Consider the following 571,347-nt stretch of genomic DNA (forward strand, 5'->3'; position numbering starts at 1 on the left):
CTTCATTCTGTTCTCCACTTAGCTGCCAAAGTAAGCTTTCCAAAACTTCGAATCTGTCATCATCTTTCCCCCACCCACCCACCCAAATAAACTCCAGTAGTTGTTTATTACCTCTCAGATAAAATACAAAATGATCTCTTTGGCTTTTAAGTCTTTTGTGACTTGCTCCCTTACCGCCTTTCTGGTATTATTATACCTGACTTCCCTCCATGTCCTTTTCTGTCTGGTGACACTGGTCTTCTAGCTGTTTCTCACCCAAGTAAAGCCATCTTCCTCACTCTATCCATTTTCACTGGGTGACTCTGATGCTAATTTGCTCAAGAGTCTTACTTGTACGGAGTTGTTTATATATTGTCACCCCAAGTAGAATGCAAGCTCCTGGAAGGTAATGACCTGGTTTTTGCCTTTCTTTGTATTCTCAGCATTTAATACAGTGGCCAGCACATGAGTAGACCACACTTTCATTCTCTGTAAAAAAGAGGTAGAACTAAATGGTCTTCAAGATTTTTTTCTAACTCAAAATCCCATGATTCAACATGCTGAAAAAGACAGTAATGTCTACTGAGTTTGCCTGTACTTGTATCCACTTTTTTGAATGCTTTAATTCTATAAACAATGATTAAGAACCTACACCCATCTGTAAGTGCTAGGAGAGTGAGGATGTAAAACAACGCCATCCATGAGTTAGCTCCCACTTACCTTTTGATCAATATTTCCTACTATTTCCTTTTGTGCATTTGTGGACATAACATCTAAACTTGACAATTTTTTATTTCTAAAAATGTACACTCCATCATATGTCTCCAAGCATTTCTATGAACTGTGGATTCCTAGACCAGGCTTTTTAAACTTTTTCCACTCTCAACTCCTTTTCACCTGAGAAATTTTACTTGACCTTTGGTATGTAGGTATATAAAATAGATATACAAATCAAAGATATACAAATCAAACATTTACTGATAATAAATCATAAAGAAATTTATTAAATTTATTTTTAAATAGCTTTTTTTATACAAAATATATGCAGAGATAGTTTTCAACATTCACCCTTGCAAAACTTTGCATTCCAAATTTTTCTCCCTCTCCTTCCCCCTTCTCTAGACCACAGATAATCCAATATAGATTAAACATATGCAATTCTTCTAAACATATTTCATATTTCTCATGTTGTGCAAGAAAAATCAGATCAAAAGAAAAAAAGAAAATATAAGTAAATATCATCAATAACAAAGGTGAAAATACTATGTAGTGATTCACAAATTTATTTTAAAACAATTCTTTGTATTGTATATATGTGTGTGTGCATAAATATAAATACTTTTACTATTTATTAAAAATGAAAGCAAATTTACACACTAATGAGTTGGATGTGCTTGTTTATTTTTACATAGTTAATCTTGGCAGAATAGTTGATACCTTTTACTATTGCCAAATTTTTTGAGAACCTCACATTCACTTACTCAGGTCACAATCCACAGTTTAGGAAACTTTGGCCAGGCCTAGACTATAATTCTTTACCTCCACCTCAGAATCCTTGTTTTCTTTCAAGGTTCATCTCAGGTATGGAGTCATTTCCTCCATAACATCTGTCTTCCCTGGTATCCACTTGCCCTTGCCTCCCATTATCAGTGCTCACTTCTTCCTGCCTTTTCCCTTTCTGTAATGTACATGCTGTTATCTTTCCAATAGAATATGGTCTCCTGGAAGGTAGGAACTGCTTTTTGTTTTTATCCTTGCATAGCAGGCCTAGCATGGTGCATTTAATAGGTGCTTAATAGGTATTCATTGGATTGTCAGATTCGTTGCAGAGCTTGTCAGCCAGTCTTGTAGATGTCAAATGTTTTGAGTTTCTTTAAAAAAAAAAAAGACTCGTTGAAGAGATTCAGCAAAATGTTGTTTGTATCGAGACCAGACCGATTAAATGAAATCCTCAAATAAAAACATTTGAGAATGCTAAGTTAGAACAAGTTGGAGAATTTGGTCTGCAATTCTCAAATGACCCCAATTTTGTTTCATTGATTGAAGTTCCTTGTTTCCTCTAGGGTGGGGATTGTGTAGGTGTGGTTTGTACGTGTATACATACATATGTATGTTAGAACAAAGTTCTTTTGTCCCATTTCCTGGAACATGGCTATTTCTCATTTTCCTCACCCAGGATTAGGGTCTTCTCTGGTCATTATCTTCCATGCTGTGGGTTTGAAGGTTGAGCCTTTGGGCCTGTTTTTGCCATTCTTTTACCCTATTTTCCCATTGGATAATAATAAAATGGGCATTGGAATTGGAATCCAAGGGTCTTGGTTGGAATGCTGACTCTTCTAGTTGCATTTCATTTTTCTTGGTCTCAGTTTTTTTAAATTAAATTTTATTTGAAAAAAAATTACCAGAGTTCACTTTCTCCATTTCCCCATCCCCTTCTCCTTATTTGAAAAAATAAAACAAAGCCTTTGTAACATGTATGATGAAGTAAAAACAAATTTCTTCATTGACCCTATCCAGAAAAAAAATGTATTCCCCAACTTGTACTCTTGAGTTTTTTTGACCTGTAAAACAATGTTATGATAATAAATGTTATGGTAATAGATGATATCTGTTGATTCTATAATCTTGTGACTAAAATTGACTGGCCATTGGTCTCTGATCATTCTGTGGCCTAGCGAAAATATTGGGTGGGCTTGGCTGGCATGGGCTTCCCATAGGCTCTCCCTTTTTTGGGCTCAATTACTATTGATTGGACTTGTCTCCCCCTAACCCCACTGTAGCTTTCAACATTGCCCTGGTAAACATTGCAATGTACAAATGACATTCTTTCTCATGTCTTGTGTTGTGATGGCTCGTGGAACTGATGATATGGTTTGAAATCATTAGAGAGTGCTCCCATATGATTTTGATTATATGATTTATATTTTAAATCAACCATTTAAAAATAAGCACAGGACTCCAAGAAATCAGGTCAGGTCTAATGAGAAATTTCTCATGTCCTAACTTAGGTTTTTTCAGATTTTTTCAGAGGATTGAGCTAGATTTTAAAGGGCCCTTCTATCTGTCCAATGTCCCATGACCTAATGGATTTAACATTTATTAAACACCTATTATAAATATAATATGGTGCTAAGGGCACAAAGGTAAAAAAGTCAAACAGTTTTTGCTTTTCAAGTACCTTATAATCTACTACTTTAAACAATATTATTGAATAGCATTATAGTACAACAAAAGAATCAGGATAGTTGTTTGGATTTGTACCTAGGGATTTGGTTTGCCAATCCCAGAATCTTAGTATCTTAGTAACTTCTTTAGAGTTTATCTAGCCTTATTTGTACCTTAACAGGAATCCCCTCTGTAGCATCCTTGATAAGTAATCATCCAACCTCTGTTAGAAGATCTCCAACAATTAAGAGCTCAATACCTCAGAAAAGCCATTCAGTTTGTAGACTGTTCTGATTTTTAGGACAGTTCTCTTTAGAAAATGAGATAATATTTGTAAAGTGCTTTACAAGCCTCAAAGTGTTACATAAACTGCTAGTTATCATCATCATTGTTATTAAGCTGAAATATGCCTTTTGTTCTTTACAGGTTAGAGACTATCATCCCCCAGCTCAGAGTCTTTCTGTGGTTCCCTATTGGATTCGGCGCTCATTTATTAGATGTCTGCTATGTGCCAGCCTTCCTGCTAGGTGCTGGGGATGCCAAAACAAACTCCAAACAGTACCTGCCTTTAAAGAGCTTGTGTTCTAATCTGGAGGATACATCACATATACAAGTTAGTAAAGAGGAAGTACGTTAAAAGTAACATAAAGTAATTTTTTAGTGGGGCAGGGGTTGGGAACATGGTATGTAGGGATAGAGGAAGTGCTATCTGAGCTGTGCTTTAGAGGAAACTGGAGATTCTGGGAGGTGGACGAGTACCACTTGTGCAAGGACATGGAGTTAGGGAATGGAAATTATTGTGGGGACATGAAGGGTCTAAGATGAAATAAAATTGGAAAGATAGGTAGAAGTCAGATTGTGACTGTGTGATAAAACATAAAACTACTAGTCTGTTCTATCTAAGGTAAACTCTATTTCTTAGTTTAAAACTTCAGGCCTTTTTACAGTTGGGTACCTGGTAGTCTCCTTTTGTTTTCACCCCTAGTATGTAATAGCATTGTGCTTTGTACACAGTAGGTGGTCAATAAATGCTTGTCACAGATGAAGCAAAGGACTCTAATCCCTTTTCCACATTTTTTCTGAATATTTTGAAGACAGCCATCATGTTTTCAGGTTAAACATTTCCAATACTTTAGGTGATGGTATGGTTTTCCGTTTCCTCATTTCCCTTCAAGGTTCCCTTAGATGTTATCTCCTACAGGAAGCATTTCTTTATTTTCCTTCCCCTTCTTAGAATGCTCCACTCAATCAAATAATTTTATATTAATTTAATTTTTGCATGTTGAGTCTCTCAGTAGTTCACGATAGGCACTTAATGTAATACTTATTGAAATTAATTGTGTTCAGATTGGGTGATATAGCATTTAGGCAAGGCTGTGGACAAACTGTCAGGTTTCCAGAAAATAAATAAATAAATAAATCTCTCTCTCTCTCTCTCTCTCTCTCTCCCTCCCTCCCTCCCTTCCTTCTTTCCATAAATAATACTTTTCCAAGGGTTTCCTTCTGGAAGCCTTAAAAATTTTTTTGAATACATTCTCATTTAGAAGCAACAGAGAAGGTGAAGGGGGGGAATGGGCTGAATGATTTTAAATCATTTATTTCAAGCCATGAGGCAAGGCATCTGACTTTGTCTTTGTCGTTAACCTCTTCTGGCCTCATTTTCCCTACTTAAAAGGAGGTGTGGGACATGATCTCCACAGTTCCATCTCATATTCCATGTTCTGTGACTTCTCACTTCTATAGCTAAAGGAAAATTTGGCTTGGTCTGTTTTCTAACCTTTGATTCTCAACACCAGAACAACATTGGCAGCAGAAATCCTGGGCTGGGCAGTCTAGACTTCTGGGGATTAGTCTCAGCTTTATCACTGACTCATTATGTGACCTTGAAAAAGTTACTCTCTTTGCCTCTCAGTTTCCTTCTCTGTAAAATGAGAGGAATTGATTTGAATGATCTTTGTGCTTTCCAATTCTGACATTCCTGTAACTAAGGTCACTTTCAGCGCTACATTCTGAGGCTGCAAGTCCTAGAAAAAAAAAAGGGATAAGTACAACTAGCTGTGATATTTTATATGGGTTATCCTAGCCACCAGGTCCTGCTTTTTTCTTGGTCTCCTATGGGTGTTAGATGTGATAGTCTGTGAGGCCCCTGAAATTCTGTTATTTTTTTCAATAGTAGCCTCCTATCATTTATTCCTCTTTTAATCCATCCTTACCACCCCCAAGTGAATTTCCCTTCTGCATAGATCTATCCATTCTCCTTAGAATGCTCCCTAGAACTTACCACATTAAGGGCACTCCTTTGGCATTCACAATCTGGTGCTATCCTAACGTTCCAATTTTTCATGGTTTCCTCATGTTCCTGAGCTCTCTAGCCTCCGTTCATTTGTTCATGCTGTTTTCCCCTGTGCTTGGAATGCTCTCCTCTAATTATCTGCTGAACTCCTATCCACTTTTTGGAGCAGTTTTAATACTGCCTCTTTCATGAAGTATTTCCTGATCCTCTCTTTTTCTAATCTTTCTCCATCTTTCCCTTCAGATAGCATCTTATTCTTTACAACATACTTTTAGAGCTAGAAGGAAATTTGGAGATCATTTAGTTCCAACTTCTCATTTTGCAGATGGGGAAACTAAGGCTAAGATCATACAATAGAGATGGTATATATTACTGTGCAGCTAGGTGGGTATAGTACATAGAGTATCTAGCCTGGAGCCAGGAAGACTTGAGTTCAGATGTGGTCTTCGACACTAACTATTTGTGTGTCCGTGGGCAAGTCCCTTAAAATCTGCTTTGCCTCGCCTCAGTTTCCTTATTTATTTTTTTATTTTTTGCTTTTTGTTGAGAAATTGGGGTTAAGTGACTTGCCCAGGGTCATACAGCTAGAAAATGTTAAGTGTCTGAGATCAGTTGAATCCAGGTCCTCCTGACTTCAGGGCTGGTGCTCTATCTACTACCCCACTCAGATGTCCCAGTTTCCTTATGTGTAAAATTTTCCAGGATTGTTGTATCAAATGAAAAAATTGTGAAGTACTCAGCACCACGTAACATGTGCCATCACCATCACCATTATTGTTATATTTGGCTAAGAGTAAATGTCTCTTATTTGTCTCATCTCCCCTTTTGCTGAAAAAACAAAACAAAACAGGCCGTATCTATATTGCTATCTTTCCTGGCATTGAATATACAGCAAGTACTTACTAAATGTTTGTTGAATGGAATTGAATTCTCTTCTTGCTGCCAGGGGAGAGCCCATGGAGAGGCATCCCAGGATGCAGGATATTTCAGGGGCCCTCCCGTGAGAATCCAGCAGCCCGGCCAGCTGAGAAGGCATTTTCTGAGGGTATCAGGTTCCCTGTGAGCTAAGAAAGCAGCTTTAGTATTTCCACCTGGAAAAATGAGCCTCCCAGATGGTTTGCTGCTATTATGTGGGTTGCTCCAGGGAACTGAATCTGTTGGTGCTGCTTTTATGGGATTTCTGTTTTGTGGCTGGAGCCAGACGGCAGGCAGACTGCCCACCGTGTTTCTGAGGCATGTTTTTCAGGTTCTAAGGAAGTGTGAATCTGTTCTCCTTGGTTTCCCCTCTCTCAGAGTCGGCAGCACGGGATTTTGCTGCAGTATTCCCTGCATGGGCTCTGCATCGCTGCAGAGGCTTTCAGTGCCTATCTCTAGGATAAAAAGGGCTTATTAACCCTGCCCCTCCTCCAAGCTAAGTCTGCATCTGCAGAGATGAGGTTTTTTTTTTTTTTTTAAATTTTCCTCTCCATTTTCCTCTCTTTTCTTTGTTCAGTTCTCTCTTCTCCTCTCCTCCCTTCTTTTCTTTCCTCCTTTCTTTCCTTCTCTCCTCTACTCAATCTTCTCTCCTTTCTTATCCTCCTCTCTTCTTCTCCTTCCAAAATAATTTTGGAGAGGAGTGTGGATCTACATCCAGAGATAGCTTTGATATCCAAGGTCATGAAGGGATCCAAGGACATATAGGGAATGAGCATCTGAACCCCAATCCTGGCTCTGCTGCTGCACATTTCATAAATGATTTCCTCACCACACTCTGTCAGCTTGCTGGTGAGGGTGCTATTATCCTGCTTTTCACAGGTGAGGAAACTGAGGCTCACAGAAATAAAGAGAAAGCCACAACCAGAAGGAGGCAATTAACAAATAATTATTTAAATGTCCATTTTTAAGGTGAGAAAGAATAAAATGTCATCTCTGTCTTTAGGGAAGAGATGATGACATATGTAAATAAGTACAATAATACAAGACAAGAAGTGATTGGGGCATACATCATTTAGCATGTAGTAGGTGAGATGCCTTTGTTACAAATTGGTATAAATCTTGATGCTTGCCTTTGAGCTTACAGTCAGTCAGAATGCATTTAATCAGCACTTACTGGGTGCCGGTGCCAGACACTGTTCACGATCCACTTGAGGAATTGGGTCTACAGGGAAGTTAAATAGTTATACAAGTTGTTGTGTGATAACTGCCCAATAAGAATTATGTTTACTATGTGGTTTAGTGGTGGGAGAGATCAATATGGACTGGGTGGTTTAAAAAGAGTTCTCAGAAAAGCTGAGGTTTGAGCTGGGACTTGAAACATGGATAAGAGGAGAAGAAAGGATATTCCAGGGGTACATGGGGATGGAGGATGAAAGAAGCAAGGCCGCATCATTGAGGTTTCATGGGGTGTAGGGGACTTGTCCGTCTTCACATGTGATGCAGAATTTGAATGCAGGTTTCTGATGGTAGTCCAACCCTTTTCTTAGTCTTACTTAATATTCAACATATATTAAGGCTTTTGGCTTATCTTTCTGGACTCCATGGCATTTCTGTAGTAATGACTACACTATCTCCCCTTCCCTCTACTTTCTTGCTCCCCTTTTCATATTGTCTGTCTTCCTTATTATAATGTAAGCTCCTTGGGCAGGGGCTGCCTTTTATGCTTAGCACAGAACTTAGCAAATTAAGAATTTAATAAATGCTCCCTTTCTTTGTCCCTCCACTCTTTTTTTCATCCATCCATCCATTCATCCATCTATCTGTCATCTTTGGCCATCTCTTCCTTCATCTGTTTCACTGTCTGTGTCTTTATCTCTCCTTTTCTTTCTGCCTCTCTCTGTTTCTCTGAGCCTCAGCAATTTCATCTGTAGATACAAGAATCCAGGAAGGATCAGTAATTTCTAGTTTGGGAATTCTCTCCCAAAATGTGCATAATTACCTGCCTTTGTTTTAGTATTCTTAAAACATGAGTTTTTGTATTTATATTGACCATAAGCTACTGGAAACCGACAAGGTTGTATCTTTGGATCCTCAGTACCCATGGTGCCTTGTACAGTTTTTGTCCAGCCTATGATTTAGGTGGCTCAGTGGATAAAATGCTAACTCAAGCCACAAAGAATTGAATTATTCAGTAAATTATCTTTGTAACTCTGGGTAAGTCATATAACCTCTCTGGGCTTCAATTTCCTTATTTGTAAAAATGAAGGGTTGGATTGAATGGCCTCTAAGTTCCCTCCACCTCTGTATCTAGAATCTTACAATTTAATCTGGTTGTGAATTCTTGAAGTAGAAACTCTCTACTGATAAAAACTGGCAACTTGACTGTAATGTGGAGCTTTAGAGAGCTGGATTTGTTTTACACACAGTAAGTGCTTAATAAATAAAAGTGTGTGTGTGTGGGCAGCTTGATGATGCAGTAGATAGAACACTACTCTCAAATCAGAAGGACTTGAGTTCAAATCTGCCTTGACACCTAATATTTACTAGCTGTGTGATCTTGAGCAAGTCACTTAACCCCAGTTGCCTCACCAAATAAACAAATAAAAAATAAATGTGTGTTGAATTGATTTGGTGTCATTTGAAAATGATTGCTTTCTCATCCTTGCTGGGTTGCCAGTAAAAAGTACTGGATGAAGATGATAGGTTCTCTTGCTTTATATAATGCCCATAGAGCACAGTACCTTTCTAAGTGCCTTAAAGCCCAAGCTGCTCAGTGCTATTAGAACCCTTGGTGAAACATGTCTGGGCATTTAATAGACTCAGCCTGCAAATTTGAGCCTGCAGAACTGCAAAGAGATCAAGGTTCAGTTTTCCATCATGGTATCAGCTCTCACCACGTCTGGTGCTCCTTGCTTCTTGTATTCCTATAGACTCGGGCAGCTTTAGACTTGGAAAGTGCCCTTCCAGGTCACATGGCTCATCTTCTTGCCTGATGCATAAATCCACAAGTGGTCATCCCCCCATAGGATGAAGTCCTCCAGGAATAGGGAAATGCACACTCTTATTTCATATTTGAACATTGTTCGTTGTTAGGAAGTTGTTATATTGAAAGGAACTGTCCCTCCCCCTGACTTCCATGCCCTCTGTAGTTGTGCAGGACAGACACAATTCTTCCTTCATGATGGAGCCCTTTACCTGTTCACTTACTTTCTTCTTCTCCAGTTTGTAGTCTGTTTGATGTGTGGTCAGTGTTCTTAAATTTGTGTCTTCTCTACTGAGAGAATCTTCTAAGAGTTATAGGTTAAATTAGCTTCAGACGTTGAAAAATAACAACATTTATTCACAGTATAACCAAACTCACTTAGGCAAAATTGCTGTTGGACAGCAATGATATATGGGAAGCTGACAAAGTAACATTAATGGGAAGAAGACTTTAGTGCTTGTTTTTGTTTTTGGTGCAGCAGTTGGGGTTAAGTGACTTGCCCAGGGTCACACAGCTAATAAGTGTTTTGGGTCTAAGATTGGATTTGAACTCTGACATCAGAGCCAGTGCTCTATCTACTGTGCTACCTAGGTGCTCCTTTAGTGCTTATTTTTCAAAAAATGTTTTTATTTAATAATCAGTTTTTTATATCATCATAATTATTCCAAGTATCCAACCTCTTCTCTTTCCAAAGTATCATATGACAAATAGTATTTTTTTTAGAGAGAAAAAAGTAGCCACAAATACTTGATACATTGAAAAAGTCTGAAAACATTTGCAACAACTCATGTAAACTCCCGTCTCCGGGAGATATCTTCTCCTGTCTTTCTATTCAAGTCCTCCTTGATCTTTATAATTTTGTAACATCTGTTCTTCCCATTCCCATTGTTGTAGTCATTTTCTTGGCTCTGCTTACTCCACTCCCCATCTATTCATATTTATCTTCCTAGGCTTCTCTGGAGTCCTTACATACTTCATTTCTCACGGCACAGTGATATTTCACTTCATTCATGGGTTACATTTTGTTTGGCCATTCTTCAATTGGTGGGCTTCTACTTTGTTTCACAAAAAGTGCCCTTATTAAGTATTTTGGTGTATATAAGGGCTTTCTTTATATCAGTGATATTCTATGTACATGCCCTTTATGCTTACAAAGCATTTTACATTTATCATCTCATTTGATCCCCATACCAGTCCCCAAAATTGGTAGTACAGAAACTCATACTACACCTGGTAGTAACTAACTCATAGGGATGTTATCAGGGACAAATGAGATAATGTATGTAATGTATACATACATACATAATGTATGTATTAATAATAATTGCATGTATGGATTATGGGAACAATGGATATGTAAAGTATGTAGAGTGATCTTGTTTTTTATTATCCTCCCATATTTTACATTGGAGAAAACTGAGGCCCAGGGAGTGACTTTCCACAAGTCACAATTAGTTTGTGGTTGAGCCAGGGTTCAAACCCAGATCTTCTGGATCCAAGGTCAGTGTTATGCCCACTGTACTGTCCTGCCCCCTCATTTCTTTGGATTCCATACTCCTCCTCATAAAAACTTAATGATGGCATATATTTGATACTCAGATTGGTGCCATGGTAGCAACAAAAAACAACAACAAAAACTCTTGAATTGTTTCCATTCTGTCAGTAAAAGGAGATGGGCTCATGGAATTGGCAGGTGGCGGGGGAAGGGGAGAGGAGAGTATAGTTTTTTCCTACCCGCAATCATTCAGTTTGGATATTTCAGGAATTAAAGGGCAGTTTAAAAAAAGAAAATGGAGGGAAGAAGTAACCAAATGACTTTGTTGGATGAGGAAAATGCCATTCATTCATTCATTCATTTATCCAGTGAGTATTCATGTGCATACCCCATCAAAAAGCATTTATTAAATGCTTGCTGTGTGTCAGAGACAGTGCTAGGCACCAGTCTATATAAACAAGAGACAAAAATGAAATTGTCTCTCTTCTCAAATAGCTGAGTCTATTTTGTAAAAATGAGAGCTCACATTAAGTCTCAGAAAGTTTAACATCTGTTTTGCTAGAGTTCCCATCCCAAGAGTTCTTAAATATGACTTTGTAGATCATTGGTGAATTGAAACAAAACAATGCACATACATAATTACAGTATTTTTTTTTTTTTTGTGTGTGTGTGTGTGTGTGTGTATATTACATATATGTGTATGTGTGTGTGTATACAAAGCATAGTGAAGGAATTTCACCCTGAGGCACTGGGAGCTGAGGGAATCATGGAGGGGAGGTAAAGCTTGGGTGCTGAGGTTGCATTTCAGATCTGTGAGACAATCAGTGCAAAGAGATGGGAGACAGAATGGTGTATATGAAGCACAGAAAGAAGGCTAATTTTATTAGATTCTAGATTGACTGATGGGGAGTAAAAAGCCTGGTGGAAAGGCAAAGTTGGAGTCAGGTAGTAAGAAGCCCTCAGACTCATTTACCTGAGTTCAAATCCAGCCTCAGATGCTAACTAGCTGTGTGACCCTGGCAGTCATTTCATTTTGTCTGTCTCAGTTTCCCATCTTTAAAAGGAGCTAGAGAAGGAAATGATCAACCACTTCAACATTGTCAAGAAAACCTCAAAGGGGATCAGGGAGAATTGGACACGATTCAACAACAAGAGCTTCTTGAACAGGGGACCTATGTTTAGGAATGTCACTTTGCTTGCTGTTTGAAAGATGGATCTGGTGAGAGGAGACACTCCTTAATGGGAGCCTGGGGCACCCATTAAGAAACTATATTGTTAGGTACTGTGAGGGATGCAAAAAAGCCTGATGCTTAAAAAGTTTGAAGTAATAGGACTCCATGACCTGGTTCAGTTTTTAGTCAGGAGAAAACCTTTTCTTTCCCTCTTAGTTGTTAAGATAGGAAGAACACAGTAGTCCTGGCCCTTGTTTTAAAAGGCCAAGAAGTTTAGTGTAAAGGATTCTGGACTTGCAATCAAGATAACTGGGAGCAAATCTCAGTTCTGACTCCTGGAGAGCTGTGTGACATTGAACAAGTTACTTTACAGAATCATAGCATTTCACTTGCACGGAGCTGAGAGGCCATCTAGAACAGCCTCTCCAGGAGGGCAGGAAAAGAAAGGAGTCGGTTCTCCTGCCTGCCAGGCCAGTGCTCGCCTCTTCTCTAAGCCTGTAAAAAAAGGGATGCTGAAGCTTGTCCAGCCAGTGTCCACAGCTTTTATGAGCACTGAGGAATATGAGTTATTTATTACTGTTAATAATAAATATCATTCACATTTCTAGAGTGAAATGTGACCAAGGAGATTTGTTGAATGGGGAAAAAGCTATCATTCAATATTCATTCTTTCATCATCTGTTAAGTACTTTACTTAGCAGCAGCTGCTTGCATGCTGGGGTCATATGCCCACTTTGTCCTTATGTAATAATAATAGATTTATTCTTAAGGAGAAGTAGTAATAGCTTATATATCTGTGGCTGTTTACCTGTAATAAGTTGAATAGGAGGCATTAAATTAATGCTCACTAAATTATCAGGAATACTTAATGCTTTTCCTTTTCCCTTAAGGAATGTACTTGCTTGGTTGGAGGAAAAGCCTATATAGATAAATATATACAAAACACACAACATTTATGCACAAAGTGATTCCCAGGGTCTGGAAATGCTATTCACTGAGGCATGTCTGACTCTCCATGACCCCTTTTTGGAGTTTTCTCGGCTGAGAAACTAGAGTGCTTTGCCATTTCCTTCACCAGTTCATTTAACAGATGGAGAAATTGAGGCAAACAGGGTGAAGTGACATAGCTATACATGACTTGGATTTGACTCCAGGCCTGGCGCTCTATCCACTGTACGGTCTAGCTGCCCCACTGAGGCGAGCCTGGATAGGAGCCTGAGAGTGTCAGAGGAAACCTCCCTCATACCTGAAAGGAGGCGGGTCTTGAGCTGAGCAATGAGTTAAGGTAAGAAGCAGGGCTTCCCGGAGTCTGAGCTGGGAGGGGGTGGGGCATTTCATTTGTGGGAGGAAAGCCAGAATGGAATGAATGAGAAATGACATGAATGAGCAATGGCAAGTGGGGCTGTGGTCAATAGGCAATAAGTGTGCATGTATTAAGTGCCTACTGTGTACTGGAGTTGCTGAGTGCTGGAGATTAAGACTGCCCCACAGGAGCTTATAAACCAGTGGGGAAGATAACATTCCAAAAGAATCCAAGATGGGGAGAAGAAGGGGGAAGATAACTGTTTGAGACCTGAGTGGGGAAAGTAGAGAGAAATGAGGAGACAAGGGACTGAACTCCTTCCTGAAAAGGAGAGTTGGAATTCATGGTCCCACCCTCCCCTTGGGAGAGGCAGAAGATATTGATATTTTCCTGCCTTTGCTAGGTGTCAATGCTAGGTCTCCTGGTGGAGAAGTCACTCTGAGAAGTCCCAAAGTAGTGCAGCCAGTCTAGTGATTGGAAAGTTACCGAAGCAATAGCTGATCCTCAGAGAATGAGAGTGACCTTCCTAAGACCATACAGCTAGAAAATAATGGAGGAAGTAGAGGCAATTCTAGGGTCTGAAATGGGAGTTCTAAGAGGTCGGCTCTCAGGGTTCTTAACCTTTTTTGGGTGTCTGAAACCTATTTGGCACTGCCTGGTGTAGCCTAGGGATTCGTTTTCTAGGTTTTTAAATACATAAAATAAAATACAAAGAATTACAAAGAAAGTCAAATACAGTTATCAAAATATTTCAAGGAACAAAACCAAACCCAAATTCCCAGACCTCAGGTTAAGAATCTCTGATCTAAATTAACTCTTTCAAAATTACCCAGTCTAGCCCTTACCTCCAGGCAGTTAAGTTTTTATTCCCATTTTACAGATAAGACTGCCAAGGCCCTGGATGTTAAGCAAAAGCTTGGAAATTCCATTTCTGAACATAAAAATCTCAAGGTTGTTTTTTGGAGGGATGGGCGTGAGAGGGGCAAATTCTTGTTAAGCTGTCAAATGAAGAGAAACATCTATTGTGTTACTTTATATCTAAGGCATTGTGAAGGAAGCACTATACCTTCTCCCCTTCTCTTTCCCAGTTCAAGAAGTATAAAAATTAGTTGGAGAAAGAAAACTAAGGAGGTATATACCATATCCTTTCTTCCTGAGGATAAGCTGGTTGCCAAGTTGAGAGTAGAAGTTCAGGAGTTTGAGAAGACTAACACCTGCCTTATAGGTGTGGGCTTTGTATCAGCCTCTTAGTCTCTGTAGTTGATGTGTCTGGGACATGATTTAACTTGCTCCATATCCAAATCCCTGTAATAAGGAACTGCATTATTTATAACGGGTCTCTCCATGCTGGTGAATGCAGGGTTTACTTGGCTCCATAGAGAGTTGCTGTTTTTTCTTTCCCTTACTTTTGGTCCGTCCCCCCACCTCAGATTGGTTTTTTTTTTTTTAATAACTTTTTATAGACAGATCGCCTCAGATTGTTTTTTTTTTTTTTTTTGAGGACACTAAAAACAGATCATCTTTATTTTATTTATTTTTTTTTTATTTAATAGCCTTTTATTTACAAGTTATATGTATGGGTAACTTTACAGCATTAACAATTGCCAAACCTCTTGTTCCAATTTTTCACCTCTTACCCCCTACCCCCTCCCCCAGGGCAGGATGACCAGTAGATGTTAAAATATATTAAAATATAAATTAGATACACAATAAGTATACATGACCAAACCGTTATTTTGCTGTACAAAAAGAATCAGACTCTGAAATATTATACAATTAGCTTGTGAAGGAAATCAAAACTGCAGGTGGGCATAAATATAGGGACTGGGAATTCAATGTAATGGTTTTTAGTCATCTCCCAGAGTTCTTTCTCTGGGCGTAGCAGGTTCAGTTCATTACTGGTCCATTGGAAATGATTTGGTTGATCTCCTTGCTGAGGATGGCCAGGTCCATCATAACTGGTCATCATATATAGTATTGTTGTTGAAGTATATAATGATCTCCTGGTCCTGCTCATTTCACTCAGCATCAGTTCGTGTAAGTCTCTCCAGGCCTTTCTGAAATCATCCTGTTGGTCATTTCTTACAGAACAATAATATTCCATAATATTCATATACTACAATTTATTCAGCCATTCTCCAACTGATGGACATCCATTCAGTTTCCAGTTTCTATCCACTACAAAGAGGGCTGCCACAAACATTCGTGCACATACAGGTCCCTTTCCCTTCTTTTTGATCTCTCATATTGTTGATAGGAAAGCATGGCACCAGGTCCCAAGGCTTTTTCTGGGGAGAGCCGGGCAGTGTAACTGCAGAAGTTTAGCATCACGCAGCTTGTAAGAAGTGGTTGGGATGGAGCCGTTCCCTTTGGGTTTGTACTGAAATGGCATTTGCCTTCTCTCCGCCAGGGTCATTCATTCTTGGTTCTCCGTAAGTCATTTGGTGTGTCTAGCCTTCAGACTTTGTCTCAGGCTCCTCAGCGGAGAGAATTCGCATTGTTCTGTGGTGACAAATGCCATCATTGGCACAGGATGCCATTTGGGGCTGGTTGCCTTTGGCACTTTCATGATTCTTGCTACTTAGTTGCAGTTTGCTTTCAATTAGAGTCAGACATCCAGTATTGAAAGTCCAGGGAACAGAGAAAGGAAGAGGAAGAGGGGGTAAGGGTTCATGGACTTCCATGCTATTTTCTTTTCAGGTTGAGGATCTTGTTTTGATGTGAGGAAAGGGAATTGAGACAGAATTAAACAGTTGAACAGTGAAATGGAGTTTTAAAATTATGACCCATGTTTTTCTAGGTTATGAGGAGAGTTGCTGAGGGGACTGTTTGACTCTAAATGCTAATTCTTTATGGTTGGTGACATAATTTTATTGTATATATATTAGCATGCCTTTCTGTTTCCCAAAATTCTTTCTGTGGCTCCCCAGTACTTATCTTAGAGAGGTGACTACAGTGTTAAACTAAAGTGTTACAAAGACCTGGGTTCAAATCCCAAATCTGGCACTCATTGTGTGGTCACAGTCTAGTCTCACTTCTGAGCCTCATCTTACTCCTTCATGAAAAATGATGGCAAAATACCTATAGTACCTACCTCACAGCCATGCTTTGAGGATCAAATAAAACATTAATTAAACATTATATAAATGTCAACTGTTATTATTCCAAATAAAGTATACATCCTGGCAATCAGGCGCTCTACAATCTGGCCTGTCCCTACCTTCCAGCTTTTCCTTGTGCTACTTCCCATCTATTCATCAGCCATCCTGGGCTCTTTGCCATTCCCCAGTTTCTTCCTGCTTCTTTGTTCACACTGTCCCTCCTGCATTCCTTGAATTGATTCCCTGCCTGTTGAAATCCAGCTCAGATGCCACCTTTCCCTGCCCTCTCCAGCTGGAAGGGATCCTTTTCTTCTTAAAATTTTCAACAAGGGTGAGAAGTGACTTGTCAGTCTTCCAGTTGGCTGGAATGGGGTGGGGGTGAATGGGTGGGCACAGTGAAAATGAGGTTCAGTGAAGGTCACAATCTGGTGCCCTCCATTATACACAGTGCCTTAACATTTAAGTCATGGTGTGTGTTTAGAGGTGAGAGGCTTGGGATAATGGGGCTTTTTCTCATAAATCCTGATGGTTTAGAGCAGCTAGGACTTGGCCCATTTTTTCCCAGAGAAAGAACTCAAGATTCATGCTTTTCTTTTCACCGTAAGAGCTTGAGAGAGCAGTCGCATTTCTTTGGGTATTGATTTAATCTTTGGCTTTAATCTCTGTTTCAGTGTATCTGCATCAATATTTGTTGATGAAACAGCAGAAAACTGATCCCTGTTCTCTTTTCTCCATTGTCTGGGGTCAGCATCACAAATCTTGGGAGGAGGCACTTGGAGAATGATAAAACTGCATTTTGTGTGGAGTATTCTAACCATTAAAGAAAAAAGCCCTATAAGTAATGATGACACATCTGTTCTGTATTCTGTAATGTGAAACTTGACTAATAGAAAAGTCTTTGATAGTGAATGGTACATTCTGATTACAGGATTTCTGGAATATTACTGTTGAGGGCACTACCATGTCTTCCTACTATTCCTCAATGACCTGTTCTTTTCAAGACGCCCTCTCCCAAACCCCCTGTATCCTGATTTTACTTTCACAAAACATTTCTCATGCATTTCATTCTTTCTACTCATATACCCACCACTCTGATGCTGGCCCTCATGGTCTCCCTGCTTTAGGTCAGTCAGTCTGTCCTCCATTACTCAGGCTTTCTGTTAGTTTTCTTAAGCATAGACATGACCATGTCTTCCCCCTCACCTCCCAATTCAGTAAACTCCACTTGTTCCCTGCCAGAGTCAAATATAAATTTGCTTACCTTTAAAGCCCTTCATAACTCCCTCCCTCCTGCTTTTCTAGTCTTTTTATACTTCATCCCCCATGTATATTCCATGATCCAGTAACACTGGCCTCCTGTGGTGTGCTGGGTGATTGAACACCGAGGGGAGAATGGAATTGAGAATATGGAATATGGGAGAATCACTCAGGGCAGTGACTAACATGTGGTAGGTGCTCTATACATTTTTCTATTTGAACTGAAGGGGAAGAGCCCCAGTCTAGGCAAGTTCTGTTCAGTTTGTCCAAGCCATTGGGGCAATGAGTGAAGGAAATCTAGGTGGTACCCCAGTAACTAATGACTTCATTAGCTCCCCTTTGTCCTCAGTTTCCTTGTTATATCTGGTATTCATTGTCAGCATCTGGGCCTGGTAATTTCTTAGAGACGGGTTTCTCTCAGCCTCTCTGTTCACCTGTAACTCAGGGCCATACTCAAATGTTAATATCTTGCCTTCTGGGAACTGTCACTGATGTTCCCTTCTCCCAGGGGACTATTTCTTGAATATAGAGAAAGAATTCTGGCTTAGGTATGATGAAACCTGAGCTGTAGTCCTAGCTTGATGACTTTGGATAACTGTTCATTTTCCTTGTCTATCAAATGATATTGGACTTAGATGATCTCTAAGATCTCTACCAGCTCCAAAATCATATTGATCTATGTTTTGACAGAATTGTAGAGCTAGACTACTGTACCTCTTTCAAAGGTGAGGAAACTGAAGCACAAGATGTAGGAAATGCTTTATCTAAATTTTCAGTTAGAAATGCAGTAATTAGTCATGTTAATGGAGACTGAAGTTTTATAGTTCTGCTTTTTTTTGGGGGGGGGGCACCTTTTAAAAAAGAAAAAATAGTTTATTTTTTGGGATGAGCCAAGTGTATCCCTGCCTGAAAGCAGGAGGATGGAATACTGGATCGAAGGATTATGTGTTGGGAACTAAGGTGTATTAAAAAAATTGGGAAGGCAGGAGGGAGCTGTGAAGGGCTTTGATTGCCAACAGCATTTTGTATTTGGTGAGAGTGTGTGTTTTGATCAGACCTATACTTTATAGGAAAATCATTTTGGTGACTGAATGGAAGATTGATTGGAGTGGGAAGGTACTTGAGTCAGGTAGATCCACTTAGCACGTTACTGTGATTAGCAGGTAGTGGTATTGTGAAGTCATGAGGATCTGCAGGGGGTGGGAGAGTCAGAGGAGAAAAGGTGTAATTAAGAGATGCTGCAAAGGTGAAATCCACATTCCATAGCCACAGTTTGGAAATGAGGGATGAGAGGTAGTGAGGATCCAGGATGATTCCTAACTAAGTGGTGAGCCTGAGGGATGAGAAGATCCTCTACATTAATAGGGAAGGTAGAGGATGGGGAAGAATTGCGGGAAAGATAATGAGTTTGGATTTGGATGTATTGAGTTTAGTATGTCTGCTAGACATCTATCTTCAGAGTCTGAAAAGCATTTGGAGATGGGAGATTGAAATTGCAGTGAAGTTGGGGCAGATTGGAGAATCATCAGCAAATCCAAAGAGCTATCAAACTGTGCCATATCCTTTGATCCAGTAGTGCTACTCCTGGGTTTGTATTCCAAAGAGATCACAAATATTGGGAAAGGACTACTCACATGTGCAAAAATGTGTTTTTGTGGTGACAGGGAACTGGAAATTTGAAGGGATGCCCATCGACTGGGGAATGGTTGAATAAGTTGTGGTATTTGAATGTAATGGAATACTATTGTTTTATAAGAAATTATGAGCAGGCAGATTTCAGAAAAAGCTGGGAAGACCTGATGCTAAGTGAAGTGAGTAAAACCAGGAGAATGTACATAATAACAGCAATATTGTGCGTGATCAACTACCATAGACTTGGTTCTTCACAACAATGCAGTGCAATGGAAAACAATATCCTTATCCAGAGAGAGAACTATGGAGAGTGAATGCAGAGTGAATAAATACTATTTTCACTTCTTTTTTGTTTTTTTCTTTCTTGAATTTTCCCTTTAGTTCTGATTTTTCTTTCACAACATGACTAATAAGAAGATATGTTTAAAATGATTGTGCATGTATAATTTATTTTCTTGATATCTTGGGAATGGAAGAGGTAAGAGAAAGATGGAAAAAATTGGGAACTGAAAATCTTACAAAAATGAATGTTGAAAATTATCTTTACATGTCATTGGAGGAAAAAAGTTAGATGGTAATTAAATCCACAGGACCTGATGAGATCATCAAGTAAAGTAATATATAGGGAAAAGAAAAGAGGAACCAGGATAGACTCATGAGGAATACCTGTGGTTAGAGGCTGTGATCTGGAAAAGAATTCAGGAAAAAAAAGTGGAGAAGAAGTTGATGGGGAGGGTGAAAACCAGAAGAGAAGAGAGTATCAAAGAGAAGAGGGTGATCCACAGTGTTAAAAGCTGCAGAAGTGTCGAGGAGATTGAAGATTGAGAAAAGATCATTGGCTTCAGCTCCTAAGAGATCACTAGTAACTTTGGAGAGAGCAATTTCAGAACGAGAAGGTTGGAAGCCCAATCGATTATTAGAGGTTAAAAAGAGTGAGAAAAGAGAAGTGGATGTCTGTTGTAAATGGCCTTTTCAAGCATGTTAGCCAAAAAGAGATATAGGACAATAGGGAATGGGGATGGAAGGATCAAGTGAAGATTCTTTCAGGATGGGAGAGACAGACACGGGCAGGTAGAGAAAGTATGAGTCTCTAGAGAGAGAGAAATTGAAAATAAGTGATAAATTGAGGATATGGGTGGGATACTGATGGAGGTGGTTTGGAATGGGATTGCTTCAGCAGGTAGAGAGATTAGCCTCCATAAGGAGTAGGGCCACCATGTCATGTGAGATGGGAAGTGAAGGAGGAGATAATGGTAGAAAGTATCTGACTGATAAGAGATGGGGAGAAGAGGAAGCTCATAGCAAATGTCCTAAATTTTTTGGCAAAATTTTGAGGGAAGATTCTCAGCTGAAAGGGTTTGGGGAGTCAGAGCTATGAGAGATTTGAGAAGAGCTGAAAAGGTTTGGGAGACTCTCTGTGGAGAGGGGAGTGGATGAAAGGGATATAGTGAATGGATAAGGGAGGTATTGTGATATTGTCTAGCAGTCAATTGATATTGTGTAACATAAATTTATGATGGACCCAGTCTGTGATTTTCTCCATTTTTGTTCAGTAGCGTGTCATGCATATGGAAGCAAAGGTGGTGAATTGTGGGAGTGATCCAAGGCTGAGAGTTGGCAGGGTATAATCAGTGATGAGAGAGGGCTAGGGAATCAACAGGAGAACAGTGGAGGGTTGAATCGACTCATCAAAGAATCAAGATGGGGAGAAAAGGAGAGTGGCTAGTGCAGGGGATCGATCCAGTAGAGCTTGTGTTGGTTCCAGACCTGGATTTTGCCTCTTTATTACTTAGCTTCAAGAGTCAAAATATACCTTGGGTGGTCTCGGGTACAATTTTTGTGGATGAATGTTTCTATGAATGCTCATTTGATAGATGCCAGTTGTGGTTTTTTTTTTAGGGGGTAAGGGTGTGAATCAGGAGAGAGGGCAGATCACTAGAGGTAAAAATGACCTTCTACTCTGTTCTGTGGGAACACATTTTCCTGCATGCTCCAGGTACCCACTGCAGGCCTGACAGCTGTATTGTCTGGAGCTGGTGTGGGTGGAGGCCACACTGCAGCTATCTTTGAGAGGTGTTGCCAAGAATGAGGGGCTATAAGGAAGTCCACAGTTCATCATTAATTTTCTGTATTTGGAAGCCAAGCTGGCTCACCGGGTGTGTGTACAGGGGAGGGATGGTGGAAGCCTGGGAGTGTTTTGGTTTGGTTTCGACTTGTAGGAAGGGCCGTCCCATTCTTTACTTTCTGTGAGTATATGATTTGAGGAGGCTTTTTGAAAAAAACAATTGAGGGATTGGTGTACATTAAGTTTTTACAGGACAATATCAAGGGAGTCTAGCAGGAAAAATCATTGTCTTTGGGATCACAAGGGGACACTCGGAGCTTGTCTCTGCATTGCCCCCCACACAGCCACACTAGCCGTGAGCTGGGGCAAGTCAGGAAAGGTCTGTGTCCCCATCTGCTCTGTGAGGCTGGACCAGAAGGACAGTCCCTAGGTTATTGTATAGAGCAAATAACCTGATTTCTGCTACTGGCATGTGGTGTTAGGGAGTTCAGAAGTCTTCCCATCTGACTCACCTCATGTTACACATGAGGAAATTAGGAGTGAGGAAGATTAAATGATTTGTCCACCATCACTTAGGTGGTGTCTCTGGCTCCAGAAGGGGAAGGGAAGGGAATAAGCTTTTATCTAATGGCTACTATGTGCTAAGCATTAATACACAATAGTAGGGCAGCAAAGAGGTGCAGTGGATATAGGGCAGTGTCTAGAGTTGGGCAAAATCATCTTCATGAATTAAAATCCAGCGTCAGACACTTAAGTAGCCGTGATCCTGGACAAGTCACTTTATCTTGTCTGCCTCACTTTCCTTATCTGTAAAATGAACTGGAAAAGGAAATGGCCAAACCATTTCAATATCTTTGCCAAGAAAGATGTTACTTAAGTGTTAAGATGTTAAGTGTCTGAGGCCATATTTAAACTTGGGCCCTCCTTACTTCAGGGCTAGTGTGCTATCTACTGTGCCATCTAGCTGGTCCTGTACTATTTTTCTAAGGACATTCAGAGCCAGAATTTGAATGAAGCTTATGTGACTCTTAGCTTATTTTTATTTTTATTTTTTTTTAGTTTTGTTCTTTCTATCTGCCAGCACACAGTAGATGCTTAATATATATATACTTGTAGTTTGATTTCCATTGCTCTGTGCTGGGAGTTGAGGATGGTTCTGGGGAGGAAAGAAAACATAGGTCAGTGAGTAGCACTGAATGGAAATGACCTACTTCATATCTTGGCTTGGACCCATGAGGAGCCATCTTCCATGAGGACTGCAGGCCATCCCCTCCTCCTTCCCACCTAGGCCAGTTCTCCTTTTCCCTCAACTCTTTCCAGGTTTTTCTCTTAGCATTTAGTGTTTCTCTCTCATGCTGATTTTATTCTTTCATTCTCAGCCAGGATCTGCTGAATTGCTGGGGCACAGTAAGTGCTCAGCTGGGATCTCTTGAATTGTTGGGGTGCAGTAGGTGCTCAGCTGGGATAACTTTAATTATTGGGGTGCAGTAGATGCTCAGCCGGGATCTGTTGAATTGCTGGAGAAATGGGACAATCTTGGCTCCAAGTCCCAGGCTGGCTCTGTCCTGTGACGGCTGGAATTGGAGACCATTTTCTCCTGTGTTTTCTGAATCTCCGGCTGGCCTGGTGGGTGGGGCCCCTTCCATTCCTGTGTGAACCCTAGGCAGTTTCCTGACTTCCTGATCGTGCCTCGTCATGCCCAGGATTTTTGCCTCCCCGAAGCCCGGCCCTCCTTCCTGCCAGGGCCCTGCTTGAGGCCTGGCCCCAGCTCACCGCACTGTACGTTTGGTGCTTGGAACGAAACCGAAGCCGCCTGCTTTAGCGAGAGTGGGACTTGCCGGGCATGTGCCGTGGTCCTCGGCCTTGGGATGGCGGGAAGTGGGCCTCCAAGGAGCTGCAGAGGCAGGATTTGGGGAGATGGAACCTCGGGGAGCTGACAGTGCAGAAACATGTGTGGAATGTGCCTGTTTTGATAAATGGGCTATTTTTAGGTTATAGAAAAGGAGTGGTTTCGTCCGTATAGTGGAATCTTGCAGTGGTGTTTGTAACCTAAACTAATCAGCTTAGGTTCTGCCAGAAAAGTATCAGGTGGCTTGTTCATTTCCTCCTAACCTTTGGTACCAGCCAGTTAACCCCTTCAGCCCAGGTGCTGTGGAGGCTGGGCCTTTGGCTGATTGCCCTAGGAGATTCACACAGAAGGATTTTTGTGAGCCAAGTGGTACCCCAAGGATGGAGTGAAAACTTTGCCTTTTGCATGAGCAGGGCCATTGAAGGAAATCTGGGGTCGTTGGAAGTAGCACCAGATTTAGATAGAGTTGGGAGACCTGGGTCTGCTTATGTGGTCTTTTAGCATATCTGCCCTCAGTTTCCACCTCTGTAACATGAAGGAGTTGGATACACTACTTGATACTTTGTATCTTTGGCACTTCACAAGTGTGATACATGGTTGATGACTGATAGATTGATGTGTTCTAAGGTCTCAGCTCTATATCCTCCAGTGGTGTAATTTCCATCACCTAGGTGCTAGAGGCTCTGACTGAGGTAATTTTCTGCTTGTGTGGTCTTTTACCACATATGGCCTCAGTTTCCACCTCTGTAACACGAAGTGAAGGAGTTGGATACACTACTTGATACTTTGTATCTCTGGCACTTCACAAGTGTGATACATGGTTGGTAACTGATTGATTATTTCTAAGGTCTCAGCTCTATATCCTCCAGTGGTGTGACTTCCATCACCTAAGTGCTGGAGATTTGTCATGTACCTTCCTAGCTGCCATTCCCCTCTTGGTTTTTGCCCCTCCCTCAGTACTCAGTAGGAGTCTTGTCCAATCTTCCAGTTTGCTTCTTAAAATCCCGTCCGTTAATTTTTTTTGCTGAGGCAATTGGGGTTAAGTGACTGGCCCAGGGTTATACACCCAGGAAGTGTTAAGTGTCTGAGTTCAAATTTGAACTCAGGTCCTCCTGATTTAGTCACTTAATTCTGAATTGCTGCTCACTGTTCACCCTTCTAGCACCTTATGGGAGAAATAAGGGAATCGGGAGGATGTAGAGATTAGAATGGAATGAGAGGCAGGAGATACTTCAAAACCAAACAAAACCAAAGCCTGAAGAAGAAACAAACAAGTGGAAACCAATATGTCCCGCACATAACTCCCTCCCTGAGTTTGCAGAAGCTGTGTGGTCATTTGTGTTTATAGCTTCCTGCTGGGGCAGGTCTGTCTCTTAAATATTTCTGTAATGCTTCTTCCCACACAGTGGTGATGTGCTCTTAGCAGGCAGCTTGTGGGGGTGTGGCAATTTGCAGCCCCAGGGGTCCTTCTCTCGAGGGTGGCCCTGTGTAGTGTCCAAGACTGAGTCTGAAAGACCCATTCTTAGTGATTTCTTGAGCAAATTGAAAGAGTCCAACAATGGCCAAGCAGCCCATAGGTAGTAGTGGCTGATGGAACTTGCCCAGCTCTGTGGGAAATGAGGATGAGAGGTTGCATAGGGGAGGAATTCCTGTTCTCTCTCTCCTGAGGATTACAGATAGAGGTCCCCACTTTCAGGTTATTTTTGCTGGCCTTCTTTCATTGGTTTCCTTGATAAATTTGCAAGTCAGCCCCTGGTAGACAGGGACCTATTTTGGAGTTATTTATATCTTTGGATTTTCAGCAGCTAGCCCAGTGCCTGAAACACAGGTAGGGGACATGAACATGGCCTGGGATTTTATCAATTTAAAGAATAGAATTTCTGAATGAGAAAGCTATCCTTGCAGGTCAGTCAGAGCCTTTTCTACAATGTATATTCTTAAAGGCTTGCTTAGAACACAGAGAGGAGCTTGTCTAGGGCCACACAACCTGTATGTGACCCAGATGGAACTTCCACCCAAGTCTACCTGGCTCCGAAGCCTGTTCTCACCTGCAATGCAGTGCTGGCTGGTGCATATGGAGCTTTTCATAAATGCTTATTAACTGAATGAAGGAAGATTGTGTGGATATTTGTATGGCAATGCACAAACATTTTCTGGAGCTTCCATTCTATTCACAATCTGAAGTACTGTTGAAGACAAAAAAGGCATGAGGCATTTATTGGCCCCTCCTAGAAACTTAACAATCTAATTAGGGAGACAAAATGTGTCACTTTGGTCTGACTCAGGGTTCTATCAGGCCTTGGTTTACCTGAACTATATTTTCCCTAACCCCAAGTACATTGCTGTGAATACAGGAGATGCTTTAGTGAATGTTATTATTGGATAGAGGTTACAGCTTTTCTCCAAACAAGTTCGCCAAAAACTTGAGAGTAGTTATAATGGATATTATTTTTTGGTGTGTGACTTATGCTGTTTTTCTCTCAAAAAGATTTCAGTTGAAGGGGCTTAGACTATAGTGATCATTCTTTCATATGCATTTAGGTATTTATTTGTACCTCTTGAAATTATGTCCTTTTAGTATATTATTCTGATGTGTTTGAGGTTCAGTATAAAATGATGAGATTGAGGAGAGCGATTGGCATGAAATGTTGGGGTTTAGTCAAAATGGCCATTCTCTTTGGCAAAAGGTAGGTTTATGAGAAAAGGTTTATTTATAAGAGGAAGTTACAGACAGAATGATAAATATGCAATAAATTTGGGAAAGCAATAGGGTTACTAAGGAAAGGAGTTTGGAAGAAACCATTAAAGGGATATATCTTGAGGTGCAAGTACTCCACTGATTGGCAGGCTAAATTCAGAGGGATGTAGTACCCTAAAAGAGTTAGTTAGCTATATGAAGGAAAAAGACAACATGAGACAGCACACTAGGCTGACCCAAGAGGAATTCAGCAAGGAGGGTTTGGCCCGTGGACAGACAGATTTATAGGAGACATTTAACTTTAGGGGTTTGACGTAATTTGGATTTCTGACTCCACACTGCAAGGTAGAGCTACCCAGGACTTCAACAGGAGGTGGGAATGTAAGGTTGAGCTGATCCCCATCAGTGCCCTTCCCTGCTTGCCTCAGGGAGTAATCTTAACAGTACTTCAGGTTTTCTTTGCCAACCTCACTCAATGATCCAGGACTTCATCAGTTCAACAGCCATTTTTTAAATGATCCTTGATTGTCCATCGCCTTTCCCCACTTCCCTACACCAGCTTCTCAAAGCCAGAGTGATTCCCCCCCCCCCCTTTGAACTTTGATGTCATTTATTTAAACTCAATGTTCATTTAAGCACTACTTAAACACTTACTGTATGCTAGCTCTAGGTCCTACTTAGGATCTATGGATAAAAAAAATGAATTGAAAACATGTCTGTGTCTTCAGAAGTTTATATTCTTTTAAAAATTTTTAATAGTATTTATTTTTCCAACTATATGTAAAGGTAGTTTTCAATATTCATTTTTGTAAGATTTTGAGTTAGAAATTTTTTTCCCTCTCTCCCTTACCTACTTCCCCCCTCCCCCCTCCCCATGACAGCAAGTAATCTATATATAGGTTATACATGTACAGTCATTTAAACACATTTCCATATTAATTATGTTGTGAAAGAAAAATCAGAATAAAAGGGGAAAACTACAAGAAAGAAAAAGCAATTAAAAACAGATTAAAATAGTGTGCTTCAATCGACATTCAGTTTCCATAATTCTCTCTTTGCAGTCAGTTGGCATTTTCCATTCCAAATTAATTAGAATTGTCTTGGATCAATGTATTGTTGAGAAGAACTCATCACAGTTGATCATTACGTGATCTTGTTGTTACTGTATACCATATTCTCCTGGTTCTGCTAACTCTACTCCGCATCAGTTCATCTAAGTCTTTCCAGGATTTTCTGAAATAGCCTGAAGAGCTTCTATTCTAATGGAAGTTACAACAGATATAAAAATAACTGATTTGGAATGAGATCAATGCAAATGTTTTGGAAGCAGACCATGCAGACCAACCTCTCTCTTTTGGCAGATAAAAAACTGAAGTATAGGGAGCTTAAATGATTCTTCCACGGTCACAAACTTAATAAGAAAGTGTTAAGAGAAATTTGAAGTTAAAATAACTTTCTTTAAGAGCTAGTTCTAGAGAGGAAGGAATCAAAGAAAGCTTTTAATGGAAGAGGAAGCCCTAGAGTTGTAGAGACAAAAAGAGATATGGCCTAGATTGTGTTATAATAGGCAATCAAAGAGGACAAATACATAATTATTAAATGCTAAGGATCACACAGGCAAAATGCTATGAGGAATATGAAAAAGGGATAGGGCTCAGAGAAGACTTCACTGAGCAAGTAGCAACTGAATTGGGTCTAGATGGTGAGAAGGGTGTCAACAGCTGGAGAGGATATTAGAGAGAATAGTCCAGTCAGACAAGGAGTTGGCTTTGAACAAAGGCTTGGGCAGCAAAAGTTTGATTGGGATGTAGATGAGAGGATGTAAGGAGGAGTGTGAGTTTAGGACTAGACAAATAGGTTTGAGCCTGATTGTGGAGGGCTTTTTGAATGCCATGATCAGGAGGTTGCTGCTTGATTTGGTAGGGGACGCAAGGAGATTCAATGGTATGTCCGATCAAAAGCAAATATAGTTTGGGTAGAATAGAGTAAAGGTACCTAATGTATAATAAGCTTAGAAGGACAAATTTTTCTTCTCATTTCAGGAGGATATATATGACTAAAAGAAGTTTTGTGTTTTGTACAAAAGTATTAGCCACTGATTAGCCAAGGGAATGATATGGTTACATATGAACTTTAGGAATGTTGATGTTAATTCTTGCTCTACCACTCCTGAGTTCATTGTCTGAACACAGAAGTCACTTCTCCCTGTAACATCCAGTTCCAAAGGACTGGGTAAGATGGTGGTACCATGAAAGAAAAAAAATCATAGGATCTTAAAACATGAACTTGGAGGTGACCTTTGGCTTCTTTTAAGTGCCTGACCCCTTAGTATGTTGTTTTTTTTTGCTCAGGCAATTGGGATTAAGTGACTTGCCCAGGGTCATGCAGCTAGGAAGTATTAAGTAAGTCTGAGACCAGAAATGAACTCAGGTCCTCCTGACTTCAGGGCTGGTGCTCTATCTACTGCATCACCTAGCTTGGCCCTCCTTCCCCTCTTAGTTTGTTTTAAAGAATTGTTTGTTAATTGATTAATTGTAAATCTTTTACTTCTTGTCCAATCCACCTCATTTTACAGATCAAGAAACTCAGGGCCCAGAAAGATGAGTTGACTTGACCAGGCAGTGTAGAGCAGAGCCAGGATTTGAATTCAGTCTCACTGCTGTTTGCATTAGGGCATGTTGAAGAATCTGGAAGAATTTCCAGGAGGAGTCTCAGAAAGTTCAATAAAGGGTGATAAAAACAGCTCAAAGCTATGGGCCCTCACATTCCTATATCCATTTTACAAATGGGCCACAAGAAAGGTTAAGTGTCTTTTCCTAGGATTTCATCAGTAAGTTTCAATAAACTAGGATTTTACTATAAGTGTGAGAGCTGAGCAGGAATAGTTGAAGGGCCTACAAGTTTTTAGGCAATCTGTTTCCTCTTCCTGACCCCAACTGAACACTTAACCTCAGGGTCAATGAGAAGACCCCTGATACCTTTGGTCCTTCTACTCTCTTCCTTCCCGGTGGTCTTGCACCCATCTGAGCTATTACTTATTTTTCACAGGATATCATGGATCTAGAGTCAGAAGGGATCTTAAAGGTCATATAGTCCAATGCCCTTATTTGACAGATGAGGAAAATCAGGTCCAGAGAAGTGAAAGGTTGCACATATTCAGTGGCAGAGCACAGAATTGAAACGCAGAGCTAGTCGCCTTTCTGGACTTAGTGGCCAGTTCTGGGCTATTTTAGAGAGAGATGGTGCTGAAGAAATAGGAAGGATCTTTGGATCTGTGCAGAATCAGTATTCAAACCGTAAATTCCACATGCCCTTTTTATTAAAGTTACCTGCTCTATCATGATTACAGAGTCAAGAGGTAACAAAGTCATGACCTAAATTCAGCAACTCTGACTCTAGGTCCAACGGCTCTTAATCCTTTGTTGACTTACTGATGGGAAGGAAAGAGAGTGGTAAGGATAGTATCCCCTTCTCCTTGTCTCTTTCCCATTTGGAATGCTCCAGGGAAGATCCAGGCACAGATAACTCCTCTTTGAATTCTGTCAGTATACTCAGTCCAGATTCCACAATACCCGTTAGGAGACTTTCCTTAACCTGGAGTTAGATTATACAAGATGACTAATTAACCAGAGGCTCAAGGGATCTGATCAAGAGAGACAGATTAGGACTTTTTTCCCTGATAGAGAAGTTCTTCATTGATCAGAAGAAGCTATTCATTATGAGATTCTCCAGTTCAGCAAAGCTGGAAATTAGAAAACAGATCATAGCCCTTCAGCAGCTTTATACTTCATGAGAAAAAACTATAAAGGGATTAAGAAATGAAATCGTGTGGTGTAGAAGGAGGAAATGTTAAAATCCTTCTGTAGGCAGGAAGCTAACGAGTACTTGGTCACAGCCTATAATTAAAAGTAGAACTAGATTGGTTTCCCATGAGGAAGAAGACAGAGGGCCCTGGGTTGATTGTTTTAAGAGAATACTGGGGTTCTTCTAATAACCTTCATGCTCTTCCTACCTGGTGATAGGTTGAACTCATGGCCTTGTCAGTCATGTGAAAGTAAGTTTCCAGTACCCAATAGAGTTTTTTATCAGTGTAGACGGATGGTTTGATGCCCATTGGAGTGGACTGAGGTGGGGACAATCTGCACTTTTCATAGAGGACTGAACATTTAGGGTTTGTGGGTAGGAACTTGAATAGATCTGACTGAGGGTGGGAACAGAACTAGAAAATAGAAGAGCTGGATGGGAACTGATAACCTTGTGTGTTATAAAACAGAATGTCATACCTAGCAGGAACTTCCAGAGTGGAATATAAGTGCAGCAAGGGACCTTAATGATTCCCTGAGTCCAGAGAGCCTTATCTGAGAAATATATCGCCAAGCTCAGAGAAGACAGGTGGTGGTTGAAGTTGACGGAACGAGGTGATGGCAGCAGCAGTTTTAGCACCCTAGTATCCTGACTCACAGGCTGTTGTTCTTTTGGGATACTGTGTTGTCTCTAATATAAAGAGCCCAGATCATCCTGCATTTGTTCTTCCCCTATATGAGGATGATAGTTCCGTGGTTCAGCTGTCGCCTTCTCTGCCCAATCTGCTTAGTAATTAATCAGTTCTCTTTAAGCATCAGAGGCTCCCCATCCCTTCTATGCTCAAGTACAGACTTCTCGGTTTGGCATAGAAAGTCCCTCCCAATCAAATTCCAACCCTACTTTTCCATTCTTACGACATATTTCTTCATACATAGCCTAGCCACGCTGGCTGTCTTGTGTTCCTCACATGGAGTTTCTGTTTCTTGCCTTGCATGGGTTACATGCCTGGAATGTTTTCCTTCCTAACTCCCTCTTTCACAGAATCCTTAGCTTCCTTCAATCTTTACCAACTCTTTGTGATCCATTGTGGTTTTCTTGGCAGAGATACTAGAGTACTTTGCCATCCCCTTCTCCGTTCATTTGACATATGAGGAAACTGAGGCAAACTGGGTTAAGTGACTTGCTCAAGTTCACACACTTAGAGTCTGAGACTGAGTTTTTCTGAAAATGAGTTTTTCTGACTCCTGACTGAAAAATCTAGCCCTTGCTTCCTTCTTAGCCTAACACAAAAATTATATGAGGTCCCTCTAGTTGCCAGTGCTTTCCCTTCTCCAAATTACCTTGTAATATGCTTGTAATATGTAGTAATATACTACATTTGGTACAAAATACAATGAGTGTGTTACATTGTTGTACATTTTGTGAATACTTGAATATACACATACATACTGTTTCCCCAATAGAGTATAACCCTACTGAGGGCAGGGACTTTTTTTTTGTTTGTTTGTTTCTATATCTCCAGTACTTAGCTATTTGGGGCAGCAAGGCCGTGCAATGGATAGAGCACTGGGCCTGATGTCAGAAAGATCTGAATTTATATCCAGCCTCATACACACGTAGTAGTTGGACACAAATCACGTAAACCCCGTTTGCCTCAGTTCCTTATCTGTAAAACTGGAATGTACCAAAGAAGACAAACGGCAGATCCCTCCAGGATTTTTGCCAACAAAGAGCTGAACAAGACTGAATGACTCAGCTATCTGACACAGTTCCTGTCACATAGTAGGCACTTAAAAAATGCTTATTGATTGAAGACTCTTATTTTTTTGTTAACCAGTGCTGGTTAAGAGTTAATTATTAAAAGGTGGATAACTTTGATCTTACTAAGAGAGGTGACCTAGTGTCAATAAATGCAATTCAATCCTATCTGGGAAGCATTTTAAAAGCATCTACTGTGTGTAGGCCATGTAGGCCACTATACTATGAACTGGAGGTTTACAAAGAAAAAACTAAAGGTATTTCTTCTTCCTCTCTGCCCCTCCAACTGAATTGAATGACTGGTAGATTCTTTTTTTTTTCCTGAGGCAATTTGGGGTTAAGTGACTTGCCCAAGGTCACACAGCTAGGAAGAAAGAAGATTGTTTAACTAACCTTGAAGGTCTCCTCTGTCCCTAGAAATATGAAATACATTTTATGATTCAATTAAGGAATTAAGCCATTCGCAAATTAAAAAAAAAAGGCATGAGATAAGATTAAATAACAAATTGCATGACATAGATAATTAGCATAATGATAGATAATAAGAGACTAATTTTTCAGTGACATGCAGCTTGGTATAGTGGATATTGGGTAGAATTTAGAGATGGAAAGCTCTGGGTTCAAATTCTGCCTCTGATATCATAGTAACAGTGTGACCCTGGGCTCCAGGCAGCTTTCTAAGGCAAGAGGTTTTGAGCCTTTTTGTGTCTAATAAAGTCCATTGAATCCCCTCTCAGAATAATGCATTTAAATGCATAAAATAAAATGCACCAAACTACAAAGGAAACCAATTATGTTGTAACTTGCTTATCAAAAAAGTTCATAAGGTTAAAGTTAAGAACCTCTGTGAGTTTCTCCACTGAGAATTCCTGCACTGGTAAAGTCTAAGGTTCAGCCTTCCCTCATAGTTGTACATTCCAGATAGGAAGGACAAAAGGAGTGAGAGGGGGAGATCATTATGTTAGATGGTCAGAAGAAAAGGTTTGTGGGAGGTGGGATAAGAGAGCATCTGAGCCAGGAAAAATTGGGTAAAGTATGTATTGGCAAAGAGGAGGGGGAGAGTCCATCATTCCAGGCCCTTCTGTCCTCCACTATCTCTTGAAGTCTGTTCAAGATCATGCTTGTTGTTTCCACGATACCCATCTCTTCCTCTTCTGTTCCCTTTTCCTTTTGCCTTCAATCTTTCCCAACATCAGGGTTTTTTCCAGTGACTCTTGTCATCTTATTATGTGGCTAAAAAATTTAAACTTAAGCTTTACTATTTGACATTCCAGTGAATAACTTGAATTACTTTCTTTCAGTTTTGACTGGTTTGTCTCCTTTTTGTTGCTTCCATTACTTTTATTTGTCAGGAAGTGTTGGGACTGGTGTTTTTGATGTTAATCTTCAAACTAGCTTTATGCTCCTCAACATGAGGCTTCTTGATTCTTCACTTTCTGCCATCAGAGTGGTATCATCTCCATATCTGTGACTGTTAATATTTCTCCTGGCAACTCTAAAATCTGGTTTTTGATTCTTCCAGCCTGGTATTTTGCCTGAAGTACCCTGCATATAAACTGATTATATAAGATGACAATATATAGCCTTGTTGTATTTCTTTTCCAATCTTAAACCAGTCATTTGTTCCATGTTCAGGTCTAATTGTTGCTTCTTGATGAGTTAGAACCAAACACTACCAACCTGGTCAGGTTATAAAAATCCACATCTCTAGCAAAGTAGGTTTCTCATATCTAAGACATGGGCTTGAGATGTGTAATCCTACTAACCCCTCAACAAGAGAGAGAGAGAGAGAGAGAGAGAGAGAGAGAGAGAGAGAGAGAATGAGAATATATGAGTGTTATTGTCCACCAAAACTGTTTATAAAGAATTGATGAGATGACCAGAGGAAGAAGGAACCCCAAGCCTTAGGTCAGCACAAGAAGACAGATACTTCATTCAGTTCTTCCCAGAGCCTCCCTTTAAAGTAGGGGCTGAATCTCAGCCATATTTTCATTTCTGACCAACAGCTCTGCTTGATTTTAACTTTACTATCCTGCCCCCTGCACTGGGTATACTCTGACAGCCATCTTATATACTCCTATATATCCTTCCAAATTTTCTTTTGTATATTATCTCCCCCTCCTAGATTGTAAGCCTTTTTGGGGTAGGGATTGTCCTTCTTTTCTGTATCTCCAGTGCTTAGTACTCTTTGTGCTACAAAGCAGGCTATCATCAGGTCAGAAGAAGCTGTACAAAGACACTCTCAAAGTCTCTCTGAAGAAATTCGTATCATTTGTGATGGGTGGGATCTACTGGCACAGTTCTGCCCAGACTCTCTGCTCCACGAATTATGGGATGCACAAAACTAGAGCCAGCTCTGTCCAGATGTTCAAATTGTGCCTGACCTATGGGCAGATTTAAAGACAATTCAGCCATAGCCGTACACACTGTACCTTGGCCCCAATGTTGTGATATTATTGGTTCTCTTTTAAGTCTTAAGGATGCACAACAACAGCTATTAAAAAGTGTTTATTGTTGTTTTGCTGTTGTCCTTGGTACTTGTTCTAGGAAAGGCTAAGTCCTATCAGCTCCACCCTCTGTCTAGCTCACCCTTTCTATTCCTCATCACTCCTGATCATTCTGAATTATAATTTCATCCCAGAAAGGGTCTTCAAGACCTTGTCTGACTCCCTCATTTGATAAATGGAAAATGGAGAACCCCAAAAGAGCTACCTGTTCAAAGTCATTGAGCTTGTCAGCAGCACAGTGGGGATTTTAATTCAGATTCTTTAACTCAGATATCAGCAAATATTTATGAAGTACCTACAATGTGCTTATAGAACTTATTCAAAGTATAGTGGGGAGGATGTGGGAGGATGACAGAATGTATTGGAGCCAAAGATAATAATCACTGTTCCTGTTTTCTCCTCTATGGATTTCTGTCTCATTTACCTCTAAAGGTTTTTATGATCATAAAATGAGGTGATGTCTTGAGAATTGACATAACAAATTTCTTTTCCCAGCTAGTTTAAAGGAAGACTTGAACTGAATATTAGTTTGAGAAAAAAGGACGAGTTTTAATACATATTCTTATTTTAGTTCTTTCCAGTTGTTCATTTGAATGTTAACCAAAGGTCTCTCTGCTTCTTTGGTTTATTTCTATGGCAGTGGTACAGTGAGTGTACATTCCCATACCCCTCACATTTCTGTATCCCTATAGATACACTATATAGCACAAAACTGCTTTTCCTCCTAACAAGTGGTTATGATCCCCATGGTTCAGATCGGGAAATTGAAGTCCAAAGGAGTTACAATGACTTGCCATCAACAGGAGATGTTGGAACTCTTACTTGGACCGAGGGGTCCTGACTCTGAGCCCGCTGTGCTCCAGATTTGCTACCGGTCTCAGGTTTTAGAGCTGAAAGGGACCTTGCAATCTGAACCAAGGTAATCTCCAAAGAGACAGAGGAGGAAAAGTATTAGCAGAGAAATGATGCCTCATAATCACACTGGGGGCAGAACCCAGTGAGTTCTCCAGCCTGCCTGTTCAGGGTACTTCCTGTTTAGACTTGAGCTGATGTTCTGCTTCTCTGTTTAGCTGGTCCTGTAACACTGGGGCATGTCTCCATTTCTCTACTCTATGTCCCCTTCTCCCCATATTCTTTGTACTTCACTGGGACAGAATGACCTGCCTTTGAGAGTCTTTCTCTTTGCCTTTGGATGACAAGGCACTGCAGGCTCTCTGCAGGCAAGGGGTAGCTTCTGGGAGAGAAAACAGAGCCAGCTTTATCCTGGGGCCCAGGAGAGCTGCTGTGAACTTCCTAAGGCATTTGCCACTAGGTTTCCTTCAGCTCCAAACCCTGTGTAGGAACCAGCCCCACCCATCCTGTCATTCAGCCTGACTCTCCAGCCTGGTTCTTTGGAACCACTGCTTAAGAGTAGACAAACCAGTATACTCCTTTTGCTATTCCATCTGGCCTTAAAAATTATGGAGGAGAGACTATTCTCCATTCCTCCCTCTTCATTCCTTCTACCATCAGAGGATACTTTTGGGGACATCCCTGATTCTGCTGTGATTCCTGTTCAATCATCCTTTCCCCTCTTCTGCAAAATTATAGAAATCTTGAGCAGAAAATAAAATATCAGGGCTGGAAGAGATCTTAGAACATAGAAAGGCAGAGCTGGGAAGGGGGACAGAAAAGGCTTCTAGTCTAACTCCTTCACGGGGAAATTAAGGGCAGCATTTACGAGGCTTTCCATTATTTTCTGCGAAATTTCTTCTCCACAGAAGACTGGCATCTGTGGTTTATTTGAGGGGACTCATTTTTGTAGACCTGGAAAAAAGCAAGTGGGTCAAGTAAGGCTCTGGGGCATCTGAATTGCTCGGTGCTTGTCCCAGTGTGACAACACTATTTCAATCTCCTTCCTTGTATAGTTTCACTTCCTTAACAACAGATTCCTCTCTGGAGTCAAGAGAACAAGTCATTAAGCAATTGGGTGGAGGATCTGAAGGGAATGGCCTGTATGACTCAAGATGTACAGTTTTGACCTTTTTCTGAGGTCCGAAGTAGTCTGTACAACTGGGATTTAGGATAGAACCCAGTCTTGGGTAGGTGTATTTGTGGGAATGCTGCCTTATTATAGTTATATCATTCATGAGTAGATTCAGTACTGAAATCTAGTATACAGTAGGTGATTTCTAAATGCAGATAATGGAAGTCTATATAGAGTAGACATTTTCACTGAATGACTTCCTTTTTCTTTCTTTCTTTTCTTTTCTTTTCTTTTTTTTTAAAAGGAACATCACATTTAAGAATGTACTTGCTTCTCTCCATTAAATTATAAACTTCTTAAGGGCAGATCCTGTTTCACTCTTGCTTTTGTATCCCTCACACACATATAGTAAGTAGTTGGCACACCTGATACATATTTAACCAATGCTTGTTGATGGCTTGACTCAAGAGATTTGAGTTCTAATCCTGTGTCTGCTTTTTGTTGTGTAATCTTGGGAAGTCACTTCCCTTCTTAGCATTTCAATTTTTCTTCCCTAAAATGAGGAGAACCTAGATTAGATTATTTCTAAAGATCCTTTCAGTTCAAATATTTGATAATTTCTGTGAAACTAAAACCAGTGGCTTGTCTGAATAGTTTCATTTAGTCATTGGACTAAAAATTAGTCCAATTTGAAGTCCCTCTGGGACCAAATTCTGACACAGACCCCAAGAATTAAGCTCGAACCCCTCCTGGCTAATAATGTTGTCTTGGGAGGTAAATGATTAGGCTATTAGTTTTGTGGGGCTTTTTGGGAGAAAATCTAGGATGGATTATTTATCATGCTTTTTAGTGGGGAAAGTGCTATCTCCCAAGTTTTCCCCTTTATAAAGCATAATAAATAATACTCCCATACCTCAAAGAGTAGCCTCAGAAGGAAATGTGTGAAAAATGATTTGAAGTCTCTCTCTGAAAACTGTATGAGGATTAATAGGATCGTAACTTTACAGAAAAGCCTTCAAAAATGCTTACCCCTACTAGAAGCCCAGACTAGGATGAGTGACTTGCCCAAGTTCATTGAGTCAGTAAGCATTAGAGGTGGGTAGGATTCAAATTCAGATCCTCTGTCTTGAGAGTGCTAGGGAATGATGTTTGGGAAATGGTTGCGGTGATGAGGAAATTACCAAGGACATGATCAGAAACTTCTACTGGTTAGTGCTGAGGACTGTTTGGTGCTAAGCCAACAGCTTACTGGTAAAATCTCTAAATAGTCAGTTACCTTTGCCCAGAGGAAACTTTTCTTTCTTTGGCTACAGATTCTAGTCCCAGCTTTTTGCCAGTCTTCCCACAAAATCACTTCCCCTTTTTAGGCCCCAGTTTCCTCAGTTCTGAGATGGAAGGGTTGGAATAGAGATTCCTTCCAGCTCTAAAAATTATATCCTGTGATAAAATTATATCTTGTATGTATAAAAATTATTCTGTAATTCTAAGCCATCTGCAAGCGAAGATTGTAGATTGTTATTATGGCCCATCTCCACTGCTAAAGCCTGCTCTGAGCTTGCCTTATTAACTGGGTGCTGAAACAACCAGAACCAGGTCTCCCATCTCCAATCCAGGAGAGCTGGGAGTGAAGAGGCCTGTCCCAGGCATTCAGCGAGAAGGTAAAAGCTTTAGAGGTCATTAATTGCAGTTATCAAGGACCATAAAGAAGGGTGAGGAACAGCAGAACAAGTACAGCTTGTTATCAGAAGGATAGAAAAATGAGCTTATTACGGTTACATAACCAGCTTTTCCTGAGAAAACCTAAAAGCTTTCTGTATTCTACCTCATCCTATGAAAATTATAGTTTTGATCTGAAGGAATAAATTTATTTTTATAATATGAAGATGATCTCTTTTTGACTAGGAAATACAATTTGTGAAACACAAGGACCTTCAGTTACTTTTACATTTATAGCTGTTAACTTTTTACAAAATGCTTTTTGGCTGTTTTGTTTTGTGTTAAGGCTACCCCTAGGTCATGAGAGGCAGCCTAATGAATTGGAAAGTGAAACTATTGTGATTTGAGGTTTGGTTTCCATACTTAAATTTCCTAGCTGTGGGGTTTTGGACAAGTCATTTAACTTCTGGGCCTCAGTTTCCCTGTTGATAAAATGGGAGAGTGCTCATATCATCTACCTAAGACCATTGCTATGAGAATCTTTCCTAACCATATTTAAAGACCTATAGAAACATTGGCTGTTTTTATTACACATTTCTTACGTTTCCAACCAATTATTTTGGGGAAAAGTCTTAATTTCTTGATTTTTCATAGGCAAGTCATAGTAAACTAAACTGATCTCCATATTTTTATGGGGTTAGTAGACTAGTGGGTTAGGAGAATGCTGGAGATATTATTTTATCTCCTTTTTAATAAGGAGGTATTACCTTACCTTTGATAAGGTTACTTTTGTTCTTATGGAAAAGGTTGGATGATGGTATAAATAGGTGGATGTGGAATCGGTTGAATAGCTGGATTCCCAAAAATGATCCATTAATGGTTCAAAGACAATCCAGAAAGGAGGCTCTCTAGAAGAGGGTCTCAAGAATTTGGACTATTTTAATATTTTTCATCAATTACTTTGATAATGACATAGATAGCCTGCTTAGCTGCTTATCCAGTCTTGTCATTTGCCTTATTGATCTTCTGTTAATGCTCTGTCTTGGAAAGCTCATCAGCCTCCATGTTTTCAATTATTTGTACATCCAGGTCTCATTCTCCATCTCTGTCTCTGTCTCTCTTATGTCCCTCTTTTTTTTCTCTCTATGTGTCTGTCCCTCTGAGTTTGTCTATCTGTTTCTATTCCTCTCTGTCTCTGTCTCCATTCTTCCCATTCTCTCTATTCACATGACCATCACCCTAGTTCAAACCTTCATCCTCTCTGACCTGGACTGTTTTGCAACAGTCTCCTAATTGATTTCCCTGCCTTCAGTCTCTTCATTCTCCAATCAGTCCTTTACATAGCTGCTAAACAGATATTTCTAAAGGCCAAGTTTGCTGCTCCCCTATTCAAGAAACTTCAGTGTCCTCATAGTGTCTTAAGGATCACATACAAATTCTTCTATTTGACAAAACCCTTCCCAGTCTATCCATGAAGATTATATATTATTCCCTGTCACACAATCCATGTTTCAACCCTTTATATCACATTCTGTCAGGGCTGTCCTTCTCACCTCTGCTTTTAGGGGCCCTTAGATAACTTCAAAACTTATTACAAATGCCACCCATTATATTCCTTTTCTAAATGACTTTGTACTTTCTAAATTATTTTGCTTATATCTGTGAACATATTGCACCCCTCAGTAGAATATAAGCTCCTTGAGGGCAGGGGCTATTTGTCTTTGTATCCCCAATGCTTAGCATAGTTCTTTGCATACAGTAAGCATCTACTAAATGCTTACATACTTCATAACAGTCATGACACACACACACAAAAGAATTTGACAGATAAAATATTGGATCTTATCTAATAAGATGAAAAGTTAATAAGGATGGAATGAACTAAGGCTCAAAAATCAACTTCGCAAGTACGAGATAAGGAAGGATTTTTTCCCTATCAGTTGGGGTTAAGTGACTTGCCCAGGGTCACACTGCTAGGAAGTGTTAAGTGCCGAAGGCTAGATTTGATCTCGGTCCTCCTGACTTCAGGGCTGGGGCTCTAACCCTTGCACCATCTAGCTGCCCCTGGGGAAGGTATTGTTAAGACCTCAATTATCTGGAAAAGATGTGGGGGTGGGGTGAGTGTGCTGAATCCTTAATGAATCAGCAGTTTCAGGTGGCAGTCAAAAAATAGTCAGTACAGACTTTAGGTGATAGGTCCATAGTCCTCTGCTCTAGTCAAACCTCATATGAAGTATTATTTAGTTCCAGCACCGCAGCTTAGGAAGGACCTTGAAAAGCTGGAGAGCTTCCAAATCAAGATGGTGGAGAGGTATAAGGTCATCTCCTGTGATGACTAAAGAAAGCAGGAATCCTTATCCTAGATTAGGGAAGATTTGAAGAACATGGGAGCCATTTTCCTATATTTGGGGGCTGTCACCTACAAGAGGGAATGACTTTTTTTTCTGGGTCTCAGGAGTGTTGAACAGAAGTTGTCAATACACAAAATTTAGGTTCAATGTAAGGGCAATATGCATGTCCATTAAAATTATCTGAGAGTGGAAAGATCTGCCAGGAAAGTGATGCTTTCTTCTTGGGAGGTCATCGCATGGACACAAAGGGATCCTGTTAGGGAAATGTTTTAGTGGGTTCTCCTTTTCAGGTGTGCATTTGATCTCTGGCCGAAGTTCTTCCAGCTCTGAAATTTTGTTATCCTGTGGATGTCTCTGACAAGGAGTGCATTATCTTTCCTAAATTCCTCCTTATAAATGGGATTTTACCAGAATGTACAAATATTCTGTTAAATAAAAATGATAAAATATAAGAGTATTATTTGATATCCACCTCTTTGTGATCCACCCATTGTGATTTGTTTTGTACTTAAGGGTATCATCTTTCTTCTACTTGAATGACTTTTATATCCTGGAAGGCAACTACTAGGTCCCTCTGAAATGCTTTGCTGTCTTCTCTAAATTGCACATCTCACTTTCTTTGTTCATTCATTGGATTACATGGTCTGCATCCTCACCATTAGCCTGGTGGCTCTCCGTAGGACACAATTCAACCTCCCCAAAACTGATCACTTAGAACTGAATTCAGTATTTTATATGTTGTCTGACCAGGACAGAATGAAATTGGCAAATTTCTCCTTTGTCCCTTCCCCTTCTCTTCCTCCTCTATTCTCCTCTTCTTTCTTCTACCTCTCCCCGACTCTTCCTTCCTTCTTCCCTCTCTCCCTCTCTTCTTCCTTCCCTCCTTTTCCCTGAGTTTCACACTTGTATTACCAATTGTCTGCTCGAAATTTCAAATTGGATATCTTAGAGACATCTTTAAATCAACATTTCTAAAACTGAGCTCCTCACCTATTCCCCCCAAACCTTACCCTCTTCCAAACTCTCTTTTTTCTATTGAAGGCACACCAATGTTTTAGGCTTATAATCTCAGCATTACTCCTAGCCCGTGTATCCAGGCAGTTGCCAAATCTTGCTGTTTCTGTATTCATAACATCTCTCGTGTCCAACTCTCTCTCTCCACTCACACGGCCACCACCTTAGTTCAAGCCTTCATCACCTCTTGCCTAGATTATTGCAACAACCTCCTAATTGGATTCTCTAACTCGAGTCTCTCAACACTCCAATCCACCCCACACATCCCTGCCAAAGCAATTTTCCTTAACCACACATCTGACCATACGACTCCTACTCAACCAAGTCCAGAGGCTTCTAGAGTGAAACACATACCCTGCTGTGTTCAGCTTTTAAAACCCTACACAATCTGAGCCCAACCTATCTCCACTCTGTGATGCAACCAAAGGACCTTTGTCTCTTCTCTGCTCCTCATGTACAATGTTCCTTTCTCTTTCTTTGCTTTATTACTGGCCATCCACCATACATGGAATCATACTCTCTTTACCTCTTCCACCTTAGTGTCTGTCTGTCTGTCTGTCTCTCTCTCTCTCTAGCTCTCTGTCTCTCTGTCTCTCTCTTGCTCTCTGTCTCTCTTTCTCTGTTTCCCAACATCAACTGTGACTGCCCTCCCTCCCAAATGACCTTGTTTCAAACTGTCTGGTATGTATTTGTATTCATTAACTTTATATTTATGTGATATATTTATACATGTACTTGTCTTCTCCATTATAGTATAAGCCTTTTGGGAGTAGAGATCATTTCATTCTTGATACTTGTCTTCCCAGTGCCTATATGATCATTCCTAGATTAAAGTGGAATAGTATGGTATTAGTTACTGAAGAAACTGCAAAAGATACCCGAGAAGAGGGTGAGATGGGGCTGTGTGAGGGTAAGACTAGGGGAGAAAAGGAGAAGATTTGGATCTGAGGGTATGGAAGGATACACCTTGTTTGGAGGGGTCAGAAGGTGCTTCAGGGAAACAAGAGGAAGGTAACGTTTAACTCAAAGTTAATTCAAGCCTGTATCAAGCACCATGTTTGAACAAGATCCTGGTGATGCTGGGAGATTGGGGGGTAAATAGTGGAGCATTAAAGCCTATTAATTAATGCATCAGATGGCATGTACTGTCTAGTTGGGGAGGAATCGCTTGCAGCTCCTACCGAGCCTGGAGGATTTGATAGCTCTGTGGGGCTCCCTCTTACAAGTCCGGAAGGAGAGCTGAGAGCTTCAAAACAAACTGGGACTTCTGTAGTTCCTGTTTGCTTGCTTGTTGGCAGTGCATCCCTTCCTGTTTTGAAGGGAAAAGACCCCTAGGCCATGTTTGGTCCTTGGCTGAGCAGCATGCCAGTACTTTAGGGAGATGGGATGGGGGATGGTCAGAGTCTGGGTGTACCTTTCTGGAAAACCAGATAAAGACCCTAGCCCATGGGAGCCATGGGAGGCCACAGAGACAGATAATACTCCTGCAGTTGAACTGTTCTGTGCACATGAATTGGCTTCTCCTGGTATCCCAGTGAATTGGGGTCTTATCATAGGATTTAGAATTTCAGAACATCTTTGGGGAGGGGGGTTGTCCATCTAGTTCAGCCCCATCATTTTAAATTTGAGAAAACCAGTTCCAAGAGAGTAGAAACTTTCCCCTAAGACCACACAGATTGTAAATAATTGAGCTGGGATTCATTCTTGAATGAAATGGGTCCTGGTAGGTTGGATAATATCACAACTTTCACAATGCTGGAATTGGAAGGTACATCGGGAACCATGTACCCAGTGCCTGAAGAAGAGAATTTCTACCCGCATCCCCAGCAAGGCTCATCCTTTCTTTGCCTGATGACCTTCACTACGAAGGCACTCACTACCTCCTGAGTCAGACAATTTAATTTTAGAATGCTCCATTTCTTAGGATGTTTTTCCTTATATCAAAACCCTAGCTATAGCCATCCCATCACTTCTCATTTTGTTCATCAATCAATTCAAAAGTATTTAATTTCTTACTAGGAACCAGATACTGGAGTATAAGTAGAAAGAATGAAATCATCCTTGTTCTTATATTCCAATAGGGGAGACAAGCATAAATATGTAGCATAAATAAATACAAATTATATATATATAGCAGTTAAAAAATAAAGTAGTTTGGCACTAGCGGTTGGAATTAGGAAAGGGTTCATGTAGGGAGGTTGTTGTACAGGATTCATCTAGGAGGAAGAGAGATTCTCTTGTAAGGAGGGCACACATTCTATGGCAAGGGAGTATTGTACATGAGGAGCAGAGAGAATGAGGGGGTCACAGATTACAGGAGGACAAGTAATATTCAATGAGGCTGGAAAGATATTTGAGGGCAGGCTGTGTAGGGCTTTCAAAGCTGAACACAGAAGTGACTGTTTTATTCTAGGAGCAATAGGAGGCCCCTAGACTTGGTTGAGTAGAGGAGTGATATGGTTGGATCTCTGGGTAAGGAAAATTACTTTGGCAGGAGTGTGTGCAACTGGAGTGTTGAGAGGCTTGACTTGAAGAATCCAATAAGGAGGTTGTTGCAATAATCTAGGCAAGAGGTGATCTGAACCTAGGTGGTAGCCGTGTGAATGGAGAGTTGGACATGAGGGATGTTGTGAATAAAAAAACAGCAAGATGTGGCAACTGACTGGGTCTGGGGGGTAAGAGAACAGAGTCAAAAATAATGCTGAGATTAGGAGCCTGAGAGACTTTGAAGGAAGTCTGGAAGAGGGCAGGTAGGGGAGCCATAGTGTATAAAGAACTCTGGGCCTGGATTCAGGAAGACTCAATCTTCATGAGTTAAAATATGACCTCCAACACTTACTAAATGTGTCCCTTATCCCTATTTGCATCAGTTTCCTTATCTGTCAAACTGGAGAAGGAAATGGCAAACTACTCTTGTATCTCTGCCAAGAAAACCCCAAAAGGAGTCACAGAGAGTCAGTTACAACTCAAAATGATTAAAATGGAAGAGGGTAGGATTTGGGGTGAAAGGTGGGGAAGATGAACAATTTAGTTTTAGATATGTTGAATTTAAGACAGGGCTTCTTTTGTGTGTGGATAGGAGCAGAAGGGAGCCTAAGAACACCTTAGAACACCTACAGTTAAGGGATGTGAGAGATAATGAACCAGCAAAGGAGACTCTAAGCAGAACATTTCTATTCCTTTTTCCACATGATAGCCCTTTAAAATTAGGTGAGACCCAGAGATAAACCAAGTATTTCACCTGTTGAGGTCTCAGTTTCCTTTATCTATAAAGTTGGGATGATAATAATCACTCTACTCACCTCAGTGATCATTATGAGTAGCAAATTTAATAACATGTGAAGCACTTTGTGGACCATAAAAACGCTATATAAATGTCAGCTATTATTATTGGTTTTGGCTCCAGGCCTAAGGCCTTTGCTTCACCATTTGTCAATTTTTATTTATTTTTTTAAAAATCCTGTCCCTTTATCTTACATTATAAAGCAATCTTAAGAGCCAGCCCTAGAGGTGCTGGTTGAGTGACTCCCCTTCATTCCAGACATTTGTAAACAGCTGAAACCAGGTCAAAGTTTCTTCATGGCAACCTTAAAGGAATAAAGTCTCAGAAGGGTAGCCTAAGGGACTTGCAGAGTTTGAAAGACTGGGCGCTTCCTTAATTGCAGAGGAGTCCCTTGTGGGTTTGGAAGCTGGTTATCAATATGAATCTGTAGGCTTTCAGCACCAGCTCCTATACAGTGGTGCCATAATTCCACTTGGGCCCAGGCCTCCCGGTCCCTACTCCCAAGTGTGATCTGTGGATATTTCTCAGTAGTACATTCCTAGCTCTAGCCACCCCTCTATAGGACTTACCTTCCTGCCTGATCCATTGAGTTTCACTTACAACCTAGGGAGTCTTTTCTGGCAATAGCAGGAACTATTGGAGGGCCTAGTGGAAGGCCTTTCTGAGCCAGTGCGGTTCCTGACATTGCGTGACCTTGGCCCTCTTCTTGCCAAGACCAGAGGCCAGACTTGCAGACAAGAAAAGACTTGTTCCTCACCTTGATTGTTCTGAGCAAGGGGATCTCTCCAAGGCCACAGGTATTTAACTCATAGCTATAATCCACATTTTTAAAATGCTTCAAATTTAAAAAGCACTACCGCCCCAGTGTCTCTGCAGGGATGAAAATGTCTCTTTTATGAGTGAGAAAACAGGGAATTGGAGTGAGTTGTACCTGGTTCCATAGCTGGTTAAGTGTCTGAATGGGGATTTAAATTTAAGCCTCCAGTGTCCTTTCCTGTAGATTGTGTAACTTCTTCCTCTGGGTCAGGAGCAAAATTACTGGAGTCCTTCCATCTCGGCCACCAGATAATTATATGACTTCTCTCTCCGGATCTCAGTGTCCCATCTGTAAAATGTGGGGAATGGACTAGAAAGTTCATAATCTCCCTTCCAGCTCTGGTATAATAATGATGTGGATAGAGGAAGCCTTATATTTGAAGAGTACTCTGTACTTTATAGAATATTTAACATACATCACCCCATTTGGTCTTCACCACAATTTTATGAGGCAAGGGTGAGGGGAAATATTAGCCTCATTTTCCATATGTGGAAATTGGGATACTTTTTTTTTTAAAAAGTCATTTATTTTTAATACACATTACTTTATGAATCATGTTGGGAGAGAAACATTACAGCAAAAGGGAAAAACCATAGGGGAAGGGGGGAAAAAAAAAACCCAGAAACAAGAAGGGACCATAGCATGTGTTGATTTACATTCAATCTCATAGTTCTTTTTCTGGAGGCAGATGGCATTTTCTGTCCAAAGTCTAATTGGGATACTTTTGAATCTTGCTTAGGGTATTAAATATATATATATATATCTCCAGTATATTTTTAATTATTTTGTTAAATATTTCTCAGTTACATATAAAACAACTTAACAGTCATTTAAAAAAACTTTTAGAGTTCCAAATTCTTTTTTCCCCTCCTCCCCTCTCCTTGAAAAGGCCAGCAATTTGATACAGATTATACGTTTATGGTCATTTCTCGATTAGTCATGTTGTAAAAGAAAACAGACCAAAAAGAAAAGAAAAAAGCATGCTTCCATTTGCATTATGTATCAGTTTTTTTTCTGGAGGTGGCTAGCATTTTTCAGCTTAAGTTTTTCCAAGTTGTCTTGGATCAGAATAGCTAAGTCATTCACAGTTGATTATTGTATGATATTGTTCCTGTGTACAGTGTTCTCCCGGTTCTGCTGACTTCACTTTGTATCAGTTTATATGTAGGTTTTTCAGAAATCATCTTGCTCATCATTTCTTATAAGACAATAATATTCCATCATAATTATATACCAATACTCGTTTAGCGCTTCCCCAATGGAAATCCTTTAATTTCCACTTCTTTGCCACTATAAAACAAACTGCTTTAAATATTTTTGTATGTATATGTACACACACACACACACACACAACGTCCTTTTCCTTTGTTTTTGTTCTGGTTGATATAGACCTAGTAATGATATTGTATGGGCAGGTATAGTGCAGTGGATAAAGCAACAGGCCTAGATTTAGAAAGACCTGAATTCAAAACTAGCCCTGGACACAGTCTTCTCATCTATGAAATGAACTAGAGAAGGAAATGGCAAACTATTCTAGTATCTTTGTCAAGAAAATCCCTAATGGGGCCATACGGAGTTGTACACGACTGAACAATATCAATAGTGCTGGATCAAAGGGTGTGCATACCTTTATAGCCTTTTGGACATAATTCCACATTATTCTCCAGAATGGTTAGATCAGTTTACAAGTCCACCAACAGTACCTTAGTGTCCCAGATTTTCCACATCTCCACATTTGTCATTTTCCTTCTGTTATATTAACCAATCTGATAGGTGTGAGGTGGCACAGAATTGTTTTAATATGTATTTCTTTAATTAACAATGATTTAGAGCATTTTTTCCCCTGACTGTAGATAACTTTGATTTCTTCTGAAAACTGTCTCTTCAAATCTTTTGACTATTGTGGAATTGTGGAATGATTTGTATTTTTATAAATTTGACTCAGCTCTCTACATATTTAAGAAGTGAAGCCTTTATTAGAGAAATCTGCTGTAAATTTTTCCCTCTTCCCCCTTTTCTACTTTCCTTTTTAATCTTGCTTCATTGGTTTTGCTGTGAAAGTATTTTTTAATTTAATGTAATCAAAATTATCCATCTTGCATTCCATAATGATCTCTATCTCTTGTTTGGTCATAAATTCTTCCCTTATCTATAGATCTGACATGTAATTTTTCCTCATGCTTCTCTAATTTGTTTATGGTATCACCCTTTATGTCCCAATTATATACCTTTTGACCTTATCTTGGCATATGGTGGGAGATATTGTTCTAAATCTAGATTCTGCCAAATTGCTTTCCCTATTTCTCAGCTGTTTTTCCTCAAATAGTGAGTTCTAAACTAGGGGGATTTTTAGGAAAGAGCATGGGAGTATCCATCTGTAATCCCAGGATCTGACTCTAGATTATGGGACAACCAGGTAGCACAGTGGATATAGTATCTGAAGTCAGAAAAATTGTATCCTAATCTGGTCCAGACACTTACTCACTGTATGATCCTGCACAAGTCACTTCTGTTTCCCTCAGTTTCTCTCTGTCATAAAATAAAGCTAATAACAGCATTTATCTCGAAGGGTTTTTGTGAGGCTCAAATGAAATAATATTTGTAAAGTACTTAGCACAGTGCCTGGCACACAGTAGGTGCTGTATAATGTGAGCTGTGATGATGTTAGGTAAATCATTTAACCCAGGTTTCCTCTTTGTAAAGTGAAGGAGTTGAAGTGCATGGTCCTTAATGTGACTTTAGAGAGGTTTCTTCCAGCTTGCAATTCTATGATCATTGGAAAAGCACCAGGCTTTGGAGCCCAAGGAGCTAAGTTCAAGTTAAAAATAATGCTTCTCATACTTCTTTTTACTACTTGAGTCATTTGATGGTATCATAGTATTATAGGTTCAGAGCTAGAAGAGAGCTTAGAGGTCAGCCCGTCCTTTCCTTTCATTTTATAGGTAAAGAACTTCAGAAGCAGATGGTGAGCTTGCCCAGCGTTTCACAGGGTGTTGGTAGCGAATCAGAATTGAAATTCGGATCCTTTTGACCCCAAACCCACTGCTTTTTTCACTGGGTCATAATGCCTCTCTGATTTCTTCATCCATCAAATGAAAGTATTAAATTAGATTATTTCCAAGATAGATTCCCTTCCAAGTCACATGATCTTATTGCTTACTAATGGCATATCCCCTTCTAGGGAGATCAGGATAATTTGGGTTCAAATCTCACTTCCTTTAGATATTAAATGTGTAACCTGATTAAATGTAAAAACTGAGGTGCTTAGAACCCAGTGGCTTCTAATGGCTTTTCCAGTTTGAAATCTATGGAACTTTGACTGCTGTTTATCCTAAAGTCTTCTTGGAACTTAGCTAAGTTCTTCCAGTGTTAGGATGGTTATAACTTGGTCTGTTCACTCTTTGGGGATTATTCCCTTGAGTCCCTGGAGGACTTTCTTTGTCAGGTTGCCATTTGGAGCAGTCCACACGAGTCTGATGCCTTCTGCTCACTGTGGCTCTCCCCTCTCTTTCCCACCCTCCCCTCTCCCCCATTTTTTGTGGCTCTTTTCAGGTCAAGATTCAGTCATCCTTGGAAGTAAGGATTAAGCTTGCCCAAAGTAGCTGCCAAGAGCAGGCAGAGGAACCTTCTGTGTCTGCAGAGCTCCAGGGAAATTAGATGACCTAGATGGTAAGTGTGCACAGCGTGATGAGACCTGGACAAACCGGTAGAATGAAGGTGGCTTCTCATAGTGCTCCTTTTCTCCGGCTGCTGAGTGCCTTTCTGTTGAGCCAGCCCTGAGCACATTAGTTTGTGGAGGTTTTGTTTTGTTTTTTAAGTACATTTGACAAGTCATAGCTAGTCCTTCTGACCAGCCTCCTGTGGGAGACAGCCTTACATAGCAGAGTCCCGCAGAGTAATGGTTGGGTACGGCCAAGGAAACAGAAGAGAGAGAGGAATTGGAACCGCCATTGTTCCTTCCAGCTTTTTGCCCTTGTCAGTGGCTGGCACGCTGGCGGGCATTGGTATGCAGTGGAGGGATCGCTTGCACCTGTGTTTGAGGGCTGATTCTGCCACTTGCTATTTGTGCCCAACCTGTGGGAGAGCCTTCCGGGCTCCTATTGTCTGATCAGACACACTGTAAGCCTGTATTTGGACCCCAGCATCATCATGTCATTGGTCCTCTTGGAGAACAAAGGACAACAACCAAACGACTCATGCCCCTCTCTCTTAGGAAAAGGTTGGACTAGATGCCCCCTCTGGCTGTGTACCCTACAATTTTACAATCAGTTGGATTTTTATAGTAATTTCTGAGATCCCTTCTGATTCTAATTTTGTTTTGAGGTTCCTTCTAGCCTGGACATTCTGTGATTTTGATTCTGCATCCATTGGCACAGTCAAAGCAGTGCTATGTCTAGTACGTAGTAGGTGCTTGATAAATTTTGGTTGATTGGAGGCAGGAATCAGGGAAGATCTTGGGAAAAAACAGAGAAAGTGTCTTTCTTTGGGAGATAGTTTCCTCCAAGGAGTGGTTGATCAGAAGGGATTCATTGCATGAGACTACCTATCCCCTGACTCCTCTCTCTAGCCTTTGTGCTTCCTAGCAGTCATATTGCATTTAGGATCTTTGCATCAGAACCATAGATGAACTCCAAGGGACTGTGTTGGAGAAGAGCAGAGAACATCCTAAAAGCTGTAGTTCTGGCTTTTCCTTCCCCTCCCTTCCTTCCTCTTTCCCTCTCTCCCTTTCCCCTTTCCTTTCTTCCTTCCCTCTCTCCCTTTTTTAAGACTGCTCTTCCTAGCTGTGTGACCCTGGGCAGGTCACTTAACCCCAATTCCCTCAGGGGGAAAAAAACGAATAAGGACTGTTACTTTGAAAACCTTTTTATTCCTCGCTTATAATGCAGAGGCACGTGCACAATAGGCATCAAATTATCATTTGTTGAAATGATAGCCCTAGTAGAATGAATGTCTTTGTCATGGTATCTCTTGATTTTGGTTAGCCTTTGAATAATATCTGGGGACATGATGCGTTGACCTGGAGGGGACATCTCTGGTGGTGTCATTCCCTAGGGAATTTCCCTCTTTTATTCCACACCTTGAACTGAGATTTAATTGAAAGTAGTTTAAATTTCAAGAAGTGAAACTGAAGACAAGAAATTGAAGACAAGATTGGGAGGCAATAATGTGACATTTGATAGATTTAATAAATTGATAGAAATAAATAAAGTTCCATTTTTAGATTAAAAAAAAAATAACAACACAAAACAGCCCAAGAGACAAGGTGGGGAAGATACAGAATAAGAGCAATTTACATGAAAAATTCTGAGAGATTTTACTTGAATTTAAAAACACATCCCTAATAGTCTGCTGACCTCCAACCACTGCAAACCTTAGACTTCCTTTTCTGTGTTGTCTTCTTTTACTAGAATACAAGCTCCTTGAGGGCCGGGACAATCCTGTTTGTATTTGTACTCCTTGTTGCTGTTGTTTGTCCTTCCTTTTTGTAGAGGACTGAGCCATCTGGGAAGTGCTACCTTGAAAGGCAAGTGTGTTGGATTTAAGTGAGGGAGGGTTGTGCAAAGTTGCCATCCTCACTTTCTCCTCCACTGCCATCTAGATCTAGTGACGATGTCATTAGCCTTTTTAAGGTGGGGTCTTCATTAGGTCTCAATTTGAGAAGTATCTAGAGATGAGGTCCTGAGTAAGAGAAAGACTGAAGAACTGATAAAATTACTCCTGAGGCAAGCAGGGAAGGGGATCAGTTCATCCTCTGTGGAGATCATGGGTAGCCCCACCTTGCTGTGTCTAGCCAGAAATCCTAGTTGTGTCAGACCCTCGAGACTCCCATCTCATGCCATATTCCTTTGAAGGATTCTTCCAAACTCCTTAGTAACCCTAATACTCTCCCCAAATCTGTCATGGTCACCATTCCTGATGTCTTCATGTAATCTCTTCTCCTAAACAAACCTGCCTATTACCAAAGAGAATGACTGTTGGGAATTCTTCACATGACTGAATCCTAATATCTACTTGAACAGCAGCCTCAGTATTTGGTGCTGAACCCCAAACACATTATTTGGTGCTTGAAACCCTCTGGCCTTCTCCTCGACAAAAGCTAAGAAATGTGCACCCTGATATTTTTTTCCTACTCAGTAAGGCTTGTTGACTGACTGCTTGAAACAGAACCTTCCAAAATAGTTTCAGTAATTACTGCTCTATTTACCTGTCCCTGGAGATGGAGGAAGCGATGGAGGAAGCATGTTCAGCATGGGTCTATTATTGATCTTTGTGTGTGAGATCTGGCTCTTGTTCTCCACCTCTGCCATTATGTGTATTGCTCTCCTGCTTCTGATTTCCTCACTCTGCCTTAGTCCATTCAGATCTTCCTGTATTTTTCAGTACAGTCCTTGTTCATGATAGCACAGCAATATTCCATTCTCTTCATGGGCCCTGATGAGCTCAGTGTCTCTCTAACTGATGGACACCTAATTTGTTTGCAGTTTTCAGCTGCTACAAAAAATGCTGCTATAACCCTTTTGGTATCTAAGAGACACCCAAGTTTTGGCTGACTAGAAGGCAGTTTAAATTGATGTGCCAGCCAAAAAATGATGCAATGTGAATCTTCGTTATTATAAAGGTAGCATGATTGCCTAATTGCACTTAATCCTGGCCAGACCCCACCTGGACTTCTGTGCTCAGTTCTGGGGCTGCAGTTTTGGGGTGACGTTGGCAAGTGTGTGCAGAGGAGGCCGGCCAGGATCTGCAGATGTTTTAGAATAATGGCTAGCATTTATATAGCATTTATTCTGTGCCAGGCACTGTGCTAAACACTTTATGATGATTATCTCATTTGCTCTTCACAGTAGCCCTGGGAGGCTGCTATTAGCCCCATTTTATAGATGAGGAAATTAAGTTAAACAAACTAATTGACTTGTCCAGAATCACACGATAAGTATCTGAGGCTGGATTTGAACTCAGGATTTTGATCAAACTGGGAATGTTTAGCCTAAAAAAGACTTGCCACAGATAAGAAAGGATATCTTCTAATATTTGAAGGATGGTTATTAGACCTATTCTTTGTAGTTATAGATAATAGACTAATTCATGTGGTTGGAAACCAGGAAATTTGATTTTGGTTCATTGGCTGAAAAAACTTGCTAACAGAGCTGTCCAGTGGTGAAAAGGTAGGTACTAATTCTGAGACTCTCTGTCCTAGATTTCCTGGGATGACCCAGATTTCAAGGAAAATAAGTTTTATTTTCAATGAGAGTTCGTAAAAGGAAAATCCTTTGTTAGATGATGTGTCCCAATTTTTATCTTGAATAATGTGGTCCCCGTTGATAGTGAGTGACCTTCACCAAGGATAGGGGCAAAGATGAGCTCTGAGCAGGAGGGTTTGTATTAATGACTGCTCAAGACCCATTCCAGCTCTGTGATGCTTTCCAATTCAAATACCAATTGCCATGGGAGGTCCATAGAAATAGAGGCTCACAGGTTCTCCTTTGGAAAGGAAGGACTTTGTAGGTAATTTCGGCTACAGCTTTCTTCAGTAAATGGCTGCTGTTCGTCCTTTGTTCTCTAAGAGGATCATGATATCAGAAAGATGATATCTTCACTTGCAAGTGAATTGGATTTAAGGGAAGGAGGGTTCCAGCCTCACTTTCCCCTCCAGAGCCCTTCAGCTCTGTGGCCCAAAATGGATCAGAATGGCTGGAGATGGCTCTGGATGCAATGGGAGGCCTTGACCTTTTTAAGCTTATGGCCTCTTCCCTACTTAAAAAACCCATATATTGAGCAATCTGGGAAGAAAAGAACCCTTAGGGTTTAGGACCTAATAGAACCAATTGCTATTTTTGTTCTGAGCCATCTAAACCCAAAGGGTGACCCAGTGGGACTTGGGCTGGGATCTATTGTTAGCCAATCAGTGACAGCCAGGTGATCTGGTTTAAGGCCTGCTCAGGTAGCTTTCTTTGAATCCCGATGGTCTTTATCAAAGCCTGTTTTTTAAATGCTATATTTTATGCATATATTGAGCCATCCCTCCCAAGACAGCCCATTGCACTTCTGGACATGGCTTAGGAAGGCTTTTCCTTATATGGAGCTGAAATCTGCCTCTCCATAATTTTCACTCATGAAGTCAGGGTGAAAGGAATGACACATTTTCTTCACCCCAGAGACAAAATGGGAAAATCCCAGAAGGTGGTCAGTGCAGAGCAAGCTCAGGGCAAAATTTTGGAGCGAGAAGGCGGCCAAAGGCATTAAAGCTTATCACCAGGATGATACTGCTGAGAAGAGAATCAAAAAAGACTTCCCCCTTTTTCTTTGTCTCATAGCTGGAAACAGGACATGAATCATGGGAGTTTTACTGGGACAGAAGGGCATAGTCTACAGTCTGGTCTATTCTAGACATTCCTAGGCATCAACCACAGGAAGGAGGTCCAGCCTAATAATGTAGACGGGGTGGGCTGAGCCAACTGGGACTGGGGCAACTACTCGGGAAGAGAAAGATCTCTAAATGAGAGACTCACACTCTAGGGGGTTCTTAGAGGCCAGTTCCAGGTGAGGTGAGTGCCCTTTAAATTCTTCTTCTTTTTTTTTTTTTAAATGAAAGTGGTGGGGATGGAGATTTTGGATACCTGGGCAATGACTCAATGAGGCAGCTGGGGAAAGAAGTTTGGCTCCTCCCTCTGGTGGTAAGTGGGGGTGAAGGCACATAGAACACATTAAGAGCTCTAGTCTCCAGGGCTGGAAAGAGTGTAAAAGGGCTTTCTTCCCACCTTCCTGTGAGGGAGTAGTGGGGTGTTAATGGTATTATGAAGAAACCGAGACTAAGCTCAGCTAGTAAAAGAGCCTTGATTGGCCATGGTTACACAGACGGGATTCAGACATGGTTGGAGAAGGTCAATAGAAAGAACATTATAAGCAAATTCTCACTAGTAAGGGATGGTATGAAATAAATGGATTACCAGTTTTGTAGAGCACCAAAAAATAAGTATCATAAATAACTCGTACGGCAAAATTAGAACTATTAGAAAAGAAATTAGTTTTCCCTCCCAGGATGCTAGCCATGATTCTCCCCTGCCATGGAGAATGCCTGTCCAGCCCCTCACCGTCTCACTGTTGTCTTGTCTCACCCTTGGCTGGCTTCTTTCCTTCACAGGGCTCCTGGGTGCTCATTGTAGCCGTATTTCTTAAATATTTGTAGAATCACTGAATTTGAGAGATGGAAGGGCCCACAGTCATTATTTGGGTTTCTTAATCTTTTTTGGTGTCATATGCTCCTCTGACAATTTGGCAAAATCTAGGAATTCCTTGCGTTCTTAAATGGATAAAATGAGAAGCATTGGGTTATCATAGAAAAAACCTATTATTAAAATTATGGTTAAACAATTTAAAAACAAGTTCATGGAGAGCTCCTCCTAGTCCAAGGTTAAGGATCCCTGTTTTAGTCCAAGCACTTTTGGGAGGGCCAGTTCTTAGAATCTAGTATCCGGCAATCTGTTTCTCACCTTACTAATCATGTTGTCTTGAGCAAGTCATTTAATATGTTTGCCTCAGTTTCCTCCTTGGTAAAATGAAGACAATAATAATAATATCCTCTACCTTCCGGGGTTGTTGTGAGGATGAAATGAGATAATAATTGTGAAGTGTTTTAGCCCAGTACCAGACACGTAGCATTTTTGACTTGTTCCCTCCTCCCTAGGTAAGAGTGAAGGGAGATGTATTTGTGTGAGTATAGGTGTGGAAGTGAGGACATTTAGGCTAGCAAGTTGTTGGAGCTTTTGTGGATCTGGTTATGTAGTGATCCTGGGCATCTCCAAAAGTATGGGGAGATGGCCGGAGTTGCTCACGTGTCTCACCGGTGCTTAATGAGCACTCTTCTCCTGAGCACCACCTGCACACACTTACTGGAGTCTTCGTCCTCCCGTCCTCCTCACACACTTGTGGAATTTCAGAGCTGGAAATACTGTTTCACTATAGCATGTTCCCCAGCTTGAATGAAATGACATTTAATAGGAATGACATTTAATTATTAATTATATTAAATGACATTTAATAAGGGCTTAAAAATGATTCCATAAATGCAAGATGAGGCGGAAGTACGGTTGGATTGCAGTTTGTCTGAAAGTGAACTGCAGGTTTTGAGGTTGGAAGCTTAACATGAATCATCATTAATGGTACCGCCATCTTGGGGTGCATTAGGGGAAGGATTGCTTGCAGGATGGCAGAAAGTTGTAGCGGCTAAAGGGCTTAAGTCCTGCCTGGGGAGCTACAATGTGGGATCAAGGGGCAAGGCAGAGCTCGATTTAGAGATGAGTCAGCCGGCTATATCACCCAGAGGGAATACGGGATTATAGTAAATTATTTTTACTTTTGCGAATGATTTGAATGATATTTTGCTTTATTGATTGATTTCTCTGCTTGTCAGAAGCAAAGTTTCCTTCTGTATTGCCATGAAAGATTTAGCCTGGATTTATCTTTCAATTTATTTAAGCAAATATTAACTGTTTGCTGGATTCAAGGTACGATGGGCACTCACTCCCCTTTCTTCCCTCCTGAATCAGGAGAATCCTAAAAGAGGCAGATTCTGTTTGACAACCCCTGCAATCTGAAAAAAATCAACATAAATTTTTTTGACCCTCCTAGTCTTTCCTCTCCTCTCCTCTCCTCTCCTCTTCTCTCCTCTCCTCTCCTCAGGCAATTGGGGTTAAGTGACTTGCCCAGAGTCACACAGCCAGGAAGTGTTAAGTGTCTGAAGCCAGATTTGACCTCAGGTCCTCCTAACTTCAGGGCTGGTGGTCTATCCACTGCCCCACCTAACTGCTCCCCTCTCTATTCTCTTTATCCTAGAGAAGATAAAATATGCATTTCTGAGTTTCTAAACTTTTTCAGTGTCATCTGCTAGCCTTTGGGTGATGTCTGCAGCTTCTAAAAAACTCCTCCCCACCCCCAATTCCCATTTCATTTCTTATGTGACCAGCAACATATTGAAACTGTACAGGGGAAAGTCGAATGTGGAAGGGACAGTTGTATTCTGCTGGACTGCAAGCAGTAGCCCAACATTTTTTGCAGCGTCTTGTAATAGGCAAAGAGCTGTTTGAGGTCCACGGCATTATAGTGACCTCCGTCCCGAGGAGAGGAAGTAGTGTTAGTCTCTAACCCTGACTACTGCTGGAGTGGATTATGTTCCATTCTGGGTACTTAGGAAGGTCAGACTAACTAGAGAACCTCTGGGGGTGGGAGGTGGGCCAGAACTGGGAAGGGACAGGAAGGAGATCCTCCCATAAAAAGGGAGGGCTAGCCTGGGAAAGGGAAGACTTGGGTGAGAAAGTGTGAGATTTGTCTCCTAATATTTGTCCGGCTTTCATATGGAAGTGGGATTAAATTTGTTCTGTTTGGCTCAGAGTGGAGCTGAAGAGAGGAAGGTGGAAGGACTAGCTAAGAGCTAGAATATTCCAAATGGATGAATAAATTGCCTTAAGAGTAAGTTCTTGTCTTTGAAGGTCTTGTAGTGGAAGGCAGGTGACTACTGGGGGGATCCTGGAGAATGAATTCCTATTCAACATGGATTTGAACAAAAGATTTATGAGTTGATTCCCCATAATTTAGTGCCTTTTGTTGATTATCTACAATTTATCCTACTTGGAGCTTGCTTGTATCTAATTATTGCATTTTGCCTCTTCTATTAGACTTTACATCAGGGACTGTCTTTTGCCTTTCTCTGTATCTCCAGTGCTTAGCAAAAAATGATTAAAAGAAAATATGGCAGAAAAAAAGGTAGTTCAATAAAACAAAACATCACCATCAACTGAATCTTACTGTATATGCAGTGTTCCACAACCATAGCCCCTCACCTCTGCAAAGAAGAGGAAAATTGCATTTTCTTCTGTGATTTTTTTTGGGGGGGAGGGTTGGGGTAGAGGGGCAGTCTCTTAATGGGTCTAGAGAAGGACGGTGGCTTGCCAGCATTGTATTAAGTTAGTAGAAGGAGCAGATATTATGATCCCAAAGAATTCCTGCCCTTTTTTCCCACTATGACATAGTTGCTTCCAAGTGGGATTGATTTTTCAGGAGAAAGGGGGCTAGAAGGAATAAGAGGGGGGCTGCTAAGTTTGAGGGGATGGGGTACAGCAAGCTGAGAGGACAGCTTTGAATGGCATCATGGGACTTCCGAGTCCTTCTTTAATTGACTCCGCAGCCAGACCGTAGGACTGTCTCAGGTCTTTTCCAAACTTTGCATGTTCCTCAGCACCCAGCCCATGGCTGTGCACACTGTAGACTTTTATTAAAAGTTTGAATGAATTTTAGGGGGCGGATGTGCTGAAGGGAGGGTCAACTGCGCTCATCTGCTCTGCGCCCTGATGAGTTCATTTAAGGGGAAAGTGGCTTCTCACAGACACACCCTTCCCACACCCCCACCCTTCCCTGCAGCTGCTGGAACTGGACCTTGTCTTCTGCGTTGGCCGGCCTTCCAGCCCCGCTGCCCCAGCCCAGTGCCTTTCCTCCAGGAGCCCGGGCTCCCTCTGGTGATCATGGGCGCAAGGTGCAGCCCCTTAGCCAGGGTGCTGGGCCTAGGAAGGGCTGTGGCTTGATGTTTGATGCTGATTTCAGCATTTTCTGCTTGTTGGATCCATAAAAGCCATCTTTCCATATTAGGATTCCCCTACTTTGCAAAGGGGGGGGGGGCGGGGGACGGAGCCAGGGAAGTCCATCCCCGGCTTCTAGTACCTAACCTCCCCAATCGCTTCCCTTTTCCTAATTTGCATTTCTTATGTGCTCATCCTGGACATGTCTATAGAGCATGGATGTATTAGGCCATGAGCTTCTTCAAGCAAGTTTGATTCATTCTTTGTCTAGGCTCCCAGAACCTAGCTCAGTGCTTCGCACTTAATAGTGATTTCTAATTGATTGATTGGTTCAGTCCTGAAAGAGATCACATAGTCCAAGCCTCTCATTGAAAGATGAGACCCAGAGGTCTCATCCCACCCTTTGAGAGCAGAGTGTTCTCTGATTATAAATTCAGGGTTCTTTCTATTAGAGGGATTAAGATGAAAACGAATATGTTTTGTCTAAGGGTGGCAATTTGCTTCTCACTGTCTGTAGGCTCAGATCCAAAAATTGTATCTTGTGTCGGGCACTGAGCTAAATTCTGGAGCTTCAGAAGTAAAGCAACATTGTCCCTTTCTTCGGAGGTTAGATCCCAATGAAGCAGCGTGTGCTTATTTAAGTAGGCAAAAATATGTTCAAAATAAATGCAGGGTAGTTTGAGGAGGGAGAGAAGGTGCTCGGGGATGGGTGGATCAGGAAAAGCTTCTTGTAGAAGGAGATGCTTGAGTTGAGTCTTGAGAGACCAGGGATTCAAAAAAAATTGGGGTGAGAAAAGTATATTTTGTCATTGAGAAGCAGCTTGTGCTTAGGCCTGGAAATAGAGAATTTCTTTTGGGACAGGTTTTAGAACATGGAATGTTAAGAGATAGAAAGACCCTTAGAACCCAGGATGTCAGAGCCGGGAGGGGCCTTAGAACCCAGGATGTTGGAGCTGGGAGGGCCCTGAGAACAGAGGATATGAGAGTTGGGAGGAGTCTCCGAAGAATGATTATCAAAGAAGAACAGAATCTTAGAACAGATCTCGGAGATAATTTTGTTCTACCCTTTAATTTCCTACACTAGGAGACTGATGCCCAGAGTGAGGATTTGTTAGCTATGTGTAAATTTATAAGTCAAGTTTGAGAAGTACTGGTACTTGACCAAGAACTAAGACTCTTTCCTAGAAGGAAAAAGATCTGTCCCCTCCTCTTTTGGCTGGCCAGCCCCAAAGATCACAGGGGAGCAGCTCGGGCTTTGGGGTGGCAGCCGACACCTCCCAGACTTTGGCCATTTTGGCTCGGGAAGCCCGTGCTGCCTTCTGCTTGGCCATAGAAATGGATGGTTGGGCCATGTGAGCGTCAGGCTCCCGGCTCCTCCCCTCTGCCCAGCAGCCAAGGTCCAAGAGGAGCCCTAGCATCTGTTCCTGCTGGGCGGGAGGAATTGCCTTCCTCTGCCCACAAACTTCCTGCCGGAAGCCTGGGGTGCTTGGGATCCAGCAGAGCCTTGGAACACACACTCTCTATGACAGCTGCCTCCGCCTCTGCCTCCCTAGAGTTGCAGCCAATGTCTAAAAGGAACCACTCCCAGAACATGCTTGGTGGAGTGAGGCAAGAAGGGGTGCCACATAGGGCTTGGGGGTTCCTGGGTAAGAGCCGAGGCGAGGAGTTTTAGCTTAGCTGCCTCCTTGGCTGCCATTGTGGTGCTTCCTTAACTTCTCCATCTGTAAAATGGGAACTACAGTGTCCATCCTCTTTCCCTCATAGGGCTATTGTGAAAGTCAAATGACATAAGAGATAGATACATTGGAAAATAAAAAACTTAGTTTTCATCAATTGACTTCAAGGTACCGTCACACAAACATACCATTAATGAGCCTGTCTCCGGACGCCTTTGCAGTTTGATGTAAGACCTGCCAGAATGTTTGTTCTCCTGCTGTAGCCTTTGTGAACCCAGGGTAGCTTGGGCACCATGAGGAGTTAATGATGGCAAAAAAGGGCAGCATTTATGGAGCACTTTCCGATGTCTTTTCTCCCCAGAGCCTTTTGGGAAGTGCTCTGTCTGGTTTCCACCCATCTTTCCAGTTTTCTTCCATAGAATGCCTTTCACATAAGTTTTATGCCAAACCCTACTACCAAGTGGTTCAAAATCGGCATCCCAGCTCTTGCCGTCATGCTTTTGCCCAGATGTGCCTTTTCTCTGAAATGTGCTTCCTCCTCTTATCTTCCTTCAGAGAAAGGAGCTTCCTTCCCCCTGGCTTCCTTCAAGCTGAAGTGAATCATCTTATTGCCTTTCCCCTGAGTACTCGAATTTATCCTTCATCTTATTTGTATGTCAGTTTGCACATGACCCCTTTAAACTAATCTCCTTGAACAGGGACTGAGGGTTTTGCTTTGTTTGGGTTTTTGTCCTTTTCTCTCACACCCAGAAAACACTTACTAAATGCTATTTGACTTGATCTTATTGCAGCTACATTTTAGAACTGATAAGCATGGGAGAAAATGGAAAGTTAGGGCTTGAAGGAACTATAGAACGTGCAATGGCAAAGAGGGAAGAAACTGGAGAACTTGGACTTTTAGAACCTAAGTTGTCAGAGCTGGAAGTGACCTTGGAAATCCATTCTCTTTCCAACTGCTTATCTTGACAGATGAGGACACTGAGGTCCAGAGAAAATAAGTGATTTGGCCAGAGTCACACAGCAAGCAGTGGTGGGAGTGGAAACGGGAATCCACGTCTCCCAAATCCAAGGCCATTCCTATTGCTGCTATATTGCCAGACCAGGTGAGTTTGATGAATCCTTTTGGTTTCCAAGGGAAGAGTTAGGATTCTTTGGCCCTCATCGAGTTCTTATTCTAGAAGGACTGGCTCTATCCACAAATACAAACTCAGATGTCAGAATTTTTACACTTTTTGTGCCTTTCTAGAATGTAGCTTGGTCTTATTATACATACTAGCCAATAATAACGGCTTGTATCTAACAATATCTCCTAGGTAAGTAACAGTAACAGAAAACTCCTGGGAATCGCTACCTTTGGCTGGGGAGGGCATTGACTCCTGGAGAGGGACACAGCTACAGTGCAGGGGATATCACACCTGGGCTTGTGTGTGTTCCATGGTGCTTGGGGGTATGTATTCCTATGACACCTATTGAAATGAATGATTTTCTGTATGATATCAGGTGGAAGAATTTATTTTTTTGGTTTTGTTTTTAATTTAAAAAGTTATTTTTCCCAATTATATGTAGAAACAACATTTTTTTTTTGGGGGGGTTATGCATGTACATTTTTTTCCCCTTACATATTTCCTTATGTTGGGAGAGAAAAATCAGAAAAGGGAAATACTATAAGAGAAAAAGAAGAAAAAAGTGAATATAGAAGGTGTTGAATTTACATTCAGTTTCCCTAATTTTTTCTGTATTTGAATGACATTTTCCATCCATTTAATGGAATTGCCTTGGATCACTGAACCTTTAAGAAGCTAGTTCGTCATAGTTGATCATCACACAATCTTGCTGTTGCTATGTAGAATGATTTTGGCTCTGCTTATTTCACTCAGCATTTGTTCATGTGAATTTTTCCAGGCCATTCTAAAATTAGCCTGTTCATTATTTTTTATAGAACAATAATATTCCATTACTTTATTATACCATAACTTATTCAGCCCCAGTTGATGGGCATCTGCTCATTTTCCAATTCTTTGCCATCACAAAAAGAGCTTCCACAAACGTTTTTGTACATATGGGTCCTTTCTCTTCCTTTATAATTTCTTTGGCTTACAGACCCAGTAATGGCACTGCTGGATCAGAGGGACTGGCAATTTTATAGCCCTTTGAATATAGTTCCAAATTGTGCTCCAGAATGGTTGGATCATTTCACAACTCCATCAGGTGGAAGAATTTAAGCAGGTTTCAGTCTGGGGCAGACTTCCCAGTGCTAGATGAACATGTGATTGGGAACTATTTAATGAAATAAATTTTTTAAAAATAACTTTTTACTGACAGAACCCATGCCAGGGTAATTTTTTACAACATTATTCCTTGCACTCACTTCTGTTCCGATTTTTCCCCTCCCTCCTTCCACCCCCTCCCCTAGATGGTAAACAGTCCTATACATGTTAAATAGGTTACAGTAGATCTTAGATACAATATATGTGTGCAGAACCGAACAGTTCTCTTGTTGCTCAGGGAGAATTGGATTTAGAAGGTATAAATAACCCGGGAAGAAGAACAAAAATGCAAGCAGTCCACATTCATTTCCTAGTGTTCTTTCTTTGGGTGTAGCTGCTTCTGTCCATCCTTGATCAATTGAAACTGAGCTAGATCTTCTCTTTGTCGAAGAAATCCACTTCCATCACAATACATCCTCATACAGTATCGTTGTGGAGGAATATAATGATCTCCTTCTGCTCATTTCACTCAGCATCAGTTCATGTAAGTCTCGCCAATCCTCTCTGTATTCATCCTGCTGGTCGTTTCTTACAGAACAATAATATTCCATAACATTCATATACCACAATTTATTCAACCATTCTCCAATTGAAGGCATCCATTCATTTTCAGCTTCACCACTACAAACAGGGCTGCCACAAACATTTTGGCACATACAGGTCCCTTTCCCTTCTTTAGTATCTCTTTGGGGTATAAGCCCAGTAGTAACACTGTTGGATCAAAGGATATGCACAGTTTGATAACTTTTTGAACATAGTTCCAAATCACTCTCCAGAATGGCTGGATGTGTTCACAATTCCATCAATAATGTATCAGTGTCCCAGTTTTCCCACATCCCCTCCAACATTCCGCGTTATCTTTCCCTGTCATTCTGGCCAATCTGACAGGTGTGTAGTGGTATCTCAGAGTTGTCTTAATTTGCATTTCTCTGATCAATAGTGATTTGGAGCACTCTTTCATATGAGTGGAAATAGTTTCAATTTTATTATCTGAAAATTGTTCATATCCTTTGACCATTTATCAATTGGAGAATGGCTTGATTTCTTATAAATTAGAGTCAATTCTCTATATATTTTGGAAATGAGGCCTTTATCAGAACCTTTGACTGTAAAAATGTTTCCCCAGCTAATCTTGCCTGCATTAGTTTTGTTTGTACAAAAACTTTTCAATTTGATATAATCAAAATTTTCTGTTTTGTAGTCAATAGTGATCTCTAGTTCTTCTTTGGTCATAAATTCCTTCCTCTTCCACAGGTCTGAGAGGTAAACTATCCTATGCTCTTCCAATTTATTTATAATCTCATTCTTTCTGCCTAGATCATGAACCCATTTTGACCTTATCTTGGTGTACGAGAATACAGATAATGTTAAAATGTATTTTTTACATCAATATACAGAGAATTTCAGGACTAGAAGGGACTTCAAAGCCCAATTAGTTCAAATGGCACCTGAAAAAAAGTCTTTCCTACTACCTTCCTAGTAGATAATCATCTAGTCTTTGCTTCTAAATCTCTACCAAGGTGGCCCTTTCAACTTTTGTATAACTCAGATTGTTAGAAAACCTTTCCTGACCTCGGGTCTAAATCAGCCATTTGTACCTTTTACCCTCTACTCCTTGTTTGTCTCTAGGGCCCTCTTTCTTTTGATAGCTCTTCAAATGCTTGAAGACAGCTATTACAGGTTCCCCTGAGTTTTCTCTAACCTAAATAACCCTATTTCCTCCAACTTTTTGTCATGTAACATGAATTCCAGAATCTTCACTGTCCTGGTCGGTTTTTTTGGATCTCTCAAGTTTATCTTTTTTTTTTTTTTTAAGAAATGGGCAAAAATGCATTTATAAGCATTTGTTGCATGCAAACTACTGTGATAAGCACTAAAGATAAAAACAGAAAAGCAGAGAATCATTGCTTTCAAGGAAATCTTGTAATATGAGAGGTAACACATATAGAGTTTTTACTCCTTTAATTCTTCTAATTTCTTCCTTTGGCCATGATACTTAGAACTAAACATGAGATTCCAAGTATGATTTGACTTGGGTGGAGTGGAAGTATTGATCCTTTTAATATAGACCAAATTGCATCACCCATTTTAGATTCCATAGGAAATAATTAATATTGACGGCTATTAGGCTTGTGCTCCACCAAAACCCCCAGATCCTTTTCTGGTAGATTATTGTCCAACTGTGGTTCCCCTAACTTTCATTTGATTAGAATGACAGCTCCTTGGGGATAAGGGTTTTTTTATTTTCTTTGTTATCTCCAGCACATATCATAGAGCCTGGAACATAGTAGGTGCTTAATAAATCCTAATTTAATCAATTGATCCTGTGTTACGAAGTTTTTCTTTTAATCCAACTATAAAATTATATTTGTTCCTACTAAGTTTCATTTTAATTCAGTTCAGCTCGGTGTTCAGGATTTTGGGTTTGTTATTTAGCCTTCCATCCTTGTGTTACCTGTGAGGACGGAATGATGGGCCACTCTCAGGCTCTGACTTCTGACCATTGCTGTGTAACCTTACCTCCAAAAGGTAACTCAGGGATGCTTCTGTGATTTAGGAGGGTGCTGCCACCAGGTGGTGGTGACCAGTTCTTCACCCAAACGGAAAATTGAGCAAGTTCTCACTTTGTTTAAAGATAACAGGCAGCCACTGATCCAAATTCCCTGCATGTCCTGGGCTTAAGTCCAACAGTGGAGATGCTGAACTGAGGCGATGTGTTGGGAGATCATTTCCTATTCTGGTGGAATCACAAGCCCCGTACTTTGCCCTAATCCTTGTGCTCAGAGAACATGCTTCAGGTTCCAGGTTCAATTAGATATTTATCTCCTGCCCTGGATCATTTTAAACTTGTCCTGTTTGCTTTTGCATGGACATTTGGATCACCAGCAGAAGGGGTGGCAAACAGTTTGCTCCCATTGTGCTCCCTCCGGACCCCCCCCCCCCCCCCCCACCTCCCCTCAGCAGTTCCTGATCTCTCTGACTTATTTGATCCAAACTCACATTTTTTTTTGCCCTCTGCAGCTGCTCTGATTTTTTTCCCTCTTACCTGCAGCCCCCTATGCGAGTTCCATTCAATCAGTCAGCCAGCATTTATTAAGCAATCACTAAGTGCTAGGCTTTGTGCTAAACTTCTTTTCTCCCATTTTCTGGAGAAAAACAAGGCCGTTGGCCAACTTCGCTCTATGCCGTGAGAAGAGCTGATGTTCTTTTCCACAAATGCTGATGTTGGAAGCATTTTCTTTTCTAATTTCTCTGTTTCTGTCTCACCTCCTCCACTCTGCTCATCTCCTCAGCTCAGCTCACCTCAGCTTTCAAGCTGTTCACTGGTCTTTCCTTTCATTAGCAAGTTCTTAGAAAATCATTTCTCTCTTATGTTGGTATATGTGCTCATCATCTGCTTGTTCCTCAGTGCCACCAGTGTACTATGAGGGAATTCTTGAAGGCGACCAGTCTTATTTGCCAGGTGTGATGTTGTTGTTGTTGTGGTGGTGGTGGTGTTCTGTTTTCCTTGACCTTTCTACAGCATTTTGCATTTCCCTCAGTTTCTTTGACACTGTTACCTCCTGCCTCCCCTGCATCTTTATATTCTCCATTTATTCTACTTAGTTGGTTCGTCCTCATCTCCCCTCTCCCTAAATATGGGAGCCTCCCAACTAATTGCCTCAGTCCCTCTTCTCTTCTATATTCCCTTCCTCAGTGACTTTTTTCCATTCCCATGGATATAATTATTGGCTCTATGCATTCAGACAGCTCCTGAATCCATGTTATCTGGCCCTGCTTTCTTGTATGTCTCTAGCTGTTAGCTGGACAGCTCCACTCGGCTTCTCCATCTCAGCAGGTCTAAAACTAAGCTCATCATCCACTCCCTAAAACTGACCTTCCTCTCTGTTTCCCTGTTTTCTTGATGGCACCTTTGTCCTTGCAGCCACTCAGGCTTGAAACCTGACTCATCTTCGATTCTATTTGTGTGCTGATGGCTTTCCTATTTGTACCTGTCTTCTAAACATATCTTGTACTGGCACTCATGCTGCCATTTTCCACTGTGCTCTCTGGAATGGCTGCTGCACAGTTAATAAACTTTCTTTTATCTTAACCTTTTCCTTTCCCATTCCATTTTCTTGTCTTTAAATTAAAACTTTTTGATTTTCAAAACATATGCATAAATACTTTTTCAACATTAACTCTTGCAAAACCTTGTGTTCCAATTTCCCTCCCCTACATGGCAAATAATCCAATATATGTTAAACATGGTAAAAACATGTTAATTCCAATATAGGCATACATATTTACACAATAATCTTGCTGCACAAGAAAGATCAAATCAAAAAGGAAAAAAAAATAGAAAGAAAATAAAATGCAAGCAAACAATAATAAAAAGAGTGAGAATGCTATGTTGTGACCCATACTCAGCCCCCATAGTTCTCTCTTTGGGTCTGGGTGCAGATGGCTCTCTCCATCACAAGACTATTGGAACTGATCTGAATCATCTCATTGTTGAAAAGAGCCACGTCCATCAGAATTGATCATTGGATAATCTTGTTGCTCTATGCAATGATCTCCTGTTCTGCTCATTTCACTCAGCATCAGTTCATGTCTCTCCAGGCCTTTCTGAAATATTTCTGCTGATTATTTCTTACAGAACAATAATATTCCATGACTTTCATATACCATAACTTATTCAGCCATTTCTCAACTGATGGGCATTCACTCAGTCTCCAGCCCTTTGCCTCTACAAAAAGGGCTGCCACAAACCCATGATGCACTCCATTTTCTGAGCCTCACTGAGAACCAGCTTACCCTTTCTAGTACTTGCACTGTTATTCTAGTAGTTGCATTTTTATTCATACCCCTCAACTCACCGTTTGTGGTTAGGGATTTGAATGCTTTTGGCTCTACATTGCTACTTTCATTATTACTTCCTTTATCACAGTCACTCCTCTTTCGAAGTTCATTCAATCCAAATTTGTCACCTAGTCTAATATTCTTTCCTCAGTGTGTTCATTGCCTGACTCACAGTTTTTCCTCCCCACCTCCTGCCCTAATACTAGTTGATTTCAACATCCATATTTATATTCCCTCAAGTATCCTAACTGCCCAGTCCATCAATCTACTTAATTTCCTACCTCATGCTATAGACAGAGAGGGCCATATCCTTGATCTTGTCATCAACAATAAATATCCTGCTTTCCTGCTCATGAACTCTGAAATTCTCTTATCTGACTAACATCTTTTATCATTTTTTATATTTTATCATTCTGTCTTTCCCTCTTACAGCCCCTAACTCATTCTCACCATTACTTCTTCTCCTCAGTTCTTTTCCCATCACTCCTGCATCAACCTTCCTTAAATCAAGCTCCTGATGAATCATTTTGACCCCTCACTGTTCTCCATACTTTGTCCTCTTGTCTTATTACCAATCAGACCTTGCCAAGCCCCAACCTTGGATTATTCTCTTGCCTTCGCCTGATCTCCATGTATTTTCTCTTAATTTATCATTGTTCTTCTCAGTTTCCCCAGCTCTAAAATAGTACCTGCCTCTCAGAGTTGTGGTGAGGATCAAATGAAAAAATCATTAAAAAGGGCTTAGCCGAGTGCCTAGTTGGCCCATGATAGGAGTTAATTAAGTGTGAACTATTATCGCCAGCACAAACTCCCTTTCAGGGGCCATTTGGCCTTGATGTGTTCTGAGCCACCCTTCTATTGTAATATTCTTTGGATTCAGGTAGAGGAGTCACTTCCAAAGTAGGTACAAAACAGGGGTCTTTACCATTGGCCCAGGAGAGTGGAACTGGAGGTGCCAGGGTTTTGGAAGAGGAAATTCTGGGGGTTTGCTTTCTGACACGTGCCCTTATCATTTTCTTCCTTCAGACTGATGAGGGTCCCGGGCTGCCAGAAAGACCTGTGGATACAAGGAGAGAGTTGACTATTTCAAATTTTCTGGAGCTACATTAAAGAGAAACCTCATCATGGCCGAATATTCAGGGTATAAGGAGGTTGCCTCCAGTCGTCACCTGCGGTTTAAGCTGCAGAGTCTCGGCCGTCGCCTGGATGAGTTGGAGGAAGCCACCAAAAGCCTCCAGAAGGCCGAGGATGAGCTCCTGGATCTCCAGGACAAGGTGATCCAGGCCGAGGGCAGCAACTCGAGCATGCTGGTCGAGGTGGAGGCGCTGCGGAAACGAGTGTTGAAGATTGAGGGGAAGGATGAGGAGATCAAGAGGGCAGAAGACTTGTGTCAGCTGATGAAGGAGAAACTGGAGGAGGAGGAAAGCTTGACCCGGGAGCTGAAAGCGGAGATCGAGCGGCTCCAGAAACGGATGGCCGAGCTGGAGAAGCTGGAGGAGGCCTTTGGCCGGAGTAAGAACGACTGCACCCAGCTTTGCCTGAGTCTGAATGAGGAGCGGAATCTGACCAAGAAGATCTCCTCCGAGCTCGAGACCCTCAGGGTCAAAGTGAAGGAACTGGAAACTTCGGGAGACAGGCTGGAGAAAACGGAGCAGAGTTTGGTGTCTGAGGTTGAGAAGCTAAAGTCCCTAACTTTGAGTTTTGCGAGCGAGAGGAAATACTTAAATGACAGGGACAGAGAAAATGAGAAATTAATCAAAGAACTGACCCAGAAACTGGAGCAGAACAACAAGGTCAACCTCGCGGACCATACCCGGAACGCCTCCACCTTCCTGGACAGAAACGACCTGCGCATTGAGGATGGCATCTCCTCCACGCTGCCCTCCAAAGAAGCGCGGAGGAAGGGCGTGCTGGATTATCGCAAGCAGGGGGAGAACGAAACAAGTCGGAACAAGTCGGAGAATGAAAAGAACCGGAACCAAGAAGATAACAAAGTTAAAGACCTCAACCAAGAAATCGAGAAACTCAAAACCCAAATCAAACACTACGAGTCTCTGGAGGAGGAGCTGAAGAAGATGCGGGCCCAGAACAGCGACCTGAAGGACAGTTACCTGAGCGAGCAGAATAAGAACAAGCTCCTGGCCAGCCAGCTGGAGGAGGTCCGGTCGCAGCTGAAGAATCAGAGGGACCTGGAGAACGGGGAGGTGGAGTGTGAAGAGTCTTTTCTGGTTGGCAAGGGCCGGCAGCACGAGAGACCCAAGTACCGAGGGCTTCTCAATGAGTCCCCCGGCTCCAAGTACAAGTCGCGGGAGCTCTCCCCTCAGCACAAAAGGGGGGAACGGCTTCGGAACAAGGACCACCCTCTCAGCAACGACAACGCTGCTCAGAACAGCAGGCAAGGCGGAGGCTCCGGCTCCAGCTCTGCGAGCCGCAGGGCTGCCAAGGCTCCCAGCACCGTGCCGGGGACGGACAACGTCGCCCAGGATGCCGGCTTCGCGGCTGGCTCTTCTCTGAGCGACAGCAAGAGAACCAGGGAGCAGCCCTCAGTGCTGAGCCGCTACCCCCCGGCGGCCCAGGAGCACCGCGCCCTGAAGGGAGCCTCCAAGCCAGGACATGAAAACGGACTGAAGGGGAAGGTGGAAAAGGCGTCCAGAGTGTTTAACGACGCTGGCCACGGCCGCGGGTCCGAGGATAAGCCCAGCAGGACAGAGGGCACCGCGGTCCCGGCGGGGAACAAAGCGTCGAGGGTGAATCGTGTGGCGGCTTTGGAGGCCTCCTTGGAAGCCACGCCGGCCAAGAAGCTCCTCAACCCCTCCAGTGGGAATCAGGCACCTTCAGGCTCAGCCGCAGACCTGGGCCCCTCCAAGGCCACCGATCCTTCGGCTTCGTCCCGGAGGTTGTCCTCCGAAGGGCTGTCAAAAGGCAAAAGGCCCCTGAATGGCCTGGAAGCTGAGAGCAGCCCTCCAAGCATGAAGCCCCCGATTCTATCCAAGCCTTCCTACGGTTCCCGAAGTCAGGAGGACATCCTTCAGGGCTCTGTAGCTCTGAGCAAGGAGGACCTCGACCAGCCCGTGTCTGTGGTGACGGAGGACAGTGGTCAGCATGAAGCCTTGAGGTGCAGAGTCATCAGGGCCGGCGGTAGAGAGAGACTGGACCTGGAAGATGACCCAGACCCAGACTCCCTTGTCACTGCCAAACTGGTCAACACGACCATCACTCCCGAGCCAGAGTCCAGGAGGCAGCCCCGCTCCCGAGCCGCCCTCAGAGCTCCCCTGTTCGACGGCGACAGAGATGCCGGCGCGGAGCCGGACCCCACCAAGCCCGGGAGAAGTGCCACAGCAGAGTTCCAGGACGCCAGCGGCTCGGGAGGGAGAAGCCGGAGGCCCTTCAGCCCCAGGGAGGCCCTGCGGTCCAAGGCGGTCATCAAGCCGGTCATCATCGACAAGGACGTGAAAGAGGTCATGGGGGGAGTGGGAGCTGAGCCTGCCTCAGAGAAACCGAAGCCCGCCTCGCGGTCGGGGACAAACAAAGTGATGAGCTGCATAACCATTTACCCCATGGAGGTGAGCAGCCCCCGGGGGGCGTCGGGGGAAGCCCCGAGGGAGAGACACACGGCCACCAGCAACATCCAGGTGGTCCCCGGCGAGGTGTCCTCGGTCACCAACCACATCAGCCTGCCTTTTGAGATCTCCATCAATAAGAACGATATCACACGGCAGATCACGGAGGCTGACCACGCTGGGGACCCGCCCCCACGGAGCCGGCCAGAAACGGTGGTCTCCAGGAGCAGTATTACCATCAAGCCATCGGACCCCGCGGAGAGAAACAGCCACGAGCCCCCCTCAGAGACCCTCAGGTGGAAAAGCCACCGACCCTCTTTGGAAACGGAGCCATCCGACAGCAAGCATGTCACCATGCGCAGCGCCTGGAGGACCAGGCGGGACTTGAATTCCCTGGAAGACCCCCCGGCCCAAGGAGGCAAAAATGTGGATCCCCCTAATGCATATACGCAGAGATCTTCCACAGATTTCTCAGAACTGGAGCGGCCCAGGCCCTCTCCCTTTGAGCAGGGCGCCCGAAGGGGGCCGGGGACCACCGGGGATGCCCTTGAGCTGAACTCCCGAAGAACCCAAAGCAGCCTTACGGTGTCGGAAGTTCTCACGAGGCGTGGCCGGGCTGGGGACTCTGTCACCGCTGCCGCCTCGAGCCGCCCAGCGGGCCGGGTAAGCTCCCTTCCCTTCCCCTTCCCTGTGCGGGCAACCGCGCTTTATCTCCCTTCCCAGGAGCTTTTTAGAATTCTTCCTTGTGAGCAGTCTGCCATTTGGGGACTGTTGAAACTCAGATGGTTGAGTTAGAGACATTTGGGTGAGTAGGTGGAGGATGGGTGAGGAGAGGAGCAGAAGAGGCAGAATTAGACTTGATATTAAAAAATAAAACAAAATCCAAAACATTCTTAATTAACCATAAGAGCTGACCAAAGTGGAATAGGTTTTAATGAGAAGTAATGGGTTTCCCATCACTACAGATGTTTTTAATGAAAGCTAATCCCTGTCTGTCAGGGGTGTTAAAGATAGTAGGAAGTTTGGCCAATAATTGTCCACATAAAAATTGAGCTTCATTCACTAAGTAACCTTTCTTCTCTGTAATTTTGGGACTCTAGTGTTAGTTGCCTTCCTACAGGGTACCCAGACTCCGGTTCATGGAGCATCCAAGTTGCCTGCTGTTCTGAGCAGCGTTATCATTGCTGAGAGAGAGAGTGGTCATGTTGGATTTTCCATTCCATTATTGGGAAATTTCCATTATTTCCAATTATTTATTCCATTATATGGACATTATATTCCTATAGAAATAGAAATTTCCAATAGAAAAGGAATTTATGGGGGTGATAAATAGGGAGCATTTCAAAATCCCTTTCCCTCTTCCCCTCTCTTCCCCTCCAACTCCCTCCTCCATATATACCCAAGGGATACAATTGCTGTTGGGAAGACCTTAGCATTCACTTTGTTTCACTGAGGGCCTCATGAATTCTGTCCACTCCCCAAACACCAAAAAGCATGAGCTAGAGGCAAGGGCGGGGGGAGGAGATAAGCTAGGGATGGACTAGAGCTGTGCTTTCACTGGATGGGAAAGGAAACCCCCTTGTACAACTTCTTAGAAAATTGCCCCAAGGTCACCGATCAGCACGGGCTGGCCATCTGTGCTACATCCCGTTAGCCCGTTAGCCAGCCCCTTGCCAGCCACCTCCAGAGTTTACGCCATTGGCCTGTGAGGGGCTTGTGGGGCTCAGACCCCGTCCCAAGGAAGGGGATTCATTGGTTCTCCTGGGCTCGGTCCCTCATGTTTGCAGAATGTCCATCCCTGGCCCATTTCCTCATAAGCTGTAGTCAGTGTGAGCTGATTTCCTTCCCTTTCCGAACAAGGTTTGGCTGCCTCTTTGGTGGTAACTTTTGTCCTCATTGACTTGGGGAGGATCTTGGAGGAAGGGAGATGGTTTAGGGTGAAATGAAGTGTCTGGAGGTGGGGGGGGGCACTAGAAAGGGGTGTGTTAGGTCTGGGGGAAGAGAAGAATGGGCAAGGGCGGGCATTAGCAAAGTGGCGCCTTTCTTCCTAGGGCAGTAACGTGGGGGGCTTCTCACTGGGAGGGAGAAGTCTGATGGCGCTGAGTCTTATTTACAGGGAGAATTAGGGTCAGGTTTCATTTTCTCTCTAGCACCCCCTCTACCCATGAACTTTGATGGCCCTTGGCATTCCTTGTGCCCGTGACAACAGCAGCTTGCCAAGGATGTGCCCTCTCCCTCCTGTCCTGGGGAGGCGAGTGCTTCCCTATCACCCGTAATGGCCCAGCCACCTTCCTCAGCACATCCTCTCTGAGTTGTGAAACTGCAGCGGGTTCTGTCCCAGCTCGCTCAGGGACTGATTCCTACTGAGCAGCCCTCCGAGGCTTCTGGGGATCGAGCCCGGGACAGCGCAGGTTCTCTGGGGAGTCCGGACGGGCGGGTTAGTTTGGGGAAGGGCTTTTCTCCCTCCCAACATCTCCCTTCCCTGGATCTCCCTGGTGCAGGAGGAAGCTGAAGGCAGCAATCCCAGCTCCTTTCAGTGGCAGCACAATTGCCTGGAAAGGCCGGAGCTGCCAGCCAAGCGGCCTCCGGAGCTCCTGCGGGTTCGAGCTGAAGAACGGGTACGTCGGGCCAAGCACTCCGAAGACAATTGATCTGACGGGGGTGAGACACACTTTTCTGCACCTTGTCCGGCAGAGCAGCTTGCTACCAGAACCCCCGGCACTTGGCTGGCTGTGGGGCCCTTTGCTCCTCTTCCACAGCAACCCCCTCCCCTCAGGGCTGAGGTTACTTCCTGCTTTTCCCTTTGGGGGCTTCACAAGGCCAGGATTTGTGTTAGTGGGGGAGGGGGCAGTAATCCAGAATGGGACCCTTGGAGCAAATTGCCCCAGAATGACCCTGGGCAGGGTTGGCGAAGAAGCTTTTTGGGCCTTAACAAAACCGAACATTTTGGGCGTTAAAAGCACGGCGCTCTTCCTCGGCCCTCCCCTGCTCGCGGGCAGTGCAGCCTGGTCTGCTCTGTGTAGCCGTGGGCCAGGCCTGGGATGCAGGGGCCCTCGCAGGCCACCCCGAGCCCGGACAGACAGACAAGAGCCCTTCCCGGTGCCCTGGACGGACAGACGGGCGGGCGAGCGCCCCTCCCAGTGCCCTGGCGGGTCAGGAGAGCTCCCCTCCCGATGCCCCGGCGGGATTCCTACCCCTCCTCACCCCTGCTCCTTTTTGTCTTGCAGGTGGTCCCCGCTCTGCTGGGTTGATTCCCAAGATTCTGACTCTCCTCCCAGCAGAGGCCTCGCCCGTGGCCCGCCCCGTGGGACGCCCTGCGACCACCCACCCTTCAGCCACCAGCTGCAAAGCCATCTCCCATTCTTCTGTCCCTCTGAGCATCCTTGCCTTGGAGGTTTTCCCAGCAGACCAAGGACAGCGGTGTCTGGCTGGAGCTTGCTCGGGGTCGCTGAGCCCGTGCCCCGGGGCGGCAGCCTGGCCATCCGGGTCTGGGCCGGCGGTGGGCCGAAGGGTCCCCAGCAGGGACGCATCCTAGCCAGACGCCCCCTAAGAGACGCAGAAGGCCCCGCACCCCTCCACATCCCCTTCCCCAAGCACTGGAGGCTTGGCTGGCTCGAGTTTGCCTGCAGGATCCCGTGGCTGCGAGCCTCGGCTCGGCTTCTCAGCAGGCTGTCCTTCCCTCCCGTCGGAGGAGGGCTCGGGCTTCCCCTGGCACTCTCCCCTTCCCCACGCCCCTGGTCAGGATGAGCCTGCCCCCTTTGCCACCCCCTGGAGCAACAGGTCCAAGGAGAGGCCATTAGTGAGCTGCCCCTCCCTGTTCCCCCAGAGAACCGCACTTTACTGAGTCAATGCAATCCTGGAAGGTTGGCTGGGAAGGGGATTTCTGTGGATTGTAGTTTCCTGTTGCCTCCATCAGCAAAATGAGAGGGGAACATCATGGAGTCGGGGGGAGGCTGGGAGGGGAAGGATGCAGCATTTTGTTTCCAAATTCCAGATTTTTTTTATTGAAAACTTTAGCCATCGGTAGCTTTGTTCGGATGCCAAATTTAGGAGTAGTAGCCACTGACTCCACTGGGTTTAACTTGCTCCTGCTCAGGAGCCCACGGCTGGGCGCGCCATGTTGGAAAGGGAGCGGTTGGGTCCAGCTGGCTCCTAACCCCCTTGCCCCAGAACGCCGAATGACCGGGGACCAGCTAATGCAGGCGCCCCCCTTCAGGGAGGTGGAAGATGAGGGCCATAGTCCCCAAGGCCACGGCTCGGCCATCTCGCCCATCTCGCCCAACATTCTCTCATCCTTGCTGGGGTTTGGGGTGGGGGGTCCCTTAATGCCCCTTTCATCCTCTTTTGTAAGAACTTTGCTGGTTTATGTTAAGGTTCTGTCTGGGACGCACTTGGCCAGGCTGTGCCTGGGCGATCAGGTCCTGGCGCCCTGCAGGAGCCGCTTTCATACCTCCACCTCCATGTTTGCCAAATTGGGCTTGTATTCCTTGGGCTGTCCCTGCTCCCCCCCGGTTGCCATAGGGCCCGTCTGATGTGCACAACCCACTCCCTGTCTCCTCACTGGCCCAGAAGGCGGAAGCTTCCGGCCTCACCACCCAGCAAGCTGCTCGTCCCAAAGCACTCTGGGCAAAGCCCGCCCAGGCTGATCCTCCTCCACCGGCTGGGAGCTCCGGGAGACCCGTCAGCCCTGGACCCTCTCAGGTGATAGCTGCTCAAAGCGGGGGAACGGGGGCTCCCCGGTCACCCCCAGTCACGGGGCTGGAGGCAGGTGGCCAGGGCTGCAGAATGAGTCTCGAAGGCTTTCCCCGCGTCCCCAGATCCGGAGCTCGGCCGGACTCCCGTGTCTCGGACGGTGCCAACGGTGACGCCCCCGAGCTTAAGGCGCTGTCGCCGTGGAATCAAGGTGCCACGGGGGAGAGGGACAGCCACGATGCCCTCAGCGGGACCACCGCCTTGAAACCTGAGTGCAATAGGGTTTGATTGTAACTAAAATTTCAGGATAAGTATTTCACCTCCCCAGCCCCCAACTTGCACAGTTCCCAGGACCCCTGATAGATTTATTTTTAAAATTGTTGGTGTTGCAGAAAATACCGGGTATAATCGTACAGCTGAGAGTCCGAGGCCAGGCTCCGTGGGGCTCGGCAGTGATAAGGACCCCTCGGGGGTCAGCGAATCCCAAAATTCTGATGCTACACACTTCATGCTCAGAGCACCTTCCCAAGTAGCCTGAGGGCCACGGCCCGCCCCCAACGCCTTCTCTGGGACAAAATGCCTGCGCTCCGAGGGGCAGAGATCCGTGGGCTGGCAGTGGAAAGGGACTTTGGCTTGGCGGAGAAGCTGGCCTGCCCAGGCCCAGTCCCCTAGACCGAGATGACTGCTTTTGTTAAGTGTTTGAGGAGGAGAGTGGAATGGAGCGTGGCGGGAAGCCCGGGGCATCCCAGAGTCCACACTAGGGAAACGACGACTGAATCTGGCTGGGGAGTCTGGGTGAGGAGCCAGGCTTCCTCCGGTGCCTTCCCTCTGCCCGTGCCCACACCTTTGGTCTCCGAGATCTATGAAGCCGGCTACAGAGAGTGGCAGAGGCGAGGGTCCTGAAGTGGACTTGGGCTCCGAGTCCTCAGGGGTCCCAGGATGTAGAGAAGGATTTGGGTGACAAGGACTTGGGGGTCACTGGACAGAGAAGCCCCTCGGCCTCCAGGATAGATTGCACACACCGCCCTGGTCAGGCAGGCTGGGGCTGACACTGTTCTGGGCCTGAGTCGGGAGCGAAGGGATCGATTCAGTGGCCTCTGGAGGGAATATCCTAGTGTCTCTTTGGGGGGTGGGGTGCTGGTGGTGGGCTTCCTGGGGCTGCCACTGCCATCTCATAATGTCAGGTGAGGGTCCAGGCCACCATGGCCACTAGGAGGTTTCCAAAGACTGCTTCGGAACTGGTGCTTCCCAGCCTCCGGTGGTCCTTGAGACCCCCTGGGGGAACTCTGTAGCCCCAGCGGGCAGAGGGCCAGCGTGGCTGTCCATCCTGCAATAGGAGAGGTGCTGCATTCTCCCGCTGCTGCTTAGCAGTTCAGAACACGTATGAGTGGAATGTATTTTTAAAAGAATAAAATATATTTTTTGTATTTTAAAAGTTGGGTGGGGTAGGGAAGTAGTCCTATAAAGTTGTTACAGGCAGAAACTAGCCCTTGTTGCTGTGTGTCCAGTCTCTCCAAGTCCACCCAGTCCAGCTAACTCGGTCCAGCGCCTCGCTCCAGGAAAGGCCTCCGCCGCTCCTGGTCCTTCTGCTCCACCACTCTTGCTCTAAGCATGTGAGATAGGAGGGGGCCCGGCCGGCTGTTGCCCGGGGCCCCCACCCCAGGGAGGACGGAGCAGCAGCCCCGGGCCCCTCAGGTGCATGTTTAGTTGAAGCCCGTTTGTCTGCATGTACCCTCTGGCTCTGAAGCTGTCTCTCAGCCCTACAGCACGATATGTAATCAATAAAGCTCTCCAATTTCTATGTGCCGTTTGTGTCTGCGCTCAGTGCTGGGGCAGCCTGGTGACAAAGTACCAGGAGGGGGTCGGCAATTAACCATCCGCCCAAAATGCTATTTGGGGATAGGGGGAGCTGAAACATAGTTTAGTCCAAGGCCCCTGGTTTTGCAGATGGGCAAGTGAAGCTAAGGAGCCCGAGACCCCAGAGCCCTGGATCTGGATACCCGGGGCATTCCTGGAAGTCCCTCCTTCCCCATTTTGCCCAGTCAGAGTGGTGGGCTTTGAGCACTGGAGCCCTCGGATTTGTAAACTAGTCCCATCTGCCACCAGACTATTACACAATGCTCTGAAAGACTTGTAGGAGATCAGTTATTTATCTTAAAAGATGGAGGGACTGGCCAAGGAAAACCCAGAGTCCTTTCTAACTTCCAACCCAGATCCCCCCTAAAATCTGTTGGGGGGGGGGGGGGAAGGGGGGACTGACACGCCACAGGGTGGCCCATGTTTAATCCCTACTGAGCACTGAGTCTGATGTCCACAGGCAGCCCCATCAAGTGAAGCGTTTTCTGAGGCTCTAAAGTGTGACTCGGTTTACCTCCCACACTCACCTCAGGGCAGTTCACACACATTCTGGACACTGCCCCACACTCGGGGTACCCGTTTACTTCAGCCCCCATGTCATGGTTTTGATGCTACTGAGCCTAGTCCTACCATAAAACTCCCTTGACACGTCCTCTTTCCCCTAGATCAGGATCCTAAGGTTTTCCAAATAGCAGTTTGTGACCTATGCTCCTGTCGGGAATGTCGAATTTTGGTGGAAGTTCCTCATCCAGGTTCTGCCTCAAATACCCTGAGGCCCATTTAGTGCACAAGAAGCCACTGAAGTGGCAGACGGGCTCCCTTGTGTCCCCCTTGTAAGCATGGGTGTCTCCTCGTGCCTTTCATCCAGCAGGAACACTTGCTAACCCCTTTAGGAGGCTGCACACCCACAGCTTGCCTCCAAAAACTGGCCATGCACAAGGAGAAAAGGTGTTCGTGGCCTTCTGAAGGGTCCTCGGAGACCCACGGTGCTCGGGGAGCGGGCACCACAAGGCCAAGGGCAGACAAGAAGGAGGGAAAACCAAGAGGAGGCTTTTTCGTAGGAACTTTTATTCTAAAAAAAATAAACAAAATACCCAAGCCAAACCAGAGTGTCGGTCACTCTTTCAGCTGTATTCTGACAGCTGTGCTTTAGTCCTCAAGCAGAGTGAAAGTAAACCTGTCGCGTGCTCTTTACAGCCAACCCAAAGGCGCTCTCTGCACCGTTGGCCCATGGCTCTGAGCCTCATGGACAGACTCCAGGAAGTCTTTCCTAGTGAGATCTACTATTGCTAGAAGAGTTTTGCTTTGCTGAAGCAAATGGAAATCCCATCTAAGGAGAGGCAGTCCCTTCACCCCAGATTCATGTAAGCGTCACTTCAGCCTCACATGCTAGGGGGCTGGGGGGCAGGGACCCCGGGGGTCGCCTGGCGAGGGAGCGTGTACATAGCACCTAGAAACTGGTCTGCAATCCGTCCGGCCTCCCTCAGCCCACTCAGCAAAGCGCCGTGGACAGTTGCTGGGTAGTTACGGATAGTGTGTTCACCTGCAAAGAACAATCGGGGGATAGGCTGGGAAAGAGAAAAGAGAAAAAAAGAGTCAGTTGGCTCTGGCTCCCAGGCCTGCTGGATCAAGGCTAGTCCCATCTGGGTTCCAGGCCTGTGCCGGGTCAGAGGCAGGCCAGGCCAGACCCCACCTCAGCGCTCACTTTAGGGCATTAAGGCAAGAGAGAAATGTGGAGACATAGGAAGGACCCTCAGATGACATCTCATTTAATCCACACCCAAAGACTGGCCCATTCTCAAATACTTCCCAAAAGCTTTATTTCAAACTCAGTTTGAAGACTTCCAGGGAAGGGAAATAAGACTGCCACGTCCTGTCAATTCTAAAGAGTTTTTGTTTTTTTTAAATAGCTTTCTATTTATAAGATACATGCATGGGTAATTTCTCAGCATTGACAATTGCCAAATCTTTTGTTCCAATTTTTCCCCTCTTTTCCCCCACCCCCTCCCCCAGATGGCAAGTTGACCAATACATGTTAAATATTAATTCTAAAGAGTTTTAAAGGTTAGGAAGTTTCCAAAAATCTGTCCCTAGGCCCCCTGGTCCTACTTTGGCAGTTTGTGGCTGGAGAACAAGGAGTCTTGTCCATGGAAGTTCTTCAAACACTTGAGAACTGTTATCCTGTAACCTCCCACCAGGTCCTTTCCCCAATTGGTCCTAGTCAGTAAACCAGAACATGATACCAGTGCTGTACCCAACCCCACTGCGGTAGTAACCGCTCTCCTCACTAGCACCAGGGAAATAATTCCTGCAGTAGCTTCCTGTTAGAGAAGAAACCCACGTTCAGAATTATACCTGTGATTAAACCTTTTGTGTAAATAAACCCACCACTTGGCTTTTCTTTCCCCTCGGGCCTTGCTGGCCCCCTGGGATACTGGCTGACACATGACAGACACCTCGCTCCTGGGGTGGAGAGGGGTAATTCTAAGCTAAACAAAAATGATGAATTTCTGAGCCAGTGGCTTAAAACAAGTTCTTGTGTGCTTAGCACACTTTATCTTCTCTGGGACTAACAGACACAGCCCCTAGGACCATTCATTCAGAATCTGAATCCTGGACCAAGTGAAGGAACCCCTGAGATTATTCCTGACAGATGGGCTCTGTGTGGCTTCTCACCTGAGGGGCACCAGGAATAGCAGGTCCTGGAGTAATTGGCTGAGCCATCAAGTCGTAATCGTTGCCAGATGATCCTGCTGCTACATAGGAGTAAGAGCCTCGAGCCCAGGGATCAGCACGCCATCGCGACACCACTGTCTCTTTAGGCTAGGGAGGAAAAGAAAGACTCAGGATCTGATTATTAATGAAAAGAACAAATCAGTCAACTTTAAATTCAGTAGGAGGTGGAAGGGAAATGCCTCAAATGCCCTGGGAGGGAAGGGTAAACAGAGTCTCTCAGAGCCTATATGAGAACAGGGAGTGATGAAAATTGCTTTGGCAAAGTAATAGGGCCTTCTCCAGACCTGAGAATCTCATTCTGTGACTTGTCTATGAATTCTCAAGTCCTCATGGGAACTAGACACCATCTGTAAGCAATGGTTTGGCTGTATTTATGAAGGGGAGGGGCAGTGCCGTGAGGCTGACAGAAAACTGATCTTGGAGGAGCTCTGTTTATGTCCCACCCGTCATACTGGCTGTGTGACTCCCAAGAAGACATTTAACACTCTTAGGACACCAGGCGACTTTCTGGGACTATGAATTGCATATTGCATATATATTGCTTCAATATATATGATGAGACCTCACAGAAAACTGCCCATTCTCATGCAATCACAGACCTGCTCACCCCTCCCCAGAGAGCCTTCAGAAACGCCTATTGTTTGAAAAGGGGACATCCTTGACCTCCTCTGGAGCACTCCAAGGTTTTCACATCTCCATGAAGTGACAGGCCAGGGACACATGCTACACTTCTGGGGGAAGGCGTGGCACTTGCCCATATGCACCCAACATGGGCCATGGGCTTTAGAAGAGATCATTGATTCAAAGACTCGCCTCTAGCCTACAGACCAGTTGTTTCTGGGATTTCTTTCCTAATCAGTAATGAGCACTCCTCGGCAGACAGCATACCTGAGGGACGGCGCTACTTCCAAAGATGCCTTTGAGGATGGCCAGACAGCGGCCGACTATCACGTCATCACTGATGTTTTCCATGATCCCAGCTGCTTCTCCTGCCACAAGGGCCAAAAGGATCGGAGCTGTGGAGGGAAGAAAAGATGATTCAGGTCCTTGCCATAAACTTCCCCTGGAATCATCTTCCCTGCAATTCTTGGTCTTCTCAAACTCAAGGGCTGCATTCTTGGGGCCCATCCATTCACTCCTCAGTAAGACAAGGATGGCTGGCAATAAGCTCAGAGCAGAACTACCAAGGCCCTAACAGGACTGGAGGCCAGGCTACACAAAGATGAGGGAAAAGAAGTGGGGAGGTTCAGATGAAGATGATCTCTTTTTTTCCTTATTTATTTACTATTTATAATTATTATTTTTTTTTGGGGGGGGGAGAAGCAGGAGTGAAGATGCAAGGACACAACACTGACTTTAAATATCTGAAGGTGTCATGAATTAAAGGGATAAAGCTGTAGGACAGAGACGGGAGCAATGTATACAGATGCTGTAGAGAAGCCAGGAGGTTAATGAAAGAAGAAGTGGACACACAATCCAAAAGCAAAGGGGCTGTCCACAGATCTTGGTGAGCTTCAATGGGTTGTGGGCTGGAAGAAAGGATCTCCTCTGTCTCTGTGGTTGTGCTAGAGCTCGGGAGGACGGCACAGGGATTGTACTACACGGACCTCAGGAACAAGCCAGACCTCCCATCCAATGGCAATGTGATGCAGAATGTGGTTTTTACTGAAAAATGAATCATCAGCACTCCAACATTTATGCCCTTGTATAGTAAAGCAGCCTTAGCGATGACATTTCTGTTATCTGCCTGATCTTTAGAGCTTTCCTACATTTTGCAATAAAACTTAAACTACTGCACTATCACAACTTCCTAAAGATCCAGTCCACATCCTGGTTCTTTTTAGTCTCATAACATAGTACGCCCTCCTTAGTTGTTCCTTTCCACCTTTGAGTCTGTAAGTCCCGTGGGTACAATCTGTCCTAGGGAAGAGCTTAAATGAAGTTTCACCCCAAGGACATACATCTCCCAGGATGCAATAAAAAAGAGTCAGTGGATGAAAGCCGGAGCTTTGGGTTCTTTCACTAACTTACTGTGTGGCCACTTAGTAGCTGCTTTGTGACTTAAGATGGATGGGGATCTAAGTGACAATGAAATACAACAGCTTCAACTAATGTCATCTTATTCTCACTCTAAAGATGAGGATACTGAAGTGCAGAACTTGCTTGTAGTCTCACGGCTATTTAGCGGATGACATCTGAGCCGGTGCCTCAGTCTGACACACAGCCGCCAGCTCCTGCTTTTCCTACAGTTGCTAATTCCATGTATTTATAGCATATTTAGAGGGTGAGACTCAGGCCCTGTCTCCAATGGATCCTTGAATCCTTGACTCCCTCGGCACCTCCTGCTTCTTACCAAAGTGATCAACATCCTTTCCATCTTCTGGCAGATGCTCCCACTCTTACCAAGAGGCCAGTCATAAATAATGAGGCCTTCCTTATATATTGTTATGAAAAGCACTAATGAATTTGTCAGTCAACTGTCAGTAAACAATTGGTTATCCAAATGCACAATATATGGCAGCCACTGTGCTAAGTCCTGGGAGTACAAAGAGTTCTTAAGGAGCTGACAATCTAACAGGGCAGACTGCTTGCAGAGAAGTCTATACAAAGCAGGCTATCTGTGGGATAAATGAAAGATAATGGAGGAAGGAGCTAGAAGTAAAAAGAGTTGGAGAAAGGCTTCCCTGAGAAGGTGAGATTTTGTTTGGGGCAGAGGTGGGAGAGTACTCCGGGACGGGGTATGGCCAAGAGGCCAATGTCACTGGATCAAAGAGCACATGTTGGGAAGTAAGAAGGCTGGAATGGTAAGAGGGAATCAGGTTAGGAAATGTCAAACAGGGGGTTTTGTATTCGCTCCTGGAGGCATCAGTGGGGGTTGCTGAGTAGGGAAGGGACATGATGAGATCTGGACTTTGAGAAAATCATTTTGGTGGCTGGATGGAGGAAGGACTGGAGTAGGCAGAGTCCAGATTATGCAGACCCCCAGAGGTGAGGTGATTGGGGGCACCTCCTAGAAATGCTGTGAAAGGGTCATGGAGAAGCCTTGGGGACAGCTTGGATTTGGGGAATAGGAAAGAATCCAGGGCAGCTTTTAGGTTGTGAGCTTGAAGGACTGGGAAGATCGTGTTGTCCCCTACAGTAAAAGGGAAGGTCGGAAAGGAAAGCTACCGAGTCCTCTTTTAGACACATTGAGTTTACTGAGCATCTATTCTGAGATGTGTGAAAGGCAGGCGGAGATGTGGGACTGGAGGTCAGCAGAAGGTCAGTGCAGGAGAGGACAAGCAGCATAAAGGGAGAAAAGAGGTCCTAGAAAAGGTAATGGAGAAGGAGAAGTCAGACAGAAAAGAGCAGCCCTGGGAGAGAGCAGTGTCCCAAAAACCTGGAGGGAGGAGAGTTTCGAGGAGAGAGGGACACAGTCCCAGGGGCTGCCGAGGGCTCAGACCAAGGATGGAGAAAAGGCCGTGCCATCTGGCTGCTGGTAACTAGAGAGAGCTGTGTCAGTGTGATGCCTGATGGTGAAGGAGAGCCAGAGGAGGCTTTTTTTTTTGAGGATTTTCAATAAAAAAAGCCAGAAGAGACAATGTATCACACTTAGTGGGGATGGAAGTGGGGAAGACTTCAGAGTGAAAAGAGACCTCTGGAAGAAATGTTCAAGAGAGAAAATGACCTGGCGAGTGAACCCAGGTCCTGATTCCAAGACCAGAATCTTTGCTCCACATTGCTGCTCTGAAATGAGAAGGATGCTTATAGGTAAAACATTGATATAAATGTCCACAAATGGGCCAGGAGTCCAGAATCATTTCAAACCTCCTACTTTTCTCTTCCAACGAGAATTGTCTGGAATGACAGACATGGGAGCTAGGAAGGCCAAGCATGGTTGGGAGCATCTGACTTCATTTCAAAACCAAGTGATGAGACTGCTGAATTTGAAATTGGAAACGGTTGGTCCAAGGACCCCCCAACTCCACTCAGCAGTTCCTGATCTCTCTGAGTTCCAGCCTTCCATTTCTAAGGCCCACAGAATGAACAGGCTCAGGACACTTAGAGGACAAGGTAAACGTGAAGTCTCCTGTCATCACAGAGAAAGCCAGGCATTTGGAGCGCATGTGGTTTTCTACACTTTATCAACCTGAATTACCAGGCATTTATTTCGAGGAAAATAGCTAGGATACTTCCCATTTAAGCCAAGTCATTTAAATTACAAACTAATAAAATGTGACTAAGCAGCACCTTTTCTTCAATGGTGTCTAGTTCTATGTAGGGCAGGTAGATCCAGAAGTAGGAGACAGCAGAGAGGTGGAGTCTACATCTCTAACAATCAGAGCTGGGTAAGCACAATGTGCCACCTCCATGAGAGGCCAGGGGCACCCTTTCCATGAAGGCTCCTCAGTGAAGCCTGTCATGAGAGGGGTTTCTCCCCCAACAGGGCTTGGACTGGATGAGCTGGCAGAATCTCCCCAATTTCCCCAGTTCCAGTGAGGAACAGATCCCCAGTAAGACATGAACCAAGCTCGGCTCCAAGGGTTGTGTGGATTCTTCAGCAGAGGCAGCTGGGTAAGTGCCTTCCAAGGAGGCAGCAGAGGCATGTGAAACAAAGCAGAACTGTTTGTGCCAGCCCTGCAGAAAATATTATCTCGATGAACAAAATGTGAAAGAAATTACCTTTGTAGAGGTTCCAGAAGAGGAAAAGCTCCCCCCTGCTGGCAGTGGTGCTGCCCACGTGACCGAACAAATTGACACTTGGGTCCCAGAACACACGGTCAAAACACAAAACCACCTAGGATGACAAGAACAGGACACAAGGGTTGGTCATAGGCTGCCCTCCCTCACACAGGGCTGCAGCCGGTCTGTTAGAAGAGAATGCTGGTGCCCTCGCTTCTGCCCACTCTCCTGCACTCTGGCAGGGCAGAGCTCTGGGTACAGGGCAAAGGACCTTGGGCTCTGAGAATCACCACCTCGCTGAGTTTTCCTATCTGTGTAACGGGGATGCTGCTACATGCTTTACCTCTTTACAGGGTTACTGTGAGGGAAACATTCTGTAAAACTAAAATAATCCAAAATGATTATGGCCTAATCCTGGATATTTGTGTGTGTGCTAAGTTCCAGAAGATCAGGGATTAAATATTAGTTACCTTCAGAACAGAAAGAAGATAAGACTGTAATTACTCCCCCTACCCCCCAGCTCTGAACACTGAGCTCTGCATTCAGTAGCTGAGTTACAAATGAATGGAAAATCGGAAGGAAGGGGGGAGTCAGTCTAGTGCCACGCGTGTGAGACAGTTACCTTGTTAAGGTTCCCAAATCCCATTCTTTGGACCGCAGATGTTTTCCACTCAGGAAGAGGTGGCACAAACTGAACAGCAGGGGGCTGTTGTTTCAGTACACCCAAAGGGAGAGTACAGAGAACAGCATCACATTTATAAATAAAGGTCTGGCTGGTGGAGCGAGTATTCACAGCTATCACTTCACATCCTGTAAAGATTTACGGAGAAAAAAAAATAAACAAAAGGTGGAGGTGCTCAACATGTAGTGCAAACTGAGTCCAAGCAGATACCTGAGTTTAAGAAATAAAAATACTGTCCCCATTTAACCTAGAGCATCAAATATGCTTGACACTGATTGGTTCCTTTTGTTCTGGATAAACAATAAGGGGTTACAAATTAAGTCCAAGGAAAGGTTCTGAGATCAGTGATTTGCAAATTTTGTGATGATGGCTGAAGGAATACATGTTAAAAATTCTTTAATGGGCAACAAACAGGGATTAAGCTCAGGGGATGGAGTCAGGAAGACCCAAGTTCAATTCAGCCTCAGACACTTAGCATTGTGGCTTTAGACAAGTCAGTCATTTCTGCTTCAGTTTCCTCAACAATAAAATGGAGATCTTAATAGTGCCTAGCTAAAAGAACTGTCACGAAGATAAGATGAAGTAACATTTGTGAAGCACTTAGCATTATGTCTGGCACCTAGCAGGACCTTAATGACAAGAATGACAACAGTAACAGGGATGTATATGGCTCTCAGTGCATGTCAATTATTGTGCTAATTGCTTGTTTCCTTGATGCCCCTTTAATAGTGTCTTAAGCATAAATAATCTTGTAACAAATATATTTTTCCTCTGTGACAACAAGCACGTACCATGTTTAAAGCATTAAACACTTGTTTTTGTAGTGGTTCAAACCCTCAAGAATACCCACACAATGATTTTGGTGTGACAGTAACAGTCATCAAACTGCCATTCTTTTTAATTCTTATAGAATGTTGCACATAAAAAATTTGTAATTATTTTATGGCTTTATTAATTTTACATTTATAATTATATAATATAAATTTTAATTTGGAGCCTTGGGGGACAAAAGTTATCATAATTACTGCAAGAACTTAATGAATAAATCTTAAAAAATATTACAAGTGGCATATTAAATTATCATAGGGTTTATACCTTTTGTTGTTGTTGATTGTTATTGAACTTATGTTGGGAATCACTGCACCAAGTTACCTAAAGTCAATTAGCCCAAACCTGCAGGCCTTATCAATGTTGAGACCAAATACTGAAATATCACTTTATATATAAACACCTTCAATGCTGACAAGATCAAAGTAAATAAGAATGTGGGGGAACATGACTACTGGAAAGACATAAAAGAACATAAAGAACAAAAAGAAAGCCAGTTTGGCTGGATTGCCGATTTCAGGAGGAAGAAATGGTCAATAAGGCTGAAAAAAATATACATGAGAGGCGCCAGGGAGACAGTGGGGCTGACTAAACAGGGGAATGGCATGGTTAGGTCTGTGTTTAAAGAAAATCCTTTTGCCGTCAGTGTTTGGATGGCCTAGGCTAGGAGACCAATTAGCAGGTTTTTGAAATAATTTAGACAAGCGGTAATGAGGGTATAACCTAAGGTGGTAACTGTTAGAAAAGAAAAGGGGTTGTTGGATGTGCGAGATGTTGTACAACTAAAAATGGCAAGATCTGGTAACAGTGTGGATAGGTGGCAGGAAGAAAAATAAGGCATCTTGGATAAAGTTAAGGTGATGAACCTGAGAGTGGAAGGATGATGGTAACCTCAATAGAATTAGGGACATAGGAATAAAGCTCAGGGAAGAGAATGGATTTTTATTTCTATACACACAGAGATGATAATTAATCTGATGAAGCAGGTAAGGTTTATCAGGAGAATAGACACAGAAAAAGGAAGAGGACAGGATGAAACTCAACCCAAACTTAGGAAGCAGAATATGAAGGATGAATTAGCAAAGGAAGTAGAAGAGTGGTCAGACAGGTAAGAGAAGAACTAAGAAAGAGAGGGGAAAAAGACTATTTTGTGAGGAGGTAGTCTGCTATTTAAAAAAAAAAAAAAAAGATTATCATTTGGTAGTCAGAATTCTGCAACAAACTTCTCTGAAAATAAAAGAGCTACAGTGATCCTGGGTGAAAGAAACCACAGCCCCTAGATATGTCCCTATGCCTTTCCCCTTGGTGAGACCTATCAGATCTCTCATTCAGATAGCATCATTTTTAAGTGCCAAAGTCCCTCTTCCCCCACAGGATGAAGCAGAGACCTAGACACCTGCATAAAGTAAAGGGAAATATTTTCTCCATTCACTAATAAGTACTAAAGCATATAAAACAGTATCAAGAAGGAAACCCCTTATACCATGACTGAAGGGGACTTACCAGAAGCTGTGTAGCGCACCTGTCGAACTGCTGTATTCAATTTAATGTCCAGCCCTTCTGCCAGGGCCACTGGTACACATGAGTAACCATTCCTCACAGTCAAGTGACTTCCAGTAAACTCAAAATCATCATCCTAAAGTGAAGGGGAGAAGTGATATCTTAAGACTTCCACAAAGGAGAAAATGTCCATTTTTCCAGAGAATAGCCACTTAATTGTACCACACTCTGCCAATTCTAAAATAACTACAAGTCTGTTAACTCTAATGGGAGAATTTGCCAGTGTCATTGAAACAGTAATGATGTTACTGGAGAGGAAGTGAAGAATAGTCAGGCACCTTAATGGCCCCAGTTGGCAGACAAACTGAAGGCAATAAGAGAGATCTGTCCCCTCTCAGCTAGTGAGTGACACACATTTGTTACTGGGATACAGCTTCTGAACCTCCTCCTAATAAAGATGGTGCTCTCTCATACAGAGACATCCCATGCATGAGGAGGAGTTACAGGCCAGATAACCTGCAATACTATGTCACCTATAGTTTCAGTCTTTTTGGCTTTGGAGCATCTTTGAAATTCAGGTGAGGGGAGCTTCTTGTCCAAAATACAAGTTGACTAAAGTGGGAACAAAATCAGTTCCATTCCTGAAGCATACTGACTCCCCAGACAAAGGCGGCACATGGATAGGAAGACACAGCCTAAAACACTTCTCTAACACAGATGGTATCCAAGAACCCCAGTTTATATAATTAGCAGAACAACATAATGGTTATGGATTGGTTTTATTCTTAACTGACCTTGGTCTTTTGAGGATGCCCTTTTATAGTTTACTAAAGAACTTAATTGTTAATAAAAAACATACTGAAAATAGTTCTTACTTGCTTCAGTGTCTCTGAGTATACAAAATTCCTGTTAGGAGAATGTACTCTATCCTTATTTAAATTCACTGATGGAATCTGAAAAAGCCTACAAGTATCGTTTATATAAATTATATATAGATATTCATTATTTATATAAATAAGGAGAACCTTCAGATAATAATCTGCCATAAGGTAAAAGCTGAGAACATTTAGGTATGATGCCAATAAATAACAATTCAAAACCTACTTACAGGGGAAAACGATGAGAAAAAATGAGAAGAAAAGCCAACATTTTCCTAGAACATTAAGGAAGAGTCCATGCTTCAGGGTGGCCACAGGAAGGTTCTTTCTCCAGATGTAATACAAGGGAGTCCTTTTTTGGCTGGTTTGTCTAAACGGCTATAATCTTTAAAGCAACATATAACACAGGTGATGAATTACCTGGTCCCAATGTTTAAGGGAGAGGGTAGACAGAGGTGTAGCATTAGCAAATTCGAGATTTGCAAAATGCCAGTCAAGGATCTGCCTGTCTCTTGAGGACAAATACACATCACTGCAAAACAAGAATAAAAAGAGGCAATGGTTGGAGCAATTCTCAGGTAACTGCCTGATCTTGGTGCTTGGGGCTGCCCCTTCAGGAGAATGTCTATTGTTCCTGTCCATCTGATCAAACAGACAAAAATGCAGCCTCGGACAGAGAATAAGAGTCCAAAGAGAGGACTCTTCACCTCTCCAGCTCTCCAGTTTCTCACCAGTTGCCTGCTTCTCTCACATGGGTATTTTCGTCCCTAGCACCTGCTGCCTGGCAAAGTGCCACTTCAAATATTAACTAGTGAGGGGATGGAGATCCAGGCAAGATGGAAGACCTGAGACTGAAAATAGTTGGGTGACCATGGGGTAGGTGGAACCTTCAGCCTTGAAAGGAGAACAGGGATTATCATACCACCTCCCACCCAGAGCTGATGTGAAGAGAAAAGGAGATAGACGTAAAGCATTTAGCAAACTTGAAAGGGCTCTATAAATGCTGTTATTACTTTTATTCTTACTTATTACTTGAGCTACCTAATTCACAGAAGATATCATGAAGGGCATACTACACTACAAACCTTAACTTTGCAAATAACTAGAAACTACAGTGTTATTTTCTTTTATAATAAGCCACTTGTTATACACTTCATGCATACTTCAACATAAATGTATGTAATAAATATCATTCAGTCAACTAAGTTGGGGATTAAATAAATGCTAATCAAGGGACATCACATTTTTTTATCTTCTATTTTCATAACAAAATAAAAACCCCATATTCTATCATTTCCTTTAAAAATCTACCTGAGAGTGAAAAAAAGTTAAGGCCACAAGTCCAAGCATTAATGTATACACAAATAAATACAAATGAGCATTGGCCTTGGAGTAAGAAGTGACTGGATCTGAGGGATGCTGCCTCCTTTACAGAATCGGGTCCAACGCTCTGAAAACTGCTGTTCTGCTTATAGCTTCTCGGTCTATAAAACACCAGGATGCTGGCACTTTGGCCATATGGTGCGGCACTTTGTGAACATGGATCCTTACCTTGGAGGGTTGGCTTCCAGTTCTTGTAGCTTCTCTTCTAGTTTTACTTGTGTTTCTGCCAGTTCATCATATTCCTAACCAAATCAAATGTAAGCACAGTTTATCACTATATTCTCAAGATTGTCATTTCACAGACACTGCCTTTCAGGAATGCCGTGTCTGAGCAATCCAACCCTGAGTTAACCAGTCATCCTTGCAGGGCTGAGCCATTTGGCACTGGGCAAGGCTGCTCCCCAATAATAGTCCTTGGGTAGAACTTCTCAGTGATCAGCACAGAAGATGCTGAATGAATGCTTACTGACTTGATTTGAGAGCCTGAGCTCTGCTGGCACTTCCTTTGAGAACTCATAGTTAAAGTTGTACCATGGAAAGGTTTTTACAAAAACTACAGTAAAATTATCAATTAGTTAGTGGCTTCCAGTAAACTTACACAGAATATAACAACAATATGAGCTAGCTATAGTCTAGTTAGTCAGAAGAGGTAAAAGTCCTTGGTAAAGATACTGTGCTGACTGCTATGATTATGTGAAGTCAACATTAATCTCATTACTGGGCTTATGATTAATTTACAAAAGTTACTTGGTTGTTTGAGAGAGAAAGTCTTGCCTTCTAATTTAATCAGAAACGGGTTGGAACTAATGAGGGAGATAAGATCAAGCAAAAGATAAGATGAAATTGGTATAAATTTAGAAGAGAAGCTGCTATTGGATGAGAATAATAAAAAGAGTAACCATATAAGCCTGGGTAAGTCATTTCCCTGCTCTATATTTCTTACAAATATAACACAGGTCTCTGTTTCCAGTTTGATAAGGCTATAAATTGGAGTAGACCTAAGGTCAAGGAAGGGACAGACTGAGCTATTAGGGGTTGAGGGAGCTAAGGATGGGACAAAAGGGGTCTCATCGCCGTGAAATACTCCCAAGTTTTCCCTAATTAAGCTCAGGGGGTCGGTTATGTACCTTGCACAGTGCTGTGAGATCCCGGTGTTTACTTTTCACAAGGAATTCTGCGGTAATATCTCGAGGTGGCTTTACTTCAGATGCTTCTTTATATTGCTGATGCAGCTCTTTAATCTTTTCTTTTAAATTCACCATCTATGAAATAAAATTGTTGCAGAGTGAACTGCTACATCCTGAGGTCATATAACTAATGGTGAAATCAGGAATTTTTTCAGGTTGGCAAGTGGAGACTGGGCAACCTTTGGTTGGGTATGTCAGAGTGGGGGCTCTTTTTACGATCTGGATCAAGAGGCTACTAAGGTTCCTTCCAAATCTGAGTTTACATACTGTAGGTCATGACAATTTCAAATAAATCATGAGAAAGAACCTCACCTTATTAAGAAGTTCTTTCAATTCTTCCTGAGTCTTTACTATCTTCTTCCAATGTTCGATCTGCTCATCTTTCACATGCTTCTCCTGTAACCTAAAGAAGAGATCATGAAACTTAAGTACCCAGAACAGTATTCAACTCAGCATGGGGCTCAATGCAGTTTAACATTCAATTCAATTAAATCCCTACTACATGAAAGGCATTATACTACTTGCTTGGGAAACACAAATAGGGCAGGATATATATATTTTTTATACAGTGAAAGCCCACCCACATTCTCTTAGGTTCAATAAAGACACATAACCTCAATTTGTACAATGGACCATTCTCAAAGATTTTATAAAAATAAGAAAAAGTTGGCAGGTGGTTTCATGTTTGTTGTATCTCCTCAATTACCTTTTATTGAGTTGTAAAAAAAAAAATATTTTGCATAGTCTCTTCTGTTCTTTCACAATATTCCCTCCTTTATTTTGAAAAAGGACGGTCTCCCCATTAAAACTGGAATGGCAGGTGCTTTGACTTAAATCCAGCCTTCTTTCCACTATATTTATTATAGCTGCTGCTTCTGAATGTAAGAAAGAAATTTCATATATGTTTGAAGCATTTCTTCTATTATTTTTCTGGTAGTAAGCTGTAGAGGGCTAGAACTCTGAAAAGGTATACTTAAATCTAAGACAGCAGAGTACTTAAGGCTAAGTACCTACTCAATGTGAGATAATGGTTTTATAAACATATACTTAGATGATATGGTGATGTGATAGCTCTCCTCCTAATTGGCACCTGCTGAATGTGTTGTGGTGAGGTCATCGTAGGGAAGGATTGGAGGGCTGAGGGAGAAGACCAGAGTCTCTCTGCCGCAGCACAAACAGCAGGGAAGACTTCAGGCTCCAGACTCCAGAGTCCAGGATCCATCTTTGACGAGCCAAGTGGCAGCTTGCCTGCCTCCTTTACTTCTCCTCCTAAAGACCAAGGACTTTGATCCTGACTCTGACTGATCCTAAAGCCCTCCAGAGAGCTAGCCTGGTCATTATAGTAAACTAACAAGTTAAGTTAATATTCTATTCAATCATTTAATCATCTGAACCACAATGATTACTGTCATTTATTAAGGGCTTCCTATTGAGAGAACTGTGGGAATTGAGTGAACCAAACTGACTCCATCTTGTAAAAACGACTATTTTGAAACCTAGACTGAATTTTCCTGAAATTTCTACCTATTTGCTAATTATGGGAATTGAATGAGTCTGTTTCCCATCCAGAAAAATCTATCTGCTCACCCTTCCCCCTTTCTAACTCCTAATTTTCACCTTCCAAGGAATGAGTTTCCCTTAATCTTTCTTTCAATTGGAAATCAGATTACCTAATACTGTATCCTAGTTAATGTCTTGTTAATTATTTTCTTTTACTGAATAAAAATCTGTCTCCCCTTATATTCAAGGATCCAATGCCACAGTGAGGGGTCCGTGTCCTGATTTGTTGTGCAACTGGCATGTATTAAGCTAAGCTTGGAAGTTTAAAACTTTTGATTCTTCAGCTATTTCTTATTTCATTCATTACAATTTTAGGCAAAGCCATTTAGGTTGAGGATGCCTGACATAGGCTTTCAGAAACTTTGTGGAAAGTTGCTCCCAGAAGTAAGATCTAAGCCCCCATATCACTGGGATACGTATTTGCCAGGATGGTTTACTCCTACCTTGCTTTTAAGGAACTGATGGGTTCTGGCAATAGTAAAAGATTGGAGGATTCCTCTAATCTTGGAAAAATTTCTTTTGACACAAGACCAAGGGAACAGAGCATAGTTAAAAGATACCCCTTAGGAAAATTCTTAATGACCTGGAAAACAGTAGTGGAGGAAGTGTCTAAAAGACAGAGCTCTCAAATTATGCTAAGATATATTTAAAAATCCAAAAATGCCTAAAGTTTGGTCCAAAGAAGACATTTTCAACTGCTGTTTTGGAAAATTGTGTGCCCTCACTTTTTCTATCTTATCATTTTATCTGTTTTTATATCTTTGTAAAATGCTCAGCAAAATCTTTGTCTTGTGTCTTATTTAGTATTGTTGGTAGATTCTATTACCCTGAAATATTTCTAAGAAAAAAATGCAGCCAGCCAAAAAGATCACTTAAAATTTCAGCCAAAGAGTTAGAATGCTGGAGATAATTAATAAAGTTTTAGTTTCATACTTGAGACAATGATATTAAACTCTCTGTCCCAATAAATAGAGACTACTTAGGTTTATAGAGGGAGATTAGGTTAAAAAGAAAAACAAACAAACAAAAGACCCCTGGAAAATACTTTCTGTCATTTTAGTCCTGGCCAAGTGGGTTTTACAGAGATAGTCAGGTAATGAAACAAAGAAAAACTTTTTTTTTCCTGGTTTGTAGAAATTTGAGGTGATATAAATGAATTAGAGATTCCAAATTATGGTAACTGTTAAAAAACATCTTAGTAGATTTTGAAGGTTTGTAGATAAAAGAGATTGAAAATTAATCAGTAATGAAGACTAACCATTTTAATATTATAGGAAAGAATTCCTGAGACTTTTGGGTAATTCCAGGAACTCTCTTCCCTTTTCTTTTTCCTGATAAGACACTTAGGAGAAATTTAATATATGCTAAAATATTTTAGCGAGTTTTGGGGTACCACTCTGAAGGATTTCTTTTAAGGAAAAATAAAAATTAAAATCTGTAAAAGTTTCAGGAAAAAATAGCACTTAGGTCACTTTCCTCCTTAAGATCGATAGAGCTATTGTTCTTTTGTGATGAAGGATAAGTGCAGTTTGAAAGTAATCCCAGAGAGAATAAAAAAACTGATTATGTGGTTTGGAATTTAAATTTTATCTGAAACTCAATTAGCTGCCTCTTGCTCAAAAAAGGCAAGAAAAGAGGGCTCTTGTCTTTTTCTTGACCATGAAAAGAAAAAAAGCTTGCTTAGATCAGGAAGCAATTCAAAGATGAGTAAAATTTAATTAAAGAATAAAAAGGGGGATTTAAACAGAAAAGGGGCTTGAGGATACCCCTGGGTCCATACCATTCTCACTATTGCCTGAGTCCAGAATCTTGTTCTGGATAACAGGGATAGATATTCACAATAATGAGGTGGGTGGGAGTGAGAGGTGACCAAGAACTAGGAATGTCTTTTGGGAAGGCTGATGTAGAACTTTCAAAGCTTTATCTAACAAAATTAATTGTTTAGGTAAAAGAAAAACAAGGTCATCAAACAAAATGAGAAAGAAACCATGCATTTATAAGCTCTTAGGAACCAAGAAAGATAGCAGTATTGCAATTTATCAGGGTTGTGTAAAATTTTGTGTTAAACTGCAAAGGAGAAATTCTATGGAATAAGATTAGTTATTTAGATAGTTTGGGATATGATTAGGAATACAATATTCTGCCTCTGAAAGACCATTCTTGGGATGTATTTTCCAGTCTCTGGAACCTTGCAAGCTCCAAAACAAGGGGATCGGAATGAGAGGCTGCTACCTAGAGTCTGAGGATGCCTATCTTTTGCCTGGGTTAACATTTAAAAGCCTCAAGGAAAGAGAGAGTGGAGATATGTTATTAACACAAAAGGAAATGAGGTGGCTCTTTGGCTTATTTTTGAGAGAAAATAAAAAATTTATGGAAAGGTGAAGGTATTACTATGAACCTTGAAAAGTGAACTAAATGTTAACTCTGGGCTCTACTTTTTAAAGCACATTTAATAATTTACCTTATATAATAATAAAATAAAAATAATTATAAATAATAATTTAATAATTCTGGAAAACTGATATTTAATTTTGTGGTTGTAATTTATATTTGACTTGGCTGAGATTGTCCTATAACTAAATTATGACATGGTGATATGCATTTTCCCATTAACAGTGGCATCAAAAGGCAAGAAAGTATAGAAAAGGTCTGAATTACATTCTAGTCTCAGAAATTTATTAGACATGTGATCTTAAATAAGCTATCTTACCCTTGTTTACTTCAGTTTCCTGATCTGTAAAGAAAAAAATAACAGTACCCCCTTCTCAGGATTGTTGTGAAGATCAAAATGATTTAATGATTGTGCCATTATAAAACTGTTAAACAGTTATTATTTCTTTGATTATACAATGAGATGACTCTATACCCACTTAAATTTAGATGTGATTAGTATAATATCCCAAAAGTGATAAAATGCACAATTTGTGGAAATGCTATTGGTTGAACTGACCTCATCTTGATTAACAAGTTGTTTCATGTTTTAAAAACAAAATTTTGTATATGACATTGCTATGTTTCAAAATTATCTTATTTTGTGAAATTTAAGAAACCTTTTCAGAATGTTGTTAGACAAATAACTTCTCTTATAATCTGGATGCTGTTAGATTATGAATTGGTGCATTTTGCAAAATCTAAAATTCTGAAATTTGAGAAGTTAGAATCAAGAAAACAGGATCTCCTCTCCCATATATCCCCTCTCCCAGAGGAGATATTACTTATAAAAATTATGAAAATAAAGTGGTTTAAAAATGGAATTTCAACACATTGATATGAAACTAACCAATATTTGCTCTATATCTGAAACCACAAAATGTGATTAGTTTTCATTTTATAAAGGATAGTGAAATATAAATATTAGGGAACCATGAGAAAATTAATATTCAAGCAAAACTTTGTTATTTGAGGTAAAATTGTTTTGAGTTTTGATTACAGGATTGGTTGTCTGAATTGTCACGAAGCCAAGAGTATAAAATGGTATGTGCTGAAGCCTAAGAACTCCTACAGGTTGTCTGTCTTTGGGAGAAGTTGAGAAGATGACTTTGGAGTAGCCTAAGGCAGGAGCCTCTTGACTCTGTTTCCCCATTATGTTATTTTCTTTATGAAAAGAAAAATTTCCCACCTGTTAAAATCTGAATATCCTGTGAATAATATGGAGTTTTATCATCTGAAGAGCTGTTATAACTCATGCCTGGAATCAGAACTAAGGGAGTTTTTCCTCCATGTCATTATGTGCCCTTGAGGAGAAATGTCTTAAAACTGTTATAACTATATCCTTCCTTTTCCTTTCATAAAAAAAATTTCTATAATCAGGGAAAATGAAGTATAGAAATTATGTAAATACAATACAATATCTACTAATTAATAGACTGATACTGGAATAGCTTTGAGTTGCTAAAAGATGAAGTATGAAAAACTTACAATTTTAATTTGTATTTGTGGTCAAATTATATTATAGGGATGATATCCTGGGGGGAAGGAAGAACTAGACAAAATAATATGACAAAGACTAATATGATTACATTGTTTGCTCTAAGAACTATTTACATATGTATATGTTGACTTCCAAATATACCTAAATTGGAAATTCTGGCTTTGATTATGTTCTAATAACAAATTCTCAAAATTAGATTAAGGATTGTGCCACTAAAATAGCACCAATAATTGAAAAAAATGAAATTATTTTCTTATTATCTAATAATTTTAAAAGACAGAGAGTTTCATTTCTTAAATTATGACCTTAGGCATTTTTTTTTAAAGTTTCTTATAACAGGTACCACATTTAAGTCAAGATAGAAACAATAAGGGACTAAGATTCTCTGAAAATTCAGGTGAACTGTGGGTTCCTAATTTGATATTCTTCTCATAGCTCTGTTATTAATAGGTTCAAAATCATGATAGTTTTAACTACATGAATTAGCATTTAGAAACCAAATTTAAAAGACTACAAAATTGTATTAAGTTCTGTTACCAGCAGATTTTAGCAGAATTACCCAGGAATCTTTGGAACTGGAGCCTTCAATGCTGTTCTGAGAATGAGGCCTGTTCCTGAATGTACAAAAAAAGCTATTTCCAAGGACGAGACAACTACCTGGGACATTTGGGATTCAAGATGAAGTGATTAAATAGTTATTGGGAGTGGGTTACAAGGGCACAAAGAGACTTGATGTTATTTAAAATATTGATCATTATTTGCTTTGGTCTTTTGTTTCGTAGTATTTGTTTGATGAGATTTTTTTTTTTTTGAGTCTTCCTCAAAATTAGTCCATTGTGAATATTCTAAGAAACTTGATTTATGAAGATGATTTAAACCTATAACGTCTACTTAATACAGTTTGTAGTATTCATTTTTATTGTACTTAGACTGTGTTAGCTGTTGTACTAAGCTATGCAAGAAGATGCTTCCCAGTGGTCTTTTCTTTGTATGTAATGTTGATTGTGAGCACAAGCACATTAAAAACCTCATAAATTTGGCTTTTAGGTAAGCGATCCATGGGGGAAAGGGCCTGAGTCAAAGGAGAAGGGGGAGGAAAAAGGGAATTGAGAGAACTTTGGGAATTGTATGACCCAAACTGATTGTAGCTTCGTGAAACAGATTCCATTTTGAGACCTAAGTTTATAGGAATTGAGTGACATCCTGTTTCACGTCCAGAAAAGTCTACTCAGCTTGCTCCTCTTCCCAACTCTTGAAACTCACTCATCTCCCTCCCAGCTCAGCCCCTAATCTTTCTCCAGTTAGAAACCAAATTTCACCTGCCATACTAAGAGCTATGCTAAGCCCTGGGATTACAAAAAAACATAAGAACAAAAGTAATTACAGTTCTTGTCCTCAAAGAGCTCATACCGTAAAGTGTAGCTCGGTACTAAACACAGAGAAATTGCTATAGAAATCTTGGTTTTAATGATGGTTATTATAATAGGTGAGATGTGTAAACAACATGTAAGTACATACAAAATATATACAAAGCACATGGAAGGTAATAATGGAAGGTACTAGGACCTTAGGGAAATGGGCATAAGCCTCTTGCAAAGGTGAGTCGGACAAATCAGGCCGTAGACACAAGGGGCTGGCACATTCTAGGTATGTTGGAGCAAAGGCACAGAAAGAGGAACAATTCTATATGCAAGCAATAGCAAGGAGGACAGTGTGAAGAGAGGAATAAAATGTATGAAAACTGGAAAGACAGAAAGTGGTCAGATCATAGAGAACTTAAATGTCAAAAATGCTTCTATTTTATCTGAAAGGCAATAGGCAGCCACTGGGGCTCACTGAACAGCAAGGTGACATGGTTAAGGCCTACAGATTCCAATGGGAACATTATTGTCATTGACCTTAAAAACGAAGCCCAAGCTTATTGTATTTTCATTTCATATAGGACACATACAAAAACTAGTCTGGTTGAAATAATGAGCTTAGGATATTGTCTACCCTATGTAGATTTAATTTTTCAAAACATAAAATATTGTAGTATTGTAGTATTATGTTAAAATGAAAATGTACAATAGCTTAAAAAAATAACAAATAACTATGTTAGTACCAGCTCTGGACACAGAGCTCTGCCCTCAGCACAAATAGTGCTTGGGGCCTCCTCGCCCGGAACATCCCCCAACTACACCAGCCCCTTCTCTCACTGGTGAGCTCCTCTGGGAGCCTCCAGGTGGAGCAGGGAGTCTTATAAGCCATCTTTCATTTCCCTTCCCGGTTTTGCTTTTGACCTCAACACTACATGTCAGCCTTCCCAAGGCAGGTACTTCTTCCCACGCTTTGGCCCCATTTAGTTCCTTTGGATGTGCTGCCTTCTCCCAATGGGGTATAATCTCCTTGAGGGAAAAGGACCGTCTTTTCCCCTTGTCTTTGTATCCCCAGTGCCAGGTACAGGGCCTGGCACACACTAGACAAGCACTTACTGCTTGCTGCATGCCCAACAGTTTCGTTTTTCTCAAAACCTCTATGAAGTAGGCGGTAGGAATAAAAATTTCCCCTCATTTTATAGAGGAATAAGCTGACCTGCTCAAGATGACCCAGGTAAGTGAGGGAAGCAGGATTCTAAGTCTGAGCACTTCTTATCCAGTACCCCATACTACTTCTCTAGGTACTTACTGGATAACGACCTCCAGGGCTTGACCAAGTGACACAGGCTTATTATTGAGGACATTGAAGTCTAGCTGATGACTGAGGTAGGAGGTGGCTTCCAACAGTCGATTAAATTCTTGTTCTACCATTTCATCTTTTTCTTTTGGAACCTGAAAATCCAAATAATGGGGTTTGTCTTCATGATGGAGAAACCATAAACAAACACAGAACTGTTCATAAAACATCACAAAATCAGGAAAGGTTAAAATGCATAATCTGGAAGGGGTAAATCTGCTTCAAGTTTACTTTCTTCTATCATTCCATTAAATTAGATTATGAAAATGTACTGTCTGTCTCTGACATCCCCCTTCCAGAGATGGGACTCTACCCAGAATGAGGGCAGGTCAAAAGATTTCACGTGCTAAAGGGACTGTTACATGAAGCAAGACTTGCACTGGAGCTGTCATGCACTGGGCTGAGCTGGCATGCAGAACAACACACAGGGAAAGCCCCAGAAAGCAAAGGATGTAAAACCAAGGCCTTGGAATGTTTCAAAAACGTCAGGTTCTTGCAAAGGAAAAAAAAAAGGTAGGGCATTTGGAGAAAAGCTCCAAGAATTTTGGAAGCCCTAGCCTGCTTCCTCACAGGATTTCAGCTGAGCTGAGGAGGATGAAGAGGGTGAACAATGGCTGTTGACGGTGGAAGAACAAGGGTCTTGGAGTTAGGACAGATGGGTCTCAATTCCCATCCCTGCTCCTTGCTTGGGAGCAAGTCACAGAGGGAACACCTCGACTTGCATTGCCTACCTCACAAAGTCATTGGGAAAAGAGTGTCTTTGTAAACTGAGAAGCACTTTCTAAGTGTGAGATGTTCGTTAAAGGGTGTATCGACATTTTCCTTGTTTTTTTCCTTTCTGACATCAAGAAATGTGCACTGGAGCCAACTTGTCCCAAGGTCTTTGTGAGTACTTAAGAAAACGATGACTGAAGAACCAGGAGGACGGGCCCGGGTGGCACAGAGGCAGAAGGAGGGACCACTCCCCCTCACCTCACCCCATCCCGGGACAACATCCTGTTACCCCCTCTTGTACCTCATGGCACTCATAGGGCTGATGTTTGCCCTTATACTGAGCTGACAGTAGCTGTAGCTACGGCAGTTAGTAAATAACAGCCACAAGGGGAAGTGGGGTTATGTTTGGAACCAGCACTTTTGTCTATACAACCTGAAACCCCCTCCTGTTGGAAATGGGGTGTCACTAGGGTTCAAGTTTAGAGTTCTCCTTTGCTGAAGACTTGGCTGGTGTTTCAGGGCGAGTGCAGCCTTCCTTTTTAAGTACAAAGACTAAAACGAGCTTCTGTAGTTGTTGGAAAGGATATGTGAATGTGAACGGTACAATCAGCTTTAAACAATAAAGAACCATGAAATGGGGTCACCAATACTCCCTAGTTCAGGAACAATTTCTTTATTCTTCTCTTAAAAATCTTTTTTTTCTCTTCTAAATGGACCTGGCCGTTTCAGAAAATTGGGATTTGTTCCCTTACCAATTCACTAAGCAATTCTGGATCAATTTTTATGGTGCTATAATGAAAGCTGAGCACCAAAGGAAAGACAAAGAGCTAGAATTCTGTTTCTGGACACTTAAAACATGGCTGATTCTGCAGCAGGCTTAAAGAGAGTTGGCTGAGCAGCATCAAATCCTGAAAACAGGGGCAACAGTGCTACTCCTAAAGGCCCTTCCAGGACAGCCTGAGAAATGAAGCAGGGCAGGGTTTAAATGTGGACATCCACTTATTCAACTGTATTACAACTGGTTCCCCACTACTCCATCAAGCTTTTTGAGAAGGGAACTCCTTATGAATAGAACAGATTACTCTAAAATTCCCCTCAGGGATTCTATATTAAGATCTACCTAAATTTTACATTTTAAAGCTACTGCCAGCTCTGACACTATGTTCTGATTTTCTATGATTTTGTTATTTATACACCATAATTTGGTGGACCTAATATTATAATTTACTCAATCTAGAATCATGGAAAGAAAATAGTTGCTTTTTGTCATTATCATAGTGGTTTTTGAATATAAGAAATAATTGAAATCAAGAATTGTCTAGAGAAGCATTATTAAGGTGATTTTTGACTTGAATTATCCATATCCTATTCTATTATCATGGTATTAAGTAAGTGGAGCACAGCCTCATACTAACACTGAAATAACTTCCTGCTTCAGTTCCTATAGAGATCCTGCAAAGTGCCACCCGATATTTCCGTGCATGCTAGCTAAGCTTGTGAAAACTTTTCAAGGAGAAATCTCCTTAGGCAGAGAGTTTGTCCCCAAGGTGTTTCAATGGAATCACTCAGCATCATGAAAAAGCTAACATTCCAGGACCTTGCATCAGGAATTGTGGTTTTCAAAGACCAAGTGGTACCTGAGTGGTCAAGTTTCCATGGCTTGTTATTGCTTCCTCTTAAAGAAGGAAACCTCATTCACTTGTAACATTTTTGCTGGGAATGTGAAATCCTTATCAAAAAGATGATGTGGTGACAGAAACAGAAAGGCTACATCCTCAAATGCCTCAAAAAATGAGGCATTTTCAATACAAAGATATGCAAACAGTAGCGATTAAAGCTCTTCCAGTACAAACTGGATGAAATGTTGCTTTAGACAAGCTTTAATCTTTGCAGTTGGGATGGCAGTCACATGGGACAAGTGATACTGAAAAAGTCTTGCAGCACTCAGGATCAATAACTGGGCTCGAGGGTTTGTGGTTGAGAAATATTTAAAGGGACACTGTCAAGGTTAATGGGACCAAATTTACCCTCTTTTTTTTTTTTTCTCCCCTTCAAGTGATTGCTAAGTTTGTGTAATTCATTATACTTTCTCCTTATGTCTCCCCACCATCAAAAAAAAAGTTGACGCTTACATGCGCTCAATAACAAAAACTCAAATAGTACTAGCCCGACACTCAGGAGCAGCCCTACAACAACAAACCAGCGTGAATGTGGGATGAGGAGGAACTCTGGGAGGGAAACAGATTGAAATTTCAAGCTTCTAATGGGTTATTATAAACAGTGAGGAAAATGATTTGAAAAAAATTATGAAAAAAAATACCTTGACAGTGTCCTTTTAACCATTGCAGCAGAGAGAGAAATAAACTGTAAATAACAGCCCAACAGCCACGTCAAGTTTAGTTTTGTACATCAGCAGTAAAATTAACAAGTTTAAAAAACACACAGCAAGACAGAAGCAGTCTGTTAGCCGCAAAAGCTGTGAACAACCACCAGGGAAATAAGGTGTACATTATATATATATATAAATATATGTATATACACTAAAAAGAAAAAAAGAAAATGGAAAAGAAAAACAAAAAAGGAAAAAGGAGGGAGGGGAGAAGTCAAGACAAAGAAATGGCCAAAAAGGAAGGCAGTCTTAAAATTAAGGAAGGAAAGGTAAGGGTGGGAGGCAAGAAGCACTAAAGAGTAAGAACAATGCAGGACTAAATAAAACAATATATTAAGGAATAATGGGGGGAAAAAAAAGCAGATGACAGACCAAAAAGATTGCTGCCCCATTGGAATAAACACTATAGGATGACATGTCTGCATCTCTAATATACCAATATAAACATGTGGTTTATTAAAGCTTTGAGAAAATGGCACAAACAATATCATTCACGAAATCAGGACCCACTAATCTCTGCCACATCCAGCAATCTAAAGGAATAAAAGGGAAATGGATGGGAAAAGGTATCCTCAAAAAGGCTTTAAGTGCTAAATTAAATTTTAAGGAAGATTTAAATAATAAATAAAAGAACTGGTTCTATTGAGAACATAATTTTGAAAGAACATTAAATGGACAGATGGTATCTTGGATAGTGTTTTCTTTTAGGACATGTAGATTCCTATTTCTCCCATCTTAGATCAATTTCTAAGGTAGGAGAACATCTATTTAGGAATGAGCTGACAGTGAAAAGAACTTCAGAGACTACTAACCCCAGACTAAACAATTACTCTTTAACTAAATCTCTCCAAAGGTCCATTCCCTCTCTAGGACTAGAACTCAAGGAGTCAATACAGAATAATTTATTCCTTTTCCCTCAATAACTTGTGAGAACTTGTATCATTTTTATAATTTCACATGAAATGTTCATTGTAAATAGGCAATCTTCAAAAGTAGAAACGTTTGACACAGTAAAATTCTTAGCAAATGCTTGATTAAAGCAAAACCTACATGATCTTCATTTTTAAGGACAATTCCTGATTTTCAAACTATTATCTTAAAAAAGGTATCACAACATAAATGACACTTAGAGATTCTCAAAGTAACATTTCAAAAATAGTTTAAAAATGAAGTTCTGGCTACAACACTTACCAGAGGCTAATTAAATGATCTTGAAGATTAAGTATGAGAATTCATTTAAGCAACAGCTCTAACACCGTAAATTTTCCTATCTACTTGATTGAACCATAGTACCATATTTAACACTGTGGACAATGAATAGAGGAGTAAGATCAAATCTTACTGACAACTTGCTCTACCATGAAATTAGCAACAAGGATAGTATATAGATACTTTATTGGCTCATCATCATGTTGATTGAATAAAATACTATTGAGACAGGTCCATTGGAAGAATGAAAAACACAATGAGCCACTAAGTAACCAACCATCACACATACATTCTCTTTCTTTCTACTTCTCCTTGTGTCTCTTTGTTTTGTCTGTTTCTGTCTCATTCTCTCTTTTTCTTTATTTTTTCTCTATATCCTCTCTTCTCCTTCCTTTCTCCCATCTATCTTGTCTTTTCCCTCTATTTCTCTCTCAGACATATACTTTCCTTAATAAGATCCCATTTTGTGGCCTGAAGAATGTTACAGTTAATGAATTCTAAAGACATATTAATCTCACAATTATATATGTCTTGATACTTTGCTTAAGAACTAAGTATAAGTTAACTGTCAGGTCCAGTCCACAAGCCTGAGAAAGCCTTGCTCTTATTATAGATTAGGTTAAAATGATGGAAAAACCGAGGAAAAGGAATCTATTTTATTTGCCTTTTTACCTCTGAAAAGGTCATTCTATAGAATTATACTTAAGATAGCACACAATTCTTTCCCAGATTGGAAAACCCCCAGTTAAGAAGCACTTTCAGTGCTACATATAATAGTGATAATAGAATCTACCTTGCAGAGAGGTTGTAAGGATCAAATGAGATAAGATATGTAAAGTGTTTTGCAAAACTTAAAAGCACTATATAAATGCTAATTATTAATATTATACTTATTATTGCACACATTAGCTTATTAAATGAAATCTGTTAGTAAAGTTGAATGAGTGTTGGAATTCACCACATTGCACTCTAGACAAAATGATAAAAAATTAACAAAAAGAAGAAGATTCAGAGGGAGCTTCTGACAGGCCAGCATAGCTATAAGGTCTACTAGTACTAAAATGGAAAGCAGCTATCATGTCCAGTGCTAGCAAGGATGAAGGGAAGGCAATTTCCATGCACCAAGATGAGACTATGCCCACTGGGCACAGGTGAACAGAAGAGGAGCAGCAATGGGTTGCCATCTGCAGGCAATCTTCAAACATGTGCTAACAGCCCACTATGCACCAAATCTGGTGGGCCCCAATTTCCCACTGACTATGCTGCTTCTAGATTTCTCTGGGCCTATCCATCATGCTTTCTTTCATGCAGCAAACTCATTACTGGGAAATTTCATTATGCTGCAAGACTGAATCTGCCTGATTCTCACATCTCATTAGGATCTCTCTCTTCTGATTGTAGGGCAGGAACATGGATTCCAAAGCTTCTATTTAAAGAAGTCTTCTTCCTATTTCCCCACCAACTACAGTGTTTTTGGAGGTCTTTATCATGGTCCGGTCTCAGGTACCTTTGCCCCCTGAGTTCCCTTTCCTGTCTTACATTTCACAGCTTCTTTTTATACACTGTCTTCTTCCTTAAACTATAATGAGGGCAGGGATGGTTTTTATTATTATGTGTATCCCTAGATCTTAGCATAGTGCCTGGCACATATGGGCACTTAATAAATACCCTTGAAGAGATGACATTCCATTGATGAAAGGTAGGGAAGAAGGCAGAGATGGTGGGGAAAATAAAATGGTCACATAGGCTACTATATCTATATGAATTTATTTGTATGGGATCACCAAAATCAACAAGGAAAAAACAACAGATTTTGAGGGGAAAATCCTGGATGTGAATACTGACTCTGTTACTTAGCAATAGTGTGATTGATCAGGTCATCTATAACTTCTCTAAGCTTCAATTTTCTCATCAGTACAATGAGGAAGCTGGACTAGACAGACTCCAAGATTTCTTCTGACTCTGCTTATGAAATGAAGGAATTAAGAAAGGTCTTAGAGGAGTAGCAGTTGAGCTGGAACCTTTCAGGAAATTCGGGGTTCCACAAAGTAGAAAAGTGAGAGCCTATGTTAAGCCTAGTATGGTAGAGGAAATGTCTGCTATGGCCCCAGTCTGTCTGAAGCACACTGTGAATGAGGAAGAATCATATATAAGCAGTCTCAGAAGGCAAGCTGGAACCACACTTAAGGGAGTTCAATATGTGATTCTAGAGGCACCGGGAACTACTGAGATCCCCTACTGAAGCAGGGAATGGAATGACCTCATTAATTCTGTGTTTCACAAATATCTGTTTATGGAGAAGAGAAAGACTAGAGGCAGACAAACCAATGCTATTATAATATCCCAGCACCCAAGATATGATGAAAACTTGAACCAGGTAGTTGTAGATGACTGAAGAGGTAGGTGGGAATGTAGAAATAAGCAAGACTGAGATTGTGAACCTAAGTAATTATAAGATGGTGGTGTTCCCACCAAAAAAAAAAAACAAAGTTAAGAAGAGCAGGTTTAGATGGTAAAACAATTGGTACATTTGGGATATACAGAATCTGAGTTACTTATGGCACAGCCATTTAGGGATGTAGAACCAGAACGAGATAAAAAGTATATATTGAATCACTTGTACAGAGATGACAGTTGAATATATAGAAGCCAATGAAATCACAAGAGAGAATAATGTGGGATAAAAGAAGAGGGTCCAAGGTGGTACCTTGGAATAAAGCTATAGACAGAAGACAGAAAATGGTTTATTATCCTATAATGGAGACTGAGAAAGAAGGGAAGAAAAGAACCAAGAACACAACAATGAGCATTAATTTCTGACATATATACAAATAAGCACTGACAAACTGGACTAGATCATAAAGGAAATTAGGCTTGAAAGAATGCTATGAGCAAATGAAAACGATAAGACAGCACTTGTCATTTATTTTTAGGCAACCAGTACACATTTACATTAGACAAATACTACAGTTAAGACTGAGGTCTCAATAAATATTTAGTGGGCTTGAGATAGGCAAGTATTGCTTTGTAAATCTACCTACATGCATTACTTGGCTCCTATTCCATCCAAAATATAATTATGAATCCCAAAATATAGTCATAAGAAAAAGAGGCTGAGAAGTATACTAGGAGGCCTCCGAGGGGGGAGGGGGAGAGGAAGAAAGGAAGTGGCAGAGCCCTAAGACTTGGGGGGTTACAGTTGTGAAACACTATTAAGTACCCGAGATTCAGGATATTATACCATAACCACATGTGTGTGTATGTCTATGTGTATAAGATATACCCAAACATATTTCTATTATGATATAACCTAAATAAGAAGTCTATCATATCCCAGAAAATGGGAATAAGATACTTCTTTATACTTCATGTTTTTTTTTTTTGAAAAGTAAAAAAGTTCCACCACCAATAATATTTCCTTGAATAATTTTCCAATGGAATGAAAGTCATTCTGAAAAGTTCTGTTTGTTCTTGACTTACAGCTTGTCCATTGGCTTCATAAAGTGGGCATTTTTGCTTGATCTTGGCCAGTTCCATATTTACTTGTTTGCTGACCACAGCCATTGGATTCCCTCCTGGAAAAGAACTTCACCAGTTAAGTCTGGCACATCCACAGAAAGAACAGTAAAAGAGATTCCTCATCCACTACACCAGGCCTGATTACAATTAAATACAGTGTCTGACAATAAGTAAAAGCATCTAATAAGAACACAAGATCAACTACAAAGATCCAGAGCACAAGATGACAAAATGCAAAAACAAAACAAAACAAACAAAAAAAAAAAAACACCACAACCCACTCCCCCCCCCAAACACAAACTAATAAAAAACCAACAACAAAAACCCAACCCAAAATAAAACAAACACTCCCCCAAAACCAACCAAACAAAAAAATCCAATCAACCAAACAACACCCCCCTCCCCAACTTTTTTACAAGCTGGAACCATGGAACAAAGCTAATAATATGAAATCTAAGAAAGAGGTAATAAATGTCAAATGTCTTGCACTTACATTAAAAAATAATTATCTTAGTACATGGTCTGGTAAGTGTGGCTAAGGGAAGAGCTGATTACAAGTCAGACATGAGTCCAAAGCATGATGAGGAGACCAAAAAGTTAGTGCAACATTAAAATGTATTATTGGCAGCATGATTGGACTGCATTATTAGCAACCCAGTGGCTCTAGCAAGTGAGGTAATAATCCTAAAATTCTCTACTGAATAAACACTCAGCACTAAAAAGGGATACTGTCAAACTTGAAATAGCATGTGCAGAAAGGAGATCAGGATGGTGAGGGGCTGATAAATTATGTCATAGGACTTGAGTTGATGGAACTGGGGGTGTTTATTCTGAAGAAAAGAAGACTAAGAAACCATAATTGTCTTCACGCATCTGAGAATCTAATATATACAAGATGGATTAGGCCTTTCACAGTTCTAGGCAACAGAATCTGAATTGGTGTATTCCAATTTTAGGATTGCAGATTTTTGTCCTGACATAACAAAGTCTTTTCTAAAATGGGAGTGGATCCCTAAAGAAGTCCTGAGTTTCCTAGTGCCAGATGTTCTCCAGCTATCTTCCTGCTATCTGAAAAGCTACAGAACAGGAGTTCTTCACTTTTGTTTTGTCATGGTCCCCTTTGTCTGACGAAGCCTAAAGGCCATTTTTCAGAATTATGTTTTTAAATGCAAAAACAAAATACACAGAATCACAAAGGAAAACACCTATATTGAAATATAGTTACGAATCCCAGGTTAAAAATTCCTGTTTACAAGGAAAATCCCAGAATAACTTAAAGGCTGGATTAGATAACCCCAGTTTCTTCCAGCTTTCAATGCTTTATATTAAAGAGGGGCAAAAATAAATTTCAGAATTATCAGTAGATTCCATGTGATACTTTCATGTTGATGTGAATGTGGAGAAAATGTTTAAATGCTTTAAAACATAAAAAGGAGAAAAATAAGCCATGTTTCATCAGTTCTCTTTATACATTTATAAGCATTTACTCTGTAAGTGAAAACATGAAAACTAATTGTATATATAGATGTTTCAAATTTATCTCATTATATTTAGCAAAACAAATTATACTGAATACAATTTAAAAAGACTTACTCACCAAGACCTGTTACCACCATGGCTCCAAGATCAGCTACATAATTTCCTTTGCGAAAGGTAGCTACTCTTCCACCCACACGATCCTGGTTTTCAAGAATTAAATCACAAAATAAGCAATGGAAATGTGTACTTTTGTACTCTTGCTCTCTCCTTTACTTCCCCATCATATTAGATCCCCATCTCTATGATACTGAATAAGATGTATTGTTAGTAATCTTTATGAAATAAAATAAAAGGGCACTAAATACAAAAATTAATTAGTTAAATTTCATCAGGCCTTAGTTTCTATTTTGTTTGCAAGCAAGGTGTAATATAAGAGGCTATCTTCTTACGGGATTTTATAAAGCAGCCAGAAAAAAATTAATTTAAATATCATGAAGCCACAGGTTAACACACAATTTAGCAGTTTCTCTATTGATGAAGTGAAGGGCTTGAAATAACAGTCTGGAGAGCAAAAGAAATTAGGATCACAACCAATAATCACCTATCCAGTAAACTAGGGGATAATCCTTCAGGGGAAAAAATTTAATGAAACAGAGGCTTTCTAAGCACTCCTGATGAAAAGACTAGTGCTGAATAAAAATAAAAAAAATCTGACTTTCAAATACAAGATGGAAGAGAAGCATAAAAAGATAAACAGGAAAGTGAAATCAAAAGGGATTCAATCAGGTTAAACTGTTTACATTCTTACATGGAAAGATTTACCTGTAACTCCTAACAATTTTATGAGTATCAGGATAGTTAGAAGGAGTATACATAGACATAGGCCATGAGTATAAATTGACTATGGAATAATATAAAAAAATTAAATTAAGGAATAGAGGGATAATATAAAATAAGAGGGATGCACTAGAAAGGAAAGGCAGAATGAGATAAATTATCTCACATAAAAGTATGAAAGAATTTATACAATGGAGGGAGAATGACAGCAGGATGGGTATGGTAGACACCACTTAAACCTTACTCCCATCAGAATTGGCTCAAAGACAGAATAAGAGGATAAAGAAATCTATGTTAACTATAGGGAAGTAGGGCAGGGAAGGATAAAAGACACAAGGTGGACAGGGTAGATTTGAGAAGGTAGTAGTGAGAAGAAAAACATTTTTGAGTAGGGCCAGGTTGGGATGAGGAAAGGAAGAAAAAGAGAGAAGAGGGAGAGGGAGAGGGGGAGGAGAGAAAGAGAGAAATCATAAGTGAAAAGATTTTCATGGCAAGTTTCTCCTTTTAAGGCCTCATTTCTCAAACACAGAGAGAACCAAGTCAAATTTATAAAAAATACACATCATTCCCCAGTTGATAAATGATCAAAAGCGATGAAACCAGTCAGTTTTCAAAAGAAATCAAAGTTATCTACAATCTTATGAAACAATGCTCTAAATCACTACTGATTACAGAAGTACATATTAAAATTCTAAGGAACCACCCCACACTTACCAAATTAGCTAATAGGACAGAAAAGGAGAATGATAAATGCTGAAGGGGATATGGAAAACTGGGACACTGCAGCACTGTTGGTGATATTGTGAATTAATCTAACCATTTTAGAAAGTAACATAAAAAGAACTATGTCTTGAAAGTTATAATATTGTGCATACACTCTTAGTACCATTGCTGTGTATCCCAAAAAGATTAAAAAAAAAAAAAAAAAAGATTTATATGTACAAAAATATTTTAGCAGCTCTTTTAGTGGTGGCAAGAAATGAAAATTAAGAGGATGCTAATTGTGGAATGGTTAAACCCATTTTCATATATGACTGTGACAGAATACTACTGTGCTATGAGAAATGATGAGCAGGCAGATTTCAGAAAAACCTGCAAAGATTTATATTAATGGATGCAAAATAAAGTGAGCAGAGCCTGGAGAGCACTATACACAGCAAAAGCAATACCGTACAATGAACAACTGTGAATGATTTAACTTTCTCAACAATACAATGATCTGAGACAGTTTGGAAAGGCTTCAAAAATGCTACTCACTTCCTGAGAAATAACTGATGGAATTAATATAGATCGAAGCACTTTTTTTTACTTTATTTTTCTTGTTTGTTATTTTCTTTCACAAGATGACTAATACAGAAATACTTCTTAATTGAGAAGAGAAAGGAGGGAGAGAATTTGAAATTCAAAATTTTAAAAAATGTTAGAGATTTTTACAATTGAAAAAAAAATTTAATGATAATACCCAGTTTCCTATTGGTTATGAATCAAACCAAAATTCTTACTCGGGCTTCCAGAAGTGTGACATCCATTCCAAAACTCTGTAATTGGCGAGCTGCTGCCAAGCCTGAGACTCCTGAACCAATAATAATAACTTTTCCCGTTTTTTTAGCTATAAAGAAAAACATTAAATGAAAATTAGAACAAATGTTACTTTTCTAAGTTTAAAAATGTCACATCAAATGAAGTTTCTTTTATTGTTATAATCTATAAGAGCTTAAAATGCCACATTAAGAGGGATACAAAGAGAATCAGAATTGTAGCCATAGGTCTGGGTGTTTAAGCCTGGCTCACCCACTTGCCATATGTGACAAAGTCTCATATCCTCTTTGGGGCCATTTCCTTATAAAATAAAGGGGATCCAAATCAATGATTTCTGAAGTCTCTTCCAACACTAAAACTATCAACTGTTAAAAAACAACTATTTTCAAAATACTCAGTGAATGCTTTAAATATACCAAAAAGCAGCTGCAGTTACTTGGAACTTATAAACCCACAAAATCTTTAATTCTGGTGTTGAGATTCACATTAACCGATTATTGACCTTGTCAGGGTGTTTTTTTTCCCCCAGTTCTCCTCATCTGATAATAGTGTTCTCAAGCTTGTTAAAAGTTCAAATAGATGTCCCTAAAACATTAATTCTAACAGAGTCTAACAGGGAACAGAGTCTGAGACAAAGTATGCTAGAACTGGAGAAGGGAGAGATGTATTTTGCTGGAAATCAATTCAGGTTAAATCCCTTTGATCTCCCATGGGGCAGTCCATTAAATTATTGCTTCAAATATAAAATAATGCACAACTGTGCCTATTTTGTGACAAATGTTGCTAATATTATATCATAGAATCTTAAGCCTGGAAGGGAGCCCTAGGGCTTTGCCTCAGATTTGATAAGTAATGCCCTGAGAGGAGCAAACAGCAGCAGGGCTCCGGCCATGCCAGAGCTGGAATCCCATTTCCCTCAGCTGTTGAGGTTTTTATACTCTCTCAATGGAAATGGTGGCTTTAGCTTGAGGGAACTTCCAAAAAGGTATTGTACTCTTATTATTTTAATTAACAGAAGAGACAAACAAAGTCAATAGGAAAACAGGATTAGCCACATGTAAAACATTTTTTCCCATCATCCAGTCACAAAGACAGGAAAGATTTCTGGTAAAGTGCTCATGTATATATCATTGTTTTAGACAATTTTGTGAGTTTTAAATCAACCACAAGGCAACTGTGAAATTTGGGGAGTTCACAGTCAAAAAATGAAACAAAATGATAGTTGTTATTATTGTTGGATCATTCTTTTAAAAAACAAAAACTATATTAGGCACGTTAACATTGATAAAGCTTTAATATACGAGATGAAAAACTTCAGAAATAGGTTTCAATACTAAGGAGATGGGAAGAAATTACATTTGGAAATGAGAATGATATGAAAAGAAATGACATCAATAAAATCTTTTTTTTTTTTAAATCCTTTAGAAGAGACAACACATACACACACAAAGCATATATTTATATACATGCTTTATAGGTAACTCTTCATATAGTTTACATGTACTTAAGCATTTTTCCTATTGGCCTTTATAACTTTAGTTCATGGGTGCATGCACACACACGTGCCGCGCACACACACACACACACACACACACACGTGTACTTTGGATGAAACTTTCCCTCTGTACATACTACAAAGGAGAGGCTCAAAATGAACTCCAAAGTATTATAATGAATGCAAAATATCACAATGATTAAAAAAAAAAATTCACTCCCCAGAGGCTGGAACCATTGAAGTAAATGGTGCTGCCTCATATTATACATAGTTCTACTTCTAACTATGTTTATCTTTCTGAAAATTTCTATTAAACTATCTTTAATTCCTATATCTATCTTTGGCTCCCCAAAGTCAGAAACATTTGTTGTCTCTAATAAAATAAAAAAGCCGTGAATCTCTCTTCTAAAGGGTTAAAAAAATTACTGACATTTTATTTTTATGTTATAGTCATTTCCATTTTAAGATTTCTTTCCTTCCCTTCCCTTCCCTTTAGTAGTGAACCTCCACTATGAAGGAGTTTTTCTTGTACTATACTGTTTAATAATATTATTGATATTAGAATACCTAAGATCCTTTTTAAGTTCTTTGGCACCTGTTTCTTTAAAAGGATGGTGTATTACTTTCATAAATGATCCAACAGTAATAGCAGCTGTCGTGTTTCTTTTCTTGACTCTGGAATTTTTAGAGCCTAACACAAAGTTTTAGAAATATGTTTTCCTACAATAATGTAATTGGGATGAGTAAATGGTTCACAGATCTACAGTGCTTTACAATTTAAAGCACTTTCCAAACTCTAACCTGTGAGGTGGGTAGCTTCTCACGTCCTTTCACAGATAAAGAAACTAAAGCTCAGAGAGGTAAGAGGAGCCTTGCCCAGGAAAACTGAGATGTGAGGCCAAGTCTGACCTCAGAAGCCAGAGGTTTTCACTTCATACTACAGCCACTAACTGGCTTTGACAGCATTTCATCACATGAGAAAATGGATGTGAAAATACTGTGTAATATACAATGCATTACATATGAATTTCCATGTGGCATTTCCTTTCATCTTGGTGTGCATAACCAAGAAATCATGTGGTTTGCTTTTCATCAAGCACTTCCATGGACACTGAATACATCATTTCTACCCTCAAAAATCTTTAGCTGTTGGTCTCTGACAAATATTGTAAAAACTGTATAAATTAGAAAGGGTCAGGAAAAAGGACAAGAGTTTACTAGCCACAAAATCTGAAACAAATACTTTACACTGATTTCCATCTAAAACTTCTGAATTTAACTTGATTTCCCTATGTTTGGGAAAATATTATCATCATGACATATATCAAACTGGAAACTTGGACAGCAAGGATTTAAAATTCATGCAAGGGCAAAAAAGCCTTAGATGTACAAAGATAATTTATGTGCTTTTAATCAAAATAAATTGAGAATTTCCCCAATGTTTTTCACAAAATTAAAAGATAAGTAGGGGAAAGGTTGGCCTTTTTCAACAATGAGGTGATTCATGCCAATTTGAATAGACTTGTGACAGAGAGAACCATTGCATCCAGAAAGAGAACTATGGGGAATGAATATGGATCACAATGTAGTATTTTAACCTTTTTGTTGCTGTTGGCTTGCTTAGTGTTTTTTCTCATTTTTTCTTTTTGTTCTATTTTTCTTGTGTAGAATGTGGAAATATGTAAACAAAAATTGCACATGTTTAACATATATTGGATTACTTATTGTCTAGAAGAGGATGGGGGTAAGGGAGGGAGAAAAATATGTAACCACAAGGTGTTACGAGAATGAATGCTGAAAACTATCTTTGCATATATTTTGAAAATAAAAAGCAATTATTAAAAAATTAGTGTGTAAACAAAATAGTCTAAACAACTAATAATTCAAATTCATTGCAATTTGCTGGTTTCTTACCTGGTAGGGGTTTTACTCTCTTGTAGATGCCGAAGTTGATAAGACCATGACGTTCTAAATAACTGTGAACTCTATGAACAAGAACAGTATCACCTAAAGAAAGAATAAGTTAAAAATAAAATTTACATGCCTTCCCTGATTCAAAAATTACAAAACCTTAACTCGAAGGGATCTCAGAGGCACAGCAAAGTCCAACTTATATTTGAACAAGAATACCCTCAACAACACACCAACTTTTGTTTGAAGATTTCCCACAAGGGAAGTCTATTATCTCCCACTTGAGGCAGTCCATTCCACTTTTGGATAGTTTTAATTACTGGGAAGTTCCCCATCCCCCTTTTTTAAAAGCAAATTTTTATTGATGTCTTTTTTTTATATCAGTATAATTTACCCCAGTATCTTTTCCTTCCCTGAAAGTCATCTCATATACTAACTAGTATTTTATAAAATCTTCCACCAAACAAGTTAGGAGAAAAAATTAGCACAATTGATCAATACACTGAAAATGTCTGAAAATATGTGTAATATGTAATATTTCTGAACCTCCCACCTCTGCAAAGGGGTAGAGGTATCCTTTCATATCTCTTTTTTCAAACCATGCTTGTTCTTAATAATTCTGCAACATTCCTTTTTTATTTTGTGGCTCTTCTTTCCATTTATACTGTTGTAATTAATATGTACATTGTTTTCTTGACTCTGATTATTTTATAGCCAGTAAAGTAGATCTTCCCATTGTTCTCCCGACTGATCACAGGGTGAATTTCTTACAGCAAAGTAATAATCTATTATGTTTACACGTCACATTTTGTTTCCAAAATCATATCATTTGCTAAAATCTAAGAAAATTCGACAAAAGTGTTCTCCAAGTACATTTGGAGAATAGAAAGACAGAAATAAGGGCTCTCTGGTATGACCTGTTTGTTGCTGTTCACCATGAAGGTATATTGATTCTTGGGGGAGGGGGAGTGGTCACTTTTTTCCTAGGAATCAAACTCAAAGCTTAATTAAGGCCTCTAATTGGTAAGACTTACTCTTTTTTCTCTTCTGAAAAGTGAGAATATGCCTTTCTCTTAAAAATCCTATGATACCTTTCATTCTCCAGCCTTTCAAAGATCACTATCAAAAGCTAACTCAACCTATCAGTTTTTTTCACTGCTCTGGAATGTACTTCATCTGAACCCGATTAACTGAATTCTTCAAAGGCAGCTCTCTGATTTGTTTATTTATCTTGGGTATAAATTTTCTATTTACTCATTGTTTTTCTGTCCTTTACAGGCCAAAGATGGATGATTCTTGGCAATAATGATGTTAATGACACTGATAAAGCACTTTAAAGTTTGCAAAGTGATTTACCTATAGTATTTCATCTGGTTTAAAAAAAAAGAGAGAGAGAGAGAGAAGCAAAGTTGGAAATGAGCAGTCCCTTCCTTTTTATCATGAGTTTTAGTTACATTGTCTCTTTCACCTTGAGCAGTAGTCTTATCACTTCTCTGATTGTCCTCTTTACAATATAACTTCAAAAACCTTTTTTGGTTACCCTTCCCATTTCCTTGCTAGTCTTGCCTCATTCAGGGTGACTGTGCCAAGCCTTGATCTGCTTCCTTTGTTCTCTGTCTTTGTTTCTTCTTAAAACCCCAGTTACTGACTTTTCTGTTCATCCATATCAATCTCTTTCTTTTCTTCTACAATATTAATGTTTTTCTGGCTTTTCAGGATTTTCTTCTTATAAACTTGAAATCCTTCCTCAGTTGACTTTCCATGGAAAATTCTGGTCCATAGGATGCTAAATTATCTTTTCATGTCTGCTCTCTCTCATGTCAGAAAATATGTCTGGAGTTCTTTATCATAAATTCTATACTGAAGTGGTCCCTGCCCCTCAAGTTTCCTACCATGGCTATCTCAATAACTAGTTTCTCTATGTCAGTGAGGAGATCCAGAATAAAGTTTTTTCCTTTTTTGTTCGTCTACCTTTTGAGGAATAAATTTATCATTAAAGGAAATCAAGAAAATATTAGCTATTCTGTCCTGGGGTGGGTGGATAAAGTAAAGAGAAAGACAAGGGGAAAAAAGGAGGAGGAGAGAGGGAAGATGATGGAGGGTGGAAAGTAAGGGAGGGAAAAGGCAGGAGAGAGAATGAGAGAGCACTGAGAATATGTTTGGATAACTGAAATCCCCATGATTACCATATCATACCTTTGCTCTTAGCTCATGATCTATTTGCTATGTTACCGATTTCCTCTTTATATTCATGTTTCTTCTGTTGCTACCTTCCTGGATTTTTACTCAGAAGTTCTCCACCCTGTTTTCTCATTATTCCCAGATTTCCCTATATAAAAATTACACAATGCTATTTCTCTTTTTCCTTCAATGGATCATGTATGGATATTTTAAAATATTCATGATACTATCCCACTGAACAGTCATCTAGATTTGGAATCAGAAAATCTAGATTCAAATCCTTACTCTGATATTTACAACCCTGTATAATCTTGGATCATTCATGGAACCTCTCTAGGCCTAAATTTAATTGTAAAAATTAAACTTTAAGAAGAATATCATTTACATAGAAATCTGCCTATTTCCTTCTCAGACGTTCATCAAGAATTCTTTCACTATCTGCACATATAATCCACCAGTTGTTAGAGATCAGAATTCATGTGTGTTATATGGCGGTGCTAATTCTCCTATTATCTTCTGGATACATACTTGCTCTGGTCTGAATGCTTTTCTCAACTTCATTTTCTTTATTATTATTTTAATTTCTTCATGAGACTCTTCCAAGAGTGGTTGTACTATAATTTATGGTTTAAAATGTTTTTTTTTTTTACATTGAATTTGATACAATTGTTACAGATCTTTTTCATTTCCCTCCTTTCTTGTCTTCTTTCAAGTTTCATTTTAAACGCCCTTGGAATGATTCTCCCTAATTAGGGCTCTCATAAAATTTCCCACAAACTCATCTCTTCCCTCTACTTCTCAGGCTATTTCATGAGGTGATGTTGATAAACCTCACCTATTCCTCTCTTTTCTGTATAGTTCAGATTATAGTCTAAATAAGTGTTGCTCTTGGCTGCCATCTTTACTTACTCTGTAGATAAGTTTGTCAAAGTAATCAAATGTTTTTCTGGCTGATGTTATTTCTAGGCTCCTTTAATATCTTTGGTGTAGTGATCAATTTACATTAAATTTTCTTAGGACAAGGTAATAGTCTTTGTCAATATGTGTTTTTTGAATTATCTGCCATTTTTTGGCATCATCAGCATGTAAAAAGGGGTCCTATGTTGAAGTTGCCTCAATTATCCAATGTATCTTTTCATTTTTATTCTTTCTTCTATTTTGATACTGATATTAATCTTTGCTCTAACAAGTTGAGGCAATCAATTTTTCCCTCTCAGATTACTTGGAGATTGGCATGTCTACCAACAGCGCTACTAATGTCTATCACCTATCACCTTTTTTTTTTTAAAAATCAATATATTCCTAATATCCAGGTATTCTCTTTATATATATGGCCTATCTTTTTTTTTTTTTTTTACACTTAATGTATTCTACCATATCTTTTGCCATTCTTTGCTATGCCTATCTTTGTACTGAAGTCACAAAATATTAAAATATACATTAGTTTGGAGAATTTTACTGAATTCTTCATAGAACTTTCCCACCTCTTTTTCCCAAAAAGCACAAGCTATCCATGCTCACTTTTTCTCCAAATGCCACTCCTGACTCAAGAATTTTCAACACTGAATCACACCGATACCCGTTTCAAGATGTCTTCAAACACATAAACTAAATGCTGACTTCATGTTAAAAAAATTCCTGGGTCCTTTGTTATACAGCACAAAGAACATCAATATTAAACAGAAGCAGAAAAACATAAACAAAATAGCAAAGATAAAAATGTTTGGAATTTTCTTGATATTCTTAAACTGAGAGTCTTCTTAAGGAGAATCAAAAAGAATTTTTTTTCCTAAGAGGGTCCTAAAAGATTTCAATTACAGAGAGTCACTACAACTTCTTTCTTGTGATCAAATGGAGATTTGAAAATGGAGATTCGCTTTGAAAAGAAAACAAAACAAAACATTAAAAAATGTATAAAAAAAAAAGTTGTCTAAGGCCATATTGATGGATAACTATCTCCTAAAAAAAAAAAAAAATGTATATCTGATACACAGTCATTCTTATGGTCAAACAGTGGCTTTCAACAGAACCCAACAAGTTCAACAATAATACATATTTATGTCAATTAGGTTACTTACTGTTATAAGGTGCTTCTAATTGCTGGAGAGTAGACTCAAACGTCAATTGAACTTTTGGATTATCCAACCACAACTGCAACTGCATTTAAAATAATACAATACAATTTTCACAACAGCAATATGTACAAAACAAACACATAAATTTTAAATCCTTTAAATTTTGTTTATTTAATTATTATCTTAATTGTTTTAGTTGTAATACTACATGATGACCAGTTCTGATGGACCTGGCCATCCTCAGCAACGAGATCAACCAAATCATTTCCAATGGAGCAGTAATGAACTGAACCAGCTACGCCCAGAGAAAGAACTCTGGGAGATGACTAAAAACCATTACATTAAATTCCCAATCCCTATATTTATGCCCACCTGCATTTTTGATTTCCTTCACAAGCTAATTGTACAATATTTCAGAGTCTGATTCTTTTTATACAGCAAAATAATGTTTTGGTCATGTATACTTATTGTGTATCTAATTTATATTTTAATGTATTTAACATCTACTGGTCATCCTGCCATCTAGGGGAGGGGGTGGGGGGTAAGAGGTGAAAATGTGGAACAAGAGGTTTGGCAATTGTTAATGCTGTAAAGTTACCCATGCATATAACCTATAAATAAAAGGCTATTAAATAAAAAAATAAAAATAAAAATAAAAATAAATAAATTCAAATTATGACTTCAAAAAAAAAAATGTTTTAGTTGTGGAAGCCCTTCTGTTACCTATGTAAGCAGATCATGGCTATCACCCAACAAAAAGGCCTCTGTACTTCTAATAAATGGCCTATCATGCCAAGATTTTGGGCAGTAATATATCCTGAATTCCCAGAGAAAACCTGTGTAAACAGGTTTATCTTCTCTCAAAGTTTTATAGGGGTGACTAAAGTCTAAAAATAATCACCTCATATATTACTCTTAACACTTTAAAATATCTAAATAACAATAACACTAGCTCACATTTCTTTGTCATTTTCTATATAAATGCTTTACAAAGTAGGTAGTATCATTAATCCACATCTTATGGATATGGAAACTGAAGGTTAAAAGTAAAGTAACTTGCTCTAATATTCATTTTTTCACTTAAGCCCCTCTGAAACTTGCAAATTTTAAAGTTACACAAAATAATTTGAGTCTGAACAACTAAGTGAAGGCAGAATCAGATAGGGCTGAAGCACCTATATAGAACGGGAACAAAGTAAACCGAAAAGATAGGCCAGAAGGTCAGTGGTAGGTAGAATGGACTAAGTTTTAGATCAAGGGAAGTGGTTCAAAATGAGCTGCTGGAACTGAAGCATCTGACATTGTGTTATGTAATCTTATCAGAGGTTACACCCTAAATTCTGTTCAATTGAACTTATACAAAAATTTCACAACTACCAACTGCACAGAAGTTTATCAGTAAAATTTTGTTTTAAAAAAAATTACAAGTCTAGGAAATAAATTTCAAAAAGAAAATCTGTAATTAATAGTCAGAGTGAGCTGTCTAAACCTCACTGAGGTTATGTAATTCCCTGATCATATAGTTATTTAAATGTCAAGAAAGGACATCTGAAACTAGGTTGTCTTACCTCCTATTTCAACACTATTCATAATGCCAGATTCTCTTTTCAAGTTTGTAGAAACAAGTTATGATTGATTTATGGTTAAAGTCCCACTAAATACCTATAGTATTTTAAGTATATGTGATACCCATTTATAACATTCTTTTCATTTTCAATTTAAAATACAAAGAACATTTTCCCCAAATATGTTATCAAATGTGGAGAATTCCATGCTTCCTATAGTTAGTGTAGAAGATTTAGGGAAAAGGAAGAAAGTAAAGAAGTAATTCACTCACATGCCAACTACTTTCTGTTCTCATTTAGGCCACAAAGAGATATTGAGTTTGTATACTTAATAGTCAAAGTAGGGGTTAAAGGTAATCTCTTTGCTGACATAGGTCACTTAAAAAACTCTAAATTGGCATACTCACCAAATAGATGAAGCTACAACATGATTATTCTGCAACTCACCACCAAACTGCAGTTTCAGAATGACTGCCTGTAATAGTGGATTCTGAACATTGATAAAGGCCTATTAGAAATACTATCCCAGAAGATTCTGAGGGAGTCACTCTGAATCTAAGTTTTCTCATCTATACAAATAAGTGTTCTTTAGTTTCTCCCAGGAGTAAACACTAGGATTCTAAGAGATTAAATACTAAATTCTAAGATATTAACTGTGTGACCACAAACGACAATACTTGAGACTAATTTTAAACCAATACCAAGTCAGGGAAGGTTCTAAATGTCACTTCTCTTCCCCTGAACCTGGATATCAAAGAAATATATATGTATGAGATGCCTTCTACCCTTTTCTAATTAAACATTTCAGAACTTACTGTGCGATTCCTGATGAACAGAAAAACCTTCTGAGTTTGCTGTGGCCCACTAATAATATCGGGGAAACAGGCAGCTTCTTGTGATGTCATCCGATCATGAGGGAGTCTGCTCTGGAAAGCTGCACCCTCCACACCTAGCAAACAGAGCAAGAGAGTTCTAGAAAACAGGTAAAGGTGGACAATTGCAAGAAGACAATGATTGCTTCTCAAGCCCTTTCTCTTGGTAAAGAATTCAATAAAGCTCTCTGATGCAGTCTACATGGCTTTGTTTAATTTTTAAAATCTAACTTGCTAACTTTAGAATTTAAAATTTTCTTATTAATATAGCACTGTTTTAAGATTTATTTACATATAATTGAGATTACACAAATATTTAGATATACTCTCTTGACTAATACTTGATAAACTATAAAAAGGTGGGACAAAAGTATAATAGTTATCTCTAAAGGAGGAAAAAAAGCAAGGTCCATGGATTTTAAGCCAAATTTCTAACATTCAAATAAATTTCTTCATGATGTCAGTAAAAAGCAAACTCCAAAGAGAAAGGACCAGAAAAAAGGGAAAGTAGACTAACTTAGAAGGAGAGAACAGGTAAAGAATCTGTAGTGAAAATATAAGCAGCTATAATATTACATGCCTTCTGATCAGTTAGTTTCTAATGTGGAACACAAAGAGCATTCTAGGTTTCTATCATTCTAGGAGCCATCCATCAGCTCCCATCTAAGTCAATCCAGGCAATGAGTGAGAAGCTTAGCAGAGTATTACAACAGAGAGAGCAGAAGAAAAAACAAACAAGGAATTTACTATTTTCAGCCAAAATACTAATTCTCCTCTACTACAGACTGTAAGCCAGAGATCCAAGGAAAACATTTATTTCATGAAGATGCTTGAATAATTTAAGCAAGCTGAAAGTGTAATTTGACATAAAAGTTAAGAATGATTTCAAAGCTTTTAAAAATGAAATTTTTAGAAAATGTACTTAATCTTAGCCAAAAGGCAAAGTGATATTAAAGTAATTATGTACAGGTGACAAAACAGGACACTGAAACAAAAGGCTCAGAGGTGAAACAAGACTTATTTCAATTGTTCAAAGCAACACAAGTTGATATGCAAACATCAAGGAGCCGAAGCAATAGTTTCAAAAGGAGCAAGCAAGTTTAGGGGGGGAAGAATAACAGATTTAGCTAGGACACATGCTGATAAAATACCTTGGGATATGGGGGAAGAGGGTGAGGATCCAACAGAGACATTCAATGGCAACAATAAAGGTACAAAGAGGCCAAGCAAGCCCAATTATGCAATGTGAGGACTAAGATGCAAGCGAGAGCAAAGATGCACAATCAGAAACACCCCATTTTGGAGCCAAGGAAACAAGACCTCTCTTCACAGCACTGAACAGACCACTAACTATTAGTTCATATGTGGGTGTCATATTATGAAAATGGACATCCCCAATAGTCCAACCAGCCTAAATGATTAAGAACCATAGAGAGTCATTCCTTAAGGTAAGAATGGAAATACAAATCTAAAAGAATAGTAGAGATAGCTGTGCAAATCATAGAGATAAGTTGGAGAATTAAGGGGAAATTAAAGAAAAAGAAAAGCTGAATACAGCAAAGGGGAAATACTTTACTAAAAGCAAAATTCTTTAGAAAATGAAAATTATGGAGCTTTAGTACTATAAGGTAATGAAAGAAAGCATTCCAAGAACATCCCAGAAAAGTGGACCAGATAGAATCTAATAGTTCTCTTAATTGCCAATATATCTGTGAAATACACCATATAATTGAGGCGAACATCAGAAAGTAAACTTTTGAAAGGTACAGACTGGGTTTTGCCTTTCTTTGTACCCGTGGTGCTTCTTATTAACACAATACCTCATATAGTAAGGGCTTAATAAATGCTTATGACTGGCTGAATAATAGAAAAACAAATGGTGGTCCCTTAAAAAACAAAACACACCATTTACCTTACAATTAATACCTGGTTATAAATTACTTTCAAAATATCTTTAATAAAAAACATTTATTAAAGATAGCCTGAAGAAGTTACAAATCAGTTGTGGCAAAATTTGTCTCTATTTTTATCATTCTGCACAGCACTAAATGAGCACATACTAATGCTTTGCAAATGAACTGTCATCAATTAAACAATGCAATACTGATTTTCAAAATGCAAAATTACCTTAACAAACCACTGCTCAGTCATTCCTTTCCTGTAATTTGGTTTGTAGAAAAGCAAACAGTAATTAGAGAATAAGAATGTAATCCAGAAACCCAGATCAAGTGACTGGACATCTAGACATCTAGCCTATGCTTCTGCAGGATGTCTTGAAAGTGAGGTAATATATACCATTTCAGACAACCTAACTCATTTGTACTTTATTAAAGACTTCCTGGGATGTATGTAAGTCTTTAAGATGATGATAATCATAAATATATAACTAGTGTTTAATAGCACCTTAAGATTTGAAAAGAGTCATATATGGTGTCTCATTTAATCCTCATGAGAACTCTGTGAGGAAACTGAGGTTGAGAGAGGTCAATGACTTGTAGCTAAATGTCTGAGACTGGACTTAACCTCAGGTCTTCCTGATCTTCATCCACTATGCCTCCTAGCCACTTATCAAATTATCCTTAGTAAAAAAAAGCAGATTGGACTTGATGTCCCCTCCAGCTCTAATATCTTATCACAAGGAAGCAGTGGCAAAGATCTTTGTAAAGTAATATCACCTGGCTTTTTTTTTTTTTTTTACTTACATTGTAACATAGAATCTGGCATTCTGGGAATTTAAAGCAAAAGGATGATGCCTAACAAAACCACGAAGTCTAACAATTGCTCTATGCTCTTCCCAATCCCAGCTCTCTGAGATTCAGCTCATGAAAATGAAGCCCCTTTCATTGTCCAGTTCTTACCTACTCCAACTAGGAAAAGTAATTAAATAGTGAGAGGAATAATTATGGCTTTTGCAGGTAGCTGAACCAAAAAAGTGGGAATAAAGAAATGAGTTCTATTACTCCCTCAAATCTCCTGTCCTTCTAGATTCTGATAAGATGCAAGTAGCATCTTCAATAAATAAGCAGTAAGAAAAAACAAGCAATGTAGTCTTGTCTTTCTTGGGTGAAAACATAAAGAACTGATTCAGATTATTTTAAATTCAGATTATCCATAAAAGACTGTAGGCAGATAAGCTCATCAGTGGCATTAAAAATTTGAATGCAACTATTTTAACCATTCAAGAACTGAAGGACATTTACTTAAATATACCTATAACCAGACCACACTAGCCCTCAGAATGGCCACCACCCCTCCAAAAAAACCCCACTATTCATATGTATTAGAATCTTTCCTATTTAGACTAAGCATGATTTCTACTTTTCACTAATCTACAAGAAGGTCTGCATTAGAAGACAGAAGATTTGGAACCCAGCTAACATGATTATTAGTTGTGTGATCCTCTCTCTAAACCTCAGTTGCCTCAACTGGAAATGAGGGTGTTACTAACTTGCCTAATAACAAGGGGTTATATCAAAAATCTTCAGTTTTCCTTGCCCTAAATCAGCGATTCTGTATTTTATATCACTTGATGCTCATTTACAAGTGCCATTTTGAACAATATTCTGGACCACTTAGTGAGCTCAACTGGCTAAGATCAGGGTACTAATGAGATGGTCTGGGCTTCTGGGGTCCTCTCAAGAACTAGTTAGCTTCACGTAGAAGACAACTCATGGCTACTGGCAGCAATGCCTTCCACAATGGGGAGCCACTGCACACAGGCATGCCTTTGAACACAAGGGAGACCAAAGAAGAAAAGTGGATGACTCAAAGCAACCACTTCCATTAAAGCAAAACCCTGAAAACTCATATTTTCATGCTAGTGGAACGGTAGCATCAAATTCCTTAGTTTTCCTAAGTTATGTTATGGTTTGTCTGACTTTATAAATTGTGTATATTCATGAATATATTCATGAATGGAGTAACATTAATTTTCTTTTCAAGATAGTGACTCAAAGGACCATTACTGATTCCCAACATCACAAAGAAGATTTCATTTAGAACCTTTTCAATACTAACGATTCTGGTGGATCTACTTGCCATCAATGCAGACTTTATGAAAGGTATTTTAACTTCTACAAGATAAAATCAAGAAGTTGGATGACTATCAACCTTCAGAGCTTTGGGACATAGTCTATGAAGAAGTTGAAGGTCAAGTCAACATTTTAGAGCTGGCATGTGCTAATTGTCTTGCTAAAAGAGCCTTTTTCTCTACTCTCCATCATAAAGTCCTCCTCTGATGCCTCATCATAGCATGGAGGTATCCTGTGGTTTTCAGAGCCTAAGGCAGCAGATAAGTTTTAGTAAGTCCTATTATCCTAGAAAAGCTGCGAGTATTGGCAGGATGACAGATGGTATGCTTGATGTCCAAGGACCAGCCCAACTAAGTTTGGAGAGGCGCATCACCAGGCTGGCTACAAGGTGATGAATTTTTCCAGTAAAGTTAATTCTTGAAGACCACCTACTGAGCTGTAGATAGCTGTCATCTGTGCCAGTGGAGGGAGTACCCACACCAACAAAATCATAGATCCCTCAAGTGTACTTATCTTCGATTCAAGAGAGCAAAACATGAACTCCCACCAATCATTTAAATGAAATAACATTTAATAAATAACCTGAAAGCAGAGTGAATAGCTAGCAAATGATGAGCTCTGAAATTTTAAATACCCTAAATTCTGTAGAAGTATCCATATGAACAGGATCTGGAATAAATAAAATGCCTCAGGAAGGAAAGGACAAATTTTAGAGATGCTATCTTGAACAGGTCAATGCAGCAAAGGTTAATTGTTCCAGGTTGTAGACTCATGGATCTGGCACCTTGGGAAAACATTTTAATTAAAGCCTCTACTTTCCCCTGGTAGTAGGGCTCTCATACTGCTTTGGTCTGAAAGGAAGAGGAGAATTACTGGTTGAGTTTTTTGGAAGCCATTTTTGAGCAAGCGAAAAGCAAATGTTTAGACAATGCAAGTATTTGTCATGTGATACTTATTTAGTATGGGTACCTAATGCCATGAAATGAACATCCAATTCCAGAGGGATGTCATTAGTCTACACTTCATAGTTATACCTCCAACTAAAAACTGGACTATCTCTCTCCTAAGTTAAGGATTTTCAAACCTGCAATTTTTCCTGTTTATGGAATTTTTGTTCTTATTGTTGTTTTTAAAGGTCCCAGGACTCCTAAACATGTCAGTTTGATGCATTGCTTAGTACTACTGGAAAGGTTCTGGGGAAGAAGGATCAACAATCTCCTCAAAACAATGAAGAATAGTGGAGGGTTGAGAGATCGGCCTGCGGATTTCTTGTCTTAGCTACTCTATCTTTTTTCCTGTAATTCTATGTGACCCCCATCCTGCTCTGTAGGTCAGTATGTTTCTCTTGTAGCTCTTGCTAAGATCTGAATACTCAAAGGCATACACACTTGCAAGCATCAATCCCTGACTTGGCGGCTCTTGCTACAAAGTGGCAAGCATCAAATGCCACCCTCACCTGATGCTTGGCCGTCTCCATACCCTCCAGAATTGTCGTCTTGAAGTCCTCCTGCTTGCCCTGTGGAAGGAAAGAGGAGAACTCAGGGACCTTACTCCATAAATTAAATTCATATCTGGACATAAAGGCCTAGTAGCTGGTGATTCAGGAGTTCATCACCAACTAGTAAACCCATATTCAGCAAGTTCCTTCTTCTGGAATCATGGTCCAGGGCATCACATTGTAGTCTTCCAGATTCTGGTCCATGTAATGGCAACTTTACACATTTGGTTCTTGTTGGAAAGGCAGGAGTACAAAAGTACACAGTATTTCTAATGCCAAATATTTGTAAATCAGTCTTACTTAACAGAGAGGGGATTTGGGGGCAGGAGAGGATGTTAATTGTCTTTAAAGACGCCAGTAATAAGACTAAAAGAATGGGTATTATCTGAGCTCTAGGGACCTACGTTGCAAACCAAAGCAATCAACTCAAGAATCCATGAAAACTAGCTAAAAAGAATCAGTATAAAATAGTCTGCAAAAGACTGAAAGATTCTCCCCTTCTCTTCAAAATGACTCAAAGCGGAGGCCATGGGGCATAAAACGTTCAGATCAAAAAACTTGATGCTATAAGTGTGTCAGTATCACCTTGCCATGCTTTAGAACACACCCAGTAGAATTATGTGCCAGAAAATTAAAGCTAGAAGTTTAATCTCATTCATTATGGGGATAAGTGCTAGAATCCTGTGGAAACATGCACCAGTTTATGAAAACAAGTCTTGATGAGAATTTGGCCTGATGACTAAGCAGAACAAGTAACTTCAAGAGATGGGGTCAAGCATACCAAAAGGATCAAATGAAAAGTTAAGGTAGATTATTTAATTAATACCAGAATCTATTCCCCCTCCCCCCAAAAAAGAGATGTTTTAAAGCTTTTATCTTAAACTTCTGTCCCTCTGGATAACACTGAAAGAATCAAGTTTAATGTTTGAAAAACATTGAAGTGCCACTCAAGTGATCCAAATTTTGGTTGTTTTATTTGATATGTGTTATTGGAAAAGAAATGTTCCAAGTTGGAAATAGAATTGATTATTCAATATTAAATAGAACCTCCTTCACATCAAGTAGATTTCAAAAATCTTCATCCTTAGGTAAAAGAAAGGATTTTTAGAGAGGATGATGACTAGCTGTTATCCCTTCAGTGATGATAAAATAAAAAGTAATGGGCTTAATCTGCAACAATAAAGACCTTAAATTAGATATAAGAATTTCATGACAGTGCCATTAAAATAGGATGAGAGGGAAAAAAAATAGTATAAGTCTCTAAAAATGAGAGATTTTACTTATTAAATGATTTGTGCACATTTTTGCCCTAAAGACTTCCAAGTTCTTTGACTGTATAATTCCTAACACAACTTTGCCCATGGCAATGAAATGCACCAAAAATCTATTTCAAAGTCATTGTGGCACTTGAAAAGAGCATGAAGTTAAGTTATTTAGTAACCGAAAACACCTCACGCAGATAAAGCTATAAGTTCATCTTTAAAATATAGTGCCTATATAACACATCTGATTTAAATATTAAGTAAAATTAATTCACAGGAAACTTATTCTTAAAGATTTATTTTTGCTGAGTTAGTTCTTTTTAGTCCCTGTTAGAGACCAATTAAAACAAAAAAAATTTAAGATTTGATGTACTTTTGTACGGACATTCCACATACAGCTCCCAAACTCTTGAAATGAGACAACATTTGTATCTCAGAAAACCAAGGCTGGGCAGCTCCTACAGGTCCAAAAATTTTTGGATAATTTCCCAAATTTCCCAAGATCTTTCTTAGAATATCCAGCAGATGAGTTTCTCCCTATCTTTTTGCCTTTTCTTTTCCTATATCTCTATGCTTTCCCCTTCCCCTTTTCTTTAACTAACTAAAGGGAAAATTAAGTCTATTTTCTGGTCAGCCATAATATTTTAAAGTTTTATGATCCCTATTAACTTAAAAAGTAGATGAGTGAAATTTTATATCATTTTCCTAAGTACCTATCCCAAATGTATTGAAGCTTCTTTTTAGTTTGCTGGGTCTGTGATCTGTCCTTTACCAATTATTTTTTTCCACCATGGGTCAGTGGTGCTTAAGAGTAATAGGAATATTTTACTCTTGATTTAGTTGTTATGAACAGAAAATGAACAAGTAAAAGTTTGAAGGAAAAGAAAAAAAAGGAAAGATGTTTCAATTCTGGTTCTGAAGATAACAAAATCATAAATTTAAAAGGCAGTAAGGAATCCTGTCTTCTGATTAAAGAATAACAGTAATGCCACGATCATTAAAATAACATGTAAGTCTTCTGAAAAGATAAAAGTAAATAGAATTGGAACACCACAAATTTCTTTAAATAAAGATAAGAAGTAAAAGAGAATACATGATATAACATGAGAATTGTGAAAAATAAAATGAGAGAACACAAGCAGATTTATTATTGTGTGTATCTTTGTATTTCCATCCAATTTAATTCAACAGGGAATTTATATTAATACTATGTGTAAGGCATTGTGCTAGGCTCAAGGAATAGAAAGCCAAAAAATTAGTTTTTCCCGTCAAAGAATCAAAATACACAAGTTAGTAGTAAATACAAAGTAATTTCAGGAAAAAGTACAAATAACTGGACATCGGCAAAGACTGGGCTATACTTTTAAAGACACTAGGGATTTTATTAGATAGAAATGAGGAAGAAGCCCAGTCCAGATAAGAAGGGATTATTTATACAAGGGAAAAGAAGAAGATGAAGGGTTATATACGGTGAACAGCTAGTGGGTCAATTTAACTAGAATACAAAGTACATGAAGGAGAGGAATATAAAAATAAGTCAGAAAAGTCAAGCTAAAGGCGGACTGTGATGGATTTTTAAATGTCATGCTAAGGGTTTTGTATTCTGTCCTGGAAGGAAAAGAGAACCACTGAATATTTTTAAGGCCTATGACCGATTAGATTAGTATTTTAGGAATATCAATTTAACAGCTGGTCTACCTCCATTCATTATTTTATCTTGTTTTTGTTGAATATATAGTGCTTTAAAAACATATACATAAATATTTCCATTCACTTATTAATTATGCTAAGAATATAGATTATGACACATCTATCTGACTTATAGTCCAACTAGCCTAGTGTTTTCTGATAAAGACATGAAACAATGTATTGTAGGCACAAATGGTTGTCCATCCATGAAATCAAACAGCAAAGCTTAAAGGGGGAGTGCTACTGAAATTTCTAGCTTTCCTTTAGTAAGCTATTAGAGTCATCATTCATGAATACGAGTAAAAGCATAGGGAATCTATTTACACGTTCACTCTGATATATTATTATGTGCTGTGCCCTTTTGTCATAAAATCCTCTTGAGCTTCAAGTGAGTTACCAATTCTATTAAATTACAATTGTAAATACTCTGTGTTCACCCAAATATACCCCCATCATTAGGGATTTCAATCATGTCCCTTCTGTTTTCCTTGTTCCAGAAATAAGTCTTTTTGGTCTTTCTTCAGTTTTTGTGTTTATTTTAGGTGTCCTGTTCTAGACTTATAGATAGATCTAGTATTTTAAAATAATGCTTTCACCAGAAAGAAGAACGAAAGAGTTCTAACACTAGGGTTATGTTAAGGTTATGTTAAGGGTGATGTTATCTGCTTGTTGCTCCCATTGTTTTCCCTGAGAAGGAACATCTTGGACATCTTCCTTTGGGAGCAACATGGATCAATATCTCTCCGAGTTATGGATTTCTTAGACTCGCTTCAACTTAGCAAGTAAGAAAGAGAATAGAAGGTGCAGAGGAATGCTTTATGTTTATAGAGGGAGTATTCATATCAAATCAATTAATCAATCAGCCTTTATTAAGTGCTTGTTTGCAAGCACTGTCCTAAGTGCTATAGACACAGATTTAAAAATGTAACAATCTCTGACCTCAAAGGGCTTACAGTCTTTGAATAAATCATCAAAATACTACAGTAGGCATGAAATTAAGACTTACTGGTCTATAGCTCCCCATGTCTAATTTGGAACCTTAATCACATTGGAAATTTGCTTAGTGCGCATTTAAAAAATTAAATTCAAATTTAATTTGTTAATTTAATTTAATTTGCCAATTCAAACCACAAAGTTTCTTCAAAGTTATTGGTTCTATAAAAGGTATTTTCAGTACTTTGCATAAAATACATACAGGACACTTGGAGATCAGAGGTCAAATCCTCTAAAGGAGGATAGATAATGTCAAGTTTATCTGTAGACTTACCATTTTAGCCTTTAGATAGAAATGTTGGATTATTCTCAAAACTTTAACAAAGATTTTCAAGATTTTTGCAAAATATCTTACAGAGGCTGCATGCATAGTTATTAGAGAGTTGCAGGCCCTGCCTCTGACACAATACTGGCTATATGAATCTGATTAGGTCATTTAACCATGAGGGGCTTTATTCTTAAGGAATAAGCAAACTGGAGGCTGTGGATCAAATCCAGCCTGACATCTGTTTTTGTGCTTGACCAAACTTAGAACAGTTTTTACATTTTAAAATGAAGTTTTTATTATACTTTAAAATGCAAAAATTATCCTGAGCTCATATGGTGGGGGAAAAAACCAAAAACAAAACCAAACAGGCAGCCAGAGTTTGTCAACCACTGCTCTAAACAATTCTGAAAGACTTAAGTTTCTGAGAAAGTGAGGATCTGCATCAGGAGAGGAAATTTTCCTTTTCTAGGAAATTCTCTATACCGATAAAATCACAGGTCCAGTCTCTATCAGCACCCTTCCTTAAGATTTCAATACAGCAAAATTTTTCTTTGCACAAAATGAAAAAGAAACAAGTTCCCATATTTTCAAATTTGACTGATGGCTTGGCAAGAGGTTAAAAATTTTAATATATTGCTAACAGTTCTAACAGCTAACAAAAACTGCTTACAGCAGGCATTTGGAATAGGTGCTCAAGACAAATTTATTGAATTACAATTTATATTTGTGTTCTGTACAGGGTAAATGAAAATAAATGAAGCAATGCTAGAGGACCTTGGTTCAAATAATGGTTCTGCCCCTATCTATGGGACCCTGAGTAAATGCCCTCAATTCTCTGGGCCTTAAGCTTCTTCATCTATAAAATGAGAAGACTGCATTAGATAATTCCATGGGTTTATTTTAGTTCTAAATCCACAATTCTATAAAAGTAGTACTTAAAAAAGATGAAGTGACTATACTCTGCAGAGAACAGACTTTATAGTAGATAGGAATAATCATGAGTTTTGAGTTCAAATCTCACCTCTCAGTCTGTGTAACAAAGAGCAAGTTATTTTACTTCTTTAAATCTCAGTTTCTTCCTCTTCAAAATGGTGACCATATCATCTGTACTGCCTACTTCTCAGAGCTGCAGTGGGGAAATCAAATGAATGTAAAATGTAAATGTTGAAGCACTATGTGGATATCACCTATTACTTTAGGAGGAAAGAAAGACTAGAAGAAGGTGAGTATTCAAAAGCCACTGGAATAATCTAGACTCAAGGTATGAGAGCCTAGGATAAAATGGTAATAATGGAAATGGAGCTGGTAGTACTCAGGAAAGTGAAAACAAAGAATGAACAAGAAGCCTTGGTGTCAGAATGAATCTAGATGATGAAAGGAAAAGAGGGAAAAAAAATTTTAATTTCAACACTGGGAAATTTTTGATGCCAGCCAAAAAAAAAAAGGGGGGGGGGGAAGGAGCTTACAAATAAGCAGAGACTTTTGGGGATGAGGGATAAGGTGATAATAAATTCAGTTTTGTAAATGCTGAGTTTGAGATGATCATCAGTAAATTCAATTAAAAAGAGTCTTGCAGGCAGTCAGAAATACCATATGAGAATTAACATAAAAGGAAAAGGGTATAGTTACAGATTTTAGCGTTATCAGCTCTGAGGAGGTAGCTGAAAGTGAGAGAATTCCCAAAGAAAAAAGCTCTTTAAAGGTGCCCAAGCTTTCAATAAAGTCTACTTATTACTCTCAGCATCACCAAGAGCCATGCATGTCAGGGCTATAAGCTTGCAAAGTTCCAAATACAAACTGGCCATCCTAAGTGCAGAGAGACCTGAGACCACAATACTCCCCAACAACCAATCTTCGGGGGCTTTGACTGCCTCTAGTCTAAACTCAATTACTGAAAGTTTCCAGCCAATTTAGACTCATTTCCCATATTCTACATTTCAGCCAAATTGGTCTCTTTTCAGTCTGAATTAATTTTATCTCTCACCTTCTTGCCTTCATTTATCACAATGAATCTGAAATGCCCTTCTTCCACACCAAGCTTTCTTAGAATCCCTGGCTCTGTTTGAGGCTCATCACAGATGCCACCTTCCTGATCCTCTTCTATTTGTGAGTAATCTTTCTCTCCTCCAAACCTCGTCTTTATACCATGAGCAAGCAAACCATCATAATCACTGTTCCTCAAAGTACTCAGATGTAGGAGAAAATGACATTCAAAAGGGGTCAGAACTCCAAAACAAAATAATAACAAGAACAGAACAATCTAAGTATCAAGCATGAACTACTAATCAGGGGAAGCTCTGATCACAGGACCCAAGAGTTGGAGTTGGAAGGAATCTCACTTAAAGAGTTCACTTATTCTAATCATTATTCTAGAATGAGGGAAACTAAGGCCCAGAGAGGGGAAGTGATTTTTACCCACAGATCTACAGGTAATGGCAGAGGAGGTATCTGAATATTAGCTTTCTGACTCCAAACCCAGAACACTCCCTCTCTCCCTCCTTTTCTTTCTGCTCTCACTCACTCTCTGCCTCCCCCTAAACTGTACCATGTTTCATGAAGAAGATGGTATTGAGTTGGGATAAAAGAATAAATAGGATTTCAACAAAGGAGATAAGGAGAAGGGAAAGAAGTAGCGAAGAGTATACTCTAGGGTCTAGGCACAAGGGATAGCATGAACAAAAAACCCCCAGGACTGACTTTTGGTATAAAATTCCTGCTTTACTTTATTCTTGCCTTTTATCTATGGCAGGTTTTGTTGTTTTTTTTTTTTTTTGATTAATAACTACTTTGTTTTGGTCAGTTTCATCTTTTTGAAGCATTTTCACATGTTCACAATTATTTCACTTGTTCCTCACAACTCTGTGAGGCAGAAATGAGTAGTCTCATTTTAAAGATGAAAAAACACAAAGAGATCCATCTCATAGATAGTTTATAAGGCAAGTCCCCAAACCCAGTCTTGTCTCTTAAATCCAATGTTCCTTCCACTGCAGCATGCAAAAAAGAACGTTGACATCCCGGGATACTATATTTACTAAAAATATTAGCTCATTTTAAAATCTTGTATTTTAATTTAAAAAATGAAATAGCCAAATTAAATCAAACCAAATAAACCAACTTCACTAAGCTAGATAGCATTCTCCCTCCCCCCCAAAAAAAGGCTTTAGCACATAAAGCATACATTTATTAAATATTCATACTGATTTCACCTTTAATAAAAATTTTCAGAATTTCATGGAAATCAAGGTGAGATATCACAAAAAAATATCATTAAAAGTAATTTATTTGCAAACTACATACAAAAAGGGCTTCAGTGAATTCAGATGAATTCTCTTTTGGATTCACTGGTGCATGCCTCTTTATACTTACACCAGCTAACTACACTAGCAACACAGACAAAATCTAATGGACTACATTAAAAAGTTCTGATAAAACTTCTTATTAGTTGTTTGCTGTATATGGGATGTTTTATTATAATCCCCCCGTAAGGACAGAGTGAACAAATTTCTCTTCAAATATATTTTAATTGCTTTTGCTTCATTGCCCAGAGAACCATAATTTACAATCAAGAAAAGAGTTCAGCAAAACCAGTAAATATATTTTTAAAAAAAATAGTGAGAATCGACATTTATAAGGTTCTACTGCCATGGAGTTCCCTCCCAATTTCTACAGAGGAACAGTAGAAAGGGCCTTCTTATTTCTTTGGATTCAAGGTAGATCATTATAATTTTGCATCATTCAATTTTCATTGTTTTGTTGTTGTTCTATTAAAATTGTTATAGTCACTGTGCATACTGTTTCCTTGGTTTTTCTTTCTTTATTTTTCACTGGTTCAAATAAGTCTTACCATACTTGTCTATATTTAATATGTTTATTTCTTACCATCTAGCAATACTGTTACATTAATGTAACAAAATTTGTTTAATCATTTCCCAGTCAATGCACATTTGCTTGTTTTCAATTCCTTGCAATCACAAGAGGTGCACAGTCAATATCTTCTTTTTTTCCCCCTTTTTTGCTGAGGCAATTGAGGTTAAGTGACTTGCCCAGAGTCACACACCAGGAAGTGTTAAGTGTCTGAGGCCAGATTTGAACTCAGGTCCTCCTGACTTCAGGGCTGGTGCTTTATCCACTGTACCACTTAGCAGCCCCTCAGTCAATATCTTGATGCCTATGCTCATTTTTGGTCCCTAACAAGAGGATCTCTTGTCAAAAATCAAAGAATATATGACCATAAAATACTTTTGTTCTTAGTCTCAGGACTAGAGGGCAAGAGAAGATGGGGAAAGAAGGTTTTACAGAGGAAAACACTAGAATATAAGGTAAAAGCCAAACCAAACCCAAAAAACGAAACAAAGAAACAACACAGTAAGGTTCCAAAACTAACATTCATGTGAAATATTAAGTAGTTAATTCCATTATGAGAACAAATCTGTACCCACAGGATGACTTAATCCCTTCTGATTTTAATAGTGTAAGGCAAGAGAAATAAATTAGGGTATTTATTGTTTGCAATTCTCTCCCTGGAGAAATAGAGACGTTAAAAAGCAATCTGAGACTTTGGTGTAGGGGTGACTGACTTGCACAGGAAAACTTCAGCCTCTCTTGTACAAACGCCTGCTTAAACTCCTGCAGGAAAAAAACAAAGAGCGGCATACTTTTAAAACCTGAATATTTCTTTGCCTTCTAAACTATAGAAATACTTTTAAGTTTTTTTTTTTTTGTTTGTTTTAAAATATAGTTGAACCTAAAAAACTGGAATTAGAGACATTATTGAACAAAAGTCTCTATGTACTTAAAATTCAATTCAATAAATATTGTCTCCAATGTTGTTTTTATTGTTGTTGTTCAACTGTTTCTACTATCTGATTCTTTGAGACTCCTTTGGTGGTTTTCTTGGCAAAGATACTGAAGAGGTTGGATAATTCTTCTTCCAGCTCATTTTATAGATGAGGAAACTGAGGCAAGGTGGGTAATGTGACTTGCCCAGGGTCACACAGCTAGTACATGCCTGAGGCCAGATTTAAATTAAGATGAGTTTTTCTGACTTCAGGCTCAGGGTTCTATCCACTGCAACACCTAACTACCCAGCCTATTATATGCCAGGTACTATATTAGGTGCTTGGGATATAAAGACAAAAATGAAACAAAATCTATCTTAAAGGAATTTAAATTTCATAAGGAGAAAACGTAAGACAGAAAATTAAATATAAGCTCTATAAATATAAGTAGGGAGAAGACACTACTCACTGGGGGAGAGCCAGAACTGGCCTTCCATAAGGGGCACTAGAATAGAGCCTAAAGGTAGCAAGGAACTCTAGCAGACAGGTGCGGGGATAAGGGAAATGAAGTACATTTCAAGTCATACTAGAATGTGTGGGCCAGAGTAAGCAAATGGGAATTGGGTCACATACAAGGTGCAGCAGGCAGACCAGTTTGGCTAGGGATGGGGATGAAATCCTGCCTCAGGCACTTCCTAGGTGTGATTTATGCAAAGTCTGTGCTGTAGTTTCCTGATCAGTAAAATGATTAGACTCCATGGCCTCTAAGATCACTTCCAGATCTAGATCTATAATCCTACAAATCTGCCTTTCATCCCAGAGGGAAGGAGCCATTGGAGTTTCTTGAGTGGGGGTCAGACCTACACTTTAGAAAACCAATCTGGCAGCTGCAAGGAAGATAAATTGAGGAGGAGAGAGTAGGAGGGAACCAAAACAGGAAGCTACTCTAACAGTCCAGGTAAAAGAAATCTCCTTTGGGGGGATACAGGGACACAGTTGCAAGATATTGTGGAAGCAGAACTTCAGTCTGAGGATCTGATCAATTGTAGATAGCCAAACAGTAGCAAATGGCAAGATGATAGTGAAATTCAGGAGAAATAGGAGCTTAATATGTAGATTCAAGTGATAAAGCATAAAACCAATAATTGAGCTCTTGAGACCTGATGAGATCAAGAAAAAGCATAGAGAAGAGGATTCAGGACTAGAATCCTTTGGTTTATTTCATAAATAAGGATGGGATAAGGAAAATGAAGAATGATAAGAGGAATAACAGAAATGAATAGTTTCTCTTCCTGCCCTTCCAAACTCTCCCCCCCCACCCCCAACACAGAGAGTTGCCTAGAAAGAAGAGGTAGTTAATAGAGTCAAATGATAAAAAGAAGTCAGGAAGAAGGACTGAAAAAGGCTTTTGGATTATTTTAAAATCTTATTTTATTTTCAGTCCCAAATTCTCTTCTTCCCCCACCCCTTGAGAAGACAAGAAATATAAAATACATGACAAATATGAAGTCATGCAAAATATACAACTCCATTAGACATCTCCTCTCTCTCCTCCTGTCCCCAAGCAAGATAAAGAAGGAGAAAAAATATTATTATTCTTTCAGCACTGAGTCCATCCATCTTTCTCTTTCTCTCTCTGGAGGTAGACAGTAAATTTTGTCTCGAGTCCTCTCTATAGTGGGTCATTGTATTGATCAATACAATGACCTGTTAGTTGTTAAATCGTTCATACGATAATAGCTTTTGAAACATCATTCCAAATTATTCTCCAGAATGGCTGGACTAGTTCACAGTTCTACCAACAATGCATTAGTGTACCCACTTTCTCACAATCTCACCAGAATTTGTCATTTTCCTCTTCTATAATCTTGGCTAATCTGACAGGTGAGATGGTATCTCTGGTGCTGTTTTTATTTTTCTAATTATTAATTTTAGAGAATTCTTTAAAATGTGATTACATTTTAACAGCAAAAGGCCATTTGATTTAGCAATTAAGAGACTACTTGTAACCTTAGTGAGAACATTTTCAGCTAAGAAGCTATACTGCAAGGGATTGAAAAGTGTGAGGTAAGAAAATAAGCCACAACAATTAGACATGTTCCCCTCCCCCTGAATTTGGTTATGAAAGAAATAAGACATAGGATGGTAGCTTAAGGATATGATATGATCAAGTAAAGATTTATCTTAAGGATGGAAGTGAACTCGATATCATTTTAAGTAGGGAAAGGAATACAGAAAAGACTGAAGAAATCCAGGGAAAAGTTATAATTAACTAATCAATTAACGGTTAAAGGAAAAGGGGAAGGGAATAAGCATTTATATAGCTCTCACTTGGTATCAGGCATTGTGTAAAGCATTTTACAATATTTCACGTAAAATGCTTAGCACATTTTACAATATTATTTCATTCAATTCTCAGAACAACCCTTCAAAGTAGATGTTGTTATATTAACCTCATTTTACAGTTGAGGGAACTGAGGCAGACAATTAAATGTCTGAAGTCTTATTTGCTCTATTCTCTGCACCACAGAGAATTGTATTGAATGTTTTCCTGTTTCAAGAGGAGATGGGATCTAGGGTAGAAATAGAGGCTATCGCAAGATGGTCATTTCTTTATTCTAACACTGATACAAAGGAGGAGCTCAAGGGATGATACTGAATGATTGAGAAGAGGAAGTTAGTGAAGAATGGAAAAAAAATATGAATCAAAAGATTTCCAATCCTTGGTGGTGATTTCCAAACCTTTAGAGGCTACCTAACTTTTTAAACCTTTCATCATCTTTGTTGTGAAGAATCTTGACTGTAGAAAGCACTCAAATATATTGGTTGAATACAAATATTTTAATAAGGATATTGCGATGAAAAAAGTCTATCCATTTTAAAAACAAGCTACAGTTCAGTATTTTTCTAATTCATACTAGACTTATCGCTAAAAATAAATCCAGATTACTGATATTTTTATTTATAAATAGTCCTAGTCTATTACATGGGGAAGTAATAAAGAAAATAGATTATATAGGATGTGTTTCTGGAAATTTGAAATAACCAGATCAGTATAATCCATCCATGAAATAACAGCGCAAAAAGCAAATTCACTCAACAAACAGACTAAGTGACTACTATGTACAAATAACAAACAGTGCTAGATTCCAAAAGGAGATTTTAAAAAATGACAGATTAATAGATGAAAGAGCTGGAAAGGGATCTTAAAAAGCTAAACCTCTCATTTTACAGACAAGGAAACTGAGACCCAAAAAGGTGAAATCACTACAAATGTCTGAATGAAGCCAATGATTTCTTTTAAAATGCTGTATTATCTATGCATTTATTGTCTCTAACTGACCTGAGATGGAGATGGTAACTCCTGTCTCATCTGGTGTAAACTGCAAAGAGCCTCTGGCTTTTTAAGATTCCCTAATATAATTTTCCTAACAAGGACTGGATACTCTCTCACTTCTATTTTATGTATAGTAATTTGCTGATCATTGAGAGGCATTAGCTTGTGAATTACATAGGCGCTGTGTGAAGACCATCTTAAATTCTATTACTATGAAATGAAGGAACTGACCAACTCTTCATAATTTAGTTTCCTGCCAGTAAGACAAGTATTGTTATCTCTATTTTATACAGGAGGAAACTGAGGCTCAAAAGTATGTAAATGAATAGCTCACAATCACAGTTGGCTTCAACTTAGATCAGATCAGATCAGATCATTCTCCTCCAAGTCTGATCGGCTAAGTACCACAGTGGATAACCACCTACCTTTTCTTGTTTATTTGGATTCTTTGTTCCAAGATCTAAAGGAAAAGACGAGGAAGGGGAAGGTTCTTGAGCGTATAAATGAAAACAGTTAAATAAACCAACCATAAAGTAGAACAAAATACATAGGCCACTCAAGTTCAGAAACCCTCACTCAAATTTCTACATAAACCTTATGCCCTCACACATTCAGGTTTCACTAGAAATACAAGGAAAAAGAGTTTTCATGATAAGAGGCCTTCATGAAAGCATCTGTTCCTCGCCCCCCCACACCTTAATTCAAACTAAAATCCAGGACCCACTAAACAGCAAATTTCCACAGCCAGGAAGATGTACAAGAAGAAAGAAGCAATATTTATGAAAAACGAGATCAATTCAAGCAGCTTTTGTATAAAAATCAAACTTATAGGCATCCATTTGAACTTGGTTACTATAGTATACTATAGAACCTCACGTATCTGGACTAACTGAAAGATAAGTCTGAGTTTGAGAAAACTCTTCAAGAAATCCAATTTTTAAGTACTTTTAAGTGTAAATCAACAAAAATAGACTCTTTGAAGAAAATATAAATAATAAAGTCCCTGCTGGAAATCAGTACATACACATCATTAGCATATCAGAACACTAGTAGGCAGTATAGGTCTCTGCTCACACAGTAACTATCATTGGGTTTTTTGACCCTATCTGGTGATTTCATCATAGTAACATGTACAGAAAAGTATATTCACGATAATGATGTAAAATTTGGTATCCATGATGGAGTTGTTTAGCAAATACTTTACAGCTTGTACAATAATCATTTATTTGAGGTAAGAATTTTTCCAAATAGTTGCAAGACTGAAAAAAGTGGAAGATTAATGAGGTTTTACTACACTCTGAAGTATTCACCGATACTCAAATCCAAAGGCAACTTAAGACTTTGAGACCAGAATTCAAAAACACTTTCATCAACAAAGAATGAGGAAGAGAATAACCTTTTGAAAAATCACTTAGACATAGTATTAACAGAAAACTCAGTCCAAAGTACCAAAATTAAAAACAAAAATATTTTAGAAATAGTGAAACTACTTTTGTATAAAAGTAGCAATTTTAAGTACTAATATCATAACATCCATAAAAACTACAATTTTACAAGAAGGCTACATGCAAATACACAGCCAAAGTTAGTAAACCTTGAAAATTTTAAAACAAAAGATTCATCTTTTCATTGAAGACTTAAAATAGTCATATCAAAAACATGCATGCAGAATGACAGCAAAGATTCTTCTGAAGCCTAAATCAGCACAAATGTTTTCATATTTTATGAACAGTCTCTTCAATATCTCTACCTGGATCATCTGCTGATGTTTAAATTCAATATATTTGGCCTTAAATATGGTCTCTCTCAAAGCATTTCATCCTTCTGGCTTCTCTGCTAATGACACCACTATTTTGTCTCCAGTACACTACATGATGATTTGATTCCCTCCCTCTATTTCTCATTCAATATCATATAATTGTTTACACCTCCCAAATCTAATCCCTTTGCTCTGAAAAGGGAATGAATCTGTCTACATAAGAGATTTTATTACATAAACTACTAAAGAAGGTTTCCGGACTTTTAGAAGATTTTTCTTCAGTCTCCTTTTCAGTTTACCTGCATACTGACACAGTTAGTACCATCCTAAAACAACACAAGGAGCATGTCACTTGTGGCTATCAGATGGTGACATGGATAGAGCACAGGTCTTGGAGGCAAGATTCAAATTTACATCCTGCCTCAGATATTTATGAGCTGTATCACTCTGGACAAGTCACCTTACTTCCATCTGCCTCATCTGTAAAATGGAGGTGATATTAAATTGTTGTGAGCATGATCAAATGAGATAACATCTGCAAAGTGTCTTGGAGACCTTAAAATACTATAGAAATGCTAATTGTCATCATCATCACCGCCCTCCCCTCCGCCCCCCCATTTTTCTACTGCTTAAAAAAACCTTCAACAGATTCCCCACTGTTAATCAGATAAAGTCTAAACTCTTGTCATTAAGAATACCCCAAAATAACAGTAATTTGGGAAGAGGACTGAATTAGAAATCAGGAGGCATGTGTTCTAGCCCCAGCTATGTGTGATCTTGGGCAAACCCCTTTAAATCTTCTGGGCCTTAGTGTCTATATCTGTAAAAAAAGGAAAGGCACACTAAAATCCCTTCCAGTTCTAAAAAGCTTACCAACTCTATCCCTATACAAATCTGCTTCAATCAAACTAGTTATCTACTCACAGTCCCTTAATATATTTTGTGTTTTCTAACTTAGTTTATACCATTCTTCCTGTCTTCTACTACTTCCTTATTCTAACCTGTTCAAATTCTACCCAACTTTCAAGGCAGTGCTATATTTAAGATCTGTCTATTTGAGCAAAACTCTGTACTTCACATAATCTTTGTTTCTTTGTCTATAAATTGAGGGGGTGGATTCCAATAAGATGTTCTCTACAATCTCTTCCATCTTTGAAGTGTGGTGGTTCAAATCCGAAGCCTTATCTAACAGTTACACTGGAAGTATTTACTCCTTCAATTGGTACAGGACTACAAATCTACTCATCATCTGGGAAATAATATTAGCAATTATTTTTTAATATGCTATATCTTAACTTCTCAACTAGAAGATAAACTAAGAGATATGTTCCTTACTTCTCTGTATACTACTCTACTTGTGTATTAGGTAATGGGTGTTGATATGCTAATAATAAGTGCTAAAAAACAGGAAGAACACATTTATTGGTGAATTCTTCATTTACTGATATCTAAATCTTTTCAACAATTCAATATTATAATGAATATTAAATGAAATCTGATTTGATATACATACATTAACTAATTCTTTTAAAAAAAAAATCCTTAGTGCAGTGCCAAATATAGTAGGTTCCTCAATTGATACTAGCTAATCCACTGAGATACACCTCTACTGGGAGAGCTTATACAGACCTTAAAGAAGCTGCATGTGAATAAAACTAAGGATATAGTTGAACTCAGCTCTGGATGGCCTTGGGAAAATGAGCAAAATTAGGATCAAAGGAGGCTTAGGTCCAGGGTACTTCAGAGCAGATGGCTCAGAGAACACTCTTTTCTTGAAATAATCAGTTATCTCTTTACTGCCCAAGCCTATGGAAAAGGTTGTGGGCCTGGCACAGGTAATCTTCAAATGTAAAGTCAATTTTCCTTTTTTTTTTTTTTGCTCCTAAATTATCTACTTCATTAAGCACATCCAGTAAAAGTGTAAGATCCATGTAGTTCTCAGAACCTCACTCAATCACTGCATGCTTTTTGTATGTTCAGGGAATGTAGATCAATTTGATTATCAGGCTAGGCAAAATAACAAGATCATTTGCTACAAATCATAATTTAAATGGACATTATTTTGTATTTTCATTGTTCTCCTTTATCAGTACAGATTATCTATGATTGGTGGAATTTGGAAAGTTAAAAACTGAAAAAGAACGAGAATAATCGAAAGCAATCAAATGTTATTAGTCCACTCTTCTTAGACAGACGAAAGAGACCCCCCTCACTTAATATATGTAGCTTCATTTTTCATTAACAGACAAAAACCTAGATAAGGACTAGTAACTGTTCCAGCTCTAAATCCATGAGAATGCTTATATTTTTATACTTCTTAACTACTAAACAGGGTAAAATAAAATTTCAAGTATAATCCTGACAGTCCTCTGGGCTATCAAAGAGGCTCTTTATAACTTTTTCCAATAATTATATTTCATTTCAAAGCTTTGACTGACAGCGCCTAAGAGCTAACTTACTAGGTCCACAGGCCTCTCTCAAGTCATTTATCTCCAACAATTGATTTTTGTGGAAGCTGGTTGGATATATATATCTAGGGGTTCAGAAAAAGAAACAAATTGTACTACTACCATTTGAAAGTCTCTTTTACTGAGATGACACTTGAGACTGCACTGAAAACTAAGCATTATTTCTGTTTTTCTTCCCAGGTTATTTTTACCTTTCTAAATCCGATTTTTCTTGTGCAACAAGAGGACTTTATAAATATGTTCACATATATGGTATTTAACATATACTTTTAACATGTTTAACATGTATGGGACTGCCTGCCATCTAGGGGAGGAGGTGGAGGGAAGGAGGGAAAAAGTTGGAACAGAAGTGTTTGCAAGGGTCATTGTTGAAAAATTACCATGCATATGTTTTGTCGATAAAAAGCTACAATAATAATTTTTAAAAAAACTGAGCTTAAAAAAAAAAAAGAAAGAAAACAATGCATTGATTTTAATTATATGTATGGTATCTCATTCAACACTAATAATGAATGTTAGCTCATCAATTCTTTGGTATCAGGACAACTATTAGAAAGAACACAAATCTTTTTAAAAAATCTAATTGAAATATTATTGAGTCTAAAATATGTTAATAAAGTCATATTTTTAAAAGAAACATTCAAGTTAAGTCATTTATTCTCTAAAATAATTAAACAATTTAATTTCACTGTCAAAATAATAGTGTTCTTTGACAAAGAAATAGTTTTTTCCTTACAGATGGGATAAACGAGGCATAAAGGTGAAATGACTAGGCGTAAGGCACATTCTGAACAAGTAAGCCAGGACTTATATCCAGTTCTCTGAACTCCAAATCCAGTTTCCTTTCCATGCTGCCAATTAACTTAAAGGCTTCTCATGCCCAAGAGCTCTTTTAAGAGAGAGTATAAGAATAACCAATCTTCTCAGAACCCAACACTTTTCACAGCTGAAAATGAACCTGGAAATCTATGGAAACAAAGGCTTTCTTAGGGTTGGGAGTCTAGTCAGATGACATGCTTGATATTTAAGTACCAAAAGTCAGTCTAACATATGACTAGATTGATAACTCTCAATTGAGTAATAAAAAATAATATCTGAACGACTAGAAAACATAGAATGTTTTTACTTAACAGAGGAGAAAAACCTAAACAAGAAATAAACTCAGTTTTAAAAAAAACTAAGAATCTCTGGAAACAATCTGCCACTATTCAAAAAGTAGCCACTATGTCAGTGGTATAGGAATGACAGACTGCATGATGAGAAGTGGGTTTGGCTACCCTGGCAATTTAGGGAGGCTTCCAATAATCTTCCAAATGCCAAAAGAGGCTGGGAATGAGAAATGAAAAGGCTAATCTTTGATAAAAGAGACTAAAAATCAGTGGTGTGCTGGTCCTGGGGCTACTGTGAATATAAGGAAATTCAAGAAAGGCCTTTGCAATCAATAATTATTCTGAGTGTCAGCAGTACTATAAAGATGCTTTTAGGGTGGAAAAAGCCACCACATTGAAAAGGATTTTTAAAAATTGTTTTAACTTTTCCAGAGAACATCTTAAGCTAAAAGAATTCTGCTAAAAGCAGAATTTTCTATAGTTGCCAGGGTTCATATATGTAAGGATTATAATGTAAGGGTTCCCTTAGATTCTCCAATACTTTGTATGTGACTAAGATTCACTGAACCAATGCAAGGTCTAGACACTGGAATGTGCAACAGGGTCTTATTTTGACACTGAATATAAGGCATGCCTTCCAGGATATTTCCCACTGAATGCTAGTCACCCTAGGCTACATCATAAATGTCTAGTGAGGTACAGAGCTTAACTAGAACAATATTAGAATCATTACTGTCACCTAAATTTATTCTGTATCAGATAGCTACCACCTATTTTGTCCTTCAGATTTGGCTGGGAAAAAAAGCCCTATGTTTTTTGAAAAAACCTCAAATACAAAATATTTTTATCTTCTACCCTCCCTTGTATCTCCCCCAACTCTCACCTACAATAAAACAATTATCAGACTATTCCAGGCAACAGCAAAACTGGCTATGATGACTCTAATGGATAGGTCAAGAGGGGTGCTTAATTACATGTGAACTTAGGTAAATACCCTTTAATACGCTTTAGGCACCACCCCCACCTGCAAAAAAAATGAGATAAAAATCAGTAATGGCTATTACCTTGCTTTCTCTATAAGCTTAAGACATTTATGAGGCCTTGATTCCAATACAATCTTTCAAACTCTATGAATCCGTGGCGATATTGTTTATTTTCATTGTAAACTCATCCCCTTCAAGTTCTTTATTTTTTTCTACCATTTTTAGACTTCCTGTTCTCACCGTAGTCTACCCTTTCCCCAATGCATAGACACATCATACCAAAACCAATGCTTTATGGACACAGAGTCATAAAGACAACACACGACAAGAATCTCACAGAATAAGTCAGAAATCAAAGACGGGGACCTAAACAAGGCCAGTCATCACATTACTCCACTAATTTAAGTACAGACGAAATTTGCTTCTGCAACTCACCAGATGGCTCTTCAGGCTCACTTTCATTCTCCTCCTCTGGAGGGGCTTGAGGAGGAGGTGGAGGAAGCTTCTTTTCCTTCTCTGCTTTAGCATTTCTTTCCTCTTCAGAATAATACTCATCTTCAGAGAGGTTAGCCAAGCTCTCATCCATTTCTCTGTACTCTACCTATATGAAGACCATGTCAGGGAAAACAAGGTAAAACAGTACCTCAATTAATGCACTCAAATTTTAAGTACAACAAAATAGAAACCAGGCTTCTATCTATTAACAAAAAAAAAAAAAAAAAAAAAAAAAAAAAGAACCTCCAATTAGTGCATTATACAGCACAACACTATCATAAATTCATTCTCATAAATTCATTTATTCAACCAATTACATTTACTGTGTCTGCTATAGAGAAGGCTCAATGTTAGATGCTATGAGACACCAGCCACCGTCCTCTTTTCTACATTTCCACTGAAGGACTCCCGTGCAAATACCTACTGCTCAAAGACTTCTCATGAGTGTCTCCTCCCCTTCTGCTTAGAGACCCAAGACAGCATTTTCCAATCACTGCAGGACCCTTCTTTGCAGCCCAGAGAATCAAGACACTCCTGACCTTACCTGACTAGCTTAGACCTAAGGTTCCATTTAGCTCCCAACAAGCCCCAGGGTTATTTTGGTTCTTGTGATGAGGACACTTGAGGGATACAAGAATGACTCAGTGGCTGGGAAGGAGAGGGAAAGGTAGAAGGCTTTCTCTTGAGAGTTCCCATATCACTGCCAGAAAACTTGTCTTTAAAAGAGGTCACATCATTGGAAACGTAGAGTGTAAGTACCATAATGTTTGTTTACCCCAGATTATAGAGTTCTGTATCTATTGTTCTTTCCTCTTTTCCCATGCTCTTTATGTTATAGCTCTTAATGTTGAGTTAAAAGCAGGACCTAGAAACTACAATAAAAGTAGATGTGGAATCACTTCATATTTGTCAGGGTTATATTTCTTTGCTTGTCACAGAGTTGGTCTTCAAGTGATAGAGGTTTTTATCTACTGTAACTCATAAGACAGTTTACTAAGACATAGGATATAAGTGGTGTCATGGACACTGTCTACAGAGATAAAATAAACAGATCTTTTAAAAGTATTAAGGAAAAAAAGTCCTTTTCTGATCCTGTGAGTGGTAGGGCAGGGAAACTGGTCTAGGAGGATTGGGTTTGTTGCTCCCCATTTCCTTGTTCCTGGCTGTATTTGAAAGCCATTGGCACTCAGTGCTCCTTTCCAAACTTAATAGCAAATTGAAAGGATTGTGGTTTTAGAGGCCAGAGAGCCAAGCCTTTCTCCTGCAAGACACTTTTCATTTCTATAAAAACAAGGTAGTACTTACACTATCCCTCCAAAAGAATTTGTGAAAACTAAGTGTAATGTAAATGTGAACTCTTATTGGTGCCTCTGCCATGAACAAAGCAAATGGGCTGTTACCTGCCAGTTCTTAAAAAAAAAAAAAAAAATGGTATGATGAGAAAATAAGATTCTACAGAGGTTAGCTCTGTCTTAGGGCTACCCAACACTACTTAGGCTTTCTCATCCCTATTCTGATACTTAACTATCTCTGTGATCCTGGGCAAGACATTGAACTTTGGTTGCCTCATTTGTAAAACAGACATAATATGGCAACTATGTTCCTTAGAATAAAGTACTTTACATTTTTTAATATTAATTTCTAATACTTTTTCAATAGTACTTTATTTTCCCAATACATGTAAGGATAGTTTTCAAAATTCATTTTTGTAAGATTTTTGTGTTCCAGATTTTTCTCTTTCTATATTTCTTAAAGTGCCATAAAAATGGACACTTTTTTTAATCTGAGAAGACTTGTTGAGGAATTGGGAGACAGGAAAGGGTGCTTTGCAGTTAGGGTATTTCCCCTTAAGTTATAATTTATATAGAAAAAAATAATATATTAGAGGGGCAGTCTTGGATTGATATTGAGGGAGGATGGATGGTGTGATTTAAGATAGCTTGAATACTCCTTATGCTGGACCAGATGAAAGCATGGTTGAGGGAAGACTGCATTTGATCTCTTAGGGGTTATTGATCAAGAGAGTTCCTGAACTATATGAAGCCTAATTAATGGGCCATAGGTTGTTGGAGGCATTTGAACCCTCAATCAGGGAACACAGGAAATTCAACATGATTGAATTCAAATGATATTCAGGGAGGCAAGATTCACATTAGAAGAGCAGTGGTATAATACAATATGACAATTATTGAGCTACATATTTATGTACTAGGCACTGTGCTAAGAGCAAGGGACACAAATTAAAAATTAAAAAAAGATTGTCCCTTCCCTCAAGACGCTTACAATCTAATAGGGAAAATCAATATACACAAAAGAAAGCTGAAAAGTTAGGGAAGGAGGGAGCCAAAAAGATAACGATGAGGAGTCAAACCAAACAAAGCAGAGAAACCAATTTCACAATTTATGGAAAATAGAAACAGCACAAATAAGTGCCCATCATTCCACGTTAGAGGGGAGTTCATGGACAATGTTTGAGAAACCCAAACATCTAGATGGAGAATAGGAAAGAATTCTGAATTCTCTAGGCAGCACAATTTTGGGTTCTAGACTTTTAGATAGAGAACAGAGAATTTCAGAGCAGTACCAACCCAAATATGTGAGTTCCCAAGTTCAATAGTTTGGAAATGGGACCTCCTACAAAGAAAAGAATGTGAACATTCACTGAAAAAGCATTTATCAAATACCCATTACTATGTGCAAAGTACTCCCTAGGTGCTAAGCATACAAATCAATCAACAAAAAAATGTATTAAACACTTACTAATTGCTAAGCACTAGGGGAGTGCTGGGGGAGGCAAAAACAATGTCCTGTCCTCAAAGACCTAAGGTTCTAATAGGAAATGAATACCTATGTACTTATGTACAAGGGACTTAAGTACAAAGTGAATGGAAAGTAACCAAGAGAAGTAAAATCTAGAGGCTCCAGATCTGGAAAGAAATCCAGGGATTAACTAGAGGCACAGCTGAGTAGGAAGACTTTTCCAGACATGATAGAAAACAAGGGCAAAGTCAGAGAGCCAGGAGATGGATGGAATATCCTATTGCAAGGATAGCAAGACAGCCAGATTATGAAAGGTTTTAAATGTCAGAGGACTTTATATTAGGTTTTGGAAGTAAAAGGGTTACAAGAGATGAACAGTTCCTTCTTTCAAGGCACTTGTAATCTTCTGAGGGAGAAGGTAAGGCAACATGTATTAAAGTCAAATAGAATAATTTCAGGCTAGAGTATACGGAAAGAGCTGGTTGTAGAGAGAATTAGGGATTCTGAGAGTTTAAAATGTAGTTTCAGGGTATACCAGGCTTTGTGAAGGCATGAAAATATGACATGGGATGTCATGGATAGAGAACATCAGGTAATAGACAAAACTGAGAACTCAAAGGAAAGAAAAGAAAGGAAGTGTATCTCTTGAACATTATTCTTCCAGTCTTTCTTACCTTTAATTTCTGACACTGATAAAGGCTCTTATTCCTGGGGAAGATCAAACCATCTGACTATAGTCTTCAACCTATCCCCTCCTACTTTCTCCAGATTACAACCTTATCCCCAGCTTTCTCTTAATCTTTCAGCCTCTCCTTTCTTTCCATACTATCTTAAAACATGAGCAAATCTCCATCCTTTCAAAAAACTTCTCCTAGTGGATGCTCATTAATTGGGAAAGGGATGGACAAATTAAAATATAATAACAAATAATATATAATAATGCATATTACATTATATTACATTAACAGAATATAACTATGCCTTAAAAAATGACTAACGAGACAGTTTCAGATAAACCTAAGAAGCACCGGATGAAGTGAGCAGAACAAAGAAAACAATTTATAGAATAACAACAACAATGTAAAGACAACATCTCTGAAAGACCTGCTAATTTTGATCAAGATACAGTGAAAACTACCAGGTCTGAAATCATGAAGAGCAGAGTTCAACTGTGACCCTAGACACTTACTAGTTATATGACACTGAGCAAACCACTTCCTCTTGTTTGCCTCAGTTTCCTCATCTGTAAAAATGAGCTGGAGAAGGAAATGGCAAACCACTGTAGTTACCTTGGTCAAGAAAACCCCAAAAGGGTACCAAAAAATAAGCCACCACTGAACAACAACAACAAAAAATTTGACCAGTGCTATGACCCAATAATTCCAGAGGACCAATGATGAAGCTACTCACACTGTACTTAAGATAACGAATAAAACATTTTTGGCTTTGGCCAATCTAGAAATATGTAGTGTTTGCCTATACGCATCTGTTATTAGGATTTTGTTGGGATTTTTTTTTTCCAAATGAAAGAGGAGGGAGAAAATAGTACATGCTAATTGAAAAGTTAAAACAACTACAACTAGATCTTACCATCCTCTCAAACCGTTCTTTCTTCTCAGACAAACCCCTTAGAAAAAGCTAACCACACTCAACTGCCTGCAGCTCCTTTCCTCTTACTTTTCAACTCTTGAAGATATGGTTTCTGATCTCACCACTCATCTTAAACTCCTTTTTCCAAAGTTATCAGTGATCTCTTAATTGAGAGATGTTATAGTCTTTTTTCAGTCCTCATTCTTCTCCACTTCTTTGCGGTATGTGACACTGCTGATCACTCTTTCTCCTCCTAACTCTTTTTTCTTCTCTGGCCTTTTACAACATCACTTAGTGTCTAACAGGTCTCCTCCTTGCAAATCTCCTTTGCTGGCTCATCATTCATACCATGCCTCCTAATCTTCCCTAAGATTCTATCCTAGGTACCCAAATCTTCTCTCCCTGACCGGGCTCTCTGGGTGACCCCATCAGTTGCAATGGCTTTAATTATGTAGATGCAGGCAACTCACAGATCCACATACCTCGTCCATGTCTCTTCTGAGCTTCAATTCTACATCCCAATTTGCCTCCGGGACATTCCAAACCCAGTATGTCCAAAAGAAAGCTCACCAGCTTTTCACTCTGCTTCCAGTCCAAGATCCCTTAGGCATCCACATTTCTGCTGCCTTTGTTCAGCCCCCATGACTCCCCCTGCCTGCCTGGAGCTCCTCTCCACCACAGTCCCTTCTCCAAAGGGAGGTCTCTGAAGCCCGGAGCTGCTCCCTGCTCCCCAGAGACCTCCAGGAATGCCCTCGGCCCGCAGACAGAAGGGAGCCTCCCCTCGCCAGCTGCCCCGGCCCTTCTCCCCAGGCTCACTCGGCACCATGGAGCACCCTCTGGCTTCGCTTGCCTTTGTCCTCAGCACCGGCCCCGGCCCCCGCCCCCGCCTCCTCCCTCCTCCCTCACAGTCGCCCTCTTGCTTCTAGGCCCAGGCCAAGCACTCCCTTCTCGGCCTTTTCTGCGGCAAACACCTTTGCCGCACGCCCCCGACTGAATGACTCGGTAGCTGCTCCCTGTCCCTTTCTCTCCCGCCCCGGTGCCCAGAGCCCGGCCCTGGCCCGCTGTTGGCTTTGTGCTCTGAGAGGAAAGCGGGTCCCCTGATGGAGAGGAGTGGCCTGGTGGGGAGTCACTTCAGCCTTTATGCTGGAATGGTCCGGGTCGGAGGAGGGGAACTGTGGGGGAGGGGAACTGTGGGGGAGGGGAACTGTGGGGGAGGGGGACGGGCCAGAGGGGTTTTCCTGAGTCTCCCAGGCAGAGAGGGGCTGGTGGTGGATTTCCACGGAGGAAGGGAGGGGGAGGAAGTCATCCCGGCTCCCATGGGGGAAGGGACATCTCCCACGACCCCCAGAAGGGCTGGAGTTTCCGGGGGGAAGAGGGAAATCTTTCTGAGAGCCTCCCTAGGGGGAGGGGAGTTCTCCACCCGGGATAGGGTCTCCGTGGAGAGGTGCTCTTAGGGGGGGCCTTCTCGGAGGAAGGAATCTCCCCTCAGTGGGGAGACCTTTTCGAGGGGACCTCCACGAGGAGGAAAGGAGACTCCCACGAGATCCAGAGGATCTCTCAATGGGGGGGAAAGGAGGGGGCTTCGCTGACTGAGCCTCCCTGGGTCTCCGTAGGGAGGGAAGTCCCCGAGAACTGGAATCTCCGTGGGGAGGGTCTCTCAGTGGGGAGGGTCTCTCAGTGGGGAGGGTCTCTCAGTGGGGAGGGTCTCTCAGTGGGGAGCGTCTCTCAGTGGGGGGTCGCTCAGTGGGGGGTCGCTCAGTGGGGCTCTCGAAGGAATCCAGGGAGGAGGGAGCAATCTCCGGAGAGAGCCAGCCCGGGGCTCACGGGGGGTTGGCCCCAGTGCCAACGTGCCAGCGCCTCCTCCACCTTGGCCCGCTTACGCCGGCTGGTCCGGCGGCCCTCGGGGGTCTCCGAGATGCCCGTCTCCATGGGCGTCCCGGCAGCTCCCGGCGCTCCGGCCGGGCCGGGTTGCGGCGCTCCGGCGGGGCCTGTCGGCTCGGCCAGGCCCCCGGGAGGCGAGGCCCGCAGCGGTTCCTTCTTGCGGGGCGTGCGTTCCCCGCCGGGCCCCGGCCCGCTCCCAGCTCCGGCCCCGGCCCCAGGCCCCGCCTCGGCCGAGCCCGCCAGACCGGTGGCCGGGGGCGCCGCGGTTACCGCCGCCGCCGCCACGGCCGCCGCCGCCTCGGAGCCGTTCTCCGCGCCGCCCGCAGCCCCAGGCCCGCCCTCGGCCCCGAATCCGCCGCCGCCGCCGCTGCCGCCGCCGCCGCTGCCGCCGCCGCCGCCGCCGCCGCCGCCAGGCCCTTCCCGTCGCTGTCCCGCCCTCACGGACCCCCAGGCAGCCAGCCTCCCCCCGGCCACCAAAACGCCTCGGGCCCAGGCCCTGCGCGCTCCCGCCCCGCGCAGGACAAAGCGTCCCACACCTGGCGGCGGCGGCCCCGCCGCTCCACACGCCGTCAAAAACCGGCGGCCGCTAAACGGCCGCACCACGGAAACGTGGGGGCCCGTCCTGGCGTCCCCTGGCGGGGGTCCCCCAGGACGCCACCAAATTTGCTCCCAGGCCTCCTGGATTCTGAAATCGCGTTTGGAGAAACTCGCCCTGCGCGGGCTTGCCCCACGCCTACAGGCGGGGCAGTCCGGGCGTCTTAATTCCAGGGCGGGACTCCGGGATATCCGCTCCACTATCCAATTAACTGAGAGCGTGACTGCGCAATCTCGGAGGCTCTGGTCCCACCTGTACTGAGGAGGAGGAGCGCCCGCCGCCCCCCGGCGGTTTCCAGCCCTCACAGACCCCCCAGCAAGGGGTCGCGCCCTTCTCCCCTCCCTTCACTGTCCGAGACTCGCGTCCGTCCCGGAAGAGGCTTATTTACCCCTGGACGCGGAAGGCCGCGAGCGCGTGGATCACACGCGCGCCGTGTATGTAGGTGTTATAACAGAAGGGGAGTGCGCCGACCTCGGAGTATAGAATGTGCCGGCGGTCCTCTAGGCGGCCGCGAGGACGGTTATCCCCCTCCCCCGGGGCTGAGAAGCTTCTTTATTTAAAGGCATTTAAAAGCAAAGTGTTTGTTTTTACATAGCCCCGCCCTCCGACAGCCTGAGGGACAGCGACCTGGCGCCTGAGATGTCCGAACTGTAGGGGCGTGGCAGAGAGTACAAAGAATATCCAGGACCTAGATAAAGGAGGCCTCAGCACAGCCAATGCGGGCATATAAAACAGCGGCGCTGAGGGCTTTCCGGGATGTATAGGACGTTTAGAATATCAGCGCTGGAAGGAGCCTTCTTACCCTGACTAATATTGAGCCCTCCTTTGGGGTCTGCAGCTAGATTTCAATTCATGAATTTGAACAGGAAAAAACCGGTTCATTTTAATTTTCACTGATCTTTAACTGAAGGGAACATTGCCTTCGGTTATTGGGAAAAAGTTCCATGGGCTTCATGGGGGAAGGTGGAATCCATGACACAAAAACAGTCAAGAAATCTCTTTCAGGTAGACCAGCATTCTGTGTTCTAATCTTGGAGTTCTTTATATATATATATATATATATAACTTTTTATTTATATATATATAACTTTTTATTTATATATATATAACTTTTTATTTATATATATATAACTTTTTATTTATATATATATAACTTTTTATTTATATATATATAACTTTTTTTATATATATATAACTTTTTTTATATATATATAACTTTTTATTTATATATATATAACTTTTTATTTATATATATATAACTTTTTATTTATATATATAACTTTTATTTATATATATATATAACTTTTTATTTATATATATATAACTTTTTATTTATATATATATATATATAACTTTTTATTTATATATATATAACTTTTTATTTATATATATATAACTTTTTATTTATATATATATAACTTTTTATTTATATATATATAACTTTTTATTTATATATATATATAACTTTTTATTTATATATATATAACTTTTTATTTATATATATATAACTTTTTATTTATATATATAACTTTATTTATATATATATAACTTTTTATTTATATATATAACTTTTTATTTATATATATATATATATAACTTTTTATTTATATATATATATATACATATATATATATGTATATATATATATATATATAACTTTTTATTGACAGATAATCTGGGAGTTCTCAGCCCTTCTTGTTTCATGGACCCCTTTGGTAGCCTGGAAAAGAAGTATGGCTCCTCTTTTCAAAATCATATTTTTAGATAAGGCAAAGGAATTCTAAATTTCAGCGAGGTAACTGAAAATAAAGATTAATTTTTTCCATTCACAAACATTCACAAACAACTTGAAATTTATCCTCGGAGTCCTGCCTTACAGCACAGAACATCAGATCTAGAAGAAACCTTAGGACAATGTTCAGTTCAGTCTGCCTAATTTGAGGAAACTGAATAGAAAGAAAGAAAATGAGAACTTAGGGGATGGAGTAGACTAAGAGTTGCTGTTGAGTCACTGGGGTTTTCTTGGCAAAGATACGGGAATGGTTTGTTATTTCTTTTTTTAGCTCATTTTACTGATGAGGAAATTGAGGCAGACAAGATTAAGTGACTTGCCCAAGACCACAGAGCTAGTGAGTGTCTGAGGCTGGATTTGAATTTAGGATGATGAGTCTCCCTGACTCCAGGACTAGCACTCTATACACTGCCTAGAATTGGAGGAGGGGAAAGTGACTGGAGCCTCGAACAAAGGAAAGAACCAAAAGCAAGTTTGTTTTTCTTTTGTTTACTTGCCCATAAATTGGATTTAAGGAAGGTAAGAGTTGCACTGTCTCTTCCAGAGTCATCAAAGTTCAGTGGCAGGATAAAAGTCAAGATGACTGGCCATGGCTCGGATGGCAGTGGATAACCTTGGCATTTTTGATGTAGGACTAAGCTTTAAGCTCCCAGCAGGACCTGCTTCAGCTATCTTCAAGGCTCAAACTGTTCTCATTTGCCCATTCCACTGGTTCCTCATTCCTCATACATGGGGTAGATACCCCCCTAATTCACCAGCAGGTTTGAGGCCTGTTGGTTATCCTCAATCTAGTTTAGCCCATCTGTTGAGACAGTTTTACCAGGCTATGGCCACTGTGCATGCTAGAGCTTCTTGTTTGGAAAAAGAAGAAAATTGATCTAATATGTAAGTAATAAGTAGTAAGATCTAGTATGAAAATGGGCTCCCACAGGATGTTTCTGTTTTGTTTTTTTGTTTTTTACCAATAATGGAAGAAAATTAGAAATTCTAATTTCTAGAAATTAAGAAATAATAAAAGAAATTATTAATTATTTAATAATAATTATTATAATTATATATTATATATAAAAGAAAATAAGAATTTAAAGAATTAAGAAAATAAAATTTTAAAAATACTGTTCATGGTCCAGTCATTCTGGAGAACAGTTTGGAACTATGCCCAAAGAACTATCAAACTATACATATCCTTTGATCCAACAGTGTCTCTACTGAGTTAGTATAGCAAAGAGATCATAAAAGAGGGGAAAGGACCCACATGGGCAAGAATGTTTGTGGAAGCAAGTGGCAAGGAACTAGAAACTGAGTGGATGCCCCTCAGTTGGGGAACGGCTGAATAAGTTATGGAATATTATTGTTCTATAAGAAGTGACAGTCTGACTTCAGAAAAGCCTGAAAAGTCTTACATGAACAGATGCTGAGTGAAGTGAGCAGAACCAAGAGAATATTATCCACTTCAACAACAAGATTATGTGGTGATCAACTGTGATAGACGTGGCTCTTCTCAACAATGAAGTGATTCGAGGCAATTCCAATAGACTTGTCATGGAAAGTGTCATCTGCATTCAGAAAGAGAATTGTGGAGATTGAATGTAAATCAAAGATAGTATTTTAAACTTTGTTGTTTGTTTGCTTTTTTTTTTTTTTCTTTTTTGCTTTTTTTTTTCCTTTTTGATCTGATTTTTTTTTTTTTTTTTTTTTTTTTTTTGCTCAGCATGACAAATGTGGAGATATGTTTAGAAGAACTGCACACAGATTGTTGTCTTGGGGAGATGAGAGGAGTTGAGAGGGAGAAAAATTTGGAACACAATCTTTTTGAAAGGTGAATGTTGAAAACTATCTGTATGTTTTTGGAAAAATAGAATGCCACTATAATCATGCTACATTAAAAAAAAAAAAGATTATGTGATGAGCAACTGCGATGAAGCCATCATTACCATGGGACATCTACCCTTTGTTGTTTTTGAAGGGAATAAACTAAAAGGGAAAGGGGTAAATAGTTTCATTTCTGAAAAATAAATGGAGAACATACAAAACCACAATCAGAATAGATAAATCTTTGTTTTTCTTGCTTTTTTGCAACATGGATAATATGGAAATATGTTTTTCATGATATCACATATTTGATTAATATCACATTTCTTGTCTTCTTAATGGATGGGGGAAAGTGGGAGGGAGAATGATTTTTACTTTCCAGCATAAATTATGCAATTTTTTAGCATTGATTTTCCTGATGGTACTGTCAGTGTGTGATCTTTGTCTAACAACTAATAAACTGACATATTATTGAAGTAACTGGAACATATGTAGGTTGATATTTACTCTATAGTTTTTGTTTTTTTTGCTGAGGCAACTGGGGTTAAGTGACTTGCCCAGGGTCACACAGCTAGTACGTGTTAAGTGTCTGAGGTCAGATTTGAACTCAGGTCCTCCTGACTTCAGGGCTGGCTGGTGCTCTATCCACTGCTCCACCTAACTGTCCCTATTCTATAATTTTTTAAAAAAGAAAATATATTATCCTGAATCCAACCAGGTATACACAAAAAAACAGAATAGAGGGTTCACAGTAATGCTGGGGTGCAGCGTGGTGGTAAAGATCTTTGGATTATGCATTGGAATTTGTAAGAAATTACTTCAACCCCTTTAGAAGGAGAAAACATGAAAACTTAAGACGTAGACATAGTGAATTCCCACAGAGATAATAGGTAGCAGAGTTGGATTTTGAACTGAGTCTTTGATGCCAAAGCCAATGCTGTTCTCTACATCAAAGCTTCTTAAACTGTGAATCATGAAATTGTCAGGAAATGATTGATTTGTATACTTACTTTACATACCTATATACTGGGGATTGCATAAAAATTTCTCAGGCAAAAAAGGGGTTAAAAGTAGAAAAAGTTTAAATTCTGGTCACCAGAAAATATGATGAAGGATGATGGAAAGGTCTGGAGGAATGCAGCCTGGTTATGAAATGAAGAGATGGTTGGCCTGGGTGCCCTCAAATGGAACACATTATAATGAATTGAACGTAGTGCTATAATGTTGGATAACCTAAAGGACATTGAATGAAGCTTACTCCAAGGAATTGCTAGGGAGAAAATTAGAAATTAGGTTTAGACAAATATGTCACACTATCACAATAAATTCCAAATGGATAGATAATCTAGATATAAAATATCACAACACAGACAAAGCAGAGAAGATTGGAAGATGATAGCTTTCAAAACCGTGGAGAGAATATCTGACTATACAAAGAAGAGATGATCATAAAAGAAAAAATGGACAATACTGACTCAAAGTTTTCAGTACTGCTTTATTTTTCCCAATTACATATGAAGATATTTTTTAAACATTAATTGAAAAAATGGGGGGTTCTAAATTTTCTTCCTCACTGCCTCACCCACTCAATAAATAATTTTGTATAGATTATGTATGTGCAATCATATAAAATTTATTTTCACATTAGTCTTGTTGTAAAAGAAGAAACATTCCAAAAGAAAAAAAAAAGTGGAAAATAGTATTCTTTGATCTGCATTCAGATTCCGTCAGTTCTTTCTCTTGACATAGATAACATTTTTTCATCATGATTGACTCAGGAAGTTGCGAAAGTTTTATACAAACAAATTCAGTGTGGTTAGAATTAGAAAAGAAAGTCCTTTGGGGTTGGGGGAGGGATGGGAAACCTTTGAAGCAAATCCATTCTTTAATAAACATCTGAAGATATACAAAGAATTAAATATCTAAGAACAAAATCCACTTCCTAATAGATAAATGGTCAAAGGATATCCAACCTACTAACAGCCACATTTTTTAAAAAGTGTTCCAAATTATTAATAATAAAAAAATGGACATTAAAAGTACTCTGAAGGTATATCTCCTATCCATCGGATTGGGGAAAATGCCAAAAAAGAACAGTAGAAATTGTTGGAGTGGTTTTGGGAAGACATGTAGTTATCTGCAATTGATAGATCTGGGAATTGGTCCAATCATTTTTCTGTTTTCTTTTTCTTTTGTTCTATTTATTTTCCATTATGAACTTCACAAAACCCACCAACATAAATATTTTCATATACAAAGAAGAGCAGAAAAAGATATTGTATATGAAACTGTATATCTATTAGGTTTAAAATACATTTAATATAGTAGTAGAAACACTGATGATTATATTTGAAACTATATCTATTATGTTTAAAATACATTTAAGATAGTAGTAGAAACACTATTTTCTTTGTCTTTGTCCTTTCTGGACTTCTTCCACTCTCTTGTGTGAGTCTGTGTATCTTTATGTTTCACTAAAACTCTTTTTTGGGGGGAGGTGAGGAATCACTAACTCCAGTTTTCCACTCTTCCTCATAATCTTTTCCCTTTCCCCTAAGAAAAGTTCTCCCCCAAAACAAATAAATATAGTCAAGCAAAACAAATTCATATATTGGCTATTTCTGAAAAAAAAAATATATATTTCATTCTGAATCATTCTCTTTGCCAAGAGATGGGGGGCACATTTCATCATCAGTCTTCTGTAGTAGAGATTGATCCTTGAATTAATCAGAGTTCTTAAGTCTTTCAAAGTTTTTCTTGACAAAATTTTAGTCTTTATACAAATTGTTCTTTTGACTTTACTTAATTCACTCTACATTAATTCATACGAGTCTTCCTAGATTTCTCTGACTCCCATTAGGAATTTCTCACAGCACAATAATATTCTATTACATTCATATTTAATAATCATTTGTTTAGGTATTTCCCCAATTGATAGCTTCCTAATTTGTTTGGATTTCTTTGCCACCACCACAAAAATTACTGCCAAGATTTTTGTAAAAGTATTTTTTACATATTTATTTGAGAGATGTACCTGCCAGTAATATCACTGTGCCGAACAGTATGCAGTTTAGTTACTTTTGTATATGTTAGAGTTAGGTTTAATCAATTTGTAAAAGTAATTATCACATTTTCAATATGATTATTCACATCTTTGCAATGCAATGTTATAAATCAGGACTAAATTTATTGTTTTGTTGATTGTCTAGACTTTAGAAAGTGTTAACAAAAAAAATCAAACTTAAAAGAAATATATGTGCATATATTTCCCCTTTACCCTGTTAAACATTTATCAGTATTCCCCTGCATTGATCTAGAAATAGTGCTTATGCACCACAAGGATACAATAGAAGGCTCAGGAAATGAACTTATCACCAGACTGGAGACCTGATGAATGTAAACTACAATTACCATCACCACAACAACTCCTTCTCCTCATCCTCCCACCACCACCACCACCACTATTACTTACTAAATAATTGCAATAATAATTGGCATTTACATAGCATATTAAGCTTTGCAAAATGCTTTATATTCATTATCTCATTTGATCCTCATAATATCCCTAAGTATAGATCTGCACTACCTTTCAGAATGGTTGGCCTTTTGTATGCATTCTTTCCTTCCCCATCCCCTAGTACAGTAACATTCTGTTACATTCATCTATCACAATCAAAATAGAATTACCAAATAAGAGATAGAAAACATCATAGAATGTAAAATGAATCACTCTGATTATATCAAGTTAAAAAGGTTCTGCACAAACCAAAGTAACCTCTTTAGGACAGCAGGAAATTGGGGAAAAAATTTACAACAAGTATCTCTGATAAAGGCCTAATATTTTTAAATATATAGAGAACTAAGTTAAATTTAGTTTAAAAAATATTTATCATTCCCCACTTGATAAATAGTTAAGGGATATGAACAGTTTTCAGAAAAAAAAAATCAAAGCTATCTATAGTCATATGAAAAAATGCTTTAAGTCACCATTGACTGGAGAAATTCAAATTAAAGCAATTCTGAGTTACTACTCCACACCCATTAGATTGGCTAATATGATGGGAAAAAAGAATGATAAATGTTGGAGGGGGATATAGGAAAATCGAGACACTATTGCACCATTGGTAGAGTCGTTGGAACTATGCCTAAATATATATAGCAGCTCTTTTTGGTAGGAAAGAATTGGAATTTTAGGCGATGCTCATCAATTGGAGAATGACTAAACAATTTGTCATATATGATTGTGATGGAATGCTATTGTGATATAACAAATGTTGAGCTTGATGCTCTCAGAAAAACCTGGAGATACTTGCATGAATTGATACAAAATGAAATGAGTAGAATAAGAAGAAAATTCTACACCATAACAGCAACATTATGAGATGATCAACTGTGAATAACTTAGTTATTCTAAGCAATATAATGATCCAAAGGATTTATCATGAGAAAGGCTATCTCAGAGAAAGAATTGATGGAATCTGAATACAGATCTAAGCATACTTTTTAAACTTTATTTATTTGTTTATTTATTTACTTATTCATTCATTCATTTATTTATAAATCTTACTATAGGTACATATGCTATTATGTAGTAAGATTTATAACATTCTTTTTATTGTTGTTATTATAGCTTTTTATTGACAAAACATATGCATGGATAATTTTTCAACATTGACCCTTGCAAATACTGTTGTTCCAACTTTTCCCCTCCTTCCCTCCACCCCCTCCCCCAGATGGCAGGCAGTCCAACTTTAATTATGTTCTTGAATTTTTATTTTGGCCTTTGTTTTCTTTTGGAACATGACTAATGTGGAAATATGTTTTGCATGATTATACATGTATAATTTATATCAAATTGCTTGTTTTCTCAATGAGAGTGGATAAGGAGGGAGGAAGAGAATTTAGAACTTAGTTTTAAAAATGTATGTTGAAAAGGACTTGTGATTTAAAAAAAAAAACTATGTAAATTACCTCCAGAGAAAGAACTGAAAAAAGTCTGAATTTTGATCAAAGCATATTTTTTTTCCTTTTTTAAAAATTCTATTTCTTCCTTTGGTCTTCATTTTCTTTTGCAATATGGTTAATATGGAAATGTTTTGCATGATTGCACATGTACAATCTATATCAAAATGTTTGCCTTCTCAAGGGAAGGGAAAGAGGGAGAGAATTTAGAATTCAAAAATTTTTAAATGAATGTTAAAAATTTTTATTTTTTTCATTGAGAAAAAAATTAAATGTTAAAAAAAATGAATACATAGAGGGAGAAGTTTTAAGAAGATTCACTTAGGGTTAAATGCCAGTGCTGATAATGATTTCTTCATTTAGTAATCCTAAAAATTTTAAGTGAAACCATGTTCTATTTTTTTTTATCTTACTCTGAAATTTCTTTTGTTTCAAAATTGTTATGAAATAATTATGAAGCAGTTGAAAACTGTGGAGGGGAGAGCGTTCTTTTTTGAGTTGGTAAGAGAAGGCTTGCTACTCAGAAATTTCTGGATTTATCAATAAAAAACAATTTTGACTACATTTGATTAAAATGATTTTTTTTTTCTTTCATGATATTTAATGGGTAATAATTGCATTAGAATTGTCAATGGCTGTCTTATCCTTCCTGGAGCTAAGCTACATGAGAGCAAGGATTGGGTCTTGATTAAACCTTATAATTTTGCATCCCCTCCCCTAAGTGCCAAGCACAGGGCTGCATACAATTAGCAAATATTTAATGAATGCTAGAAGAAAATCCTACAAAAGGAAATAGGGGAGGAGAATTCAGTTATTCAACAAAACATTTGCTTTGTGTAAAACACGCAAATGTACCTCTAACAAAGGGATTTATAATCTAATCTAATCTAATCAAGTGGGTCAGAAACGAAACACCTACCATGTACCAGGCACTGTACTAAGTGCTGGAGGTGCAAAGGAAGACAAGGACAGTCCCTGATTTTAAGAAGCTTACAGTTTAAAGGGGGAGTAATATGGAATCCACTATATGTACAAACAAACTACATATAGGATAAGTAGGAAATAATCTGCAGAAGAAAACACTAGAATTAGGGAGGTTGAGGAAAGGCTTCCTGTAGAAGGTGAGATTTCAGCAGCACCTGAAGGAAGTCAGGAAGCAGAAATGGGGAGGGGTGCTGTGTATGATCTAGGAGAGGGTGTGGCCCAGCCCAGCCCATGTCACAAAAGCACTTTGTTAGGGATAGGGGGGAGTGAAGAATCAGGAAGTGGAGATGGGCAGCCACAGAGCCTTCCTGCAAAGCATGCTTCCCTCATCTGTCAGGAAGCCTATAGGCAATGATGGATTTATCAGACTCCATATGGACTATTATCATTTGGCTGCTCAACTACAAGCCAATCTTGCTCCTGGTCCTGATCGTATTGCTGTCGTTTAGCAACTGGTTGGTCAAACAAGAAGTCTGGTCAAATAGGATGAAGCATGAGACGGTGAGGGGAAGCTCAGTTGGGGAAGATGTTGGGGATGCTTGAAAAGCAGGGAACGCAGCCAGCTAAGGGAATATTGAGAGGGGATATATCTCAAGGGTATGGATACATACACTTAAGGGAAAAAAAAATGCCAGGAACAGAGGGACTAGAGCCATAACTAGTAACAGGACAACAGCAAGAAATTCACCCTCAAAGCAACCTTGTTCTTGGAGAGGTGAAAATAATTAATACATAAAATTTAGACAAATTTAATTGATCACAAGGGGAAGAGGATTAGTTGCGATTGTAAAAATTCTAGGCCTTCTGGGGCTCATTTTCTTCCTCTGTCAAATGAGAGGTTGAACTAGATGCCTCTGAGATCACTTCTGGCTTTGAAATTCTACAATCTTACACTAAATTTCTAGTGTCCCATGACAAAGCCCCAGTCACCACATTTACCACATTCTAGTTATGGCTTTAGTATGGACATAGTCATATTGAGCACAACAATGAACATATCTATTAAGAGAATTTGGAAAGTATTGGATATGGTTGGGAGCTGGAAATAAGCACTTAGAGCTAAGAGGGAACTGAAGATTATCTAATTCAACAGAGGAGGAAATGATGTCTCAGAGAGAGAAAGTTATTTGCCAAATGTCAGTGCTAAGAGCCAGGAATCAAACCCACAGTCTCTGACTCCACATCTGTGTTCTTTTCAATACACACTAGTACCTCCTCTCTGCAAACTCTTGTGCCTCGTACCCTGAGTGGTGTAGTGCGTCTTGACAAGATAGATTGCTCATTGTTGGTAGTCCTTCTGCTAAGAGATTTTTTTTATTGACTTTAAAAAATATATATTTTTTTATTTTATGAAAAGCAAAAGGCTATCTTTCAACTCCTAAGTAAATACTTTGTCTGGCAATTTTGGAAGAGATTATGCCTCTAAGGATGGAAGGTCTCCTACCTGGCAGGTTACTGAAAGGATGGTGAAATGTAAGGAAGAAACACCAACAAATACATGTTACTAGTGGGAAAGGGCTTATAGGAAACTAGTCATGGTCATAGAGTCTACAGTCACTCTGTTATCCACTCTCAGCAGAAGAACAAAGGAGATCCCTTCAGACACTCAAGTACAAAACCCTAATTTCATCTTGACTTTACTCTCTCCCTCATCCCCTTCCTGTATCCCAGATTGTTGCCTAGTCTTGGTCCTACCTCCTCCACATCTTTCAAATCCATGGCTCCCTTTCCACTAATCCAAAAACCCTAATCCATCCTCTTATCACTTCTCACATCTAGAATACAACTGGAAGCCTCCCTGCTGTCCAGTGCCTTTCATCTCTAATTCATCTTCCTTTCAGCTACTAAATTGAGATCCCTATAGCCCAGGTCTGACCATGTCACTCTCCTGCTCCAGTTTGGTATTTAAGATCTTTTGCAATCTGGTTCCAAATTATCCTTACAAAATGATTTCATATCGCTCCTTTTGGCATATATTCTATTTCAGCAAAATCGTCTTACTTGCTATTCCCTAAACATGGAATTCTATTTTCTACCTCTTTTCATATGTATATATCCTTCCAGGTCAGGGGTAAGCAATTAAAATAAGTTCTCATAGACCACTCTTGACAACTTCAGGAGAACCGAATGTCACTTTTCTTATTGTATGAAATGGCTATGAGTAAAGTTGTACTTTTTGCTTTATTCCATCATTAAAATAAAAGCAATTCTTGCATTAAAAAAGCAACATAGATCTTGACATTATAAAAGACTTAGTCTTATTTGTGGACATTTTGTTTAGCTTTCATCGGCGAGGTGTGGGATCATATAGTCTCTATTACTAGAGAACTGTTAGCCTGTCTTGATGAAGGGAGAGGTGTTCAAGTCACTACAGTCTAACAGGCAGGAGAAAGCTGGTGGGGCATCTTGAAGAGATGAAGTCCAGAAGCTGGTGTCAGGGGTAATATCTAACAGTAAATAGAAGACCATCAGAGTGAGAAAAGTCCAAGAGAAAAATGAATAGTCACAGAGATGCAAGACCCAGTGGGGAGCAGAAGAGACACAATATGACAGCCTAGTGTGTCCTCAGCCTTGAAAAGAGTATAACCTACAGGGAACAAGCCCAAAGAGAAGAGCATCATAATAACACCGACCTTGCAGTATCAGAGATACATGGGGCCTTTCCATACAGGTGCCCTGGTCATAGTGTTCTTTACATGTGGGTCCCTAAGTGTAATCCCATGATAATGTCTATTTGTGAGAAAATATATGTCGAGTTTATATAATGGGGAATGTTCTATCTCCACATTTCTTGCTGGACTTTTTCATTAATTTTTTCCCTGTGGTCTCACTGTGTCTTCTGACTGACTAATAAGAAAGAACAATTACATCTGTGGAGGGTTGTGATGCAGACCCACAGAGTACCTATGGAGCCCCACATAGAAGCATGGGTGCTATGGTTGTTGAATTGTGGAGAATCATTTAGGAGAGTCATTTCAGATGTTCTAGCCCTTCCTGCAAGAATCCTTTGGAAAACATATATTTTTTTTTTATTGGATAACAATTAGAAAACAGGGTTTTCCAACAAAAATATCATAGTTTCAGAGCATTACATTTTCAAAGCTTAAGCAATATCCTAAGCAGATCCAGTAACTGCCCAAATTTCTCTGCCCTGGGTGCTGTGCTACATATGTATCACACCTGTGACATTCTCCAGCCAAGACATAAAGGATTTATTCTTTTGTGATTCTAAAGGAAAGCTCCCTCCAGAAGCACCATAAAGTTTCATACTAAATCCCCTGTAGTAGGGGTGATAGGCAAAGGCCTGCACTCCTTTACGCCATCCCTGTATCATGATCTGCTGATAATGCTCTGGGCTCTCTTCTGATCTTGGTCATTCCTTTGGCTGGGAATTTTCTTATTCATTCTTGATCGTTGTTATCATCATCATCATCATCATCATCATCATCACTACTACCTTCAGGGGATCTAAATATAGCAGGGTATTGAACTTTTGTCACATGGAAATGAAGCTGGGTCTGGGGACTCCACCAGAAAATGGTGAAAAACTTTATCCTCTTTGCCTCAGTTTTCTCTGGATGTCTGGTAGCAGTTGGATGAATATATAATGAAGGGCTCAAGGAAGTGATATAAGCCCAGAAGAGAGAGAATGAATCCTTAAGCTCAAGTTTGACTCCTTAGATGAAATTTGCTGCTGATACTGGTGGAAGTTGGTGCTATAGGATGGAGTGACCTTCCTGGGACAAAACTGATCCCACATACAGCATCCTAGAGGACTGGGGATGGTCCAGCTCACTTTGATTTATGACCATGATAGCACTATGTTATAAATTTGGACAAGGAAAAAGTCAAGAAAGAATATTTAATTTGTGAGAAGTAGATTTTAATGGTCCCAAATTGTTATACACACAAACCACATGCAAAAACACTTCCTGCCCTTAAGAATCTTACAATCTAATGGGGAAACAACATGCAAATAAATATACAATGTGTGGAAAATTGGGAATAATGAACAAAGGAAAAATATTAGAATTATTAAGGATTTGGGAAGGCTTCCAAAAAAAGATGGGATTTTAGGTGAGGCTCAGAAAAAACAGGAAAGTCAGTAGGTAGAATTGAGGAGAGAGAGAATTTCAGATATGAAGGACAACCAGGAAAAAACACACGTAGAGTGGAGAGATGGAGTGTCTTATTTGTGGAACATCTGGGAAGCAGGGTCACTGGTTCAAAGAACATAAGATCTCAGGAAGTAAGGTGTAAGAAGACTGGAAAGGGAGAAGGAGACTAGGTTATGTAGAACTTTTAATGTCAAATAGTGCTTTTCTTCGTTTGATCACAGAGGCAGTAGGGAGCTACTGGAGTTTATTGAGGAAGAAGAGTGACTTGATTAGACCTGTGCTTTATGAAAATCACTGTAGGAGCTGAATAGAGGGAAAAATGAAAGGGAATTTGTTGTTTATGGAAGGCATCCCAGAGGGCACAGTAGAAGGTCTGGGTAGAGTTAAGATGAAATTGTGGTGTAGGAGGATTGAGGGGGATGATAATGAAGAGTCAAATGATGGAGAGTAGAGGGGAATGGGATTTGGATGATGTCTCACACGGAGTTCAGAGTCACTGGAACGTAAAGGTAAATGATAAAATGTGAGGATGTTTATCACTTAGTGTAGATTGCCACTCTTTTTTTCTACAGAGGCTGAAAATCAGGCAGGAAGCCAGTACAATATGAGATATATGCCTCAGTTTCCTCATTTAAAAAATCTTTTTATTTTCAAAACATATACATAGATAATTTTCAACATTTACTTTTTTCTTTTGCTGAGGCAATTGGGATTAAGTGACTTGCCTAAGGTCACACAGCTAGGAAGTGTTAAATGTCTGAGGCCAGAACATTCATTCTTGCAAAACCTTGTGTTCCAAATTGTTTTCTTCCTTCCTTTCCCTCATCCCCTCCCCTAGACAACAAGTAATTCAATATATATTAAACATGTTCAATTCTTCTATACACATTTCCACAATTATTATGCTGCACAAGTAAAATTAGATCAAAAAGGGAAAAAATGAGAAAGAAAACAAAAAGAAGCAAACCAAAAAGTGAAAATACTATGTTGTGATCCACATGTAGTCCTCATAGTTTTCTCTCTGGATGCAGATGGTTCTCTCCATCACAAGTCCATTGAAATTGGCCTGAATCACTTCATTATTGAAAAGAGCCAAGTCCATCAGAACTGTTCATCATATAATCTTGTTATTATTATGGACAATGGTCTCTTGATTTTGCTCACTTCACTTAGCATTAGTTCATGTAAGACTCTCCAGTCCTCTCTGAAATCATCCTATTGATCGTTTCTTACAGAACAATAATATTCCATAACATTCATATACCATAACTTATTCAGCCATTCCCCGACTGATGGTCATCCATTCAGTTTCCAGTTCCTTGCCACTACAAAAAGGGCTGCCACAAACATTTTTGCACATGTAGCTTCCTCATTTGTAAAATGAGTATATAATAGTACTTAAAATGAGATATTTATGAAAGATTTTGCAAATCTTAAAGTGCTATATAAATACTATTATTATTGTCTTTTATTTGGTAAGATATTATAAGACAAGCATTTTTCTGTATGTGGATTCCATACCAGAATCCAATCTGACCATGGGATGGATTTTGAAAACAGGTAGCTTAAAGAGATTTTAGCCTTGTCAGGAATCAAATCTAGAATTATATCCTATCATCCTCAGGGAGACCCAGAACAAAGCATACTGAATACTGTATACACTGTATATAGTGCTGCCAAGAATGATGTTACAGAATTTATACTCCATAACTCTCAATGTCTAGACAAAGACTAAATTTGCTTAATGACTTTTGAAGTCAAAATAGATGGGAAAAATAGGGAAACTCACAGTCACTCTATCTCTGCACTGAAAAATTGGTTGAAAGAGCCCAGCCAGCTATGATTTTAGTCTGGAAGAGCACAGGGAATGGTACGTCACTTGAGTTTACTGTCAACATCTTCACTGAGAAGATGGATTTCTACTAAAACCCTAGCATGTATAGTACACGCAGTAAGGTGATCAAGAAGCTTTTATTAAGTACTTATGGTATGCCAGGTATTATAAGAGTTACTCCTGGGATACAAAAAAGAATAAACAGAAACATTCATTGTCCTTAAGAGTTTACATTCTACCTAATAGATGCAAGATGACAGACTGATGAGAAACCATTTCATCTGAAAAATTTGAAAAATTAAGCAATTTGTCAATCTTTTTAGTGGGGCAACAGCCCTCATCGTAAAAATGAGGGGATTGGTCTCCATGCACCATGAATTTCCTTTCAGCTATGGTCCTAAAGGTAGCCCCAGAGAACAGCTGGAAGCCTGCAAACACAATCTCTCACATTCATCCATTTCCTGTTGAGGAGTTTGTCAGACTTCCTTCTGAATAGAAGGAAAGGCAAGATGGAGAGGTAACCAAGCGGCCTTGGGGGAGAAGATCCTGATTACCAGTTGTGGAGAGACTGTCAGAGCTTGATAACAGCTCAGAATGTGATGACTCATAAGAGGAAGAAACTGGATGTTGCAATCCACCAGAGTTAGGGAACTCAGATTCTCCCAGCCCCAAGAGGACCTTTCCTCATACAAGGGGGAGGGCTGAACCTAGGAACAGCCCCTTTCTTTGCTAATGCTCTATTCATGGAGGCTTTAAATAAAGAGAGAGGATACACACAACATCTAAAGAGAGTGACATCCTTACCCATTCATCTGCTCAGCAGGTGATCTCCTGGCCAAGGCTGCCAGGTAGCCTGGGCCAGCCACAGGCTTAGGCTGAGATCCCGGTGTGAGTCTAGTCAGCCAAGCCAAGGAATATAACTTTAGAAGCAATCAGACAAGTGGGTCTTCACTCAAAATGTGTTTTGTGGTTTATCAAAAGAGTATATCTATGCTTATTTATATATATATATACATAAATGAAAGTTAATATTGCATTATGACTTTATGTGTTTGCTGTGCAATATGCTTTTATAAAAATAAATGTATATGAATATTTTTTCCACATCATCTAAATTTCTTCTTATATTCTTTCTCTGCCCACTCTCAGAAAATCATCCTTCATAACAAAGAATTTTCTTTAACAAGTAAAAAAAGAAAGAGAAAAAAATCAACAAAATTGATTAATACATTAAAAAATTTCACAATATATGCAGTATTAGACATCCAGAAACATCTCCACCCCTCCTCCCAACAACCCCCATCCAGCTCTGCGAAGGAATGGGAACATGCACTTTCTCAATTTTCTTCTTTGGGCCTGAACTTATTCTTTGCAGTTTTATGTAATATATGTTCACAGCTTCTTTGTTCTCTGTATTAGCCAGGGGTATGCTAGAGCCAAGTTCTAAAGAGTTGGTTGTTAAATTTTCATTTTGAGTATTTTTACCATGGAAATTGACAAACCCTACCCATTAGGACTTGATTTATTATATTGTTGATTGCCTAGACTGAAGAAAACGATGGAGAAATGTTAATTATGCATAGTAAACTAAATAGTGTGTCATAGATACATTTTTTTTGGTGGAAGGCTGGTTGTTAAACATTGATTGACACACTCCAATATGTTGGAGTTAGTATGCAATGTTGTGTGTGCTCTCCTGACATATATATGTAATATATTTCTATAATTAATCTCTGAATTTCATCAGTAGCCCTCTATACATTGCTCTGTTTTATACCACATGGAGATTTGTATCTTTGGTTTGATACAGGACTTGGGTACAGTGAATAGAGAGCTGGGCTTGGAGTCAGGAAGATCCGAGTTCAAATCTGACCTTAGACAATTATTAGCTGTGTGTGACCCTGGGCAAGTCACTTAACCCTGTTTGTCTCAGTTTCCCCATCTGTAAAATGAACTGGAGAAGGAAATGGCAAATCACTCCTGTATCATTGCCAGGCATATCCCAAATGGGATCACAACGAGTAGAACATTACTGAAAAACAACTGAACAATCACAAAATTATGTTCATCACATGAACCAAAGCTAGAGTCATTCAGTTCTAGATTGAATACCATGTGTTAAGTAGTTTCATAACATGGTATTACTTGGAAAGAGTGCTGGATTTGAAGTCAGAGTACTTGGGTTTTAATTCTCATCCCACCACCTGTGTGATTAGGGAAGTCACAGCTCCTCAAGCTCTCATTTTCCTCATTTATCAAATTAGGGAAGTTGAGGCAGAAAGTCTCCAAGATAGTTCTTGCAGCTTTAAATTTATGATATTACGATTCCCTATCACCACTAATTATTTTTCAGTATATGTTGCTTATTATGTAGGTTTCCAGATATTTGAATGGATACCATGTAATTTTTCAGGGCTGCAATTTTTCTCCTCTTCAGGGGAGAATGTTGGGAAACTGGATTGTTTTGCTTTCCAAAATACACTAATAAACCCATATAGTTTTCTGCTGACAGAAGTATATAATAAAAGCAGGAGCAAGGGGTAGGTAGTTAGAAAATAAGGACTTTGTTGCCTTAACTTTTGCTCGAATTCAAACTAATTTTCATACCAGGTCAGAACGGATCTTGAGAAATTCTAACCCGAAGTCAGGCATAGGACAGAGATACAAAGGTTAAAAGACTTAATCTTATCCTGAAATCACCCTGTCTGTTTTTTGTTAGCAGGTGGTTTATGGTTAAAAGACTTAATCTTATCTTGAAATCACCAGGTCTGGTTTTTGTTATCAGGTGGTTTATGGTTTCTGACTATAACTAAAAAGCTATCAGTCTGCCCTGCTGAGAGAAAGGATTTTTTAGTAACACAATCTTAGCTGACTGAGTTAAGTGGTAGATGTCCCTAAAGAGATGAAGTCCAGAAGCTGGTGGTGGGGAACAATACTTAGCAGCCCCTAGGAGAGCAGCAGAATGGCCAGAGGGACAAAGACAGAGAGAGAGACAGGAAGAGAGAGACACAGAGACAGAGAGAGATGGGGGTCTTGGAGAAGAGCAGCAGAGACATTAACCGTGTAATGCTCAGGAGCGGGCTCAGCATAGAGCAGTGCCCTGCAGAGAGCAAGCCCAGAGAGAAAAGAATTGTGACATCCCGAGAAGATGCCAGCGACCCTGCTACACTGGAAATGTGAGGTGACCCTCTATGTCTTTTCTCAATTGTATGTGTTCTATGTAAACTCCTAAATGAAAGCACCAACCACACATATAACTTGGCTTTGTGTCCCGACGCCCTTCTTCCCATTGCTGGGGCATGTAATTGTGGGAGACATTGCCTCTGATTTATGGTGGGGGAGACTCTGTTTCAGTTTTTGTTACTATGCTATTTCATTTGGAAATACTTGTGCCCTCGGAGTGACAAGTAAAGGTAGACACGGATGGAGGAGTTTAAAAGCTATGGCTTTCAGTGGGTGTGGGTCTCTTTTGGGGAGTCCCTTATATAAGGAGGCTACACATATATAGTATATATTATAGTATTCAAATGTCATTAGCATTGAATAGCATTCAAATGTCACCATGGATAGAGCCTGGGCTTTAACTCAAAAAGACTTGAGTTAAAACTACTAGCTGTGTAACACTGGACAAGTTACTTACCCCCTGCCTCAGTTTCCCCAATTGTAAAATGGAGGATTGTTGTAAGGATCATGTAAAATAATAATAAAAAAGCATTTAGTATATAGTAGGTATCTGATAAATGCACAGTCTCTGTTAGGGAGGAGTTCCACTCCCTCACCTTTTGTATCTCTTTGAATGCTTGTTGTTTTCCCTGGGTAAAATGTAAACAACTTGAGAGCAGGGCTTATTTTTTGTCTTTCTGATCTTTGTCTGGTCTACCCTTGATTTGATACAGTGCCTGATACAGTAGGGACTTAATAAATGCCCACTTGAATTAAGAAAATGAAGTTTTTCTAGAGGGCCAAGTTAAATCCCCCATTTGGTACTTCCTGAATGCGGGATTTTCAACCTTCTCAAGCCTCAGTTTCCTCAATTACAAAATGGAGATAAACATACGTGCACTCCTTATCTTACAGGAAAGCTCCCTGTGAATTCTAAACTGACAATGAAAATGGATATTTTTTAGGGATCCCATTGACATCAAAGATTTCAGGAGTGGATTTCTTCTAGAATAGAGCTTCTTAAACTTTTTCTACTCAAATCTCCTTTTTGCTAGAGAAATTTTTATGTGACGCTGGGTATATAGGCACATAAAATACAAATGAAATATTTGATGACATCATAAAAAGATTTATTTTAAAATAATTCTTTGGAACACATATAATTTTGCCATTTTTTAAAGGTAAAAGCCAACTTGTGTGCTATGAGATACAAATGTGCTTGTTTATTTTTACATACAAAATTAAATCTTGGCTCAATGTCAAATATTTGACATTGTAGGATGTAGAGTATTTTACTGTTGTCAATTTTTTGCGACAATCAGTTATGTAATCCTAGAATTCAAAACTCTAAACCCATAACCCTAAATGAGCAACCCTAAAACTTTAAGAAGTTTTTTTCTAGACCATTTCTCTTTTCCCCCAATTATATTTTATCATTTCTATTCTAGGGAAATCCCTCTAGATAGAGGGATAGAGAAAATAGTAGCGAGTATTAGGAAATGACATTATCGGCCTGCCATTTTTATTATCCCAAGGTGAGGAGGTCAGAGCCCCTAAAGGGAACAGCCCTCTGGGGAATGGATCCAAATCTTGTGGAGCTCTAGGAGAGTTATATGTCCATCTTCCCTGCCACATCAAAGACCCTATACCTTCTTCCCTCTAGTTACTGTGGTTAGGCCTTTCCCAGGGCCCAACTTTTTTCACCATCCTACTTTCTTCATCAAAATGAATTCCTAGTTATCCATCTCATGGAGGGGGCCAACTATCAATATTTTTTTCTCCCAGTTTCAAAAACATTATGTCCAGGTCCAGGACTCTATGGTGCCTGAAATTCTTAAAATGAGAATCATTAAATATAACATTAATAATATGAATACTTTAATTAATAATTTAAATAGAACAAAATAAAATAGTACTGGTAATATTTGAATAGGATAAAAATAATATTCTAGTTATAATTAATAGAATACTAACAGCTAGTTTTTATTTAATTATGCTTTGACATTTGAAAAGTGCTTTCAATACATTGTGGCTATAAAACTGGCCTGGAAGGCTAAAAGAATCTGGGTTCAAGTCCCTACTTTAACACATACAGGCCTGGTCAATTTAACCGCTCAATGCCCCAGGCTACTATTTAGAATTATAAGCTGCAAAAGAGGTGCTAAATATGAAAGGAGTTTCCTCACCTGGAAGTTCCCTACACAAAAGATGCTATCCTCACTCCTAATAATAATAGTTAAGTAGATGCCATAGTTTAAAAATTTAAAAATAATATACTAGTAATAATTAAATGGAATAATATGTATATAACACTGCATTCATGCATCAAAAAAGTACAAAATCACTTTATATGAATTATATATAGCTATATGAGTCATCACTTTTTCTGCAACATCTTAATTTAGGCAAGTTACAATTTTCAGTTGTTAAGTCACTTCAGGTGTGCCCAACTCTGTGGCCCCCATTTAAGTTTGGTTTTTTTGGCAAAGATACCACAGGGGTTTGCCATTTTTTTCTCAATTACAAATGAGGAAACTGAGGCAAACAGAGTTAAGTGATTGGCTAGGGTCACACAGCTAGCAAGTGTCTGAGGTTAGATTTGAATTCAGGAAGAAGATGAGTCTTCTTGACTTCAGGCCCAGAGCTCTATGCATTATGGCATCACTTAACTGCCTCTGTTGGGCTGACAAAGTGCTTTCTTCACAATATTCTTGGCCCATCTGCAGCCCATTTCCCTTCATTTTATTCTTGAGGAAACAGTGGTTCAGAGGATGCTGGTGGGCCCAGGGGAAAGTGGAGCATCTCTTGCCAATGTGCTTGTACAGTCAGCCTGGGCAAACAAAATTACAACTTATTTTCAAGTCACGGGAGGTAGCAAAAAAGATGGAAGCCTGTAGCATCTTTGGCAGAGAAGGAGCAGAATGTTGTGTTGTTATTGCTGTTGAGTCATGTCTGGCTCCTTGTGACCTTGTTTGGGATTTTCTTGGCAAGCATATTGGAATGGTTTGCTGTTTCCTTGTCCAGTTCATTTTACAGATGAGGAAACTGAGGCAGACAAGGTGAAGTGACTTGCCCAGAATCATGCAGCTAGGGCACTCTATTCCCTGCACCATCTGGCTAATTAGGAGTTGGAGGAAACCACTCAAATTCTAGCTTTGGTAGGATTATGTCCTCTTGCCCTTTCTAAGTCTTTGTCTTCATCTATAAAATGAGGCATTTTGTGTAGATCAGGGACTTTTAACCTGGAATTCATGAATTTTAAAAATAAATATTTTGAAAACTGAATTTTACATAATTTCCCCCCTTTTATAGTCCTATTAATTTTATTATACACCTTCTTCTGAGAAGGAATACAAAGGCTCCACCAGAGTGTCAAAGGGTTGTTCCATACATTAGGAAGGTTAAGGATCTCTGGAATCTAGAAGATTACTGAGGCAGAAAAGGTCTAACACATATGTGTACCTGTCCCAACCTATATTGTATATAGTATATATATATAAAATATATATTTGAATATAGCATATATTCAGTACATTGATATATATCACATATATATACTTAGTATATACATATACACATACATACACATATAAATGTAAATATATGTGTACATATTTATACTTATAGTCATATTTATATTTGTATTTATTTATATATGTGTATATAAGTGCATATATGTATATATGCATATAATATATATTTATATCTCAGAGGTGTCAAACTCACTGCCTCTCCTATTACAAAACTCTCTGGGGCAGGCTGAACAAGATTAAAATGTAATTGGGAAATTGTAATAAAATAAATAAAAATACAACACAGCATCAATAATGTTAATTTGTGATTTTCTATCTCCCCCTCCCCCCCAGTCGGATGTAAGCTCTTGGAGGTCAGATTCTGTTTTCCCTTTGAAACCTTAGTGCTTAGCACAATGGCCCCAGCATATAGTGAGCGATTAAATACCTGCTGATTGAGAGATTGGTTGATTTTATGTTTTCAGGTCTTGAAGATGACCGTAACATCAGGGAGGGGATGCCATAACATGCAAGTGAGCTGGATTGAAGTGAGGCTGTGCAAGGTCACCTGCCTCACTTTCCCCTCCAGAGCCATCTGGATCCAGATATTGATCATGGAGATGGCCCTGGATGCAGTGGGAAACCTTGGCCTTTTTAAGTTAAAGTTTTTTCCAGTTTCAGGTTGACTGAGGCAACTGTGGGACTGTGACACTATATAAGAAGTGCTGATAAAAGAGCTAAGCCAGAATTGACAATTTATCATGCTTAAGTAGCCTTTGCAAAGTACTTTTTCATATCTATATTCCCATCTGATGTTCTCAATTGTCCTATGAAAGAGACAGGGAAATTAATATTAACATCATGTCATGAAATTGTAATTTGAAACCACACTAGTCAAAGGAGATAATTGTAAAAGCATTTGGCTCAGTGTGCGGCACCCAGCAGGTGCTTAATAAATGCTTGTTCATCCCCATCCTGACTCCAAGCCTTTTCTTCATTCTACAAATGGGAAATCTGAGGCTCAGAGAGGACTAATACTTTGCTTGAGATCACATGGGTAGGATGTGGCTGAATTGGGTTTTGTACCTGGAACCTGGAAGCTAAGAGGGGAGAGGTGGGTAGTATATCTTTTTTTATATTTTTATTTTTTGCAGACAATTGAGATTAAGTGACTTGTCCAGGGTCACCCAGCTAGTAAGTGTCAAGCTGCTAAAGCTGGATTTGAACTCAGGTCCTCCTGAGGGTTGCTGCTCTATTCACTGTGCCACCTAGCTGGGTATCTTTTGGACTGTCTGTTTGCTGTCCCAGAAAGCTGGGTTACTTGCCTGTCCTCTCACCCTTTGCCTTTTCCCATTTCTGGAGAACACACTCTCTTTTTTTCTTTGCTTCTTATACTTCCCAGTGTACTTTAAAGCTCAGTCCCAACCCCTACCCTCCATGAGGTCTTCCCTTAACCCTTTTCCTAGCTGCTAGTAGACCCCATACTGCTGACGCTGGCAAAACTATTTTCTGTAAAAATTTGGAACTCAAACTCTTATAAAAATGAACATTGAAAATTACATGTAATTGGAAAAATAAAAACTATTGAAATCGTTTTTTTTTTTTTTAAACCAACTATCTTCTATTTATTGGAACATTTTTTTGGTATTTATTCCTATGCCATGTTATTTGCCCCAGGAAAGTACAAACTCTTTGAAGCTTCTCTATCCCCAGCACCTAGCACAGTGCTTGACACATAGTAGGTGGGCATTTAATAAATGCTGGCTGAATGAAGGATGGACGAGTTAGATTCAGAAAAGTTAGATTATCTAGCCGATTCCCTTCCTTTTACAGATAAGGTAGAAAGACATTTGTTGATTTATTTAACTTTCTTCCAATGTCCTTCCTTATCACTATATTTCCCAACCTATGATCTCATTGATTGTTCAACAGCTGCTGGTCTTGGCTGACCAGAGCCACAATAGGGGCTGGGTTTGGGGAAGGACGTTTGCTTTTCTGCCCCATGACAGTTTCTTATGAGACTTCCCTCAGCTGTCATCTCAGAATCCAAGACCCTCTCTTCCCACATGACATCCTTCCCTTCGTGCAGCCCTTCCCATAGCAATGAGAGTTAATCTCTTCCAAGAGATTCGCATGTTGTTCCATCTCCACCTGCTGCCCTTCTGGGCCTGGGAATCTCCACAACACGCCTTTCACAGGGACCCCCAGGGTTAAAGGTGACGATATTGGAAGGTGGTGATGGAGGGGGGATTCTGAATCTCTCCCTCCTCTTCCTCCTCCCCACTGAATTTTCCCTGGGTGCCAGAATTCCTTGTTGTGGCTCTGGCTACTTCTCTGTTTATGCCTGTAAACTAAGCTTTCATCTTTCTGGGGGGCTGGGGCATCTTAGGAGTATGTAGAAAATCCCAAGGTGTCTGAGTGTTCCAACGGCAGCGCCATTCTCACCGCTAAGGAAGTCGACAAGATGCACGCCTGCTTTGCTGTCCAAGACAAGCTCATGGAGCGGCTTATGTTCAACGAGATGAAGCTGAAAGTGTTAGAGAATCAGATGTTCATTGTTTGGAATAAAATGAACTTCAGGAAGAGGTGCCAGAGCCGGGTTCATTCCCCAGCCAAGTTCCTCTCCAGGCGAAATGCCTTCTCCTCTGCGTCTGGCTTCAGCTCCAATTCCCATGGGCCTTGCTGACTTCCCCCCCTCATTTTCTCCTTTCCCCCAAGTGATTAGTAAAACTTAATGAGAGATGTTCGCCTTCTTTTGAGTAAACGTAAACCTGACAGGTGATAGGGAGTGGGTCAGGAGAAAGGCCTTCTCAGGGCAATCCCTGATTATTTTGAGGTCTGGGACCCAGCTGGAGGCCCCTGCCCAAGGAGTCCTCGGGGAGATTGCTGGGAGATCTAAGGAGTTAGGGGTTTGGGGAGGACAGAGGATGCCCTGGGGAAAAGTGCAGGAAAATCTCTCTGGGAAAGTCCCTTAGAAAAAGGTAGGGAGTTCTGGGTAAAAGCCCATGAGAAGCAATGGAGATGAGTCATAGGAAGCTCCTGTGTGTCTGGGGGTTCTCCTAGGGAGGGGGAAATAAAAGGGGAGACCCTGGAGGGGCACTAGGGGAGGCTAGATGTGGGCAGCTGTTAAATTCTGGGGAGAAGGAGGAAGAAGAGATCAGGATGGGAAGCCACTTGGAAAAGAAATCTTTGGAGGAGGGGGAGTGCTCCGGGGAAACTGAAGGAGTCTGGAAAGGGGGGAAAGGCTGCTGGGACGAGGGAGAAATCCTGTCATAGGGGGGTCACAGATTTGGGGCTGGAAGGGAACTTAGGACTTATGGGGTCCTACCTTCTCGTTTTTCAGATGAGGCAACTTGAGACCCACAGTGGTTAAGTGTTTTAGAACTCCTGAGGTCAAGAGATCCACCGGCCTGAGCTTCTCTTGGAGCAGGGAGGACAGGCAGGGAGCACCACTCCTAGCTGACACCAACATTTTCTATTTGAATGACCTCAGTGTCAAATCACTGATTTTCTCAGATATTCAGTTTTCTGTTTTGGAAAAATTAGAGGATTGACCGGAATAGCCTCTGAAATATCTTTCTGTGGTAAATCTTATGATATCTCAGGGAGAAGATATTATCCAGTAAAATTCTGAAAGCTAATAAGTCTTATTGAAAGAAAGTATATACATATAGGCCTGCGAGGGGCATTAGGACAAGAATTAATAGGAAATAGGGTATAGAGGCTAGTTGGCCGATAAATAGTGTATATATGTACACATATACACACATATATTTTTTTCCTCATCGTAATTTCAGATCATTCTTCGACTTAATATCTTGTGCTAGAAACCCTCTTTCTCCAGAAGAGTTTGAGAATGTAAAGCAGTGTGACAGTGGAAAAAGCATGAAATTAAAATTTTGAAATTTGTAAAATTAAAAACTTGACTCCAGGGAAAGGATGAAAACATCTTCCTTGCTTCCCTTCTTTGTAGAGATAGGGGACAGTGGGTATGTAATGTCTGACTCAAGTGATTATGTTGGTTCATTTTCCTGACATGCTCTCTCTTTCTCTCACCCTCCCTTTTTATTTTTATTTTTTGTTGCAACAAATGATTTGCTGGTTAGATTTTATATACATGTATGTATGCACTATATTTTTGTATACTATATATATATAGTATATGTATACACTTGTACCCACAAAAAAGGCTTTTACTTAGCCGAAGGGATGATACAATATAATATTTCAGCCTTGAGAGTTTTAAAACAGTGAATATAAAGTTTCCAAAAATGTAACTGCTGCATCTAACTACCTAAGTACAAAAAATATTTCAACATTTTAATGTTAAAACAAAATTAGTTCTCTAAAATCAGTAGAAAATCTTCTTTAGAGCAATGAAACATATTTTTAAAAGATTTCAATTAAAAATGAAAACTTTCAAACATCCCACAAATTCTAATTTTGGATAGACCAAATTCTTCTCTGTTGTGCACAAAATATAAAACCTAGAAGAAGGACTCCAGCCTGATACAATTTTGTAGAAGATCTATGGGATAACATGGTCCTATCTTAGCCAGTTACTATGACCTGGGTCATAGTTATTTGGCCAGATCATTTCTAACTCTGGTCTTCAATGTTCTCATTCTTCAGATGAGGAAAAAGTCTGTCCAGTTCTGTAGTTTTGAGGCAATGTAAGAATTTTGAGAAAAGAGTGTAGCTACAAGGCAATGAGAGAAGAGCCTGAATCTTCTCATAGATGGTCAAAGAAAGCAATAAGGAGAGGAGCAGGAAGAAACTCAGGAGAATAAGGGGGGGGGGGCAAAGATGTACAAAGATTCCATTCCATTCCAAACAAAGGTTGAATGACCACTTGTCCCAGCTAGTGTTGACAGTTTTAGTCTGGATGACTGCTAAGGCTCCTTCCACTTCTAAAATTCTATATTTCTCTGATTCTTTTATCTAACGTGGGAGCCAATATTTTAAACCCACTTCTCTAGACTTCCAGTCTTTTTTAGCACAATTCTTTATGAATTGTGTCACATCACACTCAATCTGTATTGGAGTGGTCCTCGTGAAGTTGGGCCATTGCTCATGGCATTTCTGGTGACACGAGAGCTCTGACCCCTTGCTAGAGAAGATGCTCTCTTGGTACCTGAGTCTAGGAGACAGCGAGAGTGAAAAGTGGGGATGTATTGGTCAGGATCAACAACTGAGCTAGGAAGAGGTTCCAACTAAGCTACACTGAGGCAAGGCAACTATTTGTCTTTTGACGTCTTTTCTTTGTAGGGACTCAGGCAGTCTCCCCTTGAGATTTCTAGCCAAGGGGAAGAAAGTCTCTCTCCTTTCTCCTCCTCAGCAGCAATATTGACTGTATAGATGTCAGTGAGAATGTGCACTGGTCTAGAAGGATCTGAAACTCTCTCAAGCAGGAATGTGCTGATAAATATTTAAGGATTTTTAAAAACCTGAAAAAATTTAATTCCAATACACTTTTAATTTAAATCTAAAAACGTATTCATATTTTCTTGATCATTTAAGATGATTAACACATCTTAATCATCTAACATCATTAACACATCTTAAATCATGCTAGATGATTAACACAACAATGGTTTTGTTTTGATTTGATAAAAATAAAAGTCTTGATGTATAGTACTCAGTGATTTCCAAGAGGATTCACACAGAAAGTCAGCTCTCATGGATCTGTTTGAGATGACTACAGCACCCTGCTCCCCATCCCAAGTCCCTAACTGCCTCTTCTGCCTCTTCTGTTTTATGATTCTTCCCCTAATGTCAGAAGACTGACATTGATGATTAAGTGAATGCTTTTCCGTTTTAATACCTACTCTTATCTGCCCAGTAAGCATCCAGGATCTCCTTGAACTTATGAGGTAGACACCAAGGCTAGAATCATTCAACTCCACATTTCTGTCTGGTCACCAGTACTCGGGGAAAGAGGTACAAAGCAGAGGAATCAGCCAGGGAACTTGCAATCCAGGTTCCGCTAGGAAAATATCTGTATTTACAGTCACATACATGTAGTTACTACAGCTGCTGTTGAGGGAGGGAAGGGAAGAGGGACCCCTGTCCTCCTTTGCTAGATGTCTGAAGGAGAAGTGGCAGTGGAAAGGGTTTCAATTCAACCTCCAGCTAAGGAAAAATATAGGAGAGATGCAGACAAGGTGCTAGACTGAAGAGGGAGAGAGAAGTTCTGCCTGAGGAGGAGAGAAGGTTTCATGAACAAAATGGCACCTGAGCTGGGCTTTAAAGCATTGGTGGGGATGTAAGATACTTAAAGAACAGTAAATGAGGAGTCAGAAAGGAAAGATGGGTTGGAGATTTTGGAGAGTCTTGAAAGCTTGACAAACGAGCTTAGACTTTATTTGCTCGGCAATGGGGAAGCACTGAAGATTTCCAGCATGGGGGGAGCAACATGGTCAGAATTGTGTCTCTGAAAGCTCCTTCTGACAGTTGCATGAATCATGGAATGAGGGAATGAAGCAGGCTATTGTTATCATCCTGATGAAAGGGAACAGGGAGTTGGAGTAGCATGGTGGCCATGGCAACAGGAAGCAGAGAAATAATTGGAGACATCTTGTGTAGGTAGACTCATAACAGTTTCAAAGCTGGAAAAGAACTTAGAGCTTACCTGGTTTGACATTTTCCTTTCAGAGACTGGGGAAAATAAAGTTTGGGGAAGGGAAGAGGATTGTTCCAAGGAGAAGCAATGAATTAGCAGTGAAAGGATAGGGGAGTAGCCACTTGGATGCTGAGGCCAAGGGAGGTGTGAGAAGGAGAGGGGGTGGGGGAAAGAGGAAAAATTAAAAATAGAGCTGAGAACTAATACAATAGGATTTGATCAAAGGACTGGAGGACCATTTATGGAGTTTAGATGACATTCCCACTCAGATATGGACTGGTCTAGATGCTCTTTGAGGCCTTTTACAATGTTGACATCCATAGTAATTCACCTTTGGTAATTAAAAGTATTACATGAAAGAAGTGGATGGCACAGGAGATACAACATTGGAACCGAGTTCAAATCTAGCCTTGGACCCTAGATGTCTGATCTTGAGCAAGTCACCTAATCCCTGTTTGACTTATTCCATTGGAGAAGGAAATGGCAAACCACTCTAGCATCTTTGCCCAGAAAACTCCTTGAATAGTATGGTCTCCAGGGTCATGAAGAGTAGGACACAAGTGAAGAATAACAAAGTGCTTTAAAGTATGCAAAGAGCTACATACAGGTATCCCCTAAGTCCCATTGATGTAGCAGAAACCCCAGTAGTAGTAACATTTTCAATATTTTCAAGAAACCCCAGGTCACCTGACTTTGGGAATGACTTTGTCACCTTAGAAATGTAGCCTTTGGGAGTGATATGGCACAGCCTTGGAGAATGTGTATGGAAGAAAGGGAGGTGGGCCTGAGATCTTTATTCCACCAAGCTCAAGACAACCAGGGATGTCTGGTTTGTCACCCAGAAGTCTGCACTGCTATCTCACACCTGGATACAAGCAATGAATTATTCTTAGTTTCAAGAAAGAAGAAAAAGGGGTCATTGTTAGCTCCCATTACCAAACTTCCCACCAGTCATGTTGATCTCAATTCCATGATGTCATTTATCCTGCTCTGTTTTTTATTTTGTACTTCCCAAATCCCTATAAATGTACCTGATTGTGTCTTATTCTTTGCTATCTTCCTGTCTTGTAAGTTAACCCACTTTAATTAGTATTAGAATTATAGTAAAACTATATATAGTAAAACTTTGCCTCGACTTAATCTAGAGTGAAGCTTCCAAATTATTTTGGGACACCTGTAACACTGGTTCAGAACCCTGATATATTTTGGGCATTCCCCTATACCTCAACATCAGGTTCATTTCAAACTCTAATGATTAAGACTTTTGAAATATTAACCAGCATTTATGAAGTTTTTTTTTAAAAAATTATTTATTTATTTTTAATTTAATAGCCTTTTATTTACAGGTTATATGTATGGGTAACTTTACAGCATTGACAATTGCCAAACTTCTTGTTCCAATTTTTCCTCTCTTACCCCCCACCCCCTCCCCCAGATGGCAGGATGACTACTAGATATTAAATATATTAAAATCATTTATGAAGTTTTTACTAGGTGTCAGGCAACGTGTTAAGCAATGAAGAATACAAAAAGAGGCAAAAGACGCAGGATTATGAGTCCTCAAGGATCTCATAATCTAATTGAGGAGACACCCTCACAGCTGCCATTATCACTCTTATTTTATAGATAAGGAAGCCACAGCCCTGTAAAAAGACCAGTTTTTCTTTGGGTCCCACCACGGTGGCTGGATTAGGTTTTCTTTTGGTCCTCCCTCATAAAGATGAGCTTCCTTATTTCCCTACATCATTATTGAAACTCTCCTTGAGACTCAACTGGCGAAGGAGGCTGGTCTAGGCCCGAGTTTCACAGGACCATAAAGAGCTCCATCTCCATTCCTCACCCTTCATGCCCAATGGTGTGAATAAAACTGGTAATCTGGGGTCATTAGCATCCACAGGCTATCTTCACTGAACAACCTTTCTTCAATGTGGAAAACTTGTTTTTTTAAAGTTTTAAATGAATTATGAATTTCTTTTTTCTAGTATTACACCAAACACTATGAGGAATCCAAGTCAGTCCCAGCTCATGATAGGTTCCCAGAGATTAAATGACTTGCCCACAGTCACACAAGCTGGAGGAGGAATTGGACCCTAAGTCTCTCTGACAATCAGTCTGGCTCTATCCCCAGGCACCAGAGGATCTCTCGGTGATACTTGGAGAAATTCAGACCTTTTATTCCTGGGTTATTACCTTCTGTTTGTCTATGTAGGCATCTTAATCACATTTCTTTTTTTTTCTTGTTTTTAATTAATTTTTTTCACATTTCAATAAGGAGTTGCTGATTCCTTACTATGTGCAAAGCCTTGTGGAAGATACAAAGAGATAGAAGACCTAGTCCTTGCTCTTAAGGACTTCCCAGTATGGTTGAGGACACCACACATAGTCACATGCTCACATATATGCACATAGGAGGATATGTAAAAAGAAAATATATATTCAGTGCCCAACGAGTGGGATCGATAATTAACAGCTGCAGCAATCCAAGAGGAGTGAAGGAGGACGCCATAGGTTGGTGCAGTCAGTTGGGATTTGAGGTGGGTGTTGAAAGAGAGGGAAGGAGAACATCCCTCACTGCCTTTTCCTCGGGAATCCCAGGGGAACCAGAACCATCCGTCCTTTTCTTCACTGATAAAATGAAAGGGTTGAACTTCTTATTAAGTGAGCTAATAGATGTCAGCACACCATGTAAACCAAAAAATGCTTTACTTGTTCATTCATGTCCAACCATTAGTGACCCCGTGGACTTAGTTTTCTTGGCAAAGATATTGGAGTGGTTTTCCATTTCCTTCTGTAAAGTGTCTCCATTTTGCAGATGAGGCAAATAGAGGCTAAACCACTTGCTCAGGCTCACAGTAAATTTCTGAGGTTTGACTTGAATTTCTGGAGTTCAGACCTGGTGACCTATCTACTGCACCACCTAGTGGCCCCCCAGGTGTTAAACAGACACTAACAATTGTGATCCTGTTCATTCTGTATTCTAAGGTTCCTTTTAGTTCTGACATCCTATATTCTAAAGTTCCATTCAACTCTGACATTTTATGTTCTAAGAGTTTAGCTTTTAGCTTGAACAGTCTGTGTTCTAAATCCATGTTAGTTCTGATATTCACTTTCTAAAGTCTCTTTTAGTTCTCCCTTCCTTCCTCTCTTTCTCCTTCCCTCCCATCTTCCATTCCTTCCTTCCTTTCTCCCTCCCTTCCTTTCTTTCTCCTTTCCTCCCATCTTCCCTTCCTTTCTCCTTTCTCCTTCCCTTCTTCCCTTCCTCCATATTCCCTTCCTTCCTCCCTCCCTCCTTCCTTCCTTCCCTCCCTCTTTTCCTTCCTTCCTTCTTCCCTTCCTTCCTCCCTGCCTTCCTTCCTTTCTACCTTCCTCCTTCCCTTCTTCCTTCCCTCCTTTCTTCCTTCCCTCCCATCTTCCCTTCCTTCCTTTCTCCCTTCCTCCTTCTCTTCCATCTTCCCTTCCTTTCTCCCTTCTCCTTCCCTTCTTCCCTTCCTCCCATCTTTCCTTCCTCCTTCCCTCCCTCCCTCCCTCCTTTCCTCTCTTCCTTTCTCCTTCCTTTTCTTCCTTCATTCCTTCCCTCCCTCCTTCCTACATTCCTTCTTTCTTTCCTTTCTTTCATGAGGCAATTGGGGTAAAGTGCTTTGCCTAGGGCCACATAGCTAGTAAATGTTAAATGTCTGAAGCCAGATATGAATGGAGTCAGCAGGACTCCAGAGTCAGGGTCGGTGTTCTATCCACTATGTCATCTAGCTGCCTCTGATATTCTCCTCTCTAAGATCCTTTCTGACATTTCATGTTCTCAGGGCCCTACCAGTTCTTGAGATTTCATATTCTGTGGCCCATTTCAACTCTTAGCAATTGCATTCCAAAATCCATTTAGTTTTGATTTTCACTTTCTAAGATCTCTTTTAGTTCTGCCATCTTGCTTTCTAAGCTCTCTCCTGACATTCCATTTTCTCAGGTTCCTTCCAGTTCTTGAGATTTCATGTTCTATGACTTGACTCTAATGGTCTGTGTTCCAAGAGCCATAATATTCGTTCTGGCATTCTACATTCTAAGGAGTCTTCCGGCTCTGACATTTTGGAGTTTAAGGTCCTTTCTAGTTATAATATTCTATTCAATCTTCCCATTTTTAAACTTTTTTTGGATAGATCAATTAATATTATTACAAAAATGAATGGGGCCAAAAAGGTCCTTAGATACTTTTTAAAAAAACATGGCAGAGACACTGACCCCAGTGCACCATCAAACTCAGGTTTTATAGGAGGGTGTTCCCCACCCCCTCGCTCCCCCCTCCTCCCCACAAAGATCAAACTTCAATTTAAGGGGACATAAAAATTGAGGTGGGGGAGAAAAGAGAGGAAGACAGAGAAAAAATGGAAAAAGGGGATTAAAAATGAAAAATATTAAAAGTAACTAGACATGGAATGAATGTCACTGCGCCCCTACCTAAGCCACATGGCAGCTGGAAGGTAAGGGTGGAAGGTGGACTACAGCAAATCTCCCAGCAGAGCCTCAAGCAACAGAAGGTAATTTCACCTGAACTTCTATCGCCATCTTGTGACCGAATTCTTGCATGATACTCTGAGTTTGTTTCTGCCTAATTCCCCCTGGGCTCAGTTCTAGCTGTCATCAAGATCTCTGTGTTGGGGGATAATTTCAGAAAGGCCTGGAGAGACTTACACGAACTGATGCTGAGTGAAATGAGCAGGACCAGGAGATCATTATATACTTCAACAACAATACTATATGATGACCAGTTCTGATGGACCAGGCCATCCTCAGCAACGAGATCAACCAAATCATTTCCAATGGAGCAGTAATGAACTGAACCAGCTACGCCCAGAGAAAGAACTCTGGGAGATGACTAAAAACCATTACATTGAATTCCCAATCCCTATATTTATGCACACATGCATTTTTGATTTCCTTCACAAGCTAATTGTACAATATTTCAGAGTCTGATTCTTTTTGTACAGCAAAATAACGTTTTGGTCAGGTATACTTATTGTGTATCTAATTTATATTTTAATATATTTAACATCTACTGGTCATCCTGCCATCTAGGGGAGGGGGTAGGGGGGGAGTAAGAGGTGAAAAATTGGAACAAGAGGTTTGGCAATTGTTAATGCTGTAAAGTTACCCATGTATATATCCTGTAAATAAAAGGCTATTAAATAAAAAAAATTTAAAAAAACCAAAAAAAAAACCAAAACCCAAAAATATTTTGAATGTAACTAAGGAAAATATAAAATAAATAAAATAAACTGAAAAAAAAAAGATCTCTGTGTTGGGGATGGGGCTGTCTCTTACCTGAACAGAGCTTACTGTGCAGGGTTGGACATGAGATGGAATATCTGGGGCTCCCAGAATGGGGAGCCCAGTAGGACACTGATTTTGGACCCGGACAGAGTGGGATGTGCCGGGTCAGTTTCTCTCCTTTCCCAGGCTGGCCTGGCCACTGCGGTCTCAGGAAATGTGGAAAGTCATCAGACACAAAGTAATGGCAATAAATACATTTAGAAGATCCCTTTTGAAGTTTACAAAGACTTTGCTTCAAAACAATTGTGACTTGGTTAGTGTTAATATGAAAATCCTCATTTTATACAGGAGGAAATCAGCTTTCTCAGAATGGGGCTTCTGCATAAAGTCGAGCAACTTGCATCAGGAGCTAGATTTAAACCCAGGCAATGTGATTAAGAACAAAGAAGGGACAGTCATCTATCAAGTTGGTATAGGGGAGAGAGGGCTGGGCTTGAAGTAAGGAAAACCTGAGTTCAGATTCAGACATTTAGGAACTGTGTGCTGGGCAAGCCACTTGAACTTCTTTCTGCCTCAGTTTCCTCCATTATAAAACTGGAATAATAATATTATTCCAGTTTTAATAATATTATTATTAATAATAATAGCAACTTTTACAAGATTGTTGTGAGCATCAAAGGAGATAATATTTATAAAAGGGCTTAGCACTGGACTTGGCAAGTGTAAGTACTTAATAATTATTCCCTTTCCTTCTACCTGTGGAAAATAAGGGATGGCTAGCTGGAGTGTTACACTGCTAACTTGAAATAGTAAACATTGAGAGGAAAGTCACCAGTGACTTAAATGACTCCTTATAAGAGTCTCACATCAGCTCTATTGCAATATCTTTAGAGCGTGATTGGAGAAGCAGCAAGTCCTTCCCCAAGGGCTGTTGCCTGGGCAAATAACCCCTCTGGACTTGAGTTTCCCTATCGGTGAAATGGGGATAATAGCATCTATTTCACAGGGGCTGTTGTGATCATCAAAAGAGATCATGTGGATTTTTCTAACCTTAAAAGTACAATACGCATGCATATGTATGTGTATATTGGAATGATTGTTCCCAGACTGTTAGCTCCATAAGGGCAGGAATTAGATTTCTGCATAAAAGTCAAGTTGCACTGGCCCTGAAGTCAGGAGGACCAACACTTAACACTTAGTAGTTGGGTGACCCTGACCAAGTCACTTAACCCTGACTTTCTCACAGAAAATTCTTAAGGTTATTTAACCATTTAAAAATTGTCATATCAGGGAGGCTGGACCTTTCCTCCTTCAATCCATGGTCCACAATATCACAAGCTTTTGGGGAGCTCTAGTGGCTATATCATAAAGTAGCATGCCTTTTGAAGAATGAAAGCTGTGGGTGAACCAAGGGAAATGGAGAGATGTCCAGTGGACATCCTCATTAATGATTTACTTTCTTGAAGGCAATACTTTATGATATAGCCATTGCAGCTTCCCAAAAGCTTGGGATATTGTAGAATCATAGATTGAAGGATAGAAGCGTCAGCTTCCTTGATATGACAGTTTTTTTTTTTAATTAGAGCTTTTTATTTTCAAAATAGACGAATGGATAATTTTTCAACACTGACCCTTGCAAAATCCGTGTTCCAAATTTTTCTCCCCCTTCTCTCTACCATCCTTCTCTCTACTGCCCTCCCTAGATGGCAAGTAATCTAATATATGTTAAACATGTTAAAATATATGTTAAATCCAATATATGTATACATTTATACAATTATTGTGCTGCACAGATCAAAAAAGAAAGAGAATGAGAAAGAAAACAAAATCCAAGCAAACAACAACAAAAAGAGAGAAAACACTACGTTGTGATCCACCCTCAGTTCCCACAGTCCTCTCTCTGGGTGCAAATGACCATTACAAGACCATTGGAACTGGCCTGAATCATCTCATTGTTGGAAAGAGCCAGGGATATGACGATTTTTAAAATGAATCCTGAAGATTGGTCATAGAGATTCCACTTTGTTCTTTCCTTCATGGGGTTCAGTTGTAATTCTCTTCTCTAAAATATAATGTTCTCTGGGAGCAGGTTTCTTGGGGGGCTTCTGGAGGCAGCCTTAGTTTCAGTTCAGTTCAATGTAGTAATCACTCAAATTCAGCCAGGAATTAAAGTCCAGATCCTTTATTGTTTCCTTTAAAATAGCCCGGTTAGCTTTCTTAGAGGCCTATCTCTCTCCTTGGTTCCGAGAGCTCTTGCCGCTAGTCCTTTGCCTCTACCAGCTTCAGCCTCTCTTCCTTCAAATCTCTAGCCAGCACAAAAGTGGAAGATGGAATGAATCTGACTCCGCCTCCGAGAGTGGGCTTGTGGGCTTCCCAAAGTGCATCCTGGCTGAGGCTCCTAGCTTATATATATTCTTTTAAAGGTGTGAATCTTGTGGAACTGTAGTTAAGTACTAATATACTTACATTACATTAGTGAACTAGAGAACTGTTAAGCACCCTGCTGAACAACCATTGTCTCTATCAGTTCCACTGACTCAGCACCTTGTAAGAATCATAACATTCAGTTTCAGTTCTCATCTTCTAATCCAATTCATCAAATGATCTGGAGGAACTTCTCTACCTCTTTTTACTTTGGGCATCTTTGTTTGCTTTGACAACTACCAGCCCAGCTTCAGTTTCTGTTCTACAGCTGTGCCAACTCTTTGTTGCCTGTTCTTTGGCCAAAGGATTATAAAATCTTGCATGTCCTTTGACCTAACAGTATCACCTGAATTCCAAAAGAGATTTTTTTTTAAAAAAGAACCTATATGGATCTCTGTCTCAGTCTCTGTCTCTGTCTCTCTCCTAGTTCATCTATCTCTCTGTCTGTCTGTCTGTCTATCTATCTATCTCTTTTATCAGGGCAAAGAATTGAAAATCGAGGGCAGGACACCATCAGAAAAACCTGGAAAGTCCTCCATGAGCTCAAGCAAAGTGAAATGTACTGTGTACACAGTAAAAGCAAAGTTCTGGGATAATCAGTCTTTGCTTTTTTCAGCAATACAATGGTGAAAAATGCTATCCATACCCAGAGAAAGAACTGCTTGTGTCTGAATATAGAATGAAGCATTTTTTTTTTTTGTTTTTACTTTTTTTGTGTGTGTCCTTGAAGGTTTTTTGTTAGGGGTGGGGAAGGAAAATCTATGTTTTCTTTGCAAGGTGAGTTTTATGGAAATGTTTTGCACACTTCATACGCGTCTTCTGAATGAGGGATGTGGAGAGGAAGGGGAAGAATCTGAAATTCAAAAGTTTAGAAACAAATGTAAAAAAATTTGTTTTGCATGTAACAGGGGAGAATAAAAAACATTTAAATTTCTCTCTCTCTTTTTTGCTGAGGCAGTTGGGGTTAAAATACTTGTCTCTAGAGTCACACAACTAGGAAGTGTTAAATGTCTGAGTCCAGATTTGAACTCAGGTCCTTCTGACTTCAGGGCTAGTACTCTATCCACACTACACTATCTAGCTACCCCCAACATTTAAATCTAAACATACACACACACACACACACACACACACACACACACAATCTAATTTAGATCCTCCTGATTTCAGGGCTGAGGCTCTTTTCACTGAACCACCTAGTTATCCCTTATTTCTTCTTGAGTTTTAACATACATATACATTTAAATTTTTTTTGAATTCTAAATTCTTTTCTTTTTTCAGTCTCTCTCATACCCATTGAGAAGACAAGAAATATAATATCAATTAATGAAGATAAAATCATGTAAAACACAATGCTATATTAATAAGTAATATTGCAAAAAAAGGCAAGAAAAATAGAGTGAAAATATTATATTTTAATTTGCACTCAATTCACTAGTTCTTTCTGGGGGCAGATAACATTTTTTTTATCACAAATCTCCCAGAATTGTCTTGGATTGTTATTGTACATTTAGGCTGAACCTGGAGTTGGGAAGACTCCTCATTCTGAGTTCAAATATAGCCTTAGACATTTACTTACCATGTGACCCTGGATCAGTCGCTTTACCCTGTTTGTCTCAGCTTTTTCATCTGTCAAATGAGTTAGTAGCGAAGCACTCCAGAGCTTTTCTAATTTTATGGCAGGGTTTGAACTCTAAGCATTCTTAATTTGTTTTCATCCAGTCATTGAATGTTAGAGCTGGGAAGGCTCTTAGAACATTTGATTTAGAAGGAAATTTAGATCATAGAAAGTTAGAGTTGGAAGGACCTTTTCTTTTCTTTTTTTTTTTTTTTAAAGTTTTTTTTTTTATTATAACTTTTTCATTGACAGAGCCCATGCCTGGGTAATTTTTTACAGCATTGTCCCTTGCACTCACTTCTGTTCCGACTTTTCCCCTCCCTCCTTCCCCCCTCCCCCAGATGACAAGCAGTCCTATACATGTTAAATATGTCACAGTATATCTTAGATACAATATAAGTGTGCAGAACCAAACAGTTCTCTTGTTGCACAGGAAGAATTGGATTCAGAAGGTAAAAATAACCTGGAAAGAAAAAAAATAAAAATGCAAAGAGTTTACATTCATTTCCCAGTGTTCCTTCTCTGGTTGTAGCTGCTTCTGTCCATCATTGATCAATTGAAACTGAGTTAGATCTTCTCTTTGTCAAAGAAATCCACTTCCATCAGAATACATCTTCATACAGTATCGTTGTTGAAGTATATAATGATCTCCTGGTTCTGCTCATTTCACTCAGCGTCAGCTCCTGTAAGTCTCTCCAAGCCTCTCTGAAATCATCCTGTTGATCATTTCTTTATTTAAAAAAAATTTTTTTTTATTTAAATAGCCTTTTATTTACAGGTTATATGTATGGGTAACTTTACAGCATTGACAATCGCCAGACCTCTTGTTCCGATTTTTCCCCTCCTTTTCCCCACCCCTTCCCCCAGATGGCAGGATGACCAGTAGATGTTAAATATATTAAAATATAAATTAGATACACAATAAGTATATATGACCAAACCGTTATTTTGTTGTACAAAAAAGAATCCGACTCTGAAATATTGTACAATTAGCCTGTGAAGGAAATCCAAAATGCAGGCAGACAAAAATATAGGGATTGTAAATTCAATGTAATGGTTCTTAGTCATCTCCCAGAGTTCTTTCCCTGGGTTTAGCTGGTTCAGTTCATTACTGCTCCATTGGAAATGATTTGGTTGATCTCATTGCTGAGGATGGCCAGGTCCATCAGAATTGGTCATCATATAGTATTGTTGTTGAAGTATATAATGATCTCCTGGTCCTGCTCATTTCACTCAGCATCAGTTCGTGTAAGTCTCTCCAGGCCTTTCTGAAATCATCCTGTTGGTCATTTCTTACAGAACAATAATATTCCATAATATTCATATACCACAATTTATTCAGCCATTCTCCAATTGATGGGCATCCACTCAGTTTCCAGTTTCTAGTCACTATAAAGAGGGCTGCCACAAACATTTGTGCACATACAGGTCCCTTTCCCTTCTTTAAGATCTCTTTGGGATATAAGCCCAGTAGCAACACTGCTGGATCAAAGGGTAAGCACAGTTTGATAACTTTTGGGGCATAATTCCAGATTGCTCTCCAGAATGGCTGGATGTATTCATAATTCCACCAACAATGTATCAGTGTCCCAGTTTTCCCACATCCCCTCCAACATTTGTCATTATCTTTTCCTGTCATCTTAGCCAATCTGACAGGTGTGTAGTGGTACCTCAGAGTTGTCTTAATTTGCATTTCTCTGATCAATAGTGATTTGGAACACTCTTTCATATGAGTGGAAATAGATGATTTCATCATCTGAAAACTGTCTGTTCATATCCTTTGACCATTTTTTTCCTTTTTTGAAAATCAAAGCTTTTTATTTTCAAAATATATGCATATTCACCCTTGCAAAACCTTGTGTTCCAATTTTTCCCCCCCTTTCCCCACCCCTCCCGTACATGGCAAATAATCCAATATATGTTAAACATATGTGATTCTTCTATACATAGTTCCACATTTATCATGCTGCACAAGAAAAATCATAACAAAAAGAGAAAAAATGGAAAAAAAAACAAACAAGCAAACAACAATAAAAAGTAAAATGCTATGTTGTGATCCACAATCAGTTCCCACAGTCCTCTCTCTGGGTGCAGATGACACTATCACAAGACCATTGGAACTGACCTGAATAATCTCATTGTTGAAAAGAACCACGTCTATCAGAATTGATCATCACATCTAGCCATTCTGGACAGCACTTTGGAACTATGCTCAAAAAGCTATCAAACTGTGCATACCCTTTGATCCAGCAGTGCTACTACTGGATCAATGAACATATAAATATGTATAATATATTGTATTTAACATATATTTTAACATATTTAACATGTATTGATCTACCTGCCATCTGGGGGAGAGGGTGGGAGGAAGGAAAATAAAAGCTGGAACAGAAGTGATTGCAAAGGTCAATGTTGAAAAATTACCCATGCATATGTTTTGTATATAAAAAGCTATAATAACAAACATATAAAGAAAGAATTGATCATCACATAATCTTGTTGCCATGCACAATGATCTCCTGGTCCTGCTCATTTCACTCAGCATCAGTTCATGTTAGTCTCTCCAGGCCTTTCTGAAATCCTCCTGCTGATCATTTCTTACAGAACAATAATATTCCATAATATTCATATACCACAATTTATTCAGCCATTCCCCAACTGATGGGCATCCACTCAGTTTCCAGTTTCTGGCCACTATAAAAAGGGTTGCCACAAACATTCTGCACATGTGGGTCCCTTTCCCTCCTTTAAGATCTCTTTGGGATGTAATCCTAGTAGTAACACTGCTGGATCAAAGGGTATGCAGAGTTTGATAGCCAATTGGGCATAAAAGGAAGAGATTTCTTAGGGACTATATAGGCTTTTAAAACTGCATGGGCCCTTAGATTCTCACTGTCTCATTTTATAGATGAGGAAACCGGAGCCTGCAGAGATCAAGTATTAAGAACGTACAGAGAACAAGTATCAGAGAGCATCCAAAACTCTGCCTTTTAACCATAGATGGAGGTCTCTTTTCGTTTCATAACACTGTCTGGAAGCACCATTCTATGGCTCCTTTTATTCCTGATCTAAGAGGAATTACAGAGGAGAGCTCCTGCCTCCCCTGCCTCCCCCTCCCCCAGAGGCCTCTGCTCTCTCTTGGCACTGCCCACACAGATGTCCCTCACTGCTCTCCACCCTCATCCGCACAGTAGCACTAATCTGCCCATCAGGGATTGGACACTTGGGTAGCCAGATGGAGGAACGCTGGGGAAAGTCATTTTTGCCCCTAGCAGAGGGCTGGCTCTGGGGCCAGCGGGATGAAGTCTGTTGGGTTTGCAGAGGAGCAGGGGCGTGAGGTTTCCGTCCTGGTGGGAGCCGGTGCAGAGCTTCCGATATCCCTTCATCTACCTCTGGAGGCCTTTGGGAAATGGTGAATTTCCATTTGTGCTTTGGGGGTTACTTAGGGATTTTTTGGGAAAAGACTGATTCTAAAGGTCTACTAAGGATCAGGAAAGGGACTGAAGAAGAGGGGAAGTTCTGGGGATTAAAGACAGATGAGAGGGTGTCTGAGTCTTTCTTAATCCTAGGGGCAAACACAGAATAGAAATATGGGAGGTTTTCGTTTTTTTCCTTTATTTATCTTTATTCTCCATTCTGCTAGATTCAGTCGCTCCTCTATCCACGATTTCCTCAGTTGCGATCCTTCTGCCCCTGATTCTCCCTCTGCCCGGTCCCTGTCCTGCATCCTTGGTGCTGATATCCATGCCCTGTCTCTCTTCCCCCACCCCGTAAGGTTTCTTCATTTCTTTGTTATTATTACCTCCTTTTCAACCTCTTAGATCCCCTCTTTTGCTGACTCTGTTTCCCTGTTCACAGAGTGTCCCAGATTGTGGTATTGAGCCCCTCTAAGGACTAAGAGCCTTCTTTGGATTCATGGCTGGGTCAAAGCCTCAGGTAAGGACCCCCTTTGAAGGAAGTCTCACTAACCTGTAAGCCCTCCAGAGTGACCCCCTCTGAGTATAGTAATAGAATTGCCATATTCTCTAATCTCCTTTCTAGTGATGAAATTCAGTTTCCATCTTCACACAAAGCTTCACACACACCTTAGCACACAGAATATCATAGTTAAAAGGACTCTTAGAACCCAGGATGTCAGAGCTGGGAGGGCCCTTAGAACATAAGATGTCAGAGCTGGGAGGGTCCTTAGAACACAGGATGTCAGAGCTAGGAGGGCCCTTAGAACCCAGGATGTAAGAGCTGAGACAGGCATTAAAGATAATTTGTTTACTTGATATCTACTCCACAAGTTGGGTGGAATTGATAAAAAAAAGGACCATATTTGCTTTCTGGGAACCTTCTTGAGGACAGATACATAAGGTCTGACAACAGAATTGGGATGATTGGGAGGGATGTCATACTAAGCCTAAGATCTGATTGGTCCTGAGAAGCCGAACCACAATTGGGAAGGGAGGGGAAGGATTCTCATAGTCTGAAAATCACTTTCCTTGTCTGGGTTCCTAAGAGGCTAGAAGCTGGAGATGACACAGCTGGCAGATTAGAGATAAAGACCCATTCCCTCAAGAGAGATTATCAGAACAAATCCTGGGGTTAGAGCCTGATGCCGAGTCCCTGCTCAGGGGGAGGTGAGGGTGATCCTTGTCAGGACATCAGGACTGACTGACTTAGAGTGACCTGTTCTTGCTTCAAGATGGAGGAAAAGTTGCCCTTCTCTTCTCCGTCCTCCTCCCTTGCCTCTTCTTCTTCTTCTTCTTCTTCTTTTTCTTTCCAAGTTATTTTTTATTTTGTGTTTTTTTTAATAGCCTTTTATTTACAGGATATATGCATGGGTAACTTTACAGCATTAACAATTGCCAAACCTCTTGTTCCAATTTTTCACCTCTTACCCCCCCCCCCCCCCCCTAGATGGCAGGATGAACAGTAGATGTTAAATATATTAAAATATAAATTAGATACACAATAAGTATACATGACCAAACCGTTATTTTGCTGTAGAAAAAGAATCAGACTCTGAAATATTGTACAATTAGCTTGTGAAGGAAATAAAAAATGCAGGTGTGCAAAAATATAGGGATTGGGAATTCAATGTAATGGTTTTTAGTCATCTCCCAGAGTTCTTTCACTGGGCGTAGCTGGTTCAGTTCATTACTGCTCCATTGGAAATGATTTGGTTGATCTCGTTGCTGAGGATGGCCTGGTCCATCAGAACTGGTCATCATATAGTATTGTTGTTGAAGTATATAATGATCTCCTGGTCCTGCTCATTTCACTCAGCATCAGTTCTGTAAGTCTCTCAGGCCTTTCTGAAATTATCCTGTTGGTCATTTCTTACAGAACAGTAATATTCCATAATATTCATATACCACAATTTATTCAGCCATTCTCCAACTGATGGACATCCATTCAGTTTCCAGTTTTTAGCCACTACAAAGAGGGCTGCCACAAACATTTGTGCACATACAGGTCCCTTTCCCTTCTTTATAATCTCTTTGGGATACAATCCCAGTAGTAACACTGCTGGATCAAAGGGTATGCACAGTTTGATAACTTTTTGAGCATAGTTCCAAACTGCTCTCCAGAATGGTTGGATTCGTTCACAACTCCACCAACAATGCATCAATGTCCCAGTTTTCCCGCATCTCCTCCAACAATCATCATTATTTTTTCCTGTCATCTTAGCCAATCTGACAGGTGTGTAGTGGTATCTTCGAGTTGTCTTAATTTGCATTTCTCTGATTAATAATGACTTGGAGCATCTTTTCATATGACTAGAAATAGTTTCAATTTCTTCATCTGAGAATTGTCTGTTCATATGGGTCTAAACTTTGTTTAGCCATGAACTGGTCGTGTGATTCTGGGGTCAGATCACCACTAAGGAAAAGGACAAACCTGGGAATGCCCATCAGTTGGAGAATGGCTGAATAAGTGATGGTATAATATGAATGTTATGGAATATTAGTGTACTATAATAAATGACCCTCCCAGCTCTGACATCCTGGGTTCTAAGGGCCCTCCCGGCTCTGACCTTCTATCATTCTGATTCTAAGTCATTTTCCTTGTTTTCCTGTTCACTCCCATGAGCCATTAGGGCACCCAGGGACTCTGCATTAGTTGCCCATGGGCTCCTACCCCAAGAGAAAGCACAGCAGACAGACATTACAAGAATGCTCGCCCCGTCCCACTTCCTTTTCTTGCTAACTGGAGTGGCCTGGACGTCACTCAGAAAAAGTAAGCACCACAGGGGGAGGCCCTAGGCAGCCAAGGAGACCGGGTACCCTTAGTGTAAGTGGCCGAAGGGCATCGGGAGATGAAGGCTGAGGGTATGGGGGAACAGGGTCTAGAGCACAAGACAAGCTCCTAGTCTGGTCTCCACCAGGTTGGCTGAGTGAACTTGGGAAGTTAGCTGCCCTCCATGGGCCTCAGTTTCTCTACTTGTAAAACAAATGGTTTGGGCCCAGTAACCCCTAAATTCACGCCCCTTTCACCCCTGGGTGTCTGATTTTTCTTTCTCTGAATTCTACCACCTGTATCCCGTGTGTCTGTGTCTGCATGTTCATGTGTGTGTACACGTGAGCTGCAGGTCTGTCCAGGGCTGACACTGCCCAAGGTGAAGGGAAAGTGCCTCCCAGCTGTAGCTGGCTTCTTCTTCCTTCTGTCAGTGACGATGACCGGCTGCTTTCTGTGGCAATATCACCTTCAGAAGGCAGAGCTCGGTGAGTGTGGGGACCCGGCCTCCCAAGAGCCTCCAAGAGGAGGACCTAGGACCTAAGAGTGAAAATAGTCCTGGCTTTGAAGTCAGAGGTACTGAATTCGAATTCTGACTCGGGTATTTGTTATATGAACTTGGGCAAGTTCTCTGTACCTCTGTACCTTGGGCAAGTACCTCTGATCTGTAAAATGAGAAGTTTGGGTCAAAGGCTCTCAGAGACTCAACCCAGATAGAAACCCCTAGAATCCTATGTTCCCAGATACGTTATTAGTAATTTTTGGACTTTGGGCAAATGGCACAAAATAAACCTTCATTTCACTTGGGAGAGAGGGGACAGCTGCAATCATAGAAGAGACCCTTGGGTCCCATAAGGGCATTCACTGCTGGAAGGCCACTGCCAGCCTGGGGAAGAGCTCACTGAGAATTCTGTGATTGGCTACTGATGGGAGTGAAGGGAAGAGAGAGCGTTCCAACTGACAGCTTCCTATTTTAATCAACTATTCCTTCTGGGTAGATACCAAATAGTTAAGTGGCTGCAATTGCTATTAATGCCCTCTGAATTTCAGCACCCTGGGCCAAAGCCCCGATGGCACTGTTCTAGTTATGTCTGATTATCGCTCTTAAAGGAATCTCGTGCTTTCTCTCACCCAATCCACTGCCCCCGTTGACTCAGGGAGGCAATAGGTAGGTGGTGAGTTTTGCAATTGATGTCCCTTCCCCCAAATTGGAAGCTCACATACATGTGCATGGAGGAAAAAAAAAACTCACTTAACAATAGATAGAGTTCATTATACCAATGAGATCCCGGATCCAGTCCCTTTTCTTCAGGGCCATCTAAATGACATCATCATAGCCAACGAGTCCCCCATTCATACCAGTCAGATAGGTGGCAATAATGGCTATGTTCTTCTGCAAGTTACAAAGGGCTATGCTCACAACCCCACTGGAAGGTAGGAAGATTAAACAAGCATAATTTATCCCATTTTAGAGATGAGAAAATTGAAGTTCAGATTTGGCCATAATCATTCAGTTAATCAATCAATCAACATTTATTTATGTTCCAGGCACTGTGGTAATAACAAAAACTTTTGTTTGTTATTTTTTTTTGTTTGTTTGTTATTTTGTTTGTTACTATTGTTATGAAACAAAAATCCTATTCTTGTCTTTTTTTTTTCTGAGACAATTGGGGTTAAGTGACTTGCCCAGGGTCACACAGCCAGGAAGTGTTAAGTGTCTGAAGCCAGATTTGAACTCAGGTCCTCCTGACTTCAGGGCTAGTGCCCTATCCACTGTGCCACCTGGCTGCCCCAGTAATTATATATATATATATATATATATATATATATATATTTTTTTTTTTTTTTGGCTGAGGCAATTGGGGTTAAGTGACTTGCCCAGGGTCACACAGCCAGGAAGTGTTAAGTGTCTGGTCACATTTGAACTCAGGACTGACTTCAGGACTGGTGCCCTATTCACTGCACCACCTAGCTGCCCCAGTAATCTTATTCTTAAGGAACTTGAATGGGGGAGCTGAGATTTGAACTCAAGTCTCCTGATTTCTAATCCTTTGCTCTTGCTAGGATCCTTAATGACCTCTTTGTATCTCTAGATAGCTCAGCACAGTGCTTGGCACATAGTAAGTGCATAATAAATTATAATAAAACTAGAATTGTATTTATATGTAATATTTTATTATATTATTTATTTTATTGTAATAATTTATAATACTTGACTATTTATAATTATAATAAAATAAATAAATGTTGACTGAGTAGCTGGTCCTCTGGCCCTCCCAGTGGATGATCTTATTCACTGCTAGACAATGAGTTATACTGGATAGGCCCTGTTGCTGAGATCTGAGTTCTTGCCTCTGTCTCTTAATAGGTGTATGACTTTGATCCAGTCATTCTGGGACTAAGATTTTTTTCTTCTGTAAAATTGAGATAATAATACTCACATTGACTACCTTGTAGTGTTGTGGGCAACTGAATGGCGCTCTACTTGTTATTCTTGGTAGATTCCTCTGACATGGAAGTGACCTCGGAAACTGTGAGGATGTGTCCCCGTTATCCAGAGCCCGTGCCCCTACAGCATCCCCTCCCTGTGTTGAAGGAGGCCTTGGAGAAGGTCGGGGTAAACCAGGGGAAATGATTTATACAAAAACCACAAAAACAGAAAGGGTCGAACCAGCTAATAGAGAGGTGGGGGATTATGGGTACTGAATATGGCCAACCTCTAATTGTTTCAGTGAACTTCCTCTTTGTTACAAAGGAGGATTCTGTTGGGCAGAGGGGCTTCATTTCTGGAGGATGGGGAGGGTCTTCAGTTGTTGTTTGGACTTTGTTCTCCAAGAGGACTCTGATATCAGGGAGGGGGTGCCGTGATCTGTAAATGAGTTGGATTTGGTCTGGGCAAGGTCACCTGCCTTGCTTTCCCCTCCAGAACCATCGGGGTCTGATGGCCAGAAAGAGATCAGCACGATTGGAGATGACCCAGGATGCAGTGGGAGACCTTGCCCTTTTTAGCTAAGGTCTTTAATGGGTCTCAGTATGGAGACAGGGAAACAGTGGTCTGGCCAAGAAATTTAGGGAATGGTGTGTGCAGCATGGGGGAAGCTGGAGCTAAGGGTAGAGGGCTTCTCCATGGGAGGGATTTCCAAGGAGTGTGCTCTGGGGGAAGGGGACTATGTGCTGGGCCAAGCTGTGGCCAATGGGAATTCGGTTCCTATTCTAAAGTCACATCTCTGTTCTCCTCAAGGTGGACAGGCTTCTGCAGCAAACAATGCCCACTGCCCCTGGTCTCACAGCCATGTCTGCTGTGGTCATCTACAATGACACTGTGCTGTGGACTGGCAACTTTGGCAGGAAGAATGGCTCCGACAGGGCCTCAGGGCCCCCCACCGAATATACCATCTACCGGTGAGCTCGCCAGACTTCGGGGTCCTACACTGAGTAGATGGTAGGATGGAGGTAGGAAACAGGGAATGTTGGCAGGAAGAGCAGGAATCTTGGCAGTGGACCTTGAGCCTCAGCCACAAACCTCTGAAACAAAAGAGAGTGACCTCCTGTGTCCTAAAGGCCCTGCCAGCCCTTACATCCTATGTTCTCAGTTCCCTTCCAGCTCAGACATTCTGGTCTCCTTTCCCTACCATAAGATCACTGAGTATTAAAACTCACTCTAGAGACCATCTGGTCCAATCATGTCATTTTGCAGAAGAAAAAATTGTGGCCTGGATAGGAGACATAATTTAGCCTCAGTGATCCAGGGCTAGAAAGGCATTTGGCACATTCCCCATCATTTTACAAATGAAGAAACTGAGATTAAATCATTTTCCTAAGATAATACAGCTACTAAGTGGCAGAGCCAGGATTTAAATTTAGATCCTTTGATTTCCAATTCAGTGTTCTTCCCATCAACACCTGAGGTTTAGCTTGAATCATTAATCTTGCCATTTTAGTCTATACCTGGAAAGCATGTGATGGAGTGGAAAGAACACAGAACTAACTCCTCTGTCTACCAGACCTTCAGAGACACAAATCACAGTTAAGGATCCCCCCTTATAACCACGCCTTCTCTAAAGTTGGAGAACTCTCATCCTCTTGTTGTTTTCTTTCTAAATATTACAGTAATCAAAGATTTCAAAGTCAACATCTAGTCAAGCCATAAAATGTTGAGGAAACAGATTAGAACAAGAAGGTTAAAGCTAGAAAATGCCTCAGAACATAGAATTTTGGAGATGAAAGTGACTTTAGAATACATTATGTATAGATAGGAAGGGTCCTGAGAACACAGAATCTTAAAGTTGGAATCGACCCAGGACAAAATTCCAGAGGTACTTAGAACACAGAATGTCACATCTGCGAGGGGACCTACACCCCAGAATGTCAGAGCTGGGACAGACTTTAAAATACAGAATGTCACTGGTGGGAAGGAACTTAGAATATAGAATATCAGAGGTGAGAAGGCCCTGAGAACACAAAATGCCAGATCTGGGAGGGACTCTAGAATAGAGAATATCAGAGGTGGAAGGGCCTACTGTAGAACAGGGATTATCAGAGCTGGGAGGCCTCTTAGAACACAAAATGTCAAAGATGGGAGGACCATTAGAACACTGAATGTCACAGCTCGGTGGGAGGGGGAAGCTCTTAGAACATGGGATGTCAGAACTGGGAGGGCTCTTAGAACATGGGATGTCAGAACTGGGAGGGCTCTTAGAACATGGGATGTCAGAGCTGGGAAGGTCCTTAGAGGTCACTTTGATCAATAATCCCTTCTACACCTGAGACGCTATATGTTATAAAGCAGCCCATTCATTCAGTGGAGTAGAGAGCTTGTGCTGTTAGAAAGTTCTTTCTCACATGAAGCTGTACTTTGTTACCCTGTAACATACACCCATTTCTCCTGGTTTTACCCTCTGGACCAGGAAGAACAATAACAATCACTCAAACCCAGGATATCTCCTCAAACACCTGAGCACTATTCCTCTTCCCCTGCCTCCCAGTGGTCTCTTCACTGGTTGAACATCCTTAGTGTTCTCAGCGATTCTCCAATGATTTAAGCCCCTCCACCCCAGGTTCCTGCAGCTGTAATGGGTAGCATGAGAGATGAGGCATGGGGAATAACGGTGCCACTTTTTGGACAGGATTTCCAGCATCTCCAAGATCTTCCCCACGATCATGCTGTACCGCCTGTGGGAGGAAGGCATTGTGGCGTCCCTGGATGACCCCCTGGAACGCTATGCCCAAGGCTTCAGGATCAAAAACCCCCTTGAAACAGGTCCACGCCCGTTCTGGGGAAGGCTGATGGATGGGCTGGAGGAGGTGGCTCCGCCCTTCAAACCTACCACAGTAACTCTCCGAAGGATGGCTAGTCAACTTTCAGGTGAGGAGATGCCCTGAACCCATAAATTTGGGGACGGTTGTGGAAATCCAGTAGGGTGACTGAGACATAGACTGGAATGGGAACATCTTTAAAATGAAGCTAGGCAGCTGGGTGGCTCGGTGGATGGAGCACTGTTCCTGGAGTTTGGAAGCTTAGATACTTATGCTGTATGACCCCAGTTATCGCTTACCTTCTGCCTGTCTCAGTTTCCTCATCTATAAAATGGGGAGAACATTAGTACCTACATTTTAGAGATATGAGATCAAATGAGGAAATATATATAAAGCACTTAGTAGGTGATTAATAAATGTTTATTCCCTTCCTCATAAATGGTTTTGTGAGGATCGAATCAAGTAACTAATATATGTGAAAGTGCTTTGAAAAATATGAAGCTGATAATACAGATTGTTGGGAGTTTGATGTCAGACAGAATCGTCTTCCTGAGTTCAAATCCTGCCTCAGGATTTGTGTGATCCTGGGCAGGTCACTTCATTCTGCCTCAGTTCCCTCATAAGCAAAATGAGTTGGGGAAGAAAATAGTAAACCAGACCAGTATCTGCCAAAAAAAAAAAATCCCAACCCAAATGGGGTTGGGAAGAGTCAGACAGAACTGAAATGACAGACAACAACAGATTTGTTTATGAATCATGTTCTTTTCCACACATTTATATACACTCTTGACAAGTTCCCTGGTACCTTGGTAGGGAAACTGGGGACTGGAACCTAGTTTTCCTGACTTTTAGCCCTTTGCTTTCCCACTACAAGACATCTGCCCTTCCCTAGTCCAACCACACCCTACTGGGTCTGCTGCATTATCTTCCCTCCCTTCCTTTGCAGGGCTACCCAGGAGACTCCGCTCAACCACCCTGCTGTGGCGGGGGAGCACCGAGGATGCCCTGGCTCTTCTGCAGGATGACGTCTTGGTGGCTGATCCTGGGACCAGGTTAGGGAAGCCCTTCAGGCTCTTTCTCTGGGAGAAAGCTCTTCCCAACAGGACCAAGGAGCCTCCTGGAGTTCTTCTCAGGCCCTGGAGGAATTATGCTTGAGAGAAGCATAGAATGTTGGGATGAGGAGGAGTCTTAAAACAAATGTCAGAGTTGGGAGGGCCCTTAGTACAGAGAATGTCAGAGCTGAAGTAGACTCTAGAATACAGAATTTCAAAGCTGGGAGAGATCTTATAACAGAGAATATCAGAGCTGGAATTGACTTTAGAATAGGGAGTGTCAGGGCTGGGAGAAACTCTAGAACACAAAATGTCAGAGCTGGGAGGGAATCTAGAACACAGAATGTCAGAGCTGGGAGGGACTCTAGAACACAGAATGTCAGAGCTGGGAAGGCCCTTAGAACACAGAATGTCAGAGATGGGAGGGCCCTTAGAACCCAGAGTGTCAGAATTGGGAGAGTCTCTAGAACACAGAATGTCAGAGCTATGAGGGACTCTAGAACACAGAATGTCAGACTGGGAGGCCCCCATTTCACAGATGAGGAGGTTTAGATTCCAGAGTGAGAAATAGTCTCCCTGCTGTCCCATTTACACCCTCATGCACCATATTCCAGGTCACTTTGCTCTCATTCCAGGTGTCATTACAGCACCTTGGCCTTCTCCCTGTTGGCTCATGTGTTGACCAGACACACTGGCAACAAGGACTACCAGCGATGGGTGTCTGAGAATGTCCTGGATCGGCTGGGGATGGAGGACACGGGTTTCGACCTCGTGCCCTGGGTTCAGGCCCGGATGGCTGCAGGCTTCTATGGCAGTGGGCTCCCCGCCCCGCTCTATGACCTTGGCTGGTATCGCCCCTCTGGTCAGATGTACTCCACCCCCTCTGACTTGGCCAAGCTGGCCATGGTGCTCCTTGGAAGCGCGCCGCAAGGCATCCTGACACCAGATACACTCAAAACCATGCTGACCCCCCTCCTCACCTGTCCTGGGACCTACTTTGCCAACCAGACAGGCACCCCCTGGGAGTTCCACGGCCAGCGGGGCTACAGCATCGTCCGGAAGGACGGGGACTTGGATGGCTATGCGGCTACCTTTTCCCTGGTCCCTCAGCTGAAGCTCAGCTTCATCGTGCTCATGGCCGGGCCCCGTCCCCCAGGGCCGGACCTGGTGACCCAAGTGTACGACGTCCTCATCCCCGCCATGGAGACAGCCTTCCGGGAGGTCGAGAGGAGCCTCGCTTCGCCGCCCAACCCCGGCCCTTACTTGGGTTTCTACACCTATGCTAACCTCACTTTCTATGAGATCCTCCTCGGACCCTCAGGGGTCCTCTGCATGCAGCAATTTGGGCCCCAAGTGGAGAAGCTGATCCCGGCCAAGTTCCGGACCCTGAAGCTGCATCACCTGCAGGGCCGCGTCTTCCAGATGGTCATGGACAAGGAGTTCCCCTGCGTGCTGCCTCTAGGGGCTGCCTGGCTCCCCTTGGAGGCTCAGCATGGCCAGCTCCTCAACTTTTATCCCTTTGACCAGAGGGGGCTCTCCCCGGGCTTTGATGCCCCTGGCTTGAGCACTTACAAAGTCCTCCGATTGGCCCAAAAACCTGTCTTCAAGACTGCCGCTTGATCTCCCTCCACCCTCGCCTCCGACCTCCTCGGTCTTAGCTGTGGCAACAGGCCGGGGAGGTCGGAGTCGGGAGGGAAGTCTCGTGCTCTGGCCAAGGAAGGCAGCAACAGAAGGAAGCCTGAGCTCGAAGGCCCCTGTGACACTTTCGGCCGTGTAACTTTGGAACAATTCGGCTCCCTCTCTGGGCTCAGTTTTATAAGCCTTGGACTAGAGCTCCCCAAGCTTCCTCTTTGCCTCAAATATTCTGGCTCTCTGATCATAGATTTAGAGCAGGAAGGGGATCTCAGACAGTAGCTGTTCTCCATTTTACAGACCTGCAGGGATCGGGCGATTTGCTCAATAGTGTATCCAGAGTAATGGGAATAGGTCTGACTCCCCACCTGTCCTGCTGCCCTGGTTGACCAGCACTCTGAACCCTTCCTGCTGCCCTGGTCGACCAGCACTCCCTTCCAGCTAGTGCTTTTACATCCTAATGGTCCATGATTCTGAGCTGGCTTGCCCCACCCAGGACCACTCTGATATTGCTGGGCACCACCAGGTGGCAGCATTGTTCCTTGTAGCAAACGCTCTTGCTCTGCTGGCTCTCCCCAAAGTTAACAGTAGCTTGAAAGTAGCAAAGACTTTGGAAACAGTTTCTCTCCTTTGTTACACGTCCCTGCCTCTAGGCCATCATTTCGCTCCTGTCCTCTAGGAGTCTGTCCTATGTGAGATGGAGACCTAATTCTCCGAGTCCTTTGCAGAATCCTACACAACCTTCCATTAGATCTGGGAAGCATGACAGAAAGTCCAAATAAAATTTTAAACCAGTACCTTTTTTTACCCTTTTCCTGGTCTTTCCTTCCTTGGGTTCTTTTCCCTTTTGATTAAACCCCTTCCTCATAAAGGCCAAATCAGGTTCATGTAAGTTGAATTGATTCACCGCTATCCTATATTAACAGGTATAAGTCCTTGGAATATTTTAAGGAGAAAAGTGTAAGTTGACGGAAGGAAAGAGTAAAGAGGTTGAAGAAGAAGGAGAAGAGGAAAGAGGAAAGAAGGGGAGAAGGAGAGGGAGAAGAGAGGAGAGAAGAGAGGGAGAGAGAGAGAGAAGAGGGAAAGAGAGAGAGAGAGAAGAGAGAGAGGAAAGAAGAAGAGGAAAGAGAGAGAAGAGAAGAGGAAAGGAGGGAGAAGAGGAAAGAAGGAGAAAGAAAGAAAAGAGAAAGGACAGAGAGAAAGAGAAAGAGAGAGAAGAGGAAAGAAAAAGGAAGAAGAGAAGGGAAGAAAGACACAGAGGAGAAGGAGAGACAGAGAAGAGGGAGAAGAAAGAGACAGAGAAAGGACAGAAAAAAAGAGAAAGAGAAAAAGAAAGAAAGAAGAAAAGAGAGCGCAGGAACCGGAAGAGAAAAAGGGAAAAGACAAAGACAGAAATGACTTCAAGGGGGAATTGGATAGGGGGGTTTTGGAAAGATAAAGGAATTTAATTCCCCAGGAAAAACAAAGGGAAGGAAGGGAAAGGGAAACGTGTCGGAGGTCCGATTTAATTCAGGGAGCTGACCCTATTTGATCTTGGACTTCTTCCTTGTTTGGTGCCCTTGGGGTTTGGAAAAAAGGGTGTTTTTTTCTTTTATCAATATCAATTTTTCATAGGTTCCGGTTACAAGAGGTTACCAATTTGAAAAGGGAAGTTATTTCCCATTAAGGCCGGAAACTACCCTGGGGTTGCCTTTATCACAGAAAAGAAATCAGGCCGGTCTTAATTCTTTGTAACCTGCTTTTTCTGGAATTAGGCTAGAAACTTTTTCCTTGGGGAAGAAAATTTCTTTTACCTAATTTCAGGGAAAAGGTTGATTTGCAAAGGTATGGGATTTGCTCATCAAGAAGAAACAGACCTGGCGGCAGTCTTAATCTTCCAACCTTTTTAGGGGAAATTCTGGGAAGCTCCTGGGGGAATCCCTGCCGGCATTACCTGAGGTTCAGCCAGAGGGGTTGCTAACCCTGCTGGACCAAATCACAGAAAAGGATTTCTCCACCTGTCCGCGGGCTCGAATCGGGAAAGGCCCTGGGCATTTAGCCAGCCTATGGCTGGATCTCTGGGAGCCCCCAAGGGACGGCCTGAAGGGCCCAGCGCTGCCTCTAGATGGTCCAAAGTCCCTCAATAACCCCCTTCCGGACCCATAGGCACAGCTTACCGTTTCCCTTTGAAGACTACTTCCTCTCTCTCTTGCTCTCCTAATTAGACTAAATGATTGAGCCCCTTCAACTGGGCCATCATCATGGCCTCCGATGGCTTTGGAAGAGCTTCACTTAAATCTAATTCACTCACACCCTGTGAAATATTCTCTTTGAGAAGGAAGGAGGAACAGCTCCAGCAGAGCCCCTCCCCTCGCTAGTGCAGCGGGTGTGTATTTTTCTGTGTTTGTGCAAATGTGTGGTAGGTATTATGTGTGTATATATATGTAATGAGATATATATGAGTTTATACATAAATGTGAGTGTATAAATGCATGATGTATATATTGTATGTTTGTTTGAATAACCTTTTAAAAAATCCATTTCTAGAGGATTCAGGGGTAGCTGAATATTGCAAGCCGGGACCATTTTTTTTTGATAGATCTCGTTAGTCAACAAGCATTTATTAAGAACCCTACTGTGTGCCAGATACCGTTCTAGGTGACGAAGATACAAAGAAAAGCAAAGACAGTCGGGAGCTCCGAGTTTAATGAGGGGGACAACCACCAAATGACTATGTATAAGACGTAGCCGGGGCACATGGAAGGTGACCTTAGAGAGAGGTACCAGCTGGGCTGGGTGTCCAGAAGGCAAGATTGGAACGGAGGCTTGGAAGATGTCAGGGAAGTGAGCAGAGGGAGCAGCCGGGAAAAGACACAGCTCCCATGTGGGGCAGGAATGAAAAGTCTCCCATCCGCATATCAGCGTATGTGGGTATATGTTTGTTTATGCGCGTGGATGGGCAAGAAACGTATGTGTTTATGTATGAGTGCCTGGAAGTCTGGGTTTGGGTACGAGGCTGGATGTGTGTTTGAGAGAGTGTGTGGGGGGCCATTCTGTGTGAGTCCAAGATGGGGGGGAGAGGAGACCGGGCAGTGAGCAGACTTCAAAGGGGCTCTGGCTGCTGCCTCGGGTGTCTTAGTAATGAGGCACAGGAGGACAGGGGAGGCAGCAGGGCCCCCTTTGAAGTCTTCCTGTCCTGCTCCCCTGGGCTCCAGCGCTGGGGGGAAATGGGGCATTGGCAGCTGAGCCAGGGAGGGGGACTGGGTCCTAGAGCACCCCAGCTCGTGTGAGGGGAAGGGAGGCAGGAGGGACAGAGACCAAGGTGGGGGAATGAGAGGAGCCTCAGGACTGAGCAGGCCCAAGAAATGCTTCTTCCTGAGGAGTGTGCTCCTACTCAAGTGGGCTCGGTTCAATGTCTGGGAAAGAGGAGTCTTCTGGCTCTTTTGAGCCAGGGATGAGTGAATGGGAGCCTTAGGACCATGGGATTTAGAGCTGGCAAAGACTGTAGTGATTTTTGGGAAGGGAGCACGGTTCTAGGGAGCAAGGGCTGCATTTGATGTTGGAGAACCTATCCATCTCTATTCTAAGCAGTAGGATCTTGTTCAGTCTCTCTGAGACTCAGTTTCTCTGTATGTAAAATAAAAGTGTGCAGACTAAATATTCTGTGATAGCATTTCCAGCATTAAATCTGTGATCTGATCTCACCTCTTCGGACAGATGGGGAAACTGAGGCCCCGAGGAGGAAATGACTTGATCAATGTCACACAGCTAGCAAGATCTTTGATCAAAGAAACTTAGGGGGAGAAACTAGGAGCAATGAAGCAGATTTCAGTCTGAAATAAGGAAAACCTTCCTAAGAGTGAAAGTTGTCAATGAGGCAAATGGGCTGCCTCTGAGTAGTGAGCTCCCTGTCACTGGAGATATTAAACCATTTAGTAATGTTACAGAGAGATTTCAGCTCACCTAGGATTTGGATTAGAGGATCTGCTGTGGTGGGCAGCAAGAGAGATTGGGAATCTGGAATATCTGGTTTCAGTTTCCATTGCCGTTGTTGTCCGTTCCTGTCCGACTTTTCCTGTCCCTATTTGGAGTTTTCTTGGCAAAGTCACTGGAATGGTTTGCCATTTCCTTCTCCAGTTCATGTTACAGATGAGGAAACTGAGGCAAACTGAGTTAAATGACTTGCTCAGGGTAACAGTAAGCATTAAGGCACATTTAAACTAGGGTCTTCTTGACTGGCACTTTGGGCACCATGGTTCCATCTAGAGGTCCTAACTATAAGGAATAGTTGATTATTATTAATCTTTTCTGTGTCTTAGAGTGTATCATTTGCAAGACTGAGCCTCTCCTATTCACTGGAGCATATGAAGCCAAGAACTAAGGAAAGATAAAGTGGGATTGGGGTGGGGGCGGGGTTCCCTGCCTTGGGGGAGGAGAGATCAGGGGGAAGTAGGTCAGGAGAGAGGAAAGCAGGATGGGGTTAGAAGGAATGAAGTCCTAGAGAAAGTGGGGATCAGGGAGGCAGAGTCTGAGTGCCGCCTCGGGCAGGGCGTTGGAGTAGGATTCGGGAGCTACCGATAGTGCGCCTTTGGTAGTGTGGCCCACTTGGAGCATCCGCTTGGACTGCCAGGAGGAAGAGGTGATTTCTCTGAGAAAAAGGGCTGGGCTGAGGGGGGGTCTCAGATTGAACAGAATGAATAGCCTGAGCGGGCCAATCCTGTGCCAGAGAAAGACGTGGCAGCGGGGTGAGGTCTATGGGAAGGGGAGGGAGGAGGATGAGGGGTATGGGAAAAGGAGGGAGGGGGGTGAGGTCTATTGGAAGGGGAGGAGGGCTATGGGAAGGGGAGGGAGAGAGTGAGGTCTATTGGAAGGGGAGGAGGGCTATGGGAAGGGTAGGGAGGGGATGAGGGCTATGGGAAGGGGAGGGAGGGGATGAGGGTTATGGGAAGGGGAGGGAGAAGGTGAGGTCTATTGGAAGGGGAGGGAGGGGGAGGATGTAAACTGACCTTGGGGTGGCACAGAATATTGAAAAGCAACAGGCGGGTGCCTAGAACATTTGTGAGTCTTTTATTTACCCTGGGTGGACATGCGCAGTCAGTTTCCCTTACCCTCAATTTCCTCGTTTTTAAAATGAGGAAGTTGGATGGCTTGGATGCCCTCCGAGGTCCTTCTTGATCTATGATTCGGTGATTTACAGAAAGACATAGTACCAGCTGACAAGTACACAATAGGTTTCAAAAGTCTTGGCGTTGTTTAATGCCATTACAGTATCATCCATATATCATCTCACCTTAACCTCACAAGAGCCCCGTAAGGGAGGCTCCAAAGATATCCTGCCAGCCTCTGCTTTGAGACCTTTCAGGGAGGACAACTTACCACCTTTTGAGACAGCCCATTCAACTAGACTCAGAGCCAGGGTTCGAATCCAGCTCAGATTCTTAGTAACTTAAAACCTTTGATAAGTCTCTTCTGCAATGTCATTTCCTCACTTGTAAACTATGGATAATAATAGTACCTCCTCACAGGTTTGTTGTAAAGATCAAATGAGCTACAATAAAGAAAAAAACAACAACCTTAAAACCCTATTTAAATGTCAGCATTTTTAGAGCACCAGCCCTGAAGTCAGGAGGACCTGAGTTCAAATCTGATCTCAGACACTTAACACTTCCTAGCTGTGTGACCCTGGGCAAGTCACTTAACCCCAATTGCCTCAGGAAAATAAATAAATAAATGTCAGCATTTTAATTCTATAAATAGCTTAGCAAAATGCCAGTCATGTAGTAGGCACTAAGCGAATGCTTGTCGATTATAAATTGCTTTGGATTACTACACTGAACATGGGTAAAACATGTCTCTTGAACTAAACCGTATTGGATTTTATAACTCTTCTGTGTATTTGCAATTTCTGATCTGTGTTTATTCTGTGAGTTGGCCAGTTCACATTTCAGGAGTTAATATCCTGGAAAGTCACAATCTGAAAAAACCTTGACTAGGGTATACTGGTAAATGTTTAACAATCAGCTCTCTGTAAAAAAGAATGTATGTACCGCCTGCTTTTCAGTGAAAAATAAAACATTTTCTCCATCACCTTCTTAAATCTAGTCAATCAACATAACAATAAACCAAGCCCAGATGTGGACCGTTTGCCCATTTCTGGGGTGTAAATGCTCCCCCTGAATTTTTTTTCTTTTTTTGGTGAAACAATTGGTGTTAAATGACTTGCCTCAATCACATAACTATGTCAAGTGTTTGTGCTCTATCCACTGCTCTACCTAACTGCCCCCACGCTGAGTATTTAACAATTAACTCTTGAGAGCCAGTTTAAGCTGGTTGCAGCATGCTTTGCTCTTGCTAGGCTTCAATATTGTGATGAATGACTGAAATTTTCTAGAGATAAATGAAAACTTCTGAACTTGGATTCAAAAAATCAATTTCATAAGTACTGAATGGAGAGAAGTGTGGCAAAACAGTGGTTTCTCTGGAAAAAAAGCTGGGGATTTCAGTTAATTACAAAGGGCGTCTGAGTCAACAGATTTATTTGTTTATATATAATATTAATATAATAAATAGCTATATATGACATATAGCTATATATAATATATATAAAAGCCAATTATATATATATATTATTGCCAGGGTAAGATCATGTTATTATCTGGGGCTGCATGGAGAAGTTTAGCTTCCCAGAGAACGGAACTAAGAGTTTTCTTCCCTTAAATGGGCTACATCTTAAGTAATAGATTTGATTTTGGGCACCCCAATTTTAAAGGGATGGTGATAGAGAACACTGGGAGGAAGAGCAACCAACAGGAGTGTCTTAGGAGTGTGGAGGCAGCCAGGCTACTGGATGAAGGGAAGACTTTCCACTGAAGACCACATCTGGGCACCCACCCATCTTGTCTCCACCTGAAGTTTAAGCTGTGCATCTGCCCAAAGTTGCTCTACCTGGAATGCCCTCCCTCCTCATCTCATAGGTTCCTTTAATCTGTACAATTACCACTTACACTATGAAATTTCACACCTACTAGGGCTTCTCTTTCAAAAGAGTTTGCATTTATTTTGTGTGAACTTTTTAAAAAAAATTAATACTTTTTAAAATTATTTTTTATTTATTTAATTTAATATATTTAATTATTAAAAAAATTTTTTTTTAATTAATACTTTCTTGTACATGTGCTTTCTCCCCCAACGAACTTGGAAGTCAAGGACTATCTTCCTTTTGTCACTGTTTGCCCATAGTGCCTGCTTACAGGAGGTACTTAATAAATGATTTTTGCTTGCTTGTTTGTAACGTTCTTCTACCATATCCCGCTGGAATCTTGGAGGAGTCCTTTGGTCCAAAGAAGAACATGAAATGACCCGGGTACCAAAGTTAGGACTTTCCTTACAGTTGCAGGCTGGCATTTCTAAACTTCCAGGCCCTCATCTGACCTCACTTTCCAACAAGAACCACAGGATTTGAGACCTCCCAGATAGGGGTTGGCCAGGAGCCTCATTGTAAGGAGGAGAAACTGAGGCCCTAGTGGAAAATGGTTGGCCCAAGGTCACTGACTGTTTACTGGGAAAGGCTGGTTCAAAACTTGGGTCTCCTGAGTCTCAGTCCAAGCATCTGTCCCTGGTTGGTTTTGCATTTCAACAAAAGGAAGGGTCCTAGGTCGGGAGCTAGGAGACAGCCGTGTGACCTTGGACAGAGCCCTTTCCTCCTTGCCTCAGTTTCACTGAGTTGGGGGCTCCGACTAGATTTTTGTCTGAAGCTCTTTTAGCTTCTAGCGCCCCGGTTCTAAATCTGGGGCTGAGCTCAGGCTCGGGCTGTTGGTTGGGAGAGTGGTTCAGGCCCTGCTGACTGCTGGGATGAGGGAGTTTATGGCTGGGTGGAGGGCGGGAAGGACAGCTGGTCTCCCAGGGAACCAGAGCCCAGAGGGGATTGTGTGGGCTGGGGTCACCAGGAGAGCATTGTGGAAATGAGGGCCCCAGGGAGCTAGGTCTGGGGAAGAGAGGAGGGGGGGGGGGTTACCATAGCAACCCCGAGGCCTCCACAGGATGGAAAAGCATCAGCCTGTGAGAATGAGTTTTGTGGCAAGAACACGGATGGATGCATTGGCGTTTAAAAATCGAGATTTCAATGGGGAGTGCTGTGAGCAGGGTCCACGGGCAGGAGATGCTTATTAAAGGGGCCCCAGACACAGAAACAGAGCAGGTGGGGAGAGGCTGGATGTGGGCACCCCCCTGATTGGGGGAAGGGCAAATATTGCCCTTGGGCTTGGGCATCCTGAGGATGAACCCCAATTCTGCCACTCACTTGCTGTGTGACCTTGATAAATCACTCTGTGAGTCTCAATTTCCTTATTTGTAAAATGAACAAATCGTGTCTAAGGTCCCTCTTAAAACATTCTTTGTTTTAAGGTCGATCAATAAAGGAATCAATCAGCAAAGCATTTACTAAGCACCTACTCAAGGACACTGTTCTAGGCTCTTGGGGACATCAGTTAAAGAATGAATCAATCTGTACTCTGGAGAAATTGATACTCTGATAGAGGAGACCAGGTTCCCTTCAGCTATGGCCTTCTGGGATTCTGGGATTTCCCACATGGGAGGGAGTGGACCAGTCTCACCGGAAAGGACGATTCGGGAGTCCCAATTTGGCAAGGAGGACATTTGCCACTCTGTTTTGGCCTCCAATTCCATCAATTCTGCTCTTTTTTGACCAGGATCTGTCACTCTCTGGACACTATTTCTAAGTTTTGGGGTCTTTTCACTGAAAGTGAGTTTCATTCCTGTCCAAGTTGCTTCTTGTCTGCCTTGTGCCATCACCCTAAATATGGGGATGTGGACTTTTGGAAAGTCACTTGCCCCCTGAGTTTCAATTTCCTAAATGACCTCTCATTTCCTTTCCAGTTATAACCCCTGACCTTTTGCTTCTATTTTAATTTATTTTTCTTCTGAACCTAAATATCAAAACCAACAAATTTTTTTTATACATAGCACATGATCTGGCATATAGTAGGTGCTTAATAAATGTTTATTAATCGATTACATTTTGGGACAAAAGGAGTGTATTTGAAACTATTATGTGCAGTTTTCTCTTTAAAACTGCAGCAAATTAAGCACGTAACTTTCAGAATCATCTTACTTATTTGGGATTCATGGCGACTTTTTTGGTTTTCATTCTTTTTAGGGGGAGGGGAGATTAAGGGCAATTCTATCCTCAGTCTGTCTTTTCTTTTTACTTTCCCTCTTCAATTGAAAAGAAACCCAAACTAAAACCATGTAATGATCTATGACCTTTTAACCTTCAGCCTTAAAAGTGAAAGTCTCAGGTCAGGATCAGTGATACCCAGCACAGATGGTCTTCAAAATAGATGTCCCTTAATTCTTAGACTCAGAAGCTCTGAGTTCAGATTTTCCCGCTTACTAGTCATAAGAATACATCCAAATAGCTTCACCTCTTTGGGCCTCAGCTCCCCCCTCTGTAAAATGGGGTCGATAATTCTTGTATTACAATTGTTGTGAAGAATTTACTTAACGAGCTGGAGAAACATGACCCGTTCGAACTACTAATAAACACCGCCATTTATATAGCGCTTTAAGGTTTATAAAGCAATTTCTTTACAACAATGGTGTGAGGTAGGGGGCAGAGGAATAATCAGCCTCATTTTACAGATAAGGAAACTGAGGAGGGCTGAGGGAATTTGCCCAAGGTTGCAGAGGGAGTAAATAATCAATAAAATCCCAGTGTCACAGAGAGCTAGATGAGAAAGGAATCTTAGAGATTGTTTTTGAGACATTAGTTTTTAGATGAGGAAAGAACTTCAGCAAAATGGGGCGATAATGGAAGGTCACCCAAATAATTATCATTAGGATTGGGGCTGATCCCCAGGTTCCTGTGGCACTCAATCATCTTCTCCCCAATCAATCAGTTCTCTAGGACTTTTCTTCTGAAAGGAGGCTCTGTGTGGCTCTGGACGGCCTTAGTCTTCCCGGGCACACTTGTGTCCTGTCCTGACCACTTTAGGTGCCCAGCCCAGGCCCTGGGGAGCTGCTGCAGAAGCCTTTCTGAACACCTGGAACAGCTGCAAGCTCCCCTCACCCCTGGGAAGCAGGCTACCCTATCGTTCCCTAGCCCAGCTCAGCCCATTCCTGTGGACTTTAGACAGAATTAGAATCCAGACTCCTACAGATGGGGGAGGAGGGGACCTTGTTCAACGCCCCACCAAAAGGAGATGTCCTCTACCATGTGCCTGCAAACGGTGTCTCCTTAAGGCTCACCAGGGATAGGGAACTTTGTGCCAACCAAGACAGCCCCTTCCACTTGGGGCCAGCTCTGATTGTTAGGAAGGTCCTCCCTACAGGGAACGGAAATCTACCCATTGCTCCTGCCCTCTGGGGCCAAGCAGAGGGAAATCAGCTCTCTCCCATAATGGTGTTTCAGTGTTAGAAAAGATTTCTCTCTCTCCTTCCGCCTCCCTTCTTCTCTCTCTGTCTCTCTCCCCTTTCCTCTCTCCATTTCTCTTTCTCCCTGTCTCTCTCCATTTCCCCTCTTCATTTCTCTGTCTCCATCTCTGTCTCTCCCTTTTTCCATCTCCCTCTCTCTTTTCCTCCAACCCTCCTTTCTCCCCTCTCTTTGTCTGTTTCATTTCTTTCTCCCTCCCTCTCTCTATTTCTCTGTCTCTCTATCTCTCTCCATTTCTATCTCCATCTGTTTCTCTGTTTCTGTCTTTCTCTCTCTCTCTAATTCCCTCTCCCTTTTTCCATCTCCCTCTCTCTTTTCCTCCACCCTCTTCTCTCCCCTCTCTTTCTCCTCCTCCTCCCCCATCTCTTTGTCTGCTTCATCTCTCTCTCTCTCTCTCTCTCTCTCTCACGCACTGAAGTCTCTTCTGCCTTTTGATGGCTCCCGGCCTCATCTGGTCTCCATCCTCCCCTCCCCCCCCTCCCCCCCGTCCCCATGGAGCTCCTTTGATGGAGTCTGCCTCTTTCTCCGCGACACTGACCCACTGGGTCATGGAGCTGTTTGTCTTCCCGGTGGCCAGCCGGTCCCCGGAGCTTCCTCCTGGGTGGGCTCTTGAGGTCAGAGGGCCCTTCTGAAGCCCTGGGCCTCCGCCCCGCACACACCCAGGGCAAAGTCCAATATCAGGTTTCCAAAGGGAAGCCTCTTTTCTTTTCTCCTGCCTGGGAAACTGCCCCCTTCCGACATCCCATTAACGCATGTCCAAGTGGGCTCAGCTCTTTCCCTAGAACTAGCCCCTGGCCTTCTCCTGCGCCCTCCTTCTTGCTCCTAAACCTCGGGCCTCAATCCCCCATGTGTGCTCTCTGGCCGTGTGGGAGTCTCTGCAAGAATGGGACAGTGGGGGGAGAGAGAGGGGCTTTCTTGGGGGCCACCTTTTTGGAGACGCCTTTCCACATCCTTCCGCTCACTAATACGCGCTCCCTCTTGGGACCATTTAGTATTCATTTCTATGGATTGTGGATATATTTGTGTCATAAATGAACATAAGGTTCCTGAAGACAGGGATTCCATCACTTTGGCTTTGCATCCCAAGTACCTGGCATATACAGCAGGTGCTTAAGAAATGCTTGTTGATTGAGGGATCGAATAAGGGTTTGTAGAATTGAATTGACATAGGCTTTGGCTTCCCCCTAAATTCTAATACTTGAAAAAAAGTTCCGCTTAAGAGGGAGGAGACCCGGCTTTGAATTTGAGCTCTGGCACTTCACTAAATCGCTGAACTGTTTGCCTCAGTTTCCTCATCTGTAAAGTGAACTGGAAAAGGAAATGGTAAACCACTTCAGTATCTCTGAAAGCCGCAAATGGGGTCATGAAGAGGTGTTCACAACTGAAATGACTGAACAAGAACCACAAAAAGAGGCCATCTGACCCTCCTTCCAAAGGATAAGGAGAAAGGGATTGGCATTTGCATAGCACCTCCTATATTAAAATAGGTGGATGCTATTATTATCTTCATTTTACAAATGAGGAAACTGAGTCAGGCAGACATCCAATTCTCCATGATCCCATTTGGGGTTTTCTGGCAAAGATACTGGTGTGATTTGCCATTTCCTTCTTTAGCTCATTTTTACAGATAAGGAAACTGAGGCAGACAAGATAAAGTGACTTGCTCAGGAATCTTAGGCCAGATTTAAACCTAGGGCTCCCTGATTCTAAGCTTGATGCTCTATTCATTGTGCCGTCTTCAAATATCCCCAATACTGTCCAAATCCCAAAGAGATATGGGATCTTTTGAAAACCTGTGTCCTTGATGGACCATCAAATGCCCTTAGACAGCTATTGTGTCTTCCCCAATTTGGACCACGCACACGCAGGTCCTGCTGAGCCCATCCTCCCATGATATTCATGGTCTCTAACCTTTCACCATCCTGCCCTTCATCTTTTGGATGATTCCCAGCTTATTGACAGTCCCGGGACTGAACACAAGCCTGCAGATGTTCCTGAGCATCTCTGGGCACTACCAGGGCAGGGGGCAGAGCAGCAGTTACCTACCGGATCTGGGCGCTACCCTTTCTAATTGTAGCCTGAATTGATTATTCAAACCCCAGATGTTCAGTCATAAAAAGTCATATTTCTTGCCCTACAGAAGCTGGAAATGTGAGGCCCATCCCAGACTCAGGATCACAATATTTAGAGCAGGAAAAGGATCTTTAGATACCACTTAGTGCAAGGCATCCATTTTCAGATGGATACACTGAGGCCCAAAGGGGTCCAAATAGACTCTAATACACTCTTCCTGCATCCACACCCAATAGTCTTTTCAGTCTGTCATGTAGCTGCCTTTGAGACCTGGTGAGTAACCCTAAGAAGACCTGCTTCCAAGCACACAGATCTTAAGGACTCAAACTGCCCAAGAGAATGTTAGTTAGGTATCAGGTTCTGAGGGAAGTCCCCAGCCCTGGCTGGGCTGCAAGCTGGACAAACATTTGCCCCACTCCCTGCCCTCGATACCCTGTGGTGTCTCAAAGAAAGCTGGGACAGAGGCTTCTGTAGATGGATGGAGGACAAAATACGCCCCCCCCCCTCAGTTTTTTCCCTTCTGGCTTCAGATCTTTCATCTGTGGTCCTGCCATACTGAGGAGACCTCTCCCTACTAGACTCTAAGCTCTTTGAAGGCTGGACCCACTTTCCATTGGACTCATCCAATGACCAGAATAGTCCTCTGTATCTGATAGGGACTATAAGCAATAATAATAATACCAGCTAACATTAATGGAATATTTTAAGATTTGCAAAGAACTTTACATGGGTAATCTCAAGGAACCTTTATAATAACCCCATGAGGTAGATGCTATTATTGTCCCCATTTTACAGATGAGAAAACTGAGGGTGAGGGCAGTTACATGATTTACCCATGACTACAACAGTGACCCAGTTTTTCCTTATTCCAAGACCAATGACCTATTATTTTATAGTACTTATTCACCACAGAAAATATTCAAATAAATGAGGGACACCCTCCAGGCTTTGATACTTGACATATGGGGAAATGAAAATCAAGAAAGCCCAAGGTCAGATAGCAAGTATTAAAATCTCATGCAAATCACGGGATCCCTCTGGACCTCAGTTTCTCCATCTGTAAAATGAAAGCTGGGTGGCCTTTGAGGTCTCTTCCTGTTATAGATGTGGAGTCCTAAGACTTTGAAGTTTTTTCTTCCCGCTGTACCAAACTGCCAGCTTGGGCAGCGGGTGCCTGAGTGCCCCCTCTCTTCCCAGTGATTGTTGCTGTAACTGCCTGAACTGATGAAAGCACTGGGCTTTCTAGGGACCCTCAGTGGCTTGGCCACATTTCACCTGCTTCTCCATCTGCCTGGCTGGCTCCTGACCGCTCTGGCCAGCCTCCAGGGAACTCCTACTATTCTGCCACAAATAAATCCCCCAGCTCTGCTCTCTCCGCTTGGCCACAGCGACCCTGGACGCTCAGCCCGCTGTCTGTTAACGGGCACCTGAGCAACACGGCTCGGCGTCAGCGTTAGCCCAAGCTCCCAACCTAAACTTAGGCTACCTTAGGGAAGTGGGATGTCCAGGGTGAGACCACGCAGTGATGGTCCATCGGGAGGGCTGTGGCCGGGGCCGGGACTACACTCTAGCAAGGACATTGATAACATTTATGTTGGGGAGGTCCTGCTAGCAAACTCCCTTCACCTATGAAGACTGGCTACTCATTTGTGACCTAGGTTCTCACAGGGTTGCTCCAAAACAGCGAGGGAGAGGTGCCCGACATTGTTGGGCTAGTAGTAGAAAGAGCAAAGATTTCAGTGTTCTGAGGTCCTGGGTCAAAGGCTACCTCGGACAGTATAATAACAGATATATATATATATATATATATATATCAGGATTAAGTGACTTGCCCAGGGTCACACAGCTAGGAAGTGTTAAGTGTATGAGGTCAGATTTGAACTCAGATCCTCTTGACTTCAGGGCTGGTGCTCTATCCACTGTGCCATCTAGTTGCCTCAGGATATTTAAAACAAAATAAGCATCCATATGCATATGTTCCAGGCACTGTGTTAAGTGCTTTTAAAAATTATTATTTCAGTTATCTAGATCCAGAGAGAGAACTATGGAGAATGAATGAACATAGAATATATTTACTTTCTCTGCCCCCCCCCCCCGCCTTTTTCTATTTTTTTCTCTTGTGCTTTTCCCTGATTTTTTCTCTGATTTTTCTCTCCCAACATGATTCATAAAGAAATACATATTAAGGAGCAGCTTAATAGCCCTGAAGTCAGGAGGACCTGAGTTCAAATCTGACCTCAGACACATAACACTTTCTAGCTGTGTGACCCTGGGCAAGTCACTTAACCTCAATTGCCTCAGCAAAAAATAAAAAAGTGTATTAAAAATTAATGTACATGTATAGGAAACAATAAAAAATTAACTATTTCATTTGATCCTCATTACAACTTTTAAAGATAAGTACTGTTACTATACCAATTTTACAGTTGTGGAAACTGAGGTAGACTGAGGGTGAGTGATTTGCTAAAGGTCACAGAGCTAGCAAGGGTCTGAGGCTGGATTTGAACTCAGGTTTTCCCAACTGCTAAGGCTGGGTCTCTGTCCAATATACTACAATGCCTCTCAAGAACAGATGAAGAAGAGGTTCAAACAAAGACCATCAAGATGGGGAGGAGAAGAGAAAGTATACCGTATTACAAAACCTTGAGATGTTAATTTAGCCTGGAAAAGAGAAAGCCCAGGTCTCCTAGAACTGTTCCTCCAAGTATTTGAAGAGTGAGTTTATGGAAGAGAAGTTGGACATTCTGCTTGGTGACAGAGGGGGAATGTGGGAGAATTGGGGGGGGAGGGTGCTCTGTGAAGATGTAGAGTTGTTCAACGATGTCCCACCCTCCATGACCCCATTTGGGGTCTTCTTAGCAGAGCTACTGGAATGGTTTGCCATTTCTTTCTCTAGCTTATTTTATAGATGAGGAAACTGAGGCAAACAAGTGACATGTCCAGGATCACAGGCTTAGGTATCTGAGATCACATTTGAATTCCTTTCTGCCTGACTCCAAGTCCAGCACTCTCTCTGCTGTTCCTGTCATTCTGAATTGTGGCAGGAGTATGGAGGTCCTGGCTTCCCTCTCTACAGCAGGTGGATAATTATACCCATTCTACCTGCTTGCCTGGTTGTGGTAAGGAAAGTTCTCTGTCGAGTTTGGGGTGTTAGAGGAACGGAAATGGTTGTGATGCACTTTGGGGCCCATGGTAGGACAGGAACACCGCTCCTGCTGCCTCCCTTGTGGGGCTGTGAGGAGGAAAAGTGTAGGAGAAGGAGGAGGCTGGAGACACTGAGGAGCTCCCAGCCTGCTCCTGCTCCTATCTGCCCTCACTCTCCTCGCAGACACAGGAGGCACTTTCTCCTCTTCCCTCTTGAGTCCCCGGGGGAGTCCAGATTCTCTCACTCTCCTGCCTCGTCTCTCCCCACTCCCATCCACTCTTGTCTCCACTGCCAAGTTCTTCTACAATCTGGATCCCATCACTCCCCCTCCTCTCCTCCAGCCCCCGCCCAAGGAGCTCCCAAGGATCACTGTTACATCCAGGATCTAATAGAAAGTCTTCTGCCATAGTTTAAGCTCTTCACAATCTGCTCCTGGCTCACCCTAACAGGCTTCCTGCTCCTTCCTCCCCGTCTGTAGCTCCACATGCTCTCCCTCCAACTACACTACCCTAGGTGCTTCAACACAACGCCACGCCTCCCGACTCTGGGCATTTCCCCTGCTTGTCTCCCATGCCTGGATGTCTTCCCCTCCTCTTCCTGTCTCCCGGCTTCCTTCCAGGCTCAGCTCCAATGCTACATCTCACAGGAGGCCTTTTCTGGTTCCCCCAAGCAGCCTGCCCCTTCCAGGTTGTCTTCATAAAAATCAGTATCATATTTACCCAGACTGCACTGTTTGTTCTCTTGGAATATATATTTTCCTTGAAAGCAAGGACTTAAAAAACTTTAGTTATATCCCTAGCACTTAACCCAAACCTTGACACTTAATAAGTGGTTAATACTTGCTTATTTTTGGTTTGTTGACATTGCCTTTTATTACTACTGTAGATGAGCTGACATTCGCTCACAGTTCAGACATTCTAAGGTTCTTCCTAGTTTAGACATCCTGGGTTCTAAGGGCCCTCCCAGCTCTGACCTCCTGAGTTCTAAGGGCCCTCCCAGCCTTGACATCCCATATTCTAAGGGCCCTCTCAGCTCTGACATCCCATGTTTTAAGGGCCCTCCCAACTCTGACATCCTGGGTTCTAAAGACCCTCCCAGCTCTGACATCCCATGTTCTAAGGGCCCTCCCAGCTCTGACATCCTGGGTTCTAAGGGTCCTCCCAGCTCTGACATCCCGGGTTCTAAGGGCCCCACAGCTGTGACATCCCATGTTCTAAGGGTCCTCCCAGCTCTGACATCCCATGTTCTAAGGACCTCCCCACTCTGACATTCTGTCACCTAAAGGGATGCTGGGGTGGCAATTTTGTCCCCCAGTCAGACACCCCTTGGGGACACTTCCTCAATCTATAGGTCTACCATGGGCACGAGGGATGACTTGCTCTGCTTTACCATTAGAGGGCGTCCCTGACAGACAAGACAAGTCACAGGGAAGAGGAATCATCTGCAACATCAGGAACCCCGAGCTGGCCCAGAGCAGGCTCTGCTGACATTGCAGACTTTTAAGTGGCTGCTGTGCGGGCAGAGGGATTCTTGCCCAGGCCTGGCTTGTCAGTGACTTCTGGGTAATTAGGAAGGATGTTTGGAGACAATTAGACTAAAAACCTGTACCTCCAGACCAGGAGAAACTTTTTGTGGATCAGCTGTTTTGAATTAACTATTTAAATGCCTCCCCCTCAGAGTTCTCCCTTATCCTTCCAGGCTTGTGTCGTATCTTCACCCAGTCCTGTCCCTGTCAGACTGCCTGGCTCGCTGGTCCTTTGACACGAAGCTTCCTCTCTTACCTCGGATGCTTTTGCACAAATGATCCTCCATATCTGGAACATACTTCAGCTTATCTCCTGCGTGTGAGCCTTCCCGACCCCCTTCATTCCCCCTCAGCTATCAGCCCTGTCTTCTTGAAGTTATATTACTTTACACTGGTTTTGTCTTTATTCACTGTTACATAGATATTGTATTCTCTCAGGAGAATTGCCCTTGATGACAGAGGATTTTTTTTGTTTTTAAATCACTGGAGTAGCACGATGCCTTGTATACCATAGGCACTAAATAAATGCTGACAGAATCTATATCCCTGGTGATAGGGGTGTGTGTATGTGTGTGTGTGTGTGGTCTCACAAGGCTGAGTTCCCTCCTGGGACTGTGGCAACGATATCTGCATAACATTAAGGTCAAGTGGAGTTGATTGATATTATCTCTTTGGGCCCCATTGGGTGTTACCCTTTCCTTGAGCTGGCTGATGCCAGCCTGGTAGCTAAGGGCAAATGCCAACCATTAGGCATGAAGAATAGTTGTTGAGTTTATCTTGTGGATGACTGAAGACAGTCAAAACCCCATGAGGACAGTTTTTTAAGGATGGTTACCCTAGAACACCCATCTTGGGCAGCTTGCACCATACTGGACAATGCCAGGGAACGTAAACACAGAACACAAGCTCATCTAGGAGCTTAATAAATGCTTGTCGAGGGGTTCCAGAGATGCGGCCATAGGCAAATCATGTCATCTCCAAGCCTGTTTCATCACTTGTAAAGTGAGGAGGAGAACACTTCCTGGGGGTGGGAGGGGGGCCGGGCCCATTTTTACCTCCTGTTTCTTTCCTCTGCCTTTGTTCATGTTTTTCACTATGCCAAGAATACCCTCCCTCCCTTTGTTAGCCTGTCTGATTTCTGTTTATCCTTTAAAATCCAATTTAAGGAGCTTTCTCTGATGAGTCCCCTATTCCTTCTCAGGCTCGACAGAATTTGTAACCTTGTGATGTAGCTAATGGTGTAGTATTGTCTATGAAAGGAAAGTCCTTGAGGGCAGGGGCTGGATTCCCGGGACTCAGCACAGAACCCAACTTATGGGAAGCACCTAGACTCGCAGGGGTCCTCAAACTTTTTAAAGAGGGGGCCAGTTCACTGTCCCTCAGACTGATGGAGGGCCGGACTACAGTATAAACAAAACCTTTGTTTTGTGGGCCTTTAAATAAACTTCATAGCCCTGGGTGAGGGGGATAAACGTCCTCAGCTGCCGCATCTGGCCCGTGGGCCGTAATTTGAGGACCCCTGACTAGAGGATGTTCACTGACTTAACTGGGTCTCTGTCAGATCCTCCTGTTAGACTGGGAACTCTCATGAGGTGGGAACTAGAGCTTAGTTCGATTGTGTATTTTTCAGCACTTCTTTAGCGCAAGATGTTTTATATTCTGGGTGCCGTTGGAAGGCAATCTAAGCTAAATTAAGTATTTTTCACAGTGCTTCTTTAGCGTAGGATCTTGTATATTCTGGGTGCCAAATGGGTATTTGTTGTACTGAACTACAATGAACCAACTGCAGTTGGAAGGAAAGGTAAGCTAAATTAAGTATTTTTCACAGTGCTTTTTTTTAGCGCAGGACCTTGTATATTCTGGGTGCCGAATGGGCATCTGTTGTATTACTGCAGAGAACCAACTGCGTATGGAAGGCAAGCGAAGGCCCTTGGCCCAGCTCATCCAACTGCAGGCTCCTGACTTGCACACTTGGGACTTACACAGAACAGGGCTCCAACATGTAACTAATGTGTTTATTCCAGTACCATTCACTATACTTGATTGTTCCATCGAAACATCTGCATTTGCTTCTGGGAGGGACCAAGACCCGGCAGCACCTGTGTCCTGGCCCACGGGCCACACGAAGCCTTTCTCTCCCGGCCTCTGGTCCGGTCTCAGGCTGGGAGAAACACCCCGGAGAGGGAGTGGCCCGTTACCTGCAGAGCCTCCAAGGGACAGGGGTATCACAGTGAATGATTCAGGTCCTGGCCTCTGACACAGTCTGCTCCGAACTCCTGGGGCCCTTTGCTATACTAAACTAGGCTTGCTCGTCTCCAAGCAGTCAAGGGGAATGCTGGTGGCTCTGTCGGACCTTTTCTCTTGGGGGCCGCTCCCAGAACACTGAACATCAGGATTAGTGACTATGTTTTGCTAGTCAGTCCCGGGTCCTTCTTGCTTCCCTATTCTTACTAATTTCCAAATAGGTGGGGCCGGCACTGACCTAATTTCTTTTTCCCATCCAAGGACATTTGTTTAAGTTGTATCTCAGTGCGTAGAGCGATACCTCCTTGCCTGAAAGTCTGCCTGTGTCTCCCCCACCCCAAGTCCTGCTTAGCCCTGGAGTGGCCTTTGCTTTGGCGACATGGACAGACTGGGTGGATGGGAACCCTACGGGGTAGTGGAAATCATATGTTAAAAAAATCAGGAAATGGGCACATAAAATCTTGCCCTCGGTATATTGCCTAGTCAATAAGTGTAAATGTCCTCCTACCAGGAGAAGGACCGAGTCCTTAAAAGATAGGAAACGTCAAAGTGTTACTTCATTGTCATTTAAAAAAAAAACCCCGACAAAACAACCCCAACCCCACAAAATTGGTGTAAACAAACCAAGCAACAGGACAAATCTTCCCCGAAGGCAATCACAGCCAACGCTTTAGCACCAGTCACCGATCTGCTCACTCCCGGGCCGCGAGGGTGCCCGAAGAGAAGGAAGAGGTCATTGGCACATGGTGAAGACCCAACTCCGAATTTTGTGCATGTGATATGTATGAGAAGGTGGTGCCGTAGGGTGAACGGAGATGCCCAGGCAAAGGGGGCTCTCACAAAAGCTGTCTTTTGCAAGAACTGGGCCATTGCTTGTGTACGGTGTCCTCCCCCTTTTGGGGGAAGTGGGAGGGCTGTGCCCATCAGCCCCCTGCAAAAACAAAAAAAAAGTCTTTCTCTCTCTCATTCTCTCTTTTTTGTTTTTCTTTTTTAGTTTGTTAAAATCTTCAAAGCTGAAGAATTCATCAGTTTGAGTCGGGGGAGGTCCATTCTGGGGGGAATGGTTCCTCAGGCCTCCTGGGCCACCTGCCCCCTTCAGTGTCCCCAAAGGGAAACTGAGGCCTCAGGGAGGGCTGGCTGTCAGGTGATGCGAGGGATAGCAGCCTTCTGAGGGAGAAGAGAAGGTATACGTTCACATTCATCTTCCTGAAAGCTCCCCTCTCCTTCTGGTCTAAGTCAAGCAGTACTGGGATCATTCTCTTAGAGGGAGATGAAGAAACGGCTTTTGGTCTCCGACTGGAAAAAAAACTAAATGAGCCCTTTTCAAGACTGTCACTGCTGTTCTTCATTCATTATTTGTCCTTTAAAAATAGTTTTATGTGGTTTTCCCCAAAATATCATTTTTTCCCCATTCCCTTTTTTCTTTCTTTTCTTTTTCTTTATTTCCCATTGCTTAAATTATTGGCGTTTCTGATGACTTCTCACTGCTGGAGTGGTTCCACCCGTTGCCACTGTCCTCAGAGCAGGTGGATGACTCTGTGGTTGGACATAGGATGCTCAGAAATTGGGACCGGGGCACACAGAAGCAAAGGGGAGCAGGGCCGTGAGGAAGAGGAGAGCGAAAGTGGGATGAAGGTCAAACTTCCACCGACTGGATCTGGTTCATTTGCGCTCGCATCACCTGAATACTGTTTAGAATTTTCTTTTGATGACCAGCTAGAGTGACGCCCACACGAAGAATGTCCCTTTGGAGAAGAAACACAAAGACACATGTTAGAAGCCAGAAGGTTAAAATGTGCCTTGAGAAGGAAGACTTTCCCCCTCTTCTCCCCACTCATTGCCTCATAAGCCTCTCCCTTCTCTGAACTCATAGCCCTTCTTTTCTGGGCTTTGAAGGAGTTTCTAACCTGTACCTGAGCTAGATTCTCTGCCAGATTCCATTTAGGTGATCAAGAAGCCCAAGTTCAAAGACCTGCGATCTCCGGAGATAGCTCATTCGTTTTGGAGTGCTCTCATTGTTAAAAATTAAAAATCTCCTAACTGCCTCTTCCACTCCACACTGCTGCTAATTCTGACCTCCGGGCAGCCAAGTAAGACACGGCTGCTCCATTTTCCACAAGACAGCCTCCAAATACTTGAGGATGGCTCCCAGGTTCCTCCCAAGCTTTCTCTGTCCAAAGCTAAATGCTGCCAGTTCTTCCACTTGATCCTTATATAGTCTGATCTCCAGGTCCCTTACCAGCCTGGCTCCCAATTTTTTGAGTTTTCTAATTTAAGACTTTGTTTTTGCTGCTGTTGAGTCGCTTTTTAGTCATGTTTTACTCTCTGTGACCCCATTTGGAATTTTCTTGGCAAAGATGCTAGAATGGTTTGCCATTTTCTTCTCCAGTTCATTTTATAGATGAGAAAACTGAGGAAAACAGGGTGAAGTGATTTGCCCAGGGTCACCCAGCTAGTGTCTGAGATCAGATTTGAACACAGGAAGATGATGAGTCCTCCTGACTACGAGTCTGGTGCTCTGTGCACGATGGCTCTATCCAGCTGCCCTTAAAGCTGTTTTACCGTGGAAAGGAATCAGGAGGTAACTGGATTTAAAATCCATTTCTGACACTTATTAGTTGTGTAACTGAGTGGCTTCTCATCCATAAAATGGAGATATTAATACCAGCAGAGCAGTTAGGTAGTAGCAATAGATAGGGTATTGGGTCTGGAGTTGGGAAAACATGAGTCACTTTAACCTTACTCAGACTCAGTTTCCTCTTCTGTAAAATGGGGATAATAATAGCACCTATCTTTCAGGACTGAATATTTTAAATTCTCTATAACACAGACACACAGACACACACAGACACACACACTGCTAGCTATTATGATTATTGTGGTTGCTAATGTCCTTTCTAAATGGAGAACAATTACACACTGCCCACACTTATTTCACGCTTTACAGTCTGCAAGTACTTTCTATGTCTATGATATTATTTGGAAAGCAGTAGGGGTTTCATGGTTCCCTAATACTCATACTATTTTTTGGCTCTTCCTGTGGCTATGTCTTAGCTCTCTAATGAGACGCTAAGCTCCCTGGGGGCGAGGGACCATTTCTTCTACTTCTTTGTATCCTACTACCTCGGGGAGGTGTTTCATAAATATTTGCCGATTCCACTGCATTGATTGTTTGAAGATGATCTCTGGGGCCCATGACTTACTCCGAAGGGCCTGGGCTGTTAGGCTAAGGTGGGATTAGGGGGACACAAGGCAGGCAGCTTGCCTAGGGCCCAACACCTGCAGAGGTGTGACAAGGGCAACTTTTTATAATTCTCTTAATACCAAGAACTGTGGTTCTCTGTGGCTCAGCTGTATTGATTTTGCAATCTGTCAGATTGCCTGGGTTATGTCAAGGGCTCAAAGGCTCCATTGGTCAGCCACAATTTTCCTTCTTTGCCTCGGGTATAGGAACACCTTGTTCTATTTTGTGGTTGGATGGCTTGCACCCGTGCTGGGCCTCCAGATCCTGGAACTGCTTCTCCCTCCCTCCCAGCCCCCCAAGTCCAGTCTCCTGCCTCTCCTTTCTCTGAGCGAGCTTCCTCGGCCCCTTCAATGGCTTCAGGGAGCTTGGAGATCTCATCTCCGCTTGCTGCAGATTGCTTTCTACATGAGTAGAGTAAATGCCTCCTTGGATACTCTCAGGTGCACATTAGCTACCAGGGCCTGGGGCCAGATCTCCTCACACTCCATTTCCCATTGTAATCTAACCCGTTCCTAGCTCATTCCTACAACCTGGAGACAGATGGACAGAGACACGTCCCTCTCCAGAGACCCCACTCTGGATCACACTGAAAGGACTAACTCCCAGAGCCTGCACAAAGTCTGAACAAAAGTCTGAACTCTATACAGCTGCCCTTAAAGCTCTGTTTTACCGTGGAAAGGAATCAGGAGGTCTCAGTAAGTGTTCTCTGATTCATGGGAAGCTGCCCTGCCTCGGTCTGCCACCTGTGAGACGGAGCCCCGAATGCGTGGCCATGTGGCCAAGGAGCTCGGTCCTCCTCAGGCACTCCTCCCAGGCCGGGATGGGGGCGGTCACCTGGGCCCGCCTGACGCTGGCAGGGGGTAGCCCACAGCACGGTGCTTCCCAGAGCTGACAGGGGGCCCGGGGAGGCCCGACACTTACTCCATCATCATCTGGGAGACAACATCGAAGGACGTGAAGCCGGCACTGGCAAAACTCTCCTTGTACTGGCCCATCTTGATGGCCTCCAGCCACTCGTCCACCGTGTTAAAGCTGGTGTAGTCGGGGACCGTGCGGTCCAGCAAGGGGAGGTTGATCCTAAAAGAGGGTCAGAAACAGTCAGTGTGAGGCTTGTGTGTGTACAGACCGTGGGTGTGTGCATCCACACATGTGCCCGAGCACATAGAGACCCACATACGTGTAATGTGCCCACATATGTGCACAATAATGCACGGGTATCTCTCTGTTATGAGGCACACATGTTTTAAACATGTTGGATATGTGTGTAATGCACACATTGTGTGTGATGGGTGCAAATGTGGGCAGGCAGATTGTGTATGTGTATATATGTGCACGTGTGTACATGCATATGTGCACTGTGTGTGTGTATGTGTAGGGGCTACAGGTTGGAGGGAGGTAGGGTCTGCAGGGCTCATCTAGAAGCACAGAGGAGCATGGACAAGTACCCCAAAGGACTTAAGCTGAAAAGAGAGCTCCTAAAAAATAACTAGATCTGTGAAAGACGTGTGTGTGTTGGAAGTGGGGTCAGAAGGTTGGGTCACGTTCTTAACAAAAACTGAGGAAGAGGGAAAAGAAGCCCTAGAGTAAGAAGAGCATGGTTTAATATATTATTATATATTACAATATAATATATTATATATATGTATGTATTTTAACATGTTTAACATATATTGGATTACTTGTCATCTAGGGGAGGGAGTGGAGGGAAGGGAAAGATTTGGAACACGAGGTTTTACCAGGGTGAATATTGAAAATTATCCATGTATATGTTTTGAAAATAAAAAGCTTTAAAAAAAAAAAAGGAAAAAATAACTTCCAGGAATAAGGCAGAGATGGTCCCCTTGCACTCTGCTCTCAGCCCTCATTTGAAGTAATATGTTTAAACTGAACAACAATGAAATGCTCAATAATAAAGACAGTTGTATGGTCTTATAAAAAGAAGTAGTGTATTTAGTCCTGGGTACAAGGGTATGCCCCCCACTCTAACCCATTCCTGAGAGCCAACTATTAAATTTTCAGTGTGAGCATTTATGCCTCATAAATGGGCAAATGCTACAAAGCAGGTCCTGATTTGTTTTCTTTGATTGATTGTTTTATCTCAACTTAAGAAAGTGGTAATAATGCATATCAAATGTTTAAAAAAAAAAGAGAGAGAGAGAAGAACATGGGATCTGAAGTCACGGTCTGGGTTCCGGGTCTCTCTTTGACCTGTATGACCTTGGACAGGGGGCTCACCCCACTGGAGGCTGGAGTTTCCTGCACTCACAACCTGAGTCACATTACCTGGCTGCCAGAGCAGGGACTGATGAGTGAAAAGAAGGAAGGCTGGAAGGGGCAGTGGACCAAGGGTTAGACTTGGGCCAGGAGGACCTGCCTCTGGCAGTAACTAGTTGTATAATCCTGAGTAAGTCACTTCAAGTGAGAAATGAGAACAATAACAGCACCTGCTGCACAGGAGGTTGGAAGGAGCAAGTGAGATCACATGTGGAGAACGCTTCACTTTTAGCTCTGGTCTCCCTGCTGGACTCCCTGCTGGACTTGAGTGAGGAAGCTTATCTTGCCGGATGGTGAGCCCAAGCTGATTCTCAATAAAGTTTTAAGCATCTGGAGGGCCTGGCCCATGTTCTTCTTCCTGGGTTCTTTCAAAGTTTTAGGCCCATAGTGAGCTCAAGACTATGTGCTGAGATGAACAGGGCCTTTCTGGGCTAAACACTCCCTGCCCTGATTGTCTGGTAGGGAAGGACCAGAGTGGAAGACTTTCATGGCGGAGGGGAGTGCAACTAGAGGCCAGGATGCTGGCCTGGGGGCCTTTGGGGGAAAGCAAGAACTGTTTAGAATTAAATTTGAAGAGTTGGAAAGGACCTTAGATTAGAAAGTATTAGAGCTAGAAGTGATCTTAAGCTACAGAATAGAAGGGCTTTTGAATCATAGAATGCCAGAGCTAAAAGGGGCCTTAGAATATTCAGAACATAGACTGTCAGAGCTAGAAAGAGTCTGAGAGCTGGGAGGGAAGCTGTGGATACAGAAAATTTGGGTTGGGAAGGATCTTAGAAGAGAGAATGTCAAAGCTGGGCAAGAGCTTAAAACATAGATTGTCAGACCTAGGAGAGAACTTAGAACACGAGATGTCAGAGCTGAGAGGCCCTTAGAATATGGGATATCAGAGCTGGGAGGGCCCTTAGAACACGGGATGTCGGAGCAGGGAGGGCCCTTAGAACACGGGATGTCAGAGCTGGGAGGGCCCTTAGAACACGGGATGTCGGAGCAGGGAGGGCCCTTAGAACATGGGATATCAGAGCTGGGAGGGCCCTTAGAACAGGGGATGTCAGAGCTGGAAGGGCCCTTAGAACACGGGATGTCGGAGCAGGAAGGGCCCTTAGAACACAGGATGTCAGAGCTGGGAGGGCCCTTAGAACACGGGATGTCGGAACTGGGAGAGCCCTTAGAACACGGGATGTCGGAGCTGGGAGGGCCCTTAGAACACGGGATGTCGGAGCTGGGAGGGCCCTTAGAACACGGGATGTTGGAGCTGGGAGGGCCCTTACAACATGGGATGTCAGAGCTGGGAGGGCCCTTAGAACAGAATGTCAGAGCTGGGAGGATCCTTAGAACAGAGAGTATCAGAGATGGGAGGGCCCTTAGAACCCAGGAGGTCAGAGCTGGGAGGGCCATTAGAACCTAGGATGTCAGAGCTGGGAGGGCCTTAGAATATAAATTGTCAGAGTTGGGAGTGAGCTTGGAACAAAAACTATAAGAGCCGAGAGACAATTGAGGACATAGAATGTCAGCAGGGACAGTCCTTAGGGCAGGGAATGTTAAAGCAGGGCAGGACCTAATAAATCAGAATCAGAGCTGGATGGGCTCTTTGGACATTGCATGTGAACTGGAGACACTTTGGAATAGAGTGTTCCAAACTCTCAGAACTAGAAGGAAAAGTTCATGGTCTCCTGACCCAACCCCTTCATTTTGCAGATGATAAAATGAAAGCCCAAAGATTAAGACTCTAACTATAGTTGATCTAGTCCAACCTCTTATTTGAAGCTCAAGCGGCTTCTCCCACATCCTCAACAGGTACCCATCTGACTTTTGACCGCAAGTGTCAGAGAATATTCCACCTCTCCATTCTACTGTTGGATGGCTCCAATTTTTAGGAAAAATTTCCTCCATATCAGAAAAGTCCATAAACGTCCTGCTTTTAATTAATTAGAGATGCATATGTACCTATCTCCATAAATGGATATATAATCTATATTTGTCCTTTGCAATCCCAGGTATTTTATTTTATTCATTTAAAAATAAACATTATTTTAAGAAGAGCTCCTGAAGTTTCACCCAAGGGTGGGATGTAAGAAAGGTGAGGGACCCTTGTGCTAGATCAGGGTGGCGTGCAAGCCATACCCAGAGGAGAGGGGTGCCATAGCTTTGAGGCTATTGGGGTTTCGAATCATTTTGTCCAGCGTGTTCACAATCTGCCCAAACTTGGGTCGGTGGTTCCGGTCCTTCTGCCAACAGTCCAGCATGAGCTGGTGCAAGGCGTTAGGGCAGTCCATGGGAGGGGGCAGCCGGTAGTCTTGCTCTATGGCATTGATTACCTAAAAGATCAAAAAAAAAAAAAAAAAGAGATGATGATAATGATGATCATAATAATTCTTTATAACTTTAAGGTGCCTGACAGCACTTCCTTCACACCAATCTTGTGAAGTGGATCATACAAATTTTATTCACCCCATTCTACAGATGGGGAAACTGAGGGCTGGTGATGGGAAGTGCCTTGGCGAAGGTCACAGAACAGAACAGGTGCCTAAACTCGGTGCTCCTTCCATAATGCCAAAATAGTAGAAGTGACAGAGAGAACTATCAAAATGAATCAACCAACAAGCATTTATTAAGCTCCTTCTATGTACAGGCACTGGGGATATGAAGATAAAAGTGAGATAGTTTCTCAAGAAGCTCATAGTCTTTTGGGAGAGGGGATACAACAAGTGCCCAGATAAGTATCAATAATAATTGATTATTACTGGGCCCCTTCTCTTCTCTATGCTAGAATGTAACCTTCTAGCATTTAAGGATCTCACAATTTGGTTTCAAACAAATTCTCCATCCTTATTTCTCTTTGTTCCTTTTCACCTATGTGAGAGTTGGAATGGATTACAAAGGTCTTCTTATTCTTCCCCTTCATTTTATAGATGAGGAAACTGAAAGCCAGAGAAATCAAGGGACCTTACATAGTTATATGGACTAAGCAAGTGGCAGATGGGGCTTTTTTTTTCAAGGTTCAACTTCTCTATGTTTCTCTGACTTCCCCTTGTTAGTGTTTTTTCTATCCCTAAAAACTACTCATCCCTCTCGGGCCAGCCTCTCTTTTGGTCTCTCCACTCCACTCCCTACCTTATAATATATTTATTTGTTCTATCTTCTTGCTAGCATGGAAGTTTATTGAGGGTAAAGACTGTCCACTTTGGTCTCTGGAACAGTGCCTGACGCATAGTAGGCACTTCATAGTGATTGAATGGGTGCAAAGCTCCTAGCACAGTGCCTTGTGGAAAGTAGGTGCTTAATATTTGTATTAGCATCCAGTTGTTGACTTGATCTGCTATGGCCAGAAAAATCATCCCTGGACGGTGTGTCAGTTTATTGATCAAGAACCTGCCATGGTTCCCTAGTTCTTATTACAACAAATCTAGCTTTCTTGGCCGTGGCTTTTACGGCTTTCCACAATCAGATTTCATTGAATTACTTCAACCTTAGTTTCCACCACTCTCCAGTATTTCTCCCTGACTCTAGGAAGGTTAGATCCTTGGTAATCTCATAAGCATATTGTGTTCATTTCCTGTTCTAGATACGTACTTATGTCATTACCTTCCAACATCCCCCTTAATCTTAGCATTTTCCCTCTGATACTACTGTTAACTCATCCCGTGTCTGTCTTGTTCACAGTCATTTTCACATCTTTCTCATTAGATCGTGAGCTCCTTGACAACAGAAATTGTTGTTTGTCATTCTTTGTGATCTCAGCCTTTGGCACAATGTCTGGAACCTAGTAAGTGCTTAATAAGTGTTAGCTGAGTGACTGATTACCTGACTTCTGCCCCTCCCTCACAATCCTGCTCAGTCCTATATCATACCTCCATGAAATCTTCTCTGAAACTCCAGTACTTCAGGACTCAGAAAATAATTTCTTTCTCTGGGTCATAAGTTTTACCAAGTTCTAAAACCCTTCCCAGCTCTGACCTCCTGTATTCTAAGGACCCTCCCATCTCTGACATCCCATGTTCTAAGGGCCCTCCCAATTCTGACACCCTGGTTCTAAATTTTGGCAAGCTATGATTAAATGTGTGTTAGTCTTGATTCTCCAATGAAATTTTGGAGAGTTGGTGAGGTGCATGGAGAGTACACTAGACTTGAATCTGGAGTTGAAACCTACCTCTGCCACTTGTTATCTGTGGGACTTTGGGCAAATCTGAACCCAGCTTCTGGACCTCAGTTTGAAAAATTAGGGGTTTGGACTAGTTGGCTCTCTAAGGTCCTGTCTAAGCCTATGTTTATGAGCCTATTATTATCACCTTTTTGAAGGCAAAGACCAGCTGCTATATTCCTTTTACTCATCCCTTACAGAGAACAGAGTTGATGATGCAGCAGGTCCTCTCTGAATACCTGATCATTGTCTGATCACCTGACAGCTGATTCCAAATCCTCACTCTCTTGGATTCTGCCATGTAAGAGAGCAGAGACCTGTCAGTGCAAACACTATCAGGCAACTTGTGGGCAGATGTTGGGCTGTGTCCCGGAAACAGCCAGCATCTGGTAGACACCTGTGAGGGGACTAGGGCTAGAGGCTTTCAACAGTATCACCTCCCACCCCTGGGTATCTGGAGTAGCCCCATGACTCTGGGCTCCTTCCTCCCTCAGAGAAGTTACTGCAGTCAGAAAAAAAATGTGGAATCCTGTTGTTGAGTGTTTTGGGAAAAGATCTTGCTTATTTCTGGTTCTGTTCCCTTGAAAACTTACATCCTGATTGGTCATATCCCAGTATGGCCTCTCCCCATAGGACATGACTTCCCACATGACTATTCCATAACTCCACACATCACTGGCAGATGTGAATTTCCTGTACTGGATGGCCTCTGGAGCTGTCCAGCGTATCGGGATCTTCCCACCCTGGGGAGAGAGAAAGAAAGAATTACAGATGTCCAAATTTTTTGTTTTAGAAGAGACCTTCTAGTCCAAAAAAGAATAAAATATATCTTCCTATAATATACTATGTAAAATTATATAATGTAATATATAATGTTTAATATATTATAAACTATAATATAACTGACATGTGGCCAGCGTACCACTTCTTTTGAAGACTTCTAGCAAGAGAGAACCCACTATTCCCCACTTCTCATTTCACTTCTGGCAGCTCTCAAGGTTAGGAAAATTTTCCTGACTTCCAGCCTAAATTAGTTTCTTTATAGTTTTCATTCATTGTTCCTGAATCTGTCTCCTAGGGCCAGACAGGCCTCATACATCCTTCTTCCACATGACAGCCTTTCATTGAGTCTTCTCTTCTCCAGGGTAAATACCCCCAGTTCCTTTAAGTGGTTCCCTTATTGAACACACTTTCACCACCTACTGAGGAAGGGCTCTAGGTGTGACCAGGAAAGAACACAGGGTTTTGAGGAACTCATTCTCTGGGCTCATTTTAAAACAAGTCATCAGGCATCTCCCTTTTTTCTCTTAATTCAGATCAAGATTATTTAATCTCTCTCTCTCTCTTCCTTCATGTTCTTCTTTTTTCCTCCCTTTTTCTTCTTCTCTCTCTCATTCCTCTTCTCTGTCCTACTCTACTATTGTTAATTAAAAAAACAAAAACAAAATTTGGAACTTCAATTTTTCCCCTATTACATTTTATTTTATTAGATTTGGACCATTTTTCCATTCTCTTAAAAAAAGAGCTTTTTAGGCTCCTTTCTGGCATAGTGTGTTGAGTACAGCAAATGCTTAGTAAATATTTACTGGAGTGAATGGAATCCATTGTATTGTTAAGTTCGTTTCATCTTCAAATTTGATAAACATACGATCTATGCATACATTAAGATCATAGATTAAAAAAAAAAATTTCTAATTCCCAGTGGAAGATACTGAGTATATGTTCTAATGGTCTATGTGCTAAGATCCCTTCAAGCTCTGATTTCCAATGTTCTAAGGACTTGCGTAGCTCAGGTATCTGCTTTCTTTGGACTCTCACAGCAAAGGTAGTCTATGTTCTACAGTGCCTCTCATCATGGATGCTCTCTATTATGATGTCTATCCCATGATGAATATTCTATGCCTTGCAGTCCTTTTTTGCTCTACATTCAATTCTAGAAAATTTTTGGTCTAATATCAGCTTCAGTTCCAACATTCTATAATCAGAAGTTCCTTCCATTTATGATTCCTTTATCTCTACTGCAAATTTTCAATTGTACTCAATGTTATGAAAGTTAGAAACTTAAGGATCCACTGAGTCACTCTGAGAAAAGGACAGATGCAGATTTTCTCATCATTCTGGAGCTAATCTTTCTTTTGAGATCTCAGTTTCCAGTCTCTAAAAATCTACATCAAAAATAAAAATAGTGGACTTTATCCTCCATCCTGCACATGAGAGATCCTCTGTCAGAAATCTATAGGGGAAAATCCTCATTAGGTTTATGGAACAATGGAAAAAGTGGTTCAATGGTGTTTTTCCTGCTTCCCTGATATTGCTGCCCCAGGCTTTGCTAACTTATATATCCTTCTTCAAATAACTACTCTTTCTCTTTGCATTAATCAGTGAGGTCATTGCCTCAAACAGACTTTAACTTAAATAGACCAAGGTCTCCCACTGTGTCCAGGGCCATCTCCAGTCATCCTGATCTATGTCTGGCCACTAGACCCAGAGGGCTCTGGAGGGAAAGTGAGGCAGGTGCCCTTGCCCAGCCCCCCCTCACTCAAATCTAATCCCCTCGCATGTCCTGGTATCATCTCTTGGAGGAGGAAGGACAAACAATTACCAGGGCACTTGTATAGGTGGGGTCAGAGGTATCATCCTCCAGGAAGCGTGAGAGTCCGAAGTCGGACACCTTGCAGACCAAGTTGCTATTGACCAGAATATTGCGGGCAGCCAAGTCTCGATGTACATAGTTCATGTCTGCCAGGTACTTCATGCCTGCAGCAATGCCCCGAAGCATGCCCACCAGCTGGATTACTGTGAATTGCCCGTCATTTTGCTTTAGAAAAAAAGAGAGACAAAAGCAGAACAAGAAAGGTATTAATCATGGGCAATAGGCCAGGATTCATAGACTCTCATTGTTGGGATACTTTCCAGAGATGTGATGAGCCCTGGTTCAACTCGTTCCTGAAGCAGGAATCCCGCTGAGAGCAAAGTTTCTCAAACTGTGGGTGTTGACCTCTTATGGGGTCATGTAACTGAACACGGGGGTTGAGAAAAATGTGGCAACAGCAAAAGGTTCTGAGAGCAGCGACCGAAAATTAATTTAGAATCAAAAGCGTGAATCCGAGGTGTTTCAGGCAGCGCTTGCCCGCACTGCATCGCTCGGCTGGACTGCAGCGCTGGTTCTGAACACACAATGTGTGCAGTTAGCAGTGCACAGGCACGAAGGCTGGCAGGAACGCCCTGGCTCAGGGTCCAGGCGGGGCTGAGTGAACATCTCCCGGCTGACATGGCAAGAGCGCAACAAGTTTCAGAAGCCTTAGAATATCCCCGACGATATCATTAGCCCAGATGGGAAATTCATCACCAACACAATCTATTCAACTGTTGGACAGATTAATTAGGAAGCCTGTCCTCCAACTGTGTGCAAGCCTGTTTCTTTATTCACTCTGTTCTATACTCAACCCCTTCCCACAAGCCTAGAGTGTGTACAATAACCTCCTTTCAGATCTTCCTGCACAACTGACTATCACACAGGACTTTCTCTGTCAGATACTGTAACACTTAAACAACGCTGAGGGTGTTACTTTCCCTTTTAATGTGACATTTTGTGTCCTCTCAGCTCTGACACCCTGGATTCTAAGGGCCCTCCCAGCTCTGACATCCTGGTTCTAAGGGCCCTCCGGCTCTGACCTCCCGGGTTCTAAGGGCCCTCCCAGCTCTGACCTCCCGGGTTCTAAGGGCCCTCCCAGCTCTGACATCCTGGTTCTAAGGGCCCTCCCAGCTCTGACATCTCGGGTTCTAAGGGCCCTCCCGGCTCTGACATCCTGGGTTCTAAGGGCCCTCCCAGCTCTGACATCCCGGGTTCTAAGGGCCCTCCCAGCTCTGACATCCTGGGTTCTAAGGTCCTTTTTACCTCTTCCCACTCCTTTTTTATCACTCTATTAGAATGTAAACTCCTAAATGTAGGGACTTTCTTTGTGTCTCACTCTTTGTGATCCCATTTAAAGTTTTGGTAGAGATTCCGGCATGGTTCGCCATTTCCTTCTCCAGCTCATTTTATAGATAAGGAAACTGAGGCAAACTGGATAAAGTGACTTACTAATGTCACACGGCTTGTAAGTATCGAGTTTGGATTTGAATTTAGGCCCTCCTCACTTCAGGGTGGAAAGTCTATCCACTGAACAATTCAAATCTACCATTGTTCCTGCACGGGGTGTGCTTGTCTCCTTCTCAGCGGCCTCCACGTCCAGGTAACATTTTTGGACCAAAAAGCTCCCCCCCGCCCCAGTCATCAGTTCCCCCAAGAAGTGTATTATGTCTCCCATTAGAAGTTAAGTTCCTTGAAGGTTGGGGATGTCTTTGCTTTATTATTTGTAGGCAGAGGAAACAGGCCCATGAGGTTTAAGTGACTTGTTGGTATCATCTGTTCGGAGCCCAAGGTTTTTTTGTTTATTTTTTTAAACTACAAATTTACAGTCCGACTCCTGCTTCAATCTTTGGTCGTAGTCAAAGCCTGACTACCTGGGGAGGGGGCACTTGGAGTTCGGCCCCAGGGCCTTCACATTAGGGGCTTTGGGTCCACCAACATGTGGCAGCAGAAACAAAGGAATTTAGCACTTAGTGAGTGAGAATAATTAGTCAGAAAAGCAAGTTACCAGACCTGTGCATAGTAAATAATCCGTGAGTCACTGTCTAATTAATTTCCCCTCTTGCTCAGATGAATTTATCTTAATTGTTCCTGGTAATGTTTTCTCAGCATGAATTACAAAGTTGGTTTGAGGGAGTTTGACGCCCTGAGCATTCTTTGTGCCGCTTGCCCAGAGGCCAAAATAACTAGTATGGCTCTATCCTCTGAGGCCCTACTGGAGCTCTCTTCTCTAGGAAGACTAACGTCTTCAATGTCCTTCAAATATACCATATGGACCTACTGTTTTGCTCATTTCCCCTTGTTTGGAATACCTTTCTCATTCCTGTTCACTTAGCTTAGTCCTATTTGTCCTTCAAGGACCAATGCAAGCCCTACTTCTGGAGGAAGCTTTCTTTGACTGCTTTCATCCATAGGGATCTCTCCCTTCTTTAAAATTTAACAACACTGATGGTATCACTAAAATGGCACTTAGCTTATATTGTCACAATAAGTGACTGTTACTTATTTTCTTTATATATGTGATATTATAAATTCTAAGAGTCCCCTGAGCTCTGAGATTCTGTGTTCTAAGGGGTCCTCCCAACTCTGACATTCTGGGTTCTAAGTGCCTTCCCAGTTCTGACATTGCATATTCTTTTTTAAATGATTTTTTTTCTTTACTTTTCTTTCTTTCTTTCCTTTCTTTTTTAATTATATATATTTTTAAATATATATTTTCAAATATATACATGAATAATGTTCAACATTCATCCCTACAAAAACTTATGTTCTAATTTTTTCCCTTCCCTTTCCCCATTTCCTCCCCCAATCAGCAAGTAATCCAAAATATGACATTCCATATCCTAGGGGCCCTCCCAGCTCTAACATCGTGTGTTCTGAGCAACCCCCTCCCCCCCCACATCTTGTTTTCTAGGGACCCTCTCAGCAATGACACCCTGTGTTCTCAGGGCCCTCCCAGCTCTCACCTCCAAGGTTTTAAGGACCCTCCCAGCCCTGACATCCTGTGTTCTAAGGGCCCTCCCAGCTCTAACATCCTGTGTTCTGAGCAGCCTCCCACCTTTTACATCCTGTTTTCTAGGGACCCTCTCAACTCTGACATCCTAGGTTCTAAGAGCATCCCAGATCTACCTCCTGTGTTCTAAGGGCCCTCCTAGCTCTGACATCCTGTATTCTGAGGATCCTCCCAGCTCTGATATCTTATTTCCAAGGGATCCTCTGACATCCTGTGTTCTAAGAATTCTTCCAATTCAGCTATTCTCTTCTTGCTCTAAACTCCCATGTACTAATATTCTACTAAAACAAAAGTCCCTTCGAATAAAATTCGAAGGGATTTCAGCTGTAAGCCCGAGTGGAAGAGAATTCATAGACATCTACAGTTGTGAATAACACTTCTCATATCCCTTCCTCCAGTGTCCTGACAGTGGTAATCAGTGAAAGAGACTGGGTCAGGAAGTCTGAGTATTTCTAACAAGAATGAAGCAATGACTGATTATATTAAGAGAATAGATGAGAGATATTAATGTGAAAAAATAAGGAGAAAGACTTGACTATATCAAAGCTGAGAGAAAGTGAATTATTTATCTCAGTGTCCTCATTTGTAAAATAAGTGGAAAAGGAAATGACAAACACTCTTGTATCTTTGTCAAGAAAACCCCCAAAGGGGTCATGGAGAGCTGCTAAATACAGTCTGAATGACAAAGTTTTGACCTTTATATAATAAAACAAGTGATTTGGCTGTGAAGTAGCATGAATATGAATGGATCCAAGCTGCCATTTTGCTTTGATGTTCTATGTTCTAGTAGTTTATGGTTGTGGACCTTACTGACTCCCTTTCTGCTTTCCTTCCCTTTAGTCTGTGGCCCTGCTCTGCCCTCTCTTACCCGGAGGAAGGAGTCCAGGGAACCATTTTCCATGAACTCGGTGATGATCATGACTGGTGTGCTCTTGGTGACCACGCCTTCTAGGTGGATGACGTTGGGGTGGTCAAACTGGCCCATGATGCTGGCTTCACTCAGGAAGTCCCGGCGCTGCTTCTCTGTGTAGCCTGATTTGAGGGTCTTGATGGCCACAAAAATCTCTCTTTTGCCTGGCAGCTTCAGGTGGCCACTGCAGACTTCACCAAATTCCCCTGGGATGGGCAGAGCAAAAGGGAGAGCAGATCACTCACAGGATGGCAGTTCTGCCGTAGTTCCCTCTTCCATGTCATCCCCACTCACATGGGTATACAGAGATTGTTGTTCTTCCTTCCCAAAGACCAACCCAATCTCCTCAGACACAGGACCCTAACTAACCATCTTCCCTTCCACTTATAGGAATGAGACCTCTGGAGAAGGAAGATCAGAAGTGGCGTGACAAATGGCCTCCTTATCAAGTTGACTTTGGTCAATAGGAGAAATAAAGTAGATGATTTCAGCCTGGTCCCCCTAGGACTCCCAGGCCAGGCCAGCCCACCTCCCACCCTAACACCTATACATCTGCTGGATTCTCCCAGCAAGTGAGGGGGATCCCGGAGGGCAGAGGCCACGGGGTCCGGGAGGGCCCCCGCCCACCTACCTGCTCCAATCACCTGCTCAATTTTGACACAAGAGATGTCAATTTCCTTGGCAAACTCTCGAACAGCTTCGTTGGGGTCCTCATAGGTGAAGGGATCAATGTAGATTTTCATGCCTGGAGTCACTGGGAGGGGGGGATGAGATCGGGCTCAGTCACACCGAACTGTGGACACTGACAGACGGATGGACAGACAGACAGACAGCTGGGAAGGGGCACTCAGCTGCAGGCAGACACTTCTGGGCGGGGCAAAGCCATTCCTGAGTGTCCTCCCAATGCCAGCCTATGCAAATTGGCCAGGAGAAAGGCACATCCCAGAACAAGAGAGTGAGTGGGGGTGACGAGGAAGGGGGGGAGCCGAGAAGGAAGAGGGAGACTTGAGGAAAAAAGACCAGCACACAGTAAAGCACACGTGTTCATAAGGATTTAGTGCTAGAAAGTACCTGAGAGCTCCTCCCCGCCACCCTTGCATTTTTCAAGGGAGGGAACCACAGGCCATAGTTTTTCACACAGTTATTAAATGCTGGAGCCAGAATTCAAACCCATTATGTCTGAATTTCCAAATCCAGGCTATTCCCATGATACCCAACTGCCTCCTTTCGTTCTAAGAAGCCCGTGCTTTTGAACTTGGCTGTCATGAGAGTTTCATGGCATCTGCTCTGATCCCCCCATTCCAAAGACTATCTCTCTCACCTGTATTCTGCCTTCATTTATTGCCTCTACTCTCGCTTCTCCCATATTGCCTGCTTTTATGTGTCTGTATGTATATTTTATTATGCAGGGGCTTGTGCTTCATACTACAATTATACCAAAGCAAAATAGCTTTGAAAAATAGATATCCACTGAAAAAATAAATATTAAAATATTTACTTATTTAAAACTAAATATAAAATAAGAAAAAACAAAATAAAAAAGACAGAAAAAGGGAAAAAAGCATTGTCATGTGTCCACGAAAACATCAGGAAGGATTCAAAATATAACAATAAATTTTCATTTCAAGAAAGCATATGTAATCATAGAAGGGATTATAATCATGACTGTCCATCTTTGCTTCCCTGTAGATTAAAAAAACATTTTTTAAAGAACAACCTATAAGGAAGCAAAGAAAAGAAGGATACTCATGTATAATTTCTTCTATGATTACATATCCTTTCTTGAACTGGAAATTTATTGTTATATCCTTTGAATCCTCTGTGATGGTGTGCTGGGCACATGGAAATGTTCTATTGTATTATGTTTTCTTTTTCTTTTTTTTCTATTTTGTTTTTAAAAAAACAAATAGAAAATTAAAATAAATATTTAAAAAAATCAATGACTGTGAAAGTTATTCCCCAACATCTTTCACTTCAATTGAAGAAATTTCCTTCTTCATCCCTGATTTCACCTATATCCACAACTTCAGGGTTTCTTTATTGTCCAATGAGTTAACTCACTTTCTCCGAGGTCCCTTCTAAGCTTGCATCTGTGGTCAGTGTTCAGACTCTTGGGTTCTGGCATTCAATGCCCTCTACCACTGCACATCTATCTACCTTTTCAGCTTGATCTCACAGCTTTTACTTTTAGGTAAAAGGGTCTTACTTTTAGCACTGCTCTCAGCCCTCTTATTTTACAGATGAGAAAGTTTAATCTCAGAGAAGAAGTGACTTTTCCACAGTCACACAGGTAATAAGGATTTGGATATAGGATCTCTGATTCCAAATACTTTCCACTGAACCATGTCATTAACTTATAAGCTCCCTTCAAAATGGGTACTTGTACTCACTCCCCAAACCCCCAAAAGGTCCTGCTTGTCTTGCCTTGGTGGATTTCTCCACCTAAAATGGGCATCCAGGTAGCCTGGTGGATAGAGCACTGAGTTCATACCCCTCCTCAGACAGTTACCAGCTGTGTGACCCTAACCAGGTCACGTCATCCTGTTTGTCTCAATTTCCTCATCTATAAAAATGAGCTGGAGAAGGAAATTGCAAACCACTCCAGTATGTTTGCCAAGAAAACCCCAATTGGAGTCACAGAGAGTTGGATATGACTGAACAAAAGCCTAAAATAACAATTACAATTGACATTTATATAGTACTTGATTGCTTGCAAATTGATTATCACAAAGACCTTGTGAAGTCAATACTATAGTACTAAGTGATCCCTTTTACACAGGGAAACTGAGGGTCATAGTGGTTCAGTGACTTGTTGAGGGTCACATAGCTACATAGATATTTTCTTTCTTTCGTCCTTTCTTCTCTTCCTTCCTTTGTTCTTTCTTTCCTCCTTTTTCCTTTCTATAACAATAGCTTTTTATTTTTCCAAATACATGCAAAGATAGTTTTCAACATTCATCCTTCCAAACCTTGTGTTCCAAAATTTTCTCTGTCCGTCCTCTTCCTCCCATAGACAGTAAGTAATCCAATAAAGATTAAACATGTGCAATTCTTCTAAACATATTTCCACATTTATTAGATAAATCTTTCTGACTCTAGGTCTAGGGCTCTATTCACCACACCACCTAGCTTCCTCCAATTTGAGGCAAGTAGCAGAGCTAGGCTTCAAATCCCAGTTCCTTATTTATGGAGTTCAGAGCTTGAAAGGACCTCAGAGATCATCTTGTTTCACTCTTACATTTTACAAAGGGGAAAAACAGATTTTGAGAAGGAAAATAACTTGCGTAGGGTCAGATAATTTGTAAGTAGCAGCCAGTATCTGAACCTGGGACTCTGCCCCTTGTGAACCTTAAAGCGCTCGGAGAAATGGGAAGCACTATTACTGTATTGTTCTCTGGAGATCTCTGAGGTTTGGCTGGCCAGTAACTTAGCTCACTCTCATTGCACAGATTGGCTGTAAAAGGCAGATTCCTCCTAGAAACCGGCCCTTGGATCTGGGGCTGGCTGCATTCACAGTCAGGAAGCGAGTGGAGACTCTCCCTGGAATAGTCCCTCAGCCTGGTTTTTTCCTTCCTGAATTAGTCCTAGCCAGGCACTGGTGTCAGCTTCTTGGGGAAAAAAACCCCAAACCTCCCCTTTCTTCTCTAGGTTTTTAGCTTCAGAAGATTTACAGATTCCTCTCCTTGCAAAGGCCTGCGGCTTACCTGCCATACCCAGCTCCAAGGCTTTGATCTTCTCTCCCTGCAGAACAGGGGGAAAATCTCTCTTGCTCTAATTGCCAGCCGGGGCCAGGAGCTCGGTGGGTCAGAGCTTGGTGCTAACGAGGCCCAGTTTCTAAACTCAATCCCCACGAGGGCTAGTTAGTGCTACATGGAGAGAAATTCTCTTCCCCAGTCCCACGCCTTGTCCCCTCCCTCCCCCCCGCCTTCCAGAAATCCTAGCCGTCAATCCAATTGAAACCCTGGCTATTGGCTATAATGTGGTCTGGATATGGGAATGGGAAGGCTCCGAGCTAAGCCATCATGACTACTGGAAACATAACTTGAAGCCTGAGTCTCATCTTCATAGACCAATGGTCCTGGTGAATCAGCATGCTCAGGGTATGGAGCATTCTGGTGATGAGTGCCTTCTATAGTGGAAAGTCAATCCAATGACAATCAGAGATCCTGGATTCTAGTAGTTGCACTAACTTGAGCAGATAATATTTGTTTAGCACTCTACAAAGCCTAAAGCATCACACACACACACACACACACACACACATATTTGGTTTAGTGTTTTTGATTGTGTCCAACTCTTTATGACCCCATTCGGGGTTTTCTTGGAAAAGATAATAGAGTGGCTTGCCATTTCCTTCTCATTTTACAGATGAGCAAACTGAGGCAGACAGAGTGAAATGACCTATCCAGAATCACACAGCTACTAAGTAGTATCTGAGGACCAAATGATTTATCCATTGTATTCCTAGCTGCCCTAAAGCACCATATACATACTGGCTGATGATGTCACTTTGCTTCTGGATATAAATTTGTTTCTCTGAAAAATAAGGCCTAGATGAATTATAAGGTCTTTCCCAGCTCTGTTCTATGTCCTAACATTCATTTCACCTTTGTTGTAATACTCTATGTTCCAAGATCCCTCCCAATACTAACTAACATTCTATGTTTTCTTTCTCTTCTGAGAATGGGTCTCTCCATCTTATCCAGGCTGAAAGTATGGCAGCCATTCATGGGCCTGATCCCAGTGTTGGCTGGTACAGAAACTTTGATCCGATCTATTTCTAATCTGGGCTAGTTTGTCTCTCCCTAGACATCATGGTGGCCCCTTGATCTTGGAGCTTTCCCATAGTGGCACAAAATAGTATGGATATATGATTGGCTACAGCCCCAGCCGCTCTAGGTGGCACAGTGGATAGGACTGGACTCAGTAAGAATCATCTTCTTCAGTTTAAATCTGACCTTAGCCTATCTGTGTGACTCTGGTTAAATTATTTCAACCTATTTGCCTTAGTTTTTTCATAGGTAAAATGGGCTGGAGAAGAAAATGTCCAACCACGCTAGTATATTTGCCAAGAAAACTCCAATGGGGTCATGGAGAGTAAAACAACTGAACAACAACTCTAGAAGCAGAAATTACCAGCGTATTTTAAAAAATCTTATATAAATTATATATATAATATAATTTAAATTTTATATATATAAAAATATAAATTTATATTTTAAATTCTATATATATAGCACTGACATTCTATATTCTGAAGTCTTTTCCAGTCTTTCTATTTTCTAACATTCTATTATTTCTTCCAGATCTCCTATTCTACAACTCAGATTTTTTCCCTCCACAACTAAAGGTTTAATTCTGTAAATATTTCTTGTTTTGGTTCATTGAAACCTCTTCAAAAAAATGCAAGAGCCCACATTTGTGCTTCAGTTAAACAAGCATGGTGAACGTTACTGGATCTTTGCTGACTCGAGACTGTGCTGAGCCATCATTTCATCCTCCTTGATAGAAATGGCAGGTACAGTCACAGAATGTGACAGGTTCTAGATCGGGCATCTAGAGGCCCTCATTGCTTTTCATCTGGCAACCATAATCTCCTAATATACAGTAATGGCCCCTTCCATTACAATGACCACCACCATTCTTTCCTTGCTCCAATTTATCTTCCACACAACTGCCAAACTGATGGTTGGCTCCAAACCATGTTGTTCTCCCATTCAAAATTCTGAGGGACTCTACTACCTTTAGGTTAAAAGACAGATTTTTCAGCCTGGCCTTTAAAGCCACTGGCAGCCAAATTAATCATGGGACTTTTTTTGTTCTAACCAGATGAAAAAGAGCTGGCCCACCCTCTAGCTCTAACTTGCCCAGCCAGGCTTTCTTCACAATGGGGGAAAGGAATAAAGGGATAAGCATTATTATAAGCACCTACTGAGTGCCAGCCACTGTGCTGAGCTCTTTACAGATATTAATTCCATTTGTGTACTTTACATGCCAGCTAACCTGACTCCCAGCTTGCCCCTGAATTCAACAATTCTCATCTCTCACCCCCAAGCATTTGCACAAACTAAACTGTGCCTCCTCCACAGATTCTTCCCTGATACCCTCCAGCTCCAATATTCCTCAAGTGTCCTGATGTCTTTGACCCCCCCCACACCCTATCACATGCCTTGTTCATATTTGTGGATTTTTATTAAATTAGTAAGTAAGTAGACTCACAGATTATAATTTGTATATGCCCTTATGAGAGAAATAGAATGAAAATATTTCTACATAAATAACACCTTTGAAAAGAAAGGAAAGCATGAAATAAAAGTGCTTTCTTCCTATATGTGTTCATTTTTATAAGGCACAAAACATTTCTCAAGGATAGTTTCATTTGATCCTTCAAACACTCTCTGATCATACTAATTCATTCCCAGAAATAAAAATTCTACTCATTTCATAGATGGGGGCTTGGAGAAGTAAACTGTCTTTCTTTTGCCTGAGGGTAGCGGGCTAGCAAGGACTTAAGCCCAAGTCTCCAGACTTCAAATCAAGTATCTATCATTTATAATAATTCCCCATTTTATAAATCAGGAAACAGGGATCCAGAGAAGGCACGTTTCCTAAGATCACACAGTAAGGAAATAGCAGAGCTGGCCAAGGCCCCAGGTGTCTTGGTTCTCAAGCTAGGGTTCTTTCTAAGGACACCGTCTTTAGTTAAGCTCTGGCTGCATGATATTTTTACCACAAATGGGCCAGTTCTATTTTTTTCCATTTGTAAAAAGTTCTGTTTTGTTCCAACAATCCAGCTTACATAAAAATGATTTATCAAATGTTCACATTTGTGGATTTTTCTTAAATTAGTAAGTAGGGAGACTCACAAACTATAACTTACATGTTCTCTTGTGAGGGAAATAGAATGAAAACATTTCTATATAAATAACACCTCTGAAAAGAAAGGGAAGGCTGAAATAAAAGTGCTTTCTCTTCCTATATGGAACAGGATAATGATTTCTTTATTAATTTACTTTATCAGTCATCCCTTATCTCTTAGGAACTGTCATTCTTTCCTTCATCTGTTTATAAACAGGCATCTCCTAAGTGTGAGTTTCTTGAAAGCAAGAACTGACCTGGTTTCCACTCATATTCTATAAGTTACTACGACATTGTTGGTGAAGCTGACATACTCGGAAAAAGAATTAACAACTTGGAGTTGAAAATTTGAAGTTAAAAAAGTCACTAAAGTCTTCACACTTGGTAGAAACAGGAAAGTTTTCAGGAAGACACAGAAGGTGGTATATAAGGTCTATACTAGGTGGTCAATCTACCTCTGCTACCTTGACCATTGCTGACAGTGGTAGTAGAGATGGCCTAGTTCACTGAATCCAAGGATCCTTAGAATAGCAGGGTCTTGGCAGACCACTCCCCCCTCATCCAATGAAACCATCCTTAAGGAGATGCAATCTCTATAGATCCTGTAGCCCCTTACCTTCTCAGTTACTGAACATTTAGAAAGGCAAGTTCTCACTTCCAAGGTTCTTGTGGGTCAGTTCTTTTTCATTGGGTCAAAACAGAAAAGTCCCATGCTTAACATGGCTGCCAGGCCCCCTCAAAGAGGGGTTCATGTTTCTGAAATGGGGTTCACTGCCCTTGTAGGAGGGAGGGGATGGTAGACAGTGTCATTTTCTTTCATAGTCCAGGGAAAGATTGGAGTTGGAACTGGAGGGGATGGGGACAGAGGCAGCTCCCACTAGAGAGTCTGGGCTGCCTTTGGGTTCTAGGTAAGGAAAGAGAGATAGGGAGAATGGGAAAACAAAGGCCTTCCCCTGCTCACCTCTCTGAGGCTGGCTCCATCCCCTTGGCTTCCTTTTCCCTGCTGTCCCCTGACCTCAAATGTGCCTCATCTTATCTCTACCCCCTCTTCTGCTCAACTCCTCTTCACTGCTTCCTTTCTAGTTTCCCCGCCCTCTCTTGGGATCACTCATCTTCCTATTTCCACACCCTGGGGTCTTTTCCACCCTTTCCCAAGCTCTTCCCCTATTTGTTCCATGTGCTTTGTCCTCCATCTCTTCCCTGCTCACTTACTTGTTCATCAACTTACCTTCTGGGCTACTTTCCTGTCTGATCTCCCAAGCCCTGACCTCTCTGCACTTCCCTTGTGTCACCAGTCTTTTCTGCTCACCTTTCTGAGCTCAGCCCTGCCTTCATCTATCTACTCTGTAACCTTCCCTTCCTCCCCTTTTTGCCCCACCCCTAACCTCCAGTCCCTCCCTATCATCTCTACGATCCATGCTCTCAGTTCACTTGTGAACACCTGCTTACCTTAGCCATTTCCTTGTTCTCTCTCTGTCTCTGTTGCTTCAGTGCTTCTCTATACAGTGGCCACCTCCTCTCATCACTCTCCATACTCCTTTTCTAGCCAGTCATCCCTTTCACCTCCTGGTCTCTCTCAAACTTCCAGCCTCCATCTCTGCTCACCATCCTGCTCTCCCCTCACCTTGCAGTCCCACCTTCCTGCTCTCCTCTCGCCTCCCAGTCCATCTCCATGCTTCCCATCTCCATCTCTTTAAAAAAAGCCCGGAGGTGCAGGGGACCCCACGTCCCCCCGGAAGCCCGTGCTGGCGCGGGTGGATACATACTGTGGCCGCTGGTGTAATGCTGTAGTTTGTCGGTGTACTCGGAATCGGCACGCTCAAACCCCCGCCTTCTGGAACAAAAACCACCAGCTGAAGCAACCGTAACAAGCAGGGAAGTGGCCAAGGGCCTTAGCCTGGAGGGCGGGCTGGGCTGAGCCTCCCAGGGCTCCTTCCTCAGGCTGCAGACCCCCTTTCCCATCACAACCACCCCTTCACCCAAGCCTTCCACCCCCAGTAATCCCTCCCTGTTCTTTCTGACTAACCCACCATCTTCCCGCCTAATCCCATGGAAATCACTGTCAAGGAGCGTGTCCTCCTTTATCACATCTTCCTGTCTGTCTGGTAAGCTTCTGGAGAGCAGAGACTTATGCTAGATCTTTTTTGCACCCCCAGAGCCAATCATGGAACTTGAAAGCATCCCAATACTTCAACTCAATGAGCATTTATTAAGGGCCGACTATGTACTTCGGGAGAAGCCATGAGAAAAAGAGAGAACAGGTCTCAAAGCCAATAAGACCCTGGAGTCAATTTAAATCTTACCTTTGATAGATACTGGCACCTTGAAGAGAAGGTGCCATCCTACACTGGTCAGAGGGGCTCTCTATACCAATGAAATCACAAGTACAATCTCTGCATGTCCTACTGTGTGCCAGACACTGCTGGAAAAACTTAAACTAAAAATACAATCCCTGGGCTTACCCTCAAAGAACTAACATCATGCTTAATAAATGAAGTGGATGGAATCATCTGTGACCAAATGGTATCTGACATACAGTAGGTGTTTAATAAATCTCTATTGGTTGATTGAAAAGGAGAGACTTTCATAAGCTGGAATGGACAACTTGGAAATCCTCTTATTTTAAAAATGAGAAAACTGAGACCCAGAGAGATTAGTAGAGTCACTTTCCTAGGGTCACAGGCTAGTAAGTGACAGTCTGGGGTCAGCTTGGTCCTTTTGGACAGAAATCTGACCAACTTCTTCTCACTATGGTGCAAGAACCTCAGAGCTAGAAGGGACTCGGAGACCTCCTCCTCCAGTATCCCTGACAAAAGGCCTCTTACAGCGACCAGGGCTTCCTTCATTCTATCCTAAAAAGAGCACCCATCACTAAGAAACAGCTCTGATTGTTAGAAACTCTCCCTCCCAGTTTTCCCCAATTGGTCCCCGGGACATATTTCCCTTCTTAGGGAAGGCTTTACTTTTTAAAAAGTCCAAAGAAATTAATTTTGAGTGGAAGAATTTTGGACATCAATTACAGGCCAGTTGGGGGAGCAGGGGGTAATCAGAAATCATCCATCATGGCCCTTAGATCCCCAGCCATCTGATGGATCACTGAGTCTAATCCCCTCGGAGGAAGCCGAAGCTGGAAAGTGTTGGGCTAGCACTTAGATAAGACCATCGCCAGCCATCTGATGGATCACTGAGTCTAATCCCCTCGGAGGAAGCTGAAGCTGGAAAGTGTTGGGCTAGCACTTAGATAAGACCATGTAGAGAAACGCTTGCTCTGTTCTAAGGCTGGAGGTGGTACAAACACAGGGAGGAGGCATACCTGTAGTGCCTGGACAGAGAGACAGAGCCCGGCACTCGGGTGGACAGACGGAAGGGGCCAGGGCGGGGGGAGGCGCACCTGTTACACACGATGGCAATGACCACCACGGCGATGAGGAAGACCAGCCCTGCCGCGGACGAGCCGATGATGAGAGGCAGCTTCTCCTGGATGCTCGTCTGGTACTCGGCTGCGGAAGGATGGGAGATGCATCAGGAAGGGGGTGAGCATGGGGAGAAATTAACCCCTCCTTCTTTTCTTCCCACTCCCACCCCTTATCCTCCAACAATACTGGGGGCTCTTTCAGAGAAATCAATCAGTCAACAGATCTTTGTTACCCCCCCTTTTCCCTTGATCCCAGAATACAGAATGTCATAATGGCAAGGGCTGTTAGAACATAGGATATCAGAGGTTGGAAGGGGTCTTAGAACACAGAGAATTAGAAAACATGTCAGAGTTAAAAGAGTCCTTAGAATATGGAATGTCAGAGCTGGAAGGGTTGTTAGAACATAAGATATCAGGGCCTTAGAACACAGAATGTTAGGATACAAAATATCAGAATAAGGAGGGTTATTAGAACATAGGATCAGAACTTGGGGAGAGCTTTAGAACACAAAGTGTTAGTGTTAGAATACAGAATGTCATAATGGTAAGGGCTGTTAGAATATAGGATATCAGAGGTTGAAAGGGGTCTTAGAACACAGAGGATTAGAAAATATGTCAGATATTAACCTATATTGGATTATTTGCTGTCTAGAGGAGGAAGTAAGAGGTGGAGGAGGGAGAAAAATTTGGAACACAAGGTTTTGCAAGGGTGGATACTGAATCTATCTTTGCATGTATTTTGAAAAACAAAAAAACTATTATTATTGGAAAAAATATGTCAGAGCTAGAAAAGTCCTTAGAGTATAGAATTTTGAATAAGAAGGAATATCAGAACATAAGATATCAGAGCTTGGGAGAGCTTCCGAACATAAAATGTTAGAATACAGAATGTCAAATGGGAAGAGTTGTTAGAACATAGGATATCGGAGCTGGATGAGAGCTTGAGGAAGTCTTTAGAATACAGAATGTCAGAAGTGGAAGTGATGTTAGAACACAAGATATCAGAGCTTGGGGAAGCATTTAGAACACAGAGTGTTAGAACATGGAATCTCAGAATTGGAAGTGAGTGATGTTAGAACATGGTATATCAGAGCTTGGGTAAGAGCTTCAGAACACAGTGTTAGAATATAGAAAGCCAGAAGGGAGGGGCTTTTAGAACATAGGATATCAGAGCTTGGAGAGGATATCAGAGCTTGGAGAAGCCCTTATTTAGAATACAGAATGTTAGAGCACAATGTCAGAGCTTGGAAAGGTCCTTAGCATATTAGAATATATGACATCAAAGCTAGAAGGCTCAATAGGACATAAAATATCAGAAGTAGAAGGGATATTAGAATGTAAGACATTAGAACATGGGGGGAGAGGCCTTAGAACATGGACTGTTTGAATATAAAATGTCAGCGCAAGAAAGGACCTTGGGGATCTTTCAGACCAGCCTGCCCATTCTACAGATGTGGAAACTGTGGTTAAAAGAGTGCAGTATTTCCCAAGGTGATTAAAAGCAGAGCTAGGCAAGGAGCCATGTCCTTTGCCTGGCACCTCTGAGGCGGAGGGATAGTCAGGGGCTTGTGTGAGGTAGTTTGGTGCCCGGAGCCCTGGTGCCTTGTCTCCCGGCTCTGCTGTGTCTGAGGAACCCTTCCCTTCTTTGGCACCAGCTGGGAAGCCGCCGCCTGGTGTGGGCACGCCTCTGCCAGTGTCTGTCTCACCTTCGGTCATCGTCTGGAAGTACATCTTGCCACTGTAGCGCCCGTAGCCCGCGACGGTGCGTGCCCGCACCTGGAAGACATAGATGGTGCCCGCTTTCAGGCCCTGCACGGTCACGGTGTTGGTGGGGCTTTTGACCGCAGTGGCGTTGTGTTCGCTCAGGTCCTGCCAGGGAACAAAGAAGAGGGCAGAGGTCAGCACAGGGGGGACAATCATCGCCAGCAAGGGAACGAGTCCTCTCCGGGGAGCAGAGGGTCAGAGGCCGGTGGGGCCCAGGGGACGTCCCTGGGTTCAGGAGGAAACTGAGGCTCCTGATTCAGAGTCAGAGGGTCTGGGCGGAAGCTGGCCCTGCCACTTATTAGCTGTGAGGCCTTGGACGTCACTTCCTGGTCCTAATTTTCTCAACCTAAAAAATAAGGGACTGTGGACGGAGTGAGCGCTAAGGCCTCCTTTAGTCCAAAATGTCTGACCCCTCAATCCTTTGACATGCATGAGGTCCCATGGCTAATATCCCTCCCCCACCCCAGCTCTGACATCTTGGGTTCTAAGGGCCTTTTGGGGTCAAGGCATTTTGTGCTAAGACCCTTCCAGTTCTGATATTCCATGTTCTAAGTTACAATGACCTAATTCCCAAGGAGATCTCATAACCTAAGAGTTAAGAAACAGTTTAAAAAAAAACCCAAAAAGACAGAGGCAGAGGATGGAGCACCGGCCCTGAAGTCAGGAGGACCTGAGTTCAAATTTGGCCTCAGACACTTAACACTTCCTGGCTTTGTGACCTTGGGCAAGTCACTTAACCCCAATTGCCTCAAAAAAAGAAAGACCTAAGAAATGGGTATAAATGGATGTGCTGTAAACTATAGAAGGACACTTTCAGAGCCAGAGAAATGGTATGGCTGCTTGCTATAGCTGCAGTAGTTTCTCCATCACAACCCTGTGAAGTAATCATTCAGGTATGATAAACCCATTTAATGACAAAGTGATTCCTGAGCCTCAAAGAATTTCTGTAGCGACAATGAAAGCTAGAGCCTGAAGCTAGAGCTCTTGATTCCAGGTCCAGTAAGCTTTCTACTTCACCATTCAAAGGCATTCACCAAGGAGAAGTGGATTGAGTTCAATTATCACTTCCAGGCAGATGTCTCCTAAGTTTCCAGCCCCCCTCTCTCCTGAGCCCCAGTAACTCCTCATCAGCTGCCTGCTGGAAATTGTCTCTCAGCCATCTCAAAGGCAACCTGTCCAAAATGGAACTCATTATCTTTCCCCCTAAAGCTTCCCCCTCCTCCTAACTTCTCCATTCTGTAGAGGGACCCGCCAAAATCTTTTCAGATTCCTCCTTAGCTCTGAATCTCTGAGCCTGTTTGTCCCTTTAAGCCACCCTCGTTTAAAGCCTCGTGGTCACTCTGGATTCTTCATTGACCCTTCCCATGATCCTCTCTATTGAGTCCCTTGCTTAGTCTTATTAATTCTATCTCTCTCCACAATACCTGCTTCTTCCTCTTTATACTCTGACATTTCCCCAATTCAGTCCCCAGCACCTCTGACCTGGATGCTGAAAAACTTCCTGATTGGTTTCTTGGATTCCCATCTCTCTCCTCTCCAATCTATCCTTCATGTGGTTAGCAATTTAATATTTTAAAAATAAGATCTGATCCAAACAAATTAAATCTATTTCTAGTCATATAAAAAAATGCTCTAAATCATTATTGATTAGAGAAATGCAAATTAAGACAACTCTCAGGCACCAATACACACTTCTCAGATTGGCTAAGATGACAGGAAAAGATAATGACAAAAAGGGATGTAGGAAAACTGGGATACTAATACATTGTTGGTAGGCTTGTGGACTGACCCAACTATTTTGGAGAGCAATTTGGAACTATGCCCAAAGGGCTAGCAAACTATGCATATCTTTTGATCTTTACTGGATCTGTACCCCAAAGAGATCATAAAGAAGCAAAAGGGACCTGTATGTGCAAAATGTTTGTGGCAGCCCTGTTTGTAGTGGCCAGAAACTGGAAACTGAGTGGATGGTCCAACAGTTAGAGAATGGTTGAATAAGTTATGGTGTATGAATATTATGGAATATTACTGTTTTATAAGAAGCGATAAGCAGGATGATTTCAGAGATGTCTGTAGAAACTTAAATGAACTGATGCTAAGTGAAGTGAGCAGAACCAAGAGAACATTGCACACAACAACAACAGTATTATGTGATGACCAACAGTGATGGACATGGCTCTTTTCTACAGCAAGGTAATTCAGGCCAATTCCAATAGCCTTATGATGACAAGAGCCATCTGTACCCGGAGAGAGGATGATCGTCTGAATGTAGATCACAACATAGTATTTTCATGTTTTTTTGTTATTGTTTGCTTGCTTTTATTTCTTTATCATTTTTGTCCTTTTTGTGAAGACCGCGTTAGCCCCCTGGATACTTAGAATCAGCCAGAGTCAGGATAAGCAAAAGTCCTTGGTCTTTATTCTTGGTCTTTAGGGGTAGAAGTGAATTAGATGGACGCAGAATCTCCACAACTTCTCCTTTTCATCTCCTGCTCAGAAATGACTCTGGCTAGTCTTATTCCACCCCCTAATCCTTCCCACAATTCTTTGTATACACCAAAAGATTGGACCAGCACAGAATAGTGGGAAGGAACATTTTCCAAGCATACGCTAATAGAGTATTATCCAATCAGCAGTTAGCCTTAAGTGCTCAGATATCCAACCTCAGTGCATCAACTCAAGACGTTCGCACTTTTTAATCTGATTTTTCTTCTGCAGCATGATAAATGAACAGAAAAATCGCACATATTTAACATATATTGGATTATTTGCTGTCTAGGGGAGGGGAGTTAAGGAAAGAGAGGGAGAAAAATTCAGATCACAAGGTTTTGCAAGGGTGATGGTTGAAAACTATCTTTGAATATATTTAAAAAATGAAAAGCTATTATTAAAAAACTAAAATTTGATCTCGCCCTTTACCAAAAGCCTTTGGTGATTCTACTATACTTAGAAGGGACTTGAAATCCCTTCATGTCTACTTTCTAACTTTTCAGGATTTATTTCATATTAATTTCTTTCTAGGGTTGTGCCAGAGCCAGATTATGCTAGCTAGTTAAATTTTCTTGGAAATTGTAAACATTGTAACTCAGGACTTCATTTATCATTTTATTGATTTTTTAGAATTAAGAAAGTGATGGAGAAAATCCTAATAATGCTGATCAAACTTAAAAGTGTGCCAATATACATTTTTTCTCCAGAGACAAAGTTGTTAAACATTAACCAGCACATCCCCATTCCTTTCACACATTTTCTGTTCCACTCAAATTGTCTTAACTTGACATTCACCCTCCTCTTACTCCTGCAAGTTTGCTCTGGCTGCCCCCCATGGCTGCATGTACTCCATCTCCAACGCTTCACTGAAAATTCAGATCACATCCCTCTTCCTGGGCAGGCAGGTGGTACAGTGGCTATAGCACCAGACCTACATCAGGAAAATTTGAGTTCAAATCCAATCTCAGATACTTACTCGCTATGTGACTCTGAGCAAGTCACTTTATCCTATTTGCCTCAGTTTCCTCATCTGTAAAATGAGCTGGAAAAGAAAGTGGCCAACCAGGCCAGTATCTGCCAAGAAAACCCCAAACAGAGTTGGGTGTGACTAAAAACAACAAATCTCCTTGCCAGAGCCTTTCCTGATCCTCAGGTAAGTGTTTTTTCTTTCCTGAAATTTATATTTGTCTCTTTACATATTATCTTAATCTTAATTCAACCAACAAGCATTTAGTAAATACCTCCTGTGTGTTAGACACAGTACTAAGCACTATTACATTATATTATTATAATATTATAAGAAGTCTAATGGGGCAGACAACTATGTATAAACGCAGTATATACATAGAAAACTATGTATATGTATATAGAATGAGTTAAATATATTCTCACTGGGGAAAGGCACTGGGATGAATGGGGACTGAGAAAGGCTTCTTTTTTTTCTGAGGCAATTGGGGTTAAGTGACTTGCCCAGGGTCACACAGTGAGGAAGGTGTGAAGTGTCTGAGCCCAGATTTGAACCCAGGTCCTCCTGACTTCAGGGCTGCGGCTCTACCCACTGCGCCACTGAGCTGCTCCCTGGAAAAGCCCTCTTGCAGAAAGCTGGACTTAGCCAATAGGAGAGCCAGGAGATCCCAGATGAGGAGCGTTCCTGTATCTCTAACCACAGGGGCAGCCAGTGACACGGGATATTCTCTCAGCAGAACATGCAGTTCTCGAGGGAAGGGGCTATTTCACATCGGCTCCCCAGGGCCTAGTACAATGCCTTGAGCATTACAGAAACTTAATAATGATTGAACTGAATCCAATCAATAGTCTCCTATTTTAAAAGACCTGGGCTGTAATGCCGAACATCAGCAGTAGGTGTCGCTGTCTAACACATGATGTAGCCAATCCCTTTTAGTAGGAGCTCATATTCTATCAGGATAAATGAGAAGGGACTTGACCAGCTTTTAAAGTTCCAGCATCCGGGGGTTATAGACACAGATCTGTCAGGGTCCTTAGAGACCACCTAGCCCAACCCCCATGATTTACAGAGTGGGAAACTCAGGCCTAGATCCGTTAAGGGATTTGCTCAAGTCACAAATATATTAAATGTCAGGGAAAGGATTTGAATTCAGGACGTTATATTTTATTACTAATACTCCCTTATTTCTAGAGCAGGGGCTCAACCTTCTAAGTGTCCTAGACTGCTTTAGCAATCTGACGACGTCTATGGGCCCCCTTTCAGAATAATGTTTGTTGTACATTCGTATTTGAAGGAAATGCTAGATGGTAAAATTAAAAATCCAAGTTCACAGAATCCCTGAAATCTATCTCTATGGCTCTCTTCCATGTATTCTGGGTTAAGAACTCCAACACATTTGTTTATAATTAGGCACGGTAAATATCTTCCCCGAGTCTTTTGGTGAGAAGTACAAGATCATTCAGGAAAGTAACTCTCCCATCTTCCTCTCTCCATGACTCCTTCTCCTTAGAACTGCTCTCAGATGCACTAATTCTACCACAAATCCTTTCTAGATAAAGAGATGATCTACGCCATGTGATGACTGATCTTCACTCAATTCAAATTGAGGGTGTTGAGGTCAGAAAATTCTGAAAAACACACCAGCTTTCTTAACCTACAGTCTATAATCTGCCATGGGGTAGAGATATTAGCCTTGATCCCTTAGGGCACGGAGGGCAGAACTAAGGGTGATAAAGGAATGAATGAGTTGAAATGATGGGAAGGCTGATTTTGCTTCTAGGTAAATGAATGGCTGAAAAATTACTAATGCTCTGTGCTGAAGATTGCACTGGGAAAAGAAGTGTCAAAATGAGACAATCCCTATCTGCAAGGCTCTTCTATTCTAATTGGGAAAGACAACCACAGAGAACAGTGCTGGGCAGGGAAGGTTATTGGAGGCCTTTCCAGAAGTGACAGGAGTGAAGATCCCAGAGCAAGGAGAGGAAGGGGATCACTATGATCTACTGCCTCAGCAGTTTTCAAACAGAGTCCTCATGATTAGTTAGGGACTTTGTAGAAGGAACTAGGGGGTGGACTAGAGGGTCTCTGAAGTCCCTTCCATCTTTTAGACTGGGAAATTCTGAAGAGAAAAAGAGGCATAAACCAATTCAAACTGGAAGAATGGCATAGGATTGCAGTTACTTTATAGGACTGCGGTCATTCATGGAAGCCACCCTATTCTCATTTTTACTATTTTTCCTGGGGGAATGTTTCTGAGGATTAGCTTGGAGAAGAGAAAACAAAGACTGAGCCCCAGCTGAAAAGGATTTAAGTAAAATTTCACTGATAGTAGGAGACTGTACACAGGACTGCAAGTCACAAGTTGTGGACTCCTTCCTATGTATTCTGTGGACAAACCACCTCATCTTTCTGGACTTTTACGTCTTTCCTCTCCGGTAAAATGGATGATATGGAACTTTAATCTATATAGAAACATTCCCCCAGCATCAGCATTTTATATTTTATCATTTCAGGTATTAAGGCCTTTTTCAGGCCTTCAGGACATTCCATGTTCTAAGGGTTCTCCCACCTCTGATATCCTGTGTTTTAAGGGCCCTTCTGGCTCTGATATTCTGTTTTAGGACCCTCCCATCTCTGACGTTTTGTGTCCTAAGAGCACCCCCCCTTCAGCTCTGATATTCCATGTTTTAGGATCTTTCTATTTCTAACAGTCATTTCCAAGGTCCCTCAAAGCTTTGACACTGCATGTCCTAAGGTCCCTTTTAGATTTGACATCCTGTGTTCTAAGTTCTTTCCTAGCTCTGACATCCTGTGTTCTAAGTCCTTTCCCAGCTCTGACAGTCTGTGTTTTCAGCCCCATCTAGTTCTAATAGTCCCTATTCCAAGGCCTCTCCAAACTTTGACACTGCATGTCCTAAGATCCCTCCCAGTTCTAACATTCAGTGTTCTAAGGTCCTTTGTGTTCCAACATCCTATGTTTAAAGTCAGGTTGCTAGCCTCTATTCTAAGGGCTTTTTCAGTTCAGAAGCTCCCCCATTGCACACAAATTACTGGAAGATCAAATGAGAGGCTAGTCCATTTGCCTTTCTGATGATGATCTTTCAGACTCTGCCTTGGAATCCCAATAACAGTTCATTGGATTTCTCTCCCCCATGGGAGCGAGCATTCAATATTTCCCTGTTTTTGTCTTGTTCCCCTAACCAAACTGCAACCACTTTCTGGTGCAATAGGAAACTTAAACTAAAGCTTTTGGTGTCCCCTTCCATACTTATCAGGCTACTCTGCATGGAGCATGATGTTGACATGTGTTGAAAGAATAGAATGAATGGGAGAGAGGTTATTTTCAGAACTGAGCTGTTGAGATGTTGAGAGGAGACGCTGAAATGCATCCACCATACCTTAAGGGAGGTCCTGTTCATGTGGTCCTAGGAGGTAGGTTAGACCATACAGGTAATAAGAATATCTTGATTTTACAAGAAAGGGAAAAAAAGGAAGATCAGAGGGAGAGGGCAATTGTCCAAGGTCACACAACCAAATTAAGTCTAGTGTTCTTTCCATAATTCCAGGCTCTCTCTTTTAAACCTGGATTCATATTGGGTTATGGAAGTATAACCAGAATGGAAGCTGCCCCTATCTAGCACTGACTTAAGACAGCTGGATTGGCCCCCTGAGAGTCACAGTCCTGGGAACTCTGGGACATCCAGCAGGCTCTGGGCTGAAGCCAGCTATTGTCAGATGAGCCTGTAGTTGAGATAAGAGGCAATCTGGCTTCGTAGAAAGAAAGAGAACGGAATCTGTGGACTGCAATACCTGGGCTTGTATCCCAATTTTCCCATTCTATGATCCTGGCCCAGGGGCTTTTTACCTCCGCAGATCTCTCTTAATTTGTAAAATGGAGACAGTACTCTTTGTACTGTGTGCTAATGCTTTCCCAGGGATGCTATGTGACTGACCACAGATCATGGAATTCTATGCCCTTTAATTCAATGAGATTGAATTCAATTTAATTAAACATGCATTTACTTTGTTAGACATTATGTTATGCATTGGTGGACAGAAAAACAAAGAACAAGAAAATCTGTCCTTGATCTTGAAAAACTTGGGACTGAAAGCTTCCTGGGAGACAAACACTCAATTAAGAAAATACCAAGTATTTGCAAAGGAAATAGAAGTTATTTTTAAGAAAGTAAGAGAGCGCATAATTCAGGGAACCAGAAAGAGACTTGGGTAAAAGGCACCTGACTTCTGCTCTCAGTCAGTCGTCTAATAAATATTTAGTTAGTGCCTACTGAGTATCAGGCATTGTGCCAAATACTGACGATGACAAAGAAAGGTTAAAGATAATCCCACTCCTCAAAGGACTTATGGTCTAATGAGGAAGACAATGCAAAAATAGATATGTACAAACAGGAGATAAACTGGAGAAAATCAACAGAGAGAAGGCACTAGAATTCAGGATTTTATCAATACTGAGGAGAGAGCCCAAAGGAGAAATGAGAAGTGAATTTATTGAAAAGCATTTATTAAGCACTTACTATCTTACATGCTAGGTATGCAAATAGAAAAAAATGCTTGAGGAGACACCATATATCACAAGGTGGCAGTGAAGGAAGGGTGTGGTGACTGGAGCTGAAGGGCACTTGATGGACAGGGCTTTTCCTGAAGCAACAGCAGTTCAGATGTGAGAAAAAGAAGCATGATGGGTGAAGAAAGGGTATAGGGTGTGACTAGCAATGGCTGGTATGGGTGAAAAACATCCCTAAAAACATGTGTGAGCAGGGGAGGAGGTGTGTGCAACTGTGAACAATGGAAAACCCAAGTGGTAAACTGGTATCTTTCAGGTTTTTTTTTTTTTTTAATTTGAGGATGGCTTCCATATATCAGGTAAATCCCTCATGGGGAATGATGGTGGACAGAGAGAAGAATGGCAGGGGATGGGGTTGTGGGGCTGCTGCCATCTCTGCTAGAAGAGCAGAGACTCATTTTGATGGGATGAGTGGCAGGGCTAGGATTTGAAATTAGGCTCTGGTTGGACTAGATAACCATAAAAGTCCTTTGCAGCTCTAAATCTATACTTCTAAATCACCTAAGATAATATGCCACTAACCCAGTTTCCTCAATTCCTCAGAACTAAAAGTGAGGGAGAGTTGGTTTGTGACTGTGGACTTTGAACCCTGAGCTAACAGCAGTGGACTGGCCTTTGGAAGGCAGCAGCAAGCCCTGGGCCGTGAGGGCCGTCTGGCCATGCCACCGGGGGGAGCGTTTCTGTGTGAGGGCACTCAGAGGCTGTTGGAATCCCAGCAAGAAATGAGACCATTTTTTCCATGAAAACCCTTTTTAAAAAGAGGAAATAAGGAACTGCCTAGGGATTACAGTCCAGTTAATCTAACTTCTCTATCTGGAAGGGGCTGGAGCAATTCATTAAAAGAAAAAAATCAATTGGTAAAAGCACCAGGAGGATACAAGTAGGTGTTAAGTAACAGCCAGCAAGAGTTTGTCAAAAAATAAATCATCTTGGAGCAGCCCCAACTCCTTTGACACAGTCGAGAACCCTTGAGGGGCTTGGGTGAGGGGAAGGGGGGGGGGGCGAGATCACAGAGGCAGCAGACAGCCTCGAGGGAGGTTCTCACCATGATTTGATGTGACTTGTTGAATGACCAATGGGAAAATAGTCTTGACTGAGGCCATGTCCTACCCTCTGAAGGCCACGATCTAGACAAATCCATGAAGATAGTGCAGGACTCAGATAGGGCAGTCACAGGTGCTCACCACTTTTTATTTCATGTTATCATCTTCTGCTCACACATTCTCTCCCCCTTCCATCTCCATGAAGGCAGGGATTGTGCCTTATCCAAGCTTTGTATCTCTTTCATTATGCAGCAAAGCACTCTGTATACAGCAGCTCTCTCCCTCCCTCCCTCTGTCTCTGTCTCTCTCTTTCTTTCTCTGTTTCCGTCTTTGTCTTTGTCTTTCTTTCTCTCTGTGTCTTTCTTTCTCTGTCTCTATCTCTCTTTCTCTGTCTTTGTCTCTGTCTCTCTCTGCCTCTCCATATATATCTAAATAGATGTAGATATATGTGTGTGTCTAACTAAAAAATAGGCTCATGAAGGGTCAATCACGACTGAACAGCAAAAGCTGTTTCTGGTTACTTTATTACCTCAGGTCATTGTCACCTCTTATTTGGTGTATTGGGGTAAGCTCCTCCCTCCTCCTCCCTCTAGAACCTCCCCATCTCCACTCCATGCTCCACATAGTTGCCAATGTGATTTTCCTAAAGTGCAGCTGGGTGACTCTCTTCCTCAATGAACTTCAGTGCCTCCCAGCATCAGCTATGGCAAGTAAAGCTCTATACCACCTGGCCCTTCCCACTTTTCCAGTTTTCTCATACATCACTCCTCTCTACACACTAGAACATCCAGGTGTATTGATCTTGTAGTTCCTGAACATAATTAATTGGCAATTCTTCAATACTCTCCTTCCTCACCTCCACTTCTAAATATCTCTGGCTTCTTGCAAGATCCTGCTCAAATATGACCTCCTTCCTCTAAGGTGACTGTTCAGTAACTCTATATGTTGTGTTGTGTGCATGAGTGTATAGACAATTTATATTTTATTCATTATTTACTTGCATATATTTTTGCATTTTCTATTAGACTTGAATGAAGACTTGTGGCAGGAATCAAGTCAAGCTCACCAGCCTATAATAGTCTGCAGACCATTCTCTTCCCTTTTGTGAAAATTGGGACAAAACAAAACCCTTCCTCAATTCTCCGCTGGTGCTCCCATTCTCCCTGATCCTTCAAGCATCACTGACTGATACTATCATTATTTGCTGATCCTTCCAATACCAATCTGGGCCTGGTGATTCTGACTCACCAAGGCACCCTGGTTCTCACTTCCTATTTCCCTATTTCTCCTCAATTTCAACTCCCCATTAGTCATTTTGGTTTTGTCCTTTCCAGTCCAAAGATCCCTTTTCTTGGCAGTGAAGACAAGCAAAATAGAAGTCGAGCAGTCAGTTTTTACTGTCCCATCCACCACATCAGTGATCCCCTTCCTTTTTTTTTGGATATTGTTTTCTTCTACCTAGTTAAAAAAAATCCCCCTTTCTTGAGGCTCCCTTTCTTGCCTAGTCTAAACTCATTCTGAGCATTAGCACTCCTGACACCCTCCTTAGAGGACCCTGCCAGGTTCTTGTATTCATCTTGCCTTAGCTGCTCTTGCTTCCAGTTTCTCTACATGTCTTTTCAAAAGCAAAGTTGGCTTGTGAGTTCCCTGAGTACACACATTGATCGCTTTAGACAACTACCTTTTTTCTTCCCCATCAGAAATGTCTCCTTTTACGGTTTCAGAATTTCTTGAATTGACGAATTCCTATCCCTTCCAGGCTGTGCCTTTCCTTGTCTCACTGTGGTTTATTGGTCCTCCTGTAGCCTTTCCAAAAACTCTTTGAAGTCTCTTCCCAAATCCAGGGACCCTGTCATACCAGATTCTTCTTTCCATTCCTTCTGTCATTTTATGTGCTCAGAGGGTTAGAATTGGAGGAAGGATAGTATGATAATAGAATGAGAATCATAAGGGATTTCAAAGGCCATCTTCTCCAACTCCTGCGTTTTGCATTTGAGCTCCAGAAAGTTTAAAGTCACATAGGAATTACATGTTAGAGGTGGGATTTGAATTCAGGGCCTCTGCTCCACCTGCCCAAGCTGTCATTATCACCAATTCTAGGATTCCTTTAAGGATCCCATCATTTCCATCCTAGCAACCACAAATCCTCCTTATTTGTGAGAATCAGATGCAGACCAGAATCTTCCCTTGTCGGTTCTTATACTTTTTGAGGGAAGAAATTGTCATTAAGGCAAGTCATGAAGTATTAGCTGTTCTGCTTTGGACAGAATGAACTTTAACAGATGTCTGGATAATTGGACTTCCCCATAATACTTGAAGGCCTGGTGAAAGATTGAATGGCGCTAGCTACATTTGGAGAAGTTTGTCACCGTATTAGTTTCAGGGTGAAGAATTTTTTGGCCACAGCTACTCCAGAAAGCTGTCTGCTAAGCTGTGGAGAAGTGAGGAGTTGTATCAGGGATGGGAGTACCCACTCTGACAAAATCAAAGGCAACTCTAGTGAGAGAGGAAATGGGTGCTCTCCTTGGGGTTTCTGGCAGCAGCTGCTACCTCTCTGTTCCCACAGATGATCATCTGCCTCTCTGATTGATATAACAACATTCTACAGTACGCAGCCTTGCCCCTTCCCAAAAGGGCTGAGCCGAGCCAGTCTAAGGCTTAGGAAAGAACACAGGATTGTCCATTCAGATCTGGAAGGGACTTTACTCCAACTCAATTCATCACTTTGTCCATTGAGTCCAACTACTTTAACATAAGAACTATGACATGGGGGCATTAAATAATTTGTCCAGAGTCGTCCCAGTCATGAATAGCAGGAGTGAAACAGAAAATGGGAGAGGAAGCAAGGAAGAGGAAACCAGGAAGGAAAAGGGGACAATGGGAAGGGAAGAGAGATATTGCTTCGGTCAATTCTCCTGCACCTGGCACATAGTAAGTGTTTAATTAATGCTTGTTGATTGATCGACCATGCCTTAGACCTCAGCTTTGCACCACTCATACGTACTACAGATTCAATTCCATAGTATTCAATATCTCTATGTTTTAGGAGTGACAGTTTGGCGGTTGGATGAGGATGGATTAGAACGGGGCAGGCGGAAGACCAATTAGCAGGAATTAGTAACAGTTCAGATGAAAGGCGATCAATCCATAAACATTTATTAAGCATCTCTTTTCACTGGGAATACAAAGCCAAACAGCAAGACTTTTTGTGATCAAGAAATTTACTTTAATTGGGGGCCATACAAAAATATACCAGGCAGTTTTTTTGTTTTTGGTTTTTTTTGGTTACTCAAAGCTGGGGGTTCAGCAGGGAACTAATGTAGAATGTGGTACCTTAGCTTGCCCTTTTGGAAGACACTGTAGTGCAGTGGTCCTCAAAGTGTAGTCCAAAGAATTGTTGGGGTCTCTGAAACCCTTTCAGAGGGTCTACAAATTCAAAATTATTTTTTATTTCTAATATAGTAAATAGCTATAAATATAACCCATGTGAACAAAAACTCTTTGAAGATCCTCGATAGTTTTTTTTTTTTTTAATAACATGAAGATACTGAGAACAAAAATTTGAGAACCACTGCTGTAGTGTGTAAGAGTCAGAGGGAAAGGGAGAGGGGGATAGCCAGTGGGATGCAGGGCCATGAAAGAAGACTCACAAAGGACTAGTTTGATGGGTCTGTGGGAGCACAAGGGGGAAGAAGTCTGGAAAAATAGGTTGGAACGAAGTGATGAAATTCTGAAGTTCTGCCTTTAGATGCCAAATGGAGATGATTACGTTCTTCCTAGAGGTGCTAGGGAGCCACCCCTGGAATTTATTCAGTAGGAGAGTGACATCATCAGGTCTTTGTGTTAGGAAAATTGTACAGCTAGGTAGAAGACAGACTAGACTGGGGAGAGGCTGGAGGCATGCAGCCCAATTAGGAGGTTATTGCAATAATTGAGGTGAGACATGATGAAGACTCATATTAAAGTTGTGACTGCATAAATGGAGCAAGGTGGAGAGATGCAAGAGAAATTGTGTGTATGGGAAATATCAAAGGCGCGCAACTGCGAGGAATGTGGGGGAGAGGGGAGGGGAGCAGTTGAGGATGACACAGAGGTTGTGAACTTTGGTAATTGGTGGACAATAATAGGGAAATAATGACAGCCTGGCCTAGGGTGGTGGCTGTCTGAGTGGCTAGAAGGGGATTATTGTCCCCTTTTTCTAATTGGATGAGCACAATCAGCAACTGCTAGGCTTTGAAGGTTGAGTGAAAGGAAAAAACCAAGAGCCATTCCAAGGTCATGAACTTGGGCGACAGGAAGGACGGTGGTACCTTTGGCAAACACAGAGAAATTTGGGGGAAGGATGAGTTTTGGTGGAAACAAGCACGAGTCCCATCTGAGATGGTTAAGGGACGTTGAGTTGGAAGTGTTTAACAGACAGTTGTTCTGTGGGCCTGGGGGGGATGGGAGAAAAGCTGGAGTTGGATTTAGAAATCTGGGAGTCACAATGCTTTGAAGACTATAAAGCCCCACAGAGATGGAATTATAATGATACTACCTCATGTCGCCTCTGTGACCCGCATCCTTCTTCCCCTATATCCCTCTGATAAAAAAGACAAAATACAAAAGACCAGATGAACACAGAAAGGACCTTACAAGAGAATCTCTCTTCCATTCAGGACTGAGCTGATTTATAGATCGGCATGGCCAACTCAGCCTGTCTGTCTCAATCAGAGGGCATCTTCTGGAGGGTCAAGGAAACAGCTCAGATGCCTGCTGAATGTAGGGCAAGGCCCACTTCACACTTCACACCTCCGTCAGCCTCGTCAGCCTAGCCCTTAGTGCTGGGAAAAATAGGTCACAGGCAGGGATGGGAAGGATTCATCATTTCCTCTCCCATCTTTGGGGACAAACACTCTCCATTCATTTAATCATAAAGCTTTTTAATTAGTTTTTTTTTTTTAATTTATAGTTGCTAAGCTGTAGCAACCATAGCCAGAGGGACAGGATGGTGGGAATGGGAAATGGGAAACGCTGAGTCCTGCTGTGTACCGGGTTTTTTGACTTAAGGGAGCATCTGGTCTGGTCTCCTTCCAGCTGACTCTCCCGCAGGGCTTCCCTTCAAAAACCAGTGAGGGGCAGGCTGAGGGTGAAGGTCTGGGGGAGGGGAGGGGACTCTGTTCCTTCTGCCCTTTACTCCCTGGGGTTCAAGGCAGACATCCCACTGACCAGTGTCACTCCCAGAGAACCCCTCTGTCTCCTAGGGGCTGTTTGTTGCTTTCGATATGATAACATTCTGATATAGATTCACGGATCCATAGATGTTAGAAGTGGAAGACAGCTCAGTTCACAGAATCGCCAATCCATAAATATTAGAAGTAAAATTGAGTTCAGAACACAGAATAATATTAGAAACCTTATGGTTAGAAGGGACCTCACAGGACATCCAGCCTCATCCACCACTAAGTAGGAATCCTGACCATGATATCTCCAACTGGACTCCACTTGGAAGTCTCCAGTGATAGTGCATCATCACCTGCAGAGGTAGCCTATTTTACTTTTAGAATGTCCCAATTTTCAAGAAATTTTTCCTTACTTTGGTCCTAGCTCTGCCTTCTGGGGACTAAACAGAATAAAGGCTCTTTTCCACTTGACATTCCAAGTCAGTGATGACATCTGTCTTAATTCATCAACTTTCCAGGCTCATGTCATTTCCTTCAAAATATTCTTGTGCAGAATGGGCTACAGTCCCTCTCTATCCTGGTTATTTTTCTCTGGAGGAACTCCAGTGGAGAGAGGATCTGGGTTCAAATTCTACCCCTGGGGTAACTTTAATCAAGACACAACCTTTTTGAGCTCATTTGTAACATGCAAGGGTTGTGCTAGATGGCCACTGAGGACCCTTCCAGCTCTGCAGCTAGGGTCCTCTGATACCACCTAAATTGAGCAGCTGTCTAAAATATGCCAAAGGAAAGCTGACTAGAGTAGAAGACAATGGGATGGTTTGTTCTTCTCTTTCCATGGCTCTGTTGGTATGTTCCAAGATCACACCAGCTTTTTGGTTGCTATATTGCACTGGTGAGAGGCAGTATGGTCTGACAGATAGAGACTGGGCTTTGAAGCAAGAAAAATCAAGCCCCGATTCTGATGCATACAGGTTGTGTGACTCTGAGCAAAGTACAGAATTGGTCAATGCTGTAAATCAGCAGTGTCAAACTCAAGTAGAAATGGGGGCCAATGAACCATATATAAAGAGCTCTGGGAGTCACCTGTTGACTCATCCATGTATTAACATTGTCTGTGCTTTACTTATTTTTATTTATTTTGTTAAAATTCTTGCCCCCATTATATTTTAATCTGGTTGAAGCCACAATCAAGACTACTGTGGGTCTCATAGAGGTTCTAGATAACCTTGAGCCTAAGAGTTTCAGAGAAGGTGCTGCCCTGCATTAGAAGAAGGAGGTTCCTTCTCCAAGTTACCAATGAAACCACCAGCCCAGTCCCTTGGACCTTTCTCAGATGAATGCCTGTCTAATCCCGTGTCCTCCAACTGTTTGTTGCATCTACATGTAAAATTTTAAACTTATTCTGCTTCCCTATTGGCTCATTAGATTTTTGCCTAACATCCCAGCCTCCCACGTGTATTTGGGATCCGATGTCTTTTGTGATCCAATGCGTTACTTATCCTACCCAATTTTGTGTCACCGGCAAACCTGATGAGAAAGTTATCTTTGTGTCTTTCTGAATCTTTCTGGTCTTAGGACCCTTTTATACACTTAAAAACTACTGAGATTTTGTTTATGGGGTTTTTGTCAATTATTATTTACTGTAGTAGAAATGAAAATAGTTTAGTATTATAAGAAAATAGTTTTGATCTTGTAGATATCTGCCCCTCCTTTCTTCCCCTCCCTCCAGGTCATCTCTAAACATCCCTTCAGCTCCTCCTTCCTCAAAAGCTCCAGCTACTGAAGATGCAGGAACGTCCTCATCATCCTTGTCCATAACATTCTCAAATGATTCCACATTAGGCATGGCTATGGTCTTATGGGGGAAATGCTATAAAGAAGCATCTCCTTTGCAGTAGCATTTTAAGGATCATGGATCACTTATACTAGAATTGTAGCTAAAATGTCTCCTCTTTCTCTGTCTCTGTCTCTTTCTCTATCTCTGCCTCTCTGTTTTTCCCTGTCTCTGTCTCTCTCCTCCTAGTAAAATGTGAGCTTTCAGAGGGCAGAGACTCTTTCACTTTTCTATAGGTATCTCCAGTGTTAAGAACACAATAAATATAAATTATTTTGGCCTGGGTTACCTTTTCATAGTACTGTAGTTCATAGTCGAGGATGACGCCATTGGGCTGGTCAGGCTGGGACCAGGACAAGGTCATGCTGTCTACCGTCCGGCTCACCTGGTGTACGATGGATACAGCGGATGGGGCTACGAGAGAGAAGATGGAGTTTAAGGGAAGGTCAAGAGCAAAGTCCATGTTCCCGGAACCCCAGGCTGAAGGGGCTTGGTGGGTGTCTAGAGATTGGCATCCAAAACAAGGCAGTATGGAATCCAGATGTTTATCTGAGTTGGAAACAGGAAAACCTGAGTTCAAATCCTCAAACATGAACTAGCATTATGACCCTGGGCAAGTCACTTAACCTCATGGCCTCAGTTTTCTCATCAGTAAAACGGGGATAATAATTAAAAAGTTCCTACTTCACAAGGTTGGAGTGAGTCTTAGATGAGAAAATGGATATATAACATTTTGCAAATGTTATAAGAGTATATAGATCTCATTTATTATTGTAATCTTAGAAACAATTTCCACTTAAAATTTTTTTTCTTGATGCCTTTTGTTTTCTTTACACTCTTATTAGCCTGCTCCCTTCCCCAACTTCACATGTCTCATTTTGAGAACAGAAAAATGATTTAGAGAAAAAAACATGTCAAGCTGTTTCTGACAGTGTATGTACCACTCTACAACCACAATTTCTACTTCTGTTCTAAGAGAAGGAATGTTACTTCCCATTATTTCCTATTTTTAAAGAATCTCACAGTTGGACTTTTACCTAGGGTGTTCTGGAGCTAGTTGGTACCCGTTCTTGAGAGAACTGGTTGTTAAATTTTTAGTGTGAGCTTTTATGAAACTGGCAAATAAATCAGGGTTATTGTTTTATTGGTTATAGAGACTTAAGAAAGTGATAGAGAAAATATTAATAATAGAGATTAAACTTAAAAATTGTATTTTGCATCCATTTTCCCATCCTAGGAAGCTGATTATTAAATATTTACCATCATGGTCATGGCTTCTACCTCATATACCAAAGTATTTTCCCATCTATTTGCCCATTTGATCCTCAGAACAGGAGTGTGAGGAAGGCAAGGCAAGGATTATCACCCTCATTTTATTTTTGGATTTCATTCATGATCTCATTCATGTGGCTACTCCCTCCAAAGCTACAGACTACCACCCACTCATACTTTATTTTATTACCTAAATTTTATTTTATTTTCAAGTGAAGACCTGCCGTTTCTCTCTCTCATTCCCCTTCTCAGAAAAACAAAAAAAATTTTTTACCTGGGTTACCTTTTCATAGTTAAGAGCATGTATAATACAGCACAACAAATTTCCTCATTAGCCATATCTAAAAATTATGACGGATTTTTTCTCTGAATCCATCCCTCTCCATATAAAGGAAAACAGAACACTTCATATTGAGTCCTTTGATACTGTGGTTAGTGATTGCTCTGAATTTGTAGTCTTTCAAAGTTGTTTGTCTTTACAATATTGTTATCATTGTATAAATTATTCTCTTTTTTCTGATCACTTCACTTTATATCAGTTCATACAAGTCTTCCCAGGCTTTTCTGAAACTAACTCCTTCATCATTTCCTACAGCTGAATGGTGTTTCATCACATTCATATACCACAACTTGTTCAGTCATTTCCCAATTGATAGGCTCTCCCTTGGTTTCCAATTTTTGCCACTGCAAAAAGAGCTGCTCTAATGTTCGTAATATGAGCCATTTTTCTCTTTCTTTGATCTTTTATAGATGGTTGTGCTGTTGAACTTCATAGATGTTTTAATGACTATTCTCCAATTATTAGTGATTTAGAGAATTTACATAATTGTTTATTGAGCTTTGAGAGAGGCAGACATGAAAATGTCCTTTCATAATACACCATGGAAGTGAATCAATTCAAAATTGAGAGCATCTTCTAGATTTATTGATCATACAAATAAGGATTAGGATTATGTGATTTTTATGGTCTTTATGGATTTGATAGTCTAAGTTCCAAGATTTCTTCTGGCTTTGATATCTTGTATTCTAAGGGCCCTCCCAGCTTTAATGTTCTGTGTTGTAAAGGTCCTTCTAGCTTTGATACTTTTTGTTCTAAGGGTCCTCCTCACTTAGAACTCCTGGATTCTAAAGGCCCTTCCAGCTCTGACACCCTGGGTTCTAAGGGCCCTCCCAGTTCTGACATCCCATGTTCTAAGGACCTTCCCAGCTCTGACATCTTGGTACTAAGGACCCTCCAAGCTCTAACATCCTGTGTTCTAGGGGCCTTCCCAGCTCTGACATCCGGGGTTCTAAGGACCCTCGTGTTCTAAGGGCCCTCCTAGCTCTGACATCCTGGGATTCTGACTCTCTCTCCATGGTTCAGTGTTAACTGTGCTCCCAGGGATAGAGTGCTGATGGTTTGGCCTGGGACTGATACCAGAATGATGAGCAAGCTGCACAGGGTGTGAGAGGCTTATGAAACTCTGGCTCTGGGAGGGACAAGCTGGGAGATCAGGATTTCATTTCAAGAGCACATGGAGCCAGAGGGACTTGGCCTGAGGGTAGGCCCATATGGAGGAGGCAGCAGCAAGAACTAGGACAGGATGGTCCCTGGCCATGCTGAGGAAGAGTTTCTTTTATCTTTTATATGAAAATATGGCCAGTATATCAGGTTGGGCTTTTTGTAACATTGGGGCCATCACCGGTATCTCGGAGGGCTGCCAGGTGTTGCCGTGGATAGAGCTCTGGGCCTAGAGTCAGGAAGGCTAATTTTTATAAATTCAAATCCAGCCTTACACACTTCTTAGTTGTGTGACCCTAAGCAAGTCACTTCACCCTATCTGTCTCAGTTTCCTCATCTGTAAAATGAGCTGGAGGAGGAAATGGCAAAAGACTCTAGTATCTTTGCAAAGAAAATCCCAGATGGGATCATAATTCCAAATGCAATAACTGAACAATAATCATGAATGGTATCATGGAAAGAAGGGTGGACTGGAAAGCTGGTGAACTGGGGTTCTTTGAATTGAAATACTTTAACTCTTTAGACAAATAATTTAATTTCTTTGGACTTCATTTTCCTCATCTATCAAATGGGAATAGAGATACTTGCCCTTCCTGTCTTGTAGGATCGATGTGATAAAAGTCTCTTGTAATCTTAAAGTTCTACAAAAATGTGAATGTTTTTCATTTCCATGTCTGTTTCTCTCAAAGCTCAGTAGATAATTATTCTGACTTTGCCATGATTGAGTTTATCCTTTTGAAAAAAAGAAAGAGAGTGAGAGAAACAGTAGTAGGATCATAGGGACAATGAGATGGAGCAATGGATAGAGCACCAGGCAAGTTATTTAACCTCATTTGCCTCAGTTTCCCCTTCTGTATATGAAGTAGAAAAAGAAATAGCAAGTCACTCCAGTATCTTTGCCAGGAAAATCCCATGTGAAGTCATGACAGATCAGACACAACTTAAACAAATGAACAACAACAACAAAAAGAGAGATACAGATGATTTTGGAATATAGAATGTTACAGGTGGACAAAACCTCATCATCATATACATGTGAAATCTAGCCTGGTTAGTTTAAACATTGACTCTACAAGGGTAAGATGACAGAGCCATGAGAAGAGAGTAGTTTGATTGAATCTGAGGGTCATGGTAGACCACAGTCTCAATATGATTTCAGCATAATGATCTGGTACAGCATAATATCTGGAAATAATGAGGTGAGAGTATCACGTTCCCCTGGCCTGGCTAGGACACTGTGTGTAGTCCTGAATGTCACAGTTTAGGAAGGATAGGAATTAGTTGGCAGATGTCAAGGGGAGGGCATAGGAACTACAACAATTGGGGACACTGAGCTTAGGGAAGAGAAGACTCCGGGCAGGGAGCTGATTACTTTCAAGTGCTTGGCTCCAGAGGGAAGAGCCAAGGGTAATGGTCATTGTAGGATAGCAGTAACTTCCTACAACTTTGAGCTGCCCTAAAGAGGAATGGGTCTCAGAACATGGTAGCTTGGATGACCACTGGCCAGGTAGAATGTCGTGGGGATTAATTTCTAGCAATGGTTTGAACTAAAAGGCTTCATCTCAGATTGTTTTCAACTTTGAAATTCTGTAATTCAGTGAAATGATGTATTCCAATCCCTCATTATTCAGGAGAGGATCCTGCCCAAAGTCTTAAAGGCAAAAGAAGCAAGGCTGAGATTTGAATTCATGCCTTCTGATCCCCAGTCCACCCCATGCTTGAGCTCTCGCTGAATCAATCGCATAGTTAAAGGGTGAGAACATTCCTTCTGAGATAGGATGCTCTGCTGGGCGAGAGGGGCTGGAGGCGCCTTGTCTTCTTGGTTCTGTTTAGTGTTTGATGTTGGTGGGGGATGGGGAAGCCAGAGGGGAGTGGGGATACAAGGGATAAACCCTGTTAATTCCTCTACCAAGCAATTGTTTTGCTCAACCAAACCTGCTCTTCATCAACCTGATTTCCCATTCATCACCAAGTGCCTCAATATTGACAAAAAGAGGAAATCAGGATCCAAAGTAAAGCTAGAAAAAGGAAAAGTTGGAAGGGGAGGTAGATGAAAGCAAGACTGGAGAAGAGAGGGAAAAGAGCAAAGGGAGAAAGAAAAAAAGAGGGGGAGAGAGGAAAAAGAGAGAGACAGGACAAACAGGAGAGAGAGAGAGAGAGAGAGAGAGAGAGAGAGAGAGAGAGAGAGAGAGAGAGAGAGAGAGAGAAGAGAAACAGAAGAGAGAGGGGGAAAGAGAGAGAGGGGGCAGGGAGAAAGGGAAGGAGGGAGGGAGAGATAAACAGACAAGAGACACAAAGACAAAGAAACAAAGAAAGACAGAGACAAAGAAAGGGAGACACACACAAAGAGAGAGACAGAGAGAGAAAGAGACAGACAGAAAGACATAGACAAAAAGACAATTATATAGAGATGCTTAAAGTTGACAAAGAGGGAGAGAGCTAGAAAATGGAGGAAAAAGGAAGAAGAAGAAAGAGGGATGATGAAGAGAGGACAGAGAGAGTGAATAAGGGATGAAAGCAGTTTGGAGAAGAGATGGTGGGGAAGAGAGATAAAGGTGAGAGAGTGAAAGAGGCATGGAAAAAAGGAAAGGAGAAGGGAGGTGAGATAAGGGAAAAGATTAGGAGAGGAAGAATGAGGGCAAGAAAGAAGGGAGATGATGGAGAGAGAAGTGAAGAAAATGAAAAAATCCAAAGAAGTAGTGGAAAAAGGAAAGAGAAAAGAGATGGAGAAAAGAGGGGAGGCAGGAGGCTGGTGGGAGGAGGAGGAATGCTGCTGTCCCATGATGCTTTGGGACAGTGAATACTTTGATGTTGGGCTGAAATTAGACCAAACCTCCCCAACTCCTCAGTGACCCGCCCAGCCCCCCTCCACCCCAGCCCAAACCCTGAGTCCACGGCTCTGCCGTCTCATGGTTCCTCTCCCAGGCTGGCCTTATGTGACGCCGGGAATGCTGCATTCTTCCCCTGGCTCCCGGAGGACACAGTCTCCTTTGTGATGACCATGAGGCAGACTTCCATCCTCTCCAGTCTGTCACCAGTCAAAGCTGAACCTTCCCTCCTGGGGTCTGACCAAAAAAAAATCCCTCCCCTTCTGGGGTTTCATAATTACCAGAGGAGAAAATTGTCAATGATGGGGAATCTGAGACAGTTTCAGCTCCTTTCTCTCAGGGAAGGAGGAGGAGAGGGAGACAAGTTGGGGAGCCCGAGGCAGAGACACCCACTTAGCCCAATAAGCCTATTTAATCCCCCCCTGGGCAGGAACCAGAAGCAGCCCTTTCCAGGTTAAGGGATCAATCGGGAAGCAGACGAGGCCACAGCTGTCTGGGGAATATGGCAGGAGCTCTTTCCACTGGGAAATCTTAAACATTTGTTCCAGTGAAACAATAGGGGTTACAAGGTTTCTTCTAGCTCATTCACTTTACATTCTACGGTCCCTTAAAGCTCAATTCCTCTTTGTTCTAAAGTCCCTAACAGTAAAAGTCTATGTTGTAACATTTTATGTTAGAAAACCTCTTCCAGTTCTGTTACCCTAGGTTCTAAATTTCAGATTTCTACCATTTTGAGCTAAAAAATTCTCTGTTCTAAATTCCTGTTAATTCTAACAGTCTCAGTTCTCAGGCCCCTTTTGGGTCTATGTTCTATGTTCCAAGTTCCCTTCCACATGATATATTCTTTGTTCTAAAGTTCCTTCCATTTCTGACTTTCTGCTGGGTGGTCTAAGACCCACCTCATTATTAAAAAAAGACCAAAAAATACTTATATTCTAAGATCCCCCATCTAGTTGTAGCATTCTATTTTCTAAGGTTCTTCCACCTTTAAAATTCTATGTTCTAGGTCCTTTACACCTCTAATATTCTATGGGCTAAGGCCTCTTCCACCTCTCATGTTCTAAGGCCCTTTGCACATCTCATGTTCTGTATGTTAAAGCCCCTTCCACTTCTAAAGTTCTATGTTCTAAGGCTCCCTTCAGCTCTATCATACTATGCTTTATGACTTTAGAGTCAACAATATCTAACTTCAAATTCAGAGTATCTTAAAGCTGTTTGATCTTGGAGAAATCATTAAAACCTTTGACTTTATGTTTATGTAAATTTAAAATGGGGATCATAAAAGTACAGGGTTGTTGTTAGGATCAAACAAAGTAATAAATGTAAAGTGCTTAGCACAGTGCCTGGCAGATAGTAGGCACTTAATAAATGCTTAATTCCCTGCTCTTGAAAATCAAATATTCTTTGTTCTAAGATTCCTTCTAATTCTGATTTTCTACTGACTATTAGGAGACCCTAGTCAAGCTCTGATGTTTTAGGTTCTAAAGACCTTTCCACCTCTAAAATTTCATGTTTTGAGATCCTTCCCAGATGTGACATCTCCTGGTCAAAGGCTCCATTTAGTTACGACATTCTGAGTTATAATGTTCTCTTCTGTTCTCCATGTTTTCAAGACCATTCCAATTCTGTACTTCTATGTTCTGAAGTCTGGTTCATTCAAACACTCTTTGTTATTGTAAAACCCTCTCCATTTATATTTTAGGTTCTAATATTCTATGTTTTAAGTAAGTTCTGCCCCTGCCATTCCTTGTGCTAAGGTTCCTCCCAGAAACAACAACCTGTGATTCTACGATTCATTCACCTGCCTGCTTCCTAGGCAGTGTGGCACAGTGCAGGGCTTCCTGGATTTAGCTATTTTCACAACCTTTCCAAGCCAAGTTTTTCTTCTTAAAAAAAAAAAAAAAGGAGATAATAATTCTTGTACAACCTACTTTGCAGGGCTGTTGTGAAAGAAGACATTGTAAACCTTAAAGTTCTACTGAAATGTAAATTGTCCTTGGGTCCTAAATCCTGACCGTCTGCTGCTGAAGGCCTGGGATGGGGGCGGGCTGATATTTCTAAAACCTCCCCTGCCTACCAACCACTCACTGCTTGAGCAAATCCATAACAGAATTTCAACATTTTCCTGATATTCCATAAGCACATTTTCTTGTGTTTTGTCATTTTTAAGGAGTTTTCATGTTCATTATCCAATAAAAGAGAAGATGGGGCAGGTATCGTTATCCCTATTTGATAAATGGGGAAAGGCCATGGCAAGAATTGGTATGAATGAGGTCACATAGTTATATGGTAGCTGAGCAGGACTATGAAAACCCTTAGGAAATGAAATGTCAGAGGTGGGAAGTCCTTAAAACAAGGGATGTCAGAGCTGGGAGGGCCCTTAGAGCCCAGGATGTCAGAGCTGGGAGGGCTCTTAGAACATGAGAGTGAAGGGGAGTCAGGGCTAGGAGGGCCCTTAGAACCCAGAATGTCAGAGGTTGGAGAGGTCCTACAACATGAAAATTTAGAGTTAGAAAGGACTAGAGCCCACATTTTCAGACTTCTGGTCCACTTGCTACCATCCCACAATGCCTTCAGTTCATGGATCTCTTTTCAGTCACTCTATGCCGGATCCCCCATCCCTGCCATGGACTCACAGGACCACAGATTCAACTTTGTAAGTGCCTCCAATTTCAGAGACCATTTAGTCCGACTTCCTCCTTTTATAGATAAGCTGGTTAAGAGACCTGACAAATGTCTCAACTGGTTGGTGTTGGGGATAGAAGGTGGAACCAGGCCCTCCTGATGCCATGTTCTACCCTCTACTCCCTTGGGGTCTGGCCTTCCTCCCTTCAAGGCTCAAGTCAGGAGTCCCCTTTCCCAGGAAATGTTTCCTGTCTCCTCCAGGTGAAAGCGGGCTCTCCTGCAGCTCTCCCCTGCAACGTCCTGATCTCTCACTCCCCCCTGTACCAAGATCATCCGAGAACTTCTCCATCAGCCACAGTAAACTCTGAGAGCTGAAGAAGGATGAGCCTGTGCTTCCTTCCGGGCCCGACCAGCCCCTGACCACTGCCGAGGCCCCGAGGACACTGCCTCCCTCCCCAGCTTCGGCTCCACTTGCTACCAGCAGGCCGTGACCCGAGCGGCCTCCAAGGCTCTGGGCCTGCCTGTCTGCGTCCCCTTGGGGTCTCGGCACAATCACGGTGGCCCCACCTCCCCCCTGGGCTCTGATCACAGTAAGCCCCATAACCCCAGCCCTGGCAGGGAACCGACATTTGTGGGAGAAAGGATCAAGGTGGAGAGAGACCTCCCCCGAATGCTGACGGCCACTTCCCTGAAATCCAAAGAGATTAACAGTGGGGAAAAAGAAAACAGCTGGGAAATCTCCAGCAGGCTCACTCCCCCCAGGTCTCGGCCTGCTCCTCGGCTGCCCCCCTTCCCCGCCTGCCTTCTTTAGGGTGTCAGGTTTCGGGCCTGGGAGCAGCTTCCCTCATAAGCCAGTCAGTGGGGAATTCTGGCATTTTCAATTACCAGCATGCCTCACTGGCAAGGGGAGTAAGGTCAGCTGTGCCCCTTGACCTTTACACAGAGATAGGACTCTGGGGAGAACACACAAAAAGCGGCTTGTGGTGAGGAAGGGCCAAGCCTTCTGGCTCCAGGGGGCAGCCCGGCGGAGGGAACGGGAGGGAAAGTGATGGCCACCCCAGAGGCCTGCTCAGCAAGGACAGGTGGCCGGCCGGCCTGACTGCCCTGTGTGAGGCTCTGAAGCCTCCCAGGGGAAATCTCACTTGCTTAGTCATTAATTAACTGGGTGGCCTCTCACCAAGTCACTACATTTTGGGGACTCAATTTCTACATCTATGAAATGAGGAACTGGTGTCCATTATAGTGGACTCCCTGGGATTCGGTTTCTTCTATAAAATGAGAGGACCGGACTTTAGGTGCCGTTTTTATCACCTTTAACAGCTTATTTATCCTAAGGGCCCTCCCAGCTCTGACCTCCCGGGTTCTAAGGGCCCTCTCAGGTCTGACCTCCCGGGTTCTAAGGGCCCTCCCAGCTCTGACCTCCCGGGTTCTAAGGGCCCTCCCAGCTCTGACCTCCCGGGTTCTAAGGGCCCTCCCAGCTCTGACCTCCTGGGTTCTAAGGGCCCTCCCAGCTCTGACCTCCTGGGTTCTAAGGGCCCTCCCAGCTCTGACCTCCTGGGTCCTAAGGTTCCTTCCAATCCTGAAACTCATGTTCTAAGGCCTGTCCCAACTATGACCTTTCTATATTCTAAGACTTTCTAGATCCCACATTCTGTGTTCTAGTATTCTCCATTCCAAGATCCCTTTCATATTTACACTGATTTTTTGACTCAATTCAGTGAGGGCTTACTAAAAACTTATGACATGCCAGTCATAGCCATATCTACAAAGCCAAAAAAGAACTAGCCTCCCTGCCTCCCAGCTCCAGGACTTGGGTGCCTACTTTGGGCCCAGGCCCACAGTAGAATCTCTGAATATTATAAGGGCAGACTTGAAGTCTCTCCCATTCTCTCAGTCCAGATGGAAGGCTAGACAGCCCAGCTGAACAACTAGAGGCCAAGATGAGGTAAGGCTTCATGGTTTTGAACAGAGGCTGCCCCTTTAAAATGCCATCTCCCTGGAAAGGAAAATATACCCAAAATACTATAAAGTAGCAGCAATTTGAGGAGACACCCTCCAGTTTTGGAGAGACTGGGCATGGGGAAAAAGGTGTCCTTGTTTTGGATCCATATTGTTGTTACATGATGTGGACAAGTGGGGATTTCGAAGAAAGCAGAGATCAGCATGCACTTGGGCTAGTCAGAAAAGACCTAGTCTCATCTCTGAGACCAGACCAAGAACGTTGGGAACAGCAATATCTCCCGCCTAGTGTCCACAGCCACCATCGCTGTGGAGATGCAGCCTAGTAACACCCCCAGCGGGGCTTATGGGTACAGCCACTGAAGATCCAGAAAAGGCAGTTATATTCCCTGTCCTCTCAAATAGTTCCATGTCAGAGAAGGAGATGACTGAATCAATGGAAATGACATTAACATAAATGACATAAACATAAAAGCATTATTGTCTGCTTTGCTAATAACCCAACGGTCCATGAAACCTTTCTGACTTCCAGCTAAAATCTCCTGTTCTTCTCTATTAGAATGGGAGCTCTTTTAGCACAAGGAATATCTCCCCCCCCCCCCCCCATTTGTATCCTAGCACAGTGCTTTGCACATAATAAGTATTTAAGAAATTTTTCACTCATTCAAACCATGTATCTCCAGGACCAACTTAAAATTCTTTCTAACCATAAATACAAGACTTTGAACAGAAGTCAGGGGGAGTCTCTTCACCTATAATGGAAAACCTGGTCAAATTCTCCCTCAGGCCCCTTTGAGCTGTGTGATGCTGGGGAAGTCACTTTTCTCTAGGGTTAAGCTCCTTTGTCTTGAAGATGAAGGGAGAGGACGCAGCTCTGAACCTATAATTTTATGCTCCCGGGACCTTCAGAATGTCAATGGGACTTCCTGATTTTTGAACAACTGAGAACAATTTTATCCTCACTGCTAGATGGTTCATATGATACAAACATGCTTCCTAACACAGCACTACATTTGAGTAGCTAATTAATAAAATCTAAGGTAGAATCCCAGAGCTGAATTATGAACCTTAGAACATAGAAGATCATTGTACACAGCAACGACAATATTATATGATGATCGATTCTGATGGGTGTGAGTCTTTCCAACGATGAGATGACTGAGAGCTATCTATATCCAGAGAGAGGACTGTAGGAGCTGATTGTGGATCATAACGTAACATTCTCACTCTTTTTGTTGTTGATTTGCATTTTGTTTTCTTATTCATTTTCTTTCCTTTTTGATCTGATCTTTCTTGTGCAGCAAGAGAATTGTATAAATACATTTACATATATTGGATTTAACATTTTAACATGTATGACATATACTGGCTTATGTCTATCTAGAGGAGGGCATAGGGGGAAGGAGGAGAAAATATGGAACCCAATGCTGTGCAAGGATCAACATTGAAAAATTACTCATGCATATGTTTTGAAAATAAAAAGCTTTAATAAAAATAAGAACATAGAATGTTAGAAACTGGGGGAAGAGAGTACTTTAGAATACAAAATGTCAGAGCTTGGAGGATCCTTAAAACAGAGAATGTCAGAGCTGAGAGATCCCTTAGAACACAGGATGTCAGAGCTATGAGAGCCCTTAGAATATAGGAATTTTCGAACACAAAATATAAAAGTTGGAATGAACCTTAGGCAGTACTGTCCTGGCCTCCTGGCTGTCCCATAAACAAGCCATTCTGCCTCTCAGCTCTGAGCATTTTTTTTCCCTGATTGTCCTCTGTAGCTGGACGGCTCTCCCTTTTTTGCTTTAATTACTCACCTCCCTGGCTTCCTTTAAGTCCCAACTAAAATCTCACCTTCTATAGGAAGCCTTTCCCAAGCCCTCTTAATTCTAGTGCCTTCTCTCTGCTATTAACTTCCTATTTATAGCTTGTTTGTAATAAATACGCTTATTGTCATTCCCATTATAAGTGCCTTAAGAGAATGTCCTTTGCCTCTTTTTGTATCCCAGAAGCTCAGTGGTTGGCACATAGCAGCTGCTTCAGATGTGATTGACTGAGAAGTGAAACACCTTGCCTACTGCCACAGAGCTAGAAAGCAGACGAGCTGGGTAATGATGGTGATGGTGGTTCTCTTGATGGCCATAGTATGTGCATACAAAGCTCCCTTCGAACCTCTCTCCTTTACTGAGCTTCCCCACTTCTTCTTCCCCAAGTCTTTTGTGCTTTTCAAAGCCCTTTCCCGTCCACTGCCCCATTTGATCTTTACAACAGCCATAGGTGGTAGAAAGACCAAGCATCCCCACAGTCTGCTCCATTTTCCCATATTGAGTATCCATGTTTCTGCCCTACATGGTTGTTGAGAGGATCAAATATGACCACAAATTAGAGAGTGCTTTGAACAGTTAAAAGGGATAAACACATGTAAGGGCTACAGCACGGTGGGCTGAGGAGGGAGATGTATTGGTTTGGGCAGCTGGAGGTCTGGGTTCTAATCCATGGCCATCATTTGGGCGATTTAAATTCCCCATCTGTAACAAAGGGTACGTGATTAAATAATATGTAGGGCCCTTTTAGAAGTGACATTCTAAATTGACCTGATTTCTCAGGTCAATATTCTATTTTTTTAATGTTCTAAGGCACCTTCTAGTTCTGACATTTTGTGCTCTAAGGCTATTGGGGCTCTAAGGCTCATGTGTTCTAGGGGCTCTTCCAGATCTGACCCTCTGGGTTCTAAGGGTGCTCCCAGCTCTGACTCTCTGGGTTCTAAGGGCCCTCCCAGTTCTGGCATCCCGGGTTCTAAGAGCCCTCCCAGTTCTGGCATCCCAGGTTCTAAGGGCCCTCCCAGCTCTGACATCCCGGGTTCTAAGGGCCCTCCAAGCTCTGACATCCTGGTTCTAAGGGCCCTCCCAGTTCTGGCATCCCGGGTTCTAAGAGCCCTCCCAGTTCTGGCATCCCAGGTTCTAAGGGCCCTCCCAGCTCTGACATCCCGGGTTCTAAGGGCCCTCCAAGCTCTGACATCCTGGTTCTAAGGGCCCTCCCAGTTCTGGCATCCTGGGTTCTAAGGGCCCTCCCAGCTCTGACCCTCTGGGTTCTAAGGGCCCTCCCAGCTCTGATATCCTGAATTCTAAGGGCCCTCCCAGTTCTGGCATCCTGGGTTCTAAGGGCCCTCCCAGCTCTGGCATCCTGTGTTCTTAGTACTCTCCAAACTTTAACATCCTTGCTTCTAAGACTCTCCTATACTACTTTTTATTGGTGTTGAAGCTGAAATCTTTCAAATTGCATTTTGTGCTGGTTCTACCATTTATGACATATGTGAAGCTAGTGAATCATATGACCTTACTTGGAAAATGAAGGAGCTATTCTAGAATGATCTCTAAAATTTTTTCCACCCTATATCTGATTAGCCCTTGAATCTGAAAGTCTGCGTTTGAATAATGGCTCTACCTCTTAACTTGAGATGGCAGACAAGTGTCTCAGTTTTCTTTTCTGTAAAATTGGAAGAATAATCTTTCCTGGGCTTTTGCAAGGTTCAAATAAGAAAATGGATAGGAAAGATTTTCAAAAAGTGGAACAGTTAATCTATGGCCTTTTTTGTTCAGGCAGGGAGAGGACACAGGCATTCGCTCCTAGGGAGCCAATTTTCCCTCCCCAATCTTTGGTTGCTGCATTTTTCCCCTGTCTCCCTCTTGTCTGTAATACTGAACTGAGAGAATCCATGGCTAGCCTGGACTCCCCCATGAGTGAAAAGCAATGCAAGGATTCCCAGGCCTCCACTTAAGAGGGCATCCTCCAGCAGGCAGGGCCTGCTTAGTGCTAATAAACAGAGCGTTGTCCCCCAGGCGACGGAAGTGTGAGACCCTAGGGAGGGAAGGTGCTCCTGGAGCTCCCAGCCTGGATGTGCTCCCCAGGGGAAGGCAGAAGCTGCAGGTAGAGGGAGGGAGGAGGCTGCCCGGCCTGTGGCCCAGGCTCGGTGGCTGCCAAGCTGGCAAAGTCACAGCTGAGGTACTAATGGAGCAACGAGTTTCTTAATTGCGAGGTGCGAAATCAGTGCTAAATTAGACAGCTTAGCCAACAGTTTACAACTAAGTTTGTGGAAAACTGTCAGCTCCCCCTCGTCTCTAATCAGCCTTGGACCCAAAATAGAATGGCTTCGTTCTGTTCAGCCTCACTCTGTGATGTTCAGTCCTTCATACTCCTTCATACATTCACACAAGCAGGCCTGATCCCCATGCTGATATGTGAGATTCACACTCTATTCACACAAATCAATCAATAAACGTTTATTAAGCACCTACTCTGCGCCTATCAGTCACTATGTTAGGTACTGTGAATATTGAAATGAATCTTAGGGATCTCAATGGTTCAGGAGTTCTATCCAATAATACAGACTACTTCCAGCCAGTCTTGTGGGACTCTGACTCTTGGCTATGTTTTCTCCTAAGTGACCATGGGACAGGAGTCCATCCAACAAGGACTAGCTTAGTTTCTCCTGGCATAATGAGGGTCCCACAGGTGGTTTACTCTGACTTCTTTCCCTTTTTTTGACTATAGCAACCCAGGCACTGGAAATCCAAAGACAGAAAAATGAAAGAATCCCTGACCTAAGAAACCTGCATTCTATTGAACAGTGTGACAATATGGGAGAAAAGCAAGATGTCCATATATACATCCCAGGCAACATGGGGGAAAGGCAAGATGTCTATATATACATCCCAGACAATGTAGGGGAAAGGCAAGTTATCCATGTATACATCCCAGGAAACATGGGAGAAAGGCAAGATGACTATATATATATATATATATACACATACACACACACATACATACATACACACACACACACACACACACACACAGATAACATGGGAGAAAGGCAGGATGCCCATATATATACCAAGGCAACATGGAGAAAGGCAAGATGATTATATATATATATATATATATATATATATATATACACACACACACACACATACACACATACAAATCTCAGATAACATGGGAGAAAGGCAAGATATCCATATATATATATATATATATATATATATATATATATATATACCCAGGCAACATGGGAGAAAGGCAAAATGACTATATATATGTCCCAGACAATGGAAAGGGAAAGGCAAGATGTCCACATATACATACCAGGCAATAGATACATATAAATATCCTGCTATTATCTCCACTTAACAGAGAAAGAAGCTAAAATAATAGTTAAGGGAATTGGTCAAGGTCACACAGAGATTAAGCATCTGAACCTGGACAGGAACTTCTTGACTTCCAAGACATTTTGCTATCAACTTTCTAGAATCCTAGATCTGGAGTAGAATAGGACCTGAGAAGATGTCAAGTCCTTTTTTTTTTTTTTTTTTTTTTTTTTTTTAAATAGATGAGAAAACTAAAGCCCAAAAAGTTTAAGTGAAGTTCAAGGTCACAGAAGTTCTATGTGCCTAAGGAAGGTCTCTGACTCTAAGGCCAGTGTTTGTTCCATTGTACCAAGATTCCACTCAAGGGAAATTTTCTTGTAGCATGAGATCATATGATCTTGTGAATTGAGGCCCATGGGTCAAAGACAGGCAAATTTTATTTCATTGCAATAAAAAAAAAGATCAACACCTCTTAATCATAAAGAGCCAAACAAAGATTTCTCTTCTACATTTTCCATAGGATTGAGAGCTAGAGTGGTTCTGAGAGGCAATCTAATTCACCTGCCCTTGTCCATTTTAGAGATGAGAAAACCAATGTTTTAAGAAGGATAGAAATGACTTCATCATCACTGTTGTTCAGTAATTTCAGTCATGTCAATTCTTCATGACCTCAATTGGGGTTTTCTTGACAAAGACACTTGAGTTGTTCGCCTTTTCCTTCTCTGGCTCAGTTGATAGATAGATAGTGTTTGGAGAGTACACTTAACTGCCTCATCATGACTATAATTATGTATATATGAAAAGGACGCTAAAATGAAACTAAATGCTGAGTTATTGCAATGCCTAGTCTTGGTCCTAAAGGTCTCGCCTTTTGGTAAAAAGGGTGGGAGACTATGGGTGTGGAATGCTGCTACTTATATGCATCTGGTTCCTGTTGGTTTTTTTTTTTTTTTAATTTTTTCTCCTTCATTAGAGGGAACTCATTTGTAGAAGGAGTGTTTCCTATTAGTTCCCTGTATGTGCTTTCTTTGATTTAAAGTTTTATTTATCTTGTTAAATATTTCTCAATTACATAAAATTTTTTTCCACCCTTCATTTAAAGAATTTTGAGTTCCAAATCCCTATTTCCCACTCCTTGAGAAGGCAAGAAATACATCGAATAGAAATCCTTTTATATACTTTCTACTCAAGTCAAAGTGGCCTGTGAACTACCATTTTTTTTGAATATGCATTCCATTTCCCACCTCCAGGCCTTTGTACACATGATTCTCCATGTCTAAAATGTACTTCCTTCTCATCTCCATCTTTCAGGAGCTCTGGTTTCACTGGAAGCACAGTTCGGGTGCCCTTTCTACACAAGCATACAGTAGGTGCTTCTGGCACAGCATACAGTAGGTACTCATTTGATGAGTAGTAATGCATAAATATACATAATATAAATGTATAAATAAAATTTAATCCTAATATGTAATATGTATAATATACAATATATCCTAATATGTAGCATTATATTTCAAATGTATCCTAATATGTATCACAACATATGTTATGAAATTTTTCATTTATATTTTAAGATTCCCTCATAGCAGCCCTGAGAGGTAGGCAAAAGCATCACTGTGTTCATTTTTCAGATGTGGAAACTGAAGCTTAGGGAAATTAAGCGTCTTGTTTATAAGGGCCCCAATAGGTCCTGGATCTGGGCTCGGGTATCCTGACACCTAATTGAGAAAATAGTCTAAGAATTGACCATTCCAAACATGCTGATGAATCTTAACTGGGTTACAATTTCTTACCTGCCTGATTGGTGGTAATATTGATGGAAGCAAACTGGGGTGAGAAGGGACTCTGGTCAGTGACTCCATTCACTGCCTGGATCTCGAAGGTGTACTGGGTGTGGGCCAGGAGGTCGCTGATATAGATCCTTGGCTCCGTCAGACCCAGCTGACGTGGGGCAAACTGCACGTTGTCCCCGCAGCGGGTGCAGGCTCCCCGGCCTGAGCCGCAGCTTTTGCAGATGATGTTGTAAACCAGGTCCTCTCTGCCACCCGAGTCCCGGGGCGGCGTCCACTCTAGCATGAGTGAAGTCTCATTGATGCTGGAGATGACAGCCTGTGGCGCAGAGGGGATGGCTGGAGATAAACAAAGGGATTGGTTAGTGGTTGGTAGGAGACCATTTATTCCACTATTCCTATTCTACTACAGAACAGCCTTACGGTGTCAACTGTGTTGACTTGATATAAACAGAGCACTGTGTAAACCTTCAAACATGGATCTGACAGATTGCTTCCCTACCCTAAAACCTTCTGAGGCTCCCTATTGCCTCTAGGGTAAAATACCAAATCCCTAGTCTGCTTTTTACAATTATTATTCTTTCTAATATCTTTCTAGTCTTGTTTCTTACTACTCCTTTTTATTTATTTTCTATTCAAGTCAAAGTGACCTGCTAACTAATTATTTCTTGCATATGGCATTTCATCTCCCACCTCCAGACTTTTGTATAAATAGCTTTTCATGTGTGAAATATACCTCCACTTCTTAGAATCCCCAGTTTCATTCAAGGTACAGTTTGGTGCTGCTTATGCAGTAGGCACTTAATAAATGCTCACTGACTGACTAACATGTCCCCATTTATTAGTGTTGTCTCCTGCTTGAAAGCACTTTGTTGAGAATTCATATTTACTTATCTATCCCTCTTTCCCCTCAAGAACATCAATTTCTCCAGAGCAAGGAATGTTCCATTCTTCTCCTTGTATATACAACATCTAGCACAGTGTCTTGTACCTAGTAAGTGTTCAATAATTGTGGAATTAAATTCTACTGAGAGGTGCTACTATCTGTTCTCAGTTCATTCCCAAGGACCTATTCAATACCAAGAAAAGCTTTAAGCAGCCTCTTCCCTTTCTATCTTGAATTTTCTGCCCCACCACCAAACTTTTGACTCATATCTGGAATGCTTTCCTTCCTCCCTCTCTCTTTTCTCAAAGTCGGCATCTTACTCATCCTTTAAGGGCCAGTTCCAAGATTACCTTCTCCATGAAGCTTTCTCTAAGCATCCCACCCCCTCACTAACAATAACATTAGCTACCATTATACAGAACTTTTAGGAGTGCAAAATCCTTTAAATGTACTCTCTTACTTGGTCTTCACACCAGCTCTGAGATGTAGATGCTATCATTATTGTGCCCATTTTATAAATGGAATAACTGAAGCAGGCAGAAGTCAACTTGCCCAAAGCCACAAAGCTAGTAAATATCTGAGATAGGATTTGAATTAAAGTCTTCTTGATTTCAGTTCTAGGGCTCTAGCTACTGTGTCAACTAGCTATATAGGAGTGACCTCTTCTCTCCTTTTCTTTGTATAAACATGATTATATGTTTTGCATATATCTTGAACAGCAAAGTAGATCAAAGTAGTCAATACTTAAATTAATTCAGGTTATTCACTGGAAGGGCAAATACTGATGTTGAAGATTAAATACTTTGGCCACATAATGAAATAAAGAGACTCATTGGAAAAGACTCTGATGTTAGGAAAGATTGAAGGAAAAAGGAAAAGGAGATGGCAGAGATAGTGTCATGGGACATGAGCTTGAACAGACTTCAGAAGATAAGAGGAGGGTGGAAGGGCCTTGCATGTCACAAAGAGTGAACAGCAATATATATATGTCATGGGGAATTTCCAAATAGACAAAAAATTTCCTCTTGACCCCATGTTTTGCACATAGTCTTTGTTTGTGGATGACATGATGACATGATTTCTTGGGAATACTAGATTTTGCTAGGAGATCCATGGTCACTCAAAAGGAAATCAGTCTGGTCATCCATATTGGAAAAACCAACTGGATGAAGAACACATTTTACCTAGATTTTGACCTGAAGTTGGAAAGGTACTCCATTTAAGTTCATCAAGATTATCTATTTTGGATAAACCCTACAGATGGCCAAGAGCTATGGCCAAAACTGAATGGAGGAAAGACATCTTTCTAGATTGAATTTGGGAAACCATGCTCTACTTTCAATGGGCCCAAGCTGTTCCTTATGACAAAAGCCATCTTTAATATTAATACCCTTCTGGAGATGCTATCTATAACAAATACTGTGATGTGAAGATCTCTGAAAAGTCACGTTGTGCAGCCTACATCTTTTCACTGGATCCACAAGAATATCATGAGTGACACTGCTGAATGCTTTTTTAAAAGCTGGATCCAACAGCATTGCCCCATCTACTTATCTAGTCAATGTAACAACAAAAAATAAAGTTTATTTATTTGGCATGACTTGCTCTAAGAAGGGCCTGCTGTCTCTTTGCATCACTTCTTTTCTAGATGGTTACTAGCCACCCTCTTATCCATTCATTCCCTTCTATGTCCTAGAATTTTGTTTCCAATTAATTTATGATTTATTTTCCCCTGGGGGTTTTTATTGCATGTAATTTTTATTACATCATGATCTGGAAAAAATGCATTTACGATTTCTGCCTTTTTGTATTTGATTTTGAGTTTTTGCCCTAATACATGGTCAATTTTTGTATAGGTTCCATGTACTGCTGAGAAAAAAGTATATTCCTTTCTGTCTCCATTCAATTTTCTCCAAAGATCTAACCATACCTAATTTTTCTAGAATTCAACTTACCTTCTTAACTTCTTTTTTATTTATGGTGTGGTTTGATTTATCTAGTTCTGAGAGAATAATATTTTCAAAGTCCATTTTTGCCCTTTTTTCAAAAAATCAAGAAAATACTAGCCCTTTTCTAGCTTCCAAGCACCTCTTATTTTTCCAAAGATCATTAAGGGTACTTCATAATAGTTCAGTTCCTTCAGCACCATGGACTGCAACTTCACCAGGTGTGGCCACCTGAAGTCATCAAAAGCAGCCAAATGCTCCCCTATTCTCTTCCTAATTCACTGTGCATTTGCACAAATATCATCAGCTTTTCTTGCTCTTTTCAGGCCAAGGATTATCTTTGGCAGAGGAAATAAGAGAATGATTAAGAGTTGAGGAGTTCCACCTTCCCTCTGTCATCTAATTTCCTTGTCCCAGTGGGCCTTCTCTCTTCTCTGAGCTTCTACTTTCTCTTATTATGTCTAGAAAAGGACCAAATGTTTTTGTTGGCTCTAACCTTTCCTCTCAGCCTCTTCTCATTCATTCTAAGCTTCAATTCTCTTAATATTCTCCTTAGGAGTATGCTTTTGAATTCATCTTCTATTCGTGCTTGCTCCCATATTCTCCTTATGTCACTGAAAAGTCTAAGTTGGCCATTAAGTACCTTGAGATGCCTCCTAGGACAGCTAGGTGGTACAATAATCAAAGAATTGGGCTTGGAATCAGGAAGACTCATCTTCATAGGTTTAAATCTGACCTCAGACTTACTAGCTGCGTGACCCTGGATGAGTCACTTAACCCTGTTTGTCTCAGTTTTCTCATCTGTAAAAGAAGCTGGAGGAGGAAATGACAAACCACTCCAGTATTTTTGCCAAGAAAATCCCCAAAATGGGATCATGGAGAACTGATCGTGACTGAACAAGATGCCTCTAAAAAGAAGTTGGTCTCTTGAATGAATGCTTTCCATTCCTGCTTATCAAATTTATTTCTCTTTGCATCTTGAGACTTTCATCTCTCCTGGGACGATTTCTCCTATAGAATTTTAGATCATGGGTTCTTCTCTAACTTTTTTCAAAGCCCTTTGAAATAAGCTGCTTTCCTAGAAAATGAATGGATGCCCATCAACTGGAGAATGGTTGAGTAAATTGTGGTATATGAATGTTAGGGAATATTATTGTTCTGTAAGAAATGACCAGCAGGATGAATACAGAGAGGATTGGCGAGACTTACATGAACTGATGCTGAGTGAAATGAGCAGAACCAGGAGATCATTATATACCTCAACAAAGATACTGCATGAGGATGTATTCTGATGGAAGTGGATTTCTTCGACAAAGAGAAGATCTAGCTCAGTTTCAATTGATCAAGGATGGACAGAAGCAGCTACACCCAAAGAAAGAACACTAGGAAATGAATGTAAACTGCTTGCATTTTTGTTCTTCTTCCCGGGTTATTTATACTTTCTAAATCCAATTCTCCCTGAGCAACAAGAGAACTGTTCGGTTCTGCACACGTATATTGTATCCTAGATTTACTGTAACCTATTTAACATGTATAGGACTGCTTGCCATCTGGGGGAGGGGGTGGAGGGAGGGAGGGGAAAAGTCACAACAGAAGTGAGTGCAAGGGATAATGTTGTAAAAAATTACCCTGGCATGGGTTCTGTCAATAAAAAGTTATTTAAAAAAAGAAAAGGAAAAAAAAAAAAAGAAATAAGCTGCTTTCCCCCCAACATAGAGTTCACATCAGACCCTGTCTAGCTTTCCTCTCCTCAATCAACAAACTTTAACATGGAGAGTTCATGTTCTCTCATGCTTCAGCAACCTTCATGCTTGAACTGAAATGACAAATATTTTGAAGCACAACGGAGAGGCACTTGGTGGGAAGATGCAGACAAGTGGTTTTTTTTGCCAACAATGGTTTGTAATCAAGTGGTATAAAGGGCATTACTGGGGACATGGATGACCAGAACAGGGTGGAGGCTGTTCAGATAGCCAGGAACAATGGAGAGCCAAAATGCTAAGTGGGTATTGCTTTTGTAGAAAAGGGCAAAAGGGCATTGGGTAGATTCTCGAGAGATAGATGTCAGAAAGACAATAGATAATAAAGGTGCAAGATGGGAAGGCATAGGAGGTATCAAGCTTGCACTAGCACCTAGCAGAGGGCCCTGGATGTAGGTAAATTTGACCACCTTCTGTCTAATATTTGCCTATTTATTTACATGTAGTTTCTGCAATTGAATGTAAAGTCCTCAAGGGCAGAGGCTGTTTTGGCCCAAAGTACTAAGCAACAGTGCCTGGAAGATGATAAGCACTTAATGAATCCCTGTTGATTGATTTGAATGAATGAATGATGCCCTTCCCACTTTATTTTTCAAAGGAAAGTAATTGGACAAAATAATTTATGCTAAATGCTTGATGTATGAGCCCTCTGAGGAGTGGCTGAGTTTTAAGAGAAAGCGGTAAGGAAGTGACATTACTGAAAACCCCCTCCTCAAAGAAGCTATCCCTTCCAGATTGAGTCTGGGCATCTTTGTTTCCAATTGTATCCAAGCAGTACTTGGATAATCAACACAGAAAGTCATTTTGGACACATTCTTCATGTAGTTCTCTAAGAAGGGCTAAAACTGAGAGGCAGCTCCCATTGTGAGAAAGGGAAATGCCTACTATGTACCAGGTACGATATTAAATGCTTCACGAATATCTTTTCATTTGATTCTCTCTATGAGATAGATGCTGTTACTAGTTTGATTTTACAGTTGAAGAAACTGAATTAGACAGAAGGGACTTGTCTACACTCACACAGCTATTAAAAGTCTGAGGTTGGATTTGAATTCAGGTTTTCCTGACTCCAGACTTAATGTTCTATCTACTTCATCATCTAATTGTTAGAAATCCCAGCAGGGATGGGACTGACAACATCGGTTCAGGCAGGGTTCTCTCCCTTGGGATATGGTACCTGCCAGCCAGTAAGTTCAATGTACATTGGGGAATGGGAGAATCAATCTTAGAATGTGGCTGAGATCATGAGCCAGAGGCAAAATTTCTGGGCCTGTTTGCCTAAAAAAGCTGGAGGGAAGATCCTACTGAGATATAGAGATGAGCTCACTTAAGCTGATTAACAATTACAAAACAGTTTCTTCCTTTGTTGAGGGAGAGGGAAATCCATAGAACAAAATACAGTAAAGAATGTCCGAACTGGGAGGACATGGATTGTTAGAAGTCCCCTGTTTAGAAAGCTTCTAGGGTTCTATGTTGCTTTCTGGACAAAACACTAAATCCAGAGTTTGGAACTCTAGGCTCTCCAGGACCCCAGTCTAGCTTTCCAGACATCATTCCCCTTCCCACAGTCTGTTCCAGCCAACCTGTACTACATTGTTCCCTAATCTCTCCAATTCTCTGTTCTAAAATCCTTTGGAACTTGAATAAGCTTTGATTGTGGCTACACGATGCATTCATGTGCACGAGCCCCCGACAAGGGACCTTTTCCACTCAGAAATTACTTTCATGTCTCAAAGAAAAGGTTATCACTCTTCCATCAATGATTCGACTCCTACTTCTTAAGAAAAATGAATGTAAGGCAAAAAATATTTCAGGACGTATGTGAATGAATGATTGGTCTCAGGTGGCATCTGCTTCACAAGGAGATTTCCCCCCAGGGTGAGCTCAGGCAGGAATATGCCCTCTAAATGTACCCCCGCCAACGTACTGGTGCATGGCATCTCCAGCGGGTCCAAGTCAGCTCGGTAGTACCCGTTGCGGCAAACACAGTTAGTGGCTCCTTCTGAAGTAGTGCGGCTGTTGATGGGGCAGTGAGTGCATCCTTCGTCTCCTTGGTTGGCCTTGAAGGTCCCAGAAGGGCAGCCTAGGGAAGAAAAGACATGAGAATCATCCAAATAGAAATGAATGAATAGAATTGGATGTGTGAGTGTAAGCATGTAATTATATTGGTCAGAAAAGCAGCTGGTACAAGAATTATTATTCCCATTTCACAGAAAAAGAAACTGAGGCTTGAGGGAAGGCAAGGAAATTGCCTAAGGTCCCATGGGGCAGACCTGGAACATACATTAGAATGCAGACTCCTTGGAAATAGGGATTGTTTCCTTTGCGCCTAGCACAGGGCCTGACAGATATAGTAGACTTTTAAGAAATATAGGGACTGTGAGAACTGTCTCTGAACTCTACTCCACTTTATATCTGAAACAGATAGAGGAGCAAAAGCCTTAGAGAACTAGACTCTTAAGAATCATCTGGTTCAACCTCCTTATTTTCTTATTTTATTCACATTTATATAAATATTTTTTATTAAATACTCACATTTATATACATATTTATTTGCTAAATATTTAGATTATATAAATATTTTGTTAAGTATTTACATTAGATAAATATTTATTTATTAAATATTTGCATTCATATAAATATTTATTTAATGTTTATATTAGATAAATATTCATTTATTAAATATTTACATTATATTAATATTTATTTATTGAACATTTACATTCATATAAACATTTATTTATTAAACATTTATGTTTGTGTAAATATTTATTTATTAAATATTTATAGTTACACAAATATTTACATTTATATTTAACCTGTGGGAGCAGATAGGCTTGTTGATGTACCTAACATGGCCCAGGTAATAGGAACTGGGCCAGAATTAGAGTATGGGGCCTTCCTATTACAAGAGGCAACTCAGCCTCTTGGTTTTATAAGAGCAAACTGAGGTTCACAAAGAGACCACAGGGTCACAGAATTTGAATTGGAAGAAACCTTAGGCACCATTTGGTAAAACTCTTATTTCCAGAGGAGAAAACTAGAAACTGAGGCCCCTGGAGGTTAAGTAATTCATCTGACATAATAAGTGTTCCTAAGTGGCAGAGGCAGATGATGAAGTTGGGTCCTTGAACTCTAGGACTTTTCCCCTTCTCCCTTCCCTTTAAATCCTTATCCTTTTCTCTTTTTCTCATTCTCTTTGACAGGGTCCAGTCCCAGCCTGCTTGTAGTCTTCGATAAAATCCAATCTGATCTTGGAAGAGATCCGTTTTGGCGGCATTCTCTTCCAAATATGGATGGAAGCGGCTGGGGAATGTTCTCCCCTCCCTTTCTCCCCATCTTCCCCTACAGCAGCTCTAGCAGCCCTAGTTTGGCACTAAGGGACCAGGTTCCCAAGGGTTGCTGGGAAACTCTCCAGCCCGGAAGATGGATGGAAGTCCCCTGTGAGCTGGAGAGTCCAGGTTGCCCGCAACACCAGCCACGGACAGTAGAGGGTAGTGTCTGAGCTTTAGGAAGCATGTCACCTCCACGCCTCCCCCACAGCGCCCCCAAAGCACTCTGAAGCGTGTGTGACACATGTTCTAGCAATCTCAATAAATAAACAGGAGCCCCGGGTACGCAGGGGGGACTCCTTGCCTTTTCCAAACTCCACCCGCTGCCTCTCTCTTTAGTCAGCAAGCCTCTTTCTATTCCCAACTTCCCAGGCAGAAGGAACAGATTTGTTTTGGAGAAAGCTCTGCTGGTTCCCCATTCTGCCTTTCGCTTGAAATCCAGAAAATAACAACAATGACAACAGTAAAAATAGCTGACATTTATACAGTGCTGTAGGGTTTGCAAAGCATGCTGCAGACATGATTTCATTTGGTCCTCATAAACTATCCTGACACGGGCGCTTTGCTTTTAGGATTCCTGTTTTGTGGAGGAGGAAACTGAGACTCAGACAGACCAGCTCAGGTGGCTTCTGAGGCAAGATCTGAATCCAGATCTCCCTGACCTTCAGACTAGTTTTGTGAATTAGCAGCTGGAACGGACCTCAGAGCTCACCGAATCATTGGCACCGATAAAGAAACCAACAAAGGGAAATGACTTCAGCTCTCCCATTTTATACTGTAAAGACACTTTCTTAGCGAATCCAGGCCTTCTAACTCCAAATGAAGTGTTTTTTGTTTTGTTTTCCATTAGCGCATCCCACTGTTTCCCTTCTCCCCTTTCTGCACATCTGCCTCGAAGCATTCTAGGCTTGCTGAGGCTGAGTCGGATGGCAGTGGGGCTTCTGCTTCCTGGACTAGCTGAAGGAGCCGAGGTCTGGAAATCGGGCTCTGCTGCTGACTCACTGTGCACTGTAAACAAGTCAATTCATCCCTCCAGCTCTCAGTTTCTTCATATGTCAAGTAGAGGTTATTTCATTCATTTGGGTATTATTGAGAACAGAGAATGTCAGAATTGGAAGGAGCTGCTGACATGACCTTGTTCCATCATCTCATTTAGCAGGAGTTAGGGAGCCCAAGGCCCAGGTTGGGCGCCAACCAACCTCAGGTCACACAGCCAGTTAACAGCAGAGCTGGGTCTAGAGACCAGGTCTCCAGACTCCCAAGACTGTGATATTTCTCATTTCTACTATACTCTGCTTCTTCTAGCACACTACCGGGAAGTGTGCCAGGCGGGGTAGCCTGGAGTTCGTAACAGAGATGAACAGGACACTAGGGAAAGGCCCTGACATCCCTCTCTATCGCCTTCCAGCATTCATGACCTTCTATCCAATGCTGACGCCCGAGAATGCTGGGAAAGCTTCACTGCTGTGGCTGAAGAAGTCTCCTCGATTCCTTTAGTAATTATCTTTGCCCTTACAATTCACTTTATAATTCAAGTGTAGTAGTAATAGTAGTAGCAATAGTAGTAGCAGTAGTAGTAGTAGTAGGAGTAGGAGTAGGAGTAGTAATAACAACAACAACAACATTTATAAAATGCTTATGATGTGACAGGCACTGTGCTTTGAGTAACACTAGGTATTACAACTGTCTGGCCTCATTACTGCTATCTCTGTTAGACTGGGTGAATCAGCAAAACCTTGAGCTCTGCATGCAGTAGGCACTTAAAATGTGTCTGTTTGAATGGAGTGAATGAATCTGTGAAAACACCAAGATCTGTGAGGAGAGTCACACTGGGAACTATCATCAAGCATCCTCAACTGCAAATAAACAGCTGAAAATCGGTTTGGACAGTGGGCAAGAGGAACAAAGAGACCAGTGGGCTGTGAGAAAATGGAGCGTTGTATATTGAGAGATGGGAGATGCTAAACGGGAGAAAAAAGAAGCAAGCAACCATATGCGGATGAGGGGGCTACGTTTTCATATTTGAAGGTCTTTAGTTCTAAACATATTATGTTCCAAGATCCCTTCAAGATCTACCTTCTGTAATCTAGAGTTCCTCCCAGTTCTGACATCCTGGGTTCTAAGGGCCCTCCCAGCTCTGACATCCTGGGTTCTAAGGACCCTCCCAGCTCTGACATCCTGGGTTCTAAGGGCCCTCCCAGCTCTGACATCCTGAGTTCTAAGGGCCCTCCCAGCTCAGACATTCTGGGTTCTAAGGGCCCTCCCAGCTCTGACCTCCTGTGTTCTAATGGCCCTCCCAGCTCTGACATCCTGTGTTCTAGGGGCCCTTCCATCTCTGCTCTGACATCTTGTATTCCAAGGCTTTCCCAGCTCTGATTTTCTGTGTTCTAAAGACCCTCCTAGGTCTGACATTCTGCATTCTAAGGGCTTTTTCAGCTCTGACATCTTGTGTTCTAAGGCCGCTCCAGCTCAGACATTCTAGGTTCTAAGTCTGCTCTTTCCAATGCTCCCATTTTATATTGTAAAGTCACTTTCCAGTTCTGACATTCTGTATACTGCTAAGGAAGAACATCTGCTAATCTAACCTTCTAGAACTTGTGTTGTGGCAGAGTTCTGGATATGAAATTAGGAAGACTTGGATTCAGATCCTGACTCTAGTATGTACTAACCCTGTGGTCAAGGTCAAGTCACAACATCTCTTTCCTCAATCTGTGCAATGAATAGAGAGCAGGGCTTAGAGTCAGGAGGACCTGAATTCAAATCCATCCTCAGACATTTACTAGCTGTGTGAACCTGGGCAAGTTATTTCACCCTGTTTGCCTCAGTTTCCTCCTCTGTAAAATGAACTGGAGGAGAGAATGGCAAACACTTCAGTTCCCTGCCAAGAAAATCCCCAAAAGGGTCACAAAGAGCCGGAGGTGATTGAACAATAACACTAATAACACCAGCTTTACAGCTTTGCTGTGAGACTAGAATTAGACCAAGTACACAAAGTAATTTGAAAACTTTAAAGGGCCAAATACACATCAGGGATGATTTTTTTTTTTCATCTCTTCTCCTTTTTACTTCCTCTCACTATATTCCTTCCAGCCATATTTTCTGTAGAGGGCCCCTATTGCCCAGGAATTAAAAACCCTGGAGATGCTTGTCTCTGATCACTCACTTATCTACTGTTTGTTTTGTTTTGGTTTTTTCTGAAGTTGAAGGCCCAGGATGAGGGGGAAAAATGAGAGGGTTCTCTTTATTCTAAATCCATTCCTAGCTCCCAGCATGCTCTCCCTGCAGAGGCCAGCCAAGCTCTGGAGAAGTGAGGAAGCTGGACAGCTCAGAGGGAAAGCACAGTAACAGCTGGTCTTGAAAGGGGACTTTACAGATTGCAAATCAATTGATCTCATTTGATCATCACAACAACCTTGGAAGTAGGTGCTGAAGCCCCCATTTTATAGATGAGAGCACCAACGATCAGCAAAGCTAAACAATTTAGCCAGAACCCAAGTCACATGACTACTAAGTGTCTGTCTGAGGCAGGTTTTGAATGCAGCACTTGCTGGGTTCAGGACCAGGACTCTCTAAGCATCTAGTTGTCTCCAGCTGACAGGGAGGAGGACCTCGACTAGGATTCAGGGGACAAGAGCTTGAGTCTCAAGGCTGCCACTGATTAGCTGGGTGGCTGTGCAAGTCACTCCTGGCCTCCAGCCTCAGTTTCTTCACCTGTGAATAGAGAGACTAGTCCTGGCTTTGCCTCTCATAAAATTCAATGAAAATGACAAGATGTAAATTATTTGGGGGAAAAAAACCAGGTTGAATCAAGGTTATGTTATGGTTATTTACAGGTAGTTCAGGTAAAAATGTTATGTATCTGATATGTCCTGAAATCGCTAAGTGGCTGCTGGTTCCTTGCCAGCCTGGGACAGAGAATACACACACACACACACACACACAGGCAACCAATTCCTCCCACCTTTCCCCCCTCATCTGTTAAGCTCAGCATGTCTCTGCTCCAACTGCTTGTCTTCCTCCTAATATGATTTGTACGAGGCTGCCTTTCTGCTTGCTTGTCTCTCCATCTGGAATGCCCAGTCTCCGCTCCCCAGCTAGCTCGTGCCCCTCCTCTCCTGGCTCCAAAGTCACCTCTTCCAGAAGCTATCCCTCATTAACCCTGCCCCACTCAGAGGCTCCCTCAGCAGGCCCATGCTTGGACAGCCACACGATTTTGCTTTGGGTTTCCTGCTTCTGAAATTGAAATATAAAATGCTATATAGTCAGAAGAGACAGCAGGGGACTGGATTTGGGAGAGAGGAGGCTTTGAATTCAAATGCCTGCTGTGTGACTTTAGGTAAATCACTATCTATCTATCTAAAAAAAAAAAACTCTCCATGCCTCAGTTTACCCTTCTGTAAAATGAAAGAATTGAACCACATGACCTCTAAAGTCTCTCCTCAGTCTAAATCTGTGGTCCAAAGCTTGTCTATAAAAGACAGTGTCAGAAGTAGAAGGTGCCTAAGATATCATTTAAACATCCTGATTTTTCCAGGGAAGAATCTGACAAAGTGGACATCAGAAACCAGGTCTCAATTCCCATTATATTTGCTGAGGATCCCTCCACTCTGACATTCTCTGATCTAAGATTCCTTTCAGGGCTGACATGTTATATTCCAAGATTCTTCTCAGCTCTGACATTCTGGGTTCTAAAGGTCCTCCTCCCAGCTCTGACATTCTGGTTCTAAGAGTCTTTCTGACGGTCTCCATTCTAGGGTTCCTCCTAGCTCTAACTTTGCGTTACCACAGCATCTAATTTTGTAAGGAGGTTCCTACTGCTTAGGATGTGCCAAGACTCCTTCAGGCCATGGATAGTCCAGAATATTTCAAGATTCTTCCCTCCCTACTCCCCATCTCCCTGTCCTGGCAGGCAAGAGGAACATCCTCTCTCTCTGACCAGGGACTGACCTGGCTGACTCAGCAAAGCGCCCGACCCCTTGTTGGCAGCAGGGTCTCACAAGGGATGTGACCGCCTGAAAGGATCCACAGATGCCTCTTCTGTCCAGTTGGCGTAGCTCCTGACAGACAGAGGCACTCCCAGAGGGTGAGGTCTCCCCCCTGAGGGATCGTGGGTACACATGGACTCCATTCCCCCTCCTTCGAGAGGTCGATCCCTCCACCTCACCTCCCAACCATCTGAGTTTCAAATTCCTTCTCCACATTCCTGGACTGGGCTGGGGGCAGGGAGGGGGGAGAGGGGTAGAATGACCCTCCTGAGAAGAAGCTACAGTTTTTCTTTGAGGGGATGGGTCCTCATAGTCAGGTCAAGGCTGTATATCTAGATAAAATCAGGTCACAGTGAACTCCCTGGAGTCCAGGTTTGAATCTTAGCTTTTGAATTATGTGGCTCTTATATGACTTTCATATCTGTTCTCTTCTCTCCACTCCAAAGCCTTGCCACTGGTTTGGAGCCCCATGATTCTTCTTTTCCTCTTTCCTGGACTATTTTGCTTGTCTCCTAATTGGCTTCCCTGCCTCCATTCTTTTACTTTTCCAAATCATGTTTTGCCTCGACTCCAAGAGTTCCAAATGCCCCATATTACTTGTAGAATCAAAAACAAAACTACTTGGCAATTGAGGATCCTCAAGGTGCTATTCCTACTTATATCATGAAATCCTGCTCTTCACGCATTCACCAGTCCAGTCAAACCTGCCTGATTGCTGTTCCTCTTAAAGGGCATCCCATCCGCCATCTTCATTCCTCTGTGCAACCAATCTGTTCCCCATGCCTGGAATACAGCTCCCTTTTCACTCTTCCTCCTTGTAGAATGCTTAACTGTTTTTTTTTTTTTTTTTTTTTTCCCAAACCTCCTACCTGAGTGAAGTCTGACATTTAAAGCCTTCTCCAATCTGGATCCTACCTATCTTTCCAGATTTATTGGGAGTTCCCCAAAACTGGTATTCTTTCGCTAATCTTATTGCTTATGGCTAATTTATTCCATTCACACCCTCACTTCTTAAATATTTTAGCATCCCAAAGGGCTCAGATCCAGGGCGACCTCCACTCTGAAGCCTCTCTTGGGGGCAGTGCTCTCTCTCTGCTCAGAATATCTGAAACTTATTTATCCGAATTCATGTTAACAAGTATTTATTAAGCACTGACTATATACATGTGCATACACGCTGCATCTCCCCCAGTAGGACCTGAGTTCCTTGGGTAAAGACTATTTTGGATTTTTATTTTATCTTTGTATTAGCACAGTGCCTCTTTGCATACAATATGATCTTATTAAGTATGTTTGCTGAATGGAATTGGATCACATTTATGTGACGATGACAGCATAAAAATGATAACAGGAAGTTTCACTGTCTTATCTGCTAACTGAATTGCTGATGTGTAGAGCAGGGTTTTTCTACCCATTTAATAGATAAGAAGGTTGAGGCTCAGAGTGGAGTAAGTGTTAAACAAGATGGTCTTTGGGGTGTCTTATAATAAGATTCTGAGACTCGCTCCAGATTACCAAGAAGCAGAGCAAAGATTTGGAGACAAATGGTATAGAAGAAAGACCTTTTAATTTAAAAGGAGAGGACATGGATTTAATTCTAGGCTCCACCACTCCCTGTCTGTATGATCTGGGGTACGCAGTGTCCCTGGTCTTCAGTTTTATCTTTTCTAAAATGAAGGGATTGGAATAAATGACGTTTAAGTCATTTTAAAGTCTTTGATCTGACTTAATTCAGAACCTCAGAGTTCCGGGGCTGCCTTGAGTCTTTGCCCAGAGTGGGAAACTCCAAAGCCAGAGACAAGGAGACCCTCATGGATAATTAAAAAGGCAGCTATGATCTATAAGTGCTCTTGAGTTAAAATCTGGAAGCCTAGCATCCAACTGTTACGCTGCTGCTTACTATGTGACCTTAGACAAGTCACTTCTGTTTAGCCGTGTGACCTCAGACAAGTCATGTTCCTCAGAAGGCTGGGCCCCAGCTCCTAATCTGTGGAATTCTAGGTGCTGTCCAAAGGCTCTTCCAACTCTAAATCCTATAATTGCTCATTGAAATCCCTTTGGCTGCTGTGCTAGCCAATTTCCTCTCATTCTGTCGGCACTGCCGATGAAGAGCAGCTGTTGCATTCTCCATGTAATACCCCTTCAGAGACGCAAAGACAATACCTTCCCTCACCTCGCCAGTCCCTGACAACTTTTCCTTCTCTGATCATCTCTAATGCTTCTGCCTTATGCCAGCACATCATTATGGGATACTTTTTCTCTGGGTTATCCTTGACTTTGAGAGCCAGAACAGATCTTATTCACCCTGATTCAGTATTCGATGGTAAATTAACTGTGGGAAAGCCGTAGGCTTCAGAGTCCTGGAAGAAAGAGGGATGGTCTCTGAAGTTCCTCTCAGATCCTGCGAGTTAAACCCATATCTTCTGATTGCTCTGGCTGGGAAGTTGGCTGGGTAAACTTGAGGGTGTTGACCATCTAGTCCAGGTGTGGGGAACTCTTTTCTGCCGAGGGCCATTCAGACATACAAAATTATTAACTTAAAGAATGCAAGCAGTAGGAAGTTGCTGTACCTAGCTTTTAACTCATCATTGCCTTCAGCCACTTTAGCAAAAGATTTTGAGGGCCTAATATGGCTACCAGGACTAATGTTCTCACCCTGATTTAGTCCAACTCATTTTTGTTGTTGTTGGGTGTCAGTGACCCCATTTGGGGTTGTCTTCGCAAAGATACTGGAGTAGTTTGCCATTTCCTTCTCCAGCTCATTTGACAGGAGAGGAAACTGAGGAAAGCAGGCAAAGTAACTTATCCAGGATCATACAGCCAGTTAGTATCCGAGGCTGGATTTGAACTTAAGAACATTCCTGATTTCCAGTCCCCTAGCTACTCATTACATCCTAGATAAAAGAATCAACAATCAATGGTCCAGCCTTTCCTTGAACACCTCCAAGGGAATTCACTATTTCCCAAAGTACTTTGGGACAGCTCCAATGGAATAATTTAACAATTTAACAATTTCCTAACGGAAATCTTCCATTACTTTAAAGCCCCAATTTCCCTCCAGGTGGTTTTCTACACATCGTTCCTAGTTCTTCTGTCCAGGGCCAATCAGTACCACCCCATCTCTCCTCCATAGAACAACTCTCCAATTACTGAGGACAGAGCTCAGTCTCCCCCGAGGCTTTTCTCCTTCAACTGCGATTTCTATGGAACTCAAGGTCTTTCACCAGATTGACTGTTCTCCTCAGGATCAATGTTCCTTCTAGAATGTGGTTTTCCCCAACTATCCTATGCATAATCTGACCATTGGAACCACTACCTCCCTGTACTGTGGACAAGAGCAGTTTTAGTTTTTCAGTGACCATATTATATCGCTATCACTGAATGTAAGCCCCCTGAGGACAGAACTCATTTCACTCTTGTCTTCCTTTCTCCATTGTCTGGCACATTAGTAGACACTTAATAAATGACTATTGATTACTGATTGATTAAAAGCTGTGTGACCAGGAAATAGATCAATATCTCCGTTTCCTCCTTAGTAAAATGGGACAATTGTATACAATTTATGGGATCAGAACCCGTGGAATCCAACTCATTCATATTATAGATTAGGAAACTGAGGTCCAGAGAGTTGCATACTGGAAGGGACCTTGAAGGCTATATAGTTTGTTAAAATTATATAGAACTTTAAGATACACAAAATGCTTTGCCATACATTATTTAATTTGATCCTACAACAATTTCATAGGGGTAGGTACTATCATTATTCCCATTTTACAGATGGGGAGACTGAGGTTCACACAGATAGGAAAGATCTGTGGGAAGGTTTAAATTCAGGTCTTCTTGACTCCAAGTCCAATACTAGACCACTCAGCTGCCTAGAAATAAAAAAAAAAACATTCTCTAGGTAGGAGCAAATGGATTTCTACAGGGAAAATCAACCCAAGATGTCTGAGTAATTGTCAAGAGTAAAGTTCTGAAGACACAAAAGAGAATAATTCCAGTGAGAAGGAAAAATGAAATTTTTTTTTTTTGTTTTGTTTTGTTTTGTTTTTTAGAGACCTATCTTTGTGTATTTTCTGGGAACTTCCCAACCAATTCTGGTTTTGAAAAGGAGGGTATAGAAGACAGAGGCAAGACCATGCAATACAGGATGAATAGGAGAGCAAAATATTGTCCTGAGAAGGTTGTGGCAGGAGGATTGAAATTAGGAAGAACTAAGGCTAGCAAAGGAAGTGAAGGACTACAAAAATGTTAGGTGGGAAGGAACCTAAGAATACAGAATATCAGAGTTGGGGGGGCTTTTAGAACACAATGTAAGAGCTTGAAGGAACCTTAGAGAGAAGAATGTCAAGGTTTGGGAGGAACCTTAGAACACAATATTAAAACAGGGAGGACCCTTAGAACCTAGAATGTTTGCAGCATCACAGACTGATAAAATTTAGACCTGCAAGGGCTTTACAGAACATCTAGGCTGATTCTCTTATTTAATAGGAAAGTGAGGCTTGGAGAAGGAAGGTGATCTGTCCAAGCTCACACAAGGCCAGTCTCTTCATCACAGGCAGAGGAGTCTGAAAGTTTAAAATCACCCTAAGACAACAAAGGTTAATGGGACCCTGAGGAGGCCTGTTCTTTCCCTCACCTTAAACCATGAGATTTAAAGAGAAAGAGTTCCCAGATCCTTGTGTATTTAAGCACTTTGGGAGGAGCAGAGAAGACAAGTCTACCAGGTGCCAATTAGAGACCCCAGGATGTCCGGCTCCAATGCATCCCTGCCTGCTCTCTCCTAATCTGGGTTCCACACTGTCAATTATCACCTTAGACTTTAGCACCTGGAGCTCCAGGGGGGAGCGGGGCTCATGGCGGTCCTGGCGATCTTCTCTCACCCTGGCCTTATGACTCCATCTTGTCTTGGTGGCTTTTGGCCAAAAGTTCTTTTTATGGTGCCCGCCTAGGGAAGAGATACTATTTTATTTCAAAATAATTTCTGTCTATACTGACAAGTGTTTAGGATTTTTTTTTTTTTTTTTTTTTTGGGAGGGAGGGTCTATACCACTCACTGGATCTTTCTGAGATAAGGCCTTTTATATTTTTAGTTGTAGCAGTACCGTGTGCCTTCAGAAAGCTCAGTGTGGGTCTCGCTTTGGAAGCAAGAAGTACTGGATTTTAGCTTGAATTTTGGTACTAATCCACTGTGTAAACAAACGAATGAATGAAACACTATTTCTTCTTCTTTTTTTTTAAACAGTATTTCTTAAGTGCTTTTTATGTCCCAAATGCTAGAGATGCAATTCTTAGGGGAGATATACACATATAAGGAAGTTGTGGCCAGTGATGGGCATATTGAACTATTAATAACTCCTCTTGAAGTCCAGCTATCCAACCAGTTAGGGACCTACTTAACTGTAATCATCTCAATCACTTCTCTCCATCTTCTCCATAAGAATATGCCATTACCAAAAAGCTTTCCTAAAATCTAGGTAATCTAAACCTATCCCATCATCTACTAGGTCAGAAATCTTGTTTGAAAGGAAAATGAGGCTAATTTGTTTCTGAGGAAGCTATAGTAGCATTATTGTAATCATTGCTTCCCTTTCTACATTTTCCTCACCTTCTCTTTAATGTTCTGGTTTAGAATATTCTCATGATTGAAATCAAGCTCATTGGCCTATAGTTTGTAGATTTTGTTCTCTTTCCTTTTTAAAAAAATATCAGAACATTTGGCCTCCAATTTTATGGCGTCTCCCTTGTTTTCTGTGATCTTTCACATACAATTAACAGTAGCTCAGCCATCACTTCTTTCAGTAACTGAGGATGGAGTTCATCTGACTTGGACGATTGGAGTTCAAGGACAGCTAGGTACTCTCCTGCTATCTCTGAATCTATCCCAGGCATTAACTCCCCTTAGTCATTTTGGGAAAAACAGGAGACTGCATTTTAGCAGCTGTAATTTCAGTTGATTTGATAATTGAAATTCTTCAATCTGAGTGTTGCCTTTAAGGCTTAAACTTCCATCAGTTAAAATGCAAATGTCTGTAGGAGAATCAAAAGTGAAAACTTCATTAGTCATTTACACCACAGTGTAAAGGATTTTTTTTCAGGGTCATTCCAGGAAGACAGGCCATTTCATCATTGAATGACCCTGAAGGAAATGCTTCCCTTTATTAGCCCCACAGTAACTTTTAACCATTAGTCCCAGTTCTCCCTTTTATATGGAATATGTTTGTTCCCTCTTTTCCATGACAATCCTTCAGCTAATTAATAATAATATTTACTTAATAAGAATAGTCACTAGGATTTATATAACCCTTTAAGGTTTGCAAAGTGCTTTACATGTATTTTACTTGATCCTCAAAACAAACTCGTGAGATAGGTGTTTTTATTATTTCCATTTTATAGATGAGGAAACTGAGGCACAAGTGACTTGCCCAAGATCACAAAAATAGTAAGTGTATAAGGCAGGATTTGAATCTAACTCCAAGTTCCATGCTCTATCCATTATACAACCTAACTGCTATATATCTGAACATAGGATGCACATCCCTGTCCAAGTCTTCAATTCTTTAGGCTAAACATCTCCAGTTGCCCTCTCTTATCCTCATTCTTCACATTATTTCAGAATGGAGCTTTTAAAACCTTGATCCTGGCAAGTCACTTAATCTCAGTTTCCTCATAGGTAAAATGGGGATAATCTACTTCCCAGGATTGCTATCAGGATCAAAGGAGAAAATATTTGTGAAGTACTTTCCTATGCTTAAAACAATACACAATGCTAGCCATTACTGAGACTTGAAAGCTATCACAAAGAAAAATATTATTTATTAATAAATAAAAGCTGTGGATAGTTGACAAAACAAAACAAAAACCACCTTAATTCTTCTTCTACTTTCCTGTGAACATACTTGAGCTCTCCCAACCCCTCATAATGGGGTATCTAGAACTTTGCTGTGTGTCTTATCTCCCTGATAGAATGTAAGCTCCCTATGGGGCAGGCAGGAGCTATTATTATTTTCTTTTGTATCCCTAGTACCTTACATAAAGTATGTACTTAATATGTATTAGTTGAATTGAAGTGATTTGCATTTAAACTGGACAAGATAAACTGGGCAGACAACCATGCCTTCTGGAGACTAGACTTCAAGTGTTGGGTGATACCTGCGCCTTATGAAAATGTGGTATTTGCATTGCTGTTCTTGTTCCCTGGGGCTCATCCAAACCTTTCCAGTTCTTCTCCTTCTCTATATCCCTGGTAGAGAGTAAGTTACCCAGGCCTAATTAGGCCTCAAAGCCCCAAAGCTCCTTTTCCAGAAGACCAAATTTGGTTCTGTGGAACCTGGCTTTATGGCTGAGAACCTGGGCTTTTTAACCCTAGCTGAGTCTTGTGTGGCCAACTTCCGCCCAGCTGTCAAAGAAATCCTCCTAATGCCCAAGCCCGATCATGTCACCCATCTGTACAATCAACTTCAGGTTCAAATATACAATCCTCTGTTTAGCTTTAAAAATATTTCACAACCTACTCCATTTCCACCTTTTCACTCTTATACCACCTGCCGTGGTCTAGTGCCATTGGCTCCTTTGGGGTTCCTGGTACAAAATGCTTTAACGCCCGACTTCTGGGCAGTCTTCCCCCCTCCATCTTGGTCTCCTGATTCCATCAGGTATTAGCTAAAATCTCACCTTCTGAAAGAAGCTGTTTTTGTGATTCCCCTTAATGCCAGTGCCTTTCCTCTGAGATTATCTCCAATTTATGCTGTATATATTTTATATGTGCACAGCCTGTTGTGCTCCTCCATTAAACTGGGAGTTCCTTTAGGGCAAAGATAGATTTTTGCCTTTATTTATGTCCCAGCATTTAGCACAGTTCCTGGCATATCACTGGTTGTGGTTCAGTTGTTTCATTCGTGGCTCTTTCTGACCTCATTTGGGATTTTCTTGGTAAAGAAAGTAGCGTGGTTTCCCATTTCCTTCTCTATCTTATTTTACAGATGGAGAAACTGAGGCAAACAGGATTAGGTGACTTCACCTGTTTCACAATACTGTCTGTAATTGTCTGAAGCCACATTTGAATTCAGGAAGATGATTCTTCCTGATTTTTAAGTCCAGTGTTCTGTCCATTGTGCCCTAGCTGGCCCCATTTGAGGTTTTATTGGCAAAGGTACAAAGTAATTTGCTAGTTCCTTTTCCAGCTTATTTTACAGATGGGGAAACTGAGGCAAACAGGACTACACCAATATCACAAAACTAGTAATTGCCTGAAGCCAGATTTGAATTCAGGCTTTAATTTTAAGTCCAGAGCTCTCAGTCCACTGTGCTAATTTAGGTCCATTGTGCCTGAGCTGGCCCCATTTGAGATTTTCTTGGCAAAGATACAAAGTAACTTGCCATTTCCTTCTCCAGCTCATTTTACAGAGGAGAAAACCGAGGCAAACAGGTTGAAGTGCTTTGCTCAGGGCCACATTGCTACTAAGTATCTGAGGCCAGATTTAAAGTCAGTTCTTCTTGACTCTAGGCTATCCACTGTACCTTCCAATGGCCCAATTCCTGGCATACTGTAGATGCTTACTAAATGCTTGTTAGGCAAGTCCCTGAACTTTTCAGGGTCTCACTTTCCTCAACGGTAACATTACCGAGTCCGATGAGATGACCTCCAAGGTCTCTCCCAACTTTAAAAATCTATGATCCATATTCTCTAAGTTTTTTAATGTTTTCTCTATGGCGCCTTGAACTCATGGCCATATTCTCATTGGCTCTTTGAGTCTCTGAGGCTTACAGATTTAGAGCCAGAATCATATGAAAGACTTCCCTCATTTTACAGATGGGAAAATGAAATTTAGCAAAGTTAAATGATTTGACTCCAAAGGAACACTTTTCACAATGTACAATGGCACTATGGTGTCTCTCTTCTAAGCTTTCAGTTAGTCAATCAGTAAACATTTGTCTCTCTTTTAAGCTTTCAGTTAGTCAATTAAGCATTTATTAAGCACCTACTTGGTGCTACAAAGGACAAAAGACAGTTCCTGCTTTAAAGGAACTCTTAGTCAACAGGGGAAGACAACATGCAAACAACTATGAAGAAACAAGTTATAGAAGGAAAAAACTGAAGATGATGAACAGGGAGAAAGCCGTATGATGAAGGGGAGTTGGGAAAAGCTTCCTATAGGTGATGGGATTTCAGCTGGGACTTGAGGGAAGCCCAGGAGCCAAGCAGCAGAGGTGAGGAGGGCACGGAAGACAGTGGCTGTTACTAGCCCTCCGTGAAGCAAGCCAGGCCTCTGTCTTACACACCTGCAAACCATTATTGGGACTGACAGGACTCCCTCCTCCCTCCTTCCCTGCTCAGGCTCTGCCCAGTGGATCTACCCCAAGCCTCTAGGCTTCTGGCCCAGGCAATAAATTCCCCTGCTCCCCATCCGGCCTGGGGCGGAGGCTGCCCACTTCCTCCCAAGGTGACTGAGGGGCCCTCCCACACAGCCCCAGCCGCCTTTGGGCCTTGCCCGAACTCCTCTCCCGCCTCGGCAGCAGGAGCTCCCCAACGCCCAGCATGGAGCCCAATTCCTCCAATTTCCTCCCAATTAATCAAGTTCTGAACTTTTTAATTATCTGCCTGCAGGGTGACTCCTTACTCCTGTGAAGCAATTAGGGACATTTCTTAGTGCTGTCCTGTTATCTGCCTTGACCATATTTAGGGAAGCCGAGGGGATCTGTTTTTGCAGAAAGGCAATCGAGCAACATTCTCTCCAAGAAAATAGAATGTGTCCTGGAGGGCCTGGGACAGAGGTCTCCCCTGGGGTTAGGGGACCAGAAGGGAACCAAACCTATTTAATGTCAGAGGATCTGAGTTCAACTCTCTCTCAACTCTTTCACTTTCTCTCTGAATGACCTTGAGTAAGTCGCTTCACAAGTCCTAAGTTCCTCAGTTCTAGATCTCTGATTTATGACTTCTTCCCTTTCTAGATTATTTTAATAATAGTTGGCTCGAATTGGAATTTATTTCACTGAAGCGAGTTGTCTCCAGTCACATAGCAAAGTAAAGGATGAAGGACTTCTGTATCTAAAGTCTTTTTATAACAAATTTGGACTAGGACGGGCCTGAAAGACCTCCGTAACTTATTATGCAGCTGACATGGGGCAAATCACTTATTTCCCTTCTAAGCCTTAATTTTCTCATCTGCAAACGGGAATACTAATGTACTGGATCCAGGACGAGATGGATGGAGAGCTGGACTGCAAAGTCAAGGATGACCTGGGCCTACCTCTGAGACCTATCCATTGTGTGAATCCAGACCATATGTAAAGCTTCTCACAGGCGCTTAAGGCTGTAAATGGCGGCAGTGTAGATACTGGTTGTTTCCTCACTTTATGGTCCTTACATCCATGAAATCACAAGTTGGGTTACCTCCTGCAAATGGCCTTTCATTCTTTAAAGGGGTGATGTAAAGAAAGAGCTCTGTGAACTTTAGCCTGTTCCAAAAATGAGATCTAATATGATGATGGGGAGAGATTTTTTAAAAAATGATTTTGAAGGCCCCTTCTCCTACTAATAGCCAATAAGAAGTTGTATGGTGGCAAGAGAAGTCAAGAGAGAGGACTAATTCCCAGCTTATACTAAGCCTAGGAGGAAGGCACTTCTAAAATTATTATCCATCTTCATCTTACAGATGAGTCAAGGGAGGCCCGAGTGAGAGAAGAAATGACTTGTTTGGAGTGACACTCATAAAAAAAGACTTAACCCAAGTCTCTGCTTCCAAGACCCCAGGGACTGTGCCCCAGCCTCCAGGAGGGGAGTGGAGGCTGCTTGGTGAGGAGATTCATTTATCTTCGGGATAATGGACTGTCTTCAGGGGAGACTCCAGCACCAGAGCTTTTCAAAGCAAGGGTGGGGGGAGGCAGCCATAGGACAAGCCTGGATTTGCAGTCAGAGGGCCTGGGTTTTCCTACTAAAGCTGTTAGATCACACAAAGAAAGGCAAGATGTCCAGGAAGTAGGGGGTGGCTTTAGGCAGTCCAGATTGGATTATTCTGTTCTGTTCTGGGTACCACAGTCTGGGAAAGACCTGGATAAACTACAGACTATCTGATAGAGAGTTACCAGGATGGAAAAGAGGCCCCAGGGATACAAACCATGAGGCTGAAGGAATTTGCTTGGGACGTTTAGCCTGGAGAAGAAAAGGATTTAGGTTGGGGAGGGCTGCCATGACAACTTTGTTTAAAAATCTAATTTCTGGCAGAGGAATGGTCTTGTTTGGATTGTCTCCAGTGGATAGGGCTAGGTATAACTCCTGGAAGTTACACAAAGGCAAATTTAAGCTTGTTATCAGAAAAAACTCTCTGAGAGTCATCCCAAAGTGAAATGGACTGCCTAGAGAGGTGATAGGTTTCCCCTTCAGTGAAGGTCTTTAAGGAGAAACTGAATGACTATTTGTTCAAGATATTAACAATACCTAATAAAATAATACTATATTTATATAATACTTTAAGGCTTGCAAAACAGTTTAAAAATATTATCCCCCTTTATCTTCACAATGATTCTGGGAGGGAGGTGCTGTCATTATCTCCATTTTATAGAAGGTGAAACTGAGGCAAATCAAGTTAAGTGACTTGCCCAGGGTCACACAGCTAGTGTTTGAAGCTAGATTTGAACTCAGAACTTGATTCCAAATTCAGTGGTCTGTGGTCTAACTGCCTCTAAAATTTTGTAAATGGGATTTTTATTCAGGCTTTAGTTGGATCAGATTGCCTCCCAGCTCTGAAATTTCAAGATCCTGTGCCCCTCTTATTTGTTTAGCTGTGATCTTGAGCAAGTCATTGCTTCTTCTCCGAAGCTCAGTGTGAAATAAGAGTACTGTCTCCATTAATAGCATAATAATCAATAGGTTATCATTACATCAATTGTGTAATAGTACACTCTGCCTCATCTGTGAAATGGAGATAATAACTCTCTCTCACAAGGTTGTTATTTTGAGTTATCTGCTATAGCAGCGAAGTATCAGATGAGTTAATGGATGTGAGAGCTCCTTGTAAACGGTTATGTGAGAGAGATGTGAGTTATTCTTCTTATCCTTATTTATTATGAGCCCAATGGGTAGGACTCTCTGTGGTGTGCTTAAGGAAACAGGATGCTCTGTAAACCTCGGGCTTGGGACTTTACGCAACGTGCCTGAGTCTGGGCCTGCCTGCACAGGGACCTCCTCTGGGCAATCCCGATGCCCCCAAGCTGAAGCATTAAAGAGTCATTACAAATACGCCAGAGGTGAAGCCGGATGCTTCCTAATGCTTGCCATATCTGGCTATGGGGGAGCCCCTGCTGCACACATCTGGCAGCTGTATTGACAGGTGGTGGAGCTCACCACAGGTCTGCCTGATGGTCCCCCTGCTCCTACTTGGTTCTGTGGACATGGGATATGATCACGGTTATAGGCAGTCAGGCTGTAAGAAACCTGAGAATCCATCCAGTCCATTCCTGCTTGCTTTATAGATGAGGAAACTGAGGCCCAGATGGGAAAGTCACCTGCACAAAGTCACAGAACTAATAAGCAGCTGCACCGGGATTCAAATCCAAGACAATGACTCCAAATGCAGCCATTTTTCTAAAATATCCATGCTCTTTCTTCTCCCTCTTTCTTCCTCCTTCCCTCCCTCCCTCTTTCCCTTCCTGTTTCATCCCCCCTCTCCTCTATCTCTTTGCCCCTCGGTTTCCATCTATCTCTCTCTATTTTCTGTTTTTTTCCTTCTGTCTGTTCTTCCTCTCTGTTTTTCTTTGTCCTCTCTTTGTGTGTCTTTCTTTCTGTCTCTCTTTTCTCTGTGTCTATCTCTCTGCCTCTGTTTTCTGTCTTTTTTCCTTCTATTATCTCTCTCTTCCCTCCCTTCTGTATTTTTCTCTTTCTTTTCTTTGTCTCTCTTTTTTGTTTCTTAGTCTCTTTCTATTTTCTCTGTGTGTCCTCTCTCTCTATTCCTCTCCTCTCCCCCTTTTTGTTTTGTTTTTTCTCTTTTCTGTCTTTTCTCTCTTCTCTTTCTTTGTTTGTCTCTTTCTGTTTCTTTCTGCTTTTCTCTCTCTCTTTCTGTCTCTCCTGTCACTCTACTTTGTTTCTCCTTCTGTCCATCCACCTGTCTGTCTCTCCTGCTTCTATCTTTGTCTCTTTCTCCATATGTATACATACATTCACATATATACATAATATATATAAGCATGTGCGTATGAATGTATACATATCTGTATATGTATATAGTGCCCTCTCCAATTACATACAATCCTGTTGTGCTGCTCTACCAGAACCAATAATGTGAAAAGCTGTTGCCTCATTCCATGAGCAAACGCCTTAGTTTCAGGAATCCTGGGGTCCTTGGGAAAGCCCCTCGCTCTCCTGCTCTCCCGCTGGCAGTGTTCTCAGGGTCACCTGCTTGGAGCACTTCCCTCCAGCAGGCCTCAGACATTCAGTCATCTTCCCCACCTGTGGGGAAGTTCTCTTCTGAGTCCCCCAGTTTTCCTGCCCAGCCTTCCTCCCCACTCCCACCCCCTTCCACCTACCCCGGAGAAAGCACCAGGTCATTAATAAAGGACCCAATTAGCTGTCAGAAGAAAACATGCCTGGAATTTTTTACCTGCTCAGTGATCTTTGTTAAGACAAAGAGGCTGCCTGCCTGTGAAAGCCCCCAGGGGCTCAACTGCCACATATACCTTCCAGTGAGTGGCCCGACCCTTTCCTCTCTGCCTGGGCCTGAGGGGCCCCTGTGTGGGCCTCATGGGTCGGCCCTTCTGTTCTCTTGAAGAAAGTGATAGAGTGAGAGAGGAGATTTGCGGCTAGAAGTGATTTTTCCCCCCAATCCAATCCACAATAATCCGGTCCCTTCCCCTGTCTTCTCAAAAAATTTAAGATCTGGAAGAGATCTTAACGTATAGAATTTGCGAAAAAAGATGGTCAGAGAAGAAAGAGACAAGAACAGAGAACAAAGAAAATATGGTTGGATGGGACCTCTTAGTCCAACATCATACGATGATTTCATGGGAGATCTGGGGAAGAGAGCTAGAGGATGGGGACAGGGAATCAGAATGGAACAATGGGAAAAGTGTTGGATTTAGAGGCCATGGGTTCAAATCACTTTCTGGGTCTCAGTTTCCTGAACTGTAAAATGAAGTGGCTAGAATCAATGGCCTCTGGGATCCTTGAACCTCTAAATCTACAATCCCATTACCAAGCCAATGAACATTTTCCCTACCAAGGGAAAAGCAGATAATGGGAAGAAGAATAAGACGGAATCATTATATGTTCCAACACTGGTACAGAAAGGCCAGATTCCAGTCTCCTTAAACTTCACTCTCCCTCCCATACTCTGCAATCCAGGGACATTGGTCTCCTTGTTATCCCTTGCACAAGATACTCATCATCAGAAATCTGGACATGATTACTGATGTCTGGAATGGTTTTCCTCTTCATCTCTGACTCCTACCTTCCTTCAGGTCCCAGCCCAAATCTCATTTATGAGAAGCCTTGATTCTACTTGTCTTGATTTATCTTGTCTTTATCTTGTTGGTACCTAGTTATTTGAATGCTGTCTTTCCCCTTAGACTGGGAGCTCTGGGGGGGGGGGGGGGGGGGGGGGGGGGGACTTTTGCCTTTCTGTACACCCAGTCCTTACTGCAGTATCTGACACACAGTAGGCCCTTGGTAAATACTTAGTGGCTGCCTGCCTGCTGCAAGCCTGTTGTTGATGAGCGTAACTATGTTGCTACAAGGCTATAGTACCCTGGAACTTACAGAAGAAAGTGCTCTGGGGCTATGATCTGACCCTTTTACTTCACTATCCCTTCCATCATCCCATCAATCACCAACATTTACAAGTTCTGTCAATGTATCTAATACTGTGAAATGTTTCCCAGACAAATTAATCTGAACTGGACTAGACAGTCTCCAAGGTCCTTTTGAGTTCTGACATCCTATGATCTAAGGATCCTTCTAGCTCTGCTCTGTACTAACATCTCCAGTTCTGATATCCTGGTCTCCAGGGTCCTTCCCAGCTCTGACATTCTATATTCTCAAGTCTCCTTCAATCCAGATAGTTTCTGTTCCGGGTTTCCTTCCAGCTTGAACATTTCATGTTCTTATAGTCTAAGAATCTATTGGTTGAAGGCATATGCTTATTTCCTATAGGAGGCGGCAATTTGTGAGTTTCTCAGCACAACTGGGGACTTCGAGGACTAATGTAGAAAAAGAAATCAGCCCAAAGGTTGCTGCCTCATGGATGGCTTCCCTTATTAACCCCATGTTGTTCAGTCTTCAGGACTCTTCATGAACTCTGTTGGGGTTTTCTTGGCAGAGATACTGGTGTGATTTGCAATTTCCTTCTCCAGCTCTGAGGCAAAACTGTTAAGTGACTTGTCCAGAGTCACACAGCTGGTAAGAGTATGAAGCCAGATTTAAATTTAGAAAGATAAATCACCCTGACTCCATGCACATGTTTAATCCCAGGTCCACTTCTTTTTTGTGTACCCCTTTCCTGTATCCATGTTTTTGAGCTATACTGGCTCACTGTTTAATGTTGATTGGATGCTTTTTTATTTTTACCAGTTCGCCAACAGATTTTCTGTGTGAACACTTGCTGTGTGTAGGTAGAGCTATAAGCAGGTGCAAGTGGGGAGAGATGAACTAAATTCAGTTGGGGAAGGACATGAAGGGCCAGCAGATGGTTTAATTACAAGGCTATCCTCCTTGTCATTTGCAGAGGGTACAGGATCATGAGGTCTGTTTGAACATGACTGTCTTTCCAACCAGACTATAAACCTCTCAAAATTTGGGTTTTGAATTTTTTTGAGGGGTGGGGTTATCCCTAAAAGACCCTTGATTTGGGTTCTAGCTGCTTCTTAGTCAATTCCTATTAACTATCAAAGAGGGGAGCCTAACTGAGTTTCTGACCTAAACTGACCTAAAGCCTGGGGCAGTGACTTGAATACCAATGAAAACCCTACATTACAGTTCACTGGCACTTGGCCCCTCTCAGAGGGATTAACTTCTCTGGCCCACAGACTTGGGAACTGAAGCAGGGAGAAGGGAAGGGTCCAAACCAGGTGGCAAAGAAGGTGCCAGGATGCTTTTCCTCCTGTGTGAATGAATCATACAGTGAAACTGTCAACAACTCACATCTATAGGACTTTAAGTGTGCAAAGGACTTTCCTCACAATGGCCAGATAACCATTCATACTCTGGTTTCACTATTTATTTTAAGCTGTATGACCTTGAATAGGTCTCTTTCCTTTCTCTGGACCTCAGTTTTTCCATCTGTAAAATGAGAGTGTGGACTAGATGACTTCTAAGATCCCTTCCATCTTCACCCATGATCCTTTGAGTATATTCTAAGGCAAGTCAATTCTTTAATATAAGTAACAAATCAAAAACTGGAAGCCAGAATCAAAGAATCCAGATAGTCAAGAAATACTTATTCTAGGAAGCCAGGGGGGAGAGGGAGGGTAACAGATTTTTCAGCAGTTCATATGAAAAAGTTTTTGGGGTGGTAGTGGACCGCAAGATTGATGAGTAGCTGCTATGTAATGTGATGTGGAAGCTGAAAAATCTAATGCAATCTCAGACTGATTGACTAGAAGGACAAGAGTTCATAAGGAGGAGGAATGGCTCCTTTTCTTTTATCCTGCTGAAACCTCATTTCAAATATCTGGGGTTTGGTTTAGGATATCCCATTCTAGGAGGCTCGGAGTAAACTTCAGAGGTCTGTACCTTAACAAGAATTCTGTCTACAATATTCTTTAAACACCTCCATCTAATGAGTGCTCACCTTTTCAGAAAGTAGCCTGTGTTACTCTTTCTTTTCTTTTTTCATTTTCCTTATATTTCTTCCTTTTCATTGAAGCTTTTTTATTTTCAAAACCTATGCAAGGATAATTTTTCAACATTGATCCTTGCAAAACCTTGTGTTCCAATTTTTCCCCCCTCCCCTCCATCCCTTCCCCTAGATGGCAAGTAATCCAATATATGTTAAACATGGTAAAATATATGTAAATCCAATACAGGCATATGTATTTATACAATTATCTTGCTTATGCCACTTTTTCAATAGCTCATTTTTAAGAAGTGTTTTGTTTCTTACACCAAATCTACCTCTTGCAACTTCTACATTGTTAACTCTACTTCTGTCCACTCTGGACTAAGCAGGCTCTATAATGACCCTTCTTCTACCCAAACACAGCTATCCTGCCCCTCTTTTCTATGTTTCACTCTTTTTAAAATCCCTTAATATCCATCAATTGAATCAAATTAGTTAGATTTGATCATTCAGTTGGGGGACCATAGCTTTTTGGAGTGATGAGGGTCCTTGGAAGTCACCAATCCAACCACAGCTGTACAAAACTCTTTCTACAATATCCTTGACAATCGGTCAGCCAGTTTCCACCTGGAAGATCTCAAGTGAAGGAAACCCCAATTTCTCCCAATACAACACACATGGCTTTTGGACAGCTTTCATTTTTAGGAAGAAGTTCCTATCTAGCCTCAACTTTCACTCACTGATCTTAGTTCTACAGTATGGGGACAAGCAGAATGAATCAAACCATGTCAAGGGACAATAGGTTTAAGTGGATGAGATGGAATGAGTCCTTCCTGTGACTTGGCTGGGAAAGACCTGTAAATTACATCAAGCAAGGACGGTTTGAAGGAAACTTTGCTTCAGGAAGAAAAGACTTGGGTAGAGTTGGGGGGGAATGACATGCTTCCATCTTCAAATATCTCAAGGGCTGTCATGGGGAAGAGGGATTAGCCTTGCTTCGCTTCTTAGAATTAGAACTAATAGGATGAAGTTTACCATGGAACAAATATCAATGCCATCCAAAAATGGAGTGGTTTGCCTCAGAAGAACTCACAGTCATTGTCACTTGAAGGTATGGGCTTAGCTGACCATCTGTCAGGTAAGCTGTCCAGGGTTTTTGATTTAAGAAACGCCTATAAAGCGAGCACAGCATGAGGGGCACTGTGCCAGATTCTGAGGATTTTTTTAAGTGTGGGAAGATGGACTGGGTTCCTGCTATATTCAATGGCTAGGTTTAGCAATGGAAGGAATCTTAGAGATAACCTTCTCCTTCTAAAGATGAGAAACTCAGTCCCAGAGAGTGGAAGAGATTTAAACGGCTTGTTCTACACAGATGTGAAGTCTCACAGTAGAGAAATTGGGTCTTCTGATTTCACAGGGTTCATTCCACGCCCCCCTGGCATCAGTACCCACCCACTGCCTTCTAAGGGCTATTGCTAGATGCTAAATTCTTATTGTTTGAACAGGCAGCAAGATACTCATGATCATTTAGTCAGACTTGAGGAGAAGGAATGTGTTCCCCAGGGCTGTGACCTGGAATATTACAGCACTGAAAGCTAGAAGGGGAGGCTGGCTCCAACTTCTTACACACGGCGAATTACTCTGAGTGGGAAACAGAAAGAAGAACAACCAAGAGGGTGAAGCAAATAAAAGAGCCCATGGAGGTCACAGAGTCAGAAATCCTGAGTTTTGTATTGGCTGTTTTTCACCAGATTTGTGATAAATCACTCTTTTTTAAAGGATTTTTAAATTGTTCTAATATTTTATGCTCAAATACCCCATTATGTCACCAAACATTCTACATTTTAAGGCTTCTCCCAGCTCTGACATTGCATAGTATAACACTCTACTGTTTTGAAAATACTGTGTTGTAAGGGCCCTCCTCCCAAGTTCTGACATTCTGTATTCTGAAGGCATTCTCAGTTCTGACATTATATGTTCTAAGGGCTCTCCTTGCTAATATTCTGAGTTCTAAGGATCCTCCCAGTTCTGACATTGCCTTGTAAGGGCCTCCTGGCTTTGACAGTCTGTGTTCTAAGGTCCCTCCTAGATCTAATATTTTGTGTTCTAAGACATCTTGCTTCTGACCAGCTCTGACATTATGTCCTAAGGTCCTTCCAGCTCTGACATTCTGAGTTCTAGGACTCTGTCCAACAATGATAGTCTGTTTCTGTGCCCTCCAACTCTAAGATTCTATGACTCAAAGAACCACAGAATTTCAAGGTTAGGAAGGATTCTCGCATCCATTTATCTAATCTATTCAAAACCCTACCATGTCATATTCTATTGTTAGTCTGTAGAAGAAAAATACCATACTCTTCATTTGGTACATAAACCTTCTAGAGAAATATGACCTTAACCACTCTACCTCTGAATTCTCATGCTGCAAATAGGGATAATAATAGTACCTACCTTGCAGAATCAATTGAGATAATAATTGTAAAGTGCTTGATAAAGTATTTGACACATAGTAGGTGTTTTTGGTAGCTCAGCCATTTAAGTTGTGCCCTCTTCTTTGTGATCTTTGTTGTTGTTGTTTAGGCAAGGGTACTGTGTGATGGTTACCATTTCTTTCTCCAGCTCATTTTACAGAAGAGGAAATGGAGGTAAGCAGGATTGGGCGACTGCCTAAGGTCATACAGCTAGAAAGTGTCTGGGGTTGGATTATTTACTAGGGAAGATTAGGCACTCAATGAACTATGGCATCATCTAGCCGGCCATACTTGCTATTCCCTTCCCCTTTCTTTCTTGTTTGTACATAGTTATTCATATTCATTTTTTCCACTTTACTTCTACCTCCCATTAACTGGAACTATCTTTGGATATCTAGCACCTAGCATAGTTCCTGGAACACAGTAGGCACATGTAGACAATTCAAAGAGACAGAAATCCATTTTTCCTTTGCATACCTCTTTCTGACAAGCCATTTTCCTATCTGATTTTCCATTTCTCAAAGACAAAATTACACAGAAAGATAAAACATGGGAACAAAGTGTAGGTGAGAGTTCAATTAACAGGGTTGATTCATCAAACAGAACAGTCTCTTTTAATGTCAGTGCTTCCTGGAGAATCATTTTCTTAAACCACTTAATCTGGTCTGGGGTGAAGACAGATAATGACCTTAATTAGATTAAGGCGTTCCCACTCTCACTCTGGTTACCACCCCAATCCATTTTCCTGAAGTTTGAGGTCCTCTTTAAATTCCACCCACTTTTTCTCAGAAAGTGATTACCTTTGATAAGAACTATTTAAAATGTGGGGGCAATGAGGTAATATAGTGGATGAAGGATGAAAGACCTGGAGTTAGGACTCATCTTCCTGAATTCAAATCTGACCTCAAACACTTATTAGCTGTGTGATCCTGGGCAAGTCACTTCATCTGTAAAATTAATTGGAGAAGGAAATGGCAAACTCCTCCAGTGTTTTTGCCAAGAAAATCCCAAAGGGAAATAAGAGGAATTATACTCGGGTAAAATGGTTCAACAACATTTTAAAATATATTTGAGTGGATAACACTGGAAACTGATTGTTAAAGAAAGATAACTAAAGATTTCCTTTCTGTTTCTAATTATTCCTGGTCATAAGAAATTCTTCTTGCTTAAGCATGATTGAGAATGTGGAACAAACTCTGATAGTTTATTAATCAGCAAGCATGCGTTAAGCACCTATTATCTGTCAGTTACTGTTTTTGGGACCAAGTATACCAAGAGCAATGCAATAATGAGTCTTTAAGAAATTTATATTCTCTCAGTCTAGGAACTGACAAATCTGTGACCATTCAGAAGTATCACAGAAGAATCAGAGGCAGAAGAGAACCCAGGGGCCATCTAGCCTAGGCCCCTTCGTTTTACAAATGAGGAAAATGAGGTATAAAAATGTCAAGTAACTCATCCAAGTTACGAAGATAGTCATTGGCTATTTCAATCCAGTGCTTTCTGACTCCAAGTCTAGTACATTTCCCCCTTTTCCACACGGTCTCTAAAAGCACTAGACTCTCAAAGCCACAGATGCATGCAGAAAAATCAACGGACTTTGGAGTCCCAGGGACCCCAGCTGGGAGCTGGCAAAGCCCCAGTGTGAGGGAGAAAAAACAATTATACTCATTTGCAAAGTAGACACGTTGTAGGAGTCCTATGCACAACCCAAAGGGACCCATGATACATATAAAGATATGAAGTCATCCTTTCTCCTAGCCAAGGCACTCCCAAGATATTACTTCTGGCTACCTTTTTTTGGTATAACCTAATGGAAAGGATACTAGATTTGAAGCCAGAAACTTGGGTTTGAATCTTAGCTCTGTTACTGACTACTTGGATAATAAATCTATTCACAAGCATTCATTAATCACCTACTATGTGGCAGGCAATTTATTTCTCCCCCCTAAGAAGGAAGAAAAACAAGCATTTATTAAGCACCTATGATGTGTTAGACAAATCACTTCTCTACCCTGGGAAAGAAGGAAGAAAAGAAAAAGGAAACAAGCATTTATTGAGCACTTACTGTGCGCTGGGCAAGTCATTTCTCCTCCTAAGCTTTGTTTCAGATACATGACTCCAATTATCTGGCCCCAGTAATGAATTACATTTCTGAGCATTTTCTGTTTCCTTGGCTCCCCACAAACAGCCTAGTAGAGGAATAGAGAGCCCAGTACAGGACCAGGGAGAGCTCAGGGGAGGGCTCAAGGGAGGATAGGAAGGGCCAGAGGTCATCTTTTTGTGAAATGACTTTGAAACAAAGTTTTATGAAGGTCCAACGCCTCCCTCCATCGGATGGGTCGAAAGTTGACGATTCTGCCAACAGCAAGATTTATGGCCCAAGCCATCTCTGGTCAGCGGGATGGCAAAATTTACAAGTTGCCGGGACTTGAGCTTTTTCAGAGCCATCTAGTTTAACTGTGCTTTCTTTTCTTATGGCTTCTTCCTCAATTGTCTCCTTTATTTGAGAAAGTGTGTTTACTATTAGGGGAGCTGTTTTAGGCTTTTCACGGATTTTTAAAAGAGAAAGAAACTGAGTGGAGACATCAAAGCTGCCCTGATGACAAGCCACTAATCCCACAAATGCTCCCTTATCTCAGACTTTATAAAAGGGGAGAGGGTGGTCTCCCTAAAAGCCTCTCTGAAAGCCCATAAACACGAGAATCCATAAACCTGACAAGCACTTAACTCCAGCCCCCAAATGGGAACAGAGCCCGGGGTTTGGCCTGTCAGGCGCCCTGGGTGCCACTCTTAGCTTTGTGCTCACCAGCAATGGGATCTTGGACCAGATTCTTTCCTTTCCTGAATTCTGGTTTCCTATGAGTGAAATGAGAGGGGTGGAATGGATGTTCTCTAAAGTCTTTGCTGTTATTAGATCAATTCAAGCATTTATTAGTAGACCTACTATGTGCCAATCATTGTACTGAAGATATAGAGGTGAATCATCGAATGTTGGAAGTCTAAAACTAGAAAGGACTGCAGGGGCCACTTAGTCCAACCTTCTCATTTTACATAAGGGGAAATTGAGGCACGAGGACTTTAAATGATTTAGTCATAGTTAGAGTTGGAAGAGATCTCAGAGATTACCTATTCTGACACCTTTATTTTATAGAGGGGGAAGCTAACGCACAGGGACTTTAAATGATTTGTCATAGAGTTGGAAGAGATCTCAGAGACACCTGTCCAACTCCCTCATTTTACAGAGGAGGAAACTGAGGCACGGGGATTTTACATGACTTAAAGAATTGGAAGGAAACTCAGGGACCACTTAGTCCAATCCTTTTGTTTTATAGAACGGAAAACGGAGGCACAGAGATTTTAAGAGTTGGAAAGGACCTCAGAAACCACCTAGTCCAATCCTTCCTGAAAGGAATTTCCCATGATAACATACTCAGTAACCTTTGCTTAAAACTTCCAAAGAAATATAGAACCTGCCTATCTATAAAGAACTCCAACATTCAATTATGAACAAGAAGGCAGACGAAAGACAAACACAGGGAGGGAAGAGCAGGAAAGGGAAGAGGCTTGGAGGTGGGAGACTGATCTTCCCAGGGCCTTAGATTAGAGAAAACAGGCCTCAGGCTCTGAAAGGGGGGGGGGGGGGGGCTCTTCTACATCTTGTGAGTGACAGTTTCCAAGCGCAGGACCCCTCCTCCCATCCCATCAAACACACTTGGGCTGGAGGAGATGAGGCTGCTGGTATGACTGGGCAAATCAGTTAACCTCTTGGCTAAACTGAGATGTATCATCTCCCAGGCCCCAGTCAGCCATAAATGCCGAATTCCTGTCATCATCCTATGTGATCCTGGAGGATGGGAAGCAGACTGAGCTTTGTGCTCCTAGACTACCCTGCTTATTCCCCTGCCCCATCCCCCTCGCTGCCTTTGCTGGCAACAGTAAGGGAGAAAAACTCGCAGTGACCTCCAGCCTAGGAGTCTGCTTCCCATCGCTTTCATGCTCAGCTAGTGAGTCATCCTGCCACTCAATGGGACCGATTTTCTTGGATGGTTAGTGATGATTCTCTTACTACGAGGTTCTACAGGGACACACTCACAAGTCAGATAATAAAATACATTTTTCAGCATGTCTTTGGAGCATATAGAGAAACAAAAGATATTAAAATCCCTCTTGATGAAGAATCTTGGGGATTATTTGGTTCAGATCCTCCTTCATGTAGGAACCCCTCCTTCTCCCTACAACACGGCCAGCGAACGGTCCCGATAAACCATTCCCAATGACAGACAACTCCACCGTTCAGGCAGGTTGGTCCATTTTTGGAAAGTTTTAATTGCTGGAATTCCTGGAGTCCTTCTTAGAATTAGATGTCTCTGTCTTTCCCCCCAGACTCCTCAAATCCAGTCCCTTTCATGATTCGAGGCCTTCAATAATGGGGAATGATCAGAGGAGTCCCCTAACTTCTCCCAGTAAGCACCTAGAATCAATGTGGATCTCCATGGGAAGTTCTTTTATGAAAAAAAGTCCACACTCTCTAATTTTACTTAAATTACTGAGAGATTCATTAAAATGCTGGGAGATTCCTCTGATCAACCCCCATAATATTAACTCACTATAAGTCTCTCTTCTTTTCTGCAGGGCCTGTCCTCTCAGCTCCTGGGAGGTCTGTTATCTCTCTGAAAATGTTCTTTCCTTTATAGCTCTTTCCTCTCTTTCTCCCCAAACTCCATTCCTCTTTTCTCTTTTCTTTCAGACAGGAACACCTTGTTCTTCCCTCCCTATAACAGGCAAGACTCTCTGCCTTTCAGAAAAAAACACAACATTCCCTAGCCATCTCTCCAATGGAGATTGCAAAACATCGATTATCAGCTTTGATTATCCATTCCTTTTGGAAGGAAGGTTGGGTTTATCCATTTCTGAGTACTCGGTGGTTCTAAACATCACAAAATATTATATTAAGATCAAAGAATCCTAGCTTTAGAGTTGAGAGGAGCCTCAAAGGCTGGGGGCAGCTTCTCGTTGTACATTTGAGGAAACCAGCCCACAGTGAGGAGGGGTCTTAGAACGTGGGATCTCAGAAGTGGAAGGAACCTTTGAACACCGAAATATTAGAACCGGAATGGCTCTTATGAAAAGTTAGGGCTGTGTGAAACCTCAGGCGTGCAGAGCTAGACCTGAAAGAGACTTGAATTTACCAAACCCCACATTTTCTAGGTAAGAAACCAAAACCTTGAGAAGTAAAGTGATTTGTCCAACATTACATTGAGACTTAATAATGGTAGTTAATCTATAGCGGTGACAAGGCTCCAAGGTATTAGTTCAAATGAGAATTCTTTCACAGAGTACACAGACTAGCTTGCTTCTCTCTCTCTCTCTCTCTCTCTCTCTCTCTCTCTCTCTCTCTCTCTCTCTCTCTCCCTTCCTCCTTCCCTCTTTCTTCCTCTTTTATTCTCTTTTCCTTTCTCTCATTCTTCTCTCTTCCTCTCTTCTACTCTGTCTTTCATTCTTTCTTCCACTCTCTTTTCCTCCTTTTCTCCTTTCTCTCTTCCCTTCCCTCTCTCATTCTCTGTCTCTGTTTCCCTCTCCCCCCCGCCAAGACCACACAAGGGGAACTACATTAAAATTACAGCAATAGCATTTGGTTAAACAAGAGGAAGAAATTAAAAAGGTAATTAATGGGCAGCAATAATAGGGTACAAGGGGGAAATATAGAATATGTTCCTAGAGATGATTAAGACTCAAACTGGCAGCCATCAGTCTTAGAGGGTTTTGATTTCCATCTGTGTGAGGCAGAGTGCTTAGGCTCAGTGACCTTTGAAGTCACTTCTTGCTCCTATATTATATTAATGTGGTTAAGAGAGCACTAAGGATATTGAGATGCATACATATAATATTATTTCATGTTAAAAACTCTCTCAAAATATACAATATACACATATATAGATGTATATATTTGTAGATAGATAATATATCTATATAATACATATGGGGTACTGATCAAACTTGTTAGCATATTGGGTTTAGCTATAAGGCCCCAGTCTTATAAAATTGAGTCAAAAATATGTATAGAAGAATTGCACATGTTTAACATATATTGGATTACTTGTCTTCTAGGGGAGGGGATGGGAGGAAGGGAAGGGGAAAAATTTGGAGCATGAGGTTTTGCAAAAGTGAATATTAAAAACTATGCATATGTTTTGAAAATAAAAAGCTTTTAAAAATAAAATTGAGATGAGAGAAATTGGAGTAGGTCAAGGTGATGGAAAAATATTTTTAATGGCTTGGAAAGATGTATTAGGAAGAAGTTAACAGAATAGGATTAGAGGCAACTGAGTCCTCATTTTATGCAGAGAGAAACAGAGAGGAATCACTGGATGTCTGAGCTAGAAGGGACTTAGAACATACAATATTAGAACTGGAAAGGAGTTTAGAACACAAAAATATCAGAAGTAGGAGGTGCTGGGAATGTCTAATTCAAAACCCTTTGCTGTATCTTAGAAGCAGCTCTGGCTGTCTGGGTGCATGAATGAGTGTCTTATGACCTTTGGTAGAATGGCCATTCCCTCAACTTGTTTTTCATGAGATTTAGATTCTAAGGTATGGTGGTCAGCAAGCCAAACCTCTCTTCTACCTTGATCCATCCCCAATGAAAATAATGATGCTTTGTTCCAAGAAATGATTGCCAGGCTTCCCTCTTACCTAGCTGGGATCTCTTTTTGGGAGACCTAGTAAACTCTGTCTGCTCCTGGCTTTCACAAAAGCAGCTGTCCTGCTCCTTTCTGAGGGGTGGAGTGGGGACTGGGTTTAGCCTCCCTTTTCTGTATCCTAACAGTCTAAGGCCATTTCAGTGAAATGATCTGTCCTTGTTTCTATAGTGTGGCACAGTTTGGGTGTGCCTTGCTTTATGAAATGTTTATAAAACATAGGTTGTCAGAGCTGGGAGTGCTCTCAGAACCTAGGAGGTCAGAGCTGGGAGGGCCCTCAGAACACGGGATATCAGAGCTGGGAGGGCCCTTAGAACATGGGATGTCAGAGCTGGGAGGGCCCTTAGAACCCAGGAGGTCAGAGCTGGGAGGGCCCTCAGAACACGGGATATCAGAGCTGGGAGGGCCCTTAGAACATGGGATGTCAGAGCTGAGAGGGCCCTTAGAACCTAGGAGGTCAGAGCTAGGAGGGTCCTCAGAACACGGGATGTCAGAGCTGGGAGGGCCCTTAAAACCCAGGAGGTCAGAGCTGGGAGGGTCCTCAGAACATGGGATGGCAGAGCTGGGAGGGCCCTTAGAATGCAGGATGTCAGAGCTGGGAAGATTTCAGGATGTCAGAGCTGGGAGAATTCTTAGAACATAGGATGCCATAAAATGCCAGACCTGGAAGGAATCTTCCCATACAGAATGTCACAGCTAGAAGGGTCTTTGGAGCAAAGAACGTGAAGATTTCTTAGAAGAATGTAGACTTTTAAAAATCCCTCTTGTTTAACCTCCTTGTTTTCCAGATGAGGAAACCAAAGAAAGCCTGGGCCAGCCTTCCCTCTGTGCACGTGGCTGAGCGGTCATTCAGAGGACAAGTCCTCGCCAGGGTCATGCAAGCTCTGGTTCCTGCCCAATGCCTCCTCAGTGCCAGGCTTCTCCATTCCTGCTCAGGGGCCCTCTGGGCACCAAATCTGTTTGCCTCTCCTGACAATGAGAACCTGAGCCCAGCTGAAGTCGCCCACTTTCCCCAGCAACAACCGTGCTGAATGGGGGTGGAGTGGAAGAGGAAGGAAGAGGGACCCCAGCTCAGAAAAGACTGTCAATCCCTGCTTTAGGCCAATTGCTTTCTCAGTGGCTTTTTTTTTCCTTTGTTGCTGGCAACATTCCCTGGCTACTGTTCTGAGAGCTAGCAAAAGCCTCTAATCGGAGCTTTGGGCATTGAGGAAACTCATAGAGTTTCTATGAAGGAATTAGCCTTCAATGAGTTCCACTCCCTCCCTTTCCTCTCAACAAGGTGGATGAGGAAGCTGATGGCCACCTGCATGCAAACTCTCCAGTCCACTTGCCTTTATCTAGTTCTCTACATTCAAATCCACAGTCCCCTTATCTTATCGCTTCCCCACCCTTTGCAATTTCAGACCTTGATTATTTCCACTATCCACATTTTCTTCTTCTACTCACATGCCTTTGGACTCATACAACTGTGCTATTTGGGTCCGCTTCTAATTTATTTAATTTCAACAGTTACACATCCATCATTTTCCTCTTTCCTGCTTAATTCCCTATCATACTCTCCATGGAATCTGTCCCCAAACATTTTCATCCCTTCTCAAGATTACCATGGTCCCCTATCAGTTGAAGACCTTGATTCATAATTCACCAAAAGAGGCCATTTGTTGAGAGAGTCTTCTTCCCTTTTCCTCTTCTCATCACTCAGACATCTCCCCCTGAAATCTCTTCCTTCTCTTATCTTACATGAGGAAATGACCTTTTTTTTCTTGGCAAGGCAAACTCCCCTTTGTTCACCTTGATCTCATTCTTGCTTATCTTCTCCAGGAGATTGTCCCTTCTCATCACCATTCCTTCCCTAACCTTTGGTCTTCCCCTCTCCATTGGCATCTTTCCTGATGCCTATAAATACTCCATGTCTCCCCAACCTTTAAAAAAAGAACCCCTCACTTGATTCATCCATCCTTACCATTTTGTGATCTATAACTCTCCTTCCCTTGGATAAACTTGAAAAAACCACCTACATCCAATGTCTGCACTTCTTCTCCTCTCCTAAATCTGCTGCAGTCTGGTTTCTGACCTTATCATTCAATTGAAACTGCTCTCTCCAAAGTTCCCAATCATCACTTAATTTTCAAGTGTGATGACTGTTTCTCACCACTCATTCTTTCTGGCTGCTTTGCAGTCTTTCACAATATTGTTTTGGATATGTATTTGACTTCTGTAGGTTTTTGTGACACTGTCCTCTCTTATTCTCTTCCTAGTGGCTGGCCCTTCCTCAGTTTTCTTTTCCCTCTCTTCCTCCGAGTCACGCCTACTAAACACAAATGTCCCCCACAGATCTAACCCAGTCCAACTCTTTCTCTGTCTCTTTTTGTCTCTGTCTCTCTCTATCCTTGTCTCTATCTTTCTTTCTTCCCACTTGGTGATCTCATTAGCTCCCATGGGTTGGATTTTCATCCCAATGAGGATGAGTCAAGAACTTCAATTTCTCTCCTGAGCTTTGATCTGTTCCATATCATCTGTCTTTTGGACATCTTAAACTGTATATCCCATAAGCTTTGCTTCACAAATTTTTGTATCCTCCTTGAGTAGGGGCCATGCTAATCTTCTCTGTGTCATTCCAATTTTTGTATATATGCTGCCATAGTGACTTATCCAATACTTGCTCCTCTCTCCAAGGAAGAGCCTTTCTCTCATACCTTACTGAAAAAATTGAGGCATCCACCAAGAGTTCCTTTTTTTTTTTTTTTAAACAACTTTATATCTCAAACCCTATTAATCCTCTACTTCATCCCCTACTTTTTCCTCCTTTTCTGTTTTCAGAGGGAAAGATCTTCAATCCCTTCTCAATTGAAAAAAAAAAAACTTTCATTTTGTTCTAATTTTCTCTTAAGACTATCCTAATTTTTTTCTCCTTTCCAAAGCAAAATTTCTAGAACACTCAAAGCTTTTACTTTCTCATCTTCTACTCATTTCTTAATCCTTTACATTACATCTTCAGATCTTGCAATGAGACTGAAACTATTCTCTCCAAGATTAACACTTTCTCCTAATTGCTAAATGTTACAATCTTTTCTCATTACTCAAGTTTTTAGACCTCTGTGCTGTTTATACTATTGAACATCTGCTCATCCTTAAAGTCTTTCCACTCTAAATTTCTGTGATACAGCTTTCTCCTTAATTTCTTCCTTTTCTCTGTTTTAGTCTCCTTTGCCGATTTTATCATCCTTATTCCATCCCTTGGGCATGGAGGATCCCCTATCCAGTACCCTTTGGCTCAGTTCTTAGTTCCCTCTGCTTTTGGTGATCTCATCAGTCTCAGGAGTTTAATGATCAACAGTCAAGGCCCTTCACCATCCTGGTTATTCTTTAGCTTACTGATATCTTTCCATAAATATGGCTACTAGAACTGAACATGAGATAGTTAAGACTAGGACAGGATATAGCAGCCTACCACCTATTACTTTAGAGTACTAGATCTCTCCAGATACAACATAGAACACTACTTTATACCATTTATTCACAATGAACTGAAACTTCTGATCAATCAATTCTTCAATAAATATTCTTTTTTTTTTTCCCCAGATGATTTGCTTTCTAGTTTTTCCCTTTCCCCCATCAGATTCTTGGGGAGTTGTTTTCTGGGGCCCATGAAAATGTAATGGAGAACAGGCACAGGCACAGAGTGCTTCAGTGTGCTTGGCTGATGAAAATTCCCCATACTGGAGAGCTTGCTTCTAGGGTAGCTGTGATGATCTGTAATGGTTTGCAAAGATGTTGGAGCATCTATAGACATTCTGTCATTGGTTCTGGTCAGCTGGCCACATGATGAATAGGACTGGCCATGGAGATATTCAGAAATGACTAGAGACTCTGTGATTTTCTCTCGGCTCTGCACTCTTGCTTTGACTTCTTCCCTGATGGCACTCAGGGAGAGACAGTGCTATAAGGGGAGAGTCCTTAGGTCTTCTCCCTGCTGAGATCATTCAGCATGAGCTGTATGAAAACAGGTTTTAGACTTCTTGACTAGTTGTTTGTTCTTTTTCATTTTATGTGGAAGGATTATAGACTCCAACTTTGTGAGTTTTGAAAGGTCAAAAGATGGAGCCCCAATATGTCTAGGTATCCTAGTATATCACTGACCTAGTATATCACCCCATAGTTAATGTCCCAAGGAACAAGAAATAACATTTGGTATCTTGCCTAGCAGTTGAAAAACGGACTCATTTGTATGTGAACTTGGTGGGAATAATGTTATATATGAGTTGTTCTAAGAGTGTCCTAGAAACCAAGGTGATATAGAAGAAAATATGACTATGAGATATTAGAAGAAAATGTTTATGCCCTTGCTTATTTTCAAATTAAATATTCCCTTTGTAAAAGCTAACTGACATTAAGTGGATAAATGAAACCTGAGCATTAATTACCAGTACCTACCACAGAAGGAAACACAACGGATGGGGGCTCAAGTCAAAGGTATTAGATGAAAGATGATCTCAAAATCTCTTAGGATACCTTTAGGATGTTGAGGAAGAGATATTTTAGGCCACCATATAAGCCTTTGGATTATCCCTCTTAAATTTCACTGTATAAGATTTGGTCCAATATTCTAGGTTGCTAACATCCTTTTAGATCTTGACTCTGTCACTGAGTATGTTACTGACTCTTCTCAGTTTTTTGTTACCTGAAAATTTAATAAACTGTCCCTCTATCTCTATCCAGTTCACTGACTAAAAAAAATTAAAAGCTCAGATCTTTGGGAAATTCCATTGGAGCGCTCCTTCCAAACTGACAGCAAACCATTAATAACCACTCGTTGGGTCTAGCCAGTCAACCATTTTCAAATTCACCTCACTGTACTATTGTCCAGGCCACAATTTGCCATCTTTTCCATAAGAAGAGCATGAGAGGCTTTTATCAAATGTTTTGCTAAAATCTGGGTTAAATGCCATCTTTATCATTCTCCATAGGAATGTCTAGCTATATCAGGCGGCTATCTTTTTTCTTTCTCCTAATCACTTTAGTCTATCTTGATGTCACTGAAAGAAATTAGGTTAGTTGACTATGATCAGTCCTTTCCTCTGTCACACTGCCAATGTCTAATATCTTAAAAGAGTGGGATCAGTCTCATGAATAGAGGGGAATTGAAGAGAATGTTGATAGAGGAGATGAAAATGTCTAGAAGAGGCTTAGAAGTAAGATGACTCATAATAACTGTGACTCACATTTATATAGCACTTTAAGATTTGCAAAGAAAATATTTGTGGCAGCCCTTTTTTGTAGTGACCGGGAACTGGAAATCGATCAGCTGCCCATCAGTTGGGGAATGGTTGAATAAATTATGGTATATGAATATTATGGAATATTATTGTTCTGTACAAAATGTTGAGTAGGCTGATTCCAGAAAAGACTGGAAAGACCTAATGAATTGATGCTGAGTGAAGTGAGCAGAACTAGGAGAACATTGTGCAACTGTGATGGACTTGGTTCTTATCAACAATGAATGATTCAAGACAATTCCAATAGATTTGTGATGGAAAGTACTATTCACATCTAGAGAGAGAAACTATGGAGAGTGAATGTGGATCAAAGCATAGTATTTTCACCTTTTTTGTTGTTGTTATTGTTTATTTGTTTGGTTTTTTTCCCCCTTTCTCATGCTTTTACCCCTTTTGATCTGATTTTGTGAGTGTTTGTGTGTGTGGGCGTGCGCAGCACAATGAATATGGAAATGTATTTAGAAAAACTGCACATGTTTAGCCTATATCAGATTGCTTGCTGTCTGAGGTGGGGGAGGAGGGGAGGAGAAAGGGAGAAAAATTCAAAACACAAGGATTTGCAAAGATGAATATTGAAAACTATCTTTGCATGTATTTGAAAAAATAAAATGCTATTAAAAAAAAAAAAGATTTGCAAAACACTTTACTCTGCATCCCCTGTCCCTGAAAGGTAGATATTATATTATTATTTCTATTTTAAAGATGAGAACATTGAGGCTAGAAGAGTATCTTGCTGGGAGTCACATAGTAAGTGCTCTGATCTTTTGGAATTCAAGCTGCCCTGACGTTGTAATTGCTTTGTGGGAGAGAGATTGGAAGTTAGAAAATCTCCATTTGAGTTCAGATTTGTAAGTAACTGAGTATATCACCTTAGATAAATCATTTACTTCCACTAATCCTCAGTTTCCTTATCCCTAAAATGGAAATAATAATACACCACTTAATAGAGAAGATTATTATGAGCATTTAATGTAAGAGGATGTAAAGTGGTTTGTTAAATAATGAAATGATAAAAACAAGTTTAGCTATAACTATTTATAGTCTACTAGTCCAACGGAAAAGATCCTAGATAGAGAGTCAGAAATTTGTTCCATCATTATTTTTAGCTGTGTCTAATTCTCGGTAATCCCATTTGGGGTTTTCTTGACAAAGATAATGGAGTGGTTCACCACTTCTTTTTTCAGCTCATTTTATAGATAAGGAAACGGAGATAAACGGGGTTAAATGACTTGCTCAGGGTCATGCAATTAATAAAGATCTGAGCCAGATTTGAACTCAGGAAGAGACGTCTTAGCAACTCCAGCCTGGCAGTGGCTTCCCCTAACTAGCCCTTCCCCCCAATAGTGGCAAGGTGGGTTTTGCCCAATATGTATTGGGACCTGGATAAAGAAAAAAACAAAATGGTATTTGGCCTCCAAGAGCTTACTATCTGTCAGAGAGATATACATACACATACAAGTTAATTCTAGATATATTAATAGGTCAATACAAGATAATCTGAGTGGGAGGTACCAATAGCTGGGGGGATCAGGAAAGACTTCACATAAGAAATGTTGCTTAAGCTAAGTTTTGAAAGAGGCAAAGAATGCAAAAAGGTACAAAAACTCTTATGAATGGCTCTAGTTGCTGCTGCTGCTGCTATGGTTTCCTTTCTGTTGGTTGGCAACAGCCAACCCAGTCCATTTCCTATTTGCACGTCTGCTGGTCACTCAACAGCCTAACTCCTAATTTAGGGGCCAGGGAAATGTATACAGAGCAGCCCCAATCCCTGGCCCTCTGCACAACATGATATGGAAAGGAGAAAAGGTAGCCAGAGAAAGTGACTAGAAGGGGCCACATAGAAGATGGATCAGGCAATCTTTAAAATCTTTTCTTGCTCTAGCTAACATTTTATGTTCTAACGTTATGTTTTCAAAGTTTCCCTTTTAAGTCTAATATTTTATCTTTTAAGCATTGTTCCTAGCTCTGGCATCCTGTGTTCTAAAATCCCTCCTAGCTCTAATAGGCTCTATTCTAAGGTTCCTCTTAATTCTGAAATTCTGTGTTCTAAGGGCCCTCCCAGCTCTGACCTCCTGGGTTCTAAGGGCCCTTCCAGTTTCGACATTCTCTGTTCTAAGGCCCGTCCAGTGCTGCTGTTCTACAATTTAACAATCTCCATTCTAAGGTCTGACAGCCTATGCACTAAACAACTTCCATTCAGCATTATATGTCTTTAACATTCTACATTTTAATATTCTGTTTAAGTCCCACCAAGTTTGACAAGCTAACCCCAGATTTCATCTCCCTTCAAGTTCTAAGCTTCCAGGCATTTTTCCCGCCTTGGGACTTTTGGTTTCCTCTGGAATTCAAATACCTTCCAGGCTCAGAAGTTCCCTCTCACCCACGACCCTTCCTCAGACTGTGGGGAGCCCCCAGATGGAGAGAGGTGACCCCACAGTGCTTGAGACTCCCAGCAGCCAGTGCTTTTGCTCACTATTGATGGCTCCTGGCACCTTCCCCTGTGTGGATCAATGTTGTCAGTGACTGGCCCCTCTGTCTGGGCTGGGTCTCAGCCTGAGGCTTCTGTAAACAATGCTGAGGCCATGGGGGTCCCGGCTGGAATTCACATCTGAAGTGGGTTTTCCTAAGTTTCTCTGTGGTCTTTTTTTCTCTCTGTGCCCGGATTGGGGCAAGGCTAGAACCTCTGTTGAGTTGCCAGGATTTGGCAGGAATTTGGCTTTTCTCCCCTCTGTTGGAATGAAAATAAAATCGACAAATCCGAATTGTCTCTTTGTATTTGCTGGGCAACACACACACACACACACACCAGTCAAGTCTGTACCAGCTGACCCATGCTAGACCACTATCAAGCTCTGTGACCCTAAACAAGCCACTTCCACATTCTGAGCTTCCGTTTTCTTAGCTGTAAAATGGGGCTGATCATTGTCACCCTGTCTACCTTAAAGGGTTGTAGGAAGTCAAATTTAACACATTAGAGAAACAGGAGTCTTTGTAATTACAGCCTGTTAAGCTCCCCCCACCTCCTACAACATTCCATGTCTTTCCTCCGTGCCTTTGCACAGGTGGTCCCACATATCTGGAATGCCTTCCCTTCTCACCTTTGCCTCAAAGAATTCCTGTATTTCTTCAAAGCACAGATCAGGTGCTACCTCCTCCACAAAGCCTTTTCTAATTAGTCCAATGGTTTTCTTGAATTAAACTACAGTTTTTCAATGAATAAAAATCCATTTTTTTGGTTCCACTTCCCCGCTATGAAAATGGAGCATAACCTTTGTAACAACTAGCCATAGACAAGTGAGTCAGTTAACTATCATGTATTAATCAACTAATTAATTATTAGTTCATTAAATGTTTATTATGTGTCAGGCAAAAAAAAAAAAGGAAAAGACATTCTCTGTTCTCAAGGAGCTCACGATTTAATTGGGGGGAGGGGAAGGAGACAACATACAAACAACCACTTACCAACAAGATATAGATAGGAGAAACTGGAAATAGTCTCAAAGGGAAGTGTGAAAATTAAGGGAGACTTTTTGCAGAAGACTGGATTTTAGCTGGGATTTGGAGAAACTGAGGAAGGAAGGAAATGGAGATAAGGAGAGAAAACATTTCAGGCATGGGGAAAACAAGAGAAAAGGCTGTCAAGGAAAACAAATTCCTGCCTTGGTAACGGGCTAAAAAATGTATGCCTCATTCTGTACCTGGAGTCCCTCAAGAAGTGGACAGCAGCAAATGGTAATCTCCACAACTGGTAGTGCCTTCTTCATTTTGAAGTTACTGTATAATTATTTGCTTATATATATTAGTAGATTATAAACTCTTTGAAGGAGGGCCCTGATTGTTCTTTTCATTTTTGTGTCCCAGGTACCTTTTGTGTTGACTCTTACATAGTAAGTGCTTAATAAATGCACATGGAAGGTATTTGAATTAGGAAAACAGAGTCAATCAGAGGAACTTCTGTTTGGCAGAGGACTGGAGGAGAGGCAAATGAAAAGAAGAAATGTTGACTTTCCTACTGTGATTATCAGCTTCTCTCCTCCATCTTCAAAGAGTTCTTTGTTGTCCCTTATGTTGATTATTATATCCTATAGTTTATGGGATTATATATTTGTATATGTGTCTCTTCATTCATTACATAGTCTGTAAACATGGGGGGCTATGTCTTTATCTTTATATTTCTTTTAATGACTATCATAAGGATACAGATTGTGTGATTAATAAATGGTTGTTGGATAAGAGCAGAATGAATGGATGTTGCCCAGGAAACTTTGAACAAATTCCTTCTCTAGTCACTTTCTGGGAAGTTACTTAATCTCTCTGGGCCTCAGTTTCTTTATCTGTTAAATGAGGAAGTTGGGCTAAAATGGTCTCTAAGGTCCCTCCTACCTCTGACATTTTATGTTCTAAACTCCTTTATGACACCGATATTCTATGTTCTAAGACCTGTCCCAGTTTTGCCATTTTATGTTCTAGGCTTCCTTCTAGCTCCAATATCTGTGTTTTGTTATCTCTGTCAACTTTTACATTCTGTGTTTTAAGGCCTCTTCCAGTACAGACATTCAGTGTTCTAAGGGCCCTCCCAGCTCTAATACCTTATGTTCTAAGGGCCATCACAGCTCTGACATCCTGGGTTCTAAGGGCCCTCCCAACTCAGACATTCAGTGTTCTAAGTGCCTTCCCGGTTCTCAGTCCTGGGTTCTAAGGTCCCTCCCAATTTTGACAGTTTCTGTTCTAAGAGCCTCCCATCTCTGACATTCTATATTCTAAGGGTCCTCCTCATTCTCTACCCTGTATTCTAATGTCCCTCCAGTTAAAGTCCCTTCAGCATGCTGCATTGAAATGGTTCTTTCATCTTGCATTCCTAATTCTGTCTCCCCCACATACCCAATCAGTTCCCAAGCTTTGCCAATTACAATTCCAAATTTCTTTTATCTGATTTCTTTTCTGTACTCCCAGGACCACAAGTCTAATACAACAGGACTATTCCAATTGCCTCCTAATTGGTCTCCCTGCTTCAATTTTTTTCCCTCTCCAATTCATCCTTCACAGCAGCCACCAAAGTGATTTTCCTAAAGTGATGGTCTAATCATTTCATTCTCTTTTTTTCCTCCCCCTACCCACAATACAACAAACTCCAACAACTCCCTACTATCTCAAATACAAATACCTCTATCCAGTATCCAAAGCCCCTGCTCCAACCCCCCTTTCCAGTCATATTTTCAATGACTGCCCTTTTGCCTGACCAAACCGATCTCTATTATGTTTGTTCCGTACAGTGCCACATCTCCCGCCTCAGTGCCTGTGCTCAGGCGGTCCCCTCTGCCTGATGTGCTCTCCCTGCTTACCCAAAGCCTCTTATGCTCTTTGGTTTCCTTCCAACCCGAGGGCTTTTTTCCCCCAGAGTCTCTCAGGACTAAAAGACCACCTTGCAGAAGGCTGAATAAATCCTCTACTTGCACCAGAGACATTTACTGAGCCATGAACTAAAAAAAGCAACAACACTAACGTGCTGAGCTCCATCCAAACAGAAATAACCCAAGTATTGATTTTTCTCCCCTTTGAACCACACACTGAAGTGAAGTCTACAAAAACATCTAATGCCCAGCGAACATGTTCCTGCTGGAAATGAGGAGCAATGGGGTGCAGTGGGGGAGAGGATGTGGCCTGGAATGGCCTTGATTGGGTCCTGGCTCCAATACTTTGTGTGTGGGATCTAAGATAATTTATTTGTCCTCTCAGATCATCAGTTTCCCTATCTGTAAAATGGGGTTACCTATGGAATTATTCCTTGCCCATGGAAAGAGGGTAATCATAGTGTTAGATCTGGTAGGGATCTTAGAAGCTATTGAATCCATGACCTTATTTCATAGATGAAGAAATATTGCCCTAAGAGGTTTAGTGTCTTGCCTAAAGTCTGCATATATAGCAGAATTGGGAATTAGAATCCAGGCTTCATTTAATGTAATCAGAGTTGTCCATTTTGCCTTTCATAATGTTCTCTAGTTTTTCTTTTGTCATAAATTCCTCCCTTCTCCAAAGATCTGATGGGTAAATTATCCCTTGTTCTCTTAATTTGTTTATGGTATCATCCTTTATGCCCAAATCATGCACCAATTTTGATCTTATTTTGGTATGGAGTGTGATATGTAGGTCTGTGCTGAGTTTCTGACACGTTATTTACCAATTTTCCCAGAAATTTTTGTCAAAAAGTGAGTTCCAGAGGCTAGAGTTTGAAGATTTATCAAACACTAGATTACTACAGGCCTTGATTATTACATTGTGTATTTAGTCTGTTCCACTGATCCACCACTCTATTTCTTGGTCAGTACCAAATCATTTTGATGACTTGCTTTATAATATAACTTTCAGGTTTGGTACTGCTAAGCCCACCTTTGTATTTTTTTTCCAGCAATTCCCTTGATATTCTTGACCTTTTGTTCTTCCAGATGAATTTTGTTATTATTTTTTCTAGTTACGTAAAATAATTTTTGGCAGTTTGATTGGAAATGAACAAGTTGATCAATTTAGGCAGAATTGTCATTTTTAATATATTAGTTAGGCCTACCCATGAGCAACTGATATTTTTCTAATTGTTTAGATCTGACTATATTTGTATGAGAAGTGTTTTGTAATTGTGTTCATATGGTTCGTGCATTTGTCTTCCTCTGGCTTCAAAACCATATATCTTTCCTGCACCACAAATGCCACCTCTTTTTTCCAATCCCATATTTTCCTAAGGACATCTTTTAACTCCAGTTCTTACATGTTATGTGTTGCTTCCTGCTCATACCCACTATGCTCTTTTTTGTTCTCTGAGAGATACTCATTTTCAGTTCTTCAGAGACTGGAGTATTCCATGTCTCACAGCAATACGAGAGCCTTGGAAGAATATTGGTATTAAAAGGATGTGCCTTGATTTCAGGGATAATACCTGGGGTCATTAAAAGATCTTTTCAATTTTCCAAAGGCATTATTAGCAAAAATAGAGAAGAACAAAAGATTAGACTGGGAAAGCAGGTTGAATGTCAGACTAAGATTGTGGAAAATTATCTCTTTCTCTTGTTTCTGTTTTCATTTTTCTTTAGAAAAACCTCACTGATCATCTTTCTATGTAGCACTTGAAGCTTTGCAAAGTACTCCAATCATAACTGTACTACAAGAGGGGTAACACTTTGACTATTAGCCCCATTTTAAAGAGTTAAAAACTGAAACTTAATGGTGAAGTGATTCATGTAGGATCATAGAGCTCAGAATGGATGGAGTTAGGAGGTCGGGTGCTCTTTCCAATATACCATATCATTATGTTTCCTCCCTTCCAATCCATGCTGTATATGCTATCTGATCTATCTTCCTGATCCTGTCGGACTCTTGGTCAAAGACCTTCAAGAACTCCCCTTGCCAAATGAATGTACACACATAGCAGACTGCTTGCTAGCATGGGGAAGAGAGAGAAAAATTTGCAACTCAAAATCTTACAAAAATGAATGTTGAAAACCATCTTTATATGAAATTGCAAAAATAACATGCTATTTAAAAAAAAAAAAAAACAACCTCCTCCAGTGCCTATAAGATAAAGTCATGAATGGATGGATATCCTAACATTCATTTGGGAGGAAGTATGGCGAAGTAATACTGGGTTTGGGCTCAATGGATTTGTGTTCAAACTTTACCTTTGTCTCTTGTTCTTGTATGTCTGCTGATTAAAAGAGTTAAAATGAATCGCCTCATTGTAAAATGAGGGGATTAGGCTAGATGGTGTCTAAAGTGCTTTCCTGTTTCAAACCTATGAAGACTCTTCCTTTACTAGCCTCAATAGTTTGCTAAATTTACAGCATACTTCATCCCAATGTGGAGCCAATATCCCAGTAAAACTGCCCTACTCATTGAGTCCCAAATGAGACAGGAACAAGAGGCATTATCATCCCTATTTTCTTTTCTTTTCTTTTCTTTCTTCTTTCTTTCTTTCTTTCTTTCTCTCTCTCTCTCTCTCTCTCTCTCTCTCTCTGTGTGTGTGTGTGTGTGTGTGTATATATATATATATTTTCCCCCCCTGAGGCAATTGGGGTTAAGTGACTTGCCCAGAGAGACACGGTTAGGAAGTCTTAAGTGTCTGAGACCAGATTTGAACTCAGGTTCTCCTGACTTCAGGGCTAGTACTCTATCCACTGTGCTGCCTAAGCTGCCCCTATCCCCCCATTTTATAAATGAGTAAATTGAGGCTTGAGACATTAGGGTTAGACCTGGACCTTGTGGTTTGCCTAAGGTCCCAAAGATGGGTTTTGAATGGGTTCCTGCTAATTTCAAGTTTAACCCTTTTCCCTACTCCCTACAAAGTTGCTAGCATAAGACCAAGCCTTGAGAGGGAAAGTTATTGGGGTGAGGGGGAAGGGGAGATCAGAAAAGTCTTTATAGAGGGTTTGGCCCTTGAGTTAGGGTTTAAAGGATGGGTAAGAATCCAGTGGGGGAAAGATCTGAGCACAGGGAATATTCTGCGCAATGAAAAGGCCACAGTTGAGGAGAGGGCAGGATGTTTGGGGTGAGGTGGGGCGAAGAAGACCCCAGTTTTAATTGTTACATGTGTTGTTGTTGTTTTCCTTCTCAAAGGGATTGTTTAATTGTCACACAGACTGAGCGATTATTATGAGATAAGGCTTGAATAAGGTCATGGGGCAGGGTCTGGGCTTCAGCCCAGACTTATAAGTCCAAGTTTTCTGCTCTTTCCACTACCATAAAATGCCTTCAAAGTTATGGAAACCAAGTGATTGAAAACATATAACCTTGCCTAGGACCATATGTAATGGGAAGATAAACACAGAGGAGGCCTGCCCCCTTCCTGAGCGGGGAGGGCATGGGGTTGGGATATGGAGTAGGGGATAGAGTCAACTGCCTGGGGAGGGTGGGGAACCCTGCTGAGAGTTCCCTTAAAAGCACCTGGAGCCATTCCAGGGACCGGAGGCAGGAAGGCGGGAGAGTGAGGAGTCGGTGGTTCCTTGGGAAACTGCCAAGAAAACGTGAACTCTAGCTTTAAAGGTTTGATTTGCCGTTGTAGATTAACAGCCCAGGAGAAATTCCCCCTGGGAGGTCCTGGCATTTGGGGAAGTGGCAGCTCTGGGGCCGCATCCTGCTATGGATGCTCAGCCTCCCCGGGCCCAGCCCAGAGGCCGATGCGGAGGCCTGGACGTGATGCTTTTCTGGGGCCGCGTTTGCAGACGCCGTAGCAGTCGTGTGAGATTCCAGATTGCTTTTATTTACAGATCAAGGGTCCCCTTCCTGAAATCAATTACAGTTTGGCCTGTCTGCTTTTTATAACTGACATTCTATTAACAGCTCCCATGTCTGTCCTGGTTTATGGCTTACAGATCCTTTGGGCTCAGAACAGCCTGGTGAGGGAGATGCTCAGAGGATCATTTACCCATTTGACAGATGAGGAAACTGAGGATCAGAGAGAAAAACAAACCCTCATCTTCCTTCCTTCCTCCTTCCCAGGAGAGAGGGGACATCTCCCTTCCCCCCTGTTCTTGCCACTCTCATTGTTCTCTCTTGATTACTTCTTCCCCTGCTTCTTTGGAGATGTCTTCCAAATCTCTCACTGGCTGACCCCATGTGTCCAAGGATGTGTTTGTGTGTGTTTGTGAGAATTTGAACCCAGATCTTCTAAGGCCAACTTAATTTTCCATTTTCCACTGGATCACACTGCCAGTGACTCACTCAGACTTGAGGTCACAACTTCCTGACTACAGGTCCAATATTCTATTTTATGGCTTGTTTGGGGTTTTTTTCCCCTTTGTTTTTTAACAGTATAACGTTTGGAGTTTGGATCCCAGGCTTAATACTTCACTAGCTCAAAGGATTACAGAATTAGCGACTTTAAGGTCATTTAGTCTAACATCCTGGATTTACTGGGGAGGTCCAAGTTCATAAAAATGATAGGTGGCAAATGAGGGATTTGAATTCACGTCCTATGGACTCAAAATTCGAAGCTCTATCCTTTGATCTTGGATAAGTCAAATAACTTATTTATCTGAGTTTATTTCCTTCTTTATGAAATGGTCAATCGAATAACCCTGCATGCCTTCTTGTGGTTATTGAGTTATTTCACTGGTGTCTGATTCTTTGTGATCCTATTTGGAGTTTTCTTTGCAGGGTTATTAGACTGGTTTGCCATTTCCTTCTCTAGCTCATTTTACAGATGAGGAAACTGAGGCAAACAGAGTGAAATGACTTGCCCAGAGTCACACAGCTAAGAACTATCTGAGGCTGGTCTTCCTGACTCTAGACATCTAGCTTCTTTTCTAGATTTTTATTTCTATGATCTTTTATATTCTATGATCCCCTTCCAGCTCCAATATTCCATGTGTTTCTAGGCATGATACCCTCTGTTCTATGTTCCTTCTTAGCTCTGATAATCTGTGTTCTGAAGTTTCTTTAAGTTCTGATTGTCTATGTTTTAAATCTAATCTTATGTTTTAAAGTTTATAATTTTGGCAATATACCTTCTCATTTAATTGCTAAATCTTGCCATTTTTACTCTACAGCATCTCTTGAATCCAAACCTTTCTCCTTCAGGCTCTTATTACCTCTGACCTAGACATCTGTGATGGCCTCCTAATTTGTCTTCCCATTTTAAACCTCTTTCCATTCAAAACCATCATCCACCCAGCTGTCAATGTGATTTTCCTTAAGCATAAGGCTCATTATTTCATTCCTCTACTCAATAAACTCCCTATGCAATGGCTCCCTAGTACCTCCAAACATATGATCTAAGATTCTTATACTAAGATTCTTATAGATCCAACATTCCACATATTTATAGAGCCAACTAGGTGGAGACACTATATAGTGCTGGGCCTGGAGTCAAAAAAGATGTGAGTTCAAATCCGGCATCAAATAACTTGGGCAAGTCACTTAACTATTTGCTTCAGTTTCCTCAACTGTAAAATGGGTATAATAATTTGAGGATTCTTTATTTGAGGATCAAATAAGATAAAATAATAATTGTAACGTGCTTAACACTCTGCTTGGCATATAGTAGGTACTACATAAATGCTCCTAACCTTCCCATTTCCCTATATGTTTTCGAAGAAGTTGGTCCTTTTACAAAATGAAATTTTATGATAATTTATTATATGTAATGTATCATTTATTGTACTTTATTTTTCTAATTAGTTTGAGACTAAGGCCAGGCCAAACAAAGCAGAAAAAGGAAAGAGAATTGAACTAGAAAATACTCTGCTCACCCCTTCCTAGTACAGTCAATGTTACCCTCTGCAAAGGTACAAAAGGCATTCTCCCAGGGAAGAAAGTGTTTGTTCAAACACAGGCTCTTAAGTGAGCAGGTAAAATGCAATGTCTCAGGTAAGAGATCATCTCCCATCATGCAATGGCTGGACTTCTATAGAAGGCAGATCCCATGCCTGGCGCCTCCACTAATTCTTTTTCTCGTGGTCTCTGTCAAACGAAACTCTTAGAATCTTCTCATGTTAAAGACAAGCAGGTCCTAAGGGAGCTAGCATCTTAAATCGAATTCTGATTTGGGACTAGTTTCCCTTTTTCATGTGTAAGGATTAGTGAGCTCAAGTGACTCAAGACTGAGTTGCAGTCTCGTCTATACCAATGACTTTCAGAAGTCACTTCCTTTTACTGAGCTCCACTAATAAAATGAGAGAGATAGATTGCATAAATAAGAAAGAAAGGAAACACACATTTATAAAATGCCTACTATGAGCCAGGCACTGTGCCAAAAGCTTTACAAGTATTATCTTATTTGCTCCAACTACAGGAGATAGATGCTCTTCTTATTCCCACTTTAAAGTTGAGGAAACTGAGGCAGAAGAATTTAAATGACTTTTTCAGGATCATACAATTAGCAAGTATTTGAGGCTGGATTTGAACTCAGGTTTTACAACATTCTATACAATCAATAAGGCACCTCCTAGCTTTGATGTTCTCTGTTTTAAGATTCCTTTTAATTATAATATTCTGTGTTGTTAGGACACTCCTAGTGCTGATATTTTATGTTCTAATGTTCTTTTATACTCTAAAATTCTGTATTCTGAGGTTCCCCCCCTAGACTTGACATTCTAGTTCTAAGGGCTGTCCCAGTTCTGATATCTTATGTTTTAAAGGGCTTTTCAGATTCAACATTCTATATTCTAAGGGCCCTTCCAGCTCTGACATTCTCTGCTCTAAGGGTTTTCTCAGCTGGCTGCCTCATGGATCTATGTACCCATTCTTTTGGGTCCCTCTTTGTCTTCAAAAGTGTTTTGACCTTTCTGCTCTCTAATCCCCTTGCCTCTAAATGGCCCCTGGATTAGGTCCACTTGCATCAAGCCAAACCAGTTTTTCTCGATGCTGTCCTTGATGTAGCAAAGTCCACACTTTCTATCTCTGTTCTTTCTGTTGAATATCTTTCTGGGAAAAATTTTTCCCAGACAACATAAATGTGGCGGACAGGAAAGGGAACAAAGCCTGGTTGGCTTGGTCTCTTCAGTTGTTCAGCGTAGCTTTACTAAATACCTATTTGTACCTGATCTTTGCTCTGTGTAGGAAAGAGAAATGAAAGAAACTTGGCACATTATCCCCTCACTTCAAGGAATGTATAGTTTGGTTGGAGAGACATGACTATAGAATTACAGAAATAAAGAACGTCAGAGCTGGGGGTGGGGACTTATCCTCAGAATGTAGAATGCTAAAGTTGAAAGGGATCTTTAGAGCAAAGAATGTCAAAGCTGGGAAGGGTCTTAGAACTTAGAAAAATATCAGAAATATATAGTCTTCCAAAAGTCTTAGACTGAGACTCCATATAACCACAGAAAATTACTCCCTGAATCAATCTGAGCCTCAATTTCCTTATCTGTGCAATGGGGAATTATACTTTACAAATGAAACTAAAATCATATAATGGATAGAATAGTACTTTGCAAATTATATCATTTTACAAATATCATTCTTATCATTAAGAATAGGACATTTGGTCAATTATACACATACTAACGAAACTTAAAATAATTCTGGACATGTTTGTCCATGATATTCTTAGATTGCTTATGAGACATACAAAATGAGATTTATCAAAAGAACTCTGAGGTACTTCTTCATACCTTTCAGATTGGCAAATATGACAGAAAAAGAAAACAACAAATGGTGGTGGGAATATGGGATAATTGGGACACTAATGCACTTGTGAACTGATATAACCATTCTGGAGAATAATATGGAACTATGCTTAAAGGGCTATAAAACTGTAGATGCCCTTTGACCCAGAAATACAACTACTAGGTTTGTGTCCCAGTGAGATCAAAGGAAAAGGAAAAGGACATATATATATATATATATATACAAATATTTAAAGCAGCTCTTTTTGTAGTGGTGAAGAACTGGAAATCAAAAAGATGCTCAGTAACTGGGGATTGGTTGAACAAGTTGGACTATATAATTGTGATGGAATACTATTGTGCCATAAAAAAGGATGAGAGGGATGGCTTCAGAAAAACCTGGAAAGACTTACATGAACTGATGCAAAGTGAAGTAAGCAGAGCCAGGAGAATATTGTATATAGTAACAGCAATACTGTACAATGATCAAACTGAGAATGACTTAACTATTCTTAGAAAGTAATGATCCAAGACAATCCCAAAGGACTTATGATGAAAAATTCTATATATCACCAGAAGAAGAACTGATGGGAATTGTACTTTCTTTATTTTTCTTGCTTTTTTCTTTTTCTTTTGATTTGTGTTTTCTTTTGTGAGATGACAAATATGGAAATATGTTTTGCATGACTGCACACATATAATCTATATCAATGTGCTTGTCTTCTCAAAGGAGGGGCATGGAAAGACAGAGGGAATTTGGAATGCAAAAGTTATAAAAAACAAATGTTTAAAGTTATTTTACATGTAAATGAGAAAGATAAAAACATTCTTTTTAAATAAAAGGACATTTATTCCTTTTTTTGTAATCTTGATTAATTTCTGTTTCACTGACTCTTCATCTATAAAATGGTACAACCCAAGATTCCCACCCCACAGGATTATGGCAAGGACCAGAAGAGAAGATGTAGGCAAAGTGCTCAGGAAATTCCCAAGTGCTTGAGAATGTTAGCATCATTATCACCACAATCACAATTATTATCCCAGCTGCTCCCCATCATAGCCAAAAAAAGCAACAAATAGGTACCCAGAGAGTATGCATGGGGAGGGCATATTGGTAAAGATAATTGGTACTCCAGAAGTGGCAGCAAAAATGTCACCCAACTGATATATGAACAGAAAAAGAGTTAGATCAATCATGCATTCAGCATGAGAAATTAAGTCCACCAGTGAGACAAGAAACTGTGCTAATGTTAAATAGTAACTTTCTTAAATGTTACAAGAAACTGTATTTTCTATGTGCTAGTCACTTTGTTAAACGCTAGGGATACAAATACAGAGGGAAAAAAAAAAAAAACCAACAACCTAGTCTTTGCTCTCAGAGAGCTCATTGTTTAACAAGGGAGACAACATACAATTATGTACAAGTAGGATAAACTGAGGGTAGTTTCAGAGGTAAGGAACTAAATTTAAGGAAGATTGGAAATAGCTATAGATGATTGATAGATAAATAAGATATGCTGCTGTAGCTATTTATTTATCTATCATCTATAACTATATAACCATCTTTAGAGAAGTTTATATACGTCCCTGCCCTCAGGCCCTTAAGACACTTACATTCTAATGGAGGAAGACAACATAGAAAGGGAAACTGGAAAGCATAAAAGAGGTGATGATTGTTAGCATGTTGACAAGAGGGCAGGGAAGTGATATGGAAGTTTAGGTTCTAGCAATATTAAGGGAAAAATTCACCTATCAGAGTTGATAGACCCTAGGTCAGAGTCCAAGGTTTAGGTAGATGGAGATGAGAAAGATGGCCTGAGAACAGAAGGCCTGGAGTGGAGACAGTTGGGAAAGTTCCTGTGATACTTTATTGTCTCTGAAATGTACCACTTTTCCACTGAGGAAATCACAGATCTACCAAAATTCTTCATTTCTGACTCCAGAAATAGCGATCTTTATTGCCATTGTCTCCTTAGTTCATCAGATATAGCTCTGAGTGGCTTTTGGTTGCTCCAAAATAAAAAATCAGTTCCATCCTTGTAAAGATGAAGAGGACATTCCAAAGAATAAGATATGAAGGCAGAGACCCAGGGACAAGGAGAACATGAATCAGAGAAATATTACGTACTGGTCAAGTCATTCCATGGCATTAGAGTCAACAAGAAGGCTGAATACATAGTAGATAAACAATAGATATTGAATGAATAAATGAATATAAAAAAAAAAGAAAGTTAAATAATTTGTTCTCCATGCAAATGGTTGTGCCAATACCTAATCTGAATAATCCACTTGTTTCAGGCCATGGTATAGCAGAAACAACATGAGCTCTAATACTAACTAGCACAGGTGTGATCATTTCACCTCTTAGTGTCTCAAATCTGAGTTTCTCTTTCCCTCTTAATTTGTTGAATTTCTACCCATATCCAAAAGGCCAAATTATATCTTACCTTGGTGTAAAAAGCATAAGCTTTGGAGTCAGAAGACCTATGTTCAATTCTCACCTCAAATTCTTGTTTCTTATATGCCAGATCTTGCCATTTTGACTTTTTTGACATCATTTGAATCTTACCCTTTCTTTCTATTCACATGACTACCACTTTAATTCATGCCTTCACTATATCTCAACTAGCTTTTTCTCCTAATTCTTCCCCCTCCAATGTCTTCCCACTGTAGTCTGAACTCTGTCTTTGGCCCAATTTTTTCCCCTTTAGGGCAGATCTGATTATGATTATGTCCAACTGTCTCTCAAAGTTTGTTGAATTGACTGGGGAGTTCATGGGCCAGTACAACATGGAATGCTCCCTACCCCTTCCTCCCTCATTTTGCCTCTAAGAATTACTCAATTACTTAACAAACATTGATTAAACCCTTACTAATTGCCAGGTACTGTGCTAAGAGCTGGGGATACAAAGAAGGACAAAAACATGGTCCCTGTCTTCTTCTTTGAGAGCAGGGTTTATCTCATTTTTTGTACTTGCACCCCCCAGTATCTAGCACAGTGCTTGGCAATTAGTGACCTTGTATCTGCTTTTTAAAAATGCCTTTATAGAAGATACTTAACAAATTCTTGTTGAATTTGGTCTCCACAGAGATCAAAAAAGTTAGTATTGCTGCTGACTCACAGAGATCACTTTGGCATCACAGGTGACAAACATACTGTTCAAGAGTTAATGAAGACACAGGTAAAAAGATCCCTAAGAAAGGAACCTAAGTTCTTTCCAAATCAGTCCCATATGAACTTAGAACTGAAAGAGACTCGAGAAATCATCTTGTCCAACTATCTTCATTAATTTTACAGGTGAGGAAACTGAGACCCAGAGAGGTATTACAGAATTCAAAAGATGTTCCAAGGTCATACGGGTCACATATATCAGAGTTAGGATTCAAATCCAGGACTTCTGCCATTTTATCACATTGCCTCCTCTGATTCAGGTTTTAAGGTACTGAGGTAACTCTTCCCTGCTTCTTCTCAAACTCTCCCTACCTTGAGGCTGCCTGGCAGTGCCAAAGGCATCTTGAATCTTTTGGGCCAGCCCGTGCCAGTGATACCATCGTACTGGGATGGGAATGCTCAAAGGGCTGCCATCTCAGGCTAGAGCTGAAAATTAAATTAAAACCGCGACAGGGACAGTTAATTAAAGCAGATTAGCGCAAGACTAATTAGGGACACTGACACTGGAACCATCAAACTCCAAGATGTTAATTAGCTGTTCATTAATGTCAGCTCCCTGTTCGGTACAGAAATATGAACAGCCTTTCTCCTGGGTTTCATTCACTAGCCAAGTAAACAGAGATGTGCTGTCCAACAGCAGCTCTGGCCCCCCTTGCCAGCATCTGTCCATCTCCCTTTGTTTCCTTCCTTCCACAGGATCGAAAGAGGGACCTTCAGTTCCTGGGCAAACCAGACTGGAACATAATAAACACAGTATTTAGGTGAAAGTGAAGAAAAGACTTTTTCTCCCCTTTCGGTGCCTTCCTCATTCCTCACTAATTCCTTTGACAATGTTCCTCACTAACAATCTATAATTCCCATTATACCCTGGGATATAACAAGGTCACCAATCATAGTACTGTGATATCTCAGAGACTCCATGTAGGACAGTGAAAAGGTTCAAATTTTGTCCCTACTAATTTACTGTGTGACTATAGGAAAGTCATTTTCCTTTTGGGTTTTAATTTCCTCAGTGGGATGGATGATCTCAAAGTTCTCTCCCAAAGTTCCATAGCTCCTAGAACCCAGAAACCAGCAAAGAATATAAGATACCATCTAGATTTTCAAGTTGAAGAGTTATGGAAATTAAGGCCTCAGGAGGGGAACGGTGTGTACTAGGTGATCTACTGAGTCACTCACTCTTTCTCCTGGGTTGTTTTACTTTTCTCAGTCACAATACAGGAAGCTTTGAATGTGCTCCCTGCGGCGGCTTCATAATGGGGGTTATTTTAAGGGCAATGTATTTCAAGGTCTCATCATTTCCTTCATTCAGTTGATCAGCTGCTACCAGGGGCTTGCAATAACACAAATAACAATAAAATAATAGCCCATAAGTTCACAGCATATGGAAGGTTATAAAGCTTTTTCTTTCCAGCAACTTAGGGTGTTTGAGAGGAAAGAAATAGAACCTGAGGCTCAGGGACAGTAACTTCCCTCTAGTTCCCTAGTTACCTGAGAGCCTGAGATTCAACAGATTCCAATTCTTCTTTAGGCCCTGATAGCAACACCCTCTCTCCTCACCTTAGGGTTTGGATGAGTTGGACTTCAGCCTCCAGCTTTTAATATTCTTATCTTAAGAACCTTCCCACTCTGGCATCCTGTCCTAAGGGCCCTCCCAGATCTGACTTCCTGGGTTCTAACGGCCCTTCCAGCTCTGACATCCTGTGTCCTAAGGGCCCTCCCAGCTCTGACATCCCGGGTTCTAAGGGTCCTCCCAGCTCTGACATCCCATGTTCTAAGGCATCTCTACTCTATGTGCTAATATTCTTTGTTTTAAGGTTCTTTCCAGTGCAAATATTTTTGTCTCTAAGAGTTACTTCCAAGATCCCTGAGAGGATTTGCTGCCCAAGTGCCAGACTGTCTCAAGCAGGCTCCTAGGGTCTGACCACTCTCTTGCCAAAAGAGTTGGGGGATCAGTTCCAGGGCTGAGCCTCTGCCACACGGCCCTCACAGCACACAACCCTCTGTCAAAATGTTGAAATGTGGCAGCCTGCTGTAAAAAAACACCACATAATTGGCCTCCTTGCAGGCATCCATCCAGGGCCTCCTTGGCCCTATCGTTCCAAGGGGACTTGAGGGTGGGAGGCTGGAAGAAGTTGTGAGAGGAGAATGAAGCAAGCTGGCAAGGACTCTCTGGGTACTGAGTGAGCTCTGCCAGTCTCGCTCCCAGGATATGCAAAACAACTTGGGAATTTGAGGCTGAGGGCCGCTGCCATGGGCCCACCTTTGCTCGGCTCTCTCTGCCAAGGCTGCTTTTGTCTGGCCTCTGCCTTCCAGCCCTGGAAACAAGTCCCGCCCCTCCCCCAACCCCAATTCCCTCCTGCTCACTCTCTCTCCTCCCAGTAATTTAATTCTGCCTCCTGTGAATAGTAATAATGATACCAAATGAGATAATATATGTGAAGCGATTTGTGAGCCTTCGAGCCCTTTACAAAAGTGAGGCATTATTGCTGGAGCAGCTCTCACTGGGAGAGCGCTTTGGGGTTGGCCATGTCCTTTCCCAGCTGATAATCAGAATAACCCTAGGAGGGATAGAGAACGAGGAGAGAGGAGAAGGAGAATGAGATTTGGGGAACTGAAGCTTGGGGGTCAAAGGACAGAAGTGAATGGGACCTTGGAGGTCATCAGCTTCCTATTTATAGATGAGGCAACTGAGGTTTGGGGGATATGAACCTTAATTCTTTCCCATGGGCAGTTTTCCTTTCTCACCCTCCCAGCTGACATCCTGTGTTCTCAGGGCCATCCCAGCTCTGACCTCTTGGGTTCTGAGGACCCTCCCAGCTCTGACATTCTGGGTTCTAAGGCCCCTTCTCAGCTCTGACATCTTTGCTTTGTGATATTCTATATCCTAAAATGCCTTCCAGTATTCACACTCTATATTCTAACTTCTCTTTTCCCAAAGCTCCTCGGGTACACTATGTTTTAAAGGTCCCTTCCAGTTCTAACCCTCTATAATTCAATGATTTCTTCAATGGAGTTGAGTGGGTAACTTCCAAATAGCAACTGGTCTAACTGGCCCTAGAAGGGCAGTTAGGGCTTTTGAAAAGAAAAGAAACTCCTTTATCTTAACCCCAATCAATTTATAGCAATCAAAATAAAAGCCATTAGGAACAACTTCTCCATTTGAGACATGGAGAGGCCTTTGCCCCACCAGGCTACCAGAAAATTGATTGGCAATTACTGACACTAATGGGAGCTTGGAGAGGCCGGTGGTGGTTTTTCCCTTCCCTCTCCTGGGGCAGCGATTACATGTCAGAATCTGTCAGGCCCAGTGTGTCCCATGGGGCGGGGAGGCCTGGGAGTAGGGTTGAGCCAGACTAGACAGCTGGGATGAAGTCTGAGGCTGCTTAAACAAATTCTCTGGGGTAGAAGCCCTGCTTTATTTATTTATGTTCGGACTCTATCAAAGCCAGTTAATAGCCTTGCCTCAGCTTTCAAGAGTAAGGGGTCCCAGGTGAAGGCTGCCTGGGCCCCGCTCTAAGTTGCAAGGTCCCAGATTTTTGCATGAAACTGCATAAATGAGGCTTTGGGATTATAAGGGTCTGAGACTGACATCGGAATAAAAAGAAAGAAAGGGGGTCCCAAGAGAAGAAAGACATATAACAAAGACAGGAGGAGGGAGACAACTGGGAACAGGGATTTGGAGACAGAATTTTTAAGAAGACAAAGAAATAGCAAGATGGAACTTGCAGAAATGACGGCCATGAAAATCATGGAATATTTGAACTAGAAGGGGCATTAAGAAAAATCAGACCTGTAATTTTCTGTCCCTTTTTGGAGCCCCTTATGAGAAAACTCCATCTACAAATATATATGAGTTTGTCCTGCAGCTTGCTGCTTTAGAGAAGCACTGAGGAAAAAAGACAATTGTCCACACCATAAGACTAATGCATGTAAGAAGTAGGACTCCAGTCCAGAAGTTCCTCATTCTTTCTACTATATCACATTGCCTTTCATAGAACACTAGACCTGAAAGGAAACACAATATAGACTGTTAGAAATGGGAGGGATTTAGGAGGTAGAATATTGGAACTGGAAGAAACCTTAAAAAAATAAAATGTTGAAGCTTGAATGGATCTTAAAATTTAAAGCATCAGAATTGGAATTGTCCTTAAAGTTGGGGAAACCTTGGACCACAGACTGTTGATGCTTTGAGAGATCTTAGACTATAAGCTCCTCGAGGGCAGGACTTTTTATTTTTTGTCTTTATATCCTCAATGGTTAGCAGAGAGCCTAGTACATAATAAATGCTTAATCAATATTAATGGATGAATTCCTGGTCCTTAAAACACAGAATATTGGAGCTAAAAGAGACCTTAGAATATAAAATATTAAAAAATGGAATGGTGCTTAGAGAAATTACATGACAGTGTGGCAGCTTAGTGCAGTGGATAGAGTACCAGCCCTGGAAATCAGAAGGAGTTTAAATCCAGTCTCAGACACTTAACACTTAGTAGCTGTGTGATCCTGGGCAAGTCACTTAACCCTAATTACCTCTCCAAAAACAACAAATACAACAAAGGAATTACATGGCAGATAAGAATGGAGAAGATGGACCTCATTCTCTGCATTGCAAAGCACTTGTGGCTTTCTCAGCATGGAACATAACTTCATCCATTGGGGAATTCTTCCCAGAACAACATTTTGGGGAAGGGCCCAAGCTGGCCATCCATTATCTTTCCCTTTGCCTTATTTCTGACTCTTCTGTCTCAGCTACCAGAACCCCGATCAGATAACTCTCTTGCCCTCTAAGCTTTTCAACTTCCTTTTATGTGTTGTCATTTCCCATTAGAATGTAAGCTCCCTGAAAGAAGGGACTGTTCTACCTTTTGTCTGTATTTGTATTCCCTTAGCACAGTACCTGGCACACACTAAGTGCTTAATAAATTCATGTTGATTGACCATCTGGTCCAATATCTTTATTCTGTACAGGAGGGAACTTAGGCTCCAGAGAGAAAGAGACTGACTGAGATTACACAAGTAAATAATGAAGATGGATTTAGGGTCTATAAGAAGGGGAGCTCAGGGGTAGAAGGGGGATAGGTCTTGTCGCCAAGCAATTAGAGGGGAAATTTTGCTGAACTCACTTTCAAATCTGAGTCATGTTCTAAAGTGTGATGGTAGAAGAAAACTAGTCTCTGGGCTAACCATTCCCATAGGCAAGGCCAGAATAAACAAACATGAGACACACTCTCTGGGCATCCAACCCAGCCAACAAAAACCACTCAGAGAGCCGCAAGAAGCTTACAAATGAGGAACCATCTGGGAATCCACAACACCACTCTGACTAGATGGACAAACTCTAACAGAGAATGCTCTCAGACCTCACTCATTCTTGAGCCTAACAGTGCTTTGTATACAATAGGTGCTTAATTGACATGTGTTGAATTGAACAGAATTGGGCCATATTCCAAGATTCCTCCTGGCAGTAACATTCAGGACTCTAAGTTCTCTTTCAGTTTTTGACATACTATATTCTGTATTCTGTGGCCCTTTGACATATGGTCCCTTCAAGTTTCCACATTCAGTGAAAGTCCCTTAAATTTTTGACACTCATTGTTCGAAGGCTCCTCCAGGTTCTGACATAGTCTTCTAGTCCTGCCATTCGGTGTTCTAAAGTACTTTGCAGCTTTGACATCCCATAATTGTAGGATGCCAAGTCCAGTTACATCAACCGAGAGGCCTGCCTGCTTGTGTCTTTAAGATAACATCTAGCTGGGTTTGCCTGTCCTTGGGAGATGGGTTATAGAATGGATGAAGTTATATTTAGTTTTCACCTTGCGGTCCCTAGGAGCTGATACAACAGAGAAAGTCCTAGATGCTGGGATTACAAGATGTTTCCAATCCACTGATTTATTGATTCTTCTCTTTCTTCCCTGGCTGCTAATGTAATTTAGCACATCAATTACATAGTTGGGACAGGAAAACTTTTTCCCATGAACAAAGTTTATCCTGGGGCACCTAATCCAAATTTTCTTCTTTTTTTCCCCACAAAGCTGGAAGAATTTTGGAATATAGAATATCTGAACTGGAAGGTTATTGGAATACAGAATGAGCTGGAAAAGGTCTTAGAACATAGAATGTTCTTGCTGGATGGGTCTTAGACCATAGAATGTCTGAGCTGGAAAGGTCTTAGAACAGAATATCCCACCTGGAAGGATCTAAGACATAAGATGCTTAAGTTGGAAGGGTCTTAGAAAATGTCTGAGCAAGAATGGTCTTAGAACATAGAATGTCCCAGCTGGAAAGATCTTAGAACATAGAATATCCTAGCTGGAAGGAACCTTTGAACATGAAATGTTACAGATGCTAAAATCACAAAATTTGGGAATCAGCACAGACTCAGAACAAAGAATATTAGAGGTAGAATAACCCTTAACACAATGACTACAAGAGCTAAGAGGAAGCTTGGGATCCCGAATGTTAGATCCGGAAGGGATCTTATGGTTCCTTCGTTTTATGACTGAGATTAAGAGGCTCAAAATCAGGTTAGTAAATCACCTAACCTCTTTAAGACTTCCTTTCTTCATCTGTAACACAGAAATAATAAAACCTAATAAATCCCACTGTGATCATGGTTGGAAGAGATCTCGGCGACCAACTAGACTTAATTTTACAGAAGGGGAAACTGAGGCCCAAGGCCCATTGAGGCAAAGCGGTCCTCTGACTTCAAATTAAATCCTGAGTTCTACTGAGCTACCCACTGCTGCTCCTTGTGCAGGGATGGGGGATCCCATTCGATTCCACTGATCCAGTGTAACAAGTAATACTGAAGGGCCAGGCCTGTGGTTTTCCAGCAGCAGCAGCAGGGCCAGAGGCTCTCTAAAAGTTAGTGGTCATGAACAGTTCTATCTGCAGGGAAACCCAAGGATCCACTGAGGCTAGTTGGGCCTCCCACCCAGACAGAGAGGCAGGATTCTGAAGCCAGAGCCTGGAGGAGTTTTTCTTCTCTTAGCTTCCCAGAGCTCCTCAGCTGCCAGTCACTGGCAGGGACAGGGAGGAGCGTGAAAATCCATTCACACCTCCAGGAGGGGTTATTGGTTAGGGGAGAGGGGGATGGAGGGACAGGAGGGAAAGCCTCAGTGACCACAGCCTTGGCCTCTACCGGAAAGGGCCAATGCAGTCCTGCTCACCTGCCTACTAGGTAGCCTGGTTGCCATGGCAACTGCCACTGTTCTGGACCCTGACTTTCTTGACCCTCTGAGATTTATTGATCCCAGGGAAGAACAGGAGGGGTCCTCCCCAGGGGGGCCGTCAGGCCAAAAATGCCAGGAGGCTGGATTTTCAGTTCCTCTAAGTTAAAGACTCCCAAGGGATAATAAGGAATATGACTTGGGCTGAGGATGAGGAAAAAGAGAAAGGACATTTCTCCAGTTTTTCCTCCAGTTTTTGTCCCTGAGAATCTTTTAAAAACGATTCTCCAACTTGTCCTCAGAACAGATGGATTAGAACACAAAATGTGAGAACACAGGGATTAACAGAAAGGGTCCCAGGGGACAGACTACTAGAAGTAAGAGAGACCCCAGCACAGACTGGGACACGATGCTAGAGGCACAAGTGATCTCAGAGACCACTTAGTCCGACCCCGCCCCCACCACGAGGAAGAAGAGAAAAGTGACTGGTTTAATGTCTCACAGCTACTAAAAGGCAGGGCTTGTATCCAACTTTAGTTTCTGGTCATTCACTTATTACTGCACCAGCCTGTACTAACCCTGAGCTGTGTGGACTTGCAGCCTGGATTCAAATCCGACCTTAAACATGAGCTGCATACTGAGGGCAAATTACTTGAAGCTGCTAGACGGAGTAGAGAATAGTGTAGAACTCAGAGATGGGAAGACATGAGTTTGACACTCTCTTAATCTTTCTGAGCCTCAGTTTCCCCATCTATAAAACGAGGAGGTTGGACTCTTAGATCCCTGTTCTAAGTCTATAAACTTATGACTAAAAGTCCCTTCTAGTTCTAAATCTAGGGTCCCCTAATCTTGCATGCTGCTTGGAGAGCAATCCCATTTCTTGCAGCAGCAGGGAGACTTTGAACCAGCAGGGTATCCTGTATTCAAAGTCAGCAGCATCCCCACAACCTCTCCACCTCCATCCCTTGGAGCTCCCCCACGGTGGAATGGAGGTTTTCAGAAGAATGGTGCTGGCATTTGCTGGAGGCAGATTTCAGGGGCTGCTAATCTGATTAAGGAGACTTTGCTGGTCACCATGATGTCCCCCCAAGGAATCCCAGCGTGGCGGGCAGGTCACTGGCCTGCTGCACACTGGGTTCTTATTAGCTACATCTAAGAGTTCAGGCTCTGGACAGGTAGCCAAGGATGGGTTGTCATGGCAACCACAGAGCCCGAGGCTTGGCCCCTGACCTCTCTATATTCTGAGATCAGGTGATCAAAGAGGAATGAATTACAACAGAGGGAAGAGTAAGAAGCAAGGTTGCTTATTCACCAGGGTATTGATGGGAAAACACCCCCCCACATACACACACACACCGGAGATTTAACAAGGACAGGGTGACTGGGGCTTTGTTCCAAGGCAAAGACTTGAAAGGGACATGTTTCTTCCAGGCAGCTGAACCCCACTTCTCCGGTGACCTGTGTCACTGGAGTAACTGGCCCTGCTCCCTCACCTAACCAAAAGCCCCTCCCCAAGGCCCACTTTTTTTTCACCTTATTTTTAAATTAATGTTTGGGATGTTTAGAGTTATATTGAGATATTTTTCTGCTAGAGAGTAAACAGGCATTTGGTTTGAAATCCCACTGCTCAGCTGTATTTGTTCTGGTTGCAAGAAATCTTAGTTATAATTCTGCAAAAAGAAGTCTGAACCAAGAGTCAGGAGCCCTGTGTTGAGCCCTATTTCTTCACAGAGCAAGTTTGTAGCTAAAGTTAGCAACAAACTTGCTTTGTGAACAAATAGAGATGCACTAACTCTTTGCAAGATCTCTTCAACTTTCTCCTTATTTCTACTTCTTCACACTAAGTCACTCATTCCTAAGTCACTTAAACTTAATTTAAGAAGTAGGGTTCCATAGTGTCAAAAATGTTGGGTCCAGTCAATCAACCATAAGCATTTACTAATTGCTTACCGTGTGCCAAACAGTGACTGAGAGACAGGAGAGCTGCCTTGATGGATGTTAGCAGTTTCTGAAAGATCATGGAGATGTAGAGAGGGACTGGGAAGAAGCTCTGAAGAGTGATTGTCCAAAACAATCGGAAGAGATTGAAATCTATACACTATGGGTCAGTGAGCTCAACTTTGATTCCTGGAGAAAATTCTAAAATGTCTTATTAAAGGGATGGCTAATGTAGATTTAGAAAAGGAAGCAGTGATCACAAAGACCCAGTGGTTGGTTCATCAAGCACAGTTTAGGCAAGGATCACCTTATTTCCTCTGCTGATAGGACAGATTCATGGGTAGGATAATGTTGTGGATAAAATTTAACAAGGTTTTAGCAAAGCATTGCTAAAATTGCATTTAAAATTGCATTCTTGTGGTTGAGATAAAAGTGAGATGGGCTAAATGATAGATCATATAATACAATTAAGAGGATTTGGAACTGATTGTATTATAATAATAGCCTTTAAATAAAGGCAATTAGGTGGCTCAGTATTTAGAGCACTAAATCTGGAGTCAGAAAAACCTAAGTTCAAATCCAGTCATACCAGTTGTGTGACTTTTGGCAAATCACTTCATTGCTGTCTCAGTTTCCTCATTTGTAAAATGGGGATAATAATAACAAAATCTAATCCATCTTCCAGAGGTATTGTGAGGATATTTATAAAGTGCTTTGCAAACTTTAAAATGATATATATGTGTATGTGTATGTATGTATGCATGTATACATATATGTACATGTATGTATGCACACACACTTGTGTGAATGTGTACGCATGCTAGCCATTAGCCATTAATGGGTGCAAGATGATTTACATATGGTATCTCTGACAGGATCCAAAGAATAATCATTAATCTGAGAAGGTCTCTAGTGGAGTGCCAGAGGCATCTATGCTTGACCTGGTTCTGTTTAACATTCTCATCAATGATGTGGATAATGGCAGGACTTTCCAATTTGACAATAACACAAAGCCTGGGGGGACTCACTGTAGAATATCAAAATAGGGATTCACAAAGATTTGGACTGGTTAGAGAATACTGGGCTGAATTTAATAAAATGAGCATCAATAAGGATACATGTAAAGTGTTACAATTGGGTTCAAAAGCAATCCTCTTCACAAGAGACAGGAAAAGAGGACTCTAGATCACTATATCCTACCCCACCCCAACCTCTGTAAAGAGGCACTTATCTTAAGGCTGGCTTAACAGGAAGAGTAGAGCAGTTGGGAAGATGAGAGTCTTACTCTTTTGACTTTTAATCAGATCATTGGGTCATGGAAGGGACCTTCGGAACCATCTCATCCATTCCCCTGTTTTTACAGAAGAGGAAACTGAAGTCCAAAAAAGTTAAACCAATCAATTGATCAATTAGTATTTTATATTATGTACAATTAGTATTAGTATATATATATATATATACTAATATACTAATTAGTATATTAGTATTAGTATTAGTATACAGTATAATTAGTATAAAGTCACACTCACATATACACACATTATATGCTAGCCCATTATATATTAGCTATAATAGACATTATACATATATACATATACTTATACCTTTCATGTCTATTGTGAGGATTAAATGGGATATTTTTGTAAAGCGCTTAACACACTGCTAAGTGGCACATGGTAAGTATTGAATAAATGCTTGCTCTCTTCCCCTTCCTATCTCATTCTCACTGGAGTTTATATTCAGGACAATAAATAGCATAGATATCTCCTAATCTTTGGTCCTCTAGCTCCAGTATCCTTTCTAAAGTACCGGGTTCAATTCCAGGACTATGCAAAAATGGTGATGATGACAACGACGACGATAGCTCATATTTCTACAGTGCTTTAAAGTTTGCACAGAACTTCACATATTTAACTCATCTGATCCTTACATTTTACAGATAAGGAGACTGAGACACAGAAAATTTACATGACCTTCCCAGAATCATACAGGTAAAGTATCTAAGGCAGGATTGGAAATTATTTTTTTATCGTTTGCAAAGAGAGTTTCCAATGTTCATCTTTACAAAACCTTGTGTTCCAAATTTTTCTCCCTCCCTCCCCCTACAGACAGCAAGCAATCCAATATAGGTTAAATGTGTAATTCTTCAAAACATATTTCCCCATTTGTCAAACTGCACAAGAAAAATCAGATCAAAAGGTGAAAGAAAAAATGAGAGAAAAAAAAAAACCCCAAGCAAGTGAATAGTAACAACAACAAAATGAAAATGTTCTCTTTGATCCTCATTCAATCCCCATAGTCCTCTCTCTCTGGATGCAGATGGCTCTCTCCATCACTATTAGAATCGCCTTGAATCACCTCATTGTTGAGAAGAGCCAAGTCCATCCCACTGATCATCACATAATCTTGTTGTTGTAGTGTATAATGATCTCCTGCTTCTGCTCACTTCACTCAGCATCAGTTCATGCAAGTTCCAGGACTGGAATTTAGATCCTCCTGACTGCAAGCCCAGAGCTCTCCCCACCTCCCCACCTTGTTGCCTGTCTTCTAGGAAGCACATGGATAAACTGGAGTGTCCTCAGGTAGGCTGGATAGTGAAGGATATGAATCCATGTCATATGAAGCTGGTATGAAGAAATTTGGATTGTTTTGCTTGGAAAAAAGAAAACTGAGGGGGGGGCAGAAAGATGTGTTCAAATATTTAAAAGGTGGCCATATAAAAGGGAACAGATTTGTTTTCATGGCTACAAAGGAGACCATCAGGGTAGAATGGGGTGGAAATACCCGCCAAGAAACTAACTTCAGCTCGATGTCAGGATGAACTCCCTTCCTTTGGGGAATAGACTGCCAGGGAAACAGGGGCTTCTCCTTTATTGGAGACATAGACAAAGGTACCTGTCAGGTATGTTTTAGAACAAATGACTGTCTACACAACAGTCCTCTGAGCTCTCAGTCAGCTCTGAGATTCTGTATAAGCACAGGCTTCTCTGGACCTCAGTCTTCCCACCTGTAAAAGGAGGGACCTGGGCTGGGAGATGCTTCCCATCCTTGACATTTTATGATTCTCTGGTGCTGGTACCTTAATCGGTCCCTGTGGCTTCACTCTCCCCAGCAAAGCTGACCTTTACTGAAGTCCTTGTTGGAAGTAATTTCTTAGAGGAAGCTAGAAAAGGGCCTGGGGAGCACCCTGGGTCATGAGGCTCACTTAGAAAAGCAGGAGAGTCTGAGGTGGAGCCCATTTCTGTAAATGGGCTTTGAAAATGGGGCCAATTATTAAAATAATAGGACATAGAATATACTGTAGAAGAAGGACGATGTAACGGGAAGAATGTTGGACTGGGAATAAGCCAAGGCTGTAGACTTAGTTCTGACACTGCCATCTGGAGCATGTCACTTCTCCCTATGTGAATATCTTCTGCTGCAAAAGAGGGGGTTAGACTGGTGATGTCTAAAAGCACTCCTATTCATACCATTCTTTTGTTCTAAGACCCCTCCCAGCTCTGACATCTGGGTTCTAAGATCTCTCTCACCTCTGACCTCCTGGGTTCTAAGGGCCCTCCCAGCTCTGACATCCTGGGTTCTAAGGGCCCTCCCAGCTCTGACATCCCAGGTTCTAAAGGCCCTCCCAGCTCTGATATCCTGGGTTCTAAGGGCCCTCCCAGCTCTGACCTCCTGGGTTCTAAGGCCCTCCCAGCTCTGACCTCCTGGGTTCTAACGGCCTCCTAGCTCTGACATCCCGGGTTCTAAGAGCCTCCCAGCTCTGACCTCCTAGTGTTCTAAGGGCCCTCCCAGCTCTAACATCCTGGGTTCTAAAGACATTTTGAGCTCCAACATTTTATGTTGTTAGGACCCTTTCAAGTCAAGTCAAGGCTATTTCTCCAGATTCTTTGATGACCTCCAGTCTCATATCTCCAACTTTGTATTGAACATTTCTAATTGGATATTCCTTAGGCTTTTGAAACTCATCCTTTCCAAAGCTAAAACCATCATCTCTCCCTCCATACCTGCAACTTCTTGCTTTCCCCATAACTGTCAAGGGAAAGCCCATTCTCCCAATCACGCAGGCTCACACATTCTCCCAATCACGCAGGCTCACAAGCTAGGTGTTATCCTCCACTTCTCACTTTCTCTCATCCCCCTGCCAAGTCCTGCCTCCTTTATAGATTTCCTTCTCTGCTCTGACACTCATACCTCTACTGCAATAGCTTGGTGGTGGGTCAGCCTGCTTCAGGCCTCTTTACTCTATTCCATCCAACATTTAGTAACAAAGTAATTTTCCTAAAGCTCAGCTTTGACCATGACAGTCAGTTAACAAGCATTTTTTGAGCACCTACTTTGTGACAGTAACTATGCTAAGTGATGTGGATACAAAGAAAAACTAAAATGAAAAAAAAAAAAACTTACTGGTACATGGCCCTGCCTCCAACAAACTCCAGTGATTGGATCTCAAACCACAGATCTTGTATTTGATTTTTAAAGGCCTTTTAAACCTGGTTCTTTTCTCCCTTTTCAGTCTTCCTAACACTCTGCCCCCATCCACTTACTTTACAATTTAGTATCAATGGCTTTCTTACTGTTTCTCCAAGATACTCTTATGCCAGGTATTTTCCTCAGCTCTCCCCTATGCCTGGAAGGCTCTCCCTCCTCATCTCTGCCTCCTAGCTCTCCTGACTTCCTTTAAATTCCAGCTAAAATCCTACTTTCTTAAAAGAAAAAAAAAAGCCTTTCTAGTCTCTTTTAATGCTAGGGTCTTTTCTCTGTTGATAATCCGCAGTGCATCATCTATATTATTTATTTGTACATAATTATTTGCACATTGTTTCTCCCATTGGACTGTGAACTCCCTAAGTGCAGGGCTTGTATTTACCTATCTTTCTATCTCTAGCACTTAGCACAGTGCTGTCATACAACAAGTGCCTATTAAATGCTTGTTAACTTATTATCTTTATTTTACAGGTAAATGAGGGGTAGTGACAGGAACACTGGATGGGGAAAGAGAGGACTGCTGGTCTTTACTTCTAGTTTGACCACTAACTTGCACTCAATGTGACCTTGGGTGAGCTACTTCTCTCTAAACTTCAGTTTTCTCTCCTGTAAAATGGGAGTTTGGGGCAGATTTCAGCTTTGGGGTAGGGATAATGGGAATGCATTTAAGCCAAATCTGAATGTCCACAGGAGATTCTTAACTTCAGAAAAAACTGTCTTTAGAACCAGTGACCTGGGTTCAAATCCTGTCTCTAGCACTACTTGCATAATAGGTTTAGATAAACCTCAGTTTCCTCATCCATAAAAATAAGGGCCAGCCTTGATCTGTGAAGTTCCTCCAGCTTTTAGAACAAGGATCTTGGGGGAAAGTCACCTAATGTCTTGGGGAACTCAGTTTTTTCATCTATAAAAAAGATGATCCTAAGTCCTGACCTCCGGAGAAATCCATGGATTGTTTCTCCTTGGAAACTCAGCCATGAGAGAAATGCGTTACTGCCCACTGGCTCTTACTCTTTTCTTCCCCTCCCCCAGCCTTTCTCTTTTCTTGGCTTTGGACAAATGCCCATCCTGGGAACAAGCCTGCAGGTGACCGGCCATACAGGGTGTCGGGCAAAAGGACTGGAGGGCCGTCAGTGGCGTGCGCACCTGGCAGTCTTCACAACTTGGCAACAGCCGTGGAGGGACCAAGAATTCCAGCCACCCAAAGCCGTTTCCATGGCGATGGGCCCAGCGCCCACGGTTGGGCTTTTGAAGAACATTCATAAAGGAGCAAACTTTCCCCAGATGAGCCAGGGCTCATTTGTGAAGCAAAACAGCTCGGCACCAAATCCTGCTCATAAAATTCCCGGCAGCCAGCCGGGGACAACCTGCTGTCTGGAGCCCCACCACCAGCCTTGGTGGTGAAATGTGGGGGAGGCGGTGAGGGTGGGGACATTATGGGGAGCAGAGCTCCTGATCACCCTGAGTGCTGGGTCTGCTCAGAAAGAGGAGTTGGCTGGGGGAGAGGCTGGAGGGTGAGCAAAGAATGCCTAGTAAAGCATCTTAAGAGCACAGAATATCAGAGCTGGAAGAGACCTTTGAATGCAGAATCCCAGAGCTTTGAGGAAGCTTATAATCTAGAAGGCTAGTGCTAGGAAAGACTATAAAACATGGAATGTCAGAGCTGAGAGGGATCTTAGAACAAAGAATGTCAGAACTAGAAGGACCCTTAGAACCCAGGATGTTGGAGTTGGGAGGGCCCTTAGAACCCGGGATGTCAGAGCTGGGAGGGACCTTTACAACATAGATACTTAGAGATGGAGAAGCCCTTAAGGATCACTTCATTTAACACTATTTTACATGTGAGAAAACCAAGACCTACTTAGAAAGGAATACTTTAACTAAGGTCACACAAATGGTGAGACCCTCCTGATACCAGCATTAAATCTATGTCTTCTAAGTCCAAGATTCAAATTTTTCTCATTTATTCGATGGCTGTCCTGTCTCCCACCCCCCAAACTTCAGAGTCCCTTCCCACCTCCCATCTGTGCTTCTGCCACAATCCAACACCAAAATTAGCAGCAGAAAAGATGGCCTATTCTTCATAGAAACTGCTGTGCACCCCACTCTCTAAGGCACCCTAAAGCATTTTGCTCTTGTTTCAAACTTCCTATCAATGAGATTTGCTTCTGCTCTCAGAGGAAGGCAATTCCCCAGCTCAATAACTGACAGAAGCCATTTCTGGATATTCAGTCTTAAATTTCTTAACATCCCCCCCACCCAAATAAAAAATCCCCTCCACATTCGCTATTACTTTTCCTTCTCTGCCATACTCAGGGCTATTTCTCCTTCTGGAAATCCTCCTTTAAGAACCACTTGAGAAGAGTCACACTTAATCTTCATTACTGTAAAACCACTTCACAAGTGGGAGGACTTCCAGGTTCAGTCCTAGACTATATATCCCAGCTCATAGCTTCTCCATCTGGACTCGGGGTCTCAGTCCATAAATAGAGAAGACCTGTTTCTCACCTTCTTTTGCCTATCCTCAGATCATTAGAGGAGTATACGACAAACCTAGTACCTAGATAAGTGCGCTGCTGCTGCTGGTAGTGGGAAGGGTGAAAAAATACATAAGACTTGGACTCAAATCCAGTTTTGACTTTTATGAGCCAAGTGACCTTGGGCTAACTTATTGTTTTACTTCCATGAGTCTCAGTATCTTCATCTATTAAGTGGGGATAATTATATGTAATGGAGATGGACTGCTCTACAGGGCCTACAAAAAGATATTCTTTGCATAGATTCAGTCCAAATGTCCACATGGCAGCTTGGGGTGAGCCTATTTTCAGCCATAATAACTCATGTGCTTGTACTATGTGATAACAAAGAATTCCTTAATTGGTGGCCAAACAGGAAAAACTGATATTTCAGGGCTTGCTGAACTGGAAGTCTGGGTGCATACAAAAGGGGCAACACCTTTCTCTCTCTCTCTCTCTCTCTCTCTCTCTCTCTCTCTCTCTCTTCTTCCCTCTCTCCCCCCATTTCTGTCTCTCTCTTTATGTCTCTCTGTCTCTCTCTTATTACCTATCTCTCTTTCTCTCCTATCTCCTTTTTCTCTCTCTCTGTTTTCTTGGTTTTTTTAATCACCTGTTCTTACCATGCAATCTGAATAAATGCCTTTGCTAAAAACTAATTGTTCATGAGGAATACACAGCTTGGGGCTCAGAAACTTTAGTGTGAACAGTAGAAGGAGGTAAAGAAGAAGGAGGAATAGTCATCTCCAACCTGTAAGTGTGAGAACTGGGAGATAGAACCCCAGATATACCTTTCAAGCTCTAACATTATAAGTTAACCCTTCACAATCCCTTCTGAAACTGCTTCTAAATAGGGCCTTTCCACTTTTAACATTCTAAATTCTAAGCCCTGTCCATTTCTGATGTCCTATGTTCTAAGATCCTTTTAGCTCTGACAATGTATTCTAAAAGTTCTCCCAGAGACAATATTCTGTGCTCTAAGGTCCTTTCCAGCTATAAGTCCTTGATCATATCTTGTAATAGCTGCCATCCTCACACAGCTCACTTACCCCTAACTGTTTCCAACTTTGGAAAGAATAATCAAGTCAATACTATCGTCTCTGAAAGGACATGTCAATTCATTGTTCACTGACTCCACTCATCATTGCTGTGACGTCCCTGCCCAAAACACATCTACCAGGCCATTCCCTTGTACATCATATCTTCCTCTATTAGAATGTGAGGTCTTTCATGACAGGGACTGTGTTGCTTTTTAAATTTTCTATTTTGTTTTGAATAATACCTTGCACAGGGTGTGTACTTAATAAATGTATTCCTTCCTTCCTTCCCTCTTTTTCTTCCTCCCTCCCTCCTCACTTTCTTCCTTCTTTCTCTCCTTCTTCCCTGTTTTCTATCCTTCCTCCTCTCCTCTCTTCCTCCCTCCTTCCTACCTTTCTGCTTTCCTTCCTCTATCCCTCTGTTCACTTTTTCCTTCCTTCCTTTCATTTAAAAGTCTGAATATTGTCCCGGTGTTTATGAGTACAGCTTCTTCTCTGTTTTTTCTTATTATTTTCAGGTCTCTTTCACTCACCATTTCCCCTTAATCTTAAAAGAAAAAAACTCATGTTTAAGAAACATAGATAGAAGGCTAGACTTGAGATCAAGAAGATCTCAGTTCAAATTCTGAGTGTTACAGTGTGATACTGGGCAACCTTTCAGTTCTTTAGGGAATTTTCTAAGTCTGTAAGATATAAACATATTGTTGATTTGCATAGGTGGAGGAAATTTCCACACCAGGAATTCCTCACCACAACACTATATCTAATATTTCTAGAAAATTTTGGGACATCTCCCCCATAAAAAATTGAGCTCATCACTTTTTTTCCTACCTTCAATAGATGGGGCACCCCCATCTTCCAACTCTCCCTCAAAATTTAATATGTTTCCTACCCTCAAGAGATGAAAGGCATTAATATTTGAAAACTGTCAGAGACTTTATAAACATCCCATATTGCTGCACAACCTATGCTGCTTTCCATCATTCATTTTTAAAGCCTCCTTCCCCTCCCCAAATCCAATTAGCTTGTCTTGGCAGCCTCAGATTCCCAACCTCCTACAGTGTCTCAGTGAACATAATTTCTATTCAGTTATTTATTAAATTTTTCTTCCTAAAAACAATTGCATTATTTTATTGATATCATTTTTATCTAGCGCAGGTGGAAGTCTTACTAAAACCCTACAGTGAACTATATCTTGCACAGGACCCTGTTCTCCTGTGGCATCGGTGATAATGAGGATAAAGAAAATATATTAATAATAATTGACATTAATGGAGCTCTTTGAAGCTCGCAAAGCATTTTACACACCCATGAGCTCATTTGAGACTCATCACAACCCTGTGAAGTAAGTATTGTTGGTGCTATTATACCCATTTAACAGAGGAGAAAAGTGGGGGTCAGAGAGGATCGGTGAGTAGCTAAGTGTCAAGAGGCAGATTGGAATCCAAAAATTCTCTTTGTGACATGATCTTTCACAAGGTCATAAATTTAAAGATGGAAGAGTGTACAGCTTCCTGCTGTTTATTCTATTTCTTAGAGGCTATCTAATCTACCTGCTCACCTCTAACCCCCATTTTGCAGATGAGGCCGCTGAGGCTCCAGGAAGTTAAGAGATCAAGATCACATGGATAGTAAGCACAGTTGGGATTTGATCACAGATTATCTGATTCAAAACAGCTTTCTTTCCAGCACATCTGACGGCTGAAGTCCAATGTTCTAAGGCCTGTCCAAGTGATAAATAACACTTTGTGTTCCAAGCCTTCCCAGCTCTCATATTCTCTGTTCTAAGATTCCTTTATGTTCTAACATTCCATGTTATAAAGTCCCTCTCTGTTCTCAAGCTCTGACATTCAGTGTTCTAAGGTTCCTCTTAGTTCTAACCTCCTTTGTTTAAAGGGCATTTCTAGGTCTAACATGCATTCTATGTGAATGCTCCTTCTAATCACTACAATTCTAGAACATCGTAGGCAATGTAAAGAAGGCGCAGATTCAAATTGAAATGTTCCCTGACAACTATTAGCCAATCACCAGATTATGTCTTATAAACCATTCAATTCAAGGACATACTTCTGAGCAATGAAAATGTCTACAGAATTGTAATCGCCATTTATCATCTAAGGAGGCTCAGTGGATGGAGTGCTGAGCTTGGAGTCAAAATGATTTGATTCAAATCAAGCCTCAGACATTTATTAGCCATGTCACCCTGGGCAAGTCACTTAATCTCTGTCTTAATCTACTGGAGAAAGCAATGGCAAACCACTCCAGTATCTTTGCCAAGAAAACCAGTATGATCCATGAGTATGAAGAGTCGGACATATCTGAACGACTGAACAACACAATTTTATTATCAGCATTTATGTAGAACTTCAAGGTTTGCAAAAGCATTTTGCAAATATTATCTCATTTGATCCTCCCAACAACTTTCAGAAGTAGATCCTATTATTATTATTATTATTATAAATTATAATTGCAAATTACAAATATATATAATATATAAAATAAAAAATAAATATATTATTATAAAACTCCCATTTTACAGATGAAGAAACTGAGGCAGATAAAGGTGAAATAAGGGTAACACAGCCATTAAGTGTCTGAGGTCCCATTTTAACTCAGATCTTCCTTACTCCGGGCCTCCTGCTCTTACAGGAGCTGTCTCAATGTACGGGATGCTGGTGCTAAAACGGACTTCTGAATATGGGACGTTAGCATTCAAAGGGACTTCATCAGCACAGAGTGGAAGGGCTTGTTCTACAGCAGGAGACGTGGTTTGCCCAAAGCCATGAAGTTGCCATAAGATGTGCACATATTGTGAGGTATGGGGGTGGGGTGGGGGTGGGGGGGCAGAGATATGGGAAAAGTGGCCTGCTTGCAGACAGGTGCTGGGCAAGGCTGTTAGCCCTCCTGAACCAGGTGCAATTCAGTGCCTCAGGGAAAACAGGAGCCCACAAGTAGGGGGAACAGGAGGGACTGGGAAATCTGGCAGGACCCTCTTGTCAAATCCAGAACCCTAGCAGACATAGGGCCCCCAGGAGTACCTAAAATCAGAAACAAAGGGAAGGAATAATAATAAAAGGGGTAACAAGACATTACGAATGGTGGTCAGGAAGACCTCAGGTCAGTCCCACCTCTGACACCAACTAGTCAGGTAGTGTCCTTAGGCAAGTTACATGACCTCAGTTTCCTCATCTGTGAAATGAAAGGCTTGGTCTACATGACCTTGAAGGTCTTTGCCAGCTGGAAATCAATGTTCCTATCCCAGAATATCATCTGATGTTTATTTAGCACTTTTAGGTTTATAAGATGCTTTGCATATGTTATCTGATTTGACTCTCAAAACACTGTATTCAGGTAATACCAGTATTCAGCCATACACAATGACAGCTATCACATCCCACCTAAGCCTTCCCTTTATTCTCTATGCTCATGATTCTCAGTTCGTTGGGCTGTCACTCATATGGCAGGATCTCCAGGCCTTTCACCTCCACTGCTCTGCTCCACTCTACAGTTTACCAATGTCTTGCCTAAAGGGAACTGAACATAGAACTTAAATATCAAGTTTCTTCTTCTCAGCAACTCTGGGAGACAGGAGATACAAAGAGCATTACCCTCATTTTGAAGATGAGGAAACAGAGAAGATAAGTAAGCTCCTCAGGATCCTGTGGCTGATAAGTGGCAAAGATGAGACATAAAGCTTCATTTCTTGACTCCAAGATAAGAAGGAATCTTTCCATTAATCTAGGGATTATCCTCTGAATACTGATACTTCCTAAATCACTGTGGTGTTTCGAGAACTGGGAGGCTCCTTAGAACATAGAATGTCAGAGCTAAAAGGGCCTCAGAACCCAGGGTGCCAGGGCTGGGAGGGCCCTTAGAACCCGGGATGTCAGAGCTGGGAAGGCCCTTAGAACCCAGGATGTCAGAGCTGGGAGGGCCCTTAGAACCTGGGATGTCAGAGCTGGGAGGGCCCTTAGAACCTGGGATGTCAGAGCTGGGAAGGCCCTTAGAACCCAGGATGTCAAAGCTGGGAGGGCCCTTAGAACCTGGGATGTCAGAGCTGGGAGGGCCAGACACACACATACTGAACCGTAGCACTGTACAGGTGCTAAATAAAGACCACTTCTGGAAATCACAGGTACAGGCCAGCCACTCATTCATTCAGACAGGCAGGTTCTGCTTCCTCCTTCTATAATACATCCCCATCAAGGAAGGTAAATGGGTCACGGGGAAGCCAGGGTGGAAGGAAGTGGTTCTGTGTTGGGGAGCAACTTTAAACACCCTTCCTACCCATCAGGAAACAATCCAAGGAGGAGGAAGTCATTAAGCAATTGCTTAAAAATAGATGGAGCTCCAGCTCCCTCTCTGACCAAGGAGGTTTAAAAAATTTATGAGAGAACGTTTCTAGTGCTGGAAGCCTGAAGTTGACGGGGTAAAAAGGTTTTCTCATGGAAACTGAGGGGTGTCGGGGTGGGCAGCTAGGGAGCTCCAAGCCTGGGAGCCTGGCAACTGGACGCTACCAAGAGGCTTCAGAATCCGGGCTTGCAACAATTGTAGGCGTCATCTAGTCCAACCCTGGGCTGAAATTTGGAATCTTGACAATCAATGGTCTTCTAACCTCCACTGGGAAAAGTTATACTAATGTACAAGATAACCCTTTCCACTATCAAATGGCTGTAATTACTATGCATTTTTTCCTTACTTCAGGCATTAATCTATTTATCTGCAACTTTCTCCACTATTCCTAGTTCAGCCTTTTGGGGACCCAGTTTCCTTATCCATAAAATGAAAGGTTTGGACTACATTGTCTCCTAGTTCTTTTTCAGTTCTAAATCTATGATCTATAATTTTACAATGCCTAATAATATTAACTGTATGATCTTGGACAAGTCATTTGATGTAGCTTTTCTGGACCTCAATTTTTTAGACTGTAAAAGAAAGGTGTTGACTTGAGAATCTCTGAGGTGCTTTCCATTTCCAGATCTTTAATTTTATGATAAGGTTGGAATTTTTTTTTGAATGGATGAATAAATAAAACAAATTCAATACTTCTTCCCTCTAAGTGAGCTTCTGATATCTGGAAACAGAAATGATTCCCTCTCCTATCCCTAGCTCTTCTCCAGGTTAAGTATCCCTAGTTCTTTTAATTGATTCTCACTTAATGGGGATGATGCTTTTTATACAGAGTAGGTGCTCATTAATAGAGAGCTAGATAAAACACAGCACCACCTGTGTGCCAGGCCCTACCTGAGGATACTAATACAAATAAAATATTCCCTTCCTCGAGGGTATGAATCCAAATAAAAATATTCCCAGCTCTGAGGGACTTTACATTCTTTTAGGGGAGGGTAACATCCAAAGGGTAATAGGAAAGGGTTGAGGTGGGGTGGAAGGAGAGGTATGCATAGCAACATGGTTTGGGGCTCAGAAGTCTGGAAATGAGGGGGAGATTTGCTTCCAGGCAAGATAAGGTAAAAGTTACCTTTGAGAGCCCAGGATGAAAGTTCAAGAGGATGGAGAGGAAGGAAGCAAGTATTTATTAAGCACCTATTATATTAATGGCATTGTGCTAAGCTGTTTACAAATACTTGGTTTGATGCCCACCATAACCCTGTGAGGTAGAGGCTATTTAATTATTCCCATTTTACAGTTGAGATAACCGAGGCAGTCAGAGGTCGACTTGTCCAGGGTCACATAACTGGTAAGTATCTGAGTTATGAAGTTCAACACAGGTCTTCTTGCCCTGTATGTACCACATCACTGGTCAGCTAGCTACCACTGGTCATGGGAATGATGGTCAGAGCTGAGGTGGTACAACATGGAACTGATATTAGAAAATGCCTATACAAGTGAGTATCCTAACCACCTCAACAACTAAATACTAGTACTGGACACAGTGGTGAGACACAAGCTAATGGATGGCCAAGTCATTTCCCCCCAGCAACCTATTTCCCTCCCCAATTTGTGCCGGGGGCCAGAACTCAACTGAATCTGCTCCACACAATTCAAATAGCATTATTAAGGATCAACAATGTCCCTAGTTTGGAGGATAGAAATCAATCAACTAACCAATGTACAAGCAGTGTGTACTATACACCAGGAGTTGTCCTAGGTCTTATGGGTTATAAAGAGAGAATATAGTTCTTGCCCTCAAGGAGTGTATATTTTTCTGGGAAAATACAACACCTTACAGAAAAGTAAATATATGTGTATATATTGTAGAGTGAAATAAAAAAAAAATAAATACAAAATAATTTGGGTGGAGATGGTACTAACAGCTGGGGAAATCTGGGGGAGAAGTCTTTTTTGAAGATAACACTTGAATCTTGAGCTCTGAAGAGAGCTAGGAATTTCAAAAAACAAGTAACAATAACCATAATAATAATAGCTAGCATTTATATGGTACTTTATGATGCACAAAGCGTTTTACTTCTTATTACTACTTCTTATTATCTCATTTTATCCTCACAATAACCTTGGGAAGTAGATGCTGTTATTATTTCCACTTTATAGAGGAAAAACCTGGAAAGAAAATGAAGAGAATACTTCAGGCAGAGGAGACAGCTCCTTTAAAAGCACAAAGGGTAGTGGTAGAATGCTGTGTAAGGGGAATAATTAGTAAGCCCATTTGGCTTCTTTCAAGTCTCATCTAAAATTCTACTTTCTATAGGAATCATTTCCCAATCCCTTTTAATTCGAGTGTCTTCCTTCTGTTGATTATTTCAAATTTATCTTAGTTATAGCCTGTCTGTCTGTAGTTGTTTGTATGTTCTCTCCTCCCTTAGATTGTAAGCCCCTTGAGAACAGGAACTCTTTTATGTTTCTTTGTACCCTCCAGCATTTAGCATAATTCTGGAATGTAGTGGGCAATTAATAAATGTTTATTGGTGATTATCTGGCTGTGAGGGGAGGTAACCTGTGATCAACCTGAAAAGATGGCTAGAAGTCAGATTGTAAAGGGATTTAAATGCTAAGCAGAAGCATTTGTCCATATTTCATATTAGAAGCAATTGGGAACTTCTTGAGCCAGAGATTAACAAGGGCAGACCTATGCCTTAGGAAGATTTTGGCAGCCACATATCCCATGGATTGTAGTTGAAGAGAAGTAAGATGCAAAGAGACCAATTAGGAGAACGGGGCAAAAGGGATAAAGGCTTAAACCAGAGGAGTCGTGGTTTAGTGGAGGGAAAACTAATATGAGAGAAGTAGGGAAGGGAAGATAGCAATTGACTGGCAATTAACTAGATATTGGGAAAAAGGGAAAGTGAAGATGAAGAAGGGACCCCGAAACTCTAAAACTCCTTGAAGGAGAAAATCTTCAATAGACCAGGAAGATTACATAGTTTTGAACCTGAACTACAGAAAGGATGTTTGTATCCATGACAGAAACAAGGAAGTTAGGAAGTAGGATAGATTTGGGGGAAGAGAATAATGGATTTCATTTTAGACTTACTTGAGTTTGAGATGTCTCTAGGACATCTAGGTGGAAATATCTAGCAGACTATTGGTGCTGGAGGACTGGAACTCAGCACAAAACTGAAGGCTAGATACATAGATTTGGAGTTGTGGGCATAGAGATCATAATTGAGACTATGGAAGCTGATGAAATTAAAGATGAGAAAAGGGTCCAATAGAAAGCCCCCAGGCACATTTATGCAGAGGGATCAGGACATGATTGATAAACCAAAAAGGAAAAATATTGAGAATTGCGCCAAACAGGCAGGAAAGAGTATCAAGGGAGAGCAGCAGTATCATAACCCAGGGAGGAGAATATACTGAAAAAGGGTGGGTGTGCATAGTGTTGAATACGGTAGAACTGTCAAAACAAAAAGATGAATACTAAGAAAAGGTCATCGGATTTAACAAGTCATTGGTGACCTTGGAGAGAGCAGATGGAAGCTGGATTGCAAATGGGAGGTGAGAAAGTGGAAGTAATGAGTGTAGACAGCTTTTTTTTTTTTTTTCCCTACGAATTTCAAAGAGAAAGGGAGACAAGAAAAACAAAGAAATGGTCTGTCCTCAAGGAACTTACATACTTCAGAGTGGAAGGGAATATAATACAGATAAATTTTTTTTTTTTTTAAAACCATTAATAATTACTGGGTGAGGAAGGGGGATCAGATCAGGAAATGCTCTGTTTGGGAGGTGACAACAGTTAAGTCTAGAAGAACCTGAGGATTCTAAGAAGGTGAGAAGAGAGAAACAGATGGAATGCTAAGATCAAGGTGTAGCTACTGGGCCAGTTGACCTGGAATATAAAATATGTGAAGGTAACTAAAATGCAATAGGTCTGGAGAGATGGGATGGATCCAGACGTACAACACCAGTGGTGAGATGATTTTTTTTCCTAGAGGCAAGAATGAGCTACTAAAGATTTTCTGGACACTGAAACCTAATTTGGGAAAGACTACTTTGTCTGGGTATGGTGGACCTTCTCCTGTAATGCCTTAGTTCTCAGAAGCCTTGGATCCAGTTGTGTGATTCACACATTGAAAGTTACCTTCTCCCCTGCAGCCTCTGCTTTTGATTGGGTAGCCCAGAATCTCCATTTAAGGAGAGCTCCCAGGGCAGTTAAGTCTCATTCGTTTCCAGCCAGCACAGCTGACTTTCCCTATGTCAGATCTGAGAACCTTGGGCTGACCTTTTAAAGTTTTCTTTTATGCACTGTCTTTTTCAATTAGAATGCAGGCTCCTCCGAGAGCAAGACTTGCCTTTCTTCTTGTATTTGTATTTGCAGCACTTAGTGCAGGGCCAAATACATAGAAAGTGGTCATTTGGTGGTAGGAATTCTTGATAAAGGAAAAGCTGAAGCTGGTGGATGGCTTGAGTTTGGGAGTTCTGAGCTGAGCTATACCCAAGCTAACCAGGTGTGTCCACACTAAATCCTGAACCGATATGGTGAGACCCCAGAAACGGGGACCATTGGGTTTCCCAAGGAGGAACACACCAGTTCAGGCTAGAAACAAAGTAAGTCACTGCCTCCTTGTGAATCAGTTAATGGGATCGGGTTCTGAGTGATTACTGTACTTACAGGCTGGCAAGATAGGGAGAACTAGTGTCAAAAACAAAACAAAACAAAAAAGAAATATTTGGCAATTGTGTGGTTTTTAAGGAGGAAGAGACTGGCAATGGGAAGACTGATTCATCAGAAGGTTATTGTACTAATTCAGGGCAGTAGCTGCATAAGTGGAGGGGAGGGATGAATGTGAGCAATGTTGTGGAGGTACCAGACAAGACTTGGCAACTGATTGGACTTGGGGGGAGGGGAGAAGTGTCAAGGATGACTCTGAGGTTTCATTTCAGTCTGATGCAGTAGTTAATGCCCTAGGATTTAAAGGGGGCTTTGCAAAAGAATTAGACTAGATATTTGATGCTGAAAGCCTTTATTTGACGTGGTTTAATTCACACAAAAGGAAGACTATGTGACTAAACCTGAGACACCCGAGGATGGGAACATGGAGGAGGAGGTGTTGGCATAGAGAACAAGGGAAGGACTCTAAAGGCTTAATCACTTCTCAACCCCTACAACAGCTGACACCTTCCAAACTAAGCCAATCCCCCTGGGCTCCCAGTGGTGGTCTTGAGGGGGTCTTCCTTTTGGCTTTCTACCTCTGATGTCATAGAATGGGAAACTTCTGAGAGGGCCAAAGTTTCCAGATACTGGGGGGAGGAAGGGAGGCTAGACAGGCCTCCTTATCATATGGCCTGCCATAAGGAAGGCTAGGTCCAGAAAAAAAAAAAATTTGTTTCCTAGACTACTAAAAGCCATCTGGGGACCTTGATCATTATTTAAAAAAAAAAAAATTGGGGAAAGTCCAGGAGGGGTGGCCACTAAGGGAGACAGTGGAATAATGGATTTCATTTATTTATTTATTTATTCATTCATTCATTTGTTTATTTATTTGCTGAGGCAATTGGAGTTAAGTGACTTGTCCAGGGTTGCATAGCTAGGAAGTGTTAAGGGTCTGAGACCAGATTTGAACTCAGGTCCTCCTGACTTCATCAGGGTTAGTGCTCTATCCACTGTACCACCTAGTTGTCCCTAATGGGTTCCATGCAGAGATTGAGATTCCAGTGGGTAATATAGCTAGAGCTGTCCAACAGACAAGTGGCAATGTGGAGTTGGGCCTCGATGATGAAGATAAAGGATGGAAATATAAAATTGGTAGTCATCTACATAACTGAACCCAATGAAGCAAATGCAATCACTGAGATAGGTGAAGTTTGAGAAAAGGCCTAAGGCTTACTTAGGTGGTAAGAAATTACTGGTCAACTATCCATTGGTGTCTGGAAAGTAATGGAATATTACTAGGTTAGATGATGAATATGAAAAACTGAGGGAAATCGGGGGAAATGTATGAAGTGATGCAAATTGAGGATATGTGGGCGCAAAGTACAATATACACAATGGCTACAGTCATTGAGATAAAAGCAAAATGGAGAAAGAACAAAACTGTTATCAAATACAATAGCTAATATGAGGATTACACTATGATCAAAGTGAATGTTAACCTCCTTTCTGATAACAACTGAACAGCTGTTTAGTTGGGGTTTACTTTTTAAAATTGTACTTCATTTCATTTTGATCTTTGAATACCCAGAACTCAGGACAGGACCTGGCATGTTCTAGGCATTTAATAAATGTCAGAAGACTGATTGATAGACCAATTAGTTATTTGGGGGTTTGCTGGGCAGCAGTTGTTGTATCAAAATAAATTGTATCAATAAACATGCAAATACAATGGTATTTACTTCATTAAAATTAAATCATACAGCCCAACTCTTCAACCAATGATTAAAAAAAAAAAATAGAAGTGTAGAAAAGCAATGCAACTCAGTGGAAAATAGATTGTCAGTGGAGTCAGGGAGACCTAGGTTGAAGGTCTGCTTTGACACTGGATGGGTGACCCTTAAATCTCTAATTTACAAGTAAGTTGACAATATCTACATTGGTAAATTCACATTGGAGTATTCCATTCTGATATCTGGGCTATTAACAAAAAGCAGGAAAATGTCCAATTCATAAAACCAATCACAGAAGCACAATTTGCAGGTATGATCATTTGTAATCACTTTTCCCCCCTTCATTTTCTTCTCTGTATCTCTAGTGCCTAAATCAGTGTTTGGTATATTAATAAATATTTGTTAAATGGATAGATGGGGGATTGAATTAAAAAAAGGATGAATGAGTGAATAAATGGATGGATAGATAAATGAATAGCTAATGAATAAATGGATGAATGACTAATGAATGAATGGATAGATGAATGACTAATGAATAAATGAATGGATGAATAAATGCATGAATGGATGGATGAATGACTACTAATAAATGAATGGATGGATGGATGAATGAATGAATATAGTGGCTTGTCAAAGTTCACATAAATGGTGAGTGGCAAGGTCAGTCTTTGAACCTAGTTCTCTCAGCCTTTAGATCCAATGGTCTCTCCACATCCCTTTTTGATACCAAGTCCTATGATTCTGTTATGATAATCAATCTTTCAGAAAGGAAACCATACAAACCTTAAAGTCTTGAGTGTGCCTTCTCCCCGATTCCCATAGAAATGACTGAGGTTGGGAACCTGGCTTTTTGGGCTACCTGAGTCCAATGTGGAAAACAGAGACTAGTATATATGCCTCATTACCTTTGCTGGGTTTTACACATATTATCTTAGTGTTAGAAGAGAACATTTAATTTCAGCCCTCTCATCTTACAGATAAGTAAACTGAGGCACATGCTGAGATCTCATCACTTGCCCAAGTGGTCATTGAGCTAACTAGTGGTAGAGATAGTAAGGTTATTAGGATTCTAACTCCTGGTCCACTGTTCTTATCACTATGCTTCCTGACACAGCTCTGAGATGGAAGTAGGGAAACCTTATTCTCTGTCTTTTTGCAGGTGAAAAAATGGAAGTTTCAAGGAGTAAAATCACGAAGGTCAAACCAATGGCCACTCAGCAAGTAAGCAACAGAACCTGGATTGGGAATCCGGAACCATCATTCTCTCATTGTTAAACTGAGGCATTGTCTCTCTACTCACAAGGAATATATGATCTAGTTGGGGAAGCAAGATGTATACATATGAACCAATCACTTCTCATGACATTATTGCATATATCAACTTTATGACCCAATAGAATGAAAAGCTACATTTGACTGAGGAATTAGAGAACAGCATAGCACATGATGAGATGTACAAGGGGGGCTTAAAACAGTCAATGCAAAAGGAGTTTGAAAAGGAGGACGTTGTGTATTAGTCAACCTGCCATTTGGGGTAGGAGATGGGGGGAAGGAGGGGAAAAATTGGAACAAAAGATTTGGCAATTGTCAATGCTGTAAAACTGCCCATGCATATAACATGTAAATAAAAAACTATAATAATAATAATAAAAACAACCATCTACTTAAGATATCAAGATAAAAAAAAAAGAAAAGTAGGATGTTGGTGTGGGCTGGAGTCATCAGGTAGGGCTTATATGAGACCCTAGAAGACAGGTAAAAGGGGTGAGAGAGGGAGGCAGAGAGGGCATCCCAGGCATCAGGCACAACATGATCAAGGGAGAAAAATGGAAATAGGGAGATCATCTTTCCTTCTGAAGAAATGACACACCTGAGTGTCGAAGGTCTTGAATGTCAGGTTTAGGTATGACAAAACACTTTAAAGAGTAATCAATCAGATTTAGCAATCTTCTAATCGTAAGACTGGAGGTTTCATTGCTGGAAAAGCCACTGGATACACAACCAGCTAGGTAGTGCAATGGAATCAGGAAGACCTGAATTGTGGCTTCAGACACTTATTAGCTATGTGATCTTGGGCAAGTCACTTAACCCTGTTTGCTTCAATTTCCCCATCAATAAAATGAACTTACCCCACTCCAGTATCCCAAATGGGATCATGAAGAATCCAACATGATGGAAATGAATGAATAATAAATTCCCACGTTATCTCATTTGATTCTCATAATAACCCTAGAAGTCAGGTACTAAAGGTATTACTATTCTCATTTTATAGAATGAAGATGAGGATGATGAAATTCAGGGAGACTGTCCATCACCACAAAGCTAGTGAAGTATAAGAAAAGGATTCCAAGCCACAGTTCTGCTATGGTCCTTCTGGATGCTCTATCCACTATACCACACAGCTGCTGCTGCAAATTAGGGGAAGGGAGAAGATGAAGAGGAGGAAGATGAAGAAATGATCATTTGTCCATTCAGGAAACTCACTGAGCAGAGAACTGTGCTAAGCATTGGGGGAAATGAGGACGACGATGAGAAAGAAGATGAGGATGAAGAAGATACAGATCACAGCCAGTTCTGAATCTAGTGCTGAAAGGGATCTTTGAGTTCAATCCCATGGACCCAGAGAGGTAAAGAGGATTGCCCAAAGTCACACAGAAAGTAACAGAACTATGAACTGAATCTGGATTCATGGACTCCAGAGGTGGTCCTCATGCCACTGTGTCACCATCTATGATGGGGAAGATAAAGGGAATCATAGAAAATGAAGAGGATAAGCAAAAGGATGAGGGCCCGAGAAGGCCAGGGTTTTGGAGAGAGGCACAGGTGACTCAGCAATCATGCTGCTCTTTGTCCTGGACAGAGGCCAGGGAAGCTATGACCCTGAGGAGCCGGCAGACCTCCCAGAAGTGCCTCCTGGTAAAGGATGCCCCATCCCCCAGCTTGGGGTTGAGTATAGAGGCTCTCAGGCCCCAATCTGGTCCAGGACCTCCATACAGTGGGGTTGGGGGGTAATGGCTTGGATAGAGGGGGGTGGTCAGTCAGTCAGTCAGGTCCCCAGAGGATTGGCTGGAATGCCCTATGTTCAATGGGCAAATTAGCCAAACAGGCCCCATGCTGAGAGCTATTCTCTGAGCTGTGGGACCCTGGCCGGGAGAGGGACCTTCCTCTTCTCTTTCAGCAACAGAGGGGCTGCTATCTCCCCTGCATGGAGAGGGCAGGTTCCCATCCTTGTCTGCTGCGGCTTGTGGCTTCTCCCGGTGCGGGCGTTGCAGCAGCCACACCAATAATAAAGAAACCTCTGTGTGTCTCTGGGGAAGTGGGACTCTGGGAGGGAGGGGGCACAAAGACTCCCGCAGCTGTGTGTTTGCAAACAACGGAGCTGAGCTGTGAAGAGGGGCTGAAAGCAGTAATTGTCTTTAATTAAAGGAGGTTGGAGGCATCTCAAAGCTTTGACAAAAGATATTTCCAGCCTGTTAGCAGCATCGGCCTCCGCTGCTGCCGTTGCTGCAGTCAACACTCCCCGTCTTTATCCCTGCCCTGTGAAAGAAGGGGTGGAGGCAAGCACCTGCCTTGGGAGGGAGAGCACAGGCTTCTTCAGGGACCTCTGGGGTGGACACAGAAGGAAGCCCCCATTGGTGGAGTAGCATGGGGTCGGTAGTGAGGCCCAGTTTCCTTGGCAATCCTCAGTCTTCCAGCAGGGCCTCTGACATCCCACCCTCCTTCTTCCTTTCCTTCTTATCCGCCCCTGCTTTTTTTTTTTTTTTTTTGGTCTTTCCTGAGGGAGGCTTCTCTTTGAATGTCTGTAATTTCACCTTGCCTGCAAATGGGTGAAGATGGATTTCTTCTCTTCTTTCAAATAGGGCAGTAGCACACCTGTTTACACACCCTCCCGTTCCCTTGGGCAGGGAAGAATTCTATCAGGATGAGGATAAGGAAGATGAAGAAAATGATAAGATGATAAGGAAAAGGGGGAGGAGAAAATGAAGTACACAGGAATGAGATAGAGGGATTTCTGCAGGAGACTGAGCCTCACCAGAGAGAAAGGGCAGCACAGGAGAAAGAACTAGGGACTAGACCCAGAATCAGGAAATTAGCTAACTGGGAAGGTCTTTGTCTAGCTCTAGCACGTGCTGTAATAAGGCACACCAGATAGAGCCCTGTTCTCAGAGCCAAGTAGGTTCAAATCCTGCTTCTGATACTTTCTGTGTGACTAGGTTACTTTTTCTCTTTTGCTCTCAGTTTTCCCATCTGCAAAGTGTTTATAGAATCATTGTTGAGGATCAAATAAGAGAACATTTGCAAAGTACTTCTCAAGCCTTAACTATAACATCCTTATTATTTCAGAGCAGATCAGGAATTCTGTTTTCTAAGATGGCTTTCATTTCTATTAGTCTATGTTCTAAAATTCCTTCTGGCTCTGACATTATGTGCTGAGAGGACCCCGTCAACTCTGACCTCCTGTGTTCTAAGGATCTCCTAGCTCTGACCTCCTGTGTTCTAAGGATCTCCTAGCTCTGACATCCTGGGTTCTAAGGGCTCTCCCAGCTCTGACATCCTGGGGTTTAAAGGCCCTCTCAGCTTTGACATCCTGTGTTCTAAGGACCCTCCCAGCTTTCTCATTCTATAATTTTGTTCAACTTCAAAATGAGGACAGTGGTCCCCATCTTCAATTTACTTTCTATAACTCCACAAGAATACAAACAATATAAGGATGACTTCTTAGTCTCAAGTCTCACTCCCACACATCTGGATTACTGTCATAGTTTCCAAGCTGTGTTCCATGAGTGGAGTGGCTACACTAGATTCTAGTTTTTCCTCTTTTCATCCCTTTGCTAAAGAAATTACAAAGATGATGAACATAAAAAGTGTGAAAAGACTTATGTGAATTGATGCAAAGGAAAAAAAGCAGAGATAAGAAAATGATATTTGTAATGAATATAATAATGAAAAAGGAAAGAACAACTATAAGATAATAAAAGAGTATTGCAACATTGGGAAGAGCAAGCGTGGTCCAGAAGAAAACAAAAGAAAACATGAGAATATACCTTCCCTTGCCCCACACCTTTGTAGGGCAGAGTATAGGGAATAGATGTGGAACATTGATTATATTATCAGATTTTTTATGTAAAGTTATTAATGTATTTATGTAATGCATTGATACATTTAAAATATTTACAGATTACTGCTCCCTCAGGAAAGATCTTTTATTACAAAATAAAATGGCTAAGTAAAACTAAAACAGTGACCGCATCTGAAAATGTATGAAATGTTTTACACTGTAGCAGCTTCCCCTCCTCACACTTCTCAATTAAAAACAAAATTAACAGAATTCTATTTTCTCTTCTACTCTATTGGGGAAAACCCCAAAATTTTAAAAACAAATATGCACACTAAAGTAAATCAAATTCCCTCAATGGCTATATACCAAAAATGTGAAAGTTATTCTGTGCCCTAAATCTATCATCTCTCTGTAATGGATAGTAGATTTCATCACGTGTCTTGGGAAATCATAGATGGTCATTGTATTTATCAGACTTCTCATGGATTTCAAAGATGATTGTTTTTAATGGTCTTATCATTTCAGCTCCTCATTCTGCTCATTTTGTTCTTTATGGGTATAAAAGTCTTCAATATCGTTCATCTAGAAATATTGATGTGATGGTATAGATTATGGCTCTGCTCACTTCATTTTGCATCATTCCATAGATGTCTTTCCATGTCTCTTAAAAATCATCCATTTCTTCATTTCTTACAGCACAATAGTATTCTATCACATTCATATATCACATTGTGTTCAAGCATCCCCAAAGGGAGAAGTGTTCCCTTAATTTCTCTTTTTTTTGCCACCACAAAAAAAGGACTTCTATACACATTTTTGTACATGGAGAATCTTTAGTCTTTCTTTAATCTCTTTTGGGTAAAGACCTAGCAATAAGATAGTTGGATCATAGGGCTCTCTGCCCACACAACATCTGGTTTGGGTTCTAGTTGTGTTTCTTTGCAAATACTTTCCTTTGAGGCCTTTAGTTTTCCTACTCTGCAAAATGGAATGAATACGACTTGCTCTGCCTCCCTCCAAGCATTGTGAAGATGCCATATTTTCTGAATTGTAACGTGTTATGGGCATAGGAAGGAAGAATTTAATAAGTCTCCTTTTATATCCTTAAGTTCTATTGGGGGAGCCTTCTTCCTTTTCTATCTGGGAAATAGAGAGGGAAAAGGGAAGAAGGAAGAGAGGGAAGAATAGAAATGGAGAGAAAAAATAAAGAGGGAGAAAGAAGAGGAGGAGGAGGGGGGGGATGAGGAGGAAGAAGAAGAGGAAGAGAAGGAGAAGGAAGAGGAGGAGGAGAGAAAAAAGAGGAAGAGGGATAGAAAGAAAGGAGAGAAGGAAGAAATGAAAAAGAGAGAAGGAGGGAAACACACATACATGGACAGATAGACAGCAGACTGAGAGGAAAATAGAAAAAGGGAAGGAGGAAGAAGGTGATGGACAGAAAAAGAAAAAGAGAAAAGAGGAGGAGGAGAAAGAAGAGAGAGACAGAGAAAGGAGAGAGAGAGAGAGAGAGAGAGAGAGAGAGAGAGAGAGAGAGAAGAAAAAAGAAGAGGAAATGCAGAGAGAGGGGGGGGGAGAAAAGAGGAAATACATAAGAGAGAAGGAGGAAGAGGAAAGGAAAAGAGAAGGGGGAGGGAAGAGAAAAAGAGAGAATATATTTAAGAGAAGGAGACTGAGCACTGATGAGTAGAAGTCTGTGTGCCTGGAGAGGAATTCTCTCTTGGGGAAGCTGAGGAAGAGTAAGCAGGGAGAAGTGGCTGACTAGGATAGTCTGGGGGCCAACTTTTTCCTTCATGCCTGTCTAAAGAAAAGTGTATGGATCTCCCAGGCTGGGAGAAGCCGATGCCTGTCAGAGATAGGTCTGTAGTGCTATACTGTCTTGATGGGTGCTAGAGTTGAGGGCTCAAGAGGAAAGAAAGGGGAAAAAAGATCCTTAGTACAGGTGATCAGCAGAGAAACTGAAGTCTTGGTTCCCTGCCCGCTCCAAGCAGAAAGTTTTGTATCTTGTCTCACCCATAGAGAGCTGTCTTAACAGACCAATTCACACTAGTGTGTTAGTGTAACTCCCAATGCTACCTTTGTTTAAAAAGAGGGCATTGTTTAACCCAAAGGTTGCTTCCTTTGGCATATTACAAAGAGATTAGGGAGGGGTAGGCAGAGGTTGGCAAATCTTCAAACTGAATCATTTTTCTCTGCTAGGTTCAGGTCACTTGGGTTCTAGCCCCAGCTTCCCTAATTAGTAGCCGGGTGACCACAAGCAAATCCCTTCTGTCCTCTGGGCAGACTCTTCTGGTCTTTGTCATCCATAAAGTGGGGATCAGAAATGAGTGGGGAGCAAAGAGTGGCAAAGCACCATAGGAATGTGAATTGGTATTCCCTTCCCTAGTCCTTAATTTCCTACTCTATAAAATAAGGGGTTTGGTTTAGACATTGTCTGCTGAAGCTTTCAGCTCTAGAATTTTATCTTAACATTCAATGTCCAGATGTTGGAGAAATCCTTCCAGTTTGGAGACAAAACATACAAAAGTTTTGTGCCCTAAGATTCCTTCCAGATGTAATTTTCTTTGTTCCTTATAGTTCTAACATTCTATGTTCTAAGACCCCCTCCAACCCTGATGTTCTAGGCACTAAGATGTCTTCTCGATCTGAAATTCTCTTCTTAAGTCCTTGCCAGCTCTGATATTCTGTGTTCTGCATTTCCTTCCAGTTCTTACATGCCAAGTTCTCAGATCTTATGAACCATCACTATTTTTCCATGTGAAGTATCTTAGTATCAAGTTAAACCAACACTAGCAAGACTAGGTCTTGGTCTGCAGAGGTCTGAGGCAGCCATAACTGGAGACTCCATAAAAGTCTGTAGGATGAGATGGGGGAGGCAGTGACTTGCTCTGTCATAGGCAGCAACAATTTGAGATAAAATCAGAGCTTTTTCCCCCTTTGAAAAAAGCTTTTTTTTTTTTTTTTTTTTTAGGGAGACCGAAAAGGGAGTTATAAACAAAAGGGAGAGAAACAAAGAGACTCAATCCAAACCCCTACCAACATCCCCTCTTGACCTCACGCCCTCTGTGGTTACTTGCCAGGTGAAATAATACCTAAAAGTAAAACCACTTTTTTTTCTCTGCTCAATGCCCTTAGAAATCACCCCACAGCCTTCATAGGTAACTACTGAGATATAACCACCTGGGAATGGGAGGGCAGGGAAGAGAAAATAGGAAGGGGAACAATTTCTTATTAGAATCGTAGAGTCCTGGGATGTCAGAATTGGAAAGTATTTTTGGAATCCTTTGGGAGGGATCTTAGAACACAGAATATCACAGCTGGAAGGGGCCCTAGAATAAGGGATGTCAGAGCTAGAAAGGATATTAAGATGCAGAATCTTAATTAGGATGTATAGTATTTGAAGTAGAAAAACCCTTGGGCTCTAGAATATCAGAGGTGGGAAGACCCTTAGAAGGCACAAAGTTAGAACACATAACATCAAAATTAGGAGGGACAAGAGGGAGCATCTGAAATTTACTCCTAATTTTTTGTAAAAACTGAGTCCGAGAGAAGCTAATTATTTGACTTGCCCAATGTCACCAAGTGCAGGTTGGGCTGCAAGGTAAATGAGGTCAGCTAGCTTGCACACAGCTCTTTCTAGTGTGCTATACTACTGGTACTCCCATCTAACACTTTCTTTGCCCTGAAGACATGCTCTACACAACATGGGGGGGAGGGGGCTTTTAAGGAGCTCTCTGCCACTTCCAAGTCCCTGGCTAATCTGACCACTGAAATCCTGCTTTTTCTTTCTACCTGCTCCTTATCTGTTTCTCATCTCACCCCAGTGAGGTAAGGTGGCCATTTAGCAGATTAGGAAGTAGAGGCCCATAAAGGAAAGGGGTTTTGCCTAAGATAAAATAGCATGTTAGTGATAGGATTTGAACCCAACTCTTGTCAAGTCCTAGTCTCTTTCTACTGTATCACATTATTCTATAGCTATTCCCAATTTTACCCCTAAAGAGAAAAAGAATCTCACAAATGGAAAATTAATGGGGTTCCTGAAGCCTTTTTCTTGCTGTCTTATTGCAAGGCAGCCCTCCTTTGTTGCCCAATCCTTTGTTCCCTAAAGCTTCTTTCATTCAAGAAACCATGGACTTGTTTGTGAACCTATAAATAGGGGCCCATTGCCCTCAAGGTCGCTGCCAACTCCTTTTCCACAAGGTCAGGCCACCAGCTAGAGAAGTCCCTGCCTTTCCCCCACAGAAAGTGTATCTAGAAAACTAATTAGACTCTGTCACCCAAGCATTCAATTATGCCCATTGCTCTCCTGGCCTTTTCCCATAATGCCCTATGCCTGGAATGCCATCTTTTCCCTTAAATTCTTTCCCACCTGTTAAAACTCAACTCAAATGTCACCTCCTCCAGGAAGCCTTCCCTGTTTCTCTCTTCCCCTTCCAATCCTTTCAGCAATCCTTTGATTTTTGGATGGCTCTCAGTTAGTTATACTTGTATCTTTGTATCTCTGCTGTCTACCAGAATGCCTGGCAAATAATAGGAGCTTAATAATATCTGTTGATTAATTAAAGGAAGGAAGGTAGGAAGGAAGGAAGGAAGGAAGGAAGGAAGGAAGAAAGGAAGGAAGGAAGGAAAGAAGGAAGGAAGGAAAGGGTAGAAGGGAGGGAAGGGAGGAAAGAAGGAGAAGCTAGGGAGGTCAGCTGGAGTAGGCATGAAGGAAGGAAGGAAGAAAGAAGAAACAACAGAGGAAAGGAAGGGAGGGAAGAAGAAAGGAATGCCTTATTTGGGGGGAGGGGGTGGGTGGGAAGGAAATAAAATAATTTTCTCCCTAGCAACTTCTAGGAATTCTGATCAGTTTCTCCCTGAAGGTACGTTCTGAGTCTTAGTTTGCCCGTTTATAAAGTGAAAAGAGTTGGAGCAAGTGATTTCCTAGGACTCAAACTGTATGTTCTAAAAGACTACTAACTCTGACCTCCTGTGTTCTAAGGGCTCTCCCAGCCCTGACCTCCTGGGTTCTAAGGGCTTTCCCAGTTCTGACATTCTCTCTTCTGTGGTCTTCTTCATCCCTTTCTGATGCTGTGACCTAGCGCCCAGGAGCCCCATGGGCTGGGGAAGCCTCAGAAACCATCTTCTCCTGCAGACATCAGGCAATCGCCTGCTCCCCCTCTTCGATCTTTCTTCTGGGATCTAACGGAGATGGCCCCATCTGTTGGGTACTCTCCCTAGTGCCCCCCAGCCCCTCCCACCCCAGCTCCTGTCCACTTCTTCCTCTTCTCTTCTCCCTCCCCCCCACCCCCCATTCCTAATAGCTAATCTCCACAAAGCCCAGAGCCAGCCCGGAATTACAAACAGGATCGGCTGCCAGTCCCCTGCAGCTCGCCGGGGCGTGGGGCGTGCTCAGTGTAGTTAAGGCAGGATTCAGTGCAGCCACCACCCTCTCCTCTCCCGGGCTCTAATTGGATTCACAACACGCAGAGGTCAGCAGAAACACAGAAGGAAGGAGAATCAAAGGAAAAAGGGAGGGAGGGGGAAGAAGGGGAGATAAAGAGAGGCATTCTTCACCTAGCAACAAAGACAGAAGGAAAAAAAGGGGGCTGCCCATCTGGAAGGGGAGGGAGGAAGAGCTCAGGGAGGATGAGAAGGCTTCAGCTTCCCTCTCTTTTTCCCAGATCCCCCAGGGCTGGCTGAGCCCACATTGAAAAAATGTGGCATTTCTGAGATCCAGCCAGGTATCTTAGCTATGAGGGCAGGTAAGGGACTGGGCTCCTCCTCCATCCCCACTAATCTCTAACCCTGATGGTCATTCCCTTCCCCTTCGGAGTCTCAGTCTCCCCATCTATCACATGAGGGGATTGGATGTAGATGAACTCTGACCTCTTCTAACTCTAAATTTTATGAAACCTACCTCATCCTTTCCCCAGATGAGAACCTTTCTCAGAAAGCAGCCACGTCATGTATTCACTTAACTGAACTTGGAGAGAAGAAAGTTAGGTTCAAGTCTTGGCTCAGCCACTGAGCCTCAGTCTTGTCATCTGTAAAGTAGGAGCAATACTCCTTGAATTCTCTGTCCTACAGGGCTGGTCCAGGGAAAACAAAATATTCACATGGGTTCTGATTCCACAAACGTTTGCTGAGTTAAAGGTGCTCTGCTAAGTCACAGTGGGACGCAGAGGGGAATCAGAGCTGGTCCTTGAATTTTAGGTGCTCCACAGCCGGGCTGGGGCCACAACTCACAAAAAGACAATTAGCAAAATGAGGGAATGTGAAAAGAATGTCCTCATAAACCATAGGAATTCTGGGAGGGAGAGACCACTTGTTCCCTGAAAAGGAAGCTGATTCAGGTTCTTTGCATCAGCACAAACACCAAGCTTCCCTATATCCTGGGGAAAGCTATCTCCTCTGAGCCTCGGTTTCCTGACTTATCAGATAAACAGGTGGTACTAGTTGGTTTCTAAAGCTGGGTTCTAACATTTTATGTTCTAAGGTTCTAGGGTCCCTTTATTCTATTATCTCTAGTAATGCTAATATTCTAAGGTCCTTCCCAGCCTTGACATTCTGTATTCTGGGGATCCTTCCAGCTCTAATATTTCCCGTTCTAAGGCCCTTCCCAGCTCTGATATTTCCATGTTCTAAGGCCCTTCCCAGCTCTGACATCTCACATTCTAAGGTGCCTTCCTATTCTGATATACTCCGTTTTAAGTTCTACCTTGGCTCTGACATTCTGAATTCTAAAATCTTCCTATCCCTGATACTCCATGCTCTAAATTTAGGCTCTTATAACATAAGATACTAACCTCTCACCACCAATAAGGCCTCAGGAGGTGGGAGATTTGAGCTCATAAGAGAAAAGCCCTATAACTTTTACCTGAGGATCTCTGCTTCCTCTAACACCAGAAATCCCTTTCTGAAGAGAATGGAAAAGTGGCAGGGATCATACGATCCATGACTGTCACCTCTACCCTTCCTAGCCAGTGGGAAAATGGGTAGAACAAGTGAAAAATAAGTCAGTGACCCTCTAATCCAGCCTCCTTTTCTTCTCACAAATTATACCATTTGCAAATTTGAGAATATTGTGTTTTTCATTCATGAAACAGAAACAAAGTCCATGGGAATTTGCTAATCAAAGAAAAAATCCATGGTTCCTTTAGTTATCCCATCTCCTGTTTATAGAAATATCTTTCCCTTACCATAAACTCCCATCCCTCCACTCCACACATTCTCACACATGCCTAAAACAGGTACCATCCCTAAAGACACACTGCCCACATATTCCATTAACACAGCGCCACATATCCCACACACATACATGTGCTGTATATAGACATCACATACTGTGAAATATCAGTATATACATCATACCCATCCCACATACACAAGATACATATATGTATATATATACATATATACATATCTATACATCTATCTATATACATATATCTGTAGGTATCTACACACATATGGACACTCCATGAACACCACCCATACATCACATAAATAGCCAAGAAGTCATTGTAGTGGATAGTGCCATATTTGAAATCAGAAAGCCCTGAGTTCAAATACAGACTCAGATATTTACCATTTCCTGAGCAAATAGCTTAATCTCCGCCTGCCCCTTTCTCCTCATCTGTAAAATGGGGGGGAAACAATACCCTCAGGACTACTTCCAGGGTTGTAGCACAAGTCAAATGAGAAAATGATTGTAATATATATTGTACACCTTGAAGTGCCATATGAGCGTTAAGTATTTCTGTTAATATCGTTATGCTATTATATCCCTCCACAGATGTCACCGAACACGCCAGTCACATGCACATGGACCCTGCATCCGTACTGTGGGTCTTCATGCTACCCATTCACATCACGTAACTCACGGAGACATCGCCTGACATCCACACAGTCTACGGACATTACGATGTTCATATCTGCCTGCTATCCAGAAACATATGAGCAGGGCTCACTCACAAACCGCACACCGTGCCACAGGATCCCATCCCGCCCCCCTACACATGTTACAGACTGAAATCTCACCTCAGCTACTCAGCCATCCCGGTCTGTGCCCCATTCGCATGCAAATGCACACCCTGGTCATAGTCAATTCACGCATATCCTATACACAAACACCGACTATAACATAGACCCTCTCTGGGGGATGTACTGCACCCCCACACACACACAAAGAACATTCAAACCTAGATTCATACACCGTGTCACACACAGGCCAGCCCATAGGAGGACCCTGGTCCAGAAAGATACAGGGAGAGCAGAGCCTCCTTCTCCCTCCATTACACAGAGAAGCAGAAGAGGAGGGAACAGGACTTATCAGGGGGTTGCCAGGGAGACAAGACGTGGGAATCCAGCCACTTCCCCCCTCCTGGCGATGGATGCTGGATGGAGGATTGTTCTCCCTGAGATAAAAGGCCAATTACCACTTTGGGGTCTTGAGAATGTTGCTGATCAGATAGAGATTCCTTTTAGGGAGCAAGGAGGAAATATCGGTTCACGTTTCTCTGACATGGGCAGCCCGGCTCCCAGACAGACACTTGGGTCAGCCTAGAGAAATCTCACTGGCAAGGAAAAATCTCCCTGTTGTTTGCCTGACACATGGGCTCGCCCTGGACGGACCATAGCTCTACACTCAGGGAGTACAGCCGAGTGAGGCACTAGAACAAAGACGGTTTGGGAGTCCCAATGCCTGCAGCCCCACTGCAAGCTCCATCTTTCCCACTCTTGCTGCTACATGGTAGGCTCCATGTTTACCACTCCTGCTGCCCCACAGTAAGTTCCATGTTTCCCATTTTTGCTGCTCCATGGTATACTCCATGTTTCCTATTCCTGCTGCCTCATAGTAAGCCCCATGTTTCCCACTCCTGCTGTCCTATGGTAGACTCCATGTTTCCTGTTCCTGCTGCCCCACAGTAAGTTCCATGTTCCCCACAATAAGTTCCATGTTTCCCGTTCCTGCTGCCCCACAGTAAGTTCCATGTTCCCCACTCCTGCTGCCCCATGGTAGACTCCATATGTTTCCTGTTCCTGCTGCCCCACAGTAAGTTCCATGTTTCCCATTCCTGCTGCCCCATGCTAAGTAAGCCCTATGTTTCCTACTCCTGCTGTCCCAAGATAGACTCCATGTTCCCAGTTCCTGCTGCCCCACGGTAAGTTCCATGCTTCCCATTCCTGCTGCCCCATGGCAGGTTCTATGTTTCCCACTCTTGCTGCCCCATGCTAAGTAAGACCTCTGTTTCCCACTCCTGCTATCCCAAGGTAGGCTCCATATTCCCCATCTTGCTGCCCAAGTAGCCTTCCTGTGCTCCACCTCCTCAAGGCAAGATGCTGGGGAAGAATCAGGGAAGTGAAAACACGCCAGGTCACCTTAGATACATTATTTAAACCTATTCGATATCCAGATTTTCATCTTGGAAACAGTAAAAACGGATACTTCCATAACACTCTTAAAGACTTCATAGAACTTTACGTAGTCTATCCCATTTGCATTTCACAACAATTCATGTGAGACAGTGATGTGTATTATTATTCTCACATTACAAATGAGGGAAGTAAGATTTAGAGAGGAGAGGTCACACTGTTAGTAAGGATGAGAGGCAGGAGTAACTGACTATCAATCTTCTAGATTCCAACTCCACTATTTATTCCACTATGGCTGCTCAAAGTCTCTTTCAGTTTAAAATCTTTTTGATTTTATGATCTGGATTCTTATCTTTAACTCTACCACTGTGTGAACCTGAGCAAGTCACTTTCTTCCTTCTTCTAGGTTTCAGTTTCCTATTTCTTAAAGTGAAGGAGTGAGTCTAGATGACAATGAAACTTTGTGTCTAAGGGGCTTTCCCATATCATGCAATGTTCCTCAAGATGAGAAAGGATAGGAGTGTGTTTATTCTCATTTTTCATATGAGACAATTGAGACTTACAAAAAGAAAATGACTCATTCTCTCAGATCTAAGAAAAGAGTTAGTGGTAAAGGTAGAATTAAAACCTGAATCTTCTGACTACAGATCCAATGCTGTTTTCACTGTTTCTATAAGATCGTTCCTGTTCTGAAATTCTATGTTCTAAGGTTCCTCCCATATCTGACATTCTGTATTTTAAGATTCCTCTTCTTTCTGACATTCTGTGTACTAAGGGCCCTTCTAGCTCTGACATTCTATTACTCTGACACTCTATTACCACAATTATCAAATTTATTCTCTAGTTATCTAAGGAGTACTATGAAGCATTGGAAAAATGGAGCCTATCAGATACTAACAGGAAGGTTTAGAGCCTGGGTGATACTGAAGGCATTTTTGAGCACAATCTGAAAAATGAAAGGGAAATACTAAACCAGATTGGTTCTGGACCATTCTACATGGAAGAATCAATTTGCAACAGGCAGATAACCCTGTGCTTATTACATAGGATCCTAGAATTTAGAGCTGGAAGAAAACTTAAAGATCAACGAACTCCCTTTTTTATAAATGAAGAAAATGAGGTTCAGAAAAAGAAGTCCAAGGTTACAGAAGTTATTAAGTAGCAGGGTGAAAATTTGGACCCAAAAGACCATGCCCGTGCCCTTTCCACCACAGTAAGTAATTCACCATGAGGAAATAATCTGTCTGTTACCATATGAAATCATTATAAAGGGGACTGACTGATGATCTTCAAGGTCCCTCCTAGGTATAAAAAATTTTATGATTCTAGGAAAATTGCAGGGAGAGAATCGAAGCTCATCCTCCATATGTGGAAAACATCTGTCCAAATAGCAGCAGCCCAACCCACCAGTCACATTGGGCTCCTGAGTGTATCATCATCATCATCATCACCCTGAAAGTGAAATGTTACAGAAGCCCCAAGGAATGGGGCGAGGGTTGCCGGGAGACCACAAGAACACCACTCCTGAGAACCAACAGAGTGGAAGAGACATGGTAGACTTTCTTATGACCCTCCCTCTTCCTAGCCCTTACTCAACTTTAAACTAGTCTCTGCCAATCTGGCCTTTAGGGAATGCAGGAAATACCTCCTAAGGTTCCTCATAGTCAGAAGGGCTTGACATAAGCCCCCATTTTACAGATGGGCAAATTGAGGTCCAAAGATACACTTCATCATCATCATCATCATCATCATCATCATTATAAAAGAGCCTGAAACAACCATCTAGAGAATAAAATCACTTAATCAAACAAACATTCAGTAAGTATCTCCTATGCGCCAGGCACTGTGCTATATATTGAGATAATAAAAGGAAGCAAAAGACAGTCCCTGAACTGGAGGAGCTCACAATCAAATAGGAGAGACAATAAGGGAACAAATATATACAAATAAGCTCCACACAGTATAAATAGGAAATGATTACAAGAGGGAAGGCACTGGAATTAAGAGGGGTGGAGGAAGACTTTCTGGAGGCATGGGCTTTTAGTTGGGACTTGAAAGGAAGCCAAAGAGGTTAAACATTCCAGGATTGGGGGGGAAGGGGGGGGGAGAAGTATGGGTTGGCCAGAGAAAATGTCTGGAGCTGAGAGGAGGGTCTTCTTCATGGCGTGTCACTGGATCGAAGAACAAGCAAGGTGTGACATGACCAGAAAATCAGGAGAAGGTTGGGACTGGCTTTCAATGGCAACCAGAGCATTTTGCACTTGAGCCTGGAGGCAATAGGAAGCCATTGGAATTTATTGGGGGTGGGGAGCTGACAAGGTCAGACTTGCACTTTGGGAAAATTACTTTATATACTTCTGCTTCTACTACTATGATGATAACAACAATAACAACTACTAATGTCTACAAGCATGACTACTGCTATGATGATTACTGCTACTACTACTATTACTATGACTACTACCCCTACCACTATTACTATTACCATTATTACTACTACTACTACTACCACCACCACCACCACTACTACTATTACTTTGACTACTACCCCTGCCACTACTACTACTATTACTATGACTACTGCCCCTACCTCTACCACTACTACCACTACTACTATTACTATTACCATTACTACTACAACATTTACTACTACTACTATTACGACTACTACTACCACCACCACCACCACCACTCTACTACTACTACTACTACTACTACTACTACTACTACTACTACTATTACTACTACTACTACTACTACTACTACTACTACTACTACTACTACTACTGTTTTTAAAAACCAGACTTCTAATTTCAGTGATGTAAGGAGCTCCCTCCAGGTGGGGACTCACTCTCCCAGGACAGGTAGGCAGGCAACTTTTAGTCTTAGAGAGTTGCCAAAAGTACTGAGAAGTTTGTGACACACCAGTAAGTGTCAGAGGCTGTGACCTTAAACAAGTGGCAACTCCTTTGTGTCTCCCTTTCCTGATATTTAAAATATTAAGCATAATTATAAATTGCTTAGGACTTTACATTTATTCTTTCCTTTCAGTTTTGCTGAGGCAGGTACCCTAGCTTTTCCGGTTTTTCTTGACTCTGGGATCAGCTATCTATGCACCCTACCACAGTAGTCAATGCTATTGCCACCTACACCAAACTGTAGGATAACAGTATTTGTAAAACAAATAACTAATCTTTAAAAATTTTTTAAAAACCCAGTGTTTGTGGAAATGTTTGGGGGCTTCTCTGATGGGTGGGAAAGCCCAGTGAATATGCATGCTATGCAAATACCTCTGGTAATTAAAAAATCTGTGAGGATCAGGGAAGACAGGGGATATGAAGGCCCTCTTTTGAGAAAAGTCCAAGACTCTTCAGGCTCCCTCAGGCAAAGGCCCAAGGTTCCCCAAGCTCCTGGCCCCACCACCTAGCACAGCTCCAGTTCTTTCAGGCCTTGGGTCCCGGGCAAGGGTTAATTTGCATGGCTGTCACAAACACATTCACACCCACAGACATACACAGCCACACACTCTCTTTCCTAAGAGAGACAAACACTCATTTAAATAACACTTAAGTCAAACTGCGGAGGACGAGGCTGGGAAGAAATCTTAGCTCAAACACATCGAGGCCTTGGTTTCTAACATCTGCCTCTAACTCTCCCATCGACCTGGGGCAGGCTACATAATAAATACTACTAATAATGGGAACAATAATAGCTCCCATTTCTATAGAATTCGATAATCCTGCAGAAAGCCTCTACACCCATTATTTCAAGTAATCCACATGCAGCCATTCACAGCAAGGGGGGAGGGGGAACAGCTCAAATAGCACTAAGACTTTTGGGACACCGTGGATAGCACTTCAAGGTTTGAAAAAGGCATTTCCACTTGTCATCTTATTCGATCTTTACAACAGTCCTGCAAGGGAGCTGCTCCTAACAGTGATCCCATGTAACAGATGAGAAAGTTAAGTGACTTGACCAGGGACACTCAGTGCATAAGAAACAAAAGGCAAGAATTAATTTGATTCCAAGACCAGCCGTTATCCAGACAGTTTAGTGCCTGCTTTTCTGTTCTCATTGAGGAATAACAACTTTTAGTCAAATGAGTACACAGGCAAAGTGATTTGTAAACTGTAAAACGCTATATAAAACATGAGCTGTTCTGCAGTCGTTAAGCCCCGAAGCAAATCCACCTAATCTCAGAGAAAGCAGAGATCCCTACCAGCAGGATTGTTCATTTCCCTGGCTTCTGAAAACAGTGTGATGTGGGCAAGGAGGAGAAATAGAGAGAAAGACAGAGAGCGACAGAGACAGAGACAGAGACAGACAGACACACAGAGAGAGAGAGAGAGAGAGAGAGAGAGAGAGAGAGAGAGAGAGAGAGAGAGACAGAGAGAGACAGAGAGAGACAGAGAGAGCTACACAGAGAGAGAGACAGAGAGAGGGGGAGGAAGGGAGGGAGGGAGAGAGAACTGACTGAGACACATAGAAACAAAGAGAATAAATAAATACAGAGAAACAGAGATGGAGAACAGATAGAGAAATACAGAGACACACACAGAAAGAAACAGAGACAGAGACAAAAGACAGAGAGACAGAAAGAGCACTGCACCTGGAAGGATTGGGAAGCCCAAGGATCCTGCCTGGACTCATCATTAACTGCTTGGATGAGATGTACACTCTCTCTGATTGCAGCTCCCACTCCCTAAGACACTTCAAATAATAAGTCTAGGTATGGAGAAACAGTACAAGAGACAAATGTCAGCTTTGGGAATCAGAAAAGCCTGGGTCAAGTTTCACCCATAACACTAATTAGCTGTGTTCCCTTGACAAGTCATTTCATATGTTACTGCTTCAGGTCACTCTCTAGGACTTACCTGTCAAGCCACAGTCAGGTGGGAAGCAGATGGAGTGCTGGGTTCAAATGTATCTGAGGACAGTAGCTGTGTGATCCTGGATAAGTCACTTAATATCTGCTTCAGTTTCCTTAACTGTAAAGCCTACTCCTACAGTACCTCCACCTCAGGATTGTTGTAAAGATCAAAGATAATATTTGTAAAGTTCATTGACTACACAAAGTATCCAGTAGCTAATACTTATCTTCCTCCCTCCCTCCTTCCCTTTTTCCTTTCATTTCTTCCTTCATTCCTTTCCTCCTTTCTTCTCTTCCTTCCTTCTTCCCATTCTCCCTCCCCCCTCCCTACTTTCCTTCCATCCTTCCTTCATCCCTCTCTCCCTTCTTTCCTTCCTCCTTCCCTCAAAAAAAAAAAAATATATATGTATATATATATATATGTATATGTATATATATACACACATATCTCATGGATCCTTTCTGTGATGATATAAAGATAGTCAATCAACAAACATTCATAAAGTGCTATGCACTGGGCTAAGTACTGAGGATCCAAAAGGAGGGTCCCAGCTCTCAAGGCCCTCACACTACTGGGGAGGCAAGCCACACATGGCCATACCCATACAAGCTCTAGAGCCGATATCAGTGGAAGGCAATCTCAGAGGGGAGGGACTCTGGAAGGGAAGAGACCCCAGAGAAAGACCTCCTGCAGAAGGAGGATAGGAATAGTTAGAAGTGAAATGAGAGAGGTCGTCCGGGTGTGGGGGACGTGGGGAGCCGGAACATCCAAGCTGGCCAGTGGGCCTGCGTCACAGGACAAGGAGGATACAGTATAAGAAGACTAGAAAGGCAGGAAGGAGCCAGGTTGGGAAAGACCTTAAGGGCCAGACAGAAGAGTTCATGCCGGAAGGTGACGAGTCCCTGGAGTATCCCAAACCGGACTGAACGGAGGAAGTTTTGATGTGATCCACTTGGCGATTTAGGAAAATCACTTTGGCAGCTGAGCTGAGAACGGGGTTGGAGGGAAATGAGACAAGTCAAGGAGACCTCTAGGAGAATACCGGGACCGTCCAGCTACCACATGATGAGGGCTTGTCCTAAGGAAGGTGGTAATCTCTATCCTTTGCATTGGAGCAATATTCATAAAATGCATCATACCTTTTTCTGTGCTGGATGATGAATGTGGAAATATTATTTAGAAGAATTGCACAAGTTTAACCCTGTATTGGATTGCATGCTGTCTTGGGGAGGGGAGGGAGAAAATTTTGGAACATAAGGTTTTGCAAAGGTCAATTCTGTGAACTATCTTTGTATGTATTTAGAAAAATAAAGTACTACTAAAAATAAAAACAAAAATATATAAAACATTTTAATACATATAAAATCATGCTATAATATCACATATATAATGTTATATATCTTCATAATCTACATGTTATATATATCTACACAAATAATGCCATATTTAAATATAATATATTATATTTACATATATAATGTTAAATATATATAATGCATTAAATCTACATACATAATGTTATATCTTATATATGTTATATGTTACATATAATGTAAAAAAATTAAAAGTGAATCATACAGTTTAAGCTACTATATAATTGTCAGGTGCTAAATTGCAGTCATATTATATTATATATACATATTGCGTTGTATATTTCATGTATATTATATATATATACTACATTGTGTAATTCATGTATAGTATATGTTTAAATTATATGCATACTATATGTGTATGTTACATGTATAATGCTTGACATTTTTTTAGAGACTATATTATATCTAAGATATAACATTATATATTATATATAATTATAGCTAGATATAATATATAAACATATAACATATATGTAGATATATATTATAATACATAATACATAACATTTGTAGATATAATACATTATATATGTACACATAGTACATTATATATAACATTACATAGTAGATATAAATGTAGATTATATATTATTATATATTATGCATATTATAATGTTATATATGTAGATATTATAATATGATGTTTTATATATATATATATAAAATATTATGATGGACCTCAGTTTCCTCCTCTATAAAAAGGTTCTCACAAAGCTATTAGGAAGAAACTATTAGGTAAACTTTTATTCACCAAACAGACGGGAGCTACTACAGATGAGATTTTTGTGGTGTGATGGTAAGGCCCCCACTTCGGCATCAGAGCAACACTGATAAGATCCTCAGTCTGCTAATATTTGCTTGCTGTGTAACCTTCACTTTCCTAGCACTTGGTTGTCTCATAAGTAAAAAGGAGTTTGGACTGAAGATCTCTAAGGTCCCTTCCAGCTACAATTGGATCTGAAATGGGAGCAAGGTAAAAGAAACTTTTCATTAGGAAGCAGAGAATTGGGTCTGTACAAGGCAACAGCATAATGGAGTTAATTATGAGAAATGTGAAAAGTATCACAAGTGAGCTCTTAAGTGACCGGATGAACAAAAGGGACTTTGGGAAGGCAGGGCAGAAGTGGGTCCTTCCTGGGGCTGGGACAGGGCACTAGTGATGTCCTGACGATTCCAGTTGCAGCCCATGCACTAACACCCCCCCTTTCCTGGTTAATTGCTTCCAAATCCTGTTGTGTTACCAGCTCAGAATAGCTTAAACTGTTGAAATGCATAAATGTCCTCAATAAATAGCCCCCCTCTTTCCCTCCAGATCCCTGGCTTTCTGCAGCAGCTGAAAAGCCCAGTGGAGAGAAGAACTGGGAACCTTCCCCAACTATTTATGGCTGTATTTGGAGGGCACGAAGGCAATGGGGAAGCTCTCGTTAAAATCTATTAACGAGCCAGCCTTTCCAACTTGGACTGTGTCACTTGCTTTTAGGGACTGGATTTCCTTCCAGGTTCCTCCCTCTCCCTCACTGTTTCCCTCTCCTCTCTATGCGAGCAAAGAGGAGCTGCTTGTCTCCACCTAAAAGGGTACCCGGGGAGTGTCAAATGCAACCATCTCATTTTACAAATTTGCAAGCTGAATTCTGAAAAGCAAAGTGCTGAGACATGGAGATGGAGTGGAAATTGAATTCAAGTTAATTGAGGGTTTGCAGCCTCTTAGATACTTCTAGCTGAGTGACTCGGATCAAGTCAATTAATTGTTCTATGCCTCAGTTTCCCCAGCCGTGAAATGAGGGATCTGGATTCCATGGCCTCGAAGGTTCCTTCCAAGACTAAATTTACAGTTCTATGCTCTGGGCACCAAGGTTATGAAGACAGCAGGGATTCAACTGCAGCTTTCCAAGAATGTCATTCTGTTGGAGGCAATACAAAATATACATAGGCAAGCTCCCTGGAAGCAAAAGACACTGTTATTTATTTTTTAATTTTGTATTTCCAGGGCCCAGCACAGTACTTTGAATAATACAAAGTAGGAAGTAAAGAGGGCCAGGGAGAGTTTCAGAGAAAGTAGTCTAGGAAAACATGGACAGGGAAAGGTCACATTTAGTTGGGATTTGGGGGTTGGGCAGCTTAGTCAGGGGAGACTTCCCTGAAGTTGGAGCTTGAGATGATTCAGGAAGGCAACCTGGGGGAGTGTGCAAATGTGCAGAGCAGGGAGATATGATCAAGCCCAGGGATAAATAGGGGTCCATCTGGGGAGCAGATAACCCAAGAGTATGTGAACGGAGTAATCTGAACTAAGGCTCTGAATATAGGTTGAAACCAGAGTGCAGGGGATCCTGAATACCAAGCTATGGAGTTAGGATTTTCTCTTATAAACCAATGGCTCTCAAAGAGCAGCTGGATAGCTGAGAGGATAGAAGCTCAGGCCTAGAGTCAAGGAGAGCTGAGTTCAAATCTATTCTCAGATACTTAACTGGTTGGGTGACCCTGAGCTAGTCACTTGATCCCCTTTGTCTCAGTTTCTTCTTCTGTAAAATGAACTGAAGAAGGAAAATGATTCAAAATGTTTGTTCTTACTAGCTGGGCAACTCATTTTACCCTGTTTGTCTCAGTTTTCCCATCTGTAAAATGAGTTGAAGAAGAAAAATGATTCAAATTTTTTAGTCTTACCACCTGGGTGATTCACTTTATCCTGTTTGCCTCAGTTCCCTCATCAGTAAAATGATCTGGAGAAGGAAAATGGCTCTCAAAAGTTTTTGGTTTTACTTAGCTGGGTAACCCTGGGCTAGTCACTTAATTGTTTGCCTCAGTTTCCTTCACTGTAAAATGAGCTAGAGAAGGAGAACAGTTCTCAAAATTTTTGGTCTCAGGGCCCCTTGAGACATATGCAATTATGGAGGACTTCACAAAGCTTTAAGTTCATGTAGATTTTACAGTATTGGTAATAAAAACATCTTAGTAGTATTATGAAAATATTTTTTACCTTGCTTAAAGGTAAGGGTCTCAAGGACCCTAGGAGCTCTCCAGACCACACTTTGAGAACAAATTGCTGTTGACAATAGGGAACCACCGAAGGTTTTTGAGTTTGGGAGTGTTGATGGTCAGAGCTGTGCCTAAATAAGATTATTTTGCCAGCTGTATGAAGGATGGTTTGGGGCGGGAGAGGCAGGAAGCAGAAAGAGACTGTACTTAGCTTGTTTGTAGGGGAATCATTTGCATGTTGGCTTCCTCATTAGAACTAAAGCTCTTTGAGGGTAGGAACTTTTTTTTTTTTTTTGCTTTTCCTTGGATTCCCAGCTCTTATCACAATATCTAGTATACTGGAGGCATTTAATAAATGCTTGTTGACTGACTAATGTGGACATATGTTTTCTGTGATTGTACATGTATAACCACATTCTGTTGCTTCCTGTCTTGGAGAGGGGTTGGGGAGGGAAGAAGGGAGAAAATTTTGGACTCAAAATCTCCTAAAAAGTGAATGTTGAAAACTATCTTTGCATGGAATTAGAAAAAAAAAAAAACTATTTAAAAAATGAATGTTTTTTGACTTGATCAAGACAACAGTTTTGGCGAGATGTGATGAAGTCTTAAATGGAGGTAGTGTCTGTGTGAAGGGAGAGAAAGGGACAGCTAAAGGTGTTGTGGAAGTGACACAAACTGGACTTGGCAGACAGCAGAATGAAGAATAAGGAAGACTCACTCATGATTTTGATCCTTTAAAGCCTGGGTGATTGAAAGGAAGGGTGATTATTTCTATAGAAATGATGAACATGGGACATTGAGAAGGTTTAGGCATAGGGATGGGAGAAGATGATGAGATCAATTTTAGACATGTTGAGTTTCTGAGTCGCATTTATGTCTACAAGGGAATAAAAAGACACAAGACCAAGGTTCAGAGTGGATATTTGGGCTAGATAGAGCTGAGAGTAACCCATCTGCCCAGAGATAACAATTGAAGGACAGAGAAAAGGTGCTAGTGTGGGTCTTTGGAAGACAACTAGCCTTCAGGGGATGGAGAAGGTCACTGGCCAGCAAATGTCACTGAGGGATGATCAAGATGACCACATAAGTCAGAGCAAGGAAAATATGCAGGGAAAGGCAGTGGTGAGTGTTGTGGAAAGCCACAGAAAGGTCAAAGAGCATGAGTTTTGAGGGAAAGCCATTGAACTTGAAGGGTAAGAGGTCACTAATTTCTTTTTTCTTTTCTTTTCTTTCTTTTTTCTTTTTTTTTTTTTTTTTTTGCTGAGACAGTTGGGGTTAAGTGACTTGCCCAGGGTCTCAGAGCCATAAAGTGTTAAGTGTCTGAGGTCAGATTTGAATTCGGGTCCTCCTGACTTCAGGGCTGGTGTTCTTTCCACTGTACCACCTAGCTGCTCCAGAGGACACTTACTTCAGAATATTTACAGCACTGCAATAGAACCAGGCATCACATGGCAAGGACTTAAGCAATGAATCACGGGTGATAAAAAATTAGAGGCAATAAACACAGGCTACTCTTCCTCGTAGGAACAGCACCAGAATCTGGTTAGATGCAAATTCTGACTCTGATTCTAACTCTGCTGGGTGAGACATTCAGCTCTCTGAGCTTCAATTTCCCCATTTGTAAAATGATGGGGTTAAATAACAATCTCTGGAGTCCCTTCCAGCTATAAATTCTATGATTTAGTTCTCTTCCCAGGGCCTGGTTGCAGACAGAGGCTCAACTCACTACTGAATTTTGGAAGTCAGGGACAAGCTGGGGGGTCAAGTATATGGGGATCACATGAGGACTTCTTAGGGAGCTCAGCTCTTCAGGGACAGAGGAGAGAATTGGTATCTAAGTGCCCAACATACTGAACAGGCTGGGTTTGATGCCCTGAGGGTCAAGCAATACTGGCTATACTGGGAGGGTCTGCTTTCAGGCCTGGATTTCTTTGTGCAAAGATGCAAAAGCTTCTATAGAGCAGACCCCTTCTAGTTAACAACTTCATGTCATTAGGTCCCCCCCCACTTCTGACATTCTGGGTTCTAAGGGCCCTCCCAGCTCTGACCTCCCGGGTTCTAAGGGCCCTCCCAACTCTGACATCCTGGGTTATAAGGAGTCTCCCAGTCCTGACATTCTGGATTTTAAGGGGTGCTGACATTCTGGGTTCTACATTTCTTCTCTTAACTATTTAATTAGTCAGCCAATAAGCATTTATTAAGCATCTACTCTGTGCCGACTTGTGGCACACTACCACTTACCATTATGTACCAACTACCATTATGGGTCAGGCAAAGGAAAATGATCTAAGAGATGCCTCCCTGGCACAGGCAATCACCTGTACAAAGGCAGGAACGTACATCTGGTTGTTGTTTATTCTTTGTCTCTAGGAGGACCTTCACATCAGGGAGGGGATGCCATAACATGCAAATGAATTAGATTTGAGTGAGGGAGGGGTGGGCAAGGTTATCTGCCTCACTTTCCCCTCCAGCGCCATCTGGGTGCAGGGGCCAGACATAGATCTGAATGGTTGGAGATGGTCCTGAATGGAATGGGAGACCTGGGCCTTTTTAAGCTCAGGTCTTCAACAAGTCTCAGTTTGACTGGAGCTGCCCGCATTCAGTGATTAAGGCTAGGTCACAATTAAGGCAAAGAATCTCCTCTTTCATCTAGTCCAAAAAAATCTAAATAAATAAAAAGAAATGAGTCAATCTGGGAGGGGAAGACCCTCAGGGTTTCTAGCCAAAGCAGAAATGATTGCTATTTACATTCAATCTGGGTCAATCAGGACCAGAGGAAGCAGGAGAGTGTGGTTACAATACAGACTGCATAAGGGAAGGGACACATTTGTAAAGTATCTACTATGTGTCTGGCACTGTTATCAGCTCTTTACAAATATCCCCTTTGATCTTCAGGACAACTCTGTGAAGTAGTTGTCTTTATGACCCCTTTTTTACAGCTGAGTAAACCGAGGCAGAGAGAGATCAAGTGATTCACCAGGGTCACCCAGCAGGAAGAATCTGAGGACAAACTGGAACTCAGATTTTTTTCTTGACTCAAGGCCCAGTGAATTGCACTACCTACCAATCTGAAATGAATTCAGAAAGGAAGGCCGACTATAAGACCATGGAGGATGCTTTATGTGCTAAACAGAGAGGTTAGCATTTTATCCTAGAAGGAAGAGGAAGATTCTTGAGTAGAGGAGTAAACTGGTTAGAACTATGTATTAGAAAAAATGATACATGGAAGATGGATTGGAGAGAGATGAGACTGGATGTCAGAAGCCCAATTAGGAAGCTGTTGTAAACAGCAGGTGAGAGGTGATAAGGACCTGGGCTAAGGTGGTGGTTAGGTAAGTTAAAGAGGGATTCCTTAAAGCAGAAGCTCTTAGTTTTTTTGTCTTATGAACCCCTTTTAGGCAGCTTGGTGAAGCCCTGGGACTCCTTCTCACAGTCACAGGTTTAAGTCCATAAAATAAAATACAAATGATTGGAAAGAAAACTAAACATATAAAACAAAGTTATTTAAAAAAAATAAATTCACTGACCCAGATCATTAACATAGGACTAAATATTTGTTAAAATCCCAACTGGCTCCCAGGTACAATTGAGACGGTCCTAAGTGGGAAGGGAGGATGACTTTTTCTCTTCACTAGAAATTCCCTGACTTTGCTGGCTCTCTCTTCCCCCTTCCTGAGAGTAACATCTGGGACCTCCTAGAACGTCTGATTGTCTGCCCACTGATAACTCTCCCACGCCTGGCTGGGCAGAAATTTCTAGGAAAAGCACATAAGCTGGGAGAAAGAGGTCACCACCCTCCCACGGGACTGCTCTTACTTGCCTCCTTTCTACCTCCCCTCCCTCTCGGGGTCAGCTGGCTCACTCTCAGGCTGACCTGTGTCCCCACCTTCAGTGTGGGGAACATCAAATACAGACTGGGAAGGGCTCTTAGGATGCAGGATTGCCAGAGCTGGCAGGTAGCTCAGGATGCGGAATGTTGGAAGACTCTTCAAATATAGAACACTGAAGCCGAACAGAGCTTGCAAGGCATGATGGGAGCTGGAATGTTGGAGCTGCAAAGTCTCTTAAAATGGAATGTAGGCGTTGGAAGAGTTCTTAGAACATAGGATGCAAAAGCTAAAAGGGTTCTTAGAATCTAGACGTACAGTGGTCCTCAAACTTTTGTTCTCGTTATCTTTATCCTATTAAAAATGATTGAGGATCTGTCCAAAGAGTTGTTGTTTATGTGGTTTATAGTTATAGATATTGATCACATTAAAAATAAAAACTAATTATGAATTTGTAGACTCTCTGAAAGGATTTCAGAGATTCCCAGGATGCTCTGGACCAGACTTTGAGAACCACGGACCTAGAGCATTAGAACACAGAATTAGATCACTCTGCTCCTTGGTGAACTGGAGGAAGGAAATGGAAAAAGAGTGTGTGTGTGTGTGTGTGTGTGTGTGTGTGTGTGTGTTTGTGTGTGTGTGAAGACAGACCAAAGCCTAAGGGAAGTAACCTTCATAGCTCTGATGAGTGGACTGCAAGGAACAGAAGGAGGAAAAAATTGGAAGTCATGGGGAATAACAATGGGGAGAGAGACAAAAAGAAACAGAAACAGAGAGAGACAGACACACACAGACAAGGAGATAGAGACAGACAGAGACAGAGACAGACAGACAGACAGACAGAGAGGGACACATACAAACACACAGAATTTGAAGAGGAACCTAAAGGCTCATAGATTTAAAAATCTAAATTGCAGTCTATGGATGAACACATGTCCTAACCCAAACTCCTCTCTCTGTCCAAGGTAAACATAAAGAAATCCCATCCTAGCTCTGATAGAATCTTGACACTCAGCCTTGTGGCAGTTTTTCCTCCAACTCAATCATAGCTCCTGGTTCGCTATCAGAAAAGGCAGGTCAGGAAGCCGATGCTCACGACTGGAGAGGGATGGAGTGCCCCTGGCTGAAGGACTCCCACAGCTGTGGGGGGGTTGGGGGGGGTCCTTGCATAAGGGAGAGACCTAAAGACAGAGAGCTGAAGGAAGAGACAGAACGAGGGAGGATCAAAGAAAGACTGAGATACAGAGAGAGACAGATAAAAACATAGACAGGAAGGCAAGAGAGATAGAAACACAGACAAGAAAGGGAAAGAGAGGAGGGAGGGAGAACCATATCTATACCCAACCCCTTACCCCAGATAAACAGTGGATGGGAAGGGGAAGGAGAGAAGAGAGAAAGAGAGAGAGAGAGAGAGAGAGAGAGAGAGAGAGAGAGAGAGAGAGAGGAGGGAGGGAGAGGGAGGGAGAGAGGGAAGGAGGGAAAGAGAGAGGGAGAGGGAAAAAAGAAGGAAGACAGGGAGAAATAGAGAGACAGAGTGAAAGACACACAGAGACAGAGTCAGAGAAAAAGAGAGGGAGGAAGGCAGAAAGAAAAAAAGAAAGACAGAGACAAAGCAATACAGAGAGAAAGAGAAAGAGATTGAGAGGAGCTGACCTAAAGACTTCTTTCCACATTTCCAGTTGTACTTAAAGTCCCAGAGAAACCAGTGCTGGACTTCCTTACACTAGAGATCCTAAGCCAGGAGTGATTCCTCCACAGCAGGACTGGAATTTGGAAATAACACACAGTGAGGTGGGAGGGGGGAAAAGGAGACAAAGGTCGAATGAGGATGGAGAGAGAGAGGACTGACTATTTATAAAGTTGTTAGAATTGGGAAATCTTCAAGATCATCTGTACCAATTCTCCCCCCACCATTTTCCAGAGAAGGAAACTGAGGCTAAAAGACAGAAAACCGCTTATCCAAAGTCACAAAGCTAGTAAAAAGCAGTTATTTTTGCTTCGTAATAGGACATGTTCCTGGGACATATACCCCAGGTCCCTGGAGTTCTATCATTTACACCACATTCCCACACAGGCCCTAAAAAAGCACTTGTCCATCAGTGATGGGCGGGGTCAGCCTGCCTTGCCATGTACCAAGCTGAGGTGAAGCCTGTAGCATGAACTAGGGAGGACCCCAGGGCAGGAAATGTGGCTGTAAGACCATTTAAGTGGAATGAATAGAGACTAACTAGGTTTTAAGTTACAAAAGGCCAGTTTGGGGATCAAAAGAGCTAATGTAAAAGAAAGTGTTTACAAACCTTAAAATCTTAAGTAAATGTTAGTTAGTCTTTTCATGATGATTCTTTTTTTTTCATCTTGAAAAGGAGAGGTTTCCCTAAATGATTTGCAAAAATGATTTCAGATCTAATGGTCTATGCCTGTCATTCTGTGTTTTTAATTCTCTTGTAACTTTTAACAATTACATCCCCACATTTTATATTCTAAAATGTCTTTGAGACCCAATGTAACACATTCTAAAGTCCTTTCTAGCTCTGACATCCCGGGTTCTAAGGGCCCTCCCAGCTCTGATGTCCTGGGTTTTAAGGACCCTCCCAGCTCTGACTTCCTGGGTTCTAAGGGCCCTCTCAACTCTTATATCCTGCTTTAAATATGCTCCATGCTTTTATGTTCTTTGTTCTAAAGTCTTTCCCAGTTCTGAAATTTCTAAGATTCCTCCAAATTTTAAAATTCCACATTCAAAAATTCCTACTGATTCTAATATTCCACATTCCCTTTCTAGATAAAAAAATTTTTGTCTTAAGGTCTTTTCCAGCACTGATATTCTGTCTTCTATAGCCCTTTTAACTCTCACATCCCATAGTCACACATTTATGACTTCAAAGGGTCTTCCGATGAGAACATTTTATAAAAGAATGATCTGGAACAGCCGGGAGACAGGCAGAGACTCACTGCACTTGTGAGCCTCTTTCAGCTCAGGAAGCCTTTAGGTTCCTGAAAAGGCTACATATAAATGGACCAGTATTTGGTTAACAAAAATTCCAATGAGGAAAAAGGACCTGTGTGGGTGCTTTTGTGGTCTTCTCGGTATCATAAAATCAATGGAAAGGGAATAGGAAGGAGTGAGTGAATGAGAGGTTGGGATGGGAACAGGGAGGGAGGAAGTCAGGTCACAGGGTCTGTTTTCTAGCCATAGGCTCTGGGAGGCCCCACATCTGGGCAGCTGTTTCACAGGCTGCACTAGTGGGCTGTGTGGCTCTGCACTCTCTTAGCTCATTAATCACTTCATATCCAGCAATCGGCACTCACATAGGGACAGCTGGCTCAGAAACTGCCCCTCTAGGGGGGTTCTGGGCCAGTATGCGAGTTGGGGGGAGGGGGAGAGACTAATCAATTTTCCTTGATTAGGAGCCACCAGGTGTTAAAAGAGATACTAGCTGTCGATTTCCCCTTGGTATTGTCTCTCTCATCAGGCCCGCCTTTTTCATTCCCTTAAATGGGGGAACAAAAATTGAATTCGAGAAATTATTGTCACCGAACATCAGAATCTTAGATTATAAAGTGCCAAGAGGCAAAAGGGATCTGAAAAAAAGGATGTTAGAACGCAGAATGTCAGAGCAGAAAGGGATCTTAGAACATGGGATATTACAGCAGGGAGGGTCCTTAGAACACAGGATGTCAGGGCTGGGAGAACCTTAGAACAGAAAATGTCCGAGCTGGGAGAACCTTAGAACAAAGAACAGCAGATTGAAAGGAACTGTAGAACACAAGAGCCTGATATTGGACCTTCCACTCTGATATTTGGTGTTCTCTGGGCCCTTCCACCTTCATATGTTATGCACTGAGAAATGAAGTTGCTGTCTACCTAATGGGAAATGGCTAAGCGTGGAACGTGAACATGATAGAATTACATCTCTACTCTGTATGGAGATGAAGAATGCGACGGATACAGACCAGTACGGGACAACTTGTATAAACTGATGCAAAGTGATAGTGCTCAGAGCCTGTGCAACAGTGTACACAGCGCGCCAACATTCAGTCAGAACACCGAAGGAGACTTCCACCTGGAAGCGTCCACTTGCCTAAGACCGGCCTGAAGGGGCTTCCTGACAGACAGCAGAGACCCAAACAGCACCTACACAGGGTCCTGAGGAACAGCGGGCGCTAGTACCAGAAATCTGGAATCTTTCCTCTACTGAATCACATTCCAAGGCACCAGGGAAAAAGCCATTTTAACCTTTCTCCTCCGTCCCCACCATCAGACAGCTCTGTCTAGCGGAATGAGAATTGTCCCACTCCAAGAATCAACCCACACCAGAGACCAGAAACCAGCCCATTTTAGAGGCAGCAAAATAGAATTAATTCAGGAACAAACAAAAACCACATTCCGTTACCTCGGCAAATGGTCCCGTTCTCCACCGATTCGTAGCCGGCCTTGCACATGCACCTCCCAATGGGCACCAGCCATTCCCCGTCCCCATTGCAGTAAAGCTTAATGGGCACGTCTACTTCTTCCGCATTTGGGATGCAGGTGCCCCGGGCAGCCACCAGAGACGTGCTCTCGGCCCCAGACAGGGTCTCCTGGAAGACAGCCCCGTTCTGGATCACACGGGGGCACTTGCGGTAGAACACCCGAACGGCGATGAGCGACATGCAGCCACCATAGTCTTGGAAGGCTAGGTAGAAGCCGTTCCTGGAGACCGGCCCAAAGCTCCGAACCTCCGTGTTAATTTTCATCACCCTGCCCCCGAGATCCACCTGGGAAAAGCTTTCGTCCGCTGCGATCGTATCCACTTTGACCCAGGGGTTCTCCATCCAGTTGGGAAAGGTTTTGGTGGCCGAGTCAAAGTCGGCTTCGTAGTAATAGAGGTTGAAGGTCTCCTTACAGGAGCCAGGGACGTTGGGGATGCTGCTGCAGTCCCGGACGGAGAACTTCATCTCCACATGGATGCGCTGAGCTCCTCGTCTCCGGATATACCTGGTGCGGAGCCAGTTGTTCTGATTGGACTCAAAGACGTTGCACACCTGATAGGTTCGGATGGTGTTCATGTTTTCATTGTATCCGCTCACCTCCTCCCACTGCACATGGGACACAAAAGGAGACATCAAGTTAAATAACTCCTGGGAGGGGGGAACCTATGGAGCTGCTACTAGGGGTCCTCAAACTATGGCCCGCGGGTCAGATGCAAAAGCTAAGGACGATTATCCCCCTGACCCAGGGCTATGAAGTTTCTTTATTTAAAGGCCCACAAAACAAAGTTTTTGTTTTTACTATAGTCCAGCCCTCCAACAGTCTGAGGGACAGTGAACTGGCCCCCTATTTAAAAAGTTTGAGGACCCCTGTGCTAGACTATGGGGTTCTTAAGGTACTTAATAAACAGCAGATCTTGGAAAGCAATTTAAACTCAGAATAAAAAAGTGATTAAAATGTTCAGACTCTTTCACTCAGAGATCCCATTACTAAATATATACCCCAAGGAGGTCAAAGACAGGAAGAAAAATCCCATGTACATTAAAATATTCTGTCCTTCTAGCAAAACAAAAACAAACAAGAAAACCTGGAAAAAAAAGTGAGCATCCATTATTGATGCTAAATAAATTGGGATATTTGAATAAAAATAGAATATTACTATTCCACAAGAAATTGTACAAGGTATCCCCAAAGCCTTAGTACTAAGCCTTTAAGCTAAGACTTTGGGGACATTTGGTACACGAAGAATTCAAAGGATCACGGGAAGACTTACATGAATTGGTGCAGTGAAAGAACCAAGGAAATCATATATTCAACAACTACAACACCATAATAAAAAAAGAAAGACAAAACAGCACGGAATTTGTGTTATTATGGTGATTGAATCTGAAAAGAAGATGAAAAAATATGCCTCCTTCTTCAAAAAAGTGGTGGACTATGGATGTGGGATGTGGAATATATTGTCATATATTTTTGCTAAGCTGTTTTTGGGTCTTTTTTATTCTTTCTTACAAGGCATAGCTTTCTTCTTAGAAATAGTGGGAAAGATATATTTGGAAACAAAAATGAGGTATAAGTGAAAAACATTTTTAAAAATTTAAATGACAGTTGAATTAATAAATAGATTCAGAGCTGTATGGGAGATAGAACTCTTAGGTAGGCTCTAAGCATCATCCTTAACATCTTGGCTATTGCTAGGGATATTTGAATATGGAATGTCAGAGCTAGGAGGGACCTTAAAATCCAGCACATCAGAGCTAGGAGGGCCCTTAGAACCCAGGATGTCAGAGCTGGGAGGGCCCTTAGAACCCAGGAGGTCAGAGCTGGGGGGGCCCTTAGAACTCAGGATGTCAGAGCTGGGAGGACCCTTGGAACACAGAATGTTAGAATCTAGAGCAGCAGAAAGATCACTGAATATGGAACTAGAAGATTTGGAGTCAAATTTTGATTCTGCAAATTCCTACTTCTGTGATTTTGGAAACAGAAAGGAAAAGAACAAGCATTTATAGAGAACCTACTATGTGCCAAGCTAAATATTTTTTTACAAACATGATCTCACTTGAGTCTCACAACAATTTTGGGAGGCATTTACTATTAATATCCCTGTTTTTCAATTGAGGAAATTGAGATGAACAGGGTTAAAGGACTTGACCAGGGTCACCCAGCTAGTAAGTGTCTGAGGCTGAATTTGAACTTGGGTTTCCTTGACCAGACTACGCTGCCTCTCAGACACTGAGCAGGTGACTGAATTTCTCTGGGCCTTGGGGTTTTATTTGTCAAATGAAGGTAAGTGACAATATGAGGCATCCTCCAAGGACACTGACAGCCCTTAATTGAGGGCATGGGAAGGGACCTTGGCAGTCAGGTGGCCCCCTGCCCTGAGCATTCTGCCCCTGAGACCACACGGTTGGGAAGCCTTCCCTTCCGCCCATCCCGGAACGTGCCTATCTTGCTGGCTGCATATGTGTCTGTCTCTCCTCATCAAGGGGGGAGGACATTAAAGCATCTAATCACCTGTTCTGTATTCTATGTGTGCTAGTCCCTCAGAAACAACTGCATTGCGCCTCCCATTTTATTGACACACTGGGAATTGGATGTAACATGCAAACATATGCCCAGAAATGTGCAGGGGGAGCCGTTCCCTCTGTGCTGGCATTTTGGTGGAAAGGCCTAAGACCTTGTTCTTGGGGGACTGACATCCGGGGCCTGGCCTTGGGGCCAGTGGGGGCAAAGCTGGCACTCCAGGACTGACTCTTGGCTTTGGGGGCCATTAGTAGCAGAGGCGAGAGAAGGCTCAGGTTGTGAATTAAAACTCAAGGGACTGAGGAAGGAAATGGTCAGGATGTGGCCGCCGTGCCCGACCCCTAAGCTCCAGTCCTAGCTTCTAATCTTTAACCTTTCCAATACAAATGTGACACAGAAATGAGAAGGCGCTGGATTTTGAAAAAGGAGATCCGGCTTCATCATCTACCAGCTATGTAACCTTGAACAAGACACTCCATCTCTGTGACCTTACTTTCCTTATCTGTAAAAGGAGAAGGTTGGATAAATATTTTCTTAAGTTCCCTTTCAGCTCTAAATCAGGGATCCTATGACTCCCTCCAGCTCGAGCATTCCTGAAAACTCTAAAATATCTAAAAAAACAGCCCCAGCTCCATCTGCCACGTTTCTTGTCCTTAGGCCTTAACCTTCCTTTAGTTCCTAGTATATTCCCCATCTGCCCGAGACTTAGCATTCCATTCCTGAAGCCCAGCCCCAGAGCAAAAAAGGAGAATAAGATACTGAAAATAATGCTGGATTTGGACCAGAGTTTGGATCTCAACTTGGCTGTTCGCTAGCAGTAGAGACGTGGCCAACACAATTGAACTCTCTGGATCTTAGTTGGCTCACCTTTAAAAGTAACAGGATTAGAATAGACTGTTCTTAAACTGTAGATTGAAACCTCATATGGGGGTAATTGATTGTGGGGTTTGCAAAATTACAATTTATTATGAGTAAATGTTGGATATGTATACCTATTTTAAATACTTACATACCTAAGGTCAAGCAAAAATTTCTTAGGCAAAAAGAGGTTACGAGTAGAAAAAGTTTAAGAAGCCCTGGACTAAATGATCTTTAAGAAGCCCCTCTAGATGTGACATTCCATGTTCTAAGGGCTCTCCCAGCTCTGACCTCCTGGGTTCTAAGGGCCCTCCCAGCTCTGACATTCTCTGTTCCAGTCTCTTCTTGCTCTTACATTCTCTAATCTAAGTGTCTGCTTCAGTGTTTGATCAGGATGGTCTCTTCCCCCTTTCTCACCCAGACTATCTTATTGTTCTACAACTCTTCTGTTCGGGTGCCATCACCGGCCCCAGAGAAGAAGCCATTCTCCTCTTCAGTGGTCTCAGGAAGGGATCTGAAGTCCACCTAACTCAATTCTTGCCACCTCTGGAAGCAACAAATTGAGAACTTTGATTTGGAGTCCAGAATTGAATCTGAATCCCAGATTCATAATTTATTGTGTGACTGTATCTCTGAACCTCAGTTTCCATATCTGTAAAATGGCTTACACCATTTTAACTCACAGGATTGTTACTAGCATGATTGTAAATGTAGAAGTACTAGGTAAGTATGATGTTACCCTGTGACATTACAAACAGAAAGCTCGTCTCAGAGCCCAGAACACTTCAAGTCTCTCCCCTGACATGTGTTGGCTACGTGACCCTGGGCAGGTAACAATCTCTCAGTGATATAAATAAGTAACTCTGTAAGACTTTAAGGGGCCAAACTGTACAAACAGAGGGGATTTCCTCATTGGGAAATTCCCAATATCTATAAAATCCCAGCTCTAGGCCCTATGCCTATCCCCATACAGGAATGAATTGTTGTTATTGTGATCGTCACTCTATTTCCTTTTGTTCCCTCAGTTGCTAGAAGGAAAGAAGAGTGAATAGTAATAACTTCTCTTATCTGCACGGTACTTTATAGCAAAAAGAACTTTCAAATATATTATTTGTTCCATAATTTTATCAGTGACTTGGATAGAAGCGAAGTTGGCAGGCTTTTCAATTTGTGAAAGCGGCAGAGCTGGGAGGAATAGACAGCTAAAGACACGGGGTTCTTAACTTGGGGTCCACTTATCTCTCAAGGAGTCAATGGATAGAGTTTTGGGGGTCTAGATGGGGAAGGAGGATGGGAAAAAAAACTGACATCTTTATTTCAACATAATTGTTTTCCTTTGTGATCTTCTGTATTTTCTGTTAAGCATTTTAAATCCTTATTCTGAGAAGAGCTCCAGTGCTGCCCTAAACAGTGATCAAGGAGAGATCCGTCCCACAACAAAGGTCAAGAATTCTGGCTTTATTCGGGTGGTCACAAAGCTAGTTAGTATGGGTTAGGGCTGGGGGGGCTAAGAGTTAGACGGGATGGGAGGGGGCCTAGAAGGAGGCTGAGGGGCTGGTGCAGGGAAAGACAGGTGAGCCTGGGGAAGCTCCAGGATCAGGAACAGCGGATCCCACGGGCTTCCCAGCCAAGCTCCTCCCCTTCCCTCGCCCCTCCAGAGTCCCCCCTTCCTTATTGCTCCACCATGTGACAAAGTCACCCCCTTGTTACAGCTGCTGTTCTTCAGAACTTAATTAGAGCACTTAATTAGAGCACACTGCCTTTCTCCCCTCTCTCTAATTAACATGCCAAGGACTCACAGACTAAACACCCCAAATAATGCATTCAGGCTGCCTGCAGCCAGACCTGCCCTCATTACTAGGCCGGAGGTGGGATCGGGGCTGAGGGTGGCGGTGGGAGTGAGGGGAGGTAGCAGGCCCTGCTTTGTATCAGAAAAATGAAAGACAAAAGGAGAGGAAGGCTAAGAGTCCTGCCCCAGGGAACCCTCCCTCTTCCACTATCTCGGAGGCAACAGCTGAATCCCAATAGCCACCCAGGCCAGAGAGCCTGATGGGTGTGGTGATGGTGGGACTCAGGAACTAGGAGATAAAAAGGAAGAAGAGGAAGGGACAGAGAACCTCCAAGTCTCCCCCAAAAGGAGGTAGCTCCAGGCTGGAGACTGGTGTGGTGGGGGAAAGAGGAATGAACTTAGAAAATGCGCACTGTTTCCCTATTGGACAAGTCAATTCACCCCTCTGTGCCTCAGTTTCTTTTCTATAAAACAGGAAATACTCCTTAGATGAGCTACCTCACAGGTGTAAGGAAAGAGTTTGGAGGATTCTAAAGTGACACAGAAAACATCAGTTCTTTTGCCCCAAACAAATAACCAAAAAAAAAAAAAAAAATCATAGCACTTGATACTCTCCCTTTTTCTCTGTCCCATCCTCTATCCATTGACAGTGGGTTCTGCAGGATTAGGTCTCCAGGCTGGGATGAGGGCTGGCAAATGTCCTGAGCCTGGAGCCAGACGACCAGGCTCAGATTCTTCCTCGCTGTGTGATTCTAGCAAGTCATGTGCCCACCAGGAACACTGTCCTTGATCTATAATGTAAGGGGCTGGAGCTAGACCTTTAGGCTCCTTCCACCTCTAGAGCCCTCCCAGTTCTAATTTTCTGTGTTCTAAAGTTCTTCCCATCTAATGTCTCAACATTTCTAGTTTTAATATTCTGTGTCCTAAGGTTCTCCCAGCTCTGACCTCCTGGATTCTAAGGGCCCTCCCAGCTCTGACCTCCTGGGTTCTAAGGGCCCTCCCAGCTCTGACCTCCTGGATTCTAAGGGCCCTCCCGGCTCTGACCTCCTGGGTTCTAAGGCCCTCCCAGCTCTGACCTCCTGGGTTCTAAGGCCCTTCCAGCTCTGACCTCCTGGGTTCTAAGGGCCCTCCCAGCTCTGACCTCCTGGGTTCTAAGGGCCCTCCCAGCTCTGACCTCCTGGGTTCTAAGGGCCCTCCCAGCTCAGATATTTTATGCTCCAAGGACCCTCCCAGCTCTGACTTTCCATGTCATAGGAGTCCTTCTATAGTTCCTTCTAGTTCTAACATCCAATGCCATAAAATCCTCCTCAGTTCCAAGCTGAAAGGCTTGAGAGATAAGCCATGTAGGGGGCCTTCTAAGGACCTTCTAGCTCGAGAATTTTGGAGACAGGGACCAGGTGATTGGGGAGCCAGAGAATAACGTATCTGAATTTTATTAATTTTGTAAATATTTCCTATCTATTTATCGGCATATATGCTGTTAATCCCCTTCTGCTCCTCAATAGAATTTAAACTTCTGGAGGGAACAGACTTTGGTTTTTATCATTTTATTCCCCAGGAACTGACACTCCACAGACACTTAGTATAAAAGCATATTCACTGACTGATTAAAAAGTGTCCATATTGACCCCTGAATGAGGGTGGGGAAAGGAAGCAGCAGTATGTCTTCCATGCACATCAATAATCCAGGCCTCCTAGAGCCTCCAGTAGAACCTCTGGGGAAAGAAGTTAACCTTCTAGGTAGGTGGGAACATTAACTCACCCCAGATGAAGGATGCACAATCCAGCCAAGCTCCGCGGTGGCTGTGGTGGAGTCCATCAGCGTTTCTGCAAGGAGAATACACAGTATTAGGGAACAGAAGACATAATGGGGCCTAACGTAGCCTGGGCTTTTAGTTACAAACCCAATCCTCTCCAATTTTAGGGGACCTCTCTTGGCTGAGAGGCAATGGATTAGATCAGAGGCTCTTAACTTTTTGGGGGGCCAAGGATTCTTTTGGTTGTCCAGTGAAGTCTAGAGGCCCTATCCCTTTCAGAATTGTGTTTTTAATCATGTTAAAATTAAGTTCACAGGGTTACAAAGAAAGCCAATTATATTAAAATAGTTTTTCAAAAAAATATATTTTTTTTAAGTTCAGGGACTTCCTCTCCCTTCCCCCAAGCTAAGAACCCCTGTTTGATTATACTTATTTGCCACAAGGGAAGGCCTCTATGAGGGTGGAGGTGAGTTGGTGGGTGGTCATAAAGATGCAAAAGGAAACTAAAGGGAAAAGCGCATCAATCAAGTATTTTTAAAATACCCAGAAGAAAACAAAGAGTTCAAAAGGGTTGACATAAACGGGGCAATTTTGTTCGTTTAATTAATACAAGATTGTTTGGGATTTTTTTAGAAAAAGTTTTAAAAAGGCAAGCCATTTGTAACAAATTCCCAGTTTCGTATGCAATTGTTTTGTTTTTCTTTATATAGAAATGTTTGTTTTTGTTGATATCTGTTAAATTTATGATTAAAAAAAATTGAAGGCTGGTTCTGGAGTCAGAGAGAGAAAAATATATATATTTATTAAATATCTATTATGTGTCAGGCACTGTAGTAATACTATCTCATTAAATCCCACAATCCTGGGAGATAAGTTCTATGATTATCCCCATTTAACAGATAGGGAAACTGAGGTAGAGAAAAATTAAGTAACTTGTTCATGACCTGAATTCAGGTCTTCTGGACTCCAGACCCAGAGCTTTATATATTGCACCATTTAGCTGCTTCAGAAGAGCTGTGCCAAAGCCCTATCTGACACTTCCTATCTATAAGATCTTAGTCAAGCCAATTATTGTAAGTTTTTTCATCTGTAAAATGAAGGGATTAGCAGGATTTCAGAAGGCTGATGATGAACCACAGTCCCTAAGTCCTAATACTGTGAGGTGGGATTCAGAGAGTAGAATGAAACCCACATCTTTTATAAGGTTAATATGAGAATCTGTTTTGTTTGACTATACATATTTGTTAGAGGAGTTATGTTTTTCCTTTTTTTCCCCCAACTTGGTGTAGGAGGGAGGGAGAGGTATAATTGATCGGGTTGTACTCACTACCCAAAAAAGGGATCATTGAAGCATTTCTTTTTTTTTAATGCACAGAACAGAAGGAAACATAGAGAAGCTGGACAGTTTTGAAAGTTGCGTATTGAATTTATTAAACACTTGAAAGTAAATGAAGTTGTTAGTAAACAGGATTCACTATTTCACGTACAATCCTCTATCCTGTTCTATTTTGCATATAGAAATTAATGCTCATTTAACTTGGTGTTTGTTATAATCAGAATAAAAAATTTTTTTTGGCAAACCCAAATGAAGAGATTAAACTAGAGAGCAACTGAGATCTCCATCTCTTGAGTTATGGTTGTACCCTCTTGGATCCAAAGCTGAGAAAGGTCAATGATGGTCAAGGAAGAATGAGTGACGAGGAAAGGAGGACAGCCAGTAAAAACAGAATGGGAAAAAGGAAGATTGAACCATGTGTGAGCTGGAGTTAAAAGCATCTGAAAAAGAAACTTCGCTGGTCCAAAGTGCAATTGCAAATTCCTCCAGCCTCTGCTGCTCTGTGAAATTCTTGCCCTCCTGGACCCTTTACCTCCTCCCAGATTTCTCTCTTTTCTGAGCCCTACCCTCTCTGCCTTTTCTTCCAGGAAGGCTTTCCTGAGCTCTTATACATCTCTCTCACTCCCAGACAAGAAGTCTCAGAGAATTACATAAAAAAGGGGCCATTTGGGTCAGCAATGGCTGAAGAGAAATGGAGCATCCCCCACAAGTGGCCATGTGGCTCAAGGATGGGGATATGACATCTTCCTCTGGAGAATGCTCTATTCGAAAGGGTTTCCTTTTACTAAGTCAAAATCTGTCACTGCAACCTTTTGTGCACTGCCCCTAGCTTCTGTCCTTGGGGACTGACCAAGCCATTGTATTGCTTCTCCCATTAACATCCCTTCCCAGAATGTATCCTCCCATTTTGTCCAAGTTCCTCCTTGAATTAAAGCTGTTTGTAACTGTATGAATACTCTATGATGAGGCCAGTTTTGCTCATCTTTTTTTTCTCTCCTCCAGCAAAGAGAAAATACAAACCAAATGTTGAATAAATGAAGCAGGAGAGAGCAAATGGGTCTTATTTATTTATTATCATTATTATTATTTAGCATCACCAGGGAGAGTCATCCTTTCTGTCCCAATTCCCTGCATCCCAGCTCTGTGGGCACAAGTCGATTGTCTGGGGATGGAGGTCAGGCCTGGGTCAAGGTTTCCATCAGCACCTCCTACTCTTTCCATAACCATCTTCTCCCCTGGATGTGTGTGTGCATGCAGGATGAGAATTAGAGCTTTTCCTTCTTTCACTGGCTCATCCCCCACCTCACCTCAGAGATCTAAAAATCTTGTGTTGGTTTTCAGTCGTTTTTTTCAATTGTGTCCAACTCTTCATGACCCCATTTGAGGTTTTCTTGGCAAAAGAACTGGAGTGATTTGCCATTTCCTTCTCCAGCTCATTTTACAGATGAGTAAACTGAGGCATACAGGATAAAGTGACTTGCCTAGGATCACACAGCTTGTGAGTATCTGACGCCAGGTTTGAACTCAGGTCCTCCTGACTTCAAGTCTGAACCACCTAGCTAGACTCCACTAGTGAATTCCCTCCATGTTAACCTGCTTTTTCTCTCTCATCTCCTGTCTCTCTCCCATCTCTGTCTCCTTCATCGCATAAGAGTTTTAACTCAGTCTCAGTTTCTGAACCAATTATGGGTCCACTTAACCATTCAGTCACCTCGCTTGCCTCTCTCCATCTCATCCAAAAGGACAAGAATGACAATCCATATGAATATGGGCTCTGCCCCATCCTTAGCCCACCGTCTCCACATTCACTGGTTTCTGCCTCTCCATTGGGTTGCCTTGCTCTTCCATTGGCCCTATCCATCCCTTGCATTGATCTGGCTAGCTTTCTTTCCATCAGCTCTGCCTCCTTGTTGGGGGGAGGAGATATGCCTTTCTTCCGCTGGCTTCCCACTTCCATGGAAAAAAGGGATAGTGACCTCCATTCAGGGAGATGCGACCCTGTGACAAGGTTACATATTGTTCATTTCCATGGCATGGGGCTGGTTCCTCGGGGATGACCATCTCTTTCAATCTAGGCTCAAAGCAAATTTACTGGGAAGTCCTGGTTTAGCAAGGAGGTGGACTACAGAGCTGTAGCTAGGGACTTTTGTGTCCAGGGCAAGCAGCAGGAAATGTACTCTCAGCCAAGGTGGGGAGAGCGGAGCAGGGTTGAACAAAGTGGGGAGGAAGAGCTTTCCATAGCCCACCACTGATGGAGCAGCTTCCTTTTTAAATAATTATTTCTTGTGAACTAGGGTCAGGATCTGTTATTTCTCTGCTGTGGAGCTTTGCAAGTGTTGTCATTACCCACTAAATTCAGTGCTCTAGTTATAGCTCTGACCTTCTTCAACTTTCCCTGTCTACTTCCTTCCACTACCAATAAAAAAAGAAAAGTGTCAAGTTGTTGATGATATCTGGAATCAATCAATCAACAAACATTTATTAATCACCTACTACGTACCAGGTACTGAGCTAAGACCACAAAGAGAACCAGTATGAGGACCTGAGGATCCTGACCGCCCCTCTTTCCCAAGTGTGTTACTTTGAACTACACAGATCCTGGCAAGTGGAGGGGGGAGGGGGAAGGGACATCATCACCCCCTCCCCTCTTCCACATACACCCCAGGGGAGCCTCACTTAGTTGGAGAGAAATTTGGCATCCACTCGGGCTCATTCACGGCCATTCCCTTTGAGCCCCCGCGCTTACCCAAGCCCAGGGCCAAAGGCAGTTTTCCATCACTGACAAGTTGGAAGATTGGACAGACGTTCCATTCTGCTGGTGTGGACTTGGAGAAAAGAGTTCCTTTTCACACTCCCCAGTGCTGCAGATTTTTCTTCCTCCAGAGAACAAGGGCTGAACTTTTAACCTGCTTTCTCTCTCTCATCTCCTGTCTCTCTCCATCTCTGTCTCACTCATCCCATCTTTCTTTACCTTCCCTTTCCACCACTCTTCTCTATCTTTATTTCTCATTTTTCTTACCCCACTCCCACCTCTCTGTGTCTTTGTCTCCATCTTTCTCCCCCCTTTTCTCTCTGTATCTCTACTTCTTTCTCTCCTCTTTCCCTCTCTCCCTCTTTTTCCCTTCTTCTCTGTCTCTCTCATATTGACAGAAATATCTCTAGATACATTTATCTATATCTCTTTTGTCTTTTTCTGTCTCTGTCTCTCATATATGAGAGATGTGTCTATATATCTATCTATATCTGTCTCTGTCTCTCTTCTATATAGATATAGATACATACATAGAAATAGAAATATATACATATAGAGATACATAATGTAGATATAGATAGATAACACAATATCATTGGCTTCCTTTATAATCCTGTGCATGTCCTTTTATGCACTCCAAAGCATTTTTTCTGAGAAAGGATCCATAGGCTTTACCCATCTGCCCAAAGAACATAACATCCAAAAATCCTACTCTAAAGGATTGTTAAGTAGATTTCCATTACAGCTTGTCTAAGTTTGCCTGTCTTTCTGCACTTTCCTTCCTCAGTGGACCTGTGATTTTATTGATATGAAGAACTCCCAGGTGAAAAAAATCCCTCCAACAAAGCAGGTTAATGCCCTCTTTCCAACTTAAGCCTCAGAGATTTGCCTAGGACACTTGTCCAGGGTCACACAGGCAGTATCTTCCAAAGACAAGGAATCTCTCAGACCACGCTCCTACTTCTCATTACTGATGTGATTAAAAAAAAAAAAAAATATATATATATATATATATATATATATATATATATATACTCTCCCAGAACTAAGAACAGATCCCTAAGGCACTCCACTAGTGACTTCCCTCCATGTTGACAGTGACCAATTAAGAGAGACAATTTGGGCTCAGTTACTGAACCATTTAACCATTCAGTCACCTAGCCCCGTTTCTCTCCATTTCATCCAAAAGAATAACAAGAACAAGAGACTGTCTATATGAATATAGGCATCTTTCTTTCTGTGGACCTCAGTTTTCCCCATCTGTAAAGGAAAGGACTAGACTAAGGTTCCTTCCAACTTGAATCCTACAGGCCAATGATGGAGGTTCTCAGAACTAGGGAGTCTATGAGCATCATCTACCATCCTTAAACAAACTCCAGCTGCCTGGGGGCCCAGGAGAATGGCGTCCCGTTCCCATAATTCTCTTCTCCATCCTGTCTCAGATTCCTCAGATTGATTCCAACATCTGTCAGCCAGAAACAGCCCCGACCTGAAAGCTAGCAGTTCTAAGTCCAGATCCCAGCTCAAGCACGAATGCATTATGTGAAACAGGGCTACACAAAGCATCCCTCTTGGTCTCAGTTTTCTTTTAGGTCAAATGGGGGTATCACTGCATCACTAATCCATAGACTGAAAGGATGTCAGAGACCATTTGACAGATGGAGAAACTGAGGCCTAGAAAGTGATTTGACCATAGTCACACAGCTAGTAGGAGCAGCTCAGTACCACACTGTGATGAGGACCAGAAATTTCTTATTCACATCCATTACCATCTCATTTGAGTCTGACAATACCTGTGGGAGGGAGGGAGTAAAGGGAATATTATTATCCCCACTTGACATAAGAAGAAGTGAGAAGGAAACATTAAGTACCTACTATGTGCCAAACAACATCATTTTATCTTCACAACAGCTCTGTGGATGTAAATGCTATTGTTGGCTCTATTTTACAGATAAGGAAACTGAGGCAATTAGGGTTGAGTAACTTTCCTGAGGTCACACAGCTAGAAGGCATCTGAGATTGCATTTGAACTCCTTCTGACTCTAGATCTAGTACTCTATCCAATGAGCCACCTAGCTGCCTCTAAGTACAGAAGGGTTAGAATCCAGTTCTTCTAATTCCTGGTCTGGTGATCTTCCTATGCTGGTATCATCACATTGGTGACTAAAAATATCTAGTGACTAGAGATATCTATAAAACTAAACTTGTCTAGAAAATGGTTCAGAATATTTAAGGAAATAGAAATTGTTAGAAAATAACTAGAAATATCTAAAAAAAAAACTAGAAGTATCTAGAAAGAAACTAGAGATATCTAGAAAACTAGATTTGCCTAGAAAATGGCCAGGAATATTTAGAAGGCCAGAAATTTCTAGAAATAACTAGAATAACTAGAAATATCTAAAAACCAGATGTATCTACAAAATGATGTTATCTAGAAAACTAGACTTGTCTAGAAAATGGTTCCGAATATTTAGGGAACTAGAAATAATTGGAAATATCTAAAAAACTAGAAGTGTCTAGAAAGTGACTAGAGATATCTGGAAAACTAGACTTGCCTAGAAAGTGGCCAGAAATATTTAAGAAACCAGAAATTACTAGAAATAATTAGAATAAATAGAAATATCTAAAAACTAGATGTATCTACAAAGTCATAAGTTATCTAGAAAACTAGACTTGTCTAGAAAATGGTTCAGAATAGTTAGAGAACTAGAAATAACTAGAAATATCTAAAAAAAACTAGAAGTATCTAGAAAGTGACTAGAGATGTCTAGAAAACTAGACTTGCCTAGAAAATGGCTAAGAAGATTTAGGAAACTAGGAGACGAGGTCTGGGATTTGACCACAGTCAGGAGGAGGAGCTTTGACTAAGATTCCTCCCTTTGCTAGGGATTAGAGAAAGCTAGAAGACTAGAATGTCAGTTCAAGAATAGGCTTGAAGTGCTGGTCTCACATGAGAAGTCCATCTTCTAGATTACAGAGCTGGAAGCTGGATGGTACAGTGGAAAGAGTTCTGCCTCTAGGAAGTTGAACTCAATTCCCACCTGCCTTCATGAGCTTAGATAAGCCTAACCTACTTAAATAAGGGGTTGGGACTTGAATTTAGGGCTTGTTTGTTTTGTTTTTGTGAGGCAATTTGAGTTAAATCCCTATGCGAGGAAATATTAAATTTTTTTAAAAAAATTAAAACTTTTACAAAAAATATGAGAAGAAATATGAAGTGTCTGAGGTTGGATTTGAACTCAGGTCCTCCTGACTTTAGCACTGGTACTCTATCCACTGAACCATCTAGGTACCCCTACTTGAATCCAGGTCTTCATAGCTCCAAGAGGGCTTTATGCTAAATGGCCTTTTGTGGGGAAGTGTATCCACAAACACCCATAGATACAAATGGCATTTGGGAGGATTTGGTAGCTTTCTACCAAAGTTTAAGCTAAAAGTGGGTTCGAATCCCAGCTCAGACACTGATTAGATGCATGCTCTTAGACAAGCTAATTTACCTCTCTAGGTTTCTACAAAATGGAGATAATAATGTTTTTCTCCCCAAGCCATGGTCAGGAAAGCAGTTAACACAGTGATAGAGAAACATGAGCTGTGTTCCTTTTATATATAAGCATTTCTATCTATAAGGACCTATCTGGGTGTCTGGGTGTGGATGTCAATGTGTTTCTAAGGGAGTGAACCTGAGGGGTCAGTACGAGGCCAGCCAGGCTCCTGGCTTAGCCAAGAACTCCTCCACACACCCTGTCTCTTCACTGGAATAAGTAGGCGTAATAATTACTCTTCTATTAGTCTCTTACTCCTTTGGCTAATAAGCCCTCTCCTTTTCTCCTCTCCAAACTCCCGAGAATCAGAGTCTAAAGCCTTCTTAAATGGAAACTTTCTGTGCAAAGCTGCTGCTCCCTGCCCTCTTGTCCTCATCTTCCTCAGCCCTACCTTTCTATAATGCTTTCTAGAACTTCTGTTATCTTATTATCCCCATTTTGCAGATAAATAAGCTAAGGAAAAAATTTACTCAAGATTACCCAAAGTCACATAGACAGTAAGGGCAGCTAGATAGCACAACAGATAAAGATCTGCGTCTGGAGTCCGGACAACTGGAGTTTAGACACTTACTGTCTGTGTGACTCTGGACAAATCATTTCACCCTGTTTGCCTCAGTTTCCCCATCTGTCAAATGAGCTGGAGAAGGAAATGGCAAACTTACTAGTTGTGGGACTCTGGGCAAGTCATATAATCCTTTTTGCCTTGGTTTCCTTGTCTGTCAAATGAATCGGAGAAGAAAATGGCAAAATACTTCAATGTTTTTGCCAAGAATGGGATCTTGAAGAATCATTCTTAAACAACTGAATAACACAAACAGAAGTCATTATGAAGTAAATGGGATCAAAGAGAGTCCTTCATAACTTAAACAACTGGGCAACACAAAGAGAAGTCATTCATGACTTAAATGGAATCACGGGTAATCATTCATGACTTAAACAACTGAACAACATAAACAAAAGTCATTTATGACTTAAATGGGATCCCAGAGAGTCATTCATGACACACAACAGAATGACACAAACAGAAGTCATTCATGCCTTAAATGAGATCATGAAGAATCATTCACGACTTAAACAAATGAACGACACAAACAGAAATCATTCATGACTTAAATGAGATCATGGAGAGTTATTCATGACTTAAACAACTGACTGGCACAAACAAAATTAATGAAGGAATGAACCAAAGAATAAAGAGTTCTGGGAGACAACATCACAGAGAGTAAAGGCTGACAGTGGAGGATTGTTGTCTCCAAACTTTTTTTGATCCCACATCCCATTAGGAAAAAAAAAATGAGCACATACCCAAGTATAGAATGACCTCAAAGTCTTTGCTTATTGAAGCTTCAATAACTTAAAATGGCACTAAGACTTCTGGGCAAATCTGTAGGAACATTTACTAAAATATTTATAAGTTATATACATTTGCTATTGTACCAATCCCTATTATATACATTATAAAACTTATTCAAAATTAGAAATTTTAAAATGGATGAGATAATGATAAAATAATGGCTAATCCCAGAATCAGCACAGAGACTGGAGTTTATTGAATAGGGGAGTGAGCTGGTCAGGACCGGGGCTGTCACAAGCGGGTGGATCTGGGGGATGAATGGAGATATTCCGAGCAGGGGGAAGGATTTTTCCAGTGGTACCTGAGCAGCTTCTGGGATGGGGGAGAGATATTATAACTATGTTGGAGTGTCCCGATGGGAAGCCCCAGATAGAGGGAGAAGGTCAAGTTAGGGAACACTTTTAGGCTTAAACAAGCACTGTGACTGGCTGCTGTGGGGTGGGTGAGATATGACCCCTCTTCCCAGCCTATAACTGGATGGTCTCAGTCCATCTTCTAGATTATAGAGCTAGAAGCTGGATGGTGCAGTGGAAAGAATGCTGTTTCTAGGAACTTGAGCTCGATTCCCATCTGCCTTCATGAGCTTGGATTAAGCTTAACCTACTTATTCATCAATTTCTTCATGTTAAATACGTGTACAACATGGCAACAACAAGACTATATGATGGTCAATTGTGATGGACGTGGCTCTTTTCAACAATGAGATGATTCAGGTGAGTTCCAATGGTCCTGTGATGGAGAGAGCATCTGTACCCAGAGAGAGACTGTGGGCACTGAGTGTGGATCTCACCATGGCATTTTCACTCTTTTTATTGTTGTTAGCTTGAATTTTATTTCCTTTTGATCTGATTTTTCCTTTGCAGCATGATAATGGTGTAAATATGTATATATATATATATATATATATATATATATATATATATATATAATGTACACTAGCAAATGTATATATAACTTATAAATATTTGAATAAATGTTCCTAAATATGGGACTGATTAGATGTTGCTACAGTCCTTCTAACTTTTAAACTATGATTCTATGATCAAGACGCAGGCGAAGAGCCCAGAAAGTGTAATGTTTTAGTAATCAAGGGAAGAAAGCAGGGACAGTCACCAGTGGCAAATGCCACAGAGAACTCAGGACTTCTGGACTTCCTCAGGCAGACAGAGAGGGAGGGAGGGCGGTCAGTGGATGGCCCCAAGCTGGGGGGGAGGGAGGAGAGAAGCTTCCTCAGGCTCCTGACAGTCTGTCTACGCCCGGCCTGCCCACAGCAGCCCTGGGGAGGTAGCCCTGCGTGTGCCCTTCTCTCCTTGGCCAGCTTACCCGCAGAGATGCTTCACACGGCCCAGGCTGTAAATAAACCCACAGCTGCTCACCGCTACCAGACAACGGGCTGGATGCCTTCCCAACAGCAACCGCTCCGCTCCCCGTGGGCTGCTTAGGGAGAAGAGCCTGGCCTTCCCACTCAGAACAAGCTTCCCACTGGCCACTTGCTGCCGGTGCCCCGGCTGTGATGTGGGGGCTGTGTCCGGGTATGTGGGAGGAGATCCTAGAGAAGGCCTCCTGATATGGAGTCACACAGAATAAAGCATCCCAGTTTAGGGACTTGGGGGCATCCAGTCTAACTCATCATGAACGGGAATCCCCAAATGACCAAGTCCCTCTGCTTGAGGAGCCCCTGAAGCAGCCTCATCTAACCGGGAAGTTCTCATCATTAGCAAGCTTTCCCTTACGTTTAATGCAAATCTGTCAGAAGCCATTGTGTTGAATCCCCTCCACTAATAGAAAATAAAGTGTTCAGGTGAACAGATTCATTATGTTATGGATTTTTTGGTCTGTCAGTTTCATTTTTAAATTTTTATTTTGTCTTTCCATGAACAAATATTTATTTTCTCTCTTTTACACATACACACACCCTTCCACGGCAGAAATACACAAAGAAAAGCAAAACTCTTGTAACAAATATGCAGTCAAGAAGCAAAACAAATTCCCACACTTGGCCATGTTGAAGATCTCATTGCATTATGCTGAAACCATTAGCTCTCGGTTGGGAGGTGGATTTCATGGGAAGCATGGTTAGCCACTAAACTGATGAGAGAATCCATTATTTCTCCCCCTCCCCCCAATTCTCCCTCTCTCTAACTTCCCCATTTCTGCCAAGGACATCACCATTTTTCCTGTCATAGGTTCTCAAATTCAGATTTACTCCCTTTTCCTTTGTCCTTGCCCTCAGCCCCATCCAATCAGTTAATATGATTTGTTCATTCTACCTCCCCAATAGGGCATACATCTATTTTCTTTTTCTCCACTCACATACCCACAATCCCTTTTAGATCCTACCTCTCTCCCTTCTCCAGTCCATTCTCTGGACAATCACCAAAAAACAATCCTCCTCAATCACAGACTGACAGGGTCACTCCCTTGCTCAGATATCTCTTGTGTCTCCCTCTTGCCTCTAGGATAAAATAAAAATTTCTCTCTTTGATATCCAAAACTCTTTGTAATCTGGGTTCAACCTACTTAATTAGCCAATCTCATTACATATCTCTTTTCTCATTTTATATTCCAGCCAAACTATTCTACTTAATATTTCTCATAACTGACATTCCATCCCCTTCTTTGTGCCTTTATCGAGGCAGTACCAAATGCCTGGGATACCTTCCCTCCTACCTCTTACCTTTTTCTTTACTCTTACCTCATCCTCCCCTCACTTTTTTCCAAGTTTTCCTATATTCCCAGAGAATGGCATTTCTCTTCCCTAAAATTATTTTGCATTCATTTATATACATGTGTGCTATTTCCTCCGACAAAATGCTGCTTGCTTGAGGATGCAGTTTAATACTAGCATCTCATAGTGTCAATCATAGGGGCTTAATAAGTATTTTGGGGTAGCTAGTAGATGGAGTGCTACAGCTGTAGTAACAACTTATTTGCCTTAGTTTCCTCATCTGTAAAATGTGTTAGAGAAGGAAATGGCAAACCACTCCAGTATCTTTGCCAAGAAAACCTCAAATAGGCTCATGAAGAGTTGTGACACCCACAACTGAAATCATGGTCATCTCTTCCATTGCCTCAGCAAATGCCTTACCACCCAAGGGCCCTGCTGTCTGGACCAATGACTGTCCCTCTGGGACTATTACTTCAGACACCTAGAAATCTCTTCCAGCTTTGTCCAATGCCTCAGTACCTTGCACTTAGGCCTTCCGATTCTGGAATCACAAACCGCATTCCCATCAACACTACTATTGTTCCTGAATGAGCTGCATCAATTACTTCCAAGGGCCCCCATTCACCATTCCTATAACTTTTCAGACTGACGTACTCTTTCCTGGCTACAATTTCGACAAATGTGACCCCCTTCCCCAATCAGAGTATAAGCTTCTTTATGGCAGGGACTCAAGGATTTGGCACAATGTTTGGTACCTGGTAAGCAATTGTTAAATATTTCCATTCATTAATTCATTCATTTACTTAAGATACTGGAACTAGATAATCTTTAATGTCCTTCCCTGCTCTGACATCCCGTGTTTTAAGGGCCCTCCCAGCTCTGACCTCCTGGGTTCTAAGGGCCCTCCCAGCTCTGACATCCTGGGTTCTAAGGGCCCTCCCAGCTCTGACCTCCTGGGTTCTAAGGGCCCTCCCAGCTCTGACATCCTGGGTTCTAAGGGCCCTCCCAGCTCTGACACCCTGGGTTCTAAGGACCCTCCCAGCTCTGACATCCTGGGTTCTAAGGGCCCTCCCAGCACTCACATTCTTTCTTCTAAGACTCCTTCTTTGGTACAGAATGAACAAAAAAGTGAAATAGTAGCCCCCATATGTTACACCTCCCAATCAGAATTCTTGTTGTCCTAAAACCAAAATGTCTCCCTTGTTGAAATTCTAGGTGTCACAATGGGTAAGAGCATCGGGTCTGGATGCTTACTCTCTGTGTGATGCTGAGGAAGTCACTTAACTTCTCTAAGCTTCATCTGTAAAATAGGGTGACCTAATAGCATCTCCCTCCAGGGTTATAGTGCAGATGAAATGATATAACTGGTGTTTTGCAAATCTTAATGATGATGATTTGGATGCTCTAATAGAATTAGCTGGATAGTGAAGGTGGGCTCAGATTGTGGCAGGGAAGTTGCGAACTGTAAATTCCTGGATTTTTAAAGCCAGAGAGCCTCTTAGAATAATAAGAATATAACCAGAGGCGATGAACGTCTGGCTTCTGCTCAGTTATTAAACCTCAGGGCAGGAGGGGCCAAGGCAAGGCCGTGGTTTTCCAGCAAGATGGGAATCTGAAATCAAATGGGATGGAGGTGCTGAGGAAAGACAACTCCTTGGCTCATGACCAGAGCATCTTTTGGACTAAATTCACCTCTCTTGGGGAGACTCAAACCAGCTCTCTCCCCAAGCTCTCTAAGAAGCTTCTGCTGAACCTGGAAAGGTCAAACAAGTGGAAGAATAAAACTACTTCTGGAATTTCTCGGCATATCAAAGTTTCAGGCTAGAAGGGACCACTTAGTCCAACTTTTTCATTTTTTACAATGCCTAAGGTCATAAAGTTCGCGAGCAATGGAGCTGGGTTTTTCTTTTTTTTCTTTTTTTTTTTGGCCACAAATTGAAGAAAGGAGTATGACGTGAGCTCCATGGATTCAATCACCACACACCCAATCTGTCATTTTCTAAGACTGAGCTCCAATGTCATTTCCTCAAAGAAGTCTTTCCTCATTATCTTCCCCTAGTCAGAAATGAATCTTCTCCTGATAATACTTGGCCCTTTCAATCAATCCATCAGCAAACGTTTCCCAGAAACTTAGAATCCAAACTTGGAAAGGGCTTTAGATGCATCCATTTTGACCATAATAACTCATAACAAATGTATACTGTATTCTTGGGACTATATTATGCACTGGGAGTGGGGGTGGAAAAGTACAAATAAAAAGCATAACAATTCCTATCCTCAAGGAGCTTATAAACTAACAGGGAGATAATAGGTATATTTAAAAGGAAAGATAAAATATTGCTATAAACTCTGGACATCTCTTCAGTACTTGCCATATTTCTATGGCACGCTCTGGCTCTTGTATATAGACCATAAGCTCCATTTGGACAGGATCCGTGTCTCATTTATTTTTGTGATCAAACCATATAATATCTATCTGCATACCTTAAACACTTTATAAATGTTAGCTCTTATCATTATTATTTCCAGACTGTCCAAAACTCTACGTATATTAAGCATTTAGCACATCAGATCAAAATTGTACCATAAATCTCAGTCATCCTGCAAATGCCAATTAAGGCCAGAGAATGGATAGATCAACACTGCCCATAATTGGTAGGAGAAAATCTCCCAACAAATATTGACTTAATACTGACTGTACATAAGGCAGGATGGGGAAAATGTAAAGAGGAACCAGACATGATTCTGTCCTAGATGGGGGGCAGTCTGGGACAGTGAGGTATTTTTTACCATATCCCCAGAAAAGAATCGGACACTGAGAAGATCAGAGGTAGAACACAGGACACGAGAACTTTGAATGTGACATTTGAAAGGGACCTGACCACATAGAATGCCAGAGTTAGGAGGAACCACGGAGATCATCTGATCTGACTTCTTTTTTTTCAGAGGAGGAAACTGAGACCCAGAGAAGGCAGCACCAGCACTGAGATAAGACCCTTGATTTCCCGATTCCAGGCTCACTACTATTTCCACTGTTCCTGCCTCAGCAGACATTTATTAAAGTGCCTGCTAGCAAGAGACAAAAAACGGTATTTTTCTACTTTGCCTTATATTCAGGCTTCAGTCTCTTAAGCCAACTAATGAGAAATCCTTCTGCCTCAAGGATCTCCAATACACATATACCTATTTACCCTCCTCCTGGCTCAAAGGCCCCCTATCTGCCTTTGGTGCCAAACTGGAGCCTTCTTACAATATTTTCACAGTCCCAAGTAAAGTGTGTTTCAGAAAAGCCAATCTCAGGCGTGCGTTCCTTCCCTCCGACACCAAATTTGCTTTACCTGGACGAAAGCCAGGAGAGCAAAGTGAAACTCAATCTTCCTCAGCCAGGCTGGTGGCGTGGTAACAGCGCCCGGCATTGTGAAGCCTGGGTCTCCAGGATATTCTGGATCTGCTGTTCAGGGACCCACTTAACCTCTGTGAGGAACAGAATGATGGATGGCCGGCTGGTGGGGAGGAGGGGGGCAGGAAGGAAGGAGATGACCAGAGAGGCAATGTGGCCACAGTGGAGAGCCCATTGGGCCCAGTCAGGAGAATCGAGTTTTAACTTGTTCAAAATAATTTCTCATCTTCAAGACTCTGTTTCCTCATCTGACGCAATAGTCTCTGCAATCCTTTTTGGGCAAAATACTCTGGAATTCTGTGACACTATCCTTAGAAATAAATGGTCTTTGCAAACCTTTTTGGGCTAAATACACTGGGATTCTGCAACATTCTATCCTTAGAAATGGTCTTTGCAAACCTTTTTGGGCTAAATATTCTGGGATTCTGCAACATTCTATCCTTTAACAATGGTCTTTGCAAACTTTTTTGGGCTAAATACTCTGGGATTCTGCAATACCCTATTCTTAGTCATCCTTTTTTTTTTTTTTTTTTTTTTTTTTTGCAGGGACTGAAGGTCAGCAGAGATGTCTTTCCAGAATGATCCCACCTAGAGCACACTGTGGGCATGCAGTGTGTGGTGATCTCCCTCTCTGCCAGATATCATGTCGAGAAGCAAAGTTGGACAGAAGAGTCTTCTCATTCATTCATTAAACGAATGAGTCATTGCCTCTTTTATCAAACCCCTACAATGCATGAGAACCTGGAGAAACTGGAGAGTAGCAGCATGTGAAGCAGTGGGAGGGGGTGAGGGAAGGTAGTGGGGGAAGAAGAAGGATCTGAAGTTACACTGTATAAATTTAGGACTCACTGCTGATACTTCAGAGCTGTGTAACATCAGGCAAATCAGAGTAGATGCTGCACCTCTGTTTCTCCATCTGTAAAATGGGGATTAGAATGTCCACATTGCCTATTTCAGGGGAAGCTGTGTGAGGTTCAAATGAGGCAATATATGTAAAGTGCTTTGTAAGTTGTAAAGTCTTTTATCAATGTCAGCTATTATTATTATCCCCCATCAGAATCTGCTGACATCAGCTCTGTTTGCTTAATAGTCATCCATTTCCCCAAACATGTAGATAATTAAGTTAAAGTGCAGGCTTCTAGGCCTCCAGAGGTTAGAAAGCCCATTCCTGCGTGCTACCAAGCAAGACAAAACACATTGATTCCTCTGTGGGTATTGACTTAGACCAGAGAATGTCAGAGCTGGAAGATAGTTTAGAACACTGAATATTAGACCTGGAAAGGACCTTAGAACATAAGCTCTCTGAAATAGAATGGGTCTTAGAAAAAGAAATATCAAAGCTGGGAGGGCCCTTAGAACATGGGATGTCAGAGCTGGGAGGACCCTTAGAACCCAGGATGTCAGAGCTGGGAGAGCTCACTGTATCATTGGGTAGATGGTACTAATATATGTGAAACCCAAATACTGGATCACTGGCTCCCCATCTTTTGAGTGTGATGACCCCTTTTTAAAGATTTTTTAATATTTTGCAGGTTCTTCCTGCGAAGGATAGGGATTTGAAGGGGAAAGTCTATGGAAATCAGTTCATTTCAATTCTACAGACACTTGTCAACTACCATCTCTATCTAATGATGTCTGGCTGATTGAACAGAGAGAAAAGACAGATAAGTGAGGCCTTATATCTGCTCTCATGACATAAATCAAATCATGGAGGTGATGTAGGTGTGCAGGAAAGGGCAAAAATCCCACCTCTGTCCATTTCTAACTGTGACGTTGAGCAAATCACTCACTAAACTCTCTGAGATTCAGTTCCCATCTGTAAAATCAGGGGGCTGAGCCCCTATGTCCCCTTCTTCCTCTAAATTTCTTATCTTGTGAACCATAATACACAATAGACCAATAAGTTGGATATTTTGGATGTGTGAAATAAAAATCAAGACAATAGTTTGCACCCTTCTGGACCAGGAGAACTCTTGAAATATCCTCTAAGCTCAGCCCAAATGGCACTCCTTATGTGAGGTCTTTAATAATCCCTCAGCTCTCCTTTCCCTCAAGAAAAATATTCTCTACTACTTGGCCTATATTTGTATGAACTTAAATGGATTCATATAGTTTCCCCTGAAAGAGTGTAAGCTTCTTGAGGGTAGGGACTATTGTATGTTTGTCTTTGTAATCCTAATTTCCAATAGAGTGCCTGGCAAACATTGGGCAATTCCTAAATCCTTGTTAATGGCAATAACTCTGAGATATCCCTTTCTCCCGTGTTCCTCATAAGGACCTCAGACCACAGGTTGGTACTGGATATCACATAGCTAGGGACTATGTTTAATGGTGCATGGGAGAGAGAGATAAATTGGAGAGGGTGTCCATGAGGGGGAAGTCAAGGAAGGCATAGTGGAAGAGGTAAAATATAACCTGAGCCTTGAAGGATGGGAAGAATTTCAGAAAAGCAAAAGGGGCTGAGCACTTAGATAGCAGGAAGAAAGACACGGTAGGGAGGAGTGAAGTAATTGGGGAAGTTAACCCATTAGGAAAATTACCACTAACACCAACATTATCATCATAGGAGGTCAGAATTGGAGGAGATCTTTGCATGATATTTATTCCTCTCAATGCTCCATACTTTGCAATTTCCAAAGAACTTTTCTCACTTATAATAACAATGCTAGGAGATAGAGATAACATGTATGATTCTTTCCCATTTTATAGATAAGGAAACTGAGACTCAAAGAGATGAATTGTTTAAATGGCAAGTTTCTCTGTATCCCTTATCTCTTCATCACTACCAACACTGCTGGATGATGAATGTTTGCTTGGAGACAGTAGGATGAATCTGATGTTCTCTGGACTACTTTTTCCTGGGTCATGAACCAATCCCTGCCTGCCAGGTCGTACTATGGCTGACATCTGCCCATCCAGTGTCAGTCTCTCCTGATCCTACCCACACCTTGCTGGTTGCCTAAAATTTCCAGCTGAATGTAGAGGGAGGGGCATGAAGAGTACACTTAAGGAGAAGGTAATGATTATTGGTGCTGGAAATTATGGGTCAGCCCACGTCAAAATCAATATTCTAGACAGCAGACATCACCAAAAACATGTGCTGCACCATCCAAGGGATGTGAGCTTCTGATCCTTCCACTGAGCGCAGGAAAATGGGAATCCAAGGGAAACTGACTGTAGGAGGCACTGAGCCAAGACTCAATGCCCTGGGGGTTCTGTCAACTGCCTCCCACAGGCCCAGCTGCCAGAGTCCCTGCCAGGGTGAAAGGCTGGCTGCTGGCCCAGTAATTTGTGAGAAATCCAATCACTGAGGCACCTCACTCCAGAGTTCTCCTGGAGAGTCCCTTGATGTCTTCAGCATGGAAAAAGATTAATCCGAGTACCCACCAGAGAGAATAAGGAACTGTTCAGTCAGAAGACATGGGTCTGAGTTCCAATGCTACCACTCAAAAGTTATATCACTATATATATATCACCTTTGAAAGTCAGCAAAGATGGCACAGTGCAATGGAAGGAATGCTTAAAGAGAGAAGACCTGGATTCAAATTTCTACCAAACTAAATAACTGAATGGGGAAGAAATCCTTTATTTCTCTGGGTCTCAGGTACCTCCTCTGTAAAATGGGGAGTTCGGCTCTTAATTACTAAAGTCTTCTCTTACCTCTCAATTTTATTACCAATATTACGCCCTGCTTTTGGCTCTTTAATTTTCTTCTCTTTTCTTGGTTTAACATCTTTCCTACCTTGAGATGTTTGCCGCCTCCCAAATCAACTTCACATTTGAATAATCCCATTCTAAAAATCTTTATGGAGTGGCTACATGTCCAGTCCAATTTTTGCACCTAAGGCAAATGGCATGAAGAAACCCTCAACTCAAAGGTTTAAGACAAATTCCAGTGACGTCTGGTAGGTAAGAACAGAAGGAGTGGGATTCAAGGAGAGGAAGAGCACAGCTGGGATGTAGCTGCCACAGAGCCAGTAAAGGTAGAATGTATAAAAGGGAAATACAATTTCTATGCATTTCATAGTTTAACCAATTATTATTGCTATTTAGTTGCTAAGCTCATTTGTCATGGTATTACTGAAATATAACTATTGTCAGAGGTCTCTAAATTTTAGTACCTTGTGGCAAAGCTCCGTTGTTGTGATTCAGGTACTGCCACGTGTCAAACTCTCATTGCAAGTTTTGTGGGAGATCAAAGAAAGAGATCTCTACTTTCACAGAATTCACTATCTAGTTAGTGAGATATGAGTTATCAGATGAGGCTGATTTAATAGAAATAATACCCAGATTAAAAAAAAATCAATAGCATAAAGTTTGAGATGAGGGAAATATGAATAGACAACATATATATATATATATATATATATATATAAAACAAAGGAGCATAGACACCAGAATAAGGAAAGGGATCTTTTTTCTGTCCTCAGTCTTGGTCAGACAGCACCTGGAAGTACAATGTTTAGTCTGGGGAGCCACATTTTAGGAAAGATGTTAACAAATTGGAGGAAGTCCAGAGCAAGAAGACCAGGATGGTTAAAGAGACTGGAAAACCTACTACAGAAGGATGAATTAAAGGAACTGGGAGTATTTGGCCTGGAGAAGTGAAGACTCTGGGGGTGCATCACAGCTGTCCAAGAATGTGAAAGACTGTTTTGGGGAAGGATTAACTCTATGCTACTTGGCCTCAGAAGGCACAAGTAGGAACAATAGGTGGAAGATGTGAAGAAGCAGATGCTGGCTCCAAATGAGGAGAAACAATTAAGCTGTCACAAGGTGGGATGGCTGGCCCAGAGGTACTGGCTTCCCCTACAATAGTGGCTTGCAAGTGAAGGATGTAGGACCACTGGCCAAAGGTAAAGTACAAGGAATTTTGAGCCAATTACAGATTGTACTAGATGCCCTATAAACTTCATCTTAGGCAAGTCACTGTTCAGATTCTGTGAGGTTAAAAAAAAATTAGGGAATGATACAAGGTAATCTAGGATCAAGTCGTAAATAAGGAGGAAAGAAAGAAAGAAGTGTGTTCTAAGGAACCCTCCCAGCTCTGACCTCCTGGGTTCTAAGGGCCCTCCCAGCTCTGACATTCTATGGCCCAAGGGACTCTAACATCTTATGATTTGGTGCTTCCCTGCAGACTGTAATTACAATGGGGGGTATGTCCAGCTGGCTTCCAAGTGAAGCTAAGCCAATCACCTTCCCAGTGGTCAGCAGGCCAGGACCAAAGCTGTAAACTCATCCCATCTGCCCCTAGGACAAGATCTGCAGAAGGGGTGGCTTCTTGCTGGCCAGGTGCCCAGCCTGGTCCTCCCTGCCAGGTTGTGAGAGTGGGCCAGCCCCACTCCCAGAATGAGTCACGGCTTCCTGCTCTAACCAAGCTAGTACTGGGGTTTCTCTCCAGACCTCTCCAGGAATTCATCGGTAACAGCCTCAAGCACCACAGTCAGACCCGTCGACGCTGAGAGCCAGGCTTAGGAATTCCTGGTTTAATTGAGAAATTGGATCTGGAACCTCAGGAATCCCGCCTGGCTGACGCTCTCCCCACTGGGAAGGCAAAACAATTTCCCTGACATGGAAAAGGTGTGTGTTTGGAGTGGGAATCGAGGGAGCAAAGCAGGAAAGAAGGAAGGGCATCCAGAGAGAAACAGAACAACAGAGGGATAGAAAGAACTCAGGGTGGGAAGCTGAAAAACCCGGGGTCAAATATCAGTTCCAACACATCCTGAACACAGCCCAGCCCCAGCTCCAGGCATGTCCCCTCATCTCTCTGACCCAAAAATAACAGGTGTACTATAGTTCTAGTCAGAGGGGAGTACTGTGTAAATCAAGCAACCAACAAGTATTTATTAAACACCTACTGTGTGCCAGCCATCATGCTAGATACTGGGGTGCAATGGCAAAATGAAACAATTTCTGCTCTGAGAGAGAGACAGCGATAGAGAGAAAGAGAGAGAGACAGAGAGAGAGAGAGAGAGAGAGAGAGAGAGAGAGAGAGAGAGAGAGAGAGAGAGAGAGAGGGAAGGAGGGAATTAAAGACACAAGGAGAGAAAAGAAAAGAAGAGGAGAGGAAAGGAAAGAAGAGAAAGAGAAAGGGAAGGAAAAAGAGGAGAGGAAAGGAGAAAGAACAGTCAGAGACAGAGAGACATGGGGAGAAAAGGGAAAGGGGAGGATAAAGATGGGAAAAAGAGAGACAGAGAGATGGAGAGAAGACAAAAGGAAAGAAGAAAGAGAGGAAAGAGAAGGGAGAGAGAAATGCAGAGAGACATATACACACAGAGAGAGGCAGAGAGCAGCACTCTTTCACTAAATTCTTACTATGTGCCAGGCCCTGTGCAAAGTACTGGGGCTAAAAATACACAGAAGGCAATATAAGGTAATTGGGGGGGGGGGGGGGGCTGCTCTCTGCCTCTCTCTGTGTGTATATGTCTCTCTGCATTTCTCAGGTACTAACAGCTTTGGGGAGAGGGAGGGGCAGGAAATATGGAACTGCCTCAAGTAGAAGGTGGCATTTAAGCTGCCTTAGGAAATGCTTTTTAAATGAGACTCATGCAGCATTTTTTTGTGGTAGCAAATAAGTAAAAACAAAGTAGATGCCTATTGGTTAGGGAATGAACAAAGAAATTGTGGCACATCGATGGAATGGAATATAACTGTACTGTAAGAAATAATGATTATGATCAATACAGTAAAGCCAGAGCTGACTTACAAGAACTGATGTCAAGTAAAATAAGCAGAAACGGGAAAATAATATGCATAATGATTACAATGAAATAAATGGAAAGACTAAGAAGAAAATCAAAAATAAATATTTTGAAATTATGAAGAATATTTTCTCAAAGGGAATTATTAGAAGGTATCTTCCCCACTCTTTTACAAAAGGGAAAGTCCAGCAATGTGGGATATGTTTGGGTTTTTTTCACTATATTGATCTGTTATGATGATTTCCCCGCCCCCTTCTTTTTTACTTCTTTGTCACTGGTCCATATGGAAATGTGTTTTGCATGATTTCACATGCATATCGATATCATATTGCTTGCCTTTTCAATGAATGGGGGAGGGTCAAGAAGGAAGAAGAGAATTTGGAACTCATTTTTTAAAGTTCAAAAGAAATTCTTTATCCTTAAGGGATAACTCTCTGGGAGCAGGAACAGGGAAGGATATAGGGGGAAAAGTAAATGAAGTACAAACAAAAGACAGCAATAAACTATTTCTTAAAATAAATTTGATCTATGATTATTTTTCTTCCTCCTTCCAAAGTATTGAAAGAGAATCTGGGGAAAGAACAGGGTAAATATCACTTTATGTGCCTCAATTTCTTCATCTGTAAAATGAGGCAGTTGCACTCAATAACTTTCAAGATCCTTTTGAGCAGCAAACCCAGGATTTCATCATCCCATGAAACTCTAAATGGTGGAATTTAGGCAGGACAGAGAATGTGTTTGGAGTATGTAGAGAGGCATGCTAGGTGCCCTTTAAATCAAATCACATTGATGACTTCCTATTTATTCTATATTATGACCCCAAGGGAACCTTGGTGAGCTGCCCAGGGTATCTGTGGCCTGAGGAAGGTGGGTGGTCCCCTTCAGTGCCAGCCTGAGAAAAGGGGCAGCACAGCCTCAGAAGGCCTCTCTGCTGGTCTAACCAAAGGAGTTAAACAAGGCCTTATTTAAAGTTGTAATTATCTGTCCCATTTCTCTGTGACTTCGATAGTTACCACAAAGATCTCCAGGGAGGCTGCTCTAAGTCACTGCTGAATATACAGCAGGAGAAAGTCCTTCTTGCCCTGGATTTCAGAGAGGCTGCAGTGATAGGACTTCAGTCTGGACTCTGAAAATGTGAATTCATTCCTATACAGGATCATAGAGATGGCAAAGATCAAAAGTGACACTTAAAAAGTTCCAACAATTAACCTCACCTTATTTGAGGCAGAATTCAAATTCTGACCCCAAGTCCAATCCTTTCCATTCCACTGCTTCATTTAATAATCCTCACTATGGCAATTGTTACATGACGACATGGAAATATTAAAAAACGAACTTGAATTCTGATAACTCTAATACTCATTTTATCATAGAACTTATATGATTTCTCTGCTCCCTTTGCCCATTTGACAAATGGAGATGAGTGTTAGAAGTATTATCGATGATTTACTGTTCTCTTATTGGTCTACTAGAATGAATAAGGATAGAAGGAGGTAGTTGGCCACTGCCTTTTGACCATAAATTATGGTAAATGGCATTGTAAAATAATAATGATAACAGGAAAGGAAACTAGATATACCCTATACACTTAAACTCAACATGCCCCAAACCAAACTTATCGTCCCCCCAAGTTCCTTCTTCTTATTATTCTTCCTATTAATATAGAGGCCCCACTATTCTTGCCATCACTCATGTTCAAAATTTAGATGTCATCCTCAACTACTTATTCTCTCTCATTTATTCTGCTCTCCCCTCCATATTCAGATAGTCAGCCTTTCTAGTTGTATCCCACTCTGTTAGCCCATTAAGACTTTTCTTGGCAAGGATACTAAAGGGATTTGCCATTTCCTTCTCTGATTCATTTTGCAGATGAGGAAATTGAGGAAAACGGGGTCATAGCTATTAAGTGTCTGAGGTTAGATTTGAACTGCTGGCTCATTCCTCTATGCATTATGGCACCCCCTAACTGCTCCTCCAATAGCCTTTTTATTGCCAAGTCCCATTGATTTTACCTTTGTAATATCTCACAGAGACCTTATTCTCTCCTCTGACATGGCTACTTCCCTAGAACATGGACTGTTTTAATATACTTTTCCTTGCTTTGCCTCAAGTCTCTCCCCATTTCAGACTCTCCATCATTCAAATGTCAGGTTTATCATTTTTAAAATCCAGGTCCAACCATGTCACTCCCCCACTCAATAAACACCAGTGGCTCCCTATTGTCTATGATCAGATTCTGTTTGACATTTGAAGATAATCCTAAACTAACTTCCTCTATCTTTCCAGTATTCTTATTCCCTGCTTGACTCCAAGGACCCTGAAATCCAAGGGTCCTGGCTCATTGCTCAAGAAATTTCCAGTAGATGTCCTCCATACCTGGAACTGTCCCCCTCCTCATCTCTGCCTCCAACCTTCCCTGGCTTCTTTCAAATCCCAGTTAAAACCCCACCTTCTATAGGAAGCTCTTCTCAATTCTTAATTCAAACACTTTCCATCAGTTTATTATCTCCAATTTTCCTATCTTTGGCTTTTTTGTCCACGATTGTCTGCATGTCATCTCCCTCATTAGACTGTAAGCTCCTTGACAGCAGGGATTATTTTTGTCTTTCTCTGTATCCCAAGTGCTTAGCACAGTACTTGGCACATAGCAGCCCCTTAAATATTTGCTGACTTGTCTTGACTGGACCTATGATATCAGCAGAGGGAACTCTCTGGATGGGGGAATTCCCTCTACCAATGCAGTTTGCTACCTTGGCAATGTGTCATTTTGGAGAACTGCCCAGATCAATAATATCGATAAGAATAATAACTAATATTCACGTGGTACTTCTTAGTTTGCAAAGCACTATGAAAATCAACTCATTTGGATTTCTCAACAACCCTGTAGGTGACATTATTATTCTCATTTCACAGATTAAAGAAACCAAGGATCAGAGAAATTAAGTGACTTTCCAGGAGTCACACAGCTGGTATGTATGATGTAAGATTCAAATTCAGGTCTTTGTGCCCTCTCCACTAAGTCATCCAACAATCAAATCATATTAAGAAGTGGAATGGACTAGATGGCTATCTAGTTCAATTCATTTTACAGATGGGGGAACCGAGGCAAAATGACTCCCAAGCTTGCATAGGTAATTAATGTCAAGGTTTGTCTTCTAACTTCAAATCCAGTGATCTTTCCAATGGGCTGTGCAGAATTGATGGCAGAGATCTCTGTTTAAGACCATTTCAGAGTTTTGGGTCTAAGACTAGTTTGCCTTTGAAGACAATAGGGAAAAAAACCCAAACCCAAAACACTTTTCCTAGAGTTCCCATATATGTCTTCTATTCTTGGTTTTTTTCATTATTTCTCCAAATAATTTCTTCTCTCTGGGTCGCAGTTACCTCATCTGGAATATGGGATATCTTTGCACTCAACTGGATTATAGGATTATTGTTGAAAGAGAGCTTTGCAAACTTCAATGAACTATATAGAAATGTGGATTCTTAGTCACAAAGGGGGCTGGGAGATTCCTACCTCCCACATGTCTCATTTAGCCACACCCTACTCTGCCCACCCCACTACTTCTCCCCTTGCCCACCAAACACACAGTCTGCCTGTGAGACAAAGAGGCCTCCATTACCACCCCCTGGGAAAGACACACGGCTACGGCAGATGAAACCCAAAGGGAGGGGGTACTGCTTGCTGGGTTTCGGTGGCAGCCGGGGTTCACTACCACTTTGATCCAACCCTCCATATGCTCTTCAAATCCCCGTGTAATCGGGAATCGGCTGGCCCTGGAACAGCAGAGGAAGTAGCAAAGGGCGCTGGACAAAACCCTTCTGTCCAAGATTGTGATCTGTGCCATGACTGCCCCACCTGCCAATCCCTGTGGCCTGGCAGAGCCAGCATCTCAGGGGTCACACACTGGGAAGGCAATCCAGAACGCAAGTCAGAGGCTGGAAGGGACCTTAGAACGGAGAATGCCAAGAACAGCCGCTAGACGGGGAAGACGGGACTAGATAGCAGCATTTCTGGAAGAGATTTAGGGGTTTGAGTGAGCTGTAAACCAAAGGGAATCAAAAGGACGAGATGGCATCAGGAAAGTTAATTAAATCTCAGATGTCGCAAAGGTGTGGTGAGTAGGAACTAGGAGAAGGCAGGTCTGTGGGCTTTGCCCATTTGTAACGGCATGTTCAGGTGAATCACGATTAGAAGGATGGCACCAATGATGGGCAGGATGGAGAAGGGCCTTGGGCTCATGAGGTTCAGCCACATAATAGTCACGTGAAAGACCTGGGGATGTTTAGCTTGGAAATCTTAGGGAAACAAAAAGATTTTCTTTAATACTCGAAGTGCCATCTTAGGGAAGAGGGTCAGACTTGGTCTGTTTGGCCCAGAGGGCAGGATGAGGGGTAAGATGTGAGGGAAACTGCACATGAGCAAACTTAGATTTGATGTCTAGAAAATCTTCCTGCTGCTTAAACCCATTCCCAAGAATTTCAGACACTGGTCACCTATTACAGATAAGTCTTGTTCAGGTATAGATTAGACTACATATCCTTGAAGGTCTCTGCCAATGCAGAAATTCTGGGACCAAAGAATATAGTTTTTAGAACACAGGATTTTAGACTTGGGATGACCTTTAGGACACAGGGTCCTTAGAACCAGGAGGTCAGAGCTGGGAGGGCCCTTAGAATCCAGCATGCTAGAATATTTCTACCAATTCCACGGGCGTTTCCTCTTCTCCTCTCCCATTGCCAGGCTCTCATTCTCACCCAATCTAGACTTTTGCAAGAGGCTCTTCTTAACAGTTCTTTCTACCTTCCTGCTCTCTTCACAAAATAACTTTTCTTACCATTCTTATGGTCATGTCATTTATCTCTTCAATAAGCTTCAGAAGTTCCCTTAAGTTACTTGGCATTCAAGGCCCTTCATAATCAGGTACCATCCCACCTTCCCAAGCCTCGTTCTCATTTCTCTCCTGACTATGTACTCAACCCTCTAGCCAAGATGTCCTACTCTTTATTAACCTGCTTGGTCGTTCTCACACTGACTCATGATTGCCTCTTCCTGTAACTTTGTCCTTCCCTCCTCCTTTACCCACTCAGCCTTGAAGCCCACATCAGGAATGACTTCCTCCATCAGGATCTCCCTGACTCTCCAAGTTGTAACAATCTCCCCTGGAAAGTCAAATGGCAGTATTCATAATCCCCCTCTCCAATAGATATGCTGTGTGTATAGCCTCCTAATAAGCTACAATGACATGTGTCTTTATACCTATGCTCCCACCCTTTATCACTACCATAAGGCTCTGCACACAACAGGTATCTAATAAAGGCTTGTGGAATGAAAACGTGCATGAATAAATGGCTGAATTTAGAATGTCTGAACTGAATACCGACTTCCCTCCATTCCAAACAGAAGATCACATACTGAATGACGGAGCCAGGTCTCAAACCCAAGACTTCTCCCTTTATCTCTGTCATTCTCTGTTCCATGTCCCACATTACCTGGTGACTGATATCAAACACCAAGGGGAAACCTGAAGAGCCAAACTCCCCACAAGGAGCTCGGCACTTTCCTTCACCCCCTTCAAGGACTGGCCTTTTAAGCTGAGGAAGCACCAAGCAGGGCCAAGCCTTCAGGGGGTCCTCCAGCTTTTGGTGTGTTTTATGGTGGTTTTGTTTCCTTTTATCTCCTTACTTTATTAGAGAGACTAAAAACCTTACTGAGAGGCAATGGAAAGGGCACAGACCTAGAAAAAGTTCTCACATCCAGCCAGGCCTTTGGTCCTCAAAAACATCCTGGTGAGGGAAACCAGGCAGGGCGGAGGGGTGGTCCCGGGCAAAGCGAGCTGAACTTGGAGCAAAGAGACCAGAGGTCCTTTCCCAGCTCTGCTACTTAGCAGGTGTGTGACCAGGGGCAGGTCCCTCCATTGCTCAGAGACTCCTTTTTCTCCTTTGTAAAATAAAAGGCGTAGAACTAAATAGCTTCCAAGGTTCTTTGCAGCTCTGACCTTATGTTCTAAGGTCTCTTCTAGTTCTGACAGCCTATGTTCTAAGATTCTTTCCAATTCTGAAATTCTATGTTCTTAGGTCCCTCCTTGCTCTTAATGCTTAGCACAGTGCCTGGAATAGAGTAGGTATTAAATAAATGTCAGTTGACTTTTTTCTTAAGTTTCTTTTGGCTCTGGCACTTTCTGTTCCAAGTTCCTTTCCAGCTTAACAGTTGATACTCTTGGGCCCCTTCTAATTCTGATGCCCTAAACTATAAACAAAGTCCCTTTTAGCTTTGACATTGCAAACGCTAAGATTTCTCTTGGTTCTAACTCTCTATTTTCTAATGTTTCCCCCCAAGTCCGTGCATTCTGTGTTCTAAGGTCCCTCTTAGCTTTAACATGCTATGTTCTCAGGTCCCTCTTAGCTTTAACATGCTATGTTCTAAGGTTCCAGCTCTGACATCCTGTTAAGGGCCCTCCCAGCTCTGACAACCCGGCATTCTAAGGGTTCTCAAATTCTGACATCCTGTATTCTAAGAGCCCTCAATAACTCTGACATTTTGGGTTTTAATGGTCCTCCTGGCTTTAATATTCTGTGTTATAATGATCCTCCAAACTCTGACATCCTGTGTTCTAAGGTCCCTCCTAATGCAGTCATTCTATATCCCAAAGTTCCTTCTAGCCCTGATCTTCTGTGTTCTAAGATCTCTTCCAGCTCCAATATTCTATACTCTAAGGTCTTTTCTCATTCTAACATTCTATGAAAACTCTTAGTGAGATTTTTCTCCTCAAATGATTGTCATTGCACTGACTCTGGGAGCTGTTTTCTCTGCCGCAGCAGGGTCTGGAGTCCTACTCGGAATCCCAATCGAGTTATTTTTAATGGGTTTCAATTTTCATTTTCTTTTATCGGAAAACACAGATGGTGACTTCCTCCCTTTTTTCTACCCCCCCCCCCTTCCCAACACACACACATACTGAGCAGGGATGGGGATAGATTCTAAGCTAACATATACCACCCTCCCCAAAACCCAACCCCAACCCCACTGCTAAGAGAAGCTGGCAAGCTGGGAATTAAGGGAGTCAATTAAGGGAGTCCTTGTCCCCAAATGATATATCCCCTCCTAACTCATCAGTTCAAGCTGAATAAGGAACACTACTGAGAAGGTATCAGTGCTTCTTTCTGGGGTGGGTGTTGGAATCTCTGATTGGCTGTTCCTCTGAGAACTGTCATCATGATTAGCTCTTTGGCTGCCCCTTATAGGAAGTTGGTAAGAGTAACAAATATGAAAAAGGTCTAAACATATTAGTAGCCCACAACTTGATATCAGCCAATAGAATATAATTGTTCATAGACTTAACCCAGTTTAAAAATTATATCACCTGAAATCTAGCATTCAGAACAATGAGGAGGAAGCCTCAGTGTAGATGAAAGAATGCCCACAAAACTTGACTTTGAATCTTTGCTCAGTTACTGGTATATGACCTCTGGCAAACTGAACCACTTCTAGGAGCCTCATTTTCACACCTATAAAATGAATGGACTAGATGAGAAGAAGCTCTTCAGTTGTGGTTGTAGTCAGATCAAAGGTGGATGATTGTATGTCAGTTCTGGATGCTATACTGCCTCAGAAACAATAGCAACAGCAAGCTTACCACCTTGAATGCCAGGATGCTAGAACTGAAAGTGCCCTTGGAACATGTAATGTCAGAGGTGAGAGGGTTATTAGAACCCAGAATGTCAGCTGGGAGGGAGCTTAGAACCCAGGATGTCAGTGCTAGGAGGGCCCTAGAACCCAGAATCTCAGAGCCAGGGGAACCCTTAGAATACAGGATATCAGAGATGGGGTGGGAGGGGGAGCTTTAGAACATGGAATGTGAGAGCTAGGAAAACCCTTAGAACACAGGATATCAGAGATGGAGTGGGAGGGGGAGCTTTAGAATATGGATGTCAGATCTGAGATGGCCCTAAGAACCCAGAATGCCAGGCTGAAAGGGCACTTAAAACACAATCTCAGAGCTGGAATGGGGGCAAGGGGAGCTTTAGAACAAGGATTGTCAAGAACTGGGCTCTTAGGACATGGAATTTCAGGGCTGGAAAGTTCTTACTACACACAATGTCAGGATTGAAAGGAACCTCAGAACAACATGTCTAATTCCTCATTATAGTGATCTGGAACCTGCATCCCAGGAAGGGGAGGAAACTTGCCCAAATTCAATGAGTGCATTAGTAATGGTGAAAGAGGAACTGGAACCCAGTTGTATGGCCTTGTAGTCTGGGGCTCTTTCTGAGCAACCACAGCCCCTTCTAGTCTCAATCTCAGAGCCCCATTCATTATTGAGTGTGAATCCCGTCCGGGTGACACCTCCAGATTGTGTTTACCGCCAGTGCTGAAGTGAGCTTTTCATTATCCATTGTGAGAAAGACATGTGTAACACCTCCAAAGTGTGTTATACCAATACAGATTGTTGGGGGAGAGGGCTGCTTCTAACTTGGCTCTCCAGGACCTTCAGGAGCACTACCATCCTGTACCTCGGAAGTCCTGACCTGAAAGTAGGGCTCTGTATGTGGATATGAAAGTGAGCATGGTCATGTCTACAGGCTAAGTGCCACAGAAGAAATACCCCTAAGTGAGGCTAATAAATTTTAAAACTTTTAAATTTTATTGACGACTTTTCTGTGTCTGTCTGTCATTCCTAGATATGCAGCAGTCCACCATGTATATAACCCCATTCTCAGCACTCCCTCCTCCTGAGCATTCTCTTCTCACAAAGAAAAACACTTAAGCAAAAGCAACACATGCATGACAGTGTCTGCAACATTTTGCACCCTTCACCCCTTCCCCTCTCCCAGGAAAGAAGGGAAATGTATTCCTTCCACTAATCCCAGGCCTCAAAGGGGCAGTAATTTCTGAAACATAAACATAAATCAACACTGAGATAAATTTCTCCATTCCCCAATACATCCTCTAGCCACATACCCTATTGTGGCACTCCCTGAGAAAAAGGAAGTTAGGTAGCGGGTTTGGGTCTGACCTCAGAAGCTTACCGACTGCTTATGTCTCTCATCTGTGAAAATAGGGACGGCTACGGCACCTACCCACAGGGCAGTTGGGAGGAACATCTCGTGAACCTTAAAGCCGAGAATAAGCATCAGCTGCTCTTGTTATTTTTATTATGATTATTCCCTGAGTCGGAGAAGTTGGAAAATGTCCAAAGTGGGGCACAAGCAGGGCTTGCAAAGGGGATTTCTTGAAGGAAAAGGGGTTGGTGGTTTGGCTCAGTCACAGTGGAAGTAAATTATACTAAACATTTATGTCCTAGGAGCAGTCAGGAGTTCTGAATTGCACCACACTAACATATGCAAACCACATGTAAATTAACAAACTATCCCCACTTCTCCTCCCCCAAACTGCTAATGTCTTTTAACCAGTTCTTGCCTGGAAAGGAGAGGAGAGAAGCATAAAAAACTGGCTGGTGGTCCTGAAAAGAAAATGACCTTCCCCACTCTGGCCGCCTGGAGGAAAGCCGGCTTAGATAAGGCACTTCCTCTTCTCCAGATCCATTCACACATTCTTTTCCTGACAGCCTCTGCCCCACACCTCAAAGTGACAAGGGGCTTTGTCTGCAGCCACTCATCTCCAGGAGCTGCTTTTTCTCAGAGTTCCAAGTATTTCCTGTTGTCCTGGAAGGGTCATCTAGCCGCATCTGAGCACTTGTCCATTGATGGCGTCACTGAATGTGTAAGCTATGAAGGCCCTTGGACCCAAGAATGTCAAGGCTGGGAGGGCCCTTAGAACACAGGATGTCAGAGCTGGGAGGGCCTGTAGAACCCAGGATATCAGAACTAGAACTCAGGTCTACTAACTTCCCAAGCTCTCTGAATGAAAAACTTTCCCCCTTCCTCCTTCTATCATCTGAAACCAATTCAACCTTCAAAGCCCAGCTTAGGCCCTATCTCTTCTCAGAAGCCTTATCTGATTACTTGGACTAGCACTCTACCTTCTCTACCACCCAGTCCTTTGAACTCCAATATTCATTGCCTAATAGCTGGTCATGTTGGGTCAGATGAGATGACATTCAATACTCAAGAGTTCTCCTAACTCCAACATTCATGTTCCATGTCTTTACATCTCTGATGTTCTATGTTCTGACTTTCTATATTCTAAAACTCCCTAAACTCTTAGTATTTTATGATTTATTTCGTAACTGGATTTATTCTGCCCCCTCCCCCATGATTTTTCTTGGATTTTTTTTTCTTTTTTAACAGTGATGTTTGATGGAAGGAGAGCAAGAAGGCCCCATCAGCTCCTCAGCAGCTTCACAGCCCCTCCCCATTCCAGAGGCCCCCAAAGTCAGTCAGAGTGAGTGGCAGGAGCAGCAGGTTGCCACCTATCCTAAGCCCAAAACCACAAACCAGCAACAGGGAGCGGTGGGAAGCAAGTGCCCTCGGGCTGAATTCCTGCCTGGCAGAGAGCACACTGAGCTGGTCCTGGAATCCTAGAAGCACAAACCTCAGGTGCTCCAGCAGCCTCACTATACCAGTTTACTTCTCAACATAGCCCCAGGATTCCCCCAAACAGAATGGGATGGAGAGAAAGGGGAAGAAGAGAGCTCATGGTTTTTCTCTTCCCAGAGAAACTATGAAATGACATTTTTGAGGGTGCTGGACTAGATAACCTGTAAGACATCTTCTTAGAAATCCTAACACTCCATGACTTCATGCTCTCAGGTTTCTTCCTACTCTGTAACAAAAAAATCTGTTTTTGGCTCTTTTCAACATTGAGATGATTGAGGTCAGTTCCAATGATCATGATGTGAAGAGAGCCATCTAGCCAGAGAGAGGACTGTGGGAACTAAATGTGAATCATAACATAGCATTTTCACTCTTTTTCTTGTTGTTTGCTTGCATTTTATTTTCTCTCATTTTTTTTCCTGTTTGATTTGATTTTTCTTCTGCAACAAGATAATTGTATAAATATGTATGCACATATTTGATGTAACATATTTTTATCATGTTTAACATATATTGGATTACTTGCCATCTAGGGGGTGGGATAAGGAATGGAACACAAAGTTTTGCAAGGGTTAATGTTGAAAAATTATCCATGTATGTTTTGAAAATAAAAAGCTTTAATAAAAAGAAAATCTATGTTTTACATTCCTTCCAACTCTGATAGACTATGTTCTAAATAGCCCTCCCAGCTCTGATGTTCTAAGAGCCCTCCCAGCTTTGCCATTCTGTGTTCTAAGGACGCTCCCATTCTTGACATTCTAAGTCCCCTTTCAACCTGACATTATGTGTTCTATGGTCTCCTAGTTCTTACAGTCTAGGAATCTATAAACAAGGCTTATTTGAAAGGAGGTCTCATCTTATATTCCAAACATATATTCCATATCCATTTGAAAAATGATCACATGGGTATTCTGTGTAGGCTGAACACTTTGAATCTAAGGCAGACTCATCCAATATATAAAGAAAGGTTCCCCAATCTTTGGCAGGTTAATTATTCTTAAATTTTTATTTTAAGAAACTTTATCGTTTCTAGACTATAAAGAAAAACATTTGATTCAGTAGAATAAAGCCCTGCTTTAAGGGCTCTCTTGTAACAAGTGTCTCCCATGGATCCATCACAATTAAATTAAACACAATTCCATGAAAGATACAAGAACAGTTGACAACCTTCATTTCATTAGTATCATAAAGGTATAAAAGAGCTATTTGTCACTACCATGGAGGATCGTCTGCATAAAATTCAACTTGAAGAGATTCCATGTGGAGACGAGACCTTTCAGACATTCCTATTGGTGGATGGCATTATACTGATTGCATTAAACCCCAGAACATTCCAGAAACCTTTTGCATGAATAACATGACTATTTTTTAAAAACCTAACTATCCAAACATGTTAAACCAAGTGGATGAAGAATGTCTATTGTTTAAAATAAGATATATAGTTAAAGACAATCTGGCTCTCTGCATTTTCTCCCCTTCTCCTATCCCCTGTCCACGTTTCCTTGTTCTGCCCTTTGAGCCCAAGAAAAACCAGTTCAATCCATCTTCTACATACCTGCCTTTTAAATGTTAAATGTTTACACTTTTTAAATTATTTTTTAAACACTCAAGGACTGCTAAGCAGCCATCTCAAAGTCCTCCTTTTCCCCAGGATAAATGTCCCAAGTTCTTCCATCTGAATATTCTCCGATGGAATCTCCTTACTGGGTTGGTTGTCCTTATAGATTGAGAACTGAAAGGAGCCTCAGAGTCTCTCTCTTGTATAAATGAGGAAACTAAGATCCAGAAAGGTCATGCAGGTGGAATGGGGCTAAGCTTTCAAAAGGAAATATTTTTACACTCCATCCCTGAGTTGATAAGAAAGGAGTTCTCCCAATCTTTAGAAGCATTCCAGTTTATCAAGTCTGTCCTAAAATGTACTCCAGATGTAGTCGTAACCAGATGTTTATTGTGGAATTTGCTGGAGGGGGCCTGAAAAGTAAACACAGGGGAATTTGAAGAGGGGGGAAAACACTAACAATGGAGAAGCTATCAGGGAAGAGTAGACAGAGGAGGTGGTAGCTGAGCAAAGCCTCGAACGAAGAGGAGGATGCTGAGAGGCAATGATAAGGAGGGAGTACATTTCAAGAGGAGCAGCTTAGGCTAATCTACCAAGGTCAGAGATGGAATGTCCAATTCAGGGAACAGCTAATGGTTCAGGGATTCACTTAAAATGAGATTGATGAAACCCAAAGAGAGCAAAGGCAGAGCGAAAGGACTCACGTGTATGAACATGTAGCAGCTCTTCTTTGTCTCAGCAAGAACTAGAAACAAAGAAGGTGCCTTTTAATCGAGAGATGGCTAACTAAATGATAGTGTATCAATAGAGTGGAATACTACTATGCCATAAGAAGTGAGGAGAGAAATTGTTTCAGAGAAATCTAGGAAGACTTATATGAACGGAGGCAGGCTGAAGAGAGCAGAAGCAGGATGATTATTTATGTGATAGTAACACTGAAAGACTTAAATACTCTCTGAGTGACACAATGACCAACAATGCAGGGCTCTAGGGCAAAAAAATGATGCAACCTGCTGCCTACCTCCTGACAAAGAGGAGGTAGGCTACCCAAGGTGAAAGACAAAAGTTTTTTGATACCTCTAAAGTGGAAATTAATTTTGTTTGCATATTTGTTACAAATGCTTTTTAAAGCATTTTTTTAGTGGGGAGGAGGATGGGAATATTGATAGAATTGCCAGAAAAAGGAGAAGGAAGAAAAAGAAGAGGAGAAAGAAAAGGAGAAGGAAGGAAAGAGGAGGAGGAGGAAAACTGAAAAGTGATTAATTTTTTTAAATGAACAGACGGGAATTGATGGATGGCCAGAAGGAAAAAGAAACAAGCAAGACAGCTTTGAAAGTTAGTTGTTAAACTCATTATATATTTAAAAAGGAAAAATAAACTATATATAATAGAGATTCGTAGTGCCAGGTACAGTTGTCTTTTTCAGTACTACTTTGAGTATGGAAATGTTCATTTTATTTAGTATTTGACTTCAGAAGAAAAATTTTAAATTAAAAAGAAATCCAAAAGCATGAAGGAAAGTAAAATGAAATTAGGCAGGAAAGGCAGACTGGAGCCAGATGGCAGAGGGTCTTAAACACCAGTCCAAGGAATATGTGTATTTAAATCAGAGGCAGTAGGTTGTTACTAAAGATTTTAGAGCAGGGTAGCTGGGCAGACCTGTCCTACCCTTCCCTTGAAGCTCAGTTCAAATGTTATCTTCTCCATGAAGCCTGTTCTGATCCAATTTAGCCCCTCCAGGATGGACAATGAATAAATGGTCTACCATGTGCCAGAGCTAAAGACCCAGTTACCCAAAGGAAATTGTTGCTGCCTCTTGAATGTATTTTCTATCAGGGAAGCAAAGCTTTCAAGCTGCCCTCACCATAACTCCTTTTCCTTCTCATTTAAAACCTTTTAATTCCATTCTTCTATTTTTATTGTACAAGTCTGCATTATATATATATATATATATATATATATATATATATATATAAAATACACAGACATACCAAAATGCACATGTAATAATATACACATAGATGCAGATAAATTCATTACACATATCCACTCATCCAACTCTTTCTTTCCTCTTCCTCCTCCCCGTCCTTTCTCTATCTCACCTTTTTTTCTCCCTTTCCCCTCTCCCTTCCCTCCTATCTCTTTTTGTCTCTTCCCCTTTCCCCTTCTCTCTCCTCTCCTCTCCTCTCCCTTTCTCTGTCTGTCTCTGTCCCTTTCTTTGTATATGTGTTGTGTGTGTGTGTGTGTGTGTTTCTCCCTCTATGAGCTTATGAGCTCCAGGTATTTAAACTTTGTATCTCCCTTAGCAGATCTTCCATGGGGAATTCACAGGAGCACAAAGACAGGAATAGTATCAGATGAGAGGGTGTGGATGGGGCAACATATCAGTAAGATCAAGGATCCATGAATGCAGGCAGATGCTTAGTAAGTGTTGAGACTGTTATAAAACACAGACCTATAAGTGTAACTTCTCTATCTGGAAAGATGCAATTTTTAAAAATTCCAGCTAAATTTACAAAGACACAAAATAGTGCTACTAAGGTAACAGATGTGTTGGTTCCTTTTGTTGTCAGCTACAAGTTGTGAAGCATTGTAAGGATACATAGTATCAGGGACAGTTTTTCAATCTAATTTTACTCAAGTAAAGGGTAACTACCCAAGAGGGACAAGTGAATTTTTACTTCAATGAGTTCTTTAATTTATTCCACATCTAATCAAATAAAACTTTAGTAATAAAGTCAAGAAAATATAGCTGAAGTACCAGGAGTCTACCCAGGTGTTAGACTGGGGCAGTGGTTAATGGACCCTAAAGTATGTCAATATGGTAATGGCTGCAATAGACCGGAAGGTAAATATGTAAACAGGTAGGGGAGGAGGTGGAGGGAAGATGCCCTATCTCCCAAGAAGAGACCGGATGGCTCTACTGATTTAGATAAGAGAGAGAATCTACTGGAGTGGGGGGTGGGTGGTAAGGGCAGGCAGGGGAGAAACAAATGTGGAGGGAACCATGGGAGGGTATCCAGTGGTTAGAATTTTATTTAAGATTTGGAGATAGGAAAGAGAATCACAAACTACAATTACAAAATATTAGAGTCATATTAAAATCTCAGAATGCCAGAACTGGGAGGGCCCTTAGAACACAGCAAGTCAGAGCTGGGAGGGAATCTTAGAAAATAGAATGTCAGAGCTAGGAAGACCCCTAAAACATAGACTGCCAGAACTGGGAGCACCTTTAGAACACAGTATGTCAAAGCTGAGAAGGCCTAAAGAAACTAGAATGTCAAAGATAAGAGGGTCCTTAGAACACAATATGTCAAAGCTGGGAAGACCCTTAGAACATAGAATGTCAAAGCTGGAGGGATCTTAGAACAGAGGATGTCAGAACTGGAAGGGATCTTAGACATAAATTTTTTCAACCCCCTCATTTTACAACTGAGGAAATGGATGCTTAGAAAGGGGAGCAATTTATCTAAGGTCATTCAGCTAATGAGCTGCAGAGCTTTGACTCCAACGCACGTTTCCCAACTCTAAAACCAAAATAATTTCTACCATTCTATGCTGCTGAGTCAGCTGCTTAATACTCCAAAAGGGATGGGATCTCCTGAATGCAGTACTGCCTTCAAAGGTACAACTTATCCACGCTTTCTTTGCACAATTCTTGTCCATATCCTCCTATAAATTCTATGGAGAGGGTTCACTCAACATGCTGGGGGTGTTTTTGCTATCTTGGGATTGGAAGGATACCAATGGAGTACACCATTATCCCTCACTACAATGATCTGACCTGGGTCTCTCTGATGATATCCTCTATGTGACTTCTGTGCAGTTCTTAACTGGTGGCATTATAGGGTTTTTGTGCCAAACATGTGCCTCTACATGCCCTTTTAGGGTGAACCATGACTAATTTTTTGGAGACTGTGGTATTCCAAGACATACAAACAGATATTAAATGTTACACTGGAAGATTTTTTTTTTTTAATTTGCTCTAGTTTTGTAATCGGTAAAGGAAACTTGCACGGCCAAAATTCTGCCTACAATGCAAATCAGCAGTTCTTTAATTTGTAGTCTTTATGAGTTGCCTGAATCACATTGCCAGTGTACAGCACAGATGGGATTTGAATTCAGATCTCCCTGATTTCAAGACTAGTACTCTAACCACAAGCCACACTGCCTTTCACCAATGTTAAAAAGGTATGTTTCTGTTTCAGAGAGAACCTTAGAGTAATTGCTAGCATTAACACCATCCAAACACAATTTAACCTACTTTCTAACACCTTGAATTCTGGGAACCCATCTCTAGTGTCTGTCCATCCAGCTGCATATCACAGTCTGGACAAGGGATAATCATCGTCTACTTCACTCTTCCTGAGCAGAGAATTAGGATTAACTCTTCAGGGTGATTATAAATCTCAATGAAGTGGCTCTGCAATGTTCTGATGCTTGATGCAATCAGGACTATGTTACCAATAAGTTAATCAATACATATTAAAGTATCTGTAATATGCCAGGTACAGTCTTCCACAAATTATAGCATCTGAAAAACCTTCCTCATCATGGATAGGGAGTGTCATTTCTATTTGGACTGTATGTATCTTGTATTTTCAGATTTATATGTGTTGTCTCTCCCATTAGAATGTAGGTTCCTTGAAGATGGAGGTTGTTTTTGCTTTTTCTTTGCATCCCCAGAGTTTAGAACAGTGCCTATACATAGTAGGTGCTAAAGAAAGGCTTCTTGATTGATGGATCCTCATAGATATGAAAACCAATCCCTTCATGCAGAGACCTCCTCTGTGTGTACATGAAGGAAAAAGACCCAGTGCTCTTTCCATCTTTGTTTTCCTTAGTACCATTTGCATTTCCTCTTTCTGCAGCACATCAGGACCTGTGATGTTGGAGTCCAAATGTGGGGGCTCCATTGTTATTGATGGAGAAAAGAGTTTGTTATAGACTTCTTTAAAGATTTCTTCCACTTTTCTGCCCATTTGTTTTTCTTCCAGTTTCATATTTGAATTCCCTCAGGATGATGTGGCTGAGTTGGGGCTCTTGCCAAGCTTTCTGTAAAGCCGTTAAAGCAGATGTCCATGGCTTCTTACTGCTTTATGAGGCAATAACCTCCTACCATCCTCCTCCATAAGATTTTTAAAATGAGTTTATATTCTAAACTGGTGTTGCCCTTGGCTGCCACATCTCTCAGCTTGGCAAAAAGATTAAGTATTTGCTGGAAGAGGCTGTTTCTAAGCTCCTTTAGAATCCTTATTGTGGCAATTTACATCGGTTAAGCTTGCTTAGGAAATGATGATAAACTCTGTTAATGTCTGTTCTTTTATCTATTTCCTATTTCTTGGCATCAACAGTCTGCTTAAACAGGTCAGGTTGAAGTCACCTCACTAGTGACTTATCTTCCCATTTTAATTCTTCATTCTAATTTGCTCTTGATCTTTTCTCTAATAATTCAGTGGTCTAGATGTTCAAATCCAACTACTTGTAAATGGTTCTTACATTAGTAAGCAGCTGTTTCCTGTCTAAAGAAATATGATCAATCTCACTTTTTGTGATGCTGTTTGGAACTTAACATGCCCAGCAGTTTCTTAAAGAAAGCATTCATGATACATAGGCATGCATATGCCATAATCTATAAGCCTTTGGCTTGTCTCATTTCTTATTCTTAAACTATGTTTTCCACTATACATTTCCCACTGTATTTTCCTACATTTATCTTTCTAGTGAAGTCACTAAGAATTAAAGTATACGTTGGCTTATTGTGGAGGGTCTTATCACATTCTTTGTAGGATTTTTCTCCTTCATCCTCTACACTAAATGTCATAGTACATAAGCTGTAGTTATTTTTGTTGAGATATTTGCCAAATGTTTTTCATAAGCATTGAAATAAAAGATGATCAAGTGACCTATTATATTTTTTTATTATTTTTGGACATATGATAAAGCCAATTTCACCAGCTCTTTCCTTAGTTTTTCCAATGAGAGCTAGTGGGCCGCTCTTCCACTTAGCAGCTCCCTTTTATCTTCTGGCTTTATTTATACAGAAAATGTCAAAGTTGATATGATTTGATTATTGCAGGAGTGTGTCCACTCTTGGTCACTGGACAATAATCACATATTTAGAAAATCAAGTTAATGTGTATACATGATCTAAAAACAATATGACTTTTATTACAGTCTCCTTTTCTTAACACTTTGCCATCATCACTACAAGAATAGAATGAGGCTGTGCCAAACTAAAAACGATTTGATTTTTCTTTGTTTCATGGGTTGCCAAGGCCAAAGACATGGCCACATCCATTGCTGGAGCCAAATTCTAGTTTTTCTACAATAGTAGAACCTACTGAAGCATGAGTTCCCATGACATCTCCTTCAAGACTCCAGGGTCACTTGATGCTACAATATTCCCTTGAAATAGATTAGATACAAAAATGCATGGAGAGGAGTTGGGGAGAGACAGACAGACAGACAGACACACACACACACACACACACACACACACACACGAGGCGGGGAGGGGGGAGTGGAGGGAGAGGGAGATTTGGAGGGAGAGGGAGATTCTGACAGTATCAGATCAAAGAGCAGATCTGGGTACTAGGAGTATATGTATGGAATAGGCTATATATGTAATCAGTCACTCCTCAGAGGCAATTAATGAACTCTTGAGCACAGAGATACTTTAGAGTTGCATATACTCTCACTTCTGTGACCTGAGCAAGACTTGAAGATTTTTGTATCCCAGCCTTCTGGGAAGAGGAGGCGGTTTTTTCCTGAGCAGCACTAATCTGAAAGGAAGAGGAATCTAGACCCCAGCCCTCTAGAGAGAGAAGAGTTCCTGAGCAGTACCAGCCTTTGGTCTTCCTTCTTAACAACTTCAGTTGTTGAGTTCTAGGGCCCAGTCTCCTAGAGAGAGAAAGGGAGAGTTCTTGGGTAGTACCAGTCTCTTGGAAGGCCTCCATAGCCACTGGAACTAGAAGAGAAGTTGAGGGATATAAGCCAAGATGTGAGAGGATCAAAAGACCTGGGTTTTGCTCTCAACTTTACTATGGACTTTTTGAATAGTGCAAATCTAATAGGAAAGGAATTGCCCTCTGAAAAGTTGCCCTAGCCTTAACAGAATACTAATTATATGGCTTTTGGGGAGTTAGGGGAGGGGGTGGTTGAAAAGGACTTGATGAAATGCTGAATTGCTCCTGCTAGCAACTTTAAGTTCATTGCCCTTTCCAGGGAATTCAAACTTCAGGGTAGAACAATGCATCTTGAATAATGCTGGAAAAAGAGTAGGACTCCTTGGGGAGGAAAGAACTCCCTGTAGTCCATGCACAGTCCTGCATGATGTCTCCTGCAGAGGTGGAATTAGGGCTGACCTTTACTTGACTGTATTGTCACCTTGAACGCTTGTATTGGATCTAAGGACCTTTTTACTCCCATCTGTGGATTCCTAGACAAACTCTGAGCTATATGCTATGATTTTCCTAGAGTGATCTCTGGGTGTAAGCAAAACAAGACAAAGACTTACTACTTACCCAACCCTAGGACTGACCCCGGTCTGTGTAAGTGCTGGGTCACATATTACACTTGATTATATATTTCTTGATCTTATTTTCTAAACATTTCATGGAGAATAGTCTTATTTCCCCAATTAGAATGTGAGTTCATTGAAGGCAGAGACCATATTTTCTTCCCTATATTTTCCAAAGCAAAAGCTTAGTCACAGTTGGAGCTAAGTGAATATTAGTTGGTTGAGAATTCCTTTCCCTGGAGTAAAAATCTAAGGGAGCTTGAGACATTCAGGTAGAGATAGGAAGCCATAGCTCTCTAGGGTTGCAATATGTTTTACAATCATCTTATTGGATCTTCATGACAACCCTGTAGGATTCATAGTTTACAAATTATCAACCCATTTCACAGATATTAATTGAGGATCAGCAACTTGGCCATGGCCACACACTTGTTGAGTATCAGACACAAGCTACAAAGCAGAGTGTCTCCTGACTCCAAGCCAGTGCTCTCTCTCACTTTGTAAATGTCATTTGGTCATTTAGGTCATATTCAATTCTGACCACATCTGGGTTTTTCTTGGCAAAGTGGTTGGCCATTTCCTTCTCCAACTCATTTTACAGATAAAGAAACCAAGGCAAGCAGAATAAAGAGACTTGCCCAGAGTCATCCAGCTAGAAAGTATCCAAGGCTGGATTTTTTCTCAGAAAGACTCAGGTCCTCCACTTCATCTACTGCACATGGTTGCCCCCTACCACTTAGCTGTAGTAGGAACACTAGCCTGAACTAACTACTCCATGCTCTGTTGCTAAAGGGGAGGCTGAGGTGACTAGGAACCATGGAGGCCCATTGCTCAAAAGGGTGAGAAAAAGCCAATCAGGCAGGACAAACATTTCCCTTTCCTCCCTACCCTCAACACCCCCAGCCTAGATTAAAGTATTAGTTATGAAAATCTCAATTGGCCTAGATTATACAAGGTCCTTTCTCCAGCCTAAGATGGTTCCCTGGTCTGATTCAATCATTCCCATCATGCCTGAAAACTGTTCCCAAAGCATTGTTAGAGCTAAAATACCATTTAAACAGGATTCAGATTCTGGACTCCCTGAGAGACCTTAGAGCAGACCAAGACAAAAAGGGAAATCCTGTGAAAACATAGGTGGAGGTGGTGGTTTGGCCTTTGTTTTCAAAGATGACCAATGACATGTGAGGGATGGCTCATGAATTGGGTTCAAGTGAGGGGGGAGTTGCACAAAGCCATCTGTCTCTCTCATTCTCTTTGAGACCTCCCAATCTAACCTCCTCCCAATTCTGCCATCCCTGGACAGAAAGACGCCACAGTAGTAATAGAATCCTTGTGCCTTTCAAAGCCCATCCTTTCATAACCTAGCTCAAGGACCACCACTACCATACTCCAGCCCTCAACCCATTTCAAAGCCATGTTCAGCTCTTCAGATCTGTACAATCATCATCACCATTCAGAGACCAAAGAAGCTGAAAGGGACCTCAAGCATCACCCAGGTCAATGCCCTATTATAGAAAGTGGTAAGTGAGGGCCAGAGAAGGGAATAGCATGAGCTCAAGGCCTGCAGGTGATTAGTGGAAGAACCAGGAGGAGGAGCCAAGTGGCCTGATTCCCAAGGGCCTTTACTCTACCACCCTTAGGAAGCTCCCTTCTTAAAGTAACATGGAAAACAGTGCAGGAGTGTTGTGGACTGGGGAATAAGAAAGATATATTCAAATCCTGCTTCTGACATTTATTAGCTGTGTGACCATGAGCAAGTCATTTAATTTCTCCAAGTTTTTCAGTTTCTTCATCTGTCACATGGAGAGAACAAAAGTACCTTTCTTCCCCTTCAAGCTGTGCTTCTGACTTTTTGGACTTTGCTATCACAGCTCAGCTACTCTCTCACCTTCCATCCATCAACTCTTCCAAATCTTCACTTTGGAATATCCATCTCCTCCTGCAGCCGTCTCCCCCTTCATCACACTGCAGAGTTCCTCCATTCTGTGGAGCTCAGAGCAGCCAAGCTTTATTCACCTCCCATTTCTGCTTTTTACTTTCCAGATAAATAGTGTGCTCTCTCTCTCTCTCTCTCTCTCTCTCTCTCTCTCTCTCTTTCCTTCCTTTCTGTTTGTCCTTCCTTCTTTCTTTTTTTCCTGTCTTCCCTCTTTCTTTTTTCCTTCCTTCTTTCTGCCTCTCTCTTTCTTCCTGCCTTCCTTTCTGTCTTTCCTTCTTTCTCTCTTTCTTCATTTTCATCTTTCTCTTTCCTTATTTTTCCTTCCCAGCACTTGGCACAGAATCTAGTATATAGTAAGCAATTTATAAATGCATGTTGCCTTGCCTTACCTATCTCTCACTGGATTGCATATAAAGTAAGATATAAGTTTCAATAATTGCTCATGCAAAGAATCTTACACTAGAGGCAGAAAGCTCTAGATTTAAGCTCCAGCTCTAAGATCTCTTCCAGCTACAACTTTCCACATTCTATATTCCCACATTTTATATTCTAAGGTCCCTTTCACTCTCCTAGTCTATGTTCTAAGGGCCCTCTCAGCTCTGACATCCTACAACTGTGATTTCCCTCTGTTTCTGCCTCTTGCTTCAAAGGAAATCTGGGTTTGGAGTCCTAGAGCCTTCCATCTCTCTTTCTGCACCTAATCAAATTCTATCTCTCCTTAAAGAAACAGGGGTGGAAAGCTGACCCCTTTGACTCCTTCCACTGTATCAGGGTGGGCACCCTGGGGAGAGAATCTTCCCTCCAGCAAAACATGCCCCCTCCCCAACAGCTCTGCCAAGGTGGCCAGCCAGAAAGACTTCAGTGCCTGTTGGCCATCCCAGCCTCCCCATCACCACCCCACTCCTCAATTCTTTCGTCTTCTTCCATTGTGTTCTGGGGAAGGAGGCTCAGTACGGTAGGGCTGGAAGTCTGCACAACCCCCATTACCTCATTATCCACCAGGACTGCCTGGCCCCCTACTGATGTCCCACACTGCACTGGGAAGAAAGGATTGGCTCTGACATGAAAGCCCCACTTTCAGGACTGACTCAAGGTCCGGGAACGTCTTTATCTGCAGTGACCCCAGCAAAAGTGTCAGCAGCCACCACAGGCAGAGCCGCTGCAATAGCTCTCCCCCACTCCGACCCTGAAGGAAGGCTGGGAAGGGATCAGATCCCTTGAGCCCATGGGAAAGAGGGAGGCTGAGGCCCGAGTGGCCCCACGGAGCCCTCTAGTCCAGTTCTAGTCATCACATCCCAGAAGAGAGAAGGGCGCCAGGTCAAGCTCCTTCCAGGTTCCACCCAAAGTCACCTGCCACCCACGCGACTGTCAGAGCCTGGGTCCTCTAAGAGCTCCCTCTCTCCCGACCATCCCCACCCCCACCCCAGCCACCAGGAAAAGCAGGCTGGCTCTTGGTCTGCTAGCACAGCCAATAACTCAGTGATGAGCAGCTGTCAACGAGAGGAGGCTCCGTGGGATGGGAATAGCTGAACAAAAACCCTCCTTTACATACGTGCTGGGAGAGAAAGACCCAGCTTTGGTTCCTTTGTCCACCTTCCCAGCATTATTTCTGCTTAAATCCATTGAGGCAAATGGAAGGACAGAGGAGTAAGAATGTAAAGGATGGTCTTTGTTCACTCGGGCCACCCTCAGCGAGTGGAAAGGGGGGTGGAGAGGGGGAGAAGAGCATCAGAACCTCTTCCTCGCCTTCATTCGCTCCACTCCTTCCACGTGAAATGCCCTTTCCTTTGCCCTCGACTTTCCTCGAAATGCCTGTGGACATTACCCTCAGTTCCAATGGCACCTCCTCCAGGAAGGTTTCTCTGATCTCCCCTGATGGGAAAGGACTATTGTTCATAGCACCTTAGCAGATCGGAGTTAAGACAAGACATTAGAAGGGATCCATTTTCCAGTCTTGGATGCCCACCTCCCACTTAGCCATATTGAATGGCAGAGAGCTGACAGTACCTCCTTCCCACAGCCTGCTATTCTCCCTCATTTTGATCCTGCCAGATTAAATGAGGCATATGAGACCCATCTCCATGCAAAACCACTTACGGGTCACTAGCATGCTTCCTAAAAATCAAGGTCTGAGAGGAAAGACCCTCCATCTCTTATCCTCAGAGAACAACAGATAGCCAAGACTAGCTCCTTCCTCACCTTCGACCCCACCTACTGCCTAAGAATTACAGATGCAGCAAAACTCCATCGTTCTCTCTTTCTAAACACCTTTCCTCCAAAGCCACCCCACTTTGAAGATCCAGGGCACTGCAGGCTCACAGTCTTGGGAGTTAGCCTCCACTCTTGCTTCCCCCACACCTTCCCTAGGAAAGCTATTACCAATTCTTGTTGAATCCACTTCCAGAGCCCATCTCAACCCCTTCCCTGCTCCTTACTCATACAGCCTCTTCTGGGTCTGGCTCTCATCACCTCTCACCTGGTCTATAGCAACAACTCTCTAATTGGATTCTTGGCCCTCAGCTGCCAAAATATCTCCGCTTCACCTTAAATCTGACCATCCTTCTACTTGAGAATGTTCAGGGCCCCCCTATATTTCTAGGATCAAAGAGCAACTCCTCAGTTTGGCATTTAAAATCCTTCCCAATCTGGCTGCTTTTCCAGGTTTATTTCATCTTACGTATTGCATTTTTCATCTAAACTGGCTTACTACTAGCTGTTTCACAAACTCAGCATTCTGCCTCTACCTCCGGGCCTTTGTTTAGAGCAGGACTTCTTAAACTTTTTCTACTCAAGACTGCTTTTTGCCTGAGAAATTTTTACTTGCCCTAGGCATATAGGTTTATGAAATAGGCATAAAATTAAACATTTACTGATAATAAATCATAATTTCATGATTTCTACATTCAGTTACCAGACCTCATATGGGATCAAGACCCACAATTTCAGAAGTTGGGGACAGACCATTTCCTTTACTTGGAAGGTATTCCTTCCCTTTTTAGAACCCCATTCTCTTAAGGCTCAGATCATAGGCCACTTCCCAGAACAAGCTTTCCCTAATCCTCCCCTCCCTTCTACATTAGTATTCTCTTATTCCTCAAATTTTCATGTAGATACTTTTCTGTTTACACTTTATATTCCCAAGGTCAACTATAAATCCCTTGAGAGCAAAATTTGTTTTTCCTTTTGTTTTTCTTTCTCCAGCACAGGACCTTGGCACATAATAGTCACTTTAAGTACTCATTGGATTAAATTTGAAGGAGTCTTAAAACAGACTCTTCAAAGTGGGGGAAAATAAATACTGGAGGTTCTAAGGAATTAAGTCGTTTACCCAAAGTCCCATAGAGTGTGTCAGCCAATCAGCACCATCCTCATAATTGGCATTTATTTGGCTCTATGAAGTTTACAAAAGCACTCTGCATCTAATGTTTTTACCAGAACTTATTACAACAGTCTGTGAGGTTGTTACTACAGATGTTACTGTCCTCATTTTTATATGAGGAGTTGGAAGATCTCAGAGGTTGGGATTCCCACAGGGTCATACAGTCAGTGAATGTCAGAGGTGGGATTTGAATTCAGAACTTAATGAATCCAAGTCTACAACTCTAGCCATCCTGCTACCACTATTAACAAGATCTAAGGAGCTTGATCTGAGAGGTGTTAGCCTTAGGTATACCAGCCTCTCTTACCCCGCTGGTCAATAGCACCAGCCTCCTTGCCATTTTCCTTCTAAGTCTGTATTCAACAGTTGCAAGACAGTGCCATGACAGCCAACTCCTTTTAAATATCAGCAGGGAGTAACGGGTTGGAACTGGAAGAACTGGGATCTAGTCCTACCTAGCTCTGACTCTTAGTAATTAACCCCATGACTTATTTTGTAGATGAGGTGATCCTATTTATTTTAGGTGTCACTGTCAAGAGAAGGCTTTAGAAACTGAAACACTTTGTGGAAATGTGACCCCTGATGAGCATGGCAAAACTTAAAGCCGGAAGGTCATCCACATCTGGCCCTCTTACTTTACAAGTAAGGAAACTGAGCCCCAGAGAGAAATGGCTTGTTTGTCTCAGCTCACTCCGGTAAATTTCTACTTGGGTCCTCGGACCCCCAAAGACAGTGCTAGGTCCACACATTCTCACTGCCTCATTACATTTGCCTCATCAGGCACTCACTGTTCTGTGGTTAGAATCCCTTGGCTTCAAGAGGGAGGCATTGTGCACAATAGCTAGAAACTTGGCTTGGGATTGAGGGGAGACATGAATCGAAGTCCTGCCTGAAGCAGACCAGATGTGTAATGCTAAGCAAATCATTTAACATCTCTGAATCTTACTCTCATCATTTCTAAAATGGTCATAATAGCATCCACTTCTCAGGGTTGTCGGAAAAATCAAATGTGGTTGCAAACTTTAAAGCACTAAAAAATACTTATCATCATCATCATCATCATCATCATCATCATCCATTCCTAAATCTCCTTTTTCTTGTTTCATTGGAATAAATCAGCTTTTAAAGAGAACTTGCCTTCTCTAGGAATCAGTTCTTCATCCCTGCCAACTCACAGTCATCTGTCCTCCTCCACTAAACGCCCACCACACCTATTGTCTAGACCACTTATTCAGCAATTAATCACGCAAGGTCCAGTGACAGCCTTCGCATTGTGCCCTAGTCTTCCATTGTGGCTCAACTTTTCATGTGTGTATGTTTCCTCTCCCCAAATGTATCCTAAGGTTCAGGGCAGGGACCTGTGTTTGTCACACTCCTTTGTGTGTATGTGATGGGGGGGGGAGGGTGTGATGAGTGGGAATGGGGAGGCGGAGGAGGAGGGCTGGGCCTGCTTCAGAGCTATTCAGTCAACACCCACTGACTGCTGATGGACTAATAGATCTCTGAACAACACACCTTCCAGGCCCCACCCCACTGTGTGTGTGTGTGTGTGTGTGTGTGTGTGTGTGTGTGACAGAGACAGACAGAGATAGAAAGAGAGAGAGAGAGAGAGAGAGAGAAAGAGAGAGAGAGACAGAGAGAGAGAGAAAGAGGGAGAGACAGAGACAGAGAGACAGAGACAGAGAGAGAGAGAGAGAGAGAGAGAGAGAGAAAGAGAGAGACAGAGATTTCACTAAGGCTACATCATAATGCATCTATCTAAGACCCTAGGTTCCCATGGGTCAAAACACAGCTTCTCAGCACTGTCCCTGCTGCCAGGGCCCATCACATTGTAATGTGTGTCTAAGTGGAGTCATATTCACTTAAATGTTCTTAGTGTTAGCCCAGAATAAGAAATGGGAACCATGATGGTCCAGGAAGGGAGTCAGGGGAGCCAGGGTCTGGTCCCCATAAGCAGCCGACATTGAAATGCTCTATTACTCCAAGCAAGTCACTTCAAGCTGACATACTATGTTCCAACACTACATTCTAAGGATCCCTCCAGTCTGAAAGTCATGTTCTATTTCCATCAGATCAACCATATTCTAACATTCTCTTCACTCTAACAAAAGTGTTCTAAGGGTTCTAAATGTCCTAAGGTTTCCTTTACTCTAATAAGCCATATTCTAAGACTCTCTTCATTCTAACTAATCATGTTCTAAGGATCTTTCTACTCTAACCACATTCTAAGGTTCTCTTCATTTTAACAAGGCTTGTTCTAAGGCTCACCCCATTCATTCTAACACTATTTTCTAACTCTACCAGTCTTTGGTTCCCACCCACACTCTTGGTGGGGACAGAGCAAGTTGGAAGGTTTTTGAAAAAGGAAGCCCAATCCTATCCACTTTACCTCTGATATGATGAGTCTTTCATGGGCCGAGACGATGAGCTAACCTCACTCACATCTCTATCAGCAAAGCTCAAAAGCCAATTGAATTGTAAATTCCTTGGAAGCAAAGGTGAATTCCCCCCCACCTAGTCTCTTAGATTGGTGGTTAGACTGGATTGTATCTCCTCCCCTCAATCCTACAATAAGTTTCAAAAGCCTTGAATAACCAAACCCAAGGTCATAGATAAAGATCTGGGAAGGATCTTAGAGGCCATCATTTAGTACCCTTCTCAAGTTGGAAGATGGCTTTGGTCTTCCTCTAGTGTCATTCCCATTATGCTCCCTTTCCCCCATCTCCTCCAAAGCTCAGTAATGCTTGCCCTTACTAAGGTATAGCCTCAAAGTAATGAAAATTATCAGTAACATACCTTGCTCTCTCACTTTCTCCATCTCTGGACCTATTTATCTGTCTACCTCAGCCTTCAGTCCCCAAGAAGCAGATTCATCAGATGGAACTGTATATCTGTGGACCTCAGCCTTCAGAGTCTCCAAGGAGACTCATCAGATGAGAGACTTTAAAAAGACATTATAAAATAAAGTACCAAATGAGAGAGCTTGGGAGAACTTTCGAAAACAATTTAAGAACTAGGAGGAACCTTAGAATATAGAGTGTCCAAGCTGGGGAGTGAAGGGTGGTCTTAGAGTCAACCTAATCAAAATGCCTCATTTTCCTGAGGGAAAAAAATAAGTCTAGAAGACTTGCCCAAGACCACATGTCTATTCTAAAATGTATCTCAGCCTTCAGAGGCCAGAAGACATGGCCTCTTAAAATTCTAGCACCCAATAGATCAGACTGACAAGAAAAGCTTCTAAAATCTCTAGTACAAGGACCTACCCTGACTCCAGCTGCTGCCACTCTGGATGGGCACCATTAGACCGCCAGGGAGCCTGCCTCCCACTGTAAGGGGGAGTTAGCCACAGACTTTAACAGCATCTGGGGTCCAGCTGCCCCAAACTCTGTATTTTGTAAAAGCTAGTGTTGAGATCTCTAACCGAATTCCCTGAGGAAAGAGAACTTTGTGTGTGTGCTATCTTTACTTCCCTAGATGTATGTCATTTTCTTCCTCTTCCCCTGCTCCTTGGGCGACAAATCCACTTTCATCTCTCTATCACCAGTGCTTAGCATGTTTGGCACACAGTAGGTGCTTGATAATTGTTAGTTGGATGAATGAACAAGGAGTACAGTTCTGTTACTAGGATTTACCTTAGAAGGATGACTCGGTCCCTCTCCATCAATATGCAGTAATGAGGAAGAGGGCAGGAACTTAACAACCATGGCCCCAAAGTAAGGAGGCTTGGGTTTATTTCTCGACTTGACACTTTCAAGATCTATAACTTTGAATATCTATCTAGGCCTTGGTCTATAAAATCAAAACAGCAGCTCATACTTTGAATACGATAAAGCACTACCTAAGTGCCTTTGTCATAAAGAGAGCAACTGAGGTGGTTATTTAAAAGAAAAGTATTGGGCTGCATTTTTTTCAAGGTTCCTTCCAGTTCTGACATTTGTATTCATTCTACAGAATGTTAGAACAGAGAACATTCTGTATCCTGAATTCTTTTCCATCCCTACTATTCCTAGTTCCAATGTACCTTTTATCCTAATGTTCTAAATTTTGAAGCCCCTTCCAGTTCTGAACCTAGATTCTAAGAATCCTGGATAGCTCTAATTATAAGAAACCACCTGGGAGAGCGTCATATAACTTTGAGACCCACTAGATTAAATTATCCCCAATAACCAAGTCTCAGTTGCAGATAAGTTTTGCAGAAGACTTGGGGACTATAATACAATCTCCGTCAACTTTGATGACTCTAGTCTCAATACCAGATATACATTCTCAGTATTAGAGATTTCTGAAGGAAACACTTATGGGCACAATTCTAAAAGGTAAACTCAGTCTCTTGAAAAAGTTCCTCCCTGCGTCAGTCTGTTCAAGTATACAGTTATGACGGAATTCAGACCGATACATGAATTCAGGAAATTCGGCGTTTTGCTCCCCCTCTCCTCCTAACTGGGCCACATTATCCAGAATGAACATATTATTGGGATGCGTAATTTCTGTCATAAACACAGCTGTGTTTATTTCTATGTGCCGAGCTCCAGACAGACAAGCAGTAGTGTCTGTTTATAACTGCAGAATCACACCTCGGGCAGGAGAGAATCTCCCAGTGACCGAGGAGAACATTTGTTGGTCAGAGAAAACACTGAGCAGGGTCCTGACCCAGGAGCTGATCGCATCTTCTCTGGGGGTAGCTGAATTTGGAGAAATAGGTCATTTCTTTGTTTAGGGAGAATGGTGTAGGGATGTATAGGGTGGGGGTGGAGGTAGTGTGTGTATGGGGGATGGGAAGAAATAGATCATGGGAACATTTTTGGAAGGTCTACCAGAGAACTTTTCCCCTGTCTTGGATGGATTGATCACAGAATATTAGAGCTGGGAGTACCCTTAGAACACAGAATGTCAGAACTAGGGAGATTGTCAGATATGGGACAGGCTACAGAACACAGACTATCAGAGCTAGGAAATATTTGCCTTATAGATTATGTAGTCTATTTTATGTAAAAAATGCTAGAAGTCTACCAGAATACAAGGAAATTTATCCACCCATGGCACCACTAAAGAGAAATCCACACTGTTTTCTGTGAATATAAGGCTAGTTCTGATTTCCACTTAGAATCATAAGATTTAGATCTAAAAGGGACATTGAGTCAATTACTTGTTTGAAGAAATTGAGACTGTGTGATCTGGTAGAGAGAATTCTGCACCTGGGAATCAGAAGAGACCTAGAGTAAAATCCTATCTCTGTTGCTCACTATTTGAGGACTATGAGCAATTTCAGTTCTCCTGAGTCTCAATTTCCTCATCTGAAAAGTGGGGATAATAACATCTGCAGAACCTACTTTATAAGATAGTTGTTCAGCTTCAATGAGAAAATTACTGCTTTGCAAATTTTAAAGCACTATATCGAAGTATCCCAAAAATGCAACTGTAAGCTTATTAAAAATTTTAAAAACTACACTAAGATTTTTGGGTCACTTCGTATAAATTGTCAATTTTTGTTATTATTACTATATTATTATTGTCATTGTCATCTCAGGTCATCTTTAGCATAAGTAGCAGGGATAACATTTATAGATTCATGGATCTAGTGCTAGAAAAACCCTCAAAGGCCATCTCATTCAATCCTTTCATTCTACAGATGAGGAAACTGAGGTCCAGAGAAGAAAAGTGGTCATTGTTGCTGAATCATCAACCGATCCTTCTGATCCCATTTGGGGTTTTCTTGGCAGAGATATTGTAGTAGTTTGCCATTTTCTTCTCTAAATCATTTTACAGATGAGGAAACTGAGGCAAACAGGGTTAAGTGACATGCTCAAAGTCACACAACTATTAAGTATCTAGGAGGCCAGATTGGAACTCAGATCCTGAGGCTTGAAACCTAGAATCCCATCCCCATACTTTTATCTTTCTATCTTTACATCTAGTTTTGTTTCTATAACATCAGATCTCCCCTTCCTATTTAGTTATACAGAACTGTAATAACAACAGCTGATATTTACATATTTATAAAAAACACTTTATGGTTAAAAACACTCTCTCTAATTATCTCATTTGATTATCATTTGATCAACACTAAAGAAGGAATCTAAGTAGAACCACCACCACTTGACAGCTGGGGAAACTGAGGCCTGTAAAAAGGCTGCAAGCTTTCCCAGCAGTGGACAGAGATTGGGGGGCAGGGCTGCTGAACCCCAGCCTTCCTTGCCCACTGCACAAGCTTATAGGCAGGTGAGGCAAATGAGACTGGACTGAGGCCAAAGGGAAAACTCTAGACGGTGACTCAAAAATGCCAAGAAAGGAGAAACGGCAGAAAGACCTGGACATCTTTGCCCAAGGCCAGCGTTGGGACATAATTGGAATAATTCAGGCATGGAAGGACAGCCCCCAGAGGATTGGGTGAAGCTTCAGTGTTGGCTGTGACCAGCTCAGGAATATGTGTGTCAAAGGGAGAGTGGGGGGAGGGTGGAGAGGCCTGGGGCCACTGGAAAAGAATTAGGATTCTCCAGCTGTCTCATAACTCCAACAATAACCGGAATGCTGCAAGCTGTAATGGTTAGAGAGCTGCCGACTTTAATAAGAAGTGACTGTCGGTTCCATAATTCTTACTGCTGGGGCAGAGTGGAAAGAGTCCCCCCTCTAGAATCAGAAGCCCTGGATTCAAATTCTACATTTACCTTAGAAGGATGACTCAGTCCCTCTCCAGCACATATCTCCACCAATGGCTCCATCAATATGCAGTAATGAGGATTAGGCAAGTCTCTCCTCAGTTGTAAAATGAGGTCCCTCCCAGCTCAAAATACTTTTTTTTTTTTTTTTAAATTATAGCTTTTTATTTACAAGATATACGCACGGGTAATTTTACAGCCAAACCTTTTGTTCCAATTTTTCCCCTCCTTTCCCCCATCCTCTCTCCCAAATGGCAGGTTGACCAATACACATTAAATATGTTAAAATATAAATTAAATACAATAAGTATACATTTCCATACAGTCATTTTGCTGTACATAAAGAATCGGACTTTGAAATAGTGTACAATTAATCTGTGAAGAAAATCAAAAATGCAAGCAGACAAAAATAGAGGGATTGGGAATTCTATGTAGTGGTTCATAGTCATCTCCCAGAGTTCTTTCGCTGGGTGTCCAGCTCAAAATACTAATTGAGGCAAAGAAAAATTCAGAGAAAGACAGGGAGACAATGTCTCATTGAGGGGAGCCAGTTGTGCATAGTGGATAAAAAGCTGACCAGGAAGAGCTGGATTCAAATCCTGCCACTGACACATATGTGTGACCCTTTTCGTGCTCAAAGGCAATTCTCTGAGACCACAACTTACCAAGGAGGGGTTAAATAACACTGGGAGAAGTTCTGAAATCACAGGTTTATATTTATTTATTTTTTATTACCTATATTATCTCATTTCTTCCCCATGATAACCCTATAAGGCAGATATTGCAGAGGCTTTAGAGATTATCCATTCTCCTTTTACATAAAGGCAGCTAGATGGTGTAGTAGATGGAATAGTAGTCAGGAGGACCGGAGTTCAAATTTGACTTTAGACACTTAAAATTTACTAGCTGTGTGACCTCGGGCAAATCACTTAACCCCAGTTGCCTAGCAAAAAACAAACAGGCAAACAAAAACCATACAGATGAGGAAACTGAGGCTCAGAAGTGAGAAATGACTTTTTCAATGTCCTACAGGCAGAAAGTAGCCAAGGTGGGATTTGAATCCAGATTCTTGGATTCCAAACTTCCAGAGGAGGGGATAGCTGAGCTGATCCTCCTACTGACGGTGAGTGACCACTCTTCTGTAACTTATCACCTGAGGGATTTGACTGACAGGGTTGTCCAAGATCCCACTGATAGTATGGCAGAGAAGGACCCGGGATCCTGCCATAACCAAGGCCACTCTTGGATATAAAAGGGGTAAGGAGGATTCCCAGGTTACCAACATGAGAAAGCGTGAAGGAGGGAGGGATCTAGGGAGGGAAAGTCCTTCTCCAGAGTCACACAACAAGCTAGTGGTAGAGAAGGACCAGAGACCAGGCCTCCCAATTCCCAGGCCTGGGCTCTTCCCTCTCCATCCCTTCTTATCCCTCTTCCCCTCTCCCTCCCATCAGGAGAAAGCTCCAGCTTTTGGCCCCAGGCCCAAGGGGCCAGTACACCTCCCCCAGCCAAGACTATCCCAGGCAGCGCTTCGGCTCTGAGCCGCCCTGGCGTCCCGGGAGGTACAGAAGGAGCGGCACCTTCTGGGCAGCATCAATAGAATAAACAGCTGTAGCCGTTGCCATCTGGGGGGCTTCCGTGGGGACCAGTGACACTGATGCGGACAGACAGAGGCCGCGCAGATCAGTCAGGCAGCTCTGGACGGGAGACGCGGAGCTTCAGCTGGCTCCGGAAGCTGCCCTGTTCACATTTGGCGCGGGCCCTTCTCGGGTCCAGCCTGCCCCCTCTGGGAAGCCGAGGAAGCCCCATTCAGCCAGCTGACAGATCCTACTGGGAGCTAAGCAGATTTTTCCGCCGCTGACATTTTTCAGAAGCTTTTTCTCTCCTTTCTTGAATTCCCGTGGAATCTGGCCAGGCGACAAGCTAGGGGCCTCCGACATGTGCCCGGGTATTAATGGGACTGTTGACCCCACTCGCCCCTTACTGTGCATGGGCAGCCAGACTTCCACCTCGAGCCCCTCTGCCTTACCCCACTCTCCACCTCCTCCTGTACCACGGAAGGGGAGGGGAAGCTGATCTAAGATACATCCATCCCAAAAAAAAAAAAAAAAAAAAGATACATCCATCCCCGCCCTTGATCCCCCAAACCCAAATCAGAACAGAGAATGGCAAGGGGGAGTGACAACAGAACCTGGCAATTCCCCACCTCTTCACCTTGGGCAAATTAACCAATTACAAGATTGCTGTCCCCTTCCCCCCATTACTCTTAAGTCTCATTAGGTTACAGGTTTTTCTGTCTCAATTCAATTAGCATTTATTTACAAGACACAGATTGGCACTAGAGCTATATAGAAATAAATAAAAAGCAGTCCAAGAGGCTTACACTCTATTAGGAAATGCCTCCACTCTCTTCTTACCCTGATCAGCTACAGAATTTCAGAACTGAAAGGGACCTCACTGACCATCTAGTCAATCAGTCCACTCTTCCCTTCAGGAATCGTCTATGGCTACCTAGTACTTCCCAAGTCAAGGTCTGATCCCTTCCCAAGCCAAGGCTCTTCCCGGTTCAGCACTCGCCATCTCTAGCTAGCCTCCTTTTATCTGACTTTCCTTTTAAATGTATTAAAGTGTATATGGTATATATTAAAGTGCTCTCTCTCCCAGCTCTCCAAACTTGGAATGCTTTCCCGCCCTTCCCCCTCCCTTTGTCAATTTAATTCCAATCCATCTGCTCCCCATCAACGGAAAAGTCACCTCCTTTGGGAAGTCTTCCCAGATTATCCTATTGGTAATTGTCCCCCAGAGGCTTCCTTTGACTTTTGTTTTGTAACTCTCTGCTGTACTTTTATCATGTTAATATTGTATATTAAAGTGCTCAGTACTAGGGTCTTCGCCCTTTTCTAGAGCAGGAAGCCTGGGCACATAATAAATGCCTAACACTTGTTGACAAATTGCTAAACTGCACAAAAGCAAGAACCTTTGATCTTACCCAGACTTTGTATCAATTGATCATAGAATTAAATTAACATAGCATCTCCCCTAGTACCAATACAGTGTTACGGATAAAAGGGGCTTAATAAATACTTCATGAATTAATGCAATCAGTCCCTGACTCTGACTCTGTTTCCCTGATGAATAAAAGGACTGGACTAGATCAACTCAAAAGTCCCTCCCTGCTAGGATATTCTGATTCTAATGTTTCTTCCCGCTCTGGCATTTTATGATTCTGTCATGTGATCTATTACTATTTACGCCCACTTTTGAAAATCCCAATGGGCTATTTTCAAGGTTCCTGCTAACATCGTGAACAATGTGAGAAGAGCAATTTATTTTTTTTAAAGGAACATCAGCCTCCAGAAGTTGGTTATGTACCAACAGAAAGAGAGGGAATGGCTATTGATATAGGCAGATTTCTGAATAGAGGCTGCAGTTTCTCCCCATATCTGATCTCATCATAACAATACATTTTCTGTCTTTATCTAGCCCTTCCTTCCCCTCTGGTAGTGTGAGGGATTTTATCTCCCAAGATTCTCCTGTTTCTTCTTATAGGTGTGGGGAAAGGCTCTTTATATTAAGGATTGAAGATCAGAGAGAGAGAGAAGCAAAAACTGCAGCAGCACTAAACATTTACTGAGGTTGAATCCACGCCCAGGACACTATGTCATAAACTGGCAAGGGAAAAGTGGTGGGAGTGGGGGGTATAATCTTAAGAGGTATTGTGGAAAGGGTCCCATCTGCTGTTCCACCTTGAGCAAATCAATTCCACCATTTAATTTCTCTGGTCCTCAGTTTCCTCATCTGTAAAATGAAGTGACTGGGCCAGAATATAATCCATCAATTCTCAAAATTTTTAGTCTCAGGACTTTATACGATGAGAAATTAAGAAAAATCCCGCCCCTCAAATAACTTTCACTTATGTGTTTTCTCTATCTATATTTACTATATTAGAAATTAAAATACTATTCAGTGGGGAAAAAAATTAAAATGTCTTAGTACAGAAAAATCTTGCAGTTAAGCTAATAGTTTAAAGTAGATCAACTGAGATAACATTTGTTAAATACTTAACACACAGCAGGCACTTAATAAGTGCTTAATCTCCTCCTTCCCCCCTCCCCCCCAAACACTGGTTGCAAGTTTCCCTAGAATCAATTACCAGTGTACTGGTCTTTCCCTGTCTCCTTACTTCCCTACCCTAAGGGTCTTCTCTCAGATTGATTTTTTTTTTTTTTTTTTGGAGTAGGTAAAAGAAGCCATTCTCTGCCTCAGTTCTTATCTAGCCTTAATCCATAAGTGGACATGGTCCCAGACAAACTAAGATCTGGAAAGAACTTAGTTCAAAAAGGCCAAGGGCTCCCACTGTATGCAGGGTTATCTCCAGTCATCTTGATCTTTATTTTGCCAAAGCATCCAGGAGGATCTCAAAGAGTAACTTTACACATCTCTGCCCCACTTAATCCAATTCATTTGCAAGTCTTGGCATCCCTTCATGTAGTCAGTTTAAGAACAAATAACAATTCCCCACCAGCCTAGCAATTAGAGAATAGAGTCCTCAAGGAGCTGGTTCAATGTCTTATGTACCTTTGTAGACATCAAACACAGCAGTCACCAAGTACAGCTCTACCCAATATGGTGCTTCCTCTTAGGAGGTGCTTAATAAATGTACAATGAATCCATTATTGGCTGATTCATCATAGTTATAACATTATTAATGCGATCGTTACTTAGAGCGTGCTTTAAGAGAATGTTTTGGGTTTTTAAAACTGGGAATTAGAGGCTGAAATTAGGTCCTTCTAGGGCCTGAGTACAGTGAGACAACGTCATGGGATTATGTTCCTATAACTGGCATTTAAGGTACTTTACAAGCTCACTTAAGAGCACCTAAATGGAGCAACGGGTGGAGCACTGGGGATTGAGAAATCCTGAAAGTTCAAATTTGACCTCAGACACTAGCTTTGTGACCCTGAGCAAATTACTTAATCATGCTTGTTTCAGTTTCCTTATCTGTACAATAAAATAGAGAAGGAAATGGCAAACCACTCTAGTATTTTTGTCAAGAAAATCCCCAAATGACATATATACATATATTGTATTTAACACATACTCTAACATGTTTAACATGTATTAGTCTACCTACCATCTAAGAGAGGGGGAAGGAAAGGAGGGGAAAAAATTGGAACAAAAGGTTTTGCAACTGTTAATGTTGAAAAATTACTCATGCATATAACTTGTAAATAAAAAGCTATAATAAAAAAATAAAAAAGAAAATCACCAAATGAAGAGTCATACAGGACTAAAAAATAACTCTAATTAACAACAATAAATTCCTTCCAAACTAATTTTCCTGATTCCCATCCTGGGTTGGTGACATTTCCTTTTTATAAACTCTGCCCCTCAACCAAACTGGATTATTCTCCAATCAGCACTGATGATCTTACTTTCTCTAACCTCTGGGCCTTTGCTTAGGTCATCTTCCAGAATGAAGTTCTTCCAAGACTATTGAGTGATGCCCTCTTGTCTATCAGGGATCCACTGAGGTGTCACACTCACCTTCTCTACAATCCCAATCCTCAAATGAAAGGAACATTTTCCTTTTTATGTTTCTTATATTTCATTATCTGGACTCCTTTCCAATCCCTTAAATGTTCTTTATATCACAATTATCTACAAATTTGTTCTGTCTCCCCAGATTTTCTTTTCTTTTTTATTCTAATATTTAATTATTAATTCTAATTTTTTATTATTTTATCCTAAATTCCCTAAGAGTTAGATCCATGTTGTATTGGTCAATAGAAAGGAATATAATGCCCTGCATTCTAACCCATTAATTTAGATTTATTCATTGAATTGGAATTGGGTAGGAGGTGGTAAGGAGGTGAAGGGACTGGTCTTATTTGGAACATGGTTATTTCCTCATCTATGGATAGTTTCTTAGATCCCTTTCCAAGTACTTTCATTCTGTGTTCTAAAGAACCCTCCCAGGTCTTCACATTCTAGATTTTAAGGATCTTTCCAGATTTTTCCCTTCTAGGTTCCAAGGCCCCTTCCAGGTCTTTACATTCTATATTCTAAGGTCCCCTTCCAACTCTTTACAATCTATGTTCTAAGGCCCCTTTCCAACTTTTTATAGTCTATGTTCTAAGGCCCTCTTTCAAGTCTTTACATTCCATGTTCCAAGGCCCCTTCCAAATCTTTACATTCTATATTCTAAGATCCCCTCCCACGTCTTTCCATTTTATGTTCTAAGACCCACTTTCAAATCTTTACATTCTATATTCTAAGATCCTCTCCCAAGTTCTTTCCATTTTATGTTCTAAGGCCCACTTTCAAATCTTTACATTCTATGTTTAATATCCCCTTCCAGCTTCTATGATCCCTTTCCAAGTCTTTACATTCTGTATTCTAAGGTCTTTACATTCTGTGAGTCTTTGGAATTATTTCCTTGGGGTTACATTCACTTGTCTAGGGCCATTACACAGTACTATGCCATTCTCCATGCCCACCCTTCTACTTTTATCATTTCTTCTTAGTCTCTGTTCACTCCACATTTTTCTGCTTCTCATTCTCCAAATTTCTATCTATTCACATATCTGTCTTTGCCTGCATTAACATCCTGCATGTTCTTTTTCCTAGGTAACCCTTTTCCTATCCCATCATGCTACATATGACTGCTGCAAGATTATTCTTCTCTCCAGAGGATTATCTTCTAAATGGGTATCCTTCACCAATGGGGGGAATCTAGACAATGCAAATGATGTGATTCCATCACCCCAATGGACAACAACTTGCCAATTAAAGGGGTAAGCCTGGAGCATCATTTCTGTATTTGAGCATCTACACAACTGTAGAACACAGAAAGCCATCACAGAAGCTCACAATTATTTGGTCTTTTAGGATTCTTAACCACTTTGCATCCGTTTCCTCATTTGATTTCTCATTAGCACCCAGTGAGAAAAGGTGTAAATATTACTCTACAGATGAGCACAGTGAGGCTTAGAATGAGGAAAAAACACCCTGGAGTAAGTGAACTAGAACATGAACTCAGCAGAACGTTCCTATACTTTGTCCTTATCAGAACTGGAGCACATATATGCAGGTGGGAGAGATCGATAGCTACGGGTCTCCCTCTAAAAGAGGATCCATCAATGAACTCCAGCAGTGGAAAGATTGGTCTTGAAAGCTAAGACACCTTCATCCTGCTTAGTCACTGGCGGGTTATGTGATTATAGGCAAACTACCCAGTGACTCAGCGTCATCTCATCATGGGAAGGCAGATAACCATCTATCTCCTGAGAAAGCAAGAAGGAAGAAGCAAGAGTTTTCAAAGGCTTCAAAGTATTTTCAAGGGAAGAGTGATCCTACCAAGACTGATAAGAATCAGGAAGTATCCTGACTGGTTGCCTAGCAGCTGCCCTCAGCCCCACCTCTTCTAGTATATATAAACATTCTCTCCTTCCAAGCTTTCTTTCCTTATGACCTCATAACAGGCAAGGACTATCAGAGCCAGAAGAGACCCTAGAACATAAAATTCCAGAGCTAGAAGAGGCCTTAGAACACAGAGAATGTCAGAGCTGGGAGGGCCTTTAGAACATAGAATGTCAGAGCTAGGAAGGCCCTTAGAACATAGGATGTCAGGGTTAGGGGAAGGGCTTTATAATATGGAGTGTATTCGAATATAGACTACTAGGTTCAAAAGAACATTAGAGACTATATAGTCTGTCTATTTTTACTGAGTTGAAACTGAGGTCCAGAGTGGGAAAACTTGCCTATGGTCACACAGACAGCAAAGTCAAGGGCTGAATAAAATACTACTTTCACTTTTTGCTCTTTCCAATATACTTTGCTAGGATTAGCAGTGATTCACTTCCTTCATTCAGGTGACCATTCCTCCATTGTCTGGATATCTTTCTTCTGTGTTTCCCAGATCACTCCTCCCTCAAGTGATCTATAACCATAAGGTACAACCAATAACAAACGGACAAAGGAAACTCAGGATCCTGAAAGAATATCCTAGCCCTGGATGGTTAATGTTGGCAAAGAAGCCCTGGCTCTCCTACCAATCCTGCTGCAAGACCTATACTTACCACTAGTTAGCTGTGATCTGACTTAGACACTTACTAGCTGTGTGACTCTGGACAAGTCACTTTACCCTGTTTACCTGTTTCCTCATATGTAAAATGAGGTGAAGAAGGAAATAGCAAAGCCTTCCAGTATCTCTGCCAAGAAAACTTCAAAATGGATCACAGAGATCAGATATGACTGAAAACAACTGAACATAATCTCCTAACTCCAGGCCCAGTGTCCTACCTCTGAAAACAGGCTTGAGCCTGGGCTCTGCCATGAACCCTGTGGGACTTTGGCAATCCTTTGGTTTCTTATCTGTGAAATGAGGAGTTTGCATAGATGATCTCTAAGATTTCTTTTAGCCATTCAAATTCAAACCATCAAACACTTCTTAAGCACTTACTTCCCTTATGTAATATTCTTTGATTGGTCCTAGAGAAGCTACAAAGTTTAGACAGGAGACATCCCCTGTCCTAGGAAGCTGAGCATCTGGCATAAGGCTATGACACACAGAAAGATACTTGCAATGGAGTCAAAAAGTCTCTGACTAACAGAGTCAGAGAATGGCAGCTCAACATCCATTCATCCATCCAAGTGGCAGTATGGGAGAGAATTGGCTTCAGGGGTGAGGAAGCCCCTAATCCCTATGAAGTCTTCTCTCCCCAGGCAGCTCTCTAAAACAAGACTTCTTAATCTTTCAGTGTCACATGAGGACTTCCTTGGCTAGTCAGGTAGTACAATGGATAGAGAATTGGACTTGAAGTCAGGCTCATCTTTAAGTTCAAATCTGGCCTCAGATACTTATTAGTAGGGTGACCTTCAACAAGTCACTTTATCCTGTTTGCCCGAGTTTCCTCATCTGGAAGATGAGTTGGAGAAGGAAAATGCAAACCATTCTAATATCTCTGCAAAAAAAACCCCCAACAAATCCAAATAGGGTCACAAAGAACTGGACACAACTAAAAAATGAACAACAAATTAACAAATACAGATTTCTGGCAATTTAATGAATCCTTTGAAAAATGATATTTTAAATGAATAAAATAAAATTTATAGGACTAAAAAGGAAACCAACTATCCTGAAATGCAATTATCAAAATATATTAAAAAAAAACCAAACTCCTGGATCTCAGGTTAAGAGCACTTGTCTAAAGATTTTTAGTTGGAGCTTAGTTCCATTTGCCCTGGGTAGAAGGATTTCCTTTAATGGGAGTTCCCAACCCTAATGAAAGCACAGGGTTCAAATCAGTTTTCCTCTTTGAGCCTTCTCAGTGTTTCCTCATCTATAAAATGGAGCCTTGACTGACCTGCCTTCCAGATCATCAATCCCTATAAACACAAGAGCTATCAATTATGACATGACAGGATATGATGAAGGGCATCCTCAGTGACTGGCACTGGTGCCAGCTATTCATGCCTGGGTTTCCTCTGACATCCATTACAGAGCCTCAAACACAGAAGGTACTCCATCATGGTTTGCTGAATGGATGGTCTCCCAAGCTAAGCCCAGCTCCCCATCCTCCCTCTCAGCACCTAATCCTCAGAAGTCATTAGCCTCCTTGTTGGATGCTGGGTCGGAGCCAAGACAGCTAACAAAATCAGTTCAAGGCCTGCCATGATGCCCAACCTGGCCATGGGGAGCTCAGGCCAAGGATGAGCTAAGAAACAAAGGCCAAGAGGACCTTCTAGAGACATGAATTCAGCCAGTGTGTACCAGGAATCCATCTAGGCTGGGAAGACACAGACAATGGGGATGTTTAATTTGGATAAGAAAAGGGAAGTTAAGAGATAGAGCAGAATCACTCAGAAATCACAAAGGACAATCACAGGGAAAAAGAGCTCGTGTTTACAAAATGCTATGAGACAGTAGTGGTACCTGTAGAGAGCTGGCCTTCAGAAGCAGGGTTCAAGACCTGGATTCATGTCTCACTTCTGACAATCATACTTGGCTTTGTGAGCCAAGGCAAATCATTTAAACTCTCAGTACTCCAGATAGTTAAAGCAGGGTTCTTGACTTGGGGTGTTGAGGGAGAGATTTTAAAGGGTCCATGAATTAGTATGGAAAGTTGGTTTTTACTAACGTCTAACTGAAATTTAGCATTTCCCTCAATTATGCATTTTTTAGAAAAATTATTCTGAAGAGTCTATAGGTCTTACCAGATGGTCAGAAGGGGTCCATTTCTCTCTCCCCCCCTCCCTCCCTCTCTGCCTCTGTTTTTGTCTCTACTTCTTTCTCTCTGTTTCACACATGCACACAATATTTATAGACTCCTGAATTAGGACTAAAAATTTCAACCTGTATTGATAGAGATTCCTTATCTATAGGGAGTTCACTGAATCAGTGAAATAATGGGTTCTGCCTTTCCTATTAAGATTTCCTAAGCATTTCACTCACAAATCTATGACAGAGAAACAAGTCCCATTATCTTCATGTTAGAGATAAGGAAACTGAGATTCAGAAAAATGAACCACTTTCTCTTGGTCACACAGCTGGGAAGTATGGAACTATGACTTAGTCCCAGGTCTTCCAAGTCTCAATCCAAACCACATGCTTTTCTTGGTCAGTTGTGCTTTTCATGACCCCATTTAGAGTTTTCTCAGCAGAGATACTAGAGTGGTTTGCCATTTCTTTCTTCAACTCATTTGACTGATGAGGAAACTGAGGCAAACAGGGTAAAGAGACTTGTCCAGGATCATTCAGCTAGTAAATATCTGAGGCTGGATTTCAACTCAGGAAAATGAGTTTTCCTGACTCCAGGCCCTGCCTTCTATTCATTGAACCATTTAAATGTTTGTATTTATTATTTTTAGGAAAATAAGGAAAAGTGACACAGAGGTGGGTTTCACCTTTATAAGAAGGGCAAACATTTTGTCAATGAGAACCATCAAATGATGAAATAAGCTGTCTCAGGAGGTAATAAGCTCTCTACCACTAAAGGTCTTCAATTGTACTATCATAAAACTATGCTATAAGGTATTTCTGAGGTCTACTAGTCAAATTCCTTCTTTTTATAGATGAGAAAATTGAGTCCAAAAGAATCTAAAGTAGCCTAACATCACATAATCAATAGGTGGCAGATGGGAGATTTGAAACCACATCCCTTGCTTTGAAACCTCACACCACTTACTAGGGATGTGATAAGGGATCCATATTTTGGCAAAGGGTAAGTAAGTACCCACTAGTATCTTTTCTGGTTTGTAGATTTTCTTATTTTAGGACATTGAAGACTTCCAACTTATACCGTGATCAATGGCAAGAGAGGTTACCCTGTCCTAGTTAAGTCATCACAGACTATTAGATCTGGAATGGACTTTTCAATATAGATGACAGAATTTAGAGCTAGATAGCATCTGAAAACATTAACCAGGAAAGGCAGAAAGAAGGTTCATCTTGTCTAACCCCTTTATTTCACAAAGATAGAAACTGAGGCTAAGAAAAATGGGAAAGATGTGTCTAAAATAACATGACTAATAGGTGTGAGGTGGAACGTAATGTGATTCTACTAATTCCAAGTCAATAATCAATTAATCAATCAACCATTTTATAAGAGAAGTCAAGTTCCAGGCTCCACATGAATATATGTGTATGTGTGTGTGTATGTGTGTGTGTGTCTCCCCTTTCCACATCACAACTTTCCCCATCACACTTTTGGTATACCATAGGTCCACACAAGAAATTAAATGGGAATTTTGGAGGAGTTTTACAGAAGCTGAAGATGACATGTTAGAATTTAGAAACTCAGAAATGTACAAAATACATGTATAATACTGCATAATATCAATATCAACATTTTATCTTTTAATACCATAATAAATCAGACTTCTCTGGTACAAAGGGAGGCTAAAAAACTTTACGTAGATTTTCCAGATCATGGGGCCTCTGCATCCTAACCCTGGTATGTAGAAGGGATAACTGTATGTATATGTATACATGTGTGTATGTGTAGACATATATGCATAGTATGTGCATGCATATGTTATTTATAAATGTCGTATGTGGTATGTATATACACAAGCATGTGTATTGCATGTGTACATGTAAATAAACACATATCAAATGTTCGGGTGTGCATATAAATACATGAATATCCATACAATTGGATGCATGCACACCCCAGCCACACAGGACCAGGTTCATCTCTGATCTATGCAATTCTGACCAGATGATTCCTTCCTCCTGTCCCAGAAACTGCTCTCAGGCTATTTTCTAAACTAAAGAAGCCTTGTAATCAGTGCTTTTGGTCTGCTTTGGCTAATCATGGGGCTGGCCCCAAATTTAGTGAAGGGGTAGGGGGAGAAGAGGAGAGGAACAAGGAGGAAATATAGCTCCAATACTTCCCGGTGGTTGAATGTTTTATTAGATTATGGGAGATAAAAATTGGAGAAGATTCCCAACCAGGGAAGCAGCAGCTAGCCTGGTTGATAACGGTAGAAAGGATTTGAAGTTAAAAGTTCTGGGTTCAAATGTGAATTCCAAAAAGGTGTGGGATTCTAAGTGAGTAATTTTTCTTTTCCAAACCTCAGTTTTCCCCATTAGAAAGTGGGGATGATAATATTTATAGTAGGAGAAGTGGCTTGGGAGATATACAGAAGATAAAAGATGATGGGACAAAGAAAGAGCTCCTAGAGTTATCAGAAGAAAGTAAGAATACTTTGAGCAAAGTACTTTGGAAATATTAAAACATGATAGAATTGTCAATTATTACTATATATCTTTAGACAGGGAAAGGATGTCCCTTTCAAATCAGACACTGTTTACAAAACTTATCACTTATTCTCAGTCATTCTTTAAGTATTAAGTATATATGCACCAGACTCTGTTCTAAGCACTGGGGATTCAAAGAGAGGCAAAAGATAGTCCTTGTTTTCAAGGAGCTTGTAGACTAATGGGGAGACAACATGTGAACAACTATGTACAAAGAAGAGGAAGAACTGGATATAATCAATAAAACAGAGTATTGTGGAAGATTACTAGATGTGTGGCAAGAGACTAGGATTCAAATCTCAGCTCTGTCACTGGCTTGCCATATAATCTTGGGGTGGTAAAATGGAGAAAGAACAGGTATTGAGGATATTCCCTCTCCTATCACTCTGCTCTATGCTCATGCTTGGTGGACTGAGGCATTCTCCATGAAGCTGGTGGAATGGTGGGATACAAGCTTGAACCTCTGACTAAAAAAAAAAAAAGGTCAATTAAACCATTTTATAGGGGGAGAAGATGGTTCCATTAGAAGACAATGGGGTGAAAGGTCCCCCATTCATACTAGTGACAAGGGTAATAAAATTTGTATTGTATTGTAGAAACTCATGGGCTGTTCATAAGGACTAAATGAAGTTATACATGCAAAGTCTTTTGCAAATTATAACTTGCTGCATAAATCAGGGTAGTTAGGATTCTTCTTGTCAGCTGAATTTTTCCAGATCCCAACTTTGCCTGTCTTAGCTTCTTTCCTCATGCCATTTATCTTCATCTAGACTCCCCAACTGTCCATCTCTCTAATTGAAATTTGATGTATTCTGTGTCATTCAGCTTATGTGCCACCTCCTCCAGGAAGTCGACCTAGATTCTATTCTCCTTGCCATCTCTTATCTTCCTCCAAAATCACGATTGACACATAAGCACTTCCCAGGATATTTTGCATGTGCTGCCCCACCTATAGCTTACTGTGCATGCATATTATCACAAAGGCCTCCCTCTCTCTAAGTAGATCTCAAGGGTGGAGAACTTTGACTAATTCTTTAGCAGAAGGAAAGGATTCTAAACTTGCATCCAGGACTCCAAAGCCCTAATCCCACTTCTGACACTTTTTAGCAATGAGATTCTAGTCATAAGAGAAAACAGAAAAAATGTTGGATCTGAACTCAGTGGAGACATGGCCTTGAATCTCACTTCCAACATTGATGCTCATTAGCTGTGTGACCAGTTCCACCTGAGCTTTACTTTGTTCGTGTAGAACAGAACACTAACTCCATTTGTACTGGCTACCTGATGGATAAGCCTTAATGAGAGCCTGGTATGACCATGGATCGAGAGGCCTTCTTATAGCTCAAGCAACTGAGGCTCAGGGAGGTTATTAATAATAGCTACCATTTATATACTACTTTAAAGTGAGCAAGGCACTTTACAAATTACATCTCATTTGACCATCACGATAAGCCTGGGAGGTAGGTGCTATTATTATCCCCATTTTACAGATATAGAAACTGAGGAAGAGACAGAATAAGTGATTTGCCCGGTTAGTAAGTATCCAAGGCAGGATTCAAACTTACTTAGGGGGGACTCCCGACTCTAAATCCAATACTCTATCTATTGTGCTATCTAGCTTCCCTTAACACACGGTAAGAGTGCTGGGCCTAGAATCTGGAAAACCTGAGTTCAAATCTGGTCTTAGACACAATAGCTGTGGGTCAGTGGGCAAATCCCTTCACCCAATTTGCCTCAGTTTCCTCATCTGTAAAATGAGCTTCAGAAGGAAATGGCAAACTACTTTAGTATCTCTGCTAAGAAAACTCTAATGGGGTCACAAAGAATCGGATATAACTGAAAAACTAGAAGGAACACATAGTAAGTGCTTGATAATTTTTTGTTGTTGTTTCCCACCTATAAAATAGGGATAGTTCAATTCAATAAATATTTATCAAACATTTAACTCACTAGGATTAAGTAAATGCTTAATATGTATTGGGCTTTGCATTAAGTACTTGGGAGGGAAAAACAATAAAATAAGGAAACAATCCCTGCCCTTGGAGAACTTACATTCCAGAGGCTGGCAGTAGGGCCTACAGCTATTTACAATAAATGGATTACCTGCTTTACTTAGTGATAAGCAAAGTGTCTTGTAAGTAAAGTGCTATTCAAGCATGGGTTACCATTATTATTTATATCCCCAAAGTGTTAAGATATGAAACCAGGTTTTTTTGTCTCTAAGTCCAGCATTCCATTCTTCTGATCTCTGACTTACTATCCAACCCCTCTGAATCTCAGACAACTCTTTGAGATCTATATACTATGGGGATCCCAAAAGTCCTAGTGTAATTTTTAAGCTTTGAAACTTTTAAGACACTATATAATGCTATGAATAGGGTTATGTATCTCATTCAATAAACACTTGTTGAAAGAACAAATAAAATCTGCTCCATTTCCTCTAAGCATGTTCATGATCTTTCTTTCCTCTTTTTCTCTTCCTTTTACTTCTCTTTCTTCTGTTTCTGTCTCCCCTTCCCTCCCACTCCCTCCCCCTTCTCATCTCTTTTTGTCTTTCTTTGTGTGTTTGTCTCTTTCTCTCTTCCCCCCCCTCCTTCTCTTTGTCTCTCTTCTCTCTTGTCCTTTTTTCTCCCCCCCCCCTCCCCTTCCCTCCCCCCCCCCCCCCCACATATATACATACAGAAGATGAATAGAACAGCACAGAATTTTGTCAGTTTTCAACCTAGTAAGACCATCTGATAAATTCATGCCATGAAAGGGGGTTTTGCCCTATTGGAGGATTCCTTAAATTGTTCCTAGCTTTTCTTTTCCAAGATCACACTGATGGGACTAGTCCCTCTCTCCTGAGCTTCAAAACCTTGAAAACTGGGACAAGCTACACCAAATTCAGGTGAAGCAATGGATAAAGCTCCCAGTCTGGAATCAGGAAGATCTGAATTCAAATCTAGCCCCAGATTTGAGTAGTAGCTGAGTAACCCTAGGCAAATTACTTCATTCTGTTTACCTCAGTTTCCTCATGTGTAAAATGAGCTGGAGGAAGAAATGGCTAACCACTCCAATATCTCTTCAAGCAAACAAACAAATCCCAATGAAATCACTAAGGCTCAGACATAGTGGAAATGACTTAACAGCAACAAAAATGGCAAGTTTACTGTAGTCCAAAGCCCATCATCACAACAAACTGGAAGCCAGATCTTCCAAGAAATTTGCTTGCCTCATCCAAGATAGTACAGCATCATGGAAAGAACACCAGCATGCAAGGCAAGTGACCTGAATTTGAGTCTCATCTCTAGTACTAATTGACTCTAGAACCTCAGGGAAATTTCTTCTCTGAATCAAAGTTTCGTCATCCGAAAAATAGGGGATAGGGAGCGTGAGATGGTCTCTAAGCTATCCTCTAATGTTTTATATTCTAAGGCTCTCTCCAGCTCTAACATCCTGCGTTCTAAGGGCACTCCCAGCTCTGACATTTTCTGTTCTAAGGACTCTTTCAGCTCCAAAAATCAGTGGTCTAAGGGTCCTCCCTACTCTGATATTCAGTGCTCTAAGGGCCCCCTCCAGGCTCTTATACTCTTGTTCTAAGGCCCTCCCAGCTCTGAAATTCTATGTCCTAAGGGGCCCTTCCAGTTCAGACTGCCAGAATTTTAACATTCTACATGCTAGAATCACTTCATCCTCTAGCCTATGAATCTTCATGCAGAGTGAGTGCTAAAAATAGGGCAATTCAGTAAAATAAACACCTACTGTGTGAGAAGCGCTGTGCCTACCACTGGGGAGAAACCCTGAGAGACAAAGACTTGGCTTTAAAGGACTTTATATAGGGTGTGGGGGAGGAGGGAAAGCTGGATAAGGACGCAAATAGCTGATACCAGAGAGAAGGAGATAAGCCCAAACCAGAGAGGTTTCTCTGGCCAATTATGTCTAAGTGCAGCAGGAGGCCCAAATGACCCCAGCTTCCACTTAGGGTCCATCCTGAAAGCTGTGGCTCAGAGACCCATCAAGTGCACAGAGCTACATTTCAGATAAGTTCCAAGCCTTCCTAGGACACAGATCTCCAACTCAAAAATAACAAACAGTTCACCAAAGAGGGCAGGGGAGAGTCTTTTTTCCAAAGGTATGCTGGGAAATGTTTAATAACTGCATCTCTTCCCCCCTCCCCCCAAAAAAAGTAACTATACACTTTAAAATTTTAAGACTCTGGGTAGGAAGTGGTACCTGAGCTAAGTCTAAAATGAAGCTCTGGGGAGGAAGTACCTGCCTGGCAAAATTTCAGAGGTAAGAAGTAGAATGCCAAATAAGGCAGTTTGGTCGGAACATAAAGTATGTGTAGTATTGGACAAGGCTTGTTGGTAAATGTTCAATAACCAATTCTTAGGGGGTGGGGGGAAATTTTTACTCATCATATTTTTAAGTTTAATTTTCATTTGTAATATTTTCTCCACCACTTTCTTAAGTTTAGACAATCATCAAAACAACAAACCAAGCCTTGTTTTGTAACATTTGTTGATTTTTAAGTTATAAATGTTCACGTTGAAAATGTTACAAGTATCTTTGCTGGTGGGGCTAGATCTAGTACATGCCCACCTTCTTCCCATAAAATACAAAGTACATTGATGACAAAAAAAGGTATTATTAGCCCCATTTTTGCAGAGGATGAAACTGAGGCTAGATAGGAATGATTTGGCTGAGATTATAAAGAAAGTAAGCCAAAAAAGCAAGACTAGAACATAGGTCTCCAAGGTGTTCTTTCTACTGATCTATTGTTGCCTCTTCTCCTTCTACTCACTTTTGCTCTATTTTTCACTAACGGACTCAACTCTTAGATGTTTGTAGAGAAAGAAACAGGAAGGAGCCTGAGACCAAATGGCAAGAGAGATGTTCCCTATAGATTCACGGTGTCATCTGCTCCTCTCTCCAGACAAGGGGCTGCTTTGTGGGTAAAATAAAAAGCACTGGGATTGGAGCAGAACCTGAGTTCAAATCCTCCACAGGATAAGTATGGAAACATTATAATAAGTTCTATGAAAGTGGGAATTGTTATTATACAAAGACAGCATTGGAGAAAAAGCAATTGATAGGGAACCTGGGTTTATAGCCTTTAGAAGACACAACCCTGGACTTGGAGTCAGGGAGACTTGGATTTCAACACCATCTTAGACACTAACTAGAAATATAATCTTCCTCAGACACTTACTAACTATAAGTGTAACTTGCCTTAGATACTAACTATAATTGTAACTTAGATACTTACTAACTGTAAGTGTAATCTGTTTAGACACTATAAGTGAAATTTGCCTTAGACACCAACTACAAGTATATTTTGTCTTAAACACTAACTAAAAGTATAATCCTAGGCAAGTCACTTTACTCTTTCTGCCTTAGATTTTTTATTTGTAAAAAGAAAAGACTAGATGAAATGGCATCTAAGAGTCTTTCCAACTCTGATGCTTTAGTCCTATGACCTAGGATCAAAGGAGATAATATTGATAAAGTGCTTTGCACAGTACATGGTACACAAAGGTGCTTAATAAATGTTTATTCCTATCCCCCAGCTTCCTCTCCCTATTTTATGTGTCTTTGGACAAGGTAAGTCACTTTCCAGAACCTCAGTTTTCTCATCCATACAAAATGCATATATTTTAGGGAGATAGACTAGATGAACTTTGTATTTTCCATCTTTAATTCCTATCTTCCAGTGGGCACTGTGCCCACTCTTCTGTGGGGCCTGGCCATATTTAAGCACCCCAGCTACCCTCTGAGCTGCTGCTGACACAGACGGACAGATAGATGGACAACCGTGACCATCCACCCTATCATAATTAAAAACATACCCAGACTGCTATCGGAGTGGCCAATTTTCCTCCCCTCCAGCTCTGCTTACTCTAACATAAATAGCAATATTTATGCCAAACTTCTATAATACCGTAAACAGCATAACCTATAGCAGGCCAATCCATGAGTCATTTCCCCAAAGCCCGAGTTAATAAGTGGTACCTCATCCCCATTCTGGAGAAACCCAGAGGCCTGGCCTTGGTCTAAACCTCCACACCCAGATCCAGTGGCCTCCTAATACCCCATCAGCCCAGCAATGGGAAACCGCCAAGCAGCAGGCCTGCTCCTAGCAGACAGGATGGACTCTCTTGGTCCTGGGTCCTTGGTCTCGGCTGTGGATTCCACTGGCAGCCATCCAGGGAAAGTTTCCCAAATCCTCTACTAGCCCCTAAGCTCTCATTAAGTAGGAAGAAATTGAAGTCATGACAGAAAAGCCCAATCTTTCTCTTTTCAGAGGCAGCAACTCAGTTTAATGGTTGAAACAGCATTTGTTGATAGAAAAAAAAGAGGGGGGCCACCCTGCCATAAGCCTTGTGAGGTACAACTGGGATGGGGAGGGTCCTGGTCCACAGGAGATGAAGATTCAGTAGAGGCCCCATCCCTAGGTATCCCATTATGCCCCTCAGAGTCTGACAGACCTGCTTTCTCCCACTTTCTATTTGGGATTAACACCTGGTATCCAGGGGGCAATCCCGGTGGCTGATCACCACGTCTTTCAGGTCATGAGCACTGACCTGGCAGAGATGTTCTAAGGAAAACCCAAGAAGAGCTCCCCTCTGCCTGGAGAAGAGAGGGGGTCAGGCACTGCCCAGTTGGACATGATGGCAGCTGTGAGTTTCATGGGCCTCCATCATGATAAGGAGTTTTTTTGCCAGTTGGACCCTGGAGAGATGGGAGGGAGGGTCTGGATCCTAACACCCAGTGAGACTTCATGACTGAGAGTCTCATGAATCCATCTTTCTGAGGCAGGGTTCCAAAGCAGGACGCTGGGGAGGGTCCTATTGTAAAGCCTAGCCCGTGGCAATCATCACACTCACAAGAGGAGGTCGAACTCAATGAGGTGCCTTCCAGTTTTAATACCCTCAGCCCGAATAGTCTATGCCTGAGATCCCTCTAAGCTCAAACAAACATTCTGTGTTCTAAGAACGCTTTCAGGACTAATATTTTGTGTCCTAAGGTCCCTCCCAGCTCCCACATTCTAAGGCCCCTTTCTAGCTCTGTGAGCGTCTGATTCTGAACGGACTGGTCCTGGGGGTTCCAGTTACAAATACAAGCGCTTCGGCCACCTTAAAGGCTTCTTCCTTATTTGTTCAGGGTATCTTTCCTAGTACCAGGGGCCCCTGGGCTTATTCTCAGGGATATTCTTCTATTAATCACTTTCTCAGCCACCAAACTTTCCTTCCACCTACCAAGCTGTTCCGGGAGCCTCGAATTTGCTCTGGGCATCTCCTCCTAGTTCTCCTCTTACCTCACCCCCGGTTTGCCCACGGAGGAAGCCGGGCGCGGGCGGCTCTCCCCCTAGAGTGCCGGGAACGTTATCCCCCCCCCCTCCCCAAAGCCCCGGCCCTCGCTCTAGCCTAGCGCTCCGCGGAGCTGGCCAAGCTACAAAGCTTTGGCAAGATGGTCCCTTCTCCTCCCTTCTGGTACAGTCAATCAGAGCCTCCAGTGTCCTCCTGCTCCCCCCCACCCCCGCCTCCTTACACACATACATACATACATACACACACACACACACACACACACACACACACTCACATACACTCTCTCACACACACTCTTTCTCACACACACTCACACTCACACACACACATTCAGCTACCCTCTTCTTTCCTCTCCACCGCCTTCGGGAGAGGAGGCTCAACTCCAGACACACCTCCCCAATGCATTGCCACCTGCCCCGGCCCGGAGGAGACAGTTTGCCCCTAAGCAAACTTCGCGGGAAGACGCATGGGGAGGGGGTAAGAGATGGAGGTGGGGGGCGCAGGTTTGGCCCCAGGCCCCGGGTCCCCCGGCCGCCCTCCCCTCGCCTCTCTTCCCCCTCCCCCATCGCACTTACCTTCCACAGCAGAGACCAGGGGCAGCAGCAGCGGCGGCAGCAGCAGCAACAGCAGCGGCGGCGGCGGCAGCGGCAGCGGCAGCGGCGTGCACCGACCCCACAGCCGATCCATTGTGTGGCTCGGCGCTGGCCCGGGGCGCGTTAAGGGGAGCAGGGCCGGTGAGCCATGGGGCCGGGCGGGCGAAGGTAAGGGCTGCTGGCTGGGGGGGCCGGGGGGCGCGGAGAGGCAGACGCAGGACCGCGCTTCCAGCAGAATGAGCCATCCAGAATGGGGAGAAAAGAGCCCGAGACGAGCCAACGCTGGGAACGATCCACCTGCACGGCCGTGCGGGGGGGGGGGAGAGGGGGGGGGAGGGGGCCGCCGAGCCCAGCCCGGCGCGCTGGGGACCCCAAGAGGGGGGCGAGCCGCTCCAGTGGGCCGACGACGGGGCGGCGTCGGGGCAGCCTATGAGGAGGCCGGGCGCCGAGGCGAGCCGGCGTGCGGGCGACGGCGAGGGAGGCAGGGCGCTCCCCCCGCGGAGCAGTGGTCTCTCCCAGAGCTGTCCATCATCCAGATAAAGCAGTGATTTCAGCCCGAGCGTTTCTCAGTTTGTAGTGAATGCTGCAAAGCCGAGGAGCGTCTGGCGCTGCTGACAGGGACAGGGAGAGGGGACCAGGGGGAGGGGAGGGGAAAAGAGGGAGGGGAGGGGAAGAGAGGACTGGGTGGTGGTGGGGCGCTGGGGACAGAGGAAGGGGCTGCTGAGGCTGCTGCTGCTGAGGCTGGGGCGGACGGGCCCTACCCGTACTAGGACTCTGGAGGTTGGGGGCTGAAGGGGGCGGGGGGGGCGAGCAGCCAGACCCCCGCCCGCCCCGGGTGCCTGCAGCCCCAGGAGGGGCCAAACCGCAGTGAAAGGGAAAGAAAAAAAAAAGGCAGCAAGCAGACAAAACCCGCAGCTCTCTCCCGCCCGCCAGGGCTGGGCTCCCGAGGCGCTGAGCTCCGCTGGGGGCAAGGGAGGGAGAAAAAGATCAGCGTGCATTTCCCCCCACTCCCCTGAAGGGAGGGGTTGGGAGAATGGGGGTCCCCCCCCACTCCACTCTGCTCGGGGGAGGGACCAGCCCTGGGAGGCAGCAGGCTCGGGGCCTGATACCACGCCCCCGTTGTTCGCGAGAGCCGGCGCCCTTCTCCGCCAACTCCCTCCCCAACCCTGACTCCTCGGGTCCCCCGATGCAGGTGTGCCTCGAATTACACAACGAACCTCCTTCTTTGTAACCCCACCTTTTTACACTCCCCCGCCCCCAAAGTTGTTCGTATAGTGAGTTTTTGTCCAGCTAACTGGACACCGCGAGATAGACCAAGTTGGGGGGGGAGGGAGGGAGCTTTCCTTTTGTATCAGGCCTAGATTCCTGGGCTAAATGGGAATTTTTGAGTTTGGGGGGATTTCTTCTAGGGGGGCACACCCTTCCAGGACGATCCCCTACCTCTGACTGATTTCACCATTTTATGCAAATAGCATAATTCAATACAATTTAAAAAAAAAACATTTATAAAGAGACTATTATAGGAACTATTAGGTGCTGGAGATACAAAGATAAACATGAAAATATTTCTTGTCCTCAAGACGCTTATACTCTACGGAGAGGACAGGAAAGTTTTCTCTTTAGGGAGAATCTTAGTTGTGCAAAGTCCTGTGCTCCCTCTATGGGGGACACTGAGGTCTAAGAAACAAGCCCTACTTCTCTCCAGGAGCTCACAGTCTTGTTGAGACTTCAATCAAATTGTATTAAAGTAAGTAATTATGCTCAGCTAGAATTTGAAGATTAAAAACAATAATATGCCTACTCTCAAGAAGCTTGCAGTTTGCTAGGGCAATATAGCTCCTACATAAATAAATGATGATGCAAATTAGAAATCCATAGAAGCAAAGAAGAATCAGAAGAAAGACTATATAAGATTTTCAGTAGCCAAGAAATAGTGTTTCCCCACAAAGATAGGTTCAGACTAATAATTCACATGTGAAAACCAAGTGGATGAAGAATGTATCTTGCCCAGATTATGATCTGCTGTATAATTGATCCTGCCAATAATACATCTTCTTGAACAGAGATTGCAGACCAACAATGATTTAGGCTGGGGTAGACTAAGAGGAGAAGAGCAGATTAAAATTGTTTTTGGAGAACTGTGCTACACTTTCAGTGCTACATTGCTCTGCTGCTAAAGCTTTTCTTATAACACTGATATTTTTCAAGTGATATTGTGATTCTTGGAGCACCATGACATCAGAAGGATTATTATTGTAGGTGACCCTAGGACAATGGAGGAAAGAATGGTGGCTCTCAATAGCCAGCAGTATGTTGGCAAGTATGGCTTGTGTATAAGGACTTTAAAAGACATAGCTGAACATGAACCTCCTCAAAAGGAGGTAGATTGGTATGGGGCAAGGATAAGTGCCAACAAATCAACAGCTTCAGTGCTATACTAGTATTCATGAACCATTCAAAGAAAAGGGAAAATGCCTTCATTCTGTGGGACAGAATCTGTCTGGAGCATAGAAGGAAAGGTATAAATAAGAATCTTAACAGCATGAAAGAGTTTAGGTGGCTTATAATCTGTCCTGTCAAAAGAAAGATACACATGATCAGAATCACAGAATTTATGAGTTGGCAGGAACCACAGTGGGCATGTAGTCTAACCCATCACTAAACAAGAATCCCCCTAACAAAACACACACAACAGATGACTATCTAATCTCTGAGGACAAAATAAAGTCTATGTGTAGCATAAGATTAGAGCATCCCTCTAATAAGAAAAAAACCATCTCCTGCCTTGATGTTTTTATTCTGACTTCCTATCCCTGGAGTATACTCACTTAATCACTTGGATCAAGATTCTTTCAAGTGCCATTTTCTCCATGAAGTCATTTCGGAACCCCGCCTAACTCCTCCAGGTGCTTGGGCCCTGCTCCCAAAAAAAGACCTCTTATTCATTTTGTCTATGACCTGTATATGATTAGAGATGGGCTGTATCTCTTTTTTAGAATGTAAGCTGATTGAGTACAGGGACTGTATCACTTTCATCTTTGAACCCCTAGGGCTTAGCATACTTTTTGACACATGGAAGACTCACAACAAATATTTGTTGATTGATTGATGAATCCTATGACAATCCATGACACTTTTGGATACATCTAACTAGGAGGAAGTTTTTCTTTATATCAAACCTAAATTTGCTTTGCAAATTTGATTCATTGCTCCCAGTTTGATCTCTCTGGGGCCAAACAAAACAGGTTTAATCTCTCTCTCATCTGAAGGTGTCTCTCTTTTTTAAACTTGAAGGCATACTCCAAGTCTTCTTTTCGAGGCTAAATATCTTTAGATTTTTTACCAACTTGAGTGTCCTGAAGTCAAGGACACCTTGGATGTTCTCTTATGGTCACTCTCCAATTTATTCACATCCTTCCTAATATATAAGAACCTGAAATGAACACAGTAATCCAGATGTGGTGGCGTTGGAGACATCGGACCAGGAACTACTTTTCAAAAACACTGCAAACTGATGGCATTAATTTTCTTGTCTACCACATGACATGTTAATACAATGGTCTTATGTTTATGAGATTATCTAGCCATTGAAAGTTCACCGGTGGGGAAACTGAAGTTCTAAGAGTTGAAATGACTGGCAGTCTCCTGATTCCCAGTTTAGGGTTGTTATAGAATATCTGCATGCCTAGACAGATAACTCTGGGCAGCTAGATGGTCCAGTGAATAGAGTGAATCATCTGGAATCAGGAAGACCCGAGTTCAAATCCACTCTAACATTATATAGTGCTGGATAAGTCACTTAACTCAATTTGCCTCAGTTTCCTCATCTGTAAAATAATCTGGAGAAGAACATGGCAAACCACTTTAGTTTCTTTGCCAAGAAAACCTAAAATGGAGTTAGCCATGAGGAATGTAGTAGGAAAAAGCAATGAATTGAAAATCAAGGTATTTGAGTTCAAATCTAAGTGCCACTTACTATCTGCATGGCCATGGACACTTACCATTTAAGGGACTCAGTTTCCATAGCTGTAAAATGAGATTTCTCTTACTTCCCTTCTACCTCTAAATATATGATTTTATGATCTGTGAGGTTCATCAACATCAGAATATCACTATGTTCAAAGGAGCAGTTATGGATGATTTCCTGATTTTTTTCTTGACTGAAAAATTATTGAACAACAACAGACACATACCAAGTACCAGACACTATGTGTTAAATATCTGTCTAATGCTACAGGCAGCAAGTGCTCTAGGGAGCTTAAGGGAGAGAGACAAAGAGAGAACTGAGAGAGATCTCTGAAGCCTGGGATGACTTGGACTTGAAAGTTGCTTAAAAGACTTTATCAGTAAAATAAGTGGTGGCTTGGACTCCAGGACTACTACAGTCCTTCCCAGCTCAGACATTCTAGAAGGAAGGGTACCAGCCTTGGGGCCAGAGGGAGTAGATTCAAATAATCAAATTGCTCTTGATTAGCCATGACTATTATGCCTTGGGGAAGTCATAATAATTCTCTGAACCTCAGTTTTCTCATCTGTAAAATAGGATACTTGTGTTTCTCCTGCTTATCTCTCAAAAGTTTTCTAAGGAAAATACATTGTGAAGTCTAAAGCACTATTTAATGTGAACTGTTATTAATAGGGTGGATTATTATTGTAGGGAGTAAAGACCAAGAAAGTAGAGTGAAGTAGATTTCTAACCTCTGTCAGTTCCCCTGCCATGAGGAATGTAATAGGAAAGAGCAATGAATTAAAAATCAAGGTATCTGAGTTCAAATCTAGTTGCCACTTACTATCTGTGTGGCCTTGGGCATTTATGGGCCTCAGTTTCCACATCTGTAAAATGAGAGTTCTCTTAATTCCCTTCTACCTCAAAATATATGATCTTATGATCTAGAAAGTTCATCAACATCACAATATCAGCCCTCAGTTCAAAGGAACAGCTATGATGATTTCCTGATTTTTTTTTTCCTATCCTGGAAAGAATAGCTTCATACCAAGTTTCACAGAATTTGAGAATTGAAAACTTTCAGGAAATCAGAATCCTTCACTTTTGGTTGGTTCTCATTGTTAGGAAGTTCAGGCCCTTCTTCCTTGATCACTCAAGGCTCAGAGAGTTTTCCTGCTATCAGACTTAAATCAACTTTTTTTTTTTGCCATTTTTAACCACTGCTTCTAGTTCTGTACTCTGGAACCAAATAGTCTTGTCTTTGCTTTATATGGAAGCCTTCAGTACTTGAAAACAACTATCATGTTCCTTCCTGAGTCTTTTTATCCTCAAGTTCAGCCTACTCAGCTCCTTCGCCTGTGAAGACCGAGTTAGCATCCTGGATACCTTAGAATCAGCCAGAGTCAGGATAAGCAAAAGTCCTTGACGTTTATTCTTGGTCTTTAGGGGTAGAAGTGAACAGGATGGACGCAGGACCTTCCTTCTCTTCCTCTACCACCAAAGTGACCCTGGCTTGTCTTACTCCACCCCCTAATCCTTCCCACAATTCTCTGTATACACCAAAAGATTGAATCAGCACAGAATAGTGGGAAGGGCCATTTTCCAAGCATATGCTAATAGAGTATTGTCCAATTGGTAGTTAGCCTTAAGTGCTCCATTGTCCAACCTCAGTGCATCAACTCAGAGTTTCAGCTCTTTACATCTCCCACTTTCTTTTGTTTTAGAACACAGGTGGTCACACCATCCCTGACTTCTCAGGGAGGTGAAAACACCTAAAAGGAGGTGATCATGCCCCCCCTGACATCTCAGGAAAGGAGACGAAAAGCACCAAAGGGAGTGGGGATTGCTAGTGGGCTTCTGGGCTGAAGGGTTTTATTAGAAACAAGTATGCACAAATCCATCAGCATGGGAGGTATTACACAAGCACATAGCGATAACACACAGGCTAGCAGTGATGACTCTCCCCACAGCCAGTGCAGGCTCAATGTGGTGTAACAAACATGAATTGTACATGCAAGTAGTGGTATAACAAACAATATGGATCAATATGGTGTTGTAAAAGATTTCCAGAAGTCCTAGAAGGAGGGTATGCAAACAACAGTCACACATATGCCTTCTTCAGCAAGCAAGAGATAGTCCAAAACCAATCTATTGTCCATTGCTTCACATATCAGGGAATCCAATGATCCCTGCAAGCTTTTGAAGTCCTGCAACAGTCTTTTTATGTGTTAGGGAATCCAATGATTCCTGCAGATTTTGAAATCCTGCAACAGTCTTATCATGTCTCAGAGAACCCAATGATTCCTGAGGCTTTTCAAGTCCTACAACAATCTTTTCATGTCTCAGGGATTTCAATGATTCCTGAGGGTTTTGAAATCCAACAATTTTTGATTTCCATGAGTCAAATGCCATAACTGCCATGCTCTTTCAGTGGTGGGCACAGTCAGCAATAGAACCACCCAATGTTTCTTGGGTCTCCTCCTTCGTTTCAAGGGTCTGCTTCATCTCTCTTTGATGGACAAGGTGAATATGGCTCATTGGCACCCATCTGATTCCTTCTCCATCTGTAGAGATACAAGCAAACCCTCTCCCCCAAACAGTTAACCTGTCTGGTCCCTTCCATTCACCATTTTCTGGGTCTCTCTATATCACCTGGCAATTATCTAAAGATAGTGGAGCTGCTCGCACTGGACACTGCCCTTCTGGTGGGTTATAAAACCTGTCTGCCAGACCCAGTGCATCTTTGTCAAAAATCAAGAAGTTAATAGTATAAAGAGCTAAATTTAGAAGTTCTCTAGAGTTACCTGTGGCTCCCCTTTTCTTTTGTTTTTGGAGGAATGTCTTAATGTCTCTGTTTCTCCTCTCTACTATTTCTTGTCCTTGAGGATTAAAGGGTATGCCAGTGGTGTGTAAAATCTTATACTGTGCACAAAAGTGTGCAAAATGTTTAGAAGTATATGCAGGTCCATTATCTGTTTTTATTGCTTGTGGCACACCCATAATTGCTAATGCTTATATAAAGAATTCAGTGACCACTTGAGCTGTCTCTTTTGCTGCTGGTATTGCACAAGTGAATCCTGAAAAGGTGTCTACCACAACATGGATAAAAAACAGATGACCAAAAGATTTATAATGGGTCACATTCATTTGCCAAATTTCATTGGGTCTTAAACCATGAGGGTTTTTCCCTGGAGGCAGTGTAGGAACGTGGAAAGGAAGGCAAGCTGTACAGGCTTTTACCATGCTCCTAGCTTCTTCTCTTGTTATTCCAAATTGTAAACATAAAGCTCAAGCAGCCTGATATTTAAAATGAGATTCTTGGGCTTCTTGGAATAAAGGAGTATTGACCAGCATAGTTAGAAGGCTATCTGCCTTTGAATTGCCATAAAAAATAGGACCTGGAAGTCCACTATGAGAGTGGACATGCAAGATATAAATCTTTCCTGGATGCTTTCTCACTTGCTCTTGAAGTTCCTTAAAGAGCTGATATATATTAGAGGCTACAAATTTTAATTGGGCTGTGGAAATTCTTTGTACTATACCTGCTGAATAGGCCAAATCAGATATTATATTTATATCTCCTGGATAATAAGTAAGAGCTAGAATGATTGCATACAATTCATTCTGCTGAGTGGACTGAAAAGGACTTCTGATTATTCTCTTTATAGTTAAGTCACAAGAATATACAGCACAAATATTATGTTTTGATCCATCTGTAAAGATAGTTGGTCCTTTAAGAGAAACTTTAGAAACATTTTCTTTAAGTATCCATCGCCAATTATGCAATAGTCAGGTTATCTTTAATGGAGACCCATGTGTAAAATTTGGAGCTATGGCCAATAAAATTTGCTACTCTAGGATGGTTTCACAGCATACATTAATTTGTGCATTAGTATAAAAGGTGTATATCTTGTCAGGTCTTATCCCAGATAATTGTACTGCTTGCTTAATGGCCTTTAATAAAATTCTAGCCACAAACACTGGGTAAGGAGTAAGGCTTTGTTCTGGTTGTGCTGGGAGGTTCACCCACTCTATCACACTGTCTCCTTGATGAAGGACTGCTGTGGGTGCCTTTTGTGTAGCAAAAACTGATATTTCCAAGGGTTTTTGAATGATTCTTTCAACCACATTGGATAAAGCCAGTTCAACTTCTCTCAAAGCCTCTTGAGCTTCTTTTGTAAGCTGGCGTGGTGAGTTTAAAGCACTGTCTCTACTTAAAATATCATATAATGGTTGCATTTGATAGGTAGTCAAGCCTAAGTCCAATGCATCCATTGGATATCTCCTATCAATTTCTGAAAGTCATTTAAGGTGTTTAGCTTCTCTGTTCTTAAGGAAAGTTTTTGTACTGTAAGCACCTTAGGGTATACTTCATATCCTAAATATTGAAAAGGCGCATGTCTTTGAATTTTTTCTGGAGCTATGTGCAATTTGTAGTTTCTTAGTGTTTCTATGGTCTTCTGTAGACATGCTTCTAACATTTGTTCCTCAGGTGCACATCCCAATATATCATCCATATAATGTAATAACATTGCTTTTGGAAATGCTTTTCTTACTGGAGAAGAACAGCAGCAACATACATTTGACACATAGTAGGGCTGTTTTTCATTCCCTGTGGCAAAACTGTCCATTCATATCTTTTGTAGGGCTCAACTAAGTTGACGCTGGGCACTGAAAAGGCAAATCTTTTCATATCCTCCTTATCTAGAGGGATAGAATAGAAACAAACCTTAATGTCTATAACCCAAAGAGGCCATTCTCTAGGCACCTGAGTAGGAGATGGAAGTCCAGGATGAAGAGTTCCCATAGTTTCCATCTGTTCATTTATTTTTCTTAAATCAGTCAACATCCTCCATTTGCCAGATTTCTTTCTTACAACAAATACTGGGCAATTCCAAGGACTTAGAGAAGGTTGTAAGTGTCCTTGATCAAGTTGCTCCTGTACTATATTTAATAAGGCTGAATTTTATCGCTACCTAAGGGCTACTGTTCTATCCACACTGGTGTATCAGTTTTCCACTGGATAGGAACAAGTGAAAGTGTTGGCAAGCCTTCAACAGTGGCCCTGCCTAAAAAAATGAAGAACTCATTTTTAATCCTAATTGTTGTAAAATGTCTCTTCCTCACAGATTGATGGGGATTTTTTCAGCTATAAAAAAAGTAAAAACTCCTGTTTTACTTTCAAATATCCATCTCAAAGGAGTAGCACTAACTTCAGCTGCTATTGAGCCTTCTATGCCAGACATGCAGGTGTCTGCCTTAATCTTTGGCCAGTGACTGGGCCAGTTGGCACCTCTAATGACTGTATGATCTGCATCAGTGTCTACCAATCCTTCTAATGGTGTGACATTTATATAGATAGTGAGCATAGGTCGTCAGCTGTCACAGCTGCTGTCCAGTATATTCCTGGATTCTGTTGCTTAGAGTCAGAATCTGGGCAACTATCACCAGATTGCTTATTAGGAGTCTGTATCAGTAAACCTGATATTACTACTTCTCCTGGTTGATAAGTCACACGTTGTCTATCTGTATTAGTGACTGGGATATTATCTACACATTCCCCAGTTTCCCACATCAATGTGTGGATGGACACTGTTTTGTAAGTGCTCTCAGGAGGTGAAATGGTCAAGCCTGTGCCTGAAGGCAAGGGACCCATAGGTTGGAGAGGAACAGATTTCACCTCTCCAGGGGGTATCTCAGTTGTCCCAGCTGCATACAACTCTATTCTCCCCAATGTAATCCCTTTCTCCCATCAGATGGCTTCCTGGTTAATTGATCAAATCTGGGTACTGAACTTCTAGGCACTCTCTGGGGTGTAGCATCGGCTACCATCATGCCCCAAGTATTTTTTGCCTTGGGCTTGCAGGCTGGATCTCTCATCCTGTTTCCCTGAATCAGTCTACATTCTGATGCTTAATGGAAGCTTCTATTGCATTTTGGACATGGAGTATTGGGTCTTGTTCTCCCACCCTGTTTTTTCACTTTGTTTCTATGCCAACATTGAGTTTTCAGATGCCCTATTTTATCACATTGAAAGCATTGACAAGTCTCTCTGGAAGTCTCTTGCCAGAAGGGACCCTGTCTTCCCATGTTGGGATCTTGGGAAGTCTGCATCATAGCCTGGCTATAAAAGGCATTTGTGCCCACTGTGGCACAGAGTCTTATGATCTCCTCTAAAAGAGTATTCTTGTGTTGTCCTAGTATAATTCTTCTACAAACCTCATTAACATTTTCTTTCTCACAAGTTGCCTTATCATAATGTCTGTTACTGCATTTTCACCATTAGTTCATATGACAGCTGTCTGCTAACATCCCACAAAGTCAGCAAAGGGTTCATTTGTCCCTTGTGCGATTTTTGTGAAGGCCTCACCCTTGTCATTTTCACCTGGGAGAAAAGCCCATGCTTTGATAGCAGCAGCAGCAATTTGCTCATATGCTGCTAAGGGGTAATTTAATCTGTACTGAAATGTCTGTATAATAACCTACACCTGTTAGTTGGTCATAGGAGATTGGAGGATTAACTCCACTATGACTATTTTGTTGGGCTTGTATCCTACAGAGCTCACTATATTCAGAAAGCCACAAGTTTTGTCCAGGTTCTAAACATGTTCTTGCTATAGATTTCACCAGATCATGTTTTTTGGCTCTCTCCACACCCAGTTGGAGTAATACTGTTTGCTTCTGGGCCTTTTTTTCATCCTCCACTCTTTTCACAATTTTACCATCATTGAGTTTTTTTTTTTTTTTTAGCTTTTTATTTACAAGTTATATGCATGAGTAATTTTACAGCATTGACAATTGCCAAAATTTTTGTTCCAATTTTCCCCCTCCTTCCCCCCACACCCTCCCCCAGATGGCAGGTTGACCAATACATGTTATATAATTAAAGTATAAATTAAATATAATATAAGTATACATGTCCAAACAGTTATTTTGCTGTACAAAAAGAATCAAACTTTAAAATAGTGTACAATTAGCCTGTGAAGGAAATCAAAAATGCAGTAAGACAAAAATAGAGGGATCATCATTGAGTTTTATTTCCATCATGTCTTTACTTTGTAATGTACTAGGAAAAGCCCATTGCTGTGAGTCAGTAGACCTAGATGCTAATTGCTTAGTTGCTCAGTCCTAGCTCTGCCAAATGTTCATATGGATCATTTGGGCCTGCCTATGGTAAAGCATTCCAAGCTCATATTGGTCTGATCGGCAGTCAAACACATTGTAATTTGACTTTAACACTGTAATGTCATTCTGCCCGCTTTGAGAATGAAGGGCAACAACCAGTCATTTACTAATATGATCCAGGGGTCTTTCAAGATCTGAAGCTGTTTATTCATCAGTGTTTATTCTTGATGATTTCAGAAAAATCTCTAACTATACTTGTGGTAATTCAGTGCCTAGATTTCCTAAAATGTAGGTGACAGAGTCTCCAGCTCCCTTACAGGTACTTGGGATAGCAATGCATATGGACAGAGGACAACCAGAGAACAGAAAACATACACAGAAAACAGGAGTTATAGGAGTCCATGAACAGATACAGAAAACACTTGAAACACACCATTAACTCACACACACACACACACACACACACACACCCTCCCCCCCCCCCCCCCCCCAACTCCCATAAGGTAATAGAATTTAGTCCTTCCCTACCCCACCCCCCAAAGAGTCCTAAGCTCATAGTATCATCCTGTGGTTTAAAACTCCCCCTAGAAAGTAATTATACTTTTGGATTTGCTGAACAAGCAATTCCCTTCCCATAAGACTCATTCTGAATAACTCATTGGCTTCATTCTCCAAGGAGAGTGCTATAAACCAACTATGTGTACAAAACTCTTCTTAACCCAAGGAGCATGCTCCACAGGGAAATCCCTATCTTTCTTTAAAAGGTTTGATTCTCAAATTCTTGATTCAGATTACCCACAAGACGCTATCTTTTCTCTGGCTAGTAAAGTAGACTTTAGAATCATGCTTTGAAGGGAATTCTAAGTCCCCTTCTCTTGCACAAAGAATTTGGTGTTCATAATAACTGTCCATAGTTTACCCTCTAAGGACAAATGAGCATGCAATGTCTGTTCTTCCACATCCTTCTGCAGGAAACTTGTCAGTGTCCTGGTTATTATTATTGGTTAAGCTGAGAAAAGTCATTCTGGGAATCTCAGCCTACATGCAAATACATTTTAATTTCTGTAGTAAGTTTCTGTTGCAATATATCACCAACTGCTTCTAAGAGGAGGAAATTGTTCTCCACTTACCTTCACCTAGAATGCAAGAAGTCTGCTCTGATATGCTCTCATCTGTATTCTGAAAGACCAAGGGAGACAAAATGACTATTAGTTCACCTTTATAGACTATAGGAATGGGAAAAGTCTTCTGATAAGAACCCAGCCTCTGGAGTTCCAGTCTGCCAATTATCTTGAGGTCCCTGTCCTATCAGCAAGGAGCTAATGAACTATGCCCATCTATGCTCTTCAGATGCCTTCAAATAAAACTTTGTTCCCTGTAACATCATTATGTTGATTGGAAAACATAGTAAATTGATCATTGATTCCCATGACCTATCCCCCCTCTACTAAAATTCATCTGAAAGAACAAAAGGCAAAGAATCTTTAAGAAATAATAAGAAAAAAAGAAGAAATGAAGGGGGGACCCTAACATGATCAGAAACCGAACTATCCTATACAAAGTAGTAATTCATTGAAGTTCTAAAGGCTTGGGTTAAAAAAACATAAAAGTTGATCAATGAAACAAACAAGGTAAACAAGATACAGAATCCAATATGTTGGTTAGAGTTTTAATAAGTCCAGGAAAAGTTATCACTTAATATTATAACAAATGAGTTGTCAAGGGCCAGATGAACATTTGGCAGAGCTGGGACTAAGCAACTAGGCAATTAGCATCTAGGTCTACTGACTCCCAGCCTAGGGCTCTTCCTACTACACCAGATAGTGAAGAAATGATGGAAATAAAACTCAAGCATGGTAAAACTGTGAAGAGATTGGAGAGTGAGCAAAAGGCCCAGAGGCAACTATTGTTTTATTACACAGGCACAGCAGTATTTTTCCAAGGGCCAGATGTAGTGATTCTAAATCACAGGACCTCCAAATGCCATCTGGTCTAATACTGTATCCTAAGTCATCAACACCAAAGTCATTGAAGACACACGTCTTCCTGTGATATAATTAAATCATTTGAAGTGGAACACCATCAACAATTTCTCTAGTTCCATTATTTTTTTAAATAATGTCATTCATCATTATTAGACTTGGTGGAAATAATTATCATTACTCAAGAAGTTTGTGATGTCCCACAATATCAATTCTTAATACAGAATAAATAACTTCTTGGTATTCATTCAATAAATAACCATTTTAAGTGCCTAATTCAGATGATTACTATAAATGGTAACCATTATTTATTGAAATGACCATTTAAAATACTTAAGGAATTTACAGGTGAGATAGGATAAAAAATTATTTTTAAGACTTAATTTTTTTTTCAGTGAACAAAATCTATTTTTTTTCTTTCACTGATCTTTCTTCTCCCATTAAAAGAAAAAAGAAAACTCTTTAACACATATATAGTCAAGCAAAGTACATTCCTGCATGGGATACAAGGGGCAGCTGGGCAGTTCACTAGATGAGAATGCCAGCCCTGGAGTCAGAAGACTTCCTCACTTCAAATCTGGCCTCTACCACTTGCTAACTTTGTGAAAATGAGCAAGGCATTTCACCTAGTTTGCCTCAGTTTCCTTATGTGTAAAATGAGCTGGAGAAGGAAATGGCAAACCACTTCAATATTTTTGCCAAGAAAACCCCAAATGGGACCATGAAGTGTCAAACATGACTGAAATGACTCAAAAACAATAACAAATGGGATACAAAAATTATTGTCATGGCTATTGTCTCAAGAACCTTAAATTGTAACAGAGATGATATTTAGTGATATGACAATCATGAAGTCACTATAAAATCAGATAAGAGAATATGAAACTCACCATGTTCAAAATAAAACTCTTTATCCACCCCCATCCCACTTCCACCCATCTACTGTTCTTGTCTGCCCAAATTCTGTTAAACTACCACTCAACATGGTTCAACTCAAGTCTGCAACCTCAAGGCTGTTCTTAGCTTCTCACTTTCTAAGGGTGAGAATATCTAGTCCGTTTCCAAGTCCTGTTTTGCTGGTCCTAAAAAATACTTCTCTAAAAAAAAAATTTTCCCCTTCTTGAATTAGAATAGGCAATGAGGAAATAAAACTATCATTCTTCACTGATGATATGATAGTTTACTTAGAGAATGAACTAAAAAAACTACTTGAAATAATTAACAACTTTATCAGAGTTGCAAGATATAAAATAAACCCACAGAAATCATTGACATTTATATTAATTATCAACAAATTCTAACAGCAAGAGATAGAAAAATTCAATTTAAAATAATCATAGACATTATAAAATATTAGGGAATGTGCCTGACAAGACAAACCCCAAAACTATATGAACACAATTACAAAACACATTTCACACAAATAAAGTCAGATCTAAATAATTGGAAACATATCAATTGCTCATGGGTAGGCTGAGCTAATATAATAAAAATGACAATTCTACCTAAATTAATTTACTTATTCAGTGCCATAGCAATCAAACTGCCAAAAGTTATTTTATAGAGCTAGAAAAGTAATAACAAAATTCATTTGGAAGAATAAAATTCAAGAATATTGAAGGAAAATGAAAAAAAATTACAAAGGAAGGTGACCTATAAATTATGTTATAAAGCAGCTACTGTCAAAACTAATTGCTGACTAAGAAATGAGTGGTGAATCAGTGGAATAGATTAAGTATAAAAGACAGTAGTAAATGACTATAGTAACCTTCTGTTTGATAAACTCAAAGACCTCAATTTATGAGACAAGAACTCATTATCTGACAAAAACTGCTGGGAAAACTAGAAAATAGTACAGAAAAAACTAGGTATAGAACAACAGCTCACACTTTTTACCAAGATAAAGTCAAAATGGTTACATGATTTAGACCTAAAGAATGATGCCAATAAGCAAATTAGGAAAACAAAGAATAGTTTACCTGTTAGATCTATAGAGAAGGGAAGAATTTATGATCAAAAAAGAGACAGAAAATATTATGAAATGCAAAATGGATAGTTTTGATTATATTAAATTAAAAAGATTTTTTTTTTTAACAAAACCAATGCAACCAAGGTTAGAAGGAAAGAAGAAAATTGGGGAACAATTTTTGCAGTTGGTATCTCTGATAAAGGCCTCATTTCTCAAATGTAAAGACAACCAAGTCAGATTCATAAGAATACCAGTAATTCTCCAACTGATAAATGGTCAAGACTGATAAACAGATAGTTTTCAGATGAAAAAACCAAACTTATCTCTAGTCATATAAAAAGCTGTAACTCACTATTTTTTCCCCAAAGGCAATAGGGGTTAAGTGACTTACCCAAGGTTACCATAAGTGTTGGGTTTGGGGCCAAATTTGAACCCTGGTCCTCCTGACTGCAGGACCAGTGCTCTATCTACTGTACCACCAAGCTGCCCCTTGTAAGTCACTATTGATTTAAGAAATGAACATTAAAACAACTCTGAGGTACCACCTCATACCTATCTAATTGGCTAATATGACTGAAAAGGAAAATGATACATGTTGGAGATGTGGAAGAATTGGGACACCAATGCATTGTTGATGGAAATGTGAACTGATGCAACCATTCTGAAGAGCAATTAGGAACTGTGCCCAAAAGACAATCAAAAGGTGCATACTCTTTAACCTAGCAATACCATTAGTGGGTCTCTATCCCAAAGAGATCACAAAAAAGGGAAAAGGAACTACATCTGCAAAAATATTCATAGCAGCTCTTTTTTGTGATAGCAAAGAATTAGAAATTGAGGGGATGCCCATCAATTGGGGAATGGCTGAACATTGTATAGTGAGTATAATGGAATGTTATTGTTCTGTAAGAATTGTTGAGTACTCCGATTTCAGAAAGAGCCTGGAAAAATTTACATGAATTGATGCTGAGTAAAGTGAGTAGAACAGAACATTATATACTATAACAATAATATGGTGCAATAATCAGGTAGTTTGACTTAGCTCTTCTCAGCAATACAACGATCCAAGACAATTCTAAAAGACTCATGGTAGAAAATACCATCCATAAGTACTCAGTGAGTCTGAATGTAGATCAAAGGATACTATTTTTCCCATTTTTCCCCCTTTTGTTCCAATTCTTCTTTCATAACATGACTAAAGCGAAATATGTTTTACATGATTACACATGTAAAACCAATATCAGATTTTTGCCATCTTGGGGAGGGTAGAGAGGAAAGAGGAATGGAGAAAATTTGGTAATACAAAATCTTTCAAAAACGAATGTTGAAAAATGTCTTTATGTGTAAATGAAAAACAAAAACCTATCAAATAAAATATATAAATAAATAATTTCCTTTCTTTCCAATTCCATGGCCTCCACCTGGGATCAGGCCTTCTTCAGCTCTTGCCTGCATTATTATAGTAGCTTCCCAATTATTCTTCCTGCCTCTGGTCTGTTCCCTCTCCAATCCATCCTGCTGCCAAAAAGATATTGCTAAAGCTCAGGTCTGACCATGTCACTCCCCTGCTCAATAAACTCAAGTTTATTGTAGGAAGCTAAAAATTAACAGTTAGAGGTGTTGTTATATCGTAAAAAGGGTTTTTTTTTAGTCAGAAACAGTTGGACTGGACAGTGACTGAGTTTCTTTCCAACTCTTATATTCCCTGACTTTTCAGTTTGAAGACAGATATTAAATCTGATCCTCCTCAAGTTTCAATTTCTTTAATCAATTAATAAATATTTATTTAGCAACTACTGATGGCTGGCGTTGGACTAAGTACTGAGCACGCAGAGGTCAAGGGAAACACCTCCCCTTGAGAAGCTTACAGTCAGCAATTCATTGTAGAGCCTAATCTCTATTGTCTTCACCATACTTTGGACCCATCTCAGTTTGGCAATGCCTTTGTTAAAATGTGGCACTCGTTAGTCAATAGAGGAATTCAGATTTGGTCAGAGCAGAGGACAGTGGGTGCCCCTGCCTCTGTTTCTGAAGCCCAATCTGTATTTAGTTTGCCTTGTCCCACTACTCTCACAGAGATTTTTATAATCCCAAAGTCCCCAGGACAGTGCATCTTTCTAATGCATTATCCGTGGAATACACAGAGGGAAGTATCACCCTGGCAAAGAGGGAGCCCAGGGTCACTGGTTTGGGAAATTGGCTGAATAGTGAGCTGGCCAATCATTGACCCAAGGATCCTGGCTCAGCCCATCTCCCAGTCTCTCAGAGAAATCTGAGGCTTCCTTCAGCCAAATTATGACTCAATAGAAGTATTCATGTCCAGGGTATTTGGAGAGTTTTTTTTTTTTTTTTTTCACATCTGGGACTTGGAATTGAGAAGATACAGATTTTGCCTCAAAATAGTTTCTCCCCTCCCTATTGTGTTCCACCCCCTGGAGCCTGTTATAGCCCCCTTTGCATCTGTTGGAGAGAGAGGCAGATGCTCCCAGATGAGCAAAACTTTACTTCTGCCCTCCTTTCCTGGAGTTCATAAAAATAGCTCCTATCTCCATGTTGTTGTCCAGTCCTCTCCATCTCTTCATGACCTCTTTTGGGGTTTTCTTGGCAGAGATCCTGGAGTGGTTTGCCATGCCTTCTCCAGTTCATTTGATAGGTGAGGAAACTGAGGCAAACAGGGTTAAGTGACTTGCCCAGAGTCATTCAACTAGTAAATATCTAAAGCCAGATTTGAACTCCAAAAGATGAGTCTCCCTGATTCCAGGCCTGGCACTTTGTGCACGATGGCACCTCCTAGCTGCCCCATTTACTAATTTCCATTATATATTCCATATATAAAACTAATCTGGTCTTTTGGTTTCTCTAAACTTTAACTTTCTTATCTATGGGATAAGGGAAAACACTATGGGATGGGAATAATACCTTCCTATCTATCCCTAAAAGGAAGGGAAAATACTTTGTAAATTTATGAAGTATTAAAGAGATGAGGGGGGCAGCTAGGTGGTCCAGTGGCTAGAGCAGTTTGGCGAAAAAAAAAATTATTCCCATTATGTTAAAAAATGTGTAAAAAATATGTGAAAAGGAAGGTCAGGTTTTTTTAAATAGTTTAATTATTGCCAATCCCTCCCTAATTTATAGAAGAGAAAAATGAAGCCCAAGGGGGAAAATGACTCATATAAAAGGCAGAGTCAGATTGGGGCACAGCCATGATTCAGAGGATCTTAGAACTGAAAGCTTCAAAGATTTGTCCCGTTGGGTTGTGTGTGAATACTGGAGGAAAAATTAGAGTCACACATGTTGGAGTTGGAAGGGCTTTTAGAATAAATGTCAGAACTGGATAGAATCTTAGAACCCAGGGTGTCAAAGCTGGAAGGATCCTTAGAACCAAGAATGTCAGAGCTGGGAGGAAATAGAGCAGAGAATGTCAGAGTTGGAAGGGTCCTAAGATCACAGAATGTCAGAACTGGGAGAGCTCTTAGAACAGAGAATGTCAGTGTTGGAGCCTATAGAACACAGAGTGTCACAGCTGGAAGGAACCTTAGAACACATAATGTGAGAGTGGGGAGGGTCCTTAGAACAGAAAATATCAACGTTGGAAGGGTCCTTAGAATATCAGAATATAGAATATGAGAGCTCTAGCCCAAATTTAATCTAGGACCTCTTAACCTGGAATTTATCGAAATTATATGGAATCCATGAACTTGGAAAAAAATTATATCTTCATTTCAATAGAGTCCATGTCCTCTTTAATTCTATTCATATTATGCATCTAAAATCAGGATTCTGAGAAAGCTTTACCATTTGGCCTGAGGAATCTATAGTCCAAACAAGGTAGAATTTTTTCTTTATCTAATTCAACCTCCTCTTTTACCAACGAGGAACTCATGAACCCTAATTTTTTTTTCCCCTTTAAAGTTACTTCAGAAATGACCTTCCATACTAACTAGCGTGGTAAATCACCTACCTTTTCTGAACTTCAGACTTCTCTGTATAATGGGATAATAATGCTCCACTTATTTCATAAGGTTGTTATAAGAAAAACTAAAAAGTTGCACAAATTTAATATATACTTAACTTAAAACTGTACATACCAAAGACTCATTTTCATGGATAATTCATTTTTCATTCTATATTTAAACATTCATATTTGTTAAGTTCATAATAGAAAAGCAAGTCTAAAAAAAGTCCCACTATTGGAGTATGAATTATTTATTATCAACTGGGATGATGATCTATGGTTGCCAATCCCTTCATACAGAGACAAGGTGGATGGTATAGTGGACAGAAAGCTGGATCTAGTCAGGAATAGCTGAGTTTAAATCCAGCATCAGACACTCCTAGTGTACATCATCTTTTGTAAGTCATTCTCTGCCTAATTTCTTATTTGTAAAAATAGGGATCATAGATGTACTGACTGCATTGGGTGGTTATGAGGCTAAAGCAACAGAACAATTTTTAAATGTTTTGCAACTTAAAAATTATATAAATTATTATTAAAAAGGGCCTGGAAGGAAGGAAGGAAGAAAATAAGGAGAGAAAGGAAAGGAAGGAAGGAAAAGGGAAGAAATGGAGGGAAAGATGGAGGGAGCAAAGGAGGAAGGAAGAAAAGGAGAGAAGGAAGGTTAAGAGGGAGGGAAGAAGGATGGAAAAAATGGGGGGGGGTGATAGAGGGAGGAGAAAAGGAAGGAAGTAAAGAAGGAGGAAAGGGAGGAAGAGAACCAGCATCTATTAAGCACCTACTGCATGCCAGGCAATAGGCTAATTGCTTATCAGACATTTTCTCATTTGATTCTCAAGACTTCCCTGGAAGATAGGTAATACATAGAGCCTCAGAGCTCATCTATTCTGACCTCTTTTGCTTTACAGAAAAAGAACCTGAGGCCCAGAGAAGGTAAGCACTGACCACAGTCATGGCGGCAGAGCTGTGATTTGAATCCAATCCCTCTTAAACCAACTCCAAAGCTTTTCCCATTGCTCCACATCATCTCTCACCTTTTAGTTTATTTTTTTCTAACCTGTGCACAGGCACCATTTTAGAGACTCTGTGATTGCTCTCAGACCTGAATCCTTAGCTTGGACCTCAAAATTGAAAAGAAAAGCCCCCAAGTCTCTTGTTTGGTTCAGGGGCTGCTGTGGTTACCTTCACGGGTTCTTGGCTGCCATCTAGTGGTCTTGCACCAATATGGTGACGAATTATGGGCAGGGGACCAACTCCTGCAAACAAGAACCTGCTCCTATTTTCATGAGATTCTCTGTGATTCCTGGGCTTCACATTCCTTAGCTTGGCTGCTGCTCTTGGACTTTATCATTTCTTCTTCAATAATTGAGACCAAGAGTAACAGATTCTGTCACTTTAAGGTTTCCATAGTGCCATCCCCACAAGCCTGAAAAGTAGGAAATGCAAAGATTAGCATCCCATTTTAGAGATGAGGAGACTGAGACTCAGACAATTAATGTGCCTTGCCCAATTTCCAACAGGAAAGCTTTCTAATATGAATTCCAGTTCTGCTTCCATTGTGTCATATTGCCTCTATAACCTAATCATTATGAGTTTCAGTTTCCACATCTGTCAAATGAAAGAATTGAACTAGATGGTTTCTAAGGACCCTTCCCAGCTCTAATATCCTGTGTTCTAAGGGCTCTCCCAGCTCTGACATTATGTTCTAAGGGTCCTTTTGACTCTGACATTCTGTGTTCTAAGTTCCCTCCCAGCTCTGACATTCTGAGTTTTAAGGGCCCTCCCAGCTTTGACATTGTTTTTAAAGTCTTTTCTAGTTTTAATGTCTCTTCCATGATTCTAGAACCTTGTTCCCAACCGTATATTTTGAAGAGCTTAATTGATAATAGTTGCATCCAGCTGATATTTAACAATTGCTTTTCTCGAATAAAAAATGTACACTAGATTACACTTTTAAGTTTAATCTGCATTATTTACATTTTCTCCATCACTTTCTTAAGCAATCAACAAATCCATAATACATAATGGTATTCAGAAATCATTGAAACAATAAATCTATCCTTGATTTGTAACATTTGTCAACTTCTAAGTTATAAATGCTTTAACTATGGACCCTCAGAAGTCTGTGCAAATTGGCTTTAGCACAGCTTTGGTTGCATCCCTCCTCCCCACTCTTAGCCCAGGAGGATTTGTGTTTTAATAAGAAATTCTTTAAAAAACTGAAAATCTTCTAGATCCAAAGGACTAAATCATTATTGATGAAATTTCAGTTCTTTAGGAGATCAGGGAACAAGAAAAAGAGGATTTAGGAAGAGGCCTAACTGGAATTTCTTATTTTCTCAAAGCTTTTATTTTCAAAACATATGCATAAAGACTACTATATAAACATGTACACATATATTGTATTAAACATATATTTTAACATATTTAACATGTATGATCTACCTGCCATCTAGGGGAAGAGGTGGAGGGAAGGAGGGGAAAAGTTGGAACAGTAGTTTTTGCAAGGATCAATGTTGAAAAATTACCCATGCATATGTTTTGTCAATAAAAAGCTATAATAAAAAAAGAAAGTGAAAAAACCATATGCATAAATAATTTTCATCATTCATCCTTGCAAAACCTTGTGTTTCAAATTTTCCTCCCTCCCTTATTCCTACCCCCTCCCTTAGCAAGTAATCCAATATATGTTAAATATATGCAGTTCTTCTATACATATTTCCACAAATATCATGCTACACAAGAAAAATCAGATCAAAAAGGAAAAAAATGAGAAAGAAAATAAAATGCAATCAAACAACAACAAACAAGGTGACAATGTTATGTTGTGATCCACACTCAATTCCCTCAGTCCTCTCTCTGGGTGAAGATACCTCCTCTCCATCACAAGATTATTGGAACTGGCTTAAATCATTTCATCATTGGAAAGAATCATCTCTATCAGAACTGATCATTGTATAATCTTCTTGTTGCTATGTACAGTGATCTCCTGGTTCTTACTCACTTTACTCAGCATCAGTTCCTGTAAGTCTCTCTAGGCCTTTCTGAAATCAGCTTGCTGATTGTTTTTTATAGGACAATAATATTCCATAGCATTTATATACCTTAACTTATTCTGATTGGGATTTCTCTGGGCTTTTTCAAATCCTTCCACAATTAATGAAACCTGTCTGTGTGATATCAAACATGGAGCTGGTGTACAATTAAATCTAGCAAATGTGTATTAAGTACCGACTCTGTATGAAGTTTATATGCTTAGATCTGGGAGTCCAAGACAATGAATCCCTTCCTGCCCTCAAGCAGTGCCCATTCTCCTGGGGTTGGCAGTGGAGAGAATAAAACTATCAGGTTAATGTATCAGGATATGGAAGTAAACAACATATATACAGAGTAACAGACAAGAAAGACCTGGGCTCATGTGACAAGTACTTGGCTGTGTAAGCCTGGGCAAGTCACAACTTTTCAAAGCCCTAGGCAACTTTATAATTCAGAGTAAAAGCACAATAATTTTCTTGAGGAGGGGGAAGGGAGGGGAGTGGGATGAGATAATGCACTGAGCTAGAGAATGAGGAAAAGCCTCTTAGTGGGTCTTAATCCTGAGCTGTGAAGGAATTTAGGGATTCCATGAGGCAGAGAGGAGTGAGAGCATTCCAGATGTGGTGGACTAAGCCAGAGCGACAGAGGAACAAAAAGTAGACTCTAGAAGGCGAGGCTTGCCTCTGGAAAAGGACCAAGAAAATATTTTTATTTTATTATCATTTTATTATATATAATTTTTTTTCTTCCTCACCTTCTGTATTCTTTCTCCAGTTTAGGTGAAAGACAGTTATTGATGGATGGTGCTTTATCTGAGAAGAATGGGAAATTAATAAAAAAGCAAAGGAAAGCTCTCTCTTTCTCTTTCTCTTCTCTTCTCTTCTCTTTTCTTCTCTTCTCTTCTTTCTTTTTCTCTCTCTCTCTCTCCACCTGTCAATGTGTTATCCTTTGCATTCCTACCTTTTAAAATTGGAAAATAAAGGGATGCCCCTATAAAAAAAAGCAAAGGAAAAAGTTTGAATAAGGCAAAATTAGGGAGCAACCCCCCTCTTTGTATATCTTTTGTCTTTGGTGGCATAGTGGATAGAGTGCTGGACTAGGAGTAAAGAGAACCTGAGTTCAAATCCTACCTCAGACACTTTCCAAGTGTGATCCTGGCAAGTTGCTTAATCTCTCTCTGTCTTTCTCAGTTTAGTCATCTGTAAAACGGGGATAATAATAACATCTATCTCTCAAGGTTGTTATGAGGATCATATAAGATAACACATGGAAAGAGTATTGCTAATTTAAAAATCCTACATAAATGCTAGCTATTATACACATATATGTACATACATACATATATACATTCACATATATGTATAAATATATACATGTGTGTGTGGTATGAGTATGTATGTGCATAAGGAGGATCCCTAGAACATGAGACAAACACATATGCACATATGTGTATATGCCTATGTGTGTATAGTCATATCTATATTTATTTATGTTCATGTATGTATATATGTGTACACACACAAAACACACCTATATAGTTATATCTCCCTGACAGAATATAGGCTCTTTGAGGACAAGGGTCATTTTCACTCTCGTCTCTGTGTTCCCAGTGCCTCACACACTGCCTGCTGGTTGATTGTTAAATTGATCTGAAATGAAGGTTTGGGGGGAATATGGACAGCACAGGCTAATATTAATAATAGCTTGCATTTATATAATACTTTGTAAGGACAAATCATTTTGTATATATTTTCTCATTTGATCTCCCAGTATTCCTATGGGAGAGATTATATGAATAGTGCCATTGTTAGTGGTGTTCAATTGTTTTTTCAGTATTGTCTTGCTCTTCATGACCTCAATTGGGGTTTTCTTGGCAAAGATACTGGAGTGGTTAGTGATTTCTTTTTCTAGCTCATTTTTACAGATAAGGAAACAGAGGCAAACAGGATGAAAGGATTTACCTAAGTTTCTGCTAGTAAGTGTCTGAGGCCAGATTTGAATCAGGAAGATGATTTTTCCTGACTCCGGCCAGGTGCTTTATGCACTGTGGAGACTAGTCTAGCTGCCCCTACATAAGTATGATCACTACCATCCCCATACACCCCCACTCCTTTTAAAGATGAGAAAACCTAGGAAGGCTGAGAGGGGAAAGGACTTACCCAGGATCACACAAGTAAGTTTCGGAACAGGAACTGGCAGCCAGGTCTTCTGAGATCAAGTTCAGTGTTTTTTTCAGGCACTGAAAAAGACCTTAAGAGACGCAATCAGGCAACATGTAGCTACTGATACTGCATGTAATATTACACTTGCTTAATGTATTAATTTTGCTGAACTGGTTTTTTCTCTTTTTATTCTTTGTTAGAAGGAATTCTTTTCTGGAGGGGGAGAGGAAGGAGGCGGATATATTGAAAACGAAAAGTCATTTAAAAATAAGAGTTACAAATAAATGTATTTAAAAGAATTTTTTAAAAAGTAGTAGCTATTAAATACCTTCTAAATGCCAAGCCTGGTGAAAGTTTCACACTTTAGTTAGAGAGATGAGATAAAGAAGTATGATACGATTAAAGAATCAGACCGAATGTGACTGGGTACTAAATTAGGAAATTGCAGATTGATTATCTTATAGATTTTCATAGGGGAGGCTGGGCAGGCTTCATGAAAGAGTTATCTATGGATAGGGCCTTGAAGGATGGTCCAGGTAGAAAAGAGCAAAATAAAATATTAGGTTGGATTTGATGTGTATATATCTAGAAAGTGCTAGAGGTGGAAGAGACAGCACCTTAAAACATAGAATTTGAGACCTGAGAGAGGCCTTAGAACAGTGGATGTCAGAGCTGGGAGGGCCCTTAGAACACAGAATGTCAGAGGTAGGTGGGATTTTAGAACACAGGATATCAGAGTTGTAAAGGATCTTAGAACAAGGAATGTCAGAGCTGGGAAGGATCTTAGGTCCCAGAATGTCATAACTGGGTGGAACCTAGAACATAGAATATTAGAGGTAGGAGGGATCTTAGAATATAGAATGTCAGACCTGGTAGAAACCCAGAACATAGAGTTTCAGAGCTAGAAGGAACCTAAAATACAGAATATCAGAGCTAGAAAGGTCCTTAGAACACAGCCAGAGTTCTGGGTTAGGAGTTAGAAGAAACTCCCAGAAAGTGATTTAAAACACAGACTATCAGAATTGGGAGGGCTTTAGAACAAAAGATATTAAAACTGGAAGGGATTTTAGTGATGCATCTAATCCAATTTCTTCACTTTACAGATGAGGAAAATGAGGTCCAGAGAGGGTTGATGATTTACCCCACACATCAAATTATTGGTGAAATAAAAAAAAATTAAAACTCTAACAACAAACAATATCAGGAGATGAAGGATTGTATGGGGAGCTGGGGAGAGAGCAGGACTGGTGGAGAGAGGAGATTTGTAATACATACCAAACTTCCCCCCCAAGAAGGAGCCAGGGAAGACTTTGGGGTTGCCCTGGAACAAGGTGAATGCAAAGAAGGAAAACCGTTGTACTCGTTTTAAAAAAAGAAAGAAAGAATCCAAGTGATGAATATCTCAGAGGAAACACTGAAGCTTGAGATGGGCTCAGCTGCTGTAAATATTCCTGAGATGGGATTGGAATGAAGCCAGTTTGTCATTTCCGCCTATTAACTAATAGTATATTATTTTCCGCCAGGATTAATTTTTAAACGCATACTGTATGTTTTATAACACATTGGAACACTTAACATCCTGAGATCACTGGTCTCTGATCGCCCATCAACGCCAAGCCCATCTTCCAGCTATTTGGAGGCTGGAGTCAGCTCTGGGCTCCCCATTGAGGGGCTAGAGACCTGGGATTCAGGGAGATGGGGGTTGTTACCCTATTTCCTCTTCCTCCTCAGTCTTTGATCTGAATTCTAAATTAGAGTCTTTTTTTTTTTTTTTTTTTTTTTTTTTTTTTTTTTAAGGGCAGTTGAAAAACAGCCAATTCTCTAGCTTAGGACATTTTATCACCTAATTAATATCACAAAGAGAGAAAACTCAGCCTGCGCTGGATTGTGGGGATTATGCAAATGAAGCAGTAGTCTGGTACTATTTGAAAGTGAGGCTGGTCTGGTAAGAAGGGTTTCTTCAAACTGTCAGGATTTATCATAGATATATAAAATGCCAGAGCTGGGGGGAGAGGGGGAGGGCTTTAGAACACAGTGTAAGCTCTGAGAGAGACTTTAGAACAGAGAATGTTAGAATGGGGAAAGGTTTTAGAACATGGACAGTCAAAGCTAGGAGTAACCTTAGAACTGAGAATGTCAGAACTGAGAAGGCCCTTAGAACACAGAATGTTATAACAGAGAATGTTGGATCTGGAAGGACAGAATTTGGGGGTTAGAAGGAGCCTCAGCATACTTCAGCATGACCCATCCCCAAAGGAATATTTACTATAATCTACTTGATAAATGGGCATCCCACTTCTACTTGAAAACCTCAGAGAAGGAAGAGCCCACTTTGGGATAGCTTAAATTATTAGCTTTCCTGATATGGAGCCTCAATCAGCCTCTTTGTGTCTTCTGGCTATTGATACTGATTCTGTCTCCAGGGGCCAAAAAGAACAAGTCAAATCCCTTCACCACATGAGAGTCCTTCAGACACTTAAAGACAGCTCTTGTGTTCTTCCTGAATCTCTTCTCCAGGATAAACACTTCCAATTCCTTTGATCAGTCCTCATGACATGAGCTAGGGGACTTTCACCCCAATGGCTTTCTTCCTCTGCACATTCTCCACTGCATTTATGTCCTTCAAACCATGGTGCCCAGAATTAAACAGGATACTCCACTTAAGTTCTGATGAGGGTAGAGCATAGTAGGACCATCACTCCCTCACTGTAAGGAAACCTTGTCTCTCATTCAGCCCAAGAGCACATCAGTTAGTTAGCTTATTCACTCATCCATCCATCTATTTATTTATTTGGTTGGTTGGTTAGCTTTTTGTTGTTTGTTTGTTGATAAACAACATTATTTATTTAGACCACTCCATTCCACTGCTGACTCCCTTTGAGCCTGCAGTCCACAAAGACCCTGAGAACATTTTTTTTCAAAACAACTGCAGTCTTTCCCTCCCTCCTCAATCCTATATTTGTACAATGTTTTTATTTTTTCAGACATTTAATGATCTTGTCCAAATCCTGTCCTTTCAGAGAGAAAACATGGATCCCAGCAAGAGTGGTTTGTCTGCCATGATCAACTATGAAAGACTTGATTCTTCTCAGCAGTTCAGTGATCCAAAGCAGTCCCAATAAACTTTGTATAGAAAATGCCATCTGCATCCAGAAAGAACTGTGGAGAATGAATGTAAATTGACATATGCTATGTTCACTTTTTTCCCCTTTTTCTTCTGTTTTTTTTTCCTCTCATGGTTTTTCTCTTTTATTCTGATTTTTCTGTCCCAACATGATGCGTAAAGAAATGTGTGTTTAAAAAAATTAATGTACATGTATAACCAGAAAAATAAAACATTTAAAAAATAATTTTAAAAAGAGTGGTTTGTCAAAGATCACATAGAGAGTAAGTAGTGGTATTGGGGCTGGATCCCAGTTGCTGCTCTTTCTAATATTCCGCACATCAATCCCCTGTATGTTAATCACTCCCATCATCTCCAGCCCTGGCCTTTCACCTTGGGCCCATGTAATGTTTCTCTGATGGCTTCATGGAAATTGTCACTGGAAGGTTCCTCCACCTCAAGCTGCATAAAAATGACCTTATTTTTTTCTTTCCCTCCATCTCCATTTCTTCCCAAGCTGGATCATCTTCTATGTTTTTCTTCTCCTATCAATGGCACCATCATTCCTCCAGTCACCCAAGATGTTACCCATTTGAAGTCATCTTTGATCATCCATCCCCTGTATCACCCACCCCAAAGTTAAAATGTTAACTTTATCATTAAGGGGGAAGGAAGTAATAATTGAGCAGCTAGGTGGTCTATTGGACAGAGTGCCAAGTAAGAATCAGAAAAATTTCTCTTCCTGGGTTCAAATCCATTTTCAGACACTTATTAGTTATGTGATTCTGGACAAGTCATTTCATTCTGTTTGCCTCAGTTTTCTTATCTTTAAAATGAATTTGAGAAGGAAAGGGCAAACTATTCTAGTATCTTTGCCAAGAAAACCCCAAATGGAGTCATAAAGAATCAGACATGACTGAAATAAATAAACATGGAATAAATAAACTAAATAATAATAATAAATGCATAAACTATTTAACTGTGTTAAATAAACTACAGTGGATAAGCATTTATATAGCAGTTACTAGGTGCCAGGTACTATACTATAAACACTTTACAAATACCTTATCATTTGATCTTCACAACAACTCTGAGAAGTAGATGCCATTATTATTCCCATTTTACACTTAAGGAAACTGAGGCAGACAGATTAAATGGCTTGTCTGGGGGTCCCTAAGCTGGTGTCTAAAATTGGATTTGAACTCAGGTCTCCCTAACTCTAAGCCTAGCATCACTTCATAGATGAGGAAAATGAAACTCACTGAGAATAAGTCACTAGCCTGTAGTTCTATAGCTAATAAGTGGCTCAGTAGATAGAACTTGGAATCAAGAAGATGAGTTCAAATCCAATCTCAGACACCTACTAGTTATGTGACCCTGGGCAAACCACTAACCACTGTGGGCCTCAGTTTCCTTAGCTTAATAATAGTTCCTACCTCTCAGATTGTGAGGATCATATGAAATACTATTTGTAAAGGACCTGATTCACAGTAGATTCTAGATAAATGGTAGCTATTATTATTATTAATCATTTAAGTTATTCTGACTGAAGGTCTGGCATCCTATCCATTATATCAAAATTTCCCACTATATCTTAGAGAATGTTGACAAACCCCACTGCATAAAGGCTTTGGACACCTCATAAATGCATAGAAAATACTTTTTAAAATATAGAAAGAGCTTTAGGGTAAAGACAAAAATCCTGGGCTTCATTCCTTAGTTATGATGCTCATTAAGGCATGGAACTACTTGGCCTGAGCTCCCTCTTCTTTGGAATTGGGGGATTGAGGTAAATGCTCTTTAAATTTAGTTAGTTACATTCAAAAAAAATTTTTTTTTACATTTTTAAAAAGATTTTTGAATTCTAAAGTCTCTCTCTTATCCCTACACACAATTAAGAAACCACATGTGAAGTTATGCAAAACATTTCCATAAAATTCAAGTTGTGAAAAAAAAGCATAAATCTTTCACCTTAATAAAAATAAAAACCCTCAAGAAAAATTAAGTTAAAAATAAAGAGAGAGAGAGCAATAGAGAATGTTTCAATCTAGACACAGACTCGATCAGTTCCTTCTCCTTGTATGGATAAGATTTTTATTATAAGTCCAAGGTAGATGATCTTTAAGATCCCAGTGCTTACATTCTCTTAGTTTATAATTGTAAAAAGCCAGGAGATGAAGCTTCGAGGTCCCTCTCTATCATTAATGAACTCTGTGATCTCATACAAATCACTTTCACTCCCTTTGTTAACGGTTGCCCCAGTTGGAAAATGAGAGGGCCCAGCCGGATGATCTTGAAGGTGTCTTTCAACATCTAAGCATTTCTGTTGATGTCAAAGCAATTGTGCTCAGTGCTGGGAGAAAAAGCAAAAAAAAAAAGCAAATCCTGACAACCTCTAACCTATCCCTTTTTGGAGATGTGGAGTCCACATTTCAGACTTTAAAAAAATCTATCAATTACATTGGTTTTTTTTCTCTTTAAAAATTACTATTTGTTGCATGGGATGACGCTCTGGGCAGGCGAAGGGGGAGGGATCTGGAGATAACTGATATAAAAAATGGAAGCGTCAACAAATTTATTTTTTTTTTAAAAGCTATCTTTTTCTTCAAAGAACTTATACTGTATTCTACTCGATCCTTTCTAACTCCGAAATTCTGTGTTGTAAGGCCCCTTCTAGATCTGATGTTCTGTGTTTGAAGGCCCCCGCCACCTCTGACAATCTTTAGTCTAAGGGCCCCTCCCAGTCCGACAAATTAAGATTCTACAAACTGACCTTGTCACTGACCTCGGCTGTCACCTCTCTTCTTTCCCTGCACCCCTACCTCTACCTCCACACTCCCCCATCTCCACCCCCAAATCATTCCTATTCCAAGCCACTTCAAAAACATTCCAGTTTCTATTGTGTCTGGGTGACACCTCATTTCCCGTCTGTTCAGGTACAATTCTCCTTTGATGACATACACCTACTGCTTCTCTCGGCTTATATCTGGAGAAAGATGTTCAGGTTCATTTCTAGGACAGTGTTACATGGCTCCCTGAGCTTCCATATCATTTATTTATTTGTAACATTCATTTTTTTTTAAATTTCGAATTCTAAATTCTCTGCTTCCCTCCCACCCTTCTCCCACTTCCCCATCCATATCATCCAAGTCATATGATCTCAATTATACATGTGAAATCATGAAAAATATATTTCCATTCACCATATTGAGAAAAAGGAAAAAATAAAAAATATGAAACATAAGGAAATTTTTTAAAAGTATGTTTCAATCTGCATTCAGAGTTCATCAGTTCCCTCTCTGGAGGTGGAGAACATTTCTCATCATGGGTCCTTTGGAATTGTCTTGGATCATTGTCTTGATCAAAGTAGCTAAGTCTTTCACAGTTGATCATCTGATCTTATGTCTACTTCAATTTCCAGGACTCACACTAGGGATAAAAAGCCAATCTGTGAGAATAAGCAGTCACCTTTTTTCACACTAATATTGTCAGTACTGCTGTTTGGCTGTGAGCTGCAGAATATATCCCTCTCAGATGAATTAAAAATGAGTATTCCCAGAGAGTGTTGATGGAAAGGTGCATGGCGGATTGTGAACTGGCCTCAGTAAAGGACCAATGAAGAACCTGGGAGGAGAAGATGTCACTCAGGGAACTGTATCACAGGAAGACAAGATGACTGATACATCAATGGTTGGAGCAACCCACTGGGATTCTCACAATTTTATGCGGAATAGAAGAAGGCCACCCACAGATCAGGTAGATAGACCTCCTGGGAAAGATTTATGGAAGGACAAGAATAAGAGTCAGACAGTTTGGGCAGGTATGAATGGATGGTGAATTATATCTTTGGAAAGGACATATAAACTGAAAAAGTGACAGATTCATGTGGGTGTTTGAGTTGATTAAATCCTCAAAAGGGAGAGAGAGAACATCAAAATGATAGAACTGAAAGGGGACATGGGATATTAGAAGAAGGTTAGAAGGAACTAAAAGTAGAAGGACTACAGACATAGATTGTTGGCTTTGGAGATCTTAGAATATGGAATGTCAGAACTGGAAGAGATCTTAGAACACAGAATGCAAAAATTAGACAGAAACTCTCAGAGATTAAATACCTTTAAATACCTTAGAACATAGAATTCCGAAGCTGAAAGGAACCTTAACATAATACTATCAGCTTTGGAAGAGACTTTGGGATATAAAATGTTAGAACAGAATTTTAGATATGAAAGGGATCTTAGAAACTGTCCAGTCCATCATCCCCATTTTATAGATGAGAAAATGGAGTGCCAGAGAGAGGGGGCTGTCCAATGCTAGAAGACCTATAATTTAGAACCCCAGGCTTCTGATTCCCTGGTCCAGTATTCTTTCTACTATCATCTCTCTTCTTTTCACAGAACTGGAGAATTAGAAGAGACCACAGAAGTCATTTAACCATTTTAAATATTTTTTTCTCCCACCCAAGAGAACCTTGATTCTATGTAAAGTTCTCTGTGAACCTTGAGTCCCTCTTAAGTGCTCGTTGCTATTATTATTAAAAAGAACTCTGGACTTGAGCTTAGAAGATCTAGAGTCAAGCCCCATTCAGTTTTTAGTCATGCTACTTTGTAACCTCTTAACCTGTCTCATTATCTGTGAAATTAAGATAATATTAATGATAGGGGGAAGCTAGATGGCACAGTGGATAGAGCATCAGCCCTAAAGTCAGGAGGACCCGAGTTCAAATCTGGCCTCAGACACTTAATACTTAATTAGCTATGTGACCCTGTCACATTAAGCAAGTCACTTAACCTCAATTGCCTCAGCAAAAAACAAAACAAAAAATAATATTAATGATATTGCCCCACTCACAGTTGTGAGGAAGGTCTTTTGATGAGGAAACTGAGGCAGAGCTAAAGTCCCAGGTCTTATAGCTACTAAGTGTATGAATAATGTGCCTGAATAATGAAGTGAATAGACCACTGAACCTGGAGTCAGGAAATTTGCTGTTGTTCAGTTGGATCTGACTTCATGATTCTTTTGGGGGTTTTCTTGGCAAAGACATTGGAGTGCTTTGTCATTTCCTTCTCTAGCTCATTTTCAAATGAGGAAACTGTAGCAAACAGGATGAAGTGACTTACTCAGGATCACACAGCTAGTAAGTATCTGAAGTCAGATTTGAACTCATGAAGATGAATTTTCCTGACTTCAGAACTGGTGTGCTATTAATCGAGCCACTTAGCTGCCCTGAGTTCAAATCTGAACTCAGTAACTTTTTTTTTTTTGAATGTCCTTATTTCTCTGTATTTTATTTTTTATTTTTTAATTTAATAGCCTTTTATTTACAGGATATATACATGGGTAACTTTACAGGATTAACAATTGCCAAACCTCTTGTTCCAATTTTTCACCTCTTACCCCCCACCCCCTCCCCTAGATGGCAGGATGACCAGTAAATGTTAAATATATTAAAATATAACTTAGATACACAATAAGTATACATGACCAAAACATTATTTTGCTGTACAAAAAGAATCAGACTCTGAAATATTGTACAATTAGCTTGTGAAGGAAATCAAAAATGCATGTTGCATAAATATAGGGATTAGAATTCAATGTAATGGTTTTAGTCATCTCCCAGAGTTCTTTTTCTGGGCATAGCTAGTTCAGTTCATTACTGCTCCATTAGAAATGATTTGGTTGATCTCGTTGCTGAGGATGGCCTGATCCATCAGAACTGGTCATCATCTAGTATTGTTGTTGAAGTATATAATGATCTCCTGGTCCTGCTCATTTCACTCAGCATCAGTTCGTGTAAGTCTCTCCAGGCCTTTCAGAAATTATCCTGTTGGTCATTTCTTACAGAACAGTAATATTCCATAATTTTCATATACCACAATTTATTCAACCATTATCCAACTGATGGACATCCATTCAGTTTCCAGTTTCTAGCCACTACAAAAGGGCTGCCACAAACATTCGTGCACATACAGGTCCCTTTCCCTTCTTTATAATCTCTTTGGGATATAATCCCAGTAGTAACACTGCTGGATCAAAGGGTATGCACAGTTTGATAACTTTTTGAGCATATGAACTCAGTAACTTATTAGCTGTGGGACCCCAGGCATATTATTCCACCTCTGGCTCAGATTACTCAACTATTAAACGGGAATAAAAGCAGCACCTATCTCACAGATTTCTTGTGAGGATGAAATGAAATAATTGTAAAGTGCTTATTTAGCACACTGCTTAGCACAGAACAAGCACAGTATTGTTTATTCCTTCCTTCTCTCTAAAGTATTTTAAAACTGTGGGTATTAATTTTAGAAAATACTTCGAATGTATTGATTTTATTAAATCACCCACTGGAAATTTATTGATCACCCATTAATGGTCAAATTCTGAGTTGAGTTCTTTGCCCAGGATAAGAAGTGTTAATAATATTCTGCCCTTAAGGAGCATCCTGTCTAGTTCAAGACAGAAGACACAGGAGATAATTCAAAACAATGAATTATTATATATGCCAGAGTTTCTTAACCATTGTATGTATGATGTATTCCTTTGTTAGTTTGGCAAAGGTTCCTGTGTGATTATATCTAAGGTCTTTTCCAACTTAAATCCATGATTCTACATAGAATATGTAGGAAGCCCTGGGGAAAAGGATAGGACAGTAAGTATACTGCCTTCAAGAAGTTTATAAAACTATCTCTTGAATATGAGTTACCTCGTGATAATTTTTTTTTTTTGTATTTACTCTTGAATTTTTTCTTTTTGTTGTTTTTTTTTTTTTTTTTTTTTTAGTAATTTTTCTTTGACCTGGTAGCTCTGGATTTTGGCTATTATGTTTCTGGGAATTTTCATTTTAAGGTTTCTTTCAGAATGTGATGACTAGATAGATTCGTAATATTTCTATATTGCCTCTAGTTCAAAGAGATCTGGGAAGTTTTCTTTTAAAAATTCTTGAAATAAGATGTCTAGGCATTTTTTTTTTGGCTTTGGCTTTCAGATAGTCTGATAATTCTTGATGTTTTTCTCCTCAATTAATTTCCTAGGTTTTTACATTAAAATAGCTTACATTTTCTTCCATTTTTTCCTATCATTTAACTTTGTTCTCATATTTCTTGTTGTCTCATGAAATCATTGGCTTCCATTTGGTCCATTCTAACTTTCAGGGAGGTTGCTTTTTGGGCAAAGTTTTATATGTTTTGTGCCAAGCTGATAATTCCCTTTCCAATTTCTTTCTTCTACAGCTCTGGTTCTTTTCCATTTTTTCTTCCCTTTAGCACCCTCATTTTGTTGGCAAAAATATTTTCAACCCTTTTCCTTTTAAACTCTTGCTTCATCTCTGCCAAAAATTCTAGTCGAATTTATGCCCAAGTTGTGTTTTTCTCTGAGTCATTGCATGTAGATATTTTGGAGTTATTCTTTTCTTTTATTATTTGTCTTGAATATCTCTGCTACCAAAATAGGTCATTATGGTAAAGTTCTTTTTTGTTGTTGCTTACCCATTCTTCCAGTCTACATCCTAACTTTTGACCTAATATTAGGGCTGATTTCTGTGACGCTTCGGGAGGCAGGCTTTGGTCTGCTCCTGTTGCTGCTTTCTTGGGAGTACTGAATGTTGTTCTAGGATCTTAGGGACATCTCAAGCTAGTGACCTGCAAGCTTTCAGTGCTCCCAAAGTGGTCTGATCTAAGGCAAAGCCTGATCGCTGCCCCACTGACCAAAGCTCTGCAAGTTCCCAACCTGAGTTTGGGACTGAGCAACAATAGATTGTGGCTGGACTCGATTCCTACCATCAGTCAGCTGAGAAACTCTGTTACAAGCTCCCCTTTAGTTTGGATTCCTACCCTGGTTATTCCTCTGCAGGTTTCAGATTGAGTTAGAAGCTAGAGTCGAGATTTTCCTCTGCTCCTAGACTCTGAGCCAGATTGTTGCTGCTTGTTTCTGAACCTGTTCCCTATTGGCAGGCGAATGGGTTTGAGCATAGATTCCCTTCTCAGTCTGTCCAGGATCTGTGACCCTGAATTTGGAAGTGAGCAAAGACTGCTAGTTTTCACCTGCTTCTGTAGCCGTTCCCTGGCATGGGTGAGGGGGATCTGGGTCTTTTGATCGTCCTGACTCATAGCCTCTCCTGTCTTTGGAATGTTGCACGTGATACGCTCCTGGCTAACCCCCATCCTCAGTGTCCACAAACTTTATTGTCTCCCTAAGTCACCCTGAGCTGGAAAAAATGAGTCATTATGACTTTTTCTTGAATTTCCTCATCAGGATTCAGCCCGGTTCCTTTTCTAGGTTATTCAGAAGAATTTTGTGGGGAATTGGAGAGGGGATGGGGTAGCGTTTACTATGTTAGCTCCTGAGATTCTGCCCTCTTGGCGTGGGTTTATTCTTTGTACTAATTCAGAAGATCTGGGGTTTAGATTCTGCCATTAGCAAGCTACGTGACTTTTAGTCATCTTTTAAATTTTGTTTGTAAATTAGGTTCACTGAGCAAGATGATGTCCCTTTTAGCTTTAGTTCTATACATTATAAAATGCCTTCCACATCTAGATTTTATATTAACATTCTTTGTTCCCTGGTCTCTCTTTGCTCTGAACATATGCTCTAATATCCCTCCTTGCTCTGACCTCCCGTGTTCTAAGGGCCCACCAGCTCTGACCTCCTGTGTTCTAAGGGTCCCCCCAGCTCTGACCTCCTGTGTTCTAAGGGCCCCCCCAGCTCTGACCTCCTGTGTTCTAAGGGTACCCCCAGCTCTGACCTCCTGTGTTCTAAGGGCCCCCCAGCTCTGACATCCTGTGTTCTAAGGGCCCTCCCAGCTCTGACATCCTGGGTTCTAAGGGCCCCCTAGCTCTGACCTCCTGTGTTCTAAGGGTCCCCCCAGCTCTGACCTCCTGTGTTCTAAGGGCCCCCCCAGCTCTGCCCTCCTGTGTTCTAAGGGCCCCCCAGCTCTGACATCCTGTGTTCTAAGGGCCCCCCAGCTCGGACATCCTGTGTTCTAAGGGCCCCCCAGTTCTGATATTCTGTGTTCTAAGATCCCATCTAAAATTGTAAATATAGAAGAGACTGAAGAGTATTATTTCAACCTAGGAAACAACAAAAAGCTTCACTGGAGCGTCCTGGTGGTAGGTTTGTGATTTCTGAGCCATGAGAATGGCGGCAAAAGGGGTATGTATGTGTGTGTGTGTGTGTGTGTGTGTGTGTGTGTGTGTGTGTAGGGAGGTGGAAATAAAAAGAGAGAGACTTGGGAAGAGTGTGAGTTGCTGTATTCCTTCCAGCATCTGCTAAGCAAACACCACAGTAATCAAATCCAGGCCTGAGTACAAACCCAAAGCCAGCCAAGCAGGGGCCAGAGAAGGCAAGCCAGGGATGAGAAAGGAGAGCCAAGCTGGATTCTTCCAAGGAGCCAGTGGAGGGGAGCCCTCTCAGGGCCTCAGACAAGATTCCTTCTGGGGGGCAAGTGAGGAAAATGGGTGTGGGGAAGCCACCTGACTGACCTCAAGCAGGAAGATGACTGACCAGGGGCAACCCCAAACAGGATGGTCACCAGAGCTTCCCAGGAGATTGGGTCCTGGCCAGCCTTAGCAAACACAGCAGGCAACCCTGCTGACCTCCTTTGGGAGAGGCAGAAGAGGGAAGAAGTAAACAAAGGCTTTCCTACTCTGCAAGTTCCTACAACATTTAGAATGTACCAAAAGGAAGACATTTGTGATTTACTGGAAAGAACTAATGGACTGAGCAGTCACGAGACCTGGGATCTCCTTCTAGATCTGCTATTAACACACTGGGTGACTTTGGGCAAACTATTTTACCTTAGTTTATTCTTCAGTAAAGTTAAGAGATTAGATTAGATGATTTCAGAAGTCCTTTTCAGGTCAGATATTCTTGTCTAAGCCTCTTCCCAGAACTGATATTGTGTTCTAAGGGTTCTCCCTCTAACATCCTGTGTTCTAGGGTCCTCCTAGATCTGACATTCTGTGGTCTAAGAACCATCTCAGCTCTGCCATCCTGGGTTCTAAGGGCCCTCCCAGCTTTGACCTCCTGGGTTCTAAGGGCCCTCCCAGCTCTGACATCCCAGGCTCTAAGGGCCCTCCCAGCTCTGACATCCCAGGCTCTAAGGGCCCTCCCAGCTCTGACCTCCTGGGTTCTAAGGGTCCTCCCAGCTCTGACATCCTGTGTTCTAAGGGCTGTCCCAGCTCTGACCTGTGTTCTAATTGCTGTCCCAGTGCTGACATTCTACAATTTTAGCACCCCTGTCAGGGTCCAAACACTCCTGGTAGCTTATGACAGATCCATCTCACCTTTTGTCTTTCCATGCTATAGCTTCTCTTCCTGCTTTGCCCCAAAAGTAATAAAGTTTATAACAATAAAACACTGGTCTGAAGGGACACAGACACCTGCCTCCTCTCTCCCAATAGGCCGATGTTGTAGCCTTTGTTTATGGGAGGAAAGGAGCTAATCATGATTTTCTGCTTCTTGGAGTTTCTACAGCAGAGTTTTCACCAGAAAACCTTCCCCCTAGGATCTGATATATCTTTTTTTTCTTCTTGATATTGTAATTTCCTTAGAAGCTTCCCTTTCTGCCTCCTAACACTAGGCTGGATACTTGAGAAAATCACAAATCTGTATGGTCTCTTTTGTTGACATGCCATCTTTGGCTATATGTAGGCAAACCAAGTCTCCTGTGAGTCCTAGAGACATAATGTGTGGTTTTCAAGGTCACACACACCTGTTACACAGGTAACAGAGCTAGAATTTAAACCTGGGTCTTTTGACACTAAACAGAGTGTCCTTCCTACTTCTCCATGATTTTTTTGGGTGTCTCTGCAAAGGCAAGTTCATTGGGTATTTCTCTGGGAGTTTTCTCCAAACAATTTGATTCTGGGAAGTCTCCAGGGGTCTATAAAGTAGGAGGGAAAAGGTTAGGGGAGACAGAGCACTGTTTGAGTCTGTTTTTGGGATGGCTATCAAAAGCTGTCCTTCATGAAGTAGAAGACACCAGACTCAAAAAAGAATCATGGACTGAACCAGCTACACTCAGCAAAAAAAACTGGAAGATGACTAAGAACCATTACATAGAATTCCCAATCCCTCTATTTTTGTCCGCCTGCATTTTTGATTTCCTTCACAGGCTAATTGTTCACTATTTCAGAGTCCGATTCTTTTTGTACAGCAAAATAACTGTTAGGACGTGTATACTTATTTTGTATTTAATTTATACTTTAACATATTTAACATGAATTGATCATCCTGCCATCTAGGGGAGGGGGTGGGGGGAAGAAGGGGAAAAATTGGAACAAAAGGTCTTGCAGTTGCCAATGCTGTAAAATTACCCATGCGTATAACTTGTAAATAAAAAGCTATTAAAATAAAAAAAAGAAGGAGTCATGGGCTGTGACCCCCAAACTCAATAATATATACAAATACATAGGTTTATCTGCTGAGCACACTTTCAGACAGGTACCCATTCCCACAGACACACAAAAAGCCACTTGCAGGCTCTCATGTATATGTTTACACTCATAGACACCAACATATATTTGTGTGTATCTCATGTATGTGTACATATACCTATATATATATATATATACATATATATCCACAAATGCATATATATATATATATATATATATACATCTACATATATCCACATGTTTACACATATATATTTCCACAAATGCACAAAAGAGCAGACTCAGTGCTTAAAGCAGCCAGGTAGAGCAGTAGCTGGATAGTCAGGGGGACCTGAATTCAGATCCTGCCTCAGAAACTTTATAGTTCATGTGACCCTGGACAATTTAATCTTATTCAGCCTTAATTTTCTCATCTGTAAAATGAAGATAAAAATGTATATTTATCTTTTAGGAATTTTGTAAGATAACATTTGAAAGGCACTTTGCTAATCTTAAAAACTACTATCGAAATGCTATTATTTTTATTATTATCCCAAGATCTTCACCCAAATGCTATCAGAGGAACGTGCTCATAGACACATAATTAAATTTAAAGTACATATCCAGTTTCAAGAACACATACATATAGGTTTTCTCAGGACAAACACGAACACAAGACAAACACCCAGGCTTGTAGAGACATATACACACGGAAACAAACAAGCTTTTGCTCAGGTACACACCGAGAGGAGCACAATAGACAACCCAGAAAGACAAACATTCCTTCCCAGATACACAGTCACCCAGACACACTCAGGGCCACAGTTTATGCTGATCATAACTGCAGATCTAGGGGTTGTGGAGGGCTTCTAATACAACTCGATCATTTTCCAGATGGGAAAATGAGCCCTGGAGTGGTCAGTGATTTGTTGGATGTGATACGGGTAGGAGCCAGATCCTCTGGCTTCAAATATAGAAATTTCGCCTCCCCCAACTCTTATCACATCAATAGGTCCCTTCTACTCAACAGAATGAAGCCCTCAACTTAAATCTACTTCTCTATGAAGTCTTCCTGCCCATCCCTTCTGGCCTGAGAATGTCAGAGAGAGGAATCTTTGTGGCTACCTCACCTATTATTAACAGAAGGTCAGATTTGGGCACCCAGGAAAGGGCTGAGACTAAGGGCAGTCCTCATAAAGGGCAGTACTTTGAGCCTGGGGTCCACTTCTAGCCCTGAGAGACTGGAGGCTGCCCCTAACCCTCAAGGCCTCCCAGCTTGGGAGTCTGTTTACAGTTGGGATTTCCCAGTTCAAGCTTTCTCCCTTTTCATTCTTTCAGTGTGTTTTGCTTGCTTTGGAGCTATGGAGGCCAAAAGGCCCCTCTTCTTGGCGGCTCCCCGGGGAAGCAGATGGGGCTGGAATGAGAAAACACAGACCAAGCCATACCCTAAGAGGATTTGTCGGGAACCTTTTCTTTCCCACCCTTTGTATAGGCTCAGCAGACAGAGGCTGCCTCCACGCTGGCTTTCAGCAAACCTAAAAGGCGGGGTCTGGTGGCTTGGGGCATAAGGAAGAAGCAGCTGGTGTATGGGGGAAAAATGCTGGGAGCTGAGACACCCAAGTTCCAGTCTGGACCATCCCACCAAATGGTTGGACGATTTAGTACAAGTTACAACATTTCCCTCCCTGGGCTTCAATGTTCTCCTGTATGAAATGGGCAGATGATCTCTGAGGGATGATCATTTGTGCCTGAGAAATACTAAAGCCCTTTCTAGCTTTGACACTATGTTTTAAAGTACTTATTAGTGCTAATTTAGTTTATAGTTTAAAGCTGTGTCCAACTTTAATGTTCTCTTTGCTAATGTCCTTCACACCTTCAGTGTTATTTATCCTATGGTATAACACTTTTTATTACAAGTTCCCTTTCAGGTCTAGCACTCCATGTTCTAAGGTCTCTTCTAGCTTTGAATTTCTATATTTTAAGTCACTTACGAGTTTTTTAAATATAATTTTATTAATTTTTTGGTTACATTTTTAAGGTCCAAACTGTTTCTCTGCCATTCTGCCCTTCCTGCACTAGAGGAAGGCACCAATTGACATGGATTTATAAATGCATGTAAACCATATTGTGCACACTTATATTTATCAGTTCTTTTCCTGAAGGTAGATAGCATCTTGCTTCATAGATCCCTGGTAGTTAATTTGAGTATTTATAATGAATAACTTGGTCCTTTGTCATTATTCTTTGAACAATATTGCTAATACTATTTACAATGTTCTCTTGTTCTGCTCACTTCACTTTTCATTATTTCATCAGTCTTTCATGTTTTTCTAAAATCAGTGAACTCATTGTTTGTTTTTTACAGCATAGAAATATTCCATTATAATCACATATTACAACTTGCTTAGTTGTTGCCCAATTGATGGACATCCTTTCAATTTCTAGGTCTTTGACATCATAAAGAGAGATGCTTTAACTATAAATATAGTTCTTTTCCTCCGCCTTCCCCCTCCCATCACCTTGGAAAACAAAGGGTATACAAAATGTTATAGCTAACTCTTTGGGCATAATTCCAGATTGCTCTCCCAAATAGTCAGATCAGGCCACAGTTCCACCTAGAATGTATTGATGTCCCAATTTATCCACATTCCCTCCAACAATTGTCATTTCCCCCTTCTATCATTTTAGTCAGTCTAATGGTGTGAGGTAGGACCTCAGAATTGTTTTAATTTGCATTTCTATAAGCAATAATGTTTTAGAGCATTTTTTCATATCATTTTACGTAGCTTTGATTTCTTCATCAAAAAACCTGCTTGTTCATATCTTTTGACCACTCATGGATTAGGGAATGACTCATATTCTTATAAATTTGATAAAGTTCTCTATATATTTGAGATACACAAGACCTTTATCTGAGAAACGAGTCATATATGTTTTCCCCAATTTTCTGCTTTTCAAGTTCTAAAGTTTAACAGCCTGAGACCTCTCTCAGGTCTGACATTCCTTTTTCTAGGGTCCTCCCAACTCTGACATTTTGTATTCTAAAAGCACTTCTAGCTCTGACATCCTGTGTTCTAGGGCTCTCCCTGACCCCCACTCAGCTTTGACATTCTGTGTTCTAAGGGCTCTCTTAGCTCTTCCAGTCCATGTTCTAAAATCTTTTCTGCCCCTTATACCCCTTTATAAGAGCCTTGCCAAAGATGCCTATTCTTTTATACTATCATGATAAGAAATCTCTTTTTCATTGTATAATCTAAGGCAGACCATACTGCATGGTTAAACAGATCAAAGTTGCCTGGTTAGTGGAGGAAAAGCTAATGGAGGTAGCCAGAGTTGGGCCTAGAGGGATGACTGGCTAATTAGAGGGAGATCTTTCACTTATTAAATAAGGAATCTGGACTCATTGACTTCAAATGTTCTTTTTAACTCTAAAATTTAAAGATACTTAATGACATCTATGGGAAGGAGTCCTGGCTTTGGGAGCAGGGCCACTGCATTTGAATCTGTGATCCACTCTTAACTAGCTCTATGAATTTGGACAAGTCCTTGATTGTTTGGGCCTTAATTTCCTTGTCTGTAAAAGGGTCCCCTATTCAATTCAATAAACATATATGTGTGAACACTGTGGAGGGACTGGGGATATGAAGAAAAGCTAATGTCTGCCATCAGGAAAGCTACATTCTCACCTCTCGTCCCTTACAGAATCTGGTGGCAATCCATCAAATAAGATGACTGATAGATGAGAACGTGCTTTCCATTTGGGATTTAAATATAAGTTATTACTAAAATGTCCCCATTCCCTCTGATTCGAAGATCCCACTGCAAGCGAAAGGCCCCATATACACCAAAATACTGGTAGGGATGCTTTTTGTAGAAGTAAAGAAACAGAAGCAAAATGTTAGACTGGCGATTGGGGAACGGCACAATCAGTTTGGGTATGTGAATCCAGAAGGATATCAGTGTGCTAAAAGAAACAATGAACATGATGAATGAAGAGAGATCTGGGAAGACTTCTATGAACTGATGGAAAGGGGAAGAAATAGGAGGAAGACATTATATAAATAGCAATTACAACAATGTAAACAGAAAGGAACAAAACAGTAAAAACAGAGCACTTCAAAATGATAATGACCAAGTTTGGTCTCAAAGGAGCGATGTGAGAAGCTGTCTCCCTATTTTCTTTGTGGAGATGAGGACTGGGGGAATAAATTGCTGAATTTAACAACTAAGAAAGAGTTAGAGGCAACAACAGGGACAATCAGTACAAGAATGCAAATGGAGAGAACAGAAATGCATGATGGAAACTGAGGGTTTTATGATGCTCAAATTTGGTTCCAAAGAAGATGTTTGCAGAGGTGGGGAACAACAATAAATAATAATAATAATATAAATGAATATAATATTTACTAAGTAACAGGCATGTGAAAAGACAGCTCCATTCTTTTTTTTTGTTGTTGTTGTAGAGGTGGAGAACTACAATAATAAAATAATAATATAAATGAATATAGTATTTACTATGTATAACAAGCATGTGAAAAGACAGTTCCTTTCTTTTTTGCAGAGGTGGGAAACTACAATAATAAATAAGAATAATATAAATGAACATAGTACTTACTAAGTAACAGGCACTGTGCCAAACATTTTATAGTTGCTATCTTATTTGAACTTTACAACAACTGTGGGAAGTAGATGCTATCTTTATACCCATTTTACAGATGTGGAAACAGAGGTTACTTGTCTTTCCCAGGGTCACACAGCTAGGACATGTCTAAGACTAAATTTGAATTGACTCCAATACTATATCCTCGTTGTGCTAAACACTTCATAATTGCTAGCTTATTTGAGCCTTACAACAACTCCCCGTCTCTAGGGTCCTCCTATCTCTGACATTTTGTATTCTAAGAGCCCTCCCAGCTCTGACATTCTGTGTTTTAAGGCCCTTCCCTTCCAATGCTGACATTCCCTAGGAAATAGATGATATTTTTATACCCATTTTACAGATGAAGAAACGGAGACAAATAAGTTACTTGTCCACAGGTCACATAGCTAGGACATTTCTGAGACTAAATCTGAATTAACTCCAGTATTCTATCCTCTTTGCCATCAACCTACGGGGAGTGGGATACAACATATAGTCTTGTATTTATTTGATTCATTAGTTTTACTTCTCTTATTCTCTTATTCCCTTTTCTTTTCCTCTTTGCAATAAGAGAAGACTTTCTGGGTAGGGGAAGGATACATTGGGAAATGAATATCATATAAAACCAAAGGATTATAAATCAAAGCATTTAAACACTTTAAAAACAGGAAAATATAAATGTAAGCTGCCGATTAATAATATAAGTGTAAAATATTAACTACCTAAAGTTAATTAACTTCAGGCTTTGTCATCCTGGAGAGTTCTATGTCCCCAAATCAAATCATGCAATTTGATTCAACTAAAATCCAAAACAACTACGCTATATTATACTATACTATACTATATTACATACTATGTTATGTAGTAATCATAGCACAACTCTATGCTTAAAGATGACAATCTTTGACAAAGACTAAGGCTTGATTTTTTGGATAATTCTTACTTTATTAAGAGTAAGGAATCATTCATCAATATTTCTTACTCTATGTTCTTCTTACTCTAAAAACAGTAAAATTAGTGAGTCAGGACTTAGAATTTATTTTTTTATTTTAAAAATCTATGCATAATTTTTTCAACATTCACCCTTGCAAAACCTTGTTCCTAATTTTTTTCCTTCCTTCCTTTCCTCCCCATCCCCTTTCCCCTAGACAGCAAATAATCCAATATATGTTAAACATTTGCAATTCTTCTATACATATTTCTACATTTTTCATTAGGCTTTACTTTATCCCAGCATTCTCTGCTGTTCTAAGGAAAGGGTGCAAGAAAATGGCATAACCTCCTCAAGAAGCTTGTATTCTACAGGAGGGAGTAGGTGAGTTAGGAAGACATCCACACAGATGATGAGAATACAAGTTAAAATGTGATAAGTACATTGGAGATAGCTAGGGAGTATTTGTGGCAGAATTTAATATCAGATCTTCGGGACTTGAGCAGGGCCATGGTGCTCCTCCTGACATTGTTGTTTTCTCCTCCTGGTAGCACAGAAAGGGAAGGAGGCTTTCAGCTGGGAGACAAACTGTGGAAGGCTTTGTCTTACAGCACAGCTGGGTGCTGGAGAAAAGCGCGGGCCTGGGAGTTGGGTTACAAAAATCCAGCAAAGAAGGGCCTGATTTCTCTCCCAGGCTGGGGGTGAAAGTGGGAAATTAACTGGGAGTTACTGGAGTGTTGAGGAAAGACATACAGATTTATCTCAGGAGACTAATTTGTTGAGAGGCAGGATGTTGTTGTTCCTCCTTCGTTCTTGAAGAGGACTCCTGACATCAGGAGGGTGATGTCTTGACTTGTGAGTGAATTGGATTTAAGTGAGGAAAGCTTGTAGAAAATCATCGGCCTCATTCTTTCCTCCAGAATCATCAGACATAGGTCAAGATGACTGGCAATGGCCCTGAGAGGCAGGGCCTGTGGCTGGGGGAAAGAATACCATTTGGTCTTTTAAAAAATGTTATTTTTAAAAATATTTTTTATCAAAAAATTTTTTGGGGGGGAAAGGCAATTGAAGTTCAATGTCTTGCCCAGGGTTACACAATCAATGAGAGTTAAGTGTTAAGATTTGAGTAGTTTGCCATTTTCTCCTTCAGCTCATTTTACAGATTAGGAAACTGAGGCAAACAGGGTAAAGTTAAAGAAGGTCATAGCTATTAAATGTCCCAGGCCATATTTGAACTTATGAAGATGAGCCTTAGACCCAGTACTCTATGCACTATGGTGCCCTCTAGCTGCCTCCTCCTCCTGATTAGAACTTTGACTCCAGACCCAGCCCCCTAGCTGCTCCAAGGAAATGGAGTTATCCATTTAAAAAGTTAAACTCTAAAGTATCATGTCTTTTTAGAGTTCTGCTAAGTTAGATTATTTCATCATTATTTAAATTTATATTTGTTATAGATTTATCTCTCTTCCCCCTCCCATTTTAAGCACAGAAGAACCCTGGTGCAGTGGCTAGAGCACTGGACTAGGAACCAGAAAGAACTGGCTTCTACTCCTATCTTTGACATTAATTATGTGATTCTGGGCACTTTGGCTTTACTTCTCTCAGACTCAGTTTCCTCTTTGGTAAAAATGAAGAACAGGACTAGATGAATTCCAAGATCTTTTCCATTTCCAAATTTATCTAAATCTGTGGTTTTATAAGCATAAACGTAAAGTTTACAAAATTATAAACTTATATAGAAAGCTGTGGATTGAAATCCTGCCTCTGACACTTCCAGAATCAGAGAATTTGGAGGGTGGAAGGAATCTCACTGCTATCTCCTTTCGACTATTTAGGGAAGAAATTCCTACTTCCAGGTATGTGATAAGCAGTCATCCAGACTTTGTTCAAAGACCTCCAAGGACAGGGAGCCCATCAAGGACGCCTGGTCTGTTCCACACTGGGACAGCAATCAGGGTGAAGAGGCTTTTCCTTACAAATGGATCTTTACAACTTCTTATCACTGTCCCTGGTTCCGCTCTCTGGGGTCAAACTGAGCAAGCCTAATCTCTCTTGCACAGGATAGTTTTTCAGATACCGAACACAGCTCACATAGTCCTCCTGAGTCTGACACTTAATCTCCATGTTCTCTAAACAACTCCCCAGGGTTTGTTTCCTAAATTGGAGATGAGATACGGTCTTTGTTGGTAGAAGGAATTTTCACCCCAGGAATTAGATGTTGTAAAATCATTGTTTCAGTGGTGTCTGATTCTTTGTGATCCCATTTGGGGTTTTCTTGGCAAAGATAGTGGGATGGTTTGCCATTTCCTTTTTTAACTCATTTTACAGACAAGGAAACTGAAGCAAACAGGGTAAATGACTTGTTCAGGATCACACAGCTGGAACAGATTTGAATTCATGATGATGAGCCTTCCTAACTCCGGGTCTGAAGTCGACTCTATCTACTATACCACCTAACTACTCTATACTGGGAGTTACTCACAGATTAAATCATAGAAACATTGATCTAAAAGCAGGAATACTGTCTTCTCCATGAAGTCTTTCCTGAGCTCTACAAATTGCTAGCACCCTCACTCCCAAGTGACCTTGCTCTGTAGATATTTGTAATTATTCACTTTATATTTGTGCCATATATTTTATAAGTACTCATTGTCTACCACATCGAAATAGAAGCTCCTTGAAAATAGAGGGAGTCTCATTCCCTTGTTATTTCCAATTTATCCTGTATGTACTTTGTATGTACCTAATGGTTTAGATTTCCAGTCTTTTTACACCTACTTCCTTCTATCCAGTAACTCTTCCACTCAGTGACATTGACCTCTTGATTGTCCCACAGATATGACCCTCCATCTTCCAGCTTTGGGGATTTTTTCTGGCTGTTCTCCATGATTAGAATGCTCTTCCTCCTCATCTTCATCTCTGCCTCCCTGACTTCCTTGAAGTCTCCCCTTCTACAAGATGCTTTGCCCAATCCCTGTTAAACCCAGTGTCTTACTTCTACTGTTTGTTTCCCATTTATTCTCTATGTTCTGTTTTGTAGCTTGCTTAGTATATGTTTTGTATATATTTATATACTTTTGTGCATGTGTTTGCATGTTGTCTTCTTTAGATTGTAAACTCCTTGAGGGAAGGCATTATCTTTTGCCTGTTTTCTATCCCCAGGGCCTAACGCATAGTAGACACTTAAATGTTTGTTTGTTGATTGGTTTGCCCTACTAGATTGTGAATGCCTCGAGAGCAGGGACAGATGAAGATACAGAAGCCCAAGGGGGACACATAAGCTGATAAAAGTCATGTCAGAGGTGGAATTAGAACTCGGGTTCTCCAGGCTCTTTTCTTTGTAATTATAGCTGCTTCACATGTTTTTACAGTTCTTTTTACATGAAAAGTTGACAGGCCCGTTGAGTGGTTAAGCATCTGTGGGGAGGATAAAGAGCAGCCAAGAGGAAGGAGACATTATGCACTCCTGCTGGGAGCAGCACATGCTGGGAAGCTTGCTTTGCAAGTGTCTCTGGGGCCTGTTCTGTTATCCCCACGCTCAGAGTGTGGAGGAAGTCATCGAAAGGCAAAAAGCAGGCTCCTTTTAAAAAAAAGCCAACTTGGAACAAACAGAAGACAAAGAGAGCCTATGGGAAGAAACAGGCACTATGCAGAAGCATGGTATTCTGAGTGTGAACATGAGCCTTTAGAAGCAGTGGTTATGGAGTGTTGCACTGGGAACCTGGGACACCTATGCTCACATTCTGTTGCAGATACTTGCTTACTTTGTGCAAATCACATGACCTTTCTCAGCCCCAGTTGTGAGAGAGTTGGAGTTTGTCGTCTTCAAGGTCCCTACTAGCTTCAAATCTATGATCCTATGAGCTATGAAGGCAATAAGCCTAACATACTGTCAGGAAGATACATGGTTTGGGGGAGGAAGGAAGGAAGGAAGGAAGGAAGGAAGGAAGGAAGGAAGGAAGGAAGGAAGGAAGGAAGGAAGGAAGGAAGGAAGAAGGAAGGAAGGAAGAAAGGAAGGAAGAAAGGAAGGGAAAAAAGAGAAAGGAAAGGAAGGAAGGAAGGAAGGGAAAGAGGGAAGGGAGAAGGGAGAGAGGAAGGGAAGAAGAAAGAAAGGAAGGAAAGAAGGAAAGAAAGAAAGAAGGAGGATTAAAAGTATGCATACCCTTTGATCCAGCAGTGCTACTACTAGGTCTGTATCCCAAGGAAATCATTAAAGAGGAAAAAGGACCCACATGTGCAAAAATGTTTTGCAGTGGCTCTTTTTGTGATGACAAAAAATTGGAAAGGGAGTAGATATCCATCAATTGGGGAATGGCTGAATAAGCTGTGCTATATGAAGGTAATAGAACATTATTGTTCTGTAAAAGTGATGAATAAGCTGATCTTAGAAAGGCCTGGAAAGATTTACACAAATCGATGCTGAGTGAAACAAGCAGAACCAGGAATACGTTGTATACAGTAACAACAATATTGTGTGATAATCAACTATGAAAGACTTGGTTCTTCTCAGCAATTCAGTGATCCAAGGCAATTCCAATAAACTTTGGTCAAAAAATGTCATCTATATCCAGAGAGAAAACTATGGAGAATGAATGTAAATCAACATATGCTATATTCGATTTTTTTCTTCTCCTGTGGTTTTCCCTTTTGTTCTGATTTTTCTTTCCCAACATGATTCATAAAGAAATGTGTACTTTAAAAAAAATTAATGAACATGTATAACCAGAAAAATAAAGAAAACAAAAAAAATGACAAAACAAAGAAAGAAAAGGAGGGACAGAAAGAAGGAAGGAAAGAAAAGTATTAATACACCTAATATGTATCATGCATTTTGTATGATGCTCTGTAAATGTTATTTCATTTGATCCTCACAATAACCTTGAAAAGTAAATGCTGTTATCATTCCCATCTTACATTTGAGGCAGACAGAGATTAAGTGAATTCAGTGCCCAGAGTGGTAGCTGTCTAAAGTTGAGGTCTTCCAGAGAAGGGAGATTCTAGGAGTCACTCACGCTCCTCTTAAATAGTTGTGTTTGTAATTTGTATAACCAGAAAGGGGGCAAAGAATAATCATTTATGTAGTACCTACTATATACTAGGCACTGTGCTAAGCACTTTACAAATATTATTTCACTCAACCCTCACAACAATCTTCGAAGGTAGGTGATGTATTATCCCCATTTTACAGCTGAAGAAAGCGTCAAATAGAAGTGAAATGGCTTGTCTGGGGTCATATAACTAGTAAGTATATTGTAGTTTTCTGACTCTAGATTTAGTGCTCTAATCATTGCACCATCAGTTGCCTCAGGGTTAAGTGTGCTCAGAAGTGTTCTTCACTTAAAACCCATGGACTAATTCAGGAAGCAAAGTGGAGACCACAAGGAGGCAGCAAGATGTAGCAGAAAGAGTTGGAGTGAGAAAACCCATGTTTAAATCTTGATGCATTACCTTAGGAAAATTATTATTCCTCTTGGACCTCAGTTTCCTTATCTGTAAAATCAGGCTGTTAGACTAGATATTATCCAGAACTGTTTTATGATTCAGTGATCTTATGAACACCTAAGAGAACAGACCCAGGCTGTTTGGTGGGATAGACAGGACAGCTCTGTGAGGATTAGAGTTAGGCAAACTTTCAAGGAGAAAGTGTGGAGTAGGATTGTTTATTAAGATGATATATTCTATTGACATGAACTCTTTCCTCCCTCTTGCTCCTAGTGACTCCCCTTCCATTATATAGAGTTTATTTTCTACATACTTAAATATATTCATATTGTTTCTCTGGAGAGAATGTAAGCTCCCTGAGGGCAGACACAAGTCTTTTTGTGTCTTTTTGTCTTTTTATCTCAAACACCCACTCAGTCCATATATTTTTAATTAACTAATTAATCCATCCTTTCTTTTTAAAAAATATTTATTTATTTTTAAAAGATCTTTTATTTTAAAATTTATTTCATTTCCTCCCAATTACATGTAAAAATAATTTTAACATTCATTTCTTTTTTAAGTTCCCAGTTCCAAATTCTCTCTCTACCTCCCTCTCTCTGAGATGGTAAGCAATCAAATATAGGTTATACATATGCAATTGTGTGAAACGTTTCCATATTAGTTATTTTGTGTCAAAAAATTCAAACAAACAAATGAGAAAGTGAAAAATAGTATGCTTTGATCTGTATTCAGACAAATCAGTTCTTTCTCCAGAGACACATAGCATTTTTCATTATGAATCCTTTGGGATTATCTTGGCTCATTATATTGTTGAGAATAGTGAAGTCATCCACAGTTGATCTTCATTACAATATAGCTGTTCTTCTGTACAATGTTCTCCTCGTTCTGTTTACTTTACTTGGTATCAATTCTTGCAAGTCTTTCCAGTTTTTTTCTTCTGAAATAGTCCTGTTTGTTAATTTTTATAGCACAATAATATTCCATTACAACCATATACCATAATTTATTCAGCCATTCCTCAACTGACAGACATCCTCTCAATTTCCAATTCTTTGCCACTGCAAAAAGGGTTGCTATAAACATTTTTGTACAAAAATGTTCTTGTTCCTTAAAAAAATCTATTTGGGGGTACAGACCTAGCAAAAATATTGCTGAATCAAAGGATGTGTACAGCTTTATAGCCCTTGGGGCATAATTCTGAGATGCTCTCCTGAATGGTTGGATCAATTCACAACTTCACCAACAGTACACTAGTGTCAATACTATTCCTAAGAAATGATGAGCAATGGAGAAAACTCTGGAAAGACTTCATGAGTTGATGCTGAATGAAATGAACAGAACCAAGAAAACATCGTACACAGTAACAATAACATTGTACAATGATCAACTATGATAGACTTAGCTCTTCTCAGCAAAACAATGATTTAAGATACTTCCAAAAAATTCATGCTGGAAAATGCTATCTACATCTAGAAAAAGATCTATGGAGTTTGAGTGAAGATCGATTTTTAAAATCTTCTCATGGTTTTTCCCTTTTCTTTTGATTCTTCTTTTATATCATGACTAATGTGGAGATATGTTTTATATAATTGCACATATATAACCAATATCAGATTGCTCTCTGTCTTGGGGAGGGAAGGAGAAAAAAAATGGAAATAAAAATCTTATAAAAATAAATGTTGAAAACTAAAAAAACCCTAATAAAAAACAGTACACTGGTGTTCCAGTTTTTCCACACCCTCTCCAACATTTATATTGTCATATTAGTAAATCTGAAGGTTTTGAGGTGGTACCTCAGAGTTGTTTTAAATTGTATTTTTCTGATTAATAGTGATTTACAGCATTTTTTCCATGTGATTATAGATAGCTTTGATTTCTTTTTCTAAAAATTGTCTGTTCATATCCTTTAACCATTTATCAATTGGGAAATAACTTTTGTTCTTATAAATCTCACCCAGTTCTCTTTATATTTTGAGAATTCATAAGCATTTTATTAAGAGATTACTAGGTTCCAGGCATTAGGCAAATTCTGGGAGAACAAAAACATCATCTGGAGACACATAGTATTTTTCATTATGAATCCTTTGAGATTATCTTGGATCATCATATTGCTGAGAACAGCTAAGTCATTCACAATTGATCATCGTTACAATATAGCCGTTCCTCTGTACATCGTCTATGGGGAGACAACATGCAAATAATTATGTGAAAACTAGATGTGTGAACAAAGTAGCTAACAGTTTGGGAAATCAGGAAAAGCCTCTTGAAGAAAATAGGATTTGAGTTGACTCTTGAAGAAGCCAGGGAAAGTGGGATGCTGGGAAGAGGAGGGAGTATATTCCAAGCAAGGGTACAGCTGGTACAAATTCTTGGCATATGATAAACAGTTACTACTTACTGATTGATTGATAATAGATAAATTCATCAATAATTGATAGATTGATGAATGTGAGCATACTCGTGAACCTGATATGTAGGAATTTTTTTTTCAGGGGGTAGTTAAATAGAAAAATAAGTGATATTGTAAAATCCAGGGGTCCTCAAACTACGGCCCGCAGGCCAGATGCGGCAGCTGAGGACGATTATCCCCCTCACCAGGGCTATGAAGTTTCTTTATTTAAAGGCCCACAAAACAAAGTTTTTGTTTTTAACTATAGTCCAGCCCTCCAACAGTCTGAGGGACAGTGAACTGGCCCCCTATTTAAAAAGTTTGAGGACCCCTGTGTAGACTATACTACAGACCATCTTGACATAAAGATGAAATAGATGACAAGTTTTGGAAATAAATCAAATAATCTACCCTGGTGACATGATGTAATAATTAGAGGCTCTTCAATAATACAGACATTTGTTGGAACACTTCCTGCTTAAAGCAAATCAGCTATTTCTTGAATTCTCTTGATTATCATTTCATCTTTCCCAAGACAAGTCGAGAAAGGGAACCAGTATGGATATAAAGCTCTTCAACAAGAGAACTGGCTGCTGAGGAAGAAATGATGAGAAACTCATGGAGGTAGTGACGATTCCATATTAAAATTCATGTTGGGGAGGAAGAGAGTTGGTCACAGTCTGAAATGCTTCCTAAATTCCAGGAGAATGGATTTCAAAGGATTGAGAGGAAGAATAAATAAGTGTCCATGATCTGAAATTCTACAGAGGAAGTTGGTGCAGGAAGGATAAGGAATTCTCAAGAATAAATTTCTTAAAATCAATCAAGAACCTCTGATACTCTGTAAGTAAGCAGACAAATCCTGGGTTACTGCTTGGGTACTGTAAGTAGGTGCTGAAGATGGAATTTGAACCCAGATGCTCTGGGTTCTAAGCCCAGATCTTCATCTACTGTACAATGATGCTTGCGATATATTCTCCAGTTTGGAGGTTCTGTGATGCCAGTTTAACAATAATAATATCAGACATTAAGGGCTGCAAAACTATATCCATTGTTTCATACAGACCCCACAGTAACCCTGTTGAGGTAGCTACTATCCCCTTTCTATAGTTGAGGAAACTGGGACTCAGAGTGGTTAAGTATAAGTGGGTGGAGTAATGAATAGAGTTCTGTTCTTAGAATTGGGAAGACCTGAATTCAAATGCTGCTTCAGATACTTCCCAGCTGTGTAAGTCTGGATTATCCGTTAAGCTACCTGAGTTTCCTCATCTGTGAAATGGGAATAATAATAATACCTACCTCAAGGGTTGTAGAGCAGATAGGTAGTGCAAGACTGTAGAGTATTGGGCCTGGAGTCATGAGTTCAAATCTAGCCTTAGGTACTTACTAGCTGTATGACCCTGAGCAAGTCAGTTTACCCTATTTGCCTCAGTTTCCTTATCTGTAAAATGAGCTGGAGAGGGAAATGGTAAGCTATTTCAATATCTTTGCCAAAAAAACCCAACCCCAAAATAAGGTCACAGAGAGTCAGACATGACTGAAATGACTGGACAAGGGTTATGAAGAACAAATGAAACGGCACATGAAAATACATTTGCAAATCTCACTGTACTGTGTAAATGTTGTTGCTGTTATTATCTGTGTTCACACACTTAAGTATCAGAGGCAAGAGCTGATTCTAGCTCTGTCTGACTCCAGGTCCAGCACCCTTTGACTATCCTGTGTTTCCTCTCCGTCCTGTTGTACTAATATCCTCCTTAGAATTGGGGGCCTAGAGGATCTTCCAGAGGAGGCTTGATATATCCTCCACCTGAGAGCAGGGAACTGTCCAGAATGATCTCTGGAGAACTTAGGTTGCTCCATGAAAAAAGGGCAGAAAAAAAGCAGGAACCAAAGGACCTGAGAAGATGGCCAGCTGCAACGCTGGATAGCTCTGTCTGGAAGAAAGCACAGTCTGGCCACCCCGTTTCCCTCCTGTTGTCCCCATGGTAACTAGGTTGAGGGGGATGAGATGCAGAGAAGAGAGGATGCTTCCTCCTCCTCACTTATGGGGGATTGCAGGTCACAGATGACTCTATCCAAGGGGCTACATGTGATGAGGACTCAGGACTCTGGCAGGACATCCATCTAGTCTCCTTCAGCATGGCCCCTTTGTGAGAGGAGAGAAGGCACACAGGGAGGAGCTGGGTGGGGAGCAGTCCCACTGGATTTAGATGAAGAGGGTTCTTGGGGACAATCTACTTCAGCTCGCTGAGTCTGAAACTGATGACCAGAGGGGAGAAGTTCTTTCTTTCCTTCTTTCCTTTCTTTTTCCCCCTGAGACAACTGGGGTTAAGTGATTTGCCCAGGGTCACACAGCCAGGAAGTATTAAGTGTCTGAGGTGAAATTTGAACTCAGGCCCTCCTGATTTCAGGGTCGGTGCTCTAATCACTGCACCACTCAGTTGCCCCTGAGAAGTTATTTCTTTAAGGCAACAAGTAATGGAGCCAGAATTTGGATTCAAATACAGTGCTCTTAAGCCTTAGTGTGTCTTTCAAGCTTCCCTTTCTCCCAGCCTTGGGGACCTCTGGGGGTCTTGGGGACCAGAGCCAAACTGGGTGACTGCAACAGGGGCCATAAAGAAGGGGAATGTGCACGCACGTGTTTACAAGCATGCACGTGTGAGCCTGAGAATATATGCAGGTGGAAGTACACGAGCAGGGACACGTGTCTAAAGGTGCACACGTGTAAGGGTCCACACACATGTAGGTGTTAGTGAGCATGTGTATGTGCACATGTACGTGTGTATGAATGAATGAGTATCTGCGTGTGTGTGTGTGTGTGTGTGTGTATGGCAAGTGGGGGATGGGAGTGGGGGCGGGGAGGAGCCCACTGCTTCTGTGGGGATCATTTTGTTGTCTCTCTAACCTCTGGGGCTCAGCAGGGCCTCATTCCTCTTGTTCCTGACTTCCAGATGCCCGCCTTCCCCACAGAAGCTGCTCCCTCTGCTCAGTCAGAAGCTTGCTCCATATGAAATCCGGTTTGCCATTACCCACAATTTCAGGCTGTGACCCGGCGGCTGGAAGTGGCCAGTGGGCCTGCCTGGCGCTGAGGAGCCCCGGGAGGCTGGCTGCCGACGCCTGGGGGACAGGCCAAATATTTTATGAGTAATTTAATATCTGGAACACAGGCCTTTCGTTCCCAGAGGTCCTCCAAGCAAGAAAGAGCAGCTCTGCTCCTGAGGGCCACAGTCTGTTCCTCATGAGGAGGCCGAACAGCAGGGTGGCCCAGGGACAGGAGGGGGAGTTAACCCTTTCAAGGCGCCAGAGACGTGCCCACCCGTGGGGGCATAGGGACCCAGAATCACAGAGGCTTCCAGCTGGAAGCTATCTCAGGGGAGAAACGTTAGAGCTCTAAGGGCTCTCGGAGCAGAGAGTGCTAGAGAAGGAAGTCAGTGTTAGAGTATCAGAACCGGAAAGGAACGGAGAGGAAAGCCTTACAGAGGGAAGAATAAAATATCCCAGAAAGCACAGAGTGTCCGTGAGAGAAGGGACCTTAGGGATCAAGAGAAGCAAAGGACCTCCGGGCAGAAAGGGCCCTGGATTTGGGGGCAGAAGACCTGGATTTGCAAAGAATCTAAGCAAGTCATTTTACTTCTCTGACCTCAGTTTTTTTATCTTAAAATGGAAGAATTGAATTAGAGATGGTCTTCGAGGTCCCTTCTATGACCTTAGGGCTTAGGAGAAAATTCAAGCCAGGAAAAATGCACAGGGGTCTGAGAGAATGCACTTCCTCCTTCCTCTCCCACTTCTTCTGGCTCTATCTGTTCCTCTGCCCATTCTAATTCTTTTCTCCTCCTCCTCCTCCTCCTCCTCCTCTTCCACTCCAACTCCTCCTCCTCCTCCTTTTCCTCTCCTTCTCCTCCTCCTCCTTTTCTTCTCCTTCTCCTCCTCCTCCTCCTCCTCCTCTTCCACTCCTCCTCCTCCTCCTCTTCTTCTTCTTCTTCTCCTCCTCCTTTTCCTCTTCCACTCCTCCTCTTCCTCCTCCTCCTCTTCCTCCTCCTCTTCCACTTCCTCCTCCTCTTCCTCCTCCTCCTCCTCTTCCACTCTTCTTCCTCCTCTTCCACTTCTCCTCTTCCTCCTCCTCTTCCTCCTCCTCCTCTTCCTCCTCCTTCTCCTCCTCCTCCCTCCTCCTTCTCCTCCCTTTCCGCCTTCTCTTCATCTTCCTCCTCCTTCTTTTCTCTGTCTCTTGTTTCCCCTTCCAATCTTCCCTCTATTCTCTTTCTATGTCTCTCTCTTTCTGTTTCTGTCTCTGTCTCCCTCCACCCTTTCTCTCCCCCCACCTCTCTCCCTTTCCCCCTTCTCTCTGTCTCTGTTTCACTCTTATTTTCTGTTTCTCTCTTTGTCTCTTTTTCTTTCCCCCTCCTCCTTCTTCTCCTCTTCTTCTTTGTTTCCTTTTCCCATCTTCCCTCTGTTCTCTCCCTGTCTCTCTCTCTTTCTGTCTCTGTCTCTCTCCACCCTTTCTATTTATCTTCCTCTATCTCTCTCCCTTTTCCCCTTCTCGCTCTGTCTCTGTTTCACTGTATTTTTCTATTTTTCTCTCTTTCTCTCCCCATCCTCCTCCTCTTCCTCTTCCTCTTCCTTTTCTTCCTCTTCCTTCTCTTTCCCTCCTCCTTCCTCTCCTCCACTTCATCTTCCTCCTCCTTTTCTCTTTGTTTCCCCTTCCCATCTTCTCTCTGTTCTCTTTCTGTGTCTCTCTCTTTCTGTGTTTCTGTCTCTGTATTCCTCCATCCTTTCTATTTCTCTCTACCATCTCTCTTCCTTTCCCCCTTCTCTCTGTCTCTGTTTCACTCTATGTTTCTGTTTCTCTCTATGCCTTTCTCTTTCTCTCCTCCGTCTCTGTCTCCCCTTTCCATCTTCCCTCTGTTCTCTCTCTGTGTCTCTCTCTTTCTGTGTTTCTGTCTCTGTCTCCCTCTACCCTTTTTATTTCTCTCCCTCTATCTCTCTCCTTTTCCCCCTTCTTTCTCTGTCCGTTTCACTATATGTTTCTGACTCTGTGTCTCTGTCTCTGTCTCTGTCTCTCTCTCCCCCATCTTCCTCTTCCTTCCTTCTCCTCCTCATCCTCTCTCTCTTCTCTTTCTCTCCCCACCTCCATTTCCGACCCTTCCTTCCCTTCTCTCTGTGTCTCCATCTCTATATCTTTTTCTGTCTCGTCTCTCTGTCTCTTCCATATTCTCCTAACTGCTAAATGTGATGATCTCTTTTCAGTCCAAATTTCAGAAGACTTGGTCACTCCTGGCTTCCTTCTAGATACTCTCTCCTCTTTTGGTTTCTATGTTACTGTCTTTTTTTCTGCCTTCTTTTTTGAGGTAGCTAAATGGCATAATGCCTAGAGACTAGGCCTGCAGTCAGGGAGATCTGAGTTCAAATCCAGCCTCAGAAACTTATTAGCTGTGTGATTCTGAGCTAGTCATTTTACCCTGTTTGCCTCAGTTTCCTAAAAAGTGAAGAAAAAATAAAACTTTTTTTTCCCCTGAAATATGTGTAAAAAATTTCTTAGCCCACCACTTTGGCACATTGAAGATACTATATAAATGCTTAATTCTTCTCCCCCTCCCCACTTTCTTCCCCCAATCACTGCTCTCAGTGATTTTTTATCCAACTCCAATTCCCCACTTTGGGGAGTTGTCCTGGGTCCTCTTCTCTCTCTAGACTTTGAGTTTTATATGTTCAATTGGATTCAATTATCTCTATGTAGATGACTCCAAAACTCTTTCTCCATTCAGTTCTAATCTTTCTCCTGAGTTCTCCACATTTCTAATGTCTAAGTACTTCAACCTTACTCTGTCCAAATAGTGCTCATGATCTCTTCTCACCCCAAACCCTTTCAGGGTACCACCATCATCTTAGAGAGCTGGGTTTGCAGATTCAGATATGTCCTGGAATTTTCCCTCTTCCTCATTCCCTATAAGTATTCAGTTGCCAAGTCTTCTTGATTCTACATTGCCAACACCTCTTGTCTCCTCACTCTTACATTGCCGCTATCCTTGTTCAGTCCCTAATCATTTCTGTGACTAGAACCATGGTTCTCAAACTTTGGGATCTCAGAGCCCATTACCCTTTTAAAAATTAATGAGGACCCCTTCCTCAAAGAACTTTTGTTCATGTGGGTTATATCTATCAAATTTGCCACATTGAAATTTAAACATCTTAATATTATCATGAAAATGGCTTTCATTTCCAAGGACTCGTGAAAGGGTCCCTGGGATTCCCAAGAGTTCCTGGATTATATTTTGAGAACCATTGACCTAAAGTATTCTAATCAAATGAGAAAGTTGTAAGGTTCTTGGCGCAATGCCTTGGAAAAACTAATCATTGTATAAGTGCTACTTATTATTATTACTAATAACTTCCAGTTAGTCTTCTTGCTTCAAGTCTCTCTTCTCTCTAATCCATCTTTTATGCAGTTGCCAAGTCATCTTCCTATGCTTTATGGTTCCGTTTCTATTTTGACCCTTTCTCAAAAATTCTCTGTGGTACCTTATTACTCTTAGAATAAAATATAAGTTTTTTAGGCTGGCATTTAAAGCTCTCCACAAGCTGGTTCTGTCTTATCTTGCCAGAGTTATTTCATATTATTCTTCACACATTATTCCAGTTAAATCACCTTTTCTAGCTGGTCTTTGAATTTGGTTCCATGTATAGATTCTCTTTTATCCTTGAAATGTCTCATAGAATTCCTGTTTACTTCAAAGGAAAGCTTATGTGCTTCTTCTTCCTTGAAGTTTTCCAGGATTCCCTTCCCTTTCCCCATTAATAATGCTTTTGTGCTTTCTCTCACTTCCTTTTACCTTATATTTAATGCTTATCTGGTATCTCCTTCCCTTTCTTCTTTAGTCCAATGTAACAACTACTTTGTTTCTGTTTAAGTATCTCTGGTGCTTTATAAATAAGAGACACCTAATAGATGTCTGTTTAATTGAGTTAAATTTCATCATCTGTGAAATGCAGCAGCTGAAGATGGTCCCTTAAGTTCTGACATTCTATGTGGAAATTCCTTCTAGTGTTCTAGTGGAGCCAAGATGGCAAAATGGAGCCAGGAAACTGCTTGAGATACCTCAGTTTCCCTCGAAAATCACATGAAACCTAGTTTCTGAACAGATTCTGGAATGACTATGAGGAGATAGAATGAAACAATTTTTCATTTTATGTTTTATGATCCCTTCCAGCTCTGACATTCTCTGTTCTAAGGACACTCCCAGCTCTGACATTGTCTGTTCTAAGGCACCCTCCTAGCTCAACATTCTAATTTCCCTTCCAGATCCATGGCACATTTCCATCAGGTCCCATCCCAAAGGAGTAGAATTATCTAGCAGGTAATTGTCAGAAACTTCCGAGAAATGGCTTAAGAAGTTTTCGAAACACCCAAGCCTCTGTACCTTGCCAACCTCTGTGGTCCAATGCATCATTTCAGATCACTGTCCTCCTCCTCATTGCCTCAGCCATATTTCAGGCTAATTTGCACCGTGATGCTAGATTCCCTTATGCTTCTCCTCCTTTTTGCAATTTTACCTCCTCTAACTTTCAGCTTGTAACTTAAAGTCTCACCTCCACCATAAAGCTTTCTCTTACCTCTCTGCTTCACAATGATTTTGCCCATGTTTGAATTTGCACAGTTCTGATTTTTGGTGCCATGAATTCATTACTTACCATCGTTTATCTTATAGGGTACCAGGCCTAGAATTGAGTTCTAGAACATCGAATGTCAAAGCTAGAAAGGACCTTAGAATACTGGATATCAAAACTGGAAGAAACTTTAGAACTTAGGTTGTCAAAGCTGGAAGACAAATTAATCCAGTTCCCTCATTTTACAGACCCAAACAGAGGAATTTATTTTCCCCAGGCCACACATTAAAATAGAGATGGAGCCAAGACAAGGACCGAGATCTCCATTTTCTAAACTGCTCTTTGTCTACCCCTATACTTCCCAGCTCATATTTAGTCTGGATTTCCCACCATTTCCTAGGTCAGGTGATTTCCTCTCTAAATTTCCCTTCCTTCCCTCCCCCAATTCACCCTATGGATGATCCAGCTACACCAGGAGCTCCCTTGTCTGTCAGACTTCCCTCCCAGGGTCCTTTATTACAGATGAGGACGTGTGTGTGTGTGTGTGTGTGTGTGTGTGTGTGTACAGCTATAGCTGATTAAGTGTTTGTCTTTCAGTGTCTCGGGCTGTCATGGGGATATTCAATAGGTTTTCTCTCTCAAGAAATTTATAAGCCTCTTCAGAGCAGAGGCTGGAACTTTTGTTGCTACTACTATTACTACAATCATCATCATCATTATTAGTAATGATAAGCTAATCATGAACGCCACAATGACTTGCATATCTATTACAATTTACAAAGCATTTCCCTACTAATCTAGTGGGGTAGGGAATGTGAGTATTAACCCTATTTTATAGGGGAGAAGAGGTCATGATTGTCTCAAGATCACACAGCTAGAAGGGTCACAAAGCTTCCACTTGAAAAGGCCACGAGATGGCAACATGGAGTGAGCTTTGGTTTTGGCTTCAGGAGGACCTGCTTTCAGATATTATCTCAGATACTTCAGGTAAGTGATATTGGGAAAGTCAATTTGTCTCCTTTCGCCTCAGTTTCCTCATCTGCAAAATCAAGGTAATAATAGCACCTAGCTCACAGGGTTGTTGGGAGGGCAAGAGATAATATTTGCAAAGCGCTTTATATAATATAAATGTAAACCTATATAAAATATATTACATAAATATATAAATATGCAAACATATGAAAATATATTATGTAAATATATACACATAAGTATATTCTATAAACATACAAATATGAAAAATATAAATATAGACATACACATATAATATAAATATACATACATAAAATATAGAAATATAATATAAATATATGTTAGTTATTCATATTATTACCTGCCTCCTAATTTCAAGTCTAGCATTCTTTTCACTACATAAATACAGTGATAAATTTGAATAGTTATATATATATGCACATATCTGTATATGAAACACATCATATAGATTTTGTATATAAATATTATATACCATGTATGTATGTAAGTGTTTATATGCATTTGGGCAGCTAGGTGACACAGTGGATAAAATCCTGGGCCTGGAGTCAGGGAGACTTATCTTTATGAATTCAAATCTGACTTCAGGCACTTATTAGCTGTGTGACCCTAGATAAGTCACTTTACTCTGCTTCAGTTCCCTTATCTGTAAAAATGAGCTGGAGAAGGAAATGGTAAACCATACAGCATCTCTGCCAAGAAAACCCACAAAGAGATGGACAAGTTTAAAATGATTCAAAAACCACAGTAAAGAACAGAACTGAATTTCAGACTGAACAATAATAAAAGTATTAAATATGTGTGTATATACACACATATTGTTTTTTTTTTTGAACTAGTGAATTTGGGTCTTTGGACTTCAGGCCTGGCTCTCTAGTCACTATAGTCACCACTACCTAGTGGTCCTGTGTGTATATATCAATATCTAAATCAATATCAACATTAATATCAATATTGATTTATAGATATATACACATATATACAATATACATATTTATACACATATGGCTATGTAAAACACTGCATATTTTGAAAAATATTTTATGTATAAAATGCATTTATAAGCACCCCTATGTGTGTGTATAAAACATATGTATATATACACACATACAGGGTATATATATACAGGGTGTTTTGTATAGACACAATATACATATTTATATACACATGTGTATGCATTTGTACGTATTTGTATGTGTTTACACATGAACATATGTGCAAATGTTTTACACATACATACTCAATGCACAAATCTGTATATACACATGTGTATTTGTGTTAACTATTCAAAATACTTTCTTATATTTCACCTCGTTCGGTCTTCACAACAACTTGGGATTTTAGTCACTATTGTCATTTATTATAGCAATAACTTGTATTTGTATAGCACTTAAAGTACTTTACAATTACCTCACAACAAACTGGGGGGGGGGTAGGTATTGTTATCTTCCCCATTTAACAGATGAGTAAGGAGACTACCACAGGTCACACAGGTAGGAAATGTCTGAGACAAGATTTGAACTCTTGCCCTCCTGACTCCAAGTCTAACACCACTGCCCATTTCCCAGATGAATTACTTGGGGTTCGGAAAGCATTACTGAGCTTGAGAGAGTCTGAATTAGGATGAGGTCCTTGGTTCTTTTCCATCCACCTCCTGTAACCTCCTGCCAGGTTTGGACAGGACTTTAGATTCTAGGGGGCACTTGATCTTTGGAAGAAATGAAGATATATTTCTCAGTCTACTGCCCTGGAAACCAGCTGGGGCTTGGGTCCTGGTGTGACTGACATTTATGTCCTTATTTAATCATGTTAGCTGACATATCTGCAACAAGATCTGTGGATACCTCGTTAACAAGAGACCAGCTGTCTCTCCAGCCCATACCTGTTCATGAGGGGGAAACCTCGGCTGCAGAGAATCGGTAACATAGAAACCAGAGCTCTGTCCAAGTCTTTGGGGCTTTAAGAGTTTGGTAAACTTAAGCAAATGGATAAATGTAGCAAGAAGTTTAGGCTGGCAGAAGAAATGAGTACAGAAAAAGGACTGGACCAATCAACTGTAGTCTGTATGCATTATCTTGGAAAATTTGAGGAGACAAGAATCAAAAAATTTTATAGCTGGAAGTGGCAGTTCTAAACAGCTTTAACAGATTACAGCAATACATCACAGGGATCATACACTATGGCCAGGTGTGTTGTTTTTTTGCCTTTCCTGTCTTTTTTCCTACTTAAAAGTATTTTTATTTGTTTTTCCAATTACATCATTTTCAACATTAATTTTTATAACTTTTTGAGATCCAAATTTCTCTCCCTCCCTTCTTCTTTTCTTCCCTCCCTAAGACAGTAAGCAATCTGTTATAAGTTATACACACAATCATGTTAAACATATTTCCACATTAGTCATGTTGTAAAAGAAGAATCAGAACAAAAGGAAAAAACCACGAGAAAGAAAAACAAAAAACACACATACACAAATGAAAATAATATGCTTTTAACTGCATTCAGATTCCATAATTCTTTCTTTGAATATGGATAGCATTTTCCATCACAGGTCTCTTGGAACTATCTTTGATGATTGTATTGCTGAGAAGAACTGTCTATCATGGAGGATTATCACTATTGCTGTTACTGTGTGTGATATTCTTTTGGTTCTGCTCACTTCACTCAGCATCAGTTCATCTACATCTTTCCAGATTTTTCTGAAACTTATCTGCTCATCATTTCCTATAGCATACCAGTATTCCATTACGTTGTGATTTTTTGGGCAAAGATCCTGGAGGGGTTTGACATTTCCTTCTTTAGCTTATTTTACAGATGAGGAAACTGAAGTGATTTATCACCCAGCTAAGAAGTGTCTGAGGTCAGATCTGAATTCACGAAGATGAATCTCCCTGATTCCAAGCCCAATGATCTATCTTCTATATCACCTAGCTGGCCTATTTGGAACATAGTAGGCGATTAATAAATAAACGTTTGTGAATAATTGATTGATGAAACAAATTTGTAGCCCAACCAAAACAAGAACTTAGGCCTCCTTACTTCCAGTTGAATACTTTTTTCCTCTGTTCTAAACCTCTCTCTTCCATGGTCATATAAAGGGTGGCAGTATAGTATAGTGGGAAGATTCCTTTTGGACTAAAAGTCAGAAAAGATAGATTTGTGCCCCAGCTCCAAAACTCACCTAACTGAGGCAGTGGGTAAGTCAACATTCAGTTCTCTAAATGGCTCTCTGATCGACTCCATCCAGATGTAGACTTGTGGTGAAGAAATCCTCAGTTCTTTGACTGTGAAAAGGGATCCAGGTTCTGTGGCTGAGAATTCACTGTCTATGTTCATAAGAAAATTTTGGATTTTCCCCTTTACTGGTTATGGAAAAGGGAGCAATTCATCAGATGCTAAGTGATATGGAATAAAACTAAGTCAATCAAAGGAGAGAGAAGAACCCAATTCAAGTTCTGTTCTCCCCCCCCCCACAATATACTATTTAATTTTGGAGAAATCACTTTTCTCAGTTTCTTCCTCTGTAAATGGGAGTGGGGTAGACAAGACAGTTTCTAAGGTCTTTGTTAGCTCTGACATTCTATACACTAATTTCCTTTTGCTGCTCTCTACAAACACACTTGTGTTATCCCCATCCCCAGAAAATCCCATCTTGATCCTATCTTGCTCTCTCCTCTCCCTCCCTCCCTCTCTCCCTCCCTCCCTTTCTTTCTCCCTCTTCTCTCTTTCTGTCACTCTCCCTCCTCTTCTTCTCCAATTCTCCCCTCTCTTTCTCTCTCTCCTCCCTTTCTTCTTCCTTTTCTCCTTCTCTCTTCCTCCCTTCGTTCCTCTTCTTCTTTCATTCTTTATTCCTCCCTCTCTCCTTCCCTCCCTTCCTCTCACTCTTTCTCTCTCTGTTTTGTCTGTCTCCGTGTCTCTCTTTTTGCTCCTACCTACTCTTCAACACTTTTTTTTTGGCTGTATTTTTATCTATGTTGGATCTACCAGCTCTCAGCTGCACTCTGCATTTTCTCTAGAAATTTCCCTAGAAATCTCTTGATCCTGGAAGGCCACTCCAGTATTGGAGTCTGCACATTAGAAGTACTTCTGCCCCTGAGATCTCTCTTTCTGACCAGATGTCTTTGCCTAGTGCCATTTAAGGATGGTGACCAGGTCAGCCATGTTTTAATTCAGTTTAATTCAGTCCAGGTTGGACTACAGACTTTTTGTAGTATCATGTCCTCCCTACTGATTCCCTTTGTCTTCCCCCAGCTCTCTGACTTTGTTTTATGCTTTCTTCCTCCATTAGAAAAGAAGCTCCTTGAGAACAGAGACTCTGTCTCTCATCTCTCTCCATCCATGAGATGGAATGCCTTGTATGAGGAATGACATAGAGGTCAAATACACTGGATCATGGACTATATGGTGGGGAAAAGGGGCAAGCAGGGTCAGAGTACTGGACAGGTAGGAAGGGCTTTTCAAATCATTTTCAAATCAAGTCAAGTAGATTGCATATTTGATCCTAGGGATAATACAAAGGCACTGAAGACATCGCACAAGGAGACATATTCAAGCCTGTGCTTTGAGAAAATCACTTTGATAGCTAAGTAGAAGATGGACTGGAGTGAGGAGAGATTTAAGGCAGAGAAAACAACCCACTTTGATATATCATGTTTTCAGTTTTCTTATGGTTTGTTCTAAGATTCCTTTCAACTCTGACCTTTTGTGTTCTAAAGGTCCTCCCAGCTCTGACATCCTGTGTTCTAAGGGCCCTTCCAGCTCTGATATCCTGGGTTCTAAGGGCCTTCCCAGCTCTGACCTCCTGGGTCCTAAGGGCCTTCCCAGCTCTGATATATTGGGTTCTAAAGGCCCTCCCAGCTTTGACCTTCTGGATTCTAAGGGCCCTCCCAACTCTGACCTCCGGTGTTCTAAGAACCTTTTCAGCTCTGATATTCTGGGTTCTAAGGTCCTTCCCAACTTCGACCTCCTGTGTTCTAAGAACCCTTTCAGCTCTGACATTATGGGTTCTAAGGTCCTTCCCAGCTTTGGAATTCTGGATTCTAAGGGCTCTCCCATCTCTGGAATTCTTGTTCTAAGTGCCCTGCCAGCTCTGACATTCTATTTTCTCAGCTTCCTTCCAGTTCTGACATTCTGTATTGTAAGGACCCTCCAAGTTCTGATATTTTATATCTTATGGTTCCAGCTCACACATTCTATGACTTTGTCTTCCACTTCCTCTGTGTGAAGCTGGATCTTATTTGAGCTGAAGTTATATAAAACTTATGGCTGTAGAACAATGGATAGGGTGGCAGTTGTGATGAGTTCTGATTGATTCCCTTTGTTTGCATCTTATGAAGTCTGAAGCATTAGTTTACTGGAGATTGTCCAGCTGTCTCAGCTCCTCAGTCTTTGCCAGAAGCTCTGGACTCATCATAGTATTTCTGGAAGGACCCGATTTGAATGGGAAACTAGCAAATACCTAAAGCAACAGTTCTAATGCTGGATAGCAGGATTCTTACTGCTACTTTGTCCCCTTTTTGTTCTTATCTCTCCTTTCCACCATTTCTCACTCTCCCTTCCACTTAATTCTCTCTCTAGTGGAAAGAGTACCAGAATTGATGTTGGAGCCCCTGGACAGCATGGTCTCTTACTACTTATTTTGAATAAGTACTTACCTCCCTTCTTGGGCAGTTTCTGGATAATGTAGACAAGAGAGTTGGATAGGATGCCAATATGTACAGAAACATATAGACAGCAAGCAAGATGACCCCATAGAGAACCAATCCTAGTGAGACTTTCTGGGAGGAAAGCCATGATTGAAATATGACTCGGGAAGGGGAAGCCTTCTGCCAAAGAAATGGGAGAGGTCAATATGGGGAGCAGGCTGCAAAGCAGAAATATACGTGGAGACACACATTTCCTTGCCTTCTCAGTGGATGGGGGAGGTTTCAGGGAGAGGGAGGGAATTTGGAACTGAAAATAAAAATTAAAAAAATATAGAAAGGAAAGTAAATCTGTTGGAAAATATAATTCTAGGTCCATTTAAAAAGATGACATACATGATCTCATGTTAGTCTTCTCTCTTCTCAAATTGAGAAGAACCACAAATGCTAGGCTTTTTCTGGGGGGCCCGCTGCCTCACAATTAGATGGGACAGTGGGTAGAGCACTGGATCTGGAGTTAGTAAGACTCGTTTCAAATCTGGCCTCAGACAAACTTAATAATTAACTCTGGGCAAGTCACTTAACCCAGTTTGCTTCTGTAACTTAACCCAGTTTCCTCATCTGTAAAATGAGATGGAGAAGGAAATAGCAAACTACTCCAGTATCTTTGCAAGAAAATCCCAAATGGGATCATGAAGAGTCAGATACCATTGAAAAACAACTGAACAAGCCATGCTAGAGATTGTTGGTCACTCTTGTTAAAAAAAAAAAAAATTAGACGGTGGAAACATAGTGGAGAGTATTTGGATTAAGTCCAGTGGAAACTGAAACCATAGCACCAGCTGAAACCCATCTAAACTTTATTGAGCCTGACACTATTCTTGTAGGTCCATGATTTCCTTTTGTCTTCATCTTCCACACCCTGTCCTTGCTTGTATTTTGTCTTTTCAAGGTGCAAATTGGTCTATTTATCCATATGATCTCTTTGAACAGCTCCCTTTCTTCCTTCTCATCATCATTATTATTTTTCATTGTGTCTTCTAAATTTCATTCTTGAATTGTTCATACCTACTGGGCTACCTTCCAGTTAGCTCAATAAATTTAATAAAGAACCCTCATTAAACAAGGACTATGTGGCAGGCACTCTGCTAGTCAGTCCTGGGTATAAAAAGACAAAGCATCTCCATAGTTAAGAAGCATACATTTTACATTTTATGGGATGATATGTATATATATATATATATATATATATATATATATATATATATGTATATACACACACACACACACACACACACACACGATCATTTTCTCCTAAGGGGAAAGTACTGGCGATGTAGGGGATTGGAAAAGACTTCCGTAGAAGAAGTGATATTTAAAGCGAGTTTTAAAACAGCCTGGGGACTCTAGACAGCAAAAGTGATGAGGGAGTGCATTCCAGGCAGCAGACAGTGAGTGGGAGATGGAGAGTTGTGAATGAGGAAAGGCAAGAAAGTTATTCTATCTGGACCACAAAGTGTGTGAAGGGGAACAATGTATCATAAAACTGGAAAAGGAGACTAAAGGCACATGGTAAAAAGCTTTAAAATGTAGAATTTTAAGTCTCAGGATCTTTTCCTGAACTTTTGAAATGTGGTCTTCTAAGATCTTGGATTCATGTTGAATTATTTCCATCTCTCTTCTCCTTTTTTTCACCTTCAATCAACAAGAGTTTATAAAAAGTCTATTATGGACCAGGCACTAATCTAGGAAAAAGTGAGACAATCTCTGCCCTCAAAGAAATTATGTCCTATAATATGTTCACAGGTAAGTGATAAGACACTCACCAAACAAATATGTATTAAATCAGGGGTAGCAGTAGCAAGTCTGTTAATGGAGTTGGCTCCTGAGCTGAGCCTCGAGGGGAGCTAGAGTTTCCTAGAAGCAGAGGTAAGATGAAAGAACATTTAAGCTATTGGTGTGTGTGTGTGTGTGTGTGTGTGTGTGTGTGTGTGTGTCTTGTGTCTGTGTGTGTGTGTGTGTGTGTGTGTGTGAGAGAGAGAGAGAGAGAGAGAGAGAGAGAGAGAGAGAGAGAGAGAGAGAGAGACAGAGAGACAGAGAGACAGAGACAGAGAGAGAGAGAGAGAGAGAGAGAGAGAGAGAGAGAGAGAAACAGAGAGACAGAGAGACAGAGACAGAGAGAGGTAGAGAGAGAGAGAGAGAGACAGACAGAGAGACAGAGACAGAGAGAGGTAGAGAGAGAGAGGAGAGAGACAGTCTATGTAAAAACATGGAAGTTGGAGATTAAATGTCTCGTGTAAGGAATAGCAATCAGGGCAGTATGATGGGAACATTTTCTAAAGTGGAATGATTTGTTATCAATCTGGAAATATAAGTTGGAGCCAGATTGTGCATGACTTTAAATGACAGAGAAGTTTTTTTTTAAATCACATCCTAACAGCAACAAGGAGTTGCTGAACTTTCCTCAGCAGGGAACTGACATGGCCAGTCTGATAGATTAAGGATGCCAATTTGGCATCTGTGTGCTGGATGGATTGAAGAGGAAAGAAATTGCAATGCAGAGAGATCAATTAGAAGGTTACTGTAACTTTCAGCAGAGAGGAGATGACCTGAGGATGGGATTACAAAGAATGTGACAGATGCCAGCAGTGTTGACAAGACTTGGTTATTGCTTGGATGGGGAGCATCGAGTGAGGGAGAATGAAAAGTCAGGGATGACTCTGCGATGGCATATCTAGTTGACTGAAAGAATGAGGCTGCCTTTAACAGAAATAGAGAAGTGAGGAGGAATGAGTTTGGGGGGAAGTATAGTGAGTTCTGTTTTGTATATGTTGATCCAGTGGACATATCTAGAAGGCAATTGGAGGTTTAGGACTCAATTCAGGAGAGAGATGAAGGCTGGATATATAGATTTGGGACTCATTTGCATGTTATTTTGTCATTTTTTCAGTCATTTACAACTCTTATTTTTTTATTATTATAGTAACTTTTTATTGGCAGAACCCATGCCAGGGTAATTTTTTTTTACAACATTATCCCTCGCACTCACTTCTGTTCCGTTTTTTCCCTCCCACCCTCCACCCCCTCCCTAGATGGCAAGCACATTTACAACTCTTTTTGATCCCTTTTATGTAGAATGGGAGTGATTCTTTTTTTTTCCTGAGGCAATTGGGGTTAAGTGACTTGCTCAGGGTCACACAGCAAGGAAGTGTGAAGGTCAGATTTGAATTCAGGTCTTTCTTACTTCAGGGCTGGTGCTCTATCCACTACAAACTGGCTGTCCCAGGTGGTGGGGGCTAGGGGAGAATGACAAAGATATTGGAGTAATTGACCATTTCCTTCTCCAGATCATTTTACAGATGAGGAAACTGAGGCAAACAGGGTTAAGTGACTAGCCCAGGGTCATGTAGCTAGTAAGCGTCTTCCTAACTCAGGTGTTTCTAACTCCAGACTTAGCATTCCATGCACTGTACCACTTAGCTGCCCATCATCTATATAGAAATGCTAATTCAGCCCAGGGAGTTGATAAGGTTACTAAGACTGAGCTTGTAGACAAAGAAGAGAAAGAGGTCCTGGACATAGCCCTTTAGTGCAATAAATCATGGGGGACAAGACCTGGAGGAAAATCCTGCAAAGGAGACAGAGGGATCAGTCAGATAGACAGGAAGAGAACCACAAAAGCAGTTTCCAAAAAGTCCAGGGGATAGAGAGTATCCATGGAAAGGGGAGCTGGTGGTTAAAAGTAGCAAATGCTATAGAGCTGCCAATAAAAATGAAGACTAACTAAGAACTTAAAGACCAATGGCTTTCACAGTAAAGAGACTGTAATGACCTTGGAGAGAACAGTTTCATTCAAATACTGGGGACAAAAGCCAGATCAGGCAGGGCTGGGGAGTGATTGGGGGTGAGAAAATGAAATCAAAGTGTGTTGACAAGTGTTTTCTGGGAATTTGTCTAAAAAAAGGAAAGGGGATATAGGATGAAAGCTTCAGAAATGGCCGGGTCAAATGAAGGTCTTTGTTTTGTTTAGTTGTTTTTGAATGGGGGACATCTGGATATGTCTGAAGGCAGCAAGAAGGGAACCAGAAGTTGAAAATTAAGATCAAGAGAGGCAAGCTGCCAGAGGAAATAAGAGAAGATGGGATCGAGGGTACCAGTAGTGGCACTGATATTGGCAAAGAGAAGGGACTTCTTATCTTCCAAGACCAGAGCAAAGCAAGAGAGGATATGTGATGACATTGAGATGATTGATTTATGGAATTGAGTCAGAAATCATGAATTAACTGGTATGTCAAGGGGAGAATAAAAAGATAGAGGCTGGTCAGGAAAAAAAAAAAAACATCAAATGTCCCTAAAGTCCATCTAACATGAGCTTGAGGAATCTTTAGTTATTATTAATTTAATATTCCCTCCACTATCATTTTATAGAGTGGAAGTCTGAAGCCCGGAAGGGGGGAGTTTCCCAAGATCCCATTGTAGCAGAGACTGGAATCCAGCTCTTCTTTTAGCCTATGGTTTTTTCTATTGTACTTTCAGTTATTTCCTTTTTGTCTTTGCAATCCCAGCACAATATCTTCAATGTAGATATTTAGGAAATGTTTGTTCAATTGAATTGAATATCACTGGAAGAATATTTTATTAAAAAGAGGGGCCTCTGTTTCAGAGAGAAGCTTGGAGTTATTAAAAGAATTTGTAATTTCCCAACAGCAATCCAGATTGCTGTCATCCTTCTGTTCAACTCTAGGGCAAGCTCATTGCACTATGCTGTGCTGTGACTAAGATGATCGTCTATCAGTCAATCTATCAATAGATCAATCTGTCCATCCATCCAGTGATTGATCAGTCTATTGGTAGATCAGTCTATCTATCAATTTACTTATCTACCCAAGTTCACTCTGTTGAAGAATGTTCATATCATATCATATCAACTTCATCTAGACAATCGACATTCTTCATCTACTTGGTTTTTCCTTTGTTGATATTTAGATAAAACTTCCTCTTAGAATGCTCTACAATATTTCTCAGCTTGATAAAATCACAAAATGTCGACTTCAAACATGAGTGTATGAAAGTCCTCCCTATCTAAACAAATCCCTTCTTGAAGCTGGATGTCCTCCATGACCATATTGACTGTTATTGGACATGTAAATTCTTGATATATGTCTCACTTGACATTAAGTCAAAGGGCCATGGAAAGGGCTTCTCTCTATTGTTATATCCTTCAAGAAATCTTGTTCAATTATGACATTTCCTTGGGAGACTCCTCCCTAACTAAAAGACTTGTTTTTAATCGGCAGATAATAATTATAGTGGAATCTGGTATTTTCCATACCTTCTAGTAAATTATGTGATAGCAAAGACTGGGTCTTCTATGGAATCATCCTGCCAAAATCTGTTCCCTTTTAAGATCCTTATCAAGAATATGATTGATGTAAAATTATTTGTAAAAAAAATTTATATGGATGTGCGACAGTAGTTATCAATGGTCTCTTGTTCACCTTTTTTGGGGAAGAGGGGGCTGGGAATTAATGAGTTTTGAGATTTTTTTCCCATGTCTTTGATATCTTCTTCTTGTTCAAATACTGGGAGAATAAATTCCTCAATCCCCCTCAAATTATGTCACCTCTGGCACAGACCACCTCTTTGTATGTTCTCAGTCCAGGTGCTTTTCTCATCTTTGTCCTCTAGAGGGCTATTCTCACTTCCTCTACAAGCACTCCTAGGAGAGTGATGATAGATGTCCAAATATGGTGGTCCCCTTCTCCTTTAAGTCAAATTCTTAGAATTTATGACAAATTTTAACTGCTTAGAGGCCTTGTTTTTTCTTTCCTGTTCTCAGTCATATTTCAGACTAGCAAAATTGCCACCTAAGAAAGATTTTGGGGCAAAAGTGTAGCTTTTTCCTTGTTTACTAAGTTATTTTATAATTGTGCTTGTTTCTCTCTCTCTCTCTCTCTCTCTTTCTCTCTCTCTTTCTCTCTCTCTCTCTCTCCCCCTCCACATGCATGTGTGTATGTGTATTGTGTCTTTCAATTAAATAGGAAGCAATGTTCTTTGGAGAAGTGACCATGTTTTCTTTTCTTTCCCAAATCTAGCCACAGTTTCCTGCTCCATTACTCTCCAGTGTCTTTGTTCTCTTCTTCTTTCCTTACTTAGCTGTGTGATTTTTAGACTCCATGTTGCATGAAGCATCTTCTTCCCCCTGGACCAAGTTTCATGGAGGGGTATAAAAGTGGTTTTTATTTTGTTTTAATGTTTCATCTGGAGTTGTATCTGTGACCATGCAATACTAGAAAAAAATCTTGGGGCACATAATGTCTAAGAAGGACCTTAGAGATAAGGTGTTCGTACCCAAACACACTTTAGAATAGACAGATGAACATAAAGGTGGAAGATCAGTTGAATAAATTAGTTAACTACTTCTGCCTCACTTAAAGTAACAAAATAAGATGCCAGAATTCTGTTGTCTTTAACAGGTGAGAACACCTCTATTAAAATAATCAACCAACCAATTAATCAAGGCATTAAACTAAGTATAAAAAATCCTTAATCAGCTTAAAAGAAGTGAAAGTCAATGGATGAAATGAAATAAAGCCACACAGAAAGTGTATTGGCTGAACAGACTCAGTCACGCCCTGTGGGCAAGCCAATTCAGCACCCAGGTCAGTCCAGGAGTAGAGGCAACTTCAACCAAGCTCCTAAGTGGGAATCACTTAGTGATGGATAGTGAAGAGAAAGCTTCTGGTCCCCTTTCCCTTCCCCTCATGAGAGGATGACCATGTGGGCTTTAAAAGGCTGGCAGGTCTTGGATTTCACACAGGTATCCTAGTGGCTGCATCGGCATCTGCTTTGGTAACTGAGAACAAATTAGTCAAACTGAGGAAGAATAACTTCAGGATTCTATTAGGAGTCTGGTAGAAAGCAACACTATCTAAGGGGAATTTTTTGATGACTCCATGAATGGAATAAAGGAATTAAAATTATCATGAGCTTGAAGTTTACCCCTTTGTCACATGAGCCCTCTAAGTCCGAGATCACTCTTCCCCAGACTCTGTACCTATTTATTGGAGAATGTCTCAGACTTTAGGAGAAGGCAATGTTTTGTGCCATTTATTTTTTTTATAATACTATCTTAGTAAATAGCTTTTTTTTTATTTGCTCGGGCTGACTAATTTATGTCAACTGTTAATCTGTGGAAGGAGCACATCAGTAGAGGCTTGGGAGTTATATAACATTAGAATAAAAGCCTCCCATTCCCTTAAAATTACTACTAGAATCCTAAGGAGAAAAGTAGCCAACCAACCTTTGGGGATCTAATTGGTCAGTCCCAATGAAGTTTGCCATGGCAACTCTATACCCTATGCTGAATTAGCCCTTAGAACACAGATTATGAGATCTGAGAAAGACCTTAGAACAGAGAATATGAGATCTGATAGGAACCTTAGAACAGAGAATGTCAGAGTGAATGAGATGTTAGACTATTAAACTCAGAGTTGAGAGTGACCTTTAAACAAGGGAAATTAGACGTGGAAAAAGCCTTACAACACAAAATATTAGAGATGGAAGTGATTTTAGAAACTATATATAACCTCCCTCCTCCATTATTTTAAATTCAGGATACATGGATTGAATTGAGGTGTGATTGATGTTACACAGAGAGTTAGTCATAGAACCAAGGAAAGAACCCAGATCTCCAGAGTTCTGGGACATAACCCTTTCCATGACACTGGGCCAGCTCATCCTCCATGGGTACTTGACTCTCAAGGGGTGAGCAATGTTGGATTTCCATGATATTCACCCATACCTCCAACCTTCTCCTGTAAACTGATGATGGAGTTGTCTAATAGGAAGATCTCTCAGTTTGGTGACAAAAATAATCCCCGAGAAGAGCGTTTCTGTGTATAGGAGCAGGAAAGAGAGAAGCTGTCTCCTATGGAGAACCCAGAAAAAGGCTGAGATCCTGAGCTTTCAGAGCCATGTCCATAGTCATAGGGCAGTCAAGGAAAAAGATCAGGAAAGTGGAGACTCAAGGAACAGAATGAGACATATAATTTTGGACATGCCCAATATAGAAATGTGTTTCTACTTGACTATCAGTATTTGTTACAAGGGTATTTTTTTTTTAATTTTCCTTTTTTTTTCTCAGTGGGGGCAGGCTGGGTGGTAGGGAGAGAAAAATATATCCAACAGATTGGAGGTCAGGAATGAGACCACTCATGAGTCCAGAGATAAAAGCTGGAGAAGATGCTGCCCCACCTTTTTATAGCACTTTATACTCTCCAAAGCCTTTTTCCATCCATTATCTCATTTGATCCATCCAGTGCTCCTGTGATGGGGGCAGTAGAGGCATTGTAGCACCCTGTGATGAGGGCAGAACAGGCACTGTGCTCCCCCGTGGCAGAATCCTTTAAAAGCAGTGGAATACAGTCAAAAGAAGGTTAGCTTTGGGGTCAGAGGGCTTTGAATTCCAACTTTTCTATTTCCTATCTGTGTGGTCTTGAACAATTTACTTTCTTAAGCTTTTGGTTTCCTCAACTATAAATGGCGGGAATTGGGTCACATGATCTCAAAGGTCCTTTTCAGTGCTGATTTCCTATGGTCTTTCCCCTGCCTGTCTCAAGGGTGGGCACATGGCTGATCAATATGAAAGCTAAGATTCAATTCATGGCTCCTAACTCCAAATAGGCACACGATAAATGGGCAAAAAGGAGGGAAGGGGAAAAGGGATTGGCAGAACTCCAATAATTTTCTTGAATTGAGTTTCCTCCATTTGTGAAGGAAATTTGTCTTCCTGTTCCTCCTTTTCTGGAAGTGAGATTTAAGTTGGTATAAATTGTTGTTGAGTCATTTCCGTCATGTCCAACTTTTTATGACCCCATTTGGGGATTTCTTTGACAAAGATGCTGGAGTAGTTTGTCATTTTCTTCTCCAGTTCATTTTACATATGAGGAAACTGAGATAAACGGGATTAATGTGACTTGGCCAAGGTCACACAACTAGGAAGTGTCTGAGGTTGGATTTGAACTTAGGTCTTCCATACTCCAGGCCTGACATTCTATCCACTGTGCCACCTGGATGCTCCGATCTGGCATATAGTAAACCCTCAACAAATCCCTATTGACTTACTGACTGTCAGAAGGCAAAACAACTAGTTCAGAATCCCTGTCCTCTTGTTTTGTTGGTTTGTGACCTTAGACAAGTCATTTACTTTTCTGCCTCAATTTCTTCATTTGTATAGTGAAGATGACAATGGCCACACTAACTATCCTTCAGTGGTATTGTGAAGATTAAATGAGATCATGATAATAAAACACTTTATAATCCTTAAATATCAGTTATTATTGTTATGGTTATTTTATTATATTGTCATCACTGCCCCCTTGTGGCACTATCCAGAAGAACTAGGGAGGTAGTCCCACTTAGAGAAGAGGGTGTGTGTGTGTGTGTGTGTTTGTGTATGTGCTGTATATTCTTGGTTTTTAAGAAATAGAGCATCATAGATCTAGTGTTGGGGTCCCCAGAGCCCATGTGGTCCAAGGCTACCATTTTGTAGATTAGGAAACAGATCTAAGGAAGTTAAGTTGCTTAAAATCACTCAAATAGTATTATTTAGAGATGTGATTTGAACTCAGCTCCTCTGACTTCAGAACTAAAAGCAATTCTACCTCATCCTCTCTCGTGTGTTTATATGTATACATACGTGGTGAAGGGATACTGGGAGGCAGGGAGAGCTCAAAGAACTGGCCCATCACAGCGTGCAGGAGTATAGAATTTAAAAGTAAAAGGAACCTTGAGATTCACCTACTACTGGGGTGAATGAGATGTTCAAAGAGGACTAGTACCTTGATGTGAGAGTTACTGAACCCTTTTCAGGACTGCTCACCCACTATTGGTGTCCACCTGTCACCCAGTTCTCACCTGTGGCTCACCTGTGTGTGCAGTGGCCATACCCCAGTTAGCTGTTTCAGCAGATGGGCTAAACCAGGTTGAGGATAACCGGATCTTCCAGTGAGTGAGAGGGGTGAATACTCCAAAGATGTGAAGATTTTCTCTGATGGAATGAGAGCATAAGAACAATTTGCTCCAATCACCATTTAAGAGCTGAAGTAGGTGTTATGGAGCACTTAGAGCCAGATCAGACATCAAAGATGCCAAGGTCATGCACTGCAGCCAGGCCATTGCCAGTCATCTTGACTTTTGTCTTGTTATTGGACTTTGATGACTCTGGAAAAGAGAGTGACACTGATGACTTAGTATCACCTTGCCTTACTTAAATCCAATTCACAAGCAAGTCAAGACATACTTTCATGATGTCATTTGAAAATGAGGGACAAAGAAAAACTCTAACCTCTTCAATTTATTTCATTCATCCACTTTTTATTCATTTGTTAACTCATTTATTCATTTATCCATTCATCTATATATTTATTTGCTTATCTACTTGTTTATTCACCCACTCATTCATTCATTTATTTGCTTATTCATTCAACTATCCATTTATTTGTTTATTCATTCATTCACTTGTGTTTTCATTCATTTATCTGCTTGTTGGAATCCTAGTGTTAACTTAACTTGAAACAAGGTGATAACTCAAGGCCAAGTTGAAGTTGTACCTTCTGCCATCACCAACCTTGGAATATGTATCTCATTGTTGTGTTCTTCTCCTGGTGTCCTTCTCCCTAATCACCATGAGAACATGGGTCAAATTCTCTAGGAGATGAGCTGCCTTCTCTTTCAATTTTTGGTCTGTGATCAGATTGCTTTCTGTGTCATCACTCCTCCCTCCACAAAGTACAAAACTCCCAGTTTTGGATGGCTACTCCTATGATTCCCATTGGTTTAATCTTGTATCTTTCAAGAGGTACCACTAGGATTATCATGCTCCAAAAGGAGATTTAGGCTCCTTTCCTGGGAATGGTCTGAGCCTTTTACATCCCTATGGGAGTCAAAAGATCAGAGACATAAAACTGGAGGAGGCAGTAGAGACAATTGAGTGCGATCTCTCATTTTACAAATAAGGGGACTGATCCTTAAAAAGGTCAAATTTACTTGTCTTTGATCTCACGGCTAGTAAGTCAAAGGACCTGCATTTTCTTTTCAGGTCTTCTACTTATTAGCTGTATGAAACTTCTAGGCATTGCCTCCGTAGTACACAATACCTGATAGACCTTTCTTGAATTCATTTGTGAGACTGTAGGAAACTCTCACTCATTTTCTCTCTCTGCTGTAGTCTTCTTCTCCCTTCTGTTCATTCACAGCAAAGTATTTAAAGCAAAGTATTTGCCTTACCAAGTTCTCTTCTGCTCCTAGGAAGGAGCCCTAAGTGTTGGAGTTTGGCTTGGATTTCAAGTGACCATGGGTCTTGACCTTGAGGAGGAACTTCAGGCTAGTTTTCCCTTACCTCTCCGGAAACCCCCTCCCTCTCCCTTAGGGAAAGTCTCCATGGGCTGCCTGGGCTCACATTGTGGGTTTGGGTGGTAGTGGTCTTGGACCAGCTATATAGGTAGGAGGGCAAGAAATGTCCCACATCCATCCTCTCCCGTACCCTTTTAGCCTGTAAGTTCTCATGGTGTCTGCTACCCCCTGGTGGTCCAAGGACAAAAGAAACTTTTTATCATCACTGACATTTACATAATTTAAAGTTTGCAATGTGCTTTTCACATACTGTTCCCTGTGAATCTCATAACAAAAATTTGAGATCCAGCAAGTATTAAAGGTATTATTATACCTATTTTATAACCAAGTAAACTGAGGCTCAAAGAGCCTATGTGATTTACCCATGGTCACCCAACTAAGTCTCAGAAGTGAGATTTGAACCCAACACAAGAAGGGACCTTATTAATCATGGCAGGCAGTGTGGTCTGGAGGAAGTACACTGAAATTGGAGTTGGAGGTACAAAGGATCAGGGATTTAGAGCTGGAAGGGATCTTAGAAAACATGGAGTCAAATCAACTCATTTTGTAGATAAGGAAACTGAGAAACAAATAGATTGAGTGACACAGTAAAATAAAGGACATGGATTCCAATTGCTGACTCTGTCATTAGTTATGTGACCTTGGACAAGTCATATACCCTTCCTGGGCCTCAGTTACCTGCTCTGTGCATTAAAGAGATGGACTAAATGATCTCTATGGTCCTTTCTGTGTCCAAATTTGATATTCCCTCATTTTACTTCATTTATTTCTAGTATATTTTCTAACATTTACTGAGATTCTATTTTGTTCCTATACTTGGCCCTGAACATATGAAAATGAGAAATGATATAATTCCTATGTTCAAGATATTTATAGAGTGCTAAGGGGAGAAGAGTATGACAGAGAGGAAACTAGTCTCAGAAGATCTGGAGTTCAAGACCTAGCTCTGATCCTTTTGAATGAATTAAAAAAAAAAAACATTTATTAGGCATTCACTATATACAAAGCAGTGTGCTTTGGGAGTACAGTTAGAAAAAGTAAGATCGTCTCTGTTCTCAAGGATCTCACATCCAAACTGGGAGAGACAAGACAAGACTTTAGTGGTAAGTCAGATGGAAAGACCCACTGGTCCTTAGGTTGCAACAGCAAAGCTGATGGGAATTCATTTTTAAACAATATTTCCATTGATGAAACCCTATGTGTGCCTGAAGTGGGGCCATTTGACAACTTCAAGGACTTTGAACTTTTTTTCTGAGTCTTCAGTAGCTCTGGCTGCTCAGAAATCAAGGGAGACAGCTCCTACAGAGGCAGTTAGCAGATCATATCTCGCTGAAGATTGTCCCTGGACAATGGATAAAGCAGAGTTCGTGGTTTGGAGAGGGGCAGTGTATTGCTGGGCTCCTCTAACTGGCTTTTGGACTCACCTGTCAATTGATGGCAGTTGTTTAGCAACTGGTGTTGGTGGGAATGGCACATCCTTTCTCCACAAGGATTACTTCTTTGGTTGATGGATATGAGTGACTGGGCTAGACCTAGCAGGACCAGTGGCAGTGAAATTTGCTGCTATTTCTTAGATCTTAGTCCCAAGAATCCTGGTCTAATTTTCATGACCTAATCCAGTGGTAACCAAAGCAAGGGTTCATCCAATTTTGATGCTATATTTGGATGTAGACTTGCTAAGACCCATGCCGAATAGAAACTGAATTATCATTCCAAGGAGAATGAGATATAGGGAGAGTATGCTCTCAAAAATTTTTGTTTGTTTGCTTTTGGTGGGAGGGAGAATTTTTATACCCTTTGCTATATCTGTTGTTGTCTTTGTCTATCTTTCTCTGTCTCTTTGTGTCTCCCTCTCTCCTCTTTCTCTCTGTTTCTGTCAATCTTTCTGTTTATTTTTCTTCCTCTTTTTCTGTTCCCTTCTCTCCCTCTCTTTTTCTCCCATCCTCTCTTTCTTTTCTCCATCTCTCTCCCTCTTTCTTTTTCTCTCTTCCCTTTATTTCTTTGTAAAAGCTAATCAATATTAATTATTTAAATAGAACTGAAGTACTAATCGCTGGCAGCTCACAGTGGGGGCTCTAGTTGCTAGCATTAGAGAAGAGACACTCCTACTTCCTCAAGTAGTCCCTTAGAACCTGGAGGTGGAAGGTGTAGCCAGTCTTTCTCTGGCAGAGTCGGGCCAGGGTACTCAATATATAAATGACCATCTACATAAGGAAGTGATTAACCGAAAAAACAAATGAACAAAACAAGACATGATTTTGCCAGGAACAGGTCATACCAGACTAACCTTATTTCATTTTTGGGGAAGGATTACTAAACCAACAGATAAGGGAAATGGGGTGTGTGTGTGTGTGTGTGTGTGTGTGTGTGTGAGAGAGAGAGAGAGAGAGAGAGAGAGAGAGTGAGTGTGTGTGTGTGTGTAAAGTTTTTGGCAAAGGATTTCATGCAACTCTTGTGGGAAAGATGGAGAGATATGGACTGGATTATAGAGTACAATTAAATAAATTTGGATTAGGTTTAATAGTGAGAGTAACACAGTGGTCATTGATAGTTTGACGTCAATTTGGAAGGAGGTTTTCAGTAGAATATCCCAGGACTCTGTGCATGACTCTGTGCTGATATATATATATATATATATATATATATATATATATATATATTTGCCAACACTGTGGATAAAAGCACAGACAGAAAGTTTAATAAATTTTCAGATAATACAAAGCTGAAAAGAATAGTTAATGCACTTGGGAATGGAGCTAAGATCTAAAAAGATCTGGATAGGCTCAAAAATTGGGCTGAATCAAACAAGATGAATTTCAATAATGATAAACAGACTATCCTACATTTGGCACAAGAAATTGACATGATAAATCCAAAATGAGGAAGGCATAATTAAATAGCCTGTCTAGCTTATTAGTAGCTTGTCTAAAGATTTGGGATCTTTAGTGAACTGAAGGAAAGCTTAATATGAGTTAGAAGTGTGATTTAGCAGCCCAAAAATAACCCTAACGTTAACTTTGGCTGTGTGAGATGTAACTTTAAGGAATATGAAGACAATAGTCCCAATGAACTCAGTCCAGTATCTGTAGTATTATATTTGGTTCTGTACAGTTTAGGAGAGACACTGAGCACTGGAGCATGACCAGAGATGTCCAATCAGGGTAGTGAAGGACCTTCAGTCCATACATAGCACATGAGAATTGGGTCAAAGGAACTAGAAATATTTGGCCTGAAGAAGATGAAGCTCTGCCCATCAGTTGGGGAATGGCTGCATAAATTATGGTATATAAAATGTTACGGGATAATATTATTCTATAAGAAACGATCAGGAGGATGATTTTAGAGAGGCCTGGAGAGACTTTCATGAACTGATGCTGAGTGAAATGAGCAGAGCCTGGAGATCATAGTACACGGCAACATCAATATTGTAGGATGATCAATTCTGTTGAATGTGACTCTTTCTAACAATGAGATGATTGATGCCAGTTCCAATGATCTTGTGATGAAGAGAGCCATCTATACCCAGAGAGACGACTGTGGGAACTGAGGTTGGATCACAATATAACATTCTCACTTTTTTTGTTGTTGTTTGCTTGCATTTTGTTTTCTTACTCATTTCCCTTTTTGATCTGATTTTTCTTGTGCAACAAGAGAATTGTATAAATATGTTTACACATATTGGATTTAACATATATTTCAACATGTATAACATAAATTGGATTGCTTGCCATCTAGGTGAGGGGATGGAGGAAGGAGGAAAAATCTGTAACACAAGGCTATGCAAGAGTCAATGTTGAAAAATTGCATATTATTTTAAAAATAAAAAGCTTTGGGGCAGCTAGGTGGCATAGTAGATAGAGCACCTGCCCTGAAGTCAGGAGGACCTGAGTTCAAATTTGAACTCAGACACTTAACACTTCCTAGTTGTGTGACCCTGGGCAAGTCACTTAACCCCCTCCCCCGCCCAAAAAGCTTTAAAAACATTTCCATAAAAGTCAAATTGTGAAAGAAAACATAGATCTCCCACCCTTCATTAAAATCTTCAAGAAAAAGTAAGTTAAAAATAGAGAAATTTTAAAAAAAGAAGATGAAGCTCAGGTGGGATACTTTGTTCAAGTATCTGAAAAGTCATTGAGTGAAGGAGGGATAAGATTCATTCTTTTTGACCCAAAGAAGGTCAGTCTTCTTGCTCATTCTTGTCTCTCAAAGAAGTTGGGACACAAACCAGTGAGCATGCTGGACTCTTTCATTACCAGAATCAGTCAAAGAAATCACTCCACCAACTAAGAATGGCCATGCTCCATGGCCCACAGAATCAAGAAGGAGCTATGGGCGACATTTCCCATGTGGAGTCAAATTAAGCTGCTTGGTGGTGCCCCGCTATCAAGTCCTTTCTGCTTTACAACTGCACCCCCTCCAGGAACCTAGAGATACTGGTTTCCTGGGAATCCATCCTGAGCACAATGGGGAGAAGTTCCAAAGAGATGAATTTAGGCTGAATGATGGAAACAATTTTCTTCCAATGAGAGCTACTCAAAAGGAGCAACCTGCCTTGACTAATAGTGGGCCCTCCTCATTGAAAATCTATTTGTCCAGCAGATTGTTCTGGGGATTCTTTTGGGGGGATGGCCCAGCCTTAGATGAATTCTGAGGCTCCTTCCAGCTAAGACATTAGGAAATCTTCCTCCTGAGAGGGCTTGCAAAATAGTCTCATGATGGTTTCAAAATTGCACTTACTCAGCCCGTGTGGACTGTATCCTTGCTGTATACTTGGACACCTCCAGTGACTCTTCCTAACTCCAACCTCTTAAGAACCATATTGGCTTTCTCATAATGAGGGACACCATGGCAGATCAAGGTAGTTCTATGGTAACCGATGATGAAATTTGTTTGCTATAGAAACAGTGAGACATCAGTTCCATTTTCTGCCTGTTGTTGTCCCCCTGCCAGTTTCATCTAGGAATGCTCTTGGGATGTTGCAGCTCATTTGGGTTGCATGCCAAGTTTTCTACAGACTTTATTTTTTTTTTGCTGCTTTTTTTTGGGTGAAGCTCCTCATCTGTCATGATCCTTTGCAGAGTTTTACAAATGAGTTTTAATTTTAAATTGCTGTTGCTCATTTTTCTCTCCATCCTCCCTCTCTTTCTCCCTCTCTCTCTCTCTCTCATTGTCTTTGTCTCTCTCTGTTACTGTCTCTATCTCTCTCAGTCTCTGTCTCTCCTCTCTATTTGTCTGTCTCTTGTTCTTTTTTCTCTCCTCTCCTCTCCCTCTGTTCTTTCCCATCCTCTTTCTTTTTCCTTTTTCTCTCCCTCTCTTTTTCTCTCTTCCCTCTGTCTTTGTCTCTGTCTGTCTCTCCTATTTGTCTGTCTCTTCCTCTTTTCCCTCTTCTTCTTTCCCTCTGTTCTCTCCATCCTTTTTTCTTTCCCCTTTTTCTCTCCCTCTCTTTTTCTCTCTTCCCTCTGTCTTTGTCTCTGTCTCTCCTCTCTATTTGTCTGTCTCTTCCTCTTTGTTCCCTCCTCTTCTCTCCCTCTGTTCTCTCCCTCTTTCTTTTTCCTTTCTCTTTCCCCCTCTCTTTTATTCTCTTCCTTCCCTCTGTCTTTCTCTCTCTTTCTATTTCATATCAAATGATTTCTGACCTTTTTTCCCAGCTTCCATGTAGTGAAACATTTGAACAGCTCAAATTAAGGCTATATCCGATTGTACTCAATGCTTTTTTTTCTCACTTTTATCCCTTCTTCCAATTTGATGCTGATTTTGATCTTTGCCCAAATGAGATGTGTTCTGGTTGCACGCTGCAGCTGTTTCTCACAAAATATCCACAATATCAGTCACACATTGTCCATTTAAGATAAGAGTCAATTTCAGTTTTGGTTTTCATCAGGCCTGGTGCCTTTTGACTCTCTTTTAGAAAAATAATCAAAAGAAATAAATATAAGGTTGGAATTGCTGTTTTGTAGGAAATGATAAGTTGGTGGAGTTAGAAAAATATGGAAAGCCTTGGACAGATGAAGGAAGATGTTATCCACCTTCAGAGAAACAGAGGATAAACAAGCATATTATGGTCTTACATCAATCAATATGAATATATATGTGTATAGGTGTATGATTATAGACATCAATGTATATATGTATGTATATATCTATGTATATATGTTTGTGTGCACATGTTTATATGTGTATGTGTATATAAGCATGTATATATATGTATATGTGCTTAATTGTAGTCTTCTAGGGGTGGGGAAGGGAAAGAATAAAGTTAAAAATACACAGCAGAGAATAAAAGAAAATCTACAAGAAAGCAATGATGCACAGCTCCAAACACAGTATGTAGTATTTTTTATATAGGCTTTCTTGAAATGGAAATTTATTGCTTTATATTTTGAATCTTCTCATGTTTTTGTGCACATGGCAATGTTTTTTCTTCATTTTCTATTTTGTATTTAAGTTTAAAGTCAATTTTAAAAAAGAAAAATCACTTGATCTTTCAGTGTTCTAGGAAATTGCATTGATGGAGGGAGTTTCTACATGGGAGTTCTCTGTCTCTGTCTTTTCACTCCAGCAGATGTCAGTGCCTAAACCATTATCATCTCCAATGTAGTCTTTTACTTTATGTTTGTTCTGGACATTATAAAATGAGATGACCAATTATCATATGAAATTATCCTCTTCCTAAAGTGTAGGTCTTCACCATCTCATCCCCTAAGCTTCAGGGACTCCCTCTTACTTCCAGGACCCCAAGTAAATTCCTTTGCTTGACATTCAAAACTCTTGACAATATGGAACCATTTGACTTTTCCAGTCTTCCCACACTTCAGTTCCCCCCATGCCTTCTACTATCCTTACATACTGGTATATTTGCTGACATCCATCTCTCATCTCTGTACCTTTTCAGTGCTGTCCCCCACACTAGAAGTGTTCATCTTTCCTATCTCTCTGGGTCTCATAATCACTGACTTCTGAAGGAAGACTTTGTTTAAGAACTACTTTCTGCAGGAAGTCTTTCTGAATTTCCCTAGCTACTAGAGCCTTCCCTATTTATTCTGTTTACTCTGTATGTATGTTTATGTATCTGTTTATGTACATATTGTCTCCCATTAGAATGTAAGCTCCCTGGGGGCAGGAACATTTTAGGCCTTTCTTTGTATTCCTAGCACTTAGAATAGTGTCCACCACACAGTTAGATGCTCCTTTCCAAGAAGAACCTGTGAACTATCTTTCCATTTAGCTACAAGTTAACTTCTTCAATATTGATGTGATTCATTTCGTATATGAATTCATTGGTTATTAGACAAAGATTGCATGTTTTGGAGTACCAATTGTTAGCAGATGGCCTAAAACCTGTGTGAATCTTAGCTCCCTCTGGCCCTTTTTTCATCACTCCATTATCCTCACTGTGAAATTAAAAGGGATCTGCGTTGGACTGGGGGTCATTAATTTCTTTTTCTTTTTCTCATAGTTTATTGTAGCCAAATAATTCATTACCTTGACACCATCTTCTTAGGGGGGGAATCTTTCCACACTTATCCAGTGCTCTTCTTGGAATTG

At 41.4% G+C, this 571,347-nt stretch overlaps 5 protein-coding genes and 1 pseudogene across 8 annotated transcripts; 3 read left to right on the forward strand and 3 right to left on the reverse strand.

The window, feature by feature from the left end:
- The first annotated feature begins 2,462 nt into the window (after window positions 1-2,462).
- On the forward strand, window positions 2,463-73,795 carry LUZP1 (leucine zipper protein 1). 2 transcript variants are annotated; one of them, XM_031962636.1, is made up of 6 exons: window positions 2,463-3,757; window positions 48,616-48,732; window positions 60,278-60,411; window positions 67,444-70,640; window positions 72,479-72,595; window positions 73,205-73,795. In XM_031962636.1, the coding sequence occupies exons 4-6, from the start codon at window positions 67,542-67,544 to the stop codon at window positions 73,226-73,228; spliced, it is 3,240 nt and encodes a 1,079-aa protein (XP_031818496.1). In that variant the 5' UTR covers window positions 2,463-3,757; window positions 48,616-48,732; window positions 60,278-60,411; window positions 67,444-67,541; the 3' UTR covers window positions 73,229-73,795. The 2 variants fall into 2 exon arrangements, with proteins under 2 accessions (XP_031818496.1, XP_031818495.1); XM_031962635.1 differs by having other exon boundaries at window positions 2,464-3,757; window positions 72,479-72,638.
- Window positions 73,796-77,573: 3,778 nt separating this feature from the next.
- KDM1A (lysine demethylase 1A) lies at window positions 77,574-155,605 on the reverse strand. The gene is given in 24 exon segments (XM_031961535.1): window positions 77,574-78,094; window positions 79,203-79,349; window positions 80,151-80,278; window positions 83,925-84,039; window positions 84,547-84,734; window positions 86,938-87,070; window positions 88,233-88,344; window positions 89,364-89,437; window positions 90,323-90,457; window positions 90,695-90,785; window positions 98,541-98,683; window positions 101,623-101,634; window positions 106,381-106,475; window positions 108,017-108,098; window positions 110,238-110,344; window positions 113,684-113,776; window positions 117,940-118,018; window positions 120,317-120,450; window positions 125,861-125,920; window positions 144,984-145,149; window positions 151,260-151,622; window positions 151,625-151,710; window positions 151,811-152,068; window positions 155,596-155,605. Coding segments are annotated over 24 exon segments (2,997 nt in total). The 3' UTR covers window positions 77,574-77,908.
- Window positions 155,606-161,685: 6,080 nt separating this feature from the next.
- On the forward strand, window positions 161,686-176,787 carry TEX46 (testis expressed 46). 2 transcript variants are annotated; one of them, XM_023499776.2, is made up of 3 exons: window positions 161,686-161,920; window positions 170,446-170,547; window positions 176,435-176,787. In XM_023499776.2, exons 1-3 carry the CDS (start codon window positions 161,771-161,773, stop codon window positions 176,729-176,731), a joined length of 549 nt encoding a protein of 182 aa, XP_023355544.1. In that variant the 5' UTR covers window positions 161,686-161,770; the 3' UTR covers window positions 176,732-176,787. The 2 variants fall into 2 exon arrangements, with proteins under 2 accessions (XP_023355544.1, XP_031818497.1); XM_031962637.1 differs by lacking the exon at window positions 170,446-170,547.
- Window positions 176,788-196,482: 19,695 nt separating this feature from the next.
- On the forward strand, window positions 196,483-204,902 carry LACTBL1 (lactamase beta like 1). The gene is made up of 6 exons (XM_031962638.1): window positions 196,483-196,681; window positions 198,695-198,804; window positions 199,435-199,595; window positions 201,320-201,558; window positions 202,396-202,501; window positions 203,116-204,902. The coding sequence occupies exons 1-6, from the start codon at window positions 196,633-196,635 to the stop codon at window positions 204,119-204,121; spliced, it is 1,671 nt and encodes a 556-aa protein (XP_031818498.1). The 5' UTR covers window positions 196,483-196,632; the 3' UTR covers window positions 204,122-204,902.
- An 18,404-nt stretch (window positions 204,903-223,306) lies between these two features.
- EPHB2 (EPH receptor B2) lies at window positions 223,307-486,415 on the reverse strand. Of its 2 annotated transcripts, none has more exons than XM_031962640.1 (16): window positions 486,082-486,415; window positions 412,135-412,199; window positions 405,126-405,810; window positions 291,526-291,681; window positions 285,010-285,345; window positions 268,174-268,298; window positions 251,743-251,905; window positions 250,013-250,121; window positions 248,388-248,452; window positions 240,395-240,517; window positions 239,722-239,969; window positions 235,811-236,026; window positions 233,802-233,951; window positions 231,192-231,385; window positions 227,715-227,870; window positions 223,307-225,294 (listed from the first exon to the last, which is right to left on the reverse strand). In XM_031962640.1, the coding sequence occupies exons 1-16, from the start codon at window positions 486,191-486,193 to the stop codon at window positions 225,186-225,188; spliced, it is 3,012 nt and encodes a 1,003-aa protein (XP_031818500.1). In that variant the 5' UTR covers window positions 486,194-486,415; the 3' UTR covers window positions 223,307-225,185. The 2 variants fall into 2 exon arrangements, with proteins under 2 accessions (XP_031818500.1, XP_031818499.1); XM_031962639.1 differs by having other exon boundaries at window positions 248,388-248,455.
- LOC111719880 lies at window positions 326,402-326,500 on the reverse strand (annotated as a pseudogene).
- Window positions 486,416-571,347: the final 84,932 nt, after the last annotated feature.

This window comes from Sarcophilus harrisii, chromosome 3, assembly GCF_902635505.1.
Source record: "Sarcophilus harrisii chromosome 3, mSarHar1.11, whole genome shotgun sequence".
Taxonomy (NCBI): Eukaryota; Metazoa; Chordata; class Mammalia; order Dasyuromorphia; family Dasyuridae; genus Sarcophilus; species Sarcophilus harrisii.

What these genes read in the sequence shown, in the direction of transcription:
- EPHB2 (XM_031962639.1), bottom strand. Translation starts at nt 486,193, where the DNA reads ATGGATCGGCTGTGGGGTCGGTGCACGCCGCTGCCGCTGCCGCTGCCG. An exon ending in CTTCCAGACGATGACCGAAG is followed by an intron (nt 250,122 to 251,742) that starts GTGAGACAGACA and finishes ATCCTTCCGCAG; the next exon opens with CCGAGTACCAGACGAGCATC. An exon ending in GTCTCCCAGATGATGATGGA is followed by an intron (nt 225,295 to 227,714) that starts GTAAGTGTCGGG and finishes TCTTCTCCAAAG; the next exon opens with GGACATTCTTCGTGTGGGCG.
- LACTBL1 (XM_031962638.1), top strand. Translation starts at nt 196,633, where the DNA reads ATGACCGGCTGCTTTCTGTGGCAATATCACCTTCAGAAGGCAGAGCTC. An exon ending in TGAAGGAGGCCTTGGAGAAG is followed by an intron (nt 198,805 to 199,434) that starts GTCGGGGTAAAC and finishes GTTCTCCTCAAG; the next exon opens with GTGGACAGGCTTCTGCAGCA. An exon ending in ACCGAATATACCATCTACCG is followed by an intron (nt 199,596 to 201,319) that starts GTGAGCTCGCCA and finishes CTTTTTGGACAG; the next exon opens with GATTTCCAGCATCTCCAAGA.
- LUZP1 (XM_031962635.1), top strand. Translation starts at nt 67,542, where the DNA reads ATGGCCGAATATTCAGGGTATAAGGAGGTTGCCTCCAGTCGTCACCTG. An exon ending in CGAGCCGCCCAGCGGGCCGG is followed by an intron (nt 70,641 to 72,478) that starts GTAAGCTCCCTT and finishes TCCCTGGTGCAG; the next exon opens with GAGGAAGCTGAAGGCAGCAA.
- TEX46 (XM_023499776.2), top strand. Translation starts at nt 161,771, where the DNA reads ATGATGGATTTATCAGACTCCATATGGACTATTATCATTTGGCTGCTC. An exon ending in ATAGGATGAAGCATGAGACG is followed by an intron (nt 161,921 to 170,445) that starts GTGAGGGGAAGC and finishes TGTAATGCTCAG; the next exon opens with GAGCGGGCTCAGCATAGAGC. An exon ending in GACCCTGCTACACTGGAAAT is followed by an intron (nt 170,548 to 176,434) that starts GTGAGGTGACCC and finishes GGGGCATCTTAG; the next exon opens with GAGTATGTAGAAAATCCCAA.